The sequence below is a fragment of the Rhinoderma darwinii genome, chromosome 2 (genome assembly GCF_050947455.1).
Source record: "Rhinoderma darwinii isolate aRhiDar2 chromosome 2, aRhiDar2.hap1, whole genome shotgun sequence".
Taxonomy (NCBI): domain Eukaryota; kingdom Metazoa; phylum Chordata; class Amphibia; order Anura; family Rhinodermatidae; genus Rhinoderma; species Rhinoderma darwinii.
This window is the reverse complement of record NC_134688.1, coordinates 20,690,339-21,172,838: the sequence shown is the minus strand read 5'-3', so window position 1 is coordinate 21,172,838 and position 482,500 is coordinate 20,690,339. Positions and strand designations below refer to the sequence as shown.

The 482,500-nt window shown below is 43.5% G+C and overlaps 2 protein-coding genes and 1 long non-coding RNA gene across 5 annotated transcripts in view; 1 reads left to right on the top strand and 2 right to left on the bottom strand.

Annotated features, from left to right (window-relative positions):
* LOC142742050 (glutamate carboxypeptidase 2-like) overlaps window positions 1–120,476 on the bottom strand; it is a 136,345-nt gene extending 15,869 nt beyond the window's left edge. Inside the window, exons 1-15 of one of the 3 annotated variants that reach the window (XM_075851452.1) lie at window positions 120,369–120,476; window positions 83,423–83,531; window positions 70,848–71,034; window positions 42,980–43,081; window positions 41,852–41,977; window positions 40,710–40,896; window positions 39,566–39,659; window positions 38,215–38,313; window positions 36,171–36,256; window positions 35,174–35,293; window positions 9,303–9,385; window positions 7,864–7,927; window positions 4,464–4,531; window positions 2,190–2,281; window positions 437–527 (exon numbers count right to left, since the gene is read on the bottom strand). In XM_075851452.1, the coding sequence (XP_075707567.1) occupies window positions 437–527; window positions 2,190–2,281; window positions 4,464–4,531; window positions 7,864–7,927; window positions 9,303–9,385; window positions 35,174–35,293; window positions 36,171–36,256; window positions 38,215–38,313; window positions 39,566–39,659; window positions 40,710–40,896; window positions 41,852–41,977; window positions 42,980–43,081; window positions 70,848–71,034; window positions 83,423–83,531; window positions 120,369–120,402 (1,542 nt within the window). In that variant the 5' untranslated portion in view covers window positions 120,403–120,476. Of the gene's footprint in view, window positions 1–436; window positions 528–2,189; window positions 2,282–4,463; window positions 4,532–7,863; window positions 7,928–9,302; window positions 9,386–35,173; window positions 35,294–36,170; window positions 36,257–38,214; window positions 38,314–39,565; window positions 39,660–40,709; window positions 40,897–41,851; window positions 41,978–42,979; window positions 43,082–70,847; window positions 71,035–71,943; window positions 72,240–83,422; window positions 83,532–90,380; window positions 90,599–120,368 lie in introns of those variants that run through there. The other 2 variants (XM_075851450.1, XM_075851449.1) reach the window with 2 other exon arrangements.
* Window positions 120,477–159,924: 39,448 nt separating this feature from the next.
* LOC142742049 (uncharacterized) lies at window positions 159,925–320,157 on the bottom strand. The gene is made up of 5 exons (XR_012881272.1): window positions 320,088–320,157; window positions 308,901–309,205; window positions 297,346–297,462; window positions 294,282–294,413; window positions 159,925–160,045 (listed from the first exon to the last, which is right to left on the bottom strand). It is a non-coding gene; the product is annotated as an uncharacterized LOC142742049 (long non-coding RNA).
* NOX4 (NADPH oxidase 4) lies at window positions 276,680–437,096 on the top strand. Its single transcript, XM_075851448.1, has 18 exons — window positions 276,680–277,110; window positions 278,790–278,885; window positions 300,055–300,165; window positions 301,684–301,768; window positions 309,444–309,541; window positions 311,467–311,494; window positions 326,160–326,232; window positions 327,248–327,328; window positions 335,818–336,049; window positions 338,653–338,817; window positions 339,304–339,366; window positions 348,278–348,338; window positions 381,311–381,392; window positions 410,145–410,264; window positions 419,562–419,670; window positions 427,394–427,462; window positions 433,380–433,480; window positions 435,620–437,096. Exons 1-18 carry the CDS (start codon window positions 277,054–277,056, stop codon window positions 435,738–435,740), a joined length of 1,752 nt encoding a protein of 583 aa, XP_075707563.1. The 5' UTR covers window positions 276,680–277,053; the 3' UTR covers window positions 435,741–437,096.
* Window positions 437,097–482,500: the final 45,404 nt, after the last annotated feature.

Below are 482,500 nucleotides of genomic sequence, written 5' to 3'. Positions count from 1 at the left end.
ACAAATGGCCAATTCATTTCAATGGGCACTATGAAATGCTACTCTTTCCTGTGGATGCGCTGTTAGAGATTTGAGCACCTACTGGCAGATTCTCTCACAGATCTGATCGCAGGTGATCTTTAGGTTTGCCCCATCACCCTGTGATTATCTTATTTTCAGCCGAGCAATTTTTTTTTTCCACCAATTTTGAGCTGAGATCAAACAAATGACGTCTTAGCGGTTTTTAACTTGTTTGTTCTTTGACCTGTTTTTTTATTTTGTCGCTGTTCCCAGTTTTAGGCTTTTACAATTACTGCATTTAAGTCTTCAGCGTGGCATTTCGTTTCGGGAACAGATATTTAACTTGTCACTTGACAGAACTGCAGGGTGATTCAATACGTTGATACATATGGACATTTCCTCCCACTTACCAGGTGCTTGAGTACAGCGCACTCACCCAGTTTTTAGTGTAGCGAGCTCTTCCAGAAGCGATGCCAAGACGCTGAAAAAATACTTCAAAATCATTTCCTGACCCCAGTTTGTTTATCCTTGTGGAAGAAAATAATATGAGAAACAAAAATAATGAATATGTTTGTTATGGCAGACACATAAAGGTCACATGTAGCGATATAGGAAGATGTAATATCCAGTAAATGGCGCAATGAATTCATGAAGCTGGTACATAGTGCCGAGACTTGCACCAATTCTGCCCTGACCTATAGTCTTCGCAAGTTTTTTTGGTTAAAATTTTTCCACCACTGTTCCCTAGAGTGGTCAACTAAGTGGAAGAAGAGCCAACACTTCCGTTCCTGCTGCCAGGGGGAGGAAGATGGCACCATTGCAACAATATGGTTACTTTATATATACATGACTTTTTGGGATGTTAGTATTTTCCAGCCAGAGTTTTTCCACAGTCATCGTGCCCACCGGCAAAATTATGGTAATTACAATTGCAATGACTTGTACAAGCCCCTGCTTAGTTTTATAAAAATCACAGACGCACCTACAATTTCTTTCTTGATTTTTCCAAATTTGTTGGTACTGTTCAGGTCCTGTTCACACTGGTATTATAGTTTTCTTTTTCTGACAGATTTCGGTTGCCTGTCAGGAGTAGAATAGCGTCGTCTATTGTGCTATTCTACTCTGACTCCTGACGGAGCCATTATTGATCAATGGGACCGGTTAGGATCCGTTAAAGAAGATCCTTTATATCTGTCATGGATCCATTCAAAATGGAAACCATGAAGCAAGTATGAGCAGAGCCTAGAATTTACAAAGGCCAGATTCGATTTTAGGCAAGTGACTATGGATGGCTGTGTGCTAAAAAAGGGCTTGCTCAAGGCGGGTAATGACAGCTCTGTTACTACAGAGAGAGGGGGCGGCTCAGTCTACTGGGAAACCCAGTATGGAGAAGAGGATGTACTACTGCTGTGGAAATGGAGGGAGAACCCTGCTGTGACTACTAGGGAAAAGGAGGGAAAAAAACACAATGTGACTACTGGGGAAGGGACTACTATGGAAAGCCGGGACTACTGGGGAAAGGGAGGGTCAGCACTACTGTGTCTCTTGGGGAAAGTAAAGGAGAACACAGCTGTGAATACTGGGGAACACAAGGGAAGGCATTACGGTGACCAATGGGAAAAAGGGCACTGCCATGATCCTTTGAGTATTAGGGAAGATAATGGCACTACTGTTTTTACAGACACCAAAGTAATTATTGTTGGGACATGCTGTGATTTCTGCTGAGGGGGCGTTACATTGACTACTTTTGGAGGACACTGCTGGGAACACTGGAAAGGTGAGAGACATTGCTGTACAGCATGGTGAAAAGGGGGGATTCTGCTGTGACTACTGTGGGTAAGAGATAACTATAGGAGACATGTAAGACCCAATTCTCAAATACAGTTGCAGTGAACTTCCTGTTCTAGGAAATGTTCATTAAACCAATATATACGAGGTGCGTCTCAAAAGTAATGAGAATGATTTTTTACGCTCCCCACGAGGGCTGCGTGAGGAAAGTCGGGATGGAGGTTGTTGCGGGGCTATCTGAAGTATACGGCCGGACCATCCTCAGTTGAGCACGATCCCTCTCGTCACAGACGAAAATACGGAGGAGCATTCAGTCCTGGTGAAAAGTTCTGGTGCACAGATTTGACCTACAAGATATTATTTGCTAAGTCTGAAGTCAAAAGTTTTTTGAATTACATTACCTGGGAGAATCCTTATAGTCCGTCCAGTTATTCTTTTGGTACCAGCTTTCATAAAGGGATTTACCTTCAAAACCTTCATCTGGGCTGGGGATCTAAGGAAATTCAAAGGGGCATATTGGCAATGGAAGAAATTTCAGAAATCATTGGTTAAGGTCCATGAGCTGAACATAAAGAGGCTATGGAGCTGTTCCGAGCACTATGTCTCTTCATCTTTCAGCTTGGAAAACTCCTGCACACTAATATGGATGGTCCCGAAACATCCTCTGTTAAATTAATTTTTTTCAGACACTGTAATAGGATGTATCTAGGTACTGCCCTGCCGGGACCTTCCTCCTCAAAGACGTCACCACTGAAGTACAGTTCCCTGGTCACCCTATATGGGGTCATGGCCATTGTTGTGCAGTTTGCTCTTCTTGTCCTTCTCTTTCTACATGTCCATATTTCCAAATAGAAAGCAGAGGTGCAGTGACAATAGAAGGACACGCACAACGGAGCGGACATATAGCATGTGCAGACTGAACAGCTACACAGGGGCCCCACATTGCCCTCAGGATTTTTTAGAACATCTTGCTTTCCTCACCCCTACCCCTGCTCACCCTTCCACAAGTCTTTCATAGATTACACAGACACAGCATCATCCGGTCAGCCAATCACAGAGACTCTATGATTGACTGAGCTTCTCTGTGATTGGTGGATAGCCGACGATGGAGCTACAGGAAGGGAGCTAAAGGGTTATTCCCAGCGCACAAAGTGATGGCACATCACTAGGATATGACATCAGTTTAACAATTGGTGGGGGTCACTTCAGTTGCAGATCTCTGAACAGCAGGTGGCCAGGACTGCCGCTGTGCAGGGAACAAGAATGAAGGGGGCACAGCTGTAAAAAAAAAATACAATCGCTGTATCGGCGGGGCTATATATACTATCAATTTGTGTTATGGAAATAACCCTTTAACTACTCTACCCTAGACCACCAGGGATGTTACTATCAATCCCTTCACCGCCCTAGAACACCAGGGATTATGCTTAAAAACTATGTACACCTTTGAAATCATTGAAATTGTTTTTGTTTTGTTTTTTTAATAAAAATGGGTATCAGTGTGTTTGGTGCAACTTTCAAAATACCTTTTTATTAAAAATTATATTTACTTTTTGAGATACAGCTGCCTTGTATCCTGTATTCAGAGCAGCTGTATCGTGCGCTGAGACCTAAATCGGTCAGGTCAGCGGTACTGACGGGTTCAGTGTGAGCGGGTCCTGAGTCTCTGATGTGCAGGATCCACCTGTAATCAATCACATCTAAGTTATGAACTTAGATGTGATCGGTAACAGCCCATCCTGCGTGTCAGAGACTCAGGACCCGCTCACACTGAACCCGTCAGTACCGCGGAGCTGACAGATACAGCTTTAAGCGCTAGATACTGCTGCTCTGTATACAGCTTACCAAACAGCTGTATCTCAAAAAGTAAATATAATTTTTAATAAAAAGGTATTTTGAAAGTTGCACCAATCACACTGATACCTTTTATATAAAAAAAAAAACCAACAAACTATTGCAAAGGTGTACATAGCCTATGACATCGCTTTCCAGAGAAATAGCAGCAAAAAAAACAAAAAAACTTCAGCAATTATTCATTTAAATATGTGAAGATGTAAGTTGCAATATGCTGGCGGAAAGGGGCCCTCAGACTGTTTTTACACATGGGCCCTTAGTTGTTAAACAATGTCTGATGGAAACATGAGGGGAAGAAGGGAAGAAAACCAAAGAACATACTGACGTTATCAAGCTGTTGTAGGCTGAGAAGGGGACCGGGAGATCGCAGCCTCATAAGATAGCAAGTTTAACAAACACTCCATATAGACATTGATAGGTCTTCAGGACGTACAACTGAACTTAGGAGAAAAGACTTCACATGTGGATTCTGGAGCAATACGACATTTTCATTTTTCAGGCTGGAGGTATGCTTTAAATTAATTTCACCTTTTTGGTGAACCTACTGTAATATATTAGAGAACTGCCCAACTAGCAATTCTGTAAATACATAGAAGAGGGAGTGATCCCATAGTAAGGCTGCGGGGGTTAAAATTCTCCACAATTGCCCTATCAATTTGTACAGCCTGTGGGTGTAAATGCTACACCTGGGGCCACCTCCTGCCACCGATGACATCACACATATTTATAATGACATTACACCGATTTATATACATTATATACCAATATAAACCATTCTCTATTTTTTAACAATACATATTTGAGGGGTTCAGAATAGTTACCTCTTTTGTTAAACTGTATACCAGCTGATATAATAAAGGGGTACAATCAACTCTTAAAGTATAGTTTCCTACAAAAAAAAAAAAAATATTTTAATTATTACACATTATTTAAAATTTGGAACCTAGAAGGCCAATATTTATAATATATATATATATATATATATATATATATATATGTAGATAATAATAATATATATATATATATACAAAATTACATTGTAGCCAACTTTATCTTGACAAATACACAGTGGCGGGATCCTTTATCTTGACTTTTTCAATGGCTTTTGTTGTGTGATGTGACGCTGCAGCAAGTTATGTGTCAAGATGAAGATGGCTACATCTGTAAACCGCGTCTAAGCTGGAGCCCGGGGTAGACAGAGCTAGTGACTAGACTTTGGGGGTTAAGGAGATGCAAAATCTGAGTATTTAAGTGTTTGGACACTTTGAAACCATTTTTCTGTATTTCAATGTATCTAAAAATAAGAAATTAAGCAAATCATTTTGTGTACACAGCTCCCATCCAGACCTATTTGTTTCTGCAGTTATCCCCTACACTAAAAACCAGCCTAGTCTGATCCTGCAGTCATGTGTTATGCTGTTTCCTGTTCCCAGAGGCATAGGTAGCAAGAGGGACAGGGCGGATGGGGAGCACTGAGATGGTGGGGCCCAGGGGTGGGCTGGGACGGTCCCCCAGCGGTGCCATGTCTCGGTTTCAACTGTATGTGCGTTATCAGGACATAGATATAGTTGAATCTAATGGTGGAGCAGGGAGTCGTCAACATTCACTGTGTAACGCCGACCGTGAGAAGCTTGGCGCAGACAGGCACGATGACGTCACTGCGCCGAGCCACACAGAGCACAGACTGAAGGAGCAGAGGAATTTTCTCCACTTGTCGTGGGAACGGGGTTAGGTGAGTATTTACTTTATTACTTTTATTAGGCACTGTAGGCGCATTATACTGTGTGGGGGCAGCTATGGGGGCATTATACTGTGTGGGCGCACTATGGTGCATTATATTGTGGAATTATATAGGGGAATTATACTATGTGGGGGGCAGTATGGCGGCATTATACTGTGTGGGGACACTATGGGGGGGATTATACTGTGTGGGGAAGCTATAGGGGCATTATACTGTGTGGGGCAGCTATGGGAGCATTATACTGTGTGGGGGCACTATGGGGGGATTATACTTTGTGGGGAGGCACTATAGGGGCATTATACTGTGTGTGGGGCAGCTATGGAAGCATTATACCGTGTGTGGAGAGGCACTATAGGGGCATTATACTGTGTGTGGGGCACTGAGGGGGCATTATACTGTGTGGGGAGGCACTATAGGGGCATTATCCTGTGTGCGGAGGCACTGTAGGGGCATTATACTGTGAATGGAAGTTACGTGAAAAGAGTAGAAGTTACGGAAACAGCGTAGCTCGCTATGCTATGCTGTTTCCGTAACACCCATTCACTTCTATGGAAGTTTACAGAAAGAGAATTGCACAGAAAACTATGCTGTTTATGTAAGCCTGACCCCGCCGGATGCGCCTCTGCAGTTCTAACCATGCGTTGGGGACCCACTTGGTAGGGACATACTCCGATTTATTTGCCCCCCTGTGCTAAACCCCTAGTTACGCCTCTGCAGGCTGTGCCCCTTCTTCTTAGACAGCAGAAGGGGAAGCAAATGGCAGAAAGAAACACATGGCTGCAGAATCAGACTACACAGGGTTTGTTTGTAGTCTGTAACTATGGAGACACAAATTTGCATAGGAGCTGTAGACAAAAAAAGGGTAGCTAGATTTTAGTTAAGACTATTTGCAAAGTGGCTTACTTTTTTAAATTGTTTCTTTTTTTCAGATGCAATGGAGCAGTAAAAAAAAAAGAAATGTTAGTTGCACATGGGGACTTTCTTTTTTAAATTTTTATATTAAAATGTCCTGTCAAGAATTTTTTGGGGGTTTAACTGGCTGCTCTAGAATTTGGTACTTGAACATTAATGTGTAGTCTTGTAACCTATGGAAAATAAAGGACTGTGGGGGGAATTTATCAACCAATTTACACAAGTTATTGCGTAGTAAAAGCATCGAAATGTGCAATTTGTGCAATTTTTACGCCGCCCTCGCCACTTGTGGCTATACAAAAGGGGTCGAAGCATTTGGTGCAAATTACATTAGAAATCTACGCCAGCTCCTACCTGGCCTAGATTTCACACTGTGGAACGTAACAAGGTAGAGGCCAATGACAGGTCTCGTACCTTGCCCTCCATCAGACTACCCCCGCCACCCTAATTGACAATTAAAATAAAGAATGCTCCACCTTACCGCTCCTCTTCTCCCCTCCGGGACCCCCAGGCTCCCTCAGCATGTTGCGGCTCATACAGCGTACTAACACTGGGAAGCCTTAGTACGTTGTATGTGACCCAGCACTGATGATGTTGACTGCTGCGTCGAACAGAAGACCATGGCGCTGCTTGGCGTCAGTACCTTGTTTGAGCCACCGCACGGCGAGGGAGACTAGGAGGACCCGGAGGGAAGAAGAGGAGCGGTGAGGCGAGTATGCTTATTTTTTATTTTATGTCCCATGAGAAGGGGAGGGTAATGGATGGTGCACAGCCGTGGTCGTTGTGCCACAATTGTGATGCATGGCCACCCAACAAGGGCGAAGATGTTAAAGACTTAAGAGTTGTGCACTTCTTAATAAAAATGTTGCATCTTACTCCAGCGGAGCAGATAGCTAAGACTGGCATATGAAACGCCAGTCTTAGTAAATCTGCCCCAGTGTGTGTGCCAACAGTGTAGTTGCGCACTTGATATTGAAGTCCTGTCACTGCTATGGGGGGATCATACATTGCTTGTAGTACAGACATCCTAGTCCCTGTCCCCAGATCTAGGTCGATGCAGGTACTCGGCATTGGTGGGAATGATGGCGCTTCAGCTTGGTTGGTTCTTGTGGTTGACCATAGACCAAGGATAGGCAAGAAAAGTAAGCGGTTGGTTTGGAAATCGTGAACATAGGCATTCATGGGACTGCTACAAGACGAGGTCTACATTTTGAGTTTTTCTATAGGGCCCTCGTTTATGCTCCGATGAAAAGCTGACACGACATCTACCAAGCTAAACCTCGATGAGGATGGAAAACTCTAGACTAGACTGTTCTTCTATATTCTAAAAAGTAGCTTTCCTTCTGATCTTTGTTTTCTGTTAGAATGTATTACAGAATACAGGTTAGCATACACTTAGATATACACTAAATAGATTTGCTAATGGAGGCATATAGATCATCATAGAGAAAAAGAAACACCAGCATATGGTTAAAAAAATTGGAGGACGAAAAGGCGCAATTGCATGTATATATATATATATATATATATATATATATATGTGTGTATTGTTAGATTTTTTTTCATACCTTCCACAGATGAATCTGCATTGATGTAAGCCACTGCCCTTTTCTCCAGTAGTTTAACATTCTCCTACATACACAAGACAGGACACACTTTAGGGTCAGTTCACACGTTGTGTATATACTGCGGTTTTTCCGCAACGGAATCTGTTCCGGAAAATCCGCAGCAAATACAGTAGCAGAAAAGTGGATGAGATGAAAAAAAATCTCATCCACACGTTGCGTAAATACTGAGCGGAAAAAACGCTCAGAAATTGACCTGCATTGCGGAATTTTATTTCGCAGCATGTAAATTGTATTCGCATAAACGCTGCTTATTTGTTCCGGGCTTTCCCCATTGAATTCAATGGGGACATAAATCCCGCAACATATAGCAGTTGTTGCATTTCTTAGCAGCGGGTTTGCAGCGATGCTGTCGCAAAAAACGCAACTCAGAATAAAAAAAATAATCTCATTCTTAAACATTTGTGTCACTCCCTCCCTTTGTGTCACTCCTGGGATGATGTTTCATTCCATGTGACATTTGCAGCCAATCACAGGTTGTAGCGGCGGTCACGTGGGATGAAACATCATCCCAGGAGGCCGGTCTGGATGACGTCAGAGGGCCGACCTCCTGGGATGACGCTTCATCCCATGTGACCGCCGCTGCAGCCAATCACAGGCTGCAGCAGTCTCCTGGGATGAGAGGTCAGCAGGCCAGTAAGTGCTGCAGTTTTCCGCAGCGGACATTCCGGGTGAAAAACTGCACCACACTTTGCTGCGGTTTTTCGCCCGGTATTTCCTGCGGATATGCTGCGTGCCGGGTTTCCAGCTGATTGCTGGGGGTCCTAGAACCAGGACAACCTGTTAAATCTTATCTGCATATTATTCCCTATCCCCTGCCCTGCACTGATTTCTATGATTAGTGCAGGGGGAGGAAGAGAAAACTGAACATCAAATTCACAAATGGAGCTAAATGTTCAAATTCTGGCTGCTTGCAGTCACCACTAGGGGGAGTTTGGGAGCTTACTGCATACTGGTTATAATAAAACATTATGCAGTAAGCTCTTGAGCTTCCTCTTGTGGCTGTTTCAAGCAGTCAGAATTTTATCATGTAACTGTATGGCCATGCAGGGGATTTGGAGCTCTGTATCAGAAAAATTCCCTTTTTATGATCCTTCGGTCAATTTTCCACCTGCTTGTTTACTAATACTGTAGTTCATCTAGAGAGAGGAGTTTTGGACAGGTTTTCATCACCCAGTATTAAAGGGGATGGGATTAAAACTCTCTCCAAGGGCCACATAGGAGTGGCATGGTCTGTATGTCCTTGAATGCAGGCATGTTGCCCACTTACATAGCAAATGCATTTAACCTCTCAAGATGAAATTTACTTTATGGATTAGAGGTTAATTCCTCTCCATTTAATCTAAATGTCAACGTAGAGGAGAAGATTACAAACCAATTACCTCAGCCCACTCTGTAGAACCTAAAAGTCCAAACTCTTCTGCATCCCAACTGGCAAATATCATCGTCCTCCTTGGCCTCCAACCTATAAAGAAAAATGTGTACAAGAGAGATAAGGATTGAGTGTCGCCCTCTACAGGATGTAGCCCTAAATGTAAACAGTGTATAAAAGACTAATCCCAGACAGATATACTAGTATATACTATACTATTGTCCTGCTCAGATCCATATCTTTATCCACAGTAATATATACAAGTTCTTGTGTACAATGAGCAGTATTTTTGTCCATAAAGGAACATTATTATAGTAGAGGGACCATGTTATAGTGGTCCATGGGGCAGAGTTAGGGTATGTTCACACGGCCTATTTTCGGCCGTTTTTCGGGCCATAAACGCCCGAAAAATGGCCAAAAAATCAGAAGCAGAACGCCTCCAACCATCTGCGCATTGATTTCAATGGGAAAAATTGTATTCTGTTCCGACAAGCCGTTTTTTTACGCAGCCGTTTTGAAAAACGCGGAAAAAACGTCCGCGAAAAAAAAGTGCAGGTCACTTTGTGGGACGTTTTTGGAGCCAATTTTCATAGACTCTATAGAAAATAGCTCCAAAAACGGGCGTAAAAAACGCTGCAAAAAACGCAGCGAAAATCGCGAGTGATTTAAAAAAATGTCTGAAAATCAAGAGCTGTTTTCCCTTGAAAACAGCTCCGTACTTTCAGATGTTTTTGACTCAGCGTGTGAACATACCCTTATAGTGGTTATATTCTTGTATATAGGAGCAGTATTATAGTAGTTATATTCTTGTATATAGGAGCAGTATTATAGTAGTTATATTCTTGTACATAGGAGGCAGTATTATAGTAGCTATATTCTTGTATATAGGGAGCAGTGTTATAGTAGTTATATTCTTGTACATAGGAGGCAGTATTATAGTAGTTATATTCTTGTAAATAGGGGGCGGTATTATAGTAGTTATATTCTTGTATATAGGAGCAGTATTATAGTAGTTATATTCTTGTATATAGGGGGCAGTATTATAGTAGTTATATTCTTGTATATAGAGGCAGTATTATAGTAGTTATATTCTTGTATATAGGGAGCAGTATTATAGTAGTTATATTCTTGTACATAGAGGCAGTATTATAGTAGTTATATTCTTATATATAGGAGGCAGTATTATAGTAGTTATATTCTTGTATATAGGAGCAGTATTATAGTAGTTATATTCTTGTATATAGGGGCAGTATTAGAGTAGTTATATTCTTGTATATAGGGGCAGTATTATAGTAGTTATATTCTTGTACATAGGGGCAGTATTATAGTAGTTATATTCTTGTATATAGGGGGCAGTATTATAGTAGTTATATTCTTGTCCATAGGAGAGGATAGACGTGTGCTTGTGAGCTCCCTGTTAGGACTATGCATGGCTTCTGACCCAGGTGGAGGGGAGGGGTCCTGGGGTGATGATCCTGGGAAAACCCAGAGTCTGGAGTTTGGCTTGCAGCATGGAGATGGTGGAGGTGATGATCTGGAAATGGTGGCCGGTGAGTCAACTGAATCTCATGATGTTGGTGAATTGTGCACAAAAATGACAAAGAAAAATATCTTTAAAATGGAAATGCAAGTTCGCAAGTTGAGAACTGAAATTAACCAAGAGACTGATCCAAAGGCAAAGCTGATGAAATGTGAGTGTCTGGATGTTTGCACACGTGAGCTAGTGATATTGAAGGAGAGATTGCAGAAAGAATCATGCACAGTACCCAAAATAAAGAACCGGGCAATTGAGAACAAAAGGGAGACCAGAGCCCAAACTGTGAAGAGAAAAAATATCATTGCAAAAAAAGACACTGACTATAATGCTGTGTATAATATTGTGGCGCAGGGAAACCCTGGAAGATATGAGTGTGCAGTGGCTAGAGGTTCACAACTCCCATCATGTGTGGGGTCTGTGCAATCAGTCAACAAAAATACTGCTAAAGCTGCAGAGAAATGTGTGCCAGCTGACGAGGGGTTAACTGCAGTAGACTCTATGTGCAGTACTGATGAAGTGAATGCGAGTGGCACTCCTGTGAGTGAGCAAGAAAGTGCCTCATGTCCTGATATTATAAGTGAGACCTCGCTCAGCGCGGTGATTGACAGTCTGATATCTGATGAACCAGCGGCATAGGCTGAGGCGGACATTGCAGACCCTGTTCTGGAGGTTCAGCCGTCCGCAGTGTCAGTGAATAGAGCGCAGGTTACACAGCGATCAGGAGCAGACACAGGAGGATCTGCAGTACAATCAGCTGAGGAGAGGTCCAGTCCTGACCCACCTGCTGACAGACCTCAGTACAGGAGACTGTTCTCCAGCAACACAAGACCGACTAACCCCACACCTCAGAGGAGGAACGCGGTCAGAATCAGGTACTCAGGACCAGAGGAAAACATCCCTTCCAGACTCTACATTGGGAAAGTTTTGTTGAAGGAGTTTATGAAGTTTAAAGCTTCTGAGGTGTTCGCTCTGATCCACGTTCCCTCCAGCAGGAATTATGACATCAGTTTCAAGCTGCAATATAGTCTAGACTTGTTCTGGAGTATTTATAATGATACAAAGGAGCACGCGATGTGGGACCATCTACATGTCATCCAGCTGACTAAACCCCAGGTAGTCACCGCCACCGTCCTGTTCCAGTCTGAGGTGGTGGCTCTGGCAGATTTGCAGCACTGGTTGAGCAGATATTGTGAGGTGAAGAGACTTCCAACAAAGATCTATGATGAGGAGGAGATCTGGAATGGAGGATATTCTGTCAAGATCCAGCTGGTTCAGGAGAATGGAGTGACCAGACATCTGCCACACTCATTCTACCTGGGCTCGGAGAGAGGCATATGTTACTACCCTGGTCAACCGCGACTGTGCCATAGATGTGGGGGCAGACACCTGGCATTCAACTGTTCCCGTATTAAGTGCTCACTATGTGGTCAGTTTGGGCATGTGAAGGATGATTGTACAGGACCTGTCATCTGTAACCTGTGCTTAGGACCTGGACATACATTCCGGGAGTGTCCACATGCAGAACATAATAAGGAGGATACCTTTAAAGAAGCCATGGAGGAAGACCAGGAGGATGTCTCCATATGTGTAGATACAACCCCAGAACCTGGAAGTCCCAACGATGATGTGAGCCAAAGTACCAGAGATCGTGCTCCAGAGACGAATGTCCCATCTGTGGATGCTGCACAAGTGTCACCAGCCACTGAAAATGGAGGTCATGCTAAAAGCGAAATATCCAGTCACTCTGTCACCAAAACATCTGCCCAACACCAGTAAAGAACCAGCTGATCCAGCCGCAGGGAACAGTAAGGAACCAGCTGATCCAGCCGCAGCGACCAGTAAGGAACCAGCTGATCTAGCCGCAGCGACCAGTAAAAAACCAGCTGATGTAGCCGCAGCGACCAGTAAAAAAACAGCTGATCCAGCCGCAGCGACCAGTAAAGAACCAGCTGATCCAGCCGCAGCGACCAGTAAAGAACCAGCTGATCCAGCCGCAGCGACCAGTATGGATGAGGAGGGATTTCAGACGGTTAAAAGGAGAAGTAAAACAGATGATTCTTCTAGGAAAAAAATCACTGCTGCAAAGAAATCACCGGAGTCTCCAGTGCTGGCGATAACTGGGGGACGTTACTGTGCGCTGGGGGAAGATGACCGAGAAGAAGAAGCAGAGATGGAGCAAGTCTCCTCACACAACCCAGATGACGAACCTCAGGATGAAGATGCTGACCCCCCAATGTCCACCAAAAGATGGGGTGTTACAGGACATAGCAGTGGAAGAAAAAAAAAAAGTAGGAAAGACGTGTAACCAGGATGAGGCTGAAAATCACCTCCTATTAATGTGAACAGTGTGAAGAATAGGAGCAGGCGGCGGGCGATATTCCAGCGTCTGTCTAACGACAAAACCAATGTCATCTTTATACAAGAGACTTATCTACAGAGTAATGTCCCTGCTGTGTCCCTGCAGTCACCACATCTATTGGGACAGTGAAACTCTCAGCTGCTGTATGGAGACTTCTAGCCCGAACTCCGTTTATATCATAGAGGTTTACTATATGTCATAAATGTGGTGACCATGTACCATCTGTGGTGTGCGCGATGCTGCCCGGTCACCAATAAAGAAGAACTCTCCTGTAATACTGTCTAGAAAAATATCATGAAAAATAGTTGAAACAATCTATACTGGAGCAATATTCATATATTATGGTTTGTTTAATGATTGTGACGTTATTAAGAGACATACGTTTATTTTCTTTATCTGTTATGAGTGTATTGCAAAGGTATTGTAATAATTTGTTGCAAGTTTTCAAATAAAAAAGATAATTATAGTAGTTATATTCTTGTATATAGGGGCAGTATTATAGTAGTTATATTCTTGTATATAGGAGGCAGTATTATACTAGTTATATACTTGTATATAGGGGAAAGTACAATAGTAGTTACATTCTTGTGCATGGGGGGCAGTATATAGTAGTTATAATCTTGTATATAAGGAGCAGTATTATACTACTTATATTCTTATATATAGGGGGCAGTATTATAGTAGTTATATTCTTGTATTTAGGGGGCAGTATTCTAGTAGTTATATTCTTGTATATAGGGAGCAGTATTATAGTAGTTATATTCTTGTATATAGGAGCAGTATTATAGTAGTTATATTCTTGTATATAGGAGCAGTATTATATTAGTTATATTCTTGAATAGAGGAGCAGTATTATAGTAGTTATATTCTTGTATATAGGAGCAGTAATATAGTAGTTATATTCTTGTATATAGGGGCAGTATTATAGTAGTTATATTCTTGTATATAGGGGCAGTATTATAGTAGTTATATTCTTGTATATAGGGGCAGTATTATAGTAGTTATATTCTTGTATATAGGAACAGTATTATAGTAGTTATATTCTTATATATAGGGGGCAGTATTATAGTAGTTATATTCTTGTATATAGGGAGCAGTATTATAGTAGTTATATTCTTGTACATAGGAGCAGTATTATAGTAGTTATATTCTTGTATATAGGGGCAGTATTATAGTAGTTATATTCTTGTATATAGGGAGCAGTATTATATTAGTTATATTTTTGTATATAGGAGCAGTATTATAGCAGTTATATTCTTGTATATAGGAGCAGTATTATAGCAGTTATATTCTTGTATATAGGAGCAGTATTATAGTAGTTATATTCCTGTATATAGGGGCAGTATTATAGCAGTTACATAGTTACATAGTTAGTACGGCTGAAAAAAGATACATGTCCATCAAGTTCAACCAAGGGATGGGTAAAGGTAAGGGAAACATTTCTACACATAGGAGCTGATACATTTTTGTTCTAGGAAATGATCTAACCCTTTTTTGCAGCATCTCCTGTCCCTGCTGTGACGGCTCCTGCGGTGACTATTCCATAAATTCACAGTTCTTACAGTAAAGAAGGCTTGTCGCCTCCGCAGGTTGAACCTTTTTTTCTCCAGACGGAGGGAGTGCCCCCTTGTTTTTTGAGGGGGTTTTACATAGAACAGGATTTCACCATATTATTTGTATGTGACATTAATATATTTATATAAATTAATCATATCCCCCCTTCGTCGTCTTTTTTCAAGGCTAAATAGCTTTAATTCTTTTCATCTTTCCTCATAACTTATATTCTCCATGCCCCTAATTAGCTTAGTTGCTCTTCTTTGTATTTTTTCTAAATCCCTTCTATGAACTGGAGCCCAGAACTGAACTGCATATTCTAGATGAGGCCTCACTAATGCTTTGTAAAGTGGCAAAATTACATCCCTGTCCCGTGAGTCCATGCCTCTTTTAATACATGACAATATCCTGCTGGCCTTTGAAGCAGCTGATTGACATTGCATGCTGTTATTTAGTATATGATTTACAAGTACACCCAGATCCTTCTCAACAAGTGAATCCGCCAGTGTAGCGCCCCCTAGGACATATGATGCATGAAGGTTGTTTGTACCCAGATGCATAACTTTACATTTATCTACATTAAACTTAATTTGCCAAGTGGATGCCCAAACACTTAGTTTGTTTAAATCTGCTTGCAATTCACGAACATCTTCCATAGACTGAACTATATTACATAGCTTGGTGTCATCTGCAAAAATAGAAATAGTGCTATTAATCCCATCCTCTATATCATTAATAAATAAGTTGAATAATAGTGGTCCCAGCACTGAACCCTGGGGTCACCACTTATTACCGGGGACCATTCAGAGCAGGAATCATTGACCACAACTCTCTGGATACGGTCCTTGAGCCAATTCTCAATCCAATTACAAACTATATTTTCTAAACCTATAGTCCTTAATTTACCCATTAGACGTCTATGGGGGACAGTGTCAAATACCTTTGCAAAGTCTAAAAACACTATATCCACAGCGGCCTCTTCATAAAAACAGATCAGGTTAGTTTGAGAACTTCTGTCCTTAGTAATGAATGATGATGAAAGATAAAGTCCACCATCCAGACTTCTTTTTAATGAATTCTCCGTAATATAAATAGAAAAGAAAAGTAGATCCAGAGTTTTTTGTATATAAAATATAGCTTTTACTTGTTTCTCTTAAAAAATTACTTTAGAAAAAACACAATTGTACAGACAATATATAAAAGGTGTACTGTAGTTTTGATGCTCATTCAAAGCCTGTATCCAGTATCGTAAGGTGATACGACATTAACAGCAGTTCATGCGTGTATATAATGAATAAAGAGTGTTCATCTATTTTCGTGTCTAGAGATCCTTTCAAGTTAGTAACCAACAGGTAATAATGAGTGACCAAGAGGTACAAGAGTATGGGGCTCAGTGCCCCCCTACCCGTATGGATGTCATCCGTTTTCTCTGACAACCTTTAGAGCTTGCTGTCCGATGGATCAGGAAAAAGCTCTCCTTGTATGTATAAAGGATCTCCTCTGTGAACTCTCTTAGTATAGTTAAAATCTCCCAACAGGTTGTCAGAGAAAACGGATGACATCCATACGGGTAGGGGGGCACTGAGCCCCAAACTCTTGTACCTGTTGGTCACTCATTATTACTTGTTGGTTACTAACTTGAAAGGATCTCTAGACACGAAAATTGATGAACACTCTTTATTCATTATATACACTCATGAACTGCTGTTAATGTCGTATCACCTCACGATACTGGATACAGGCTTTGAATGAGCATCAAAACTTCAGTACACCTTTTATATATTGTCTGTACAATTGTGTTTTTTCTAAAGTAATTTTTTAAGAGAAACAAGTAAAAGCTATATTTTATATACAAAAAACTCCGGATCTACTTTTCTTTTCAACTTCTGTCCTTAGTAAAACCGTGTTGGCTGTCACTTATAATACTTTTTTTTGTCACATAATCCTGTATATAGTCCCTCAATAGCCCCTCAAACATTTTCCCCACAATGGATGTTAAGCTTACTGGTCTATAACTACCCGGGGAAGACCTAGAGCCCTTTTTGAAAATAGGCACCACATTTGCCCTGCGCTAGTCCCTTGGCACTATGCCAGTCACTAGAGAATCTCTGAATATTATGAAGAGGGAGACAGAAATAACTGAACTAAGCTCCTTAAGAACTCTAGGGTGTAACCCATCTGGTCCCTGTGCCTTGTGCACATTTATTTTATTTAACTTGGACCATATCTAAATTCATCCAATTCAGTATATCAACTGATATATTAACAGCACTGGCAGCGGCTACATCAGCTGCTCTTTCTTCTGTTGTATATACAGAGCTAAAGAACCCATTTAGTAACTCTGCCTTCACTTGATCCCCTGTGACCAACTCCCCATTACCACTATCTAGGGGTCCTACATGTTCAGACCTTGGCTTTTTAGCATTTATATACTTGAAGAATTTTTGGGGATTTGTTTTACTATCCTTGGCCACCTGCCTTTCATTTTGTATTTTTGCTAATTTTATTACATTTTTAAAGATTTTATTAAGCTCTTTATATTTTACAAAGGCTACAGCTGTACCCTCAGATTTGTATTTTTCAAATGCCCTTTTTTTGTCATGTATTGCCCTTTTTACAGAAGGTGTAAGCCATGTGGGGTTTAATTTTAGTCGTTTATACTTGTTACCTATAGGAATAAATTGTGCACTATAATTACCCAAAGTAGATTTGGAAATCTCCCATTTATCATTTGTCCCATTATTTAACATTAGTTCTTCCCAGTCTATATCCTGAATTGCAGCCCTCATCCTGGGGAAATTGGCTTTCTTAAAATTAAATGTTTTTGCCCTCCCAGCCTGTGTTCGTTTTTTACAGTATAGGTAAAATATTACCATATTGTGATCACTGTTACCGAGGTTTTCACGAAGATTGACATTCCCAACAAGCTCTGCATTATTAGAAATGACCAGATCCAACAGAGCTTCACCTCTAGTCGGGTCTTCCACAAACTGGCCCATAAAATTTTCCTGCAACAGGTTGAGGAAATGTCTCCCCTTTGCAGTTGAAGCCGAACCATGACACCAATTAATATCCCAGAAATTAAAATCTCCCATTACCACTCCAGTACCCGCCTGTGCAGCCCGCTCCATCTGTTTATATAGCGGACCTTCCATCTCCTTAGTTATATTGGGGGGTCTATAGATTAAACCAAAAGTAATTTTTTCAGTGTTTACCTCCCTTTGTAATTCCACCCACAAGGTTTCAACCTCCTCACAGTATTCACCCACTATTGTCTCTTTCACACTCACCTTCATATCACTTCTCACATACAGACATACACCACCTCCTTTCCTATTTGTCCTGTATTTCCGAAACAGTGTAAAACCCTGTAGATTTACAGCCCAGTCATGTGAAGAGTCCAGCCATGTTTCAGCAACACCAACTATATCTATTAAGGATCTGCCAGGCACAGCTTCTGTATCCACGCCCATAGGTAATCAGTCTGCACCTGCTTCTATGTCTGTGAGACTGATTCCATCTTCCACCACTCAGGTTGGCAGGCTTAGGAGTGGGAGAGCCTATCACAGCCTGGCCAGACGGAGCTAGCTCCCGCCCTCTGTCTATTTATACCTGCCTTTCCTGTTCCTCCTTGCTTGTGATTTCTTCTCTGTTGGTTTCCTGGCCCTGCTGCAGCTTCTTGAACTACTTGTCCCTGCTTCGTATTGACCCTGGCTTACTGACTACTCTTCTGCTCTGCGTTTGGTACCTCGTACACTCCTCTCCTGCTCTGCGTTTGGCACCTCGTACTCTCCTGGTTTGACTCGGCTCGTTTACTACTCTTGTTGCTCACGGTGTTGCCGTGGGCAACTGCCCCGTTTTCCTTTGTTCTGTGTTTCCTTGTCTGGTTGTCTGTCGTGCACTTACTGAGTGTAGGGACCGTTGCCCAGTTGTACCCCGTCGCCTAGGGCGGGTCATTGCAAGTAGGCAGGGACTGAGTGGCGGGTAGATTAGTGCTCACTTGTCTGATTCCCTATCCCTGTCACTACATAATCACAAGCCCATATACCTACTCTACCCTGGTCCCTCACACCACTATGGACCCCCTTGAGACCCTGGCTCAGCAAATGCAGGGTCTCTCCCTACAGGTCCAGGCCCTGGCTCAGAGGGTCAACCAGCCTGATGCTATCATGGTAGTGCCCCTCACCTCACCTCTTGAACCCCACCTCAAGTTGCCTGACCGGTTCTCAGGGGACCGGAAGACTTTTCTCTCCTTTCGGGAGAGTTGTAGGCTCTATTTTCGTTTAAAGCCCCACTCCTCAGGTTCTGAGAGCCAGCGGGTGGGTATAATTATGTCCCGGCTCCAGGAAGGGCCCCAAGAATGGGCCTTCTCCTTGGCTCGTGACGCCCCTGAACTTTCCTCCGTTGATCTTTTCTTTTCTGCTCTCGGACTCATTTATGACGAGACTGACAGGACTGCCTTTGCCGAGAGTCAGCTGGTGACCTTACGTCAGGGTAAGAGACCTGTTGAGGAGTATTGCTCTGACTTTAGGAAGTGGTGCGTAGCTTCTCGGTGGAATGACCCTACCTTAAGGTGCCAGTTTAGGTTGGGTCTGTCGAACGCCATGAAAGACCTGCTAGTTAGCTATCCCTCTTCTGACTCCCTAGACCAGGTTATGGCTTTAGCGGTACGACTTGACCGACGTCTCAGGGAACGACAACGTGAACGTTTATGTGTTTTCTCCTCTGACTCCCCCATGATGCCTCCCGAGGTTCCGTTGCTTCGTTCTTCCACGGAAGACTCGGAGGTACCTATGCAACTCGGGGCCTCCGTGTCCCCCCAACAACGTAGAGAGTTCCACAGGAAGAATGGTCTCTGCTTCTATTGTGGGGATGACAAGCATCAAGTGAACACCTGTCCTAGGCGTAAGAATAAGCAGCCGGAAAACATCCGCGCCTAAGTGATCATCGGGGAATGAAACGTAATAAAATCTTGCTTCCCTTTCATGTCTCTTTTGGTGGTAGGTCTGCTACCGGCAATGCCTTCGTGGATTCAGGGTCGTCTGCTAATATCATGTCTTTGGAATTTGCTATGTCTCTAGCTATGCCTTTGATTGATTTGCCTAAACCTGTCCCGGTAGTGGGTATCGACTCCACTCCTCTTGCTAATGGTTATTTTACACAGCATACCCCTGTTTTTGAACTCCTTGTTGGCTCCATGCATTTGGAGCAGTGCTCTGTACTGTTGATGCAGGGATTATCGTCCGATTTGGTTTTAGGCCTTCCCTGGTTGCAGTTGCATAATCCCACGTTTGACTGGAATACTGGGGATCTTACCAAATGGGGTAATGAATGCTTGACGTCATGTTTTTCTGTTAATTCTATTTCTCCCCCTGAGGTGAACACGCTACCTGAGTTTGTTCAGGACTTCGCTGATGTTTTCTCTAAGGAGGGCTCCGAAGTGTTACCTCCTCATAGAGAATACGATTGTGCTATCGATTTGGTACCAGGAGCTAAGCTCCCTAAGGGTAGGATATTTAATCTCTCTTGTCCCGAACGTGAAGCCATGAGAGAGTATATCCAGGAATGCCTGGCCAAGGGTTACATTCGCCCCTCTACTTCTCCGGTAGGTGCTGGCTTCTTCTTCGTAGGGAAGAAGGATGGTGGTCTTGGGCCATGCATTGACTACCGTAACTTGAATAAGGTCACTGTAAGGAACCAGTATCCCCTTCCTTTGATTCCTGATCTCTTTAATCAGGTTCAGGGGGCCCAATGGTTCTCTAAGTTTGATCTACGGGGGGGCGTATAACCTTATCCGCATCAAAGAGGGGGATGAGTGGAAGACTGCGTTTAACATGCCCGACGGTCATTTCGAATACCTCGTCATGCCCTTTGGGTTGTGTAATGCTCCCGCGGTCTTCCAGAATTTCATAAATGAGATTTTAAGAGATTACCTGGGGGTATTTCTTGTAGTGTACCTTGATGACATACTTGTGTTTTCCAAGGACTGGTCCTCCCACATTGAGCATGTCAGGAAGGTGCTCCAGGTCCTTCGGGAAAACAAACTGTTTGCGAAGACCGAAAAATGTGTGTTTGGGGTGCAGGAGATATAATTTTTGGGTCAAATCCTCACTCCTCATGAATTCCGCATGGACCCCGCCAAGGCGGAATGGGTCCAACCTGCCTCCCTGAAGGCGTTACAGTGCTTCTTGGGGTTCGCTAATTATTACAGGAGATTTATTGCTAACTTCTCGGTCATCGCTAAGCCTCTTACGGACCTCACTCGCAAGGGTGCTGATCTCCTCCACTGGCCTCCTGAGGCTGTCCAGGCTTTTGAGGCCCTTAAGAAGTGCTTTATCTCGGCCCCGGTGTTGGTTCAGCCCAACCAAATGGAGCCATTTATCGTGGAGGTTGACACGTCCGAGGTGGGAGTGGGGGCTGTCTTGTCCCAGGGTACCAGGTCCCTCACTCATCTCCGTCCCTGTGCCTACTTCTCCAGGAAGTTTTCGCCCACTGAGAGTAACTATGATATTGGTAACCGCGAACTCTTAGCCATTAAATGGGCATTTGAAGAGTGGCGCCACTTCCTGGAGGGGGCTAGGCACCAGGTAACGGTCCTTACTGACCACAAGAATCTGGTTTTCCTAGAATCTGCCCGGAGGCTAAACCCGAGACAAGCTCGATGGGCGTTATTTTTTACCAGATTCAATTTTTTGGTTACCTATAGGGCTGGGTCTAAAAATATTAAGGCTGATGCACTGTCGCGTAGCTTCATGGCCAGCCCTCCTTCGGAGGAAGATCCTGCATGTATTTTGCCTCCAGGTATAATCATTTCCTCTATTGATTCTGATTTAGTCTCCGAAATTGCTGCTGATCAACGTTCAGCTCCCGGGAACCTTCCTGAGAACAAGCTGTTTGTTCCCCTGCAATTCCGGCTAAGGGTACTTAGGGAAAATCATGACTCCGCACTATCTGGTCATCCAGGCATCCTGGGTACCAAGCACCTCATTGCCAGAAACTATTGGTGGCCTGGGTTGCCTAAAGACGTTAAGGCCTACGTCGCCACTTGTGAGGTTTGTGCTAGGTCCAAGACTCCCAGGTCCCGACCAGCGGGCTTACTACGTTCTTTGCCCATTCCCCAGAGACCTTGGACCCATATCTCCATGGATTTTATCACCGATTTGCCTCCATCTGAAGGCAAGTCGGTGGTGTGGGTTGTAGTAGACCGCTTCAGTAAGATGTGCCACTTTGTGCCCCTCAAAAAACTAAGACGTTAGCTACCTTGTTTGTCAAAAACATCCTGCGTCTCCATGGGGTCCCTGTCAATATTGTTTCTGACAGAGGGGTACAATTTGTTTCTTTGTTTTGGAGAGCCTTCTGTAAAAAGTTGGAGATTGATCTGTCCTTCTCCTCTGCCTTCCATCCTGAACCTAATGGCCAAACCGAGAGGACTAATCAGTCTCTAGAACAATATTGAAGGTGTTTTATCTCTGACTGTCAATATGATTGGGTCTCATTCATTCCCCTCGCCGAATTTTCCCTTAATAACCGGGTCAGTAACTCGTCAGGGGTCTCCCCCTTTTTCTGTAATTTTGGGTTTAATCCACGGTTCTCCTCCGTTTCACCTGGTAGTTCCAACAATCCCGAGGTAGAGGTCGTTCATCGGGAACTGTGCACAGTCTGGGCCCAGGTTCAGAAGAACCTAGAGGCGTCCCAGAGCATACAAAAAACTCAGGCAGATAGAAGACGTTCTGCTAACCCCTTGTTTATGGTCGGGGATCTGGTGTGGCTATCGTCAAAGAACTTGCGCCTTAAAGTCCCGTCCAAGAAGTTTGCTCCCCGGTTTATAGGGCCGTACAAGGTCATTGAAGTCCTCAATCCTGTCTCCTTCCGACTGGAGTTGCCCCCATCTTTTCGAGTACACGACGTGTTTCATGCCTCCCTCCTTAAACGCTGCTCCCCGTCCATGGCTCCCTCGAGGAAACCTCCTCTCCCCGTTCTCACCCCTGAGGGGGTAGAATTCGAGATGGCCAAGATTGTGGACAGCAAAATGGTCCAAGGCTCCCTCCAGTACCTGGTCCATTGGAGAGGATACGGGCCTGAGGAGAGGACTTGGGTACCCACCCGGGATGTTCACGCTGGGGTATTGGTCAGGAGGTTCCACCTTCGTTACCCCAATAAACCAGGTCCATCTAGAAAGGGTCCGGTGGCCCCTCATAAAAGGGGGGGTACTGTTAAGGATCTGCCAGGCACAGCTTCTGTATCCACACCCATAGGTAATCAGTCTGTACCTGCTTCTATGTCTGTGAGACTGACTCCATCTTCCACCACTCAGGTTGGCAGGCTTAGGAGTGGGAGAGCCTATCACAGCCTGGCCAGACGGAGCTAGCTCCCGCCCTCTGTCTATTTATACCTGCCTTTCCTGTTCCTCCTTGCTTGTGATTTCTTCTCTGTTGGTTTCCTGGCCCTGCTGCAGCTTCTTGAACTACTTGTCCCTGCTTCGTATTGACCCTGGCTTACTGACTACTCTTCTGCTCTGCATTTGGTACCTCCTGGTTTGACTTGGCTTGTTCACTACTCTCCTGCTCTGCGTTTGGCACCTCCTGGTTTGACTCTGCTCATTTACTACTCTTGTTGCTCACGGTGTTGCCGTGGGCAACTTCCCCGTTTCCCTTTGTTCTGTGTTTCCTTGTCTGGTTGTCTGTCTTGCACTTACTGAGTGTAGGGACCGTCGCCCAGTTGTACCCCGTCGCCTAGGGCGGGTCGTTGCAAGTAGGCAGGGACTGAGTGGTGGGTAGATTAGGGCTCACTTGTCTGTTTCCCTATCCCTGTCATTACAATATCTATATTTTCTTCCAGTATCAAGGCCTCCAGCTCCCCCATTTTGCTTGCTAGACTTCTGGCATTTGTGAACATACACTTTTAGGCTATGTTCACACGGGGTATTTTGCCGAGTTTTTTGACGCGGTAACCGCGTCGCAAAACTCGGCAAAAACGGCCCGAGAACGCCTCCCATTGATTTCAATGGGAGGCGTCGCGTCTTTTTCCCGCGAGCAGTAAAACTGCCTCGCGGGAAAAAGAAGCGACATGCCCTATCTTCGGGCGCTTCCGCCTCTGACCTCCCATTGACTTCAATGGGAGGCAGAGAAAGCGTATTTCGCGCTGTTTTATGCCCGCGGCGCTCAATGGCCGCGGGCGAAAAACGGAGCGAAATTCGCCGCGAAAATCGGCGTGCAGGGAGAGGAAAATCTGCCTCAAAGTTCCAAACTGAATTTTGAGGCAGATATTCCTCCCCCAAAATACTCTGTGTGAACATAGCCTAACTTGCCTTTCAGTTTTTCACTTTTATTATCCGAAATGTGATTTGACATTTGGGCATTTTTATTTACACTGCTGTTTTGTAACAAAAGGATCTCCTTATCCTGTTGTCTAGTCCTCTCCCCACATTCCGTTTCTCCCCCCACCAATATAGTCTGACCCCTCTCTAACCTTTTTTTCTACATTGACCTCCCTCCTCAGACCTAGTTTAAATATTCCGCCACCCCAGCTTGGATTCTCTCCCCCAGCACAGCGGACCCTCTTCCATTTAGGTGCAAATCATCTGCAGAATACAGTTTGTACCCCAATGAAAAGTCAGCCCAGTGCTCTAGGAACCCAAAGCCTTCTCCTCTACACCAAGACTTAAGCCATGCATTTAATTCCCTGAGCTCCCGCTGTCTTTCCTGTGATGCGGATGGCACAGGCAGTATTCCTGAGAATACAACCTTGTATAACCAAGTAATATTCTTGTATATAGGGGGCAGTATTATAGCAGTTATATTCTTGTATATAGGGGGCAGTATTATAGTAGTTATATTCTTGTATATAGGGGCAGTATTATAGTAGTTATATTCTTGTATATAGGAGGCAGTATTATAGTAGTTCTATTCCTGTACATAGGAGTAGTATTGTAATAGTTATATTCTTGTATATAGGGGGCAGTACTATAGTAGTTATATTCTTGTATATAGGGGCAGTATTATAGTAGTTATATTCTTGTATATAGGGAGCAGTATTACAGTAGTTATAGTCTTGTATATAGGGAGCAGTAATATAGTAATTATATTCTTGTATATTGGGGCAGTATTATAGTAGTTATATTCTTGTATATAGGAGCAGTATTATAGCATGTATATTCTTGTATATAGGGGGCAGTATTATAGTAGTTATATTCTTGTATATAGGAGCAGTATTGTAGTAGTAATATACTTGTACATTGGGGGCAGTATTATAATAGTTATATTCTTGTATATAGGGGCAGTATTATAGTAGTTATATACTTGTATATAGGGGACAGTACAATAGTAGTTAGATTCTTGTACATAGGGGGCAGTATATAGTAGTTATATACTTGTATATAGGGGACAGTACAATAGTAGTTATATTCTTGTAAATATGGGGCAGTATATAGTAGTTATAATCTTGTATATAGGGAGCAGTATTATAGTGGTTATATTTTTGTATATAGGAGCAGTATTATAGTAATTATATTCTTGTATATAGGGGCAGCATTATAGCAGTTATATTATTGTATATAGGAGGCAGTATTATAGTAGTTATATTCCTGTACATAGGAGCAGTATTATAATACTTATATTCTTGTATATAGGGGCAGTATTATAGTAGTTATATTCCTGTATATAGGGGCAGTATTATAGTAGTTATATTCTTGTATATAGGGGCAGTATTATAGTATTATATTCTTGTATTTAGGGAGCAGTAATATAGTCATTATATTCTTGAATATAGGAGCAGTATTATAGTAGTTATATTCTTGTAGATAGGGGGCAGTATTATAGTAGTTATATTCTTGTACATAGGAGCAGTATTATGATAGTTATACTCTTGTACATAGGAGCAGTATTATAGTAGTTATATTCTTGTATAAAGGAGCAGTATTATAGTAGTTATGTTCTTGTATATAGGCGCAGTATTATAGTAGTTATATTCTTGTATATAGGGGGCAGTATTATAGTAGTTATATTCTTGTATATAGGAGTAGTATTATAGTAGTTATATTCTTGTATATAGGGGCAGTATTATAGTAGTTATATTCTTGTATAAAGGAGCAGTATTATAGTAGTTATGTTCTTGTATATAGGCGCAGTATTATAGTAGTTATATTCTTGTATATAGGGGGCAGTATTATAGTAGTTTTATTCTTGTATATAGGGGCAGTATTATAGTAGTTATATTCTTGTATATAGGAGCAGTATTGTAGTAGTTATATACTTGTACATTGGGGGCAGTATTATAATAGTTATATTCTTGTATATAGGGGCAGTATTATAGTAGTTATATACTTGTATATAGGGGACAGTACAATAGTAGTTAGATTCTTGTACATAGGGGGCAGTATATAGTAGTTATATACTTGTATATAGGGGACAGTACAATAGTAGTTATATTCTTGTAAATAGGGGGCAGTATATAGTAGTTATAATCTTGTATATAGGGAGCAGTATTATAGTGCTTATATTTTTGTATATAGGAGCAGTATTATAGTAGTTATATTCTTGTATATAGGAGGCAGTATTATAGTAGTTATATTCTTGTCCATAGGAGAGGATAGACGTGTGCTTGTGAGCTCCCTGTTAGGACTATGCATGGCTTCTGACCCAGGTGGAGGGGAGGGGTCCTGGGCTGATAATCCTGGGAAAGCCCAGAGTCTGGAGTTTGGCCTGCAGCATGGAGATGGTGGAGGTGATGATCTGGAAATGGTGGCTGGTGAGTCAACTGAATCTCATGATGTTGGTGAATTGTGCACAAAAATGACAAAGAAAAATATCTTTAAAATGGAAATGCAAGTTCGCAAATTGAGAACTGAAATTAACCAAGAGACTGATTCAAAGGCAAAGCTGATGAAATGTGAGTGTCTGGATGTTTGCACACGTGAGCTTGTGATATTGAAGGAGAGATTGCAGAAAGAATCATGCACAGTACCCAAAATAAAGAACTGGGCAATTGAGAACAAAAGGGAGACCAGAGCCCAAACTGTGAAGAGAAAAAATATCATTACAAAAAAAGACACTGACTATAAGACTGTGTATAATATTGTGGAGCAGGGAAACCCTGGAAGATATGAGTGTGCGGTGGCTGGAGGATCACATCTCTCATCATGTGTGGGGTCTGTGCAATCAGCCAACACAAACGCTGCTAAAGCTGCAGAGAAATGTGTGCCAGCTGACGAGGGGTTAACTGCAGTAGACTCTATGTGCAGTACTGATGAAGTGAATGCGAGTGGCACTCCTGGGAGTGAGCAAGAAAGTGCCGCATATACTGACATTGTAAGTGAGACCTTGCTCAGCGCGGTGATTGACAGTCTGATATCTGATGAACCAGCGGCACAGGCTGAGGCGGACATTGCGGACCCTGTTCTGGAGGTTCAGCCGCCCGCAGTGTCAGTGAATGGAGTGCAGGTTACACAGCGATCAGGAGCAGACACAGGAGGATCTGCAGTACAATCAGTTGAGGAGAGGTCCAGTCCTGACCCACCTGCTGACAGACCTCAGTACAGAAGACTGTTCTCCAGCGTCACAAGACCGACTAACCCCACACCTCAGAGGAGGAACGCGGTCAGAATCAGGTACTCAGGACCAGAGGAAAACCTCCCCTCCAGACTCTACATTGGGAAAGTTTTGTTGAAGGAGTTTATGAAGTTTAAAGCTTCTGAGGTGTTCGCTCTGATCCACGTTCCCTCCAGCAGGAATTATGACATCAGATTCAAGCTGCAATATAGTCTAGACTTGTTCTGGAGTATTTATAATGATACAAAGGAGCACGCGATGTGGGAGCATCTACATGTCATCTAGCTGACTAAACCCCAGGTAGTCACCGCCACCGTCCTGTTCCAGTCTGAGGTGGTGGCCCTGGCAGATTTGCAGCACTGGTTGAGCAGATATTGTGAGGTGAAGAGACTGCCAACAAAGATCTATGATGAGGAGGAGATCTGGAATGGAGGATATTCTGTCAAGATCCAGCTGGTTCAGGAGAATGGAGTGACCAGACATCTGCCACACTCCTTCTACCTGGGCTCGGAGAGAGGCGTATGTTACTACCCTGGTCAACTGCGACTGTGCCATAGATGTGGGGGCAGACACCTGGCATTCAACTGTTCCCGTATTAAGTGCTCACTATGTGGTCAGTTTGGGCATGTGAAGGATGATTGTACAGGACCTGTCATCTGTAACCTGTGCTTAGGACCTGGACATACATTCTGGGAGTGTCCGCATGCAGAACATAATAAAGAGGAGACCTTTAAAGAAGCCATGGAGGAGGACCAGGAGGATGTCTCCATATGTGTAGATACAACCCCAGAACCTGGAAGTCCCAACGATGATGTGAGCCAAAGTACCAGAGATCGTGCTCCAGAGACAAATGCCCCATCTGTGGATGCTGCACAAGTGTCACCAGCCACTGAAAATAGAGGTCATGCTAAAAGTAAAATATCCAATTACTCTGTCACCAAACATCTGCCCGACACCAGTAAAAAACCAGCTGGGCCAGCCGCAGCGACCAGTAAAAAACCAGCTGGGCCAGTAGCAGCGACCAGTAAAAAACCAGCTGGGCCAGCCGCAGCGACCAGAAAAAAACCAGCTGATCCAGCCGCAGCAACCAGTATCGATGAGGAGGGATTTCAGACGGTTAAAAGGAGAAGTAAAACAGATGATTCTTCTAGGAAAAAAATCACTGCTGCAAAGAAATCACCGGAGTCTCCATTGCTGGCGATAACTGGGGGACGTTACTGTGCGCTGGGGGAAGATGACCAGGAAGAAGAAGCAGAGATGGAGCAAGTCTCCTCACACAACCCAGATGACGAACCTCAGGATGAAGACGCTGACCCCCCAATGTCCACCAAAAGATGGGGTGTTACAGGACATAGCAGTGGAAGAAGGAAAAAAAGTAGGAAAGACATGTAACCAGGATGAGGCTGAAAATCACCTCCTATTAATGTGAACAGTGTGAAGAATAGGAGCAGGCGGCAGGCGATATTCCAGCGTCTGTCTGACGACAAAACCAATTACATCTTTATACAAGAGACTTATCTATAGAGTAGTGTCCCTGCTGTGTCCCTGCAGTCACCACATCTATTGGGACAGTGAAAGTCTCAGCTGCTGTATGGAGACTTCTAGCCCGAACTCCGTTTATATCATAGAGGCTTACTATATGTCATAAATGTGGTGACCGTGTACCCTCTGTGGTGTGCGCGATGCTGCCTGGTCACCAATAAAGAAGAACTCTCCTGTAATACTGTCTAGAATAATATCATGAAAAATAGTTGAAACAATCTATACTGGCGCAATATTCATATATTATGGTTTGTTTAATGATTGAGATGTTATTAAGAGACATACGTTTATTTTCTTTATCTGTTATGAGTGTATTGCAAAGGTATTGTAATAATTTGTTGCAAGTTTTCAAATAAAAAAGATAATTATAGTAGTTATATTCTTGTACATAGGAGCAGTATTATAGTAGTTATATTATTGTATATAAGGGGCAGTATTATAGTAGTTATATTCTTGTACATAGTAGCAGTATTATGATAGTTTTACTCTTGTACATAGGGGGCAGTATTATAGTAGTTATATTCTTGTATATAGGGGGCAGTATTATAGTAGTTATATTCTTGTATATAGGGGCAGTATTATAGTAGTTATATTCTTGTATATAGGGGCAGTATTATAGTAGTTATATTCTTGTATAAAGGAGCAGTATTATAGTAGTTATGTTCTTGTATATAGGCGCAGTATTATAGTAGTTATATTCTTGTATATAGGGGGCAGTATTATAGTAGTTTTATTCTTGTATATAGGGGCAGTATTATAGTAGTTATATTCTTGTATATAGGAGCAGTATTGTAGTAGTTATATACTTGTACATTGGGGCAGTATTATAATAGTTATATTCTTGTATATAGGGGCAGTATTATAGTAGTTATATACTTGTATATAGGGGACAGTACAATAGTAGTTAGATTCTTGTACATAGGGGGCAGTATATAGTAGTTATATACTTGTATATAGGGGACAGTACAATAGTAGATATATTCTTGTAAATAGGGGGCAGTATATAGTAGTTATAATCTTGTATATAGGGAGCAGTATTATAGTGGTTATATTTTTGTATATAGGAGCAGTATTATAGTAATTATATTCTTGTATATAGGGGCAGTATTATAGCAGTTATATTCTTGTATATAGGAGGCAGTATTATAGTAGTTATATTCCTGTACATAGGAGCAGTATTATAATACTTATATTCTTGTATATAGGGGCAGTATTATAGTAGTTATATTCCTGTATATAGGGGCAGTATTATAGTAGTTATATTCTTGTATATAGGGGCAGTATTATAGTATTATATTCTTGTATATAGGGAGCAGTAATATAGTCATTATATTCTTGTATATAGGAGCAGTATTATAATAGTTATATTCTTGTAGATAGAGGGCAGTATTATAGTAGTTATATTCTTGTACATAGGAGCAGTATTATAGTAGTTATATTATTGTATATAAGGGGCAGTATTATAGTAGTTATATTCTTGTACATATGGGGCAGTATATAGTAGTTATATTCTTGTATATAGAAGCAGTATTATAGTAGTTATATTCTTGTATATAGGAGCAGTATTATATTAGTTATATTCTTGTATATAGGGGTCAGTATTATAGTAGTTACATTCTTGTATATAGGGGCAGTATTATAGTAGTTATATTCTTGTATATAGGGGCAGTATTATAGTAGTTATATTCTTGTATATAGGGAGCAGTATTATAGTAATTATATTCTTGTACATAGGGGGCAGTATTATAGTAGTTATATTCTTGTATATAGAAGCAGTATTATAGTAGTTATATTCTTGTACACTACCGTTCAAAAGTTTGGGGTCACACTTATATTTATCAAGTGAGTTGCAAAATGACTAGAAAATATAGTCAAGACATTGACAAGGTTAGAAATAATGATTTTTATTTGAAATAATAATTTTCTCCTTCAAACTTTGCTTTCGTCAAAGAATGCTCCATGTGCAGCAATTCCAGCATTGTAGACCTTTGGCATTCTAGCTCTTAATTTGCTGTGGTAATCGGGAGAAATTTCACCCCATGCTTCCAGAAGCCCCTCCCACAAGTTGGATTGGCTTGATGGGCACTTCTTGCGTACCATACGGTCAAGCTGCTCCCACAACAGCTCTATGGGGTTGAGATCTGGTGACTGCGCTGGCCACTCCATTACAGATAGAATACCAGCTGCCGGCTTCTTCCCTAAATAGTTCTTGCATCATTTGGTGGTGTGCTTTGGGTCATTGTCCTGTTGTAGGATGAAATTGGCTCCAATCAAGCGCTGTCCACAGGGTATGGCATGGCGTTGCAAAATGGAGTGATAGCCTTCCTTATTCAAAATCCCTTTTACCTTGTACAAATCTCCCACTTTACCAGCACCAAAGCAACCCCAGAACATCACATTACCTCCACCATGCTTGACAGATGGCGTCAGGCACTCTTCCAGCATCTTTTCAATTGTTCTGCGTCTCACAAATGTTCTTCTGTGTGATCCAAACACCTCAAACTTCTATTTGTCTGTCCATAACACTTTTTTCCAATCTTCCTCTGTCCAATGTCTGTGTGCTTTTGCCCATATTAATCTTTTCCTTTTATTAGCAAGTCTCAGATATGGCTTTTTCTTTGCCACTCTGCCCTGAAGGCCAGCATCCCGGAGTCGCCTCTTCACTGTAGACGTTGACACTGGCGTTTTGCGGGTATTATTTAATGAAGCTGCTAGTTGAGGACCTGTGAGGCGTCTATTTCTCAAACTAGAGACTCTAATGTACTTGTCTTATTGCTCAGTTTTGCAGCGGGGCCTCCCACTTCTCTTTCTACTCTGGTTAGAGCCTGTGTGTGCTGTTCTCTGAAGGGAGTAGTACACACCGTTGTAGGAAATCTTCAGTTTCTTGGCAATTTCTCGCATGGAATAGCCTTCATTTCTAAGAACAAGAATAGACTGTCGAGTTTCACATGAAAGCTCTCTTTTTCTAGCCATTTGGAGAGTTTAATCAAACCCACAAATGTAATGCTCCAGATATAGGGGTCAGTATTATAGTAGTTATATTCTTGTATATAGGGGGCAGTATTATAGTAGTTATATTCTTGTATATAGGAGCAGTATTATAGTAGTTATATTCTTGTATATAGGGGCAGTATTAGAGTAGTTATATTCTTGTATATAGGGAGCAGTATTATAGTAGTTATATTCTTGTATATAGGGGCAGTATTATAGTAGTTATATTCGTGTATATAGGAGCAGTATTATAGCAGTTGTATTCTTGTATATAGGGGGCAATATTATAGTAGTTATATACTTGTATATAAGGGGCAGTATTATAGTAGTTGTATTCTTGTATTTAAGGGGCAGTATTATAGTAGTTATATTCTTGTATATAGGAGCAGTATTATAGTAGTTATATTTTTGTATATAGAGGTCAGTATTATAGTATTTATATTTTTGTATATAGAGGTCAGTATTATAGTAGTTATACTCTTGTATATAGGGGGCAGTATTATAGTAGTTATATTCTTGTATATAGGGGGCAGTATTATAGTAGATATATTCTTGTATATAGGGGGCAGTATTATAGTAGTTATATTCTTGTATATAGGGGGCAGTATTATAGTAGTTATATTCTTGTACATAGGGGGCAGTATTATAGTAGCTATATTCTTATATATAGGGGGCAGTATTATAGTAGTTATATTCTTGTACATAAGGGCAGTATTATATTAGTTATATTCTTGTACATAGAGATCAGTATTATAGTAGTTATATTCTTGTACTTATAATGCACTTTTATAATAGTTGTATTTTCATCCACAGAGGGCAGTATTGGTAGATATATTCTTGTTCATGAGGGACATCAAGAGAATTGTGACATTACTTGGCACTCACTCAGTGAAATGAATGGCAGAGAATTGATGTAATCAGACAATCAGATTTCCTCCAGTAATGTTGCTGTGAGGCTGGGTTCACACGATCACATTAACATCCGTAATGGACGGATGTATTTTGGCCGGAAGTCCCGGACCGAACTCCTAGCATCATAGTTATGTACGATGCTAGGAGTCCCTGCCTCTCTGCAGGACAACTGTCCTGTACTGTAATCATGTTTTCAGTACGGGACAGTAGTTCCACGGAGAGGCAGGGACTCCTAGCATCGTACATAACTATGATGCTAGGAGCCCGTTTCCCTGCACTGAGATCGGTCCGGGACTTCCGGCCGAAATACGTCCGTCAATTACCGACGTTATTGTGCTCGTGTGAACCCAGCCTGACTCTTAGGGCAGGTTCAGACGGAATTGCAGTGTAAGGGCGGGTTCACACGTGGCGGAATTTCACTTAAATTCCGCTGCGGACACTCCGCAGCGTTAATCCGCAGCGGTGCCGTTTGTCCATTGACTTACACTTTAATTTAGCAGTGTTCGTTTAGACGAGGCGTAACATTCCGCTGCGGAGCATAGGCTGCGGAGCGGAATTTGGTGTCCGCAGCATGCTCTGTCTGTTGCGGAGCAGTGGCGGACTCATGGCGGAATTTCTCCATTGACTTCAATGGAGAGTCAAAATTCCGCAATGAAGTCCGCAGATCTTATGTGTGCTGCGGAGCGTATTGTTTTTACTACCATGACATTTCTTCATTCTGGCTGGACCTATGTATTTCTAGGTCTACAGCCAGACTGAGGAAGTCAATGGGGCTCCCGTAATGACGGGAGCGTTGCTAGGAGACGTCTGTAAATAGTCACTGTCCAGGGTGCTGAAAGAGTTAAGCGATCGGCAGTAACTGTTTCTGCACCCGGGACAGTGACTACCGATCTCAATATACATGTATCTGTAAAAAACATATAAGTTCATACTTACCGAGAACTCCCTGCGTCTGTCTCCAGTCCGGCCTCCCAGGATGACGTTTCAGTCTAAGTGACGGCTGCAGCCAATCACAGGCCAAGCACAGGCTGCAGCGGTCACATGGACTGGTGCGTCATCCAGGGAGGTCGGGCTGGATGCCGAAAGAGGGACGCGTCACCAAGACAACGGCCGGTAAGTATGAAATTCTTTTACTTTCCCTAGGGAAAGTGCTGTCCCTTCTCTCTATCCTGCACTGATAGGGAGAAGGGAAGCACTTTTACCGCAGTCCGCAGCAACTAGTCCGCATCAATTTTCTGCACATTTTGTGCAGATCCGCAGCAGAATCTGCAACGCAGATTCTGTGCGGCATTGATGCGGACAGTTGCGGAGGAAATCCGCCACGTGTGGTCATGCCCTAATTCTCCAGAGGGCTTTTTTTTCATTTCTTTCTATACATTTTTAGGAAACTTAGTTCAGACGTTGCAGAAAATTACTTTGCGGAAATCAGGCTGCGGTGCAGAATTTTCCCTCCGCAGCAGCTCTTTCCATTGCGGAGAAGAAGTGGAATTTCACTGCGGATTTCAGCCTTTGCAATGCAAAAACTGAAATCTGTGGCAAGTCCGCTGTGATATCTGGAACGTCTGAATTACCTGTCAAATATGCAAATGTTGATGCAGATTAGTTGTGTAATTGCCCCAAATCTGCACCAACATTTGCAGCGGAAAAATTCCGCCATGTCTGAATGTGCCCTTAGGGCCACATTCAGACAAGCGTGACAGATTTTCGCGCGTAAAAAAACGTGTGTTAATCTGTCAGTGTGCGTTGCATTATTCATCAGTGTGCTTTGCGAGCGGCATGCGTTTTTTATGCACTCACAAGCACTTGAAAATGCACCAATATAGGACATGCACACAACCGACACTCGCTGCGTAAAAACTACCGCAGGTGTGAATAGCCTCATTGAAATCAATAGGTACGTCTGCTGTGCGTTGTTTCAAAGCACAGCACAGGGGCGAGAATCACGCTTGTGTGAATGGGCCCTTAGATGTCACTAATAGAGAGGGCGGTGGGGGTCTAAACTAAGGCATTACTCTAAATTATGTAAAACTCCCCTCATCGGCAAATTTTAAAGTGGTCTTCTAAAGCTCACAGCCAATTGAAAAAATAATATTCAGTGATCGTAGTTTGGCGGCAGATTTGTGTCAACCTCCCATTTATTTTCATGAAAAAGTTATGGCGGCTGGATGGATTTCAAAAACACTTGATGAAATTAAGAACTGATTTATGGGTAAACCAGGGATAAACTAAAAAAGCATTAGGGGAAGAATGTAACTTCATTGGTGCTACATTTTAATACCAGGCAGCCAATTCTGAGTGGTACAGCCCAGTCCTAATAAATAGTATGGAAAGCCACGGGTCTTTTTGTAATGAGAACGGTCGCTGTTTCGGAGAGAGACCTGGTTGGAGGAGGTATGAGAAAATTCAAGCCAAAACGTAGGAAATAGTTATAAAGTTCTTACCTTGTCTTTTCAATTTCCCAGCACTTCTGACAATTTCATTCACTACAGCTGCTCCGCTTTGTGGGTCAATCCCTCCGAACACCCAGGAATCCCTGTGACCCCCAAGGATGACATATCTGTCTAAGAAGGACATTGGCTTGTTTAACAATATTGCATGGTGGCGCACGGCAGAACTTCTAATATATAATACTCCTGTCTGCACAAAATACAAGCAGAAAGTTATAGACCAGATCTCGGCAGCTTATTGTCCCCCAGTCTCTTTTCTTATCATAGCGACATTGTACAGATCTTAATCAGCATTCACATCAATGTCCACATATATGTGTATATATTTGAACATTGATGTGAATGGCGATTTCAAGTTGAAAGAAGTTGAACCCCTAGAGGACGGAGTAGGAAGTGTTGGGGGAATAAGTAACAGAGGGGCAGTAAACTTGCAGTAGAAACTTCTGCTGGTGGGCTAGTGTAAATGGTTGTATACAACAGATAAAATCTGTAGCGTCCTCTGCTGGTCATTTACTGTAAACATGTGTTTTATACACTCCAGAAAAAAGTGGGGCCCTCCGCTGGTAGAATAGTGTAAATGGTTATATTTTACATAAAATGGGGCCCTCTGCTGGTAGACTAGGGTAAATGGTTACACTTCACATAAAATGAGGACCTCTGCTGGTAAACTTGTGTAAATGGTTATATTTCACATAAAGTGGGGCCCTCTGCTGGTAGATTAGTGTAAATGGTTATATTTCACATAAAATGGGGACCTCTGCTGGTAGATTAGTGTAAATGGTTATATTTCACATAAAATGGGGACCTCTGCTGGTAGACTAGTGTAAATGGTTATATTTCACATAAAGTTGGGCACTCTGCTGGTAGACTCGTGTAAATGGTTATATTTCCCATAAAGTGGGGCCCTCTGCTGGTCAGTTACTGTAAATGGCTATAGATTCACAGATAAGCGTGTTGTATGTAAACATTTATCACAATTTTTTACTATCACCTGGCTCAATCGCGCCTTTGATGGTTCCTATAACATTATATACTCTTCTTATCTCGTTGTAGGAATGAATGTGCATCCGGACCTTCCTGAAAAAACAAACAAACATGAATTTGGTAGCACAAAAAGGACTTACCACTTCCCACCCCCACCGATGAGTGAAGGGAAACAGATAATCTCTAAGCCTTAGAGATGATCCTCCCAAACTTTGAGACCATGATGCAATGCGGCAAATCACTAAATTCACACATCTCGAACTGGGGCAATGAATCAATGAATAGGAATGAAATACAGTACCAAAAAAATACAAATATTGAGCCTAAGGCTGGATTCACACGAGCATGTTACGTCCGTAAAGGACGAAACGTATTTCGGCCGCAAGTCCCGGACTGAACACAGTGCAGGGAGCCGGGCTCCTAGCATCATAGTTATGTACGACGCTAGGAGTCCCTGCCTCGCTGCGGGACAACTGTCCCGTACTGTAATCATGTTTTCAGTACGGGACAGTAGTTCCACGCAGAGGCAGGGACTCCTAGCATCGTACATAACTATGATGCTAGGAGCCCGGCTCCCTGAACTGTGTTCGGTCCGGGACTTGCCGCCGAAATACGTTCCGTCCTTTACGGACCGAACATGCTCGTGTGAACCCAGCCTAAGTGGGTGGTAAGATATACAAATCCAAAAGCAAAACATTTTTAGAGTACTTTTGTAATGTAGGGAATATTAAGAGTTTTATTTAAATCTAAATAATAGTGTAATTTTATAATATTATTAGTGAGGTGGATTATCGGTAATATTTTTACGTGCAATTTGCAGATACAAAAGCGATAGTATCAGGCACAGCCACACTCATATGTATGGGGATGTGCCTGTGTAAACATTGGAGAACCCCTTTAAACATTGATGGCATACCCTAGAACAGTGGCTAACAACCTCCGGCACTCCGGCTGTTGTGTAACTACAACTCCCAGCATGCACTAACAGCCAAAGGCTTTATAATTCCTGCCAAAGTCTGTCAGGGCATGCTGGGAATTGTAGTCTTACAACAGCTGGAGTGCCGAAGGTTGCTGACCCCTGCCTAGAATATTAATGTCTAATCAGTGGGAGTCCGAACCCCCATCATTAAAACGAAGAGGTCACGGCACTCCGCTGAGCATAGCTTTAGCAGATATATCGCTGCTCTCGTCTGGGCGGCACGTGGTATTGCAGCTCAGGCTCATTCACGAGAGTAGAGCTGCAATACCAGACATAGCCCATGGATGGCAGCGGAGATTCTGGTAAAACTATACTATGATCCATGGGAGTCCGAGCAGTCAGACCTACTCTGATCATACATTGACGGCATATCTTATTTGCATGTATGTATGTGCGTAAATGTATGCATCTCCATGTACAAATATGTACTTCCTTGCTTCTCCTCATATCTTAACATATCTTGAGATGTGCGGCACGAGATGATCAGCTTTGAAAAGAAATACAACATGATTTTGCGATACTCTGTCACGAGATGTCTATTCTCTGTGTCTACATGTGGCCATCCAGTGGTTGTGATGTGAATTGCAGCATGTCAAGGGTTTTGTTAGCATGTCACCATATCGTATTGAGTCCTTAATTAAATTCAAGCAATGGTAAGGGTGGACACATCTGTATGTATGTGTGTATTTGTCTGTGCTTTTGTGTATACATCTGTCTGTGTAAATGAATATATATTTTTGTGTAGTTGTGTGTTAATGTATGTGTGTATCATTAATGTATGTTGTATCTATAGGCCCTGATCTCACACTATGTCACCAGAGCTGAGGGGCCACATTCCCAATGTTTCTATGAGTTTTCATGATCACTTCTTATGCCAATTATACAACTCAACAATGAGTTGTCACAACTCCGCCCAAATTACATATCCATCGAATAGTAAAATAAACCTTATTCTCAAAGCCATGATGTTTTCCTCCTCTTTAGTAGATCATGTACCAGCATGCATATTGAGTCAATTGGTTGATACTAAGACTTTTTAAGGATTCTTGGTAGAAACACATTAGTCACTTACTGGGTCACGTGACTTCCAGAGTAGCCAGGACCGATGTTATAAGACACATTCAGATTTCCTTTCCAAGTCTTGTTCGGGGCTGGAGCTCCTCCCATATTACTGCAAATTATAATATAGTTATACTACAACCTGCACAACATTTATCCAGTGGTTCATTATAAAAGTTCATTTACAAGGTGGATTAGTTACTTCCAGATATAAGACCGCTCCAAGTTGGAGGCACCAAGTTTTGGCGAAGACAATTTCTTGGTTCTTTAGCTTCTTTTATTTTGCATATACAAGTTTATTACTACAGTGATCAACATACGCGTACAAATATAATTTCTATGCAAGTACAGTCTTTAAAGGGTGTCCGTGAGGCCCCATGCACACGACCGTAGAATTACGGACGAATTCACTTCTATTGATTACAGAGCACCTTCCCGTATATTCGCGGGAAGGTGTCCGGGCCATAGAAAGCCTACGCAAAAGACAGGACATGTCTTATTTTTTGCTTTTTACGTAACGTGCTCCCATACTTTGTGTGCAGGGGACCTCAATAGACATAAATGAGAGTGCAGAGAGTGTAGTTGGTGCTGATGCATAACCAGAAGGATCCAATGTGTGAGGCCATGTTTACACTTCTGCTTGGCTGAGAGGATTTTGAAGATCAGATGGGTATTTAGTGGCAGTAGATTCAATGACTTATTAATTTGGGCCTCTTAAAGAGCTTGTTTATCAGCGGTATGCAGTATGCTCCCCCTAGTGGCAGCTACGTGCAGCCAGAATTTTTGCATTTAATGCCTCTGCAAAGGATTTGGAGCTCTGTTTCAGAAAAACCAAGCTCTGACCGCCTCAAAGATATATTAAGAAATTATTTATCATACAATGACCTAAAAACATGTGATTAAAAAGGTGGAGATTGTCTTTAAACGTTTCCCATGGTAGTTACTTATTATGGAGTCCTTCAGACCCCCCATGTGCTGAGCCTGATGTAGGAACCTGAAGAAATGTGGTCGACTGCCAGGTAACAGGCCCAGACACCTGAGGTGACCTCACTAGATCTAAATTGCCGTATGGAGACCGTAATGGAGACTTTCTGTAGTATAGATAATTATTTGAAGCGGACATAACTGTTTGGGGAAAAGGAGATGGAGAGGTTCATGTGTGTCTGTCTTGTGGACGCAGGAGCACCTATTTGTCAAAGCTATAAGGACAGAGATACGCCATTAGGACAGCACTAACAATCCGCTGTCAATATAATCTTGTCACTTATTGAACATATAGTGATACAGAATTAAAAAATAAGCATCGACTCACCTCTAGATTGGCTAAAACCATATTACGGATAAACATTTTGTAACTTACTCACCGTAGTAACACCTCAGCATCATTATAACCAATCGGATGGACTGGGATTTTAGGAAGTCCTACGCCGTCCTTTATATCTGACCTGTAGGTGTATTCTGTCAAAACACCAGCATCAATCTTTAATATTACATTGGGCACAAGTCCACCATATGGTACAACTAAACGAAACTAATGTTGACTACGTAAATCAAATTGTTCGCCTAAAGGCCCTCATGAACCTCCCATATAAGCTGACGTTGAAAGCCATGTCTAACTCAGCGCCGAAGGACTGCAAGGCCCCCCAGCGTAAGCATCAGTCCTCAACAGTCAAGGACCAAATCAAGGATCCACAATATGAGGATGGCTATGATGGATCTGAAATTTAAGGAGGCAAACCCTTTTTGTTGCAAGAAGCCCTTAATGACTAGTCCAGTATGGGGTGCTCCTTCTTCTGGGGGAGTCATTGCAGGAAGGATAAAACATTACATGGCTCCAACTGGCCCTAAGTCTTCTTATCTCGGTTCCCAAGTCCTACTTCTGGTCACTGAATTAAAAAGTCATAAGCTTCCCGTTCACTTACAACAGCTGTAGGCGAACGTTCGTTCAGCCGACAGATATTCCTCCCGACTTCCCCATATACATGAGCTTGTGTGCGTTTTCAATGGGAAGAGTGGAATAAGCCCCTTATAGAGGTGTCCCGTGGGAACAAAGGATTGGGCGTGTTGAAATCTATCATGCCCGATCCGCCCCCCCTCAACATCTACCATCGGGGGTGGGTCGGGACATCCCCTTACACATTAGGTAGTCAGCCAGTCCCGCTGTAATCAGTGAACTCTCATCTAATGTGTATGGGCAGCCTTGATAATATCTGCTGATGACTGTTGTTGGATACATGGACCCATGAATACAAGCATAACGATAGCTTCAACCATTGTCCTATCTATGGTTAGAACTCTTTCTAGAAGAACCTAGGGCTTCGGAGAGCACCGTTGGACACTGGTTATTAAGTGAACTCCCTCTTTACAGCATACATGTTCTGTCTCGGGTCACCTCTAGTCTTGGTTGATAGCCTCCAATTGACATGACCCAAGGAATAAGTGATGGATATTTTAATATAGAAAAGGACAACCTAATTTGGTGAACAGTTTATAGAATTTAGAACGTACCTTTTGCGGGATAACCTGGTGTTAGAGGATCCCCTGCTCCATTAAGATTCAGGACATTACCACGTTGGGCACCACCACCTGGGAGATTCCAACCATCAGGATAGGGCTCAACCCCCGGTGCACAATAATCAGCCGGATCAGAATACAAGATAATTCCCTTGGCAGCTGCTTGTTCTGCATTGCGAACCTTGATAACGAATAATAGAAATGATATGTATGACAACATTAAGGAGGGATTTCCAATGTCATAATGTTAAGGCATATCGAAAAGCTACGCATCACTTAAATGTTGGGGTTCCAACTGCCGGGACCCCTAAGATCCTGAGAAATAAGGGGCCGTAGTGCTGGCTTAGTGCTGAGTCTTCTTCACAGTTTTCCACTGCACATCGTTGGACCGGACCACCAGTTATACAGCGAACTGCAGCACGGCCCTGTTCACTTGAATAAATCAGTGCCGCAAATCCCTGCACAGTGGGTGACCAGGAGCGCAACTGTGCAGGGCAACACTGTAAAGGGAATGCAGCGCTAAAAATCAGGACTACATCATGCCAAATTCAGGACTACTTTATGCCATCACTTTATGCGGTGGGAAAGACCCTTTAAAGATTCACTTTGGAGCAAAATTTTGCAGTATAATATATCGGCCCCTTGTGGGCACCAAGATATATACAAACATAGAATATTTTAATATTACTATATACTGTATTGTATTTACTATACGTTAGATGGTGAGGTTCTTAGTGCACATTTTGATCACATTGTGTCAGCCCACCTGCCCACCATAGCCCCCTACACTAAAGCTGTGCCACAAGAAACTCACTCTTTCTTGGGCCTAGGCCTACAAAATGTACTCAGGATAGGAAGGGGCATACAGGGTCATATGTTGGTAAATTCATACGCATGCTCATGGACAATTAAAAACTCTGGCAAGTGGACAACATGTCCCTTGCTGGATTCTGCAGGTGTAAAGTAAAAAACAACAACAACAAAAAATCTTGTTAGGGAGAGGCCACGAGTCTGAGCGACTGCGACAACTTTTTCTGCTAGAAATGTCCTTGTGGTACATTGTTAAATCTGAGTTGCTGCCCTAGGATATTTGGAAAAGTGGAAGACAGAAATACTAAGAATGGTCTCAGACTTACCTTATTACCTCTAAATATTTTTCCATATCTTGCAATCACAATCTTCCCCTGAACACTAATGTTCAAAACCCTGGCAAGATAGAGAAAGTCTTCCGTACGCGCATAATTTACATAAATAAGTTCTCCCTGCAACATAAAACGGGAGTGGTGCGTTTGAGATACAGCAATAGAGAAAGATATGTACTCACTAATGTAAAATATCAGTGAGTTATCTTGTTTATATTGTTACATTCCTGGAGATCCTTTTTATTTACCTCTAGGTGGCGCAGCTTTTTCCTTTGTGATGACATCTGGTGGCCAGGCTACAGGAACAGCACAATGCTCCAATTTGAAATAATTTTTCAGTTCACATGATTGTGGAATTATTTACTTCAGTGACGAACACAAGTTAAGGGGGAGGATATTACTGGGTCAAACCCAACCTCCCGGATTTCCAGCACGGGAAACAATACTTCTGCCGCACGATTACTTTCCTCTCCACTGGCAGGGTCGTACCTCTAGTGGTAGTTGTCTGTCTCGGGCCCTGGTGTCTCAGGTTGACCCAGAGGTCTTCTGCCACATAAGACGACACCAGTTTTATAAAAGGCGTATGGAAGGGGGTATCAGTTACAGATTTTGTATTGGAGCTTCAAGTTATGCCTTTGTGCAAGAAAGATTATATAGAAAGTTATATATGTTAGGCCTGATTACAGGATGTAACTTCTAGCCACTACTATGGGAGCTATCACTGGGGCTAATAATTTTATGGGCAGAGGCGTAACTTGAAGCTGCTGGGTCCCAATACAAAATCTGTAAAAGGGCCCCCTTGCCATGTGCCATTTAAAATTTGGGGTCTTCTAATGTGGTAGATAGGTCTTTGGGCCCCCTCAGGCACCAGAGTCGGGGTGCAACTACTACCTCTGCACCCCGATAACTACGCCTCTGGTTATATCCTAATAACCCACCCCAGAGTGGTGAAGATGGCGCCAACTACATCTATATAAGTCACTACTTATGTTACATATTATAAAGGATAAAGCTTTCATGTTCACAAATTTAAAGATTAACCCATTAATATTTCTGTTACATTATATGGTATTTTAACCAATGTTTATTCATAATCATTTTATGTAATTTTTTTTTTCTTACCTCAGGTGTCCCAGGTGCTGAGTATGCATTGTACGGTGGGACAATACCGAGGACATTTTCATATCCCGGTGGAGTAGGCTCAAATAAAGACGTGTTGAATAACTAGAGGAATCCAAGCAGATTATTTACATATGCTATTTACAAAGTTGGGTCACTGAGTACATACATTACATATCCTATTGATTTTAAGTTACATCCTGTATTATACTCCAGAGCTGAACTCACTATTCTGCTGGTGAAGTCACTGTGTACTTACATTACATTACTTATCCTGTACTGATCCTGAGTTACATACTGTATTATACTCCAGAGTTGTATCCACTATTCTGCTGGTGGAGTCACTGTGTACATACATTACATTACTTATCCTGTACTGATCCTGAGTTATATCCTGTATTATACTCCAGAGCTGCACTCACTATTCTGCTGGTGGAGTCACTGAGTACATACATTACATTACTTACCCTGTACTAATCCTGAGTTACATCCTGTATTATACTCATGTTTCCCTGTCTGCTTCGCTGATCTCTTATTGTGCAATTATATGGGATCCACTGCATTCTGGTGCAGTTTTTTATTCCTCAGTGTCTGGTATAAAGACAACATTTTACTATAAACTTTGTGCAGACATTGAACAAGCAGAGGCCACTTGTTGATGACAGATCGGTAACTTAGCATATTGTTAATGCAGCGGTGGATGAGGATGATGCCATAAACATGTAATTTATTGCAGTTTTTCAACTCTTTAAAGAATATTATATCAGCGTATAGACTGTAATATGGTGTTCAGAGGTATACATATATCTTGACTTTTTCTCCTGGTGAGCTGATCCTCTGCGCAAAACGTAAAAACCCATCCTTTGCTCGAAGTTGAGGCACTTACCCCACTGTTATATGTTTCTCCTCCGTGCTTGTCTAGAGATGCTGAATAGAGCCTTATTGGGGCCCCATAACAAAGATTAAAATGGGCCTCCATTATTGCTCTGGGTTTTTACACCCAAAACAGAAGAGCTGATTCCTCGATTCCAAAAAATACAATGGAGCGGACCTCAATAGTTGGTGAGCGTGCAACAGTTAAATTTAAAAAAGGCTGCCTGCCGGCAGAAATAAGCCCTGTTTTCCAACCATTATTAAAGAGTAAAAATAAAAAAGTCTTTATTCAATTTGCAACAAGGACAGACTACATGAAATTTAAAAGTTAATGTCCATTTCTGACAGCAATTAGCACAGTGCCAGACGTAAGAGCTCTGTCTAGAAAGGGTTAAGTACCACAACCACAGAGCGCTACATGCAGTTAGTTATTAGTTAGATTCAAAGGTGTCAATAGGACAATTATTAAAATAAAGGTAGAAGCCCCCCCCCCCCGACATGTTTCGCTACGATGTAGCGTCCTCAGGGGTATCGGGGCCAATGACAGCGAGCGTCGGTGTCAGTCTCATTAAGTATTCACTGCAACTATCTGAACATGTGTCCACAATCAGTCGATAGCCTATCCAAGGAGGAATAGAGGACCGAGCCTCCTCCTCCGTTGATTGACAGATTCTGCCACCAATCACTTACTAGTTAGATGCTACCAATGAACAGCACTCAAGTGCACAAGCACACCAGGCTGCTTGATGGTAATCGCTGTACATATAATTATAACATTACTATAATACAAGAAAGAGGTCACCGATGAGTTTATAGATAAGTGCACAGAGGCACAAAGTGAGAAAAGTGATGGGATAGTAACGATTATCTTGCTGTCCGGCATATATGGCATTCTGATTCAGTCATGCCAGTACACCAGTGTGTCTGTCTCCGTGTGTAGACTCGTACACTTATCTACAGTGTCCATGATAACTCTGCCTATTATGTCTTTCTACCCTATAAACGTATTGATCTATAAGCCCACTAATAACTTCTTTAGATCATAGTAATATTGTTGTGCCGCTCACAGCAACTATAATATCGTCTTTAATCAGGGCACAGCGTTTGTACCTAGAATGGTACTATTACTAATCACATTCGTTACTATCCCATCACTTTTCTCACTTTGTGCCTCTGTGCACTTATCTATAAACTCATCGGTGACCTCTTTCTTGTATTATAGTAATGTTATAATTATATGTACAGCGATTACCATCAAGCAGCCTGGTGTGCTTGTGCACTTGAGTGCTGTTCATTGGTAGCATCTAACTAGTAAGTGATTGGTGGCAGAATCTGTCAATCAACGGAGGAGGAGGCTCGGTCCTCTATTCCTCCTTGGATAGGCTATCGACTGATTGTGGACACATGTTCAGATAGTTGCAGTGAATACTTAACCCCTTAAGGACGCAGCCTAGTTTGGGCCTTAAGGCTCAGAGTCCATTTTTCAAATCTGACATATTTCACTTTATGTGGTAATAACGGCGGAATGCTTAAACCTACCCAAGCGATTCTGAGATTGTTTTCTCGTGACACTTTGGGCTTCATGTTCGTGGTAAAATTTGGTCGATATATTCAGTCTTTATTTGTGGAAAAATTGCAAAATTTAGAGAAAATTTACAAAAAATAGCATTTTTCAGAATTTAAATGCATCTGCTTGAAAAACAGACGGTTATACCACCCAAAATAGTTACTAGTTCACATTTCCCATATGTCTACTTTAGATTGGCATCGTTTTTTGAACATTATTTTATTTTTCTTGGACGTTACAAGGCTTAGAACATAAACAGCAATTTCTCATATTCTTAAGAAAATTTCAAAAGCCTTTTTTTGAAGGTACCTCTTGAGTTCTGAAGTGGCTTTGAGGGGCCTATGTATTAGAAACCCCCATAAAACACCCCATTTTAAAAACTAGACCCCTCAAAGTATTCAAAACCGCATATAGAAAGTTTTTTAACCCTTCAGGCATTTCATAGGAATTAAAGCAAAGTGGAAATGAAATTTGCAAATTTCATTTTTTCTGCTGAATTTCAATTTTATTCAATTTTTTTTCTGTAACAGAGAAGGTTTTACCAGAGAAATACTACTAAATATGTATTGTCCAGATTCTGCAGTTTTTAGAAATGTCCCACATGTGGCCCTACTGCGCTCGTGGACTAAAACACAAGCCCTAGAAGCAAAGAAGCACCTAGTGCATTTTGAGGCCTCTTTTTTATTAGAATATATTTTAGGCAGCATGCCAGGTTTGAAGAGGCGTTGAGGTATCAAAACAATGGAAACCCACCAGAAGTGACCCCATTTTGGAAATTACACCCCTCAAGGAATTAATTTATGGTTTTTGTTATCATTTTGACCGCACAGTTTTTTCACAGCACCTATTTGAATTGGGCTGTGAAATGAAAAAAATTATATTTTTTCCAATAAGATGTCATTTTTGATCAAAATTTCTTATTTTCACAGGGAACAACATACCCCATTTTGTTGCCCAATTTGTCCTTAGTGCGGCAATACCCCATTTGTGGTGATAAACTGCCGTTTGGGCCCATGGGAGGGCTCAGACGGAAAGGAGCGCTATGTGTTTGTTGGAGTCCAGATTTTGCTGGATTGGTTTTCGGGTGCCATGTCGCATTTGCAGAGCCCCAGAGGTATCAAAGCAATGGAAATCCACCAGAAGTGACCCCATTTTGGAAACTACACCCCTCAAGGAATTCATTTATGGTTTTTGTTATCATTTTGACCGCACAGTTTTTTCACAGCACCTATTTGAATTGGGCTGTGAAATGAAAAAAATTATATTTTTTCCAATAAGATGTCATTTTTGATCAAAATTTCTTATTTTCACAGGGAACAACATACCCCATTTTGTTGCCCAATTTGTCCTTAGTGCGGCAATACCCCATTTGTGGTGATAAACTGCCGTTTGGGCCCATGGGAGGGCTCAGAAGGAAAGGACCACCATTTGGCCTACTGGAGCTTTTCTGGTGCTAAGTCATGTATGCAGAAGCCCCTGAGGTACCAGTACAGTTGAAACCCCCGAGAAGTGACCCCATTTTAAAAACTACACCCCTTAAGACATTCATCTAGAGGTGTAGTGAGCATTTTGACCCCACAGGTACTGTGTAAAAGATAATGCGCAGCAGATGGTGCAGTGTGAGATTTGCAATTTTATATATATATATGCCATTTCAGTGTCCAATATAGTGTACCCAGCATGCACCACCGGAGATATACACCCCTTAAATTGTAATGTGGGTTCTCCTGGGTACGGCAATACCCTACATGTGGCTGTTATCAGCTGCCTGGGCATACGGCAGGGCTCAGAAGGGAAAGATGAGGGGGGTAAGCTGTGCGGAGTGCATCAGGGTAAATTAAAAATCAAGGGATGTATGATACATTTTAAAACAATCTTTTATACAGAGCCCTGGTTTTTCGGGACACGTGTCGCATTGGTATATTGTGTTCTTCCTTATCCCCCTCTTATAGCAGACTCTGCACCTCTTTTGACTCTTTCCCTTTCCACCGGTTTGGGGAACTTCTCCTGGAAAGTGTTGCCCTGGTATGATGCGTGTGGCCTCGCTTCCAGAAGTACTGGGTGCCCCCCCTTCCTGGTCCCTAAAGATTAGATCTTGAAATTCCAGGAAAGTTCCCCTCTGGCCTGCACATCGACGTAGCACGTACGCATTGTACAAAGCCATCTGTATGATGTGCCCGGCCAGCTTCTTATACCACACCGCATGGCGCTGTAGGGCTTCAGGACTTGATTTGACAAGTCCACCCCTCCCATGTACCTATTGTAGTCCAGGATGCAGTCTGGTTTGGGGGTGGCCTTTCCTTCATATATCCTAAATCTGTAGGTATACCCTGATGCACTCTCGCAGCTTACACATCTTCACGCCATACCTTGCCCTCTTACCCGGCAGGTACTGGCGGAATTGAACCCTCCCTTTAAAATGTACCAGGGACTCATCAATAGAAAAACACTTCTCGGGGGTGAATGCTTGGGAAAACCGGGCACTGAAACGGTCTAATAGGGGTCTCCGTTTATACAAACGGTCAAAACTGGGGTCATCTCGGGGTGGGCACGGCTCATTATCAGTATAATGTGAGAAGCGAAGTATTGCCTCATTTATTTATTTTTTTAGGTTCCAGTTCAGTTCTGAAGTTGCTTTGAGGGGACTATATATTAGAAACCCCCATCAAACACCCCATTTTAGAAACTAGACCCCTCAAAGTATTCACAACAGCATTTAGAAAGTTTATGAACCCTTTAGGTGTTTCACAGAAATTTAGAGCAAAGTAGAGGTGAAATTTACTTTTTTTTTTGTCAGAAAATACTCTTTATACCATTTTTTTTTTATAACACAAAAGGATTTATCAGTGAAACGCAACTTAATACGTATTGCCCAGATTCTGCAGTTTAGAGAAATATCTCACATGTGGCCCTAGTGCGGTAACGGACTGAAGCACCGGCCTACGAAACAAAGGAGCACCTAGTGGATTTTGAGCCCTCTTTTTTTATTAGGCACCATGTCCGGTTTGAAGAGGTCTTGTGGTGCCAAAACATTGGAAACCCCCCAAAAGTGACCCCATTTTGGAAACTAGACCCCTTGAGGAATCCATTGTAGTTTTCTTGGGGTGCATGCGGATTTTTCATCAGTTTTTATTCTATTTTTAGGTGGCGCGGTGACTAATAAACAGCAATTCTACTATTGTTTTTTTATTCTTTTTATTTTACAGCGTTCACCGTGCGCTATAAATGACATATTCACTTTATTCTGCGTGGCGATACGATTACGGCGATACCAGATGTTTATAGTTTTTTTTTAATGTCTTATGGCGTTTGCACAATAAAATAAGTTTTGTAAACAATCATTCACTTTTTGTGTTACCTTATTCTAAGAGCCATAACGTTTTTATTTTTGCGTAACGAACTGTAGTTTCGATCAGGACCATTTTTAGGTACATGCGACTTTTTGATCTCTTTTTATTCCATTTTTTGGGAGGTGAAGTGACCAAACAATTGTGATTGTGGTACGGTTTATTAATATTTTTTTTTACGGCGTTCACCGTGCGGGATAAATAACAAAATAATTTTGTAGTTCAGGCCGTTACGGACGCGGCGATACCAATTATGTATAGTTTATTTGTTTGTTTATATATTTTTATTAATAATAAAGGACTGATAAGGGAAAAAGGGGGACTTTTACTTTTATTACTTTTAAAACTTTTATTTTCTTATTTTTACACATCTTTTTTTAACTTTTTTTTTACTGTATTACTTTGTCCCACTAGGGGACTTGAGGGCAGGAGGCCCTGATCGCTATTCTAATACACTGCACTACATGCGTAGTGCAGTGTATTAGAACTGTCAGCTACTCACTGACAGCAAGCATAGTGGGTCCTGACGTTGTCAGGACCCACTAGGCTTCCGTCTATGGCATAGCCGGACGCCATTGTTTGGTGTCCGGTTGCCATAGTCACCATCGCCGGCCGCTATCGTGTAGCAGGCCGGCGATGGCGGATTAACCCCTAAGAAGCCGCGATCGCTATTGAACGCGGCTTCTGAGGGGTTAATCGGCGGGGGAGCTCCGCGATCGGTCCCGGCACATTGAGCAGTGATAGTCTGCTGTCAGAAACAGCAGCTATCACAGCTCATGAACGCGCCCCGCGCGAACGGCGCCGTGTTTACTCCATGACCTACTATTAGGTCACTGAGCGCGAACGCTACAGTTAGCATGACCTAATAGTAGGTCATGGAGCGTTAAGGGGTTAATGAGACTGACACCGCCGCTCGCTGTCATTGGCCCCGATACCCCTGAGGACGCTACATCGTAGCGAAACATGTCGGGGGGGGGGGCTTCTACCTTTATTTTAATAATTGTCCTATTGACACCTTTGAATCTAACTAATAACTAACTGCATGTAGCGCTCTGTGGTTGTGGTACTTAACCCTTTCTAGACAGAGCTCTTACGTCTGGCACTGTGCTAATTGCTGTCAGAAATGGACATTAACTTTTAAATTTCATGTAGTCTGTCCTTGTTGCAAATTGAATAAAGATTCCTCGATTCCAGGACCGGTGTTAGGCAAAGTGTAGCTCTGGGCAAGGTTAAAAGCGGGCCCCCAAATGCTGAATTAGGGGCTGTTCAGATCTGCGTCAGGGTTCCATTGATGGCTTCTGTCAGACTTTTCCATCAGGGGAACTCGTGAACGCAAAGCAAACGGAAACGATTGCTTCAGTCCAAAAAACTGAAACCTTATGAAACGGAGACAAATAGAAACCATTTACAACTAAAACATTACCATTGAAATCAATTGTAATGCAAACGGAAGCTATGGTTTCCGTTTGGTTTGCGTTCATGGGTTCCCATGATGGAAAGGTCTGACGGAAGCCATCAATGGAACCCCGACGCAGATGTGAACAGGCCCTTACTGTATCAATAATGCAGTCAATTCAGAAGGCGATGTGCAGAGAACTGCATCACTGATTTCTAGCGTGTCCAGGAGTGTTGTAAGACCCAAAGCATATGTCCCCCCTCTCACCAAAAAATGATCTATATACATATACGGTTATTAAATCATACCACTATACCAGGTGAAATATTACCTACATACTGTTACTGAATAATACCTCCATACCATAACCCCATAGTGACTGAATAATACCCCCATACTGTTACTGAATAATACCGCCACACCATAACCACATAGTGACTGAATAATACCACCATACTATTACTGAATAATACCACCACACCATAACCACATAGTGACTGAATAATACCCCCATACTGTTACTGAATAATATCTCCATACCATAACCCCATAGTGACTGAATAATACCCCCATACTGTTACTGAATAATACCACCACACCATAACCACATAGTGACTGAATAATACCCCCATACTGTTACTGAATAATACCTCCACACCATAACCACATAGTGACTGAATAATACCCCCATACTGTTACTGAATAATACCACCACACCATAACCACATCATGACTGAATAATACCCCCATACTGATACTGAATAATACCTCCACACCATAACCACATAGTGACTGAATAATACCGCCATACTGTTACTGAATAATATCTCCACACCATAACCACATAGTGACTGAATAATACCCCCATACTGTTACTGAATAATACCGCCACACCATAACCACATAGTGACTGAATAATACCACCATACTGTTACTGAATAATACCCCCATACTGTTACTGAATAATACCTCCACACCATAACCACATAGTGACTGAATAATACCACCATACTGTTACTGAATAATACCTCCACACCATAACCACATAGTGACTGAATAATACCCCCATACTGTCACTGAATAATACCTCCACACCATAACCACATCATGACTGAATAATACCCCCATACTGTTACTGAATAATACCTCCACACCATAACCACATAGTGACTGAATAATACCCCCATACTGTTACTGAATAATACCTCCACACCATAACCACATAGTGACTGAATAATACCCCCATACTGTTACTGAATAATACCGCCACACCATTACCACATAGTGACTGAATAATACCCCCATACTGTTACTGAATAATACTTCCACACCATAACCACATAGTGACTGAATAATACCCCCATACTGTTACTGAATAATACCACCACATCATAACCACATAGTGACTGAATAATACACCCATACGGTTACTGAATAATACCACCACATCATAACCACATAGTGACTGAATAATACACCCATACTGTTACTGAATAATACCTCCACACCATAACCACATAGTGACTGAATAATACCCCCATACTGTTACTGAATAATACCGCCACATCATAACCACATAGTGACTGAATAATACCCCCATACTGTTACTGACTAATACTACCACACCATAACCACATAGTGACTGAATAATACCCCCATACTGTTACTGAATAATACCTCCATACTGGTACTGAATAATACCCACATACTGTTACTGAATAATACCAACACACAATAACCACATAGTGACTGAATAATACCCCCATACTGTTACTGAATAATACTACCACACCATAACCACGTAGTGACTGAATAATACCGCCCCACCATTACAACATAGTGACTGAATAATACCACCACACCATAACCACATAGTGACAGAATAATACCTCCACACCATAACCACATAGTGACAGAATAATACCAACACACAATAACCACATAGTGACTGAATAATACCCCCATACTGTTACTGAATAATACCGCCACACCATAACCACATAGTGACTGAATAATACCCCCATACTGATACTGAATAATACCATCACACCATAACCACATAGTGACTGAATAATACCCCCATACTGATACTGAATAATACCTCCACACCTTAACCACATAGTGACTGAATAATACCACCATACTGTTACTGAATAATACCTCCACACCATAACCACATAGTGACTGAATAATACCCCCATACTGTTACTGAATAATACCGCCACACCATAACCACATAGTGACTGAATAATACCCCCATACTGTTACTGAATAATACCGCCACACCATAACCACATAGTGACTGAATAATACCCCCATACTGTTACTGAATAATACCTCCCCACCATAACCACATAGTGACTGAATAATACCCCCATACTATTACTGAATAATACCACCACACCATAACCACATAGTGACTGAATAATACCCCCATACTGTTACTGAATAATACCTCCACACCATAACCACATAGTGACTGAATAATACCCCCATACTGTTACTGAATAATACCTCCACACCATAACCACATAGTGACTGAATAATACCCCCATACTGTTACTGAATAATACCTCCACACCATAACCAAATAGTGACTGAATAATACACCCATACTGTTACTGAATAATACCACCTCACCATAACTACATAGTGACTGAATAAAACCCCCATACTGTTACTGAATAATACCTCCACACCATAATCACATAGTGACTGAATAATACCGCCATACTATTACTGAATAATACCCCCATACTGTTACTAAATAATACCGCCACACCATAACCACATAGTGACTGAATAATACACCCATACTGTTACTGAATAATACCGCCACACCATAACCACATAGTGACTGAATAATACACCCATACTATTACTGAATAATACCCCCACACCATAACCACATAGTGACTGAATAATACCCCCATACTGTTACTGAATAATACCACCACATCATAACCACATAGTAGCTGAATAATACCCCCATACTGTTACTGAATAATACCACCACCACACCATAACCACATAGTGACTGAATAATACCCCCATACTGTTACTGAATAATACCGCCACACCATAACCACATAGTGACTGAATAATACCCCCATACTGTTACTGAATAATACCTCCCCACCATAACCACATAGTGACTGAATAATACTCCCATACTGTTACTGAATAATACCTCCACACCATAACCACATAGTGACTGAATAATACCCCCATACTGTTACTGAATAATACCTCCACACCATAACCACATAGTGACTGAATAATACCCCCATACTGTTACTGAATAATACCTCCACACCATAACCACATAGTGACTGAATAATACCCCCATACTGTTACTGAATAATACCTCCACACCATAACCAAATAGTGACTGAATAATACACCCATACTGTTACTGAATAATACCACCTCACCATAACTACATAGTGACTGAATAAAACCCCCATACTGTTACTGAATAATACCTCCACACCATAATCACATAGTGACTGAATAATACCGCCATACTATTACTGAATAATACCCCCATACTGTTACTATATAATACCGCCACACCATAACCACATAGTGACTGAATAATACACCCATACTTTTACTGAATAATACCGCCACACCATAACCACATAGTGACTGAATAATACCCCCCATACTGTTACTAAATAATACCGCCACACCATAACCACATAGTGACTGAATAATACACCCATACTGTTACTGAATAATACCGCCACACCATAACCACATAGTGACTGAATAATACACCCATACTATTACTGAATAATACCCCCACACCATAACCACATAGGGACTGAATAATACCCCCATACTGTTACTGAATAATACCACCACATCATAACCACATAGTAGCTGAATAAAAGCCACCATACTGTTACTGAATAATACCTCCCACCATAACCACAGTGACTGAATAATACCCCCATACTGTTACTGAATAATACCCCCATACTGTTACTGAATAATACCCCCATACTGTTACTGAATAATACCCCCATACTGTTACTGAATAATACCTCCCCACTATAACCACATAGTGACTGAATAATACTCCCATACTGTTACTGAATAATACCTCCCCACCATAACCACATAGTGACTGAATAATACTCCCATACTGTTACTGAATAATACCTCCCCACCATAACCACATAGTGACTGAATAATACCCCCATACTGTCACTGAATAATACCCCCCCACCATAACTACATAGTGACTGAATAAAACCCCCATACTGTTACTGAATAATACCTCCACACCATAATCACATAGTGACTGAATAATACCGCCATACTATTACTGAATAATACCCCCATACTGTTACTAAATAATACCGCCACACCATAACCACATAGTTACTGAATAATACACCCATACTGTTACTGAATAATACCACCACACCATAACCACATAGTGACTGAATAATACACCCATACTATTACTGAATAATACCCCCACACCATAACCACATAGTGACTGAATAATACCCCCATACTGTTACTGAATAATACCACCACATCATAACCACATAGTAGCTGAATAAAAGCCACCATACTGTTACTGAATAATACCTCCCCACCATAACCACAGTGACTGAATAATACCCCCATACTGTTACTGAATAATACCCCCATACTGTTACTGAATAATACCCCCATACTGTTACTGAATAATACCCCCATACTGTTACTGAATAATACCTCCCCACTATAACCACATAGTGACTGAATAATACCCCCATACTGTTACTGAATAATACCTCCCCACCATAACCACATAGTGACTGAATAATACTCCCATACTGTTACTGAATAATACCTCCCCACCATAACCACATGGTGACTGAATAATACCCCCATACTGTCACTGAATAATACCCCCCCACCATAACCACATAGTGACTGAATAATACCTCCATACTGTTACTGAATAATACCACCACACCATAACCACATAGTGACTGAATAATACCCCATACTGTTACTGAATAATACCTCCACAACATAACCACATAGTGACTGAATAATACCCCCCATACTGTTACTGAATAATACCTCCATACTGTTACTGAATAATACTGCCACATTATAACCACATCGTGACTGAATAATACCCCCATACTGTTACTGAATAAAAACCGCTATACAAAGACCAATATTACCACCATGTAGTGACCATATAGTGGTAGATGCCAGTTATACACAGGAGCTCAGCTGACAATATAAGTGATTACAGCACATTTATATCCAGTGATTCATAGGTGATGTTTTCTCTGATAAGTCGTTCACTTTCCCTTTTTTTCTCCATCCGGCCCAGACCACTGTCCCGACTTATTCCAGCCACGACTCGTCTCTGCAGACTTTGACACACAGACATGTTGGTTTCTCGCTTTTCAAGCATTCTCGAAACCTACTCTCCATCTTCTAAACAAACTCGTAATCTACAGTGCCCCAGATGGTAATAATCAGGGGCGGACATACCGCATGTGCAGCCGGTGCAGCTGCACAAGGGCCCCGCGTGGGAAGGGGGCCCGTTCCTCTGCTGGCCGACTCAGTTCTCAGCTGCGCGATGCTGAGGACTGAGACAGAGGCCCGTGGACCACTGGCGTAGCTATAGGGGTCGCAGCGGTCGCAATTGCGACCGGGCCCCGAAGCCAGGGGGGCCCACGGCCCCCCGCACCACATCAATAAAAAGTTACTATAGTAACTCGGGCCGCGGGCCCCTGTTACTATAGTAACATACTTTACTTACCTTCCTGGTTCCGGATCGCAGCGGAGGTCCTGACGTCAGGCGCTGTGCGCAGCGCATGACGTCACAGCGCTATGCCGCCGCGCACAGCATCGAGACTACAGAACTCCCGCCGCGGCCGAAGAGGAAGGTAAGATAGCCCTGACTGGCGGGGTCCGACTCCTGGGACCCGCCAATCAGCTGTTTTGAAGGGGCCGCAGCACTCGTACGAGAGCTGCTCCCCTTCATTCCTGTCACTTCATTCCGGTCACACTGTGAATCGGTTTCGGCGATTCACAGTGTGGGCGAGTAGTGAAATGAAGGGGAAGCAGCTCTCGTACGAGTGCTGCGGCCCCTTCAAAACAGCTGATTTGCGGGTCCCGGGCGACACATCAGCTATTGATGGCCTATCCTGAGGATAGGCCATCAATGTTTAGGGACTGCACAACCCCTAAGCCTACGATGTAGCAGGCTTAGGGGGCCCATGAGACAGGATCACAGATTGTGTGATGCTGTCTGCTGGGCCCTGTATCTAAGCCAATCACATGGTAGGCTTAGATACATGGCCCATGCGTGATCCTGTCTGCTGGGCCCTGTATCTAAGCCTACCACACTGTAGGTTTAGATACAGGGCCCCAGCACACAGTAATCTTATACTGTATAAGATTACTGTCTGCTGGACCCTGTATCTAAGCCTACCTTGTGGTAGGCTTAGATACAGGGTCCCACAGACAGTATCACACATGGGCCCTGTATCTAAGCCTTAGGGTGTGTGCACAGACACTAATTACGTCCGTAAGTGACGGATGTATTTCGGCCGCAAGTACCGGACCGAACACACTGCAGGGAGCCGGGCTCCTAGCGTCGTACTTATGTACGACGCTAGGAGTCCCTGCCTCGCTGTGGGACAACTGTCCTGTACTGTAATCATGTTTTCAGTACCGGACAGTTGTCCGGCAGCGAGGCAGGGACTCCTAGCGTCGTACATAACTATGATGCTAGGAGCCCGGCTCCCTGCAGTGTGTTCGGTCCGGTACTTGCGGCCGAAATACGTCCGTCAATTCCGGACGTAATTAGTGTGTGTGCACATACCCTAACACATGTGTTACTAATCATTTTTTGTGTGTTTTCTTACAGGTTCGGTCGTTGGACTACGGCGGATTCCAGGACTACTTCGATGACAGCTTTTTTTTTTATTAATAAAATGGTTAATGAGGGTTGTGTTTTTTTTTTTTATTTCAATAAAATATTTTTTCTATGTCTTTGTGGTTTTTTTTAAACTATATTACTACCGCCTTAGTAATGGCCGCCGGCTGATTGACAGCATCCATTGCTAAGGCAGGGCTTAGTGTTAGCCGGTGCAGAGGCTAACACTAACCCCCTTTATTACCCCGGTACCCACCGCCACCAGGGGTGCTGGGAAGAGCCGGGTACGATCCAGTACCTGACCATCTGTAGTGATGGTCGGCCACTGGGGTGGCCGCAGGCTGGTATTATCAGGAGGGGAAAGGCCAGATACAGTGGCCCTTCCTACCCTGGTGATGCTAGGCTGCTGCTGCTTTATTGTATCTGGCTGGTTATGAAAATGGGGGGGACGCCACGTCATTTAAAAAATAATTGGAAAGAACGATGTCGGGTCCCCCCCAATTTTCATAACCAGCCAGATACAACACAGCAGCAGCAGGCAGCATTACAAGGGTGGGAAGGGCCACTGTTTTTGGCCTTCCCCAGCCTAATACTACCAGCCTGCGGCCACCCCGGTGCCTGCCCGTCACTACAGCTGGTCGGGTACTGGTTTGTACCCGGCTCTTCCCAGTACCCCTGGTGGCGGTGGGTACCGGGGTAATAATGGGGGTTAGTGTAGACTCTGCACCGGCTAACATTAAGCCTCGCCTTAGTAATGGAGGTTGTCAATCAGCCAGCGGCCATTACTAAGGCGGTGATAATAAAGTTTAAAAAGATACAAGCACATAGAAATTTTTTTTATTGAAATAAAAACACAACCCTCATTAACCATTTTATTGAGAATAAAAAAAACGCCGTCATTGAAGTCCTCGTATCCGAAGTCCAACAACCGAACCTGTAAAAAAAACACAAACACACAAAAATAATCAGTAACACATAAAGAAGCAAAATTATTATTCTTACCTTTCCTGGGTCCAGCGCTGGAGCCGCAATGTCAGCGAGCTGGGCCCTGTATCTAATCCTATCATGTGTGATACAGTCTGCTGAGCTGTGTATCTAATCCAATCATGTATGATACTGTGCTGGGCCCTATATCTAATCCGATCATGTGTGATACTGTCTGCTGAGCCACTGTATCTAATCCTATCATGTGTGATACTGTCTGCTGAGCCACTGTATCTAATCCTATAATGTGTGGTACTGTCTGCTGAGCCACTGTATCTAATCCTATCATGTGTGATACTGTCTGCTGAGCCACTGTATCTAATCCTATCATGTGTGGTACTGTCTGCTGAGCCACTGTATCTAATCCTATCATGTGTGGTACTGTCTGCTGAGCCACTGTATCTAATCCTATCATGTGTGATACTGTCTGCTGGGCCACTGTATCTAATCCTATCATGTGTGATACTGTCTGCTGAGCTGTGTATCTAATCCTATCATGTGTGATACTGCCTTCTGAGCCACTGTATCTAATCCTATCATGTGTGATACTGTCTGCTCAGCCACTGTATCTAATCCTATCCATAGTTTATAGGGTCGTAGTGCTATAGATATGCTATGCTGTCTCCTATACACACACTTTTTTTTGGGGCGGACACATATGTATTGGGGCTATTTCCCGGACATTTTAAGCCCTGAGGGTATGTTCACACGGCAGCGTCTGTTACGGCTGAAATTACTGTGCTGTTTTCAGGAGAAAACAGCACCGTAATTTCAGCCGTAATGGCATGTGCAGGCGTCTTTTGCTGCGTCCACTACGGAAGTAATTGAAGCTGGTTTTCCATGGAGTCCATGGAAAACGGCTCCATTTACATCTGAAGAAGTGACAGGCAGTTTTTTACGCGCCGCCTTTCGACAGCGGCGCGTAAAAAAAAATGACCATCGGCACAGAACATCGTAAGACCCATTCAAATGAATGGGCAGATGTTTTCCGACGCTTTTGAGCCGCATTTTCGGATGTAATTCAATGCTAAAACGCCCAAATTACGTCCGTAAATAGTGTGTGTGTGAACCCAGCCTTAGTGACGCCCCGGCTGCTAGTGCTGCATTGTTGGGTCACTTAGGAGACCCAGCGATGCAGCTGAAAGCGGACCGTCGGCCATGAGAAGTTTGCGGGGTGGGGGGGGGGGGGGGGGGCCCTGGCACATTATCTGCACAGGGGCCTTTTGCAGTCTGTGTCCGCCACTGGTAATAATGATCCCTCACTAAAAAAATTACCCATCTTTAACCGTTCCTCCTTTGTGCCCCCACAGCAGTAATGCCCTCTTTGTGCCCCTATAGATAGCGGCACACACAGCCCCCCTGTATATTGTGCAACACAACCCCCCTTAGTAGATAATGCCTCACAGCGACTCTTGTATATAATACCACACATCCCCCCTACCTTCTATATAGTGCCACTCAGCGCCCCTCCCTTGTATATATAGTGCCACACAGCCCCCCTTGTATATAGTGGCACACAACGCCCTCCCTTGTATATAGTGCCACACCCCCTTGTATATAGTGCTAAGACAGCGGCCCCCCCTGTATATAGTGTTACACAGACATTCCCCCCTGTAGCGTCCATGGCCGCGGACCGTCGAGTTTACTCACATCCCGACGCCCGCAGCCATGGATCCGTGAGTGCTGGCCCCCATCTCCTTCCTAGGAGATGCCAGCGCTCACTTCCGCTCTGGTCTGCTGGGTCCCGGAGCGTGCCCGGTCTTAAAGGGCTAGCGCGCGCACAAAAGAAGTCGTCATCGTTATCAACTGCCCCGATTTCCTGGTCTATAAGAAGGCCCCAGGCCTTCTGATCCTTGTCTGAGCGTTGTTAGTTTTCCCAGTCTGTCTTGCAAATGGTCCCTTAGTGTTTCCCGTTCCAGTTGTTACCCGTGCCTTGTTACCTGTTCCTGTTTCCCGTGCTGTGCCTTTAGTATTGAGTCTGCCACGTCCTGTGTCATCTGCCACGTCCGGAGGAATCCGCCACATCTGGCGCAACCTTTGGCTCCTGTGTCATCCGCCACGTTTGGCATTATCTGCTGCACCCATCTCCATCAGTGCCAGAGCTGTGGCCACCGTCTGGACTATCCAGGTACCCTTGTGCGAGACATTGTATTTCTGGGGTTTCCTGTTGTTTGGCCAGCTGCCTCCCCGCTACGGCGGTATGGCATAGTGGGTCCACTAACCCGCTATGTGACACCCCCCTTGTATATAGTGCTACACATACATCCCCCTTGTATATAGTGCTACAAAAGCCCTCTTGTATATAGTGCTACACAGACATCCCCCTGCATATAGTGCTACACAGCCACTCCGCCTTGTTTATAGTGCTACACAGACATTCCCCCTGTAAATAGTGCTACACGGACATTCCCCACTGTATATAGTGCTACACAGTACCCCCTTGTATATAGTGCTACACAGACATCCCCCTCGTATATAGTGCTACACAGACATCCCCCTTGTATATAGTGCTACACAGACATCCACCCTTGTATATAGTGCTACACAGATATCCCCTTGTATATAGTGCTACACAGACACCCCCCGTTGTATATACAGCCACAAAAAAATAATAATACTGAGGATGCAGATACAAGTGAATGTGGCTGTTGCTAGCACCGGGGCCCCCTCCAGTGCTAGCAATGCCACCGGGCATGAGGGGGCCCGTGCCGCACGGCACATAAATGTTATGGGCTGGGGGCGGCGCGGACCCCGTAGCAGCCGCGGGCAGGCCCGGGCCCATAAGAGGATGGGGGCCCTGGGCAATAGCCCAGTTTGCCCCCCCTAATGCCAGCCAGGGCCGATTCCCCTCCACACCCTTTCCATTACCCTTGGGTCAAAATTCTCAACCCCAATGTTTGTTAACAATGCAGTTCTACTGTAGAGGTGAGTCTTGCACAGATTCTTACCACCCAGTAGCAAAAAGGATGGGACCAAGCAGGACTGAGCCCCCTATCTCCAAGGGTCCTATAGCAACTGCATTGTCAGCCTCTATGGTATGTATGCCCTTGGTGGGGTGGTTGCCTCGACTTTTAGCAAAAAGTGTGCTTTTCAGCTTTTTCTCAAGTGGTTGCTTTAATTTGCAGACAAATTATTGCATCACTTTTTTGAGAATCAAAGCAATTGTCATGCACAGCCATGACCTGCCTAGGTAGAGTCGTGTGTTAACCTTAAACCATACTATCCCCCACCCCCATTTAGTAACGACACATGACACCGAGGTTGGATGTGAAATGGCCACAGCAGCCGTTTATTAATTTCACAGTTTTATAAAAACAATTTAAATCCGAAACATTCGGATAACTAGTTAGGAATCCACCAGAGAATTCCTCCTAATAATTCACATGACCCAACATGGGTCAGAATCATAAATAACCATTAAACGTTAACATTAACCCGAGCAGAGGAAGTCCTTGAAGCCCCTTCAGATGTTCCTTTCAAGAACACACCGAATTAGCCATCTGCAAACCACTAATTACCTCCAGCCGTAAACCAGCTCGGAAGCACCGTTCACCTCTGCAGATGGCTCCACCCACTAGAAGTCCACTTCAAGGGGATAACACCCGTTGAAGCCCTCAAGTGATATACCGACCACTAGAAGTCCACTTCAAAGGGATAACACCCGATGAAGCCTTCAAGTGACATACCTTCTACCAGAAGACCACTTCAAAGGGATAACACCCGATGAAGTCTTCAACCATGTACCTTTTTTGGGGGACGCATACCCCCGATGCGACCCCCCCACCATTTTGTACTGACTGGCCTCAAGGACTCCCCCCGCCAGCTGCCATGACAACAGAACCTACTCCGGAAAAAAGAAAAACATGTTAAATAAACACACAAAATAAAACACAACGCTCATATACGGACGTACAGAAGACCTAAGGAGTAACAAAACAAGGGTGGGAGGGTGGGAGCTTTGCTTCTTGTGTACTACTCCTCCCGCTGCTTCCGGCTCAATGCCGAGAAACAGCGGGAAGCGCAGTAACGGCCCCCCCGTCCCCCCTAGCTCCTCCCCGTCCCTCCTTCAGCTTCTTCACCTTTCCCTCACCTCTTAACATTAACCCTTTCCCTACCAGGACGGTCATGTCGGCTTCCCTCAAGCCTGCAGCTGCGTCCAGCCTCTTCTTGACCTGCCTAGGTAGAGTCGTGTGTTAACCTTAAACCATACTATCCCCCACCCCCATTTAGTAACGACACATGACACCGAGGTTGGATGTGAAATGGCCACAGCAGCCGTTTATTAATTTCACAGTTTTATAAAAACAATTTAAATCCGAAACATTCGGATAACTAGTTAGGAATCCACCAGAGAATTCCTCCTAATAATTCACATGACCCAACATGGGTCAGAATCATAAATAACCATTAAACGTTAACATTAACCCGAGCAGAGGAAGTCCTTGAAGCCCCTTCAGATGTTCCTTTCAAGAACACACCGAATTAGCCATCTGCAAACCACTAATTACCTCCAGCCGTAAACCAGCTCGGAAGCACCGTTCACCTCTGCAGATGGCTCCACCCACTAGAAGTCCACTTCAAGGGGATAACACCCGTTGAAGCCCTCAAGTGATATACCGACCACTAGAAGTCCACTTCAAAGGGATAACACCCGATGAAGCCTTCAAGTGACATACCTTCTACCAGAAGACCACTTCAAAGGGATAACACCCGATGAAGTCTTCAACCATGTACCTTTTTTGGGGGACGCATACCCCCGATGCGACCCCCCCACCATTTTGTACTGACTGGCCTCAAGGACTCCCCCCGCCACCGCGAAACAGGCCTTGACCACCTTAAGCCTGTGAGTTCCTCCACACCACCACCGCCCTTTCTATGCCTTCTGCTATAGCCAAGCTCCAAATATCAATGCCAACCTCGGTCAGATGAACCCCGTCACTCCTCCAGAAATTCCCCAATCCTGACTCCAAATCCCTATGCCTCACGCAAATGCCCCCGTTCTTTGCCACAAAACGGGACACCGCCCGGTTAACTTTTATCCGAGCCTTATTGACTCTCTCCACCGATCTAGCTAACCGCCAATGCTTCCTTGGGACTATGTCCGACCACACTACCACCAACTTGGGATAAGATACCCACAAACACAACAAATCATGTTTGATATCCCGCACCAACTCACGAAAAGGGCGGACTCCTAAGTCATTCCCACCCACGTGCAACACTAAAACCTCCGGAACCCTGTCAAGCCGCACATATGTCTGGAATTCCGCCAACACCCTGTTCCACGACATACCTCTAAACCCCAGCCAATGCACAACCGCATCCTGTCGCGGAATGCGCAACTGGCGACCATCCGGGCGGACGTCCGCCCTCAAAGCCCCCCAGTGCACGTACGAATGACCCATCAACCACACCAGACAAGGAGGCGAATCTGAAACGGAAAACACAGTTAGGCACCACCATATACATTTGCAAGCATAAACAACAAAATTACAACATATGGGGGCGGACATAGGACTTAAACCTTTTAGACTCCCAACGACCAATACGCCTCACCCCCTCATCATCCAACCCCCAGCGCCCTGCTTCCGTTGCTGCGCCAATCCGGAAGGAATGAGATGAATATGAGCCTGCCGCAACCCCAACCGCCGTCAAACATTTTTTAAAAACAGCTCCAAACTGAAACCTGGACAAGAACGACCCGTCCACATGACATAACAAAGGCAAATCTGGAGACCCCCTGTTTTTTGTAAAACCACGCATGCACTCTACTGGGCACATGACCGACCCCGGGAGAGCGAACAAAACTATCAGTTTTCCCTTCCCTAATTGGTCAGTTTTTGATCTACGCAACCATACCTCCAACCGATCTGCAAAAAGGCTCACCTCCCCAGATCTCAGCCCCCCTGCCTGTTTAGTACTTGGCGACACCAACTCACCTATTCTAAATGCTCCGAAGAACGCCAACGAGAAAGCCAACCGAAACAAATCCATTTCATCTGAAGAACGACATACCGATGCCAATGAACCACCCAACAAGCCCAGCAAAGCAAACGACACCGGCCTTCTACCATCCGCCTCCACCCTACCTCTGCGCAACCCCTTCAAAGCCTGCGATACCAGAAATTCCTTCGATACATCCCGCAAGCCCCGCAACTTAAGCCCAAACGCCACCGCGGATATAAACCGGTTCACCTTCGCTACTGAAAACCCCGCCTCCCAGGCATCCCCTAACCAATACAAAAGTGCCACCAACCTGTCTCTATCCGTATTGACATCACCCAACTCTCTTACCCACTCCTCCCACTGCCTCCAACAAGCAGCATAAGCCCTCCACGTCGTGCCCGCCAAAGACCTTTGTAACAGCTGCTCTACGGGACCGATACCAGATCCCATAGATGATCCGGACACGCCAAACCAATACGTTCCGCTCCCGGAGCCAATTGCCGAAACCGGTCCCACTGCGAGCGAGAAAGAGCATCAGCAACACAATTCCGTACACCCGGGACATGCACCGCCACCACCCACGCGTTCAGCGACAAACACACCAACACTAAATGTCGCAACAATTGAACTACCGGAGGAGAGGACGCCGTGATGTTATTAATGGCAAGCACCACACCCATGTTGTCGCAGTAAAAACGGACCTTCTTATCCCTGAGCCTGTCCCCCCAAATGGTAGCCGCCACCACGATGGGAAACAGCTCGAGCAGGGCCAGATTCCGCGTCAATCCACTGGACACCCAGCTAGCCGGCCATTGACCTGCGCACCACGGACCTCCCCCGTAAGCTCCAAAGCCACCCGCCCCAGCCGCATCCGTGAAAATATTCAGATCACTCGTATCCTGCGCTGGGGCCATCCATAGCGAGCGACCATTGTACTGGCCCAAGAAGTCATCCCAAACCTGAAGATCAGCTCGGTGCTCCTCCTTGAGCCTCACAAAATGATGCGGCGCCCCCACTCCCGCCGTTGCCGCCGCCAACCTTCTACCAAACACCCTCCCCATCGGCATAATCCGGCAGGCGAAATTCAACTTCCCCAGCAGCGACTGAAGCTCCCTCAACGACATTTTCTTCCTTCTACAAGCCCGTCGCACCTCCAGCCTCAAAGCACCCAGCTTATCCGCCGGGAGCCGACACTCCATTGCCACCGAGTCAATTTCGATTCCCAAGAAACAAATCGTCGCTACCGGGCCCTCCGTTTTTTCCGGCGCCAAAGGGATCCCAAAATCCCTCGCCACCTTCTGCAGGGCATGAAGCAAGTTACCGCAAACCGGCGAACCCCCCGGGCCAACGCACAAAAAATCATCTAAGTAATGGATCAACGAATCGACCCCGGATACTCCCCTCGTTACCCACTCCACGAAGCTACTAAACGCCTCGAAGTATGCACAAGAAAGAGAACACCCCATCGGAAGGCACCGATCCACGTAAAAGGCCCCATTCCAAAAACAGCCCAACAGCCGTTGGCTTTCTGGATGCACCGGCAACAACCTGAACGCCGCCTCGATGTCGGTTTTTGCTAGCAGCGCCCCCGGACCCGCAGCCCGCACTAACCCCACCGCCTTATCGAATGAGGTATAAACTACGGAACACAACTCGTGATCAATCCCGTCGTTTACCGACGAACCTTTGGGATACGATAAATGTTGAATCAAACGAAACTTTCCGGGCTCGCGTTTAGGGACAATACCCAAAGGGGACACAACTAAATCTTTCACCGGCGACTCCACAAATGGCCCCGACATGCGCCCCAACGAAACTTCTTTTAACAACTTTTCCGACACGACTTCCGCATGCACGTAAGCCGATTTTAAATTTCTCCGCGTAACCGGAACCTCATAAGGAGGCGGAGGAATAACAAAACCAACACTAAACCCTTCATAAAGCAACTTAGCCGCCGCCCTATCCGGATACTCATTTAGATAAGGGGCCATCCTTTCCACCCTCACCGGCGACACCCCCTTGACCAGCCCCGTGCTGGTTCCCGGACCTCTTTTTACGCAGACATTTTGCCGCCCCGTGTGATGCACCATTACACTCGGAGCACACGTGCTTGAACTTGCACGTGGCCCCGAACTTACACTGGCCTTCATTGAATTGCCAGCAAAACCCCGCCTTTCCCCCGCCGCTTGGTCCACTCTGACTAGTCTGGCCTCCCTGGCCACCGCTCCCGGGAAAGGGCTGCCTAACCGGAACCGTAACCCGTAACCAGAGAGCAATATCCTTCTGGTCCCACCGAATCGCCGGCCGAACCGCCTTCCGCTGACGGAATTGCTCATCATATCGCAGCCACGCCTGACCCCCATACGCCCTATGAGCCTCCCCAATAGCATCAAAATAACAAAATAACGCCGAACAATTTTCCGGCGCCTTTTCCCCTATCACACTAGCCAATATGGCGAACGCCTGCGACCAATTAACGAACGTCTGCGGGATAAGCCTATACCGCCGCCGTTCCTCCTCGTCCTTTTTACTCTCATCCCGCTTGCTCTTATCCAAATTGAATTTAGCCAGCGGCAAGAGAGAAAAAATTTCAACATATTCATCTTTCCAGATCCGATCACGCACCTCCTGCTTTAAATGCGCCCCCAACGGACCCTCAAAACAAACATACACCTCCCCCCGAGCACGATCGTCCATGCGCACTCGATCGCCGTCCTTCTGTGCCTCAGTCTGCACCGACACCGCGACCGCCTCTCTAACCGCCACCACAGGACGCGCCTGCAACGATCCCACTTCCCTGGAGCCTTCCCAAACTACCGCAGGGGACACTTCCGTTACTACCGGCGCCGCGGCCCTATCCAGGCGCCCCACCAGCTCCCGTAAGCAACCCACTAAATCTGCCAAACCCGCTCCGTCGCGTCCGCCCGCGCCACTACCGGCCCCCGATGCTATGCTAGCAGCCCCCCCGCCGACACCCGACATAAAAATCGCTGGATAAGACAATAAAGGAGTTATACACTCACCGGGCTGCACAGGCGCTGTGTTCCCGTCAGCCGGACCATCCTGACCTCGACGATAGACGTCCAGTTCACCTTCCTCCAGTTCTTCTCTCGCCGACGACTGTCCCTCCCAACGACCTCTTCGGAAAGGGGATGAGGACGCGCTGACCGATGGGCCGGCAACCTGCCGCCCGACCGCCGGGACCCAGACTTCCGACCGGACCTGTTGCCTCGACGTCGCTGCAGATCTAGTCGTCCGTCTAGACGATCCTGACGAAGCCTGCCCCCTGGCCGGAACATCACCATGCGGGGCGGCCGTACCTTGCTCTTGACATCTTCCATCTGATGGGGGAGGGGTGACAGGGAGCCCGGCCTGCGACTCCCTGCTTACCGCCGGACCCCGTCGCGGCCTGGGATTCCTGCCAGGACGCAGGGCCTGGGAAGGGGCGGTCCTCCCAGCTGCCTGGCCTGCAGCGTCCGGGATCGGGCTCCCTCTGCGACGCCGTGTCCGCGGGACTACCTCCGGACTCAGGCGCTCTGGAGGTCGGGACCGCCGAGAGGGACGGGTCGACACAGCCTGCATCGCCGTCACCCCTGCTACCGCTCTCTGCCTGCCCAGCGCAGGAGCGGTTGTTGCCGACTCCCCCCCCGCCGCCATAGCCATGCTCGTAGGGGGGCCGGGGGAGGGGAGCCTGTCCCTTACAACAGACCCCGAACGCCGTGCCCGACGTGGCGAAACGGCGTCCGGGATCCGCGTTAATGCAGCCACGGTCTCCTCCAGCCATCCGGGACCGTGGTGCACAGCAGCGGCACGCAGCCGCTCTAAAATCAGGGCCTCTGCCATACTAAAAAGCCGGGCAACGGGGAGCTTTGCTTCTTGTGTACTACTCCTCCCGCTGCTTCCGGCTCAATGCCGAGAAACAGCGGGAAGCGCAGTAACGGCCCCCCCGTCCCCCCTAGCTCCTCCCCGTCCCTCCTTCAGCTTCTTCACCTTTCCCTCACCTCTTAACATTAACCCTTTCCCTACCAGGACGGTCATGTCGGCTTCCCTCAAGCCTGCAGCTGCGTCCAGCCTCTTCTAGAACAGTGTTAAGACGTTGTCCAACATTGTATACCTTTCCCTAATAATAGGAATCTTAATGAGAAACAAAGCCAGCGTCTGCATTTGTTTAATGGAATCGGTTAGAGGAAAAATGTCTTTTAGATCATGGCCAGACGCTATTCATCAAAGAGGCTAAATGTATCTTCTGCTTTCATCTCTTCTGTGATTAATTGTAAAAGTCACATTTATGAAGGTCAGGGGAACAGAAAATTACATCAGTTGAAGAAATTAACATAGAAAGATTAACTATTCACATTCTGATGCCTGACTAAGGAGTGGCTAAAATGAATGCACAATGGTTTTAATACATCGGTTGAGGAACAAGCGCGTGAGGACCATGAGACCCTTCTGTGTAGAAGAAGGACAATGATACCTGCTCTGGGGGCCACAAAATGCAGCCCAATGCCGTTGTCCCTTTTCAGCCACTAGACCAGTGTTTCCAAACCAAGGCTCTATAAAAACCGAGGTCTTCCTTTGAAGCTGATCAGGGGATCACCAGAAGCAGTGGTCCCCATAGAAGAGAGAGTGCCCCATGGCAAAAGATCCAATCGAGCCCCATTGTGATGGCAATTTTTGCCAACTAGGAAAGAACGTCCTGGTGTTTATTTTCTCCTCCACACACTGATCAATTCGTCCATCCCGAGTCCTACACAGGTTCTCAACATGCAATAGTAAAGGGGAATGGACCAACTAGAACTTGGCCTCTTCTCTCCAAGGGCCTAAGAACAGATGCATGGACTTCCTTTATGGTACCTTTGTCCTTACCCCGAAGATGGCAGCATCAGGAACAGTTACTTTTATAGCAGGGATTGCAAGCTGTTCAAAGATACTTGCCTTGTCAAAGTCCGTCTGGAACTTGCCACTGGGTATCCCAAGATTCTTTGAGGTAAGGGCAGGAGTGAGAGAATCATTTTTCAGGGGTTATCCAATGTAAAGTTTTCAGTAGTCAAGGAAAATCTGGAAGTAGAGCTGCAGTTCAGATGAGATTGACCGTACTGATGGTCTCCCTGGGGTACTCTCCAAGGCTCATCTCATTGGGAAGAGGTAAATACATCTAATGACAATTCCTAGGAATTATGTAACCAAGTACAGTATATGTCAGGTTACGTAGGGACCAACATGAGTGGACAGGTCACTGCCCCCCCCACAAAGTCAGCACACTCCTCTCCTGCTGCGGCCATCATTTATGTGTTCTGACTAGCTGCAGGATGTTTAACCTCTTAACTTAAAGAGGCGCTGTCACCAGATTTTGCAACCCCTATCTCCTATTGCAGCAGATCGGCGCTGGAATGTAGATTACAGTAACGTTTTTATTTTTAAAAAACGAGCATTTTTGGCCAAGTTATGACCATTTTCGTATTTATGCAAATGAGGCTTGCAAAAGTCCAACTGGGCGTGTTTACAGTAAAAGTCCAAGTGGGCGTGTATTATGTGCGTACATCGGGGCGTGTTTACTACTTTTACTAGCTGGGCGTTGTGTATAGAAGTATCATCCACTTCTCTTCACAACGCCCAGCTTCTGGCAGTGCAGACACAGCCGTGTTCTCCAGAGATCACGCTGTGTCGTCACTCACAGGTCCTGCATCGTGTCAGACGAGCGAGGACACATCGACACCAGAGGCTACAGATGATTCTGCAGCAGCATCGACGTTTGCAGGTAAGTCAATGTAGCTACTTACCTGCAAATGCTGATGCTGCTGCAGAATCAACTGTAGCCTCTGGTGCCGACACGATGCAGAACCTGTGAGTGACGTCACAGATCTGCACTGCCAGAAGCTGGGCGTTCTGAAGAGAAGTGGATGATACTTCTATACACAACGCCCAGCTAGTAAAAGTAGTAAACACGCCCCGATGTACGCACATAATACACGCCCAGTTGTACTTTTACTTTTCAACACGCCCAGTTGTACTTTTGCAAGCCTCATCTGCATAAATACGAAAATGGTCATAACTTGGCCAAAAATGCTCGTTTTTTAAAAATAAAAACGTTACTGTAATCTACATTGCAGCGCCGATCTGCTGCAATAGGAGATAGGGGTTGCAAAATCTGGTGACAGAGCCTCTTTAAGGATGCAGCCTATTTTGGCCTTCAGAATGCAGTGATTTTTTTTTGTGTTTTTGATTACCACATTTCGAGAGGTTTACCTTTTCCTCTAGGACAAAAATTTAGTTCACTGACCTAGCCCTGTATCGAAATACCCTTCCCTAAACTTGCTGACAGCCCCCTGGCACCCAGTCCCTGGTGCACATGACCTGCCAGCTGTCCCCAGCTACACCTCTGGGATGGTCAACATTGGGTTGATGTATACCCCTCTCCATACATTATGTCCGGCTGTTCAGGGGTGCAATAAAACCATACTACCTATTTATGGATGACAACACACATCCATGTAGAACTGCAATTAAAGATGAACAGCTGTAAACAGAGGCTATAGAGCGCTGGGTGATGAGTTTGGGAATATTAGTCACCTCCGAGGACTCTTCAAGAGATCGGGACGGCATTAGACCACAATAGGCCAACCCGTTGTACTGCATGTATCATTGTAATTTTTCAGCACTATTTTTGTACTAATTGTGGGGCATTTATAGTTTAAATTTTTATATATATATACATATATTATTAGATACAGCCATGGGAAGAAAAATCCCTTTAATCCCCTTTGTTTTTTGTAATTATTAATAAAAGAGCCATTCTTTCTGGAAAGTAAGAACTTATACGACCGACAATTTTACAATCCATGGATTACCTCTTGTCCGTGCTCATCTATAATAGAGATATAGTTGGGATTTGATTCATTCGGGTATGACAGTAGAATGTCATAATGAGCTAGTTCCACTTTATCCAACCCATATTCCTTCCATTGGGTTTGGATTTGTTTAGCAAGAAGTAAATTCTCCTCTGTTCCAGCTAAATGAGGGATTCGAGTAAAATTGCTGAAAACACAAAAGAAAACGTCTATTTACTTGAGAAGCACTACAAATCACAAAACAAAACTTCATTTTATCCTCCTTCAATTTTTTTTCCATAAACAGCGCCACTCTTGTCTGTAGACTGTATTGCAGCTCAGCTCGCAAAAGTTTGAATGAGTATTGACATTTGTTTACAAATTAATTAGAGAGCAATTGATTGGGGCTGGGCTGCAGCACGTATAGCTGTGCCCCTGTACCTTGCAAAAGACGCTTTAAGGTTAGCAATTTTCCTGCACCGGTTTGGTGCACAGGTTTTTCTGTACATGTTTGGATGAAGAAGTGGCAAATGTAAGGTTATACACTTGAGAAGGGAAAATACATGTCACATTACATACTAAATGGGAAAACACTGGGTAATACGGACATGGAAAATGACTTAAGGATATGTCAGGCAGCTGCGGCTAAAGCAAGTAAGTTCATGGTGTGCATGAAAAGGGGCATAGATTAACATAGCTCTGCCACGTAATAAATCTCTAGTATATAATCTCTATCAGCACATGGAATACTGTATACAGATTTGGGCACCAGTGTACAAGAAAGACATCGTAGAGCTTGAGTAGGTTAAATGGCTGACAACCAAAGTGATAAATGGAATAGGTGGACTACAATACCCTGAAAGATTATTAAAAAAAATGGGGTTATGCAATTTAAAGTAAAAAAGGTACAGGGGTGACCTAATAACTATCTATAATATATCAAAATGATCAATCTCAGGGATCTGTATCATGCTTTATGTATACCCAGGACTAACTATAACAAGGGGGTGTCATGGTCTGTGGGTATGTGGATCCACTAGGCCGCACCGCCATAGCGGAGCGGCAGCTGGCCAAACAACAGAGCACCCAAACAACACAAAGTTCAGCACAAGGGTACCTGAATAGTCCAGGCAGTGGCAGAGGCTTTAGCACGGATGACAGCAGGTGCAGCAGGTTGCGCCAGACGGGGCGGGTGACAACAGGTGCAGTAGGATGCGCCAGACGTGGCGGCCGACAGCAGGTGCAGTAGGATGTGCCAGACGTGGCGGACGACAGCAAGACACGACTCCAATCACTAATAGGCTCAGGAACAATAACACAGCACAGGATACAGGAAACAAGGCACGAGAACAACGGGAACAGGGCAAACACTAAGGGACCATTTGCAAAGATTAACATGGGAAACTAACAACGCTCAGGCAATGAGCAAAGGGGCAGGGCCCTTTTTATAGTCCAGGTTGATCATGGGCAAATTGATGATGATTCCCATGTGCATGCGCTGGCCCTTTAAGGCCGGGCACGAACGTGCATGCCCACCCTACGGGACACAGTGGACCAGAGTGGAAGTGAGCACTGGCGTCTCCTGGGGAGGAGATGCGAGTCAGCGCTCACAGATCCATGGCTGCGGCCGCTGGGGAGTGAGTAATCCTGACGGTCCGCGGCCATGGACGCTGCAGGGGGCATCTTCTCAAATTAAAGGAAAGAAGATTTCTACGCAAACATAGAAGGAGATTCTTTACTGTAAGGGCAGTGACACTATAGAACTTTCTGCCATAGGATGTTGCGATGATAAATTCATTAAAAAAGTTTAAAAACAGGTATCAAGGTAGCGACATCACACATAACATACCTAGGGATTAAGATAGGGCAAACGGCAGAAACTCTGTATAAACTCAATTACAAACCGCTTTTCCAGAAAATAACTAATGAACTTATTAGATGGGCAAATTTGCCCCTTTCGCTATTTGGTAGATGTCATCTGGTTAAGATGATATCTTTTGCAAGAATGCTGTATCCACTCCAGACATTGCCCATTTTATTGAAACATAAGGATGTGAAGGACTTTAATACTAAAATATCGAAGTTTATTTGGGCAAATAAAAGACCCAGAATCGCAATGGCGAAATTACAAGGCTATCACTGGCAAGGCGGGATAAATATACCACACTTAAGGGGATACAATATAGCCAGCTTATTTAGACATGTGGCGGACTGGCTGCAGCATTCTAGTCACTATTCAAATTACGAGTTGGATAAGGCACTGGCGGGACCTCATGATCTCGTCTCTTTACTACATACTAGACTAACATCGCTTCCTAGACATGTAAAGGGATCAGTGCTACTGAGAGATACTATAATGTGCTGGAAGGAGGTGAGGAAAAAGATGGGGCTGTCATATCAGTTATCCAAATATCTACCACTATGGTCACACATAGAATTTCCAGCGGGGCAATCGAGTTCTCTATTCACAGCATGGAAACAAAGGGGAATTGAGACAGTAGGCAATGTACTTCATGCTACGGAGGCCAGATTATATACATTACCGGAATTAGTAGAGAAATTTGGAATTTCCCCGAGCCATTTCCTTCAGTATTTACAAGTTAAATCGTTCTGCACAAAACTGGTAAGGAATTTGGAATCAGAAATTACAAATAATGCATTTGATGAGGTGATTGGAGATGAGACACATAGGACGTCACTGTCGATGCTTTACAAAACCATAAGAGAATTGTACATCCGAGTAGCTCCGAGAGACCAGTTTACATACTGGAGACGCACCTTGAACATGCAAGACGTTAAAAGTCCTCTTTTGGAGGGCTGGAAGGTAGTGAGGAAATGTGTGGTGAATGAGGTGTGGAGAGAATCACACTTTAAATTAATGCATGCGGCAATTTATGCTTTCAATATTCCAGCAACGATAGCTAATACCAGCAGAATACATGCTTGCCCAAAATGTAGTCAATTAAATACTGATTTATACCATGGCATATGGTCATGCCCAGAGATACAAAAATTTTGGAGGAAAGTTTTAGATTATGTTCAGCTACTATGGAACAGAGAGATACCAACAGACCCTATGTTGTTGCTCTTTCACTATAAGGCTGTAGCTAGTGCAGAAGTAACAGAGATTCAGATGCATATTCCCCCACTGATGCATATAATATTTCTTGTAGCCAAAAGATGCCTGCTAAAAGGATGGATTGAAAGCAATATCCCCTCAATACACCATGTAACTCAGCAAATGAGAGTCTGTATGTATTCAGATAAAGTAGAAACGACAAAACATAAGAAACAAAGAACCTCAGGTTTTTTCAAACGATGGAGGCCATTTATAGAACAGTTGCCTGCAAGAGAGATAGGGGAACTGATGGAGAACTTCAGATATACTTCTTGGTATCTTACAGAAGATATTAAAGGTACTCTGGGAAGCTTGAAAGTGCATTGATGGAAGGGAATGAATAGAGGAAAGGAGAGGATGAAAGACCGGGGGAAGATAGTGGACAAGGAAGGGGCTTAAGTGAGGGCCAAGACAGTAGGGCGTTGAGTTCAAAGAGACAGGGATATAATAAAGGATAAGCTTACTAAGGGACAAGGTCTTTGATGTGCTCAAGAAAGGGAGACAGAATATAATAAAATGATGTTAACCCAAGGAACGACAAGACCTCAAATATTGCACTGTGTACGCTCCTGCGTGAGTTAAAGAAGACATCTGTCTGAATGTAAATAAAATGTTGTGTTGGAAGTGTATTATGATTGTATGAAAACCAATAAAAATGTTTTTCAAAAAAAAAAAAAGTTTAACAGGGGACTGGATGCCCTTTCTGAGTGTAATAATATTACAAGTTATGGTTATTAGATCTCTGGAGATGGGTCATTGCGCCAGGAATTTTTTCTGATTGGTATTTTTAGAGTTGGGAAGAAATTTTTCTGTTAAGATGTGGAAAATTGGCTTCTGCCTCATGTGGTATTAGATCAACATTGTGGAAGAATACGTTTTTGTTGTTCAATCTTACAAACGGTGTTACTATGTTACATGTAGAAAAGGAGAAATGCTACCAATATAAAAAAAAGAACAATCCATCAGCCATGGCGAGGCTGCGAGTTTGGGAGGATGGAGCACTAAAAAAGTGACGTTCACTCAGACATTTTTGACAAGAAAAGAGTAATAGAAGCAGAGTTGACACCTACTAGCCTAGAAAATTGATAATCCCATCCAAGGGAAAGGCTGAATTTGGCTCGTTGCCCCTCTCCAGCATTGTTGAGAACAAGTTCGTGTGGGTATTGTCCGAAGGATTATGGAAAGGTCATGGAAGGGAAAACAAATACCAGTCTCTTCTGTCCTGGATGGCAAAACCTGAAACTATAGTGGAGACCCAGTTTGATCTTTGCTTTGGGCCTCCTCTCTGATGGGTACTGCTTCCATATATACAATATAAAATGACTCCATGATCTCCTGGTAATGTCTCCTTTTTCATTTCATCTGATCGAGATGAGGTCACTTGGTTTATGAACACAATGAATGTTCTTTTTATGACGTGATCTCTTCAGTCTATGGGTCTTTTGGGAATATAAACAATTGGTCAATGTTCCCATCGGCCATTAATGAACAATCAAAACTTTTTGTCCTTAGATATTTTTACCGGCGAAACATACAGTGAGAGAATGAATGTGGGGATGTAAAAGATATGTACAAAGCAGAATTTCTTTGGTTAATGATGGTGACCAATCAAATTTCGGTTACTGACCCTCATCGGGTTTGTTGTGGAACAAACGTAATACACAAATGTTCTTTGTCCTATAAAGCAAACAATAAACACAAGTTCCTTGTTCTTGGGCTTCAGTACACAGTGACTGCACACTACTTCTAATTATAGGCAAAAAGGACCCTCTGAAGCGGAGCATTACAATACATATGTATACCCTATTCTCCCTGGTACAACTTTAGACTGAGATTTTTTACTAAAATCTGGATGAAAATGACTGATAAAATAAGAAAAATTGATCCACCATATTAAAAAAATTACCTACAAATTTTTTTTATATTTCCAATTATTTATAAATGGGGACAAACTATGTTATAGAACTTTACATCGATCAGTCATAACATTAAAACCAGTGACAGGTGAAGTGAATAACATTGATGATCTGGTGACAATGGCGCCTGACAAGGAGTGGGATATATTAGGCAACGAGTGAACAGTCAGTTATTGAAGTTGATGTGTTGGAAAATGGGCAAGTGTGAGGGTATGTTCACGAAAAATACGTCTGAAAATACGGAGCTGTTTTCAGGGGAAAACAGCTCCTGAATTTCAGACGTTTTTGCAAGTACTCGTGTTTTTCACGGCGTCCATTACGGACATAATTGAAGCTGTTTTTCAATGGAGTCAATGAAAAACGGCTCCAAAAACGTCCAAAGAAGAGACATGCATTTCTTTGACGCGAGCGTCTTTTTACGCACCGTCTTTTGACAGCGACGCGTAATATTACACCTCGTCTGAACAGAACATCGTGAAACCCATTGCAAGCAATGGGCAGATGTTTGCAGGCGTAATGGAGCCGTCTTTTCAGGCATAATTCGAGGCATAACGCCCGAATTACGTCTGAAAACAGGCCGTGTGAACATACCCTAAGAATATGAGCGTCAGCGACAAGGGCCAAGTTGTGATACTAGACGACTTGGTCAGAGCATCTCCAAAACTGTCGGTCTTGTGGGGTGTTCCCAGTAAACAGCGGTTAGTACCTACCAAAAGTGGCCCTGGGAAGGACAACCGGTGACCAGCGACAAAGCTCCCAAGGCTCATTGATCAGCGTGGGGAGTGAAGGCTAGCCCACCTGCTCTGATCCCGCAGAAGAGCTACGGTAGCACAAATTGCTGAAAAAGTTACTGCTGGTTATGATAGAAAGATGTAAGAACACTCAGGGCATCACAGCTTGTTGTGTAGCCTCAGACAGTGCCCATGCTGACCCCTGTCCACTCCCAAAAGTGCCTATAATGGGCACATGAGCATAAGAACTGGACCATGGAGCAATGGAAGAAAGTGGTCTGTTTTGCTGAATCACGCATTTTTTTTTACATCATCTAGACGGCCGGGTGGGTGTTCGTCGCTTACCTAGGCAAGAGATTGCACCAGGATGCATTATGGAGGTCCCACCTCGCACTTACAGGACTAATAGCAGCAACGTCTTGGTACCAGATACCACAGGATCCTTCAGAGGTCTTGTGGAGTCCATGCCTTGATGGGTCAGAGCTGTTTTGGTGCCATGACGAGGATCTACACAATAGTAGGCATGTGGTTTTAATGTAATGGCTGAATGGTGTATATGCGTTGTCATTGAAAATGACCCTATCTGTGTTCCCAGTGGGACTTACAAGCTAATTTAACATCAAACAAAAACATTTGGGCCAATTTCATAGAAAGACAAATGATACAAACTCCATGCAGATGTTTTTCTTGATCAGATGCAAACCCAGGACCAAAGTGTTGCAAGAAAACAGTGCTTTTTTATGATCTTATTGCGATAAGGATCCATGCACACGGCAAAGCCTAGCGCATGGACACCTGCATAATGACATACAGAGTCCCTGGGGTTCCCTATTACTGAGTCATAGACACTCTATGTACCGCTGTATAGGGTCACATTATAGAGATATTCTCCCATAGAAACAGATCTGCGTACGATGGCCTGTAATGGATCAAGCCAACCTGTGTATCACCCTATAAAAAACACACGGGGGAAAGCACTGGACCACAATAGCCTATGGGTGCCTTATTATGGATCCATACAGCCTAGATCATAATACAGCTGTGGGTAGGAGGCCTTATAGATAATTGCAGTGTAAAAATGTATTTTAGATTAACCCATAACAGGTGAGAAAGCAGACTAATATTAAAGGACTTTTAAAAGAAATGTATTTCTATGGTTGAACGTCCGCTCCCTTAAAGGGGATTTCCACCCAATACTCAAAATTAGCCCTAGTAATAGTAAATTAGAAGATAGAACAGCTGCAACAATTTGGTAATTCTCTTTCTTTTACTTAGGCTAAGTGCACACTTCAGTCTTTTTCTTCAGGGTGCTAGCCGTTTTTCTGACAGCTAGCACCCTGACCCATTCATTTCAATGGGGCCATGCACACTTCAGTTTTTTTGACGGTCCCGTTGCTCCATTACGATCCAAAGTAGAGCATGTCCTACTTTGGTCCGAGATTCCGTGACCGTGAGGCCCATGCAAGTCAATGGGGCCGTCAAAAAAACTGAAGCCACACGGAAGGCATCCGTGTGCCGTCCGTGCGTGATGGTGCTGTTGCCTAGCAACGGCCTGGCGGGCAGAAGTACATTACAGATTTATTACACTAATCGGCAGTTACTTGTCTCTATCAATCACTGATAGGGAGAAGAGGCTGCTGATTAAAAGTAAAATAAAAAGCAGTTCATATGTACCCGGTCGTTGTCTTGGTGACGAGTCCCTCTACTTCCTCCAGTCCAACCTTCCTGTATGTCGCGGCAGCCTGTGATTGGCTGCAGAGGCTACTGCAGCCTGTGATTGGCTGCAGAGGCGGTCAAGTGGGATGAAGCATCATCCCTGGAGGCCGGCCTTCTGACATCATCCAGACTTGCGTGATCGCCACTACAGCCTGTGATTGGCTGCAGCGGTGACATGGGATGAAACGTAATCCCAGGAGGCCGGACAGGAGGAAAACGCAGGGAGTTCTGGGTAAGTTTGAACTGCTTTTTTATTTTTTATTTCATAAATTGTATTTTGCGAGCGCCGAGCATGGTCAGTCTTCAGCGCTAGTCACTGTCCAGGGTACTGAAAAAGTTACCACCGATCAGTGTAGCCCATTAACTCTTTCAGCACCCTGTACAGTGACTAGCGCTGAACAACCCTGCTCTTTCAGCACCCTGGACAGTACGATGCTCGGCACATGGAAACGGAAACACGGAGTGCACACGGAAATCACACTTCTGCTCAGACGGGTTCACGGACCCGTCAAAAACGGCCGTGAAAACGGTGATGGAAGTGTGCAGGAGGCTACAGAGATTTTGGCATTTTTCTTTTCTGTTGTGGTGGCCATTTTTGCTAAAAATGACAACCGGCAGCCATATTGGTTGTCACATTCGAATTATCTTCTCAGCAACTGGTGGTAAGGCGGTCACAATTTTTTAGATGGAGAATGCTGGGAAATGCCATTTTTTTTTGTCATATGCTGAAAAGTTAATTCAAAAGTGGCAAACAATATGACTATGCTTCCTGTAGTAATTTTTGAAAAATTGCCGCCAGAACTGAAATAAAATGACGATATCTCTTTAAGAAAATAAAATATAACAAACAAACTTTGGCTGCTGCTCTAACTTCTGATTTACTAATATGTGGCTGAATTTATATTTTGGGTGGAAAATCTCTTTAACAAGAACTTTCCGATGACAGAATGGAATAGATGGTAGATACTAAAGAATGATTAAAGGGAACCCGTCAACCTCTTCAAAGAAGTCCCAGTTCTGTGAACATGCTGATTATAAAAACATAATTTACATTTGCATTTAAAGAGCGTCAAAATTTCAATTTCAATTTGGAGGCATATTTAGTCTGCTTGGTAAAGCATGTGCCCATACCCTTATAGTACATTGACAGAGCGCATACATGCAGAAGTAGGTTTCTTTAAAAAATAGTCTTCAAAATGTTTTTCGAAAAAGTATAGAGATTAAAATGTGGTGTGCCGAGGGCTTGAGGGGAAATCCAATCAAAATACTGGAGAAGATTGCATTGTGGAAGACTGTGATTTTGGACCACCACTGATGTTAGGGTTCTCACGGAAAATGGATCCATTAACCATCATTGGTTTGACGCAGGCTAAACTATGGTGCGGAGTATAAGGAATCTTCCAGTTTTTCAACCTAGAACCTCTGCAAGGAGGTATTGCCGTTCCCGTTTGAATTCCCAGGTCGCAGTCCCCAGTAGTCATCAATTGCAGGTGGTTGTGTTGTAGGGGTCGATTGCTCAGGATGTGACAAGCAGAGAAAGATGTGGCCAGAAGAAGGGTTAGAAGTTGAAAACCTGGGGGTCGTACTACAAGACCCAAACAACAAACCCGGAGGAGCAAGATGGAGGCAAAATCTAGAAGCAAGGCTAACGTCAAGGTCAGAGTAAGGGTCAGGGTCAAAAGACAAGTTACCTAGCTTAGATAGAATGCACCTTATATACAGACCTAGGCGGATCTTCTCTTTTAAGGGTAAGGCCACGCAGGGCGGCCCTGACACGTTCGCAACGCGGCTGTCAAACAGCCTGTTAGTGGACACATGTTAACGTGGGTAAAACGTCCCTTTATCTGCAAAATCATGCGGCCATGAATTAATACACCCTTTATGGCCGCACGATTTTGCAAATCACAACAACTTACCCCCCTATTCATTCTCTATGGCAGCGCCAGAAAAAGCCGAACACTGCACTCGGCTATCTCCGGTGCTCCCATAGAGAATGAATGGAGCGGCAGTGCGCATGTGCATGTAACTGGAATACTCCTTAACGAGGTATTTGTCAGCCGTTCCTACATAGTGCCCGCGCGGTTGTTGGCCGCATTGTGACCGTGTCAGGGCCGCTCCATGTGGCCTTACCCTAAAGCTTCCGCTTGAATGACGTCAATTGCGTGACTGCGTGCAAAGAGCCAGCAGTCGCCAACGGGAGAGTAGCACTGGATTGAGGTGAGTAGCAACTGATTTTTTTAGAACATAGGGGCATTGTAGAGCGCTTGAATCCCTAGTCAGAGATTTTTTACTAAAAAAACAAAACCTAAATTCTAAGCAAAACTCAATCATAAAATAATTTAAATTTTTCTACTAATGTGTTGTCCCCTAAACTCTACCTCAAAACTTTGAATCTACATTTTTTTTAAAACTTTAAAGCCCCATCCCTACCTAGGAATGCCCACAAACGTTCCCTGAGGCTCCCACTCTAGGGCACATTAACATATACCACCCTGTTTGAGGTCTGTTTAATGAGACAATCCGGTTGCGAGGTATGCCTGAACTTTTTGGCCATAGACACAGGCCCATTTTAGAACATAATACGCTTCATATACAGGATGACGGGGCCTAATCTGGGATGGCCGTGAGCGGTCACTATTATAAAAATATCGCATTACTTTTTTGCAAAGAGGAATCCGAATCTATTGCATATGTTCTGACATGAGATAACCCCACCGGTAAAAAAAAAAAAAGCCTTCATTTAACTCCGAGCATTTGCTAGAATTAATTGCAAGCTCAGTTCAGCTAGTCATCAACAATCCGGAGGTTAATAATTACAAACAGAGCAGCTTGACACAAGTTAAATGGATTGTTACTGTTTATCCCCCCGAGATCCTCTTTATTACTCCTAACCGGGAATGTGTGCGGACCAAAAGGGTCACAAAAACAAAATAAAAAAAACGTAGACATATGTAGTTAATTTTAGGTAGACAGCTGCAGGAAGTCTCTGTACACATCTGCGTCACGGCACAGTGCCAGATCTATCGTATGACAGATACCACCTGGTCCCGACTGGCCCCATTGACTTAAATTGGGGTCCATTGGGTTCTGCATGCAGCGCTATTGTTTCTGTCAAATCTGACCGAATTTGTAACGGAGAATCCAATGTGAATGTGAAAAAATACGAAAATCCCTTTGTTTTAGCACTGTATGGACCAGGAGCCTAGTCTAAGTAAGAATAAAAACAAAAATTACAAAAATGTTATCTTGCACCTACTTCTACAAAGGTTGTGATTTGATTTTCAAAATTTTTAGAACTAGAAACAGAAAGAACCATCAAATAAATCAGTTACAAGGTAGAACCAACAAAAACAGGTGAACCGAGTAAGTTCCAAGACAAGTTCCGATTATAGGCCAAAAGGGGCAAATGCCCCAAGGTGCTCACCATCTAGAGGCCTCTACTATCCTCCTTAGGGTAACTATTATTTGGGTGATATGTGATGGCATTATTTAAACACTACATGGTTCTCTTATTTGTTCATTATATGGTACTTTTGATAGGACAGTTTTTTTTGCAACTGTTTTGTAATATTTTATTTTATTTTGGTTGCATTTTTTTGTTTTTCATCTAGGCTGTTTTCTTTTAAATAGTGTCACTTCCTTTTCGTCTAAGGGTATGTTCACATCGGTGTCGGCCTTCCGTTCATGGATCCCGTTAGAACTTTCCGTCTTAGGAACCGAGTAACGGCAAGCCAAATGGAAACCATAGCTTCCGTTTGCATTCCTGCTGCATTCCTGAATGGTAATGCTTCCGTTGCAATTGGTCTCCGTTTGTTTCCGTTCCGTAAGGTTTCATTTTTTTTCACGGAAACAATAGAGTAGTCGACTACACTATTGTTTCCGCAAAAAAAACCTGGAAACCCTACGGAACGGAAACAAACGGAGACCAATTGCAACGGAAGCAATATAATTGAGATCAATGGTAATGCAGATGGAAGAAATGGTTTCCGTTTGGCTTTATGTTCATCGGTTCCTCCAGCGGGAAGGTCTAACGGAACCCTTAAACAGAAGGTCAACGCTGATCTGAACAGGCCCTGAGAGGAAAAAAACCATATAGGGTCTTGAACACAATGGTTTGCCCAGTGATCTCCACAGACCTTGATCCGGTCTTGTCCCAAGACTAACGATCAGTACATCTAGAAACCATTGCCCAAAGTCTGTAGGCGAGAAGGGGGGGCAAGTCCTGTAGGTCCATAGTCAGCAATGATGGGCCAGAAGAAACAGAAAAAATGTGCTGCTCGGGGTCAAAAAATAACTATATGAATGAATGACTGAATTAACCCTCACATATTCAGATCAACAATTTATAAGAATAGGTTTAGCATATCTTGGTTACTGTTAACGCAATCATGGGCTAAAATATATTAGACTGAAATTTGTAATGGGTATGTCAACCGATACCCGCCCTCCAGTGATTTATCCAGTTTCCAAATCATAGGTAATAGATATATATATCTGAGAGAAAAGATGACACAAGAGACCATGCTTGTATGCTCAAAATCCTTCTCTGATCTTTATTGATCCAAACAAGTATATAAGTATAATGACAGGAAAGGTGCCGGCTTTGGTTTCAGCCAATCATCTACAATATGATAATGACTCTGATTCAGCCAATGAGAATATTTCAATGCATTATAATAATTCTTCACCCTCCAAGCCCCAGGTGGCCTGAACCTTGTCCCATGGAGAAGACACACATTTCACAGACACAAGTTAATTTGTCTCTACTTCTTATCTCACTAGAGAATGGAGACTGCAGATAAGTTTAAATCATTTAAACAGAGGGCTGAATCCCCTTCCCTCATGGTAAACAATGTCATTGTTCCTTCGGCCAAGGCTATTTGATCTGCTCCTCACAAGAGTAATAAAACATTCAATTCAAGAACACATAACATAGAATTGCTTCAAGACATCTGCTGACATATTACTTTTTACTTATTAATCTCAAGATGGCTCCTTCAGGCCACAAGATGGATTCCAACAATCCAAAATGGACGCCTACCATACAAAATGGAGTCCATGCAAAATGTTATCTTTTAAACATATTCTAATCACTTTCACAGTTACTACACTTACTGGAGATATCGTTTGATATTTTCGGCCTTCATTTCATCCCAAAACGCTTTTCTCATACTTTGAGGCACATGAGTAGGACTGGAGCTTCCACTGGATCTTGCAAACCATCCTAAATGGAAACACACTATATAATAAAGGAAAACTAGGAACTCACATAAAATGTACGTTTCCCATAAAAAAAAGTGTAATATTGTGTTATATCCACAAAAGGCTATGCAGTCTCTCATGAGGGATGGTACTCATCTCAGTTTCTCCTATACTGTAATCTACAGGAGTGAACCCACAGCAGGATACCCACAAACTAAGCAACTCAGGTGAGAGCTGCTCCTTTCAGGAAATTGAGCAGCTGTCATAGGACAGTCACTCCTTCCCAAGAGTCACAGTCAACAGCACCCTATTTATGATCAGAAATCAGCTCAGGAATCGGAAGCTTAATGCTATTAGCTTATCTCATGGACAGTCCTGTCGTTATTCACCGCATCATAGAGGGTAGGCAGTAAGGGCATACATACCATGTAGGTCGTCTATGTGATTGCAAGAGAACAGGGTTCAGCCAAGTGGATCTCACCCATGTTTTTTGGTGGTGAGAACCTGCACATGGTTATGGTCTCCACAACATAGCTGGCAAACAAGGAAATGGAACTTGTACTTAAATCATGAAACCGGTATTGGGCCACCAAGACTCCTGTCATGGGAGGTTAGGAGTTCGGTGGGGTCAAGTAACACCTGAAAGGAGCCTCATTTTTATTGGTATGGGGCACCATGTCCTCAGACTAGACACCAGAACTAAGACACTAAAGGCCTTTTTATACTGGCCATTAATCCTTCCGATTGCTTCCTCTCCTCTGGCTGTGTGGATCGACCTCATGGGAATATCTAGCACATCATCCAGTCGGCCATAACACATTGGACATGAGGTAGTGAAAAATTAAACCAATGTATACTAATCCACTAGGCAATAAAACCACTGAAACGTCTATGGCCGCGGACCGCCTTCCTGACTTATCCTCTGACGGCCGCAGCCATGGACGAGTGAGTTCCCGGTGGCGTCTCCCTCCTGAGAGACGGCGGCGATCACTTCCTGGTCTGGACACTGTCTACCGCAGGGCCCTCGCGTTCACAGTTACAGAATACTGCAATCAGCCCAGAATTCTTCAGGACTATAAAAGGGGCTCTGCCCTCGCGATCTTTGTCTGAGCATTGTTGTGTTACCCATAGTTTGTCATTGCAAATGGTCTCCTAGTGTTTTCCAGTTCCCAGTGTTACCCGTTCCTTCTGCCTGTACCCTGTATCCCGTGCTACCGTGCCTCTCTGCCGTCAAGAGTTGAAGTCGTGTTTTGCCCTCCGCTGCATCTATTGTGTCACACCCCGCCGGGTGTTTGTCTACTGTCGAAGCTTCATCTTAGCCTGAATCTACCGCTACTGTCTACATTGCCTCAGGTATCCTTTCTGAACTATAGACTTTGCATTTTACCTGTTTGGCCAGCTGCTATCCCGCTACGCGGTACGTCCCAGTGGGTCCGCACCCCGTGCCGGGACAACCACTAGATGAAGACATTGGCTCATATTGGGTGTGAGGATTCAGTTTGTAGCCTTGGTTTGGGCTGCAAAAATCCTTATCCCATCCTTGATGAATAGATTAAGTGTGAATATCATATGATCAACCTGTATCTTAAACCCATGGTCTCCAACATGTTGCTCTCTAGCTGTTGTAAAACTACAACTCCCATCATGCGCTTCTGGAGAGCCACAGGTTGGAGATCACTGTCCTAAACCACGACAACCTTTTGTACCAGGAATGTAATGACTTTGAAGGCTTCCTCCAGCCCAGAAAGGAGTCACCCCCCCCCCCCGCCCCCCGCAGGAGCTAGTATTACATAACATGAAAGTTATTCTATTCCATAAAAGAGGAAACTAATGCCCTGAGCCATAAACTTCGAGTGGTTTTGATTCACGGGGAACGTTCTCTTGGCCGTAGATATCAAACAGGTTTTCAGAGGGTAGATATTGATGGCATTTGTTTCAATGCCTGTGGAGGTCCGACCTATTTGACCGACACCGATCTCTCGAATGAAGGGAACGCAGCGCAATGCAAGGATTAGTGGCCCCTTCTTTTACCTATACAGTAGAAGACCCGACCACTACCAACCCGGCACTATGTAGTGGTCAAGGGTTGTGTTATGACACAAAGAAACTGATGAGGCCACGAACCCTTTATTCTAGACATTGATTGTGGTTCCAATTCAATAACCTTCACCAATCAAACATTGACAACATGTGGTGTAATGATCGTGGTCGCTGGGGGTGCAACATGACCAGGCCCACCCCATATCCCCACAGGCTGCCACATTGGGCTCCGGCACACAAGGTCGGTGCAGTGTCAGGACGTTGTATGTGATGCAGCACACAACATCGAGTTTCAGGACCTTCTAATCACCGATCTTGCTGTGGTGTAGCCGGGCCAAGACAAGAAACCGGGGTGGTAAGTAATTTTTTTCTTTTAAATGTCTGATCTTGAGTCTGATCTGGAGGGGGGGGGGGTCTTGTTCAAAGTGTGGTATGGGGCCCCCTACCCTTCAGTTACGACCCTGTCTAGCAATGTGATATCAATGACTTTTGAATAAAGATTTGTAAAATTGTCACTAATTTCATCAGGATCTGGAAATCGAATGTCTATGTGGGTTGCCAGATTCTTATCCCATGTCTATTATTAGAGAAATATAGGACAGGTTGGATTTCATCTGTCTGATTCTGTGGTTTCTCCTGAGAGAAGCGGCGCCACACCCCCTTCCCCCGCTCACATATAATTAACATGCATGCTGAAAATGGATGATAACGGGGGAACTAGACGTTGTGATTGTTAGCCATCTTTAGTCTATGCAGTATTCAGTTTCCTGCCCTAGCCCCGCGTCTACATACCCTGGTCAAGGCAAAGTGGCGTGTTGGCACATCCTGGTGCCCGACTTTCCCAGCTACGCTCATGGTGCACTTTCCCAGCTACGCTCATGGTTTCCTGCCACCCTGAAATCCCGCACATGAATGCACTTTTAGATTTCTTTTACTGATACACAGCAGATTATTGTGGTAATGAAGGAGTGCGTGGCCTGATGGTAGGAAAGCACCATCCTGACTATCAACCAGGAAAATCAGCAGAATGTTGTTCTTTCCCCACTAATAACTGCAGGTCGGATTTAACTCTTTCACTCCCAGATGCTGAGCTCACGAACAACAGTGCTGTGACATTAACACGTCTAAAGCGGAGTAGCACTCCGATCAACCCTGCCTGCAAGGCCATGAAAATAGAACTAAAAGGGTGTGAAAACTTATGTAACAACTTTTGTATTACTCCAATGCATCTAAAATAATAAAATAAAGCAACTTTGCAAATTGTCTACCTTTTTGTGTATATAGCTCTATGCAGGCTAATGTGTCTCCATGGTTACAGACTACAAACAAACAAACCCTGATCCTGCAGTCATGAGTTCCTCGAATTCCTCTGCCATCTTTTATTGCTAACTTCCAAATAGTATGAGAAGGTGACACAAAGCCATGGAGACACATAGGTCTGCATTGGAGCTGCATACACAAAATTGTAGGTTATTGTTAACCAAGACTACTTGCAAAGTTGCTTAAAGCGACCCTCCGGTCTCAGGACAAAATTATATATATTATGGGGTATATAGATTATTATAACCTGGTGACCTCCAACCGTGACCCTTTGCTGTGGATCTTCCATTTTAGGGTCCCCTCTGTGTTGTCTCAAAATGGCCACAGTGTTTCTCAGACTGAATCTAAGACACTCCCTCTGTTCATGGATTGGATAAAACTGCTCACGTGAGCATCTCTGGCCAATCCGAGAACAGTGGGAGTGTCCCAGACTCGTAGAATAAGGGCATGACCACACGTGGCGGATTTCCTCCGCAACTGTCCGCATCAATGCCGCACAGAATCTGCGTTGCAGATTCTGCTGCGGATCTGCACAAAATGTGCAGTACATTGATGCGGACTGGCTGCTGCGGACTGCGGGAAAAGTGCTTCCCTTCTCCCTATCAGTGCAGGATAGAGAGAAGGGACAGCACTTTCCCTAGTGAAAGTAAACGATTTTCATACTTACCGGCCGTTGTCTTGGTGACGCGTCCCTCTTTCGGCATCCAGCCCGACCTCCCTGGATGACGCGCCAGTCCATGTGACCGCTGCAGCCTGTGCTTGGCCTGTGATTGGCTGCAGCCGTCACTTACACTGAAACGTCATCCTGGGAGGCCGGACTGGAGACAGACGCAGGGAGTTCTCGGTAAGTATGAACTTATATTTTTTTACAGATACATGTATATTGAGATCGGTAGTCACTGTCCCGGGTGCAGAAACAGTTACTGCCGATCGCTTAACTCTTTCAGCACCCTGGACAGTGACTATTTACAGACGTCTCCTAGCAACGCTCCCGTCATTACGGGAGCCCCATTGACTTCCTCAGTCTGGCTGTAGACCTAGAAATACATAGGTCCAGCCAGAATGAAGAAATGTCATGTCAAAAAAGCAAGACGCATCCGCAGCACACATGACATGTGCATGACAGCTGCGGACTTCATTGCGGAACTTTGAATCTCCATTGAAGTCAATGGAGAAATTCCGCCATGAGTCCGCCACTGCTCCGCAACAGACAGAGCATGCTGCGGACACCAAATTCCGCTCCGCAGCCTATGCTCCGCAGCGGAATTTTACGCCTCGTCTAAACGAACACTGCTAAATTAAAGTGTAAGTCAATGGACAAACGGCTCCGCTGCGGATTAACGCTGCGGAGTGTCCGCAGCGGAATTTAAGTGAAATTCCGCCACGTGTGAACGTGCCCTAAGAAGTGCTGCAGCCAGCACAGAGGGGATCCAAAAACGGCGGATTCATAGCAAAGAGTCAGAAATGGAGGGCATCAGATATTATTATTCCATATACACCATTCTATTTAAAATGTTGTCCTGGGAGTGGCGGCTCACTTTAATTTTTTAATTGTAGAGAAATGCAAAAAAATTTTGCAAAAATTACTGGAGACCTTAAAACCAAAACAGTTGAAAAAAATTTTGATCAGATATATTAAAGCAAATTACTAACATAATGACATAAGAGGTGTCTGTATTGCAGCTTCACCCTATTCACAGTTTAATTATTTCAACACTAAGCCAACTTTCTAACAGTCGTAATACGGACGCAATACCTGGACCTCCAGTGATTCTACTGAAAGGGTCTTAGACCACCATAGGATCCTAGTACAATTCAAGCAGCCTTAGTGTTGAAATTATTAAACTTTATTTAGGATGGTGGAGGGTTAAAGGAGAGCTCCGCTTTGATAATCCCTACTCATTAGAAAGATTCCTTGACAATAAGCAGATCCCAAAGTGTCCCCCAGCTAGGACCACCAGCGATCAGCTGTGATCTGTGTGTAAACCTGACAATAAGTGTTCAATTTCTCTGTAGCACCACCACAGGGGAAAGGAAGTATTACACAGTGCCAATTCATATGAATAGGTTTTCGGTGTAATACAGGACAGGTCCTCCACAGCAAGGGACACTCTTTGTAACCGTTCTCCCTTCTGGCAAAGAGGGAAATGAAGGTGCTGAAAAGAGGACCACCCTCTATTAACTCAGAATTTCCTAATAGGGCATATGAAAATGGGTTTTCTAAACTGGGCAACTTCTTCAAGGTGGCACATCAGGTATTCTATATAATGGTAATGACTTATTTGTCAAAGGCTCCATTCAAACTTGACAGATTTGAGACGGATTCCATGCCAAGATCCACATCAATTTCGATGACAAATCGCATCCTATGAATATGAATGAAGTTTCTGCAATCCCGTTCACGTGCAACATTAAAAATTCTGCACAGATCTTTGTCAGCCATGGATTTCTGTCGTGGATTATGTAGTAATTACTTGTTAGATTTGCATATTTGTCAACGGACCCTAAGGCTACATGCACACGTTGCATAATTTGGTGCAGAAAAAACGCAGGTAATTCCGCAAGTGAAATCCGTATCTAACATTTTTTCGATGCATTTCTAGGTTCTGCTTTTACATTTTGATGTGGAAATAGCTGCGGTTTTATGCTGCGGATCTTGATGAGTTCTTTTTTAATAAACTTGCCAGATACAATTCAAAGATAAATTGACATGCTGTGGATTTTAAAATACGCACCGCCGGCCAATTTACGTGCCGAAAAAAATCTGCAACGTGTAGATGAGATTTACTCGAAATCTAATTTACTTTGCTGGTACTGTATCACGCTGCGGATGTCCCGCAGGAATATACGCGTGGTGGCGAATCTGCACGTAATACGCATCTTGTGCATTTGACCTAAGGCTCTGTTCACATTGTGCTCACTTGCATTGTGAGATAGACGTCGGGGGATTTCTAGCCGTATTACGCTAACGGTAGGTTCCGGTGCATACCACTCTATAGGGATACAGAAGCAGACGTCGCACATAGGACCCCACTGTAAAAAAAAGAATACCAGGCGGAATACATTTTTTGCTGTATACCCGCTGCATGGAATAGCGTAAAACTTCTATACTGATCCAAACCGCAAAAACAATATCAATCCATGCCAAGGACCCTCTTTAGTCATTCACCAAATGTAGTGGTAAAAAGTAATGTAAACAAAGCCTAATACAGTTGTCCCCAACCTGTGGCTCTCCCCGTACGACAAAACTACAACTCCTATGGTGCGGCTGTCAAAACATGCTGGGAGTTGTAGTTTTGCAACAGCCAGAGAGTCCGTTTGAAGGCTACTGGTCTAGTACAATACCATAATGACATGTAATGAATTTTGACTCAACCTGTACATACTGTAGCGCAAAATCTATTTTGCGACATCTGACAAACACAGCTCTGCTACATCTGAGTGCAAACATATAGTAGTCAGTGTATGTTTATAATGATTAAAGCGGCAAAGTACTATCGTGCTACTTTACCTATGATGAATCCTAGGAGAAGAAATCCCACAGCACCCAAGGCCAGGGTGCAGATAGTGCGGACGCCCAAGCCCTTGATCCGGGTGCCCACCTCGTAGTCATCAGTGCCCAGCAGTCTCAGCATTTTCTCTTGTGGTGTGGATGTTGTTGACACATAGAGGCCTCGTGTAGGGAGGGAAACGACTGCCCAGAATACTAAACCCCTGCCAGACCTTGGGAAGTTAACAGCTTCCAGAGGAACGTCACCCAATTAATGCCGAGCCCTCCCTTCTGCTATGTATGCCTGGCTGACTACCAGGGCAAAGTTCCCAGCTCATTCCCATACATATAGAAGTAACCTGTCCTATCCAATCCAATGAGCAATCTTCATAACTGAGTTCACTAGCTTGGCCGGATTCACACAGGACGGAAATGTTGCAGATTTTCCGTCCAGATTTACCACGGAAAATCCACAGTGAAATACAGTAGCAAATCTCATCCACACGTTGCAGAATTTTCTGCACAGAAATTTAGAATTTTTTCAGTCTGCAATTTCAGAAATTTCTGTGCGGAAAAAGCACTGATTTTTTGGGAGATTTTCCCCCAAAAAATGGCAATCGAATCATAATTATTCGGATTCGCAGCAACATCCGCAGGTGCCGCATAAAAAATTGCATTGAAACTGCCCAAGGTTTTGCGATGCCGTTTTCGACCACACAGTTTTTACAGGTGAAAAATAAATTTTACAAAATTTGCACATTTTGATGCAGTTTTTACCACGTATGTCTCATGTAAATGCACCCTAACAATCCCCTAGTGCTCCCGTGGTGACACTTCTCCGGTCCCCCACCGGTCTCTGGAGCAGCAGTGGAGGAACAGGAACGTCTCACCACAGGAGAGCCAGGGAAATCCGCACCAAAATCCACACCCAAATTTGTATAATTTGGTGTAGATTTGCCGCTGCGGATTTCTGCGGATAATCTGTTACGTGTGAATTTTGCCTAATGGTGAAGATTCCAGATGTTAAAGATTCAAAATCACTGAAAGAAAAAAAATCCTCTTCACTCCTGAAATTTATGAAGAGGACGCTGGTGTTAAAATACAAATCGCAGACATCAAAACGATCGCAAAAGGGAATTTCCACTGTGTAAGGAAAAGTTCTGCAACTTTCTAATAGACTGTGGGGGGTTTTATTAAGACCGGGGTGTCATACGTTAGTCTTAATCTAAAGACCGCTGGAGTTAGATGCGCCTATTTTACTAAAATGTATCTTAATAAAATGAGGCGCATCTCTGGCCGTCTGTGCACCAGAAAGTCCAATCTATACCTGCTATGAGCTAGAGTATATTTGCTCTATAATTTACGAAAATTTCTGGTGAAAATAATAGTAAATGATTTGGGCTGTGGAGGGCCCCGTCCCCTTCCACTAAGCCCGGTCCACTTTTTGGTAAAGTGTCAGGAACTGTACAAGTGCCACAAAAATCCCCAAAATGTTGTGCAAAATTTTGTGCCCTTACACCAGAAGAATGATTGATAAGTTCCAGTGGTTAAATACTTTATCTTTTTAAAAGCCCTGCTTTCTGTCAGTGAATGGGAAGATTCTTGTTTACATTTGCACGATGAAACGTGTACAGGCCTAATACTTCTCACCGCTGAGAGTTTGCTGCAATTGTATCTAGTTTTAGCTAAATACAGCAGTAGGACAGTGCAGGTATAATACATCAGTGCAGGTACAATGTATCAGTGCAGGTATAATACATCAGTGCAGGCACAATGTATCAGTGCAGGTATAATGTATCAGTGCAGGTATAATACATCAGTGCAGGTACAATGTATCAGTGAAGGTATAATACATCAGTGCAGGCACAATGTATCAGTGCAGGTACAATGTATCATTGCAGGCACAATGTATCAGTCCAGGTACAATGTATCAGTGCAGGTATAATACATCAGTGCAGGCACAATGTATCAGTGCAGGTACAATGTATCATTGCAGGCACAATGTATCAGTCCAGGTACAATGTATCAGTGCAGGTATAATGTATCAGTGAAGGTACAATGTATCAGTGCAGGTACAATGTATCAGTGCAGGCACAATGTATCAGTGCAGGTACAATGTATCAGTGCAGGTACAATGTATCAGTGCAGGTACAATGTATCAGTGCAGGTATAATGTATCAGTGCAGGTACAATGTATCAGTGCAGGTACAATGTATCAGTGCAGGTACAATGTATCAGTGCAGGTATAATAAATCAGTGCAGGTATAATGTATCAGTGCAGGTATAATGTATCAGTGCAGGTACAATGTATCAGTGCAGGTATAATGTATCAGTGCAGGTATAATGTATCAGTGCAGGTATAATGTATCAGTGCAGGTATAATACATCAGTGCAGGTACAATGTATCAGTGCAGGTATAATGTATCAGTGCAGATACAATGTATCAGTGCAGGTATAATGTATCAGTGCAGGTATAATGTATCAGTGCAGGTATAATGTATCAGTGCAGGTATAATGTATCAGTGTAGGTATAATGTATCAGTGCAGGTATAATGTATCAGTGCAGGTATAATGTATCAGTGCAGATACAATGTATCAGTGCAGGTATAATGTATCAGTGCAGGTATAATGTATCAGTGCAGGTACAATGTATCAGTGCAGGTATAATGTATCAGTGCAGGTATAATGTATCAGTGCAGGTATAATGTATCAGTGCAGGTATAATGTATCAGTGCAGATATAATACTTCAGTGCAGGCACAATGTATCAGTGCAGGTACAATGTATCAGTGCAGGTATAATACATCAGTGCAGGTATAATGTATCAGTGCAGGTATAATGTATCAGTGCAGGTACAATGTATCAGTGCAGGTATAATGTATCAGTGCAGGTATAATGTATCAGTGCAGGTACAATGTATCAGTGCAGGTATAATACATCAGTGCAGGCACAATGTATCAGTGCAGGTATAATGTATCAGTGCAGGCACAATGTATCAGTGCAGGTACAATGTATCATTGCAGGCACAATGTATCAGTCCAGGTACAATGTATCAGTGCAGGTATAATACATCAGTGCAGGCACAATGTATCAGTGCAGGTACAATGTATCATTGCAGGCACAATGTATCAGTCCAGGTACAATGTATCAGTGCAGGTATAATGTATCAGTGAAGGTACAATGTATCAGTGCAGGTACAATGTATCAGTGCAGGTACAATGTATCAGTGCAGGTATAATAAATCAGTGCAGGTATAATGTATCAGTGCAGGTACAATGTATCAGTGCAGGTATAATAAATCAGTGCAGGTATAATGTATCAGTGCAGGTATAATGTATCAGTGCAGGTATAATACATCAGTGCAGGTATAATGTATCAGTGCAGGTACAATGTATCAGTGCAGGTATAATGTATCAGTGCAGGTATAATGTATCAGTGCAGGTATAATGTATCAGTGCAGGTATAATGTATCAGTGCAGGTATAATGTATCAGTGCAGGTATAATGTATTAGTGCAGATACAATGTATCAGTGCAGGTATAATGTATCAGTGCAGGTATAATGCATCAGTGCAGGTATAATGTATCAGTGCAGGTACAATGTATCAGTGCAGGTATAATGTATCAGTGCAGGTATAATGTATCAGTGCAGGTATAATGTATCAGTGCAGATATAATACTTCAGTGCAGGCACAATGTATCAGTGCAGGTACAATGTATCAGTGCAGGTATAATACATCAGTGCAGGTATAATGTATCAGTGCAGGTACAATGTATCAGTGCAGGTATAATACATCAGTGCAGGTATAATGTATCAGTGCAGGTATAATGTATCAGTGCAGGTACAATGTATCAGTGCAGGTATAATGTATCAGTGCAGGTATAATACATCAGTGCAGGTATAATGTATCAGTGCAGGTACAATGTATCAGTGCAGGTACAATGTATCAGTGCAGGTATAATACATCAGTGCAGGCACAATGTATCAGTGCAGGTATAATGTATCAGTGCAGGCACAATGTATCAGTGCAGGTATAATGTATCAGTGCAGGTATAATACATCAGTGCAGGTACAATGTATCAGTGAAGGTATAATACATCAGTGCAGGCACAATGTATCAGTGCAGGTACAATGTATCATTGCAGGCACAATGTATCAGTCCAGGTACAATGTATCAGTGCAGGTATAATACATCAGTGCAGGCACAATGTATCAGTGCAGGTACAATGTATCATTGCAGGCACAATGTATCAGTCCAGGTACAATGTATCAGTGCAGGTATAATGTATCAGTGAAGGTACAATGTATCAGTGCAGGTACAATGTATCAGTGCAGGCACAATGTATCAGTGCAGGTACAATGTATCAGTGCAGGAACAATGTATCAGTGCAGGTATAATGTATCAGTGCAGGTACAATGTATCAGTGCAGGTACAATGTATCAGTGCAGGTATAATAAATCAGTGCAGGTATAATGTATCAGTGCAGGTATAATGTATCAGTGCAGGTACAATGTATCAGTGCAGATACAATGTATCAGTGCAGGTATAATGTATCAGTGCAGGTATAATGTATCAGTGCAGGTATAATACATCAGTGCAGGTATAATGTATCAGTGCAGGTATAATGTATCAGTGCAGATACAATGTATCAGTGCAGGTATAATGTATCAGTGCAGGTATAATGCATCAGTGCAGGTATAATGTATCAGTGCAGGTACAATGTATCAGTGCAGGTATAATGTATCAGTGCAGGTATAATGTATCAGTGCAGGTATAATGTATCAGTGCAGGTATAATGTATCAGTGCAGATATAATACTTCAGTGCAGGCACAATGTATCAGTGCAGGTACAATGTATCAGTGCAGGTATAATACATCAGTGCAGGTATAATGTATCAGTGCAGGTATAATGTATCAGTGCAGGTACAATGTATCAGTGCAGGTATAATGTATCAGTGCAGGTATAATGTATCAGTGCAGGTACAATGTATCAGTGCAGGTATAATACATCAGTGCAGGTACAATGTATCAGTACAGGTACAATGTATCAGTGCAGGTATAATACATCAGTGCAGGTATAATGTATCAGTGCAGGTATAATGTATCAGTGCAGGTACAATGTATCAGTGCAGGTATAATGTATCAGTGCAGGTACAATGTATCAGTGCAGGTATAATACATCAGTGCAGGTACAATGTATCAGTGTAGGTATAATACATCAGTGCAGGTATAATACATCAGTGCAGGTACAATGTATCAGTGTAGGTATAATACATCAGTGCAGGTATAATACATCAGTGCAGGTACATTGTATCAGTGCAGGTATAATACATCAGTGCAGGTATAATACATCAGTGCAGGTATAATACATCAGTGCAGGTACAATGTATCAGTGCAGGTATAATACATCAGTGCAGGTATAATACATCAGTGCAGGTATAATGTATCAGTGCAGGTATAATACATCAGTGCAGGCACAATGTATCAGTGAGGAACAATATATCAGTGCAGGTACAATGTATCAGTGCAGGTATAATGTATCAGTGTAGGTATAATGTATCAGTGCAGGTATAATGTATCAGTGCAGGTATAATACATCAGTGCAGGTATAATACATCAGTGCAGGCACAATGTATCAGTGAAGGTACAATGTATCAGCCCAGGTACAATGTATCAGTGCAGGTATACTGTATCAGTCCAGGTACATTGTATGAAGTGCAGGTATAATCTATCAGTCCAGGTACAATGTATCAGTGCAGGTATAATACATCGTGCAGGTACAATGTATCAGTCCAGGTACAATGTATCAGTGCAGGTATAATGTATTAGTCCAGGTACAATGTATCAGTGCAGGTATAATGTATCAGTGCAGGTATAATGTATTAGTCCAGGTACAATGTATCAGTGCAGGTACAATGTATTAGTGCAGGTACAATGTATCAGTGCAGGTACAATGTATCAGTCCAGGTACAATGTATCAGTGCAGGTATAATGTATTAGTCCAGGTACAATGTATCAGTGTAGGTATAATGTATCAGTGCAGGTATAATGTATCAGTGCAGGTACAATGTATCAGTGCAGGTATAATGTATCAGTCCAGGTACAATACATCAGTGCAGGCACAATGTATCAGTGAAGGTACAATGTATCAGTCCAGGTACAATGTATCAGTGCAGGTATAATGTATCAGTCCAGGTACAATGTATCAGCGCAGGTATAATGTATCAGTGCAGGTATAATATATCAGTGCAGGCACAATGTATCAGTGCAGGTATAATACATCAATGCAGGCACAATGTATCAGTTCAGGTACAATGTATCAGTGCAGGTATAATGTATCAGTCCAGGTACAATGTATCAGTGCAGGTATAATGTATCAGTGCAGGTATAATGTATCAGTGCAGGTATAATACATCAGTGCAGGTATAATACATCAGTGCAGGTACAATGTATCAGTGCAGGTATAATGTATCAGTGCAGGTACAATACATCAGTGCAGGTATAATGTATCAGTGCAGGTACAATACATCAGTGCAGGTATAATACATCAGTGCAGGTACAATGTATCAGTGCAGGTATAATGTATCAGTGCAGGTATAATGTATCAGTGCAGGTATAATGTATCAGTGCAGGTATAATGTATCAGTGCAGGTACAATGTATCAGTGCAGGTACAATACATCAGTGCAGGTATAATGTATCAGTGCAGGTATAATGTATCAGTGCAGGTATAATGTATCAGTGCAGGTATAATGTATCAGTGCAGGTATAATGTATCAGTGCAGGTACAATGTATCAGCGCAGGTATAATGTATCAGTGCAGGTATAATATATCAGTGCAGGCACAATGTATCAGTGCAGGTATAATACATCAATGCAGGCACAATGTATCAGTGAAGGTACAATGTATCAGTCCAGGTACAATGTATCAGTGCAGGTATAATGTATCAGTCCAGGTACAATGTATCAGCGCAGGTATAATGTATCAGTGCAGGTATAATATATCAGTGCAGGCACAATGTATCAGTGCAGGTATAATACATCAATGCAGGCACAATGTATCAGTTCAGGTACAATGTATCAGTGCAGGTATAATGTATCAGTCCAGGTACAATGTATCAGTGCAGGTATAATGTATCAGTGCAGGTATAATGTATCAGTGCAGGTATAATGTATCAGTGCAGGTACAATACATCAGTGCAGGTATAATGTATCAGTGCAGGTACAATACATCAGTGCAGGTATAATGTATCAGTCCAGGTACAATGTATCAGTGCAGGTATAATGTATCAGTGCAGGTACAATGTATCAGTGCAGGTATAATGTATCAGTGCAGGTACAATACATCAGTGCAGGTATAATGTATCAGTGCAGGTACAATACATCAGTGCAGGTATAATACATCAGTGCAGGTACAATGTATCAGTGCAGGTATAATGTATCAGTGCAGGTATAATGTATCAGTGCAGGTATAATGTATCAGTGCAGGTATAATGTATCAGTGCAGGTACAATGTATCAGTGCAGGTACAATACATCAGTGCAGGTATAATGTATCAGTGCAGGTATAATGTATCAGTGCAGGTATAATGTATCAGTGCAGGTATAATGTATCAGTGCAGGTACAATGTATCAGCGCAGGTATAATGTATCAGTGCAGGTATAATATATCAGTGCAGGCACAATGTATCAGTGCAGGTATAATACATCAATGCAGGCACAATGTATCAGTGAAGGTACAATGTATCAGTCCAGGTACAATGTATCAGTGCAGGTATAATGTATCAGTCCAGGTACAATGTATCAGCGCAGGTATAATGTATCAGTGCAGGTATAATATATCAGTGCAGGCACAATGTATCAGTGCAGGTATAATACATCAATGCAGGCACAATGTATCAGTTCAGGTACAATGTATCAGTGCAGGTATAATGTATCAGTCCAGGTACAATGTATCAGTGCAGGTATAATGTATCAGTGCAGGTATAATGTATCAGTGCAGGTATAATACATCAGTGCAGGTATAATACATCAGTGCAGGTACAATGTATCAGTGCAGGTATAATGTATCAGTGCAGGTACAATACATCAGTGCAGGTATAATGTATCAGTGCAGGTACAATACATCAGTGCAGGTATAATACATCAGTGCAGGTACAATGTATCAGTGCAGGTATAATGTATCAGTGCAGGTATAATGTATCAGTGCAGGTATAATGTATCAGTGAGGAACAATATATCAGTGCAGGTACAATGTATCAGTGCATGCATAATACATCAGTGCAGGTATAATACATCAGTGCAGGTATAATACATCAGTGCAGGCACAATGTATCAGTGAAGGTACAATGTATCAGCACAGGTACAATGTATCAGTGCAGCTATACTGTATCAGTCCAAGTACAATGTATCAGTGCAGGTATAATGTATTAGTCCAGGTACAATGTATCAGTGCAGGTATAATGTATCAGTCCAGGTACAATACATCAGTGCAGGCACAATGTATCAGTGAAGGTACAATGTATCAGTGCAGGTATAATGTATCAGTGCAGGTATAATACGTCAGTGCAGGTATAATGTATCAGTGCAGGTACAATGTATCAGTGTAGGTATAATGTATCAGTGTAGGTATAATGTATCAGTGTAGGTATAATGTATCAGTGCAGGTATAATGTATCAGTGCAGGTACAATGTATCAGTGTAGGTATAATGTATCTGTGTAGGTATAATGTATCAGTGCAGGTATAATGTATCAGTGTAGGTATAATGTATCAGTGTAGGTATAATGTATCAGTGCAGGTATAATGTATCAGTGCAGGTATAATACATCAGTGCAGGTATAATACATCAGTGCAGGTATAATGTATCAGTGCAGGTATAATACATCAGTGCAGGTATAATACATCAGTGCAGGTACAATGTATCAGTGCAGGTATAATGTATCAGTGCAGGTATAATGTATCAGTGTAGGTATAATGTATCAGTGTAGGTATAATGTATCAGTGCAGGCACAATGTATCAGTGCAGGTACAATGTATCAGTGCAGGTATAATGTATCAGTGCAGGCACAATGTATCAGTGTAGGTATAATGTATCAGTGCAGGCACAATGTATCAGTGCAGGTATAATGTATCAGTGCAGGTATAATACATCAGTGCAGGTATAATACATCAGTGCAGGTATAATACATCAGTGCAGGTACAATGTATCATTCCAGGTACAATGTATCAGTGCAGGTATAATGTATCAGTGCAGGTATAATGTATCAGTGTAGGTATAATGTATCAGTGCAGGTATAATGTATCAGTGCAGGTATAATGTATCAGTGCAGGTACAATGTATCAGTGCAGGTATAATGTATCAGTGCAGGTATAATACATCAGTGCAGACACAATGTATCAGTGCAGGTACAATGTATCAGTGCAGGTACAATGTATCAGTGCAGGTACAATTTATCAGTGCAGGTATAATACATCAGTGCAGACACAATGTATGAGTGCAGGTATAATGTATCAGTGCAGGTACAATGTATCAGTGCAGGCACAATGTATCAGTCCAGGTACAATACATCAGTGCAGGCACAATGTATCAGTGAAGGTACAATGTATCAGTGCAGGTATAATACGTCAGTGCAGGTATAATGTATCAGTGAGGAACAATATATCAGTACAGGTACAATGTATCAGTGCAGGTATAATACGTCAGTGCAGGTATAATGTATCAGTGAGGAACAATATATAAGTGCAGGTATAATATATCAGTGCAGGCACAATGTATCAGTGAAGGTATAATACATCGGTGCAGGTACAATGTATCAGTGCAGGAACAATATATCAGTTTAGGTATAATACGTCAGTGCAGGTACAATGCAGTTGTGCGCAGAGAAGATTGTCCAGATTGGATTAAATTGCATCCATTTCTCATTTGTAAGTAGGTTTAGGATTGTATATTGAGTCTTTGTATGAAAACATTAGAATGTTTTTACCCACTGACAGCAAGCAGAGATCTTAAAAATGATACTGAATTGAAAAACTTTTTATTATGCAATGATTAAGCTTTATTTACATAAAAGCGGAAATGCCATATGATTACTATTATTATAGTATTATAATTACTGCAATTAATAATAATGTTAATTCATATGTTCAATGTGGAGAGGGAAATAAGCTGCTGCCAGACCACATGTCAACAGGACTTCTTTTACTAAGGTTACGTTCACATCTGCGTCGTGGCCTCCGTTCATAGCGTACGACAGATCCCATTGGTGCTTGGCGGACTGCATTAACTTATAATGGGGTCCGTTGTGGTTTTGTTGTGGTGTCCTTAGTTTTGATGGCAAGAATAATTGTTGTGGATGATGTGCTAATCTTGCCGTAAAATGTGACGGAACTGAAGATGGGGTCTCCGAACAGCAGTGTGAACAGAGCCTAAGGAGTCAGGCGGGTTCGCTTCTCCGCTCTTGAATGGCACCTTCGGTTCATTCATTCAGTGCCATTCATTCAGCCTTACTGGAGCTTGCGATCGTATTCTTGTCAGTTTTAGGGTATGTTCACACGCATTGACCAAAAAAGTCTGAAAATACGGAGCTGTTTTCAGGCGAAAACAGCTCCTGATTTTCAGACGTTTTTTTAACCACTCGCGTTTTTCGCTGCATTTTTTGCGGCCGTTTTTGGAGCTGTTTTTCAAAGGAGTCAATGAAAAACGCCTCCAAAAACGTCCCAAGAAGTGTCCTGCACTTCTTTTGACGAGCCGTCATTTTACGCGCCGTATTTTGACAGCGACGCGTAAAATAAAGGCTCGTGGGAACAGAACACCGTAAAACCCATTTTCAATGGGCAGATGTTTGTAGGCGTAATGGAGCTGTTTTTTCAGGCGTAATTCGAGGCGTAAAACTGAATTACGCCTGAAAACACTGCGTGTGAACATACCCTTATTGTAAGCAAGTTAAAGGGGTTGTATGATCTTAAAAAAAACATGGCTACTTTCTTCCAAAAATGGCTCCACTCTTTCTCAAAGGCTGTGTCTGGTATTACATTGACTTGAAAGGAGATGAGCTGCAATACCACACACAGCCCATGGACAAATGGCGCTGTTTCAGGAAGAAAGCAACCATGTCTTTCTAATCTTATACAAACCCTTAGAATTCTTGAAAAAAAAAAAACAAGAAACAAGTGAACTCATCAGTATGAAATCCAAGGCCCTAGTAGTCAGCACCTTCCTACCACACCACATGTGTGGTTCTTAGGGCAAGTCCAGACGTGGCGGAATTGCTGTGGAATTCTCCTGCAGACGTTTTTTACATTTGTTTCAATACATTTTGAGGCAAGTTAATTCAGACGTTGCGGAAAACTCAGCTGCGGACCATAGGCGGCGGTGCGGAATTTCCCCTCCGCAGCATGCACTGTCTGTTGCGGAGAAGAAGCGGAATTTCACTGCAGATTTCAGCCTTTCCAATGCAAAAACTGAAATCTTTGGCAAGTCCACTGTGATATCTGCAACGTCTGAATTACCTGTCAAATATGCAAATGTTGGTGCAGATTCGTTGTGTAATTGCCCCAAATCTACACCAACATTTGAAACGGAAAAACTCCTGTCACGTCTGGACGTGCCCTTAGTCTGATGGTCTAATCTAGTGGTTTCAACTCTAGCTGTTGTGAAACTACAACTCTCAGCATGCTGATGAGTATACAACGAGCTCAATCATTTATTGTACGTACATGTAAACAACCACCGGGAGTGCCGCCGGAGCCTCACGCTGGATCGCCGGGGGCAAGTATTTGTAGGTGTTGTTTTTTTTTTGTTTATTTATTTAAATAAATAAAAAAGTCACAGCCCGGAAAACCCTTGTGTTTCCATGGTGCCAAAATTTGGAGCATGTTTGAAGACTCATTCGGGATGGTCTTCAAACGTCTTCGACCATGCGTGGTTCTTCCGCCCAGGTTCGGGAAAACTCCATTGTCTATCACTTGCCGGAGTGCCCGCTACAGATGTCCCCCATATTGCCGACCCACGTTGGGACCAAAAGTGGTCATCTAGAGAAGTTGTCACTTTTTTAGCTGTCCCACCACCCTCCCCAAAGTTTTTGGATAAGGGTCTCGCACTGCAGCTTATTCCCTTATAGAGGAGGTTGTAGAGTGTAAATCTAGAAAATGTGTGAAATTCCTCTTTAAATTCTGTAATTGTGGGACACATTTGTCCTCCGAGGCTGAATGCGGGAGCGGGAGGTGCAGGACTCATTGGCATGTGTCTCTCATTTACCTCACTGCTAAGAAAGTTAATAGAATTCTGTTTTATATTCACCAGGGCAAAGGACAATCATTTATCACAGAGTCAGGATAATAAAAGTATCTGGAGTGGTTACACAGTACAGACAGTCACTTCTTAAAGGACATCGGCTCTCTTCTCCAGAAACGTTCCATTATATAAGTTTAATGTCACTTTATGTAATATTCCGAGTCTCCAAAATACAATAGAGACATCAAGGATTCTGTCTACAGTCCAGAGATCTCCGGTACATATAAACCATCGGGACGTCGTCGAGGTTGTTAAAGGTTCTTTTCATCCCGTAGTTCTATCTGCTCCTTGGACCCGTCCATTGATATGAGTGTCGCGTTTTATGAATTGGTAATACGGCCGTCCGCATACATTCACACAGCACATTTGGCAAAGTGGAAAACTCCCGTACAGATTTGCAAGAGAATCCACCGCAGAAATTTAAAGCTGACCCTCGGAATTTCTGCAGCAGAATTGTAGTTTAATATGGTCTGAATCCGCACGTGGCTACTTGCCATGGAGTCTGTGTCAAGAAGGGACATGTCACTTTTTTTTTCCTCGCGTCGCGAATTTTAAATATGTGTCATAAACGTCCTTTGAACTGGCATGCAAATTTCTCATTGTAATCAAGGTTTGTGGATGGACTTCACACGGATTTCAGTGCAGAATTCACGTGGAGAATCCGTCGTGTCAATATAGTTCTGTATAGAAGCGTGGGTGTGTATAGGATTTCCGCCTCTGGATGTAAATAAAAATACTTCCATTTGCAGACAACAAGCAGAAATCTTGACACAAATGTTCTCTTAAAAGTGTGTGCCACAGTCTAGGCTGCTCCTAAAGTGCCTTCCGCAGATATCCCCCCATAGTAACGGTCGCAGATATTCCCCCCCCCATAGTAACTGTCGCAGATATTCCCCCTTAGTAACTGTCGCAGATATCTCTCATAGTAACTGTCGCAGATATCCCCCCATAGTAACTGTCGCAGATATTCCCCCATAGTGACTGTCGCAGATATCCCCCCATAGTGACTGTCGCAGATATCCCCCATAGTAACTGTTGCAGATATCCCCCATAGTAACTGTCGCAGATATTCCCCCATAGTAACTGTCGCAGATATTCCCCCCCATAGTAACTGTCGCAGATATTCCCCCATAGTAACTGTCGCAAATATTCCCCCATAGTTCCATGTCGCAGATATTCCCCCATAGTAACTGTCGCAGATATTCCCCCATAGTAACTGTCGCAGATATCCCCCATAGTAACTGTCGCAGATATTCCCCCATAGTAACTGTCGCAGATATTCCCCCCCATAGTAACTGTTGCAGATATTCCCCCATAGTAACTGTCGCAAATATTCCCCCATAGTTCCATGTCGCAGATATTCCCCCATAGTAACTGTCGCAGATATCCCCCATAGTGACTGTCGCAGATATCCCCCATAGTAACTGTCGCAGATATTCCCCCATAGTAACTGTCGCAGATATTCCCCCCCATAGTAACTGTCGCAGATATTCCCCCATAGTAACTGTCGCAAATATTCCCCCATAGTTCCATGTCGCAGATATTCCCCCATAGTAACTGTCGCAGATATCCCCCATAGTGACTGTCGCAGATATCCCCCATAGTAACTGTTGCAGATATCCCCCATAGTAACTGTCGCAGATATTCCCCCATAGTAACTGTCGCAGATATTCCCCCCCATAGTAATTGTCGCAGATATTCCCCCATAGTAACTGTCGCAAATATTCCCCCATAGTAACTGTTGCAGATATCCCCCATAGTAACTGTCGCAGATATTCCCCCATAGTAACTGTCGCAGATATCCCCCATAGTAACAGTCGCAGATATTCCCCCATAGTAACTGTCGCAGATATTCCCCCATAGTAACTGTTGCAGATATTTCCGCATAGTAACTGTTGCAGATATTCCTCCATTGTAATTGTCGCAGATATTCCCCCGTAGTAACTGTCACAGATATTCCCCCTTAGTAACTGTCGCAGATATTCCCCCTTAGTAACTGTCGCAGATATCTCTCATAGTAACTGTCGCAGATATTCCCCCATAGTAACTGTCGCAGATATCCCCCATAGTGACTGTCGCAGATATCCCCCATAGTAACTGTTGCAGATATTCCCCATAGTACCTGTCGCAGATATTCCCCCATAGTAACTGTCGCAGATATTCCCCCCCATAGTAACTGTCGCAGATATTCCCCCATAGTAACTGTCGCAAATATTCCCCCATAGTTCCATGTCGCAGATATTCCCCCATAGTAACTGTCGCAGATATCCCCCATAGTAACAGTCGCAGATATTCCCCCATAGTAACTGTCGCAGATATTCCCCCATAGTAACAGTTCCAGATATTCCCCCATAGTAACTGTTGCAGATATTCCCCCATAGTAACAGTTCCAGATATTCCCCCATAGTAACTGTAGCAGATATTCCCCCATTGTAATTGTCGCAGATATTCCCCCATAGTAACAGTAGCAGATATTCCCCCATAGTAACTGTTGCAGATATTCCCCCATAGTAACAGTTCCAGATATTCCCCCATAGTAACTGTAGCAGATATTCCCCCATAGTAACTGTCGCAGATATCCCCATAGTAACTGTAGCAGATATTCCCCCATAGTTCCATGTCGCAGATATTCCCCCTTAGTAATTGTCGCGGATATTCCCCCATAGTAACTGTCGCAGATATTCCCCCATAGTAATTGTCGCAGATATTCCCCCGTAGTAACAGTCGCAGATATCCCCCATAGTAACTGTTGCAGATATTCCCGCATAGTTCGATGTTGCAGATATTCGCCGATAGTAACTGTAGCAGATTTTCCCCCATAGTAACTGTCGCAGATATTCCCCCATAGTAATTTTCGCAGATATTCCCCCGTAGTAACTGTCACAGATATTCCCCCATAGTAACTGTAGCAGATATTCCCCCATAGTAACTGTAGCAGATATTCCTCCATAGTAACTGTAGCAGATATTCCCCCATAGTAACTGTCGCAGATATTCCCCCATAGTAACAGTCGCAGATATTCCCCCATAGTAACTGTCGCAGATATTCCCCCATAGTAACTGTTTCAGATATTCCCGCATAGTTCCATGTCTCAGATATTCCACCTTAGTAATTGTCACAGATATTCTCTCATAGTAACTGCCACAGATATTCCCCCATAGTAACTGTCGCAGATATCACCCATAGTAACTATCACAGATATTCCCCCATAGTTCCATGTCGCAGATATTCCCCAATAGTAACTGTGGCAGATATCCCCCCATAGTAATTGTCGCAGATATCCCCCATAGTAACTGCCGCAGATATCTCTCATAGTAACTGCCGCAGATATCTCTCATAATAACTGTAGCAGATATTCCCCCATAGTTCAATGTCGCAGATATTCCCCATTAGTAATTGTCGCAGATATTCCCTCATAGTAACTGTCGCAGATATCCCCAAAGTAACAGATGCAGATATTCCCCCATAGTAACAGTCGCAGATATTCCCCATAGTAACTGTCGCAGATATCCCCCATAGTGACTGTCGCAGATATCCCCATAGTAACTGTAGCAGATATTCCCCCATAGTTCCATGTCGCAGATATTCCCCCTTAGTAATTGTCGCAGATATTCCCTCATAGTAACTGTCGCAGATATCCCCCATAGTAACTGTAGCAGATTTTCCCCCATAGTTCCATGTCGCAGATATTCCCCCTTAGTAATTGTCGCGGATATTCCCTCATAGTAACTGTCGCAGATATCCCCCATAGTAACTGCCGCAGATATCTCTCATAATAACTGTAGCAGATATTCCCCCATAGTTCAATGTCGCAGATATTCCCCATTAGTAATTGTCGCAGATATTCCCTCATAGTAACTGTCGCAGATATCCCCAAAGTAACAGATGCAGATATTCCCCCATAGTAACAGTCGCAGATATTCCCCATAGTAACTGTCGCAGATATCCCCCATAGTGACTGTCGCAGATATCCCCATAGTAACTGTAGCAGATATTCCCCCATAGTTCCATGTCGCAGATATTCCCCCTTAGTAATTGTCGCAGATATTCCCTCATAGTAACTGTCGCAGATATCCCCCATAGTAACTGTAGCAGATTTTCCCCCATAGTTCCATGTCGCAGATATTCCCCCTTAGTAATTGTCGCGGATATTCCCTCATAGTAACTGTCGCAGATATCCCCCATAGTAACTGTAGCAGATTTTCCCCCATAGTAACTGTCGCAGATATTCCCCCATAGTAATTGTCGCAGATATTCCCCCGTAGTAACTGTCGCAGATATCCCCCATAGTAACTGTTGCAGATATTCCCGCATAGTTCGATGTTGCAGATATTCCCTCATAGTAACTGTCACAGATATTCCCCCATAGTAACTGTAGCAGATATTCCCCCATAGTAACTGTAGCAGATATTCCCCCATAGTAACTGTAGCAGATATTCCCCCATAGTAACTGTCGCAGATATTCCCCCATAGTAACTGTAGCAGATATTCCCCCATAGTAACAGTCGCAGATATTCCCCCATAGTAACTGTCGCAGATATTCCCCCATAGTAACTGTCGCAGATATTCCCCCATAGTAACTGTTGCAGATATTCCCGCATAGTTCGATGTCGCAGATATTCCCCCATAGTAACTGTCGCAGATATTCCCCCATAGTAATTTTCGCAGATATTCCCCCGTAGTAACTGTCACAGATATCCCCCCATAGTAACTGTCGCAGATATTCCCCCATAGTAACTGTCGCAGATATTCCCCCATAGTAACAGTCGCAGATATTCCCCCATAGTAACTGTCGCAGATATTCCCCCATAGTAACTGTTGCAGATATTCCCCCATAGTAACTGTTGCAGATATTCCCCCATAGTAACTGTTGCAGATATTCCCGCATAGTTCGATGTCGCAGATATTCCCCCATAGTAACTGTAGCAGATATTCCCCCATAGTGACTGTCGCAGATATTCCCCCATAGTAACTGTTTCAGATATTCCCGCATAGTTCCATGTCTCAGATATTCCACCTTAGTAATTGTCACAGATATTCTCTCATAGTAACTGCCACAGATATTCCCCCATAGTAACTGTCACAGATATCACCCATAGTAACTATCACAGATATTCCCCCATAGTTCCATGTCGCAGATATTCCCCAATAGTAACTGTGGCAGATATCCCCCCATAGTAATTGTCGCAGATATCCCCCATAGTAACTGCCGCAGATATCTCTCATAGTAACTGCCGCAGATATCTCTCATAATAACTGTAGCAGATATTCCCCCATAGTTCAATGTCGCAGATATTCCTCATTAGTAATTGTCGCAGATATTCCCTGATAGTAACTGTCGCAGATATCCCCAAAGTAACAGTCGAAGATATTCCCCATAGTAAGGCCTCATGCACACGACCGTGGTGTTTTTCTGGTCCGCAAATTCCAGGACCGTGTTCCGTGGAATGTCATCCGCAGTTCATCCGTATGTAGTCCGCAGTTCATCCGTATGTAATCCGCAAAAATGCGGATGAAAAAAAAAAAAAAAAAAAAAGGGACTTTGAAAGAGGATGCCAAAAGCTTGGTCAAACCCCCTTTAAGGTCACATGATCGCTCTGGAGCCATTTCCTGCTGCATTTTCCCTGATCTTTGCTTTGTGCGAGTTCAGTGAGATTGCGCTGCTGATATAGCTGTGGTTTTTGACAGTTTTACTCACTGCGAACATGTCTTCTGATGATGTGGATGATGTACTCCTGCACTGGCTCCTCTCCAGGCGATTTGGACAGCAACCACCAATGCTGGACGAAGAACCGAGGAGGAGGAGGAGATATTGGGTTCACCCCATTATCTCACAACGGCTTAGGAAGGGGCATTTCAACATGCTGTACTCTGACCTGCGGCAGCACCCGGACAAGTTCCTCAGCTACTGCCGTATGTCCGTTCAAAGTTTTGATCGTCTGCTGGCGGACCTTCGTCCTGGACTGATCTTCCAGGACACCACCATGAGACGTTGCATTTCTCCAGAGGAACGCCTGATCGTCACTCTGAGGTAAGAAAACCTAAATCCCCTTCTACGACATGTCTCTACCCTGCAAACAATATTAGTATAGTTGTCCCCTGGTCATATTGACGCCTTGCCACCGTGCTGCAGATATTTTTCCTGTCTGTGCATATTTTGATATATATGTTTTTGTTTTTTTTTACAGATTTCTTGCTACCGGCAACTCCTTTGCCTCCCTACATTTCCAGTTTCTGCTGGGGTGCTCCACTATTTCCAAGATTGTCAAGCTTACCTGCGAAGTCATCTGGCAGCAACTTCGAGCAGCAGTTATGCCAAAGCCCAAGCCAGAGGACTGGATTCGGATTGCCGATGGCTTCTTCCAATCAGCACAGTTTCCCAACTGTGTTGGTGCGCTGGATGGTAAGCACATCCGCGTAAAAAAGCCTGCTCACTCAGGGTCTCAATATTTTAATTATAAGCAGTTTTTCTCGGTGGTGCTGTTGGCCTTGGCTGACAGTGACTATCGGTTTATAATTGTCGATATTGGGGCCTATGGAAGCTCTGCGGATGCTGGCATCTTCAGGGCTTCCAGAATGGGTGAACGGCTAGCATCTAACCAGCTCGACCTTCCGGAACCTAGACAGCTTCCAGGATCTACAGGACCACCAGCACCCTTTGTCATTGTGGGTGATGAAGGTTTCGGACTGTCCCCTCACCTGATGCGTCCATTCCCTAGGCGTGGCTTAGATGAACAGAGGCGCATTTTTAACTACCGCCTTACACGTGCAAGACGGTATGTGGAGTGCGCCTTCGGAATTCTAAGCAGCAAGTGGCGTGTGTTCCAGAGCTCCATTCAGATGAATCCTGAAAATGTGACAAAGGTTATCCAAGCCTGTGTTGTCCTCCACAATTTTCTGAGGATTCATGAGTCGGCAGTGGACGCAGAGCTGAACCATTTCTGTACGAATTACATCCCTTTGGACTACACACCACATAGAAGACCTGGAGTGTCTGGACTGGCAGCCCGTAATTTGTATACAGACTATTTTGTATCACCTGAGGGAGCCGTTCCTTGGCAAAGGGATGTGCTTTGTCTGCCAAATTAAAATGTGAGAGGGACTGTTGTATTTCCGGTTTATGTTACAAATGTTAGTAGTTAAAGTTGCAGTAGTAGGTAGAGTAGGGACTCGCAAGAGAATGAGGACCCTTGACGCGGGTTGCAAGCTAATGTTTTTCTGTTTTGTTTTTTTTAATTCTTGATTAAAAAAAAAAAAAACGATTACTTTCATTTGGCAGAAATGCAGACCAATACCTCATTATGTTTTTCAATAATAATAAAGACAAACACATAATTTAACTAGAAACGTATTTTATTTCTTGCATAAAATAGTGTCAACAAACATTACCAAAACTATGTTATATAACTAAATTATAAATTGTAAAATGATTGCGAAGGTGCAGGTTCATGATGTGGTCGTGGAACTGCCTCCCCCTGCTGCATTTGCCCATACTGTTGCTGAGAAGGTCCTGGCATGCCATAAACTGAACGATCGTGACTGAATAGCGGCATTGAGTCTACATATGACGGATGCTGGATGCCTTGCGCGGTTGCTGCAGGTGCTGGAGGGACAGAGTTGTAGGTGCTTGCATCACAACCCCGTCGATGGAACTCGATGGCCTGATGCATTGCACGTGGGTCCGGATGTGTCGCAAATATTTCCACGACTTCCATTAGTGCTGTTTGGCACCTTATCTGTCTGGCAATTGGCACTCTTTTAAGAATATTAGATAGAGCGCGACAGAAGGTGCCCTCTTCCGTTTCTGTAGCTCTTCTCTCCAAGTGCTCTAATACGCGCAAGTCGACTTCCTGCCTTGGCTCTGTACGTGTTGGACCTTTTGCAGAACGTCGACGTTTACCTCGGGGTAGAATTTCTTCGTCCGCGGCACACACTGGATTATCCTCTGTTGTTGGTTCTGCTGTCACAGGAGTGGAAGTGGACCTACCAGCCCCCAAAGCTACGTCAGGCTCTTCAATTTGAGTCACATCAGAGTCTTCTTCTTCCTCCAGATTATCCTTGGTTCTGTTTGAAAATGAAAACATAATGTTAGGGAATTTTTGTAGTAATTTAACGTCATGTCTACAGCTGGGCAAATAAACTATGTATGCATCACTACATGCAGAGCCCTAACTAGGAAAGACAGGGCCGCATAGCAAAGTTTTAACTGGGGCCATCCCTCCACTGGGTGTCACCCCCCCTTGTAGATAGAGCCTTTTTTCCTGCCCCCACCCCTGTAGATAACGCCATACAGCCCCACACTGTACACTGTATGGCATTATCTACCGGGGTACTATATGGCGTTATCTATAGGGGGACTGTACGGCGTTATCTAGTGAGGGGGCTGTATGCCGCTAACGCCATACAGGCCCACCTCCCCGCCCCACGGACAAATGCCACCTATAGTGTGTCCTACAAATACATGCCTTATCGCTGGCAGCGATAGGGTGAAGGGGGGACTGAAAGTTCGCTTAAGTTCTGCCGTCTGCACATCTGCCAAAAATTGAAAGGAGCGCTGGTTATGTATGCGCACAAGCACGACTTTGGCTCCATTCATTTTGACGGAGGTGGCGAAAGTACGAGGTTTGGGATGGAGAAGTTCAGGGTACTTTCTGTCCCCCGTTCTCCCTGTCAATGCCAGCGATCACACATGTATCCCCTATTCAGTGGTTAGGGGATACATGTCTGTTGTTTAATGTCAGAGCGGGGAGATACCTCCCTGCTCAGCCGTAGTGTTCAGTTGCGTCCCGCTGTAGCCGTCATAGCGGCTGCTAGCGGAGCCTCGGGACATGGTGGAGTCCCCTCATGCCGCGGTCCCCGTAGCAGTCGCTACGGCTGCTACAGCGGTACTGACACGACTGGCTACATGGCCAGACTACAATGATCAAAGTATATAAGCAATACTTACGGGCCAACCTGCATTACATCAAGAAGAAACGAAAGCTGTTTGGTGTACATGTACGGCTTTTTTTTCAGACGTCCGTCTCCGCTCTTCCCCTTGTCATTAATCTCACGCTTGAATTGGTCTCGGCACGTGTTCCAGCGTGTTTTGACGTTTTCGACTATGATAAAAAATAAACCAATCACAGATCAACATTTTAGAAGAGTACATTACTAGAGATTATGAAATGTTGTTTATTATCTGAAAATGATGCTGCAAATTTTTGTTGTTTACGCAACAAATCTGCACCTACATTTGCATATTTGACAGGTAATTCCAACGTTGCAGAAACTACAGCAGACTTGCCACGTTTTCCATGTGCACACACGACAGCGTCCGTAACGGCTGAAATGACGTTGCTGGTTTCAGGAGAAAACATCACCCGTAATTTCAGCCGTAAAGGCATTGTCAACGCTATTGCGTATTGTCAACGCTATTGCGGCGTATTTAGCGTGCGTAATAGAGCTCAAACACCACAGAATTACGTACGTAATTAGTGTGTGGGAACATACCCTCATAGTGACATGTCACGTTTTGATCGGTGCTGTTCAGAGCCATGAGACCCCCACAATCTCACGTGCACTTCTGCAGCTTCATTTCAGCGATTGGTGGGTGATCCAACTGCCAACAATCAAAACGTCAGGCATGTCATTATGACATGACAGAAGTACTCAGAAACAGCATCAAGTTGTGAAACTTACCCATGCGCTTCTTTTGCACTTTAGTTGCCTTCTCCCACTCAGGATGCACCTCATTGCAGACCTCCTGCCAGGCAAGATCTTTCATATTCCTGTCTGCATAATCTTCCACCCGCTTATTCCACAGACAGGGCTTGTGCTGGACCAGGATGATTAGTTTCTCTACGTTTATTGAAGCCATGCTGCTCTCTGCTGCTCTCTGCTGCTCTCATGCACTCTCTCCAGACTTCACGACGACAGAAGTCATTCCCGGTCGACGCCTAGCAACACTTCCGGACAATCCGCAAACTGCGGATGACACACGGCGGTGTATCCGCAATTTCCACGGGCCCATTGACTTCTATTGGCATGTCCGCACCGCATTTGCGGCCCATAATAGGACATGTCCGTAGTTTCTGCGGCACGGATGTGCGGACATGCGGAGAGCCGTGAAAACACGGATAGTGTGTATGGGCCCATAGAAATGAATGGGTCCGCAATTTACCCGTGGATTTGCGGTTGAATTGCGGACGCAAAAACACGGTCGTGTGCATGAGGCCTTACTGTCGCAGATATCCCCCATAGTGACTGTCGCAGATATCCCCATAGTAACTGTAGCAGATATTCCCCCATAGTTCCATGTCGCAGATATTCCCCCTTAGTAATTGTCGCAGATATTCCCTCATAGTAACTGTCGCAGATATCCCCCATAGTAACTGTAGCAGATTTTCCCCCATAGTAACTGTCGCAGATATTCCCCCATAGTAATTGTCGCAGATATTCCCCCATAGTAACTGTTGCAGATATTCCCCCGTAGTAACTGTCGCAGATATCCCCCCATAGTAACTGTCACAGATATTCCCCCATAGTAACTGTTGCAGATATTCTCCTATAGTAACTGTCGCAGATATTCCCCCATAGTAACTGTCGCAGATATTCCCCCATAGTAACTGTCGCAGATATTCTTCCATAGTAACTGTCGCAGATATTCCCCCATAGTAACTGTCACAGATATTCCCCCGTACTAACTGTTGCAGATATTCCCCCATAGTAACTGTCGCAGATATCCCCCATAGTAACTGTTGCAGATATCCCCCATAGTAACTGTCGCAGATATCCCCCATAGTAACTGTCGCAGATATTCCCCCATAGTTCCATGTCGCAGATATTCCCCCATAGTAACTGTCGCAGATATTCCCCCATAGTAATCTTCGCAGATATTCCCCCGTAGTAACTGTCGCAGATATTCCCCCATAGTAAATGTCGCAGATATTCCCCCATAGTAACTGTTGCAGATATTCCCGCATTGTTCGATGTCGCAGATATTCCCCGATAGTAACTGTCGCAGATATTCCCCCATAGTAACTGTCGCAGATATTCCCCCATAGTAACTGTTGCAGATATTCCCCCATAGTAACTGTCGCAGATATTCCCCCATAGTAACTGTTGCAGATATTCCCCCGTAGTAACTGTCGCAGATATCCCCCCATAGTAACTGTCACAGATATTCCCCCATAGTAACAGTCGCAGATATTCTTCCATAGTAACTGTCGCAGATATTCCCCCGTAGTAACTGTTGCAGATATTCCCCCATAGTAACTGTTGCAGATATTCCCGCATAGTTCGATGTTGCAGATATTCGGCGATAGTAACTGTAGCAGATATTCCCCCATAGTAACTGTTGCAGATATTCCCCCATAGTAACTGTTGCAGATATTCCCCCATAGTAACTGTTGCAGATATTCCCGCATAGTTCGATGTTGCAGATATTCGCCGATAGTAACTGTAGCAGATTTTCCCCCATAGTAATTGTCGCAGATATTCCCCCGAAGTAACTGTCACAGATATTCCCCCATAGTAATTTTTGCAGATATTCCCCCGTAGTAACTGTCACAGATATTCCCCCATGGTAACTGTAGCAGATATTCCCTCATAGTAACTGTAGCAGATATTCCCCCATAGTAACTGTAGCAGATATTCCCCCATAGTAACTGTCGCAGATATCCCCCATAGTAACTGTAGCAGATATTCCCCCATAGTAACTGTAGCAGATATTCCCCCATAGTAACTGTCGCAGATATCCCCCATAGTAACTGTTGCAGATATCCCCCATAGTAACTGTCGCAGATATCCCCCCATAGTAACTGTCGCAGATATTCCCCCATAGTAATCTTCGCAGATATTCCCCCGTAGAAACTGTCACAGATATTCCCCCATGGTAACTGTAGCAGATATTCCCCCATAGTAACTGTAGCAGATATTCCCCCATAGTAACTGTCGCAGATATTCCCCCGTAGTAACTGTTGCAGATATTCCCCCATAGTAACTGTCGCAGATATTCCCCCATAGTTCCATGTCGCAGATATTCCCCCATAGTAACTGTCGCAGATATTCCCCCATAGTAACTGTTGCAGATATTCCCGCATAGTAACTGTTGCAGATATTCTCGCATAGTTCGATGTCGCAGATATTCGCCGATAGTAATTTTCGCAGATATTCTCCCGTGGTAACTGTAGCAGATATTCACTCATAGTAACTGTAGCAGATATTCCCCCGTGGTAACTGTAGCAGATATTCACTCATAGTAACTGTCGCAGATATTCCCCCGTAGTAACTGTCGCAGATATTCCCTCATAGTAACTGTAGCAGATATTCCCCCATAGTAACTGTAGCAGATATTCCCCCGTAGTAACTGTCGCAGATATTCCCCCGTGGTAACTGTCGCAGATATTCCCCCATAGTTCCATGTCGCAGATATCCCCCCATAGTAACTGTCGCAGATATTCCCCCATAGTTCCATGTCGCAGACATCCCCCATAGTAACTGTTGCAGATATCCCCCATAGTAACTGTCGCAGATATTCCCCCGTGGTAACTGTCGCAGATATTCCCCCATAGTTCCATGTCGCAGATATCCCCCCATAGTAACTGTCGCAGATATTCCCCCATAGTTCCATGTCGCAGATATTCCCCGATAGTAACTGTCGCAGATATTCCCCCGTGGTAACTGTCGCAGATATTCCCCCATAGTAATTGTCGCAGATATTCCCCCGTAGTAACTGTCGCAGATATCCCCCATAGTAACTGTCGCAGATATCCCCCATAGTAACTGTCGCAGATATTCCCCCATAGTTCCATGTCGCAGATATTCCCCCATAGTAACTGTCGCAGATATTCCCCCATAGTAACAGTCGCAGATATTCCCCCATAGTAACTGTCGCAGATATTCCCCCATAGTAACTGTTGCAGATATTCCCGCATAGTTCGATGTCGCAGATATTCCCCGATAGTAACTGTCACAGATATTCCCCCATAGTAACTGTAGCAGATATTCCCCCATAGTAATTGTTGCAGATATTCCCGCATAGTAACTGTAGCAGATATTCCCCGATAGTAACTGTAGCAGATATTCCCCCATAGTTCCATGTCTCAGATATTCCCCCTTAGTAATTGTCACAGATATTCTCTCATAGTAACTGCCACAGATATTCCCCCATAGTAACTGTCGCAGATATCACCCATAGTAACTGTCACAGATATTCCCCCGTAGTAACTGTTGCAGATATTCCCCCTTAGTAACTGTTGCAGATATTCCCGCATAGTTCGATGTTGCAGATATTCCCCCGTAGTAACTGTTGCAGATATTCCCCCTTAGTAACTGTCGCAGATATTCCCCCATAGTAACTGTCACAGATATTCCCCCATGGTAACTGTAGCAGATATTCCCCCATAGTAACTGTAGCAGATATTCCCCCATAGTAACTGTCGCAGATATCCCCCATAGTAACTGTTGCAGATATTCCCCCATAGTTCCATGTCGCAGATATTCCCCCATAGTAACTGTCGCAGATATCCCCCCATAGTAACTGTCGCAGATATTCCCCCATAGTTCTATGTCGCAGATATTCCCCCATAGTAACTGTCGCAGATATTCCCCCATAGTAACTGTTGCAGATATTCCCGCATAGTAACTGTTGCAGATATTCCCGCATAGTTCGATGTCGCAGATATTCGCCGATAGTAATTTTCGCAGATATTCCCCCGTGGTAACTGTAGCAGATATTTACTAATAGTAACTGTCGCAGATATTCCCCCGTGGTAACTGTAGCAGATATTCCCCTGTGGTAACTGTAGCAGATATTCCCCCGTGGTAACTGTAGCAGATATTCCCTCATAGTAACTGTAGCAGATATTCCCCCATAGTAACTGTAGCAGATATTCCCCCATAGTTCCATGTCGCAGATATTCCCCCATAGTAACTGTAGCAGATATTCCCCCATAGTAACTGTAGCAGATATTTCCCCATAGTAACTGTAGCAGATATCCCCCATAGAAATTGTTGCAGATATTCCCCCATAGTAACTGTAGCAGATATTCCCCCGTAGTAACTGTAGCAGATATTCCCCCATAGTAATTGTCGCAGATATTCCCCCATAGTAACTGTAGCAGATATTCCCCCATAGAAATTGTCGCAGATATTCCCCCATAGTAACTGTTGCAGATATTCCCGCATAGTAACTGTTGCAGATATTCCCGCATAGTTCGATGTCGCAGATATTCGCCGATAGTAATTTTCGCAGATATTTCCCCGTGGTAACTGTAGCAGATATTTACTAATAGTAACTGTCGCAGATATTCCCCCGTGGTAACTGTAGCAGATATTCCCCTGTGGTAACTGTAGCAGATATTCCCCCGTGGTAACTGTAGCAGATATTCCCTCATAGTAACTGTAGCAGATATTCCCCCATAGTAACTGTAGCAGATATCCCCCATAGAAATTGTTGCAGATATTCCCCCATAGTAACTGTAGCAGATATTCCCCCGTAGTAACTGTAGCAGATATTCCCCCATAGTAATTGTCGCAGATATTCCCCCATAGTAACTGTAGCAGATATTCCCCCATAGAAATTGTCGCAGATATTCCACTTTAGTAATTGTCGCAAATATTCCCCCGTAGTAACTGTCGCAGATATCCCCCATAGTAACTGTCGCAGATATCCCTCAAAGGAACTGTCGCAGATATCCCCCCATAGTTCCATGTCGCAGATATCCCCCCATAGTAACTGTCGCAGATATTCCCCCATAGTTCAATGTCGCAGATATTCCCCGATAGTAACTGTAGCAGATATTCCCCCATAGTTCAATGTCGCAGATATTCCACTTTAGTAATTGTCGCAAATATTCCCCCGTAGTAACTGTCGCAGATATCCCTCAAAGGAACTGTCGCAGATATCCCCCCATAGTTCCATGTCGCAGATATCCCCCCATAGTAACTGTCGCAGATATTCCCCCATAGTTCAATGTCGCAGATATTCCCCGATAGTAACTGTCACAGATATTCCCCCGTGGTAACTGTCGCAGATATTCCCCCATAGTAATTGTCGCAGATATTCCCCCGTAGTAACTGTCGCAGATATCCCCCATAGTAACTGTCGCAGATGTCCCCCCATAGTAACTGTCGCAGATATTCCCCCATAGTTCCATGTCGCAGATATTCCCCCATAGTAACTGTTGCAGATATCCCCCCATAGTAACTGTTGCAGATATTCCCGCATAGTTCGATGTTGCAGATATTCGCCGATAGTAACTGTAGCAGATTTTCCCCCATAGTAACTGTCACAGATATTCCCCCATAGTAATTTTTGCAGATATTCCCCCGTAGTAACTGTCACAGATATTCCCCCATAGTAACTGTCGCAGATATCCCCCCATAGTAATTGTCGCAGATATTCCCTCATAGTAACTGTAGCAGATATTCCCCGATAGTAACTGTAGCAGATATTCCCCCATAGTAACTGTCGCAGATATCCCCCATAGTAACTGTTGCAGATATCCCCCATAGTAACTGTCGCAGATATCCCCCCATAGTAACTGTCGCAGATATTCCCCCATAGTTCCATGTAGCAGATATTCCCCCATAGTAACTGTCGCAGATATTCCCCCATAGTAACTGTCGCAGATATCCCCCCATAGTAACTGTCGCAGATATTCCCCCATAGTTCCATGTAGCAGATATTCCCCCATAGTAACTGTCGCAGATATTCCCCGATAGTAACTGTAGCAGATATTCCCCCATAGTAACTGTCGCAGATATCCCCCATAGTAACTGTTGCAGATATCCCCCATAGTAACTGTCGCAGATATCCCCCCATAGTAACTGTCGCAGATATTCCCCCATAGTTCCATGTAGCAGATATTCCCCCATAGTAACTGTCGCAGATATTCCCCCATAGTAATCTTCGCAGATATTACCATCAAACGTCATTTTCTCACTTCTGACCAACAACCCACAACTCAAGATATAGTTTCATCATCAAGTCCTACCACAAGAGACTATAGAACATTGTCTGAGAACTCTACCTCTACACCGCATTCCTCTAACGGTGAACAAATCAATCTGGTTGAAGATACCTCAGTGAGCCTAAGTCACAATGTAATGGAAAACATACATTCATCTGATGTACAACAACAAATTATCAATGATCAACCTTTAGCCTTCTCTTCTTTTCAAGAACTTCAAACAATTGCTAGTTTGGACAGTCTTCTCATAAACAATTTCAACCCAGCAACTAACACTGTAAACAAATCAAATAATTTCTCTACAACTAATACAAAATATTATCCTGTCCAATCAAGGACTGACTCAATGAATACCTTTCAGACAGTATTAGAAAAAGAACTCCTAACCTTGTCCAACAAAGTAAACCAGTCCAAATACAAATCTAACCTTCCTCACAGATTACAAAATGCAGTGAAATCCATTCAAAAAAATAAACAAATTATAATCAAAATGGCCGACAAGGGAGGAGGGATAGCTGTCATGGATAAATCCGACTATAAAGCGTCCATATTGGATCTTCTATCAGATGAACTGACATATAGAAAACTAGACAACAACCCCACGGAAAGAATCCAAACCAAATTGAAACATCTTTTGGATGAAGGTCTCAATAATGGACATATCAATCAGAAAGAATTAAACTACATCTATATCGAACAGCCGATTATACCTATAATACATGCCCTCCCTAAAATTCATAAACAAATAAAACCTCCACCTATGCGCCCGATTGTCTCAGGCATTGGTTCCATTTTGGAAAAATTATCTGAATGGCTGGATACACTACTACAGCCACTAGCTCAGCAAACCCCAGCATTTCTGAGAGACACACGAGACGTCTTATGCTCTTTTCAACACAAAACATGGAAAAAAGAATACTCATGGCTTACCTGTGATGTAGTGTCGCTATATACTTCGATTCCCCACCAGACAGCATACATTGCTTTAGAACGCCATCTAGCTACTCACAGTTTATACACCAAAAATTTCCAAAAATATATCCTGGAGGTATTGATGTTTCTCATGACTCATAATTATTTCCAATTTAATAAACAATTCTACCTACAACTCAGTGGGGTCTCTATGGGAGCCAAATTTTCCCCATCTATAGCTAACCTAGTGATGGCGTGGTGGGAGGAACATACCATTTTCTCCAACAACAATCCTTATGGATACCAGATTGAGTGGTATAAAAGATATATCGATGACTTACTGTTTATTTGGAAAGGAGATGTTTCAACCATCCCTAAATTTCTTGAATATATGAATGATAATGCTCATAATCTAAAATTCACCCATGGCTATAACAAAACTGACATTGTGTTTTTAGATCTAGAACTAAAAGGATCAGAAGGCCTAATAATTGAATCCAAATCCCATCGCAAACCGACCTCCGCAAACACCATACTACATGCAAACAGTAACCACTCGAAAAAAACAATCATGAACATCCCCGTAGGAGAAATGCATCGGGCGAGAAGAAATTGTAGCTCTGATAAACAATTCAATATTGAACAAAAACAAATACGTTCTAGACTAAAAAACAGAGGCTACTCAAATTGGTCACTCGATAGGGCTAATACCATCACAGCCAAATTAGAAAGAAATAATCTACTCAGTGAATCCAACAAATTTGAAAACCTGACCATCACGTACCCACTCTGATATTACAACAAAGCAACCAATTTTCCGAAATTAAACATATAATAAACAAATACTTACCTATTCTACTAGATGATGACAGTCTACGCTCCATCCTTCAAGAAGGAGTCAGAATAGTTGCACGAAAGGCTCCATCACTCGGTAGCTCCCTTTCTCCTTCATTTTTCTCATCAGATGAAACAAAAACGACCTGGCTGGAAAGCAAAGGCTTCTATAAATGCGGGCATCACCCATGTAAAACCTGCTCTTATGCTCACCCCAGCAAAACTTTTTCCAATGCAGATAACACAACCACTTTCATAGTGCAAAACTATATAAACTGCAATTCAATCGCGGTTATTTACATTATTGAATGCACAGAATGTAAATTAAAATATGTGGGGTGTACAAGCAGAAAATTTAAAACTAGAATACTAGAGCACTTGAGCTATATCCGTAACCAGAACATCGTCAATATTTCTAATGCAGCCAAGCATTTTATATATCAACACAACAGAGCAATCAAATCTTTTCAATGCCAAGCCATTGAAAAAGTACACCTACCTAAAAGAGGGGGAGACCTACAACACAAAATCCACCAACGTGAAGCATATTGGATTTTCATGCTGAATACCCGTTTCCCCAATGGTCTCAATATAAGAAATGATTTGAGTCTTCATTATTAACATATATAATTAAAGTACTAATACATGATCAATTACTTTTTAGTTTCTTTCAAGTCCAACACCACACTGTTTTCAATTATATATCACTTGATATACAGATTCTACAATCATTTAAAATATTCTACATTACGACGTACTCACCTATCTACTTATAAAATATCAGATACATAATGGTCATCTCACAAATATGTGATCAATCACAATAATTTTCGTTTTTCCATTGTTTATCTCAAACATGTATCCAACATATTCAATAAGTCAAGGTTCTCATTGTTTTAACAATGTATTGTGCATGTTATAGGTTTTTTGCACGTTTACATTTTTTAAAGTCACCACACCAACTATGCACATCACTGTTCATACATAGTCCGTTTTTTCTTTCTTTAAACTTATCAACTTTTACATCTTTTACTTTTCATACGGTAACCAACACTATCTACTGACCTTCTAAACAAAAGATATACATTCTGGTTAAAACTATTACGATTGAGCTAATACCGCTAGCCAAATATTGGTATACAACACGCTCCCTGCCCATCCCCTACAATTGAATGATTATAACAAAACACCTACTTCCCAACAAATAATTTCTAAAATATACAATAATAGCCATACATAATACACATTATAGCTAATCATTATACATACTAAAGCTATGTTCTTCCTTCTTTACATCCACTCATTGAATTCACCTTCCAACTTAGTATCTAGCTTCAGCTGAAGTTACGTCTCCGGAGTGCGTTCCACGGTTACCACATACTGTGGAACGCAAACACAAAAAATCACACTTTGAACCGGAAGTCATGTCAACTGACAGATCAGAGTCAAATATATCTGTATTGTTCTGTTACACTTACGATACAGTACATCTCCAAAATTTGAAATATTAACCAAACCCCAATACTAAGGTTTTTCTCAAACCAACATTTATCATCCATTATTTTATAATAATGTATTTTATTCCACCAAGTTTAGGTTACGAATTAGCGATTCAGGGGAATACAATCAAAGTTACCAGCAACACCTGTAAACGGGGATATATATCCCAGCCACATAAACTAGAAGGTCAGCATCAGCCATGACTAAGGACGCGTGTAGCGTCTGAAACGCGTAGGCTCCATATACTACGGATATTTTTCCTCACACTATCAGGATTGCACACTTCCAAGCATAATCCTGGATTTTTCCTTTTTTAACTAACGAAATTTTTTTTCATTAAACTTGGAACTTCGTTCCATTTTATTTCACAAATCCACGCTGGATCCAAATCTCCTTTTCTCCATTGTTCCCCCGTAGTAACTGTCATAGATATTCCCCCATGGTAACTGTAGCAGATATTCCCTCATAGTAACTGTAGCAGATATTCCCCCATAGTAACTGTAGCAGATATTCCCCCATAGTAACTGTTGCAGATATTCCCCCATAGTAACTGTTGCAGATATTCCCCCATAGTTCCATGTCGCAGATATTCCCCCATAGTAACTGTCGCAGATATTCCCCCATAGTTCTATGTCGCAGATATTCCCCCATAGTAACTGTCGCAGATATTCCCCCATAGTAACTGTTGCAGATATTCCCCCATAGTAACTGTCGCAGATATTCCCCCATAGTAACTGTTGCAGATATTCCCGCATAGTTCGATGTCGCAGATATTCGGCGATAGTAATTTTCGCAGATATTCCCCCGTGGTAACTGTAGCAGATATTTACTAATAGTAACTGTCGCAGATATTCCCCCATAGTAACTGTAGCAGATATTCCCCCATAGTTCCATGTCTCAGATATTCCCCCTTAGTAATTGTCACAGATATTCTCTCATAGTAATTGTCGCAGATATTCCCCCATAGTAACAGTCGCAGATATTCCCCCATAGTAACTGTCACAGATATTCCCCCGTAGTAACTGTTGCAGATATTCCCCCTTAGTAACTGTTGCAGATATTCCCGCATAGTTCGATGTTGCAAATATACGCCGATAGTAACTGTAGCAGATTTTCCCCCATAGTAACTGTCGCAGATATTCCCCCATAGTAACTGTCGCAGATATTCCCTCATAGTAACTGTAGCAGATATTCCCCGATAGTAACTGTAGCAGATATTCCCCCATAGTAACTGTCGCAGATACCTCTCATAGTAACTGTCACAGATATCCCCCCATAGTAACTGTCGCAGATATTCCCCCATAGTAACTGTCGCAGATATTCCCCCATAGTAATCTTCGCAGATATTCCCCCGTAGTAACTGTCATAGATATTCCCCCATGGTAACTGTAGCAGATATTCCCCCATAGTAACTGTAGCAGATATTCCCCCATAGTAACTGTCGCAGATATCCCCCATAGTAACTGTTGCAGATATTCCCCCATAGTAACTGTCGCAGATATTCCCCCATAGTTCTATGTCGCAGATATTCCCCCATAGTAACTGTAGCAGATATTCCCCCATAGTAACTGTAGCAGATATTCCCCCATAGTAACTGTTGCAGATATTCCCCCATAGTTCCATGTCGCAGATATTCCCCCATAGTAACTGTCGCAGATATTCCCCCATAGTTCTATGTCGCAGATATTCCCCCATAGTAACTGTCGCAGATATTCCCCCATAGTAACTGTCGCAGATATTCCCCCATAGTAACTGTCGCAGATATTCCCCCATAGTAACTGTAGGAGATATTCCCCCATAGTAACTGTCGCAGATATTCCCCCATAGTAACTGTCGCAGATATTCCCCCATAGTAACTGTTGCAGATATTCCCCCATAGTAACTGCCGCAGATATCTCTCATAGTAACAGTTCCAGATATTCCCCCATAGTAACTGTCGCAGATTTTCCTCCATAGTAATGGTCACAGATATTCCCCCATAGTAACTGTAGCAGATATTCCCCCATAGTTCCATGTCGCAGATATTCCCCCATAGTAACTGTCGCAGATATTCCCCCATAGTTCTATGTCGCAGATATTCCCCCATAGTAACTGTCGCAGATATTCCCCCATAGTAACTGTTGCAGATATTCCCCCATAGTAACTGCCGCAGATATCTCTCATAGTAACAGTTCCAGATATTCCCCCATAGTAACTGTCGCAGATTTTCCTCCATAGTAATGGTCACAGATATTCCCCCATAGTAACTGTAGCAGATATTCCTCCATAGTAACTGTTGCAGATATTCCCTCATAGTAACTGTAGCAGATTTTCCTCCATAGTAACTGTAGCAGATATTCCCCATAGTAACTGTTGCAGATATTCCCCCATAGTAACTGTAGCAGATATTCCCCTATAGTAACTGTAGCAGATATTCCCCCATAGTAACTGTCGCAGATATTCCAGTATAGTAACTGTTGCAGATATTCCCCCATAGTAACAGTTCGAGATATTCCCCCCTAGTAACTGTCGCAGATATTCCCCCATAGTAACTGTTGCAGATATTCCCCCATAGTAACTGTCGCAGATATTCCCCCATAGTAACTGTTGCAGATATTCCCCCATAGTAACTGTAGCAGATATTCCCCCATAGTAACTGTCGCAGATATTCCCCCATAGTAACTGTAGGAGATATTCCCCCATAGTAACTGTTGCAGATATTCCCCCATAGTAACTGCCGCAGATATCTCTCATAGTAACAGTTCCAGATATTCCCCCATAGTAACTGTCGCAGATTTTCCTCCATAGTAATGGTCACAGATATTCCTCCATAGTAACTGTTGCAGATATTCCCTCATAGTAACTGTAGCAGATATTCCCCCATAGTAACTGTCGCAGATATTCCCCCATAGTAACTGTAGCAGATATTCCCCCATAGTAACTGTCGCAGATATTCCCCCATAGTAACTGTTGCAGATATTCCCCCATAGTAACTGTTGCAGATATTCCCCCATAGTAACTGTCGCAGATATTCCCCCATAGTAACTGTCGCAGATATTCCCCCATAGTAACTGTTGCAGATATTCCCCCATAGTAACTGCCGCAGATATCTCTCATAGTAACAGTTCCAGATATTCCCCCATAGTAACTGTCGCAGATTTTCCTCCATAGTAATGGTCACAGATATTCCTCCATAGTAACTGTTGCAGATATTCCCTCATAGTAACTGTAGCAGATATTCCCCCATAGTAACTGTCGCAGATATTCCCCCATAGTAACTGTAGCAGATATTCCTCCATAGTAACTGTTGCAGATATTCCCCCATAGTAACTGTAGCAGATTTTCCTCCATAGTAACTGTTGCAGATATTCCCCCATAGTAACTGTAGCAGATATTCCCCTATAGTAACTGTAGCAGATATTCCCCCATAGTAACTGTCGCAGATATTCCCCTATAGTAACTGTTGCAGATATTCCCCCATAGTAACAGTTCGAGATATTCCCCCATAGTAACAGTTCGAGATATTCCCCCATAGTAACTGTCGCAGATATTCCCCCATAGTAACTGTTGCAGATATTCCCCCATAGTAACTGCCGCAGATATCTCTCATAGTAACAGTTCGAGATATTCCCCCATAGTAACTGTCGCAGATATTCCCCCATAGTAACTGTTGCAGATATTCCCCCATAGTAACTGTCGCAGATATTCCCCCGTGGTAACTGTAGCAGATATTCCCCCATAGTAACTGTTGCAGATATTCCCCCATAGTAACTGTCGCAGATATTCCCCCATAGTAACTGTTGCAGATATTCCCCCATAGTAACTGTCGCAGATATTCCCCCATAGTAACTGTTGCAGATATTCCCCCATAGTAACTGTAGCAGATATTCCCCCATAGTAACTGTCGCAGATATTCCCCCATAGTAACTGTCGCAGATATTCCCCCATAGTAACTGTTGCAGATATTTCCCCATAGTAACTGCCGCAGATATCTCTCATAGTAACAGTTCGAGATATTCCCCCATAGTAACTGTCGCAGATTTTCCTCCATAGTAACTGCCGCAGATATCTCTCATAGTAACAGTTCGAGATATTCCCCCATAGTAACTGTCGCAGATTTTCCTCCATAGTAATGGTCACAGATATTTCCCCATAGTGCCTGCCGCAGATATTTCCCAAAGTGCCTGCTCTCAATGTCCCTAAAAGTGGCTGCCACAGTTGTAACTCATAGTGCCTGTCATAGCCCCCCCAGAGTGCCTACCACAGATTCCCCGATAGGACAGCTCGTGCGTTAGACTTCTCTACATGGAAGACGCAATATCAGTTACAGCATTGGCACCCGGGAATCTGGCATGAAAGTCACTGCTTCTTACCTGCATTTATCTTCCATTTGGCTGACCGATGTGGCTGAATTGAGGGAATAGGTATAATATACTGTTTATATGTCTATATTGTCAGCATTGGTATACATGTAGGGTATTGGATGGCTCTCCAGAGGTAGAACCAAGGGGTTGAGGAACCTTATTGCCATACAATACCCCCCAGATTATCAAGACAGATCCGTGAGGATACCGCAACCCCTCAATCTAAAAAAATAAATAACTAAGCGCAACACAGGGCAGCTAAGCCTTCCGAATATCATTGCCCAGTGCGCTCCAAGTCATCACTCTGGACCATGGTCTTGATCCGGTGCCACCTAGTCACCTAATGGATGAGGATGGTGCATGCCTATAAGACCTCGGTGTACACCAGAGTCTCACCAACCAGTAACTTGAAGCTCTTGGGTCCCAGTGCAAAATCATAACAGGACCCTCACCTACCATGTGCCATTCACAATACTGGTGTCTTCTTATGTTGCAGAGGGGCTTGTGGGCGGATATCTCTGCACCCACCTATAGCTACGCCCCTGAAAGCACCATGTGTTCGTACCCACTTATTACCACCTCCCTACGTTACCACTAATAAGAACACCCTGCACCTGATCTCAGCCAAAAGACTGATAAATTACCCTTGAAAGAGAACCCTTGCCCTTGAGGTTAATCTGTAAACTGAGTTCCCACAATTCCCTGCTTTCTGATAACTTTTTAATTTAGCTTTCTGTGTGAACCGAGAATAAAACAGATCATGAAAAAACAGAAGGTATAAATAAAGTATGTGAATGTGGAAAAAGTTATAAAAAGTGGAGTTTTCCTTTAAGAGAATGTGTCATATCTTCGTTGGCCACTAGATGGCAAAATGTATTAGCTGTACGTTTCTGTCATAAATAATGGTTGATTCCTGCGAGGACAATACCACACAATGTTCTCAATGGCCGTCAGAGCCCTATTGTTAACACATACAATACCGCTTCTGTTCTTGGAATATTAACATAACCGTCGTACAATAAAATAAGAAAAGCAAAGCTTAGTAAACAAGTGAATTCTACAATTTACTGTCAAAAATGATCGAAAATTCTGAAAATGTGACAATTCAGAAAATAATTGATGGGCAGCTAAATAAAGGCTACAAATAAAGAGAATACAATCTATTCATAGGCAAAGCCACGACTGGCAATAGCAGTGCCCCCCAAGGACACCCCCAAACTGTAAGGATATGGATATTTTTTATCGTTAAGTAGCAGTACATGCTGAACGCCTGGATTGGCTCAATAGGAGCCCTTCAATCACCGGGGGTTCCAGAGGTTGGGCCCCCACGATCCGCAAGTGACGTCATCTGCCAGCGATGTGCCTTTACTTGCTCAGACTGGAAGTTTTACATTATTAATGGGGGAGTTCTTTAGATATATAGTAAATTTCTACTTTATTCGTTTTCAATACTTTACCATTTTCAAGATTCCTGCTTGCTGTCAATGAATGGATTTTTATTATAAAACCATTTAATAAATCTGTTTCTTTATTAAATATTTTTTTCATTATACACTAACAAACCGATCAAATCTTAAGCTATGTAAACACAGGGTGGATATGCTGCAGAAAAGTACACAGTATTTCCGTACTAGGTCCCGCACTAAATTGTGGTGCAGTTTTTGGGGCAGAATCTCCGCTTCAGAAAACAGTGCTTGAATGAAAACCGAAAAACAATACTTACCCCACGGACGTTGTCATAGTGACGCGACCCACTATTTTCTGCCCAGCCCGGCAGTGGGATGATGCTGCAGTCCGTGAGACAGCTGAAGGCTACGATTGGCTGCAACAGTCACATGGATGAAACATCATCCCGGGAGGCCGGCCTGCTTGGAGAACAGAGGGACGCGTCACTATGACAACTCTTGGGGTTAAGTATTGACTTTTTAAATGAAGTTTAAACATAAAGAAATTTTTTTCTTTTTTCAGATTTTTCAATTTTTTCAGCAGAATTGCATTTGTTGCGGGTTTTACCTCCCCATTGAATTCAATAGAGAAAACCCACAACAAAAAAGCAGCTATTCCGCAGCATGTATTGACATGCTGAGGGTTAAAAAACTGCACCGCAGGTCAATTTATGAACGTTTTCCCGGCAGGTTTTTTAACGCAGCGTGCGGGTGACATTTGTTCAATCTCCTCCACTCTGCTGCTGCTGTATTACGCTGCGGATTTTCTGCAATGAAATCCATTACCGAAAATCTGCAGTATTTATGTTGTGTGTGAACTTACCCTAAGGCCCGGTTCTTGACGTGGAAACTGCGCCAAGAAACGTCCAAAACGGAAGCATTTTTCAAGCGTCATGTCCTTTCTTCAGGCGTTTCCGCCTCTGACCTCCCGATTACAACAATGCAGAGAAAGCGTTTTTTTGCGGCGTTTTTTGCCCGCGGCGATCAGTGGCTGCGGCAGAAAATCTCAGCGAAGAATGCAGCAAAGAAAGTGCAGGCAGGTCAAAATCTTCCTAAAAAATTCCTGAAGAAATTTTGAGGCAGATTTTTCTGCCTGCAAAAAACTGTGTGTGAACAGGACCTGACACTCCCACCACATATGTTTCATAGTGTCTCTCTCCCCACATCCGTTGAAACAGACAGCGCTACTTTCTGAGCTCCTCTTATTTATTCTGCTAGGTGTAATTTATGTCCTATGTAATACTCTCACAGCCGTTCCCACCAGCGATGTCGGCCTGCTTGGTCTATCCAATTCTTCACTCATTCCGTTCCATTTTTCTATTGTCAAATCCACGAGTAGACCTCTTTCCCATCTAATCATATAGTCTAATTGGTCTTCAGGCAGTCTACCCTAAAACAGAAAAATTCTGTGCTGATAAAATTCTTAATAAGGGTCAGAACTCCAAGTCCCCACACAGCCATAGAGTTGAAAAATGTTTATTTTGTATGCTTGCAACCACCACTAGGGGGAGCTCACTAAATATGGAGTTCCCATTGAAATGAATACAAGCTGTGTACTTCTGTATGGTGCAATCCCCCTTCCCTGCCCTTCTAGTGGGTACGGCAGGCAGCCAGAATTTTATCATATAACTCTATGATAGGAAGCAGAGGATTGGGAGATCTGTTCTAAAATGACAAAGCTCCGACACGACCGATATGCCCGGTCCTCTTTGAGAGTTTGCTCTTTATAGATGTACTCTATGGCTAATTGATGGCAGTTATAAATGAGGAACTCCTCTCTCTATTTGCTCACAATGCCCTTATAATGTATTTGAAAATAAGTTTTGTAAACCAGACATCCCCTTTAATAGTGTCATAAAGGCATTCCACCACTAGATGGCGATCATGTGTGGTATTTTTCTGTAGAGTTGATAGTAATAATAACGTGGAATTATCTGAATTACTTTTTCTAAGCCTTCCTGAACTTTTGACTCATGTATACTTGGAGGAAAACATATCTTTATTGTCAGGCAAATATGAAGTAATATCCTCTGTGTGTACTGTTCATGCTGCTAATGCTCGAAGAATTACCGACTCAATATCTGAACAGCAATCACAGAAACCTAAAGAGACGTAATGTAGCCATCAGTGAACAAGTAAAAGAAGAGCGGATAAGATAAGAGAGTAGCAAACAGAAAAGTCAGTGGAATCAATAGTAGAAAATGCAATGTAGAAAGAGTGGACGATGAGGAGTGTAACACAGCAAAAGATATAACAGAATCTATCTATCTATCTATCTATCTATCTATCTATCTATCTATCTATCTATCTATCTATCTATCTATCTATCTATCTATCTATCTATCTAATATCTATCTATCTATCTATCTCATATCTATCTATCTATCTATCTATCTATCTATCTATCTATCTATCTATCTATCTCATATCTATCTATCTATCTCATATCTATCTATCTATCTCATATCTATCTATCTATCTCATATCTATCTATCTATCTATCTCATATCTATCTATCTATCTATCTCATATCTATCTATCTATCTATCTATCTATCTATCTATCTCATATCTATCTATCTATCTATCTCATATCTATCTATCTCATATCTATCTATCTATCTATCTCATATCTATCTATCTATCTATCTATCTATCTATCTATCTATCTATCTATCTATCTATCTATCTATCTATCTATCTATCTATCTATCTATCTATCTATCTATCTATCTATCTATCTATCTATCTATCTATCTATCTATCTATCTATCTATCTATCTATCTATCTATCTATCTATCTATCTATCTATCTATCTGTTCATTCTGTAGAACCGGAGGTGGAGCAGTTGTTATAGCCGTAAAACAGACCCTAATATGCGGTCTTACTGAAAATAATGCATGTGTTAAGTTGAAATAGTGAAATAACATTTTTGATGAAACACACGTGTAGTCAAGGAAATTCATTTATATACTGTGTGTGTAGATATATATATATATATTTTTCATTTATTTATACATACACATAGGTACTTTATTATGGACAGTGATATCAAATAATTTAAATATTTTCCATTGGGGAATTCCTTTATAATGTAGATGTTTTTACTAGAAAACACGGCAGAAATGTTCCTTGGTTACCAAGACAACTGGTGCTGTTCTAGTATTAAATGCAATATTGATCACGTTCTATATACCAGGACCGAGCTCCACCATGACAAACACACAGCATGTACGCATACCTGTTATTTAACCTCTGTCAAGTGGTAGAATATGATTATTTATTACACTTTAATACACATTAATTTACTTTTTAGTTCCATTTATCTTTTAATTCTATCCTAATGATTAAATGCTGATGTAAAGTATCCATTATTTGCTTATATTTTCACTAATATAAGACATAACTACTAAACCTTAGGTACCAAAATATAGTTACTATAATACTGCCGTCTATGTACAAGAATATAACTACTACAATACTGCTCCCTATATACAAGAATATAACTACTATAATACTGCCCCCTATATACAAGAATATAACCACTATAATACTGCCCCTGTATACAAGAATATAACTACTATAATACTGCCCCCTATATACAAGAATATAACTACTATAATACTGCCCCCTATATACAAGAATATAACTACTATAATACTGCCCCTATATACAAGATTATAACTACTATTAATACTGCTCCTATATACAAGAATATAACTACTATAATACTGCCCACTATATACAAGAATATAACTACTATAATACTGCCCCTATATACAAGAATATAACTACTATAATACTGCCTCCTATATACAAGAACATAACTACTATAATACTGCCCCCTATATACAAGAATATAACCACTATAACACTGCCCCTATATACAAGAATATAACTACTATAATACTGCCCCTATATACAAGAATATAACTACTATAATACTGCTCCTATGTACAAGAATATAACTACTATAATACTGCCCACTATATACAAGAATATAACTACTATAATACTGTACCTATATACAAGAATATAACTACTATAATACTGCCTCCTATGTACAAGAATATAACTACTATAATACTGCCCTCTATGTACAAGAATATAACTACTATAATACTGCCTCCTATATACAAGAATATAACTACTATAATACTGCTCCTATATACAAGAATATAACTACTATAATACTGCTCCTATATACAAGAATATAACTACTATATTACTGCTCCTATATACAAGAACATAACTACTATAATACTGCTCCTATATACAAGAATATAACTACTATAATACTGCTCCTATATACAAGAATATACCTACTATAATACTGCCCCCTATATACAAGAATATAACTGCTATAATAATGCCCCTATATACAAGAATATAACTACTATAATACTGCTCCTATGTACAAGAATATAACTACTATAATACTGCCTCCTATATACAAGAATATAACTACTATAATACTGCCCCCTATATACAAGAATATAACTACTATAATACTGCTCCCTATATACAAGAATATAACTACTATAATACTGCCTCCTATATACAAGAATATAACTACTATAATACTTCCACTATATACAAGAATATAACTACTATAATACTGCCTCCTATATACTAGAATATAACTACTATAATACTGCCCTCTATGTACAAGTATATAACTACTATAATACTGCTCCTATATACAAGAATATAACTACTATAATACTGCTCCCTATATACAATAATATAACTACTATAATACTGCTCCCTATATACAATAATATAACTACTATTATACTGCCCCCTATATACAAGAATATAACTACTATAATACTGCTCCCTATATACAAGAATATAACTACTATAATACTGCCCCTATGTACAAGAATATAACTACTGTAATACTGCCCCTATATACAAGAATATAACTACTATAATACTGCCCCTTATGTACAAGAATATAACTATTATAGTACTGCCTCCTATATACAAGAATATAACTACTATAATACTGCTCCTGTATACAATAATATAACTACCATATTACTGCCCCTATATACAAGAATATAACTACTATAATACTGCTCCTATGTACAAGAATATAACTAATATAATACTGCTCCTATATACAAGAATATAACTAATATAATACTGCCCCCTATGTACAAAAATATAACCACTATAATACTGCTCCCTATATACAAGAATATAACTACTATAATACTGCCCCCTATATACAAGAATATAACTACTATAATACTGCTCCTGTATACAATAATATAACTACCATATTACTGCCCCTATGTACAAGAATATAACTAATATAATACTGCTCCTATATACAAGAATATAACTAATATAATACTGCCCCCTATGTACAAGAAAATAACTACTATAATACTGCCCCCTATGTACACCAAGAAGATAACTACTATAATACTGCCCCTATGTACAAGAATATAATTACTATAATACTGCCTCCTCTATACAAGAATATAACTACTATAATACTGCTCCTATATACAAGAATATAACTACTATAATACTGAACCCTATATACAAGAATATAACTACTATAATACTGCTCCTATGTACAAGAATATAACTACTATAATACTGCCCCTATGTACAAGAATATAACTACTATAATACTGCCCCCTATATACAAGAATATAACTACTATAATACTGCTCCCTATATACAAGAATATAACTACTATAATACTGCCCCCTATGTACAAGAATATAACTACTATAATACTGCCCCCTATATACAAGAATATAACTACTATAATACTGCCTCCTATATGCAAGAATGTAACTACTATAATACTGACCCTATATACAAGAATATAACTACTATAATACTGCCCCTATATACAAGACTATAACTACTATAATACTGCCCCTATATACAAGAATATAACTACAATAATACTCCTCCCTATATACAAAAATATAACTACTATAATACTGCCCCTATATACAAGAATACAACTACTATAATACTGCCCCTATATACAAGAAAATAACTACTATAATACTGCCCCTATATACAAGAATATAACTACTATAATACTGCCCCCTATATACAAGAATATAACTACTATAATACTGCTCTTGTGTACAAGAATATAACTACTTTAATACTGCCCCCTATATACAAGAATATAACTACTATAATACTGCTCCCTATATACAAGAATATAACTACTATAATACTGCTCCCTGTATACAAGAATATAACTACTATAATACTGCCCCCCATGTACAAGAAAATAAATACTATAATACTGCCCCCTATATACAAGAATATAACTACTATAATACTACCCCTATGTACAAGAATATAACTAATATAATACTGCTCCCTTTATTCAAGAATATAACTACTATAATACTGCCCCTATGTACAAGAATATAACTACCATAATACTACCTCCTATGTACGGGAATATAACTACTATAATACTGCTCCCTATATACAAGAATATAACTAATATAATACTGCTCCTATATACAAGAATATAACTAATATAATACTGCCCCCTATGTACAAAAATATAACCACTATAATACTGCTCCCTATATACAAGAATATAACTACTATAATACTGCTCCCTATATACAAGAATATAACTACTATAATACTGCTCCTATATACAAGAACAAAACTACTATAATACTGCCCCATATATACAAGAATATAACTACTATAATACTGCCCCCTATGTACAAGAATATAACTACTATAATACTGCTCCCTATATACAAGAATATAACTACTATAATACTGCTCCCTATATACAAGAATATAACTACTATAATACTGCTCCTATATACAAGAACAAAACTACTATAATACTGCTCCTATATACAAGAATATAACTACTATAATACTGCTCCTATATACAAGAATATACCTACTATAATACTGCCCCCTATATACAAGAATATAACTGCTATAATAATGCCCCTATATACAAGAATATAACTACTATAATACTGCTCCTATGTACAAGAATATAACTACTATAATACTGCCTCCTATATACAAGAATATAACTACTATAATACTGCCCCCTATATACAAGAATATAACTACTATAATACTGCCTCCTATATACAAGAATATAACTACTATAATACTTCCACTATATACAAGAATATAACTACTATAATACTGCCTCCTATATACTAGAATATAACTACTATAATACTGCCCTCTATGTACAAGTATATAACTACTATAATACTGCTCCTATATACAAGAATATAACTACTATAATACTGCTCCCTATATACAATAATATAACTACTATAATACTGCTCCCTATATACAATAATATAACTACTATAATACTGCCCCCTATATACAAGAATATAACTACTATAATACTGCTCCCTATATACAAGAATATAACTACTATAATACTGCCCCTATGTACAAGAATATAACTACTGTAATACTGCCCCTATATACAAGAATATAACTACTATAATACTGCCCCTTATGTACAAGAATATAACTATTATAGTACTGCCTCCTATATACAAGAATATAACTGCTATAATACTGCTCCTGTATACAATAATATAACTACCATATTACTGCCCCTATATACAAGAATATAACTACTATAATACTGCTCCTATGTACAAGAATATAACTAATATAATACTGCTCCTATATACAAGAATATAACTAATATAATACTGCCCCCTATGTACAAAAATATAACCACTATAATACTGCTCCCTATATACAAGAATATAACTACTATAATACTGCCCCCTATATACAAGAATATAACTACTATAATACTGCTCCTGTATACAATAATATAACTACCATATTACTGCCCCAATGTACAAGAATATAACTAATATAATACTGCTCCTATATGCAAGAATATAACTAATACTGCCCCCTATGTACAAGAAAATAACTACTATAATACTGCCCCCTATGTACACCAAGAAGATAACTACTATAATACTGCCCCTATGTACAAGAATATAATTACTATAATACTGCCTCCTCTATACAAGAATATAACTACTATAATACTGCTCCTATATACAAGAATATAACTACTATAATACTGAACCCTATATACAAGAATATAACTACTATAATACTGCCCCCTATATACAAGAATATAACTACTATAATACTGCTCCCTATATACAAGAATATAACTACTATAATACTGCCCCCTATGTACAAGAATATAACTACTATAATACTGCACCCTATATACAAGAATATAACTACTATAATACTGCCTCCTATATGCAAGAATGTAACTACTATAATACTGACCCTATATACAAGAATATAACTACTATAATACTGCCCCTATATACAAGACTATAACTACAATAATACTTCCCCTATATACAAGAATATAACTACAATAATACTCCTCCCTATATACAAGAATATAACTACTATAATACTGCCCCTATATACAAGAATACAACTACTATAATACTGCCCCTATATACAAGAAAATAACTACTATAATACTGCCCCTATATACAAGAATATAACTACTATAATACTGCCCCCTATATACAAGAATATAACTACTATAATACTGCTCCCTATATACAAGAATATAACTAATATAATACTGCTCCTATATACAAGAATATAACTACTATAATACTGCTCTTGTGTACAAGAATATAACTACTTTAATACTGCCCCCTATTTACAAGAATATAACTACTATAATACTGCTCCCTATATACAAGAATATAACTACTATAATACTGCTCCCTGTATACAAGAATATAACTACTATAATACTGCCCCCTATATACAAGAATATAACTACTATAATACTGCCCCATATATACAAGAATATAACTACTATAATACTGCCCCCTATGTACAAGAATATAACTACTATAATACTGCTCCCTATATACAAGAATATAACTACTATAATACTGCTCCCTATATACAAGAATATAACTACTATAATACTGCCCCCTATATACAAGAATATAACTACTATAATACTGCCCCTATGTACAAGAATATAATTACTATAATACTGCCTCCTCTATACAAGAATATAACTACTATAATACTGCTCCTATATACAAGAATATAACTACTATAATACTGAACCCTATATACAAGAATATAACTACTATAATACTGCCCCCTATATACAAGCATATAACTACTATAATACTGCTCCCTATATACAAGAATATAACTACTATAATACTGCCCCCTATATACAAGAATATAACTACTATAATACTGCTCCCTATATACAAGAATGTAACTACTATAATACTGACCCTATATACAAGAATATAACTACTATAATACTGCCCCTATATACAAGACTATAACTACTATAATACTGCCCCCTATATACAAGAATATAACTACAATAATACTGCTCCCTATATACAAGAATATAACTACTATAATACTGCCCCCTATGTACAAGAATATAACTACTATAATACTGCTCCCTATATACAAGAATGTAACTACTATAATACTGACCCTATATACAAGAATATAACTACTATAATACTGCCCCTATATACAAGACTATAACTACTATAATACTGCCCCCTATATACAAGAATATAACTACAATAATACTGCTCCCTATATACAAGAATATAACTACTATAATACTGCCCCCTATGTACAAGAATATAACTACTATAATACTGCTCCCTATATACAAGAATATAACTACTATAATACTGCCCCCTATATACAAGAATATAACTACTATAATACTGCCCCTATGTACAAGAATATAATTACTATAATACTGCCTCCTCTATACAAGAATATAACTACTATAATACTGCTCCTATATACAAGAATATAACTACTATAATACTGAACCCTATATACAAGAATATAACTACTATAATACTGCCCCCTATATACAAGCATATAACTACTATAATACTGCTCCCTATATACAAGAATATAACTACAATAATACTGCTCCCTATATACAAGAATATAACTACTATAATACTGCCCCCTATATACAAGAATATAACTACTATAATACTGCTCCCTATATACAAGAATATAACTACTATAATACTGCCCCTATATACAAGAATATAACTACTATAATACTGCCCCTATATACAAGAATATAACTACTATAATACTGCCCCTATATACAAGAATATAACTACTATAATACTGCCCCCTATATACAAGAATATAACTACTATAATACTGCTCCCTATATACAAGAATGTAACTACTATAATACTGACCCTATATACAAGAATATAACTACTATAATACTGCCCCTATATACAAGACTATAACTACTATAATACTGCCCCCTATATACAAGAATATAACTACAATAATACTGCTCCCTATATACAAGAATATAACTACTATAATACTGCCCCCTATGTACAAGAATATAACTACTATAATACTGCCCCCTATATACAAGAATATAACTACTATAATACTGCCTCCTATATGCAAGAATGTAACTACTATAATACTGACCCTATATACAAGAATATAACTACTATAATACTGCCCCTATATACAAGAATATAACTACTATAATACTGCCCCTATATACAAGAATATAACTACTATAATACTGCCCCCTATATACAAGAATATAACTACTATAATACTGCTCCCTATATACAAGAATGTAACTACTATAATACTGACCCTATATACAAGAATATAACTACTATAATACTGCTCCCTATATACAAGAATGTAACTACTATAATACTGACCCTATATACAAGAATATAACTACTATAATACTGCCCCTATATACAAGACTATAACTACTATAATACTGCCCCTATATACAAGAATATAACTACTATAATACTGCCCCTATATACAAGAATATAACTACTATAATACTGCCCCTATATACAAGAATATAACTACTATAATACTGCCCCCTATATACAAGAATATAACTACTATAATACTGCCCCCTATATACAAGAATATAACTACTATAATACTGCCCCCTATATACAGGAATATAACTACTATAATACTGCTCCTATATACAAGAATATAACTACCATAATACTGCCTCCTATGTACAGGAATATAGCTACTATAATACTGCTCCCTATATACAAGAATATAACTACTATAATACTGCCCCCTATATACAAGAATATAACTACTATAATACTGCCCCCTATATACAAGAATATAACTTCTATAATTATGCAGAAAACCAGAAGTGGGGAGGAATCCTCCAGCTCACCTGACACTATGGAGCGTGTCGTGGATAGCGCCCGGATCCTCGTGTCGGCACACGATAGAGAAATACAAGAGAGAAGCAAGATGGGTCCAGCGCTGTGGTTAGTAAAATGGAAACGAAGTTCCAAGTTTAATAGTCCTGGTTAAAAGAAATCCAAGTGTTTGGAGTCCTGGTGTGAGAAAGTGGGGGGATAATATCCTCAGAGCCTACGCGTTTCGGACGGCTTTGGCGTCCTTAGACTTGGCTGTAATATTACAGCCAAAGCCGTCCGAAACGCGTAGGCTCTGAGGATATTATCCCCCCACTTTCTCACACCAGGACTCCAAACACTTGGATTTCTTTTAACCAGGACTATTAAACTTGGAACTTCGTTTCCATTTTACTAACCACAGCGCTGGACCCATCTTGCTTCTCTCTTCTATAATTATGTTTTTTATTTGAAAACTTGCAACAAAATATTACAATACCTTTGCAATACACTCATAACAGATAATGAAAATAAACGTATGTCTCTTAATAACATCACAATCATTAAACAACCCATAATATATGAATATTGCTCCAGTATAGATTGTTTCAACTATTTTTCATGACATTATTCTAGACAGTATTACAGGAGAGTTCTTCTTTATTGGTGATCGCGCAGCATCGCGCACACCACAGAGGGTACACGGTCACCATATTTATGACATATAGTGAACCCCTATGATATAAACGGAGTTCGGGCTAGAAGTCTCCATACAGCAGCTGAGAGTTTCACTGTCCCAATAGATGTGGTGACTGCAGGGACACAGCAGGGTCATTACTCTGTAGATAAGTCTCTTGTATAAAGATGACATTGGTTTTGTCGTCAGACAGACGCTGGAATATCTCCCACCGCCTGCTCCTATTCTTCACACTGTTCACATTGATGGAGGTGATTTTCAGCCTCATCCTGGTTACATGTCTTTCCTACTTTTTTTCCTTCTTCCACTGCTATGTCCTGTAACACCCCATCTTTTGGTGGATATTGGGGGGTCAGAATCTTCATCCTGAGGTTCGTTGTCTGGGATGTGTGAGGAGACTTGCTCCATCTCTGCTTCTTCTTCCTGTTCATCTTCCCCCAGCACACAGTAACGTCCCCCTGTTATCGCCAGCACTGGAGACTCCGGTGGTTTCTTTGCAGCAGTGATTTTTTTCCTAGAAGAATCATCTGTTTTTCTTCTCCTTTTAACCGTCTGAAATCCCTCCTCATCCATACCGGCCGCTGCGGCTGGATCAACTGGTTCCTTACTGGTCGCTGAGGCTGTATCAGCTGGTTCTTTACTGGTCGCTGAGGCTGGATCTGCTGGTTCTTTACTGGTTGCTGCGGCTGGATCAGCTGGTTTTTTTCTCGTCGCTGCGACTAGATCAGCTGGTTTTTTACTGGCCGCTGCGGCTGGATCAGCTGGTTCCTTACTGTTCGCTGCGGCTGGATCAACTGGTTCCTTACTGGTCGCTGTGGCTGGCTCAGCTGGTTTTTTACTGTTCACTGCGGCTGGATCAGCTGGTTCTTTACTGGTATTGGGCAGATGTTTAGATGTTTTGGTGACAGAGCGACAGGATATTTCGCTTTTAGCATGACATCTATTTTCAGTGGCTGGTGACACTTGTGCAGCATCCACAGATGGGACATTCGTCTCTGGAGCAAGGTCTCTGGTACTTTGGCTCACATCCTCGCTGGGGCTTCCAGGTTCTGGGGTCATATCTACACATATGGAGACATCCTCCTGCTCTTCCTCCATGGCTCCTTTAAAGGTCTCCTCCTTATTATGTTCTGCATGTGGACACTCCCGGAATGTATGTCCAGGTCCCAAGCACAGGTTACAGATGACAGGTCCTGTACAATCATCCTTCACATGCCCAAACTGACCACATAGTGAGCACTTAATACGGGAACAGTTGAATGCCAGGTGTCTGCCCCCACATCTATGGCACAGTCGCGGTTGACCAGGGTAGTAACATACGCCTCTCTCCGAGCCCAGGAAGAAGGAGTGCGGCAGATGTCTGGTCACTCCATTCTCCTGAACCAGCTGGATCTTGACAGAATATCCTCCATTCCAGATCTCCTCCTCATCATCATAGATCTTTGTTGGCAGTCTCTTCACCTCACAATATCTGCTCAACCAGTGCTGCAAATCTGCCAGAGCCACCACCTCAGACTGGAACAGGACGGTGGCGGTGACTACCTGGGGGTTAGTCAGCTGGATGACATGTAGATGCTCCCACATCGCGTGCTCCTTTGTTTCGTTATAAATACTCCAGAATAAGTCTAGACTATATTGCAGCTTAAAACTGATGTCATAATTCCTGCTGGAGGGAACGTGGATCAGAGCGAACACCTCAGAAGCTTTAAACTTCATAAACTCCTTCAACAAAACTTTCCCAATGTAGAGTCTGGAGGGGAGGTTTTCCTCTGGTCCCGAGTACCTGATTCTGACCGCGTTCCTCCTCTGAGGTGTGGGGTTAGTCGGTCTTGTGACGCTGGAGAACAGTCTCCTGTACTGAGGTCTGTCAGCAGGTGGGTCAGGACTGGACCTCTCCTCAGCTGATTGTACTGCAGATCCTCCTGTGTCTGCTCCTGATCGCTGTGTAACCTGAACTGCATTCACTGACACTGCGGACGGCTGAACCTCCAGAACAGGGTATGCAATGTCCGCCTCAGCCTGTGCCGCTGGTTCATCAGATATCAGACTGTCAATCACCGCGCTGAGCGAGGTCTCACTTATAATATCCGGACATGAGGCACTTTCTTGCTCACTCCCAGGAGTGCCACTCGCATTCACTTCATCAGTACTGCACATAGAGTCTACTGCAGTTAACCCCTCGTCAGCTGGCACACATTTCTCTGCAGCTTTAGCAGCAGCATTTTTGTTGACTGATTGCACAGACCCCACACATGATGGGAGTTGTGAACCTCCAGCCACCGCACACTCATATCTTCCAGGGTTTCCCTGCTCCACAATATTATACACAGTCTTATAATCAGTGTCTTTTTTTGCAATGATATTTTTTCTCTTCACAGTTTGGGCTCTGGTCTCCCTTTTGTTCTCAATTGCCCAGTTCTTTATTTTGGGTACTGTGCATGATTCTTTCTGCAATCTCTCCTTCAATATCACCAGCTCACGTGTGCAAACATCCAGACACTCACATTTCATCAGCTTTGCCTTTGGATCAGTCTCTTGGTTAATTTCAGTTCTCAATTTGCGAACTTGCATTTCCATTTTAAAGATATTTTTCTTTGTCATTTTTGTGCACAATTCACCAACATCGTGAGATTCTGTTGACTCACCAGCCACCATTTCCAGATCATCACCTCCACCATCTCCATGCTGCAGGCCAAACTCCAGACTCTGGGCTTTCCCAGGATCATCAGCCCAGGACCCCTCCCCTCCACCTGGGTCAGAAGCCATGCATAGTCCTAACAGGGAGCTCAAAAGCACACGTCTATCCTCTTCTATGGACAAGAATATAACTACTATAATACTGCCCCCCATGTACAAGAATATAACTACTATAATACTGCCTCTATATACAAAACTATAACTACTATAATACTGCCCCCATATACAAGAATATAACTACTATAATACTGCCCCCATATACAAGAATATAACTACTATAATACTGCCCCCCATGTACAAGAATATAACTACTATAATACTGCCTCTATATACAAGACTATAACTACTATAATACTGTCCCCTATATACAAGAATATAACTACTATAATACTGCCCCCATATACAAGAATATAACTACTATAATACTGCCCCCTATATACAAGAATATAACTACTATAATACTGCCTCCTATGTACAAGAATATCATTACTATAATACTGCCTCCTCTATACAAGAATATAACTACTATAATACTGCTCCTATATACAAGAATATAACTACTATAATACTGCCCCCTATATACAAGAATATAACTACAATAATACTGAACCCCTATATACAAGAATATAACTACTATAATACTGCTCCCTATATACAAGAATATAACTACTATAATACTGAACCCTATGTACAAGAATATAACTACTATAATACTACTCCTGTCATGAAGCGGGTTAGTGGACCCACTAGGCCGTACCGCCGCAGCGGGGAGGTAGCTGGCCAAACAGGACACCCCAGAAATACAATGTCCCGCACAAGGGTACCTGAACAGTCCAGATGGTGGCCGCAGCTCTGACACAGATGAGATGGGTGCAGCAGATGGCGCCAAACGTGGCGTATGACACAGGAGCCGAAAGTTGCGCCAGACGTGGCGGATTCCTCTGGATGTGGCAGATAACACAGGACGTGGTGGATTCCTCCGGACGTGGCGGATTCCTCCGGACGTGGCAGATGACACAGGACGTGGCAGATTCCTCCGGACGTGGCAGATGACACAGAAAGTAGCGGATTCCTCCGGACGTGGCACATGACACAGGACGTGGCAGATTCCTCTGGACGTGGCAGATGACACAGGACGTGGCATGGCTAGATACTAGGGCAAAGCACGGGAAACAGGAACGGGGAACAAGGTATGGGTAACAACAGGAACGGGAAACACTAAGGGACCATTTGCAAGACAGACTGGGAAAACTAACAACGCTCAGGCATCGAACTAGGGGGCTGGACCCCTCTTATAGCCCAGGGTACTCACGGGTCAAAGGTCGTTCAAGATGTCCGGTGCGCGCGCTGCCCCTTTAAGAGCGGGGACGAGCGTGCGCACGCACCCTGCGGGCTCCGGCGGAGGTGAGTGGATGCAAGCGCTGGCGTCTCCTGAGGAGGAGGCTGGGGCCAGCGCTTGCCGACTCGTGGCTGCGGCTGTCAGCGGGAGGCTGGAGCTGACAGCCCGCAGCCACGGACATTTCAGTATCCCCCCTCTTACGCCCCCTCTTCTTGGGACCGGAGCGAGAGAGAAACTTCTTTAGAAGAGTAGGGGCATTGAGGTTCTCCTCTGGCTCACAGGACCTCTCTTCGGGACCAAACCCCCTCCAATCCACCAAATACAAGGTCTTTCCTCTCACTCTCTTGGTGTCCAAGATCTCCTTTACCTCAAAGATGTCCGAGGAGCCGCTGGGAGCAACCGCAGGGCTGGGAGTCTTGGAATAGCGGTTTAGGATCACAGGCTTCAGGAGGGAGACGTGGAAGGAGTTGGGAATCCTGAGGGTAGGAGGCAGCCGAAGCTTGTAGGCGACAGGGTTGATCTGTTGCAGGACCTCGAATGATCCAAGGAACCTGGGAGCGAACTTGTATGAGGGTATCTTCAAGCGAATGTTCCGAGAGGACAGCCAGACTTTAGTCCCCGGAAGATACTGAGGTGGCTCTCTTCTCTTAGTAACTGCCTTTCGCTTCATGCGATCTACTGCCAGCAAAATAGAGGACCGGGTCTGTTGCCAGATTTGCAGGAAGTCCCCATATGCAGAGTCAGCAGCGGGAACCTGGGATGAAGTCGACACAGGAAGAGGGACTCTGGGATGTTGACTGTAGACGATGTGAAACGGAGAGGAAGTGGTGGACTCACTTGTGTGGTTGTTGTAAGAAAATTCGGCCCATGGTAGAAGCTGTACCCAGTTATCGTGCTGTGAAGAGATGAAATGGCGGAGATAATTTTCCATGATCTGGTTGATCCTCTCAACTTGCCCATTGGACTGGGGGTGATAGGCAGAGTAAAGTCCAATCTCACATCCAGGAGTTTACAGAGGGCTCTCCAGAACTTAGAGGTAAACTGAACCCCCCGGTCGGACACAATGTGAAGAGGCAAGCCATGCAAGCGAAAGATGTGCTGGATGAAGAGACTTGCCAGACGAGGAGCAGAAGGTAGGCCGGTCAGCGGGATAAAATGAGACATCTTAGAGAACCAGTCCACCACCACCCAGACAGTGTTACATCCTGCTGAGGGGGGAAGGTCTGTGACGAAGTCCATCGCAATGTGCTGCCAGGGGGCATTGGGTACAGGCAGAGGTTGAAGCAGGCCGGCAGGCTTGCTGTGAGTCACTTTGTTAGAGGCACTCACCGTGCAAGAAGAGACAAAGTCCAGAACATCCTTATGTAGCGTGGACCACCAAAAGTGACGAGCGATCAGGTCTCGGGTTTTACGGACACCGGCGTGCCCAGCAAGTTTAGAACTATGTCCCCAGCGGAGAATTCTTCTCCTGTCCGCCAACCGAACAAAAGTCCTCCCAGGACGGATGTCTCTAACCTGCAGAGGATTAGCAGTGACGATGCAGGACGGGTCTATGATGGTCTGGAGGGACTCCACCGTGTCTTCCGTCTCAAACGATCTGGACAGGGCATCTGCCCTCACATTCTTGTCCGCGGGACATTAGTGGAGCGCAAACAGAAAACGGGTGAAGAACAGCGACCACCCGGCTTGACGAGGATTAAGTCTTTGAGCGGACTGAAGGTAAGTGAGGTTCTTGTGGTCGGTGAAGATCAGGATGGGGTGAGCAGCGCCCTCCAGAAGATGTCTCCACTCCTCTAGGGCCAATTTGATGGCCAGCAGCTCCCGATCTCCAATGCAATAATTGCGCTCAGCAGAAGAAAACAGTCTAGAGTAGTAGCCACATACTACAGCCTTTCCTTTGGAGCTCCTCTGGAACAGAAGTGCACCTGCACCGACAGAGGAAGCGTCCACTTCCAGTGAGAACTGCCGAGATACGTCAGGATGATGGAGGATCGAGGCTGAAGTGAAGGCACTCTTCAGGCTATTAAATGCAGACTCTGCCTCTGGAGTCCACACTTTGGCGTTCACACCCTTCTTGGTAAGGGTCGAGATGGGAGACGTCAGAGAAGAGAAGTTAGGAATAAACTGCCGGTAGAAATTGGCGAATCCCAGGAACCGCTGTATGGCCCTTAAGCCTTGGGGACGTGGCCACTCCAGGACAGCCTTCACTTTCTCAGGATCCATCTTGAGGCCTTGATCCGAGATGATGTAGCCCAGGAAGGGCAGAGAACTCTTCTCAAAGACGCACTTCTCCAGCTTGGCGTATAAATGAGTCTCCCTCAATCGTAGTAGAACCTGACGAACATGCCTCCGATGAGTCGTCTGATCTGGGGAGAAAATCAAAATATCATCGAGATAAACAACAACACAGACATAGAGTAGATCTCGGAAGATGTTGTTAACGAACTCCTGAAACACTGCTGGAGCGTTACACAGTCCGAAGGGCATCACCAGGTATTCGTAGTACCCGTCCCGGGTGTTAAATGCCGTCTTCCATTCGTCACCCCGGCGAATCCGGACTAGATTGTAAGCCCCACGCAGGTCTAGCTTAGAAAAAATTTTGGCCCCTCGTATGCGATCAAATAGCTCAGAGATGAGTGGCAACGGGTATTTGTTTTTGACTGTGATCAGGTTGAGGCCCCTGTAGTCAATGCAGGGACGAAGGGATTCATCCTTTTTTTTAATGAAGAAGAATCCAGCCCCGGCCGGGGAGGAAGATTTTCGTATAAAACCCCTCTCCAGATTCTCCTTTATATAGGCCGACATGGATAGAGACTCAGGCAAGGAGAGAGGATATACCCGTCCACGGGGAAGAGAGGCATTAGGAACCAGTTCAATGGGGCAGTCATAGGTGCGATGTGGAGGCAGCGTCTCAGCCTCCTTTTTGCTGAAAACATCTGCATACTGAGCAAAATGGGGAGGCAGTCCCGACAGCGACTGAGGCAGAGAAGGCTTGACAGGATGGATCTGCAACAGACAACGACCATGGCACTTGGAGCCCCATTGGAGAACCTCTCCAGAATTCCTGTCCAGGACTGGGGCATGAAGTCGAAGCAAAGGCAGGCCCAGCAGAACAGGATTGATGGCCTTGGGCAAAACAAGGAACAAAATAAATTCAGAGTGAAGTACTCCAACCTGGAGCTTCAGCGGCTTGGTTTTAGAGATAATGGGATCAGGCAGAGGCAGTCCATTAACTGAGGCCACAGCCAAAGATGTCTCCAGGGGAACTGTGGGCAGCTGAAGATGATCCACAAGCTCTCTCTGGATGAAATTTGCAGCAGAGCCAGAGTCAAGATAGGCAGAGACTTGATGCGTCCTGTCACCGGATACCAGGGTCACAGGAATAGTCAGTTTGGAAGCGAATCCTCTGTTAGATTCTGTTCCACCTAGTGTTGTCTCTCCAACCAATCCTAGGCAATGGGGTCTCTCCGGCCTCTGGGGGCACAGACGCACAATATGGCCTCCATGGCCGCAATACAAACAAAGTCCAGAAGTGCGTCTGTGTTGTTTCTCCTGGGTAGACAATTTAACATAATTACTCTGCATCGGGTACTCTGGTGGCAGCAGAATCCAGCCTAGGAAGTTCTCTCTCCCGGAGAACCTCTTGGGAACGTTCCCGGATCCTCATGTCGACACGGGAGGCGAGTAGGATAAGATTGTCCAGGGTAGATGGCAGATCGCGAGCAGCCAGCTCGTCCTTGATCCCTGAAGACAGTCCCTGCCAGAATGTAGCCACCAAAGCCTCGTTGTTCCAGGTCAATTCAGCAGCCAGGATACGGAACTGAATGGCATACTCGCCCACGGAGAGGTCTCCCTGGTGTAGGGTCAGCAAGGATGCAGCAGCCGAAGAAACTCTCCCAGGTTCCTCAAAGATCGAGCGGAAGGTCCGTAAGAAGTACTGCAAGTCCCGGGTCTCAGGTCCCTGATGTTCCCACAGAGAATTGGCCCATGCCAGGGCTTTTCCGGTAAGGAGAGAGATGATAAAGGCGATCCGGACGTCATCCGAGCAGAAGGACCTGGCATGTAGTCTGAAATGGATCAGGCACTGATTCAAAAATCCCCTGCAGGACCTCGGATCTCCGTCATAGCGTGGAGGTAGCGGCAAGAAACACAGGGGGTTGGTACCGGTACAGACAGGAGGTGTAGCAGGCGGAACCGCAGGAACGGGTGCGGTGATGACTGTGGACGGAGCAAGTAGCCGATGGGCTATGGCGTTCACCGACAGGAGGAGCTGGTCTTGTCGTGACTGGAGATCCTCCATCTCAGCCAGCATGGCTTGTGTAGTCAACGTCTCAGGTTGACCAGCGGGGTCCATGGCCTGAGCGTACTGTCACGAAGTGGGTTAGTGGACCCACTAGGCCGTACCGCCGCAGCGGGGAGGCAGCTGGCCAAACAGGACACCCCAGAAATACAATGTCCCGCACAAGGGTACCTGAACAGTCCAGATGGTGGCCGCAGCTCTGGCACAGATGAGATGGGTGCAGCAGATGGCGCCAAACGTGGCGGATGACACAGGAGCCGCAAGTTGCGCCAGACGTGGCGGATTCCTCCAGATGTGGCAGATAACACAGGACGTGGTGGATTATTCCGGACGTGGCAGATTCCTCCGGACGTAACAGATGACACAGGACGTGGCGGATTCCTCCGGACGTGGCAGATGACACAGGACGTGGCAGATTCCTCCGGACGTGGCAGATGACACAGAAAGTAGCGGATTCCTCCGGACGTGGCAGATGACACAGGACGTGGCAGATTCCTCTGGACGTGGCAGATGAAACAGGACGTGGCACGGCTAGATACTAGGGCAAAGCACGGGAAACTGGAACGGGGAACAAGGTACGGGTAACAACAGGAACGGGAAACACTAAGGGACCATTTGCAAGACAGACTGGGAAAACTAACAACGCTCAGGCATCGAACTAGGGGGCTGGACCCCTCTTATAGCCCAGGGTACTCACGGGTCAAAGGTCGTTCAAGATGTCCGGTGCGCGCGCTGCCCCTTTAAGAGCGGGGACGAGCGTGCGCGCGCACCCTGCGGGCCCCGGCGGAGGTGAGTGGATTCAAGCACTGGCGTCTCCTGAGGAGGAGGCTGGGGCCAGCCCTTGCCGACTCATGGCTGCGGCTGTCAGCGGGAGGCTGGAGCTGACAGCCCGCAGCCACGGACATTACAACTCCTATATACAAGAATATAACTACTATAAGACTGCCCCTATATACAAGAATATAACTACTATAATACTGCCTCCTATATACAAGAATATAACTACTAGAATACTGCCCCCTATGTACAAGAATAGAGCTACTATAATACTGCCCCCTATATACAAGAATATTACTACTATAATACTGCTCCTATATACAAGAATATTACTACTATAATACTGCTCCTATATACAAGAATATAACTATTATACTACTGCTCCCTATATACAAGAATATAACTACTATAATACTGCTCCTATATACAAGAATATTACCACTATAATACTGCTCCTGTATACAATAATATAACTACCATATTACTGCCCCTATGTACAAGAATATAACTAATATAATACTGCCCCCTATATACAAGAATATAACTGCTATAATACTGCTCCTATATACAAGAATATAACTAATATATTACTGCTCCTATATACAAGAATATAACTACTATAATACTGCCCTCTATGTACAAGAATATAACTACTATAATACTGCTCCTATATACAAGAATATAACTACTATAATACTGCTCCTATATACAAGAATATAACTAATATATTACTGCTCCTATATACAAGAATATAACTACTATAATACTGCCCTCTATATACAAGAATATAACTACTATAATACTGCTCCTATATACAAGAATATAACTACTATAATACTGCTCCTATATACAAGAATATAACTAATATATTACTGCTCCTATATACAAGAATATAACTACTATAATACTGCCCTCTATGTACAAGAATATAAATGCTATAATCTTTACTCTTATATATAAGAAAATGTAACTATTAGAATGTCCGAACACTTTGATAAATAGTCTGGACATGAACAGTCACAGTTAATGAATATTTTTACATTTATGATTTGCGTTGTGTGGACATGTTACCCTTATAGGTTTTGTGAATAGAGGTAGATTCAACAAGACAGAAAAAAATGACAGGACGGACAGGTAGTGACATGATTTAGCCACTGTGTCCCTCATTCCAGACTGTACACCACTGATTGTTTAGTCTGGACTTACATCACATCTGGTAGGAATTTCTTTTAGCTACAACAAGCAACATCTCTGGCTTTACATGTCAATGTCAGGATGAGGTTGCTAAGCCGTGGATATAGTTTGTGTGAATTGCAAGACTTTGAATTGTGTATTTCTGGTATTTTAAAATATCATGTAGAATTTACTTATTTTCCTTGTCCTGAAGAAAGCAGCCATGTTTTTCTAATCTCACACAGCTCCGTTAATAAGACTGACATAGAAATGGCATAATATGACTGCTATAAGTCTTCTTCTCCCATTAAATTTGATCAGTATAGTGTCAATCAAGATTACATTCATTTGAGACAGACTGGTTGCTAGGGAAACACAATTACAGATTTTTGTATGAGGTTGTTGGGCAGCACATGCCTAGCAACCAGTCAATCTCAGATCACTCAGGTCTTCTGATCAAGGTCTACATTGCACTGAGCTGAGTACATAGAAAAGAAGAGGAGGCTGGGCGTTACTTATACCACTGTAGGGCTATCCTTCTGATGGAAAAAAACACTGATCTCTTGGGGTTCCAGGACCTGGATCTGCGGCTAAATGAACCTTGTGATGGAGATAACTGCTGATCTCTGGGGATTGCAGGAGCCGGATCTGCTGCAATCAGCTGATTTCTCTGTGGGAAGGTTCATCTGGCCGTATATTGATGCAGGTACATCATAACTATGTCAGACACACACAAACTATGGTGAAATTTTCATAGAAACCAAGCCAAATAACCTATTGTCTTATTTGATTTTTTACATTTTTGGATTCTGATAGGAAACTGAAGAGCTTCAAGGAAACCGATGCAGCCCCAATGCCCTGCCATGTTGTACTGGTTAGGACATATTAGATGACCCTGGTACAAAATGACAGCAATGCTAACAACCATGTAACCCCATGATTACCATCAAAATACAACCATAAGTATAACCTAAAACGATGATATACATGGTGTAATATTATTGTTAGCTTTAAAGGGTTATGTGTGGACCTAAAATTATTATCTGTGTAGTCACTGCAGTATGTGAGTATACTCGCTAATATACATTCCACTCCCTTCAAGCAGATTATGAGATTTTAATCGATTTTAGTAACACTCGCGGGTGACCGGAAGTCTAGCTGCACAGTCTTCCTTGATGACGACAAGACTCTTCGTCACGTGACCGGCCCTGCTACTGTTACTGAAAAGTCATGTCGTCATGAAGGAAAACTGTGCAACTGGACTTCTGGTCCCCCGGCAGCAAGTATAAAAAAATCGATGAAAATCTCAGAATCAGTGTGACGGGGGACCGGAATGTATATTAGAGAGTGTATCACACACTGCAGTGACTACACTGATAATTTTTGGTCCCCACATCACAACTTTAATGTATTTCATTTGAGTTTTATTTATTAGATGTCAGTCTGTAGAAGAGAAATAATGGAGCAGATTTATTAATAGTGTCTTAAATGTAGAAATTTTAGAATTAGACTAGATGCGCCAAAATTATCACAGTGGCTCATAAATTTGGCGCATCTTTAGACACTTCTGTCTAGCGTTATACCAACTCTTGGTTGTCTCATTTTAATCCATTTTTTTGCGCTTAAATTGTGGTGCAATTTGATGCATATTAAGCCACGTCCCTTTTCTGGTTAAGGCCCTAACATTAGGTTTTTTTTTGGTGCATTTCATTGACACATTTGTTTAAAATGATTTATGCCAAAAATAAGGTGCAACTTAGGCAAGAATTTTGGCACCACATCAGTAAATCTGCCCCAATGTATTATTATTTTTTTAAAAATATTTAAGACTCACTTCCTTTCTGTATTGTCTTTATACACAGTACAGCAGGGTGTGTGTGCCTTATGGCCGCTAAAATGAATGGGAGAAATCTGACAGATAACTGTATAAATTAAATTTATTTTATTAAATTATTATAGTCTTCAGGAAGTGTTGAAGTATAGCCCTCTCCCACAGAGACCAGGGAGTGACAGGGGAGCTGCATATAGAGACTTATCTGTGTCTATAGTGTTACTATTTATCCTTAACTAGACCTCCAGCAGTACAAAACAGTTTTCATTAACTCACCCTCTCGCTAATAATAATAATAATGAGATGACTCTGCTCAATATATCCCAGTCTATAGAGCAAAGCTGACAAGTGAGCTGCAAAAAACAAAAAGTGTCAGACTATGTGACTGTTCTGTGTAAAAACTACAATATTTTATAAAAACCTTTTTTTATGTGGATAGTCAACATAAATAATAACAAAATATTTACTTTTTAAAAAATATGCTTATAATAAAAACCTGATTTAAATAACATGTCATTTTCTGATAATATATTCTCTTTTCCTTTAAAAATAAACACAACTGTCGTGTGATAAACTCTCTGACCCGGATAATTAGGGATTATTAACATGCAGTGTAACGATCGATATTCCCCCAGTCAATAGTTTTACAAGTTTGTGCTAATTGCTTTAAACAACACATAATTACTTCAAATTTAGCCAAATATTTACACAGCAAATTATTTATAATTGTACATATTTTTGCTGCAGAAAAGGTTTCCATAGAAATATGGAATGTGAATGTTGTAATATTCTGCTTCACCGGCTCAATTTACAATAAGTCTGGTGTTAAATACTTGAAAAACATTAATGTGATAAAGCATAAACGGCTGGATGTGGAGTATAAAGCCTGTGTCGTATAAAGCCATGAGTCACACAGATCTCTTCTTTTCATCGTTGGTTGGTCTATTCACATATATGCAGGGCTGGATTTCCTTCGGGAAAGGGGGTCTTCTGCTGAGGGTCATTATAGTCCAGTAGTTTTCACTCAACATCTATGTTGCTCCTCTAAAAGGTCACCTGTGGTGGGTGATGACCGAGCAGTGTTATCGTGAGATTTCTGGTAGCTTTGATAGGAACCACCCTCTCGGTTGGATAGCACATGATCCAAAAAGTCTTCTAGGTGGCTTATAAGTTATGACCATTACTTGTGACTATATTGGACCAATGAAATTATTGTTTTAATTGGGGGCTGGTGTTGTGAAGGTTCTACAGATCTGATAGATGTGGACTTGTGATCTACTGATTGGTCTTGAAGAAAGCTCTAAATTTTATATTGACTATATGGTGGAGTATTCTTATGAATTTTTGAATATTTTGTCTGATGACAGGTTGGTATACATAATGCTACACAGGAGCATATCTATCCTCTGACTTGCCCAGCCAGTAAAATATAGTGTGCAAACAGTTTTCGTGTTAAACTGATTTGTCCAACCCGACCCCATTAAACAGGGGAACCCAAAATGTTTTTTTCTAAAAATGTTTCCATTTTAATTCTGCAACGTTCCCACTACCAAGTTCCTCCGCTGTGTGTTGCGGCGTGTTTCGTCCATTGACACATCTACCAATAGCTTTATAACATTATGGTGCTTTTGGCCCCTATTTTAAAGGATCGAAAACCCCTATTAATATTTACGTTATTAATAATTCTAGATCTTACAAAGGAAACAAATATACTCAGAACTCAATGGGGGCAGATTTACTACTGTGTCTGGTTCTAGAATGTGCCAAAAAATGCTCCGATGTTTGCACCCCACTAGACACTTTTTAAAAAGTGTCTAAAAAGGATGGCAAGAATGTGGAGTGGTGGGGGCGTGGCTAGCGCTGAGGCAGAGAGGACACGCTTTGACGGGGCTCCAGGGATTCGGGAGCAAATAGCCCACATCCCCTGATTAAACAGTCGCCCCCACACAGTATAAAGTACTTGCTGGGGCCGCCGACCCGTGGGACCCAGAGCCGGGGAGATTAGATCCGGTGAGCGGACTTTTGCCGTCGCGGCCTTGCGCCGCCTCTGAGGCCGCGGCCTAGATTTCCGGCCGGCTCAGTTCCGGAACAGAGGAACAGGAGAGGAAGCGTGCCACCAGCCGCATCTGCTCCACAAGGGACACTAAACAGCACCGCTGACCCGCAGGACCCAGTGCCGGTGAGTCAGAAGATAGGGCGACGACATTTGCGGTTGCGGCCTAGCGGCGCCGTTGAAGCCGGGGACTAGATTTGCTAAGAAAAAGGAGAGGTGGAGCAAGAGGAGAGAGTAAAAAAAAAAAAAAGCACTCAGGCAGTTGGACAGGAAGTGCCTACCCTCTTGAAATAAAGGAATCAGCTCAATATAAGAGCAAAGTGAATGCCATTCAACAGGAACAAAATACCCCTTGCATAAACATAAAGGCCTAATGGTATCTGAATGCGCCTGAATATGAACATTCATACAGAGATCTATAACCTTAAATAGCAAGGCTCCTCCCCTGCTCGACCACATACCTTCTGACTATCTACATAAACCGAACATCTGGATGCCAGAGTAATACCGCACTCAGGATTCAAATTAAAATACAATCTAATTGCACAAAACAATTAACATTTAGAACCTAATAACCGACAGCTCCGAAGGACTTTACCTAAAAGAAACCCAGGTCATGTGTTGCTATATGACTCCTGGAATGCCCTAATCTCACAATACCTTCTTCCAGCAAGTTGAATAAGGGGAATACAGATCGCAATGGGGAAACCCATGAAAGGTCCAAATGAAGAACAAGCCAGGACTGGTAAAACACCAAAAAAAGGACAAGAGGTGGAAATCACCAGTAAAAAGCTGACCTTTGAGGAAAATCACAGCGCTAGATCGGAAAGGAAAGATAAAACTAAAGATAATTTCACCATTTCAAGCTGGTCAGACAGTGATGAAGAACAACCAACGACACATGATGCAGCTGACCTCAAAGAATATATAAAAGCACTACCTACAACAGACTGCATAAGGGGACTATTCAAAGAATTCACCCAGACAGTAAAAGAGGAAATATCGGAAATGAGGAACGACGTCAAACAAGCCTTTACCAGGATACAATCACTGGAGGACACTTGTACCCAAGTCATCTCATGCCGAAAGAATGTCTGAGATACTCATTGATAAACAAAAAGAATCATACCTACAAAGGTTACAAATAGACGACCTTGAAAATAGGTCCAGAAGAAATAATCTAAGAATAAGAGGTGTCCCCGAAACAGTCGCAGACAAAGAAATCACCAATGTACTCACACATATATTCAACGAACTTCTGGGGAAAGAAGGAAATACCGAAGTAGGTCTTGAAAGAGCTCACAGGGTTTTTAGACCCAGATCGGTTGGACCGGACAAACCAAGAGACATTTGATTTATGCTATAAACCCCGGTTGAGATTGGAATGGTTTCCAATAGATCGCCACCGGCAGCATATTTGTGTTGGATATATACAAATATACCAACAATCATACGTTCACCCTATCTAAAACACACCCAATTGTTTAAGATGTGTTTAATTCTTGTTATTATTATTACTGTTCTGTCTCTGCTGAATTTTACTATCATAACAAATTATATGTACTATTTAAATAATGGCTGACCTTAAAATAGCTACGTACAATGTTAAAGGCATCAATGTCCCTAGTAAAAGACTGCAAATACTCCAATTTTTAGAAAAGGAGAAAATAGACATAGCATTTCTACAAGAAACCCACTTAAAAAAAACTATACCCCATTAACAAAAAATAAAATCTTCACGAAATGGTACAATTCTTCAACACCCCTTAAAAGATCGAAGGGTGTCGCCATCATCATTAATAAAAAAGTTCCCTTCACCTGTAAAGATGTGTTACTGGATACTGAAGGTAGATTTGTTCTTTTGAAGGGGTATATACTAGGTAAAATATTCACATTCTTAAATCTATACGTGCCTAATAATAACCAAGAGAAGTTCATCAAACAATTGATGCAAAAATTGGAACAATTCAAGGAAGGTGAATTGATTCTAGCAGGCGACTTTAATATTCCACTCCAACCCTCAATAGACACTTCTAACAACAGCTCATCAATTTCATATAAAAAACTTAAATATATAAAAAAACTACTTACAGAAGCTCACTTGGTAGACGCATGGAGAATTAAAAATCCTTCTAGCCGAGATTATTCATTTTACTCGGCGGTCCACAAAAAATATTCTAGAATTGATTACCTATTTGTACCTCACTCTCTTATCAGCACGATAACTCAAGTAAAATATGGTTCTATCACACAGTCGGACCATGCTCCACTCTTGTTACTCCTTTCTTTCACCCAAAAACAAAATGGCAACTATTTTAATTGGAAATTAAACGACAGTTTGCTCACCAACAAAGAAGATAAAACCTACATACTCTCACGTATAAAAGACTATTTCCTAGACAACTGTCCAGACAATATATGTAACTCGAATATCTGGGAAGCTCATAAAGCCGTAATCAGAGGCTTTCTGATTGAACTAGGAGCTAGAAAAAGAAAAGAAACAAACAAACAAATTACAAACATTTTAGAAAAAATAAAAGTATTGGAATTGAAACATAAAAAATCATTATGTATAAAATCAGAAAAGGATCTATTCAAACTGCGTGCAGAACTGAAGGAGCTACTGAACTATAATACCGAAAAAAACGTCTACTTCGCGAAGTTCAAAAGGTACATGGCAGCAGATAAATGTGGAAAGAGACTAGCCAATGTAATCAGAAAAGAACATTCAAATACATTTATACCTAAAATAAAAGATAAAAGAAACAAACTACTGCACACAACGGAAGATATATCCAGGGAATTCTGTGGCTTCTACTCAGAACTATACCACCTAAAAAACCAAGACCAAACACTGATCCAAAAAACGGATCTAATAAATAAACTACTCGACAATATAAACCTCCCTCACATTTCAGAGACACAAAGTCAAATACTAACCTCTCCTTTCACAAAACTAGAAATAGAGAACGCCATAAATAATAGCCCGAAAGGTAAAAGCCCAGGTCCGGACGGGTACTCTATGGCATACTATAAAATATTTAGAGACACTCTATCCCCCTTTCTGACACAGTATTTTAACACCATAGATCTTAATAACCCATTCTGTAAAGAGTCACTGACCGCTCATATTACCCTAATACCCAAAGAAGGGAAAGATCCCACCCTCTGCGGTAGTTACAGGCCCATCTCTCTGATAAATAATGATATCAAACTTTTTGCAAAAATAATCGCAAATAGAATGAAACAATTTCTACCAAACATAATTAACCTAGAACAAGTGGGCTTCACACCAGGCAGGGAAGCTAAAGATAACACGGTTAGGATTCTGAACGTGATTCAAATAGCCAAGAGTAAAAACTTTCCTATCGCTCTGCTGACTACTGATGCCGAAAAGGCATTTGACAGAGTAGACTGGTTGTTTCTAAAATTGACACTACAAAAATTTGGCCTTCCATCTACATTTATAGACAAAATTATGGCTTTGTACAAAAATCCATCCGCGAAACTCAAAATAAACGGAGAATTCTCACCCCAAATAGAAATAAAGAACGGCACAAGACAAGGATGTCCATTGTCTCCATTGTTATTTATAATGACCATGGAAGTCTTAGCCCAAAAGATTAGGGAAAACAAGGAGATTACTGGACTTATGTGTAATAAGGTAGAACACAAGACCGCCGCATTTGCAGACGATATGTTAATCATCTTATCCAATCCAAGAAAATCGATTACAGCCCTATTACAAGAGTTCAAAATATTTGGAGAGGCTTCTAACTTCAAAGTTAATACAACAAAATCAGAATTATTAAATGTGAACATAGACCACAAAAAGTGGAAGGAAATGACTTAGAACTTCCCCTTTAAAAACGACTGTTCTCACATTACATACCTGGGTACGAAGATAAATAATTCCTATAAAGATCTCTTCGACTTAAATTACAAGCCACTGCTGGCTAAAATAGAAGCGGATTTGGAGAAATGGAATACCTTACCAATCTCGTGGTTCGGAAGAAATAACATTATAAAAATGGTAATATTACCAAAAATACTTTATCTACTACAAGTGCTACCAATTGACATCCCCGTGACATTTTTCAATAAACTGAAAAAGATAATAACAAAATTTATATGGCAAGCTAAAGGATGTAGAATTAAATATTCAACACTCATAAAACACAAAAATGCAGGTGGAATTGGCCTACCAGACATAGAAAACTACAAAACGCTGTTCACCTATGCAGATTTATGGAGTGGCAAAGCCCTACGAAACGCAAACTCTGGGTCGATCTCGAGCTGAGTTTACTAAAAAATAGAGTCGAAGATATCATATGGCCAACACCTTATAATAGATTCAAATATTCTGATATACTCAATCCTTTAACGAACCAAACTATCAGAACATGGCACAAACTGAACAAAAAACACCATTTTATACGTAATATAAGTAGTCACACAGCAATCTATTATCTGATACCGAATAAAATCAAAAAAATTAATAAGAAATTATCCACGAACGCGAAAGAAGGTTTACTCTCAGCAAGTAAATTTATTTTAAACAAGAAACTGATTACAATGGGTGAAATGGAAATTGCATTTCCTAACATTAAGTTGGATGAGCAGACATTCAATATAATCGCCGACTCAATTAAGGCCTATCTGCCGGATATTCTACATACAAGTTCAGTTAATGTGTTCACTAACTTTTACTCCTCTAAGATTGTTCCCCAAAAGGCAGTCTCAAAAATGTATCAACTTCTCATTGCTAAATCGGAGATACCCTCATTCATGACAAAATGGGAAAGAGAATTGGGTAAAAAGTTCACTAAGAAACAGACAGACCGAATATTAAAAAACTCGCAGTCCACTTCCAGTTCTACAAAAATACAAGAGCAAAATTATAAAATAATAGCACGTTGGTACAAAACGCCAGAGCTTCTGAATAGAATAGATCCCAACCAAAACCCAATATGCTGGCGTTGCAAAAAAGAAACAGGGAATATGTCACACATCTGGTTTAACTGTGATCTAATCAAGCCATTCTGGGAGAAAATAGAAACAATCATAAATACTGTTGAAGATATCAATATCACTTTGACATTAGAATTAGTAATCCTGAATCTGGACATGTCATACCGGATCATAAACCACAACTCCTTAATTCCCCACCTTCTAAACGCAGCGAAACTTATAATTGCCAGACATTGGAAGGAGATAGACACGCCATCCACCTCGGAATGGATTGCCGAGGTCTGTTCGGTACAGTCATTCGAAAAGACTAAATGGTCAATTGAACAAAATCTAGAGAAATATTACAGGACTTGGAATAGATGGATAGATATTCAGAACACAGATGTTTTGGATATCATAATGGGTTAGATCACATTACAAACCTCCAAACTAAAACTAAATTGGTAACATTAACCAAATTTGCATAACCTGAAGTACATGTAAACTTATGTGGAGAGTATATATGTAGCTTTCTGATTTTGAATATAATACAGCAGAGACAACCGTTAATTGTTATGTTTTCTTTTTCTTGGTATTGGCCTATTATGTTACCCCTGTTCCCCATCCATTCCTTTCTGTACCCCTATCCCTCTCCCCTCCTTAATATGTCTCAAAAAATTTAAATAAATAAAACATTTACAAAAAAAAAGAATGTGGAGTGGTAAAACAGAAAAGGGGTGTGGCTTAAAATGCACCACATTGTGCCCAAAAAAAACTAAGGCAGGTAAGAGCATTATATCTGTCATACAACATGGAACACTGTGATAAATCCGGCTCATCTTCTGACTGCCTGGTCTAGGTTTACACTGTCTAAATCTTAGACTGTATCACTAAATCTGACCTACTATCTATATACATGTTAAAGCGGGCATCTCATTTTCATTTCATTCTGCATTCATGAGCAATGTCTACAATTTCTGTCTTATCTTGTACTACCAAAAAGCAGGATCTTAGGGGAATGTCTTTATAGATTTGTATGAATGGAGCGTCGTACGTACGCAGTAAGCTGTCTTCAAGCTCAGGTTTGATTTGTTGAATTAATAATTTCTTCAGAATCTGAAAAGCCCAATCTGGGACTTGTGAATAATTAAACCTCCAGATATAGAATAATCTCCCATGTGCAGCTATGTGATTAGAATCTTATATTTTACTTACTGGGGTATGATCTCCTCGACTTAATAGATCCAATGGAAACGTACGCCGGCTTCCTGCAAATCTTGAAATTGCCATTTTATAGACTCGATGGGCTAAATTGTAGATGTATGTTTAGGACAATAGATGTCTGAAATAAATTTTTATTAATTGACAGGAAAAAGACCAGGTAAATATCAAAATCCATCACTAATTTAACCATTTAAATCCACTTCATATCTAGAGAAGGATACGGAATAAAGAACTTCACTACAGTTTCTTCATACAGACAATTTCACAATTTCATTAGTATTTCATATCTATGCGGAATCTATGATTAGATATCTTCTTGCAAACCTCCTCTAGTAAATTTTGCATTCTCTGTCAGCTCATGTTGCCTAGCAACCGATGAATCCCTTTTCCGGGTGACCACTATTTGAGTACATGTAGCTACATGAACTAATATGGTAACAAACAGGGCGCCTATTGGCAGCAAAGTGGATCAGTGGTGAACACATTTGCCTCGCAACACTGGAATTCTGGGTTTGAATCCGACCTTGGACAACAATTGCATGGAGTTTGTATGTTTTTGTGTATGTTTATGTGTTTGTGTATGTTTCTTCTGGGTTTTCCAGTTTCCTACTGCACTCCAAATACCGTACATCCATATAGGAAATTTAGATTGGGAGCCCCACCGGGGACAGTGAGTGACAGTGAGTGATGACAACTTCTGTACAGCGCTGAGGAACATGTTGAATTACAAAGTTCTATCAGCCATACAATGAGTGTCAGAACATGATTCCTCACTTGCCTATACTGAAGGGGGCGCCGCAGACCCTGATGATCTGGGCAACAGGAGCTTGCTTTCCCGATCAAGGCAGATGCACATAATGCAGTTACATAAATGTGTTATTTGGGAAAATACCTGGTACTGTAAGGCTATGTTCACACTGGGTATTTTGCCGAGTTTTTTGACGCGGAAACCGCGTCACAAAACTCGGCAGAAACGGCCCGAGAACGCCTCCCATTGATTTCAATGGGAGGCGTCGGCGTCTTTTTCCCGCGAGCAGTAAAACTGCCTCGCGGGAAAAAGAAGCGACATGCCCTATCTTCGGGCGCTTCCGCCTCCGACCTCCCATTGACTTCAATGGGAGGCAGGAGAAAGCGTATTTCTCGCTGTTTTATGCCCGCGGCGCTCAATGGCCGCGGGCGAAAAACGGCGCTATAATTGCCGTGAAAATCGGCGTGCAGGGAGAGGAATATCTGCCTCAAAGTTCCAAATGGAATTTTGAGGCAGATATTCCTCCCCCAAAATACTCCGTGTGAACATAGCCTTATATGGGCAGCTAAGGCAATGTTATTTGGGTATTGAATATTATGGTTATTTGTATACAGCATCATTGTATTCATTGGGTACTACATGGTACAATGTAAGGGGGTGGTGTTGTCAATAGAAGATGCTGCAGAGGCTCCATCCAACCTAAGGCCTATGGTAGTTCACTCAGAGTTTTTTGACAGGCAGAAAAAAACTGCCTCAAAATTCCAAAAAGCCGCCTCTGCCTTCCATTGAAATTAGTTGTAGCTATTTGGGGGCGTTTCTTGTCGCTGGTTCTATCGCGGTTTCCATGTTAAAATCAGCACCAAAAAACACCGTGTGAACTGACCCTTAAAGAGGATCTGTCACTAGTTTATTAATTCCTTACCTCTTAACTAATCTAATAGGTGCTGTAATGCTGATAACTACAGTGTAAATTTTTTTCCAAAAACTGTTATTATTTGCAAAGTTCTCAGCATTTTTCTAAATATGCTAGTTTGGCTATACTTGTCAAATGGGTGGTGACTCTTTCACTCTCGGCGGTGTAATGTTTTCTGTATGATGCTGTCCAATCAGAATACAGCTTCTCCCCCTTCCCTGCCCAGCAACACGGTGTGATATTTTTAGTATACAGCTTCCAATCCTGACTGTGTTTTCAACTGGTGATATCTCTGGTTGTTTCACAGCTAGAACTGCAATCCTGGTTAATATGACACCAGAAGCACTGTTCTAGGTGGTCCACAACCCAGGATATGGCTATTTGAAGTGATCCCCCTTCAATCCAGTCTCAGTCTACCACACTGTGTGAAGCAGCTTCATGCTGATAGGACAGCGTCAGAGGCTGTGAGGAGGCTCCACCTCAGGGGAATCGCTGCTGTTACCTCCCACTTGTCTAGTATAGCCTAATTTGCATATTTAGAAAAGAAGGTCATAACTTTTAAAATAATAAACTTTTAGGACACAATTTTCACCAGTATTATCAGTGTGACAGCGCCTATTAGATTATCTAGGAGATTGGGCATTACTAAACTAGTGACAGGTCCTTTAAGCTGGCCTTGCATACAAGCATTGCCTCTCCATGCTATACAGACTTTATTCAGGAAACATGAGAGCAGTGCACAATAACTTAGGCAGACTCTGTAATGTTATTTAAAGGGAGAGTCTGGTTTCAAAAATTAAAGCAGACCTTCGTTAAACCTTAGCTGTATCCTGGCTGTTTTTATTGATTGGCCCCTAATTTCCAGTGAAGGGTATGGTTAATGCTTCAGCATACAAAGACATTTTACACAATTGTAGCTTTAAAGTTTATAATAATAGTTTGGAGTTCGGCTCTAAGCTGTTTAAGCATGACTGCACCCCTGGGTACACAGTGAGCTCCATAATTACATGGTTGGGTGAGTTTGGTGAGGAGGAACTCGTGGCCGCACAGAGTCCTGACCACAACCCTATCCAACAAGTTTGGGATGAGTTGGAACGCTGATTGCAAGACAGACCTTCTCCCCCAACATCAGTGTCTGACCTCACAAAAACTCTTCTGGATGACTGGGCCAAGATTCCCACAGACTCTCCAAAATCTTGTAGAAAGTCTTCCCAGAATAGTGGAGGCTTATATAGCTGCAAAAGAGGCCAAACTTCATATTACCAGCCATGGATTTTGGATTGGGATGTCCAACAAGCTTATATAGGTGTGTGGCATAACTATAAGGGTTGCAGTTGCGACCGGGCCCTGAAGCCAGGGGGGCCCATGTCAACAGTTACTATAGTAACTGGGGGTCTATGTAGTTTCCAATAGGTGTAACTACCTGAGCCCCTGTTACTACAGTAACTCTTCCATAAACCTCCCCTCCTCGCTCCTGAGTCAGGTTATCTTTGACTCCGGGTGCAGCGCTTGGTCCTGACCCCGATCTTTTAAGACCCTAGTAATGCCCGATGGGTCACTTAAGAGAAGTTGCGGTTGAAAGGGGGATTGCATAACCTTTTGCACTGGGGCCAATGAACTTTTAACTATGCCCCTCGATCAGCTACTTATGGCCATATAGACTGTAGATCATTCCAAAGTGATGCTGCAGACTTTGCCCTACGCAGCAGCATGCATGTCACAGGCAGTGTGCATACTCCAGACCACTGCAGGGAGGGGCAGAGATCACTGGATGGCAGTAACTGTACAACAGCCTTAGTGCAGCTGCACGCAACCGAGTGCCACTCGGGCCGTTTTTCACGGCATCCGAATGGCAACCGTTTGTTTTCACGGACCCATTCACTTTAGCAGGTGAATCGGGTACGGGAAAAGTGACCCGATTCTCCGATCCGTGGAAAGATAGGACATGTCCTATATTTACACGGATCACTGACGTGTGCATGAGGCATTACAGGAACCAGGTCACCCTGTGCATTCTTGTACTGTTGCTATTGGACGATCCAGGACCCTTTCAGGACCCAGCCATTTTTGGGATTTTCATTTGTATTTTTTCCTGCCCACCTTTAAAAAGCTATAACTTTTTTATTTTCCCGTCATCATAGCCATATGAGGGTTTGCTTTTTTGCGGGTCGAGTTATAGTTTTTAACGGTACCATTTGTTGTACCATATATTGTATTGGGAAACTGCGAACACATTCTTTGTGGGGTGGAATAGGAAAAAAAACAGCTATTCCTCAATATTTTGAGGGGTTTTGTTTTTACGGCTTTCACCATACAGTAAAAATGGCATGTTAACTTTATTCTACCGGTCAATAAGATTACGACGATACTTTTTTTATTTTTTACATTACTTCAGAGGATGGGAAAAGTTTTTTTTAACTTTAAATTATATATATATTTTTTTATAATACTAAACACTTTAGTTAATTGTTTTTTACACATTTCATTAGTCCCTCTAGGGGACTTGAACCAGCTGTTCCTGGCTGTTATTCCCAGGTGTCAGCTGTAAATCTCTGCTGACACCCGCTGCGTACGGAGCGGGTTCAGCGGGTGAGCCTGCCCCGAACATTACCACCCCCACCACGAAGAAATAGTACGTCGTGGCATGGGAAGAGCATAATGATATTTTAATGATATTGAAAAAGTCCATACCTACTGATACACGTGCAGGTAAAAAAATAAAAACAGTTCCCAGCAGAATGCAGACAAGCTTTGCGTATTTTGTCCAAAATATAAACTAATATCTTAGGTTTATCATGTTTATTTTTGCAGGATGCAGTCTGGCCTTGTGATGTTGGGGAAAAACGTGGAGTCAGTACTGTGTGTGGTGGACTTGGAGTGCTGGGCAGTGCGCGTGATCTAATAGTGTGAGTGTAACGTATAGGTTTGGGAGTGTAACTAGAATTCATATGACACCATAGCAAAATGAGATAGGGCCGGGCCCCAGCACCTAGTGACAGTCAGGGGGTAATAATCGAGAGTGGGCCAGAGTGAGCCGAATGTTTACCCAGAACGTTGTGATATAGCGGTCAGCCTTATTAGGGTGCGCAGCGCTGGATGCCATCAGCACCGATAACTCGTAAGGTCTGAGTAAGTGAGAAAGACCGGTATGCTTGTATGGACCCCGATAGTATTGCATGCGGAAAACAAGTGTAATAAAGGGGGAAATAATCAAAGCCAACCGTTGTAAATCATTTTTAGTTATTGCAGAGACTGTGTTATGTGACTGTGTAACGTTTTGAGATTTGTGTCCGTCTGTGAGAAGACCAGCCTCTGTAAAACTCTTCATTTGTCGCACCCCCCATGTCCGCGAGATTTGTACTGGTCAAGGGGCCGTAATTCTTCATGCGCGTGAAATGTTCCTGTTTAATAACCTTTCTGAAATGTGGACCCTGCTAACACTTGAAATTATAAATTTGTGTTACCAGGCCTAGCAACGTGTCATGTTAGCCTATGTTCAGACATATGACCTGTACTACTGTACTGCAGAAAAGTATGGCCTTTTCCAATGTTACCCTGATATTTTATTACTCAGAAACCTACACGAGGCAGCAGTGAGATCAGACACCATGATTACAGGTGAGAATTCACACAGGTGAGAATTCACACAGGTGTTGTATGGTTTCCTTTAAGGTTCAGTATATATTGAGGGTTAGATTCATTAGATCAGGGATCCTCAGTATGCAGATACAATTGAATACAATGGGGAAGCAGGGAGCTATCAGCTCCCTGCTCCGCCATTCACTAGACTGCAGGACACGTTAGACCTGCAGGCTATAAAATGCTGGGACAGGATCCCTGCACAGGCTGGAGCGATAACTTCACTGCATCGGCCTGGCCTACGCAAGAGTCCCATCTCGGCGTCTCATAGGCTGTACGCCTAACTCGGCTGAGGAGGCCTGCTGCGGAGATCTGTTTGTTGCGGAAACGGGGCTAGGTGATTGCAAGTTTTTTTTATTTGTTTGGGGGCATTATGTACAGGGAGAGAATGTGGCACTTTCTATAAATGGGGGGGGGGGGGGTGGCACTATCTACAAGGGCTGTGTAGCATTATCTATGAGGGGTGTGTGACACTAACTACAGTGGGGGTTGTGTGTGGCATTATCTACAGGGTGGTGTGTGGCACTTTCTACAAGGGGGATGTGTGTGGCATTATCTACAGGGGTGTGTGAAACTATGTACTGGGGGGTGTGTGGCAATATTTACAGCCATGGTGTGGCACTATATACAGGAAGGTTGTGGCACTACCTACAGGGGAGGGTGTGACATTATCTACAGGAGGAACCGTAGGGCATTATCTGGCACTATCCAAAAGGAGCATTGTGTGGCACTACAGGGGCAACTGTGTGGCACTCTCTAGAAGGGACATTGTGATAGTTAAGCCTCAAATTTTTGCCGCAGATCCACAGGTCGGAATTGCTTAGATTGTCAAATTAATCTGACCCGCATTAATCTAGCCTTACTTTTGGTGTTTATTTCGGACTTTCAGCTGACGGCAGACTTAGGTAAATGAACCTTCACTAAAACCAGTTGAGTAGCCCTGCTATAGATCGTCCATCTCATATCCACTTATCTGTAATCTTTTCTATCACTTGATGGTGATGTTTTACTTTAAAAATAACGGATTTAAGTTTGTTTATTGGACAAAATATATGGATCATAACGTTTTTGACGGAACACTTCCAAACGAATATGTGTAATTAAAATGTTTTGATCTATTTTAGCTGCCTGCTAGCAGGACATTAATAAGCTTGAATAATTCAATTAGTTATTAAATATATATGCCAATTTGCATGAGTTCTGTCCCTTTTAATTGTGTGATCATTTTATATTCTTGGTTGTTCAACTTCTAAGTAAAAGTGTAAACTATTTCCCAAATCATTCTATAATAAAAAGGAGAAATGCCTTATAATAAAATAACATAATGAATAAGCTTTGTATAATCAGTGTCCTGCATGGAGAGGATGGGGATCTTTTCACCCACAATTGGTATAGTACTGGCAAAACAGAGGTCTGAATGTTCTGGTTCCTGTGATATCCAGGGAAAGAACCAACTGGATGGCACAATTCACCTATAGGCTTTAGCACCTCTCTTTTACACAACATTTTGGTCAAGGTACTCAGCTGGTCCCAGGACTATAGTGCCCTAAGTTAGTGCAGTGTTTGATTCTCGGTTTCTAGGGTTTAAACAAGCCAGAGGTCAAGTAATGAAGGTCAGGCAGTGTTGGGTATGTGTCATGTCCATGGCTGCAGGCCGTCAGGTTCACTCACCTCCTGACAGCCGCAGCCATGGGTCGGCGAGCGCTGGCCCCTGTCTCCTCCTCAGGAGACACCAGCGCTCACTTCCACTCACCTCGTCCGGGTCCCGTAGGGAAAGCGCACGCTCGTGCCTGCTCTTAAATGGGCAGCGCGCGCACATTTAGTGCCAAATTAGCCCATGAGCCCCCTGGACTATAAGTAGGGTCCAGCCCCTTGCTGCAGTGCCTGAGTGTTGTTTGTCGTATCCTAGTTTGTCTAAGTAAATGGTCTCCCAGTGTTTTCCAGTTCCTAGTTTATCCTGTATCTTGTATCCCGTAACCTGTATCCCATGCTATGCTGGTCAAGTGCCGTGCTGTGCTGTAGTCGTGCTGTGCTGTATTCCACGCCTGTCCTGCTACTCCACGCTTGACGTCTACCTGCTGCCTAGTCCCAGCCAAGCCTGCCTTGGTACTGTCCGAGCTGCCACAGGTACCCTATACGAACTATAAACTTTGACCTGCGCCCTGTTGGCCAGCTGCCATACTGCCAAGGTGGTACGGCCCAGTAAGTCCACAAACCCTGCGTGACAGTATGTGGTACTGTGGAGCCCACAGGAACGTAGTTAAACAAGCCAGAGGTCAGGTAACGGAGGTCAAGACAAACCAAGATGTGACATCCTGTAGCAGACAATAGTACAGTCGAAGAAACCAGCAGTCAGATATTGGTGGTCGGGCCGAACCAGGTGTGCGGTACTGTGGGAAATCCAAATAGTATTCAGAGAAGAAACAGGTCAGTTCATGCTCAAAGGTCTTCAGATAACACAAGTCAAAATAGGGATATTATACCTACAACTGGTACAGAGGCCAGTAAGCAGCTCCCTTAAATACTGAGCTTTTGGTTCCAGTTGTCAGCCCGGCATGTATAGCTGCCCCTCTGGAGAGTCAACGCGAGTCAACGTGGCAGCCGGAAGGAGGAAATCATGGTGCTGGAGCCAGGTGAGTTCATAACATCCCGGTTCTCCACTCATAATTCCTCATGGAGGTATAATCCGACCTTTGGAGTAGACATCAATCGCTGGGGATGCTGGGATGGAAAACAAGTCGACACCGGCTGGGAGTAGAGTAACCAGCTATAATAATGGTACAGATGGTAAGAAGCAGCAATCCACATGGAGCAAAAGTGGTAAAAAATTTGCCAAATTACACATGCCCATGCAAGGGCCAATTTCATAAACCAATTAACTTATCAATATCTTGTGAGGAAATCAGAGTATCCAGAGGGGATTCTTGCAAACACTAGGAGAACATACAAACTCAATGAAATCCAACTTAAACTAGATGAACAGCTAAGTTATAAAACTCCATGTGGTAATGTCTGTCAGTAGACGGTATTAAACTCTTTGGTCTTACCTGATTTCCCGTTTTTTTCCACACAGAGTGCCATATTAGTCACTGCATTGAATTCAGCCTGACATCTAACAGTAGGAGTTACATAAGGAGGAGAGGGAAAGGTAGAGGAGGTAGGAAAGGGCAGGGAGTATGTGAAGCCTGGGTGACTAAACTGGGTGACTATAACAGCTCCGTTGGTACTACAAATGGCTGCTGTATCTAGCCTTTTCCTGGCCCCAGCTTAAAGTGAATGTGTCGCTAAATTATTATTATTTTTTTCAGTTAAACAATTAGTATTTGAGTGATTACACATTGTTTTAGTTTTTAAAATTTTTTCACAAGTCAGGAAATATTATAAATACAATTCTAGAGGGAGCAGTTCCCAAAATTGCAGCATGGTCACTGTGGTAAAGCAACCTCCTTGATGTATGCTGCAAATTTGGGGTAGACACACTCTCTCTAGTGTCCTCACACAATCCCCCCTCCCTTCTTCTGGCTAGTGCCAGGAGAAGGAGGGGTTTGAATGTTTTCAAACCTCCTACACTGTGTGCCGCCATTTTCTGAGTGACTGCACAGTGTAGGAGGATTAGATACAGGGCTCAGCAGACAGTATCACAAGAACATACTTGAACATAATACAAACATCACATACACAAACCTAAATTACCTGCTCCTGCCGTTGCCACTGCCTCCGCTGGTCTACGCTCCTATGCCTTGCGCCTTCGCTTCGTTGAACATATGGCCAGAAGCCGTGGCCGGAAGTCGTCATCTTACTGTCCGGCAGCGGCTTCCGGTCCACATAAAAATGGCGCCGGATTTCGCTCTACGAACGAGCTTCGTTTTGGTCTTTGTGGGAGTGGCACACGCTTCTGGGGATGGAACGGCTCCCGTTCGCATTCTCTATGGGGTTGTATGTGCCGTATAGCATCTCTGTATGTGTCGTTAATCGACACATACAGAGATGAAAAAAAATGGCAGCCCCCATAGACAAGTAAAAGTTTGCATACAGTAAAAAGTAGAAAGTCACAACACTAATAAATACCATTTTTGTTTATATTTTATTAAAAGCAACATAATAAAATAAAAAAAGAATAATTCATGACACCCTTTAAAAAGCAAGAAGAGTGTGAAGAATAACTCTACTTGGCACTTATTATCCAACATATCTCTATATCCTTTAAGCCACTAGGTTTGTCTCCCAGCTCCACCCTTTACCTGTCTAGCAAAATCCACTTTTAGATTATAAGTGGAAAAGAGGTCTATCCAAGCCTGTGCAGTTCATATGTGGTCTGTAAGACTTGCAGTCCCATGGACATCCTTTTAAATATAGTCACACCTTTCTATGTTCTCCCCATGCTTCCTCTGATATTTTGAAGATTTTCTGATGGGTCAAATGGCTTCCTGTGACTTCAGTGTATGTGTAAAATAGATTGCTGGTCCCAACGGGAACATGGAGTGGTATAAATAATTACAGTCTGTGTGCAGTCCTACAGAATATGATGGCGCTATATAAAAAGTGGGAAGAATATGAAGCTTAAACTGGTTGTCCAGGACAGAAACAGTAAGGGGGCACGTTATTAAGACTGGTGATCCATATGTAAGTCCTAATAGTAAGCAAAACTAGAGTAAACTTCGATACATGTATTAAGAGGCGAAAGCCCCAAAATAAATGTGTCGCATGTTTTGGTCGTGCTCCACAATATTCATGTCTTGGCTGAGCCCATTCGCCATCCATTTCCCCCATCGACCATAAAATAAAGAACCCACATACTCACCTCCCCGCTCTTCTTCTCTCTTATGGCTTCATCATCACGCCGGTGCCGCTCGTGCAAGATCCTTCTGCGTTGCATACAACGTCCTGACGCTGACAGGCATCATTACGTTGTATGAGCAGTGATGAGGGGAGCCGGAGGGAAAAAGATGAGCGGAAAACTGAGTATAATTTATTTAAGTGTAATTTCTTTAATGTCTAATGGGTGAGGGGGTAGCCCAAAGGGGGAGGGGGAAAGGTAGGGTACAGCTTGGGGCTACTCCTCATAGAGGGCTACTTCCCATAGAGTGAAATAAGCTGGCGTAGATTTCCGCCATAGAATGGCATGGTTCCTGTGGCCACACCCTTTTCCCCGAGGTTGGCAAAGAAATAACAAAAGTAGCAATTTGCTCTCAAATTTTGATGAATTACCCCCTTATGCTCTAGTGGTTGGGCTGTGCCTGATTTTCACTTGAATGGCAATGAGCTGCAATACCAGGCACAGCCCATGGACAAGAGGGGCGCTATTTTTGGGAGAAAAAAAAAGCAGGCTTTTTTTTCTATTGCTGAACAACCCCTTTAAATAAACACCATTGGTAAAGTCAAAACCCTTTCGCATAATACAAAGTTCTGTATACCCGCAAATACAATACTACAAACAATACATTTCTTAAGGGTTATTATTTTACATATGGCATCGTACAGTATGTATTCATAAATAGTCACCTTGACGTGTTTTGTGTCACTCGTGTGCTGTATCTATTGAGAGGCTTTCTCTGGAAATATAATCTAAATCCCAAGTAATTTATTGATGCAAAGAAAAATAAGATGCTTTAGACAGCAGTCATTTATCCTTGAAGCTTCAGCCCACTCATCACTTAACCTTGTACATTTTCATATCTGGAATATGTATTATCTGATACAGGTTCTGAGCAGCTGCTGATAGAACGAGCTGATCTCAATGTATCTTTTAGCAAAATAGATGAGGTTTTAATATATGTAGGATTAGATGTCATATTTTACTTATGTCTTGCTAGATTTTCATTAGAGCCGCCATAGTGTAACCAAGGAAGTAATGCAGAAGGAAAAAGTATTACACACAAAAAAGCCCTGATCTTGCTTTGGAGTATAATCTAAAAAGGGTGTCTCTGGATTGATATTTGCTATGTTGTGCCATCAGTGCCCGATTGTAAGGGTTCTGACCACTGTGACCTTCGCAAATCGGTTGAATGAAGTGGCAGAGGAGCTAGAAAAGTGCAATTCCGCTTCGACACCTGTAAGCTACGCTTAGCTTTCTCTAGAGACCACCTGGTCGACCATTGACTATAGTGAGTGAACCATGTGGCCTCTGAAGAAAGCCTGGAGCTGGAATTACACAGCAGTTTCTTAGCACCGATGCCACTTGGTCGGACTCCTACTGAACGGGCATGAATGACATACTGTATCCTAGGCATATGCCATTGTCACGATCCAGGGGTATGTGGACCCACTAGGATAGTGGAGAGGCAACTGACGAACTCATAGTCTACGCACAAAGTCTATGGTAGGAGTGTAGCACACGGGTACCTGGGATAGTCCGTATGGCGGTAAGGGCTCTGGCACAGATGGGGCTGGAAGTGGTGTGTTGTGCCAGACGTGGCGGATGGTGTCCAGAAGGGCAGGCGACAGCCGACATGGAGAATTCCAGCAGGCAAGACAAGGTACGGCACAGGTATTACACAGGCTCGGAACAAGGCACAGCACAGGATACAGGATATAGGAGGCAGAACAAGGGAACACTGGGAGCAGGATAACACTAAGGGACCGTTTGCAATACAGACATCGGAAAACTACAACAACGCTCAGGAAGGGAATGGAAGGTTAGAGCCCTTCTTATAGTGCAGGATTGGCAGGGGTTGATTAGGGAACTTTAAACATGTGCGCGTGCTGGCCCTTTAAGGCCGGGACCACGCGCGTGCACCTTACCAGAGAGACCAGGACTAGCTGGCTGCGAGTGCTGGCGTCTTCTAGGAGGGAGGAGCCGGCAGGAAGACAACGAATTGTGGTCGCGGGCGTCGCCAGCTAAGGAACGGTGGCGATCCGTGACCACGGCCGTGACAGCCATCACTTTTTGTCATGAGACAACTCCTCCAAATCATAAATTGGTATTGTAAATTCTGTAGTTACATCGGTAGAAACAGGACACATGGTCACCAGGAAAAACCTCATTCAGGCCTACTGTATTTAATTAAATTAGACAGAAGACAAAACTAAACTCCCTGGGCAATTTTTCAAAACATTCCACGCTGATCCCACAAGAGCAGCGAGACAATTTTCTTGCATTAAATTAAGTCCATACTTTCTTCTTTTTAATTATAACTATAATTATGAATAGTTTGTACGCCAAGTCTTTTACCAACCTGCTAAATATTTATAAGTACGAATAAGATCACCTCTAAGGTGTCTTTTGCCAAATGTTCCTGGTGTATGAGACCTACCTTTCCTTTTATTAACTTAGCCACATGCCATTGAACTTTGTCCAGCTGCCAAAATACTTGTTAATCTTTTTCATAAATCTTAAAATTGTATTTGCTTTAGCAGCTTCTGCTTGACATTGAGTGCCACTGCTTAGCTTCCTGGTAATTATCATACCAGTCTATTTCTTCTGTTATCCTCTGTATTCCATTTAATGTATATACAGTCTATATTTATTAGTTTACATTTATCAACATTAAATGTAAAGGAGGAACAAACCCTTTCAAAAGTTTCATATGGGGCCCAGTATTTTGTATGTATGCCTCTAGCAGTCACTATTTATATGGATAGTGTATACACTTCTTACCAGACCCACACCTCTCAGGAAAATAGGGCTTCCCTGATGGCCACTCCACAATCCTATCCAACCAAGAAGAGGTGGAGATGCATATGTGCAGCTCTCTGCTTGGAAATCTAAGGGATTCACTGGTTTGACTGTCTCCATAACTTCATTAGACTTCAGTAAGGTGACTGCAATAAGAGACCAGATGGTGTCTGGGTTCCAGAGGGGGGATGGTGGTCCCCACCAAAAGTTTTGCCCAGAAGCCTCCACCAACCTTAATCCAGCCCTGCCTTGGCTAGTTTGACTGTGTGTAGGTCCTGTCCTAAAACGGCACTCATGTCACCATTCTCTTCTACTAGAGATCAGATCCTACTATACCGAGTAAAAAGGGGATTGGTGGAAGTATTAACCAGCACCAGTAGGTGAGTCCTATATATTTTTTTGCTATAGGGCTCCCTCTTGATTGGGTTACTCCCATGAATACAATTTAGATTGATCTAAGTGACTTGAGTTCACTAAAGAATGATGCTGATTTCCTAAAGTTTCCCTCTTTTACTTTAGTTGAGTGGGTAGATACTTATACCGCATTACATTTTCTAATAGTAAACCTATAATAATGAAGTGTTTTATCACAATATAAGATATTAATTGTATAATAATGCATGCAAATTTGAAGTTCTTTCAGCTCGAATGATTATTATATAAAAGAGAGAATTCAAGGACAAAGCAATTAAACACCCCCATAATAAGCACTTATACAGATTGTATAACGGGGATATAAAAATGTGTTGAGAACAATAATTGCAATAAGTTAGTTATTTACACTCATGAAAAAAACAAGGGATATTATAAAGTATTTTAATGCTCTATTAAAGCTGTGTCCACCCAGGAAATGAGTTGTGAAGAATATTTATTGTAAATATTCTGTAAATATATATATAAAATCTATCTTAGTTTTCTCAGGACCAAAAAAAAAAACAACCCACACTTCTCATTCTAACTGGTGACCATGCATTTTGAACAAGTTTTTTTCTGGGACCAGCCTTTGTAAATACCGCATACATCACTTACTTGACTCTTCTCCCCTGCTGTGTCCCATGAAATGCTGGGTACTGAAAAGGAGAATGGTGCCATGCTAAGGACTGAGAAGGAGTGGAGCCATACGAAAGACTAAGAAGGAGAGGCTGCCATGCTGGGGACTGAGAAGGATAGGGCAGCCATTCTGGGGACTTAGCAAATAAAGAAGGTAGGCAGCACTCAAATGGTAGAGATAAATCACTAGAGGTTTATTCCAGTGAGCGACATTTCGGCTTGTCTAGGCCTTTATCAAGCATACAAATAACTGATACCAGTACAAACTTATATAGCAGTAAACATCATACAGAGAGTGTCACGATCAATTAACAAATCACGAATACAAAATGTTGGGCGGCAACATCAGTGCACCAATGGAGATGTGTGTAGTAAAAGTAGACATGTCTGATCATCTTGATGACCGTTCATAAATCCATTTAGGTTCCTTTTGTTTTAGCAATTTTTCTCTGTCTCCACCTCTTCTTAGTGGTCCAACATGATTGACGAGCCTAAATCTGAGCTGACTAACGTAATGTCTTTTACTGGAGAAGTGATTGGGGACTGGTAGATCTGTCTGCCCACAGCTGATTTTTGCTTTCCTATTCTTTCTTTACAAGACAAGGTGGTTCCCTCTACATAGAAGAGGCTGCAAAGGTATCAAGTACACCAACGATTGGATTGACATGTGTAGTGGTTCTTTATCCTATATTTCTTACCTGTTCTGGGGTAACTAATGAATTTCCTTTCTGAATGGAGTTGCAATAGCAACAATTGAGGCAAGGGAAGTTGCCCTTTTTGGGGGTAGAGAGAAAGGTTTGTGCATTTGTCTGACTCTGACCGACATCGAAAGAATGGAGCCCTGCTAAGGACTGAGAAGGAGAGTGGAGCTATGCTGGGGATTGGAAGGATAGGACAGTCATGCTGGGGACTGAGGAGAATAGAGAAGCCATTCTGGGGACTCTCAAACTGATGGGATCATCTTAAGCACTGACAAGAAAAAGGGGGTCATCCTGAGGACAGAGAAGGAGAGTGGAGATGTTCTGGGGAATTTGAAGGAGAGTAAAACCATGCTGGAGACTGAGAAGGAGAGTGGAGCCATGCTGGGGACTGAGAAGGAGAATGATGCCATGCTGGGGACTGTGAAGGAGAGTGAAGGCATGCTAAGGACTGAGAATGATACTGTATAGTACTATGCCATGTTTTTCAACCTGTGTCTCTACAGCTGTTATTAAAACAAAACTACCTTCATGTGCTACAAGTTTCTGGTAGAGTAAACTGGGAACCCATGGGTAGAAGATAACTGCAATATATTGTTTGGATATTGAGTTCACCTGCTATACAGTTCATAAGATAAGATACGGACAGGTCAATACTTCCCAGATCTTCACATCTGCTATATACAAAATACGTCACAGATAACATGATTTTAAGCATTTCATAATTTTGTGTGTTTATTCGTGTACTGTACATGTTTCTGATAGCAATAAACACTTTAACCAGCACTCTGTATACATTTATCTTGTGAGGACCACCCCCATAAAAGACCATTTTTGGATGGTTGTTTCAAAGAGGTTTCACTGATCCAACAATCTTGAAAATGACTAAATTATAGTATTGGCGATCATGAACTTCTCACAGCTAATCTAATTTTGAGCTTTAGAACAAGGTGCTCCAATCTGTGGCTTTCCAGCTGTTGCAAAACTACAACTCCCAGCATGTTATTGCAGATGTGGGTGTCAATGTATGGCTGTTGTTGTAGTTTCGGAACATCTGTAGAACACTGCTGTACAGTATCAGAATCCTAGATGGGCTCTCTAATTCTTCTTCCTAGACGACCCTTTTGAGAACTCTCCAGTGATATGTAAAGCCATTTAAAAAATCACCTATTTCAGAGTTGATCTACTAGATCGCAACTGAAGTCTGTGCTGACCATAACCACCTGACTCATGACAGTGCTTCTCGGTGGTGAAGTGGTCATGGTCAGCACACCATGCTGACCCACCAGTGAGGGATATTTTAGAAAGTCCTGATTGAGGTCCTCTATGACAAGCTCGTGTTCTCAGTTGGAGAACAACTAGCTAAAATAGTGTTCTTGTGTGGTACCCCACAATATATTGGCATAGGATTTTGCTACCAATGACACAAATGCCTTATGTTTGTTTCTCACTGCCAACAATGCATTACCTGAAGAAGGGAGTCATCTAAGGTTCTTGCCACCTAATAGAAAAGTGTGACCAATCAGTGCAGGGCCCCCTTCTTCATGGAGACAATGGCAGCCACATGTGCTCCCTCTATGGTACTTATGCCCTTGAAATTAAAGGCTATGTACACCTAGCCTTTCTGCATTTAAACTAAAACTACCAGAATTGCCCCTTCAAGGTCTAAAAATGTTCTATCAAGATGCATTTCAGCCAAATACTATGTACACCTTTGAGATCATTTATTTATTAATTTATTTTTTCAAAAAATGTGTCTTTCGTGCAACTTTCCAAATAGTTTTTATTAAAAAATATTTTTACTTTTATAGATACAGCTGCTTTGTATCCTGTATACAGAGCAGCTGTATAGTGCGCCGAGAACTAAATCCGTTAGATCAACTGGACTGACGTGTTCAGTGTCAGCGGGTCCTGCGTGTCCCTAACATGCAGGATCCACCTGTTATCGATCATATCTAAGTTTAAAACTTTATGACACAGGTTTCAGCGCACGATATAGCTGCTCTGTATACAGAAAACAGAGCAGCTGTATCTCAAAAAGTAAAAATAAGTTTTAATAAAATGTATTTAAAAAGTTTCACCAAACATACCGGTGGACATTTATATATATATACAGATGTAGCCGTCTTTACCTTGACTTTTAACGCATTAAATAAACAGTGGCTAGATCCCTTATCTTGACTTTTTCAATGACTTTTCAATGGCTTTTGTTGTGTGATATCACGCTGCAGCAAGTCATCAGAGTCAAGATAAAGATGGCTACATCCGTATATACGATTTTAAAGGTGTACATAGTATTTGGCTGAAATGCATCAGGATCGAAAATTTTTAGACCTTGAAGGGGCAATTCTGGTCGTTTTTGTTTAAATGGAGAAGGGCTACAATTGTTCCTATCTCTTCCCATCCGAACATATCAGGGCTTTTAGCAAAGAACATAAATCTACGCACTTATATGTTGATGAAAAATAAATACATTATCCTCGTTGCCACCGATGCCCATTGATATACTTAATACGCCTTCGGTCCAAACCATCTTGCTGTGCAGATGACAAGATAATTGCTTTTTCTTTTATATAACTGTCAAACAAACACTTAGAGCAGAGTTGAGTCATCCAAGAATCAGGCAGTGTATTCATGATGGAAAGGCACTTCAATCTTCCCTTTTGTGACACCTAATTCATGGATGCTTTAATGGTATCTCTATCTATGGTTCCATCCTGTTATGTACTATTTATATATGAATGAATTTAACTAAAGAACATTTTCTTTATAGGGTATAGAATATATCTCCGATGCTAAAATTTTCCCTGTTTTATTCCTGTAGCCATGGTAACAAGAAGACCACGACGGATTAATAACACACAAGTCTCAGAACCTCTTAGAGATAAAATAATATTTCCACAGAAAAATAAATGAAACAATGATAATTTTTTGAAGCGCTTTTGACTACAATTAGAGCAATCTGCAATTTCCATTATTCTCATACTTGCCTTCTTTTGAGTAGTGACATTGGGAGATTACTAGAAGTGGTCTGATGAGCATTACTTCACCCGTTGATGAAGGCTCTATACCCAAACTGGCCCCAACCTTCTTGCCTTTAAACAGGGGCATACATAGAGGTGAGAGGGCCCTATAGCAAAGAACAAAATGGCGGCCGCTTTGGTAGGGGACTAGAACCACCAAGCCCCTAACCAACTGGGACAGGAGGACTTGCTGGATGTTTGCTTGTTCCTTTCCATGATCCATAGGTTAATTCTCCACACCATTGTTTGTAGAATCTGTGGGAACGTGATCCCTGCCCATGTTCTCAACATTCATGATAATAACCAAACTGGTCTGGACCCCCTCTCCCCAGGGCCAATTGCAGCCGCATGGTTTGCCTCTATAGTATGAATGGCCTTGCCTTTGAAGTAGTGCATATGACCCTTTTATCACACCCAAAAATTGATAGAGACCACATAGTGTATTCAGACTCCAGTCCAGAACCTAAAATAAGTACAGGCTTTAGACTTCAAAGTGTTTTCAGACCCAAGATCAGACCTGCAGTTACACACACACACCCCCGCACACAACGTCCTCTCGCGGTGGCAGGGGAAGAAATTGCTCATTGTTCGGGATGTCAGTAGTTATGACGCGGCGCCTGGAGACTTGTCCGGTTTTCCGGACGTCTGGTAAATCTCCCCATTTTTCAAGGGTCTCCCAAAAATACTGGGAGAGTAGGCAAGTATGATTATTCTAGTAAGACACTTCCAGAATATCTTCACCTTTAGATTGGGTGGAATAAACCATCTTATCGGATCAGCAGGAAATGAGAATGCCGGTCTCCTGGAAGGCAGTGACTACTTATGTGGTTATATCAGGAGGACAAGGATACATTTGACAAGGCTGAGGACAAATATTTAAAGAGGTATTATTATCTTATGATGTTATGGCATATCACTAGGATCAGTGAACCTGAGGAGAAAGGAACAGTGGACCACCTGATGAGCAGGGAAAAACTGTAAAGTAATTCCAGCATTTAAGAACTTCTGTGACCTCTTCATTCTGAAGATTGATGAGGATCCCGGCAGTCGGACCTTCACAGTTTAGGAGGTGATGACATGTATAAAGTACATTCGCTCTTAGCTAGTTGCTTCTATTTTGACACTTACTCTGACCTTAACCTTGCTTTGGTTTTCGCCTTTGCCTTACTCCTTGGAATTTGTCATCTGGTCCGTTGAGTACAACCTCCTGGTTTCGGACTATTCTCTGGTTATGTCACTATCTGCTCCTCTGGCATGTTATATCTTAAGCTCTCCCCCGGTGATGATCCCTGGCTTCACTTCGACTATGTTTCCCATCTCTCCCATGTATCCTACAGCTCAACCGCAACCAATTGATGACTACTCTAAAGATCGTTGCCATGGCATTTGACGAGGAAAAATTATACCTCCTCACGGGGTTCTAGGGTGAAGAGTAGGGATATTTCTTATACTCCACACCTCAGTTTAGCTGGCGTCAAACCAGTTGTAGTTAAAGGATCCACTTCCCGGAGAGAACGATACTAATTTCAATGAGTACTATTTAATGCTCAGTTTTTCCTGTGGTGGCGCTGCAGGGAAATGCACACTTGCTGCCAGGTTCCCTCACAGATTGTGGCTGATCGCCATGATTAGTTTAATGTCGGGGGACACTTTTAAGAAAAAAGGGATTGTTCATAGTAGAGCATCCCTTTAAATTAGACTTGAAAAGAAAATGTAAATGTATTTGTATATAGGATTGATCGAATGCTACTGCAGTGATGTATGTTTCTAAATTTAACATAGCCGTGCAGGTAAGTCTGGTGTTCCACACCAGTAACACTAGTCATTATTGCTGTAATAAGTGTCCTATTTTGGCCCCTGAACACTGTTACTTTTGACTATAGGCACAGCACCGTATTGGTCCAGGAAACATTCACGGTTTCTGTTGTGTATGATGGATTGAAACATTGACTACTGGAGTCTGGGGAGGGCATTCATTTATGTAATTATATCCCTGCATGAAGAAATGAAAAGTGCCATGAGTTATTGTTAGGGCATTATTTTTTATCTCGCGGACAGTTTAAGATTACGTTTTGCATGCCTTATTACATTGGTCGGTGCTTAGCATGCTAATAATTTAATGGGCTGTTGAAATTTGAGTGATGAATTATGGTTTTCTCTCTGCGTGAAGTTCCTGTAGTCATCATGGGTGCTGAATTATTGAAATACGAAGTTAGATTATTAGTCATTTTCTCCTTAACTGTCACCAAAACATTCTTTAATTATACATAGTAATAACTGGAAAAACTGAGTTCTTGTAAATGGCCAAAGATATCAGTATATTAAAGAGATGATGTAAGGAAAAGCTATTCCTACGAGAAAAAAAAAATACTGCCATTTGTAGCATGGTTGGGCTTCATTGTGCTGATTGGGGGGGGTTCCTGAGGTCGGTCCTCCACCCATCAAACATCAAAGACCCATGCTAAGGATAGACCCATCCCAGGGAAGCCCTCTAACTATTATCATTTTCCCTATGTCGGAAAATGGATATTGTTGGCAAGGCGACCTCACTTATAAGGTGGGTCCCTACACCGAACATACACCCTATTCTGGGTCTGAGCCTTCAGAATAGACTTGGTGAAGGCAGGAACCAGCTTTAAATGAATTAAAATCACCCTAGGTGCAAAATGAGAGGAGTGCAAGATCAAAAATGGAGGCAGTCACTACCCCCACATATATACAATACACAAGAAAGTTTGATCAGGACATTCCAGCAAAATGAAAAATAACCACAAAAAAAAACGTGTACAAGTGCAAGTATGCCTGTGACTGCAAAACAACTCACAAGAAAATGGCGGCAGCACTCTGCGAACACCACAATCGTACTTGCACCTGTACACGCATTTTTGTTTTCATTTTGCTGGAATGTGCTTATCAAACTTTCTTGTGTATTGTATATATGTGGGGGTAGTGACTGCCTCCATTTCTGATAAAAATGTGCGCTTTGAACCTTACTAGAGTAAGTAGATTCAGCAGTAATGCATATTTATTTATATATCGTGTTTTAGGAGGCATTGGTGTTCGCAGAGTGCTGTCGCTATTTTCTTGTGTATTGTGGTCACGGTGTACTTACACCTTTACATGTTTTTTTTTTCATTTTGCTGGAAGGTGCTGATCAAACTTTCTTATGTATTCTATCCATAGGATAGGTGATAAGTGGTCGATCAACCCTCGGAGTCCCACCACTGGGCTCCTCACCGATCCAGAGAACAGGAGTTCTCTGTTTGACGCTCCATTTATTCACTAAGGGACACTGATTGTAACATGAGAATAACTGGGGGGGACATGGACATTCTCATACTGCAAGTTTAATCCCAAATCTTTCTATACAGTCGAGCACAGTAAATATATATGATTTCCATGCAGCAATTTGGTGACGAGGAATGGATTGTGGTGGCGGGGAATTCATTTTATTTACCACAGACCTCAAGCCAGACAAAATGATTCACACATCTCTAATCATGAAGCCTCATTCATAGGGATTATAAACCCGTTAAAGATATGCTTTCCATGTAAATTCACTAGACATCTGATTTAGGTGTATCATGAGATATAAGGGTGTATACTCACAAGACAAATTGCACCGGTAGTGTGCCGTGCAGCCTATAAACGCTCACCTAAACAACACACGTATTATAATATGATTTTGGCAGCAAGGCTTGTACAAATAAAACGTATGGTTTCAATGTGCTTCACCTGAACAATGGTTTCTGCCATGTGGTCATTGGCTACATGGCACACTACCGGCACCAATCATTAATTGATAGTACACCCTAAAAGAGGATTTCTCTGGGCCTAAAATGATAAAATTAGCTTTCTAGTATACTAACCTCCACAATTCTGCTTTATACCACGCCACCAGTCTCCTCATAAAAAATTGGTGAAGGGACCAGTTAACTGGCGTGAATATATTGGTAAATCTGCTCCATTGTGCCTTTTCATTACAGCTTCACAGGCAAAGACGTAACATGAAACTCCTTGGCCCTAATGCAAAACAGGGCCCGCACCTACCATGTGCCATTTATACCTATAGGATCTGGGCTGTCTTTATGGTCATGTGAACCCGGTCATCATGCAGCCCGGGAGGCAATCACCAGTTCAGAGGGGGGGAGGGGATCCTCCTCTTTTACAGTGTCGTGTTTAGGTTTGACTGCAGCACTTAAGGGGTTAACTGTCGGAATTGAAATTTTCTCTAATCTCTGCAGTTGCCCTGGGATTGCGACTGTGTACTACAGCTGCGTTCCCGCCGGTGATTGCATGAGCACAGCGGCAGGGCCCACGTTATGATGTAATAATGTGTCATGGTGGCAGAACAACCTCAGTACGTTGACCTCTTATTATGTCAGGGTGCGGAGAGGGGTTGAAGGGCTAGACATTGACTTATAGGGTAGTCACCTATATGGGGTACTGGAGAGCTGGATGAGAGCTATTTTGTATGCTTTTCTCGGGGAGAATTGTATTAACATTTTTCTATCTTTTGCTGGATCTCTGTAAGGAGACTCCGTAACTTTAATAGAGTATTTTGTAAGAAATTCAGTATTTGTAGAATAGACAGGGGTTAGATTTTCTGAGATCCATTGCAATTCTGCAGCAGCGTCATCATGCAGCTCCTCTGCACACACGTTGGGTGTTTTATTCTGTTACAAGTCAAGAAACACATGTACTGAAAGGAAGAGCCGAGACGTACAATGCATTGCAAGATCTCCGAAGGGATTATAAAGGGAAATAAGTGGCACTTTCCCATCTTCACCAAATTGACAAGTGACAAGTATTAAACAAGAAAGCAGTCAGGATAACATGTAACACAAATGAAGGCATTCCCTTAACATTCAGTCCAACGTGTGCACTTCCGCCAAGCGGCAAATTCTCTGACAATCTCACCGGTAAGAGAAAAAACATTTACAGCCTGAGCCTACATTGTAATAATGAACTATCAGCCCCATTGAATTATACCTCCCAGTGTTATATATTATGTATCATCAGAAAATTAATTATAAATCGGGTTTTTAACTATAAAAATATATTTTTAACAACCTGGTCTTTTTTATGAGAGCTATTGTGACATCACAAGTGGTTTTAGTCAGGACACATGATGTGACATCACAAATATGTTTCTTTTAAGTAAAGCACTATGACATCACCAGTGGGTTACAAATAAGTAACATTCTGTGACATCACAATTAGTTTCAGTAAGATGAGCTCAGCGGTGGATATACCATATGTATCATGAAATTAGCAGTTGGAAACAATTAACTATTTCGCCCAGGGGTGCTCTGCTCTTGGTGCTCACCTCTGTGCATAATATTGAGCATATAGTCATGACATCTCTATGGACAAACGTTCACAGTTTTAAAAGCATACAAACTGTTTATTAGCAGCTTCATAAATTGGGTTTCTGTGGCTGAGCAGTTCCAAAGAAACCTGAGATCACCATGTCCAATGCTGAACAATATCAGGGCAGAGGGGTAGGAAGAGTAGGTGGTTGCCTAGGGTGCCTTTGAGAAAGGGGGTACAAAACTCCAAAAGATGTTCTGCCTTTACATTTCTTTCTACAACCAATTGGATGCTGTGTCCGAGCTGATAATAATGCTGTAGGTGCCAGGGTCAGATGAGCGCTTCTCTGGAGGAACGTATCACATATCACCAGCTAACAGTCTGATGAACGAATATTGGTCCTACAGATGCCAGGAGGACACTTTCTGTCCAGATGCATAGTGGTGGAGAACAAACAATGGTCATTGGATATTATTTATAGCTTGCACTAGACCCTTACACCATACTATGATGTTCTAGGCAATCATGTGCTTCCAAGTTCAGGGTAACAGTTTGTGGAAGACTTTCTTGTTTTAACATGACCAATACCCCTGAGAAAAAGGTAAGGGCAATAAATATAATGGTTTGCTGAGTTTAGAGGGATTGTCAGATTCGGACAATCCCTACTTGTTAGAATGATCCACTGTGAATGGTCCAAAGTGACCCACTGCTTGGACTCCCAGCGATCAGCTGTGATCTGTGATCATTAACATCAATGTATTTTCTGCACAATGCAGGACAGGTCCTCTAGAGCTGCTCTTCCCTTTGACCAAGAGATGATGGTCCTAAACAGAGGGCCCCCTCTGTTAGCTCAACATTTCCTAATAGGTTATATGAAAATAGGGTTTAATAATTAGACAATCTCTTTAATTGATTTATGAGGACTTGACAGGTCTGAAAGCGACCCTAACCTCAACTCATCAAACACCTCTGTGATGAATAGGCATGTCAACTATGAGCCAGACCAATATCAGTGAATGGACTTTAATCCCTTAAACCATGTAGCAAGTGTTATGCCTTCAAAGAGGAGTTCCAACCCCGTGTTCCCTCTGAACTGTGGCGAACATTTCCCCTGCAGTGGCCGCTGTGTAGTATTATGTAGCCTAAATGCCAGCCTTTCAAATTGATGGGCATCATCATGCCGGGTCAGCTGGAGCAGCTCTCTGTACTGGTACATATAGGGGGCCTTGAGCAGGCAACCGCCCTTTATGACATGCAAATGCCCGGTATCAGTCCCATCAGGCCGCTCTCTACGGCAGATATACCACTGCTTGGAGGATAGAAGCAGGAGGACCCTGTGATATGTGGGACACTGTTCTTGTGTGGCAGAAGAAATTCATTTTTACTGAACATTCCCTTTTTATTACATTTTTAACTGAATATTGTTCTTTAAATTATTTACCATGGACAAATCATAAATAATGTAACTGCTTCTCCAAAACTGTGTTACATGAACGGCAAATTACAATGAATTTTATGGTTCATAGCTTGAAGGACTTTGATCTACAAATTGTGTATGTTGTTGGCAGGAGATGTAATACGATATGCTACATGGGTCATATGCATTATGTACATGTATGTCATGATTTTGCACGAGTTGTATGGATCTGGAATACAGCACCCATAGAAGTGTTTGGGGCCATACTATGCGCCTCAAGTTTCGAACAGGGGCTCTGTGGGGTCTGTGTGTGCTGCCATAAAGACTCTGTGTTGATGCATATTGGAAAAATAAATATACAAAAAAGATAAGGAGCATTTTCCTGTTAAAATATTGTAGCAGTAATAAAGGCCAATAACTAAAAGTAGCCATTTCTCACAAGGTCTTAGGCCAGTGACTTTAGACAAGAGGACACAAACCAAACAAAGTTGAACAATAATTATGTCTATGTTATTACATTGAATTACATGTTTGAACTGCCGAGGACACCTGTTCTTTAATGGGTCCCCCAAAGACAAGAGTTACAGATGCAAATTCAAAGTACCCAGTATTATTTAGTGATGTATGGTAGTATTATTATGTAGAAATTATATGGCAGTGTCCTCTTTAAGGGAATATTGGATACTACATATAATTTGGTTACTACAGTACTTGTTGGTATTATATGGGCTATATATGGGCGTATTATCTTGGCACTATGTGGCAGTAAAATTTTGGATTAAAATATAAGCAGAAATGGCAGGCAACGGGGGCCAACTTTGATGGTTCTCCCGTGTGGTGTAGTATACAGGATTTGTCAGCTCTCCTGTGTGGTGTAGTATAGAGTACATGTCAGTTCCCCTGTGTGGTGTAGTATAGAGGATCTGGCAGCTCCCCTGTGTGGTGTAGTATAGAGGAGCTGTCAGCTCTCCTGTGTGGTGTAGTATAGAGGATCTGTCAGCTCCCCTGTGTGGTGTAGTATAGAGGAGCTGTCAGCTCTCCTGTGTGGTGTAGTATAGAAGATCTGTCAGTTCTCCTGTGTGGTGTAGTATAGAGTACATGTCAGTTCCCCTGTGTGGTGTAGTATAGAGGATCTGTCAGTTCTCCTGTGTGGTGTAGGATAGAGTATCTGCCAGCTCTCGTGTGTGGTGCGGTATAAAGGATCTGTCAGCTCTCCTGTGTGGTGTAATATAGAGGAGATGTCAGTTCCCCTGTGTGGTGTAGTATATAGGATCTGTAAGCTCTCCTGTGTGGTGTAGTATAGAGGAGCTGTCAGCTCTCCTGTGTGGTGTAGTATAGAGTGCATGTCAGTTCTCCTGTGTGGTGTAGTATAGAGGAGCTGTCAGCTCTCCTGTGTGGTGTGGTGTAGTATAGAGGATCTGTCAGCTCTCCTGTGTGGTGTAGTATAGAGGATCTGTCAGCTCTCCTGTGAGTGTAGTATATAGGATCTGTCAGCTCTCCTGTGTGGTGTAGTATAGAGGACATGTCCGTTCCCCTGTGAGGTGTAGTATAGAGGATCTGTCAGCTCTACTGTGTGGCATAGCATAGGGGACCTGTCAGGTCTCCTGTGTGGGGTAGTATAGAGGATCTGTCAGCTCTCCTGTGTGGTATAGTATAGAGGATCTGTCAGCTCTCCTGTGTGGTGTAGTATAGAGGAGCTGTCAGCTCTCCTGTGTGGTGTAGTATAGAGTACATGTCAGTTCCCTTGTGTGGTGTAGTATAGAGGATCTGTCAGTTCTTCTGTGTGGTGTAGGATAGAGTATCTGCCAGCTCTCATGTGTGGTGCGGTTTAAAGGACCTGTCAGCTCTCCTGTGTGGTGTAATATAGAGGAGATGTCAGTTCCCCTGTGTGGTGTAGTATATAGGATCTGTCAGCTCTCCTGTGTGGTGTAGTATAGAGGATCTGTCAGCTCTCCTGCGTGGTGTAGTATAGAGGATCTGTCAGTTCTCCTGTGTGGTGTAGTATAGAGGAGCTGTCAGCTCTCCTGCGTGGTGTAGTATAGAGGATCTGTCAGTTCTCCTGTGTGGTGTAGTATAGAGGATCTCTCAGCTCTCCTGTGTGGTGTAGTATAGAGGATCTGTCAGTTCTCCGGTGTGGTGTAGTATAGAGGGGCTGTCAGCTCCCCTGTGTGGTGTAGTATAGAGGATCTGTCAGCTCTCCTGGGTGGTGTAGTATAGAGGATCTGTCAGCTCCCCTGTGTGATGTAGTATAAAGGAGCTGTCAGCTCTCCTGTGTGGTGTAGTATAGAGGAGCTGTCAGCTCTCATGTGCGGTGTAGTATAGAGGAGCTGTCAGCTCTCCTGTGTGGTATAGTATAGAGTATGTGTCAGTTCTCCTGTGTGGTGTAGGATAGAGTATCTGCCAGCTCTCCTGTGTGGTGCGGTATAGAGGATCTGTCAGCTCTCCTGTGTGGTGTAATATAGAGGAGATGTCAGTTCTCCTGTGTGGTGTAGTATATAGGATCTGTCAGCTCTCCTGTGTGGTGTAGTATAGAAGATCTGTCAGTTCTCCTGTGTGGTGTAGTATAGAGTACATGTCAGTTCCCCTGTGTGGTGTAGTATAGAGGATCTGTCAGTTCTCCTGTGTGGTGTAGGATAGAGTATCTGCCAGCTCTCGTGTGTGGTGCGGTATAAAGGATCTGTCAGCTCTCCTGTGTGGTGTAATATAGAGGAGATGTCAGTTCCCCTGTGTGGTGTAGTATATAGGATCTGTAAGCTCTCCTGTGTGGTGTAGTATAGAGGAGCTGTCAGCTCTCCTGTGTGGTGTAGTATAGAGTGCATGTCAGTTCCTCTGTGTGGTGTAGTATAGAGGATCTGTCAGCTCCCCTGTGTGGTGTAGTATAGAGGAGATGTCAGCTCTCCTGTGTGGTGTAGTATAGAGGATCTGTCAGTTCTCCTGTGTGGTGTAGTATAGAGGAGCTGTCAGCTCTCCTGTGTGGTGTGGTGTAGTATAGAGGATCTGTCAGCTCTCCTGTGTGGTGTAGTATAGAGGATCTGTCAGCTCTCCTGTGAGTGTAGTATATAGGATCTGTCAGCTCTCCTGTGTGGTGTAGTATAGAGGACATGTCCGTTCCCCTGTGAGGTGTAGTATAGAGGATCTGTCAGCTCTACTGTGTGGCATAGCATAGAGGACCTGTCAGGTCTCCTGTGTGGGGTAGTATAGAGGATCTGTCAGCTCTCCTGTGTGGTATAGTATAGAGGAGCTGTCAGCTCTCCTGTGTGGTATAGTATAGAGGATCTGTCAGCTCTCCTGTGTGGTGTAGTATAGAGGAGCTGTCAGCTCTCCTGTGTGGTGTAGTATAGAGTACATGTCAGTTCCCTTGTGTGGTGTAGTATAGAGGATCTGTCAGTTCTCCTGTGTGGTGTAGGATAGAGTATCTGCCAGCTCTCGTGTGTGGTGCGGTTTAAAGGATCTGTCAGCTCTCCTGTGTGGTGTAATATAGAGGAGATGTCAGTTCCCCTGTGTGGTGTAGTATATAGGATCTGTCAGCTCTCCTGTGTGGTGTAGTATAGAGGATCTGTCAGCTCTCCTGCGTGGTGTAGTATAGAGGATCTGTCAGTTCTCCTGTGTGGTGTAGTATAGAGGAGCTGTCAGCTCTCCTGCGTGGTGTAGTATAGAGGATCTGTCAGTTCTCCTGTGTGGTGTAGTATAGAGGATCTCTCAGCTCTCCTGTGTGGTGTAGTATAGAGGATCTGTCAGTTCTCCGGTGTGGTGTAGTATAGAGGGGCTGTCAGCTCCCCTGTGTGGTGTAGTATAGAGGATCTGTCAGCTCTCCTGGGTGGTGTAGTATAGAGGATCTGTCAGCTCTCCTGGGTGGTGTAGTATAGAGGATCTGTCAGCTCTCCTGTGTGATGTAGTATAAAGGAGCTGTCAGCTCTCCTGTGTGGTGTAGTATAGAGGAGCTGTCAGCTCTCATGTGCGGTGTAGTATAGAGGAGCTGTCAGCTCTCCTGTGTGGTATAGTATAGAGTATGTGTCAGTTCTCCTGTGTGGTGTAGGATAGAGTATCTGCCAGCTCTCCTGTGTGGTGCGGTATAGAGGATCTGTCAGCTCTCCTGTGTGGTGTAATATAGAGGAGATGTCAGTTCTCCTGTGTGGTGTAGTATATAGGATCTGTCAGCTCTCCTGTGTGGTGTAGTATAGAAGATCTGTCAGTTCTCCTGTGTGGTGTAGTATAGAGTACATGTCAGTTCCCCTGTGTGGTGTAGTATAGAGGATCTGTCAGTTCTCCTGTGTGGTGTAGGATAGAGTATCTGCCAGCTCTCGTGTGTGGTGCGGTATAAAGGATCTGTCAGCTCTCCTGTGTGGTGTAATATAGAGGAGATGTCAGTTCCCCTGTGTGGTGTAGTATATAGGATCTGTAAGCTCTCCTGTGTGGTGTAGTATAGAGGAGCTGTCAGCTCTCCTGTGTGGTGTAGTATAGAGTGCATGTCAGTTCCTCTGTGTGGTGTAGTATAGAGGATCTGTCAGCTCCCCTGTGTGGTGTAGTATAGAGGAGATGTCAGCTCTCCTGTGTGGTGTAGTATAGAGGATCTGTCAGTTCTCCTGTGTGGTGTAGTATAGAGGAGCTGTCAGCTCTCCTGTGTGGTGTGGTGTAGTATAGAGGATCTGTCAGCTCTCCTGTGTGGTGTAGTATAGAGGATCTGTCAGCTCTCCTGTGAGTGTAGTATATAGGATCTGTCAGCTCTCCTGTGTGGTGTATTATAGAGGACATGTCCGTTCCCCTGTGAGGTGTAGTATAGAGGATCTGTCAGCTCTACTGTGTGGCATAGCATAGAGGACCTGTCAGGTCTCCTGTGTGGGGTAGTATAGAGGATCTGTCAGCTCTCCTGTGTGGTATAGTATAGAGGATCTGTCAGCTCTCCTGTGTGGTGTAGTATAGAGGAGCTGTCAGCTCTCCTGTGTGGTGTAGTATAGAGTACATGTCAGTTCCCTTGTGTGGTGTAGTATAGAGGATCTGTCAGTTCTCCTGTGTGGTGTAGGATAGAGTATCTGCCAGCTCTCGTGTGTGGTGCGGTTTAAAGGATCTGTCAGCTCTCCTGTGTGGTGTAATATAGAGATGTCAGTTCCCCTGTGTGGTGTAGTATATAGGATCTGTCAGCTCTCCTGTGTGGTGTAGTATAGAGGAGCTGTCAGCTCCCCTGTGTGGTGTAGTATAGAGGATCTGTCAGCTCCCCTGTGTGGTGTAGTATAGAGGACATGTCCGTTCCCCTGTGAGGTGTAGTATAGAGGATCTGTCAGCTCTACTTTGTGGCATAGCATAGAGGACCTGTCAGGTCTCCTGTGTGGGGTAGTATAGAGGATCTGTCAGCTCTCCTGTGTGGTATAGTATAGAGGATCTGTCACCTCTCCTGTGTGGTGTAGTATAGAGGATCTGTCAGCTCTCCTGTGTGGTGTAGTATAGAGGATCTGTCAGCTCTCCTGTGTGGTGTAGTATGGAGGAGCTGTCAGTTCTCCTGTGTGGTGTAGTGTAGAGGATCAGTCATCTCTCCTGCGCGGTGTAGAATAAAGGATCTCTGAGCTCTCCTGTGTGATCTAATATAGGGGATCTGTCAGCTCTCCTGTGTGGTGTAATATAGGGGATCTGTCAGATCTTCTGATCTGTCTGTTTTAGTGAATACTTTTATTCCCTATGAAATAACATTTCTGGGGCATCTTTTCTTACAACTATGCGTTGTGCCTTTTTTTCGTTATTACTCCTGGAAATATATGAAAAATTTGACAACGTGCGTTGCTAATCCCCTTGTCAATAAAGCTTGTCTCCACACACTCTGACACTGTTCAATTAGTGCTGACACCAGGAGCGTAGCTAAATGCTCATGGGCCCAGATGCAAATGTTCTTCTTGGGCCCCCCCCCAAACTTCTCATGGCCGACGGCCCGCAGCTTTCATCTGCATCGCTGGGTCTCCTAAGTGACCCAACGATGCAGCACTAGCAGTCAGGGGCGTCACTAATGTCTTGAAACGTCAGGGGAAATAGCCCCAATACATATACCCCCCCATAAAATGTGTGTGCGTTTATGTATATGTGTATACAGGAGACAGCATATCTATAGCACTACGACCCTATAGCTATGGATAGGATTATATATATGGCCCAGCAGACAGTATCACACATAATAGGATTAGATACAGTGGTTCAGCAGACAGTATCACACATTATAGGATTAGATACAGTGGCTCAGCAGACCGTATCACACATGATGGGATTAGACACAGTGGCTCAGCAGACAGTATCACACATGATAGGATTAGATATAGGGCAGCAGCAGCCTAGCATTACCAGGGTGGGTAGGGCCACTGTGTTTGGCCTTTCCCAGCCTAATAATACCAGCCTGCGGTCGCCCCAGTACCCGACCATCACTGCAGATGTTCGGGTACTGGATGGTACCCGTCCCTTCCCATTACCCCTGGTGGCGGAGGGTACCGAGGGTAATAATGGGGGTGACTGTTAGCCTTCTGCACAGGGTTCCGTTGTTTTGACAGAATCAATAACGCAGTGGACTGCGCTATTTGTTGCGTCAAGAACAATGGAAACCTGTCACAATGGTGACAAACGGCAACCTTTAGCAACGTTGCCGTTCCATTGAGGGGTTACCCGACAGATACCTCTGACGAAACCCCTCAATGGAAGGGCAACGCTGATGTGAACACAGCCCTAACACATATGGTAGGCTTAGCTATAGGCAGGGCCGCCATCAGGAATTTCAGGGCCCCCTACAGCTAAATTTTCTGGGCCCCCCTACCGTGGCACCGCCTGTTAACGGTACTCCGTCCAGCACTATATCATGGTACCCAGGGCCGCCATCAGGGGGGGGGGGGTATTAGGGGTACTGATGTGAGAGGCCCGGCCAAACCTAATTGAAAGGGGGGCCCGGCAACTGCCGGACTTGCCTTTGGTAGAAAAAAAACAGGCCCCTGCAATGGGGCCCGTTTTTTTCACCAAAAGAATGTCGTGAGCTGCGGGCCCCCCTTTCAATTAGGTTTGGCCGGGCCTCTCACATCAGTACCCATAATACCCCCCCCCCCCCCTGATGGCGGCCCTGGGTAGCATGGGGGCCGTCAAACACAAACTCCCGCGCATGCGCACCCGCGACCGCCTGGAACCGCGCACCGAATTTTGAGGCAGATTTTGACCTGCCCACACTATCTTGCCGCGTTTCTTGCCCGCGGCGATTGAGGACAGCAGACAAAAAACGCAGCGAAAAATGAATTTTCTGCCTCCCATTGATTTCGAACCGCGTCAAGAAAGGACGTGCTGCTTTTTCTTTTTTCTGCGACTGGCTCCCATTGATTTCAGATTAAATCAATGGGAGGCGGTTTTAGAAGTTGTTTGGTGCTGATTCTGACGCAGTGTCCGAGTCAATATCAAGGCCCAAAAACTCTGTGAACTGGGCCTTATTGTTAGGGCTTATTCAGACGAACGTGTAATACATCCGTGCAACGTGCGTGATTTTCAAGCGCCTCGCACGGACCTATGTTACTCTATGGGGCCGTGCAGACTGTCCGTGAGTTTCATGCAGCGTGTGTCCGTGTGTCCGCTGCATAAAACTCACGACATGTCCGATATTTGTGCATTGTTCGCGCATCACGCACCCATTGAAGTCAATGGGTGCGTGAAAATCACGGCCAGCACTTCCGCAGCAGTATAAACTATGAATGAAAACAGAAAAGCACCACGTGCTACAAACATACAAACAGTGTCATAATGATGGCGGCTGCGCGAAAATCACAAATTAGAAAAAAAAAGTCACTTTTTTAAATTTTTAAAAAAGTTTAGACTTGCCCCGGCTGTAGTCCTGGTGACGCGATCCTCTATTCTTAGCGCAGCCCCGCCTCCTGTCATGACGTTTCATACCATGTGACTGCTGCAGCGGTCACATGGTCTACAGCGTCATCCCAGGAGGCGGGGCTACGTTCAGAAGAGAGAGATGCGTCACCTAAACGACGGCCAGGGCAAGTCTAAACTTTTTTTATCAATTTAAAAAAGTACCTTTTTTTTTTCTCATTTGTGATTTTTGCAGAGGAGCAGCGATTCCGCAGAATAAATTGACATGCTGCGACTTAAAAAGCCACACGGCAGGTCAATTTTTTTTGCAGCGTGTGGATGAGATTTTTTCAAATCTCACCCACTCGGCTGCGACTGTGATACGCTGCGGATTTTCCACAATAAAATGTGTTGCATAAAATCCGCAGTGTTCATGCCTAGTGTGTTCCTACCCTAAGGCCGGATTTACACAAGCGTGTGCTTTTTGCGCGCGCAAAAACGTGGCATTTTGCGCATGCAAAAGGTCCATAACAGCTCCGTGTGTCAGCAGCGTATGATGCGCGGCTGCGTGATTTTCCCGCAGCCGCCATCATTATGACCCTCTGTATGTATGTTTGTAGCACGTGGTGCTTTTCTGTTTTCATTCATAGTTTATACTGCTGCGGAAGTGCTGGGCGGTATTTTCACGCACCCATTGACTTCAATGGGTGCGTGATGCGTGAATAATGCACAAATATAGGACGTCGTGAGTTTTACGCAGCGGACACACGCTGCATGAAAGTCACTGACAGTCTGCACGGCCCCATAGAGTAAGGCCTCATGCACACGACCGTATTTTTTCCCACACGTAAATACTGGCGTAAATACGGGTCCGGTGTCACACGTATTCGACCCGTTTTGCACCAGTATTTACGGACCCGTGCCCGTAAATATGGGTCCGGTGTCACCCGTATTCCACCCGTATTTACGGGCACGTTTTTGGCGGCAAAATAGCACTGCACTAATCGGCAGCCCCTTCTCTCTATCAGTGCAGGACAGAGAGAAGGGACAGCCCTTTCTGTAATAAAAGTTAAAGAAATTCATACTTACCGGCCGTTGTCTTGGTGACGCGTCCCTCTCTTCACATCCAGCCTGACATCCCTGGATGACGCGGCAGTCCATGTGACCGCTGCAGCCTGTGATTGACCTGTGATTGGCTGCAGTGGTCACATGGGCTGAAACGTCATTCAGGGACGGCCAGGACGTCGGGCCGGATGTCGAGAGGGACGCGTCACCAAGGCAACGGCCGGGAGACCGGACTGGAGGAAGCAGGAAGTTCTCGGTAAGTATGAACGTCTTTTATTTTTATTTTTTACAGGTTGCTCTTTATTCTGATCGGTAGTCACTGTCCAGGGTGTTGAAAGAGTTACTGCCGATCAGTTAACTCTTTCAGCTCCCTGGACAGTGACTATTTACTGACGTCGCTTAGCAACGCTACCGTAATGACGGGTGCACACACGTAGTCACCCGTAATTACAGGAGCCCCATAGACTTCTATGGACTGTCCGTGCCGTTATTACGGCCTGAAATAGGACATGTTCTATCTTTTTCAACTGCACGGGCACCTTCCCGTAAGAAAACGGGAAGGTACCCGTGGCCAATAGAAGTCTATGAGCCCGTTATTACGGGTCGTAATTACGACCCGTAATAACGGGAGTTTTTACGGTCGTGTGCATGAGGCCTTACATAGGTCTGTGCGAGGCGCGTGAAAATCACACACGTTGCACGGATGTATTACACGTTCGTCTGAATAAGCCCTAACAATAAGGCCCAGTTCACAGAGTTTTTGGGCCTTGATATTGACTCGGACACTGCGTCAGAATCAGCACCAAAGAACTTCCAAAACCGCCTCCCATTGATTTAATCTGAAAGCAATGGGAGCCAGTCGCGGAAAAAAGAAAAAGCAGCACGTCCTTTCTTGCCGCGGTTCCGCCTCTGACCTCCCATCGAAATCAATGGGAGGCAGAAAATGCATTTTTCGCTGCGTTTTTTGTCTGCTGTCCTCAATCACCGCGGGCAAAAAACGCAGCAAAAAACGCGGCAAGATAGTGTGGGCAGGTCAAAATCTGCCTCAAAATTCTTTAAGGAATTTTGAGGCAGATTTTTTCGGCCTGCAAAATACTCTGTGTGAACAGGGCCATACATAAACAGCACTTTGAGACACTTTACTCACCGTGTCAGAAGAGCTGCTCCCACTCCAGTCCTCTTCAGGCGATGTCTTCGGTCCAGATTTCATCCTTCACCTTCACCTCCAGGCTCCAGAAAATGGCGGGGATCGTAGAACTCCTGCCGCCGCGCAACAACTAGACTCCTCCCCCTCTCCTTACGCAGCTACGCTCTGGAGAAGAAGGAGGAGGAGGCGGAGGCGGAGTCGGATGAGGAGGCGGAGGAGGAGGACGAGGAGGCGGAGGAGGAGGACGAGGAGGCGGAGTCGGAGGCGGAGTCGGACGAGGAGGCGGAAGAGGAGGACGAGGAGGACGAGGAGGCGGAGGAGGAGGACGAGGAGGACGAGGAGGCGGAGTCGGAGGCGGGCCAGCAGGTAACTAGACTGTGCGCCGCTGTCCCTGTGTGGCTGTCCTTCCCCGTAGATCGGTCGATGTACTTGTGTTGCGGGCGCACCGCCTCCCTCTCGGCGGCGCGCCTGGTCGTTCGCGCGTGGGCGCGCGCTTGCGGACATGCGCGCGGGCGCGCTCCTGCGGTCGTTCGCGCGCGGTCGCGCGCGCGCTCGTACGCGCGCAAGCGGGCGGTGTTTCGCGGCGGTGTAAGATGAGAGGGGGGCCCGCAGCTCACGGCGGTGTTTGACGAGAGGGGGGCCCGCAGTTCACGACATTGTTTTGGTGAAAAGAACAGGCCCCATTGCAGGGGCCTGTTTTTTTCTACCAAAGGCAAGTCGCGGCAGTTGCCGGGCCCCCCTTTCAATTAAGTTTGGCCGGGCCCCCTACAGTAGTACCCCTAATACCCCCCTGATGGGGGCCCTGGCTATTGGGCCCATGTGCATGTGTGATACTGTTTGTTGGACCCTGTATCTAAGCCTAAGGTAGGCTTAGATACAGGGTCCAGCAGACAGTAATCTTATACAGTATAAGATTTCGGTCTGCTGGGTCCCTGTATCTAAGCCTACCACATGGTTGGCTTAAAAGGGGTTGTCCAGTCCCTAAACATTGATAGCCTATCCTCAGGACAGGCCATCAATGGGCTTCCGGGACCCCGACAATATGCTGTTTTGAAAGGGGTGCAGCGCTCGTACAAGTGCTGCTTCCCCTTCATTTCCCGTACTTGCTCAATCTGTGAATCGCTGACACATCCGTGTCAGTGATTCACAGTGTGAGAAAGTGACCGGAATGAAGGGGAAGTAGCGCTCGTACGAGCGCTGCACCCCCTTCAAAACAGCTGATTGGCGGGGGTCCCGGGAGTCGGACCCTGACCTATCAGCTCCAGCAGACATTGGTATTAAAATTACCCTCCTCTTCGGCCTCAATAGAGGTCCTGATTCCATCCAGGGTCGGGATGTTGTGCGCAGCGATGTGACATCAGAACCACTGCGCTCCAGAACGAGGAGGGTAAGTACTGACAGTTAGTATAGTAATGGGGGCCCGTGTAGTTTATTACATAGGCCCCAGTTTCTATAGTAACTTTTCATTGATGTGGTGCGGGGGGGGGGCCTCCCTGGCTTCGGGGCCCGGTCGCAATAGCGACCGCTGCGACCCCTATAGATACGCCATTGGCTGAAGCTGTCAGACTGTAAGGGCTCTATAAGTGAATATTTTACCAATATACATTGAAAAACAGAATATCACCTAGATATCCTAAATGTTCTATGCACACTCTTTAAATATTTAATAAGCACAGAAAAGGCGCAGCTGCCCGAACATGATTTAGTAAGCAAACATGAGAGACAAGGAAGGTACGATATTTGATTTTCAGAGATGTGGGCCATATTCTGCAGAAATGTTCGTCTAAAACAAACACTTCTGTGAAAGTCTGGACGTGTGCCAAACAATGGGAGAGGTGGAATATGCACAGATCAGCGGCGCTTCAGCCTGAATTCTGAACAACACACATGGAGAAGTGATAGTATCTGTAAGACATGAAAGAATGGAAAGACTGTGCGCATGCCACCATCCCGCAAAGGCCAGGGGGGAGGGGGTTTATCTATAACCCTTAAATAATTAGACCGACACCAATTTCCTTTTAACGTGGGTTGACTCGAGGGTCGGCCACAGCTTTATTTATTATTTCTTTATTATCCAATTTCCACATAACTTATTAACCGTTTCATACCCGTATGCCAGCCTGCCTAGGGCAGGGCATGTAGGTCACTTTTCTTATAACAAAATAACGCCTGCTGTGACATATGAACACCCCAACACTCCATCATGTTCACCACCACTTCGCCAGAACCATATCATCCCCATCACACGCAGTACAAAATTCCAAAATAGCACCAATCGACCTAAACCGCTCATGAAACTAACCGGTTAACTTGTCCTAAGCCCTTCCTTCGCCCCCCAACTCTTTTTTTTTTTTTTTTTTATATTCTTATTATTTTTTTATTTTTTTTTTTATAACCAGTCGATCCCGTGAGGCCCTCACAACCCAAACATAGGGAGGGAGGGTGGGACACGCAAACGGCCAGAAGAGGAAGATGGCCGCCCTCCGCTGCCTTAAGAAACCTTTGCCATGCAGGGAGGGTCCCCCGACCACAGCCCGCCTCCGGAACGCCCATAGGGGCGGGTCCTTATGCCATTACGATTCCTTACACCCGCTACGCTGCTCCCTGCTCTACCCGCCCTGTCCTGCCTGTTAGCCCCCTTTTAACCCCCGTTGTGCCGCACAGTCATGAGCCCAGCGGCTAATACGCCTGAGGGCTTCCAGGGACAATGTCAGCAAAATGTTTACAACACTGAGTAGATGTAAAGAAACCCTCAGGTCATAATTACAGGAAATCTAATTTAGAAACTTAATTGGCAACTATAGGCTCTGTTCTATCTATCTATCTATCTATCTATCTATCTATCTATCTATCTATCTATCTATCTATCTATCTATCTATCTATCTATCTATCTATCTATCTATCTATCTATCTATCTGGACCGATTCTATCTTTTGTGCTGTCTGAGGCAAAAATTTAAATGGCGCCCCCCAGATTTTGATTGACAACCCCCTGACTGTTCTACATCACTAGCAGCCTCCTCCAACTCCTGCAGATGCACCATTGACTTGTACTGGCATGCTATTGACTTGTACTGGTGCTGTCGGGCAGAACAAACCTCGCGGCATGATGCATGCCCAAGTAGTACAAGGCAATGGCGCATCCGAGAAAGTTGGATGAGACTGGTAGTGATGTATAACAGCCAGGGGAATGTCAATCAAGCACGATCACGTCATCACACTGCTTGTATCGTTGAAAGGCGCTGATTGGCAGGGCAGAATGACTTGCTCCACCAATCAGCGCTTTCGGTAGCGGGGAGCGTTATCAAAAGGCGCTGACTGGTGGGGCAAGTCATTCTGCCGTGCCAATCAGTGACATTGTAAGACTCTGAATGGTCATTGCTTATGCATGTAATTGTATCTGCGATCTACAATTAGTGCAGGAGGGGGTGGCGGCGGCTGATTTCAGTGGCACTGCCACCCCCTCAGAGGCAGCAGGCCGCCTGAGGCGAGATGCTCATCTCGCCTCATGGACGGTGCTGCCATGCTATCTGTCTGTCTGTCTGTCTGTCTGTCTGTCTGTCTGTCTATCTATCTATCTATCTATCTATCTATCTATCTATCTATCTATCTATCTATCTATCTATCTATCTATCTATCTATCTATCTATCACGTCTGCGGTTGCCAACCACGAACTCCTCTCATACTGCCAACCTCTTTCTCTCCAGAGATGCCAGCACATGCGGCCGTCCTGTCCCGCAGTGACCACTAGCGTGCGCACGCTAGCACAGTCCAGCCCTAAAGAGCCAGAGCGCACACATGTATGAGATTGAGCTGATTGTTCCCAATTCACCCTGGACTATAAGAAGGGCCCTGCGCCTTCCTTCATTGACTGAGCGTTTTTCTACCTACCCGTGTTAGTCTTTGCAAATGGTCCCTTGAGTGTTTTCCAGTTCCCAGTGTTCCCGTTCCTGCAACCTGTATCCTGTTTCCCATGCTACCGTGTTCCTGTGCTGTACAAAGTTGGAGCCGTGTTGTGTCGCCTGCTACATCCGCTGTGTTTCACTGCACCTGTTGTCTGGCTGCTGCCAGAGTTCCATCCGAGCCTAAACCATCGCTACTGTCTGAACTGCCACAGGTACCTTTATCCTAACTATAGACATTGACTTTGTACCCGGTTTTGCCGTCTGCTATACCGCTAGGGGGGTACGGCCTAGTGTGTCTACATACCCACAGATCGTGAGACTATCTGTCTGTCTGTCTTATAGATGGGACATTTGTCTTTCCACGTCTTTGGTATCATTTCATTTTATATTAGAATTGGATTTGACTTAATCTACACTCTTTGTTTTCTTGACATTGGGGGCTGAATATAAAATCTTCCGGGGAAATAATAGTGTAATGCAGGGGTCTCAAACTCGGCCGGGTAAGTGGGCCACATATAGAAAAAATGGGAAGTTGACGGGCCGCATTACTTTCAAACTTGATACAATCCAAAATTATTGTTAATCAATTAGTTATTTGAACTACTATAACACTATATTACTATAATAACAATACTACATTACTATAATAATACCGCTAGGTTTGAAATTTGAGAGAATTCTCCACATGCTTATTTCAACAATCCAGTTTTCCAGTTTTCCCTTTTTAGATAATGCCACAGTGCCCTCTGTAGATAATGCCACAGTGCCATCTGTAGATAATGCCACAGTGCCCACTGTAGATAATGCAACACACCCCTAGATAATGACACAGTGTCCTCTGTAGATACTGCCACACACCCACTTGTAGATAATGCCACAGTGCCCTATGTAGATGCTGCCACAGTGCCCTCTGTAGATGCTACCACATTGCCCTCTGTAGGTTCTACCACAGTGCCCTTTGTAGACGCTACCACAGTGCCCTCTGTAGATGCTACCACAGTGCCCTCCGTAGATGCTGCCACAGTGCCCTCAGTAGATGCTGCCACAGTGCCCTCCACAGATGCTGCCATAGTGCCATCCGCAGAAGCTGCAACATTGCCCTCCGCAGATGCTGCCACAATGCCCTCTGCAGATAATGCCACACACACCCCAAGAAGATAGCTCCATTGGGGCTCCCTCTAGGAGTGGAATCCACAGCCAGAGCGTTGCCGATGCTTTGGCTGGAGATTCCTCTGCTGTTGGAGCCCCTGACATCACTGTCCATACACTGTGACGTCAGGGAATCCTCCTGGACGGGAATGTGATATCAGGGGCAACCCCAGAGCCAGTGTCCCAGAGCAGAGCACAAGTATAGGCTAGGCGCCGGAACTCTGGGGAAGCCACTGACATCAGTGTCCATATATGGATAGTGATGTCAGGGGCTTGTCCAGAGCTGGGGTCCCGGAGCCTGGGATTCCAGCTCTGCTCCTGACATTACTGTCCATATATGGACATGGATGTCAGGGGCAACCCCAGAGCCGGAGTCCTGGGAAATCACTGGGACTCCTGCTCTGGAGAAGCCCCTGACATCACTGTCGATGTATGGACAGCGATGTCAGAGGCTTCCCCAGAGTCCCGGAGCAGAGGCTATACTAGCGCTCTGGCCGGGACTACAGCTCTGGGGAAGCTCCAGACATCACTGTCCATATGTGGACAGCGATGTCAGGGGATTCCACAGAGTCCCGGAGCAGAGCCTATACTAGCGCTCTGCCCGGGACTCCGCTCTGGGGAAGACCCTGACAACACTGTCCATATATGGACAGCGATGTCAGGGAATTCCACAGAGTCCCAGAGCAGAGCTGATACTGTCACGAAGCGGGTTAGTGGACCCAATAGGCCGTACCGCCGCAGCGGGGAGGCAGCTGGCCAAACAACAGGACACCCCAGAAATACAATGTACCCGCACAAGGGTACCTGAATAGTCCAGATAGTGGCCGCAGCTCTGGCACAGATGAGATGGGTGCAGCAGATGGCGCCAAACGTGGCGGATGACACAGGAGCCGCAAGTTGCGCCAGACGTGGCGGATTCCTCCGGATGTGGCAGATAACACAGGACGTGGTGGATTCCTCCAGACGTGGCAGATGACACAGGACGTGGCGGATTCCTCCGGACGTGGCAGATGACACAGAAAGAAGCGGATTCCTCCAGACGTGGCAGATGACACAGGACGTGGCAGATTCCTCTGGACGTGGCAGATGACACAGGACGTGGCACGACTAGATACTAGGGCAAAGCACGGGAAACAGGAATGGGGAACAAGGTACGGGTAACAACAGGAACGGGAAACACTAAGGGACCATTTGCAAGACAGACTGGGAAAACTAACAACGCTCAGGCATCGAACTAGGGGGCTGGACCCCTCTTATAGCCCAGAGTACTCACGAGTCAAAGGTCTTTCAAGATGTCCGGTGCGCGCGCTGCCCCTTTAAGAGCGGGGACGAGCGTGCGCGCGCACCCTGCGGGCTCCGGCGGAGGTGAGTGGATGCAAGCGCTGGCGTCTCCTGAGGAGGAGGCTGGGGCCAGCGCTTGCCGACTCGTGGCTGCGGCTGTCAGCGGGAGGTTGGAGCTGACAGCCCGCAGCCACGGACATTACAGTATCCCCCCTCTTATGCCCCCTCTTCTTGGGACCGGAGCGAGAGAGAAACTTCTTTAGAAGAGTAGGGGCATTGAGGTTCTCCTCTTGCTCCCAGGACCTCTCTTCTGGACCAAACCCCCTCCAATCCACCAAATACAAGGCCTTTCCTCTCACTCTCTTGGTGTCCAAGATCTCCTTTACCTCTAAGATGTCCGGGGAGCCGCTCGGAGCAACCGCAGGGCTGGGAGTCTTGGAATAGCGGTTTAGGATCACAGGCTTCAGGAGGGAGACGTGGAAGGAGATGGGAATCCTGAGGGTAGGAGGCAGCCAAAGCTTGTAGGCGACAGGGTTGATCTGCTGCAGGACCTCGAATGGTCCAAGGAACCTGGGAGCGAACTTGTATGAGGGCATCTTCAAGCGAATGTTCCGAGAGGACAGCCAGACTTTAGTCCCCGGAAGATACTGAGGCGGCTCTCTTCTCTTAGTATCTGCCTTTCGCTTCATGCGATCTACTGCCAGCAAAATAGAGGACCGGGTCTGTTGCCAGATTTGCAGGAAGTCCCCATATGCAGAGTCAGCAGCGGGAACCTGGGATGAAGTCGACACAGGAAGAGGGACTCTGGGATGTTGACTGTAGACGATGTGAAACGGAGAGGAAGTGGTGGACTCACTTGTGTGGTTGTTGTAAGAAAATTCGGCCCATGGTAGAAGCTGTACCCAGTTATCGTGCTGTGAAGAGATGAAATGGCGGAGATAATTTTCCATGATCTGGTTGATCCTCTCAACTTGCCCATTGGACTGGGGGTCATAGGCAGAGGAAAAGTCCAATCTCACATCAAGGAGTTTACAGAGGGCTCTCCAGAACTTAGAGGTAATCTGAACCCCCCGGTCGGACACAATGTGAAGAGGCAAGCCATGCAAGCGGAAGATGTGCTGGATGAAGAGACTTGCCAGACGAGGAGCAGAAGGTAAGCCGGTCAGCGGGATAAAATGAGCCATCTTAGAGAACCGGTCCACCACCACCCAGACAGTGTTACATCCTGCTGAGGGGGGAAGGTCTGTGACGAAGTCCATCGCAATGTGCTGCCAGGGGGCATTGGGTACAGGCAGAGGTTGAAGCAGGCCGGCAGGCTTGCTGTGAGTCACTTTGTTAGAGGCACACACCGTGCAAGAAGAGACAAAGTCCAGAACATCCTTATGTAGCGTGGACCACCAAAAGTGACGAGCGATAAGGCCTCGGGTTTTACGGACACCGGCGTGCCCAGCAAGTTTAGAACTATGTCCCCAGCGGAGAATTCTTCTTCTGTCCGCCAACCGAACAAAAGTCCTCCCAGGAGGGATGTCTCTAACAGTGACGATGCAGGACGGGTCTATGATGGTCTGGAGGGACTCCACCGTGTCTTCCGTCTCAAACAATCTGGACAGGGCATCTGCCCTCACATTCTTGTCCGCGGGACGGTAGTGGAGCGCAAACAGAAAACGGGTGAAGAACAGCGACCACCTGGCTTGACGAGGATTAAGTCTTTGAGCGGACTGAAGGTAAGTGAGGTTCTTGTGGTCGGTGAAGATCAGGATGGGGTGAGCAGCGCCCTCCAGAAGATGTCTCCACTCCTCCAGGGCCAATTTGATGGCCAGCAGCTCCCGATCTCGAATGGAATAATTGCGCTCAGCAGAAGAAAACAGTCTAGAGTAGTAGCCACATACTACTGCCTTTCCTTTGGAGCTCCTCTGGAACAGAAGTGCGCCAGCACCAACAGAGGAAGCGTCCACTTCCAGTGAGAACTGCCGAGATACGTCAGGATGATGGAGGATCGAGGCTGAAGTAAAGGCACTCTTCAGGCTATTAAATGCAGACTCTGCTTCTGGAGTCCACACTTTGGCGTTCACACCCTTCTTGGTAAGGGTCGAGATGGGAGACGTCAGAGAAGAGAAGTTAGGAATAAACTGCCGGTAGAAATTGGCGAATCCCAGGAACCGCTGTATGGCCCTTAAGCCTTGCGGGCATGGCCACTCTAGGACAGCCTTCACTTTCTCAGGATCCATCTTGAGGCCTTGATCCGAGATGATGTAGCCCAGGAAGGGCAGAGAACTCTTCTCAAAGACGCACTTCTCCAGCTTGGCGTATAAATGATTCTCCCTCAATCGTAGTAGAACTTGACGAACATGCCTCCGATGAGTCGTCTGATCTGGGGAGAAAATCAAAATATCATCGAGATAAACAACAACACAGACATAGAGTAGATCTCGGAAGATGTCGTTAACGAACTCCTGAAACACTGCTGGAGCGTTACACAGTCCGAAGGGCATCACCAGGTATTCGTAGTGCCCGTCCCGGGTGTTAAATGCCGTCTTCCATTCGTCACCCCGGCGAATCCGGACTAGATTGTAAGCCCCACGCAGGTCTAGCTTAGAAAAAATTTTGGCCCCTCGTATGCGATCAAATAGCTCAGAGATGAGTGGCAACGGGTATTTGTTCTTGACTGTGATCAGGTTGAGGCCCCTGTAGTCAATGCAGGGACGAAGGGATCCATCCTTCTTTTTAACGAAGAAGAATCCAGCCCCGGCCAGGGAGGAAGATTTTCGTATAAAACCCCTCTCCATATTCTCCTTTATATAGGCCGACATGGATAGAGACTCAGGCAAGGAGAGAGGATATACCCGTCCACGGGGAAGAGAGGCATTAGGAACCAGTTCAATGGGGCAGTCATAGGTGCGATGTGGAGGCAGCGTCTCAGCCTCCTTTTTGCTGAAAACATCTGCATACTGAGCAAAATGGAGAGGCAGTCCCGACAGCGACTGAGGCAGAGAAGGCTTGACAGGATGGATCTGCAACAGACAATGACCATGGCACTTGGAACCCCATTGGAGAACCTCTCCAGAATTCCAGTCCAGGACTGGGGCATGAAGTCGAAGCCAAGGCAGGCCCAGCTGAACAGGATTGATGGCCTTGGGCAAAACAAGGAACGAAATAAATTCAGAGTGAAGTACTCGAACCTGGAGCTTCAACGGCTTGGTTTTAGAGATAATGGGATCAGGCAGAGGCAGTCCATTAACTGAGGCCACAGCCAAAGATGTCTCCAGGGGAACTGTGGGCAGCTGAAGAAGATCCACAAGCTCTTTCTGGATGAAATTTGCAGCAGAGCCAGAGTCAAGATAGGCAGAGACTTGATGCGTCCTGTCGTTGGATACCAGGGTCACAGGAATAGTCAGTTTGGAAGCGAATCCTCTGTTAGATTCTGTTCCACCTAGTGTTGTCTCTCCAACCAATCCTAGGCAATGGGGTCTCTCCGGCCTCTGGGGGCACAGACGCACAATATGGCCTCCATGGCCGCAATACAAACAAAGTCCAGAAGTGCGTCTGTGTTGTTTCTCCTGGGTAGACAATTTAACATAATTACTCTGCATCGGGTACTCTGGTGGGACGACTGAGGAGGATTGCGGGACAGCAGAATCCAGCCTAGGAAGTTCTCTCTCCCGGAGAACCTCTTGGGAACGTTCCCGGATCCTCATGTCGACGCGGGAGGCGAGTAGGATAAGATCATCCAGGGTAGATGGGAGATCGCGAGCAGCCAGCTCGTCCTTGATCCCTGAAGACAGTCCCTGCCAGATTGTAGCCACCAAAGCCTCGTTGTTCCAGGTCAATTCAGCAGCCAGGATACGGAACTGAATGGCATACTCGCCCACGGAGAGGTCTCCCTGGTGTAGGGTCAGCAAGGATGCAGCAGCCGAAGAAACTCTCCCAGGTTCCTCAAGGATCGAGCGGAAGGTCCGTAAGAAGCACTGCAAGTCCCGGGTCTCAGGTCCCTGACGTTCCCACAGAGGATTGGCCCATGCCAGGGCTTTGCCGGTAAGGAGAGAGATGATAAAGGCGATCCGGACGTCATCCGAGCAGAAGGACCTGGCATGTAGTCTGAAATGGATCAGGCACTGATTAAAAAATCCCCTGCAGGACCTCGGATCTCCGTCATAGCGTGGAGGTAGCGGCAAGAAACACAGGGGGTTGGTACCGGTACAGACAGGAGGTGTAGCTGGCGGAACCGCAGGAACGGGTGCGGTGATGACTGTGGACGGAGCAAGTAGCTGATGGGCTATGGCGTTCACCGACAGGAGGAGCTGGTCTTGTCGTGACTGGAGATCCTCCATCTCAGCCAGCATGGCTTGTGTAGTCAACGTCTCAGGTTGACCAGCGGGGTCCATGGCCTGAGCGTACTGTCACGAAGCGGGTTAGTGGACCCACTAGGCCATACCGCCGCAGCGGGGAGGCAGCTGGCCAAACAAGACACCCCAGAAATACAATGTCCCGCACAAGGGTACCTGAATAGTCCAGATGGTGGCCGCAGCTCTGGCACAGATGAGATTGGTGCAGCAGATGGCACCAAACGTGACGGATGACACAGGAGCCGCAAGTTGCACCAGATGTGGCGGATTCCTCCGGATGTGGCAGATAACACAGGACGTGGTGGATTCCTCCGGACGTGGCAGATGACACAGGACGTGGCGGATTCCTCCGGACGTGGCAGATGACACAGAAAGAAGCGGATTCCTCCCGACGTGGCAGATGACACAGGACGTGGCAGATTCCTCTGGACGTGGCAGATGACACAGGACGTGGCACGACTAGATACTAGGGCAAAGCACGGGAAACAGGAACAGGGAACAAGGTACGGGTAACAACAGGAACGGGAAACACTAAGGGACCATTTGCAAGACAGACTGGGAAAACTAACAACGATCAGGCATCGAACTAGGGGGCTGGACCCCTCTTATAGCCCAGGGTACTCACGGGTCAAAGGTCGTTCAAGATGTCCGGCGCGCACGCTCGTCCCCGGCGGAGGTGAGTGGATGCAAGCGCTGGCGTCTCCTGAGGAGAAGGCTGGGGCCAGCGCTTGCCGACTCGTGGCTGCGGCTGTCAGCGGGAGGCTGGAGCTGGCAGCCCGCAGCCACGGACATTACAGATACTAGCGCTCTGCACGGGACTCCGGCTCTGGGAAAGCCCCAGACATTGCTGTCAATATGAGGACAGCGATGTCGGGATTCCCCAGAATCCCGGAGCAGAGCCTATACTAGCGCTCTTCCCGGGACTCCAGCTCTGGGGAAGCCCCAGACATCGCTGTCAATACGAGGACAGCGATTTCAGGGAATTCCACAGAGTGCCGGAGCAGAGCCGATAATAGCACTCTGCACGGGACTCCGGCTCTGGGGAAGCCCCAGACATCGCTGTCCATATGTGGACAGCGATTTCAGGGAATTCCACAGAGTCCGGGAGCAGAGCCTGTACTAGCGGCTCTGTGTCCCGGGGGCCGCAGATGACTGCCCCAGGGGCTGCATGCGGCCCGCAAGCCGCGTACTTGAGACCCCTGGTGTAATGTAATATTTGTAAGTAATAAAACTGATCTGGATTATCTAGATGAAGACAGAACAACTGACCTACAAAGAGACCATCGAGCGAAAGGAAAACATTTTATGATTCCTTTAAGATAATTTCCACTTAAACCTTAAAGATTTCTTAACTGCTGACCTACACTATATAGGCCAAAGTATGTACACCCCTTTCTAAAGAGTTCTTTGGCAGGTTCATAATATCAAGCATGCAGTAGCTGCTTCCGTAAGTCCCATTAAACTGAATGGGTGTTACGGAAACAGCGTAGCTCAGCAAGCTACGCTGTTTTCTTCTTCATGGTCGGAAATCACATGTTTCAGCTGTAACACAGAGTGGTAGAATGGGGTTTAGGGGCCCATGTTCTAGAGATAGGTGCAGGTCCCTGATGGGAAAATCCCTTTAAGCATAAACTGTCTTAATAATTATAATTTTTTTTATTTATATTGCGGTTTAAGACTGTCACATGATTTTCAGGAATGGATCATTTCTGTTGAATCCCAGCTCAGCCGCACAGGTAAATTCAGCCGAGAAATAGGACAGAGCTAAATTTAGATTTACTCATTTATTGCCAGTTATAAAGTACACGGATCCTAGGTATAGGAATGTAATAGCAGACATATTCCTGTCACATTCAGCCCATATTGCTATGTGAAGTATCTGCCATATGTTGCCATCTCCCATCCCAGGTTTATTTCTTGTTATCTTCTTTCACTATAGAATCCTGAAATTGGAAGCCAAATGAATAATCACAGAGCAGGTTACTGCAATCAGCGCTCATTTACCACATTCAACATGGTCACCACCGTTTATATAAAATCGCTCTAATTCCAGATTTTTTTCCGTGGTTAGATGGAAAATCTAAAACTGTACTATGAGATATTTGCTATAGTCTCTATAAAGCGTGGCTGCAAAGAGTCTCTGTTGCTCTGGAGGACCTGGCATAACCATCATTACACAGATTGCCCATTGATTTTTATAGACACTATGTAATTCTTCATTTCTCCTGTGGTGGCGCTGCAGGGAAACTTAACACTTACTACTAGGTTTCGACACAGATTACAACAGATCTTTGGGGTTCCTGCAGAAATATATGAGAGAGATAAATTCTAGTATGACGGACTGTATTCTGTCAATGCGATCCTGACATCAGATATCACAATGCCTATCAGTGCATCAGATTGTGTAGGTGCTGTAAATGCCATTCTCTCAAGGGAAAGATTCTTTTTTAATTTTTATCATGAAGCGCTGGTCGGAGGAAGAGTGTTGTGTGCAGTGCACTTTCACCCATTCTCATTGCTCCTATTACAGCTGGCTGAGTAGAGGTTCTGGCTACCGGTGATCAGGGAGAAATTTTCCTAGACTCCTCTTCTGGAGAGGAGACTCCACTAAACACCAGCAGCCACATCCCAAAGTCAGCTATACTGTTCAGCCTGCCCTGCCTGTCCTAGCACCGCTTTGCCGGGAGAGAACACTTTCTAACCAGTAGTAGTAGTACTGTAGTAGTCAACAAGTGTTCTCTCGCAGCACTAGGACAGGCAGTGATGTGTACAGTAGAGCAGAGGTTGTTGCAGCTGGTGTTCAGAGATAAAGGCAGCTACATCCTCCGCTCAACAGAGTCTACTGTATAGAAGAGGCTGGACGCAGCTGCAGGCTTGAGGGAAGCCGACATGACCGTCCTGGTAGGGAAAGGGTTAATGTTAAGAGGTGAGGGAAAGGTGAAGGAGCTGAAGGAGGGACGGGGAGGAGCTAGGGGGGACGGGGGGGCCGTTACTGCGCTTCCCGCTGTTTCTCGGCATTGAGCCGGAAGCAGCGGGAGGAGTAATACACAAGAAGCAAAGCTCCCCGTTGCCCGGCTTTTTAGTATGGCAGAGGCCCTGATTTTAGAGCGGCTGCGTGCCGCTGCTGTGCACCACGGTCCCGGATGGCTGGAGGAGACCGTGGCTGCATTAACGCGGATCCCGGACGCCGTTTCGCCACGTCGGGCACGGCGTTCGGGGTCTGTTGTAAGGGACAGGCTCCCCTCCCCCGGCCCCCCTACGAGCATGGCTATGGCGGCGGGGGGGGAGTCGGCAACAACCGCTCCTGCGCTGGGCAGGCAGAGAGCGGTAGCAGGGGTGACGGCGATGCAGGCTGTGTCGACCCGTCCCTCTCGGCGGTCCCGACCTCCAGAGCGCCTGAGTCCGGAGGTAGTCCCGCGGACACGGCGTCGCAGAGGGAGCCCGATCCCGGACGCTGCAGGCCAGGCAGCTGGGAGGACCGCCCCTTCCCAGGCCCTGCGTCCTGGCAGGAATCCCAGGCCGCGACGGGGTCCGGCGGTAAGCAGGGAGTCGCAGGCCGGGCTCCCTGTCACCCCTCCCCCATCAGATGGAAGATGTCGAGAGCAAGGTACGGCCGCCCCGCATGGTGATGTTCCGGCCAGGGGGCAGGCTTCGTCAGGATCGTCTAGACGGACGACTAGATCTGCAGCGACGTCGAGGCAACAGGTCCGGTCGGAAGTCTGGGTCCCGGCGGTCGGGCGGCAGGTTGCCGGCCCATCGGTCAGCGCGTCCTCATCCCCTTTCCGAAGAGGTCGTTGGGAGGGACAGTCGTCGGCGAGAGAAGAACTGGAGGAAGGTGAACTGGACGTCTATCGTCGAGGTCAGGATGGTCCGGCTGACGGGAACACAGCGCCTGTGCAGCCCGGTGAGTGTATAACTCCATTATTGTCTTATCCAGCGATTTTTATGTCGGGTGTCGGCGGGGGGGCTGCTAGCATAGCATCGGGGGCCGGTAGTGGCGCGGGCGGACGCGACGGAGCGGGTTTGGCAGATTTAGTGGGTTGCTTACGGGAGCTGGTGGGGCGCCTGGATAGGGCCGCGGCGCCGGTAGTAACGGAAGTGTCCCCTGCGGTAGTTTGGGAAGGCCCCAGGGAAGTGGGATCGTTGCAGGCGCGTCCTGTGGTGGCGGTTAGAGAGGCGGTCGCGGTGTCGGTGCAGACTGAGGCACAGAAGGACGGCGATCGAGTGCGCATGGACGATCGTGCTCGGGGGGAGGTGTATGTTTGTTTTGAGGGTCCGTTGGGGGCGCATTTAAAGCAGGAGGTGCGTGATCGGATCTGGAAAGATGAATATGTTGAAATTTTTTCTCTCTTGCCGCTGGCTAAATTCAATTTGGATAAGAGCAAGCGGGATGAGAGTAAAAAGGACGAGGAGGAACGGCGGCGGTATAGGCTTATCCCGCAGACGTTCGTTAATTGGTCGCAGGCGTTCGCCATATTGGCTAGTGTGATAGGGGAAAAGGCGCCGGAAAATTGTTCGGCGTTATTTTGTTATTTTGATGCTATTGGGGAGGCTCATAGGGCGTATGGGGGTCAGGCGTGGCTGCGATATGATGAGCAATTCCGTCAGCGGAAGGCGGTTCGGCCGGCGATTCGGTGGGACCAGAAGGATATTGCTCTCTGGTTACGGGTTACGGCTCCGGTTAGGCAGCCCTTTCCCGGGAGCGGTGGCCAGGGAGGCCAGACTAGTCAGAGTGGACCAAGCGGCGGGGGAAAGGCGGGGTTTTGCTGGCAATTCAATGAAGGCCAGTGCAAGTTCGGGGCCACGTGCAAGTTCAAGCACGTGTGCTCCGAGTGTAATGGGGCATCACACGGGGCGGCAAAATGTCTGCGGAAAAAGAGGTCCGGGAACCAGCACGGGGCTGGTCAAGGGGGTGTCGCCGGTGAGGGTGGAAAGGATGGCCCCTTATCTAAATGAGTATCCGGATAGGGCGGCAGCTAAGTTGCTTTATGAAGGGTTTAGTGTTGGTTTTGTTATTCCTCCGCCTCCTTATGAGGTTCCGGTTACGCGGAGAAATTTAAAATCGGCTTACTTGCATGCGGAAGTCGTGTCGGAAAAGTTGTTAAAAGAAGTTTCGTTGGGGCGCATGTCGGGGCCATTTGTGGAGTCGCCGGTGAAAGATTTAGTTGTGTCCCCTTTGGGTATTGTCCCTAAACGCGAGCCCGGAAAGTTTCGTTTGATTCAACATTTATCGTATCCCAAAGGTTCGTCGGTAAATGACGGGATTGATCACGAGTTGTGTTCCGTAGTTTATACCTCATTCGATAAGGCGGTGGGGTTAGTGCGGGCTGCGGGTCCGGGGGCGCTGCTAGCAAAAACCGACATCGAGGCGGCGTTCAGGTTGTTGCCGGTGCATCCAGAAAGCCAACGGCTGTTGGGTTGTTTTTGGAATGGGGCCTTTTACGTGGATCGGTGCCTTCCGATGGGGTGTTCTCTTTCTTGTGCATACTTCGAGGCGTTTAGTAGCTTCGTGGAGTGGGTAACGAGGGGAGTATCCGGGGTCGATTCGTTGATCCATTACTTAGATGATTTTTTGTGCGTTGGCCCGGGGGGTTCGCCGGTTTGCGGTAACTTGCTTCATGCCCTGCAGAAGGTGGCGAGGGATTTTGGGATCCCTTTGGCGCCGGAAAAAACGGAGGGCCCGGTAGCGACGATTTGTTTCTTGGGAATCGAAATTGACTCGGTGGCAATGGAGTGTCGGCTCCCGGCGGATAAGCTGGGTGCTTTGAGGCTGGAGGTGCGACGGGCTTGTAGAAGGAAGAAAATGTCGCTGAGGGAGCTTCAGTCGCTGCTGGGGAAGTTGAATTTCGCCTGCCGGATTATGCCGATGGGGAGGGTGTTTGGTAGAAGGTTGGCGGCGGCAACGGCGGGAGTGCGGGCGCCGCATCATTTTGTGAGGCTCAAGGAGGAGCACCGAGCTGATCTTCAGGTTTGGGATGACTTCTTGGGCCAGTACAATGGTCGCTCGCTATGGATGGCCCCAGCGCAGGATACGAGTGATCTGAATATTTTCACGGATGCGGCTGGGGCGGGTGGCTTTGGAGCTTACGGGGGAGGTCCGTGGTGCGCAGGTCAATGGCCGGCTAGCTGGGTGTCCAGTGGATTGACGCGGAATCTGGCCCTGCTCGAGCTGTTTCCCATCGTGGTGGCGGCTACCATTTGGGGGGACAGGCTCAGGGATAAGAAGGTCCGTTTTTACTGCGACAACATGGGGGTGGTGCTTGCCATTAATAACATCACGGCGTCCTCTCCTCCGGTAGTTCAATTGTTGCGACATTTAGTGTTGGTGTGTTTGTCGCTGAACGCGTGGGTGGTGGCGGTGCATGTCCCGGGTGTACGGAATTGTGTTGCTGATGCTCTTTCTCGCTCGCAGTGGGACCGGTTTCGGCAATTGGCCCCGGGAGCGGAACGTCTCGGTTTGGCGTGTCCGGATCATCTATGGGATCTGGTATCGGTCCCGTAGAGCAGCTGTTACAAAGGTCTTTGGCGCGCACGACGTGGAGGGCTTATGCTGCTTGTTGGAGGCAGTGGGAGGAGTGGGTAAGAGAGTTGGGTGATGTTAATACGGATAGAGACAGGTTGGTGGCACTTTTGTATTGGTTAGGGGATGCCTGGGAGGGGGGGTTTTCAGTAGCGAAGGTGAACCGGTTTATATCCGCGGTGGCGTTTGGGCTTAAGTTGCGGGGCTTGCGGGATGTATCGAAGGAATTTCTGGTATCGCAGGCTTTGAAGGGGTTGCGCAGAGGTAGGGTGGAGGCGGATAGTAGAAGGCCGGTGTCGTTTGCTTTGCTGGGCTTGTTGGGCGGTTCATTGGCATCGGTATGTCGTTCTTCAGATGAAATGGATTTGTTTCGGTTGGCTTTCTCGTTGGCGTTCTTCGGAGCATTTAGAATAGGTGAGTTGGTGTCGCCAAGTACTAAACAGGCAGGGGGGCTGAGATCTGGGGAGGTGAGCCTTTTTGCAGATCGGTTGGAGGTATGGTTGCGTAGATCAAAAACTGACCAATTAGGGAAGGGAAAACTGATAGTTTTGTTCGCTCTCCCGGGGTCGGTCATGTGCCCAGTAGAGTGCATGCGGGGTTTTACAAAAAACAGGGGGTCTCCAGATTTGCCTTTGTTACGTCATGTGGACGGGTCGTTCTTGTCCAGGTTTCAGTTTGGAGCTGTTTTTAAAAAATGTTTGACGGCGGTTGGGGTTGCGGCAGGCTCATATTCATCTCATTCCTTCCGGATTGGCGCAGCAACGGAAGCAGGGCGCTGGGGGTTGGATGATGAGGGGGTGAGGCGTATTGGTCGTTGGGAGTCAAAAAGGTTTAAGTCCTATGTCCGCCCCCATATGTTGTAATTTTGTTGTTTATGCTTGCAAATGTTATATGGTGGTGCCTAACTGTGTTTTCCGTTTCAGATTCGCCTCCTTGTCTGGTGTGGTTGATGGGTCATTCGTACGTGCACTGGGGGGCTTTGAGGGCGGACGTCCGCCCGGATGGTCGCCAGTTGCGCATTCCGCGACAGGATGCGGTTGTGCATTGGCTGGGGTTTAGAGGTATGTCGTGGAACAGGGTGTTGGCGGAATTCCAGACATATGTGCGGCTTGATAGGGTTCCGGAGGTTTTAGTGTTGCACGTGGGTGGGAATGACTTAGGAGTCCGCCCTTTTCGTGAGTTGGTGCGGGATATCAAACATGATTTGTTGTGTTTGTGGGTATCTTATCCCAAGTTGGTGGTAGTGTGGTCGGACATAGTCCCAAGGAAGCATTGGCGGTTAGCTAGATCGGTGGAGAGAGTCAATAAGGCTCGGATAAAAGTTAACCGGGCGGTGTCCCGTTTTGTGGCAAAGAACGGGGGCATTTGCGTGAGGCATAGGGATTTGGAGTCAGGATTGGGGAATTTCTGGAGGAGTGACGGGGTTCATCTGACCGAGGTTGGCATTGATATTTGGAGCTTGGCTATAGCAGAAGGCATAGAAAGGGCGGTGGTGGTGTGGAGGAACTCACAGGCTTAAGGTGGTCAAGGCCTGTTTCGCGGTGGCGGGGGGAGTCCTTGAGGCCAGTCAGTACAAAATGGTGGGGGGGTCGCATCGGGGGTATGCGTCCCCCAAAAAAGGTACATGGTTGAAGACTTCATCGGGTGTTATCCCTTTGAAGTGGTCTTCTGGTAGAAGGTATGTCACTTGAAGGCTTCATCGGGTGTTATCCCTTTGAAGTGGACTTCTAGTGGTCGGTATATCACTTGAGGGCTTCAACGGGTGTTATCCCCTTGAAGTGGACTTCTAGTGGTTGGAGCCATCTGCAGAGGTGAACGGTGCTTCCGAGCTGGTTTACGGCTGGAGGTAATTAGTGGTTTGCAGATGGCTAATTCGGTGTGTTCTTGAAAGGAACATCTGAAGGGGCTTCAAGGACTTCCTCTGCTCGGGTTAATGTTAACGTTTAATTGTTATTTATGATTCTGACCCATGTTGGGTCATGTGAATTATTAGGAGGAATTCTCTGGTGGATTCCTAACTAGTTATCCGAATGTTTCGGATTTAAATTGTTTTTATAAAACTGTGAAATTAATAAACGGCTGCTGTGGCCATTTCACATCCAACCTCGGTGTCATGTGTCGTTACTAAATGGGGGTGGGGGATAGTATGGTTTAAGGTTAACACACGACTCTACCTAGGCAGGTCAAGAAGAGGCTGGACGCAGCTGCAGGCTTGAGGGAAGCCGACATGACCGTCCTGGTAGGGAAAGGGTTAATGTTAAGAGGTGAGGGAAAGGTGAAGGAGCTGAAGGAGGGACGGGGAGGAGCTAGGGGGGACGGGGGGGCCGTTACTGCGCTTCCCGCTGTTTCTCGGCATTGAGCCGGAAGCAGCGGGAGGAGTAATACACAAGAAGCAAAGCTCCCACCCTCCCACCCTTGTTTTGTTACTCCTTAGGTCTTCTGTACGTCCGTATATGAGCGTTGTGTTTTATTTTGTGTGTTTATTTAACATGTTTTTCTTTTTTCCGGAGTAGGTTCTGTTGTCATGGCAGCTGGCGGGGGGAGTCCTTGAGGCCAGTCAGTACAAAATGGTGGGGGGGTCGCATCGGGGGTATGCGTCCCCCAAAAAAGGTACATGGTTGAAGACTTCATCGGGTGTTATCCCTTTGAAGTGGTCTTCTGGTAGAAGGTATGTCACTTGAAGGCTTCATCGGGTGTTATCCCTTTGAAGTGGACTTCTAGTGGTCGGTATATCACTTGAGGGCTTCAACGGGTGTTATCCCCTTGAAGTGGACTTCTAGTGGTTGGAGCCATCTGCAGAGGTGAACGGTGCTTCCGAGCTGGTTTACGGCTGGAGGTAATTAGTGGTTTGCAGATGGCTAATTCGGTGTGTTCTTGAAAGGAACATCTGAAGGGGCTTCAAGGACTTCCTCTGCTCGGGTTAATGTTAACGTTTAATTGTTATTTATGATTCTGACCCATGTTGGGTCATGTGAATTATTAGGAGGAATTCTCTGGTGGATTCCTAACTAGTTATCCGAATGTTTCGGATTTAAATTGTTTTTATAAAACTGTGAAATTAATAAACGGCTGCTGTGGCCATTTCACATCCAACCTCGGTGTCATGTGTCGTTACTAAATGGGGGTGGGGGATAGTATGGTTTAAGGTTAACACACGACTCTACCTAGGCAGGTCATGTACACAGTCTCTAAATCAGTGGCGTAACTACCGCTGTAGCAGCCATAGTGGCTGCAACGGGGCCCGCTGCATGAGGTGGCCCGTGCCGGCCTCTGGCACGGGCCCCCAGTGCCTAGAGGCTCCACTAGCAGCCGCTATGGCTGCTACAGCGGTAGCGACACCACATTCAATAGTACCTGCATCCTTTGGGCGCAAAATACTATTGAACACTATAACAGAGCAGGGAGGTATCTCCCTGCTCTGCCATAGGCTACTCATAGCTCCCAACCGTCCGGGCGGTGTCCCGCTGTCCCGGGTGGCTGGGGGTATGTCCCGCTAACTCAATTCTGAAGCAGGGAACCATCAGCTCCCTGTTCAAAATTAGTTGAGAGCGGAGGAGCAGAGGGAGAAGTGCATACTCCTAGAGCGGAATACCCGTTGCCGATGATCTGGCTTGGGATTCCGCTCCTAGAGGAAACCCCTGAGGTTACTGTCCATTAATGTGACCTCAGGAGTTTCCTCTAGGAGTGGAATCCCCGGCCAGATCATCGGCAACTGGTATTCCGCTCTAGGAGTATGCACTGCTCACTCAAGGAGTAGCCACTGATGTCACTGCCCATATATGGACAGCGACATCAGGGCTTCCCTCTAGGAGCGGAATCCCCGGCCTATGCTCTGACTGGGGATTCCGTTCCTAGAGGGAGACCCAATGGCGCTATCTATGGGGGGTGGCACTATCTTCAAGGGGGCATCTACACTGTGGCACTATATGACACTATATAGGTGTACTATCTACATGGGCACTGTGTCACTATCTACAAGGGCACTGGCATTAGGGGCAGCTAAAGGGGGATTATACTGTATAAGGGCAGCTAGGGGGCATTATACCATATGGGAGCATTATGCTGTATGGGTGGAGCTTTGGGGGCATTAAGCTGTATGTTACAGCTATGGGGGCATTATGCTGTATGGGGGAATTTGGGCATTATACTGCATGGGGGCATCTATGTGGACATTGTACTGTATGGGGGCATCTGTGTGGGCATTATACTGTATAGGGGCATCTGTGTGGGCATTATACTGTATGGGGCATCTATGGGTCAGTATACTGTATAGTGGCAGCTATGGGGGCATTATACTGTATGGTGGCAGCTAGAGGGCATTATACTGTGTGGGGGCAGCTATTTATTATTATACTGTGTGGTAGGCACTATAGGAGAATGATATTGTGTGGGCTGAACCGGGTGTGTATCGGCGGGGATTGAGTGGGATTAGAGCCTTAAAAGAAAAAAAATTGTCACACTCCGTGCGCCGCATTGGTTATCTTTCTTTGTGATATTTGAAACGATAGCACTGTCTAGAGGGAGGCCTGTATAGCACTGTATGGGAAGACTGTATAGCCCTGTCTACAGTGGCGCTGTATAGCACTGTTTACAGGGGGGCTGTATAGCACTGTGTACAGGGGTGGCTGTATAGCACTGTCTACAGGAGGGGCTGTATAGAACTGTATGGGGAGACTGTATTGCCTTGTCTACAGGGGGCATTGTATAGCATTGTCTACCGGGTGGGTAGTATAGTACTGTCTATAGGGTGGGCTGAATAGTACTGTCTACAGGGCGGGGGGGGGGTGCTTTATAGCACTGTCTACAGGGGGGGGGGCTATATAGCACTGTCTACAAGGGGGCTGTATGTCACAATCTACAGGGGGGCACTATCTACAAGGGCAGGCTGCATGTAGCACCCAGGGGAGGGGGGCCCAGTCAAAAGTTTGCTATGGGGCCCAGTGTTTCCTAGTTATGTCCCTGCTCTAAATAATAAAGTCATACAGTTACTATGCAATAATAACTATACCGCCACACCATGACCACATATTACTACTACACAGGGCCGCCATCAGGAATTTCAGGGCCCCCTACAGCTAAATTTTCTGGGCCCCCCTACCGTGGCACCGCCTGTTAACGGTACTCCGTCCAGAACTATATCATGGTACCCAGGGCCGCCATCAGGGGGGGTATTAGGGGTACTGATGTGAGAGGCCCGGCCAAACCTAATTGAAAGGGGGGCCCGGCAAACTGCCGCGACTTGCCTTTGGTAGAAAAAAAACAGGCCCCTGCATTGGGGCCCATTTTTTTCACCAAAAGAATGTCGTGAGCTGCGGGCCCCCCTTTCAATTAGGTTTGGCCGGGCCTCTCACATCAGTACCCCTAATACCCCCCCTGATGGCGGCCCTGGGTAGCATGGGGGTCGTCATGGGGGCTGTCAAAAACCGCCGCCCGTGCGACCGATCGCGCGCACCCGCAAACTCCCGCGCATGCGCACCCGCGACCGCCTGGAACCGCGCACCGAATTTTGAGGCAGATTTTGACCTGCCCACACTATCTTGCCGCGTTTTTTGCCCGCGGCGATTGAGGACAGCAGTCAAAAAACGCAGGGAAAAATGCATTTTCTGCCTCCCATTGATTTCGATGGGAGGTCAGAGGCGGAACCGCGACAAGAAATGACGTGCTGCTTTTTCTTTTTTCCGCGACTGGCTCCCATTGATTTCAGATTAAATCAATGGGAGGCGGTTTTGGAAGTTGTTTGGTGCTGATTCTGATGCAGTGTCCGAGTCAATATCAAGGGCCAAAAACTCTGTGAACTGGGCCTTATTGTTAGGGCTTATTCAGACGAACGTGTAATACGTCCGTGCAACGTGCGTGATTTTCACGCGCCTCGCACGGACCTATGTTACTCTATGGGGCCGTGCAGACTGTCAGTGATTTTCACGCAGCGTGTGTCCATGTGTCCGTTGCGTAAAACTCACGACATGTCCGATATTTGTGCATTGTTCGAGCATCACGCACCCATTGAAGTCAATGGGTGCGTGAAAATCACGCCCCCATTGAAGTCAATGGGTGCGTGAAAATCACGCCTAGCACTTCCGCAGCAGTATAAACTATGAATGAAAACAGAAAAGCACCACGTGCTACAAACATACAAACAGAGTGTCATAATGATGGCGGCTGCGCGAAAATCACGCAACCGCGCATCATATGGTGATGACACACGGAGCTGTTATGGACCTTTTGCATGCGCAAAACGCCACGTTTTTGCGCGCGCAAATAGCACACGCTCGGCATAACACACTAGGCATGAACGCTGCAGATTTTATGCAGCACATTTTATTGTGGATAATCCGCAGCGTATTACAGTCGCAGCAGAGTGGATGAGATTTGAACAAATCTCATCCACACGCTGCAAAAATAATGGACCTGCAGTGTGGCTTTTTGGCTTTTTAAGCCGCAGCGTGTCAATGTATTCTGTGGAATCGCTGCTCCTCTGATGCGGAAATGCTGCGGTTCTGCCGCAAAAATCACAAATGAGAAAAAATAAAAAGGCACTTTTTTAAATTTATAAAAAAGTTTATACTTACCCCGGCCGTAGTCCTGGTGACGCGATCCTCTATTCTTAGCGCAGCCCGGCCTCCTGTCATGACGTTTCATCCCATGTGACTGCTGCAGCGGTCACATGGTCTACAGCGTCATCCCAGGAGGCGGGGCTACGTTCAGAAGAGAGAGATGCGTCACCAGGACTACGGCCGGGGTAAGTATAAACTTTTTTTTCCCTGCAGGATTCCCGCACCGGACACGCCTCACGAAACCTGCGCCGCTATTTGGTGCGGTTTTGCTGGCAGAATTCCCTGCGGCTACCGGGGCGGATAAGCTGTGGAGTTTTACTCAGCATATCCGCCTAGTGTGTCCCTTATGATGTCGCTCCTGGAGCTGCTGCCGGTCTCTAAATAGGCAGTTGGTCCAGTAGAATTTGGAATTATTTTTTTTTGTGAACCAGCTTAAAAAAATACAAAACTTTTGTGTTAGGGCCTGTTCACATCACCGTTCACTTCCGCTCCGGGGTTCCGTCTGAGGTTTCCGTCGGGTGAACCCCGCAACGGAAAGTGAAAGTGACAGCACAGCTTCCGTTTCCGTCACCATTAGCGCAGTCGACTACGCTATTGATTCCGTCCGAAAACCAGCCAGAATGGTGACGAACGGAAACCATTAGCGATGTTTCCGTCACCATTGAGATCAATGGTGACTGAAACGGAAGCTGTGCTGTCACTTTCCGTTGCGGGTTTCACCCGACGGAAACCTCAGACGGAACCCCGGAACGGAAGCGAATGGTGATGTGAACAGGCCCTAACACAAAAGTTTTGTATTTTTTTAAGCTGGTTCACAAAAAAAAATAATTCCAAATTCTACTGGACCAATTGCCTATTTAGAGACCGGCAGCAGCTCCAGGAGCGACATCATAAGGGACACACTAGGCGGATATGCTGAGTAAAACTACACCGCTTATCCGCCCCGGTAGCCGCAGGGAATTCTGCCCGCAAAACCGCACCAAATAGTGGCGCAGGTTTCGTGAGGCGTGTCCGCTGCGGGAATCCTGCAGGGAAAAAAAAAGTTTAGACTTGCCCCGGCCGTAGTTTAGGTGACGCATCTCTCTCTTCTGAACGTAGCCCCGCCTCCTGGGATGACGCTGTAGACCATGTGACCGCTGCAGCAGTCACATGGTATGAAACGTCATGACAGGAGGCCGGGCTGCACTAAGAATAGAGGATCGCGTCACCAGGACTACGGCCGGGGCAAGTCTAAACTTTATCAATTTAAAAAAGTACCTTCTTTTTTTTTCTCATTTGTGATTTTTGCGGCAGAACCGCAGCATTTCCGCAACAGAGGAGCAGCGATTCCACAGAATAAATTGACATGCTGCGGCTTAAAAAGCCAAAAGCCACACGGCAGGTCCATTATTTTTGCAGCGTGTGGATGAGATTTGTTCACATCTCATCCCCTCTGCTGCGACTGTGATACGCTGCGGATTTTCCACAATAAAATGTGTTGCATAAAATCTGCAGCGTTCATGCCTAGTGTGTTCCTACCCTAAGGCCGGATTCACACAAGCGTGTGCTTTTTGCGCGCGCAAAAATCGTGGCATTTTGCGCATGCAAAAGGTCCATAACAGCTCCATGTGTCAGCAGCGTATGATGCGCGGCTGTGTGATTTTTGCGCAGCCGCCATCATTATGACACTCTGTTTGTATGTTTGTAGCACGTGGTGCTTTTCTGTTTTCATTCATAGTTTATACGGCTGCGGAAGTGCTGGGCGTGATTTTCACGCACTCATTGACTTCAATGGGTGAGTGATGCGCGAACAATGCACAAATATCGGACGTGTCGTGAGTTTTACGCAGCGGACTCACGGACACACGCTGCGTGAAAATCACTGACAGTCTGCACGGCCCCGTAGAGTAACATAGGTCCGTGCGAGGTGCGTGAAAATCACTGACAGTCTGCACGGCCCCATAGAGTAACATAGGTCCGTGCGAGGCGCGTGAAAATCACGCACGTTGCACGGATGTATTACACGTTCGTGTGAATAAGCCCTAACAATAAGGCCCAGTTCACAGAGTTTTTGGGCCTTGATATTGACTCGGACACTGCGTCAGAATCAGCACCAAACAACTTCCAAAACCGCCTCCCATTGATTTAATCTGAAATGAATGGGAGCCAGTCGCGGAAAAAAGAAAAAGCAGCACGTCCTTTCTTGCCGCTGTTCCGCCTCTGACCTCCCATCGAAATCAATGGGAGGCAGAAAATGCATTTTTCGCGGCGTTTTTTGCCTGCTGTCCTCAATCGCCGCGGGCAAAAAACGCAGCAAAAAAACGCGGCAAGATAGTGTGTGCAGATCAAAATCTGCCTCAAAATTCTTTAAGGAATTTTGAGGCAGATTTTTTTTCTGCCTGCAAAATACTTTGTGTGAACAGGGCCATACATAAACAGCACTTTGACACACTTTACTCACCGTGTCAGAAGAGCTGCTGCTCCCACTCCAGTCCTCTTCAGGCGAGGTCCTTCAGGCGAGGTCTTCCAGGCGAGGTCTTCGGTCCAGACGTCCAGTCCTTCACCTCCAGCCAGGCTCCAGGTAAGTTGGGTCCATGTGTGTCCGCGGTTGCGCGCGCTTCGTTCGCGGGTGCGCGCGCGGCCGATCGCAAGTGCGCGCGTGGCCGATCGCGGGTGCGCACGTGCTGTCGAGGCTGCGAGCGTGCGTGCTGTTGCTTCTGCGAGCGCCCGTGCTGTCGCGGTTGCGCGCTTTTGCCGGGTGCGTGCTCGGACGGTCGCGAGTTTGCGGGTGCGCGTGATCGGTCGGCGGTGTTTGACGGCCCCCATGAGAGGGGGGGGCCCGCAGCTCACGACATTCATTTGGTGAAAAAAACGTGCCCCTTTGCAGGGGCTCGTTTTTTTCTACCAAAGACAAGTCGCAGCAGTGGCCGGGCCCCCCTTTCAATTAGGTTTGGCCGGGCCCCTCACAACACTACCCCTAATACCCCCCTGATGGCGGCCCTGCTACTACATATTGACTGACTAATGCCACAATACTGTTGCTGAATAAAAACCTCTATACAAAGACCAATATTAGCACCATACAGTGACCATGTAGTAGTAGATACCTGTCCTACATCGGTGCTTTGCAGACCATATAAGTGAATACAGTGCAGTTACATCCAGTGACTCAGGTGAAATTTTCTCTGATTGGAGTCATTCACTGTCTCTTTTCTTCTCAATCCGGCTCAGACCTCCATGAGGACGATTTCTACCGGCCATGACAATAAATGGAGCAGCTCAGGTCACAGTCCTCTTTTGGCTCATAGTCTGATCTGTCAGCGACATGGCACAGGTATGTATGCGCAATGACGTCACTGCATAGTGCAAGCCTGAGTTCCTGAAGTGGGCTGTGGCCTATCAGAGTGTATGGAAGAGCAAGGAACCGATGGCTCCCTGCTCCGCCATAGCATTTAACTGCAACAGCATCCTAGGGGCGCAAATTTATTTGAAAGGAAACCTCTGCCCTTGCAAATGCCCCTGTATAACAGACATTTTCTTGACTCTGCCTTTTCATCGCTGCATGCCCTGACTACGATTTTTACGACTGTGTTTTTGTTTAGAGATTCTGGTACCACACTTTGGAAATAACATTGGCAGGATGTCAGCGGTTGTAAGTAGAGACTACTCTAGGGACACAATCCCCGGTTCCGTCTTTCTAGGGTGAAAATGACCAGAAATGCTTAAAGAGGCTCTGTCACCAGATTTTGCAACCCCTATCTGCTATTGCAGCAGATCGGCGCTGCAATGTAGATTACAGTAACGTTTTTATTTTTAAAAAACGAGCATTTTTGGCCAAGTTATGACCATTTTTGTAGTTATGCAAATGAGGCTTGCAAAAGTCCAAGTGGGTGTGTTTAAAAGTAAAAGTCCAACTGGGCGTGTATTATGTGCGTATATCGGGGCGTTTTTACTTCTTTTACTAGCTGGGCGTTCTGACGAGAAGTATCATCCACTTCTCTTCAGAACGCCCAGCTTCTGGCAGATCACGCTGTGACGTCACTCACAGGTCCTGCATCGTGTCAGACGAGCGAGGACACATCGGCACCAGAGGCTTCAGTTGATTCTGCAGCAGCATCGGCGTTAGCAGGTAAGTCGATGTAGCTACTTACCTGCAAACGCTGATGCTGCTGCAGAATCAACTGTAGCCTCTGGTGCCGATGTGTCCTCGCTCGTCTGACACGATGCAGGACCTGTGAGTGACGTCACAGCGTGATCTGCCAGAAGCTGGGCGTTCTGAAGAGAAGTGGATGATACTTCTCGTCAGAACGCCCAGCTAGTAAAAGAAGTAAAAACGCCCCGATGTACGCACATAATACACGCCCAGTTGGACTTTTACTTTTAAACACACCCACTTGGACTTTTGCAAGCCTCATTTGCATAACTACAAAAATGGTCATAACTTGGCCAAAAATGCTCGTTTTTTAAAAATAAAAACGTTACTGTAATCTACATTGCAGCGCCTATCTGCTGCAATAGCAGATAGGGGTTGCAAAATCTGGTGACAAAGCCTCTTTAAATTCTGCACTCTGGTTTTGCCCTAAGCCACATTTGAGATTAACAAGAGCTCAGCTATGATATTACATGTAATATATAAAAATTAATGGTAGATGACTGAAAGCACAATTATAAAGTCTATTTTAGGGTCAAACTATATACAGTATACATACGAGAAAAATAAACGCAAATTTAAAAAAAGCTGTAGCGGTCAAACTAATGTGCTGAAAAGAGTGTCTGACAGCCCCAAATACCCCGGACCTCTATTGCACACTACCTCTTTAAGATGTGCTATTTTAGAAAGTCTTGTCGATTTCCAGACACCGATCTCTTCAGAAACCTGTGATAGGAAGCTCAGTGCAGCGCTACGTAATGTAGCAGAGTCAAGGCCATGCTGCGCGGTCATCCCTTGTTAATAAAGTTTCCAGGGTCTGTCATATTTGTGAAGCTACATGGTGCCCACTGAAATCTCTCACATTTTCTATACCATTTATTAAAATATAACTCCTCAGTATGTCAGGCTATATTACTCCTCAGTATGTCAGGCTATATTACCCAGGGTGTGCCACCTCCAGCTTCTCCTGATCACTAATGAAAAGAACAGACGTGAGATTTTGTCAGGATTTCTGCATTTTAATGATAACACAGCTGCTGTTCCAAGAGTCAATCCATTCAATGACAGGCTACGTAAATGAGATGCCTAATTAATGGTCTGTCGACAAGATTTGCAAAAGTAGATTCCTCTTCAAAAACTGTCAGTGACTCACCAGCGATTGTACAGAAAAAGTTGTGTATTAGGAAATATGCTCAACATAGAGGAACGCCATATAATAAATCCTTGACTAGGTTCAAATGTACCAGATTTGTAATCAGGGGCAGACAACAAAGAAAGTGGGCCCAATGGGCATCCTTCTGGCGTCCTGGTAGCACGAACCTCTGGCATGTGTTGATCCTCCTGCCAATCCCTTGACGAATAAAAGAGACTTGTGGCCCGCGGGCGGCTTCAAACCTCCCATTTTGCTAATGTGTAGATCCCAGTGGGAAGGAAACCTTGTGTAGGTTCACACTAGCCAAAATGTAGTATGGGGCACCCTGATTTGGGCCCCATTCCTTCAAGGACCTCATCTATGGTATTTATAGCCAGAGATATTTCATCCTTGGCCAGGTTCACATGTACCAGATTTGTAGGCAGGGCGCACATAAAAAAAAGTGAGTCCCATAACAAGAGCTTAATGGGCATCCTTTTGCCGCCCTAGTAGCAGGAACCTCTGGTGTGTGTTGATCCTCCTGCCAAACCCTTGAAAAACAAAAGAGACCTTTCGCCCTCGGGCTGTTATCATCCTCCCTTTTTGCTAATGTGTGGATCCCAGAAGAGAGAAAGCCTTGTGCAGCTTCATACTACCCAAGAAGAAGTATAAGAAGTCTGGGGCAACCTGATTTGGGCCCCTTTCCATCAAGAATCTCATCTATGGTATTTATACCCAGGGATAACATATACTTGGCCGGGTTCATACGTACCAGATTTGTGGTGAGGGGCAGACATAGAAGAAAGTGTGTTTCATAGCTAACACATAATGGGTGTCACGTTGGGTTCGTGGACCCACTGTATTTCGGCCGCAATTCCCGGACTGAACACACTGCAGGGAGCCGGGCTTCTAGCATCATAGTTATGTACGACGCTAGGTGTCCCGGCCTCTCCGTGGAACTACTGTCCTGTACTTCATGAAAACATGATTACAGTACGAGACAGTTGTCCCGCAGCGAGTCAGGGACTCCTAGCGTCGCACATAACTATGATGCTAAGAGCCCGGCACCCTGCAGTGTGTTCGGTCTGGGAATTGCGGCCGAAATACGTTCCGTCCTTTACGGACCGAACATTCTCGCGTGAATCCAGAGCTTTTGAGGGGGGCGCCAGCGCCACCTCCTCCTGCACTATAATTGTACCTGTGTCTATAGGACACAGGTACAATTAGAAGCAATGAATGGCCGGGTACGTTCCGTGCCCGTCCATTCAGCTCTTTTGTACGAGTTGCGCTTCCGTCGCTTCCGTCGCTGAATGACAGGCAAAGTCATTCTGCCCAGCCAATCAGCGCCTTTCTTAGACGCTTTGTTCAACCCCCAGGAGACCTGCGCAGAAGAGAGCAGGTCTCCATTGCTGCCGGCCGGCGTGGGAGCGGGATTAAGGTGAGTTTGAATAGTTTTTTTTTTTATTGTGATAAAAAAGTGTGTGGCATTATCTACAGGGGGGACTTTATCTACAAGGGGGGCTTTATCTACGGGGGGACAACTTTATCTACGGGGGGGACTTTATCTACACGGGGGGTTTTATCTACGGGGGGACTTTATCTACGTGGGGCTTTATCTACACGGGGGGACTTTTTTCTACACGGGGGGGGGGAGCTTTATCTACGGGGGGTGTCTATCTACAGGAGGGGCTATATACTGGGGTGGGCTATCTATGGTGCACCATATACTGGTGTGGGCTATATCTACAGGGGGGGATATACAGGGGTGGGCGATCTATGGAGCACTATATACAGGGATGGGCTATATCTACAGGGGGGCTATATACAGGGGTGGGCTTTCTGTGAAGCACTATAGGGGGAGCTATTTGAGGGATACTATATACAGGGGTGGGCTATATCTACAGGGGGGCTATATACAGGGGTGGGCGATCTATGGAGCACTATATACAGGGGTGGGCTATATCTACAGGGGGGCTATATACAGGGGTGGACTATATGTGGAGCACTATATACAGGGGTGGACTATATGTGGAGCACTATATACAGGGGTGGGCTATATCTACAAGGGGCTATATACAGGGGTGGGCTAACTATATACAGGGGTGGGCTATATCTACAGGGGGGCTATATAGATGGGTGGGCTATCTGTGGAGCACTATATACAGGGGTGGGCTATGTCTACAGGGGGCTATATACAGGGGTGGGCTATCTGTAGAGCACTATAGGGGAGCTATTTGTGGGACACTATATACAGGGGTGGGCTATATGGGGGCACTATCTACAGGGGGCACTATGGGGGCACTATCTACCAGGGGCTCTATGGGGGCACTATCTACAGGAGGCTATATGGCAGGCACTATCTACAGGGGGCACAGTGTGTGTGTGTGTGTGTGTGTGTGTGTGTGTGTGGGGGGGGGGACACGGTGTATGGTGCTATTATAATTAGAGGAGCAGTGTATGGCGCTATTATATTTAGGGGCGTAGTGTTTGGTATAATGAGAACTTTATTTTTATTTATAGGTGTAGAAATGTTGGAAAAGTGAGAAGCTGAAGCAAACTGCAGAAATGGGCTGTGACTGGGAGAAGTCATCATAGAAGTCTGGACCGGATGGAGAAAAAGAACTAGAATCTGAGACGTCACCGGTGAGTCACTTAATGTAAATGTTTATTCTGCCTCTAATCAGTACTGTAGTCACTGTATGATCTGCAGCGAGATGATGGGTGGTGTGATTATGATATGATTTATTTTTTGTGAAACTGCAACTCCCAGCATATCCTTATCATTGTTCGGGCCATGCTGGGAGCTGTAGTTTTACGTCGTACAAACCTTGACCTGCCTAAGTAGAGTCGTGTGTTAGTGAACCTTCCCTTATCTCTTCCTCCCCCTCAACCCCCCCTTTAGAAAAGACACTTGACACCGAGGTTGGATGTGAAATGGCCACAGCAGCCGTTTATTAATTCCACAGTTTTATAAAAACAATTTAAATCCGAAACGTTCGGATAACTAATTAGGAATCCACCAGAGAATTCCTCCTAATAATTCACATGACCCAACATGGGTCAGAATCATAAATAACAATTTAACGTTAACATTAATCCGAGCAGGGGAAGTCCTTGAAGCCATTTTAGATATTCCTTTTTGACACACCCCGAGTTAGCCATCTGCAACCACCACCAACCAATTACCTCCAGCCGTAAACCAGCTCAGAGGCACCGCTCACCTCTGCAGATGGCTCCAACCACCAGAAGACCACTTCAAAGGTATAACACCCGATGAAGCCTTCAAGTGATATACCTTCCACCAGAAGACCACTTCAAAGGAATAACACCCGATGAAGTCTTCAACCATGTACCTTTTTTGGGGGACGCATACCCCCGATGCGACCCCCCCACCATTTTGTACTGACTGACCTCAAGGACTCCCCCCGCCAGCTGCCATGACACCAGGACCTACTCCGAATGAAAAGAAAAAACATGTTAAATAAGCACACAATAAAATTACAACACTCATAGACGGACTTAATAAAGACCACAAGGGCTAACGAACAAATGGGCGGGAGGGTGGGAGCTTGCTCAAGTGTGTGTTACTCCTCCCGCTGCTTCCGGCTCAGTGCCGAAAACAGCGGGAAGCTCCGTAACGGCCCCTAACTCCTCCCTGTCCCTCCTCCACCTCCTCCTAACTCTCCCTCAATACTTAACCCTTTCCCTCCTAGGTCTGTCATGGAGGCTTCCCTCCTAAGCCCTGCAGGCTGCGTCCAGCCTCTTCTTGACCTGCCTAAGTAGAGTCGTGTGTTAGTGAACCTTCCCTTATCTCTTCCTCCCCCTCAACCCCCCCTTTAGAAAAGACACGTGACACCGAGGTTGGATGTGAAATGGCCACAGCAGCCGTTTATTAATTTCACAGTTTTATAAAAACAATTTAAATCCGAAACGTTCGGATAACTAATTAGGAATCCACCAGAGAATTCCTCCTAATAATTCACATGACCCAACATGGGTCAGAATCATAGATAACAATTTAACGTTAACATTAATCCGAGCAGGGGAAGTCCTTGAAGCCATTTTAGATATTCCTTTTTGACACACCCCGAGTTAGCCATCTGCAACCACCACCAACCAATTACCTCCAGCCGTAAACTAGCTCAGAGGCACCGCTCACCTCTGCAGATGGCTCCAACCACCAGAAGACCACTTCAAAGGGATAACACCCGATGAAGCCTTCAAGTGATATACCTTCCACCAGAAGACCACTTCAAAGGAATAACACCCGATGAAGTCTTCAACCATGTACCTTTTTTGGGGGACGCATACCCCCGATGCGACCCCCCCACCATTTTGTACTGACTGACCTCAAGGACTCCCCCCGCCAGCTGCCATGACACCAGGACCTACTCCGAATGAAAAGAAAAAACATGTTAAATAAGCACACAATAAAATTACAACACTCATAGACGGACTTAATAAAGACCACAAGGGCTAACGAACAAATGGGCGGGAGGGTGGGAGCTTGCTCAAGTGTGTGTTACTCCTCCCGCTGCTTCCGGCTCAGTGCCGAAAACAGCGGGAAGCTCCGTAACGGCCCCTAACTCCTCCCTGTCCCTCCTCCACCTCCTCCTAACTCTCCCTCAATACTTAACCCTTTCCCTCCTAGGTCTGTCATGGAGGCTTCCCTCCTAAGCCCTGCAGGCTGCGTCCAGCCTCTTCTTGACCTGCCTAAGTAGAGTCGTGTGTTAGTGAACCTTCCCTTATCTCTTCCTCCCCCTCAACCCCCCCTTTAGAAAAGACACGTGACACCGAGGTTGGATGTGAAATGGCCACAGCAGCCGTTTATTAATTTCACAGTTTTATAAAAACAATTTAAATCCGAAACGTTCGGATAACTAATTAGGAATCCACCAGAGAATTCCTCCTAATAATTCACATGACCCAACATGGGTCAGAATCATAGATAACAATTTAACGTTAACATTAATCCGAGCAGGGGAAGTCCTTGAAGCCATTTTAGATATTCCTTTTTGACACACCCCGAGTTAGCCATCTGCAACCACCACCAACCAATTACCTCCAGCCGTAAACCAGCTCAGAGGCACCGCTCACCTCTGCAGATGGCTCCAACCACCAGAAGACCACTTCAAAGGGATAACACCCGATGAAGCCTTCAAGTGATATCATTTCCACCAGAAGACCACTTCAAAGGGATAACACCCGATGAAGTCTTCAACCATGTACCTTTTTTGGGGGACGCATACCCCCGATACGACCCCCCCACCATTTTGTACTGACTGACCTCAAGGACTCCCCCCGCCACAGCGAAACAGGCCTTGACCACCTTAAGCCTGTGAGTTCCGCCACACCAACACCGCCCTTTCAATTCCCTCTGCTATTGCCAAGCTCCACAGATCAATGCCAACCTCGGTCAAATGAACCCCATCGCTCCTCCAGTAGTTCCCCTCCCCTGACTCCAAATCCCTGTGCCGCACGCAAATGCCCCCGTTCTTGGCTACAAAACGGGACACCGCACGATTAACTTTAATGCGAGCCTTATTGACTCTTTCCACTGACCTGGCCAGCCGCCAATGTTTCCTTGGGACAATGTCCGACCACACTATCACCAGCCTGGGATAAGAAACCCACAAACACAACATATCGTGTTTAATATCCCGCACCAACTCTCGAAAGGGGCGGACTCCCAAGTCATTTCCACCCACGTGCAATACCAAGACCTCTGGGACCCTATCAAGCCGGGCATATGTCTGGAATTCTGCTAACACCCTGCTCCATGACATACCTCTAAATCCCAGCCAATGCAAAACCGCATCCTGTCGCGGAATGCACAACTGGCGACCGTCCGGGCGGACGTCCGCCCTCAAAGCCCCCCAATGCACGTAAGAGTGGCCCAGCAACCACACCAAACACGGAGGCGGATCTGAAACGGAAAAGAAAGTTAGATACCACCACACAAACATTAATGTAAGCGCTAACAACAAGTCTCATAACAGATGAGGGCGGACATAAGATCTAAATCTGTTGGACTCCCAACGACCGATGCGCCGCACCTCTTCATCATCCAACCCCCAGCGCCCTGCTTCTGTTGCTGCGCCAATCCTGAAGGAATGAGATGAATACGACCCCGCCGCGACACCGACCGCCGCCAAACATTTCTTAAATACAGCTCCAAATTGAAATCTGGACAAAAACGACCCGTCCTCGTGACGTAGCAATGGCTACTCTGGAGACCCCACATGTGGCTTAAAACCCCGCATGCACGCTACCGGGCACATAGCCGAACCAGGGAGGGCGAACAAAACTATCAGCTTCCCCTTCCCTAATTGGTCAGTTTTTGACCGACGCAACCATACCTCAAGCCGATCTGCATATAGGCTCACCTCCCCCAGTCTCAACCCCCCTGCCTGCTTGGTACTTGGCGACACCAACTCGCCAATTCTAAATGCCCCAAAGAACGCTAAAGAAAAAGCTAACCGAAACAACTCCATCTCTGCCGAAGAACGACAGACCGATGCTAATGAACCGCCCAAAGAGTTTAGCAGAGAAAACGACACAGGCCTTCTACGATCCGACTCGACCCTACCTCGGCGCAAACCCTTCAAAGCCTGTCCCACTAAAAATTCCTTAGATACATCCCGAAAGCCTCGCAACTTAAAACCAAACGCCACCGCAGACATGAACCGGTTAACCTTTGCCAATGAAAACCCCGCCTCCCAGGCGTCCCCTAACCAGTACAAAAGTGCTACCAACCTGTCTCTATCCGTGTTGACGTCACCCAACTCTCTTACCCACTCCTCCCACTGCCTCCAACAAGCAGCATAAGCACTCCACGTCGTGCGCGCCAAAGAACTTTCCACCAATCGTTCTACGGGACCGAGACCAGATCCCAAAGATGTTCCGGACAAGCCAAACCGAGACGTTCCGCTCCCGGTGCCAATTGCCGAAACCGGTCACACTGCGAGCGAGAAAGAGCATCAGCGGTACAATTCCGTACCCCCGGCACATGCACCGCCACCACCCACGCGTTCAACGACAAGCACACCAACACCAAATGTCGCAACAACTGAAATACCGGAGGAGAGGACGCCATGATGTTATTAATGGCCAGCACCACCCCCATGTTGTCGCAGTAAAAACGAACCTTCTTATCCCTGAGCCTGTCCCCCCAGATGGTCGCCGCAACCACGATGGGGAACAGCTCGAGCAGGGCCAGATTCCGCGTGAGTCCACTGGACACCCAGCTAGCCGGCCATTGACCTGCGCACCACGGACCCCCCCCGTAAGCTCCAAAACCGCCCGCCCCAGCTGCATCCGTAAAAATATTTAAATCACTCGTATCCTGCGCTGGAGCCATCCATAGCGAGCGACCGTTATACTGGCCCAAGAAGTCATCCCATACCTGCAGATCAGCCCGATGCTCCTCCTTGAGCCGCACAAAATGATGTGGCGCACGCACTCCCGCCGTTGCCGCCGCCAACCGTCTACCAAACACCCTCCCCATTGGCATAATCCGGCAAGCGAAATTCAACTTCCCCAGCAACGACTGAAGCTCACGCAGCGTAATTTTCTTTAACCTACAAGCCCGACGTACCTCCTGACTCAAAGCCCCCAACTTATCCGCAGGAAGACGACACTCCATTGCCACCGAATCTATCTCAATTCCCAAAAAACAAATCGTTGATACCGGGCCCTCAGTCTTTTCTGGCGCCAAAGGGATCCCAAAATCCCTCGCAACCTTCTGCAGTGCATAAAGCAGATTACCGCAAACCGGCGAACCCCCCGGGCCGACGCACAAGAAATCGTCTAAATAATGTATCAACGAGTCGACCCCGGCTACTCCCTTCGTTACCCACTCCACGAAGCTACTAAACGCCTCGAAGTATGCGCAAGAAAGGGAACACCCCATCGGAAGGCACCGATCCACGTAAAAAGCCCCATTCCAAAAACAACCCAACAGCCGTTGGCTTTCTGGATGAACTGGCAACAACCTGAACGCTGCCTCGATGTCGGTCTTTGCTAACAGCGCACCTGGACCCGCAGCACGAACTAACCCCACCGCCTTATCGAATGAGGTATACACTACGGAGCACAACTCGTGATCAATCCCGTCATTTACCGACGAACCCTTGGGAAACGATAAATGCTGAATCAAACGCAATTTCTGGGGCTCGCGCTTTGGAACAATACCCAAAGGGGACACCACTTCTTTAAACAATTTTTCCGACACGACCTCGGCATGCAAGTAGGCCGATTTAAGGTTCCTCCGCGTAACCGGGACCTCATAAGGAGGCGGAGGAATAATAAAACCAACACAAAACCCCTCGTAAAGTAACTTGGCCGCCGCCCTATCCGGATACTCATTTAGATAAGGGGCCATCCTTTCCACCCTCACCGGTGACAACCCCTTGACCAGCCGAGGAGGACTGGTTCCCTGACCTCTTTTTTCGCATACATTTTGCCGCCCCGTGGGATGCACCATTACACTCTGAACACACGTGCTTGAACTTGCTTGTGGCCCCGAACTTACACTGGCCATCGTTAAATTGCCAGCAGAATCCCAACTTTGCCCCGCCGCCTTGTCCGACCTGACTGGACTGGCCCCCCTGGCCGACGCTCCCGGGAAAGGACTGCCTAACCGGAGCCGTAACCCTTAACCAGAGAGCAATGTCCTTCTGGTCCCACCGAATCGCCGACCGAACCGCTTTACGCTGACGGAATTGCTCATCGTACCTTAGCCACGCCTGCCCCCCGTACGCCCTATGAGCCTCCCCAATGGCGTCAAAATAGCAAAACAACGCCGAACAATTTTCCGGCGCCTTTTCTCCTATTACACTGGCTAATATGGCGAACGCCTGCGACCAATTAACGAACGTCTGCGGGATAAGCCTATACCGCCGACGTTCCTCCTCGTCCTTCTTACTCTCGTCCCGCTTGCTCTTATCCAAATTGAATTTAGCAAGCGGCAAGAGAGAAAAAATCTCGACGTATTCGTCCTTCCAGATACGCTCACGCACCTCCGATTTTAAGTGCGCCCCCAACGGGCCTTCGAAGCAAACATACACCTCCCCACGAGCACGATCATCAATACGCACCCGATCGCCTTCTTTTTGTGCCTCGGTCTGTACCGACACCGCGACCGCCTCCATAGCCGCCATCCCGGGCCGCGCCTGTAACGATCCCACTTCCCTGGGGCCTTCCCAAACTACTGCCGGGGACACCTCCGTAACTACCGGCGCCGCCGCCCTATCTAGACGCCCGACCAGCTCCCGCAAGCAACCCACTAAGTCCGCCAGACCCGCGCCGTCGCGCCCACCCGCGCCACTACCGGCCACCGATGCGACGCTAGCAGCCCCCCCGCCGACACCCGACATAAAAATCGCTGGATACGACAAAGATGGAGTTATGCACTCACCGGGCTGCACAGGCGCTGTGTTCCAGTCAGCCGGACCATCCTGACCTCGCTGATACACGTCCAGTTCACCTTCCTCCAGCTCCTCTCTCGCAGACGACTGGCCATCCCTCCGACATCTCCGAAACGGGGATGATGACGCGCTGACAGATGGGCCGGCAACCTGCCGCCCGACCGCCGGGACCCAGACCTCCGACCGGACCTGTTGCCTCGACGTCGCTGCAGGTCTAGGCGTCCGTCTCGACGATCTCGATGAAGCCTGCCCCCGGCCGGAACATCACCAGGTGGGGCGGCCGTAGCTTGTCCTCCAAATCTTGCATCTGATGGGGGAGGGGTGACAGGGAGCACGGCCTGCGACTCCCTGATAACCGCCGGACCCCGTCACGGCTGGGGATTCCTGCCAGGACGCAGGGCCTGGGAAGAGGCGGCCCTCCCAGCTGCCTGGCCTGCAGCGTCCATTGTAAGGCTCCCCCTGCGACGCCGTGTCCGCGGGACCACCTCAGGGCTGAAGCGTTCTGGAGGTCGGGACCGCCGGGAGCGACGGGTGGACCCGGCCTGAGTCTGACGCTCTCTGCCTCCTCTGAGCAGGAGCGGGTGTTGCTGACTCCCCCCCTGCCGCCATATTACTGCCAAGAAGGGGGCCGGGGGAGGGGAGCCTGTCCCCGACATCAACAGACCTCGTATGCCGAGCCTGACGTGGCGATTCGGCGTCAGGGATCACGGTAAGTGCCGCCACGGTCTCCTCCAGCCATCCGGGACCGTGGTGCACAGCAGCGGCGCGCAGCCGCGCAAGTATAACGGCCTCAGACATCACACACAGAGCGGGGCAGCGGGGAGCTTGCTCAAGTGTGTGTTACTCCTCCCGCTGCCCCGGCTCAGTGCCGAAAACAGCGGGAAGCTCCGTAACGGCCCCTAACTCCTCCCTGTCCCTCCTCCACCTCCTCCTAACTCTCCCTCAATACTTAACCCTTTCCCTCCTAGGTCTGTCATGGAAGCTTCCCTCCTAAGCCCTGCAGGCTGCGTCCAGCCTCTTCTATACAGCAGGGGTTGTACTAAATTGAGCTGTATTTGTGCTGGTGCTGTATATATGTATTGAGCTTGGTTCTGGGCCTGTATTTATGTACTGAGCTTGGTTCCGGTGTTGTGTATAGAACTATATTGCTTTTAAAATGTACAAATGTTTTTATGCTTGAGTTACATAAAAAGAAATGTGGAAAATAAATGACACGTCATTGATTGGTATAGAAAACAAACACGGCGAGTGGGAAGGAGATGACGGGAAAGAGGTTGGGGGGGGCACCAAACTGAATCTTTGCCCCGGGTGCTGGAGAACCTAGCTACGCCTCTGCTACAAGAGTGGGATTAGCGCCATGAGTCAAATCCACATTTTCCCAACATTTTTCTTTAAACCAGCCCCCCAATTCAGCAAAAACATGGTTTGAAACTTCCTTTGTGTGCTGGTTGATTTTTATGATGCTTTCCACAATGTCTAATGAATAAAATGACCGCAGGAATTAGAAACAAATTTGCCGCAACACTTCCAAACAACGCTTAGTACTATTTCTGGTGATTATGCCTCTTGGCTTTCAGATGTAATAACAGCGTGCCCACATGAGGTCTTCTCCGAAGCCTGAGAAATCTGCCAGGCTCAGAGGATTATTGAGAATTCAGAGCACATAGGTAACGAGCACACTGCGGGAAACAGCAGGAGCCGCAGCCAATATACAGACTGATTTGGAAGATCACACAGAGAAAACACCTGATTTGCTGCTTTTAGACAAAATGACATGCCCTGAACGCTAGGAAACGGAGGGGCAGATGCCCCTGGACCTCTAGTCATAACACAGAAAAAATATCTTCATATAGATTTCTATTGAATTGTTCTTAGTTACATCTCTATTTGGGAAATCTGGGTGGCAAACACTATTGGCTTTTATTACAGCTCTCATTGACTATAACCCAGCTACTAAATGACATTTCCCCTTCAGGACCATAGGGTCAGTTCACACGTTGCGTAAATACTGCGGCAAATACAGTAGCAGCAAAGTGGATGAGATAAAACAAATCTCATTCACACGCTGCGTAAATACTGAGCGGAAAAAAACGCTCAGAAATTGACCTGCGGTACGGAATTTTATTCCGTAGCATGTCAATTGTATAAACGCTGCTTATTTGTTGCGGGGTTTCCCCATTGAATTCATTGGGGAGGTAAATCCACAGAAAATAGCAGTTGTTGCATTTTTTGCGGCGGGTTCGCAGCGATCCTGCCAGAAAAAACGCAACTCAGAAAAAAATCTCATACTTACCCAGAAGTCTGTGCTCCTCCCTTCAGCGCGGCCTCCAGGGATGACGTTTCATCCCATGTGACCACTGCCTGCAGCCAATCACAGGCTGTAGCGGCAGTCACGTGGGATGAAACGTCATCCCAGGAGGCCGGCCCGTATGACGTCAGAGAGCCAGCTTCCTGGGATGTTGCTTCATCCCACGTGACTGCCGCTGCAACCAATCACAGGCTGCATTGGTCTCCTGGGATGCAGTTTTCCCCAGTGGATATTCCGACCGACAAACTGCATCACAATTTGGTGCGCTTTTTCGCCCGGAATTCCCTGTGGCGCACAGGGCAAATACGCTGCGTGCTTTTACGCAGCATATTTGCCCCGTGTGAACTCAGCCTAAGAAAGCTGGTGACAACCCCAATACAACTACTGTAAGTGGTGTTAGATCCTTCCTTCTAAACATAAGTACAGCTTTGAATCCAACATTATATTGTATGTAGAAATAATTAACATAAACATTTGAGCCACTTTGTAAATACATTATAATACTTATCTTGCATTGGTCCTGACTTATATCCTGACTTATTATACTCCAGAGCTGCACTCACTATTCTGCTGGTGAAGTCACTGTGTATTTTCTGTATTGGAATATTATTGAAGCCCAATTTCAAAAATGATTTTAAATTTTCTGAGACACAACATTTTGGGTTTTCATTAACTGTTAGGGTATGTTCACACGGCCTATTTACGGACGTAATTCGGGCGTTTTTGCCCCGAATTACGTCTGAAAATAGCGCCTCAATAGCGCTGACAAACATCTGCCCATTGAAAGCAATGGGCAGACGTTTGTCTGTTCACACGAGGCGTATATTTACGCGCCGCTGTCAAATGACGGCGCGTAACTAGACGCCCGCGTCAAAGAAGTGACCTGTCACTTCTTTGGCCGTAATTGGAGCCGTTATTCATTGACTCCAATGAATAGCAGCGCTAATTACGGCCGTAATGGACGCGGCGTTCAAGCGCCTGCACATGCCGGTACGGCTGAAATTACGGGGATGTTTTCAGGCTGAAACATCCCCGTAATTTCAGCCGTAACGGACGCCCTCGTGTGAACATACCCTTACCATAATCATCAACATTAAAAGAAAAAATGATGCTGGAAATTGATCACTCTGTGTGTAATGCATCTATATAATATATGAGTTTCACTTTTTGAATTGAATTACTGAAATAAATTGACTTTTTGATGATATTCTAATTAATTGAGAAGGACTAGTATATTATATATTTTATCCTGTACTGATCCCGAGTAACAGCCTCTATTGTACTCTAGAGCTGCACTCACTATTCTGCTGGTGGAGTCACTGTGTACATACATTACATTACTTATCTTGTACGGATCCTGAGTTACATCCTGTATTTTACTCCAGAGCTGCACTCACTATTCTGCTGGTGGAGTCACTGTGTAGATACATTACATTACTTATCTTGTACAGATCCTGAGTTACATCCTGTATTTTACTCCAGAGCTGCACTCACTATTCTGCTGGTGCAGACACTGTGCACATACATTACATTACTTACCTTGTAAAGATCCTGAGTTATATCCTGTATTATACTCCAGAGCTGCACGCACTATTCTGCTAGTGGAGTCATTGCGTACATACGGTAGATTATATTACTTATCCTGTACTGATCCTGAGTTACAGCCTGTACTATACTCTAGAGCTGCACTCACTATTCTGCTGGTGGAGTCACTGTGTACATATATTACATTACTTATCCTAGACTGAGCCTGAGTAACATGATCTATTATACTCCAGAGTGGCATTCACTATTCTGCTGATTGTCATTGGAAACGGTCAACAAGCTTGCTGCCAGACCAACCCCTAACAGCTTAACTGAACTCAGCATTGCTTCTAGAGGGGTGGAACATGCCATGAGTTTTCAATGCATTCCATATGAATCAGTGTAAAAAGACCTCTGTGTGTCTTGGAGGCACGCGGAGGTACAATATAGGTTCAAGGATTCCCATTACAACCATGTGCATGGCCCCTAAGTGTAACAGTAGATAATGACTGTGTGCTACAATCCTTCTGTATTCACTGAGACAGAGGAATTTCTCAAATGACCTCCCAAGAGTTCTTGACTTTGGACAAGTGTCAACATGTCATATGGAGGGAGATAAAGCGGAGACACATGGTGAGAAATCAGCAGCTGTAAAACCCTACATACACCTTATAGAGGAATCTATTCACTGGCAAATGTGTCTCATCAGATAATGATCTTCATCTTAAAGTCCTCATATTAATCTTCATGATCAGGGGCATTGCTAGGGTCTTAAAACATCAGGGGTACAAACCTCTCCACCTCCAAAAAATATGTATTTTTTACATATATATAGATAGAGATAGCATATCTAATAAGACTAAGGCTCCTATAGCTACACCACTGGATAGAATTGGATGCATTGTCTCAGCAGACAGTATCACACATGATAGGCTTAGATACATGGCCCCAGCAGACAGTATCATACATAATAGGCTTAGATACATGGCCCCAGCAGACAGTATCACACATGATAGGCTTAGATACATGGACCCAGCAGACAGTATCACATATGATAGACTTAGGGCTCATTCAAACTAGCGTGAATCTTGCCCGTGTGATGTGCGTTGAAGCATGTCCTATATTAGTGCGTTTTCACACACCTACTCGGCCATTGAAGTCAATGGGTGGGTGAAAACCACGGACAGCACACGGACGACATCCATTTGCTGTCCGTGTTTCACGCATCAATTACATTGATTGCTTGCAAGTGCGTGCCACACACAAAGCACACTGATGCAAAACGCAACTTTATTTACGCACATAAATCTGTCACACTCGTGTGAATGTAGCCTTAGATACAGGGCCCCAGCAGTAAGTATCCTTGTACTAAACCTCAGAGGCACATTTGACATTTCTGGGGCCCCAAGCAAAGTTATGTCTCGGGGCTCTAATTAAGGACACCTGTAGAGAGTTCCCCACACAATGCCCCCTATATATAGTGTCACAACCCCCTGTATATAATGTCACACCCTTGTATATAATGTCACTGGTGCTGTTATATTCTATTGTTTGACAAGCCTCTTTAATACACGACAATATCTTGCTGGCCTTTGAAGCTGCTGATTGACATTGCATGCTGTTATTTAGTTTATGATCTACAAGTACACCAAGATCCTTCTCAACAAGTGACTCCCCCAGTGTAGCCCCCCCTAGGACATATGATGCATGCAGACTGTTGGTACCCAGGTGCATAACTTTCCATTTATTTACATTAAACTTAATTTGCCAAGTGGATGCCCAAACACTTCGTTTGTTTAAATCCGCTTGCAATTTACGAACATCTTCCATAGACTGAACTATACTACATAGCTCGGTGTCTTCTGCAAAAATAGAAATAGTGCTATTAATCCCATCCTCTATATCAATAATAAATAAGTTGAATAATAGTGGTCCCAGCATAGAACCCTGGACCATTCAGAGTAGGAATCATTGACCACAACTCTCTGGATACGGTCCTTGAGCCAATTCTCAATCCAATTACAAACTATACTTTCTAAACCTATAGTCCTTAATTTACCCATTAGACATCTATGAGGGACAGTGTCAAATGCCTTTGCAAAGTCCAAATCACTATATCCACAGCACCCGGCGAGCCCGTGCAAGTGCCGGGCCCACTACCCTTGGGGGGGCCCACTCAGCCGCTGGGTCCTGTCGCTGCTGTCGTCACTGCATCACTGTCCATATATGCACTACCGGCTCTGCTCCAGGACTCCGTCTCTGGGGAAGCCCCAGACATCAATGTCTATATATTGACAGTGATGTCAGACGGAGAGAAGGGGTCCCAGGCAGAGTGCTACACGCGGCTCTGCTCCGGGACTCCGTCTCTTGGGAAGCCCCTGACATCACTGTCAGAGCAGTGTCCCAGGCAGAGTGCTAGTAGCGCTCTGGCTGGGACTTTGGCTCTGGGGTTGCCCCTGACATCAGTAGCCGTATATGGAGAGTGATGTCCGGGGCTTCCCCAGAGATGGAGTACCGGAGCAGAGCCTTTACTAGTGCTCTGCCTGGGACTTCAGCTCTGCTCCAGACATCACTATCCTTATATGGACAGTGATGTCAGGAGCAGAGCAGGAGTCCCAGGCAGAGTGCTAGTAGTACTCTGCCCGGGACTATGGATATGGGGTTGCCCCTGACAACGCTGTTCGGTTTCTCCTGAAGCGGAATCCCCAGCCAGAGCATCAGAAATGCTCTGGCTTGGGATTCCACTCCTAGAGGGAACCCCAAAGGCGCTACCCACAGGGAGGAAGGCTGTGTGGCACTACCAGGCAGGGAGGCTGTGTGGCACTACCAGGGAGGGAGGCTGTGTGGCACTACCAGGGAGGGGGGCTGTGTGGCACATCCTGGGACGAGGGGGCTGTGTGGCACTACCCAGGGAAGGGTCTGTGCAGCACTACCTGGGAGGGGGGTTGTGTGGCACTACCTTGGAGGAGGAGTCTCTGTGGCACTACCTTGGAGGAGGGGTCCCTGTGGCACTACCTTGAAGGAAGGGTCTCGGTGGCAGTCCCTGGGAGGGGGGGTCTCTGTGGCACTACCTGGGAGGTGGTGGCTGCGAGGCACTACCTGTGAGGAGGTGGCTGTGTGGCACCACCTACAGAGGGCACTAAATTTATGGGGGTAGAAACTGGGGGCCTAATGTCTAAATGGGGGCACAAAGTGACGTTTTCTGCCATTTTATTGCTGCCGTGAGTTCCCCCGCAGAGGGGCCTACAAGGCTGTGTTGCCCAAGGGCCCACATAAACCTGGAGCCGGGCCTGCTCACCTCTTCATAAAAACAAATCAGATTGGTTTGACAACTTCTGTCCTTAGTAAAACCGTGCTGGCTGTCACTAATACTATTTTTTGTCACATAATCCTGTATATAGTCCCTCAATAGCCCCTCAAACATTTTCCCCATGATGGACGTTAAAGAGGCTCTGTCACCAGATTTTGCAGCCCCTATCTGCTATTGCAGCAGATCGGCGCTGCAATGTAGATTACAGTAACGTTTTTATTTTTTAAAAACGAGCATTTTTGGCCAAGTTATGACCATTTTCGTATTTATGCAAATGAGGCTTGCAAAAGTACAACTGGGCGTGTTGAAAAGTAAAAGTACAACTGGGCGTGTATTATGTGCGTACATCGGGGCGTGTTTACTACTTTTACTAGCTGGGCGTTCTGACGAGAAGTATCATCCACTTCTCTTCACAACGCCCAGCTTCTGGCAGTGCAGACACAGCGTGTTCTCGAGAGATCACGCTGTGTCGTCACTCACAGGTCCTGCATCGTGTCAGACGAGCGAGGACACATCGGCACCAGAGGCTACAGATGATTCTGCAGCAGCATCAGCGTTTGCAGGTAAGTCGATGTAGCTACTTACCTACAAATGCTGATGCTGCTGCAGAATCAACTGTAGCCTCTGGTGCCGACACGATGCAGGACCTGTGAGTGACGTCACAGATCTGCACTGCCAGAAGCTGGGCGTTCTGAAGAGAAGTGGATGATACTTCTCGTCAGAACGCCCAGCTAGTAAAAGAAGTAAACACGCCCCGATGTACGCACATAATACACGCCCAGTTGTACTTTTACTTTTAAACACGCCCAGTTGTACTTTTGCAAGCCTCATTTGCATAAATACGAAAAAGGTCATAACTTGGCCAAAAATGCTCGTTTTTTAAAAATAAAAACGTTACTGTAATCTACATTGCAGCGCCTATCTGCTGCAATAGCAGATAGGGGTTGCAAAATCTGGTGACAGAGCCTCTTTAAGCTTACTGGTCTATAATTACACAGGGAAGACCTAGAGCCCTTTTTGAAAATAGGCACCACATTATGTCCTTGTATTTTTTTAAACTTTATTACTACCGCTTTATTAATAGCTGCTGGCTGATTGACAGTGTCCATTACTAAGGCGGGGCTTAATGTTAGCTGGTGCAGAGGCTAACACTAACTCCAATTATTACCCCGGTACCCACCGCCACCAGGGGTATCGGGAAGAGCTGGGTACGATCCAGTACCCGACCATCTATAGCGATGGGGGCCACTGGGGCGGCCGCAGGCTGGTGTTATTAGGCCGGGAAAGGCAAAGAACAGTGGCCCTTCACACTCTGATAATGCTAGGCTGCTGCTGCTATGTTGCATCTGGCTGGTAATGAAAAATGGATGGGGGGCATGTCGTTTTTTCCCATAAATTTATTTAAAAAATAAAGAAAAAAAATGACGTGTAGTCCCCACCACTTTTCAAAACAAGCCAGATGATACAACACAGCAGCAGCCTAGCATTACCAGGGTGGGAAGTGCCACTGTTTTTGGCCTTTCCGAGACTAATAACACGAGCCTGCGGCCGCCCCGGTGCGTGTCCATCACTACAGATATTTAGGTACTGGATCGTACCCAGATCTTCCCAATTCCCCTGGTGGTGGTGGGTAACAGTGTAATAATGGGGGTTAGTGTTAGCCTCTGCAATGGCTAACACTAAGCCCCGCCTTAGCAATGGACGCTGTCAATCAGCCGGCGGCCATTACTAACAGACAAACCCTAAAGCCTAAAATAATTTACGCTGGCCATACACTGATGAATTTTATTTTTAGCATTTCAAAATTTTTAGTACTTATGTCTCCATAAATTTTTTACTTCCATTTTAGAAGCCAAAGAAATGCTTTTCATGCCAATCTCACATTCAATGTCACGCTCGCTGGCACTCATATCTCATTTTTACCACAGTGCTGCTTTTTTAAATATTTATATATATATATATATATATATATATATATATATATATATATATATATATATATATAGTGTAATTACTTTGATTAGGGTGTATAGTCATCGTGCATGTTCACCATCTCCGAGCAGCGGTCTGTTACAGGATTTCATCTTTAGAAGTTAATCTCCCATGATTGATGGCACTGCCATCTTCTATTATGTTACTGGAAAATATTGGTATATTCAGGAGGGGAGGTCTGTGATTTATACAAGGGTATATAAAAAATGAACAATTGCTGAACCTAGAAAGATGAAGGATGTTTTTGCAAATCCTTGCCAGAAGAAATCATATAAGTTTATTAAAGCATTGTCACAATCATTACCACACTCGTTACTTTCTATGGGCACACACTTTCCAACATTTCAATCCCCTATTCCTGCCGAGAACGCCCCAAGCTTAAAAGAAACACTCTTTTAAAGGAAGGGTGTTGCAGAATTTTTTTTTTTTATATCAATTTGCTTTTAGTGTTTTATTAAAAATTTTTTTATTTATTTGTGTGTTTGTGTTTTACTTTTTTTATTTTCTAACTTTTTCTTCTCTATGGGGGTTGCCATTTTTTTTTTTCATTTCTGTATGTGTCGATTAACGACACATACAGAGATGGAATACGGCACATACAGCCCCATAGAGAATGCGAACGGGAGCCGTTCCATTCACTATAGCGTACACCGTCTGTGTGGGAACGGCGCATGCGCCGCTCCCACACAGTCCACATGGAAGGTCTTCGGCCGAGCGACATCCGGCGCCATTTTCTTGTGGACCGGAAGCCGCGGCCGGACAGTAAGATTACTACTTCCGGTCGCGGCTTCCGGACATGTGTTCTGAAGCAAGCACTAGGAGCGGAGGGAGCAGCGGCGGCAGGAGCAGGTAAGTTATGTCTGTGTTTGTTCATGTTTTATTGTGTGATTGCCACTGTATGTCAGCCTACTACACTGTGTATTCGCTCAAAAAATGTGTAGGAGGTTTGTACATTCAATCCCCTCCTTTCTCCTGGCACTAGCCAGGATAAAGGAGGGGGCATTGTGTGAGCACACTAGAGCGGTGTGGTCAGAGACTTACTACTCCCACCAGATAGACTCAAAGCCATGTTGGAAGCTTGTCTCCTCGAGGAATCTCCTTATATTATGACCACCTCTATAAAGAATGAAGACAGGGAGCACCTTGCTATTGGGATCGGTGGAGGTCCCAGTGGTCAAATCCCCATAGATAAAACACCCTCAAGGGTGTTTTCATACACGCTCAAGGGATTTTTCTACATCACGTCTGGTGGTCCTCCTCATATCAGTATTTTTCAGGAGGGCCTTCAAAGAAGATTGATTCATCCAACCCTAAAAACCCTCGGAGAACTGACATTGAAGTTCAACCTATATACCATTTACCTCTGTAGTCAAGATGAATTTAGACTCATGCTTAGATAAATGTCATTTCTCCGAGAACACACATACAAAGCAGCTAATAAATGGGGTAAGCCGAGCTATGATCTAATAAGACCCGAGCTTGTCATTCTGGTGGTCACACATTCGAGCAAAAGAAGATTCAGTAAATTCCAAGCGTTATAATGAAATAACAACACCCTCCCTGGATTACTGAGGAATGTATCTCCCGATCTGGAGCTTGGCTTGGAGTTAAATGCTCCGTATAACCAGCAGAGAACATGTCCGTTCATGCTTGATTAGACCACTAACATCTGATGAACGTTCTCCAAACATCTTGATAGACCGCACCTGCCTGGTTGGCACATGCCTGCTGGTTTTTGGATTGTATTGAATCCATTTAAAGAGATGATTTAAAGTCTTGGTTCAGATTAGTTTTCCTTTGTCAGCGAGAACTATTTTTATCCAATATATTTTCCGACAGGGATTGTTTGTCAGACTATGATTAAGTGGGAAGCAAAGATTTTAATTAGGACATAAACTGTCCGTAGAAAATGATGATAAGGATTTTTTTTTCCGTTAATGGTTCTTGGATGTTGGCCTTTCTGCCATAGTTGGATCAGAGCTACGTAAATAACCATTCGGAGAATCTAAGACAGTGCTCCCCAACCAGTGGTTTAGGAGCCAGATGTGGCTCTTGTGCCCCCTGCATGTGGTTCTCCAGCTTTTGGTAGCTCTAAAAACTTTTGTGCACTAGTGGAAGCAGGGATGTCATAGAATTACCAGATATTGGTACTAGCATACCTCCCAACTGTAATGATGGGGGTAGGGAAACAGACAAGTGAGCCCTAATCTACCCGCCACTCAGTCCCTGCCTACTTGCAACGACCCGCCCTAGGCGACGGGGTACAACTGGGCGGCGGTCCCTACACTCAATAAGTGCACGACAGACAAACAGACAGGGGTACACAGAAGCTAAGGGAAATGGGGCAGTTACCCACGGCAACACCGTGAGCAACAAGAGTGGTGAACGAGCCGAGTCAAACCAGGAGTGTACGAGGTACCAAACGCAGAGCAGAAGAGTAGTGAACAAGCCGAGTCAAACCAGGAGTGTACGAGGTACCAAATGCAGAGCAGGAGAGTAGTCAGTAAGCCAGGGTCAGTATGAAGCAGGGACAAATAGTACAAGAAGCTGCAGCAGGGCCAGGAAACCAAACGAGAAGAATCACAAGCAAGGAGGAACAGGAAAGGCAGGTATAAATAGACAGAGGGCGGGAGCTAGCTCCGTCTGGCCAGGCTGTGATAGGCTCTCCCACTCCTAAGCCTGCCATCCTGAGTGGTGGAAGATAGAGTCAGTCTCACAGACATAGAAGCAGGTGCAGAATGATTACCTATGGGCGTAGACACAGAAGCTGTGCCTGGCAGATCCTTTACAGTACCCCCCCTTTTATGAGGGGCCACCGGACCCTTTCTAGGTGGACCTGGTATATTGGGGAAACGAAGGTGGAACCTCCTGACCAATACCCCAGCGTGAACATCCCGGGCGGGTACCCAAATCCTCTCCTCAGGCCCATACCCTCTCCAATGGACCAGGTACTGGAGGGAGCCTTGGACTATCTTGCTGTCCACAATCTTGGCCCCCTCAAATTCTACCCCCTCAGGGGTGAGAACGGGGACAGGAGGTTTCCTCGAGGGAGCCAAGGACGGGGAGCAGCGTTTAAGGAGGGAGGCATGAAACACGTTGTGTACTCGAAAAGATGGGGGCAACTCCAGTCGGAAGGAGACAGGATTGAGGACTTCAATGACCTTGTACGGCCCTATAAACCGGGGAGCAAACTTCTTGGACGGGACTTTAAGGCGCAAATTCTTAGACGATAGCCACACCAGATCCCCGACCATAAACAAGGGGTTAGCAGAACGTCTTCTATCTGCCTGAGTTTTTTGTATGCTCTGGGACGCCTCTAGGTTCTTCTGAACCTGGGCCCAGACTGTGCACAGTTCCCGATGAACGACCTCTACCTCGGGATTGTTGGAACTACTAGGTGAAATGGAGGAGAACCGTGGATTAAACCCAAAATTACAGAAAAAGGGGGAGACCCCTGATGAGTTACTGACCCGGTTATTAAGGGAAAATTCGGCGAGGGGAATGAAGGAGACCCAATCATATTGACAGTCAGAGATAAAGCACCTTAAATATTGTTCTAGAGACTGATTAGTCCTCTCAGTTTGGCCATTAGTTTCAGGATGGAAGGCAGAGGAGAAGGACAGATCAATCTCCAACCTTTTACAGAAGGCTCTCCAAAACAATGAAACAAATTGTACCCCTCTGTCAGAAACAATATTGACAGGGACCCCATGGAGACGCAGGATGTGTTTAACAAACAAGGTAGCTAACGTCTTAGCATTGGGTAGTTTCTTGAGGGGCACAAAGTGGCACATCTTACTGAAGCGGTCTACTACAACCCACACCACCGACTTGCCTTGAGATGGAGGCAAATCGGTGATAAAATCCATGGAGATATGGGTCCAAGGTCTCTGGGGAATGGGCAAAGAACGTAGTAAGCCCGCTGGTCGGGACCTGGGAGTCTTGGACCTAGCACAAACTTCACAAGCGGCGACGTAGGCCTTAACGTCTTTAGGCAACCCAGGCCACCAATAGTTTCTGGCAATGAGGTGCTTGGTACCCACGATGCCTGGATGACCAGATAGTGCGGAGTCATGATTTTCCCTAAATACCCTTAGCCGGAATTGCAGGGTAACAAACAGCTTGTTCTCAGGAAGGTTCCCGGGAGCTGAACCTTGATCAGCCGCAATTTCAGAGACTAAATCAGAATCAATAGAGGAAATGATTATACCTGGAGGCAAAATACAAGCAGGATCTTCCTCCGAAGGAGGGCTGGCCATGAACCTACGCGACAGTGCATCAGCCTTAATATTTTTAGACCCAGCCCTATAGGTAACCAAAAAGTTGAATCTGGTAAAAAATAACGCCCATCGAGCTTGTCTCGGGTTTAGCCTCCGGTCAGATTCTAGGAAAACCAGATTCTTGTGGTCGGTAAGGACCGTTACCTGGTGCCTAGCCCCCTCTAGGAAGTGGCGCCACTCTTCAAATGCCCATTTAATGGCTAAGAGTTCGCGGTTGCCAATATCATAGTTACTCTCAGTGGGCGAAAACTTCCTGGAGAAGTAGGCACAGGGACGGAGATGAGTGAGGGACCTGGTACCCTGGGACAAGACAGCCCCCTCTCCCACCTCAGACGCGTCAACCTCCACGATAAATGGCTCCATTTGGTTGGGCTGAACCAGCACCGGGGCCGTGATAAAGCACTTTTTATGGATCTCAAAAGCCTGGACAGCCTCAGGAGGCCAGTGGAGGAGATCAGCACTTTTGCGAGTGAGATCCGTAAGAGGCTTAGCGATGACCGAGAAGTTAGCGATAAATCTCCTGTAATATTTAGCGAACCCCAGGAAGCACTGTAACGCCTTCAGGGAGGCAGGTTGGACCCATTCCGCCACAGCCTGGACCTTGGCGGGGTCCATGCGGAATTCATGAGGAGTGAGGATTTGACCCAAAAATGGTATCTCCTGCACCCCAAACACACATTTTTCGGTCTTCGCAAACAGTTTGTTTTCCCGAAGGACCTGGAGCACCTTCCTGACATGCTCAATGTGGGAGGACCAGTCCTTGGAAAACACAAGTATGTCATCAAGGTACACTACAAGAAATACCCCCAGGTAATCTCTTAAAATCTCATTTATGAAATTCTGGAAGACCGCGGGAGCATTACACAACCCAAAGGGCATGACGAGGTATTCGAAATGACCTTCGGGCGTGTTAAACGCAGTCTTCCACTCATCCCCCTCTTTGATGCGGATAAGGTTATACGCCCCCCGTAGATCAAACTTAGAGAACCATTGGGCCCCCTGAACCTGATTAAAGAGATCAGGAATCAAAGGAAGGGGATACTGGTTCCTTACAGTGACCTTATTCAAGTTACGGTAGTCAATGCATGGCCTAAGACCACCATCCTTCTTCCCTACGAAGAAGATGCCAGCACCTACCGGAGAAGTAGAGGGGCGAATGTAACCCTTGGCCAGGCATTCCTGGATATACTCTCTCATGGCTTCACGCTCGGGACAAGAGAGATTAAATATCCTACCCTTAGGGAGCTTAGCTCCTGGTACCAAATCGATAGCGCAATCGTATTCTCTATGAGGAGGTAACACTTCGGAGGCCTCCCTAGAGAAAACATCAGCGAAGTCCTGAACAAACTCAGGTAGCGTGTTCACCTCCTCAGGGGGAGAAATAGAATTAACAGAAAAACATGACGTCAAGCACTCATTACCCCATTTGGTAAGATCCCCAGTATTCCAGTCAAACTTGGGATTATGCAACTGCAACCAGGGAAGGCCTAAAACCAAATCGGACGATAATCCCTCCATCAACAATACAGAGCCCTGCTCCAAATGCATGGAGCCAGCAAGGAGTTCAAAAACAGGGGTATGCTGTGTAAAATAACCATTAGCAAGAGGGGTGGAGTCGATACCCACTACCGGGACAGGTTTAGGCAAATCAATCAAAGGCATAGCTAGAGACATAGCAAATTCCACAGACATGATATTAGCAGAAGACCCTGAATCCACGAAGGCACTGCCGGTAGCAGACCTACCACCAAAAGAGACCTGAAAGGGAAGCAAGGTTTTATTACGTTTCATATTTACGGGAAATACCTGTGCGCCCAAGTGACCTCCCCCATGATCACTTAGGCGCGGAACATTTCCGGCTGCTTATTCCTACACCTAGGACAGTTGTTCACTTGATGCTTGTCATCCCCACAATAGAAGCAGAGACCATTCTTCCTGCGGAACTCTCTACGTTGTTGGGGGGACACGGAGGCCCCGAGTTGCATAGGTACCTCCGAGTCTTCCGTGGAAGAACGAAGCAACAGAATCTCGGGAGGCATCATGGGGGAGCCAGAGGAGAAAACACCAAAACGTTCAAGTTGTTGTTCCCTGAGACGTCGGTCAAGTCGTACCGCTAAGGCCATCATCTGGTCTAGGGAGTCAGAAGAGGGATAGCTAACTAGCAGGTCTTTCAGGGCGTTCGACAGACCCAACCTAAACTGGCACCTTAAGGCAGGGTCATTCCACCGAGAAGCTACGCACCACTTCCTAAAGTCAGAACAATACTCCTCAACAGGTCTCTTACCCTGACGTAAGGTCACCAGCTGACTCTCGGCGAAGGCAGTCTTGTCAGTCTCGTCATAAATGAGTCCGAGAGCAGAAAAGAAAAGATCAACGGAGGAAAGTTCAGGGGCGTCAGGAGCCAAGGAGAAGTCCCATTCTTGGGGCCCTTCCTGGAGCCGGAACATAATTATACCACCCCGCTGGCTCTCAGAACCTGAGAAGTGGGGCTTTAAGCGAAAATAGAGCCTACAACTCTCCCGAAAGGAGAGAAAAGTCTTCCGGTCCCCTGAGAACCGGTCAGGCTACTTGAGGTGGGGTTCAAGAGGTGAGGTGAGGGGCACTACCATGGTGGCATCAGGCTGGTTGACCCTCTGAGCCAGGGCCTGGACCTGTAGGGAGAGACCCTGCATTTGCTGAGCCAGGGTCTCAAGGGGGGCCATAGTAGTGTCAGGGACCAGGGTAGATTAGGTATATGGGCTTGTGATTATGTAATGATGGGGGTAGGGAAACAGACAAGTGAGCCCTAATCTACCCGCCACTCAGTCACTGCCTATTTGCAACGACCCGCCCTAGGCGACGGGGTACAACTGGGCGACGGTCCCTACGCTCAATAAGTGCACGACAGACAAACAGACAAGGGTACACAGAAGCTAAGGGAAATGGGGCAGTTGCACACGGCAACACCGTGAGCAACAAGAGTGGTGAACGAGCCGAGTCAAACCAGGAGTGTACGAGGTACCAAACGCAGAGCAGGAGAGTAGTGAACAAGCCGAGTCAAACCAGGAGTGTACGAGGTACCAAACGCAGAGCAGGAGAGTAGTCAGTAAGCCAGGGTCAGTATGAAGCAGGGACAAATAGTACAAGAAGCTGCAGCAGGGCCAGGAAACCAAACGAGAAGAATCACAAGCAAGGAGGAACAGGAAAGGCAGGTATAAATAGACAGAGGGCGGGAGCTAGCTCCGTCTGGCCAGGCTGTGATAGGCTCTCCCACTCCTAAGCCTGCCATCCTGAGTGGTGGAAGATGGAGTCAGTCTCACAGACATAGAAGCAGGTGCAGACTGATTACCTATGGGCATAGACACAGAAGCTGTGCCTGGCAGATCCTTTACACCAACCGTTCCTTTTTTTTCTTCCTGCGGTATTGTCCTGTGAAATGGATTGACTAGGGGGTGTGGCTAATGCAAATATATTCCAAAGTAGGAGTTCACAGGAAGTGATTTCGGCGTTTTTGGTAGATCGTGATGTGTCTTAATAATGTCCTGAAAATGAGGATTCAAATTCTGATAGGTATGTACTAGGATCACAATAAGAGGACCTCTGGTCTAAGAAATTAGCAAAAACTCAATAAAAAAAATTATCACTTTTCTCTAGACAAGTTCTTTTTTTCCACACTTGTTTAAATAGCGGATCCTAATGGATTGCACAACTGATTCCAAAAAATAATCAATTGAACTGTATATTGTAATGTATGTAGAAAAACGAACACCTCATGCACATGACCGACTCGGGCCGTTTTTGACGGCATCAGAGTGGCACCCGATTGTCTTCACGGACCCATTCAGTTTAGCGGGTGAATCGAGTCCGTGAAAAATGATCCGAGTCTCCGATCCGAGGGAAGATGCTCTATCTTTCCTCGGATCACTGATGGGACTCGGCTGGCGCACACGGTCGTGTTCATGAGGCGTAAAAGTGTCCATACACATTAGATACATTTTGATAGGATGGGCAGATTATCTAAGGTCTTTGGGGCGACTCTATCTTGACAGCAGATATCCAGGGAAAGAAGGATCGGTTATGTTGGATTTTAACATGCTGATCCTTTTGTTTTTGCAGGAGACAAGCTGCTTTTAGAGGGGTCTGGTAGCAGACTATTCCCCTCTTCCCACTAAAATAAACATGCACGCTTGGCTGAGCGCATAATGTATCTTTTTGGTGGAGTCGGGAGGAATATTTTTTGGCCCAATGAGCGTTCAGCCGACAGCTATCTAAAGTGTACTGGAAATTTAACCAACCCCTGCATTAGAAAAGCTCAGCTAAGCTGCTAGGGGCATATCTGACAACAAGCTTGTTGTCACGTAGATTTCGTGGACCCACAGGGCCATACCACCTTGGCGGTATGGCAGCTGGCCAACAGGGCGCAGGTCAGAGTCTATAGTTCATATAGGGTACCTGTGGCAGCTCGGACAGTAGCAAGGCAGGCTTGGCTGGGACTAGGCAGCAGGTAGACATCAGGCATGGAGAAGCAGGACAGGTGTGATATACAGCATAGCACGGGTACAGCTCAGCACGGCACTAGATAAGAATACAGGTTACAGGATACAGGAACAGGGAACACTGGGAGCAGGAAACACTAGGGGACCATTTGCAAGACAAACTTAGGATACAACAACAATGCTCAGGCATGGGAGGATGGGGCTGGGACTTTCTTATAGCTCAGTGTGCTCTGGGAGCAATCAGCACAATCTCCCACATGCTCGCGAGCGCACCTTGGTGGTCACTGTGGAACAGGACGGCCGTATGTGCAGACATCTCTGGAGAGAAGGGCGTCGACTGGATGGAAGGAGTTCGTGGTCAGCGACCACGGACGTTACAGTATCCCCCCTCTTATGCCCCCTCCTCTTGGGACCAGAACGAGAGAGAAACCTCTTAATGAGGGTAGGAGCATTGAGATTCTCCTCTGGCTCCCAGGACCTCTCTTCTGGACCAAACCCCTTCCAATCTACAAAATAAAAGGTTCTTCCTCTTACTTTTTTAATGTCCAGGATCTCCTTAACATCGAAGGTGTCTAAAGGACAGCTTTTGGGTCAACTGCAGGGCCAGGAGTCTTGGTAAAGAAGTTCAGAACACTGGCTTCAGGAGGGAGACATGGAAGGAATTGGGGATCCTGAGGGTAGGAGGCAGGGCCGGCCTTAGACTACAGGGTGCCCTGTGCGGAATTACCCTTTGGTGTCCCCACTCCATTTATCATTGTTTTGTATTGTCGGCATTTAGTGCTTTTGTTTGTACATTTGTCACGCCGAAAAACGCGTAAAAAATGCTTGGTTTAAGCGTCCCATTGAAATCAATGGTATAGTGCGCCGTTAGTGCATACGACACGTTTTGTTTAAAAATGTGTCACGTAAAAAAAGTAGTGTCAGGTCAATTCTTTGGCATGTAAAAAGGGCCGAATATGCGCCAAAATAGCACCTAATTTCTATAGTCAATGGGAGTTCTGATTGAGCGGCAAAAAACGCGATGAATACGCATCAAAAGAGCCTGTAGTTTAAAAAGAACTTTACAAAAACACATTCAAAGTCGCGTTTTTCGCTGCATTTTTAACAGCCGTTTTTGGAGCTGTTTTTCTATAGAGTCTATGAAAAACTGCCCCAAAAACGGCTGAAGAAGTGACCTGCACTTCTTTTTCGGCCGCGTAAAAAACGCCCCGTCGGAACAGAATGCCATTTTCCCAATGGGCAGATGTTTGGAGGCGTTCTGCTTCCGATTTTTCCGCCGTGTTTAGCACAGTGTGAACAAGGCCTATGTTTTGGTAAGGCTGTTTTCACGTTACGTCCTGCCTGTCCATTTATCATATGCGGTAGAAAAGCTCCTGGCGCATACATTAAATGGACAGAAAAAACATGCAGTGTCATTTTTTTTTTACTGGACGCCACTACATAAAATAGCGCAGTCCCACTCGAACTGAGGCTTTTTTAACCTCCATCAGGTGTATGGGACTGTTTACCATACGTTCTGGGAGCTTTCCCGGTGCATACATTACACGGATGGGCAGGATGTAATGTGAAATTACCTTAGGCTGAGTTCACACGGGGCGGATACGCTGCGTAAAAGAATGCAGCGTATCCGCCTTGTGCACCGCAGGGAATTTGGGGCGGAAAACTGCAGCACTTAGCCAGCCTCCTGGGATGACGTTTCATCCATGTGACCGCCGCTAAAGCCTGTGATTGGCTGCAGCGGAGGTCACATGAGATGAAGCGTCATCCCAGGAGGATAAAACACAGATTCCTAGGTAAGTAAAATATATTGTTTGTTTGAGTGGCGTTTTTTGCGACAGGATCGCTGCAAACCCGCCGCAAAAAATGCAACAACTGCTATTTGTTGCGGAATTTACCTCCCCATTGAATACAATGAGGAAAACCCACAACAAATAAGGCGCGTTTACGCAAATACAATTGACATGTTACAGAATAAAACTGCACCGCAGGTTCGTTTTTTCCGCTCAGTATTTACGCAGCGTGTGGAGGAGATTTGTTTTATCTCATCCACTTTGCTGCTACTGTATTTGCTGCAAATTTTCTGCAACTAATTCCGTTGCGGAAAATCCGCAGTATTTACGTAACGTGTGAACTGGCCCTTACTCCGTTTACTCAAAGGCTATCTTTTGTATAACAGGAAAAAATATTAAAACTGCTGTCCACGTGGGCAATGTTGGTACTTTTTATTACTTCTTATTTAACTCACTGTGAAGGCCGTAAAAAAAAAAGTAAATAGCCAAAATCGATGTTTTTTGTTCACATTAGGTCTAAAAAAAATGTAATAAAAAGTTAGCAAAAAGTTGCATGTACCAAAATATTGTACCAATAAAAGCTGCAGATCATCCCGCAAAAAAAATAAGCCTTCACACCGCTTAGACGAAAATATAAAAAAATTCTGTCTCAGAATGTGGTGAAAAAACATTTTTTTTTTTTAACAAATCGTTTTCTTTGTAAAAGTAGTAAAATATATAAAAATAAACTATAGAAATTTGGTATCACCGTAATCGTATTTAGCCGCAGAATAAAGTTAAGTTGTCGTTTTTACCGCACGATGAAAGCCATAAAATCTAAACCCAAAAAACTATGGAGGAATCAGATTTTTTCTAATTTCAGCCCACAAAGAATTGTTTTCAGTTTCCCAGTACATTATACGGTACTTTAAATGTTATCAATAGAAACTACAACTCATGTCGCAAAAAATAACCACCATCCTATTGACGGAAAAATAAAAAAAATGATGGCTCTAAGAAGGCGGGTAGTGAAAAACTTATGAAAAAGCAATAAATGTCTCAGGTCTGAAAAGGTTAAAATAGGAAAGCAGCTCATACTTACCTCTCTCTTCCCAGACGTCCCTGCGTTGGGGGCTCCCGTCACCTCTGTTCTCGGTTTGTATACAGAGCGGCTGCAGTGGTGACATCACGTCGACAGTACATCACCACTGCAGCTGCAGTATAAGTATAAGTCATTTTTTATTTTAACTTCTCCTCTACTGCTTCAACAGGATTTCTTTTTAACCCCTTTAACGTAATGTGCACAGGGTCTAAAAAGGCACAAATGGCAAATGTGCACTATGGAGCAACTGAATAATGTGCCCATCTGCCATTTATTAACAGTGTCCATTTTCCACTTATTTCCCCTTTAGTGTCCTTATGTTCAGTGCCCCCTTGATGCATATTTGCCATTTACTTCCCCTTTAGCACCCTCTGTCACAGAAGAACAATAAATGAGCAATAAATGGTAAATGGGCATCGAAGGGGCACTGAACAGGACACTAAAGGGTCAATAAGTGGCAAATGGGCACAAAGGTGGCACTGAATCCTCTGCCCATTTGCCATTTTTAGACCCCCATCAGTGCCCCCATACAACCAAAGCCCACAGTCTGACTGACCTGCTGGGCTTCTTACAGTGCACGGTGCCCGCTAATGCTGCTAGAGTGGAGTCCTGGGGAAATAGCCAGAGCAGGACCGCATGGTAAGATAGTCTCATCCCAGTCTTACGTCCTGAGTGATTTCATCATGCCTGATCATCACTCAGGACGTAAGACGAGGAGGGGGAGAGGGTGAACGAGGAGGGGGAGAGGGTGAACGGGGGGAGCAATAGTCGCGGCGCAGGGAAGCCAGTAGTGAGGTCAGTGAGTGACACCTGACCCGCTGGCGCCTCGAGCAGTAGCCACAGAGTGGGAGAAATTCACCCGCTGGTGCCCCCCCTTACTGCATTGCGCCCGGCGCCCCGTGCAACACGTGTGGTAGCTAAGGCCGGCCATGGTAGGAGGCAGCCGAAGCTTGTAGGCGACTGGGTTGATCTGCTGTAGGATCTCGAAGGGTCCGAGGAACCTGGGAGCAAATTTGTAGGACGGCACCCTCAGACGAATATTCCTGGAGGACAACCAGACCTTCGTGCCAGGATGAAACTGAGGAGGTTTTCTTCTCCTTGTGTCCGCCTTCCGTTTCATGCGGTCGACCGCCAGCAGGATGGAGGATCGAGACTGCTGCCAGATCTACAGAAAGTCCCTAAAAGCCGTGTCAACTGCTGGTACCTCGGACGTATCAGGCACCGGGAGAGGAATTCGTGGGTGTTGGCCATAGACAATGAAGAACGGTGTCTTCTGTGTGGACTCGCTGGTGTGATTGTTGTATGAGAATTCAGCCCACGGAAGCAACTGCACCCAGTCATCATGCTGCTTTGAGATGAAGTGGCGGAAGTAGTTCTCATGATCTGATTGATCCTCTCGACCTGACCATTGGACTGAGGATGGTAGGCCGAGGAAAAGTCCAACTTTACACCTAGGAGTCCACAGAGGGCTCTCCTGAACTTCGAGGTAAACTGAACCCCCCATGCAGGCGAAAGATGTGTTGGATGAAAAGCTTGGCCAGTTGAGGAGCAGAAGGAAGACCAGTAAGAGGAACGAAGTGGGCCATCTTCGAAAATCGATCCACCACCACCCAGACAGCACTGCATCCAGCAGAGAGAGGCAGGTCAGTAATAAAGTCCATAGCTATATGCTGCCAAGGAGCATCGGGCACAGGCAATGGCTGGAGCAGACCAGCAGCTCTGGAGTGAGCGACCTTGTTAGCTGCACACACTGAGCAGGACGAAACAAAGTCCAAAATATCCTTGGGCAGCGTGGGCCACCAGAAATGACAGGCAATCAGATCTCGGGTCTTACGGGTAGAGATGAGCGAACCGGGACAACCGAACCCGGTTTCGGTCCGAACATCGGGAAAAGTTCGGTTCGCAGCGAATCCGAACTTCACCGGGTTCGGCCGAACCCGTTTTGACCGAACCCGGTCAAAAATATTATACAAATCGGCAGCCACTTGTCTCTATCAATCACTGATAGAGAAAAGAGGCTGCTGATTAAAAATAAAATAAAAAGCATTTCATACGTACCCGGTCGTTGTCTTGGTGACGAGTCCCTCTTCTTTCTCCAGTCCGACCTTCTTTTCTGACGCAGCAGCCTGTGATTGGCTGCAGAGGCCTCTGCAGCCTGTGATTGGCTGCAGAGGCCGCGGCAGCCTGTGATTGGCTGCAGCGGTCACATGGGCTGTAACGTCATCCAGGAATGTCGGGCCGGATGTCGAGAGGGAGCGTCACCAAGGCAACGGCCAGGAGACCGGACTGAAGGAAGCAGAAAGTTCTCGGTAAGTATGAACGTCTTTTTTTTTTTTACAGGTTACTCTATATTGTGATCGGAATTCACTGTCCAGGGTGCTGAAACAGTTACTGCCGATCAGTTAACTCTTTCAGCACCCTGGACAGTGACTATTTACTGACGTCGCCTAGCAACGCTGCCGTAATGACGGGTGCACACATGTAGCCACCCGTCATTATGGGGCCTCATGCACACGACCGTAAAAACACCCGTTATTACGGGTCGTAATTACGACCCGAAATAGCGGGCCCATAGACTTCTGTTAGCCACGGGTACCTTTCCGTTTTCTCACGGGAAGGTGCCCGTGCCGTTAAAAAGATAGAACATGTTCTATTTTTTTATTTTACGGGCCATGCTCCTATACTTTATAATGGTAGCACGGCTCGGAAAAACGACCGGCTTGCCAATCATTTGAAGGTGTTATTGAGGACAGGAGTGGAGGAGAGGTAACAGACTGAGCTACGTAATGGTAAGAGCAGAGTTCACAGCAGCACAGAGTATTTCAGGAGAGGAGCGTGCAGATTCTGTGCTGCTGTGAACTCTGCTCTTACCATTACGTAGCTCTCAGTCTGTTACCTCTCCTCCACTCCTGTCCTCAATAACACCTTCACCTTCACCTTTTTTTTAATTACATTAAAATTGTATTTTCCGCGCGCCGAGCATGGTACTGTCAAGGTTGCTGAAAGAGTTAGTGCAGCCCATTAACTCTTTCAGCACCCTGGACAGTACCATGCTTGGCGCACGGAAAATACAGGTTCGGTCAGAACTAGTTCGGTCCGAATCGAACTTTTTCGTGAAATTCGGCGAACTAGCCGAACTGAACTTTTCATAAGTTCGCTCATCTCTACTTACGGGTCCCCGCGTGACCTGCCAGTCTAGAGGAGTGTCCCCAGCAGAAGATTCTCCCTCGGTCAGCCAGGCGCACAAAAGTCCTACCTGGAGGAATGTATGCAAGATGGATCAATAATGTTCTGTGGCATCTCAATGGTGTCCTCTGTCTCGAAAGACCTGGACAAGGCATCGGCCCTCACATTCTTGTTGGCCGGGCGATAATGGAGCTCAAACTGGAACCTGGTAAAGAACAGCGACCACCTGGCCTGACGAGGATTCAGCCGTTGGGCTGCCTGGAGATAGGTGAGGTTCTTGTGGTCCGTAAAAATCAGGATGGGATGAGATGCGCCCTCTAGTAGATGTCTCCACTCCTCCAGGGCCAACTTGATGGCCAGTAACTCCCGATCCCCAATCGAGTAGTTACGTTCTGCGGAAGAGAAGAGCTTAGAGAAATATCCACATACCATAGACTTGCCCTTGGAACCTCTCTGGAACAGGAGTGCACCAGTACCGACAGAGGATGTATCCACTTCCAGCGATAACTGTAGAGAAATGTCGGGAGGATAGAAGCTGACGTGAAGGTACTCTTCAGGCTATTGAATGCAGACTCTGCCTCAGGAGTCCACACCTTGGCGTTCATGCCCATCTTAGTGAGGTCAGAGATGGGAGATGTCAGTGAGGAGAAGTTTGGAATAAACTGTCTGTAAAAATTGGCGAATCCCAGAAAGCGCTGTATGGCCCTCAAGCCTTGAGGTCGTGGCCATTCCAGAACAAACTTTACCTTTTCAGAATCCATCTTGAGACTTCTATTCGAGACAATGTAGCCGAGGAAGGGCAGAGCATCGTTTTCAAAAACGCACTTCTCCAACTTAGCGTACAGACGATTCTCTCTTAACTGCAACAAAACTTGACGGACATGTCTCTGATGAGTCACAGGATCTGGAGAAAAAGATGTCATCAAGATAGACCACAAAACAAACATAGAGGAGTTCACGGAAAATGTCATTAACGAACCCCTGGAAGACCGCGGGAGCATTACACAGGCCGAAGGGCATTGCTAGATACTCATAGTGTCCATCACAGGTGTTAAATGCAGTCTTCCATTCGTCACCCTGGCAAATCCGGATTACATTGTAAGCCCCACGCAGGTCTAGTTTGGAAAAAAATTTGGCACCACATATACGATCAAATAATTCAGAGATCAACGGCAATGGATATTTATTCTTTACCGTGATTTGGTTGAGACTCCGGTAGTCAATACAAGGACGCAGGGAGCCATCCTTTTTTTGACGAAGAAGAACCCGGCTCCTGCCGGGGAGGAAGACTTCCGTATTAAGCACCTCTCCAAGTTTTCCTTAACATAGGCGGACATGGACAGATTCTCTGGCAAGGAGAGAGGATATATCCTACCATGGGGAAGGGATGCACCAGGGATCAGCTTGATAGGACAGTCATACGCCCGGTATGGGGGCAGTGTCTCCGCCTCCCTTTTCCTGAAGACGTCCGACAATGCAGCATAATGACCAGGCAATCCTGCCAATGATCGAGGCAGAGGAGGCTGAGCTGAAAGAATCTGCACCAGGCATCAGCTGTGACACTCGGGGCCCCACTGGAGAACCTCTCCAGAGTTCCAGTCCAGAACTGGGGCATGTAGTCGGAGCCAAGGCAAACCCAGCAGCACAGGGTTAACGGCCTTGGACAGGAAATTGAACGGTAGAAGTTCGGAGTGAAGAGCCCCTACTTGGAGCCTCAGCGGCTTGGTCACAGCTATAACTGGGTCTGGCAGAGGTAGTCCATTTACTGATGCCACCATTAACGGTCTCTGCAGAGGGGTAGTGGGTAAATGGAGAAGGTCCACCAGGTCTCTACAAATGAAATTAGCAGCGGATCCAGAGTCCAGATATGCAGAGACCTGATGCGTTTTCTCACCGGACACTATGGTCACGGGTATGGACAAATTAGATGGGAGTCCTTCTTTACCCAAGGTGGTCTTTCCTACCAACCCTAGGCTTTGGGGCTTTTGGGGAAACAGACGTACAAGATGGCCTCCGAGGCCGCAATAAAGACAGAGTCCCGAAGTGCATCTGCGTTCTCTCTCCTGGGTAGATAGCTTACATTGGTCCATCCTCACAGACTCCTGAGGACGGCAGGGGTTGCTGCAAGGTAGGGGCCAGACTAGGAAGACCTCCCTCCCGACGAACGTCTTGGATCCGTTCTCGGAGCCTTCTATCACTCCGGGCAGCCAGGAGGATGAGGTCATCCAGGGTAGACGGCAGGTCTCGAGCGGCAAGTTCGTCTTTATTCTTAGGAGACCGTCCATGCCAGAATATAGCCACCAGGGCCTCATTGTTCCACAACAGTTCTCCCGCCAGGGTGCGGAAGTGGATGGCATATTCGCCCACAGAGATGTCTCCTTCGCGTAGGTTAAGCAAGGAAGCCGCAGCAGAGGAGACTCGTCCAGTCTCCTCAAGCACTGTGCGAAATGACCAGAGGAACCCCTGGAAGTCACGGGTCTCTGGTCCTTGTCTCTCCCAGATAGGGTTCCCCCATACAAGCGCCTTGCCAGTAAGAACAGAGATGATGAAAGCGACCCTTGCGTCATCAGATGAAAATGCCCTAGAATACAGGCTGAAGTGGATCTGGCACTGGTTCAAAAATCCACGACAGGTTCTTGCTTCTCCGTCATTGCGGTCAGGAAGTGGCAAAGAAAAATGAGGGTCAACACTGCCTGGAGGTGTAGTCTGAGGATCAGTACTGCCAGGAGGTGTAGTAGGAGGAACGGCAGCTAGTGACTCCTGCCGACGTGCGAGAATGTTCAAGGCCTGGAGAAGTTGGTCCTGTCGAGACCGGAGGTCTAGCATATCCGCCCGCATCTCTTGTGACGTTGTCATGGTCATGGATCGACCAGCGGGGTCCATGGCCTGAGCATATAGTCACTTAGGGTTCGTGGACCCACAGGGCCGTACCGCCTTGGCGCAGGTCAGAGTCTATAGTTCATATAGGGTACCTGTGGCAGCTCGGACAGTAGCAAGGCAGGCTTGGCTGGGACTAGGCAGCAGGTAGACATCAGGCGTGGAGTAGCAGGACAGGCGTGGTATACAGCACAGCACGACTACAGCTCAGCATGGCACTAGATCAGGATACAGGTTACAGGATAAGGGAACAGGGAACACTAGGGGACCATTTGCAAGACAAACTTAGGATACAACAACAACGCTCAGGCGTGGGAGGATGGGGCTGGGACCTTCTTATAGCCCAGGGTGCTCTGGGAGCAATCAGCTCAATCTCCCACATGCGTGCGCTTTGGCTTCTTAACCCCTTAAGGACGCAGCCTAGTTTGGGCCTTAAGGCTCAGAGCCCATTTTTCAAATCTGACAAATTTCACTTTATGTGGTAATAACGTCGGAATGCTTAAACCTATCCAAGCGATTCTGAGATTGTTTTCTCGTGACACTTTGTGCTTCATGTTCGTGGTAAAATTTGGTCGATATATTCAGTCTTTATTTGTGAAAAATTGCAAAATTTAGAGAAAATTTACAAAAAATAGCATTTTTCAGAATTTAAATGCATCTGCTTGTAAAACAGACGGTTATACCACCCAAAATAGTTACTAGTTCACATTTCCCATATGTCTACTTTAGATTGGCATCGTTTTTTGAACATTATTTTATTTTTCTTGGACGTTACAAGGCTTAGAACATAAACAGCAATTTCTCATATTCTTAAGAAAATTTCAAAAGCCTTTTTTTGAAGGTACCGGTTCAGTTCTGAAGTGGATTTGAGGGGCCTATGTATTAGAAACCCCCATAAAACACCCCATTTTAAAAACTAGACCCCTCAAAGTATTCAAAACAGCATATAGAAAGTTTTTTAACCCTTCAGGCATTTCACAGGAATTAAAGCAAAGTGGAAATTAAATTTGCAAATTTCATTTTTTCTGCTGAATTTCAATTTTATTAATTTTTTTTCTGTAACAGAGAAGGTTTTACCAGAGAAATACTACTAAATATGTATTGTCCAGATTCTGCAGTTTTTAGAAATGTCCCACATGTATGTGGCCCTACTGCGCTCGTGGACTAAAACACAAGCCCTAGAAGCAAAGAAGCACCTAGTGCATTTTGAGGCCTCTTTTTTATTAGAATATATTTTAGGCAGCATGCCAGGTTTGAAGAGGTGTTGAGGTATCAAAACAATGGAAATCCACCAGAAGTGACCCCATTTTGGAAATTACACCCCTCAAGGAATTCATTTATGGTTTTTGTTATCATTTTGACCGCACAGTTTTTTCACAGCACCTATTTGAATTGGGCTGTGAATTGAAAAAAATGATATTTTTTCCAATAAGATGTCATTTTTTATCAAAATTTCTTATTTTCACAAGGAACAACATACCCCATTTTGTTGCCCAATTTGTCCTGAGTGCGGCAATACCCCATTTGTGGTGATAAACTGGCGTTTGGGCCCATGGGAGGGCTCAGAAGGAAAGGAGCGCTATGTGTTTGTTGGAGTCCAGATTTTGCTGGATTGGTTTTCGGGTGCCATGTCGCATTTGCAGAGCCCCAGAGGTATCAAAGCAATGGAAACCCACCAGTAGTGACCCCATTTTGGAAACTACACCCCTCAAGGAATTAATTTATGTTTTTTGTTATCATTTTGACCGCACAGTTTTTTCACAGCACCTATTTGAATTGGGCTGTGAAATGAAAAAAATGATATGTTTTCCAATAAGATGTCATTTTTGATCAAAATTTCTTATTTTCACAAGGAAAAACATACCCCATTTTGTTGCCCAATTTGTCCTTAGTGCGGCAATACCCCATTTGTGGTGATAAACTGCCGTTTGGGCCCATGGGAGGGCTCAGAAGGAAAGGACCACCATTTGGCCTACTGGAGCTTTTCTGGTGCTAAGTCATGTATGCAGAAGCCCCTGAGGTACCAGTAGAGTTGAAACCCCCGAGAAGTGACCCCATTTTAAAAACTACACCCCTTAAGACATTCATCTAGAGGTGTAGTGAGCATTTTGACCCCACAGGTACTGTGTAAAAGATAATGCGCAGCAGATGGTGCAGAGTGAGATTTGCAATTTTATATATATATATGGCATGTCAGTGTCCGATATATTGTGCCCAGCATGCGCCACCAGAGATATACACCCCTTAAATTGTAATGTGGGTTCTCCTGGGTACGGCAATACCCTACATGTGGCTGTTATCAGCTGCCTGGGCACACGGCAGGGCTTAGAAGGGAAGGACGACCATTTGGCCTACTGGAGCTTTTCTGGTGCTAAGTCATGTATGCAGAAGCCCCTGAGGTACCAGTACAGTTGAAACCCCCGAGAAGTGACCCCATTTTAAAAACTACACCCCTTAAGACATTCATCTAGAGGTGTAGTGAGCATTTTGACCCCACAGGTACTGTGTAAAAGATAATGCGCAGCAGATGGTGCAGTGTGAGATTTGCAATTTTATATATATATATGCCATTTCAGTGTCCAATATATTGTGCCCAGCATGCGCCACCGGAGATATACACCCCTTAAATTGTAATGTGGGATCTCCTGGGTACGGCAATACCCTACATGTGGCTGTTATCATCTGCCTGGGCATACGGCAGGGCTCAGAAGGGAAAGATGAGGGGGGTAAGCTGTGCGGAGTGCATCAGGGTAAATTAAAAATCAAGGGATGTATGATACATTTTAAAACAATCTTTTATACAGAGCCCTGGTTTTTCGGGACACGTGTCACATTGGTATATTGTGTTCTTCCTTATCCCCCTCTTATAGCAGACTCTGCACCTCTTTTGACTCTTTCCCTTTCCACCGGTTTGGGGAACTTCTCCTGGAAAGTGTTGCCCTGGTACGATGCGTGTGGCCTCGCTTCCAGAAGTACTGGGTGCCCCCCCTTCCTGGTCCCTAAAGATTAGATCTTGAAATTCCAGGAAAGTTCCCCTCTGGCCTGCACATCGACGTAGCACGTACGCATTGTACAAAGCCATCTGTATGATGTGCCCGACCAGCTTCTTATACCACACCGCATGGCGCTGTAGGGCTTCAGGACTTGATTTGACAAGTCCATCCCTCCCATGTACCTATTGTAGTCCAGTCTGGTTTGGGGGTGGCCTTTCCTTCATATATCCTAAACCTGTAGGTATACCCTGATGCACTCTCGCACAGCTTATACATCTTCACGCCATACCTTGCCCTCTTACCCGGCAGGTACTGGCGGAATTGAACCCTCCCTTTAAAATGTACCAGGGACTCATCAATAGAAATACACTTCTCGGGGGTGTATGTTTGGGAAAACCGGGCACTGAAACGGTCTAATAGGGGTCTCCGTTTATACAAACGGTCAAAACTGGGGCCATCTCGGGGTGGGCACGGCTCATTATCAGTATAATGTAAGAAGCGAAGTATTGCCTCATTTATTTATTTTTTTAGGTTCCAGTTCTGTTCTGAAGTTGCTTTGAGGGGCCCATATATTAGAAACCCCTATCAAACACCCCATTTTAGAAACTAGACCCTCAAAGTATTCACAACAGCATTTAGAAAGTTTATGAACCCTTTAGGTGTTTCACAGAAATTTAGAGCAAAGTAGAGGTGAAATTTACATTTTTTTTTTGTCAGAAAATCCTCTTTATACCATTTTTTTTATAACACAAAAGGTTTTATCAGAGAAACGCAAATTAATACTTATTGCCCAGATTCTGCAGTTTAGAGAAATATCCCACATGTGGCCCTCGGGCGGTAATGGACTGAAGCGCCGGCCTCCGAAGCAAAGGAGCACCAAGTGGATTTTGAAGCCTCTTTTTTATTAGGCACCATGTCCGGTTTGAAGAGGTCTTGTGGTGCCAAAACAGTGGAAACCCCCCAAAAGTGACCCCAATTTGGAAACTAGACCCCTTGAGGAATCCATTGTAGTTTTCTTGGGGTACATGCGGATTTTTGATCAGTTTTTATTCTATTTTTAGGTGGCGTGGTGACTAAAAAACAGCAATTCTACTATTGTTTTTTTATTCTATTTTTTTTACAGCGTTCACCGTGCGCTATAAATGACACATTCACTTTATTCTGCGGGGCGATACGATTATGGCGATACCAGATGTTTATAGTTTTTTTTTATGTCTTATGGCGTTTGCACAATAAAATACGTTTTGTAAAAAATCATTCACTTTTTGTGTTACCTTATTCTAAGAGCCAGAACGTTTTTATTTTTCAATCAATAAAGCCGTGCGAGGACTTATTTTTTGCGTAATGAAATGTAGTTTCCATCAGGACCATTTTTAGGTACATGCGACTTTTTGATCTCTTTTTATTCCATTTTTTGGGAGGTGAAGTGACCAAACAATTGTTATTGTGGTACGGTTTATTATTAATTTTTTTTACGGCGTTCACCGTGCGGGATAAATAATGAAATAATTTTGTAGTTCAGGCCGTTACGGACGCGGCGATACCAATTATGTATAGTTTATTTGTTTGTTTATATATTTTTATTAATAATAAATGACTGATAAGGTAAAAAGGGGGGATTTTTACTTTTAATACTTTTAAAACTTTTATTTTCTTATTTTTACACAACTTTTTTTAACTTTTTTTTTACTTTATTACTTTGTCCCACTAGGGGACATGAGGGCAGGAGGCCCTGATCGCTAATCTAATACACTGCACTACATGCGTAGTGCAGTGTATTAGAACTGTCAGCTACTCACTGACAGCAAGCATAGTGGGTCCTGACGTTGTCAGGACCCACTAGGCTTCCGTCTATGGCATAGCCGGACGCCATTGTTTGGTGTCCGGTTGCCATAGTCACCATCGCCGGCCGCTATAGTGTAGCAGGCCGGCGATGGCGGATTAACCCCTAAGAAGCCGCGATCGTTATTGAACGCGGCTTCTGAGGGGTTAATCGGCGGGGGAGCTCCGCGATCGGTCCCGGCACATTGAGCAGTGATAGTCTGCTGTCGGAACAGCAGCTATAACAGCTCATGAACGCGCCCCGCGCGAACGGCGCCGTGTTTACTCCATGACATACTATTATGTCATGGAGCGCGAACGATGCACTTACCATGACATAATAGTATGTCCTGGAGCGTTAAGGGGTTAAGTCTGGACTGAGCTCACGAGCGCACCCTAGTGGTCACTGTGGAACAGGACGGCCGTATGTACAGACACCTCTGGAGAGATAGGCGTCGACTGGATGGAAGGAGTTTGTGGTCAGCGACCATGGACGTTACACTTGTTGACTGTTTCTAGTAACAACTAGTCGATGTACCAGATTATCCATATTGTTGAAATGTGGGTTGCTGTCAGGGGCGTAACTAGGAAAGACTGGGCCCCATAGCAAACTTTTGACTGGGACCCCCCCTCCCCTGGGTGTCACACAACCCCCCCCCCTTGTAGATAGTGCCTTTTTTACAGCCCCCCCTGTAGATAACGCCATACAGCCCCCCTATAGATAACGCCATACAGCCCCCCTGTAGATAACGCCATACAGCCCCCTGTAGATAACGCCATACAGCCCCCCCTGTAGATAACGCCATACAGCCCCCTCTGTAGATAGCGCCATACAGCCCCCCTGTAGATAACACCATACAGCCCCCTCTGTAGATAATGCCATACAGCCCCCTCTGTAGATAAAGCCATACCGTCCCCCCTGTAGATAACGCCATACAGCCCCCTCTGTAGATAGCGCCATACAGTCCCCCCTATAGATATCTACAAAGGTGGCTGTATGGCGTTATCTACAGGGGGGGCTGTATGGCGTTATCTACAGGGGGGGCTGTATGGTGTTATCTACAGGGGGGACTGTATGGCGCTATCTACAGAGGGGACTGTATGGCGTTATCTACAGAGGGGGCTGTATGGCGTTATCTACAGGGGGGCTGTATGGCGCTATCTACAGAGGGGGCTGTATGGCGTTATCTACAGGGGGGCTGTATGGCGCTATCTACAGAGGGGGCTGTATGGCGCTATTTACAGAGGGGGCTGTATGGCGCTATCTACAGAGGGGGCTGTATGGCGTTATCTACAGAGGGGGCTGTATGGCGCTATCTATAGAGGGGGCTGTATGGCGCTATCTACAGAGGGGGCTGTATGGCGTTATCTACAGGGGGGCTGTATGGCGCTATCTACAGAGGGGGCTGTATGGCGCTATTTACAGAGGGGGCTGTATGGCGCTATCTACAGAGGGGGCTGTATGGCGTTATCTACAGAGGGGGCTGTATGGCGCTATCTATAGAGGGGGCTGTATGGCGCTATCTACAGAGGGGGCTGTATGGCGCTATCTACAGAGGGGGCTGTATGGCGCTATCTACAGAGGGGGCTGTATGGCGCTATCTACAGGGGGCTGTATGGCGCTATCCACAGGGGGGCTGTATGGCGTTCTCTACAGGGGGGCTATATGGCGCTATCCACAGGGGGGCTGTATGGCGTTCTCTACAGAGGGGGCTGTATGGCGTTATCTACAGGGGGGTCTGTATGGCGTTCCCTACAGGGGGCTGTATGGCATTTTCTACAGGGGGTATGCCTGTTATCTACACCATACAGCCCCCCCTGTAGGGAACACAATACATCCGCCCCCCCTGTAGGGAATGCCATACAGCCCCACCTGTAGGAAACGCCATACAGCCCCCCCTGTAGGGAACGCCGTACAGCCCCCCCTGTAGGGAACGTCATACAGCCCCCCTGTAGGGAACGCCATACAGCGCCCCTCCGTAGGAAACGCCATACAGCGCCCCTCCGTACGGAACGCCATACAGCCCCCCCCCCTGTAGGGAACGCCCCAACGTCCCCAACCCCCCAAAAAAATTCGACCTACAGTGTGAAAAGACAAAAGACATGTATTTCCTATCCACAGGATAGGGGATACATGTGTGATCGCTGGCAGTGATAGGGAGAACGGGGGACCGAAAATCCCCCAAGTTCTCCATGACTAACCTCTGACTTCCGGCGTCTGCCCAGCCCAATAAAAATGAATGGAGCGCTGGTCACGCATGCGCACAAGCGTGACCGGCGCTCCATTCATTTCTACGGAGCTGCCGACACAGATCCCGGAAGTCAGAGGTTTGTGATGGAGAACTTTAGGGGACTTTCAGTCCCCCGTTCTCCCTATCAATGCCAGCGATCACACATGTATCCCCTGTCCTGTGGATAGGGGATACATGTCTTTTGTTTAATGGCAGAGTGGGGAGATACCTCCCTGCTCTGCCGTAGTGTTCAGTGGCGTCCCGCTCTAGAAGCCATAGCAGCTGCTAGCGGAGCCTCCGGCCATGGTGGGGGCCCGTGCCGGCGGGCGACACAGGCCCCCTCATGCCGCGGGCCCCGTAGCAGCCGCTACGGCTGCTATAGCGTTAGTTACGCCACTGGTTGCTGTACAGTGACTGGTAGTAAAGATGACTCTTCTCTGTGCAGACACTGAACCAGCATGGCATGTTGGTAGATTTTATCTCTTAAGCCTCCATAATCATAGATGCAGCTCTGGAGTGTAATACAAACTGTAACTCAGGATCAATACAAGATAAGTAATATAATGTATGTACACAGTGACTCCACTAGCAGAATAGTGAGTGCAGGTCTGGAGTATAATACAGGCTATAACTAAGGATCAGTACAGGATAAGTAATGTCATGTATGTACACAGTGACTCCACCAGCAGAATAGTGAGTGCAGCTCTGGAGTATAATACAGAATGTAACTCAGGATAAGTAATGTAATGTATGTACACAGTGACTCCACCAGCAGAATAGTGAGTGCAGCTCTGGAGTATAATATAGGATCTAACTCAGGATAAGTAATGTAATGTATGTACACAGTGACTCCACCAGCAGAATAGTGAGTGCAGCTCTGGAGTAAAATACAGGATGTAACTCATGAGCAGTACAGGAAAAGTAATGTAATGTATGTACACAGTGACTCCACCAGCAGAATAGTGAGTGCAGCTCTGGAGTAAAATACAGGATGTAACTCATGAGCAGTACAGGATAAGTAATGTAATGTATGTACACAGTGACTCCATACGCAGAATAGTGAGTGCAGCTCTGCAGTATAATTAATACAGGCTATAACTCAGGATCTTTACAAGGTAAGTGATGTAATGTATGTACACAGTGATTCCTCCAGCAGAATAGTGAGTGCAGCTCTGGAGTATAATACAGGCTATAACTTAGGATCTGTACAAGATAAGTAATGTAATGTATTTTAAGAGATATGGCTCATGCACACGACCATTATTTTCTTTAGTGTTCTCTCCATTTTTGTTTTTTTTTGCGGATAGCATACTGAACCATTCATTTCTACGGGGTCATGCACACATCTGGTTTATTTTTTTGCAGACCAATGTGCTCAATCTGAAAAATTATAGAACATGTCTTATACTTGTCTGTATTTGTGGTCCATCTCACTCTACTGTGTGGGTTTGCAAAAAAAAAAAAAAAAGAAAACGGACAGCGCACAGCTGGCAATAGGATCCGTGTTTTGTGGTCTGCAAAACGTAAACGGTCATGTGCATGCAGCTCACTCAATGGCGCAGATGTACTCCTGTGTCTGTGTCTAGAACGTATAGAAAAATGCACCAAATTTTATGGGGCCGTAGCTTAAAATGCTCCAAGACAAAAAAAAAAGGTCAATCTAGAGTTGTTATAAGTTAGATAAAAGTGTCTAACATATCTAGCAAGATGCGCCAAATTTATCACACAGCGTGCACAACTATGATGAGGTTATGTTGCCTAAATCTTAGAACGATTAGTAAATCTGCCCCAATGTTTTATATTGATTGTAAAATGCATTGTTTCCAAAATGAGCATTAATGCATTTGTTTTATACCCATATTTCTTGGTAGATCCAAGTCATTTTGGTGGGATAAGTCTAAGCCCCACCACAAATTTTAAATTGTTTGCATGTGTATCCAAAATTCCTCGATCCCTCTAAATCTTTGTAGCCTCCTTGACATATTGTAATATCACCGTGCACTGTGCCAAATGACAAACTCAGCCCTTCTATATCTAACACACTCAGCTCTGCTTGACCTGTACATATAAATAAAAGTGAAGCAAAATGCTAGAGGGGGCAAGGTTTAAATAGGATCTTGAATTTGATGTTGTGAGTTGTAGCTCAGCAATGTCTGGATGATGACAGCTGGATATACCTGAGACCAGCTCAGTGTGAAATGTCTAATGAGAGTTAGAATACCGAGTAGTTAACTCGGAATTCAAAGGAGACCTTAGAGAGGTCACAAAATAAAACCTCCAGAGCGAAAAGAAAAATGAAAACAGCACCGAGATGTTACGTCCTCAGTAGCTGCAGACAGAGCTGTGCATGATCAATTGAACATGAGACTCTGAACAGACCTCTAAATCCAGACATCATTACCTGCAATCTCCAAAGCCTTCCAATTATCACTCATGCCGGAGGCTGCGCTGACAACATTAACGCAGAGATTCTAATTAGGACCCAAACACAAAAACGTTTATGGAAAAAAAAATATATATTCTTCTTAACAGAGTAAACCTGCGTATAAAACGATGGAAGAATAATACACTAAGCAGATAGATCATTTATTCACCAATTCACTGAAAGACAACAGAGTTATAGTAATTATATTATTGTACAGAGGGGGCAGTATTATAGTAGTTATATTCTTGTATATAGGGGGCAGTATTATAGTAGTTATATTCTTGTATATAGGGGCAGTATTATAGTAGTTATATTCTTGTATATAGGGGCATTGGTATGGTAGTTATATTCTTGTGTATAGGGGGCAGTATTATAGTAGTTATATTCTTGTATATAGGGGCAGTATTATAGTAGTTATATTCTTGTATATAGGGGGCAGTATTATAGTAGTTATATTCTTGTACATAGGGGGCAGTATTATAGTAGTTATATTCTTGTATATAGGGGCAGTATTATAGTAGTTATATTCTTGTACATAGAGGGCAGTATTATAGTAGTTATATTCTTGTATATAGGGGGCAGTATTATAGTAGTTATATTCTTGTACATAGAGGGCAGTATTATAGTAGTTATATTCTTGTATATAGGAGCAGTATTATAGTAGTTATATTCTTGTATATAGGGACAGTATTATAGTAGTTATATTCCTGTATATAGGAGCAGTATTATAGTAGTTATATTCTTGTATATAGGGGGCAGTATTATAGTAGTTATATTCTTGTATATAGGGACAGTATATTAGTAGTTATATTCTTGTACATAGAGGGCAGTGTTATAGTAGTTATATTCTTGTATATAGGGGGCAGTATTATACTAGTTATATTCTTGTGTATAGGGGGCAGTATTATAGTAGATATATTCTTTTATATAGGGGGCAGTATTATAGTAGTTATATTCTTGTATATAGGGGGCAGTATTATAGTAGTTATATTCTTGTATATAGGGGGAAGTATACTAGTACTTATATTCTTGTATATAGGAGCAGTATTATAATAGTTATATTCTTGTATATAGGGAGCAGTATTATAGTAGTTATATTCTTGTATATAGGGGGCAGTATTATAGTAGTTATATTCTTGTATATAGGGACAGTATTATAGTAGTTATATTCTTGTGTATAGGGGGCAGTATTATAGTAGATATATTATTTTATATAGGGGGCAGTATTATAGTAGTTATATTCTTGTACATAGAGGGCAGTGTTATAGTAGTTATATTCTTGTATATAGGGGCAGTATTATAGTAGTTATATTCTTGTGTATAGGGGGCAGTATTATAGTAGATATATTCTTTTATATAGGGGGCAGTATTATAGTAGTTATATTCTTGTATATAGGGGGCAGTATTATAGTAGTTATATTCTTGTATATAGGAGGCAGTATTATAGTAGTTATATTCTTGTATATAGGAGCAGTATTATAGTAGTTATATTCTTGTATATAGGGGGCAGTATTATAGTAGTTATATTCTTGTACATAGGGGGCAGTATTATAGTAGTTATATTCTTTTATATAGGGGGCAGTATTATAGTAGTTATATTCTTGTATATAGGGGCAGTATTATAGTAGTTATATTCTTGTACATAAGAGGCATTATTATAGTAGATATATTTTTGTATATAGGGAACAGTATTATAGTAGTTATATTCTTGTATATAGGGGCAGTATTATAGTAGTTATATTCTTGTATATAGGAGGCAGTATTATAGTAGTTATATTATTGTATATAGGGGCAGTATTATAGTAGTTATATTCTTGTATATAGGGGGCAGTATTATAGTAGTTATATTCTTGTATATAGGGGCAGTATTATAGTAGTTATATTCTTGTATATAGGGGGCAGTATTATAGTAGTTATATTCTTGTATATAGGAGAGGATAGACGTGTGCTTGTGAGCTCCCTGTTAGGACTATGCATGGCTTCTGACCCAGGTGGAGGAAGGGGGCCTGGGCTGATGATCCTGGGAAAGCCCAGAGTCTGGAGTTTGGCCTGCAGCATGGAGATGGTGGAGGTGATGATCTGGAAATGGTGGCTGGTGAGTCAACTGAATCTCATGATGTTGGTGAATTGTGCACAAAAATGACAAAGAAAAATATCTTTAAAATGGAAATGCAAGTTCGCAAGTTGAGAACTGAAATTAAACAAGAGACTGATTCAAAGGCAAAGCTGATGAAATGTGAGTGTCTGGATGTTTGCACACGTGAGATGGTGATATTGAAGGAGAGATTGCAGAAAGAAACATGCACAGTACCCAAAAATAAAGATCTGGGCAATGGAGAACAAAAGGGAGACCAGAGCCCAAACTGTGAAGAGAAAAAATATCATTGCAAAAAAAGACACTGACTATAAGACTGTGTATAATATTGTGGCACAGGGAAACCCTGGAAGATATGAGTGTGCAGTGGCTGGAGGATCACAACTCCCATCATGTGTGGGGTCTGTGCAATCAGTCAACAAAAATGCTGCTGCTGCTAAAGCTGCAGAGAAATGTGTGCCAGCTGACGAGGGGTTAACTGCAGTAGACTCTATGTGCAGTACAGATGAAGTGAATGCGAGTGGCACTCCTGGGAGTGAGCCAGAAAGTGCTGCATATACTGACATTGTAAGTGAGACCTCGCTCAGCATGGTGATTGACAGTCTGATATCTGATGAACCAGCGGCACAGGCTGAGGCGGACATTGCAGACCCTGTTCTGGAGGTTCAGCCGTCCGCAGTGTCAGTGAATGGAGTGCAGGTTACACAGCGATCAGGAGCAGACACAGGAGGATCTGCAGTACAATCAGCTGAGGAGAGGTCCAGTCCTGACCCACCTGCTGACAGACCTCAGTACAGGAGACTGTTCTCCAGCGTCACAAGACCGACTAACCCCACACCTCAGAGGAGGAACGCGGTCAGAATCAGGTACTCGGGACCAGAGGAAAACCTCCCCTCCAGACTCTACATTGGGAAAGTTTTGTTGAAGGAATTTATGAAGTTTAAAGCTTCTGAGGTGTTCGCTCTGATCCACGTTCCCTCCAGCAGGAATTATGACATCAGTTTCAAGCTGCAATATAGTCTAGACTTATTCTGGAGTATTTTTAATGATACAAAGGAGCACGCGATGTGGGAGCATCTACATGTCATCCAGCTGACTAAACCCCATGTAGTCACCGCCACCGTCCTGTTCCAGTCTGAGGTGGTGGCTCTGGCAGATTTGCAGCACTGGTTGAGCAGATATTGTGAGGTGAAGAGACTGCCAACAAAGATCTATGATGAGGAGGAGATCTGGAATGGAGGATATTCTGTCAAGATCCAGCTGGTTCAGGAGAATGGAGTGACCAGACATCTGCCGCACTCCTTCTACCTGGGCTCGGAGAGAGGCATATGTTACTACCCTGGTCAACCGCGACTGTGCCATAGATGTGGGGGCAGACACCTGGCATTCAACTGTTCCCGTATTAAGTGCTCACTATGTGGTCAGTTTGGGCATGTGAAGTACGATTGTACAGGACCTGTCATCTGTAACCTGTGCTTAGGACCTGGACATACATTCCGGGAGTGTCCACATGCAGAACATAATAAAGAGGAGACCTTTAAAGGAGCCATGGAGGAAGAGCAGGAGGATGCCTCAATATGTGTAGATACAACCCCAGAACCTGGAAGTCCCAGCGAGGATGTGAGCCGAAGTACCAGAGACCCTGCTCCAGAGACGAATGTCCCATCTGTGGATGCTGCACAAGTGTCACCAGCCACTGAAAATAGAGGTCATGCTAAAAGTAAAATATCCAGTCACTCTGTCACCAAAACATCTAAACATCTGCCCAACACCAGTAAAGAACCAGCTGATCCAGCCGCAGCGACCAGTAAGGAACCAGCTGATCCAGCCGCAGCGATCAGTAAGGAACCAGCTGATCCAGCCGCAGCGGCCAGTAAAAAACCAGCTGAGCCAGCCACAGCGACCAGTAAGGAACCAGCTGATCCAGCCACAGCGACCAGTAAGGAACCAGCTGATCCAGCCGCAGCGACCAGTAAAAAAACCAGCTGATCCAGCCACAGCGACCAGTAAGGAACCAGCTGAGCCAGCCGCAGCGACTAGTAAGGAACCAGCTGATCCAGCCGCAGCGACCAGTAAAAAACCAGCTGATCCAGCCGCAGCGACCAGTAAAAAACCAGCTGATCCAGCCGCAGCGACCAGTATGGACGAGGAGGGATTTCAGACGGTTAAAAGGAGAAGTAAAACAGATGATTTTTCTAGGAAAAAAATCACTGCTGCAAAGAAATCACCGGAGTCTCCAGTGCTGGCGATAACTGGGGGACGTTACTGTGCGCTGGGAGAAGATGACCAGGAAGAAGAAGCAGAGATGGAGCAAGTCTCCTCACACAACCCAGATGACGAACCTCAGGATGAAGATGCTGACCCCCCAATGTCCACCAAAAGATGGGGTGTAACGGGACATAGCAGTGGAAGAAGGAAAAAAAGTAGGAAAGATCTGTAACCAGGATGATGCTGAAAATCATCAATGTGAACAGTGTGAAGAATAGGAGCAGGCGGCAGGCGATATTCCAGCGTCTGTCTGACGACAAATCTGACATCATCTTTATACAAGAGACTTATCTGAAGAGCAATGCTCAGGTGTACGCAGCCAAGAGAGACTGGAGACACGGACCATCATTCTGGTCCTTTGGACTGGAACGAAATGATGGTGTAGGAATTCTATTTAATAACATGGACGTACAAGAGGAGAAAGTCCTGGAGATCTGCTCCGGCCGCTGCCTGATGCTGGACTTTACCCTAGACACTGTACATTATAGAGTCATTAATATCTATGCCCAGCAAACCAGGAAAGAGAGGAGGGAATTATTCCAAAATATTAAGCCCTATTGTTTTACTTCTAAGGTCTTTATTTTGAGTGGTGACTTCAATAGTGTCTCCAGTAATGTGGATCGTTCCAGTAGTCACAAAAGATTGAGATATGATGAAAATTTTCTGAATAATCTAGTCCAGCAGGCTCATTTAGTGGACCCCTATAGTCTACATTGTAATCGTAAAGCTTACACTTATCATAAGGGAGGTAATGCAAGCAGAATAGACCGTGTGTACATTAAGAAAGAATTGACGTGTTCTCAGTATAGGATAAGTCCTATAGAGTTCTCCGACCATTGTATGGTGAGTATAACGCTGGATCTGGACGATGCTGTGGTCTATGGTAAGGGTTACTGGAAGGTAAATAGCTCTGCGCTCCAGGATCCACAGTTTAAAGAGTCCTTTATCGCATTTTATAATGACCGGAGAACTACCCAGTGTATGTGCGATGACACAGCGGAGTGGTGGGAGGACATGAAAAGAGACATCAAGCAGTTTATTATAAGAGCTGCAAAGAGACGGAGTAATATGGAGTATATGAGGTATTCTGCCCTGAGACTGCTACTGAGCCGTCTATATAGTAAGATGAATAGTGGAGAGCACGTAGACGGCGAGAGCGTCCGCCAGATAAAGCAGAAGATGAGACAGCTGCAGTATGATCGCCTCAAGTCTCTTAAGGCAGAAGGCCAGTTGGATAGTTTGGGGGTTCATACCCCAGATCCCTTCATTGCCTGTAAGAACCGGGTTAGTAAGAAACTTCTAGTGAGTCTATTAGATGAGAACGGGATGGAGCAATCAGAACAGAAAAAACTTCATAAAATCATTGGAAATTATTATGGAAAACTGTTTGAAGTGAGTCAGATTAGAGATGACGACATAAAAGCCTATCTGAAGAGTGTGACCCTGCCAAAATTAGATCCAGCGCAGGCAGATAGCATGGCTGACCCTATATCTGAGGAGGAGGTCAGGAGGAGCATTGACTCCTTAAAAACCAAGACGAGTCCTGGTCTGGACGGCCTGACCAGCGAGTTTTATAAGGAGTTCAGGGATTTATTGGCCCCTGACCTGGTGCAGGTATATAATGATTGTCTTTCTGCTGGGAAACTTTTACAATCACAGTATAAATCTGTTCTAGTTCTCCTAGCAAAGAAGGGAAATCTGAAAGATTTAAAAAATTGTAGTAGTTATATTCTTGTGTATAGGGAGCAGTATTATAGTAGTTATATTCTTGTATATAGGTACAGTATTATAGTAATTATATTCTTGTATATAGGAGGCAGTATTATAGTAGTTATATTCTTGTATATAGGAGCAGTATTATAGTAGTTATATTCTTGTATATAGGGGGCAGTATTATAGTAGTTATATTCTTGTATATAGGGGGCAGTATTATAGTAGTTATATTCTTGTATATAGGAGCAGTATTATAGTAGTTATACTCTTGTATATAGGGGCAGTATTATAGTAGTTATATTCTTGTATATAGGGGCAGTATTATAGTAGTTATATTCTTGTATATAGGAGCAGTATTAGGCTGGGTTCACACGACCATGTTACGTCCGTAATGTACGGAACGTATTTCGGCCGGAAGACCCGGACAGAACACAGTGCAGGGAGCTGGGCTCCTAGCATCATAGTGATGTACGATGCTAGGAGTCCCTGCCTCGCTGCAGGACAACTGTCCCGTACTGTAATCATGATTACAGTACGGGACAGTAGTTCCACGCAGAGGCAGGGACTCCTAGCATCGTACATCACTATGATGCTAGGAGCCCGGCTCCCTGCACTGTGTTCGGTCCGGGTCTTCCGGCCGAAATACGTTCCGTACATTACGGACGTAACATGGTCGTGTGAACCCAGCCTTATAGTAGTTATATTCTTGTACATAGGGGCAATATTATAGTAGTTATATTCTTGTAGATAGGTGGCAATATTATAGTAGTTATACTTTGATACATAGGGGGTAGTATTTTATTAGTTATATGCTTTTACATAGGGGCGGTATTTTAGTCATATTCTTATGTATAGGGGCAGTACAGCTATATCTTTTTCCGTGAGGACAGCTTTTCTTTATTTTTTTTTATTTTATGTTAACATCACAACTTGATCCAGTGTAACTTCTGTTTTGACTAAAAAAAAAAAAAAAAAAAAAAAAAAAAGCGCCTAAATACAAAAGCTTCACCGTGTAGCCAAAATTTGGGCAAAAAACATTTCATACTTTTTTGGAGAATTTGGAAATTCATTTATTTTTCTATTATTTTTAACAATGACTTTAAAAAAAAAACAAACGAATTTAGTTAATTTGTGTGCATTATGTATTAGAGCCCCAAAAGAGCGCTTATGTAAAACGAGTCTTAGCTTCTCATTTTTTTTATATATATTTGTTTCTTTTATTTTATCATTAAATCATTTTATTTGTTTTGTGTTTTTTTTTTTCATTTTGTTTATATATATTTGAATTGCATCTTTTTTAAATTATTATTATTATTATTTTATTTATTTTTTTGGTATGGATAATCAAGCTGGGAAAAAAAGCAAACATCTGTTTGAAAAAATATGAGCCCTCAGGGCCCCTGTAGCTGGCAGCCCACCTCCTCCTAAGCCCTCCTAAACCCTCCTCTTTGTTAAACTATATCTGAATGGAAAAAGTTAGCCAGGAGTCCAGAGATATGGGATGATGGGATGAGTGCTGGCTTCCTGCTACTATTATGGGCAATATTCTGAAATACCTACAGTGACAACATCCTTGCATTTGATACATTGTATCTTATTATCCTGTCACTTTAAAATAGTTTGTAAAAACTTTTTACTGTCAAGTTTGCAGTTTGTTTTGTGTGCAGTGACTGCTGCTGATGACTCTCATTTGTAGACAATGCCGCCTGTCCTACACCATTAACCACAGGGAGAGACTTGGGGATGGTGAGATTTACATTAGGCTGGGAGTATATAGACATGAAGATCACAGGGGAGAAGACAGGAAGCAGCTTCCTGCAGCTGGGGGGAGAGCGCTGACCATTGTGGATTGTTATACTACAGCTGGAGCAGAACTGGAGGATGGCTTTACCTTGTAACAACTGGCTCTACAATGAAGGCTTTAAACACCTCTTCCTGGTAGGACGGATTCTCTATTCTTTTCCTCCATTTTTAATTCTATGTTTTTTTTTCACTTTTTATAGCATTTCTATGCAAAACCGTAAAGGATTTTGGAACTTTGCAGCATTTACCGGTATTTTTTATTTTTTTTGTATTATATACATTAAAGTTTATGCTTGACTTTTTTTTAACTTTGTAGCGATTACCTGCATAGACTTTTGGTCCCTAACCTGTAGCTCTTCAGCTTTTGTGAAACTACAACACTCAGCATGCCCTGACCGTCACAGGCATGCTGGGAGTTGTAGTATTGTAAAAGTCAAAGAACTGCCGATTAAGGGCCACTGGTATAGAGACTATTATAGTAGCAATAGTAATTGCAGACCGAAAAAAAATTCTACAATTGTCCAAATTAACATGCGACCGTGCCAAATTTTTGTGAAGTTAATGCAACCCTCAAGTTACGTAACAAAAACAGCAAAACCGATTATTTAAAAAAAAATAGTTTTGTGTGGGTGGATGTTCCCTATTCTTAATTTAGATACAATGGGGGAAATCTATTAATACTGGCACATTATACGAGTCCATCCCACAATGCAGTGTGCATCAGATTTATTAACATGGTACGAATCCGGCGTAGGGTGAAAACAATTTCAGGTCGGTCCTACTTGGAAAAGTAGAAGAAAATGATATTAAACTAATTGCACTCCGCACAACTTTGTTGCTCTGATTCCTAAATGTCGTATTGGGGCCCAACACCATTTTTTTAATATGTTTAAATCAGAAACCTGTCAAATATACATGAATAAATCTGCCCCAGTGTTGTCATGCAGACCGAATATATCAATATCTACATCCTGGCTTTATTAGGTGCAGTTATGTGTGTGTGGGTGTATATGTGAAGATTGATGTTTTTGGTGATTTCAATTTACACAATGTCAGGATTAGGAATATAACATGTACGATTGTCACAATTTCACATGAAAGGGTAATATGTAAGCAAAGACAACCTAAGGCTTTAAGAGCATGGCAAAGCCGCATGTATGGGGCCTGTAAAATGGCATTTAACATTCCTTTGGATCCGTAATATAGAGCCCTACGTACTTTGTACAGCACTGTATTCTTCCTACATATGGCTCGTATTTTGCCTCCATGTGACACAGTATTCTACCTCCATATGGCACCGCATTCTGCCTCCACGTGGCATCATATTCTACCTCCATATGGCACCGCATTCTGCCTCCATGTAGCATCATATTCTACCTCTATATGGCACCACATTCTGCCTTTAGGGGATAATACCTCTGTAATACAAAATCCAATGACACATACAGTACCACAATATTTTGTTCTCACAGATTCCATATGAAGCCATGAGAAAAACCTTGGCTTCTGTGAAAAATTGAGGGTACAGTATAGGCCCATAGATTTCTATGGGTGATTTATGATTGATCTGTACAACAAGAATCTAGTACAGCAGGGTGTATGAGAATTTAGACAGATAGATATAGGGGGTGCAGATGTATCTGTCACACCAAGGCCCTAGAGCCTAATGGTACCTCTACCCCATAAGTGGGGGTCCTGTTACAGATTTTACATTGAGACCCTGAAGCTTTAAATTAGGCCTCTGGCTAGATCCACAATCCCAATGTTCAAGTCTTACTAATAAGTTGTATTATCTTCTTTTTTTTTTCTCTCAGTTCTTCTGGCTGGCTCTCAATACTCTACTGTTCTGGAGAACCTTCATCCGGTATTACAGCGGCCCACAGTACTACTACTTACACCAGATGTTGGGGGTAAGCACTCATAGAGGGAATGTTTTTGGATGCTACGTGAGATGTGTTTTCACTAGCACCAGGCGGGTGACAGACCCTGTCCTGCTGCAGTGGAAAAGCTGACAAGTCCAGAACAAAAGCCGCTGTTTGCTTAGTCGCTGCCTCTGGCTGGGTTTGAATGAACTGACAGATTGCTGGAGACCCCCCTTCCCCCTCACCAGCGCTGCAGGGGTCCTCTAAGCCTTCTACCGTCAGCCTGTGGAATGAGCAAGCTGTGGGATCTCAATTAGGTAGAACGGATGTAGTGGTGCTGATCTGTCTTAATAGAGGGCATTGCATATTTACTCTTCTCCATTGCCGGCTATGGGAAACCCAAGAAGGAAGAGCAGCTTGTTTCTGAGTTGTATTTATTGAATAATGCATTAGAATTCGCAAACCGTATATATTCCAGGGTGGTGGTTTTTTTTGTACTAGTTGTATAAAACATTTCAAGGGGTTGTTTAATATTGAAAGAACCACATGCTTCATTAAGGCTTAGGAATGTCATAATGGGGTCCCCAAATTGGGACCACCTTTTAACCATGGTGGAGAGCCACCAGAAAGAGTGAAATCACTCTGGGGGACACAGTACAACTACCTATAACCATCAGGGAGATTCTAAAAGGGGACTCGCAAAGTGGTGTGTGAAGCGTTCTGCGCAAAATTTTGGGTATCATGCTTTGCCCATTTATATAGGACATGCCCCTAACCTACAGCATTTGAATCCCAAATAGTGCATATGATCCCTTTCATCACACTCCAAAATGAATACAGACCTTTTAAACTATTACAGACACTAGATCAGAACCCCTTAATAAATAGAGACCCTCCGGAGCCCCTAAATTAATACAGATTGCCGACCAGACTCCCACTAAAATAAAGGACCCAAGACCATACTATCCCCTTCCAAAAATTCCAAAACAGACTTATAGATACTCACCTCACCCTGTTCCTGCACTCCTCTTCAATCCCGGGCACTGCTGCAAACAACTCAGACGAGAGGTGCCCAGAAATGAAGAGAGAGTGCAGAAATGGGGAGAGGTGAGCATATATGGGGACTTCTGAAATTTGCCTTCTTTTCAAGGAGTCTGGGAGATCTCCACTTTTTCCGAGAGTCTCCCCGATATATCGGGAGAGTTGGTATGTTATGCCTATAACATGATTGCCCATTGAGTGCACTGCTGGAAAAATTTGGATGCGTTGGCAGCATCCCCCATCAATAACATTATATCACCTGGGGCTCCAGCAGTCAGACCCCCAACAGTGAGCTCATACTTGGGGGAGTTGCTCCAAGAAAAAGGACTGTCCTAGGTGGACAACCCCTCTAAGGGGTTTTGCCATGACAAACTTCTCTAATATAGCTACTGTTAATGCCATAGAGCAATGTTGGGTCATGGGTCCTTGGCTGTTTTTGTGTCTCCCATTGACTTTAATTGAGGGTGACCTCACATGGGAGATTGGAGACTAGGCACCCCTATTCTCTGGATCAGACTTATATAAAATATAGGAAGAACTATTGTAAATTGATCTTCAGATATTTCATGACACTATATAAAACACTATGGAACTATTGCCTTTTCAGATTCTTTTTTAGCTTTTTACTACCAGGTTGCCATATAATTTAATGTAAAGGGGGAGCCACAGAAAGGGGAGAAGAGAACAGGGGCTATGCAATTCTATCAAGCCTGGGTGACTTTGGGGCAAAAGTAAGGCTACAGAGCTGTTAAAAATGGCTGCTGTAGCTCCTTGCTCCATATCTCCCAAGTGTTCTTATTTGCGAGGGACAGTCCTAAATCCCTTTTATCCCTCATTCCTCCTGAAATGTTGCTCTTTTAAAACTAAATGAGCTGATTGAAATAATAAAAAAAAAATGCTATACTGCCCCAGAAATAAGTCTGGCTCCCACCCTGAACATTATATATATATTTAGTTTATTTTCTGTGGTTGCTGAGAGAGTGAGGTTTATGATAAGAAGTTTGTCAACTCTGGAAATATTCTCCAGGAAACTGCGTCCATATCTTCAAGGCTAACGATTAATCCCCTAAAATAAATGTCCAATGCAGCAGATCGAGGACATGATTGTGACGGTTTATTGGCCTTGTGATACCTCTGGGCGCAATCATAGAAAAGCCTCTCAATAGAATAGACAAAAATAAAAAATAGACCATGTCAGAAACGACTCTGCTGACCTTTACTGAGAGATGAAGACCTTCAAAGAACAGGATTTTAGGAAATGGTATTATGTTGAAAACAACAATTTTTAACAGAATTGACAGAAATAGATTTTTGCATTTGACAAGAAACCTTCTAGATTTATTATGTTCTGCAGATCTCTCTTCAGCCGTTTTCACAATGGTAGGAAATAATGTAAAAGAAATAACTTAAATATATTACAGAGTCAGTGGTGTACATATAAGAGAGAGTACCTCAAAGTAAAAATTAAAATGGGCCCCTGGTCATGGTATCATCCAGGCACTGGGGTCACCCCGCCCCCCATTCTATGAACCTTAGTGTAATGCCCCACTCCAATTGCAAACAATGTAGTACAGATGTGTCCACCCTTACATTTGCTTGAATTTAGTTAAGGACTCTAATTTCTCATGAAACCAATTCAATACAATATCGCGAAATGCTGGTAAAACCCTTGACAGGCTGCAATTCACATCACAACCACTGGATGGCCACATATAGACCCCTATAGCATATACATCTCGTGACAGTGTATCGCGGGAGCATGTTTTTGTTTTTTTTAAGCTATAAGGAAAAGTAGAGAAGGACACGTCTGTACCTCGGCAGAATGGAGTCCTGCCCAGGTTCTTAATAGTGGCTGGTCCCCCCTTTCTCCAAGAGCCCCATAGCAACCACATGGTCTGCTTCCATGATAGGGATGTTGTCGCATGGGAGTTCATAGAATGCAGTTACACATGTAGAAATGACTATCAATGATTATTTAAAAAATGTTTTGTTTGTAGGTTTTTTATTCTTTTCAAGTAACAAGCACAAGACATTTACAAACAAAGTGTCAGTAACCTACTGACATACAAACATAATAAACATAGTAAACATAACATGTCAGCCATCCCATACATCTGTAATAACATATTAAACAGCAGATAGTGATAATCGGTCAAGTAAAACCCCTACTTGAGCCGTTCTGTTTTCCAATAGGAAGCACCCATGTCTGTACAGAGGAGTGTATGACGCTGACCAATCAGTGACCAATCAGTGACCAATCAGCGTCATACATTTCTCATTGTTCCAGCCCAGCTTCTTTCACTGCACAATCACACTATAATAATGGGCTGGAACAATGAGAAGTCTATGACGCTGATTGGTCACTGATTGGTCAGCTTCATACACTCCTCTGTACAACGCCCACTTGGTAAAAAGTAAAAACACGCCCAGTTGTCTATTAAGAAACTCATTAGCATAAATCTAAAATAGGTCATAACTTGCTCAAAAATGATCGCTTTTCAAAATAAAAACCACTGTTGTGATCTACATTACAGCGCCGATCAGATTATGTAGGAGATAGGGCACTTATAATCTGGTGACAAAGCCTCTTAAATGCATTAAATAAACAATGGCTAGATCCCTTATCTTGACTTTTTTTCAATGACTTTTCACTGGCTTTTGTTGTGTGATATCACGCTGCAGCAAGTTATCAGAGTCAAGTTAAAGTTGGCTACATCTGTATGTCCATCAAGTTTAACCACGGGATATACAGAGGCACAAAGTTTTTTCTACTGTATTCCAAGGAATCGGTGAGAAGCAAAATTGCGACATCCTTCATTGTGTGCTGTATTACAGAGGTATTCTCCCTTAGAAGCATTTAGTTTTAGGGGAGGTCATATTGTCTCACAGAGTGTCTACGGGTTTGTAATACCCATAAGAACTCTTTGTGCCACCGCACATATTCTGTGCACACAGGTTTAAAGTGAATTTTCACCCGTGATTATCGTTTTGTGTGCTAATTAATTTTTTAACATATCTTTATAGCAGTCTGAGCTAAATTTTTTGATACAGAGCACCAAATCCCCTGTAAAGACATATATTTAGAAGGTACGTAACATGTTGACTACCTTCAGCCACCACTAGAGGGAGCTGAGGTGCTTACTGAATACTCTTATATATTGAACTCAATAATAAACTAGTACACAGTAAGCCCCTAAGCTCCCTCTAGTGGTGACTACCATATTGCATTAAAATCTATCTCTGCAGAGGATTTCAAGCTCTGTATCAGAAAAATGGAGTTCTAACCGCTATAAAGATATATTAGGAAACTAATCGGGACAGAATGATGAACCTAAAAATTACATAATTATAAAAAGTGAAAAGTCACTGTAAAGGGGTTGTGTTATGAAGAAAATCACTATTTTTATGCCCTATTAGGATATATGGATGTCATAGAGGGAGGACTATTGCACCGGACCCCACTCTATGAGCCAGACCGGAGAGCTCTTGCTCCGACAGACTTCAGCCATCCATGCTTTACAGGGACTTTACTTGAATAGTCCTAATTTAGCTGTTTGCCCAGAAGCTGGACCTACATCAACTGCAAGGGGCTGTCTGTGATGAGACAACCACTTTGGGCATCATATATCCTATTGTCCAAGGTGAGGGAGTAACACGTACTTACCAAAATAAATACAACTAGACTTCCCCCAAGACAACAGATCTCTAATAAGGTCACAGCCTCTGGGGCCTCCACAATAATGGGAAGGAAACAACACAGATGAAAGCGAACAGCTGACAGTGGGAGTGATCGCACAACTGTGCTGTGGAAATTCCTACAGGCACCTCAATAGATCATTGACAATGATAGGAGTGATAGTGGTCTCCAACAATCTTTTTCGTTGGTGGTTTTACATGCAGAAAAACTTCTGCAAAAAATAAAAATAAAACATTTTAAGTCACAACCACAGGATGTTTTTATAGGGGATCCCACATAGGACAAACCCCTTTCCTGCACCAGTTCCTGATCAGCGGATTTCAGAGGTCCTGCTGCTGGGGAAATTAACGCTGCATCCACATTGTATCTAGTTCTATAGAGCAAGTCTAGCTCCAAACAGCATCGTAGGTCTTATTTGTTGCTTAAAAATGACTGATGTAGCAGAGCTGAATTTGTCAATGAGCTCTCTGAGTTCAGCTAATGCAACTGGTATATCTGCAGTCCAATGGAAACCCACATTCTGATGTTACCATGCGTTGTGATGTAGGTTCGTTGCATTGAGCATTCTTGACTTTTAGTCACCCTAAGGTGGAGGACGTTCAATGTTCCCCTCTCTGGGATAATCCTGATTGTAGGTAAATGTAATGTGCCGCCTGTTCTTGAACTTCCGATTGAGAATGTGAAATGATAGGGAGACATCTATGTGTGAATGTGTAAATCGGACGTCTTTTTATTCATTTGGGCCCTGTTCACACTGAGTTTTTTGGTGGCAGATAAATTGTGGATGTTTTTGACCTGCCTGCACTTTCATTGCGCTGCGGGCAAAAAAATGCTGCGAAAAACGCTTTCTCTGCCTCCCATTGATGTCAATGGGAGGTTAGAGACGCAAAGCGCCTGAAGAAAGGGCATGACGCTTCTTTTTCCCGCGAGCGTTTTTTTTACACTCAGGGAAAATACGCCACCGCCTCCCATTAAAATCAATGGGAGGCGTTTTTATCCATTTTTTCATCCATTTTTTTTAGGGCTTTCCACGTCAAAAACCACGCCAAAAAGCTCAGCGTGAACAGGGACTTAAAGGGGTTTTCAATTGACCCATAATTTGGAGGTTTTTATCATTTTCCTTCATTTGCTATCAAAATGTTTGTTTGTTGTTCATTAAGGCTGCAATAGCAATATAGCGGAGTACACATTACATATATCAGTGCAGATAATAGAGCAAGTCAAATAAATTGGTATACTGATAATCAGTTAGTTAAACAGGAGCACTCAATGTCAAGCAGCAGCTGCAAAAGCATATACAATTTTAAGTTTTATAAAAAGAGAAAATAATGAGTCAAAGATAATATTGTCCCTCTGTAAATCCTCATCTTGAATTTGGGTTGCATTTTTGGGTTTTATGAAGAGAAAGGGATCATAAGAGCTGGAGAGGGTAAATAGATTAATGAATTAGGAAGGGGAGTCCCAGCTGATGTAACCCCACAGATTGACAGATTGCCCTTTTTTGTCTAATTGCTTCAGTGGGACACAAATTTTAATAGTACAGATAATGTCGTAGATGATAACTATACCCACGGTCACATATAAACACACACACACACACACACACACACACACACACACACAAAATATATATATATATATATATATATATATATATATATATAAGGGGCAGCAGAGTATATAAGGGGCAGCATGGTATATAGGGGGCAGCATGATATATAAGGGGCAGCATGATATATAAGGGTCAGCAGGGTATATAGGGAGCAGCAGGGTATATAAGGTGCAGCAGGGTATATAGGTGCAACAGGGTATATAGGAGGCAGCAGGTTATATTAGGGGCAGCAGGATATATAGGTGCAGCAGGCTATATAGGGGGCAGCCAGGGAATATAGGAGGCAGCAGGATATATAAGGGCAGCAGGCTATATAGGGGGCAGCAGGGTATATAGGAGGCAGCAGGATATATAAGGGGCAGAAGGATATATATAAGGGGCCGCAGGGTATATAGGGGCAGCAGTGTATATAGGAGGCAACTCAGATATCTTTGTTTTATCTGTTCTACTTTAATATTGAACACACACTTTTACAAAGAGACATAAACACATGCAGAGACAGACACACACACACACACACACACACACACACACACACACACACACACACAAACACAGTAACATATACACATACAAACACAGGGACACAAACTGTATACACACACATACTGTATACACACACATATACACACACAGAGACAGACAGACACATAGATTCTCACCATGTCTCCTTGCTGACAGGATCATAGGCTTCTTGCAGGACGGGCTGTGGGCGGAGCTTCCTTCTCTGCTCCTCGGCTCTTATTTACTCCGTGTGTGTAACTAAGACAGAGCACAGAGAAGAGGCAGAGCCCAGTGCTGGGAGAGTGCAGAATCCTGTGCGCTCGCACACCCCTAAGTCCAGCCCTGGCTTTACCTTACAAGGTGGTGAATCTCACAGGCTAGCATGCCTGTCTTCCCCAGACTGATACTTCCCTTTTCCCATCCCTTTGTTGAACTTGATGGACATGTGTCTTTTTTCAACCGTACGAACTATGTAACTATATAACTATGTAACTTCCATTTGCCAGAGTATGCCAGATTGTGGATGCCAATTTTAAAGGGGTCTTCAGGCTCAGGTTATTTTGGGTCTTCAGGACCAGACACAGTTTTGCAGTTTTTAGTATGCACTAGTTCAACGGCTATAACTCTTATTTGTTGCACTATTTGCATGATTTTTGCTGCATTTTTCACTGTGACCAATCTTTTTATCACTTTTATACACATTTTTGCTTTCGTATAAGTTTTAGGCTTATAGTTTAGGTAATCCTGTAGGTTTACGACAGTGTAAGGGTATGTTCACACAACCTATTTTCAGCTGATAAATCGGAAGCAGAACGCCTACAAACATCTGCCCATTGATTTCAATGGGAAATATGGAGTTCTGTTCCGACGGGGCGTTTTTTTACACCTCATTTTCAAAAAGCGGCGCGTAAAAAGAAGTGCATGTCACTTCTTGAGCCGTTTTCCATTGACTCTATAGAAAAACAGCTCTAAAAACGGCCGTAAAAAAACGCCGCAGTAAAACGTGACTTGCTTAAAAAACTGCCAAAAATCAGGAGCGGTTTTCATTTGAAAACAGCTCTGTATTTTCAGACGTTTTTTATTAAGTGTGTGAACATACCCATAGACAATTTATTTATGTTTTATCTTATACAGATGTAACAATCCTTATAATTTAAGCAGTTGAAATCCATTAAAAAAGTTGAGTTAAAGTTTCTTGCCAATTGTAATTAACGCGTTAAAAGTCAATATAAAGATAGCTACAGCCATACTAATAATTGTAATTTTATAAACATGTAAATTTTAGGGTAATTGGGGGCTACCAAACGATAATGATTGGTCGGGTGATCTTTTTTTGGAGTGTATTTTGTGTGAATTTTTTATTTAATTTATTTTAGAGTTTTTTTTACTTTTATTTTTTTTATATTATTGTCTCTCCCTCAAAGGTCAGAAAAGACCATTGGGGGACTTTATTATTATTAATTTATTTACACCGTATATTCTTCCACTGTGACGTGATGCACCATCTACAGTATAAAAACGGTGGGCGGTCGTTAATCAGTTAAAGAGGTTTTCCCAACAACCTCATTGATCACCTATTCTTCAGGGCACGGTACACAAGGTCCTAGCGCTTGCCAGCGTCGGGATGTTGTGTGCGGGGGTGGTGCCTAACAGAGCAGACACACTCCTGAGCATCTCCGCATGTGTCCTGTAATCCGGCAATTCTATACTATTGTATCTAGGGCTTCTAAACAGCCACTAAGGGTACTCCCTCCTGTCAGGCAATCACCAACACAGTGCCCAGTGCCTCCTTGTCCCATAGTAGGTATCCCCAGCGCTGGCTCTATTTACGGCCTAAATCCCCAGCCTGCCTTTCAGCCCGACATTCCTGCTGCCACCTGCTTCTAGTGACCGGGACAGACCCCGACAATACAACACACTTATCCACCACCAGTGACCCGGACTAGCGCAGAACTCATCACTGCGGCCCACTGCTCTGTTGAAGTTGACTTCAGTCTGGTCTCTAGGTTGCAGCGCGCGACTGTATGCGGTCCTCGAGGGCTGACTTATACTTATGACTAGACCTGTTATTCAGAGTGTGAATGAGCCTGCCACACACATGATACCCACTGGGGTCTTTGCTTTATAAGGTCCGACTCCAGTAAGAACCTTGCTGCAATTTTAACTTTTACCAATCCGGTGGGGAGCAGGGGGGACCCATTCAAAAGTTCCCAGCGCTTTCTAGTTATGCCCCTTCTGCAGAGTCTCTGTTCTTGGAGAAGAACCCTCTCTCCTGGTGCTGTCATGAGTTCTCTGGTATACACCACCCCCAGTCAATGACTTATTAGACTGACAGCATTGTTGTATCATCCATACATAATTAATTCTGATTAATAAGGCCCCCCCCCCCCCCGCTTTTATACTCAGAGTAATTGACGCATTGGACCTATTCATAAATGTTTCAGGATGAGGGGGGTGGAGAAGAAATTCTCACTATCTAGTAGTGGAGGTCTTTTGATTTATAGTGTTATCTCATCTATAGGAAATTATCACATTGTTTACACATTATCAACACTATGCAGATTAATTACCCATCCGTGTTATATCAGCAGCAATTATACAGCAGCGCATATTTATCTCTGATGCCTTATTTACTATGTGATCAAGTCAGGACTATGTATGTGAGATCTATCTAAAAGTTGGGTAAAAACCAATATAACCGCCATTACTGTACCCACAGGCGTAACCTGATGCTCCTGGATCCCAATGCAAAATGTGTAACAGTGCCCCCCACCGACCATGTGCCAATTATAATACTGATGTCTTCTTATGTGAAACTGCTACATCTGCACCCCCTGTAGCTATGCCCCTGCTCTCGGGATAACTCTGCTTTATTAGACACCGTCCTGAAAAGTAATGGCCTGTTTATATAGTGATTCCACCCTCTTTCTCTTGCCTATACTACCTCTTGGTTGGCTTAGTTTACAGAATAAGGGTTGACTAAGTTTAACGGAAAAGGGCGTGACTTAACATGCGCCAAAATTGTGCCACAATGTTAAGGACATGTTAAGCCACGCCCATTCCTGTTAAGCTACGCCCCTTTTTAAAGCACTTTTGAAAAGCGTCTAGTGAGGCGCAAACATCAGTTCTTTTTGGTGTAAATCAATTTAAAATTAGTCTAAATTGAATTGCGCCAATAAAGGCGCAACTTAGGCCAGAATGGGTGAGTGGGTGAGATAAGTGGTGGTCTGAAAGCTGGGGGTCCTCACATTCAGAACAAGTGGGTTTGGTTCTGACCCGGTCAAGATCACATATGCATAGTCTGCTGCTTCTGCATTGAAGTGAATGAAAGTTCTGAAAAAGGTTTTTTGATAGAAGGGTCCTTTAAAAAATTAGCTGATCACAAGTTATTCTGTCTCTGGGACCCAGCTGTAATCTGTGGGGGAATGCAGCAGTAAATGTTCAATATCCCTACAGCACCCCCAAAGGGGAAATTGAAGTATTACACTGATCTTGTTGAAATCAAAAGGTTGTCCATAAAATGCACATAGGTCCTCCAGAGAGGGAGAGAGAGAGAGAGAGAGAGTCAGAAAGAGACAGATGCTCTCTCCTCAGGGTCATTGATGTAGATCCCAAATGAGGGACCCCCTCTATTCACTCATAAATGCTGTAACCTTATATTTGAAAATGGATTTTCTAAACCAGAGATCCCCTGTAATTTCCAATCATTTCACTGGGAAGCACATTGAGATCAGTACCAGCTTGTTCTCGAGATTGCTAGGAATCTGGGCTACTGAACCCCATGGGTCTGACTTTTATGACAAGCCTTAAAGATAAATCCAAAAAAAAAAAATTAGAGACCCTATTTAATAATCAATGACTAATTAATTCCTAAACTCCTGGCTGGATTCATACTAGCGAAGGCTTCGTTCACATCTGCGCCAGGGTCCTGCTCCGTCGGAACAGGACCCTGTCTGACACAAATAGAAACCATAGGTCGTCTACGCTATTGATTCCATAAAAAACGACGTAACCCTTGCACAACGGAGACAAACTGAAACCATTGGCACCGGATCCGTCACCATTGAAATCAATGGTGATGGAAAACAGAAACCTTTGGTTTCCGTTTGTGTCAGTCAGGGCTCCGTTCTGACGGAAAGCTCCAGCGGAACTTCGGAACAGAGCCCTGACGCAGATGTGAACGAAGCCTAACCAGTACCAGACTGGAAAGAAAGCACCATGGGAACAACATGACCTTAATCAGCCAGATGCATATCTACTATTCTGGGAATGGCTGTGTATTACATGTGTACCCAAATATTACTTCTCAGGGGTAACATCAATACCATCAAATATGTTCTTTCTTACCTGAGATGTGTGACGTGAGATGACCAGCTTTAAAAAAAACACAAACATGATTTTGCGATACTCTGTTACGAGATGGCTGTTCTATATGTGGGCACCCAGTGGTTGTGATGGGAATTGCAGTCTGTCAAAGATTTTGTTAGCATGTCGCGATATTGTATTGAATTTGATTCATGAGAAATTTGAGTCCTTAACCAAATTCAAGCAAAAGTAAGGCTGGACACATCTTTATGTGCTCAATAGTGTTCCATTCTATTAGTGATGCCCATATTATTAGATAAGATGGTCAACTGTGCTCTGTAATAATGGACATAACTATTAAGGTAGCACTCAAAGCAACTGCATTAGGCTCCAGCAGTTGCCACCAATGTGGTAATGGCCAAAAGAAGATGAATAGAGGCAGTGGATAATGGAATTATGGAGAAGTGAGATACCATGAAAGGGGGAAAAAGACCTGGGGGACAGCGTGATGACCATGAAAATCATAACCTTCTCATTTTTTTAAAACACCTGCCACTAGTAGTGGACATTGCGGAGTAGCGCCGTATTTGTAGAACTACTATAAGCCCCAGGGTTCTGTCCCAGGATCAAGTTCCGCCTCTGCCTTTTAACCCAGTACCATCAACCATTGTATAAATCCTGTAAAATAACTTATGTTTCTTGGAATATATTGGAACCCACAGAAAGGGTTCTCATTGTCAAGCCCTTACACTAATATCATATGTGTGACCAGATGTAGCTTATCTTTATCATGTCCTGGTAAAACCAATTATGATGCTTCTTGCTCTTCCCTCTGATTTATTCTTTAGTCCGCCCCCCTACTGCTGTCTTCGACTTTCCCGAGTGAGCGTCTGTCACATTGCAGTTGCACAAGAAGAGTTTCATGTCATAGTGATTAATCTTATTCATACTCGTCTACTCCAAGGGAGTAAATCGCTGTATTGTTCTCACCTAGAGAGCTGCTTGTAGTTTCTTCAGTCCCCCACAGAGGTAAACCACTGCTGATCATCAGGGGGTCTTCCAGCATGGTGTGCTGGGTCTTGTAGACACACAGATTTTATCATATGACCTAGTTGAGTTTGACTTATAAAAATGTATGCAAACATATGAACATTGTAAGAGCACCATGAGTGATCAGCCTTGGAAGACTCAAGAAGTATGAGCAGGTCTGGCTGGTGGCCTCCGTTCTTGTCAATGGATTTCTTAAGCTAACAAACCGAACAATACCCCAATTGGTACTAGTGGTCCTACTGACTAATTTTAACAAAACCAGAAAAAAGAACAAGTCACGACCAGGTAATTGAAAAAAATACAAACAATCTTTATTAAAGTCAATTAGACACACAGAAAAAAACATATAACAGTTATACATAATAAAATACCATAGACCCTCAAACAGAAACGGAATCCGAACATAAAAGCAGAGTGGCCCCCCAGATGTACAAATGGTCCAATACCTCCTATACATGGCTAAAGTGCATACATATAGATTACTGAGCAGGTGCTAGGCGTGGTACGCCCTGCACAGATGGACACATAAGTGCAATATAAAAAAGTATATATAAAGTGCAGTCCTAAGTATACATAACATGCAAGGCAATATAGTATACCTACACCTACGTAGCAGTAGATGAAAATAGGAGACCAGGACCGGGAGAGGGGACTGCACTTTATATATACTTTTTTATATTGCACTTATGTGTCCATCTATGCAGGGCGTACCACGCCTAGCACCTGCTCAGTAATCTATATGTATGCACTTTAGCCATGTATAGGAGGTATTGGACCATTTGTACATCTGGGGGGCCACTCTGCTTTTATGTTCGGATTCCGTTTCTGTTTGAGGGTCTATGGTATTTTATTATGTATAACTGTTATATGTTTTTTTCTGTGTGTCTAATTGACTTTAATAAAGATTGTTTGTATTTTTTCAATTACCTGGTCGTGACTTGTTCTTTTTTCTGGTTTTGGATTGCTTAAGCTCTTGACCTATCATGCTCTTTACATTGGTTCATGACAGGTCCAGGAGCAGTGCTGATTACTTTCCAGTCACTGAAGTAGAAGGTTGAAGCTAGACAATAGCCATGGCCACCAGGGTCAGACTAGAGTACCGTTGGCCCACCATAAAAAAATTTGAGCGACCTATACTCTATGTGTGCATGTCCACGCAATAACGGTTGATGTCATCTTTACACACACAGATCATATCTTCAATAAGGACTTGATGATTTGTGAACCCATCAGCTACACTGGTATCTTTAGATGGGGATGTCCTCTGCTGGACCTCGTGGTTCCTTTTGGGACAGAACTCTATTATGATATCTGTGCCTGGAACCATTCTCTGTTCTTTTGGTTTTACCTTCCTCTGGGTCAACCCTGTAGGATAATAATTTGATGGAACGGATGTGTCTTTTTTTTTTTTTTTTCTACCTGAGGCCTCATGCAAACCTCCATATTACTTATCCGTGTTGCATAGATCTAGAATAGAAATCTATGTGCATACAATGTACCTCTGTGTGCCTAACCCTACTTAAAGAGGCTCTGTCACCAGATTTTGCAGCCCCTATCTGCTATTGCAGCAGATCGGCGCTGCAATGTAGATTACAGTAACGTTTTTATTTTTAAAAAACGAGCATTTTTGGCCAAGTTATGACCATTTTCGTATTTATGCAAATGAGGCTTGCAAAAGTACAACTGGGCGTGTTGAAAAGTAAAAGTCCAAGTGGGCGTGTATTATGTGCGTACAGCGGGGAGTGTTTACTACTATTACTAGCTGGGCGTTGTGTATAGAAGTGTCATCCACTTCTCTTCACAACGCCCAGCTTCTGGCAGTGCAGCACTGTGACGTCACTCACAGGTCCTGCATCGTGTCGGCACCAGAGGCTACACTTGATTCTGCAGCAGCACCAGCGTTTGCAGGTAAGTAGCTACATGGACTTACCTGCAAACGCCGATGCTGCTGCAGAATCATCTGTAGCCTCTGGTGCCGACACGATGCAGGACCTGTGAGTGACGTCACAGTGCTGCACTGCCAGAAGCTGGGCGTTGTGAAGAGAAGTGGATGACACTTCTATACACAACGCCCAGCTAGTAAAAGTAGTAAACACGCCCCGCTGTACGCACATAATACACGCCCAGTTGTACTTTTACTTTTCAACACGCCCAGTTGTACTTTTGCAAGCCTCATTTGCATAAATACGAAAATGGTCATAACTTGGCCAAAAATGCTCGTTTTTTAAAAATAAAAACGTTACTGTAATCTACATTGCAGCGCCGATCTGCTGCAATAGCAGATAGGGGCTGCAAAATCTGGTGACAGAGCCTCTTTAACCCCATTGAGTTCAATGAAAATTTCAGCTCTTCATCTGTAATTGCACCCGATCTGTTGGATTTTGGTAACCTCACAACTCCTCTAAAGCACATATACACTGTATGGTCAAAAGTATCTAGACACCTGACCTTCACACCTATATGAGCTTGTTGGACCTTGGGCGTTAATATGGAGTTGGGCTCCTTTTGCAGCTACAAAAGCCTTCCAGTCCCCTGGTAAAGTTTTTTACATAATTTTGGAGTGTGTCTGTGGGAATTTGTGCCCATTAAGCCAAAAGAGCATTTGTGAGGTCAGACACTTTTATGTTGGGGCAGAAGGTCTGGCTCGTAATTGGCGTTCCAATTAATCCCAAAGGTGTTGATTGAAGTTGAGGTCAGGACTCTGTGCAGCCATTCAAGTTCCCCCACACCAAACTCTCACCCTCTGTCTTTATGGAGCTTGCTGCGTGTACAAGCGCACAGTGATGTTGGAAGAGGAAAGGTCTGAACCCCAAACTTTTGCCACAAAGCTGGAAGTTACACTTTTGTGTAATTTCTTTTGTATGCTTATTCTTTACTGGAAATAAGGCGCCAAACTCTGAAAAACAGCCCCAGACCATTATCCCTCCTCCACCAAATGATACACTAGTCACTATGCGTTCCTGTCGGTAGCGTCCCCCTGGCATCTGCCAAACCCAGATTACTCCATTAGGCTGACAGATAGTGAGCCGTGGTTCATCCCTCCAAAGAACATGCTGCTCCAGAATCCAGTGGCGCTCGTGCTTTAGACCAATCCAGCTAACGCTTGGTATTGTACATGGTGATCTTAGTCTTGTGTGTAGCGACCATGGACGCACAGTTCTGGTGCTAATAATACTTTCAGAGGTAGTGTGGATCTATGTAGTGAGTGATATAACATAGGATAGGCGATACTTACACAAAACACAATTCAGCACTCGGTGGCCCTGATCAGTGAATTAGCGTGGTCTACTGCTCCGTGGCTCAGCTGTTGTTACTCTTAGATGCTTCCACTTCACATTAATAGCAGTTACAGCTAATCGGGGGAGATCTAGCATATAAAATAGCACTTATAAGTGACCGGGCAGATCGAGCAGATCATAATAGTACTTACAGGTGACTAAGGAGATCTAGCAGACCAAAAATTGCAAGCTCGGCTGTTTCCATACTCACGGTCATCTCTTAACTCAGTGGCCAGAGCCTATTGACAGCGGGAGTAGGTAAGATGGGGGTTTGGGGGCTCTTTATAGATATAGGTGCGGGTGGGTGCTGTGGATATGCCATAAATGTCTAAGATGGGAATAGCCCTTTAAGCCTTTCTAGTGTGTGGCACTATGTACAAGGTGGGTGCGTGTGGCACTATTTACAAGGTGGGTGCGTGTGGCACTATGTACAAAGTGGGTGTGTGTGGCACTCTGTACAAGGTGGGTGGGAGTGGCATTATATACAAGGTGGGTGTGTGTGGCACTGTGTACAAGTGGGGGTGTGTGTGGCACTATGTACAAGGTGGGTGTGTGTGGCACTATGTACAAGGTGTGTGTGTGTGTGTGTGTGTGTGTGGCACTATGTACAAGGTGTGTGTGGCACTATGTACAAGGTGTGTGTGTGGCACTATGTACAAGGTGTGTGTGGCACTATGTACAAGGTGTGTGTGTGTGTGTCACTATGTACAAGGTGTGTGTGTGTGTGTGTGTGTGTGTGTGTCACTATGTACAAGGTGTGTGTGGCACTATGTACAAGGTGTGTGTGGCACTATGTACAAGGTGAGTGTGTGTGTGTGTGTGTGTGTGTGTGTGTGTGTGTGTGTGTGGCCTTATGTACAAGGTGAGTGTGTGAGGCAATATGTACAAGGGGGAGTGTGTGGCCCTATCTACAGAGGGGGTAGTGTGTCACTATCTACAGGGACTGTGTGTGGCACTATCCACAAGAGACACCGTTTCACTGTGACAATAAATAGCATTATAAGTGACAGCCAGCACGGTTTTACTAAGGACAGAAGTTGTCAAACTAACCTAATCTGTTTTTATGAAGAGGTGAGCAGAAGTGTAGACAGAGGGGCCGCTGTGGATTTAGTGTTTTTGGACTTTGCAAAGGCATTTGACACTGTCCCCCATAGACGCCTAATGGGTAAATTAAGGACTATAGGTTTAGAAAATATAGTTTGTAATTGGATTGAGAATTGGCTCAAGGACCGTATCCAGAGAGTTGTGGTCAATGATTCCTACTCTGAATGGTCCCCAGTTATAAGTGGTGTACCCCAGGGTTCAGTGCTGGGACCACTATTATTCAACTTATTTATTAATGATATAGAGGATGGGATTAATAGCACTATTTCTATTTTTGCAGATGACACCAAGCTATGTAATATAGTTCAGTCTATGGAAGATGTTCATGAATTGCAGGCAGATTTAAACAAACTAAGTGTTTGGGCGTCCACTTGGCAAATGAGGTTTAATGTAGATAAATGTAAAGTTATGCATCTGGGTACCAACAACCTGCATGCATCATATGTCCTAGGGGGCGCTACACTGGCGGATTCACTTGTTGAGAAGGATCTGGGTGTACTTGTAAATCATAAACTCAATAACAGCATGCAGTGTCAATCAGCTGCTTCAAAGGCCAGCAGGATATTGTCGTGTATTAAAAGAGGCATGGACTCACGGGACAGGGATGTAATAATGCCACTTTACAAAGCATTAGTGAGGCCTCATCTAGAATATGCAGTTCAGTTCTGGGCTCCAGTTCATAGAAAGGATGCCCTGGAGTTGGAAAAAATACAAAGAAGAGCAACGAAGCTAATAAGGGGCATGGAGAATTTAAGTTATGAGGAAAGATTGAAAGAATTAAACCTATTTAGCCTTGAGAAAAGACGACTAAGGGGGGACATGATTAACTTATATAAATATATTAATGGCACATACAAAAAATATGGTGATATCCTGTTCCTTGTAAAACCCGCTCAAAAAACAAGGGGGCACTCCCTCCGTCTGGAGAAAAAAAGGTTCAAGCTGCAGAGGCGACAAGGCTTCTTTACAGTGAGAACTGTGAATCTATGGAATAGTCACCGCAGGAGCCGTCACAGCAGGGACAGGAGATGGCTTTAAAAAAGGCTTAGATAATTTCCTAGAACAAAAAAATATTAGCTCCTATGTGTAGAAATTTTTCCTTCCCTTTTCCCTTCCCTTGGTTGAACTTGATGGACATGTGTCTTTTTTCAACCGTACTAACTATGTAACTATGTAACTATGTAACTGTCTACACATCTTTTTACATTACCCGTAGTGGTCAGCACATAGCCATTTTATTAATTAGAGATTGTAATATAAAGGGCTAGGCTGGTGGATAAGTGCAGACCAATACTCGTAGCATAAAAACCAGTGGGTAGTGGGAGTGTGGCAAAAATAACTTAATTTGAAAAGCATGCATTTGGAACCCTCCCTTCAGAAATCCAGTGTTTGCCCATGAGAAGGTGTCGCAGCAATAAATATTATTTCTGGTCTTATAAATAAATATAAAATTACCAGGTTCAGTGTAAAGTAACCATCAAAACTTAGTTTGGCTCTTTAAACACATCTACCCATGTTTTTATCATGATTTAATATCAGTTGCAGAAATAACAATATGAAAATATGCCCTGGAGACCTGTAATCCCAGATATGTGACCGAAAACCAATACTCCATGAACTGTTTAACTACATTATGGATTCTCCCAGACTAATCTTGCAATCAGTGGGGCTAACATGTGACCCTCAAAAATGAATTCATGTGTTTAGGGCCCGAGAAAAAAAAATACAAAATAAATAAAATTTGGGGTACATTTTCATCCCTCATTGTACTATACAGTAGTCATCTGTAATTCAAGTATTCAAAGGATTTATCACATTACAATTACAATAATTTTTTTTAAATTGCTCCCTATTTAAAAAAAAATTCTGTGCTGAATTATTAAACTTTGCAAATAGTCTTAATTAAAAATGTCCTACCGTTTTGTGTATACAGCTCTTATGCAGACATATGTGTCTCCATAGTAACAGACTACAAGCAAACCCTGTGTGTAGTCTGATCTTGCAGTCGTTCTCCCTTCAATCTGTCCCCTTCTTCTGGCAAAAAAACAAAAAAACCAAATCTAAGTTATCAATAAGTAGGATAACCTATAAGTAGGATCTTCTTTTCAAGCATAGTGTGCATCATCTGAGAGCTAGTCTGATCCCACTGCCAGCGCAGCGGGTGAATGAGCTGGGTATGTGAATGTTCTGTCTATAGCTCTCTTTTGTGAGACCTACCGTCATTTTACAGCTGCTTTGTATCCTGTATAAAGAGCAGCTGTAGCTAGCGCTGAAACCTGTATCCTTCAGGACATGTCTCCGACATGCAGGATCCACCTGTTATCGATTACATCTAAGTTATGAACTTAGATGTGATCAGTAACAGCTTCATTCTGCGTGTCTCCCACTGAACCTGAACCCGTCAGTGCCGCTGACCTGACTGATTCAGATTTCAGCGCAAGATACAGCTGTTTTGTATATGGTATACAAAGCAGCTGTATCTGAAAAAGTAAAAATTAGTTTTCTAATAAAAAAAGTATTTAGAAAGTTGCACCAAACACACTGATACACATTTTTATTAAAAAAAAACAAAAACATTTTAACATTTTAGCAGAAATATCCCTTTCTGGTGCTCTTTATATGAAGATTGCCGTATGAAATGCCAGTCGTAATAAATTCTTCCCAAATTTTTTTTTTTACATAGGAGTTCTTTATAGTCCCATTAAAGCGTACTGTAACTCTACTGTTCAGCAACTTTTTTCTAATGCCGAATTAAATTGCAATAACACTTAATACTGGGACAAACCCTTTAAATGTAGCGGCAGCGTGCATGTTCCACCACTACTCCATTCAAAGTCCTCCTTTTTGCGGTTATTCGAGGGTCCCAGTGGTCGGACCACCACCAATCTAACATACATAGAAAGGTATGAGATAAACATACTTTATAATATTTCCTTCCTCCTACGTATGAAAATTCCCCGATCCCAGCTGTTAAACCACTTAGATGGCGCAGTCAATATCAACACGGCATTTAAGCCTTTAGAGCGAGGAGCCCCCTCTAATTCCATACCCCCCCATAGCGCAATTGCTGGGTGCCGATGGTTGCCATGTGGGATGGGGGCCTAACAAAGGCCCCTGGGTCTGCCATCTTTCTGCTCCTATTAAAGGGTAACTAAACGTTTAACAAACTTCTGACATGTCATAATGACATGTCAGAAGTTTTGATTGGTGGGTGTCCGAGCACTGAGACCCCCACTAATTGCTAAAACCAGGCAGCTGAAGCGCTCAGCCGCTTCATGTCTGTTCAGATTTTTCCAGAAGTGAATTTATCGGAGTACGGACTCAATAGAAAGCAGACATTCCAGACAAATAACTGCACCACAATTTAGTGCGGTTTTAGTTCTCTGCGGCGACCAGGGCAGATACGCTGTGTGCTTTTACGCAGCGTATCCGCCCAGTGTGTACATACCCTTAGGCCTAATTCACACGAGCGTATTTCACGTCTGTGTTACGCGCGTGAAAATAACGCACGTCACACGGATCTATGCAAGTCAATGGGGCCATTCAGACATGCAGTGAAACTCACTGCATGTCCTATACTTGTGCGTTTTGAAGTCAATGGGGGCGTGAAAATCATGGACAGAACACAGACGCACATCCGTGTGCTGTGCGTGATTCGCGCAACAGTTGCTCAAGAAATGATGAGAAAAATAAAACCACCTCCTTCAGTTTATTTTGCTCATGTAAAAAACGCATGACATACGGGCATAAAAAAACGCTGACAAGCACCGTACACTGATGTCACACGGAACTGCAACGCAGGAAAAACGCTATGTTTTTTACGCGCGCAAAACGGACACGTTCGTGTGAATAAGGCCTTAGAGTAAAGTATGGAACAGTGTTTTTTTTTTTATACCATTGTACTTTTTTGTACAATAGTAACTTCTGCCCCAGTGGTACAACTTCTTTAGCTCAGAGAACAAAAAGATCCAGAAATAACGAGTAATATTTCATTTGAGAAGTCTTTTAAACCCCGAACTCCCTCTTGAAATTAGAAGCCGTTGACAAGAAGATGATAACATTCTGCTCCACTATCTGTAATATTCACATGGACAGCATCTAATGGTGTATTTATTCTTTGCGCTAGGTCAGTAACCTGCGTTCCACTGTGTCAGTTTGACAAACTCACATTCTTAAACATAATTAAACTCCAGGAGAAAGATTCGTTAAAAGTTAAAAATTGCTCCTCAAATTCTTCTTGACTGGAGACGTGTAAAACTCACGAGCATGACTTGTTTGAGTCTAGGAAGATCTCAAAGATCAAGCCTGAATAGACGGCACGGTAATTTGTTGTCTATTTGTGCTCCGACGATGACTTAATCTTGAGAATGTTTCAGGGAGAAAATGTTCTTCATGTAACTATTTAACCTCGTCCAGATTTCTAGCTCTATTTAGATAGCACCAAGATATTTCACAAATGCTCAGAACCCATGACGCCAGTAGAGCAGTTCGGCAATGCTAAACAATGAGCCACCATGTACTGGTTGACTGAAATTGGCACCAGATGAAAGACGCTGAGGTGCTATTTCTATTTATTTCTTATGTTATTGTCCATACTTCACCCTGACGCTTGTTGTGTTTGTCCAGTTAGGATTGTGTATAAGCAGAGCGTCGGCCTCTGTCCTCAACTTCAATTGCAGTTTGGTTCTGTTGCCGATGTGCCGGTCTCTGCTGGCTGTGGTTCGTAGAGCTGAAAGGGTGAGTACTCTTTTATTGTACGTTTGTTCTTCATTGAGATGCCATATTGTTGTTTTTGGATGAGTAGAGGACTTTTGGTGCTAGTTACATTGTAACCAAAGCCCTGTGTCTTAGACTCTGTTCACATTTGCGTTACTGTGGTTTCCGGTATTTTTTATAACAAGAAATGCATGGCCTGCTGCGCTATTTTTGCCTTCAAAAGTACCAGAACCCTGTCGGATTCTATTATAAATCAATGTGATCCATCAGGATTCCTTGGCATTGAAAACTGATCTGGCATAGCTGTCATGGCTCCATAATGAACAGAAGCCGTGATGCTAGTTTGTACAGAGCCTTATGAGCAAGACAGGGGTTCGGGGTTAAGGAAAAAAACTAATGTAGACATTTTTTAGGTCATCAACCAACGGGTTCAGATGGTGGAATGCTCAGTCAATGAATGTGTAAGGATCCGTGCTATAGTGAGTAACCCCAAGGGTAACCTCAAACCATTCCCATTGTGAGAAAGACCAAGGATCATGTATCATATGCCGGAATACATGGGTCTAGCCTCCACTCAGGTGTGAGGTAAAATTGGTGATCAATTTGGATGAGAATAGGCAAGAGTAATGGGCAGTGGAAAACTGAATGTAGATCACAGGTGACCAAGAGACAGAATGGAGACCAAAATAATTATAGAAATTTGGAATAAGGTTCTATTTCACCAAGACAACCTGCTTGGAAGTGGCTGATCAAGTTACAATGGCCACAGTTATTTCTGGTAATTTTTCACACTGTTGCTCCAGCAGGGGCCTAACAAGTAACTACAAGGTGCCATAGGAAAATTTGAAATGGTGCGACCCTACTTCACCAAGACCAGCTGCTCCAGCAGGGCTCCATTTCAATTTTTTGCTATGAGGCCCTATGGTTACTTGACCAAAAATGATCACACGGTTACATGACCAGAAAAAAAACATGGCTATTGTAACTTAAAGTTGGATTCACAATTCTGCAGCCTCCTATTGACCACCTCTAGACACCGCTCTATCCTACTGGGCAGAACTTCTTTTCATAACTAAGATGAACGTTTACTGTAAACCACCAGGAGCCATTTATAAAGGTGCATAGTTACGGTTACTCTCTTCAGACTCAACACTCATAGATCATCCATCTGTAGAAATGTCATCTAATATCTGACTGATTATTTGAATACTGTATGTCAAAAAGAATCTCAAGGGAATGTCTTCTACATTTTGGAAATTGAATAATCTAGTTTATGATATTGTCCCTAGGGACATAGATGGGGGGACTGGCGCGGCATGTGACCCAGGTGCTGGGTGCCAAGGATATCACATTGGGATATCACCATGCCAGGGCCAAATGACAGACTTAGCTCTGCTACAACTGTATGCTTCATACTCAAAATGCTCCGCAAGTTGGTAGTTTCAGCTCAACCGGAGTGTTACCTTGGTAACTAATCTGTCTGCAGCCATCCCATGTATATTTCAAGCATGTTTTTTTTATTTTTTATTTTTTATATAGATTGCAAGCAGGAAGACCAGAAGACTTTTGCATAAGTACAAATCATTTCATGCAGCTTGTGGCATTGCCATATGTGTCTTTTCAGGTAACATTGATGATGATGATGATGATGATGATGAGGATGATGATGATATTATCATGGTTTTAGTTGTTGTTGGCTTTGATGTTACTTACCTTTTTTTTGCTCACATAAAACCTAAAGCTGGCATTAGACCACCGATACCTGACAGCGCTTTTTCTCAGTGCCCCATACACACGCGTGCCATACCAAATCTCTGCTGCTGTGACTTTTTTGTGTTGGGTTAAAATCCGCTTGAAGATATTGCAGGAATAAAACATCATAAAAACTCAAAACAATGGGCCGGGATGTATCTGCAAGTTCTTCTTTTCCATCACATTCTATGTACGTCTTTATTATTATTAATATAAACATCATCGATATCACTGTAGCCCTTTCCCTGCATAGACAGTCCGTTCAGTCCCTGTGTGTTGTCTGATGCTCAACCCTCCAAAAACTTTTAAGGGTAACTAAACTTTTTAAAAACTTTTGACATGTCATAGTTACAGTACATGTCAGAAGTTTTGATTGATGGGGGTCCATTTCCGCTGCGTAAAGGGTATGTTCACAGAGTTTTTTGCCGTGGAAACCACTGCAAAAAAACGGCTGAAATCGCCCCCCATTGGTTTCAATGCAAGGTGGAGGCGTTTTTTCTGTGTGTTTTTCCTGCAGCGCACAATAACCGCGGCCGAAAAAAAACTGTGAGAAACGCGACAAACAGCGTGCAGACAGGTCAAAATCTCCCTCAAAATTCCTGATGCTGTGATTCCACCGCAAATGTCGCAACACACCACTTGTTGCGGGTTCATTGAATTCAATAAGAAAACCCACAAAAGAGCAGCGATTCTGCAGCATTAATTGACGTACTGCGGTTAAAGAAACCGTACTGCAGGACAATCTAAGTGCCTTTTTTTCGGCAGCATTTTTCCGCAGTGCGGGGATGAGATTCATTGAAATCTCACCCACACTACTGCTACTGTAATACGCTGCGGATTTACCACAATAAATCAGTTGCGGAAAATCCCGCAGTGTTTACAGTGTGTGTGTTTGTACGCTAAGGGTAAGGGTTTGTGCACACGACAACGCCAATTACGTCTGAAATTACAGAGTTGTTTTCAGGAGAAAACAGCTCCTGAATTTCAGACGTGATTGCATGTACTCGCGTTTTTCGTGGCGTCTTTTACGGACGTAATTGGAGCTGTTCTTCATTGGAGTCAATGAAAACGGCTCCAATTACGTCCCAAGAAGTGACAGGCACTTCTTTGATGCGGCCGTAATTTTAGGCGCCGTCTTTTGACAGCGACGCGTAAAATGACAGGTCGTCTGCACAGAACATCGTAAGACTCATTGCAAGCAATGGGCAGATGTTTGCCGACGTATTGGAGCCGTCTTTTCAGGCGTAATTCGAGGCGTAAAACGCCTCCATTACGTCTGAAAAGAGGTCGTGTGCAAATACTCTTAGTATTATATATGAAGGTGAGGGTTCCAGTTGGGCTGGTGCTTAATACATAATTTCCAGGACTAGGTTATGATGAAGCTGTGCAACATTGAGATCTATGGACTAGTAGTGAGCTACACAATGTGCTCAATTTGTCTACTACCGAGCTGCCCTCACTCTGCGAATACATCGGGGTTCAACACATCATCTGACAGGTGACAGAAACCCCAGGTTATATAACCCCCCCATGTATTACGTCTTCCTACGATCCTTTGTCTTGTCTTGGTTCATTCTTTGACCTTGCTCTGACTTTCATCTCTAGATCTGCGTCCTTTTATCCTTTTTATTTCCTCGCTCTTTACCCTCTTTCCAGCTGTGAATTATGGGTTGTTCAACTACAATTTACTTGGCTCTTTGACTAGTACTGGTCCAGCATGTGATCCTGCTTTTCAATTTCCCAGATCCAAATCACAAAGCAAGGCCGGACACGAGATCAGGCAGGATTGCTAGAGAATAACTCGGGCACCTGAAAAGTGATGTATACCCGTTTGTGCCAGTTGACATAGAAAAGAGAAAAAAGTTTGACCCTGCCCTGGTACAGTTGGCTATAACTTACTCTACAAAACCTGGAGATTTTGCTCAAGAACCCAAGTAGCCTTATACAAACATGGAAACGAGGGGGCACCGGGATAAAAATTAAAATTGCCATCAACTTTTGGCTCTTTTCCTTCGAAAGGAAGGTCTAGGACTTGATCTCCCTCTTCACATCCACTTCCATTGACCTCTGTTGAACCACTAGATGGTTGTATCATCATGATACAACAACCCAACAGAGGTCAATGTGCACATAATTAATTGGGAGACCGGAAAAATTTTTTTTAGTCTACAAAGGCTACTTCTTCGATGTGATGCCCAGCACAAGAGAAGTTCATCATTCTATCAACCATGATACTATCCTGCATCCACCATGATGAACTCCTCTTGTGTTGGGCATCACATCGAAGAAGTAGCCTTTGTAGACTAAAAATTTTTTTTACGGTCTCCCAATTAATTATGGTTTGGTCCTTCCCCAAGAGCTTTGTTATGGTCACATCTTCTACACCTGTGGGTATTTTGTAACGTTGTTGACAGTTTATTACATAAGTAAATATATCAGTGATGTCTTCAAGAGACGCCTCGAAAATTGCAGGATTTAGAAGGACGGGTCTTCTAGGAGACGTAAAATAAATGATGCATTGTGAAGTAGTGGAGGTCATTCCAGGCTTCCCTTATCACCTCCTACACAATAATCCCGACTATATTTACTGCACCGCTGAGTCTGTTAGTCAGCAAACAAGACGCGGTTCATGGGAAGGAGAGGACTGGAACAGGAGTTTAAATAATAATAAGAATTGCCATGGAAACAGCCGGAATAAGATATACAGGTACTTCAAGATTTTCCGAGGGAGACCACAATTATTTAATTGTTTTTGCTGTTTTTTTTATTTTTTAAATAGCAAACAAAAATAAATATTAACCCCTTAATATTGCACGAGTTTTAAACCTTACGGACCGAGCGATATTTTTAGTTTTTTTTTTCATTGTCGCATCTCAAGAGCCATAATTTTTTTTATTTTTCCGTGATGCAGCTGTATGTTTTTGCGGTATGAAATGTATTTTTCAATGGCACCATTTTACGGTACATATAATTTATTAAATAGCTTTTATTATTTCTTTGGTGGGGGGATGCCAGAAAAAAACAGCAATTCTACCATTATTTTGTTGCGTTTTTTTTTTTCTTCTGTTTACAAAGCGGAAAAAATAACAAGTTAGCGTTATTCTACGGGGCGGTAAAAATCTGGCGATATTAAGTAAGTGTAGGTTTCTTTTGCATTTTAGTACAATAAAAACAAGTTTTATAGAAAAACGTTTTTTTTTTATTTTTTCATCAACGTAGCCGTATGAGGCCTTATTTTCAAAGGGACAGGTTGAAGTTTTTATTGGTACAATTTTGGGGTACATATAATTTATTGATGCAGTTTTATATTCTTTTTTGTGGGGAGGTATGCAAAGAAAAGCAGCAATTCCCTTTAGCACATAGTAAAAATATCAACTTGACTTTATTCTACGGGTCATTATGACTGTGGCGATACCAAATATGTATTATTTTATGGTGAACTATTTAAAAAAATTAAATAATGCAAAAAATATATTTTTTTTGGGTTGGATTCTTTTTAGGAAACTTTCTTAAACTTTTTTTTCTTTTTGTCTCTTAGGGGACTTGCAGCAGTGATGATGCTTCTGAAGTACATATGTAGTATATCAAACCATTATTTCCTGTCAGTGATTCCCTTATAGGCAACCTATTTGGACAAGGATCTGGTATGGCCTAATAGTCAGAAGCTTATTGAAGACCTCAGGGGCTTTGTTAGGCCCCCAGCTGCTATAATAAATCATCAGACCTCCATGATAGCATCGTAGGGGTCCGATGGGCTGACAGAGGGAGCCCGATCCCTCTGTCAAACACCTTAGATACCGCAGTTGCTATATAGCACTTCTATGGTTACACCCCTGAGGGGTTGTCTTCATGAGACAACCCCTTGGAGAGACCGTTGCTAAAAAGTTCAATGAAGAGATTAGTGTCAAGAGTAGTTCACTTTGACGGTAAAGATTATTTTTCCTTAAATCCACTATATTTGAAGGGGTTGTCTAAACTGGGCCATCCGTTCTCTAAAGGAGAATCCGCCGGTGGCCGCAGTTAAAACTTGTGGTGATCTGCTAGTATTGCCAGGGAAAGGGGCAAATAGAGGATAGGTGGTATTACATGGCACCCACTAAAAAAAAATCAATGGGTGACCATATAATACATGGTTGCTCTGAATCCCACACAGCGGGAGCTGCTCTTTGCATTGGCGTTGCTCACTGGCTAATAGACGGGGTGGTCGAGTGGGGGTTCTCGCTTTATGAGATCCCTAATTGGACAACCCTGTAAAAGTTTTTTTACATGTAGTCGCATAGTATAGTTAAAAAAAGACATAGACTTGGGTGAAAGAGGGGGATGGGGTAAATATTAAACCTATGTTTCCAGCTATTGCTTTCATATATTGTTACCCCCTTTTTACAGGTTCTGTAGATTATATGAATGAGGGATCACTGATAGAGTGAAATAGATACCTTAATTGTGCACTTTTTGCAACTGGAATCATTTGGGTTTGTTTCTCCTGTTTCAATGGCCTCTAAGACCTAGGGGCCCGGTTGCAGTTACGTTCTCTTCGACTTCTATTGCTTCGCCAATGATACTGGATCAAATTAAAGATTTGCTTTCTCTCTGTCATATTTTAATGGAAAATCGGGCACCTGAACCCTGAACAGTATTTTTTTTTTTTTATTATTAGGCTCTATAGGGCGATATACTGTATGGGGGCAGGTGTTGGGGCAATATACTCTGGGGGCATTATGCTGTCTGTAGGGGCATTATATGGGGGCAGCTATGAGGGCTGACCCCGCCGGATGCACGTCAGCATGTAAACATGCATTAGGGGACCCACTCTGATGTGTTTTGACCCTCCAGTTCTAAACCACTAGCTACGTCTCTGCTCCCCATATAATGAGCTGTGCTCCGCAGGTGTCCGAATGTCCTGATCCCAATGCTCTTTTGCATGCTGGGACACTGGGACTTGGCAGCCCTAGAGTTTATGGGAATGGACATTTCAAATGGTTTAATTTTCCTTTCATTTGCTTGTGTCAACCTTTTCTACAGATTGTAGGTGATGTCATTGTCTGGCTAAGCGTCTGCAACAGATGGGAAAACCACGATTAACAATTATGTTGTGGTTTATACTGCAGCCAGTTCCCCGCAGACAGCAGGGTCATGCGATAACACATTTCCCTGTCCGCCATCACGTGTCTCCATATACACTACAGATCTATTATATTCAATAAAGCAAAAGGTGGCTTCTTGCTTATACAGAATTCCCACCGATGCTCTTACAGCAGCCTCGTCTCATTTCTGTACCGGCTTCCATAGAGCGGCCATATGTGTCTAGTGCTGGTTCTCATTCATCCACAGATGCTCCCATTGTATGTCTCAGTTCATGGACAGGAAGGAGTTGTGACTCAGAAATTGGCGATTTGCTTGTAAGACCCTGAACTCCGGAGAGAGGTGCAATTATTTCTCAGGAAAAAGGACTTGTGACTACGCCATATATCCTTGTGATATGTTAAAGGGGTATATCACCCTAAGGGTATGTTCACATGGGACAGACATGCAAAAAATTGTTTTGCACGGATATTCCGCAGCCTATGTGCAGGAGTTTGCAGGTAAAACGGCAATAGAAAATCTGCACCAAATTGTGCTGTGGATTAGTTTTTTCGCTGCGAACTTTACTGCGGTAGTTCAGCAGATTTGACGAACCGCAGTAAAATCCACATGACTGGCGGATTTTACTGCCGATTTTAAGGTTACCCTGAAAGTCTATCGGGAAAATATGCAGCAACTCTGTGGCGATTGTGCAATATAAATTGACATGCTGCAGATATAGATTCCGCACCGCAGGCCGATTTCCGAGCAGATTTTTTCCACCGCGTGTGGATGAGATTTATCCAAATCGCATCCACTTTGTTGTTACTATAAACACTGCAGATTTTACCACATTTTTCTTAAAAAAACATAAGAAAAAAATAGTGCTGAGAACTCCTCTTGTTCTATCACTGTGCTGTATTTTTTTTCCTCTGATTGTGATATGTTCCTGACCTCTGAGCTACAGAATTGTTTTGTCATATGTTCACCCAAGCTTTAAAGAAATACATAGCCCCTGCCTTGTCTTTCTTCCTGTTTCTTCTCTATATGGCTAAATATAATGTATAAAGTTTGTGTATGAGAACCTGTAAGTAAAAAGCTAGAACAGTCAAGAACTTGATTTATTATAGAAAAGTCATAGTGCTTTAATATAAGATGTTAATATGAGGTTTAAAGGGATTGTCTGGTACCATTTTCAAATCTCTCTTTTTTTTTTTTTTTCTTTCTTTCTTTTTCTCTCTCGCTCTCTCTCTTCATCCTCTCTCTCTTGCTCTCCTTTATATCTCTCTCTTGCTCTCTCTTCTTTCTATCTCTCTCTCTTTCTCTCCTCTCTTTCCTCTCTCCTCTCTTTACTCTCTTCTCTTTCCCCTCTCCTCTCTTCTCTCTCTCTTCTCTCTCTCTTTCTCTCCGTTCATGCATTATACCGACTGTCAATTTACCTCAGTGGGCAACACGCAATGCTTTTTTTCCCCTGTGGTGGCGCTGCAGGAAAATTGACTTGCTGATGTGTTTCCCCAACAGAATACAAAGGAGTTGTCAAGTTTAGAATACTCCTTTTCATACACCCTATTAGGGAAATCTGAGTTTTTAGAGGGGGTCCTCTGTTTGGGATCCTCATCTCTGGACCAGAGTGGAGAGTGGTTTGCAAAGAGCATCTCTTTCTCTGGAGGACCTGTCCTGTCCTGCATTACACAGAAAACCCATTAATATAAATGGACTCTGTGTAATACTTCATTTTGCCTGTGGTGGTGCTGTAGAGAAATTGAACACTTACTTCCAGGTTTCCCCACAGATTGCAGCTGATCTCTGGGGGTCCCAGCAGGGGGACACTTTGATCAGTTTATTGTCAAGGAACTGTTCTAATAAGTAGGGATTGTCCAAAGTGGGGAACCCATTAAAAGGGAACTCTGATCAAAACCATAGTTTTTAAAGTGAATTCTTACCTGAAACCATGATCTCTTAACCCAGCGCTGTTTCTTCTGTTTTTCTGCAGAAATATACATGGGTCATTACATTGCAACAGCCTGTCAGGTGACACCACTAGATCATTATGAGAGATCCTCGGGCATGTGTCATTTGCAGGTCTTGTCCGTTGAGGAATTCTAGCCCCCTCAGAGCTACAGCTAGGCCGCATTATTAGCAATGTCCTGCAGCTTCCTACCACCAGAGGCCAGTGTAATTTCTGAATGGGGCAGTTTCTGCACCATGTCCATGGATTTTTACAAACCCCTTTTAGATGTATGGAACACTGAAAAAAAAAAAAAGCGTAGACTGTAAGTCACACACTTTTGCAATAGTAAATATGAAGATATTTTGTTAATATGCAGTTGTAGCAGAGCTACATTTCCCTGTAGTGTTAAGATGCAGTTGTTTTACCAGCAGTCCTATGGAAAACCATCGATAGTGCCAAATGCCAAGTTGCGGCTGTGCTACATCTGTACTGTATAAACTCAGGAAAAAGTACTAATTGTTTCTTCTCTCTATAGCTGTGCATGTCGGAGCTCACGTCATTAATGCGGCTAACTTTTCTACAAACTACAACAGTGACTATATTGCACTTAATGTTGCCCGCTACAAATATGAGGTAAGTGTTAGTGACGTGTATTGTGTTTATATTTTTAATGAAATGTCTAATGTATCAAACTCTGAACCCCGACCGATCAGATATTGATGGCCCATCTTGAGGATAGACCATACATTTTTTTTGGACTGGACAGCCCCTTTAACAGGTGTGTGCCTTACAATACATTTTCACTCCAATTAACTTTCTTTTTTGACTGCTGTATGAAACCCCAATCTTAATAAATCTGCCCCTTAGTGTTTTACTAGTCCCAATGCCCCATTTCTTAGCTGTAACGGCGTGATGATACGAGACTTCTAATGGTCAATCGGCCAACCAATAAGTGTACTCTAGGAATACATGTCTTACAGATTCAGCCTGCCCAAATGACATGAAGAGAAGCCCCTATGCCAGGTTCATGTCATGCGATTACCCTTTTATATTTTGGAATGCAGTGAGAGGTGTCGGGCCTCGATGAGGGGTACAGTAGGTAGAGCACCATTAACGAGGTTAAATTAAAAAAAAAAGTCAGTGACGAAAGGGAGGACGGGGCAATTTAAAGAGTTTAAAAAGTTGTCCATCCAACAACTATGGTTCTAAATTAGTGGAATTTATTCTGAAACCCCAAGGGAGTTTGTCCTTGTTATATTTGTAATTGGCACTAGTAATCAGATTTACTGGTGGTTCTTGTATGTCACAGTCCATCTCGGGAGTTACATAGTTACATAGTTTGAACTAAGACACCGGTCCATCAAGTCCAACCTTTCTCAATGACATATCGTCCATTGCTTGATTAGTTATAACCCTCAATGCCATTCGTCAGTAAATAATCATCTCGCCTTATTTTAAATGCTGACATAGTATCTGCCATCACTACCTCTTGGGGAAGGGCATTCCATAGTTTGACCACTCTAACTGTAAAGAACCCTTTCCTATATTGATGTCTGAAACGTCTTTCTTCCACATGCAATGGGTGTCCCCTGGTCCTTTGTAGAGTCCTTGGAAGAAACCGATCATGTGCTAATTCTTTGTATTGGCCACACATATACGTATACATACCCCAATTTCTTTAGCCTATTTATTATAAGGGACACTTCTCATTCCTTTTAATAATCCAGTCGCCCGTCCCTGAAACCTCTCCAGCTCTTGTGTCCTTTTTAACAATGTGGAGCCCAAAACTGAATTCCATATTCTAGATGTGTCCTTACAAGGGATTTATAGAGGGGTAATATGAGATTTGAGTCACTGGTTTATATCTCTCTTTTTATACACCCTAAAATCCTATTTGCTTTTGCAGCTGCTGCCTGGCATTGAGTGCTGCTGCTTAGCTTATTTATAACCAGAATACCCAGGTTCTTCTCTTGTTCCGTTTTCTCCAGCTTTATTCAATTTAATATATATGCATTAATACTATTATTGCAGCCTAGGTGCATTACTTTACATCTATCAACATTAAAATTCATCTACCATGTTTTTGCTTATTCTGCCAGTTTATTTAGGTCTAATCTAGCTTGTTTTTATTATAATTTATGATCCTGTTATTTGTATCGATAGAACATAGTGACGTATTGTAGATTATTATAGTATTAATTCCATTATAGCTGTGGTGCCCGATCCTGGAAATACGCTTTATATAGAGATTATGCATAATGCAGGCAAAGCAAGGGAACATCCATTTATTTCACTGAACTCATTTATCAAGTGAAATGAGTGAGCAATATTCATCAAATATTTTATCTCAGAGATGACAGGAGATCGAGGACCCCGGAGCGGCAGAAATGAAGATTCATGAAGAATAATATGTCATTTGTCATTATTTTGCTTGTCAGTGTTTTGTGTCTTAATAATTAAAGTTGAGCAGTTTATGGAGTCTCGAATTTGATTCCTAACGCACAGCAATTTCAGGCAGGTGTTTTCATTATGTTGCATTTTTTATTTTTTCATTTCAGGATCCGAGGAAAATTATCTTCACTTCGGGTGAGTGTCACTGATTTAAATGGAAAATTACATATTAGCGGTGGACGATTACTGTTGTAGTTTGTGTTGTGCTGGGATGTAATAAGGGGTCATAGGGCTCCAGGGCAAAATTAGGAATCGGAGCCCATGTCACTCTTCGTTGCTTGATGTTGACGTTGGATTAACCTGCAATTATGCTGCTACCTCTATAGATCAATTTCAAGTAATACAATATTTCTGTCCAGCAGGTGTAGTAGTGCTGACTTTTTTTAGTTAATTCTTTAAGTCTACATTCTGTGCACGCAACAATTCAGTGCAGCAGGGATGAAAGAAGGTCCCTGCTGACATCACCGAACCACCAATTGCGTCATTGTCCTGTAAAATGAAGGACACCATGATGGATACCCCACTCAACCCATTAAAGTCAAAGGGAGAATTTATCAACCTTTCTACGCCTGATGAAAAAGTTGCAAAAAGGCCCAAAAGTCGCAATTTGCATAGAAATTTTTTACTTTTGGGCATTTCACGCTGCCCTCATTGATTTTGGAGGAAAAGGGGTGTGGCTTACCAAAGGGGGTAGGGCTGTAAATGTGGGGCGTAAATTATATAAGAAATCTAAGCCAGCTCCTAGCCGGCATAACTATCGCTCTGTTGGGCGTAGCAAGGTAGAGGCCTGTGCCGGGCACCATACCTTGCCTACCTCAATCAGACTATCTCGAACCATCGGACAATTACCAAAAGGAAAAAATGTGTACTCACCTCAACGCTCCTCTTCTGCATTTCAGGCCCCCTCGGTCTCTTACTATAGGCAGCGGCTTATACAAGGTACTGACGCCGGCAGAATCAGGATGTTGTATGTACGGTAGCATTCAGGGCGTTGGTACGTCGCATATAAGGCTCTGACGCTGCTCTGCATTGGCACCTTGTATAAGCCCCAACCTGCAGTAAGAGCCTAAGAGGACCCTAGCAAAGAGGAGCGGAGAGGCGGGAATGATCTTTTAGTTTATGTCCGATTTGGGGAATGGATTTTGCAGGCTGCAGTCGTTACACCACAACTGGAGTGCACGCCCAGCGGAAACCGCCTAATAAATCTGTCGCATATTAGTTCAGTGGAGCAGAAAGCAGAAAAGGGGCTGCCCAATCTTGACATTTGTGTGTCTGCCAAACGCTGCCAACTGAGCCGCCGGACTGCATTTAGCGACACTTAGGGCGGGTTCACACATGGCGGAATTGCACTTAAATTCCGCTGCGGACACTCCGCAGCGTTAATCCGCAGCGGAGCCGTTTCTACATTGACTTTCACTTTAATTTCGCAGTGTTCGTTTACACGATGCGTACAATTCCGCTGCGGAGCATAGGCTGCGGAGCGGAATTTGGTGTCCGCAGCATGCTCTGTCTGTTGCGGAGCAGTGGCGGACTCATGGCGGAATTTCTCCATTGACTTCAATGGAGATTCAAAGTTCCGCAATGAAGTCCGCAGCTGTCATGCACATGTCATGTGTGCTGCGGATGCGTCTTGCTTTTTTTACTTGACATTTCTTCATTCTGGCTGGACCTATGTATTTCTAGGTCTACAGCCAGACTGAGGAAGTCAATGGGGCTCCCGTAATGACGGGAGCGTTGCTAGGAGACGTCAGTAAATAGTCACTGTCCAGGGTGCTGAAAGAGTTAAGCGATCGGCAGTAACTGTTTCTGCACCCGGGACAGTGACTACCGATCTCAATATACATGTATCTGTAAAAAAAAATGAAGTTCGTACTTACCGAGAACTCCCTGTTTCTGTCTCCAGTCCGGCCTCCCAGGATGACGTTTCAGAGTAAGTGACGGCTGCAGCCAATCACAGGCCAAGCACAGGCTGCAGCGGTCACATGGACTGGCGCGTCATCCAGGGAGGTCGGGCTGGATGCCGAAGGAGGGACGCGTCATAAAGACAACGGGCGGTAAGTATGAATTTCTTTTACTTTCACTAGGGAAAGTGCTGTCCCTTCTCTCTATCCTGCACTGATAGGGAGAAGGGAAGCACTTTTCCCGCAGTCCGCAGCAGCTAGTCCGCATCAATTTTCTGCACATTTTGTGCAGATCCGCAGCCGTAATCCGCAACCCGGATTAGGTGCGGCATTGATGCGGACAGTTGCGGAGGAATTCCGCCATGTGTGGTCATGCCCTTAAACTGCAAAACTGGATTGTTGAAATAAGCACGTGGAGTAAACTCGCAAATTTCCGTTAAGTTTAAACCTAGCGCTATTATTATAGTAATGTAGTATTATTATTATAGTAATGTAGTGTTATTGTAGTTCAAATAACTAATTGATTAACAATAATTTTGTATTGTATCAAATTTGAAAGTAATGCGGCCCGTCAACTTCACATTTTTTCTATACGTGGCCCACCTACCCGGCCGAGTTTGAGACCCCTGCTCTAGATAGTGCAGCCGGGTGTGTGAGCTTAATGGTAGCTGCAATGAATGGCTCTTAATGGATAGAAAAGTGTCCGTAGGTAAATACAGTCTCCAGGAATTGATGGAGCACAGTCCCTCTCCTAGAAACCAGGGACTGTCAGGAAAGCAGCATGTAAAGTCTTATCTGTGAATAGTGTGAAGATGGTTTTACATAGGTAGATATTCACCTGTGTTTTACCACCTTTAACAAGCGCCGTTCGACAATGCATCTTGTCAGTCGGCACTCGCTTGCTACACTTGAATGGACCAATGATTGGGAGCATGGGGATGAACACCGTTATTACGATTGCTCGTCCCCATACATTTGCATCGTATCGGCACCACATCTCCCATTTGCTCGTTCGTCGGCTGATCGCTGCCCTGTTTACATAGGGTAATGATTGGGAATGAGCATTTGTAGGAATTCTTGTTACCACGATCATTGGCTTGTGTAAAAGGCCCTTTAATATCCTGCCAAGAAAAGTGTCATCTGTTAAATAAATCCCCTGCCTTCTAAAGATGAGATGACTCTGCTGACCCTGTCTCAAAGCTGAAAGTGTGCTGCAGGAAGCGGGGAATGTAATAAAACAAATATGTCTACAATAAAAACGTAGACATGAGGTATTCCCATTTTAAAATCACTATGATATGCCATAATATTATGATTAGCAGGATTTTGCCCCTGGGACCCCCACTGAACCTGAGGACAGTTCTTTCGGAATTTCTACTGTAATACACCTACATTCCAGTGGATACGGCTGTTTTGTTGTTCCCTGCACGGGTGGCGGGTCAACACCTTTGTGTAGTACAAAAGGGTGAAGGGGCCACAGTGATAAACTAGTGATGCAACCCCTTCATTCTCTGTATAGGTGGGGGTCCCGTGTATTGGACCCCCAACGTTTAATCTTAGCGACATGCCATCACTTGCTTTAGTGGGGAAACCACTTTTACCTTTTTTGACACTTTTATATTGATTTTGTATACTGGGGTGTAAAATGTATTATGTCTTTGCTTCATGTATTAGTGAGTTTATCTGTACATTTAATAGATTTATGTGAATGACGGTAGGATAGTGCTCCCCAACTTGTGTCAGGGTATGCTGGGAGTTGTAGTTTTACAAAAGCTAGAAAGCTATATGTTTGATTGTTGCTATAGGATATGGTAATACTGGAAACTGTGTTTCGTTCTCTTACTTCTAAGTGATCATAGAATCCATCATATTCCAGAACAGAATGTGAATTATCTTGGTGATTTTCTTTCTGGTAGCAGCCAAAGATGCCAGCCAATATTCTTAATGTTTTGACCTTTCTGAGAATTGGCTGAATTTACTACTTTGGAATGAATTTAAATAAATTAAAGTAATTCATTCCTATAAGTTTAATGTCTGCCAGTGTGTATTCCATTACTTTCACCGGCAGAATAAATACCGTATATGAACGCTAAATATGCTGTTGCAAAATTCTTTAAAGCAGTGATCTCCAACCTTTTATCAGGCTACCAGGGCATGCTAGGAGTGGAAGTTATACAACAGCTGGCAAGCCAGAGTATACAGATCACTGAATAGCACCGTCTTCAAAGGGAAAGCTTTTTCCTGTGCTCATTGTGGCTCCGTGCTATGTAATGTACTTTGAATAAGCTACTGAAAGGAGTGGGGGGGGGGGGGAAATAGTGAAAACCTCCTGTTTTTTTGTTTTTGAAATTCATTTATTACCACAAGTAATTTTGCAGCTCTATAAAGAACATATAACTACTATAATACTGCCCCCTATTAACAATAATATGAATGCTACTATAGTGTTTCATATGTACACAAATATAACTAATATATAATACTGCCTCCTATATACAAGAATATACACTACCGTTCAAAAGTTTGGGGTCACCCAGACAATTTTGTGTTTTCCATGAAAATTCACACTTATATTTATCAAATGAGATGCAAAATGACTAGAAAATATAGTCAAGACATTGACAAGGTTAGAAATAATGATTTTTATTTGAAACAATAATTTTCTCCTTCAAACTTTGCTTTCATCTTGGAATGCTCCATTTGCAGCAATTACAGCATTGCAGACCTTTGGCATTCGAGCTGTTAATTTGCTCAGGTAATCGGGAGAAATTTCACCCCATGCTTCCAGAAGCCCCTCCCACAAGTTGGATTGGCTTGATGGGCACTTCTTGCGTACCATACGGTCAAGCTGCTCCCACAACTGTTCTATGGGGTTGAGATCTGGTGACTGCGCTGGCCATTCCATTATAGATAGAATACCAGCTGCCTGCTTCTTCTCTAAATAGTTCTTGCATAATTTGGAGGTGTGCTTTGGTTCATTGTCCTGTTGTAGGATGAAATTGGCTCCAATCAAGCGCTGTCCACAGGGTATGGCATGGCGTTGCAAAATGGAGTGATAGCCTTCCTTACCTTGTACAAATCTCCCACTTTACCAGCACCAAAGCAACCCCAGACCATCACATTACCTCCACCATGCTTGACAGATGGTGTCAGGCACTCTTCCAGCATCTTTTCAGTTGTTCTGCGTCTCACAAATGTTCTTCTGTGTGATCCAAACACCTCAAACTTCGATTCGTCTGTCCATAACACTTTTTTCCAATCTTCCTCTGTCCAATGTCTGTATGCTTTTGCCCATATTAATCTTTTCCTTTTATTAGCCAGTCTCAGATATGGCTTTTTCTTTGCCACTCTGCCCTGAAGGCCAGCATCCCGGAGTCGCCTCTTCACTGTAGACGTTGACACTGGCTTTTTGCGGGTACTATTTAATGAAGCTGCCAGTTGAGAACCTGTGAGGCGTCTATTTCTCAAACTAGAGACTCTAATGTACTTGTCTTGTTGCTCAGTTGTGCAGCGGGGCCTCAGACTTCTCTTTCTACTCTGGTTAGAGCCTGTTTGTGCTATCCTCTGAAGGGAGTAGTACACACCGTTGTAGGAAATCTTCAGTTTCTTGGCAATTTCTCGCATGGAATAGCCTTCATTTCTAAGAACAAGAATAGACTGTCCAGTTTCACATGAAAGCTCTCTTTTTCTAGAGATTGTGAGAGTTTAATCGAACCCACAAATGTAATGCTCCAGATTCTCAACTAGCTCAAAGGAAGGTCAGTTTTATAGCTCCTCTAAACAGCAAAACTGTTTACAGCGGTGCTAACATAATTGCACAAGGGTTTTCAAGTGTTTTCTAATCATCCATTAGCCTTCTAACACAGTTAGCAAACACAATGTACCATTAGAACACTGGAGTGATGGTTGCTGGAAATGGGCCTCTATACACCTATGTAGATATTGCATTAAAAACCAGACGTTTGCAGCTAGAATAGTCATTTAGCACATTAACAATGTATAGAGTGTATTTCTGATTAATTTAATGTTATCTTCATTGAAAATAACTGTGCTTTTCTTGCAAAAATAAGGAAATTTCTAAGTGACCCTAAACTTTTGAACGGTAGTGTAACTACTATAATACTACTCCTATTTACAAGAATATAAGTACTATAATACTGCTCCCCTATGTACAAGAATATAACTACTATAATACTGCTCCTATATACAAGAATATAACTACTATACTACTGCCCCTATGTACAAGAATATAACTGCTATAATACTGTCTCCTATGTACAAGAATATAACTACTATAATACTGCCCCCTATGTACAGGAATATAACTACTATAATACTGTCTCCTATGTACAAGAATATAACTACTATAATACTGCTCCTATATACAAGAATATAACTACTATAATACTGCCTCCTATTTACAAGAATATAACTACTATAATACTGCCCCTATATACAAGAATATAACTACTATAATACTGCCCCTATATACAAGAATATAACTACTATAATACTGCTCCTATATACAAGAATATAACTACTCTAATACTGCCCCCTATATACAAGAATATAACTACTATAATACTGCTCCCTATATACAAGAATATATCTACTACAATACTGCCTCCTATATACAAGAATATAACTACTATAATACTGCTCCCCTATGTACAAGAATATAACTACTATAATACTGCCTCCTATATACAAGAATATAACTACTATAATACTGCTCCTATATACAAGAATATAACTACTATAATACTGTCTCCTATATACAAGAATATAACTACTATAATACTGCTCCCTATATGCAAGAATATAACTACTATAATACTGCCTCCTATATACAAGAATATAACTACTATAATACTGCTCCTATATACAAGAATATAACTACTATAATACTGCTCCTATATACAAGAATATAACTACTATAATACTGCTCCCTATATGCAAGAATATAACTACTATAATACTGCCTCCTATATACAAGAATATAACTACTATAATACTGCTCCTATATACAAGAATATAACTACTATAATACTGCTCCTATATACAAGAATATAACTACTATAATACTGCCCCTATATACAAGAATATAACTACTATAATACTGCCTCTATATACAAGAATATAACTACTATATCCGCCATGTATATGTACGGCGCACGTTGGGTGGGGGGAATACGGAGCGGGCTCACGGGCTGAGCCCGCTCCATAGAGCGAGTGTGTCGGCTGTGTGTTACAGTCGACACTTCCGGGTAACGAGCGGGATCCCGTCCGAGCGCGATACTGCTTTTGTAACCCGTTAAATGCCGCGTTCAATAGTGATCGCTGCATTTAAATGACTAAAAACAGGGGGACGACCCCCTGTAACGTCCCAACGGACCTGGGGGACTTTGTCAGGCCCCCAGGCTGTCATGCCAACCCTTGGCAGCCCCCAGCGAGATCGGGGGTGCCATTGGGTGGTATGACAGCCTGGGGGCCTGACGAAGTCCCCCAGGTCTGCCATCTTTGTTCTCCGCTGCCTCCGGCAGGGCTTCATAAGAGACTGTCAGAATCACGATATACTGCAAGTGATAAGTAAAAAACAGTAAACAGTAAAGTAGAAAACAGTAAAATAAAGGTTTTTTAACAAATAATTATTATTATTTTTAATTAAAAGCTAAAAAAAAAACCTTTTCCCATTTTCCCTCAAGCACAATGTAAAAAAAACAAAAAGCTAACATAACTGGTATCGACGCGTCCGTAAAAGTCTGAACGATTACAATATATCATTATTTAGTCCGCAGGAGTGAACGCCGTAAAAAATAATAAATTTAAAACATCAGAATTGCTGTTTTTTGGTCCCTTCATCTCCCACAAAAAATTAAATGATCAAAAAGTCTCACATACCCCAAAATGGTACCAATATAAACTACAGCTCGCCCCGCAAAAAATAAGTCCTCACACGGCTAAATCGACAGAAAAATAAAAACGTTATGGCTCTGAGAATGTGGCGACAAAACTCAAATTTTATTTTTAACAATCAGTTTTTTCCTTGTAAAAGAAGTAAAACAAAGAAAACAATATAAATTTGGTATCGCTGTGATCGTATTGACCCGCAGAATAAAGTTAACATGCCATTTTTACCGTATGATGAACGCCGTAAAGACAAAACCACCCAAAAGGTTGAGGAATCGCAGTTTTTTTCCTATTCCACCCCACATATTTTTTTTTTCTCGTTTCCCACTACATTCTATGGTACAAAAAATGGTGCTGTGAAAATCTACAACTCTTCCCGCAAAAAACAAGCCCTTATATGGCAATATTGATGGAAAAATAAAAGCGTTATGGCTTTTGGAAGGTGGGGAGGAAAAAACAAAAGTGAAAATCCAAAAAATGGCTGCGGAGGGAAGGGGTTAAAACACAAGTAACAAACATAAATAATGCAAATTTCCACATTTAACAACTGAGCATAACACAAAGCGCTCACGTAACTAACTTATAATGACTTTATAGCGCTACGCTGCTTTCATAACTGCCATTTACTTCTATGGGAGTAGCGGAAACAGCGTAGCTCAGCGAGCTTTGCTGTATTTATAACTCTCTACCATGTGATCAGGAAGTGGCCGGGGAGCAGCAGGAGCCGAGAGAGGCAGAATGGGGGCCCCGTTCTAGAGATAGGCGCCAGTCCCAGAGGTGGGACCCACATCTATTGGACATTTATGGCATATCCTGTGGATATGCCATAAATGTTAAAGAAGGGCAATCCACTTTAACTGTCCACTGAGCTCCACTCCACTGCAAACATTTTCTACAGACAGGGCAGCAACCACTACCTCCTAGTTCTTTTTATCTTCAGTCGGGATCCCTCACGACGCTCAGCACACACGCCACACAGCACACACGCCACACAGTAAAAGCACTGGCAAGCTCAGGGGGCGGATCAAGAAGGACCCTAACACTGATTGGCTGAGAGGCTCAGCCAACCAGTATTAGGCTTAATTTCAGCAGCGCCGCTATCCTAGATTAATAACTAGTCCAAAGATAGCGATGCTGTTTGCTAGATGCGGCGCGCTCTATCTGGTTGTCTTGGTCACCTAGTGAGCGTCACTGTCAGATGTTGCACTGTATCTGACAGTGACACTGGTTACTAAGTGACGGAGACCACCAGATAGAGCAAACCTGGCCAGGCCCCTCTCCTCCTAATACGTTTAGCAACAGACGGAGGGGGCTCCCCCTTCCCCATGTGCTCTTTTGGATACTCACAGATTGGGCCCCCTTCCTCAACACATGTTATTGATAGCATCAATAACATATGGGAAGGAAGGCAGCCCGATCTGTGCCAAAAGTGTACGGGGAGGGAAGGGGGCCCACTTCCATCTGCCGCACGGCTGTGCCGATCTATGCGCACAGTGTTTGGGGCTGCTGAGCGGGCCCCCACCGCTTCCGGGCCACTGTGCAGCCGAACCGGCTGCACCGGCGATATGTCTGTTCTTGCATGGGGCCTAAGGCCTTCCTTGCCATTCAGTATCTCCAAACCCACCCTTCTAAGGTAAATTTACTACAAGAATCCATCGTTCATGTTTGCTGATTACGCCCAAAGAGCACTTCTACTATGCGGTCTCTAAACTCTACCCAGGTCTCCTCCCTCATACTTTCATTCACTTCAGTATTTAAGTAGCCTATCCACTAGAGCCCTGCATTCAAAGGTCACTTACCGCTACCTACTTCAAGTATCAGGCCACACCTCAGGCCTCCAGGGCAAGCAGACCCACTGTAGCATCATGCCAGGCCCACATGTCCAGGGAATTCTCTATACCCCCCTACTAGGGCTACTGCAGAATTCTCCCGGGTTTAAGCGCTGGTTTTCTCTTTCCATCCTGGTTCCCACTCCCGGCTGACTATCTCCATAGTCTCCAGCAGACTCACCCAGAGCTACCACTCAAGCAAGGCAAAATACTCTGCTACCAGCACCACTGTAGTAATGGCACATTTGTACTCGCCAGGCCGCCCTCCTCCATGATCTACCTCTCTTTGTAGTAGACTTTATGTGCAGTCTGATAGTTTTCCGTCTGCTCCGTTACTCCGCTCTCTCACTGCACTCCACACCACAGCAGTCTATTCCGACGTTCCGCAAAGGCCTGTACCACTCTCCGGCATCCACTCTCAGTAGCTTCAGCCTTTAGACTTCCACAGCCCTGCTGCAATAGACAAGCCCGTCCTGATTACTGGATCCACTGCCCTGCTGCAATAGGCAAGCCCGCCCTGATCACCGGATCCACTGCCCTGCTGCAATAGGCAAGCCCAAGCCCGCCCTGATCACCGGATCTCCTCCAGCAGTTCTCCCTGCACTCCACGTGGCACTCCCGCTCTCCCTACCTAGGCACCTAAAAAAATCTCCTTATACGGGCTGTTAATAGTTTTTCCGCCTACCAGCGTGGCGGCTCAGTGTATCGGCGTCACACGTTCTTCGACTTGCCAGTACTAGGCTCTTACAGGGCCTGCCAGTGCCTCCTCTGTCACCGCTATATGCACTCTTTTTTCCCTGATAACATCACGACCTAAAGCGAAGCAGAGCATTACAGACAGAAAAAAACAAAATAGCCACAAAAAAATCATCAACAGTTGTTGGACCGTCTGTTAAAAGACCAGTTAACCTTTCTACAAAAGGATATGTCCTTAGTCTATATGCTGTGTATAGGCGAGAGGGTACTATAATACTCCTCACAATGTGAGGTAGATATATATATGAAAGAAGATGAAGTGGCAGTCCAGAACGATCCCAAATAATGGTGTAGTGTTTACTCAGCCGTGGTAGATCGGCATCGTTTCAACCCCACAATGGAGTCATTCTCAAGGCTTGAGAATGGCACATGGACTGATTTACAGTGTTTTGTGGAGTGCAGAGTTCCTTCTCTGTTGCCATTTTTATATATATATATATATATATATATATACTGTAGATAGACAAATATGAGAGATAGATAAATAGATAGATAGATAGATAGATAGATAGATAGATAGATAGATAGATAGATAGATAGATAGATAGATAGATAGATAGATAGATAGATAGATAGATATGAGATAGATAGATAGATAGATAGATAGATAGATAGATAGATAGATAGATAGATAGATAGATAGATAGATATGAGATAGATAGATAGATAGATAGATAGATAGATAGATAGATAGATAGATAGATAGATAGATAGATAGATAGATAGATAGATAGATAGATAGATAGATATGAGATAGATAGATAGATAGATAGATAGATAGATAGATAGATATGAGATAGATAGATAGATAGATATGAGATAGATAGATAGATATGAGATAGATAGATAGATATGAGATAGATAGATAGATAGATAGATAGATAGATAGATAGATAGATAGATAGATAGATAGATAGATAGATAGATAGATAGATAGATAGATAGATAGATATGAGATAGATAGAATATCTCCTGACTATTTAGAAAAGACTTCTAGTTATATATACTGTAGGGTTCCGCATATCCTAGCAACGACCTCCAGCTTCCCTTGCAGATATTATTTCATAGCTGGAAATGTAAAGGATTGTGTTTTATCAAGGTCAACTTTATATCCGCACATGGCCGAGAAATATTCCCAATCCTCATAATTAGAAATTCCTTGTCTGTCGGGTAATTGCACAGGAGCACCACGTGACGCGTGTTTTCACATTCACGACACGAGGCCGGTGTCAGCGCTGCAGTGACTGCCATCATTGTATTCTGTACATTCATCACCTCGTATTATCACAGCATTATTTATGGAATTATTGTGCATCTCATTATATGACGCCGAGAGCAAAATGTTCATCCAGTCTTCTCCCGTGACCAGCAGTCAATGTGCTGGGGCATCAGATCACTTGTCATATTCCATACTGCCAGGAAAAGAAAACGCAGAATATGATGCATTTACTTTACGGTGGAAAATATGAAATTAAATATGTCAGATTTCTTGTAAATTCCCTATAATGCAGAACAATAGATATTTAAAGGGGATTTCTATTAATAAAGCATAAAGGGGTAGTCCCATAAGATATGCTATGAATGTCTGATAGATGCGTGTCACAGCTCTGGGATCTGCACGTAACTCGAGAACGGGGTTCACCCGACACAGTTCCCGTCTGGCGAAACGCGTCTGCTGAGCTACGCGGTTTCCATAACTCCCATAAAAACAGGCATCGTGCCATGGCACGCTGTCTCCGTAACCCTTATTCACTTCTGTAGGATTTACAAAAATATCTTATCTCCACAAGCTACTGGGTCACGGGACCTCTGTTATCAAGTTAGGTGCGGATTCCAGTTTCAAAATATATGCCATAAATGTCTGAAATAGGAATACTCCTTTAATCACTTTATAACAAAAAGTTAAACAACTTTCTAATACAGTATAATTTGTGTTTCAATTCATCACCATTTTCAAAATCACTGCTTGCTGTCAACGAAAGATAAAAGTCTTATTTATATCTAAAGGCTAAAAACGTGTACAGTCCTAATATTTCATACACAGCTGCGGGTCTGTTACAATTTATTCCAGTCTACACAATCCTCTGTGAGATAAACAGTTTGCATTCAAGACGGATGTAGAATGTAGAAATTTTGCAGAAAACACACATGCATTAATTATCTCCTGATCCCCTATATTTTTGGCTAGCAGATGGCTAGTGGAGGCGGTACTTTGTTAAAGGGGCAAGGCTTAGTATGTATGGTCTACACAAGAGCACTGGGGCAGGGCTCCTACTGTAGCCAGATGCCTTAGGGTTTATTCAGACGAACGTGGGGAAACTCGGACGCGTGACACTTTGACATGTCACAAAAGGATATTTTTGGGATGTTATAAAAATCAGTAATATTTGGACACCACACAGGGGCATTTATAGAAGAGTTAGGGTCACATAACAAAGGTCTAAATGGGCCCCTTTATGGTGCCAAGTTTTTTCACCCAGGACAGAAGGACCGTTTGTTCATTTCCCCATCCACTCCTTTTCCATGACCCTTGGCCAATTTTCCACCACCTTGTTGCTACCACGCAGTTCCTGTGGAGACTCCTGCACAGGTTCTCACCATCCAGTAGCTGGACCCCCTCTTTCTAAGGGTATGTTCACCCAGAAAAACAGCTGAAAAAACGGAAACTGAACCTGAACGCCTCCAAACATCTGCCCATTGATTTCAATGGGAAAAACGGCGTTTCTTTCCGACGGGGCATTTTTTTTATGCGGCCATTTGATAAAATGCGTAAAAGAAAGACCCGTAAAAAGAAGTGCATGTTACTTCATGAGCCGCTTCTTCATTGTGTCAATAGAAAAACAGCTCCAAAAACGGGCGCAAAAAACTTTTGTGGTTTCACAAAATCAGAGGCTATTTTCCCTTGAAAACAGCTCTATAATTTTCAGCCGTTTTTTACTTTGCGTGGAAACATAGCCTAAAAGCCACATAGGAGTTGCATGGGTTGCCTCTTTGGTATGACCGCCCCTGCCGCTATATCTATACCTGTAACATTCCTACCAAGCTCTCTCCTATGTCTACACCAATATATCTATACTAATAGAAAGTGTACAATCAACCAGGACTCGGTTCATGGATTTTATTTTTTCTCTCAGCAAAACACAGCAGGAAACTGAACAGCGCTGCGAAAATGATATTATTATCAGTCAGAGATAAGAACATAAAACTGCAGAGTTCCCTTTTAAACTCTAGTCCTACTGGCAGTGTGACCGATAATAGCCGTCTAGAAATCTCCCCATGAATTCACACGTATGAAGGTTGTGTGAAAATTTTCTGTCGTCTTACAGACCTAGTCTTGCGAAACAAATCAAATGACAAATATATATATATAGTCATTTGATTTGTTTTATATATATATATATATATATATATATATATTTATTTTCCGGAAACCCGAGTTCCAAACATTTGTTTATTGAGGTCATTGGATTCCTGTTGGGAGATTCATTGGCATCCTGGACGGAGATGATATATAGGAATTCTTTATAGCTTTAACTCCGGTACAATGTAGTATTGTGTTTTATATACAGGGTTGGTGGTTACACTGATAACTACTATTATTATTATTTTATTTTATTTTTTTAAATGTTATTATTATTTTTTCTACATTTAATAATATTTAAATAGGATCAGTAATACATTGGTGAGCCTAGCACAAAAGTTTCATGAGATGGAAAAGAGGTACAACCCTCCTGCCCCACCTGAGTAAAAGTAATTCCGTGCACTTAGCAAATTTTTGTGTCTTTTTTTTATTTTTAGCCCCACGATTCCCTTGATGGTGTGTGCCAGTCACAAATGCCCTATAAGTGCCTAAACCTTAGGTTCCCCCAAGTATGCCTCATATGCCCTAGAAAGAGATGCCTCTCACAGATGTCCCCCTAGAGTACCTGCCGCTCAAATGTTTCTGCCATAGCTGCCCCCCAGGGTACTAGCCACCGACCCCCCCACCAGATATGGAATCCAGTCTGTGCCCACTCCTACTGGGCTGGGCTTTTTTATTGCATTGAATGCAGCCACGTCCCCCAGCCCGCCCGCACACCACATTACTGTGACATCCCACGTGACGTGGTTTTCAAGGGATACTCTGCTGGGGGCCCATTTACCCTAGTGATAAAGTGGCCCTGGTAAGGAGGGAGAGCATTTAAGAGGATTAATATAGGATGTCTTGGGACTAGGCAGCTGATTTTGCAATGTTTGCCTTTTATGAGTATGTTCACACATATCGTTCATGTTTCGGATAATATTTACTTTTAAATATCAGGTTCACGCATTCAGAAATTGGAAAAAGTATTCAACTTTTTGTGTCCTTCATCTAGACAATGTAGCAACATGATTAATGTATTCCTAATATGGCTTTTATTTTAGTTGCTGGAGTGACCGGAGTCTTGATGGTACTGATTTTATTTCTGATGTCCACCGCTTCAACAGCATCAATAAGGTAATTAATACGACTTTTGAGCCCACATACATAAAATATTTTTTCTTGTGGTTTTCACCTAAGACTAAACAAAATAAAAGTGCAAATTATTTCTAATGATATCATCTATTCTCTGTATTGATTGACTCATTTTCATTGCAAGAAATCTAGAATAACATGGGTGAAATTAATTTAACTATCACTAGTTCTACAGGGTCATTGTGAGACAACAGGGTGAATATTGAAAATAGTGATTTATTGGATAGTTACATTAAGAACCTTATAACCTGTGATCTGCATATGGGGAAATACAGGGAACACACAGATTGTGTCTTCCCTGCCTCTCTGAACTTAACAAATATGCAGATGCAGCATGTAAGTAATGGGGAAGGACAAATTTTTAAACCCTAAATCTAAACCTTTGTAGAAAATGGGAAATAAAGTTTTTGACCTTTTGGATTAGATGGTAAAAAAATGTGAATTTGATCACCAAATTTCAAAAGCTCTTTGGCTATAAAAAAGTGTAAACAAAATGCGTAATGCAACCAAAATCCTTTAATACTGCTCTTGCATGGATGGACCATCAAAGGGTTAGAGAAAAGCATCTAAATATTACTTAAAGGTCTCATGCACCAGTAATGTCATGTATACGTATTAACCTGTATGGTGGTGCATGAAGTCAGCTATGGCCCTGTATTGGTGCCATATTCAGGATCTGTGGGTCGCTGATATTGAATATGGCCTTGTGCATAAGCCCATAGGGTAAAGAAGAGAGTCCAGAATAAAATGCTAATATAGAATATGTTTCTCATTCACAAGTCTCCTGAGTCTTTTCTGCTCAGACTTCTGGGCAATTCTGCGGCAGATTATAAAAATTTGTAAAAAAAATAATTGCCAGATTATAGGAAATTGAATATACATTATTGTTGGTTTAAACGTTATAGTAAATGTCCTTTATATAATGGAACAGAGAACTTTACTCGTTCTAAAATATAAAAAATATATATATATTTTTGTTTTGTTTGTTTCCACCCAGGACATCTAATTTTGATATCTTCCTGCACACACATAATCTATTTTTTATATTCTATGTGCTCCTCCTGGTCCATGCATCGGGGTAAGTGTTATTCAAGAATATTATTTCATTGTTTTACTAGAAATGTAATAAACATGAATACAAAAAGTTGTCATGCTGTAAGGTGATGGAAGGCGGGAGCAATATGGTGGAAGTACCGGAGAAAGCTGAAATGAAACAGGAGTTAGAGCGCCAAACTTCAAAAACTTTACTCACACTTTCAAATATATAACATTTCAACAATAACTGGTGGTGCGCACGGCCATAGACCATATATAAAATTCTTCCCCCTCTGGAAGGCACTGACATAGCAGCCCTCCGGGTCACAGTAAAAATGTCACAATACAAGCAGAAGATATAGTTAACATACCTGGTGCCCTCCTTTTTAATGTTGCTGCCATGGTTTGTCCCATTCCTAGTCCCCTTTTTATATAAAATGGCCACTAGCTTCTCACACTGCCCTATTTTTTGTTGCCAGAATAACCACCCTCTTCCCCAATGTACCGCAGTACATTTTCACCAATATTTACCAGACAGTGGCCGGTTTTACCACTGCACAAGCACCCCCTAGTGGAGGGCATAAGAAGACAGCAGCAACAAAATTAATTGGGACAATAGCGCTTAAAGCTGCAGTACACCATATGTAGTACATATCGGCACAGGGCCATGATGCGTCACTAAAGACGTATCTAGGCCATCAATATTTCCCCCTTTTCTTGGGGACTCAGTCTCCATATGTTACAATGCAATGCTTCCCATATTTGGAAAGCAATAGACATGGAATTTTGTTGTCTATGGCTAGGCCCAAGTCTGCGTTGTTCTGTTAATATCTTTATCAATATACTTGGATATTGTTCCATGGATTACAATATGGGTTCGGAGAGGAGTTACTGGCACAGAAAGACATTATCCCACACCGGACATCAACAATTTTGGGTAAATGTTGATAAAAGCTAGGGTACAGGTTCTATGTGGCAAAACCTTTGCTTTGTACCACTGTGGCTTGAAGAATGGCCAAATGTCAATGATGGAAAAAGTTGACCCTCGTTTCACTGCAGCATCGGACAGGGGTTCTTAGGGCCTACCGGAATAAATTATCCCTGGGGCCCACATAAATCTATACAGAACCTTTGCATGTCTACGCAGGACATACCATTAATAAGGCCTAATAGGTTATTTGTCAATCATCTTATAAGGAATAGAGCCAGGTGGCAACGTCCATTTCAAGTGGGGCTGTCTTATGCTAGACCTGTGGGGCCCATTATAGTGTCTGGGCTTAACGAAAGATCCTCTATGGTACTCTCATGGACCAGTCTGATTCTTGTTCACTGTAAGTACAGTCTCCAAAAAATGTCATTGGTTGACCTTGTGAGTTCTTTAAAATGGCAAAAACATTCAGTAGCTTACCTCTACATATCTGTCTCTGTGTGTTGTAAAACGTAAAAGTAAAATAATACCCAAAAAGCCTTTGATATGGCTCTGAACCATTTTTACAAACTTATTTTTATTTTACTTTTTTACCAAAGAGGAACCCCTGGCACATAGGAGGAGGCCCTGTTACAGATTCTGCAATCGGACCCCCGAAGCTTCAAGCTGCTACACCTTTGGTTTGCCCACACGAGAAAGTGACACAGGAACTTTTAGGAGTCACAAAATCATATTCAAAACGATGATTTTTTTTTTTTAACAAACAGGAACTCCTAACCAACAATTCCCCTCCCCAGGAACTCCTTTAGCTACCTAATTCCCGCTGTAGATGTGACATTTTTCATTATTGTTGTCTTCCTGGTGAACCATCTAACCAAATTCTCCAGAACTCTGGTTGGGAAACACTGTTCTAAACAGTTGGCTCATGTTCGCAGCTTAAGGGAGTGGTAGCAGTCACGCCAGGCCCTAATGCCTCAGAGGGTCCAAAGGCCCATTTGCCATATAGCAAGACACCAATATTCTAAATGGCACATGGTAGGAGGAGGCCCTGTTACAGATTTTGCATTGGCCCCTCAAACCTTTAAGTTACACTTTTGGCTGGCCCACATGAGAAAGTGACACAGGAACTTTAAAGAGTCACAAAATCATATTTCAGTCCCCCCCCCCCCCCAAAATAGCTGCCTTTACTAAGTAAACTATATTTACAATATATAGATTGGATTTGGAGAAGATCAATCATTTATATGAGCTGAAGAAGTAGTTTACATCAGATGATTAAGGCATCTAATAGAGGTTTCCGGAGAAGGGGGGGGGCAGCTGTTCAGCAATTGTGAATGAATTGACAATCTTGTGTGCATTGTAGCTTTAAGGGATAATCATTAATAATTAATGACTTAAAGACGTACCGAGACACAAAATCATTTATTAAACGTGAAGATAAATTAACGAATGGTCGTTTCACACTTAATCTTCTGAGTGTTGTTGGTCTAGCCGCACATCTCAGCTCATTGGATTCGTCATGTCCCGATGTAATGAGTAACGGCGTTACAATACCAATGTTACCTAGTAATCCTCAACATAAACCGTCAGAAATTAGCTTTAAGGTGATGAAGCACAAGCTTTATAATACCAGAGCTTTTTAATCGCAGAGCTTTTCTGGGGTGCATTATTTTACATATAACAAGATGGGAAATTATTCAATTTAATTTTATGTTTATGATTTTTTTTTTTATTGATTAATTGTTTTTTTTTTAATTAACTGCAATATGTTCTTTCCTTGGTATTTTGTTGTTTATTGTATTTTATAGCAATGCTTTATCATGCCAAGAAAACAGTGCTCAGGTCTTCATTGTTCTAGCCAAGTGTTAGGGACTTGTAGTTGCACCATCATCCTAAAGAGGGTGATAAAGCCCCCCTGTGACATTTTCCCAGTTTGTCCTCCAAGTATTTAGCCCAGGTACTAAGTCAAGAGGCAAAGCTGTGATCAGTAATTTACATAGAAAAAATGAGGCATCAGAGCAAAGATCAGACTGATCCCCCACCCCCCCCCCCATTATGGTGCCAAATTTACCCACCAAGGCCTAGTGTTTGTTACCCTCCATGCTCTTGCCATGACTTTTCAATTCTTGGGCCTACTTTCCGTTCCTTTGGAGAGGGTGTACTGTACAGATCCTGGTCGTTTAATAGCAAAGGAAATGAGACCAACCAAGGCTAGACCTCTTCTCCCCAAGAGCACCATAGCAGCTGTGTGCTATGCCTCAATGGTATGTATGCCCTTTGGAGAGGGTGTACTGCACAGGTCCTGACCACCCAATAGCAAAGGGGATGAGACCAACCAGGCTTGGCCTCCTCTCTCCAAGAGCACCATAGCAGGTGCGTGGCCTGCCTTATTGGTATGTATGCCCTAGGCTTTGTTGGTCATAGTTGAAATCAGGCTGAGGTTGTGGGTGATGGGACTCATTAACCCGTTAGTGACCACCAATATTCCTTCTCATGGCGGTCACTAAGGGGCCTTAGGCTAGGCCGCCACCTTTTCACGGCAGCCTAGTCTAAGTCCCGCACGGGTGTCCCGTGCAGGCTGGAGCGGGTGCTTGGCTGTCGGATGACAGCCAGGCTCCTGCTCCAACGGCAGCAATTGAAGCTTACTTCGATCGCGGCCATTTAACCCCTTAAATGCTGTGGTCAATAGTGACTGCAGCATTTAGAGTGGCTCTGTCACCACATTATAAGTGCCCTATCTCCCACATAAGGAGATCGGCGCTATAATGTAGGTGACAGCAGTGCTTTTTATTTTAAAAACCGATCTGTTTTCACCACTTTATTAGCGAGTTTAGATTTATGCTAATGAGTTGCTTAATGCCCAAGTGGGAGTTTTTACTTTAGACTAAGTGGGCGTTGTACAGAGGAATGTATGACTCTGACCAATCAGCGTCATGCACTCCTCTCCATTCATTTAGGCAGCGCATAGGGATCCTTTTAGATCGCGATGTGCTGTCTTATACTAACACATTAACGATACTGAAGTGTTTAGACAGTGAATAGACATTCCACGGGATGTCTATTCACAATCTCTGCACTTCGTTACTGTTTCTGTGGTAGTTACAGCAGAGCAAGCGTAATCTTGTTGTAACCTGTCATCTACAGCGTAATCTCGCGAGATTACGCTTACTCTGCTGTAACTACCACAGAAACAGTAACGAAGTGCAGGGATTATGAATAGACATCCCAAGGGAATGTCTATTCACTGTCTAAACACTTCAGTATCCTTAATGTGTTAGTATAAGACAGCACATTGTGATCTAAAAGGATCCCTATGCGCTGCCTAAATGAATGGAGAGGAGTGCATGACGCTGATTGGTCACTGATTGGTCAGCGTCATACACTCCTCTGTACAACGCCCACTTGGTCTAAAGTAAAAACACGCCCACTTGGGCATTAAGCAACTCATTAGCATAAATCTAAAATCGCTAATAAAGTGGTGAATACAGATCGTTTTTTTAAATAAAAAAGCACTGGTGTCACCTACATTATAGCGCCGATCTCCTTATGTAGGAGATAGGACACTTATAATGTGGTGACAGAGCCTCTTTAAGTCGTTTACAGAGGGAAGGAGATCCCTCTGTCACCCATCGGCAATTCGCAAATGCAATTGCGGTCCTCCGATGGGGTGCCATGGCAGCTGGGGGCCTAACAAAGGCCTGACCAGACTATATGCCTATATAGGCCGTGGCAGAGGCACGTTCTAATAGATGCCTGTCAGTATACCAAAGCATTATTTCCTGTCCATGTAAATTAAGTACACCAAAGCATTATATCAGTGATCTAAAGATCGAATAGTGAAGTCCCCTAGTAGGACTCAAAAAAGAAGTAATAATTGTTAAATAAAAATTATTAATAAAGATTACAGTTAAGAAAAAAATAAAACATTTTTTTCTATTAAAAAGTGGTTTTATTTAGTAAAAGTGTAAAAAAAAAATAAAAATACACATATATGGTATCACCGCGACCGTAATGACCCAAACAATAAAGTTAATATGTAATTTAAATCGCAAGGTGAACACCGTAAAAGAAAAATGCAAAAACTATGGTGGAATTGCTATTTTTTTCCATTGCCCCCCATAAAAGTAATAATAAAATGTAATCAATAAGTCCCATCTAACCCCAAAAAGTACCAATGAAAACTACGTCTTGTTCCGCAAAATACAAGCCCACATATAAGTAAATTGCCGGAAAAATAAAAAATGTATCGCTCTTAGAAAGCAAAATAAAAATACCGTATTTTCCGGACTATAAGACGCCCCCAGGTTTTAGACAACAGAAAATAGGAAAAAATTTCATATTTTACTACTTTTACAAAGAAAAAAAACTATTGGTTAAAAAAAAAAATTGTTTGGTTTCACCACATTCTGAGAGCCATAACTTATATATTTTTTTCATTGTTTGAGCGGTGTGATTTTCTGCGGGACGAGCTGTAGTTTTTATTAGCACCAGTTTTTGGTACATACGATTTTTTAATCGCTTTTTATTTCATTCTTTTTAGCGCGAAGGTGACCAAAAAACAAAGATTCTGGGGTTTTAAATTATTTTTTTTTACGCGGTTCACCGTGCGAGTCAAATAATGCTATATTGTAATAGTTCTGACTTTTACGGATGCAGCAATACCAATTTTTATTTTTATTTTTTACATTGTGCTTGGGGAAAAATGGGAAAAGGTTTTTTTTTTTACTTTTAATATTTTTTTACACTCCTGAAAATGTATCTAACTTTTTTTTTTTTTTACACATTCTATTAGTGCCCTAGGGGACTTGAACCAACGATTATTAGATCGCAGGTACAATACACTGCAATACATGGATGAGTTACGGAAACTCGCTGAGCTACTCTGTTTCCGTAACTCCTATAGTAGTGAATGGCAGCTTCAGAAGCAGCGTAGCATGCTACGCTGTTTCCGTAACTTGACCATTTATGCTGTTTTCGTAGCTACCGGGTTTCGGAAACGGCTTAGCTCGCGGTGCTACGCTGTTTCCTTAACTCTTATTCACTTCTCTGGAAGTTACGTAAAACGCATAGCTCAGCGAGCACTCAGCTGTTTCCGAAACTCCCAACCAACTAACCAGAAAGTGGCCGGGAGATAGCGGAGCTGAGTAAGATAGAACGGGGTTTAGGGGGCCCCTTTCTAGAGATAGGTGCGGGTCCCAAAGGTGGGCCCCGAATCTATCTAACATTTACAACATATCCTGTGGATATGTTGTAAATGTCCTTTATGGGAAAACCCGTATAAATGCCGCGCTCGCTATGGACCGTGGCATTTAACTAATTAAATGGCCAGTACAGCGCGATGGCTGTTTCTGGCTGTTAGAGCAACGTGTCAGCTGTAAAACACAGCTGACACATGCAGTGTATGGAGCGGGCTCAGCGCGTGAGTCCGCTCTGCTCCACACATCATCCCCTCCCCGCTCCATGATGTGCCGGCACATCATGGGTCGGGAAGGGGTTAAGTAAGAAGCAGTCAGGGGGCACGGAGCTGCTGGGTCCCTTGACTGCTGACTATAAGAGGCATGAACTTTTTAGCAAGATTTATTCTTGCTAAAAACTGTGTCTTATAGTCCGAAAAATATGGTAATTTCAGTTCAAAAGTGTTTTTATTGTGCAAATGTAGTAAAACATAAAAAACCTATACATATGTGGTATCGCCATAATCGTACCGAATAAAGATAACCTGGTATTTGCGCCGCACGGTAAATGTCGTAAATTTAAAATGCATAGGACAATAGTGGAATTGCTGTTTTTTTCGATCCCCCCCAAAAAAAAGTTAATAAAAGTTAACAAAAAAATTATAAGTACCCCAAAATGGTGGCATTAAAAAATACAACTAATCCCACAAAAAAAACAAAAAAAAACACTCCTCATACAGCTAGGTCGATGGAAAAATAAAAAAGTTGCGACGATGGAAAACTAAAAAAATAGCTTTGTCATTAAGGTCTAAAATAGGCTGTTCACTAAAGGGTTCAGTTTAGTTAACAGGCAGAGGTTATAGGTATTTTTTTTCGAGGGGCCCAGTAGACTAGTGATGGAGAACTGGAGCAGAATTGGTAAGTAAGTATATTGCATTCATATACTGTATACATTCATATAAATCACAGAAAACCCCTTTAAGATTGGTGGATTTTTAGGCAATAGACAGTCACAAACAGGCTGAGTTGTCGCCAGGTTGTCAGAACTGTTATCACACCACCAGGTTGTCAGAACTGTTATCACACCACCAGGTTGTCAGAACTGTTATCACACCACCAGGTTGTCAGAACTGTTATCACACCACCAGGTTGTCAGAAATGTTATCACATCTAGAGGTTTGATAACAGCTCTGCCCCAATACCAGAATATTACAAAAAATGCCCCCAATGACATCAAATACAATACAGTATGCTCAGTGGCAGCGTCGGACTGGGGTTCCACAGGCCCACCGGAGAAGATGATTCTGAGGGCCCACCCTCCATCTATACAGAACATGTACATGACCACATTTTATTTCATCACAGTCCTTGTTGTTATCATTGTGCACACAGGACATATCAATAATGTATAATAATTAATTTGTCAATCATCCCATAATAAATAGACCATAGTGGCAAGTGATTGGCTCCAAAGAGCTCCAAATGGCCTTGTCTTCTGCTGGACCTTTAAGGCCCATAATTGTGTCAGAGCTTGGCTGCATCGGAGGATCCTCTGGTTCTCCAGTGGGCCAGTCCGACCCTGCTCAGTGGTTAGCACTATTGCCTTGCAGCGCTGGGGTTCTGGATTCAAACCAAGGACAACATCTACATGGAGTTTGTATGTTCTCCCCATGTTTGTGTGTGTTTCCTCTGGGTGCACTAGTTTCCCACCACACCCCAAAAAACATACAGATAGGGAATTTTGATTGTGAGCCCCGATGGGGACATAGTAATAGGGCAACCTTTCTACAGCGCTGGGAAATATTTTGCCTCTATATAAGTAACAGAAATAATAAATAAATTTATTATGTTTGATGTATTACATATCACTCAATGTTTTCTTCCTCATCTATGTCTGAAGCTAAACAAAGAAACCTACTGGTTTCGTATTACAAGAAAACAATGCACTGTGAGAGCTCAGCCCACACAGAGCTGAGCTGATAGGTCACATGTCTGACAGCAGGGTGGGGCTAAACTGCTGTCTGTTTCTAAGGGCAACCAGCAGAATTTTGAAAGTTGCTTTGTACCATATGTGAATGAAGACAAACTTCATACAAAAACAGCAAAACAAAGTATTTACAAAGTAACTCCAATTTTTATATAGATTTTAACTGGGAAATGTTTTTTTAAAAGCAGAATATGTTTGATGAGAGAGTATAAAGAAGATTAATTATAAGATTCCTGTAAGTTTTTTTTATTATTATTTTTATAGATTGGAAGGTGAACAGCAACTTGCCAAGTACACAGTGAACTTTTATGAGACATTTAAATCCCAAAACACTTGTTCTTTAATCACCCAAATAACCGGCAATTCAAGTCCTCTTAAATTCAAGTTAATTAGCACTCGAACAAACTGATTCCAGCCCTTATCCATCTTTATTTCTTTTCTAGAGGTGTGCTAAAATATCAGACTAATTTAGAAGAACATCCTCCCGGTTGCCTCCAGCTAAACAGGACCATGAAGTATTATGCTCCACTTACTGAGCTTAATGGAGACACATATTTGCTGAATACAGAAAAACTGGCCCCAAGCCCCTCTAATACAGATGGAGAACTTTTAATTAACGATAGCACACTCAAGATGTGCACCAAAGACCCAGCGTTTCATCCCCATTTCCCTGAGGTAAGTGTGTCGGTAATACCAAGCTTAAATAAACATAACAAAAAGATAAACCGGCTCTTTACTACAAGTTCTTTCTACAAAAATCTGATTAATAAGGCAGTAAAAGATAAAGAAAAGCCTGGTTTGAGAGCTCCCAGAGGCCCTTGCCCCATCTTTTCACTAAGCTTAGTTCCAGTTCAGATTTAAAAAAACCATAATCTATAATAAAAACAAATTTAGAATTCCCCTAAATAATACTTCCCCAATAAAAATCTGCAGCTCATCCTCAAATAGTGGCATAGTCCTAAAAATAAAAAAGTTATGGCTGCGGAATGCGGGGAAGCAAAGACCAGAATAATTTCTACAGTCCTTAATGCAAAAATGAAGTTGTCCCTTTTTGACACTTTTTGTTAGAAGGTTCTTCTAAAAATAAGTTGATCATGATCACAAGGTGTCCTGATGCTGGGAACCCCAGCAATCAGCTGTAATCTGTGAAAGAACCTGTCAGCTAGTGCTCAATTTCCCTGCAGTGCCACCACAGGAGAAATTAAGCATTACATGATGCCCATTCAATGGGACCTCCATGTTATGCTGCAAGAAGGACACTTTTTGTAGACACTCTCTGCCCCAGCTAATTGATGGAGGTCCTGAATGAGGAACTCCTCTGTAATACGGTTTTTAAAATGGTTTTCTAATCCAGACAACCTGTCTGTCCCACTTTTATGGTTTTGAGCCCATGATAGGGGATTTCCTGTCAAATCTACAGTAGTAGTGGTCAATGTATGAAATTATGAGGGCTCTAGATTAGCCCTTTAGCCTATCTGATATCAGCACATTGCATTCAACTTTTTATTTTAATGAAGTGTACATTGTGGCTGTACAGTAAAGTCCCATAGATGTGGACCACATGCTTGATAACTGCACAATTCTAATAATCATAATAATTTATGTCTTGATCTTTTTGAAGTTTTTTAGATTGAGCTGACTTTTCATCTTCGAGGTCAGGAAGTTAATTCGGGAGCTTAAGATTCACGTTTTACAATCAGATAGCCGAAATTGGGTCTATTTGAAAAGTTTCCTAAGCTCCCTTCCACTACTTTTAGATGTCGTTTCATGTTTTATTACATATAAGAACAGATTAGTCTGAAGAACTTTTGGTTATATCAAAATAGCTAAACTTTTTAATTAATGAAGTTAGAGAAGAACTCAAGAGGAACGACCGACTGTTGAATTCAGGGTACAGTCACGAGGGTCTACTGTATTGAAGAACTAACAGGTATTGGAGAATAATAGCACTCAAATTTTTAAGTGTGATTTTTGCTTGACTAAAACTGATCATAGATTTACAAATTGTCATTCAGCCAACAGCCCGCAGCCTGGACCCCCTCCATAAACACGCAGATTGATTTGCCTAAATATTTTTTTCAATAGAAATAGGGATATAAGAGGCTGCCAGACACATCTTGCGCCACTTATCCTAAGGGAAATAACAGGATTAGATCAGTTTTAATGGGCCCTATAGGATCCTTGTTTGGATCACTGGCTAATGCCCATAGACATCAGCTTGTTTGGAAATCCTATTAAAATTGGTGGGATCTGCTGAGATTTCTATGATCAGTTTTGGTGACCAACCAGTCAGGCAGTTAGGGGGCTTCCTTCAGCCTTACCCAGTTGTAGGACACCTTTGGTGACCCCATACTTGAGTAATCCCCACCCCACGGATAGCTTTTAATGCTTCAACTGCTTGTTCAACTAAGCTTCATGTGACCCAAGTCAAAAACATCACTATTTCTGTTCCTGTGGTCTCAAAGAAGTCTCAGTTTCTCACTGTTGTCCTTTATGTCACTTTGTGGAGCCCAATGTAGTTTTTATTCTTTTTTTCCTTCTCCATCATAGAAAGTAGAAGGTGACAGAGACCTCCTAGCTCGAATTCTGCAATTTTCCATCTTACATAATTTCATAGAATTTAATCATTGGATCTGGTCAGGGACATAGCTATTGGGGTGAAGAGGTAGCCCAAAGGCTCCACTGTCACATAAGAAGACAACAGAACTATAAAGGGCACATGGTAGATTAGGGGTCCTGTTACATCTTTTACATTGGGGCCCATGAGCTTCAAGTCACGACTTTGGGTCTACTAGAGGTAGAGTCTAATAGGCTGTCTGTTGGTTTTACACTGAAAAGTGATCAGAAGATCGCATGGTCTAGTACCGTAGTGGGACTACAAGAATACGTTAAACAAAATGTAAAAAAGTTTTAAAAAAATTGCCTTTTTTCCCTCACAAAGTCCTTTATAGTTAGATAAAAATTAAAAAAAGACACAGAATTGATATCGCCACATCTGTAACTGACCATTCAAAAAAATAAAATGTTATTTATCCCGCACCGATAACACAATTAAAAAAATGGGGGAAAAAAACTATGTAACCCTTGCTGTTTTTAGTTAGTTTCTCCTCCCAAAAAATTCAATGGAGAATAAAACGGATCAGACAAAACTGATTGTGACGACGGATCATAACGGATTCGTCATATTTGTCATGGCTCCTATAAAAAACGCAAATCATGATGCAAGTGTGAACAGAGCCTTATACAATTTGTATCTCCGCTCATCTTTCTCTTCTTAGACATGGCTGTGGATTTCAGCACCTTTATGTTTGTACTGTGCAGAACGATTATATCGTTACTTGCGGAGCACTAAGCCCGTGACCATCACCTCTGTTATACATCATCCTTGTAACGTCATTGAAATCCGAATGATAAAAGATCATTTCGAAGCAAGACCCGGTCAGGTGAGTAAAAAATAAATCTAACTTTAATCAATACCTGGAGGCAAATGCAGGTACTACATTTTTAACTGCAATTATATCTCCACTAGGGGTAGCTTAATTTATACAGTGATTATTGAGTTCAATGAGAGTTGTATAAAACTGTATGCAGTGAGCTCCCCCTAGAGGTGACTGCTAGACAGCTAGAATTTTATCATGTAACTTTGACTTATGGCAAACAAGGGATTCGGACCCCTATATAAAGAAAACTAAACTCCGATCCCTATAATGTATTTTCAAATTCTCTGATGTGGACAAAACAATCAATCTCCCCCTGTATCTATGGTCGCTTGTGGACTAAATGTTAACTCGTTATATACAGTATTCGACCCTTACACCAGTAGATGTTCTCAGGTATAGGACCACTTTACACACCTGCCCGTGCAAAATTCCTGTACTCGATATTTCCTCCTTTATTGTCCTGTAATAGTCTATACTTTGGTTTTTTAGTACATCATTCTACAATGCCCAAGAGTGTCTGCACTGGAAAACCATCCATTTACTTTGACAATGGTAAGTGCTTTTTTATGTCATTTGTGGAGACTGAATGTTTGGATGTTATTATTTTATTTGCTGCCTTTAGCTGCCAGATTTCATGGACTTCAGTGGAAAAGCTATACCTGCTCCCTCCATCCTATCCACCTGTACATTACTTCCAACAAGGGCCGGCCTTAGGCCTTAGGACCCCATGCAAAATTTTCTTTCGGCGTCCCACCCCATCATAAAAAAATACCCTATAAAAAGTATAATGCCCCCCCCAGTATAATGATCGACACAGTTTAATGCCCTCTATAGTGCCCCCACATTAAAATGCCCTTTTTAGTGCCCCCCACAGTATAATGCCCATTATAGGGCCCCCCACAGTATAATGCTCTTTATAGTGTCCCCACACAGTATTATGCTCCCTATAGTGTCCCTACACAGTATAATGCCCTTTATAGTGCCCCCACACAGTATAATGTCCCCCCTCCCCTGGGTGCCACACACAGCCCCCCTCTTGTAGATGGTGCCCCCCTGTAGATTTTGCCATACAACCCCCCCCCAGTAGATTCTGCCATACAGCCCCACCTTCCCCTGTAGATTCTGCCATACAGCCCGCCACGTCCCCCTTGTAGATAGTGCCCCCCACCTCCCCCTTGTAAACAGTACCATACCGCCCCCACCTCCCCTTTGTAGATAGTGCCATACAGCCCCCACCTCCCTCTTGTAGACAGTGCCCCCCAAACAAATAAACCAAAAAAAATTGTACTCACCTAGGCCCATTTCCCGCGACGAACGGAGCTGCTCCACAATGCCGACAGGATCCTTGCGTAGGCCGGCGTAATCCAGTGACGTTATCATGCCGGCCTGCGCAGGGATGCTGTTCCTAAGCCTAACTGCTTGTAGCCAATGGCAGAGCAGATAGATACCTCCCTGCTCTGTCATAGGATGCAATGGTATCTGCGCCCTAAGGATGCAGATACTATTGAATGTAGCGTCACTACCACTGTAGCAGACATAGCGGTTGCTAGCGGTGCCACCGGGCATGGGGGAGCCTGTCCCGGCGGGCGGCATGGGCGTCTTCATGAGTGGTGACGCTGCTAGCAGCTGTTATGGCTGCTATAGTGGTAGCCACTGAGCAGAGAAGGAGCGCCCGGGTGGAAAGGCAGCTGCAGAGTCACGGGCCCAGCCACTTCACAAGCAGGGGAAGGAAGTCAGTGCAGCGCCCCTCCACCTGCTGGAGTGATGCGCCCTGTGCGATGGCACAGGTCGCACACCCCAAAGGCCGGCCCTGCTTCCAACTTTAGTATTCCAAATTACAGGATATTGCAAACATTGCTCAGCTTAGGAACGCCCCCAAAAGAGTATAGGCATGACCCCTTTAATTCATAACTTATAGCTATAACTTTTTTATTTTTTCGTCGCCGTAGTCGTATGAGTACTTTTTTTTTTGTGGAACGGGTTGTAGTTTTTAATGGTTCCATTTATTGTACCATTTAATGTACTAGGAAACTGAAAAAGAAAATTATTTGAGGGGTGGAATGAGAAAAATACAGTGATTCCTCCATTGTTTTTTGGGTTTAGTTTTTAATTCGTGATCCTGCAGTTAAAATGACATGTTAACTTTATTCTGTAGCTCAGTACGATTACAGCGATACAAAATGTATATACTTTTTTATGATGAACTACTTTTACAGAGAAAATGATTTGTTAAAAAAAAAAGTCATATTGCCATATTCTGAGAGCCATAACTGTTTCTTTTCCTGTCGATAGAGCATTGTGAGGACTTTTGATCACTTTTTATTTTATTTTATTTGGGAAGAGAGGTAACCAAAAACTGCAATGCTTGCGTTGTGATTTTTTTTTAAAGTCCTATGGCGTTCATCCGGCGGGTGAAGCAACATGATATTTTTCGAGTTTAGAATTTTACAGACGTGGCAATACCAACTATGTTTACTTTTTTTTATTATTGCTTACATAATTTTTTCTTAAAAATGGGAAAGTTAGTATTATTTTTTTTTACTGTTAGTTATTTATTTATTTTTTTTAATTTTTAAAATGTTATCATTTTTTTTTAGCTTTATTAATATGGTACTGAATGCAGACCTGAAGGGCTTCAATAGGTCTCCGGCTGCCATGGCAACCAATTGGCACCACATGATTTTGTTGTGAGCGGGGCGATCGGAGAATAGAGGGAGCCCCCTACTTCTGTCTAACCGCTCAGATGTCGCTGTTGCTATTGACAGCGTCTAAAGAGTTAAATGGTTGGGATCAGAGTCATCTCCTATCCCAGCCGTTGCAGGCGGGTGTCAGCTGTGGCCTGGGAAAATCTTGAGTTAGTGCACATCCGACATAACCGTACGCCGGATGACGCCAAGAAGTTAAAGGGTCCTCAAACAATAGATCAATAGATACAACATAATGCCCTTATTGCAGCATGTCGGATTGTGAAATATTCTGGACTATCAGATGGTCACAGAAAAGTACAGAAAAGCTGACTTACCAGTAAGGAAAGGGAATCACCAGTGAGACAGCATAAGCTAAAATGCTGACAAAATCTGATATCTAATTTAGAGCGGTATTCCATAATAAAAAATGATCACCTATCCTCCCCCCATCACCATGTCCCCAGTTTCCAGACAGCACTTGGTAGCTCACGTCAGTGACCTAGACTTTATATGGAGCGACAGGGCACAGGTTCAACCGCCGCTGCCGTCAACTCTTCCTGGCAGCGGTCTTTGGCTGGGGAAAACGGGGCCCTCTACAATCTGGTGATTGGTGGAGATCTCAGCGGTCGGACCCGCACCGATCTAGCAGTTATCACCTATACAGTGGATAGGTGATAATTTGTAATTACCGGAATACCCTCTTTATTTTCTGTTTTACATAGAGGAGTCTCAGAATTCTGTTATCTTTGCACAATGTTGTACTTCTGGTCATTTGAAATTTCAGATTATCTTACTGGAATGTTAGAATTTTTGGACTATTGAATGACGGAATTAAAGGGATATTCACATTTTAGGCATTTATGTCACAGCCACAGGATATGCCACAAATGCTTGATAGGTGCCTCTGGGACTCTCCCCCATTGGGAGAACTGCTGACCCCCATTTGCCGATTCCCTGCCGCCGCGTTCTCCATACACTTCAATGGAGAGGTTGCAACTTTCTTCATTGACATCTACGGAGTTACGGAAAGACCCCTGCTCTCCTGATAGGTAGAGGCCCCAGTTGTGAGACCTGTACCTATCGGGCATATATCAAAATGATTTGAAAAAACGATCACTCTTAGTAGAAGGCGCTCCTGCGCTTATGTGGAAGATTGAGCCAAATCCCCAGTCGAGGCAGAATATCTCAGTGTGTAGGAAATATGAAATGTATTTCCTAAAAAAGACATGTGTAATAAACAGCATATGTCTCAATGGTGGTGCAAGAAGCTACGTGTTTCGACCTCTGACTAAGGTCTTCATCAGGCTTGTCCGAGGTCGAAACGCGTAGCTTCTTGCACCACCATTGAGACGTATTACACATGTCTTTTTTAAGACAATCTTCCACATAAGCTCAGAAGTGCCATCTACTAAGAGTGATCGTTTTTTCAAATCATTTGGAACCTCTTCTCCACATCGACTCCCGCTGATTCTTCAGCCGTCGGTGTCCACTCCGAGGTCCAGCAGACTGCCTAGATACAGAGCATCAAGGCTCCACACTCTTGATGATCGAGTTGTACCGACCACCTAGCACAACGCAAAAAGGTGAGTGTATCTATCACATACACATTAGTGCTATCACTGACCACCCTGTTTCCGCGGCATTACCCCAGAGGAGCTCTTTGTGTCTCTTTTTTCCCCCATATCACTGTATCAGGCATATATGACATACTGTATGCAGTGGATATGCCATAAATGCTTAAGATGGGGATACCCCTTTAAGGGAATTTGACTCTATGTAATTATTATGTATAGGCTATTTATGTTTTTTTTATGCTACAATTAAACTCCAAAGCCAAAAATAAATGCCCTCTATTACCGAGAACACTGATCATTTGTCTTTCCTAGTCATTTAGGTCACTATTAATGCAGGGTGCATGAAGCCGTTGTCTAATTGATAATGAATAGTGAGTGTTATAGAAATGTAATTACTGCTATTTCCAGATCCCATTTACAATCTTAGAAAGAGTCCTCCTTCCAGATGTTGTTTGTAGGTCATTGTTTGCCCGTAGGCTGCACTAGGTAACAGTTTTGACAGTCCATTTTTCATGGTATTACTCATTACACAGTAACCTGCTGCAAAGCATTGAGTGATTACATGTATTCTACAGTAGACATCCAGCGGTGTTAAATATATAAATGTAATGAACCGATGACATTTATTGACACTAATGGAATTTGGAACACAACCGAGAAAAACAAAGAAATCGACTTTTATTGCATTATTTTCAGAAGCAAATATGTAGGTTTTACTTGTAGGGAAAGTAAGGTTCTTTAATATCAGGCCAATGGTGGTAAAATTATAAAAAAATTTTTAAAGGGGTTGATCCATTAGGACAACAAATGTATATATCTCCTATGCCTGCCTAGAACCCCCACACAATTAGCTGGAAAGGAGAGCTGCTGCAAAGAGTGAAGGATTTAAAGCATTTGAATGACAGTTATGTAATACAATTTTCCCCCTGCAGTGGCCACTGCAGGAGAAATGTATGGTTGCCTATAATTCCTCTGGTGATACCAGCTAATAGCCAAGGATTTCAGCTGATCGCCAGTGATCACTAGAGGAGGTTGTCCAGAGAGGTCAACCTGTTTAATGTTTACCCATAGCTAACGACATTATACAGTAAATCTCATCAACATTTTTGTAGTGAAGATGATGTATTGAAAAGGGGTTGTCAAGGATTGGAAAAACATGGCTGCTTACATCTGTCCATGGGTTGTGTCTGGTATTGCAGCTTGGCCCCATTGAAGAGAAGGAGGCTTAGCTACAATACCACACACAACCAGAGGACAGATGTGGCACTGTTTTTGGAAGAAGGCAGACATGTTACGTTTTTTTTTAAACCCTGGACATCCCCATTAAGCATATCATACTGTCTACTGAGAAACCATGGCCATAGTGAAATAGTTAATGAAGTCCCTACAATTGAGGTTACCCTGACTTTTGGTCAACAAGCCATTTATAACAGATCTGCTAATGGGACAAGGACCATTCTTCTTCTTGCGCTACACATCTCTATGTATGCTTTGGTTTCCTCAATGACTTAACTCCATTCTTTAGTTTCAATTATTTACACTAAACTTTGTGAAATGTTCCAACACATCTGGATCTCAAACATTCCCCCAACACACAGGACCTAGGAAGCTGAGATCGACGGTGCTGTTTGATAGGCTCATGTCCCCTGTTAATTGCTTGATCTATCCTTGTTCCTACTTTGGCTTCCCATGAGCAGGGCAACCTCAACCGAAGGGATTTAATGAACTAATTTACAATTGGCATGATGCAGTGACATAACTACCACTGTAGCAGCCCACAGCGTGAGGGGGCCCGTGCCACCCGCCTACACTGCCCCCCCATGCCCGGTGGCGCCGCTAGCAGCCGTTATGGCTGCTACAGCGGTAGCGACGGCACTACGGTGCCCACGCTGCCCGGCCCCTAACATTTATTGGCTGTGCGGCACTTACATACATAATCTGAACTGCAAAGTGTCCCTGGGATTTACTGTATAATGTTAGCAGTTATGGATAAACATTAAAGGGATGGTCCTATTTTTACAACACATTCTGTAAATGTGGTCCCGCAGATGAACAACCAGCAGCCGAGGTTGAAATCCTTGGCGATCCACTGTAATCACGAGGGAAAGCTGCAGGTGGCTGTACATGTCTTCTACAGTGGCCACTGCAGGAGAAATGTGGTATTACATGGCAATATTTCAAATGAATGTGTAAGCTTCTAATATATGATCAAACTGAGTTTTCCAGTGCCACACTTTGCAGCGAATATCTCTCTAGCTAATAAAAGGAATACCCAGGCTGTAAACCCCCTCCATGATGTCCATATACCTTAATATGGCACGTGTACAGTGGTTGTCCTATAGGGTATCCCAATTAACTGCAGTCACATCTGAGTTTTCAGACTTTGTATAAATCTACTTCTGTCCTTAAGCTCCTCTGTAATTTGTGTGTCTAGGCTAACAGTTGCCTTTCCTATTATTATTCATTTGAAAGAACGGGCCTCAAGATCGAGTATGCCAAAACTGTAAATTTCCCAGGCAAAGTGGCATTAAAAGTGACTACGCAAAGAGTGATAGATTTCTTGTAAAAACGCAAACATCTGCTTTCTGTGCTTGGGCAATTTGCATAATCAAACATGTGCTAATTGCAAGAGGCTCTGATTTAAAAGCCGCTTGATGTATATACGCCGGACGTGTTCTCTTCTCGAATATCGAGAACACGGGTAAATCAATGGCCTCCCACTTAGGATTCTATGGAGTATTCTATATGCTGTGTGCATCACATTTATGGATCATTTAAGAATAATTAACCAGAAAACTGCACATGTATAAATACGTTCTATTACTTTTATTATGTCATATTACAATAGAAATGTTATTTATTGTAGTTTAGTTGGTAATAAATGCTCCAAATGTGTAATAAACCGCGAGTATAATCAGATTACTGATCCTAAAAGCTTGTTTATGGCAAACAAATCTATTTGTTACCATGAATTACAACCTATTGTAGAAATTCAATAATCCAGAACCTGTGATGCCAGATTATCAGCCCTTCTATGTTAGTTAATAAAAACAAAATTACCCTTCATACCCTTAAAGAGTTTGTCTGCTTTGGACAATCTTTTTGTTAGAAGGGTTATCAAAAAATAAACTGATCAGCTGCAGTCTGTCAAGGAATCTGGCAGTAAGTGTTCAATTTCCCTGCAGCGCCACCACAGGGGATATGAAGCATTGCACAATTCTTAGGTGCCGGGTCCTCCAGAGAGACACTCTTTGTGTCGGTTTCCACTCTGGAATGCTGTAATAGGGTATTCAAAAATGGGTTTTCTAAAGCAGACATCCCCTTTATATTTGTTGAATGTGAAATTTCAGGGGTCCAAGAAAACATTTTCTTTCAAATCCAATTCTTCCTTATAAGCTAATTACAAATTTAAATGGGTACACTGGGATTATCGCGTTTGTCAATATGATTGTTAGACTTTCCAAACCATTACCATAAGGGGTTGTCCTATGATTAAATATTAAATTTATCTGTTAAATCACACAAAATATAAGAAAAAAATCCAATTGGGATAATTTTGATAAAATGTTCCTGTATCTGGATATTGTTGTTACATACTTCCTATAGCGCCCCCTGGTGTTTTTTTTTCTTGGAACATCCACCCAATGTGTCCAGGGTCAGTGGCCACATAGACCCAGTAGCCCAGTCACACCGCCCGCATATTATTGTACATGGATGGCAGAGTGATTCCTGCTATTGCTCAGGCCAGGAAATAAGAAGCCGCTTATGTGGACACATTAGGTTGATTTTAGGTCCTTTTACATGGGTCAATGATCGGGCAAGAGAGCATTGATATGAACGCTCGTTCCTGATCATTGCCCTGTGTAAATAGAGCAACGACAAGCCAATGAATGAGCAAACTCTAGTTCATCGGCTGATCTGCTCGTTTATATCCTCTACTGTTTTGTGTATACAGCTCTTATGCAGACCCATGTCTTTTAATGGCTACAGACCACAAGCAAACGCCGTCTAGTCTGATCCTGCAGTCATACTTCCTACTATTTGTACCGCACTGTCCCAATACCTACTTTTGGGACCTATGTACAGCACATGTGGTGTTGCCCCTTTTCTCCTCTTTGACGTTATGATGATCAGTGCCTTTTGGCAAAATGTATAATAATGGAGAAGTGATGCATATAAGTATTTGTTAAAGTGTAACTAAACGTTTGACAAACTTCTGACATGTCATAGTGACCTGCCAGATGTTTTGATTGGTGGGGGTCCGAGCACTGAGACCCCCACCGATCGCTAAAATGAAGCGGCAGAAGCCCTCGTGTGAGTAATTGTTTATTTTTTTATAATGCTACCAATGATAATAGCGATAATGGAGTGGTGGAACCAGAAGTTCCTCCAGTGGGCCAAAGTTCTGACACTATAGCAGGGCCCTTCTACAACAGAGCCCATGAGGTCTTGAAGTAGATAACCCCATGTAAGCATCAGGGTCTTTGAATATATGGGGTGGTGTTGAACTCCCCTCCTGCAAGCAGAAACAGAATCAACAGTATAATCCACAGCTCCTACTCTGCTTCATATCTCTGCAGGGGTGGGACTCCAGGTTGCTTATTTTGAAATATCTAAGGCCCAGTTCACACAGTTTTTTTTGTAGCGTAAACCGCATTGGAATCAGCACCAAAAAATTTCTGAATCATTGTCAGGCAGAGCCATTCTTTTTCCGCCGCCAGCTTTTAGCCACTCGCGGTAACAAAAAAAGCGCCATGCTCTTTCTTGCCGCGGTTACGCCTCTGACCTCCCATTGAAATCAATGGGAGGCAGAGAAAGCGTTTTTCGCAGCGTTTTTTGCCAGATGGTCGCAGGCGAAAAATGCTGTGAAGAAATTGCAGGCAGGTCAAAATCTGCCTCGAAACACCTGAATGAATTTTGAGGCAGATTTTTCTGCCTGCAAAAAAACTCAGCGTGAACAGGGCCTAAGGAGTCCTACCCACCTGTGTACGCCCATGCGCTACAATGTTTTTCATTCATTACAACACAGTTCGTGCTATATTTGGGAATAAAATGATTCCTCCGTAACATAACATGTTGGAATAAGCCGTTAAGGAGTGACCACCGATATAAAACTATTACATTGCTGTGTTTTTGTTATTATTTTGTAGTAAATTCTCTGGTTCTTCTTTCTTGTTGACTTCTGTCTTTTCATATTTTTAGTGCCCTACGGAGACAAAAGCCACATTTGCGGTTCACATAAAGATAGTGGGAGACTGGACAGGTATGTTCTACAAAATGCTGGATGAAGATTTATTTTAGTAAAATGAGGTCCATTCTAAAAAAAATTATAATAGTCGTTTGGTGTGGAGTGGACATTAAAGAGGCTCTGTCACCAGATTTTGCAACCCCTATCTGCTATTGCTGCAGATCGGCGCTGCAATGTAGATTACAGTAACGTTTTTATTTTTAAAAAACGAGCATTTTTGGCCAAGTTATGACCATTTTTGTATTTATGCAAATGAGGCTTGCAAAAGTACAACTGGGCGTGTATTATGTGCGTACATCGGGGCGTTTTTACTACTTTTACTAGCTGGGCGTTCTGACGAGAAGTATCATCCACTTCTCTTCAGAACGCCCAGCTTCTGGCAGTGCAGACACAGCGTGTTCTCGAGAGATCACGCTGTGACGTCACTCACAGGTCCTGCATCGTGTCGGACGAGCGAGGACACATCGGCACCAGAGGCTACAGATGATTCTGCAGCAGCATCGGCGTTTGCAGGTAAGTAGCTACATCGACTTACCTGCAAACGCCGATGCTGCTGCAGAATCAACTGTAGCCTCTGGTGTCGATGTGGCCGACACGATGCAGGACCTGGGGCAGGAAGTGAGTGACGTCACAGCGTGATCTCGCGAGAACACGGTGTGTCTGCACTGCCAGAAGCTGGGCGTTCTGAAGAGAAGTGGACGCCCAGCAATAGCAGATAGGGGTTGCAAAATATGGTGACAGAGCCTCTTTAAGCCATAAATGTGGAAATGATACATGCCTCTGAATGTGTTTTACCGTATTTTTCGGACTATAAGACGCACCCAGGTTTTAGACAACAGAAAATAGGAAAAAATTATTTCATATTTGACTACTTTTACAAAGAAAAAACAATTTGTTAAAAAAAATATTTTTCACAGGACGAGCTGTAGTTTTTATTGGCACCATTTTTTGTTACATACTATTTTTTGATCACATTTTGTTAGCGCTAAGGTGACCAAAAAACAACGATTCTGGTGTTTTAAATGTTATTTTTTTACGCCGTTCACCGTGCGAGTTAAATAATAGTATATTGTAATATTTCTGACTTTTACGGACGCAGCGCTACCAATTTTATTTTATTTTTTACATTGTGCTTGGGGAAAAATGTGAAAATATTTTTTTTTTAACTTTTACTATTTTTTTTACACCCGATAAAATGTATCTAACTTTTTTTTTTTTTTATTACACATGTTATTCGTTCCCCTAGGGGACTTGAACCAGCGATCGTTAGATCTCTGGTACAATACACTACAGTACATGGATGAATTATGGAAACAGCATAACTCGCTGAGCTACGCTGTTTCCGTAACTCTCATAGAACTGAATAGTAGTTACGGAAACAGCTTAGCTCGCATGCAACGCTGCTTCTGTAATCATTAAGTGGCCGGGAGAGCGCACGAAGCTAGAATGGGAATTAGAGGGCCCCGTTCTAGAGATAGGTGTGGGTCCCAGAGGTGGAACCCGCATCTATCTGACATTTATGACAGATACACATCCTGTGGATCTGTCATAAATGTCCTTCATGGAAAAATCCCTATAAATGCTGCGGTTGCTATTGAGCAGCATTTAACTAGATAAATCACTGTCCCTAGCCATTAGAGCAGTACGTCCGCTATAAAACACAGCTGACACCTGCAGCGTATCGAGCGCGATGCCCGCTCGAAACATCATCCCCCCCGCTCCATGATGTGCCGGGTCCCTTGACTGCTGACTATAAGTCGCAGGGACTATTTAGTAAGATTTATTCTTGCTAAAAACAGCGTCTTATAGTCCGAAAAATACGGTATATAGTTGGCCTGTAGGTACTGCTCAGTTTATTAGGTAGGTAGAGTAGGTGGGACCCTATTTTGGCTTTGGAATGGCCTAATGTCTAGTCATAGAAATTCAATGAGCCAGTAAAATCCTTTTGAGGCATCATGGAATTGATGGTATAGCACATAGGAAGAGAGAGCAGGGTGAAATCTAAAATTCAAGATGGTGTCTGATCAGGAGAAGACATGAAGCTGAACTGCAGGGAAGTGAGAACAATATACATAAGAGAAGTCCAGAGATGAACAAATAATCTGGTGTAGGTTGCAATGATAGAAAGTTTTCCGCTGGTGTAAGGGATCTGCCAGACACAGCTTCTGTGTCAACGCCCATAGGTAATCAGTCTGCACCTGCTTCTATGTCTGTGAGACTGACTCCACCTTCCACCACTCAGGATGGCAGGCTTAGGAGTGGGAGAGCCTGTCGCGGCCTGGCCGGACGGAGCTAGCTCCCGCCCTCTGTCTATTTATACCTGCCTTTCCTGTTCCTCCTTTGCTTGTGATTCTTCTCTGCTGGTTTCCTGGCCCTGCTGCGGCTTCTTGAACTGCTGCCCTCTGCTTGTTGTTGACCTTGGCTTTTCTGACGGCTCTTCTGCTCAGCGTTTTTGTGCCTCGCTCATCTCCTGGTTTGGCTCGGCTCGTTCGCCTCGCTTGTTGCTCGCGGTGTTCCCGTGGGCGGCTTCCCCATTTCCCCGGCTTCTTTGTGCCCTTGTCTGTTTGTCTGTCGTGCACCTGTTGGGTGTGGGGACTGTCGCCCAGTTGTGCCCCGTCGCCTGGGGCGGGTCGTTGCGGGTGGGCGGGGACTGGGTGGCGGGTGGATTGGGGCTCACCTGTCTGTCTCCCTGCCCCGACATTGCAGCTGGAGTGCTTCTTTAATTATTGAGTGCAGTCATGTCTGAATGTGTTCTGTAATTCTACTTCAGTTCCTTTGATAGGAATCTCCTGTTTCACATTTTTTATTGTCAGCCATATTCGCTCTCATGGAGCTGTTTTTTTTGTCACCCAATCACTAAAGGTTCTCCCTTTTCCTGTCTCAGCTGTCTTTAGCCATCAGTCACAATCCCCCCTCCCTTTCCTCTCACGGTGCAGAGACATGCTAAATTAAATCTATGCCTTAAAAGAATGAAATAGGATCTAGTATTAGTGACCATAGATGAAAGTGAACTTCAGCAGTGCTGACATCAGGGATGAAGGAAGTAGCTAACTTCCCCTCTTACAAGAAGTTGAGGACATGCCTGTATAATAAAAAAAAAAAGTTATCATCAATGTATTCATTTTGTTGTCCATCAAAACACACAGCATGAATAGGTTTTGTTTAAATCTCTGAAAAGGCACTTTAACCCTTTGACCACCATTTCTAAAAAGTGGCAGATGGCCAGATTGACAGTTAACATACAATTATTTATTTCTGTTGCTTACACATATTCATATTTAGTGTCACCACTCACATCAATCTCTGTCCCCAATAGGGCTAGCAATTTGATCTCCCTATCTACAATATACACACAAGGGTCCATTTCATATAACCTAACAGTTTATTTTTCGAGTGTGGCAGGAAATCAAAAAACCCGGAGGAGACCTACACAAACATGAGGAGAATATCTAAACTCCATCCATATAACGGCCTTGGTCGGATTCGAACCCAGGACCCCAGCAAAAATAGTTAATTAACACATGTACAATTAATAATAAATGTAATTGTAGGGGGAAAATCCACACTCATTAAAGACAACAGCTAGTGAAAACAACAATAAGTACTTCCATTATATAAAACCTTTATTTGATGATTATTAGAACTTGCCCTTCTCTTACTTCTGCTATGCTTAGTCCCGATTGACACTTTTTGGTGTATGGCACTTTGTCTGCAGACAGATATATTACATTCAAAAACTGTTCAAAGGAATTTAACAACTTCTCTATGCCTGTTTTATGGCATTGAAAAGTCGCAAAAATTTTGACTTTTAAGCCACTTCTGTCCCTCTCACCATTTGGGTGGCGCTTAACTGAAAGAAGCGGAACCACCAGTGGCTGGTGAAGAATATAACTACTATAATACTGCTCCCTATATACAAGAATATAACTACTATAATACTGCCCCCTATATACAAGAAAATAACTACTATAATACTGCTCCCTATATACAAGAATATAACTACTATAATACTGCCCCCTATATACAAGAATATAACTACTATAATACTGCTCCCTATATACAAAAATATAACTACTATAATACTGCCCCCTATGTACAAGAATATAACTACTATAATACTGCTCCCTATGTACAAGAATATAACTACTATAATACTGCCCCCTATGTACAAGAATATAACTACTAAATTATTCCCACCTATATACAAGAATATAACTACTATAATACTGCCCCCTATATACAAGAATATAACTACTATAATACTGCCCCTATATACAAGAATATAACTACTATAATACTGCCCCCTATATACAAGAATATAACTACTAAATTATTCCCACCTATATACAAGAATATAACTACTATAATACTGCCCCCTATGTACAAGAATATAACTACTATAATACTGCCCCCTATATACAAGAATATAACTACTATAATACTGCCCCTATATACAAGAATATAACTACTATAATACTGCCCCTATATACAAGAATATAACTACTATAATACTGCCCCTATATAAAAGAATATAACTACCATAATACTGCCATCTATATACAAGAAAATAACTAATATAATACTGTCCCCTATATACAAGAATATAATTACTATAATACTGCCCCCTATATACAAGACTATAACTACTATAATACTGCCTCCTATGTACAAGAATATAACTACCAGTGGCGTAACTACTGCGGTAGCAGCCGTAGCGTCTGCTACGGGGTCCGCGGCTTGAGGGAGCCCGTGCTACCAGCCGACACGCCGCCCCCATATACCCGGTGGCGCTGCTAGCAGCCGTTATGGCTGCTACCAGTGGCATAACTACCGCGGTAGCAGCCGTAGCGGCTGCTACGGGGCCCGTGGGGCTTGAGGGGGCCCATGCCACCAGCCGTCACGACCCCCCATATACTCGGTGGCGCCGTCGAGCCTCCAACAAGTATGGGCCAGGCGACACAGGCCCTCTCATGACTGTTGGCGTCGCTAGCACCGGGGGGGGGCCGGGTGCTAGCGACAGCCAAATACATGCATTAGCGCTGAATAGCCGGGCATGTTCCGTGTCCGACCATTCAGCACTTTACAATGACGCTGATTGGCTAGCGGCACGATGACGTAATCTCGCCGCTTCCACGCTTGAAATGCGCTGATTGACGGGGCAAGTCATTCTGCCCCGCCAATCAGCGTCCTTGGACGGCGCTCGTTCAACTCCTGCAGACCCGCTCAGAAAAGAGCAGATCTGCATCGCCAGTGAGCAGGAACGGGATCATGTATATACTCATATTTCATTTTTTTTCCCTCATAAAACAATTAATGGCATTATCTATAGATGGGGATCTATCTATATCTATCTATAGGGGGGTTGTCTATATGTGGGCCACTATATACAGGGGGGTCTATATGTGGGGATGTGAGGTACAATCTACATGGGGGGTCTAAATGTGGGGATGTGGGCCACTTTATACAGGGGGTCTATATGTGGCGCACTATCTACAGGGTGGTCTATATGTGGGGCACTATATACAGGGGGAGCTATATGTGAGACACTATACAAGGGTGGGCTGTATGTAGAGCACGATCTACAGGGGAGCTATTTTTTAGGGCACTTTCTATAGGGGTGGGCTATATGTGGAACACTATATACAAGGGTGGGTTACCTGTGGGGCACTAGCAACAGGGTGGCTTTATGTAGGGCACTGTCTACAGAGGTGGGCTATACGTGGAGCACTACCTATAGGGTAAAATATATGTAGGGCAGCACGGTGGCTATGGGGGCACCATCTACAGGGGGCATGGTGTGTGTGTGTGTGTGTGTGTGTGTGTGTGACAGTGGACTATTATAATCAGGGACACCGTCTATGGCGCTATTATAGTTAGAGGTGCAAGAGGTGTTGAGAATTTTAACTTTGTTTATAGGTGCAGAAATGTTTTAAAAGTGAGAAGCTGAAGACATCTGCGCGGAAAACTGCAGAAATGGGTCATGGCCGGTTGAAATCCATCATAGAGGTCTGGACCGGAGGGAGAAGAGAAGAACTAGAATCTGAGACGTCATCGGTGAGTCACTTAATGTAAATGTTTATTCTGCCTCTAATCAGCACTGTAGTCACTGTATGATCTGCAGCGAGATGATGGGTGGTATGATTATGATATAATTTTTTTTTGTGAAACAGCATCTGCCAGCATATCCTCACCATTATTCGGGCCATGCTGGGAGCTGTAGTTTTACGCCGTACAAACCTAAACGGCAGGGGTGGCACTAAATTGAGCTGTATTTGTTCTGGTGCTGTATATATGTACTGATCTTGGTTCTGATGCTGTATGTAAATACTGAGCTTAGTTCTGGTGCTGTATATACGTATGAGATTGGTTTTGGTGCTGTGTGTATACAGTGAAGGAAATAAGTATTTGATCCCTTGCTGATTTTGTAAGTTTGCCCACTGTCAAAGTCATGAACAGTCTAGAATTTTTAGGCTAGGTTAATTTTACCAGTGAGAGACTTTTTTTTATATATAATCTATCTCTCACTGGTAAAATTAACCTAGCCTAAAAATTCTAGACTGTTCATGTCTTTGACAGTGGGCAAACTTACAAAATCAGCAAGGGATCAAATACTTATTTCCTTCACTGTATATGTAATGTGTTTTGGTCTGGTGCTGTATATATGTACTGAGCTTGGTTCTGGTGCTGTATTTATGTACTGAGGTTTGTTCTGGTGCTGTATATATGTACTGAGCTTTGTTCTGGTGCTGTATGTATGTTCTGAGCTTGGTTCTAGTGCTGTATATATGTACGGAGTGTAACGTCTATGGCCGGGGGTCGTCGTTCAGACTTACCCTTTGACGGCCCCGACCATGGACATCTCTCTTCACGGTGTCTGCTCCCTCCAGGGAGACGCCGGCACTCACTTCCGGGTCCTCGGACTGATTTCCGCAGGGTGCGTGTGCCCGCACGTGCACGGCCTTAAAGGGCCAGTACACGTCCAGCTGTCACCCATCAATTATTAGCCCAAATGGCTGCTGTACTATAAAAAGGGGCTCTGCCCACTTGTTCCTCGTCTGAGCGTTGTTGTATACCTAAGTTTGTCTTGCAAATGGTCTCCCAGTGTTTTCCAGTTCCCAGTGTTATCTGTTCCTGCTGCCTGAAAGTCAAGTCGTGCCTCCGCTACTGTCTACATTGCCGAAGGTACCCATTCCGAACTATAGACATTGTTTTTTACCTTGTTGGCCAGCTGCTACCCTGCTACGCGATACGACCCAGTGGGTCCACACCCCGCGCCGTGACAGTACGCTCAGGCCACGGACCCCGCTGTCCAAATCAAGAGCCTGTCGTCCTCCCAAGCCATGCAAGCGGACCTGCAGGATCTGCAAGCACGACAGGATTAACTCGTTGTGGCAGTAGACTCCATGGCACAGCAGCTGCGTGCGCTAGTTACTTCCCTCACCACTCCTATTCAAGCTCTTCCGATCGACCCTCCTGCTACACCTCCTGGCAATCCCAGTTCAGACCCTCGGTTCTCGCTGCCATTGCAAGTTCGTGCAGGGGGTTTCTGAATCTATGCCAAATCCACTTCACTCTTTACGCCCGAGCATTTCTTTTGGACGGAGCCAGGATCGCCTTCATTATATCTCTACTTTCCGGCAAGGCCCTGGCATGGGCGAATGGCAATCTGGGAACGACAGGGACCCGAGACTTCCAGGGGTTCATGCGGTTGTTCCGTTCCGTATTTGAGGAGCCTGGACGAGCCTCGTCGGCAGCTACTGCTATCTTGAACCTGCGTCAGGAGGACACCTCCATCGGCGAATACACCATCCAGTTCCGGTCTCTGGCAGGAGAATTGTCCTGGAACAATGAGGCCTTGGTATCATCCTTCTGGCATGGCCTATCGCCTGAGATCAAGGACGAACTGGCTGCTCGAGATCTCCCAGCTGCCCTGGATGACCTGATACTACTGGCTACCCGTGTGGACATAAGGCTCAGAGAGAGGTCTCAAGAGATTCTACAGGAGAAACAGCTTCCTAGACTGGCACCCAACTTCCAGCAACCCCTCTTGCCTTGTTCTTCTGCTGCGTCCGAGGTTCCGATGCATAGGGATCGACTTAAACTGTCCGTTCCAGAAAAACAGCGCAGGCGCACCTCTGGACTCTGTCTGTACTGCGGCCTCACTGGCCATGTCGTGCGTCTGTGTCCTCAGAGGCCTAAGAAACCCCAGCGCCTGGGATTGGTTGGAGAGACAACCCTGGGCGCTACTACACTTAAAAGAGAACTCTCGTCCAAACGGTTTATTCCTGTAACCATCGTCGCTAGCGAGAGACCTCATGCTGTTGATTTCGGAACTCTTTGATCGTATACGGGGGGCAAAAGATTTTTCCAAGCTTGACCTGTGGGGGGCTTACAATCTAATCCGGATCTGTCAGGGTGACGAGTGGAAGACTGCATTTAACACACGTGATGGACACTACGAATATTTGGTCATGCCCTTCGGCCTGTGTAACGCTCCAGCAGTATTTCAAGAATTTGTGAATTACATTTTTCGTGATCGCCTCTATGTCTGTGTTGTGGTGTATCTCGATGATACCTTGATTTTTTTCCCCAGATCTTGTGACTCATCAGGGCCATGTCCGCCAGGTGTTGCTTCAATTAAGGGAGAATCATCTTTACGCCAAGTTGTAGAAGTATGTGTTCCAAGAGAAGTCTCTACCCTTCCTGGGCTACATCCTCTCTGATCAGGGTCTCAAGATGGACCCTGAAAAGGTCAAGGCTGTCCAGGAGTGGCCACGTCCCCAAGGCTTAAGGGCCATACAACGCTTCCTGGGATTTGCCAACTTCTACAGACTATTCATTCGCAACTTCTCTTCTTTGACAGCCCCCATCTCCACCCTCACTAAAAAGGGTATGAATGCCAAGGTATGGACTCCAGAGGCGGAAGTCGCATTTAAAACCTTAAAAAAGGCCTTGACATCAGCCTCTATTCTTCATCACCCTGATGTGTCTCTACAGTTTTCATTGGAGGTGGACGCCTCCTCTGTTGGTGCTGGTGCACTATTGTTCCAGAAAGGTTCGAGAGGCAAGACGGTGGTATGTGGTTACTACTCCAAGCTGTTTTCTTCCGCAGAGCGCAACTACTCAATTGGAGATTGGGAGTTACTGGCCATCAAGCTGGCCCTGCAGGAGTGGAGACACCTACTGGAAGGCGCAGCTCATCCTATCCTGGTCTTCACGGACTACAAGAACTTGACCTACCTACAGACGGCTCAATGCCTGAATCCTCGTCAAGCCAGGTGGTCATTGTTTTTTGCACGGTTCCGGTTCGAACTCCACTACCGACCTGCCGACAAGAATGTGAGGGCCAATGCCTTGTCTAGGTCATTTGAGACAGAGGACACTGTGGAGTCCCCACAGAATATTATCGATCCTTGCTGCATCTACTCTGTTAACCCTCTGCAGGTTAGAGACATTCCTCCGGGAAAAACTTTTGTACGTCTGGCAGACAGAGGAATGATCCTTCGCTGGGGTCACAGTTCCAAGCTGGCAGGTCACGCGGGTGCCCGTAAGACCCGAGACCTAATTGCCCGTCAGTTCTGGTGGCCCATGCTGCCTAAAGACGTCATGGACTTTGTCTCCTCCTGTATGGTGCGTGCAGCAAACAAAGTTGCCCACTCCAGAACAGCCGGTCTGATCCAACCACTGCCCGTGCCCGATGCCCCCTGGCGGCATATTGCTATGGACTTTGTCACAGATCTGCCTCTCTCTGCGGCATGCAGTGTGATCTGGGTGGTGGTGGATCGTTTTTCTAAAATGGCTCATTTTATTCCTCTGACTGGGCTGCCTTCTGCTGCTCGACTGTCTGATCTCTTCATGCAACACATCTTCCGTCTGCACGGATTACCCCTGCATATTGTCTCGGATCGAGGGGTCCAGTTCACCTCAAAGTTCTGGAGAGCACTCTGCAGCCTACTCGGTGTAAAGTTGGACTTCTCCTCAGCTTACCATCCTCAGTCCAATGGACAAGTTGAAGGGGTTAACCAAATTATGGAGAACTATCTGCGCCACTTTGTCTCCAGACGACATGATGACTGGGTGCAGCTGCTCCCGTGGGTGGATTTCTCTTATAATAACCATACCAGTGAGTCCACCACCTCCAGCCCGTTCTTCATAGTTTACGGCCAACATCCTCGAATACCCCTGCCTGGCTCTACTATGTCCCAGGTGCCTGCAGCCGACTCTACCTTCAGGAACTTTCTGAAAATATGGCAGTAGACACGATCTTCTATTCTGCTGGCGTTGGACCGCATGAAGAGAAAGGCAGACACTAGAAGACGAGAACCTCCCCAGTTTCTTCCAGGTACAAAGGTCTGGCTGTCTTCCAGGAATATCTGGCTGAGGGTGCCATCTTGCAAGTTTTCTCCCAGGTTCTTGGGACCCTTCAAGATTCTACTACAGATCAATCCTGTGTCATACAAGCTTCGACTGCCTCCTACCCTCAAGATCCCTAACTCCTTCCACGTCTCCTTGCTAAAACCTGTGGTCCTGAACCGCTACTCCAGGACTCCTATTTCCGCAGTGGCTCCTGGCGGTTCATCCGGAACTTTCGAGGGAGATCCTGGCCACCAAGAAAGTAGGAGGAAGGAAGTTTTATTTGGTGGATTGGAGGGGATTTGGTCCAGAGGAGAGGTCTTGGGAGCCAGAGGAGAACATTGATGCTCCTGTCCTCGTGAAGAAATTTCTTTCCCGCTCTGGTCCCAAGAAGAGGCAGCGTAAGAGGGGGAATACTGTAACGTCTATGGCCGGGGGTCGTCATTCAGACTTACCCCTTGACGGCCATGGACATCTCTCTTCACGGTGTCTGCTCCCTCCAGGGAGACGCCGGCACTCACTTCCGGGTCCTCGGACTGATTCCCGCAGGATGCGTGCACGACCTTAAAGGGCCAGTACGCGTCCAGCTGTCACCCATCAATTATTAGCCCAAAGGGCTGCTGGACTATAAAAAGGGGCTCTGCCCACTGGTTCCTTGCCTGAGTGTTGTTGTATACCTAGTTTGTCTTGCAAATGGTCTCCCAGTGTTTTCCAGTTCCCAGTGTTACCCGTTCCTGCTGCCTGTACCTTGTATGCCGTGCTATCGTATCTGAAAGTCAAGTCGTGCCTCCGCTTCTGTCTACATTGCCTCAGGTACCCATTCCGAACTATGGACATTGTTTTGTACCTTGTTGGCCAGCTGCTACCCCGCTACGCGGTATGGCCCAGTGGGTCCACACCCCGCGCAGTGACACGGAGCTTGGTTCTAGTGCTGTATTTATACGCTAATCTTGGTTGTGGTACTGTATTTATGTACTTAGCTTGGTTCTAGTGCTGTTTATATGTCAGAGCTTCGTTCTAGTGCTGTATTTATGTACTGCATATAATACTGCCCCCTATATACAAGAATATAACTACTATAATACTGCCCCCTATGTACAAGAATATAACTTCTATAATACTGCCCCCTATATACAAGAATATAACTACTATAATACTGCCTCCTATGTACAAGAATATAACTGCTATAATACTACCCCTATATACAAGAATATAACTACTATAATACTGCCCCCTATATACAAGAATATAACTACTATAATACTGCTCTCTATGTACAAGAATATAACTACTATAATACTACCCCCTATATACAAGAATATAACTACTATAATACTGCCCCCTATATACAAGAATATAACTATAAAACTGCCCCCTATATACAAGAATATAACTACTATAATACTGCTCCTATGTACAAGAATATAACTACTATAATACTGCCTGCTATGTACAAGAATATAACTACTATAATACTGCCCCTCTGTATATTCAGTTTTATAAATCTGAATTATTTGAAGCCGTTCACCTCTCTCTATAGAGCTTTGTAAGTTAATGAGCTATAAGTGAACAGGGGAAGTCGTGTACAATTAGAGACTCCAAAGTTCAGGGTTACATAAATGTATAGGTCACCGCTTGCAGTTTCTCACTCCACAGCAGTCTACTTGCACCTAATTTAATCACTGACTGATAAATGTCTTCGGTGCATTATGAAAGTCGTCCTTCTGGGCCACAATTTTTTGTCTTTTAATCCTGGAGAGAATAATTAGGGAATGTATTATTTCAATTAAAATTGTTTCATGGTTATTTGATGATTCTTGCGAGATTACGATTTCCCAAGTAATATATGCAAGAGATAATGTTAATTTTAATTAAGTAATCTACAACTCTTAGCTAAACTCAGATGATATTATAACAGTGTCAAAAAGAGGCCGTGGAGTGTTATGTTGTTGGGACATTCACATTTCCATAATGGAAATTAAAAGAAAATTCTTGACATGACTTCAAGTATCTCTCCTATAGAAAACATCACAAACTGTTTCGGAGACTCCATGTGGGGTATCTAAATCTATTAATGGGTTGGCTTGATTGACTTCGTCTCAGTACCATTTCTCGAAGCCGCCATATTCCACACATATTTTTGTTTTTACTTGAGAACAAGGTTTGTCCTTTGTTACACCCAAAAAAGACTGAACATAAAACACAATAATGGCACAAGGGTGTAGTCTATCACAAATTCTTTACAAAAGGAAAAAGAGCCCCTGACCACCCCCTTAATCTCCGAGCCAGGTGCACGAGTACCAATGACAAGTGGCTACCCCTTCGTCAAAATTTAAGGTGGCAATACACATTAGATGAATGTTGTCTGAACCTGCCGATTACGACTAGACTAACCGACCACCTAATGTGTATTGGGGCCTCCGGACCCTGACAATAGAGGTCGAGAGAAGGAAGGGTTGGGCAAATGGATTTCAACATGCCAATATTTTTGTTTCAGGGGAGGTAGGATGCTCTATCTACTCAAAATACATGCGTACATGTGTATGGGGGGACGGATACGCTGCGCAAAAATCATGCAGTGTGTCCGACCTGGAACCCGCAGGACGTTCCGTCCGAAAAATCACAACGAAAATTTTCGGATGAAAAATCCGCTGCGGAAGAAAGCCGTTCATACTACCCCCTACCTCCTCTGACGTCCGCCCTGGCCTCCCTGGATGACATTGCAGGCCATGTGACGCTTCAGCCCGTGATTGGCTGCAGCGGTCGCATGGGATGCAACGTCATCACAAGAGGCCGGACAGCCAGAAGAAGGAGGGCGTTCTGTGTAAGTATGCTTTTTTTTTTCTTCCGGTGTTGCGATTTCTGCTACGTGGAAACCTTAAAGTTTAGGTTATCCACCCCACATGGGAGAGCCTAAATTGTAAAGGGATGAGTAAGCTAAGAGCCACACCCCCATGTATTGAGGCATTGTATGGTACAGTTATTAAACCACCCGAATACACCGGGGTTGGCCAACAGAGGTATCGCGCAGGTATATGATTATATGTATATGAGTGCGGTGTATCGCAGACACTGAGCAGTCCCTGCTGCATCATTACAAGTGAAAAGGAGAAAATAAAGTGAATGATGAGGAAACAATCCGACTTGCTGAGTGCTTTGACAATTTTTTTTATACACATATTTGGGGGTTCACTGTAAAAAACCCATTCATTACAATGTAACATGGTAACTGCAGAAGAAGCACTAGCCGTGAATATAACCTTTAAATATTATTTTTATTTTTATTTCATCCAAAAAAAATAGATAAAAAGACTTGCGCATTTTGCTCAGTCCTAATGCCGTCTGTAGAAAACCGTGTAAACATAGTAAAAACAGCAGCCGTCATGAATATTTTAGGTGCTAGTGGATTAAACCAAGTGTTGTGCCGCAGTGTTCTGCCCTCTGGTCGCTCTTTCTGTTTACCAGAGCAAAAATATTTTAATTGCTGCTAGTTAGTGTGTATCACCCCTCCGGGCAACGTCTCGCTTCTATTACACTTAAAGGAGGACATTAAAAAAAAGTCCATTAATGTGAATGCCTGATGTGAACTGTATGGAAACCGAATCTGCTGTAAATCTAGGATCATCTTGTATTTCTCCAATAACGCCATAGAATAATAAGCGTTAGCGTTTGTACAAGTGATGGTAGGGTATATGGTGCATATATATATATATATATATATATATATGTGCGTGTGTATATCAGTATTGTAGAACTAGACACCTGTTATACTTTTGATCTATAGCCGATAAGCAAAAATTTAAACGAGGTTCTTATTTAACATTTTGATCAAATTGTATAAGCCCACTTGCCACTTCACGGCGACCTCTTAGAAGCGAGTCCCTACTATATTGGTTGCAGCACCGCATGGGGATCACTGCCGCTGCAACACCACTCCAACAGAGGGAGCAACCCAGTGGCCCAAAAGCACCCATGCTGCCAGGTCACGCCAAGCCTCCTTGGCTCTGAGCCACGTTCCCCCACAAGTGCAGCACCACCGCAACAGACACCACCACACAGCACCACAACATGTGAACAGATGGAATACGCTCACCTCGTCATGCGCTCCTAGTGGCCAACTGAGAGCACACACGCAAGAGCAGAAACGCTTATGAGGTTATTCCCTAATTAAAATCAGCTGGGCCAAATATGTCCAGTGCTGGTACCAAGTTAAACAAAAAGAATGAGGGGGATACACTGTATAATAATATCAGTATTGTAGAACTAGTGCAGCAACCACGAGGAAGAGCTTCCCAGGAGGATGGGAGCAGTAGTGAAGTGCACGGTGTATGGCCTGAGGTATCTGTAGGAATCTCTACCTCTCCTCCCTCGCTCCTTCTCGGGCTGGCACAGTGACAGGGGGGCTGCACTATGGATGATGGTGGTAATAGTCTTTTCCCCCGTAGCAACTCCCGTGATGGTGGTAGTAGTATGTGTGCGCCTGGCAAGGTGGTATGTGGGGTGCCCTTGATGTTATGCAGTGCAGGGACCAGACGACACAGGGGATTTGAATAACTCACGTTTACTGAAGAACTTTATACAGTCTTCCAAAATGGAGGCACGTTATCTTCTGTCCACTTCAACAGTTGAGGGGAAGAAGGGACCAGTGGGTGACCAATGAGGGTTTCAATTGTCCAGCTATATCTAGAAATCATTCACTTTTCCAGCAGCGAGTGTAATAAATGAACTCACTTTTCTCAGTGATGAGGGTTGTAGTTGAGTGACTTGATAGACACTTCTTATATTAATTGTGGCGTGCGGCAGAACCGGTAACAGCGCCAGCAGGAGTTCTGAGGCCCAATATTATATAGACTTCTCCTCAGAAACAAACAGACAGCTTTTCAGCTAAATAATACTTGCTGTGGTGATGATAGAGATGATATGCTGGTTACAATCTCCTTACTGTTCCTCCTCTTGCATTGGGCTGCAGGTGCTGAGACCTGTTGCCAGTTGAAAGGATTGTATTAATCTGCTGTGTCAGAGCAGCTAGCAGACATGTCTGTCTCCTCACAGACACGACCCGACTCCTCTGTGTAGACTGTGAGACAGAGTCAGAGTGAGGCTCTCGGGCTGTAGCCAGGCTCCACCCCCTTTTCAAACAATGCTAGATGTACAATGCACCCTCTAGTGGCTCCCCACTGATACCTTCATTCTTCTCTTCAGCTGGTGAACAGCACACTGTGTGAAAAATAATAAAGACATGTAAAACACATACAATGCATGACATACAAATAACAGGGAACCAGAAGGGTATCTTCTGGGATGCTGCATACTCCCGGACTTAAGACAAGACGTCCTCGTCGTTTTCTTGGATATGAACAGCCTAAAAGATGTAAAAAGGGTTAACATGAAATGCAAACATCTTAATAACATTGTATTCCTGTATTCTTGACTCTCGAAGGGGGAATAGGGGCGAAGATTTCTTCTGTAACAGTTGGAAGATGAGGGGCAGAAGTCTCAAGTCAAGATGAGCGGCAGTGTCCAACAGTTTATGGCACTTAGGATATGAGGGGCTCTGGTACGTCAGAGTCTATGGGGATATTCCCTCTTGAACGTAACAAGGGTTGGTAGGCTTCGGCCTAACTTGGATAGGAATAAATGAAGAAATGAAGAAGGGGCTCTAGAACATAAGAGTCTTTCTTGTTCCCTACTTGCAATTATATTCAATCCCTATAGCGAACTGGTTTCACTCCTTTAGTGGTTCTCTCTGATCTCCTGACAGGTTCAGGTACAACAACAGCAGGTACATGATGTGATCTGTCCTCTGTGTGAGTTGTAGACACTGTAGGTGTAGGATCAGGTGCAAGGAATGACAAAATTGGGGTAAACCACCAACTCAGTGGGTTCTTTATGTCCAAGTGTTGCTCTTGAGTTGAGGACTCAGTAGTTGTTGCTTCAATAGCTTCAGTTACTTCTGGTAGATCAATTGCAACTGGTTCTTCAATTGATATTTCCTGTTCAATGGTAGGCAACTGTTGATCTTGTAGGCACAGTTTAAGCCTGTTACGGTGGACAATTTGCGGTTGTTTACAATCTCTTTGGATCTCATAGATATCTGTTCCTTGGTATGGGACAGCCTTGATGGTATAAGGGATTCTTTCCCACTTAGTGTCCAATTTGCTGGTTCTTTGAAAGTTTTTCAACCAGACAAGGTCTCCAACTTGAAAGGGTTTAGCATTAGCATGTTGGTCATAATCATGTTGTTGCTTCTTTCTCGCTTCTTCCATCCTAGCTTCAACAATTTCATTTGCATCAGCCATGCGTCTTTGGTGTTCACTCACCCACTCTGTGGTTGGTAGAGGGTTCAAGTCATCTGGAACGGACACATTCAATGAAATGTCTGAAGGCAGCTTTCCTTGTCTTCCGAACAATAGGAAGTATGGGGTGTAACCTGTGGAGGCTTGCATAGTGTTGTTGTAGATGTACACCAACTCAGGCAAATGATTTGGCCAGACAGCTCTCTGATGAGGCGGTAAAGTTCTGAGCATCTCAATCAGAATCTGGTTCATCTTCTCACACAACCCATTTCCTTGGGGATGGTAAGCGGTTGTTCTTAGTTTCTTACAGTTGTACAGCTGACAAAGTTCCTGAAATAGTTGGGATTCAAATGCAGAACCTCTATCTGTCAAGATCTTCTCAGGACAGCCATAGGGTAGAAGGAAAGTTTTTAGGAAGACTGCAGCGGTGGTCTTTGCTGTCAAGTCCTTTACTGGTACTGCGACTGTGAATTTGGTGTAATGGTCGATGATGGTCATGGCATAGGTGTATCCTGTTCTACTTGGCTCCATTTTCACATGGTCGATGGCCACGATCTCCAGCGGTCGATGACTCACGATAGGATGCAGAGGGGCCTTTTGGTTTGGCTTCTCTCCTCTTGCTAAGGCACAAGCAGTACATTCTTGACACCATTTCTCGACATCACCTCTAATTCCGATCCAATAGAATCTTCTGCGAATTGTAGCTTCTGTCTTTTGAACTCCAAAGTGTCCAGACTTGTTGTGGTATGCCTCAAGGACAACTTTGGCATCTCTCCTTGGGATGACAATTTGGTGCAGCCGATTACTGGTGATGGGATCCAGCACTCTCCTCAGCAGCAGACCATTCTCTTCAAAGAGACGTTTCCTTTGTCTCCAAAGGCGAAGTAGTTCTGGGTTTGTGTTGCCTCGGCGGATTCTAATGGGTATTTTTTTGGTATCCAGGTAGTCTAGGATATCTCCAATCACTCTGCTCTCAGCTTGCAACAGGGCCCATTGTTCTTGTTCTGGTGACTGCTTCTTGGCCTGTTGGGAAGAACAATGTACCTGGGTTTTGTTGTTGATAGCATCAGGATCTGCAAAGCGGTTGTAGAATGCAGGCATCTCTACTTCCTCTTTGTGGTTGTCATCATCAGGATTCTCCGGGTCTTCTCCTGTAGGCAGGCGGGACAAGGCATCCGCATTGATGTTAGACTTGCCTGTTCTGTATTTGACCACGAAGTTGTAATTTGCTAATCGTGAAGCCCATCTCTGTTCTAAGGCTCCCAGCCTTGCGGTGTTCAGGTGTGCTAGCGGGTTGTTATCTGTGAAGACAGTGAAGGAAGAAGCGGCAAGGTAGTCCTTAAACTTCTCTGTGACGGCCCAGACCAATGCAAGGAACTCCAGCTTGAAGGAACTATAGTTCTGATCGTTTCTTTCAGCTCCTTTGAGTGCTCTACTTGCATAGGCGATCACTCTTTCTTTGTCTCCTTGTTGTTGGGCCAGCACTGCACCAAGTCCTTGGTTGCTTGCATCTGTGTAAAGATGGAAGGGCAGGCTGTAATCTGGGTAGCCCAGAATGGGTGGTTCAGTCAATAATCTTTTTAGTAACTGGAAGGCAATTTCTTGTTCTTCTTTCCAGTTAATGGGAATTCTCCTCTTCAAGTGTTCTTTAGGGTGCCCCCTCAAGAGTTCTTGTAGCGGTTCAGCGATGCGGGCAAAATGAGGAATGAATCTCCGGTAGTACCCGGCAAATCCGAGAAAGCTTCTTACTTCCTTCACAGTGGTAGGTGTAGGCCAACTGTGGACAGCAGCTATCTTCTCAGGATCTGGCTTTATGCCTTCTGCGCTCACTATATGTCCCAAGTACTGGACTTGAGGTTGGAGGAGGTGACACTTGGAGGGTTTGATTTTTAAGCCATTTTTGGTTAGGACCTGGAACACTTCAGCTAGATGCTTGAGATGATCTTCATAGGACTTGGAGTAGACTATGACGTCATCCAGGTATAGGAGCACAGTCTCAAAGTTCCTGTGACCTAGGCATCTTTCCATCAGCCTTTGGAATGTTCCAGGAGCATTGCACAGTCCGAAGGGCATGCAATTGAACTCGAATAAGCCCATTGAGGTGGTGAAGGCTGTCTTCTCCCTATCAGCTGGAGACATTGGTACTTGCCAGTAACCACTTGTGAGATCCAGTGTAGAGAAGTAGGCAGCTGATCCCAGGGCTGTCAGAGATTCTTCAATCCTTGGAAGAGGATAGGCATCCTTGTGGGTAATGTTATTAATTTTTCTGTAATCCACACAGAAGCGAAGGTTGCCATCTTTCTTCCTGACAAGAACTAGTGGTGCAGCCCAGGGGCTGTGACTTTCTTGGATGACTTTGGCCTCTTTCATGTCGTGGACCATCTGCTTCACGTCTTGGTATAGGGCAGGTGGTATAGGCCTGTGTCTTTCCTTAATGGGAGGATGAGTACCAGTGGGAATAGTGTGCTCAATGTCTTTTGCTCTCCCATGGTCCAGAGGATGCTTACTGAAGGCTTCATGGTTATCCTGAGCCACTTCAAGTACTCCTTGGATCTGGTAGGCAGGTGTTGTTGCAGTTCCCACATGGATTTCTCCCCACCAGGGTGTTACTGGTGCTTCTTCTGACGTCTTTAGTTGCTGTGCAGCCTGTTTAGCGGTGACAGTTGGAATGTCCACCAGGTCTTGCACACTGAGTTGGGACAGCTGTGCTACAGGGTAGTACTTCCTCAGGGTTACTGAATGGTCTCCTAAGTTGAGAAGACGGATGGGTACTTTCCCTTCGACCACAGTCACTAAACTTCGGGCAGCCATAACCATTGGATGTTCATCTAGTGGTATTGGTTCCACTAGGGCTTGGTAGTCAAGTCCTTGTAGGCCTGAACGGGCCCGACACCATAGCAGTGTTTCTGTGCCAGGTTTTAGGGTTACTGGATGGTGGTCCTTGATGCGAGCTCTGCAGATCTCTCCTCTGGCGTTGGTGAATCGCTGTTGGGCAGCCAGTACACGGATGGTCTTGTGTATTACCTTCTGGGCAGCCTGGGAAGCCTTGGGGACGGATTGTCGTAGGGCCTCTAGCATTTCTCCATAGCAGTGCTTTAGGATGTTCATTCCCAGAATTACTGTGGGTTGTCCTTGATCTTTAACTTTGATCACGAGGACTCCTTGCTGAGGTAAGTGCACTCCTCCCACTTGGACAGTAGGCTCCCAGTACCCGTGCAGAGGTAGGGACTGGCCGTTGGTAGCGATGACGTCTAACCAGGCTTCTGGAGGTTGCATCAGGATCTCGCTACTCCAGTGTTGTTCAAAGGCGGCCTGCTGGATGGTTGTCACTTGGGATCCCGTATCCAGGAGGGCAGCAAATGGTACTCCATTGATGCGGATGGTAACTTCTGGACGAGGTCCGACAAACCGTGGCAGCCATTTTGGATCTTTGGGACCTATTATTTCTCCTCCCGAGGAATGGTCCTCTGCCTCGGGAGACGTCCGTTTAACGCCCAGCATTGACGTTCTTGGTGACCTATCTTATGGCAGTGTCTGCAGGCAGGTCTCCCATGTTCATCAAAGCGATCTGTCGACGTTTTGTTGGGACTATTGCGGTAGCCCTTGCTAGGACTATTTGGATAACTGTCTCTAGATGTTGGCAGCTCCCATTTTACTGGAGAGCTAGCTTCTAGATTCTCCAGTCGTTGGCAGACTTGCTCCAGGCTTTTGGCAATGAGTTTCAGTTGATCTTGGTACTGATCTCCTCCAGCTGTGATTTGAGCCTGTGTAGCCTGGTAGGTGATGGGCTTGCAAGGTGTTGGATGTGGTGCTACTGGGGCAGGTTCCTCTTCTGCCTCTTTAAGAGGGGTGGTAGCCCTGACTGTTCTTCTTCTGGGCCTTCTTTCTAGTACCTCTATGGCCAGTTCTTTAAACTCATGGAAGGTGCTGTCAGGGTTCTGGACGGACATCATTTGTAGTTGATGACTCATGGAATCTGAGGCGACTCCTTCAATGAACTGCTCCCTCAGGATTCTGTCTGCTTTTTCAGCCTCATGGGGGTCGGCTTGTATCATGGCCCTCATGGTCTCCTGTAAGGAAAGAGCAAAATTTCGGAGTGTCTCACCTGGTTGCTGAACTCTGTCCATGAACCTCATCCTGAGCTCAGAGATGGATTTGGGCTCAAAGGTGGTACGTAGCTGGACCAGGATCTGATCCACAGCCTTCTTTTGGATACGTGGCCAGGACTCCACTTCTTTTAGGGCCACATCTTGTAGTTGTCCCATTAAAATCTCTACCTTCTGTTCTTCTGGAATGGGGTAGAGGCGGAACATGGCAAGCATTTTTTTTCTAAAGTCTTTTAAGGTGTGTGGTTCACCTTTGTAGTGGGGCAGCCATGGGGCCCCTGCATAGTAGGGCATGGACAGCGGCATGATGCAGGGTGCTGCAGCAGGTGTTGTTCTTTCTGTCATGGCCGGTGTAGTGACCGTGCTGAGAACGGGCTCTTCCGTGTCACTTGAGTCCGACATTGTTACTGTCCCTTTAAATTTTTCCAATGTCTATTATTGGCGCTCCCGGACTTTTAACTGAGTCGGGGGTCTTGTTAAAGGTGCTCCCGGACTTTTTATTGGGTCCGGAGTGATGTCCAGGATGCTCCCGGGCTTTTTATTGGGCACCGGTGGTGGTACAGCAGGGGTTAACTTGATGGCCAATTGAATCTGGACTCACCGATGGTATGCTGTTGCTTCCCTCTGGGCTGTACTTTGTTACCGGGCTGTTCCGTTGCTCTCCTGTGATGTTTTTGGGAGAGTTGCTGGTTGCAGGGGATCCGCGGTGGAGGTGCCGTGCAGAGGCTTCACTCATCCAAGATGGCGGCGCCTAGCAGTTTTCGGCCGTTCCCTCTTGCCTGTGCTGGATATTGTGAGTTCCTATAATCATCCAGATGGTGGCGCTAGACTGGCGCCGCAGGTTAACCTGTCTGGAGCGGGTAAATGGAACTGTGACGCAGCAGTTTGTGAGGTAAAATGGCGGATTAACCCCTTTTGGGCTGGAACTGCCGGGAAACAGTGATTTTAACCCCTTTTGGGGCTGAAATAGTCTCTTGCAGCTGCGGTTGCAGCTTTGTACGGTGGGGGCCAGGGCTTTGGGACAAAGTCTCTCTGGTTTGGGGCCCACATGAGATTTAAACGTATCCTGTTCGTGACGCCAAAGTTTATATGCAGCAACCACGAGGAAGAGCTTCCCAGGAGGATGGGAGCAGTAGTGAAGTGCACGGTGTATGGCCTGAGGTATCTGTAGGAATCTCTACCTCTCCTCCCTCGCTCCTTCTCGGGCTGGCACAGTGACAGGGGGGCTGCACTATGGATGATGGTGGTAATAGTCTTTTCCCCCGTAGCAACTCCCGTGATGGTGGTAGTAGTATGTGTGCGCCTGGCAAGGTGGTATGTGGGGTGCCCTTGATGTTATGCAGTGCAGGGACCAGACGACACAGGGGATTTGAATAACTCACGTTTACTGAAGAACTTTATACAGTCTTCCAAAATGGAGGCACGTTATCTTCTGTCCACTTCAACAGTTGAGGGGAAGAAGGGACCAGTGGGTGACCAATGAGGGTTTCAATTGTCCAGCTATATCTAGAAATCATTCACTTTTCCAGCAGCGTGTGTAATAAATGAACTCACTTTTCTCAGTGATGAGGGTTGTAGTTGAGTGACTTGATAGACACTTCTTATATTAATTGTGGCGTGCGGCAGAACCGGTAACAGCGCCAGCAGGAGTTCTGAGGCCCAATATTATATAGACTTCTCCTCAGAAACAGACAGACAGCTTTTCAGCTAAATAATACTTGCTGTGGTGATGATAGAGATGATATGCTGGTTACAATCTCCTTACTGTTCCTCCTCTTGCATTGGGCTGCAGGTGCTGAGACCTGTTGCCAGTTGAAAGGATTATATTAATCTGCTGTGTCAGAGCAGCTAGCAGACATGTCTGTCTCCTCACAGACACGACCCGACTCCTCTGTGTAGACTGTCAGACAGAGTCAGAGTGAGGCTCTCGGGCTGTAGCCAGGCTCCACCCCCTTTTCAAACAATGCTAGATGTACAATGCACCCTCTAGTGGCTCCCCACTGATACCTTCATCCTTCTCTTCAGCTGGTGAACAGCACACTGTGTGAAAAATAATAAAGACATGTAAAACACATACAATGCATGACATACAAATAACAGGGAACCAGAAGGGTATCTTCTGGGATGCTGCACTAGACATGGACCGCACATCCACCTGTTATACGTTTGATCTATAGCTGCTAAGCAAAAATGTATAAACATGAACACGAGGTTCTTAGTTAACATTTTGATCAAATTGTAAAAGCCCACTTGCCACTTCACGGCGTAGCTCAGAACCAAGAAGGCTTGGCGTAGCCTGGCAGCATGGGTTCGTTTGGGCCACTGGGTTGCTCCCTTTGTAGGAGTGGTGTTGCAGAGGCAGTGATCGCCATGCGGTGCTGCAACCAATAAAGTAGGGGCTCACTTTTAAGAGGTCGCCGTGAAGTGGCAAGTGGGCTTATACAATTTGATCAAAATGTTAACTAAGAACCTCGTCTTCATGTTTCAAAATTTTTGCTTAGCAGCTATAGATCAAACGTATAACAGGTGGATGTGCGGTCCATGTCTAGTTCTACAATACTGATAGATATATATACACTATTGCTATACAGCCTACATATGTTGGGTTATTAATGGACTGTAATGGTTTGCAGCAATACTGTGCCGTGAGTGGAATTTGCCAAGTTTAAAGGCACCTTAGGGCCCCCTCATTGTCATCTTGTTAGAAGGAGCTCCATCCTTGGAGTAGTTATTGTATTACCCCATGTGTAGTTATTATTACGAAATGGGTTATAAATTTGCAGTTTCTATTTCGCTTATTGCAGTTCTTATATTAGGAGAAAAACAAACAATAAAATATTATTCAGAAAGATCAGCAACTGAAGCTATCTAAGTAAAAGATAATTAAAAAATGAAAATTAAAGTGTTCTTCCCACCTTAGTTATTTATGACATATCTACTAAATATGCCATAAATGTCTGATCGATGCAGGTCCCACAGCTAGGACCCGCACTTATCTCGAACAGGTTCATCCGCTTTTGCACCTCCCCATTGATTCCTATGGAAGTTACAGAATCAGCCAAGTAAGCAGGGCCACCTCTCCATTTATTCCCCGTCTGGATACGGTGGCCCCCTCAAGTGCGGGTCCCTGAGCTTTGAAAGCTTTAAATCCCTATGTGTTGTTTTAAGCCATACCCAGCTTACGTTGAATTTTTTTACGTTCACAGAGGATTGCCTAAACTGGAGACAATTGTAGCAAACAATCAGATGTGAGCAGGACTAGCTTATCATGGGTTTTAGATCTCTAGATGTACACAAAAATGTTCCCATTCAATGACAGTGTATATGATAATGTTGCAGAACTTTTTATTTTCATTATATTAAACTTTATTTACAGACCACAATTTATTATGAGTATTAAAGGGGTTCAAGGAAGTTTTAAAGGTCCAACAAATATTCTATAAAATATTAGTTGTGCACAAACTCTGAGAACATGTCACAGAGCATGCTCACTACAGTCTCCCATAAAAGTCAATAGGGCGTTTTCTGACTGTTTTTGTTACTTATGTTCTGGCGCCATCTATAAAGCAAATCTATGTTATCAATTATAAATTAACATGTTATAGAATAGCTCAAGAATTGTATTCTGCACACCTTTATGGTATTCAAGATAGATTTTATTTCTTTAGGTAAATGCCAGTGGCTACAAGTGCAACGTTTCGGTCGTGAGACCTTTGTCGGGCACTGAGCTGTGCTGGGGACTGATTCAGCGATTATTTAGCGATTGTATTGGCGCAGCTACAATTGAATATGGCGGCTTATCGCTCTATCTGTCTGTCTGGTGCTGTCTGAACACAACCATACATGTTATAGAATAGCAGCAGCAGAGTTTTATGTTCTCCTAGTGTAAGCTCGTGGGTGTAGCAGTTCCTCTTTAGTCATCCCAAAATCTTCCTGTTTCCATAGGAATAAGCAGTTCAAGTTATTGCAAACTATCTGGTGATCAATAACTTTTTACAGGGACAATATAAAAGCTGATGTGTAAAGTCTTTAGTGATACGGCGGTGTCATGCTCTAATTACATAGCCGATCCCCTTCGGACTACAGGAGTTCGGCTCCGTTGGCCACCACATTGATTTCCTGATGCCAATTACAAACACAGATAGGACTAAAGCTAATTATTTCTCTCCCCTGGTTAACTTAAATAAACTTATTGACCAACAGCTAATCCCAGGGAATCGGTGCAGTTGTGACCGAAGTAAAGACACAACCCACTGGTAAGAGGGGGTTAATACATCATGCAATACTTTCTAGTGTATCATTTGCTCTAAAGGGGTTTAGGATATTAAAAATAGGGTGTCATATTTTTTTCCTGTTACAGCGCCACTCTTATCCACAGGTTGTGTCTAGTATTGCATCTCATCTCCATTAAAAGGAACATATCATCAGTAATTAACCTATTGTTTAAAACAAGTTTTATATGTTAAACCTCTTTCTGTAATTTTTTTTCAGGTCACTATCTATATTAATTTAAAAAAATCCCAAATATTGCATTTTTCACACTGGCCACTAATCTCCTCACGATAAAATATCATTTTCTTTCATTTCTCTACTTGTGCAGGAGGGGGGGGGGGCAGGATCCTCCCATTATTATCAGAGCAGAATTACAATGAAATACATAACTATTCGGGTAAAAGAAATATAGAAAATAGGACAGGATCCAATCGGGAAGCCAAATAATGTGATATTTATTCTTCCCTCCTCCCTCCCTCTCCTGCACATACTACTGCACATCATAGAGCATGCTCACTACACTCTCCCATGCAAGTCAATAGGCCCTTTACTGAACTACCAAATCTCTGGAACTACTCAGGTAGGATGACTGCCTCCATAATCATGTTAATAAAATAAAAAATGACATGAAAAAAAATACAATTAAATATTTTTTATTAAAACAAAGAAGATGAAACATTTCCTTTAAAGGAGTTTATGATATTAGAAACACATGGCTGCTTTCTTCCAGAAACCGTGTACCTCTTGCCCACATGTTATATCTAGTATCGCAGCTTAACTCCATTTACTTGAAAGGGACTGACCTGCAATACCTGACACAGCCTATTGAGAAGAGTGGCACTGTTTCTGGAAAAAAAAATTAGACAACCCCTTAAAGCTTGACATCAGGTCCTTTATCTTTCCTCGGCATGTCACGCGTAGCCAAGTCAAGATCCGCTACTGCTCCTAGAATGCCTCCATCAAGCAATATATAATACGGCTGGTAGCATATGTCTGGTATTTACTTGCAGCGTTTCTACTGAATGATCCCCCAGCATATACAATTAAAAATGAATGCAGACAAGGGATTGCTCTTTTTTTCCCTAGTTTTATACTGTGATGTTGAAGATTGCATACACTGAAGTGAACCAATGTGTCACTTTCCCTCGGGGTCTCCTGGGACAGTAGGGCCTGTCAGCTGCATTGAATTGTGCCAGAAGATACCACAGGAGGCCGTGAACCAAGGCTATCATCTCTGCTTTCCAAATCTTTTCAGTTTAATCTCAGACACGTTTATCAAAGATGAATTGCCGACTCGCATGCCAAATGAGAGCAGAGTAAAATTAAATGGCCAAGCGATAAGGTTACGTACGTTATTCGCCATTTCGGCTCTTTTAGGATGGCTGCTTCGAAACGGGCTTTGAAGATTTGCCCCAAAACTTGGCTGTACGGGCCGTAGGACACATCTCACGAGATTCCAAAAGAGGCCATCTGCTTTCCTATTATTCTTAATTTAACTGTAGGTATTACCTTGTAAGGATCGGCTAGAACCGGAGTTCTATAGTATATAGAGGAGACACTATAGCAAAATTAAAGTTGTTTCAATAGGACAACTTTTTTTTTTTTTAATTGAAGCCGTCCCGGTGTTTAGCTGTTGGCCATGGCTCCAACTTTAGAAACCCTGGCAATTAGCAATTTTCCCCGCAGCAGCAATAGAATGAATGGCCAACCAAATATACTACATAGGGTCTGCCGGCGCGAGAGAAGTTTGTTTTTTTGTTGATAACCCTCTACTTGGGGCCACCTCTATGACATTCGTATGCCGTAATAAGACATATAGTAAAGGGCTGTGTTCAAGAGTTAACACCTTTTCAAATGGGATTCACGTTTTGGTGTTGGTTCACAGCACTACAACTGCCCATCCTGAGATGGTGTCTGCATGACCTCCCGTCTTTCCAAGTCTTGCAGGAGAAGATGGTTTTCTACTCCCTCATTTAGGGCCCGTTGGGTGCCTGTGAAGATGGACAGACCTGCATAAGTTCCCAGTGCCATTTCGTTATACGAAATTATGTCAACCTGTAAGTGATGGTCTCAATGGTTAATAAGCCTTTTGCCAATGGCATTTCAGTGCCCAGTAAACTGCTCTTCACCCACAAATTGTAAAACAATTTTTTTAAATTAGATATTTGAAACACAAAAATATCCTACGTGCACAGCTGGTCTCTTTGGTCGGTTGAGGGAAAATGACTTAATGGACCTAAATGTTGGCAGTTATTAGATAATCCTACAACTACTGGATAATCTTCTACTACTTGCAAGGTCCATTTGCTTAAAAGTGTTGTCTGTTTTGGACAATCTTTTTGTTAAAAGGGCACTCCTTACTGCTAAAATTCATGGCGATCATCGGTAGGGGACCCTGATAGTTAGTGTTCAATTATTCTGCAGCGCCACCACAGGGGAAATTAAGTATTACACAACACTTATTGAAACGTATGGGCTGTCCATCTAACGCAAGGACACGCAGGGTCCCCCAGAGAGAGAGATGCTCTTTGTGGCTGCCTGAATAAGAGAGCTACAAGAGCCTTCGATAAAATATATTCTTGCCAGTATGAGTCTTCCCTCTATTTCCGGTTTTTGATATCTCAACGCTGTTCTTTTTGATTCATGCTTGTCCTAACCCAATTATGACAAAAGAACAAGTCACTTTCTCCCACAAGATCAGTTCAATCCTCTCCTGCTGCTTTTATCACTCTCAGGATCTGATAGACCCCTTCTTCATGGTGCGTCACAATAGATCAGCACACTCCTGTCTCGATGCTGACATGTTTCCCTATATCTGATTAGCTACAGGGTGTCCTATCCCCACCCCCTTTAAAGCTGGGTATGTAAGGACAAACAAAATGCAGGAGGGTGTAGGGCAGCGATTGTCATCCATTAAACATTTGTTTATTTTTTTTAACCTACATTTTATAGTATATCTTTTATATAGTGGAGTTCTATTTTTCTGATTACATAACGCCAATTCTCCTCGTTCTCTTCACTATATAACCTACTATAGAGTTAAATCATAAAATTCTGTCTATCTGCAGCCACCACTAGGGGGAGCTTAGGCGCTTACTGCATATGACTTTTAAATTGAACTCTGTCGCTCCCCTAGTGGTAGTTTACGGCAGTGACAATTTTTTCCTGTAACTATAGCTGTGTGAAGGGAAGCAATGGATTTGGTGTTCTGTATCACAAAAACTTGAGTTCTTACTCATATTACGAAATTAATCAGCACAAAATGTTGAACCTAAAAACAATATACGTAGTCCAAAAAGGTGGAAGGACTTCCTTTAAGTAAGACATTTTTTTTTTTTTTTTTACATATTTAGCCATACAATACATAGATACTACATGTAATAGTAATAAATGATCAATGCAGGTGTCACTTGTACTTGATAAAAGAGTTTGTCGGGATAGGGAGGATGGTATCTCTTTAAAAAATGACTGGCCGTTCTTGTTTAATGACTTCACCGCTGTCTCCTTCGTTTCTTTTAAGGCTCAGGGAAAATTCGATTGTCTGCACAATGCTCAGAGGAAAATTTACTGCGCTATATGGCTGCAAACAGTTCAACATTTTGAATCAATACCCTTTATTGTGCTTATCGGCTCCCTATTCCTAAATCACACATTCCGCTCTTCACACATTTATGGCGGCCTTCATCTCCCGGCCACTGTGATGAATTTTTTTGGCTTCATCGGCCGTTCTATCCTTCCTACTAAATTGAAAAATGCCAAAGTATTTACTCTATATTTACGTTGTGTTCTGTCTTATAGATTTAGGAAAGAAATAAACTTTTTGAAATCTCCGCACCGGCTGTAGAATTTTATAACTGGAATTGGAACAGGAACTTTCTGCATATTTATGACCTCTAATGGTGTAAAAATTGGGGAATGTAGTAGCTACTTGTCCTTGGGACAACAATAGGATAGAATTTGATATTAATGTATTGTGATATTTTTTTTGGAGCTCATAATTTGGTCAGACCAGCACAAATTCCATATAGATGGCATATCCTAGTGCCATCAGTTATTGTTTGTACAGAACCCCTTTATTCTCAGGTCTGCTACATCTCTGTTTTAAAGTATCCCGATTTCTGATTAAAAAGCTGAAGGTATAAAGCTGACAATGGAGCAGAACAGGCAAAGTTTCAGATGAGGAAATGTAGCGTGCGAGCGTGTGACCCGAGGAGCGATGGGAAAGGGGAAAGGCCCACAATTTGGCAGCCGGCTCGGCTCTCTGTGTTGATCACGATGGCCAACAGGCCTTCCCTTTCTCTCAGGGCCTGCTCGCAGGTAGTGATGAGGGGGTTTGCACTGGTTAATGAGGATGGCAGTCTCTTGATTTCCCCTGGGACACACCCTGTGTCTGCTCCTGTCCTGATGGTGTTTTGGGGTGTCCTTGGTGTTATGGGTGCAAAATAAGACAGGAGGCTGGAGAGTGGCAGTTTACAGGCTCAGCTCGCGGCACCATTTACTTGAAGATTATAAGTGGCCTATATTGTGCATGATGTAATCGGCGCTGTAATGTAGATAACAGCAGTGGTTTTTATATAGAAAAACTATCAATTTTGAGCAAGTTATGACCTATTTTAGATTTATGCTAATGACTTTCTCAATAGACAACTGGGCGTGTTTTACCTTTTGACCAAGTGGGCGTTGTACAGAGAAGTGTATGACGCTGACCAATCAGTGACCAATTAGTGACATACACTTCTCCCCATTCATTTACTCCGACATCGTGATCATGCTTGATCATGATGTGCTGTCACTTACTCACACATTAACGTTACTGAAGTGTCTTGAGAGTGAATAGACATCACCTCCAGCCAGGACGCGATGTCTATTCACAATCCCGACACTTCGGTAACGTTTGTGTGAGACTTAATGACAGCAAGCGTAATCTCGCGAGATCTCGCTGTGCTAAGTACATGAATGGAGAGAAGTCTATGACGCTGATTGGGCACTGATTGGTCAGTGTCATACACTTCTCTCCACAACGCCCACTTGGTCAAAAGGTAAAACACGCCCAGTTGGGCATTAAGAACGTCATTAGCATAAATCTAAAATAGGTCATAACTTGGTCAAAATTGATCGTTTTTCTATATAAAAAACACTGCTGTTATCTACATTACAGTGCCGATCTTATTATGTAGGAGATAGGACACTTATAATGTGGTGACAGAGACTCTTTAAGTTTTCCACATAAAATGGTGGTTACATTCTTCCATATGACATGGAGGCACATCTCTTACATTAAACTCAATCCTTATAATCCGATGAAGTGCCAGATGCAGGAGCGGGGGGGGGGGGACCCTCTCTCTCTCTGCTTCCCTTGTGGCTTCCTACCCTTGTCGATTCTGTGGGATGATGAGATATCTGTCCATGATGCAGCTTTCTGCTCCTGTGTAATGGCTCTCAGCCTATTCGTGAGGGTAGTAAACATGTATAGGTGAAGGATGAGACTCACCAGCTTGATAAGGTGACATTGCTCACTGTCCACAGAATGGATTTCTGTTACTCTCAATAGATGTCAGAAGATTTCCTCTTAAGGCCTTATTTACACGAACGTGTTTCACGCGCATCTCACGGACCTATGTAAGTCAATGGGGACATTCAGACATTCCTGTGATTTTCACGCAGCGTGTGTCCGCTGCGTGAAACTCACTGCATGTCCTATACTTTAGCGGTTTTTGCGCATCACGCACCCATTGAAGTCAATGGGTGCGTGAAAATCACGCGCAGCACACGGACGCACTTCCGTGTGCTGTGCGTGATTCGCGCAACAGCAGATCAAGAAATGAAGGGAAAAATAAAACCACTTCCTTCATTTCATTTTCTAAATATCAAAACCGCGTGCCATAAGGATGGCATATGCGCGAAAATCACGCAGCCACGCACCAAACACTGAGGACACACGGAACTGCAATGCGTGCAAAACGCAAAAATCGATATAATATAGTAAAAAGTCTAGTCAAATTATTTATATATATATATATATATATATATATATATATATATATATATATATACTGTATGGATAGGACTGAATATCTTCATTGTCCCAGCTGCACGGTTCAGATAAATATATTTATCTCCTGAAGCTAATAAGACTACGGGCCTCTGACACATCCAGCTTCTCCAGGTCGGATACTATGAATGATTCCCAGTGAAGGTCTATTTCCTCTGGAGAATAGGAGTTAATCATTCAGAACTAATGGAGTTTACAATTCCTATTTGGGAAATAAAAATATAGGTCATGTGTAGTATTCAATGTTTCGTATGGGTTTATCTAATAGTCGTTATATTCTTGTATATAGGAGCAGTATTATAGTAGTTTTATTCTTGTATATAGGGGCAGTATTATAGTAGTTATATTCTTGTATATAGGGGCAGTATTATAGTAGTTATATTCTTGTATATAGGGGACAGTATTATAGTAGTTCTATTCCTGTACATAGGAGGCAGTATTATAGTAGTTATATTCTTGTACATAGGGGGCAGTATTATAGTAGTTATATTCTTGTATATAGGGGCTGTATTATAGTAGTTATATTCTTGTATATAGGGGCAGTATTATAGTAGTTATATTCTTGTATATAGGAGCAGTATTATAGTAGTTATATTCCTGTATATAGGGGGCAGTATTATAGTAGTTATATTCTTGTATATAGGGAGCAGTATTATAGTAGTTATATTCTTGTATATAGGAGGCAGTATTATAGCAGTTATATTCTTGTATATAAGGGGCAGTATTATAGTAGTTATATTCTTGTATATAGGGGGCAGTATTATAGTAGTTATATTCTTGTATATAGGAGCAGTATTATAGTAGTTATATTCCTGTATATAGGGGGCAGTATTATAGTATTTATATTCTTGTACATAGGGGGCAGTATTATAGTAGTTATATTCTTGTACATAGGAGGCAGTATTATAGTAGTTATATTCTTGTATATAGGGGCGGTATTATAGTAGTTATATTCTTGTATACAGAGGGCAGTATTATAGTAGTTATATTCTTGTATATAGAGGGCAGTATTATAGTAGTTATATTCGTGTCAATAGGGGGCAGTATTATAGTAGTTATATTCTTGTACATAGGGGGCAGTATTATAGTAGTTATATTCTTGTACATAGGGGCAGTATTATAGTAGTTATATTCTTGTACATAGGGGGCAGTGTTATAGTAGTTATATTCTTGTACATAGGGGCAGTATTATAGTAGTTATATTCTTGTACATAGGGGGCAGTATGATAGTAGTTATATTCTTGTACATAGGGGGCAGTATTATAGTAGTTATATTCTTGTACATAGGAGGCTAATTAGGTACTAATTACTAATTGACACCTTGGTGACAGACGAAGTATGATGGTTCCACTTGGTCCTGAAAAGCAATTAAGTACATTTATATAAGTATATCTATATAATGGGACAGATTTACTGTTCAATATACGTCAGAATTCTGACGTACATTCTATGCATTAAATTTATTAACTGTTTTGGACACTTTTGGCGCCTTGCTCGACAAGGGACGTGGTTTTGATTTAAAGAGGCGTTGTTTAGTAAAAAAAAAGGGGATGTTGTTTAAAATGGATTGTCGTGTGCCTAAATTATTGCGCAAAAATGTAGGCGTGAGTTAAGCCAAACAATAGGTGATATGAGGAAAAGAAACGTGTCTAACATGTCTAGCTATATGCGTTAAACTTATCACACACATTCACCCCTTTTGTTAAATTTTGCGCATCTTTTGACTGCCTTGTCTAAATTTCCACTGTCTAAAACTTAGACAGTATTGGTGAATCTGCCACAATATTCTATATTTTTGGGTTGTGGTAGGGGAACCTCATAAGAGCATGGAGGACATGGACATGCACATTTTACTCCAGTCTTTTAGATACTTTCCTTTTTAATTATATATTTTTTCTTTTTTGACAGAGAGGTTGCGCAATCTTTTCACATCACAATGTGACCATGGGACAGATATGCTTCCAATTTTTCAGCATAGGAAAAACCCAAAGTAAGTAGAATCAGCAGGAAATTATTGTGATTGAATTGGAGCAATAATTGTGAATAATTTGCTTAATAAAAATTAACAAAAAGTTGTGTAACTATATAAATACTTTGCTTTACTTCACTTTAATTTTGAGTTCTGTGACGTTTTCATCTCCATTCCTGTCTAGATTTCTGCTGGTTTTCTGTTTCCAGAGAGTCGTGTCTTTTGTTCTTTTGTAGGGGCTTAGATGACAATTATATAGTTTAACTCGGACAACTTGGTGACTTAAAAGTTCTCACATAAAATTAACATTAATGAGAATGGGAAAATAGTGACAGAGATTCACCATCTAGTCTACAGTTCGGGTATGTCCACAGGTCAGATAAACTGTGTAAAAGCGCACCGCGTATCCGCCCTGGTCGCCGCAGGGAATTCCAGCCGAAAAAAAAGCAGCAAATTATGGTGTCGCGTTTCGCTTGGAATGTCCACCGTGGAAAACTGCACAAAAAAAAAAGTTTGATACTTGCGTAGTCATGGCGACGCGTCCCTCTGACGTCCTGCAGGCCAGCCTCCTGGGATGATGTTTCATCCCATGTGACCGCTGCAGCCTGTGATTGGCTGCAATGGTCACATGAGTTAAAAACACAGAAAAAGGCCATACTTACAAATGGACACAGACAGGTCAGAAAATCTGATGGAGAGTGAACAGGTGCATTAAATAATAATAGCCACTCCCACTAGTCTTGAGGGGAGTGGTGTGTGGTGCATGGGATGTGTAGTAAAAAATAAATGAATAGTGTATGTGCAAGTGATAATAGGGGTGAAATATAGGGGGCAGTAATGAGTAAAGTGCCTAAATAAAAATAAATGAATAATGGGGTGCCAGTGTGTGAAACATGGATGGATAGTGTGTAAGTCATGAGGCACAGCGTGTATAGCCAGATAGAAGCCTATTTGTGACGCCTTGATAATTCATAGAGTGGGCTACCCTGCTTACTATGCCAAACAACAACACACCATGCTCTCCCAGCATCAAAGACCTGGCTGTGTCCAAAAGAAGCAAATATAAGTAAGAATGAAAAATACCTGGGGTATTAGTAATCATTTTGGCCAAAAGGACGCAAGCTCGCAATCCACGACAAGGATCCCCAGACTTGCGAGTCCCTAAATCCCTAACTGGAACTAAATGTTCCTGATGCACAGACCAAACCGATAAAAACAAGGGGATATATACAAAAACACTGAAAAAGGCCATACTTACAAATGGACACAGCCAGGTCAGAAACGCTGATGGAGGAGAGTGAACAGGTGCTTTAAATAATAATAGGCACTCCCACTAGTCTTGAGGGGAGTGGCGTGTGGTTACTAAATGATTACTAATACCCCAGGTATTTTTCATGCTTACATATATTTGCTTCTTTTGGACACAGCCGGGTCTTTGATGCTGGGAGAGCATGGTGTGTTGTTGTTGGGCATAGCAAGCAGGGTAGCCCGCTCTATGAATTATCAAGGCGTCACAAATAGGCTTCTACATGGCTATACACGCTGCGCCTCATGACTTACACACTATCCCTCCATGTTTCACACACTGGCACCCCATTATTCATTTATTTTTATTTAGGCACTTTACTCATTACTGCCCCCTATATTTCACTTATATTATTATCACTTGCACATACACTATTCATTTATTTTTTACTACACATCCCATGCACCACACGCCACTCCCCTCAATACTAGTGGGAGTGGCTATTATTATTTAATGCACCTGTTCACTCTCCTCAGTGGCGGATTAAGTAGACCATGGGCCTAGGGCTGTTACCCAAACTTGGGCCCCCCTTCCTCACCGCCGCCCTGCCGCGCCGTAACTATTTTTGACACTACTTTTTTGGGCAAGCATTAACAGTGTTACGATTTCCCTTGTCACAGGGCTGTGTCCCTACATACTGAGAGTATCACACTGTGCAGGGACACAACCTCCTGACAAGGGGAATTGTCTATCAGTCCTGGACTGCAGAAGACTTTTTGTGAAATACAAGGATTCCTATAATAAACATGTCAGGAGAGGTGACAGATTCTCTATAAATCTAGTGACTCACAGGTGACGACGTCTCAGATTCTAGTAGTTTTTTTCCTCTTTTCTTCTCCATCCGGTCCAGCGCTCATAACGACTTCTCCCGGCCATGACTCATTTCTGCAGAATTTGCCACTCAGACGTCTCCTCACTTTTCCAACATTTCCACACCTATAAACGAAAATAAAGTTATCATGGTGCCACATACTGTGCCCCTAAATATAATAGCACCAAAAACTGCGTGCCTGAATATAATAATACCACACACTGTAAAACACCACATACACACAGCCCCCTGTACATAATGCCACACACAGCCCCTGTAGATATTACACACCCCCATAGATATCGCCATACACAGCCCCCTCTATATATCACACATCCTCCCCGTAGAGAGCGTTACACACAGCCCCATATAGATAGTGCCATACAGCCCCCCTGTAGAGAGCGCCACACAGCCCTCCCCCTCTTGTAAATAGCACCAAAAAGCCCCCCTATAAAGAGCGCCACACACATACCACTGTGGATAGCACTACACAGCCCCCCCTTGTATATAGTGCCACACAGCGCTCCCCCTTGTATATAGTGCCACACAGCGCTCCCCTTGTATATAGTGCCACACAGCGCTCCCCCTTGTATATAGTGCCACACAGCGCTCCCCCTTGTATATAGTGCCACACAGCGCTCCCCCTTGTATATAGTGGCACACAGCGCTCCCCCTTGTATATAGTGCCACAAGGTTATGTACACATTTAAAAACTTTATATCATAATTTTATATATATATATATATATATATATATATATATATATATTACCCAATTACCCTAATATAGACATGTAATATATTACAATTTACGGTAGACAATGACCATTACAAATAAAAGGTCTATTTTAGGGTAAAACTATGTTATTACCAAAAAAAAATAGCTGAAACGTAAAAAAGCTTATTTGTTTACTATTATTTTCAAACTTTATGAATAAAAATTGTAAAATAGCAAAAAAGGTGTGTATAAAAACGATAAAAAACGAAACCTGCATTGTCTACGGAAAAAACGTCGCAAAAATCACGTCGTTTTTATTTATTTTTTATAAAAATGTGTGTTTGGTGGAACTTTGTAATTACGTTTTATTAAAAAATATTTTTACTTTTTGAGATACAGCTGCTTTGTATCCTGTATCCGTCAGGTCAGCAGGACTGACAGGATCAGTGACACGCAGGATCCACCTCAAATCTATCACATCTAAGATTATAATTTAGCGCAGGGCCCGTTTCACTGATCCCGTCAGTCCTGCTGACCTGACGGATACAGGATACAAAGCAGCTGTATCTCAAAAAGTGAAAATATTTTTTAATAAAACGTAATTACAAAGTTGCACCAAACACACATTTTTATAAAAAATAAATAAAAACGACGTTATTTTTGCGACGTTTTTTCCGTAGACAATGCAGGTTTCTTTTTTTTTATCGTTTTTATACACACCTTTTTTGCTATTTTAGAATTTTTATTCATAAAGTTTGAAAATAATAGTAAAAAAATAAGCTTTTTTACGTTTCAGCTATTTTTTTTGGTAATAACATAGTTTTACCCTAAAATAGACCTTTTATTTGTAATCGTCATTGTTTACCGTAAATGTTAATATATTACATGTCTATATTAGAGTAATTGGGTCAGCGCTAGCGTTACAACAATGATTGGCGGGGGGGGGGACGTTTTTTTTTGGGGTGGGTATTTTATGTGTATTTATTATTTCATTTTTTTTTGCACTTTACTTTCCTATTTTTTTATTACTGTGGTCTGTTCCTCAAAGGTCAAAAAAGACCTTCGGGGAACTTTATATATATTTTTTCTTTCTTTTACACCATGTTTTTCCACTGTAACTGGAGCTGCACAGCAGCCCCAGTTACAGGGGAAATCAGCCCTCTCATAGTGACGATTGTCACTAATAGGGCTGTGCTGGGTCCAGTTAGACCCAGCAGCAGCCTGCCACTAACGGCACCCGGCGATCATGTGACCAGTCACATGATCACCGGGAGGAATAGAGACAGCGCCGCTGCTGCTGTCTCTGTTCCTATACACAGCGTTCATTGAACGCTGTGTAAGAAGACATCGGAGAAGACAGAAGCAGCGAAAGCTGCTTCTGTCTTCTCCTCAGGGTCCCCGGCAGTCACTGACAGCCGGAGACCCGACATTCAGCTGCCCGATCGCGCGGGCAGCAAGTTAAAACCCGAGCCGTAGAAAGTCTATGGCTCGGGTTTTAAGGACCCGTCCCTGACCACTGGCCGTAAAAATACAGCCAGCGGTCGGGAACCAGTTGGGCAGGAGGATAAGCCTGCTGTACTGACCTTAGCGCCGGTGACCGACCGCCCGGCTCTTGTCTTGCAGATTCGGAGTAACAGAACAGCCGTCCGTCGCTGTTCTGTTACTCAATGGCGGCGGCCCGCACTTCAGGGAGGCGTGTCCTACCCCTTTCCCGGCCAATTCCCTGCTCCTCCCCTCCTCATCTTCGTTAGTTAGCAGCGCTAGCGCGCTGAATAGGTGCCTTTGCAAGATGATGTGCGGTTCGCCCATATGATAATCCGCCACTGACTCTCCTTCATCAGCGTTTCTGAACTGTCTGTGTCCATTTGTAATGGTCAAATGAGTTGAAACGTCACCCCAGGAGACCGGTTTGGGCAAAGAAGCACATAATTATGGGTAAGTATAAGATTTTTTTCCACCGCAAAAATGGCAACATCTGCTATTTGTTGTGGGTTTTACCTCTCCATTGAATACAATGAGGAAAACACGTAATAGAAAACCAGCGATTACGCAAATACAATTGACATGCTGTGAATGAAAAAAAAACGCACCGCAGGTCAATTTCTGAGCGTTTTTTCCACTTTTAATTTACGCAGCGTGTGGATGAGATTTGTTCAAATCTCATCCAATCTGCCACTACTGTATTATGCTATGGATTTTCTGCAAAAAAATCCATTGCGGAAAATCTGCAGTATTTACGCTATGTGTGAACTTACTCTTAAGCTGTTAGGTCACATGTCTGACAGCATGGTGAATTTGAACTGCTGTCTTTTTGACAGCAGTTAACAGCTGTCTAACAGATGTGTGTCCCAGCTCTGGGACCTGCATATATTTTAAGAACTGGCCGAAGAATCCTGGCGGAAACTAGTAGGGAGAGGGTCACGTGTGCGTACATCTCTCTACATTCTGTTGTATGGTTGTTACGGAAACAGCCAAGCAGCGCTTGCCCGGCTGTTTTGGTAACTTCCATTGAACGGAAAGGAGAGAACTATGTACATGCGGGACCCTCTCTCCACTAGTTTTCTCCAGGATTCTGCGGCCAGTTCTCGATATAGGCCCGGGTTACAGAGCTGGAACCCGCATCTATCAAACATTTATAGCATATCCTGTTGATATGCCATAAATGTCTAAGATGGGAAAACCCCTTTAACTTATATGACCTGCAGAGCACCTGTGTAGAACCGATATCTACCCTATATGGTCACTGTATGGTGGTAATCAGTCTTGGACTGACCCACCAGAGTACCAGAGGATCCTCCGGGGGGCCTAGACTCTGACCCTCTAATGGGTCCCAAAAGATCCAACAGAAGACAACCCCATTTGGAGCTGACTTGGGAGCCAATGACTTGTCACTAGGGTGTATTTGTTATTGTTATGATTCACATATATCATATTAGACCTTATTGATCAAACGTCCTGTGTGCACAATGATAATAACCAGTGGATGTGCACATATTCTGTAGAGATGGAGGGTGGGCCCTCAGAATTATTCCCTCTGGTGGGTCCAAGGACTATGTGACTCTTCAGCATAGCGGCACCGCCCCATGACCCTTTACTAAGTAATTAGTATATAGTGTACTCCGTTTTAAAAGTAGATTTTATAGACTTTGCTGCATCTGAAAAAAACATACAGGGGAATGTTTGGAAATAATGTCAGGTCATGTATTACTGTATGGTGGCGGTTCAAGGGGTTAAAACTACCTGACAAAACAATTCTATCTGCCCTGCAATTTTGTTGTTATAAATATATCCTATATAATTACAGCTCCAGAAGTAAGCTCTTACACATACATATATATGGCATGAGAGCCAAGCTCAATACATATATACAGCACCAGAACCAACCTCCGTACGTAAAATCAGCACTAGAACCCAGCTCTGACATATATACAGCACTAGAACCAAACTCAGTACATACATACAACTCCAGAACCAAGCTCAGTACATAAATACAACACCAGAACCAAGCTCAGTACATATATACAGCACCAGAATGAAGCTCAGTACATAAATACAACAGCAGAACTAAGCTCATTACATATATACAGCACCAGAACAAAGCACAGTACATTTATACAGAATCAGAACAAAGCTCATTACATAAATATAGCCCCAGAACAAAGCTTAGTACATATATACAGCACCAGAACAAAGCTCAGTATATATATACAGCACCAGGACAAAGCACAGTGCATTTATACAGAATCAGAAGCAAGCTCAGTACATTTATACAGAATCAGAACAAAGCTCAGTACATATATACAGCACCATAACAAAGCTCAGTACATATGTACAGCATCAGAACCAAGCTTAGTACATAAATACAACACCAACATAAATACAGCCCAATTTAATGCAACCCCTGCCATATAGGTTTGTACGGAGTAAAACTACAGCTCCCAACATGGTCCGAATAGTGGTAAGGATATGCTGGGAGTTGTTGTTTCACAAAAAAAATCATGCCACCCATCATCTCGCTGCAGATCATACAGTGACTACAGTGCTGATTAGAGGCAGAATAAACATATACATTAAGTAACACACCGATGACTATCTCAGATTCTAGTTGTTCTTTTTCTCTTTTCTTCTCCATCCAGTCCAGACCTCTATGATGACTTCTCCCAGCCAAAGCTCATTTCTGCAGTTTTCCCGCTCAGATAGATATCTTCAGCTTCTCACTTTTCGAAATTTCTGCACCTATAAATGCAGATAATATTCTCATGATGTCACGCACTACACCCTTAATATAATAGTGCCATACGCTGCACATCTAATTATAATAGCACCATACACTGTCCCTCATTATAATATCACCATACACTGTGCCCCCTCACACAGTGCTCCATGTAGATAGTGCCCCATAGATCCCCCTGTACAGTGCCCCCCATAGATAGTGCCCTACATAGATCCCCCTGTAGATAGTGCCCTACATAGATTCCCCTGTAGATAGTGCCCTACATAGATCCCCCTGTAGATAGTGTCCCACATTTAGCCCCCTGTATATAGTGCCCCAAATATAGCCCCCCTGTAGATAGTGCCCGACATACAGCGCCCTACATATAGCCTCCCTGTATAGTAGTGCCCACCTATATCCCCCCTTAGATAGCGCCCCACATATAGCTCCCTTGAAAATAGTGGCCCACATATAGCCCCCTGTATATAGTGCCTCACATATAGCCCCCTGTAAATATGTCCTTACATATAGACCCCCACTGAATATAGTTCCCTACATATAGGCCCCCTCTATAGATTGTGCCCAAAATATAGCCCTCCACTTCCCTCCTGTAGATAATGGGACGCACGCTTTTTAAAGAAAAAAACAACTCTACATACTCACCATACTCACCTTGATCCTGTTCCTGCGCAGGTCTGCTGGGGCTGAAAGATGCAAGCGACACGATGACGTTATCGCGCCGCTTGCATCGTTGAAGTGTGCTGATTTGCAGGACACAATAACTTGCCCCGACAATCCGCGCGTTCCAATAAAGGTAGTGGCGCGATGACATCATCGTGCCACTAGTGTTGTTAAAAGGCACTGATTGACAGGGCAGAATGACTTGCCCAGCCAGTCATCGCCTTTCAACAACGAAAGTGGCGCGTGTCGTCAAAAGGCGCTGATTGGCAGGGCAAGTCATACTGCTCTGCCAATCAGTGTCATTGTAAGGCACTGAATTGAACGTGCCCGGCCATTCAGCGCTTATGCATGTAATTGTACCTGCGTCCTATAGACGCAGGTACAATTAGTGCAGGAGGAGGCTCATCTCGCCTCATGGACGGTGCGGTCCTGGCTGTACCGTGTACCGCAGCGAATTACCAGGCACAGCCGTAACCAAATGTACCGCGCTGTGTCTGAGTAAACATTGAAAGGGAAGTGTCGCAGTTAATAGGTGGGAATCCCTACTCTACCAATCATATATTGGTGGCCTAGCCTAAGGATAGGCTATTTTGCTATTTTATTACTGTCCTGGAAAACTTCTTTAAACCCAGAAATAACTCATCACACCTAGCTTTATAATATAAAATAATGTCAAAAAAGTAACAGACACACATGATGATCCAAATCTCCCCCCCCCCCCCCAGTGATTGCCACAGCCTCTCAATGCAGCTGATCGGCAGGGATGCTGGGAGTCAGACCCCCACTGATCAGATATTAGGATAGGCCATCAATATTTCTGTCCCGGAAAACCCTTTTAACAACCAAATCCATTTGTAGGAAATAAAATTGCCAGCTGTGGATGGCATTACACTGTATGGGGGCATTATACTGTATGGGGCAGCTATGGGGGGCATTATACTGTATAGGGCATTATAGTGTATGGGACAGCTATGGGGGCATTATACAGTATGGGGGCATTATACTGCATGTGACAGCTATGGGTGACAATATACTGTGGGGGCAGCTATAGGGGCATTATACTGTGTGGCGGTAGCTATGGGGAGCAGTAACTGTAGTGGTCTGCTATGGGTGCATTATACTGTGTGGGGGGCAGCTATGGGGGGCATTATACTGTGTGGCGGTAGCTATGGGGAGCAGTAACTGTAGTGGTCTGCTATGGGTGCATTATACTGTGTGGGGGGCAGCTATGGGGGGCATTATACTGTGTGGGGCAGTTATGGGGGCATTAGACTGTGTGGTGGCAGCATACTGTGGGGGCATTCATGGGGTCTGTCGGACAAGGCAGTTGGGCAAGGGCGTGTGTTCTGGTTGTGTTGGGTAAGGGGGCCCAAGCTGAATTGTTGCACCAGGGACCATGAGCCTTTAGCTACGCCCCTGGCCCTCACGGTGGTTTTGCTTCTTGCCAGAACCGATATACATATTGCCACTGGTCCCCCTGCCCATCTCAAGCCCCACTTCAATAAAAATGGGGCCTGGGGGGCCAAAGTGGTTTGCAATGTATGGACTCGATGGTGTCCTTACAGATCAATATATATATGTAGATTTTTTTTTACTCTTGGTTGCTCTGATTTGAAGTGATAATCTTTTCAGATTTTCCCCACAGTTGGACATAATGCCTAGTTTTTCTTGGGAATTAGAAATCAATATGTTCTCCCAGCACGAATTCAGCTTCATTTCATTTCACCAAGGACCTCATGTGTGGATATCGACAGATATTTTTTTACAGGATTTTGCTGCTTTTAATGCTTTACTCTCATGAAATCCTTTGTATTACAGCAATCCTATACCTTTGCCATTAAGGTAACAGTGTTGCTGTACGCCTAAAATACCCATCAATTATTTGCTGCCATTGTTAATGTCTTCCAGTTTTATTGAGGATTCAACACCTCTGCTCATAGTGTTTCCAAGCTCAGTAATAGTCCTCTTATTCTATATGATCATGCCGGGATGAGCAGATTTTCCACAATATGTGACGTAAATGATATAATATAGAAATCATGTTGGAATGAGTAATAAAATTAGGAATAAAGTAATGAAAGTCTCAACGTCTGTGCTGTGCAGTGAAATAGGGATGCCGTTGTACTTATGACAAGTACAACATATTATTCAGGCAAGATGGCTGCCCCTATAATCATGCAATTATAAAGAAATAATATGTTGTATATGTCGAAAGTCTCAACGTCTATGAATAGCTGCTCCATAGATTTGCTTTACAGCAGGCACCTGGACATAAGAAAACAACCGATTGACTTCTATGGGATAGTGTAGTGAGCATGCTCTGTGACATTTGCAGTAGTCACTATGCAGGGAGATGGACGAGAGAGGAGGAGGAGCTGTCTTCATCAGCTATTGTCAATGGTGTGATCCTGTGTTCTCTGCCTCCAGCTTTATAATAGAGCTGTTACCTTTTATTGTAATCCTGCCCTCTGATAATAATGATGTGACTTCTGACCCTGCCACCCGGTGTACACAGCTCAAGATGAAAAATGATCTCTACAAACAAAGTGTCAGCCTATTGTAAGCGTGTAGAATTTTTTTCCTATAGATAATTTCGTGAAAAGCGCCAACAAAGTCTTTGATCATTGTCTGAAGATTCCCTTAAAGTCCAGATAAAATGTGGAGTAACTTTGTGATCCTGAGAGACATGATATTTTTTCTTTCATGTTTAGAAGAATTCTGCTAGTTTCCTGTTACCAAAGATTGTGGGAGCTCAGATGAGTTACACAATTAGAGCTCAGCTTTTAGTTCATGTTTGACAGTAGGGTGGAGCCAAACTGCTGTCTGTTTCCAGGGGCAACCAGCAGAATTTAAAAAACAGCCATGTATATGAATGTAGAAAACAACATAAAATAACTCAAAATCAGCACCAAAACAGTATAGTAAAGTATTTGCAAAGTTATTCAACTTTTTATGAAGACTTAAACTGTGCTATTGACAGTAGAATTACATTTTACTAATTTTCCGTTCTCAATTTAGACCAATAAGGCACGGCTTATTTTCGACCGTTTTTCGGGCCGTAAACGGCCGAAAAATCGGGAGCAGAACGCCTCCAAATATCTGCCCATTGACTTCAATGGGAAAAACGGCGGCGAAAAATAAGTGCATGTCACTTCCTGGGAAGTTTTTGGAGCCGTTTTTCATAGACTCTTTTTAAAACGCCGTGAAAAATGCGAGTGGCTTAAAAAAAGTCTGAAAATCAGGAGCTGTTTTCTCTTGAAAAAGCTCCGTATTTTCAGACGTTTTTGGTTAAACGTGTGAACATACCCTAAACAGTAAGCATTGGCACAACATGCTCTTTAAAGATTTCTTACAGATGTAAATGTATAAATTTCCCAATGCTATGCAGCCATTTATACTGAAAAAGAGGAATCAAACCTCCTTCATTCGCTTCATTACCTTACATTAGATTCATGAGATCAATGAAAAAATCTCCATTACAATGGGAATAGTACGATTTCTTTTTTAATTTTGGTTTGTCTACAAGCTCGTCTTGTTTTCTAATGACCTAGATCCACCGAGAAACGGTTGTGACGGATTCTAACACTTCAGATTTATATGGAAATATGGAAAGTGATTTTGTAATCTATCTGTAACTCTCAACCCACTAAATTACCCTCAGGCACGAGACCCGTGTAGAATTTAAACTTGTCTCTGTGTATTATAGTCTTCACTCAAGGACACTGGAAGACATCCAGAATATTCAGTTCCTTCTTTAACCACCTCAAAATGTCATTACTGGAATGAATGAAAATAATTAATTCCTAAATCAAAAGCATGGTAACTAATTATGCATATAATATTGCACTGTTCAAGCTATATTAAAGGGGGTTTCTCACTTTAGACATTAATGGGATATTCACGGGACCCCCTTTTTGAGAGAACATGGGTCCTTTGCTTGACTCCTGTAGTTCCCATAGACTTCAATGGAGGGAGCTGTCCAAATGTACGCTAAACCCATTCTGACTGCTTAGGCGGAGGCAAAATTGAGTGGAGGCCACACATGTCCGATGGTATCTATGAAAGTTACGGGAACAGCTGTGCAAGCTTTAGTTTGCAAGACAGGAGTTAGGGGACCCTTGTTCTCCTGATATGGTACCATGTGCAGTACAACTTACGTAGACACTCTTGGTGAACCTATTTGGGAGGTACACTACTAGTTTTTAATGGAGTTGACACATATGGAGTTACTATGGCTGGTACTTATTGGGGTTCTAGATGGCACTTTGCAAACTCATTGGCTGCCACTTAGTAGACACTAGCGAAATCTTATGGGGGGTAACTGTGGCGATTACTGTTAAATAGGTTGCCTCATGAAGACAACCTCTGTCCATATTCCCTATTCAGGCCTAATGACGTTATAGATGTATCCCCCACTCAGGCCCCACTCCCTATGATTGGGAAAGGAGAGTCACTCTGAACGAGTGGCTCTTCTTCTGGCAGACTCGAGCCGTCCTCATATTCCAAGGACAATCATTGAACCGAATGGGCAGCCATGTAATGCTTAATTTCCCTTGCAAAGGCCACTGCAGGGCAAGAGCCTGGCTAGCCTTGTGGCTTCCCTCAGAAAATTGTTTGTCTGCTAGGGGTGCTAGGAGCAGGACTCGGTGGTCAGCCCATCGCAGCATGAGCCACATTCATAGACAACCCCTTTTTAAGTGAGTATTGCCAATTGCTCTCTTATAAAGAGATCATTTGGGCATTCAAGAAGGTGCATGTAAAAAAATCTGATACGTTTGTCTGTTAGGGTAGTTTTGCATGGGTGTAATACAGTCGCATTTTAGGGTCTGTATTCTGGCCACGATATCCCAATCAGCAGTAGACTCTGCCTCTCCTTAACTGAGACTCTTTGAAGTTGAGTTTACTTGAAGCTGTATAGACCAAATGTTGACCTACTTCTTTGGAATAGACAATTAATCTTGATGGAGTTGGGAGGAAGACCAACTCCAAGATGGATGGAGACATGAACAAATCCTTGAGTAGCCTGAAGACCTAAAAAGGTCATTCTGGAGGACTACAATTTATTGACCTACCAAGAATTCAATTGCTCTAACGATTTATAACATTTGTAGGCGGACTTCACTTCTCTTGTAGACTGATATTGATTCACCAGGAGTTTCCAGGAGTTTACACTATTAAATCTTGGGTGCTTACTGTATTTATGGATCTTCCTGGTGGTTTAGCAACACCTACGTTCTAGAGATCCATATCACAGTCTCTTATGGTTTTCGAAAGCAGACCCTTGCTTTGGAAATGTAGTTTTCTAACTCCAGTCCACCCCACTTTGCCAAAAGAAGATATTCATAGGCCTATAACTCCGTTTTCTAATCGGACATATATCAGACTTTTGACAGTCAACCTTGGAATCTGAAGCACGTAAGCCGTGTCATAGTGTTCAATCATTGATGGACACCGAAGGTGGTAAAGACTTTCTTCTAAAATAGTCCTGACTACTCAGCGGTTCAACTATCACATAATGGGCTGCTCAGTGCAAGTTTTGACTATTTTCATGTAAACCAGTTCAGATCAGGTCGTATTTCCCAGACCTTAGCACTCTACTCCGAACTGTTAACCCCAAGTCTTGTTTCTAAAGCCAATATTCGTAAAACCTAAGAATGACTATGTCTTGCCTGTTCAGATATGTGTTTATTGTACACTTTTCTTACCTGACAGGCCCCTTTAACCAAATGCACTTGATACCGCAAACTGTGCTGGAGCTATATGTGACAACACAATGCTGAGAATGAGCCATATTGACAAGTGTAGGAGGACTTTGTGTCATTTATACCAAGTTGCTTAGTAACCTGCTACTTGGACAGTTTTGTTCTTTATATTACTTAGACTATTTTTATCAGTCTCTCTTAGGAATGTATTTTCGAAGTTTATCTGTAATTCACATATACCATATGCCCACAGATGAAGCTTTATATTGGGACTGTTCATATGGTTGATGAGAAGAGCCGTATGTACTGTAGATAATCTAAATAATGTGCTACTGTATATCCATCAACCGGATCCAACAAAAATAGAATCACGATCATTTTGTAGGTTGACTTGCTCATGAGGTGGACACTTTGGTTTCAGATGAGCATTCTACCGGTGGTGTCCCACTTCTTATCCCCAGCATAAAAGATTTTATGTTTGGCATGACCATTTACCATTCGTGGTGTATTAGTAGCAGACCCTCCAAGTGAACCTAGGGAGGTACACTACTGTTTCTACTGAGTACTATGGCTGACGCATATAGTTTGTAGTATATATGTGGCTGGAATTCATAGGGAACAGTGAGTGTTACCTATGGGAGCTCTGCCTAGCACTTTTGGAATTTCTTTGGTTGGCACAATTTGGGCACTTGCAATCTCTAATGGGGGAACTGTGGCTATCTCTGTTGAAGGGGTTTTCCCCATGAAGGACATTTGACATATCTACAGGATATGTCATAAGTGTCAGATAAATGCGGGTCCCACCTCTGGGACCCACACCTATCTCTAGAATGGGGTCCCCTAAACCCTGTTCTAAATTTTTGTGCTCACGCTGACTGCCGGCCACTTACTGATTACATGGTCGGGAGTTACGGAAACAGCGTAACTCGCTGAGCTATGCTGTTTCCGTAACTCCCATAGTAATGAATGGCAGCTACGGAAGCAACGTAGAATGCGAGCTATGCTGTTTGCGTAACTACCATTTAGTTCTATGGGAGTTATGGAAATAATGTAGCTCAGTGTGTTACTCTGTTTCCGTAACTCAAGACCATTTCCTGACCATGTAATTAGGAAGTGGCCGGAAGTCAGCGTGAGCACAAAAAGCTAGAAGGGGGTTTAGGGGACCCCATTCTAGAGATAGGTGCGGGTCACAGAGGTGGGACCCTCATCTATCTGACATTTATGACATATCCTGTGGATATGTCATAAATGTCCTTCATGGGAAAACCTCTTTAAGAGAGTATCGTTACTTGTTTTCTTATCCAGACAAAGGCTTTGGCGAAACGCACGTTGGGTGTGGTGGGTGAAGATTGGACTTTACTGTTTGCTCTTGTTTTTGTTTTGTTTTTTTATAAATACCATTTTTCTTGGCTGAAGGGATGGAAAATAAATTTGCCTGCTGTGACTAAACCATCAGGGCACCTGTTATGGTAGAAAAAGGCCACAACAGTAAATTTTATTAACCAAATTTTTAGAAAAACAGATAAATATGTTACATTTCTAATAATAAATAAGATTAAAAATAATCCAATGCAATATCTTACCTTGAATATCAACCTATTGTGACCGGAAGGGTCGTTGAAGGCATACTCAACCAATTTTCTCCACAGTCCATAATATTCGTCAATGCTCTCTCACCATTAACTTTAGCCGCTGACACAGTCCCAAGGAAATTTGTCAAAACTTTGAGCACTTAAATTCTCCACACTCCTGGGATTCCAGCCCGCCAGTAACCCAAATATAGCTGTACCTTCACAGCTCCAAACACCATTTTTCCTTTAATGAATTTCTGGTTACTCTGCTCTTTCCAAAATTATTAGCCTCCAAAGACCTTTTACCTGTCAAACCCGGTACCCTCACACAAACCCTTGACACAATACTTGGCTAGATAAAGGAGGGTTATTTGGTTACTTCTTTGTATTAGGCACCACATGTTTCCCCCTAAGCCTAATGTCACGAAGCCCGAGGAATGGGCTGTAACTGGGCCAGCAGGGGGCGTGTGAACCCTCCTTGTCACCAAGGTATTTGACTTGGGGCTTCTCGAGGGAGCAGAGTTTAAGGGAACTCCCGGTTTATACCCTTAACCCCAGGTCACTACACTCGGTGTAGTCTCCCTTGGTAATGACTGACTTAAATAGAAGCAGAGTGGTCTAGAGAGCTAAAGGTCATGGGAGACTGTGAAGGTTCATCACGGTGAACGTATCTCATGGTCAGGGCAGGCGGCAGGCACGGATGGTCGAAAACAGTCAAAGGTCGGTCCACAGAAATCAGAAACTAAACAGCAGGGGAAACAAGGAACACTGAGGAACACTAGAAACCAAATTGCTCTGACAAGGAGTGATGGGACATGAGGTTCCATAAAGCCCAGAGTGTCTTGGAAAAACATGATTTTGGTGTGCGCTGGCCCTTTAAGAAGACAATGGTCAGCGCATGTGCTAGGACCCAGTGCAGCATGTCAGCAGCTCAAACAGCCGAGAGCAGCAAAAAGGCAACGGGGACACCTGTCGGAGGTACGGGGAGCACTACACCTAATGCCTAATCCTCTACTTTGATGTCCTCCAAAACCTTATCACCCTCCAAAACCCTGATGCTCATGAATTCCCACCCCCGCCAGTCAAGCCGCCTTACTTTACTACATCTGCGACCCACTATGTAAGTCTATATATTGACTTTTCTTTTGCACTTGCACTTTATACTTATTGCTTTTGCATTGATTGTTTTAAGTGAGTATTTGTCTGGTTTACATTCTGGTATAGTATTTTATTTGTCACTACTCGTAGGGTCCTGTTCACTCCTCGTCTTTTTGTCTTTGTACTGTCCTTTTGTGGATTTAAAAAAAATGTACTTGAATTTAAAAAGGTTTATATTATTAATTTGGATCGGCACTATTTTTTCTATTAGTGTTGTAATATATATCCATTGTGCATGTGGACAGTGATTGTTACCGTGTGGACTCCTTTTTTGGGTTTGTTTTCTTATAATCATTGGGGCATTTAAAAAAAAGAATGTGAAAAATCTGATACAGCACACTTTTCTTTGTTAGGGTAGTTTCACATGGGTGTAATACATTTTAGGGTCTGTATTATGTCCGCAACATCCGGACCTCCTGTAGTTCTTCTGAACCGAAATTAGATTAACATAGGCTACCATAGGGTCCATGTGTGCAGGGGGGGAGGGGGGAGTTGTACCCATATTTTTGTTCCAGAATATTGGAGGGTATGTGGTAATAGACAATGCAAGAGAAAGGTCCAGTAAACCTCTGTATATGCCTTGCAGCAGTCATTTTGTCAAGTCCAAGCTAGGGCTCACATATCAATCTATCAAAAAAAATAAACATTTGGTTTAACAATATGGCATTTGAAATATGATTCATATTTATTAATAGATCATACCATTTGTTCTCCTGAATTCTCGTAACTCTTACAATTTATATTCTTCCGAGGCAAGCAGTAGCAATATTGTCACGTGTTTGAGCTCATTATGCCGGTTATTTGTGCCTAAAAATTCTACACCTGTCATACACCCAATGTTTACAAGGTTTCACTCATGTTGCAGATAAGATATTACCATTTTTCTTACCATATGTTCATACAAATTGCGGTTGTATCACTGAGAGCTTCCTTTTTTACACTCATTCTGGAGGACCCAGCATGTGTACTATGTAATGCTTCATTTAACCTGTGGTGGCGCTGAAGGGAAATTGAACACTTGCTGCTAGGATCCCCCACCGATTACAGATGATCGCTGGGAGTCTCAACAGCAGGATAACCTGTGATCAGCTTATTTCTGGAGTACCCATCTAACAAAAATGAGTGTCCAAAGTGGACAAACCCTTTAAATACTCTGTTTTCAATACAAGAGGACGAGCAGTATGACATATGCTGCCGTATTAACCAGTACTGTACATTTTTCTTTTCTTCTTTTATTCCAAGCAAAATTTGATAAAAGCAACCTGATAGCATCTCAAACTGTAGACTGAGCCCGAGGGGGCTAGAAAGAAAGAGCGGAGACAAGCGGAAGGATTTGATATGCAGACACTTAGTCATTGACGAGGTTCCTTCTCTTAATTCCAAAATCAGCTGCAGCTGCATCTAAAAGGGGAGAAGGGAAAAAAAATCCTCGATTTGACGACAGCTGCGTTCATGTCATGAGAACAAGCCCATGCTGGAAATGTATTATTATGGGGAAGATTGGGCTTTAATTAAATACAGCTGCAACTGTTAAACATTTCACTCAGTCTGTCTATTTTTTGCTGGAATTCATTGCCCGAGCACTTTGTTTCTGTGCATTAAGCAGGCACAAACAAAGGAAAATGCTGAACTTAAAGAAATATATACCATGTGGTGCTACACATCAGTATGTGTGTGTAAAAAGATAGACAGAAAGATAGAAACAGACAAACCAAACTCATTAAGAAAAAGGCTATTGTTGATACAGCCGGTTTAGCATTGGTTACGATGATTGTGAATTGACAAAAGAAGAGGTTCGATCTGTAAGGCTCTATTCATACCACGTTCATATATGCAACTGTATGTCTGCAATTCACTTTTATTGTAGAAAAGGGTATACTTTAGTCAATACTAGTGTTGAATAGCGTGGTAGACTACACTCAAGAAATAGTATTCAGTTGTTAAAGGGTTTGTCCACGCATTGACAATTGATGACTTATACACAGGATAGGTCATCAGTATATGATCGGCGGGGGTCCGACACCCACACACACCGATATGCTGTTCCGGCTGCCTCCGGGCGCCGGATGTTATGAAGGGTATGCAGTAGTCGGAGCCGGAAGCAGAGCCATCTGGTCATCGGACAGGTCATCGGTTGTCCGTGCCTGGACAACCCCCTTAAGCTGTTAAACGTATGGTATGCCAAAATATTATCAACATGAACAAGATAGGAAAAGGCTATAAAATACTATAAAATTATTTGAATATCCAATGAGGACTGTGAGGAAATGGAAGCTGCATCATACCACCAGCTCACTGCCTAGAAAATTCATAGCAAAAAGGAATCTTGTGGGGAAAGTCACAGCCACTTTGAAGGAGCTACAGAGTTCCGTGAAGGTGCGCCAGTCATCCATACAAAGAGCACTACATATAATTAGCTTATATGGGAAGGTGGTTAAAAAGAAGCCACTACTTTGAAAATACATAAGCTAATCTGGAGTTTGCCAAAAAGCTCCAGAGGGATCCAGCTAAAATATTCAAGAAGGTTTTCTGGCCAGAAGGTATAAAATTGAGTTTTTTGTCCAAATTTCTGAATGTTTGACGCAAACCTATTTCTTCTGCATATTGCTCAACAAACACCATCCCAACAGAGAAGTATGGGTTTAGCAGCATCCTGAATGTTTTACAATAGCCAGGTCAAAGTCTTGAATCCGTGACACAATCTAAAAATTGTAGTCCACAAGCCTCATCCAAATAACCTGAACGACCTAGAGGGAATCTGCCAGGAAGAATGGGGTGAAAATCCCTACCAAACAGTTTGCAAAGCTGGTAGAAACTTACCCTGCTGGAAGATAACCTTTGTCCATATGCCCTAGTAGGGCATATGGACTTCCGATACGGGGGATCCCCTTCTTGGGATCCCCCTCTATGAGTCGGAATGGAGATTCACTCTATCAGAGGGGCTCCAGTTCTCGAGGACTTGAGCCACCCATGTATCGGAATGACCAACAATGTCATAGTACATTTACCCTACAGCTGCAGGGGAAACGCCTGACTGGCTGTGGATTTAACGGTGGTTGGACTTGTGGCGATCAGCTGATCGTTGCGGTGCTCCAAACTGAAAGGGATTGTCTCTGATTAGACAACCCCTTTAAAGCTGTATTTACAGCAATATGTGGTCCTATCAAGTATTTGTATGGAGGAGGATTTGTTATCTGTTGACTTTTAGGGCGTTGAATAATTTTGCACTGAATCCTCCAATATTCTCACATTGCCATGTCCATTTAGCTGAGACTAATGTGAATGTTAATTCTGTAGAGGAAGATAAGCGGTTTCCAAATACTTCCAGTGGTGCTTATTGTGACAATAGACTTCAAGGGATTGTCCGGCTGAGGCCATAGACATCAGATGGTCACACTGGAAACATCGGGATCCACCGAGCATTATCTAATATGCACAGATGTAGGCAAGTTTATCTTGACTCCGATAACTTTCTGCAGCGTGATATCACACAACAAAAGGCATTGAAAAGTAATTAGAAAATTGAATTAAAGTTCCTTGCCACTGTGTATTTACAGGGTAACTAAACGTTTGACTGATTGGGGGTCGAAGCACTGAGACCCCCACCAATCGCTAAAACGAAGCAGCAGAAGTGCTCGTGTGAGCGCTGAGCCGCTTCGTTTCTGTTCGGCATTTTCCGGAAATCAATGTATCGGAGTACGGACTCAATAGAAAGTCTATGATCCCGTACTCCGCTACATAGGCTATCCGGAAAAAGCCGAACCGAAACAAAGCGGCGGAACGCGATTGGTGCTCAGAACCCCACCAGTCATAACTTCTGACATGTCACTATGGCATGTCAGAAGTTTGTCTAACGTTTAGTTACCCTTTAATGTGTTAAGAGTCAACATAAAGATGGCTACCTCTGTATGGCCAGGAAAAACAAAATATGAGCTATTCAAACCCTTTCATAGCAAATTGCTCGGGAGGGTGAGATAATCTGAGATAATCTCAGGCCACACGGGCTGTGCAAGACTTTCACACTTTTTACTTAAGTGCCACTTATATTCCCTGAAAGATCAGAAAATAGCATTTATCTGCAGGTTGAAATGTACAAGTTCCATCACATTTGGAAAGCTGCCAGTGAAAAAATGACAAAAAAATATATAAATATGCATAATAAAATAAAGATCACAGCAATGAATATTTATGTAGTTGAGGACTAATGGTTCTGTGAAACTAAAGCAAAGTCAGTGTGTAGCAGAAAGGTTGTACGCGCTGCAGTCATAATTTGTTGGTCACCTAGGAGGTCAATTGAAGACATATCTAATAATTAAAAAAAAAAGTGTCTCCATGATGCAGCCAGCCCCGAGACCGGAGGATTAACACAGAGGAAATTCCTCCCATACTGATTGCTTCCTACAGCTATTTTTAACATGAAGAGGACTCCACTCGGAGATTGTGAACGTCTGCATACAGAGGCTTTTCCTCCACAATTATAATTCTATTTTAGATCTACATTGTTAAATGGGTGGTACAGTCGCTAAAAATTGATGGCCTATCCTCAGGATAGGCCATCAATAGCTGATGGGTCGGGGTCCGACTACCGGGACCCCCGATCAGCTGTTTTGAAGGGGGTGCAGCTCTCGTACGAGCGCTGCTTCCCCTTCATTTCTACTTGCTCACTGTGAATAGTAGACACAGATGTAGCAGCGATTCACAGTATTACAACCTTTTTTCCCATTAAAGTGAATGTAAAAAGGCTGCAATACTGTGGATCGCCACTACAACCGTGTTTATGATTCACAGTGAGCAAGAAAAATTAAGGGGATGCAATGATCGTACGTGAGCTGCACCCCCTTCAAAAGAGGTGATCGGCGGGGATACAGAGCATCGGACCCGACCCATCAGCTATTGATGGCCTATCCTGAGGATGAGCCATCAATTTTTAGCGACTGGATAACTCTTTTAATCAATTATTATTATTATTATTTGTATGGCAGTATTATTTAGGCATTTTACAGCACTGTTATTATGTTACTCTGTTTATGGAGCGGTTTGGTCATTGTTGGTATTATGTGAGCACTGTATGGTGGAATTTACTGAATCTGTCGCATCTTTCTAATGGCCGCGTTGCACATCAGCTGCGGCCGTGCGCCATACATTCCACCATCGGACATAAAAAAATAAAAAGTAAACTTACCGCTATCTTCTCCCATCCGGGTCCTCTTAAGAGTACGGTGACCCATACAAGGTCCTGATGCTGAGCAGCGTCATTGTTTTATATGCGACGCGGCGCTCAACGTCATCGATGTTGCGTCACCAACAACGTCCGCACGCTGCTCAGCATCAAGACCTTGTATGAGCCGCGGAACGCTGAAGGAGCCTGAGCGGACACAGAGGGGAGAATAGGAGTGGAGAGGTAAGCATTAATTTACATTATTTTATTTAATTGTCCGGAGGAGGGTAGTCCGATCAGGAAGGGGGCAAAGTATGGGGCCCGACATGGACTCTACCTTCCTACGTTCCACAGAGTGAACGCTGGCGTAGATTTCCACTATAATTTACAACAGTTTTCTAGCGTAAATTATAATAAATTGGTCGGCCTGCTGTGGCTCTGCCCTTTTTTATAGGAAGCCTTGCACCCTCTTCACAAAAGTAGCAAGGGCGGCAACGCAAATTGCAAGTTTTGGGCCCAGTCCCAAATTTTTTATGCCAGAAAACTGCTGTATAAAGGTTGATTAATTCCCCTCGATGTTATTTTAAAAAAGTGTTTTTTATTGTGCAAAAGTAGTATAACCGGAAGAAAAAAAAACAATATAAATTTTATATCGCCGTAATCCTAGTGACCCACAGAATAACGTTAACAATGTGATTTTTACCGCATAGTGAACGTTGTAAAAACAAAACTAAAAAATAATGGTGGAATTGCTCTTTTTTTTTTACTACCCCCTCAAAAAAGATTAATAAAAGTTATACAATCCATTGTATGTATCACAAGCCCTCTTACGGCTACCTTGACAGAAAAATAAAAAAAGTTAAGGCTCTCGGAAGGTGGAGATTAAAAATATTCCTGTGTCATGAATGCCAAAACTGGCTGTGGCACCAAAAGTTTTAAAGGGGTTCACCAAGCATTTTTTATATTGATGACCTATCCTTAGGATAAGTCATCAATATCAGATCGGTGGGGGTCTGTCTAACACCACCCCCACCGATCAGCTAACTGAAGGTGCCGTTCCTCGCCACGGCCTCTTCAGTGTTTACCAGGAACATCACCGTACACTTCTGAAGTGGCTGTGCCTGGGATTGCAGCTCAAGCTTATTTACTTAAAGAGGCTCTGTCACCAGTTATGACCATTTTTATATTTATGCAAATGAGGCTTTCTAAAGTACAACTGGGCGTGTTTAACTGGGCGTGTTTAAAGTTAAAGTACAACTGGGCGTGTATTGTGTATGTACATCTGGGCGTTTTTACTTGTTTTACTAGCTGGGCGTTGTGAATAGAAGTGTATGATGCTGACGAATCAGCATCATCCACTTCTCTTCACAACGCCCAGCTTCTGGCAGTGCACAGACACACAGCGTGTTCTCGAGAGATCACGCTGTGATGTCACTTCCTGCCCCAGGTCCTGCATCGTGTCGGACGAGCGAGGACACATCGGGACCAGAGGCTAAATTTGATTCTGCAGCAGCATCGGCGTTTGCAGGTAAGTCGATGTAGCTACTTACCTGCAAACGCTGATGCTGCTGCAGAATCAACTGTAGCCTCTGGTGCCGATGTGTCCTCGCTCGTCCGACACGATACAGGACCTGGGGCAGGAAGTGAGTGACTCTGGGCGTTGTGAAGAGAAGTGGATGATGCTGATTCGTCAGCATCATACACTTCTATTCACAACGCCCAGCTAGTAAAAAGTAAAAACGCCCCGATGTTACACACATAATACACGCCCAGTTGTACTTTAACGTTAAACACACCCAGTTGTACTTTAGAAAGCCTTATTTGCATAAATATAAAAATGGTCATAACTTGGCCAAAAATGCTCGTTTTTAAAAAAACAAAACGTTACTGTAATCTACATTGCAGCGCCGATCTGCTGCAATAGGAGATAGGGGTTGCAAAATCTGGTGACAGATCCTCTTTAAATCGGATCGGAACTGAAATCCCAGGCACAACCCCTACAAATGTAAACTGGGAATAGGCCGCAGCAACTAATACCGCACCCTTTATTAATCAGTTGATCGGTGGGGATGCCGGGAGTCGGACCCCCACTAATTTAATATTGATGGCCTTTTCTAAGGATAGGCCATCAATATAAAATGCTTGGAGAACCCCTTTTAAGGAAAATGTGTGCACTAGGCGTTTGTTGAGTCTCCCCTGGTTAAACCTGATGGATATATGTCTGTTTTTCACCATTGTAGGTAACTTACCTTCAATAGACAAGTGTCGGTGTATGGGTGGCCATTCTCTATTCAAATGAATGATGGAGGAATAATATGTGACTCTTATTCATTTCAGCTGTGGGTGACCGAGCAAGTGCGGCTGAGCTTCCATTCATTTGATGTATAGTGGCCACACCTGAAGAGAAGATGTAACTCTCTAATAAAACTTGATATGCCTCGACTAATTGATTACAAATATAATTTTTGGGACAGTCCCTTTAATAGCCTAGGTAGAGTGCAAGCGTGTATGTATCACAGAGGCAGAGCCTACAGCTGTTATGGGTTCCATGGAGAGTCCTGGTGGGTCCCATACCCTTTGTGATTGGGTGACGAGTATCTATGCAGAACTTCCCACTTCACAGGACTTAGATTGCTATTAAACAAGGGTGGGGGTAATTGGCGCGAAGAGCCAAGGTAAGGATGTAGAGAGGGGAATAAAGACCTGGCTCTTCCGTCCTGGGTGGAATTAACTATATTTTTTACTCTATAAGGGTATGTGCACACACACTAATTACGTCCGTAATTGACGGACGTATTTCGGCCGCAAGTCCCGGACCGAACACAGTGCAGGGAGCCGGGCTCCTAGCATCATACTTATGTACGATGCTAGGAGTCCCTGCCTCGCTGCAGGACAACTGTCCCGTAGTGTAATCATGTTTTCAGTACGGGACAGTTGTCTTGCAGCGAGGCAGGGACTCCTAGCATCGTACATAAGTATGATGCTAGGAGCCCGGCTCCCTGCACTGTGTTCGGTCCGGGACTTGCGGCCGAAATACGTCCGTCAATTACGGACGTAATTAGTGTGTGTGCACATACCCTAAGAGGGAAGTAAAGAACATAATGTTCCTCCAAAATTCTTATTTGAAGTGCATTAGTATGTTCTTTGTCACATTAAGATTGTGGTTCCCTGTAAAAGACTTTCCCCTATTCATTTCTTGTCATCTTCTGCGAGGCACAGACGGAATTGCTAGTTGTCAAGTAAACTGTCATCCCTTCCATGCCGCCCACGACCTGTTTATTTCACACGTATTAATTGTTATACTTTACTTCTTTTTACTTCTCGCATATGTTTCCCTTTTCTTAAATGAAATCTTAAGGAATGATTTCCAGTTATTTTTTTTTTTTAATATTTGTTTTTTAAATTGAGACGGTCTTCAAGAAAACGTCCAAATCTATTAGCTACTGCAAAATTCCGTCACATGTACCACTTTTTTCTTTGTGTTGTTGCCATAGGAACATAGTAATTTATTTGAAACCTTTTTTTTACGCATTTTTTCACCCTTTTGGCAGCATCTTTGATCATACCCATTAGAAGGTCAGGGAATCAGTGTTATTTGTGCCTATATTGCTTACAATTAAATAAGGTGAGGCAGCATCATTAAAGGGAGGTATAGGGAGGCAGTACTATTTGGGTCCATATTTACAGAAGAGACAGGGAGGCAGCACTAACTGTGTCTAAATAATTAAGTACTATCTGTACCTACTTCATCTACAGGAAGAAACAGGGAATGAGTACTATCTGTACCTACTTCATCTATAGGGAGACACAGGGAGGCAGTACTATCTGTACCTACTTCATCTACAGGGAGAAACGGAATGAGTACTCTCTGTACCTACTTCATCTATAGGGAGAAACATGGAGGCAGTACTATCTGTACCTACTTAATCTACAGGGAGAAACGGGGACAGTACTATAAGTACCTACATTATATACAAGGAGAAAAAGGGAGGCAGTACTTACTGTGGCTACATTATTTACAAGGAGAGATAGGGAGGCACTATTATCTGTGCCAACATGATTTACAGGAAAGACAGAGAGACAATACTATCTATGCCAACATCATTTACAGAGTGCAAAGCAAAAGGATGATACCTCTTATTGTCACTGTTCCTCCCTGCAGTGCGCTCGTGGCAATCCTCACTATTTCATTCGCATTAGAGATGTCTCGTGAATAAATTAAGGTCTGTGACCACAGTGGTAAAAAGTTAACGATTTATTGCAGTGTTTTTAAAAATATATAAAATAGCTACGCATTTCGAGACCGGGCCAGTCTCTTCCTTAGGCTAAAAACACATGGCTAATGCGAACAAAATCGCGGGGATCGTCACAGACTCGCTGTAGAGAGGAACAGCGGCAATAAGATTGGATCACCTTTTTGCTTTGAACGCCATTATCTTGATAACAGACCGAGGGTCTCCATACGAATTTTGGGCTGCAGTCCTCCACATACAGATAAACACATTAAGACGTTGTTCTCCTATCACAACATAACCAGGTGAGCACAACTTCATCACCCCCTACACCATCTCCTCAAACACTTTGGGATGATGCACTATGTGCGCCGTGTATTTTTTGTCTTTCTTTAAACAGTTTACATAACTTACAGGGGAGACAGGGAGATAGTACTATATGTGCCAACGTAATTAACAGGAAAGACCGGAAGGCAGCACTATTTAAGTCTCGATCATTTACAGGTAGAGATGGGGAGGCAGTACTATCCCTACCTACATAATTTGCAGGGAGAGACAGGGATACAGTTCTATCTGTGCTTAAATTATTTAGAATGAGAGACGGGGTGGCAGTACTATCTGTACCTACACCATTTACAGGGAGATGAAGAGAAGTAGTACTATCTGTACAGATATGATTTACAAAGTGATACAGAGAAGTAGTACTATCTGTACAGACATGATTTACAAAGAGATACAGAGAAGTAGTACTATCTGTACAGACATGATTTACAAAGTGATACAGAGAAGTAGTACTATCTGTACAGACAGGATTTACAAAGTGATACAGAGAAGTAGTACTATCTGTACAGACAGGATGTACAGGGAGATATAAGGAGACAGTACTATCTGTACCTATATCATTTACATGGATATGTATGAAGGCAGTACTAACTGAGCTTACATCATTTACACTGAGAAACAGGGAGGCAGCACTATCTATGTTTACACACTAGGTATAACTAAACTCTATTTCTGTTCATATATTGCTTTATTCTTACTGGGGGATCACTAGGATGCCAATTTTGTATTGTGTGTATGCCTTGTACCAGTGCTGTGTACTATTCTGCATGCAAACTCTATTCCCATTATAACTATTTGCTGAATGCAAGCAAACACAAATGGCCCAGCTGTCTGCTGCTTACACAAGGAGCTTTGCGGAGTTTACACGTAATGTTTTTGTTCCCAAAGGCATGAATACCAATATGCCATTCATTTACTTCCTAAATAAGAGCTAAGCAACCCATTTATATTCTTATTTGCCCTCTCATCAGCGGTGGCATGCTGCTTTTTATTATTTGATGGAAAAACCCTCAATATAATAATCAGATAGAAATTAGTAGTTAATTGGTGATGTATTTATCATAATGGGCAGTTCAAACATTTTCTCCTTTCGAGGTTTCCTTGTTTTGACATATTTGTAGGACATTTCTTGCGCTGTCACAGGGTAATATATTATCCACTTAAGGGAATGTTTGGCTTTTCAGTTGTCGGTCACTGCACGGGGAAAGCAGGTCACTCTTCTCCCAATGAATACTTGATACTGACCAGGACTCGTTATAAGGCAGTCACCAGGTCATTTTATTTATTTCATTGTTAATTACTGTAGCTCAAAGTTAGAAGGAAGGAAGAGGAAATAAATAAGGAGAAAAAGAAAGAAAGAAAGAAGTTGAACAGGAAGAAATTGACAAGAAAAGAAAGGAAGAGGAAATAAATAAGGGGGGAGGAAAAGAAGGGTAAAGAAATAAGGGGGGAGTGAAAAGGAAAGAATGAGAGGACAAATGAGGGAGAAAGGAAAAAGTGGAAACAATTAGGAAAAAGGAAAATGAGGAAACAATTAGGAAAAAGGAAAAAGCAAAGAAGGAGAAAAAAAAATAGGGGAAAAGCGTAAAGGAAAGAGGAAAAATGTGGGGAAAAGGAAAAAGAGGAAAAAATTAAGGGAAAAAGGAAAAAATTAAAAAAAGAAATGAGGGAAAAAGGAAAGGAAAATGGAAAGAAAAAAAAAGGTAGGGAAAAGGAAAGATACAAAGAGGAAGGAAATCAGGGGGAAAAAGCAAGTTAAAGAAAGAGGAAAGAAATGAAGAGGATAGAAATGAGGTGGAAAGAAAGGGAAGAGAAAATTTAAATGAAGAAGAGAGAGAACTGAAGGGGAAAAAAAAAAAAAAGTAAATGAGGGGTAGGGAAGCCCTACAATATTTTTGTTCCATTTTCTTCATCATGTTCCTTCTTCTGCAGACGTCCTTCATTCTTTTTTGTTCATATAATAATAGATTTATTTCTTCCATTTTTCACCATCTGTCTCCTTCCTTTTCTTCTTCCTTTCATTCTTTCTTGTTCAGTCTTCATCCTCTCTCGTTTGTTCCTTTTCCCACATATAATCGTTCCTTTCTTCTGCCCCCTTGCTGTTTTTTCCTTCTCTGTTCTTATTTCCTTCCAATTTCCTTCTTGCTTTTTTCGACCTTTATCCTTCTATTCTTTCCTTGCATCTGTCGATCTGCCTTCTTACTTTTTCCTCTTCTCTTCTTTGTTCCCATTGCCTTCTTTCTTCCTTCCGGTCTCCCTCCCTTCTTCCTATTTCTTTCTTCCTTTCATCCATATTTTTCCTTCCTCCCTTATTTCCTATTTTCTCCCTCCTCTCTACCTTCTCTGTTATATCTTCTTCTTTCCCTTCCATGGCTTTTGTTTTCATCATCAAATTTTCACTTATGCACAACAATCAATCAGTCAAGAAGAAGTGTCTGAAATTCACCTTTAGGGCACTGAGGTAAAGTTCTTCACTCGACTTAGATGTTGCATTATTATTTGTATTGATCCCTGCCTCTCTACAGATGTTTACAACTATTATTAGTATTGGTATTGATGTCCCGGCTCTTACACATTGCAGCTATTTCTGTACTGTATCTGACTATTTTTCTCTGTACATTGTTGGTATTGTCTGAAAGGACGTCATGGTCGTATCTTAATGTCTCGGTCTGTTATATAATTGCCACCAGTGGGTGTAGTTGGTGCTATGATGGCAGATGTAAAGGTCCCTGATGCTCCGTTCAGGGTACAGTAAATACATTACATTTCAATAATTGATTTAATACCCTAGTCATGTTACTATTTTATTCCTTCCCATCACCATTACATGGAGGTTTAGCCTGATGATATAACAAACTTTCTTGATTTTTTTGTATCTGCAGAATTTATATTGATGGACCCTTCGGAAGTCCATCAGAAGAAGCCTTGAATTATGAGGTCAGCCTTTGTGTTGCTGGCGGGATCGGAGTCACACCATATGCGTCCATATTCAACCAATTATTGTACGTAGACCAATGCTCAGATTTTTGTTTGTCCTACTAAGAATTGTTTTGTTATAGGTAAAGCAGTATGGATGGGTGCTAACGTTTTTTAAATTATTATTATTATTATTAAGGGGGTATTCCGATCGTTGATATTTATGGTGTTTCCGTAGGCGATGTCTTATAGGTGGGAGTGGCAAATTCACTGTCCTATATGTTGGCATACACTGTAATGGAGAGAGCAGCATGTATGCTCCACCCACTTTCTCCTCCACCGTTTCTCCGTTTTTATTAACACAATGGGGGTTGTATCTGTTTCTTGGAGATCTAGGTGACAACCAATAGGGTCGCTATTAGAGCTCCCCAAAGGCTTTTCAGCTGATCTAGTTTTGCTGTGGTACATGGACAGCACCTGTGGATTTGCCATATTAAAAGTAGAGGACTAATGGGTTTTTTTTATAGGGAAACACTCCTCTAGTCTTACGTAAAGTTATGCATCTTTCTAATATACTTTGTGCTCCAATACCTCACTGTTTTCAAGATCTCTGCTTGTAGTCAGAGAATAGAAATATTCTTATTTGCATGCTGAAACTCCATCCCAACCTAGTCCCGTCCGCAATTCTTATCACCTTTTTACAGTGTATCTACCAAGACAATTTGCAGCATACTTTGTATGGGAGCACGGCCCAAAAATGTGGGCGGCACGCAATCACAGCCGTGATTACGGGCACGACCCTGTGCATGTGGTCTTACTCTGTACTCGAGATGAGCGAATCTATTCTACACAAATCAATGGCATAGTATCGGGAGTCACTGGCCCTCGTGAATATCCTGATTTAACTGTCCCTACACAAGAGCCTTGAGTCTTTTGTGTGACACGGGCAGGGGAAGCTTCCGTTATCCCTGCCCTGATGAGACCTCTGAGCCTCCTGGAGTGCACTCGCCTCATCCACCATCATCCATGCTGCCCGACCTACGTCCGCCTCTCCAGTGGGAGTCAGGTGATCCCCTCTTTTCATCCGCGGCCTTTGTAATCCACAGCCAACTGCACGGCAGCCTGAATATCCCCCGTTAAAGCAGCTTTTTATTTCCCCCAGGAAAGCTATGCCACTGAAGCTTCCCTTGGGTAGAAGTAGTGACATATATGGACAGTTTCAACATTGGGGCAACCCCAGGGGAGATAAAAAGCAGTCGTGGACTTCGGCTGCTTTGAAAGGGGGATAGTCGGGCCACCATGCAGGTTGGTGCGGAGTACAAAAGGCCACGGAAATAGAGCATCAAGAGGAGAGTTATCTGACTCCTTCGTGTGTAAGAAGACTGGAGTGCAGGCAGCATGGACGAGGTCGGCAGAGAAGATGAGTGTACTCCCGGGCACTCACAGGTCTCATCGGGCAGTGGAACGGCAGAGCCCGATCCACCGTGGCTGTTGTGTGAGGACTGTAACGTCAGGAGTTTTTTCAGGGCTCCCAAAGCTCTCTAAATTCCAATGCGGGGCTCTGGCCTATACAGCCCTCCACAACTGGTTGTGTATATGCAGCTAGACGCAACTGGATGGCTAAGTGGTGAGCATTCGGGCAACATATCCTACTGTATTCCTACATCGGGTATTTTCCCGACATATACCTTCAATGGAAGGCAATAATCTGATGTGAAGAGGACCTGCGAGTCGGCCACACATTTCCGGGGCAATTAAGGCACGAATCGAACCTAAAACGAATTGCAGGAAATGTACTCATCTCTACTTTGTACTAATGAGGAACAACTACTCCAAACTGTCTACAGACAGGTGTCTATGGTTTGACTATTAACCATAGTCATATTTCAAGGCCCTATAAATTGTCAGAAATTGACTTGCAGGGTAGTCACCTATAGGGGGCACTAGAGAGACATTTTTTTCTTCTTTCTGGTGGAGAGCTATTTTGAGCACTTATTACACAAAGTTACCCCCTGTGCAGAAGCAGAACCAGGTTAAAAGGAATATTAAACAGTTGTGCCAATAATCCCTATCCAATGGTCGACTAGGACATGTGGACATCACAGTAGGGGGCAGGGCCGCCATCAGGGGGGTATTAGGGGTAGTGGTGTGAGGGGCCCGGCCAAACCTAATTGAAAGGGGGGCCCGGCAACTGCCTCGACATTCTTTTGGTAGGAAAAAACGGGCCCCTGCAATGGGGCCCGTTTTTTTCACCAAAAGAATGTCGTGAGCTGCTGCTGCTGCTGCTGCGGGCCCCCTCCCCTCGTCATGGGGGGCCGTCAAAGCGTCCGCCCGCGCGCGCACCCGATCGCGCGCACAATGAAACAACCGCGCGTGCGCACTCGCGAGCGCGCATCCACGAACGCCCGCACTGGAGACCGCCCGCGCGCGCACCCGCGATCGACCGCGCGCGCACCCGCAAACGAAGCGCACGCACCCGCGACCGGCCGCGCGCGCACCCGCGAACGAAGCGCGCGCAGCCGCGGACACACATGGACAAAACTTACCTGGAGCCTGGCTGGAGGTGAAGCACTGGACGTCTGGACCGAAGACCTCCCCTGGAAGACATCGCCGGAAGAGGACTGGAGTGGGAGCAGCTCTTCTGACACAGTGAGTAAATTATCTCAAAGTGTTGTTTATGTATGGCCCTGTTCACACAGTATTTTGCAGGCAAAAAAAAAAACCTGCCTCAAAATTCCTTAAAGAATTTTGAGGCAGATTTTGCCCTGCCCACACTATCTTGCCGCGTTTTTTTGCTGCGTTTTTTGCCCGCTGCGATTGAGGACAGCAGACAAAAAACGCAGCGAAAAATGCATTTTCTGCCTCCCATTGATTTAGATGGGAGGTCAGAGGCGGAACCGCGGCAAGAAAGGACGTGCTGCTTTTTCTTTTTTCCGCGACTGGCTCCCATTGATTTCAGATTAAATCAATGGGAGGCGGTTTTGGAAGTTTTTTGGTGCTGATTCTGACGCAGTGTCCGAGTCAATATCAAGGCCCAAAAACTCTGTGAACTGGGCCTTATTGTTAGGGCTTATTCAGACGAACGTGTAATACGTCCGTGCAACGTGTGTGATTTTCACGCGCCTCGCACGGACTTATGTTACTCTATGGGGTCGTGTAGACTGTCAGTGATTTTCACGCAGCGTGTGTCCGTGTGTCCGCTGCGTAAAACTCACGACATGTCCGATATTTGTGCATTGTTCGCGCATCACGCACCCATTGAAGTCAATGTGTGCGTGAAAATCACGCCCAGCACTTCCGCAGCCGTATAAACTATGAATGAAAACAGAAAAGCACCACGTGCTACAAACATACAAACACAGTGTCATAATGATGGCGGCTGCGCGAAAATCACACAGTCACGCATCATACGCTGCTGACACACGGAGCGGTTATGGACCTTTTGCATGCGCAAAACGCCACGTTTTTTGCGCGTGCAAAAAGCACACGCTCGTGTAAATCCGGCCTTAGGGTAGGAACACACTAGGCATGAACACTGCGGATTTTATGCAACACATTTTATTGTGGAAAATCCGCAGCGTATCACAGTCGCAGCAGAGTGGATGAGATTAGAACAAATCTCATCCACACGCTGCAAAAATAATGGTCCTGCAGTGCGGCTTTTTGGCTTTTTAAGTCGCATGTCAATGTATTCTGTGGAATCGCTGCTCCTCTGATGCGGAAATGCTGCGGTTCTGCCGCAAAAATCACACAAGAGAAGAAAAAAAAGGCACTTTTTTAAATTGATAAAGTTTAGACTTACCCCGGCCGTAGTCCTGGTGACGCGATCCTCTATTCTTAACGCAGCCCGGCCTCCTGTCATGACGTTTCATCCCATGTGACTGATGCAGCGGTCACATGGTCTACAGCGTCATCCCAGGAGGCGGGGCTACGTTCAGAAGAGAGAGATGCGTCACCTAAACTACGGCCGGGGCAAGTCTAAACTTTTTTTTCCCTGCAGGATTCCCGCAGCGGACACGCCTCACCAAACCTGCGCCACTATTTGGTGCGGTTTTGCTGGCAGAATTCCCTGCGGCTCCCGGGATAAGCTGTGTAGTTTTACTCAGCATATCCGCCTAGTGTGTCCCTTATGATGTCGCTCCTGGAGCTGCTGCCGCTCTCTAAATAGGCAGTTGGTCCAGTAGAATTTGGAATTATTTTTTTTTGTGAACCAGCTTAAAAAAATACAAAACTTTTGTGTTAGGGCCTGTTCACATCACCGTTCGCTTCCGCTCCGGGGTTCCGTCTGAGGTTTCTGTCGGGTGAACCCCGCAACGGAAAGTGAAAGTGACAGCACAGCTTCCGTTTCAGTCACCATTGATCTCAATGGTGACGGAAACATCGCTAATGGTTTCCGTTCGTCACCATTCCGGCTGGTTTTCGGACGGAATTAATAGCGCAGTCGACTGCGCTAATGGTGACGGAAACGGAAGCTGTGCTTTCACTTTCCGTTGCGGGGTTCACCCGACAGAAACCTCAGACGGAACCCCGGAGCGGAAGCGAACGGTGATGTGAACAGGCCCTAACACAAAAGGTTTGTATTTTTTTAAGCTGGTTCACAAAAAAAAATAATTCCAAATTCTACTGGACCAACTGCCTATTTAGAGACCGGCAGCAGCTCCAGGAGCGACATCATAAGGGACACACTAGGCGGATATGCTGAGTAAAACTACACAGCTTATCCGCCCCGGTAGCCACAGGGAATTCCGCCAGCAAAACCGCACCAAATAGTGGCGCAGGTTTGGTGAGGCGCGTCCGCTGCGGGAATCCTGCAGGGAAAAAAAAGTTTAGACTTGCCCCGGCCGTAGTCCTGGTGACGCATCTCTCTCTTCTGAACGTAGCCCCGCCTCCTGGGATGACGCTGTAGACCATGTGACCGCTGCAGCAGTCACATGGGATGAAACGTCATGATAGGAGGCGGGGCTGCGCTAAGAATAAAGGATCGCGTCACCAGGACTACGGCCGGGGCAAGTCTAAACTTTTTTATAAATTTAAAAAAGTGGCTTTTTTTTTTTTTCTCATTTGTGATTTTTGCGGCAGAACCGCAGCATTTCCACAACAGAGGAGCGGCGATTCCACAGAATAAATTGACATGCTGCGGCTTAAAAAGCCAAAGCCACACTGCAGGTCCATTATTTTTGCAGCGTGTGGATGAGATTTGTTCTAATCTCATCCCCTCTGCTGCGACTGTGATACGCTGCGGATTTTCCACAATAAAATGTGTTGCATAAAATCCGCAGCGTTCATGCCTAGTGTGTTCCTACCCTAAGGCCGGATTTACACAAGCGTGTGCTTTTTGCGCGCGCAAAAACGTGGCATTTTGCGCTTGCAAAAGGTCCATAACAGCTCCGTGTGTCAGCAGCGTATGATGCGTGGCTGCGTGATTTTCGCGCAGCCGCCATCATTATGGCACTCTGTTTGTATGTTTGTAGCACGTGGTGCTTTTCTGTTTTCATTCATAGTTTATACGGCTGCGGGAGTGCTGGGCGTGATTTTCATGCAACCATTGACTTCAATGGGTGCGTGATGCGCGAACAATGCACAAATATAGGACATGTCGTGAGTTTTACGCAGCGGACACACGGACACATGCTGCATGAAAATCACTGACAGTCTGCACGGCCCCATAGAGTAACATAGGTCCGTGCGAGGCGCGTGAAAATCACACACGTTTCACGGACGTATTACACGTTCGTCTGAATAAGCCCTAACAATAAGGCCCAGTTCACAGTTTTTGGGCCTTGATATTGACTCGGACACTGCGTCAGAATCAGCACCAAACAACTTCCAAAACCGCCTCCCATTGATTTAATCTGAAATCAATGGGAGCCAGTCGCGGAAAAAAGAAAAAGCAGCACGTCCTTTCTTGCCGCGGTTCCGCCTCTGACCTCCCATCGAAATCAATGGGAGGCAGAAAATGCATTTTTCGCTGCGTTTTCTGTCTGCTGTCCTCAATCGCCGCGGGCAAAAAACGCGGCAAGATAGTGTGGGCAGGTCAAAATCTGCCTCAAAATTCGGTGCGCGCTTCCAGGCGGTCGCCGGTCCGCATGCGCGGGAGTTTGCGGGTGCGCGTGATCGGTCGCACGGGCGGCGGTGTTTGACGGCCCCCATGCTACCCAGGGCCGCCATCAGGGGGGGTATTAGGGGTACTGATGTGAGAAGCCCGGCCAAACCTAATTGAAAGGGGGGCCCGCAGCTCATGACATTCTTTTGGTGAAAAAAACGGGCCCCATTGCAGGGGCCTGTTTTTTTTCTACCAAAGGCAAGTCGCGGCAGTTTGCCGGGCCCCCCTTTAAATTAGGTTTGGCCGGGCCTCTCACATCAGTACCCCTAATACCCCCCCCTGATGGCGGCCCTGTGTACCATGATATAGTACTGGACGGAGTACCGTTAACAGGCGGTGCCACGGTAGGGGGGCCCAGAAAATGTAGCTGTAGGGGGCCCTGAAATTCCTGATGGCGGCCCTGGTAGGGGGCACTATTAGCCAGAGTCGAGAAACTCTGGAAAGTGCTCATCCTGCTCTGGTGAACTTGGTGTACCGATGAAGTTGGCAGCCACAACCCAGAGCTCACGGGGCCGATCTACTAATAATGTCTTAAATTCAGACAGCTTAGATCTAGACTAAATGCGCCAAATTTATCACAGTGCCTCATGCTGGATGATAAATTTGGTGCATCTTCAGACACTTCTGTCTAACTTAATACCACCTTTTGGTTAGAATAATTTAGACTTCTTCTAAAATAATATAAACTACGCTACTTTCAACTTGCTCACACCCCTTTCCAGCTAAGCCACGTCCAGGGCCAACTCCAGGTTAATGTGGGCCCTTGGGCGATACAGACTTAGTGGGTCCCTTTGTGGGGAAACTCACAGCAGCAGTAAAATGGCAGAAATCTGCAATTTGTGCTCTCATATAGAAGTTAGGCCCTGTTTATTCCCCCATATAGAAGTTAGGCCCCAGTTTGTTTCCCCATATATACAGTGCCATCAGTAGATAATACCAGTGACCACTGTAGATAGGGCCACACCCCCTTGTAGATAGCGCCACACACACCCCACCTTCCTGTAGTTAGCGCTATACCCCACCTTCCTGTAGATAGCGTCATTGGGGCTCACTCTAGGAATGGAATCCCGAGCCAGAGTGTTTCTGACTCTCTGACTGGGGATTCCTCTCCTAGAAGAGCCCCTGACATGTCCATCCATATATGGACATAAGCTCCCTCTAGGAGCAGAATTTCCGGGAAGTGCGTCTGCAATGCTTTGGCCGTGGATTCTGGTCCAGGAGGAGCCCGTCAGGGGTTTCCTTTAGGAGCGGACCGCAACGCTTTGGCCGGTGGATTCCGATCCTGAAGATCCATGACGGCAGCGTAAAGCACCCGGCGGATGAGTGGGCCCCCCAACGGCAGTGGGCCCCGGCACACAAAAATGTAATATCTGTTAATGTTTATGCTTTGGTGAACTGATTTTAAAAGTTAGGATACACAACCCCTCCCCCCCCCTTTTTTGCCTCCAATACACAGCAGTGCAAACTGAGCTATAGGTTTGCTGAAGGACTATCACCGTATTAACCCTAATAAAGTTCTATTCATCTCATCATCACACCAAAATGAAGTGTCCCTTGTATTCCTGCAATGCATGCACAATAGTGTAATAGCAAAGACTCTATACATACTCTGAAGGGACATTGTTAACTCATTTAGAGATGTAGCAGAGTTGGTTTAGTCATTTGGCACAATTCATCTTGATATTGGATTGTGTGGTGTGCTTTTAATAGAGCTTCCGTTAAATGATTGCGTTATATGTAATTAGAGAGCAGCTCTTGATACACAATGGAACTCCAAAAACATGAATGACACATTCAGCTCTGCTACATCTGCACAGCGGTTAGTTTAACAGCAACATTTGTCTTCTCTCTGGACTTTTCTAATGTCGCCATGTATATTCTCTTTCTTGTGCTTGTGTTATACATCTTACAAGCAGGTGGTAATCTTGACGGTGAACAGGGAATTTGAAGCAGTTTAGATGTAAAGCCTGGACGATCCTGGCTGCCTGGCCCACTTCATTATCTCTCTTCTCAAGTGTTATATTGGGGGCAGGCTGCGGACAAGAATTCTGATGAGAACTGTATATGACTCTTTTAGTTTGCTATCTACTTTATTAAATGGATTCCCTCGAGTTTTACGTTTAGCTGATTATAAAAAGTATGTGGGGTCAGTCCGAGGCAGCCGAGGCAATCGCCGTCCTTCTCCGACCCGCTGTATTCACTTATCTTATCTATCGTGATCTTCGTTATTGGAGGAAATGTTATTATTCACATTCTCAGTACGTAACACATAAAGGCTAAAGGGCATTTTACGCCGGGCGATTATCATGTGAAATTTCATAATATTGACTAAAAGTTCGCAATCATTGGCCGGTGTAAACTTGTGCAGCGATTGCACCATCAGCAACAAAAAAAATGACTCGTTTGTCGATCGCATTTTTTCTGATGACCTAACAATTATTGTTTGACGGCGATACATCCCACGTGTAGACAGGAGGTGCGGAAATATTGGACAAAGCGTGGCGAAGAAGACAAGCGATCTCAAAAGCGATCAAAATTCCCCAAAAATATTCCATTATTCTTACATATAATTCATAGTGCCACGTCCTGAAGGGGTTAATACACAAACTGTATCGAGCCATGCACCTGTGTGTCCATCACAGGACCACAACCCTTTTTTATCTACTGGAGATAAACAGTGAATGCTACAATTGCATGACAGCAAGCAGAGATCTGTTTGGGGGGGGGGGCATAAAAAAGTTAAATTAAAAAGAACCTATCACTGTGACTTAAGCCAGGGCTATACTGATACTTTTTATATTTCTACTGATTGATTCTAACTTGAGTGACAACTGCAGTCCACAAGATTTCATGCAACTCAATGTATTCACGTGGACTGCAGCTGTAGTTCAATAGTTAAAATCGATCTGTAGCACTACAAAAACTCTGTATAGCCCCGGCCTGAGACTTTTTGTAGTGCGGCTGATTGATTTTAGCTATTGAGCTACAGCTGCAGCCCACATGAATACATTGAGTGGCATGAAATCTTGTGGACTGCAGTTGTCACTCGATAGTTCAAATCAATCAGTAGCGCTACAAAAAGCATGTAGCCCTAATGATAAAAGGCGGATATATTTACTGTAAGAGATATATACAAAAAACAGGATACCCCTTTAAGATGGATACAAGTTCCTCTATAAGACGTGTGACTATGATCTACATGCCGCATATGTGACTGCACTTTATGGGGCCTCCTGGAATACTTCTTTAATTATGTATTTATTTTACATTATTTCCATAGGGACAAGTGGAAAGAATACAAACTGCAGAGGTTGTACTTTGTATGGATATGTAGAGACGTCCGAGCTTTCCTCTGGTTTGCTGATTTACTTTGTATCCTCCATAAAAAGGTAATTTAATGTTTGTCGCAATAGATTCCGCACACGAAAGCTCGTTTAATGGAGCCAATTACTTTACTGTCCATTCTCAGGCAGTGACTATAGATTTTGCTTATATCCCTTTCGTTCTTTGCTCGGCCACGCTCTTTTATTATTCTTACCCCACCAAACTCTCTTGGAAATCCAATTACTGCTTTTGAATTGAATTTGCGATACATTATTATATCAGGGTTCTGGTAATGCGCTATAATTCTAGTTGTTACCTACAATGTATCTGTACGAAGTAATGTAACAATTATTTTCAAGGATGTAAACACAAAATCATTGGAGCCCAAAAATAGACTCTGCCAAATGTACTACACCTTTATTAAAGAAGCACTCCGGATATTTTTTTCTTTTGCCTATATAGTGCGGCATAGGCTAATATTAAACAATAATGTAGAGACTTGTGTGGATGCCTTGTGGATACCTGTTTTAGTTAATGTGCTATTTATGGGTTGTCTGCCATCTTGGTTCCTTCTATCCCTCTGATATGATTCCCCTAATGCAGCCGAAATTTCCCATGATGCTTCTGGCTTTTCTGGAGGAGACGGAGTCTCATCACACTGCAACTGCTCAGTCATATCTAAGTGCAGTAAATAATGGATCAGTGATATAGAAAGTCTGTCCTCACTGTCACGGTCTGTGGGTATGTGGACCCACTAGGTCGCACTGCAGTAGCAGAGAGGCAGTTGGCCAAACAGGGCACCCATTCAATACAAAGTCCCGCACAAGAGTACCGGAATATTACAGACAGTGGCAGAGGCTTTAGCACGGATGGACACATCCACGCCAGATGTGGTGGATGACAGCAGGTGCAGTAGGACACGACTCCAACACTAACAGGCTCAGGAACAATAACACAGCACGGGAAACAGGATACAGGTAGCAGGGCACGGGAACAGGGTAAACACTAAGGGACCATTTGCAAGGACTAACATGGAATTACTAACAACGCTCAGGCAATGAGCAAAGGGTCAGGGCCTTTCTTATAGTCCAGGGTGATCATGGGCCAATTGCTGATGTTTTACACGTGTGTGCATTGGCCCTTTAAGGCCGGGCGCATGAGTGCGCATGCACCCTATGGGACACAGCAGAGTGGAGCGGAAGTGAGCACTGGCGTCTCCTGAGAAAGAGTTGTGGGCCAGCGCTTACCAGACCATAACTGCGGCCATTGAGGGGTGAGTAATCCCGATGGTCCACGGCCATGGATATTACACTCACATTGCAGAGTCTCAGTGTATTCCTATGTGATGCAACTTCAGCCTGTCTCCTCTGCCTCCTGCTAGTGATAGGTTTTTCCATGTCGGTTTTTACACAGGAGGCAGTGAGAAGCAGCATCTCGCAGAAATACAGTCGAGATACTGCACACAGCACTCACAGATAGTATAGACAGTCAGTGTGAGTCAGAGGAGTATAATAACTCTGCAGCTAATCATTGTATGGACTCGCCTATTATATCACTGCACTCCTGATCCCTTAGATAGGGCAGAAATTATTCCTTCAGCAGCAATTTATGCATGGGAGACATGCAAAGGAACAAGCAGGATGGAGCTGGGTGGGGTTGGGCAGTGTCTCACAGCTGCAGGTGGGATTTAAAAAGTGATGATGCAATCCCGTAGTTCGCAGGAAGTAATCTACACATGGGAGAAATTACCTCTTGTCTAAACATGAGAGCATGGTCTATTCTGGAGGTCAGACTGAGATCACATGGTACAGATTTTCCATAATAAAAGGGTTCATATATAGATGTAACTGAGCTGGGAAGAAACAAATGACATTGCTAGAATATTGCTGGTGAGTTAGAGTGATATATTCAAAAAAACAAAAAAATTTTGCAGAAAGATTCTTAAAAACAGAATGATGAACATTAACTTTAAAGCCCAAATTTTGTGCTAATAATATATTATAAATCAAATAAACCCCCTGCTTCTCTTTTACACAGCCATAGCGTTTAAAAATACAATTCTGGCTTCCTACAGCCACCACTAGGGGGAGCTAACTATATATGGATTTATATAGCTACTCTTGATCTCAGTGGCAGCTGTACAAGTTTCTCTGCAGTGATCTGCCCCTAGTGGCGGCTGAAGGAAAACCAGTGAATCTTTTGTACTGACAAGGGATCAAGGAATTTATTACTGATTTGCTATTTCAGACGGAGGGAACGCTGGGTGACTACCTCTCTGGTGGAAGTTGTAACAGGCACCAAATTTCTAAGAATCCGATATAGCTAAATAAATGATATATTGTATCCATTGATGGTTGGCACTGGCATAGCCTCAATCCTTATGGGGATCCTTGTGTCTATAAGCTTTCCAGCAGTAATACCACAGAGAGAGAGCATGGGACGGCTATGAAGGTTTTGGTGGGATGGGCCGTGACTCTGAATGGCACATCTGGCCTCGGCCATTGGCAACCACCAACCAACAGTGCAGTTACCTAATGGGTCCAAACTCCCTATTGTAAAAAAATGTTGGATAACAGAAGCCTTGACTTACTATGGTCTCTGTCTACAAATACAGTAAATTTCCTTTAATCTGGCAACCCAATAATCCAGAAAGTTCACTTCTGTGAACAGTGACAGTAGAAATGTTATGTTAACATTATATTTTGGGCCGTGTCCCTGAAGGTTCTCCTATCCTCACAAATGAGTGTCCTATACTTTTTAATGCAGTTATTTACGGTATCGGCGCCAAGCAGGTAAGAAAGGACGATACTTGAAGATGGTTTCTTGAAAAGGTTTTTCTTTATTCAAATGACAACGCGTTTTGAGCCCGTACTGGTCTCTTCATCAGGTCTATTGTACCTGATGAAGAGACCAGTACAGGCTCGAAACATTGTCATTTGAATAAAGAAAAACCTTTTCAAGAAACCATCTTCAAGTATCGTCCTTTCTTGCCTGCCCGGCGACAATACTGTAAATAACTGCATACAATTATTCAAATACTCCTTTATTTCTAAACTTGATTCCCGCAAGGAGGACTCGTAGTCCCAGGGATCACAGTGGGTGGCAGCCGGCTTACACATAGAACTATACCACAAAAAAAAATCTCGGTGGAGCGCTGTCTCCCCTTAATTTCTTCAAACCTCATATGTACCTATACTTTTTAATGACCATCTGATAAAAGTATTTATACTGTAATAATGGAAGAAACCTTCCTATATACTACATTAATTCAAAATCCCTATGACATGGGTAGGGGCCCATTCCCCTTCAGAGGCAAATGTGGGATTTTTAAAGGGGGGTTTCCAAGTGGGTTGGCGCCCACAACGGAGACTGCAAAATGCCCCCCATTATATGGACTTTACCATAAATGACATCATACACTTTTACATGGGGTGTTTTGGGGTTAGTGATAGTATTCCCGTCATACTCCTGGTGGTCTAGACTGGTTTAGCAGTTAATACCTTTAATACCTAATATCTCTAGTGGGCTAAGGTGAATAAGGGGTTAATATTGATATGCATTCATTATACATGGTGGTTTTGGGTTAATATCGAAAATCCCTGTTGGTCCATGATGTTTTAGTTGGTAACACTTTATATTTATTATAGATTATTATATTTTTTAAGATGGTGCAGGGGTTACTGGTGTCTCGGGCGGGAAAGTGTGTCTATAATATAATATAATGTTATTGTATTTAATAAGCAGCTCCAAAACTCTTATAAAGATTGCGGCTCTGTTTTTTGTTTTAAATCCCCTAGTTCCTTTCACACATCCATTATGTAACATGATACAATTCTGTCTTCCTGCAGTTGCCACTAGGGGGAGCTCACTGCACAGGGATTTGACAACTCTCATTAAACTCAATAACAAATTCATATACAGTGCCCCTACTGGTGGCAGAATGAATTACAGACTTTAACTATATTTAATTTTTCTGGAAGAGCTCAGAGCGGGATTTACAAGTTCTAGATAGCCCCCCAGGAGCGCCTCACACCCTTATGATATCTACCCTTTAAAGCTGGATGTAGTATCTATGATCCTTTCTCAATCAGTATGTTCTCTGAGCAAAACTATGGAACTATTAAAGCTCACTGCTTGATAACTTCTTCACTTCCTTCGCTCTTACACTCCATCTATCATGTATCCCGTTCCCTGCAGCCGGCAGTCGGAGCTTCTCCAATGGGCTATCTAGTGGTTAAATAAATCAAGAGTTGAAGGAAAAGCCTGAAAATGTGAGAACTGCTAGAAAAATGAGCATCTGCAGATTTCAATACGACTCCTAAAGGCCAATGTACATGTAAATTAGTCAGTATAATGGATCTCAACCCCCGAGGACCAGATACATTTTTCTATTCTTCCTCTTTGCTTTACGGCAGTCATAACTTTTTATTTTTTATTTGGCTTAACTGAAGGAGGCTTTATGTTTTTGCCAGAGAAGTTGTACTTTATGTAGGTGCCATTTTTTGCTACTTATACTGCACATTAGTATATCATTTCTATTCATTTTTGTTTTGTCAAAAATGCAGGAAAAAAAGCACTTCCGCTGCAGTTTTTTTTAAAAATTTTTATACTGCATACACCAATCAGCGTAAGCGATGCTATACATTTATTGTGCAGGTTGTTACAGTCGTGACACACCAAATATGTGTATATTATTTCATTTTTGGGAACTTATACTTTAACAAAGTTTATTAATTGTAAGAAAAAAATGCCGCTTGTTTTTTTACCCTTTTTTTTTCTTCATTTAATTTATTTAATTTATTTTTTTAAATTGTAATCTTTTTTAAATTTAGATTTTTTTAACTAAAATGTTCTGGCGTATATCTATATGCCAGTACTTTAGCATGTGTACTGATAGTACACAGGCAGTTGTTAGGAGCATACCTCAGTGTGCCCAAAAAACTGAAATATGGTCAGACAGCCCTGGGGTCCTAGTTATGGGTCTTGTTTGCATCACAGGAATCCCTGTGATGTGATCAAAGTGGGGTTGTCCCCCCTCATTCTTTCCTTCAAAGGGTTAAACGGCAGAGTTCAGCAGTTACATTGATCTCCACCGTTAGAGCTGGGCTGTGGCTGTCTATTACAGCTGTTGCCCCGCTCCTGATCGGGCACTGTCTGCTTTTGCGCAAACAGCGCAACAAAAATGCTTGTCCTGATGCCTCAACTGGGCAGCAAGCAGACCAAAATAAAGAGAAACTTGCACAGTCATTTTGATTTTAGGTCCACCATACTGTGCTGATTCATTTTATAGCTGTTTTACCAATACAGAGCTCCAAATCCCTTCACACAACCAGTTCTTTCTGCCTGTAGTCACCACTAGAGGGAGCTAACTGAAGCTACAGCTACCATTAAGCATGCTATATAAATCCTTCTGCAGTGAGCTCCCTCTAGTGGAGACTAAATGCATAAAAGAATGTTATCTCTTAACTCTATGGTTGTGTGAAGGAAGGTCAGTGGTTTGGATCTCTGTATTAAAATGTAATCATTTAAAGGGGCTCTGTCACCAGATTATAAGCGCCCTATCGCCTACATAATCTGATCGGCGCTGTAATGCAGATAACAACAGTGGTTTTTATTTTGAAAAACGATCATTTTTTTAGCAAGTTATGAGCAATTTTAGATTTATGCTAATTAGTTTCTTAATAGACAACTGGGCGTGTTTTTACTTTTTACCAACTGGGCGTTGTACAGAGGAGTGTATGAGGCTGACCAATCAGTGACCAATCAGTGTCCTGCACTTCTCATTGTTGCAGTCCAGCTTCTTTCACTGCACAATCACACTGTAACAATGAGAAATGTATGATGCTGATTGGTCACTGATTGGTCACTGATTGGTCAGCGTCATACACTTCTCTGTACAACGCCCAGTTGGTAAAAAGTAAAAACACGCCCAGTTGTCTATTAAGAAACTAATTAGCATAAATCTAAAATTGCTCATAACTTGCTAAAAAATGATTGTTTTTTCTATATAAAAACCACTGTTGTGATCTACATTACAGCGCTGATCACATTATGTAGTAGATAGGGCACTTATAATCTGGTGACAGAGCCGCTTTAAAGAGTTTTTCTTTGTTTTTTTCATAGACCTAATACAGTAAAATAATAAAGACAAGTGGCCGTTTTCATCTCTTTCTGCAATGGGCATAGAATTGGAAAACCAAGCACCTATATATTTCAATGACATATATTTCTTCCCAGGTCCCCTACCATTGATAACTGCCATATGTAAAAAGGCTGCTGCGATTTGTTCTCATAGTGACTTCATATCCATTGGTCATGTGATTATGAGAAGTGACACAATTAATATGGCAACACTTTATACTTTATTCCAAAATACTGTATAAACCTATTTTTAAAAATCTGTCCCACTGTGTCCAATCACTTCAAGGTACAGATGTAGCTGTCTTTACCTTGACTTTTAACGCATTAAATACACAGTGGCTAGATCCCTTATCTTGACTTTTTCAATGACTTTTCAATGGCTTTTGTTGTGTGATATCACGTGGCAGCAAGTCATCAGAGTCAAGATAAAGATGGCTACATCTGTATAGGACATTCATACATGCCAACAGTCCATTTTTGTACTGGACCGCAAGAGAGGCCAGTTTATTCACATTTGCATTAAATGGATGGCGGGACTTTCAAATGTCCCTCAGTTTGGTGTAGTGTGAAGCACTGATGGCGTTGTGTTTATAAGGCACGGAGACACCTGGTAACATAATTTGCAATAAAAGAGCAACAATAGGCTCCTTTTTTGGAATATATAGCGTACACTTTCCTTGTACCTACTGTGTGTTCTCTTAACGTCATAGTTATACTAATGGGCAGGTCTGTACACATATACTGCACTGGTTCCACATTACCATGCTACCATTATCGCCCACCTATGATCTATATGGATATTACACACAATAACTCAATGTCACTGGGGTCCGTCGATATAAAAAGTGTGGGGCTAGAAGCCAAGTAGTATTTATACAGTTGAAGGGGTTGTCCGACAATTGGACAAATCCTTAAAGGGTAACTAAACATTCAACAAACTTCTGACATGTCATAGTGGCATGTCAGAAGTTTTAATTGGTGGGGGTCCGAGCACTTAGACCCCCACAATCGCTAAAACGAAGCGTCAGAAGTGCTCATGTGAGCGCTCAGCCGCTGCGCTTCTATTCGGCTTTTTCCGGAAAGCCAATGTATCGGAGTACGGGCTAATAGACTTTCTATTGAACCCGTAATCCGATACATTGATTTCGGGAAAAAGTTGAACAGAAACTAAGCGGCTCAGCACTCACACGAGCGCTTCTCCCGCTTAGTTTTAGCGATTGGTGGGGTCTCGGTGCTCAGACCCCGACCAATGAAAACGTCTAACATGTCACTATGACGTGTCAGAAGTTTGTTGAGCGTTTCGTTACCCTTTAAGATACATGTAAAAAATAGCAAAAATCAATTACAATTTTGCCCCAGTACCACAATACCACTCACCTCCAGTCCTAAGGACTACTTCTCAATGACGATGCCACCAGGAGTCGTTACTACTTTATGGACAAAATGTTATTCAGGCCTAGTCAATGCCCAGTCCTGATGGGCACCACAGGACCAAGGAATTTTTTTTATAATAAATATAAATTTTCCTGGTTTTTTTTAAATGTTTTTTTGGGGTTATTTGGCTGCTAGTGGAATAAAACCTTTACCACATTCTCCCTGTATTAGAAGTTTAATTCTTCACTCGTTATGTTTATCTTTTTGATTCAGTTTTGGCAAGAAAACCGACCAGACTATTTGAACATTCAACTTTACCTCAGCCAAACAGATGGGATGCAGGTAAGGCGCTACGGGTCCTCATTTCAATGATGTCGCTCATATAGTTTCAGAATTATATCTAAAATTCCATTATTGTCTTGTGTGTCGTTACATTTTTAACCTCCTGGGGAAAAGCAATTTTTTCCTTTGCACGCCTGACTACGTCTCAAAATGATTTCCTGGTTAACGGTTATTTTCCTCAAACAAAAATGGAAAATAGCGTTTCATTTTCCTATGAGATTGAAAACTGAGTGAGATGTGAAATGTATTCTAAAAAGAATTTAGTATATTTTTCACTGGCCCTTTCAAAAGATCCCGGCTCTCATCAGAGTCAATGTTCTTGTCCACATGGCTTCTCCTTTGAGCCCAAGACAGGGGTGTCAGAATGCTCCCCCCCCCTTGATCCCTGGGGTTTCGCACGATAGCTGTTAGATGGACTATCATGTATTGAATTGCCCCGTCTCCTACCAGTCCTTAGTGTTCATATTTAAAATACACACTCCACATTTCCCTCCACCCCCATCGCCTCCACACATGCACCGTTAATACAGGACCTGTTGGCGACCCTTCCACATATCTAAAGCAGAGTCCACTGGCTATTGCAGCTCCTTTTCTGGGTCTTCTCCTTATACCTCACCTATTTTATTTTAACCATAAATTGTGCCCCACTCCTCAAGGGCGCCTTACGCAGCTGCCTTACCTCCCTACACATAAACTCCGTTGCTCACAAGACCTACTGCTTTTGTTTTCTCTTATCTGCTGCTCACATTATCGCGTTCAAGATTTCTCCTCGGCATCCCCCACATTATGGAACTCATTACCTCAACACGTCAGACTTTCTCCAAATCTTCAAAAACAACTTGAAAATCTCCTCTTCAAAAAAGCTCATAACCTGCAATAACCCGACTGCCACTGCTCTACCGGATATACAGCTTCTACCGTCACACTGTCTCCTTCCCGCTTCCCTCCTAGATTGTGAACTCTCATCGGCAAGATCCTCTCTTTTTCTGTACCCATCAGTCATTCATTAAGCTCGTGTGTCACGGGCTGTGGATAATGAGACTGTTGCGGGGCCTATAGGGGATTCACTGTGTCGCCAATGGATTTGACATGGGGCTAAACTGGGGAGCGGAGTTTAAGGGGACGCCTCACCTGTTAATCCCTATACAGGGATCTAGACTTTGCTGCTGGGGAAACCCAGGTCGTTACCCCCAGAGTAGTCTCCCTTGGCAACAGCCGGTGGTAACAGGCACAGTACAATATCCGTAGACAGAATGCAATGTCATGTATAGCAAAAACCCAGGCAGGCCGCAAACGAGCCCTCGCGATTGGTAGAGCCAAAGATCAGGGCGGCCAGTAGAGGTTCATCACAGGTAAGGGCCTGTTAACATCACCGTTCGCTTTCCATTCCGGGGTTCCGTCTGAGGTTTCCGTCGGGTGAACCCCGCAACGGAAAGTGAAAGTGAAACCACAGCTTCCATTTCAGTCACTATTGATATCAATGGTGACGGAAACATCGCTAATGGTTTCCGTTCGTCACCATTCCGGCAGGTTTCCTGTTTTCCGACGGAATCAATAGCGCAGTCGACTCCGCTATGGTTTCATAGTGTCACAGTTCCCGCTGTAGATAGTGCCCACATAGTGCCACACACAGTGCCCATGTAGATGGCGCCACAGTGTCCCCTGTAGGTGGTGCCCATATAATGCCACAGTGCAAATGTAGATAGTGCCACACCCCCTGTATATAGCACCCCCCTGTAGACAGCACCACACCCCCTGTAGCCAGTGCCACCTCCTGAAGATGGCGCCACCCCCTGCAGATAGCAACATTCCCCTTGTAGATAGCTAGCACCACCCCCCTGTAGATAGCACCACCCCCTGCAGATAGCAACATTCGCCTTGTAGATAGCAAGCACCACCCACCTGTAGATAGCGCCACCCCCCGGCAGATAGCGCCACCACACCTGCAGATAGCGCCACTTCCCCTGTAGATAGTGCCACACCCCCTGTAGATAGCAGCAGCCCCCCCCCCATAAATGGCACCCCCTTCCTGTAAATAGCACCACTATAGCTCTCTGTAGGAGAAGAATCCCTCTGGCCGGGGATTGCGCCCCTAGACGGAGCACCTGATGGTGGACAGTGACGTTAGGGGCTCTCTCTAGAAGCGGAATCCCAGGCACAGAGTGATCTGACACCAAGGATTCCGCTCCTAGTGGGAGTTTAGGTGGCGCTACCTACAGGGGGAAGGGGGTTCAATGCTATCTACAGTGGGAGTTGCTAGCTACAGGGGGGTTTCACTATTTACAACGGGGATGTTGTGACGTCGGGGGCTCCCTCTAGGAGGGGAATCTGCTGCCAGAGGTGGCGCTATCTACAGGGGGTTTTGTGTGGGCTGTGTGTGGCGCTATCTATACAGTGGTAGGTGTATTCCGCTTAAAGCCCCAGCAGACAGGAGAGTGCAGCGCTGCTCACCAACGTTTATATACGTGACAACTGCACGGGGCATCGGCAGTTGGAAGGTATATAGCCGTATGGCAGTCGTGAAGGGGTTAAAGAGTGTGCACAACATGCAGGAGGAAAGTGGCGAGAGATGCCACGACCAGAGGAGAGTGAGAGCGAAATGCGGCGCTGGCCAGGAGGTAAGTATACAGCGGCGTGGAGCGGTGGCCATTACATCGTGTTTAATGTACTTGTTGTTTTACTGTCTAATATTATATATGTAAACCCTCTTTTATATACATACCTGGAATAATTGCCACTTTAAAATAAATAATAATGTTAGTACTTGTTAGGCTAGGTTCACACCATTGATAGTGTGGCCCAGACGTTTGAATAGTAGTCAAAAAGTTGACTATACTTTTCAATACAGTTGAAGCAAAAGTATACACTGGCCAAAAGGACACTCTTGGCATATGACTGGCTAATGATCGCCTCTACACTGCACATTGACCCCACACATGGTGTGAACCTAATCGTAGTTAAATAGAATGCAATACAGACAGTGGCGGATTAAGTATACCATAGGCCCTGGGCTTTTCCAAAAGCTTGGGCCCCCTTCTCCACCACCGCGCTGCCAAGCCGTGTCTATATTAAACACCACCTTTCTGTGTGAGCATTGACAAATGAGCGTTACGATTCCCCGTGTCAAAGGGCTGTGTTCCTACATACTGACAGTGTCCAACCATCGCAGTATCACACTTTGTATCGCACATCCTCTTGAGAATGGGAATGGTAACACGCATTTGTCTATTTGTCCTGGGTACACAAAGAATTTTTATATAATACAAGGATTTCCTATAACAGACATGTCAGGAGAGGGGACAGATCCTCTATAGATCCAGTGACTCACAAGTGATTTCTTCTCTGATGGGAGTCGTTCTCTTTTCTTCTCTTCTCCATCTGACACAGGCCGTTATGGTGACTTCTCCTGATGTCTGCAGAGTTTCCTGATGATAAATCTTTGCGCCTCGATTCTGCAGACATTTTCAGCATCTGTAGCAACACAAAAATTGAGAAACTAAACACCCTAAATTGTTTTATACACCAGATCCCTAAGCAAATTAAGACCCCAGGCCCATACATTAACTCAGACCAATAAATTCAGTCCCCAAGGAGTAACTAAACTTCTAAAAAACTTTTGGCGTGTCATAGTGATATGTCAGAAGTTTTGATCGATGGGGGTCCGAGCATTGAGACCCCCACCGATCACTAAAGAAAAGCGGCAGAAGTGCTCGGGTGAGCGCTGTTCCACTTAATTTCTGATAGTCTATGAGTTCATACACCGCTCCAAGGAAAGACTATCTATTGAACCCATACACTGCTTGCTCGGCTATTAGAGGAAAGACGATCAGAAACAAAGTGGCACAGAACTCACCTGAGCGCTTCTGCCGCTTTGTTTTAGCGATTGGTGGGGTCTCAGTGCCCGGAGCCTCACCGATCAGAACTTTTGACATGTCACTATGACATATAAATTTTTTTTTTTTTTTAAAGTTTAGTTACCCTTTAGGCAGTCAGACACCCCTCCCCTTGCAGTAAAATAACTCCTGAGGGATATATGGGGGGATTATACTGCAAGGGGGATCAGTGCATCTGACTGACTGCTAAGTGCTTTATGGGAGGGTCTGAGAGTCTGAGTCTTATGGCTCGGGGGGAGGAGTTATCCCCCCATAGAGACCTCAGCAGTCATTCAGACGCTCTGACCTCCCCCTTGCAGTATAATAACTACTGAGGGCTCTATGGGGGAGATTATACTGCAAGGGGGGGGGGGGGTTCTGGGCATCTGACTGACTGCAGAGGGCTCTATGGGTGGGAAACAATTTCACACACAAAAATTTAGAAACTAAATACCCTATATACAATTTACACTAACACCACACACTATATATTCAAACCACACACACTATATACACACACAACACACACTACATGCACCCACTTACACTATATAAACTTATATTATACACACTATAAACTCTATACACACAGCTCACACTATATAGACTTACACTATATACACTATACACACACACACACACTATATAGACTTAGACGATATACACTATACACACACACTATATAGACGACTATATACACTATACACACACTATATAGACTATATACACTATACACGCACACACTATATAGATGGCTATATACACTATACACACACTATATAGACTTATATTATATACACTATACACACACACTATATAGACTTACACTATATAGACTTACATTATACACACAGCACACACTATACAATATATACACTATACACACATATATGCAATATACACACACTTACACTATATACACTTACATTTAACACACTATAAACTCTATACACACAGCACACACTATATAGACTTAGATTATACACACTATATAGACTTACATTATACACACAGCACACACTATATAGACTTACACTATGTTAACTATACACACACACTATATAGACTTACACTATATACACTATACACACACCACACTTACCAGAGCCTCTTCCTCTGCGGTGCTCTGGTACAGCCTCCAGGACCTTAGTCATGTGACTGTGATGTCACCATAGGTCCTTCACCCCCTACTTGCAGTTTTGCCGTTATCAAGCAGCTTCTGGAGGTTTAGACAGACGGGACAGTGCACAGCAGCACAGAGGAGCTGACTGTCAGGGAGACTCCAGCACCTGCCCATCACAATCTCTGACAGTCTGCTCTGTACAGCTAATGTGCTGTCCAACCAGACCCCCTGTTTCCTGGCAGCAATTAACTCCCCCTGATTTTGCCCCACCCCTTCATCAGCAGGTGGGACCGATGACCGCGAGAATGCGGCCGGCAGCAGCCCTGGATAGTTTTTTTTTAACTTATGTGCGGTTTGGGTGGCCATGGGCCCCCTGGGAGTCTTGGGCACCGGGCTGCCGCCCGAACCGCCCATGTCACTGAATACAGAATATTCCAGGGGAGGATTTGGGTGATCTTACCCCTACTAATGGATTATAGTCGTAGTATCTGATATTATATTTAATATATGAAATATGTCCTAGACAGATCAGCAGATAGCATCATGTACAGATGTCGCCATCTTTATCTTGACCTTAATGCATTAAATACACAGTGAGAAGAAACTTTAACTTGACTTTCTCAATGACTTTTCAATGGCTTTTGCTGTGTGACATCACGCTGCAGCAAGTTATCAGAGTCAAAATAAACTTGGCTACATCTGTATACAGGGTTCAGGGCTCATATTAACTCATCTTTTCATCTCAATGGTCCATATTCAATGTCTGGCTCGTGGTAGAATCAGTATTAGCTGTTGCCCCCCCATTGGGTCTAGAATCGCAGGAACACAGGCGCAGCAGTGAATGTTGTTATCAGAGCCGCACACAATGTGTAATCCCTTAGTTCACAAATTTTTATGGATCCCACTGTGCCATTTCTTGCAGAAAATAATTGGTGAAAAATACCGGGCTTTGAACTCTCGTCTTATTATCGGACGCCCTCGCTGGAAACTTTTGTTTGATGAGATTGCCAAATCTAACAGACAGTAAGTATCCTTCTGAGGTATTGTCGTATGATAAGGAGGGATGGCAATTGCAACGCATTTTCGACAGTCTAATAGCCATTTGTTTGCAGCTTTGTGAAGTTTTATCTAATAAACCAAAAATCAGATCGCTAATGTCACATGTAATTTCCCCTGTAATGTTTTTCCATCAGGAAATCTTGTTCATTTCGTGCCGAAAATAACATTTATTTCTCAAAACGGATTAAAATCTAAATAGGCGATATGAAAAGAGGATCTGTCACCTCTCCTGACACGTCTGTTTTAGTAAATACTTATATTCCCCATAAAAAAAATCACAATCCTGAAGTATCCTCGTTGTTCCGTTCCTCTGTTATTACTCCTAGAAATTTCAGAATAAATGGACAAGTTGGTGTTATTATTTGCCTTGTCAAGGGGGCGTGTCTCTACACAGTCTAAGACTGTGAGCACTGATTGGACAGTGTCAGTCTGTGTAGGGACACGCCACCAACTGGTGATACCCAGCTGTCAATTTATTCATAAATTTCTAGGAAGAATAACGGAGGAACGGAACAACGTAGATGCTTCAGAATTGTGATTTTTATGGGGACTATAAGTATTTACTAAAACTGATGTGTCAGAAGAGGTGACAGGTATTCTTTAACGTGGTGTATAAATAGGTTAGTCCATTCTGTAGAGGGGGAAGCGCCATTCTCTGATATTTCTAAAATTTGTGCAATATATAACTAAGCTATAGCTGAGAGCCTCATCCAGGGAAGATCTCACAACTGGTTAGCCAATGGGCCATGATAAGCTATAAACTACATAGACATCCGCTTTGGGCACCGCAGGTAATTCGGTCTGAAAAACCGCACAAAATTGTGGTGCAGTTATTAGGCCGGAATGTCCGCTGCGGAAAACTGCACAAAAAAAAAAGTTTGATACTTACGTAGCCACGGTGACACATCCCTCTGATGTCCTGCAGACCGGCCTCCTGGGATGACGTTTTATCCCATGTGACCGCTGCAGCCTGTGATTGGCTGCAGCAGTCACACGGTATGAAACGTCATCCCAGCAGGCCGGCCTGGATGAAGAAATACAGAAAATGCGGAATCGCTGCTTTTCTGCCGCAAAAAACTCAACATCTGCTATTTATTGCGGGTTTTACTTCTGCATTGAACTTAATGGGGAAAACCCGAAACAAATAAGCAGCGATTACGCAAATACAATTGGCATGCTGCGTAATAAAAAAACGAACCGTAGGTAAATTTCTGAGCGTTTTTTCTGTTCATCATTTATGCAGCGTATGGATGAGATTTGCTCATATCTCATCCACTCTTCTGCTACTGTATTATCCTGCGGATTTTCCGCAACGATATCTGTTGCGGAAAATCTGCAGTATTTATGCTACGTGTGAACTTACCCTAAAAGAAAGGTTCACCTTTAAATATCCTCTGACATGTCATTGGTGTGAGTTCCGTGCCCTGTAATCCTCACTGATCATCCGGTGGAGCTTTATGCCCTTTGTCTTATGACGCAGAGATCTTTGATCGTCAGAATCCCCTACTTAATGTAAGGGCCAGTTCACAGAGAGTATTTTGGCGCTGTTTTTGATGCGGAAACCACATCAGAAGCAGTGCCAAAAACGACCGAAATCGCCTCCCATTGATTTCAATATGAGGCGGAGGCGTTCTTTTCTTGTGAGCGGTAAAAACGCTCGCAGGAAAAAGAAGCGACCTGCACTTTCTTTGGCCGATTCCATCTCCGACCTCCCATTGACATCAATGGGAGGCAGACATCGCGTTCTCTCGTGGCAGTTTTTGCCCGCGGCACTCAATGGCCATGGGCGAAAAATGCCGCGAAGGACGTGGCAAATGTTCTGCCAGCAGGTCAAAATCTGCCTCAAAATTCCTGAAGGAATTTTGAGGCAGATTTTTCCGCCTGAAAACAAACTCCATATGAACAGGGCCTAATGGGACTGCAGGTTCATTACAATTCCATTACAGTAGATGGGAGGGATGAACAGGCACAGACCCCATCAATGTCATCTTCTGACGTGTCTCAGAATGAGAAAAGACATGTTGGGGTTGCTTTGATGTTGACCAGGCTTTGCCGAAATACCTGAAATTTGTAATGTGTAACAATGTCTATGTGTTTTCTTAGGAAATCAGTTGGAGTGTTCTGCTGTGGGCCTAAAGGTCTTTCGAAAGATCTCCATAAACTATGTAACCGTCCCAATGTCTATGGAACTAGATTTGAATACAATAAGGAATCCTTTAGCTGAAAGGAAACGTATGAAGAAGGGACTGAAGTGCAATTAACAGAAACCAAAGAACCTTAACCAACTGAGATATAGATCGTCGTATTTGACTTCTACCCACATTGGAGCGGTTTGATGAAGAGATGATTATCTACAAGACAACATCCCTTGTGGCTTATTTAATGCCCCGGGACTTGATATCCAGTACTTAGTATTTATCCTCACATTATGAAACCACTTGAAGCCACCTGAGATGGCAATTCCATGTTGTCCGCACCATATCTATAAAGTTACGTACTCCGACCACTCCTCAAATGGAGTTCAATACATAGGTCACTTTTTATTTGGAAAAATATTTAATATTTTACTGTAGGTCATATATTATTTCCTTTATAAAGATCTTTTATTATGTTCTAACTATATTATACTATGCAGAAGTCCTATGTTTTGGGCAATTGTAATGTGTTTGATTGTTGTTCGGAGACTTTACTAAATAGTTTTTTTTTTGTTCAGTCCATTTTGTGATCTCTTTTTGAATTAAAGGAACTCTCCGGGCAAAACTAATACACTGCGTTATGCCTTGTGCAGGGACAGAGTGTGCGGGGCAGGACACAGAAATGTATGGTGATCGTGGAGTCTCTGTGTCATGCTCCGCCCCTGCTGGCCCTGCACTGTGGTTGTTTTACTCAGAGATCCCTTTAAAGTGAAAGTCTCCCTTTTATCTTTCTGTCATTTAATGTCCAGCATTTTGTGCTGATTCATTTCTTAATCTATCTTTACAGTGGTCGGAGCTCTGTTTTTCTGATACAGAGCTGCAAATCTCCTGTGTAGACAACGACTTAAATAAAGATAAAATTCTGGCTGCCTGCAGCCCGTACGAGGGGGAGCTTACCGCATATTATTATATTATTGAGTTCAATGCAGTTAAACTGTAGGCAGTAAGGACCTATGCCCGGGGCAGATTTGAAAAAAATGGGCTCCCCACCCGAGCAGAGTAGAGCCTACCACATGCCATTTTAGGACAGACTTTCTCATAATATAAAAAGCTGCATATGCATAATAATACGATGTCTAAATAATATCTCCATATAGTATCTAAATAATGTTACCTTATAGTCCCCTTATAATAGCTTTACCATAGAGTGTCCAAATAGTATCGCCCTACAGTGTCTAAATAATACCGCCATACAATGTTTAAATAATATTATCATACAGTGTCCACATAACACGGCATAATCAGCCCACCTAATACCAGCATATAAAGCAGGAAGAACTGTGATTTAAAGAAAACCTGTCACCTGCCCAAAAAACTGCAGTTGACCACCTCACAGATTCTGATGCTTTTTATTTTTTTCTTCTAGCCCCTACCGTTCCTGAGATATCGGGACCGTTAGTTCTGGTGTCTGATATGCAAATGAGGCCTTTGACTGCCAAGTGGGCGGTTACCCCTTATCAAGTGACAAGTCTTACCTGCCCACTTGACAGTCAAAGGCCTCATTTGAATATCGGACACCAGAAGGAGCGGCCCCGATATCTCAGGAATGGTGGGGGCTAGAAGAGCACAAAGCTCTGATCCATTCTCAGGTTACTCTTGGAGGTCCTGCCTTTATGGGCTCCTAGGAAAGAGGGACCCTGGGCAAATGCCCTATTTGCCACTCCATATAACCGGCCCCTTCTCAGCCTTTACTTCTGGCAGCTGCAAGCCTCCAGATGTTATTATTTAGCTCTATGTTTATGCAGGAGATTTGGAGCTCTGTTTCAGAAAAACTGAGCTCAGACTGCTAGAAAGAAATTAATCAGAAAAGAACTTGAGACCTATTTATATAAAGAAAAATGCTGTTTAAAGATGGACATTCCCTTTAAGGTAACTCAGGAGTTATTCTTGCAATTCTATGGAATACCATAAATAATGTACCAGGCTATCATGGCACATGGTGGTAAATATGTGGTTTATCCAAATATATAGAGTGTAACGGTCGCTGTCGCTTCCACTGCTCCCTGTCACCATATACTTACCTCTACACGGCGTCCTCTGGCTCCAGGCCTCCACCGCTTTCCTGCCTCGCTCTCTGCTGTTCGCGGCTTCCCTCATCACCGCATTCCTCATAGGTCTCGTGCACTTCCAAGAGCGCGCACGCGCTGACTCCCCTGGTCTTATAGGAGTGGTGCGCGCCAACTACCCAGTATTCCCAAAGAATTAAAGGAACCTCCCCTGTCCACTATTGCCTGAGCAATTAGGTTCATCCTAGTTATACCCTGCATTGAAACTTGTTGGATTTCCTGTGATTGACCTCAGCTTGTTCCTTTGACTAATTCTACCTGCTGCCTGCCCTGACCTCTTGCTCGTGACCAGTGATGAACCTCTGCCGCCTGCCCTGACCTTTCCTCTACCAACCTTGAGTGCCTGTCTGCCACCTGTCCAGATCTTTGCTATACCTGACATTGAATTCTGACTGCTGATTTTGTACTATGCCTGCTTATGTTGGCCATTGCCAAGATAGATGACTCAGGGGGTAGCGACCTCTGGTTCCCCCGCTGTGAAGTCCAGATCCCTTTATAGGGGTTAAAGGGTGATTACCTGGGGTCCCCTTGGACTCCCCGGTTCAGCCCCACGTCAAATCCCTTGGTGACACAGTGGGTTTACACCACCCTCTGCACGGATTCTAAGAGTGGCTATAGTAGATGGGCAAAATGTCACTGACACCAAAGTTAGTCTGAAAGAGTTGAAAACCTAAAAAGATAATTCTATTGTTACATGACAACAGCTGGAAAGCCACAAGTTAGAGACCACTGCAGTATATACGAAACCATTCAACCCACCACAAGTTTTCCGGGTGCTACGTTAGTGTCGGTGCTACAAAATGTAAATCGCTCTTGGTGTTAGGGTCAATAGGGGTTGTCACGTCACACAGTAGTAAAGGGAAGGGATCTCTCTGGATGGAATAACTTTCCAGTCTATCAGATTCTGAGCATTTTAACAAATTAGGCCAAAATGATGGACCATGAAGAAAGCAGTTTTGGACATTATTTTCCTTTTTCATGTTTGCACCCAAATACTGTATTATTATCTTGACTTGAATTGCTCCCTTTTTTGGTGCTTTAGATACCTGTTGGTACACGTGGAGACGTTTGTCTAGAGGGAGCATGGTTTTTCTGTAGGTCCGTCTAAAAACAAAATAATCTTGCTTCACTCTTTCATTCCACATCTTGACTGCATGATTTGATTGAGTTCTGAGTAAGCCATGTCCCCAACCTCATTACAAGTCTCACTGCTACCGCTCTTCTCAAACCCTGACCTGTTTCTGAGAAAACGATAAGTCTCTTGAGTTCACACATCGCAGATTTTTGAGACTGCGGCCCCCGAAAATCTAAGAAAATGACAGTACAAGTCATGTGGATAGGGTTTTCAAAATCCACCTAGATTTCGCAGCATGCTTCAAATTTTGCAAGGGTGTGATCCGTGCAAATTTGTGGCAAAATGTTGCCGTGGTGGACAAATTTGCGACATGTGAACTCGGCCTAAAGAATCACTTTTGGGAATTGACATATCTCATAAGTCAAATGTCTGGATTACAATATACCAATGGTCTCCAACCTATGTCTCTTCTGCTGTTGTGAAACTGCAACTCCCCACATGTCCTAACAGGCTTTGCAATAGCTGAAAATCCATAGATTAGATATCACTGCAATATACGAGGCTATTCCACCTGACATTGATATTTATATTGTACAGCCTCCGAAACAAGTTGGGTCAAAGTGCTACAATATGACAATTGGTCTTGGTGGTGGAGTCCATAGAGGTTGTCACATCTCTCTACGGGCTAGTTTGGTATTGCCAGGTGGCTTCATGATACCAAGTTGGGACTAAATTCTGGACCAAGATTATTTCCTTTTTAATTAACCTTGAGCTTTGCCGTTGGTGTCGTAGATGCCAGTTGGTGCCTCTGGAGAAGTTTTGCTGTATGTTCTTGCTCTCGCTTGAGTCTTTCAATCAACTTATTGACAGTGTGATTCCATTGACTGCTGGTTTTTCTCTTTTCCTCAACCTTCAACTCGTACACCTTGAAAACCTCTTTTTTTAGAACTATTTATGTAAATGGTTAACTTTGTTTCTATAGACTTTTATCTCTGACTAGTAAATTAATGTGGTTTGTCATATGTTGCCATTAAAAATGATTTTACGTTTTCTATCACAAGTTCATTAATATTTTGTATAAGTGGATGTATAAATGACGACCTTCTAAACTTTTACAATTTTTGTTTCTACAAACTTTTGGAAAACTGGGTAACCAGGAAAAAAACATTAATGCAGAAAACAATAAAATAAACAGTAGGTGAAAATCTACAAAGGGTCGGTATGGCGGCACACAGAGTTCCTTGGAATCCATACCACAGAGCCATAGACACTTCATGTACCCCCACATGATGCCTCTATACGGTACTATATTACAGAAGTATTCTCCTCAAACTTCTGCTGGTAAATATCTCTGTAATTACAGCATCTGATGGAGCACATCATGATTTTTATTTGTCAGATCCTGTATAAATCCAAGAGAACAAACCTCTGCATGCCTCAGTATGAAATAGGAGGCACCCAAGGCACCCACATTTTGAGCCCTATGGAATTTTCTGGGCACCGTATTACAGTTCCGTACAACATGGATCTGTAATACGGCTGTGTACTCGAGCCATGGTGGTAAATTAACCTTTAGAAACAGTAAGTAAGGGAGGTTATGATAGACATATCTCTGGACCACATAGCAGTTGTGGACTTCTCTGGCAAATTTTTTTTAGAGCAGTAAGGCTTAAAGTTAAGCTCTACCCAAAACTTAACTTACATAAAAAATTCCATGTTTAAAGGCCCTATTACACAGGCCAATTTTGGCCGGTGCAGCGATCGGCGCTCGTTTGCTCCTGTCAGAAGGAGCTATGTATGGGGGACGAGCGCTCGTTACTCCGATCGCTCGTCCCCATACATTATTATCATGTCGGCAGCGCGTCTCCCTGATTACACAGGGGGATGTGCTGCCGACAACTATGATATTTAACTTTTTTTAAACTATACGATCAGCAGATGAACAAACGTTTGCTCGTTCATCTGCTGATCGCTGCCCTGTTTACACCGGGCAATTATCGGGAATGTGCATTCTATGAACGATTGTTTGCCCGATAATTGCCCAGTGTAAAACCCCCTTAAGTCTCTTACCGGTTATTTTTCTTACAGGGTGTCTCTCCATCTGGGTCGTAGAGGGAGATCCTGAGTGGTAGACCCTGTTTATGACTTACATATTTACTAATAATAAGACCTATGAGACAACTCCTTTAACACAAAGGCTATAATTCTTATTTGTAAAGTTATACTAAAAGATTAAACTAATATAAAAGGGTCTAAATAACCACCAAGAACAAAACTGGAGCTGGGTCCCAGCAAAAATCGCAACTCAGAAAAAAATCTTATACTTACCAGAATTCTGTGCTTTTTTGTCTAGGCCGACCTCCTGTGATGACGTTTCATCCCATGTGCAGCCTGAAATTGGCTGCAGCGGTCACATAGGCTGAAACGTCACCCCAGGAGGCCGGTCTGCAGGATGACAGAGGGTAAGTATGCGCATTTGTTGTTTTTTTCCTCTTCTGTTGTCAGCACCGGACATCCTGGCCGAAAAACGACACCACAATTTGGTGCGGTTTTTCGTCCGGAATTCCCTATGGGGGAGGGAGGATACGCTTTTTACCTTTACGCAGCGTATCCGCCCTGTGTGAACGTAGCCCTACATTACATACTACAGCAAGGTCTCCAGACAATTCTTTATTGATTGCCCAACTTCCAGCTAATTACCAGTAAATCAACAGTCTCTGAAATCCAATTGTATTCAATTTAATTTCTCAGTCCAGTTATGAATCTTACTTTATTGTTTTTGAAATATTATTTTTTTGCTTCACCAGGAATACAGAAAATTCCCAATCCTTACAAATCCCCACTATATCATATATTCCACCCCTACCTCATTGCTTATTCTATAAATACTCCTGCAATCTAGAGAAAACTAATTCCTTTGACAGAAGATATTGATTGTAGACTTTACAGTCAGAGCACATAGCATTGTTTATGTTCTAAAGCTAACATTGTGAACAGACAGACCATGAAACAAATGAAAATTACATGAAAGGATTGTATTAGATTAGAAAAGAAGAGTGTTTTTTGAGGAACCGCACCACCCTAGTCAATATTGTGTGTCTGCGATTGCAGCTCACGTGAACAAGGCTGAGCAGCAATACCAGACATAGCCAAAGGACAAGAGTGTGATGTTTCTAGAACACAAAATTCAGACCCCAATCCCGGACAGTCACCTAAAAGCAAAAATAGATTATGCACTCGAAAAGATGATTATTTAGCAAAAAGTATAAATAAGTCATAAAATGAAAGGCTAAAAACAGCATTTTCACCAATTTGAGTTCACACCGATCCGTGGCTTACTTGTTATTAAAAAAACTATCTGTCAGTTCTCCTATGTGGTGTAGTATAGAGGATCTGTCAGTTCTCCTGTGTATTATAGAGGATCTGTCAGCTCTCCTGTGTGATGTAGTATAGAGGATCTGTCAGCTCTCCTGTGTATTATAGAGGATCTGTCAGTTCTCCTGTGTATTATAGAGGATCTGTCAGTTCTCCTGTGTATTATAGAGGATCTGTCAGCTCTCCTGTGTGATGTAGTATAGAGGATCTGTCAGCTCTCCTGTGTGGGGCAGTAAAGAGGATCTGTCAGCTCTCCTGTGTGGTACATTATAATGGATCTGTCAGCTCTCCTGTGTGGTGTAGTATAGATGATCTGTCAGTTCTCCTGTGTAGTGTAGTATGAAGGATATGTCAACTCCCCTGTGTGGTGTAGCATAGAAGATCGGTCAGTTCTCCTGTGTGGTGTAGTATAGAGGAGCTGTCAGCTCTCCTGTGTGGTGTAGTATAGAGGATCTGTCAGCTGTCCTGTGTGGTGTAGTATAGAGATGCTGTCAGTTCTACTCAGTGGTGTAGTATAGAGATGCTGTCCGTTCTACTCAGTGGTGTAGTATAGAGGATTTGCCAGCTCCCCTGTGTGGTGTAGTATAGAGGATCTGTCAGCTCTTCTTTGTGGAGTGGTATAGAGGATTTTTCAGCTCTCCTGTGTGGTGTAGTATAGAAGATCTGTCCGCTCTCCTGTGTGGTGTACTATAGAGAATCTGTCGGCTTTCCTGTGTGGTGTAGTATTATGGAGATGCCAATTCTCCTGTGTGGTGTAGTATAGAGGACATGTCAGCTCTCCTGTGTGGAGTAGTATAGAGGAGCTGTCAGCTCTTCTTTGTGGAGTGGTATAGAGGATTTTCCAGCTCTCCTGTGTTGTGTAGTATTATTGAGATGTCAGTTCTCCTGTGTGGTGTAGTATAGAGGACATGTCAGCTCTCCTGTGTGGAGTAGTATAGAGGAGCTGTCAGCTCTCCTGTATGGTGTAATATAGGGGAGATGTCAGTTCTCCTTTGTGGTGTAGTATAAAGGAGCTGTCAGCTCTCCTGTGTGGTGTAGTATAGAGGAGCTGTCAGTTCTCATGTGTGGTGTAGTATAGAGGAGCGGTCAGCTCTCCTGTGTGGTGTAGTATAGAGGAGCTGTCCGTTCTCCTGTGTGGTGTAGTATAGAGGACCTGTCAGCTCTCCTGTGTGGTGTAGTATAAAGGATCTGTCAGCTCTCCTGTGTGGTGTAGTATAGAGGATCTGTCAGCTCTCCTCTGTGGTGTTGTATACAGGATCTGTCAGCTCTCCTGTGTGGTGTAGTATAGATGATCTGTCATCTGTCCTGTGTGGTGTAGTACAGAGGTTCTGGCAGCTCTCCTGCGTGGTGTAGTATAGAGGATCTGTCAGCTCTCCTGTGTGGTGTAGTATAGAGGAGCTTGATTCATCAGTCCCTTAGTATAGAGGAGCTTGGTATTTTTGATAAAGAATTGGAGGAGGAATTGATTAAGTGGGAGAGAGAAATACAAGACCTTAAAATAAGAAAATTTCAGCGTGATCTGAGTGATTTTCAGTCTAACAAAATTTACCGCTGGCATACTAAAAGGGATAGAGCCCGTTCCTTGTCCCGTTCTATCTCCTCTACCTCTCTTGTATCTGAAGAAAAATGTGGCGGTTTTTTAGACAAACCTCAGGCCGCGGGAGATGGAGACCCTATGTTCAACTCCAGAACACCGGCAGTCAAAAGAAAGACCAGAGGGGTGTTCAACAGGGACAAGAGAAACAGGAGGCTCTGAAGGTAATTAACCTCTCTTCCTATACTCTGTCGTCCTCTCAAATTAAGGTTTTGCAAAAGGGCTTGTCCTTTTCTCCTACGGGTAAATTCGATCTCTTTACCACCATAAAAGATCTGCCTCTTTTTTCTAGAAAATTACTTTTCAAGAAGCATTTTGGTAGAAGGGATCATAGTGTCCCTATGTGTTCCCCGGCAGAGAAACAGGCATTTGATGCCCTTATCTCATTACTAGAGGAACAGGAGGTCAAAACTGACCCCAGACTTCCCATGCATCTGTGCCGCCGTTCTCAACATTTCCCCCCTCTCGCACTGTGCCCTTCAGTGGACATTTTCTTTAAACTAGTTAAGAAAGATTTAGAAACTATTTCTGACTCTGCAACACCTTGTAATCTTAACTACAAAGAAAGGCAGGCAATTTTAGAATTTAGAAAACTCAGGGATGTGATTATCAAACCAGCCGATAAGGGGGGCAATGTTGTATTATGGCCGGCACAGATGTATGAATGCGAGGCCTTTCGCCATCTCGATATGAGCCATTGTTACCGCAGGTTACCATCGGACCCCACGCTAGTTTGTAAAGGAGAACTTGATAGTTTATTACAAAGGGGCGTGGATGCTAATATTATCAATTCCAAATTGAGGGAGGGTCTTTCTGTGGATTTTCCCATTAAACCCACGTTTTATGTATTGCCTAAAGTGCATAAAAATGTAACTAGCCCCCCCGGTCGTCCAATAGTATCGGGGATTGGAGGCTTGTGTGAGAACATCTGCAGATTTGTGGATTTTTATCTACAGAAATGTGTGGAAACCCTGATGTCATACATTAGGGACACCACAGACATGTTACAACGACTTGATGGGTTGCATCTTGAGGATGACATGTTTCTGGTCAAATGTGACGTGGAGTCCCTGTATACGTCTATATGCCACTACCACGGGATCCGAGCATCTAGATATTTCCTACAGATGACTAATCATGACCCGGATCTTATAGAGTTTATATTGTGTCTCCTTGACTTCGCATTGACGCATAATTTCTTTGTATTCAAGGACCGCCTCTTCCTACAGCTCCAGGGGACAACAATGGGGGCTACTTGTGCGCCTTCATATGCTAATTTGTTCCTGGGGCTGTGGGAGAGGGATACTGTCCATCAGACTCCGGGTCATGATTCAGTGCTCCTGTGGTCGAGGTATATAGACGACATTCTATTTATCTGGCAGGGCTCCACGTCTAATTTGGAATCTTTTCTCAGCTCCCTCAATAGGAATGATATTAATATTAAACTTACGTGGCATTACAGTCAAACTCGTGTTGATTTTTTGGACATCTGTATTTCCAGAGATGATAGCGGTTTCATTTCCACCGATATCTTTAGGAAAAAAACCTCCACAAATGCCCTCCTCCATGCTACATCCGCCCATTATCCGAAGGTTACAACATCTATACCTGTAGGCCAGTTCCAAAGGGCAAAGCGTATCTGCTCCAATGACAGCAACTTTGAGCGCCAAGCATTGGATCTGACGGCAAGATTTAAGAGTCGTGGTTATAGTCAGAAGGTTATAAAGAGAGGATATCTTAGAGCTAAAAACTCGACTCGTGATGGACTTCTGGTGAGTAGGCCTAAAAAGCATAATACTGATCAGAATGTCAGATTTATCACCACTTTTAATCCTCACTGGACTAAAATCCGTGATATCTTACAAAAGCATTGGCGGGTCCTTCTCACTGATCGAGATCCGGCAGGGATTTTACCTAATTATCCCTCCATTACCTGGAGGCGCTCTAAAAATCTGAAGGACCTCTTGACAGCAAGTCACTATATCCTCAGTGCCCCCACTAATCCATTTGGAAGCAAGGGCCCTCCCTGGGGTTCTTACAACTGTGGTAAATGCTCTGCTTGCAAATATGTTCCACGTGCCCTCAACTTCCATAGCTCAAATAGAGGGAAAGACTATAAAATTGTCTACAATATTACGTGCAACTCAGTAGCCGTGGTATATTTTGCCACTTGCCCCTGTGACCTCATTTATATTGGCATGACCAGTAGGCAATTGAAGGTGCGGGTATTGGAACATGTAAGCAAAATTAAGTCAGCCTCTAATGCTTTGGATGTGGATAAACTCCAGCCTGTTGCGCGACACTTTCGTGAGTTTCACTCTTGCAATCCAAAGGGTTTTGAGGTACGTGGAATCGATAAAATTTCCCTGGGATGCAGAGGTGGGGATGTACGCCTGGCATTACTGAGAAAAGAAATGAAATGGATCACGTTACTTAACACTGTGGCCCCATTTGGTTTAAACGAAGCCACCAGTTTCAGGCCCTTTCTGTACATTTTTTAACCATGCGTGAATTTTATTTTCTCTAGGGTTTTCTTCTTGTTTTTTATATCCTTTCTTTATGTTGCAGTTTATCCTTTTCAGTGAGTGGGTTTATTCTCCTGTATACCAGAGAAGATTGTGTATGGTCTTAACTGAAAATCTGAAGTGGAGAAGATTTAGATGTCTTCAATTTTTATATAATAACTTTTTTGATGTATTATGATTTTTTATATTCTTGCTCGTTATTGTATTTTCTGCATATATGTGTTGAATGCTGTAATGTGGAGTTTTATATACGTATACTTATATTTTATATTGTATTATGCAACATTATATTTCTAGTTCTATGTATATATTTTTGTAGTATTTTTTATACAATATATTATATATTATATTATTTATTTCTGCTGTTTACTGTATTTATTATCATTGTATTATATTTTGACGGTTTTGCACATACATATGCTTTTGTATATATCTATTTATATTTGGATGGATTATATTTATTATTATATATTGTGTTTTATATCACTAGTTCACTTTATATATTCATATATATATTTATTTATATTATTCACTATTTATTTATCACTATTACATTTCTATTAGTACCGTGCACGTTTTTTCTTTATAATAATTCTTTTCACCGTATAGTCACTTGCGTACTTTGTTCACTTTACATCACACTATTTTATCACTTTTTATTATATGCGCCGTCTTTATTTATTTAGATATATTCTTTCTCCACTCGCTATTATTTATTAGTTATTATTTTCTATTATTATATATCCTCTTAATAACTTCTGACCTGCCCTATCTCCATAGTAATTCCCCACTCTGTCATTGCTATTACCTCAGTTCTGTCTCGCTACTTCTGTTGCCTCTCCTGTGGTGTTTGCACAGACGCTCAACTGCGCGTGCGTGTTGGGGCTCGCATCCGGGAGTGGCGTTTAGCGTCCAGCGTCGTCATGGTGATGTTATCATCATGCGGCGCCTTTCCATCTGACGCGCGACGCGTCCCGTGATGTGCGCGTCACCGGGCATGTGTGTCGAGCGCCGATTTTCATCCATCACAGGTGAGTCTAACATCATTCTATCGTCATATAAACCCTTTGAGTTTTATTAAATTTAGTCTCCTGACGAAGCCGGTCAACAGGGCGAAACGCGCGTCGAGGCGTCTATTCACCCATCCATCCTTCTGATCTCTCGCGCTCTTCACCATGTCCCAGGGTATGTGCATGTCTTCTCAGCTTTTTTAGCCTCCATATTATTGTGCTATTATGTCCAGCTGCTGGCAGTCATATCTCTTTGGCTATTTGAGCCGTTATGCTGTCTGTATACGCCTTTAGCTGCACTTCCTATGTACTATCATATACTTTGTAGGCTATGACAATATTTTTTGTATATCGTTTTTACTAGCTGCTAGTACTACACTACGTGTGGGATTCATTACCCTACACCCTTGGGCTTACAATTTTGTTCTATTAGTATTTGAGCGTGATCTGGTCATTAGTGGACGGTTGATTCTGTTGGTTCATGGTCTATTTCATCTGACCCTGTTGTATATGTCTCCGTATATGTTGTATCATATCTCTTTTTCCATTATTTGTTATTTGTCATTATATTTAATAAAGATTTTTTCTACTTTTGTATATTATTGAGTACACTATTTTTCTAAGAGTTATGTCCCTTTATGGTTCGTTTCTAGGTTGATTTGCAATAAGGGACCCCAGTATACGCCATCTTTTGGTGTGAGGTTTTGGTTAGGTTGTCTAGTATAGAGGATCTGTCAGTTCTCCTGTGTGGTGTAGTATAGAGGATCTGTCAGCTCGCCTGTGTGGTGTAGTATAGAGGATCTGTTAGCTCTCCTGTGTGGTGTAGTATAGAGGATCTGTCAGCTCTCCTGTGTGGCGTAGTATAGAGGATCTGTCAGTTCTCCTGTGTGGTGTAGTATAGAGGATCTGTCAGTTCTCCTGTGTGGTGTAGTATAGAGGATCTGTTAGATCCTCTATACTACACCACACAGGAGAGCTGACAGATCCTCTATACTACACCACACAGGCGAGCTGTCAGCTCTCCTGTGTGGTGTAGTATAGAGGATCTGTCAGCTCTCCTGTGTGGTGTAGTATAGAGGATCTGTCAGCTCTCCTGTGTGGTGTAGTATAGAGGATCTGTCAGCTCTCCTCTGTGGTGTAGTATAGAGGATCTGTCATCTCTCCTGTGTGGTGTAGTATCGTGGATCTATCAGCTTTCTTGTGTGGTGCAATGAAGAGAACATCACCTACTAAGAGAACAGGTAATGTAAAACTTGTGGCTCCAGTTTACCGATTCTGTGTGGCTGCTATATCTGTAGACTGCAATAGAGAGGTGGTTGTGTTTGCATTTAAAAGTTTTTTAAGGATTAATATATATATATATTTTTGCTATTTTTATCATATCCGCAGTTTGTAATTATTTTATAGATGGAAATAAATGATGTATTTAAGGTTACATTTTCAGTGTTTTCTGCTCTGCACGCTGTAAGCAGCTTATACTGATGTTTGTCGAACTTGTTGCTTGATAACCCCTGCACCTTGTGATAAATCTTTAGTTTAATCTCTCTTGGATCAAAGGTTTTTTAAACCAAAGGCCATTTTACAAAAAGATAACAGTAATTATGAGCGATAACAGTTCTTATTCTCGGCTGCAATGCGTTCATATTATAAACACAGATTTAAAGGCACCTTCTGTAGTTTTTTTTATAATTCTACCAAAACAAATAGGTAGAAATTGTTAACATTTGTATTCTGTCATAGTAAAATAATTGAAAAGTTGAACTGGTAATACTACACCTGGCCACATGGTGTGCTGTTGAAGTGAAGCATTTCCTTGATTATCATAAAGCAGGACCTACCACCTAGTGGCAGGAATATGTGCTGCAGCGTATAATTTTTTCTGCTACGTAAAACACAACAGACTTATTGAAATGTTGTACAAAATTTGTGCAATATACTTAAGTAAGTTCTCATGTAATGGTATTTGATCTCAAAATTGCCACTGGTGATCATCCCCTGCTGGCTATAGACTATATTGCGAATAATCTTTTTTGGTGAGTTTATATGCAAGCCTCGTCCACAAGTACAATTCATGCACCAATAATAATAGACAAATTGTCTACATTAACAGTCCCATTAGAGTGCCTCCTATAAAAAATTCTAGGGGACAATAAACAGTGCCAGAAAACTGCCTCCCCTACTGCTACCACTGCCTATTACCTTGTTCTCTGCTTGCAGTATTATTTACTGGGGGCACAACGCTGGCACTATTAATGTGGGGTACTTTTCTGCCCCATTGTTTATTTACTGAATACAGGTCCAAAAATATGTGCTGTTTCATTTCGTAATATATCTATAAACTGTAGGGGTAAGCATTTCATATTCTGAATATGGAGCTAGAAATTATCTCCTTCCCTCCACACAGTCACCGTATTAAATATTGAAATTCTGACTGTCTGCAGCCACTACTAGGGGGAGCTTTCTGCATACAGAATTACTGTATACTGCCCCCATGCAGCAAGCTCCCCCTAATAGTGGCTGCCAGTAGGTTCTGCAGGAGACTCCCTGAGAATCTAGCATGGGCAAATATGCCATAGACTGTGTACATTTTTGTCTAGTCTGTATCCAAAGACCTAAATCTACTGTACGTGATAGAACACTATCTGAGTATGATGTCAGTATCTTGGGTCCTCCATCAAGAAGAAAAAGTTTCATCCATAGATCCCATACCATTGGTGCAATATATTATTTGGACTTTATCCCCGCTACGGGCAGCAGAAGAACCTACTATTTGGTGTCAAATTTCCACAGAACAATTCTAAAACCTCTTGTGGACTACTAGAGTTTTTCACCGCCGAGGAGAGCACCCGAAGTCAAACGACACACTATTCCCAGAGTGACTGTTCCAACCATTTCCCAACACTTTGGCTGAAGATCGAAGGATTTATCGAATATCTGATATTTTTTTCCACAATACTTTTTTGTCTGAACCATGTTACAGAAATGCATGGCCAGGTGGAACTTCCCCTGGCGATCACAGCTAATCAGCAAGGCTTTCTGAAACGAGGTTGGCTCCAATTTGATGACACAACACCTTTAAGTGGTGTTGCTGAATTGAATACCAGGAGTAGGGGTGGATACAAAGCATGTAACTTACGGAACTCACTGAGATACTGCAACCTCTATACCGCCACTGGTATGGCACTGCCTAGCTAAGTTGCGGATATTAAGGAGCCCTCCCATTCTTCTTCCTTAGCCCTTCAAGACGGTATGGATTTTCACTGTTTGATCTTTAGGTCGTAGCCCCAAGAGCCGTCACCAAATGGTAGAAGGTATGTTACAAAGGACATCAGGTAGAGAGTGGATGAGTAGGTTTGAATATCCAATGGTCAATACTGGTAAGACAGTCCAAGTTGGGAAGACGTACCATGGATTATCAAGTTGTAGTTCGAAAACAGAGGGGAGGTACTAAAGATACTGCTTCAGGTGATGCATGGAGTTAGCAGGAACACCTATAGAGAGCCAGAGAAGATATAGGCAATAACCAGGATAACTCTACTGGACAGTGACAAAGTGAGAACTAGAGATGAGCAAATGATTCTACACTAATCAAATTTGTTATGAATTTCCACCATTTTACAGATCAAAAGAAGACAAGGAGACAGAGAAGAAGGATCACATGGCCTTGGGCGGCGGCCTGGCGGAAATCCCGATAATGCCTTGCATGCAGCCCTTCCTGTAGCACAACCAATCATGAGGGGTCTAGGTGTGAGTCACTGATGACTCAGTGGATCACAGTCTTAAAAGTCATAGCCACTATAAACAGCCCAACCAGGAAATGCTGCTGCAGATAGATAGTGAATTTGTGTCAGTGAGTGTGTTACATTGTGAGAAGAGAATAGTTAGATTTACAATAATTTTATAGAGAGATAAAATTTAGAGAGAGATAGGAGTCAGTCAGTGTTGTTGTGTTAGTTAGACAGGCAGCCATTGCTGTGAGTGAGTGCTGCTGCAGCTATACGATTTTTACATTAATTTGTGAATCACCAATCTTCATTACATCATACACAAATCTCCAATAATATCAACCCTGGTGCTGATAGTGTGCTGCTGCCTTTTGAAAGAGACGTCATGGACGTGACGTCACTCAAGTCATTGCTTCTTTAAACTTGTTGCTACTCTCCAAAAAAGGATAATTTTTGGCCTGCTTGTTAAAAATGAATAGCTTCTTGTAGCCAACTTTATTTTGACTTTCAACGCATTAAATACACAACTTTAACTTGACTTTTTCAATGGCTTTTGTTTTGTGATATCACGCTGCAGCAAGTTATCAGTCAAGATAGACCTGGTTACATCTGTATGTTGCTGTCACTTTGACATTAATAATACTGTCTTGGCTTGAAAAGTGTTGGATACAGTCCTAGAAGACCTCAGAGTATAATACATGACTTTTCAGGACAATCGGAGCCCTTTCTATTCAAAACAAATTTATTCGGACCGAACTAAATCTGACGGCCGGTTCCACCGAATTGGACCCGAAAATTATTTTTAAGAAATGTTCTCATCTCTAGTGAGAACAGGTATACTAATGATGTCATTTACAAATAAGACGTAGTCATAATCTAATCCAATGATCAATTTAATATAAACAGGATATTACAATAGAAATATTATTTTTATTATTTTATTTTCATTTAATTTTTTGCTTATGATGTTCAAAAATAACAAATATGTATTTATATCATACATGAAGATACAATTCTAAAAACAGTACAATAAGTGGAATAGAATCTAGACCTGGCAAGCTTTATGGACTATGGAGGTGTCAATCAAGTAGACAGAAACAACAGCAGAAAATCCATGTAAAAGTCAGCATAAACCTCAGCAACACATGTTACATTGTTTAAATTAGGTGGTGACTTGTAACCTTCTGCAAGTACGGACAAATCACCTATACAGACGAAATCTCACACAGTGAAGTTAACCGTTTAATGCATGACGTGAGAACACAACCTGCTACCCACCGCCATGCATTATACAGGAATTGTCCAGGCACGGGGCTGTTTTTTATAATGATTACCTATCCACAGAATAGGTCATCAGTAAATGATCGGTGGGGGCCCGACCCCCAGACCCCGCACCGATCACCTTCTCTGGCTGCCTCCGGGCTCTGGAAGTTATGCAGGGGTTGGTGACGGAAGCAGAAGGCTCCGACCACTGCATAGTGGCCGTACTGCAGTACTGCAGCTCTGCTCCTATTGAAGTGAATAGGAGCAGAGCTGCAGTTACCCAGCATGGCCACTAAACCGTGTTCGGAAGCTTATGCTTCCAGCAGAACCCCTAAATAGCTTCCGGCGCCCAGAGGCAGTCAAAACAACTGATCGGTGGGGGTCTGGGTGTTGGCCCCCACCGATCATTTACTGATAACCTATCCGGTGGATAGGTCATTAGTATAAAAAACAACCCCAGACTTGGACAACCCCTTTAATTATGATGGCTGGTGAATGGCATGGCTTAAAGTGCTTGTACAGTTTGGACAATCCCTTTTTGTTTGAAATAAGATAATCAGGGGATGTCCCACTGCTGATATGTTCAAAAATTAGACGTCATTTGCCAAGGAACCTAGCAATAAGTGTTCCGTTTCCCTGCAGCACCACCACAGGTGAAATGAAGCATTACATGGTACCCATTGAAATTTACAAGCTGGGTCCTACAGAAAGAATGAGGCGCTCTTTAAAGCACTAAACTCCAGGTAATAATTTGAGGTTGGGTTCTACTTCTATTAACTCTAAATTCCTTAATAGGGTATTTAAAATGGGTTTTCAAAACAACACAACCCCTTTAAGTCATGCCAAGATGTCCCCCTACAAAGTTAGTGAGTGACCTGTTATTACTTTTACCAACAAACACTTTAGCTTGTAAAACCGTACATCACCTAACTAATGGCCACCATATATCCAAGTTCCCCTCAAAGTGTCCACATCAATCATAAACCATCTAAAACCCGGCCGATGCTAGTTATGGATAAGAGAACTAAAATGTGTAGTAAGGGTCCATGAGCTGAGCTATTTTTTGACTGCTGAGGATTTTCTACACCTAGTTTTACGTTGCTCTTTTCTCCTTACACGGGACACCTGATCCTACTTTTTAATCAACCTATACATTTTGGTGTTTTTTCAATTGTTTCCTAAAAACATAGCCATAAGTACACTCATTTATGGAATTTGGTAAAGCTTAAAAAATACGTGAACCTTTCTACCATTTTTTTTTTCAATGATTGTTTTTACTTTAAATACAGAATACATGTATATACATAGAAGCTGTATCTTGCATTCAAAGCCGAATCCGTCAGCTCAGCAGGACTGACGGCTCGGCAGAAAGCTGGACCTGCTGACCTGATGGATTCGCCTTTGATGGCAAGATACAGCTTGTATACAGGATACACAGTAGCTGTATCTCAAAAAGTAAAAATATTTTTTTCATCAAAAAACTATTTAAAACTTGATTACGAATCACACAATACATTGTTTTAATAAAAAAAAAGAATTGAGGCCAAAGGTTTATATATCCTTAAAAGGAGCTGTTCAGTTAAGGAGTTCTGAGTGGGGTCCCTTGTTCAAGATCTTCATCTGTAGGCCAGAGTGGATAACGGTTACAAAGAGCGTCTCTTTCTCTGGAGGACCTGTCCTGTCCTGCATTATGCAGACAGCCCATTGATATGAATGAGAACTGTGTAATACTTAATTTCCCCTTTGGGGGCATTGCAGAGAAAATAAAAACGTACTAACAGGTTTCCCCACAGATTACAGCTCATCGCTGGAGGTCCCAGCAGGGGGACACTTTGTAAATAGCTTATTGTCAGGGGTCCTTCTGACAAGTAGCTGCTTTATCTTGTAGCTTGTTTACATTCCTTCTCCTAGTTCTTCCATAGATGCTTCTGGCTTCATAGGTGGCTCACACAGGAAAATGACTGTAGCCATGTTACATTTCAGGTTGTATCTGTTACACAAGTGACGTGTTTTTTTTTCACACTGTGCTTAACCTCTTCCCGGCGTTTTTCAGATTTTCACTTTTGTTTTTTCCTCCCCACCTTCCAAAAGCTATAATTTTTTTATTTTTCTGTCTATATAGCAATATGAGGGCTTGTTTTTTTGCGGGACAAGCTATAGTTTTTCATGGCACCATTTATTGTACCACATAATGTACAGGGAAGCTGAAAAAAAAAATATTTGTGGGGTGCAATGGGCAAAAAACAGCAATTACGCAATTTTGTTAGGGGTTTTGTTTTTACGGCATCCAGCAGGCAGTAAAAACTACAAAACTACCTCATTCTACAGGTTGGCACGATTACGACGATACCAAATTTATATGTTTTGTTTTATGTTTTACCACTTGTAAAAAAAATCTTTTGTGTCGCCGTATTCTGAGAGCCATAACTTTTTCATTTTTCCATTAATTTAGCGATGTGAGGGCTTAAATTTTGCAGGGCGAGCTACCATTTTGGGGTATATGCGACTTTCTGATCACTTTTTCTAAAAAAAAATTTGAGATCTAAAGTGACCAAAAACTAGCAATTGGCGTGTTTTATATATATATTTTTTACGCCATTTGCCGAGCAGGTTAAACAACGCTATATTGTAATAGTTCGGACTTTTACGGACGCGGCGATTCTAGTTATGTTAACTAGTTATGTATTGTATTACAGCAATCTAACGTATTGCAGTATATCGTGATCCTGACAGTCTCCTGCCGAAGGCAGAGCTTCAAAGGAGTACAAAGATGCAGACCTGGGGGCCTTTGTTAGGCCCCCAGGCTGCCATAACAATCGTTTTTACCCCTCCGATCGCGCCACTGGGGGGGGGGGGGTGTGATGACTTGTTTGATGGGGTGCTCCCCTGATTCTAACACTTTAAATACCGCGGTCGCGATTGACCGCGGGATTTAAGGTGTTAAACAGGCGGAATCAAAGTGAACTTTGATTCCGCCCGTTGCAGTGAGGTGTCGGCTGTATAACACAGCCGTCACCAGCTGTGTATGGAGCGCGCTCAGCCCGAGAACTCACTCCATACTTCCCCTTAACCCTTATCACGTACAGTTACGTGATATTGCGTTGAGGGGTTGAAGGGTAACTAAACTTTTAGAAAACTTTTGACATATCAAAGTGACATGTCAGAAGTTTGATTGGTGGGGGTCTGAGCATTGAGACCCCCACCGATCTCTAAAACAAAGCAGCAGAACCACTCGGGTGAGAGCTGAGCCGCTTCGTTTCTGATTGACTTTTCTCGAAAAGCCGAGCAGTTGGTGTATGGACTTAAACTTTCTATTGAGCCCGTACACCAATTGCTCGGCTCGATTATACTTTGTGTTACAATTCCTCACCATTTTCTAGATCTCTGCAGTCTGTAAGTGATATTGGCAGCAAATTTTGCTACAATGTATCAGTATCAGTGTAAGTAAAATGTATTAGTCGAGAGTCCGGATTGTTCAGCTCGCAGATTCCACCTCGTCCTATGGTGGGTCAGGCAGGGACACAATAATGGGCCGAGTCCGTCACTGGTACCTGAGATAAGGACATTAGTTGTAAGCTTTATATAATAAATAGTTACATATCAATATAACTTCTCCAGTACATGATGATTTTTACCGTCTCCACATTTGCTTCTAAGAACTAGTGGTCAGCTAGTGGAATTACGTTCAAGAACTCACTCAAAAACTATGGCCCAGATTGACTAAGACTGGTGTTTCATCGCCAGCCCTAGACTGGAGCCCGCGGGAGCAAGATGCAACAAATTTATTAAAAGGCCTTTTCATAAATTTGTTGCATCTTGGGCTGTCAGTGTGGCAGAGAGTGAAATGTATGCCAGCTGCGGGCATACATTTCCGCTATAATTTACTACAATTTCTGGCATAAATTATAGTAAATTTGTCATGCCATATCTATCTATCTATCTATCTATCTATCTATCTATCTATCTATCTATCTATCTATCTATCATCTATCTATCTATCTATCTATCTATCTATCTATCTATCTATCTATCTATCTATCTATCTGCCTCAAATCTTTCTTTTGTCTCATATCATATCTTATCATATATTCTTGCACCTGTATACACGTTTTCTTTCATTTTGTTGGAATGTGATGTTCAAACTTTTGTATTGTTTATGTGATCCATACATGTGGCGATAGTGACTGCCTCCATTTTTTGATCTTGCACTCCTCCCATTCTGCCCTGGGTGGTTTTAATTAGTTTAATGCTGGTTCCTACTATCCCCTGATATATGTAGGCTTAGTCCCAGTTCTGTGTGTATGTGCAGTGTAGGTTCCCACCTCATAGAGGTTGCCTTGTCATGGCAGGTGGGCTCACACAATTTGAGCAAAATGTGCGCTAAGAACCTCCCTATTGTAAGTAGATTTAGCAGTAATGCATATTCATTTATATTTAGTGGCTTAGGTGTTCACAGTGTGCTGTCTCCATATTTTTGTGTGCTATATATATATATATCATATCTTCTTGTCACATCTATCTATCTATCCATCCATCCATCTGCTTTTATCTGTCTCTCTCTCTCTCCATCCATCTCTCTCTCTCTCCATCCATCTCTCTCTCTCTCTCATATCTTTTTGCTATCTATTCACTTATCCAGTGGCATAGCTAGTAGTTACAGACATGCTACTTCATTTCCCCATTGGCAGAAGTGCTCCATTTAAGGGCCCATTTTGAGTTTTGCTATGGAGCTCTTTGATTTCTCTGTATGGCAAGCTGCACATTCCCGAATCCCACTGGCAATCAAATGTGTATGGGGTCATTCTGGCAGTCTCATAATGTCAGGGTCGGGGTAATGGAGGATCGAGCCTGTTTGATTTCAATTTGCCCGATCCCTTTCTCTACTGGAGATAAACTGCTGCTATATTGAATACACCTATTTATGGGGAGGATGGGGGAGGTAGCTGCCAGCAGAAGGAATTTCCATATGACCAGCTTTAAGAAGCAATATTAATTCAGCTACAATAAGTGAGGGACTAATATCAGGAACAAATATTATTTGACATTTTATGTATAATATTTTCGGCCTCACGTGTCTATGAATAGGGCTATCCTGAGCAGATAAATGATGTCATACAGTAATTCATCCTTCATAAAAGGGAGATTTATTATTTATGAGCCGCTCGCCAGTTCTGTCACCGCTCCGTGTAGCTGTCTGCTCTACTGTCTGCATTGCTAAAGGTCAGTCCTGCTAACGCAGTACATTTTTATAATACAGTCCGGCTTTTTTCCTATTCAACAAATCCAGCAGATATATGTTTTAGTTGATTTGCCATTTTAAAGGTTATTGGGAAGAAAAGTATTCTGCAAACTGGGAAAATATTTTATTTTTGGGGAGGATTGCATTTTTTGTAAATTTCCTTTTTTTTTGTCAAATAGATGTTTTTAAGTGATCTTTATGTAAATAATAACAATATAATTGGTTTATTCTGACATCAAAATGCAGTAATTCGGGGGTGCATACGCGGTGTTTGCCTGAGCGGATGTGCTTAGTGTGAGCTCCGTGCCGACCACTGCAACCGGGAGATAACTATCGCTAATTTACAGCTTCACCAGCAATACCTGTCCAGGGATCATTTCCTATCATGACCAGGACAAAGAAATCTGTCAGTCAAAGAGATTCCCAGACTCCATCGCAGACTATTCCTGCTTTATTTCGCACCACGACTGAATCCAACATGGCGGACTATCCATCACAGACCTGCAGTGAGGCCAATGGCTGCAGTACGCCGATTTCTCAAGATCCAGCCTTACCTCCTTTGGAGCCACAGGTACACTCTGAACTTTACCAGAATATCGAAAAACTATTTAGAGCTGAATTATCTCAGGCTGTGACGCAATTTACTCGCCGAGTGCAAGAACTCAGTCAGCGTGTGGCCGACGTCGAGGCTGCCATTTTGTGGTAAGAGGGACTGTTCCCGTTGCATCCTCTACACATTTTGAGACTCGGTCTCGTGACACTTATTTTCTCTCCCTGACACAGGTATTCCTATCCCAAGCTTGAACTGTAAGTGGTTTGGGTTACCATGTTGTCCCTGTCTTCCTGGACTTGGGGGTACCGCCAAGTGGTGTCCCCAACCCAGACATACTTGGACTACGTGTCCTATTTGTTTGTTTTTTCGTTACTACAGTTCAACTTTCCACTACTGCATTTTTCCCAAGTTTTCCCTCCCTGATTCTCATGGTCTTGGCTCAGACAGCCCCCAAACACGATTTGAGCTTACTGATGTTATTAAACATGGGTCATGCATGGTTACTGCCCTCCTGAATACTGAATATGAGGTCTTTCCATATTGCGACTTTTTCAGCTTCTTCTATGTGTCGGATCATTTCCCATAATGTGAGGGGTTTTAATTCTCCCTCGAAACGTAAGAAGGCCTTTATTGATTACTTAAAACAGGCCCCTGGATATTATCTGTTTGCAAGAATCCCACTTCACACTGTCCTCTTTTCCTAAGTTTTTTCATCACACTTACTCTACTGTTTACAAGTCCTCATTTACCACTACAGCTAGAGTTGTTGTTACTATTATTAGAAATTCCTTCCCTTTGCGGGTTTCATCTGTTGTCCCTGACCCCCTGGGTCGATACTTGATAATCGTAGGTATCTGTCACGTATGGTTCGTGGACCCACTGGGCCGTACCGCCTTGGCGGTATGGCAGCTGGCCAACAGGGCGCAGGTCAGAGTCTATAGTTCATATAGGGTACCTGTGGCAGCTCGGACAGTAGCAAGGCAGGCTTGGCAGGAACTAGGCAGCAGGTAGATGTCAGGCGTGGAGAAGAAGGACAGGCGTGGTATACAGCACAGCACGGCTACTGCTCAGCACAGCACTAGATCAGGATACAGGAACAGGAAACACTGGGAGCAGGAAACACTAGGGGACCATTAGCAAGACAAACTTGGAATACGACAACAACGCTCAGGTGTGGGAAGATGGGGCTGGTACCTTCTTATAGCCCAGGGTGCTATGGGAGCAATTAGCTCAATCTCTAACATGCGTGCGCTCTGGCTTCTGAAATCTGGACTGAGCTCCTGAGCGCACCCTGGTGGTCACTGTGGAGCAGGACGGCCATATTGTCTTTAATCATCTGTTGCCTGATCCACGTGACCGAGTCATCTTTGACTCGGTCTCGTGTTTCCGGCTCGGGCCCGCCTCTGCTGACGTCGACGTGGGCAAGGTCTCCTTGGCCTCCGGCAAACAGCGACCAATAGTTATACAGGAGGCGTAGTTCAATTGTCCGTCATGCATAACAGCCTTGCCAAATGATATTTCATTGGCTTACTTCCATATAAAGACCCTTTGACCTCAATCCTTCACCACCCCCAGACGAAGGCATTAGCGCCGAAACGCGCGTTGGGGAGGATCCCGGCTGCTCTCATTTCTCTTGTGCATTATGGGTACGTGTGTTTTTCCTTTTTTGATGTGACCCTATTCTTGCTCCTACATGCCTAAACTTACTCTGATTGTACCATGATACATTTAATGTTGAGGTCAGTTGACTAAGATTGTTAGATCAACATTATTTAACCATTTGTGGGCTGCGATCCTGGCTTATGGAGCTAGTTGATCTACATGCATCTGCAATTACATATATATCTGGTCTATCTATTACAGCAGTGCATATGTCTTGGTAAAACATTTATATGGGAAATCCGCATGTACCATTTTATATATATCTCACTCAATTTTCAGCCGAGTATCCGTGTTTTTTATTGTTGGTTTATGGATTCTTTTATCATCATATAGTGTATTTTGTGTCTAATAAAGCATTTTTGTAACTTTCATTACTTCCTTGTCTCTCAGCATTTATTTTCTCTTTTTGGTTCTATCTAGGACGGCCATATGTGCAGACATCTCTTGAGAGAAGGGCGTCGACTGGATTGAAGGAGTTTGTGGTCAGCGACCACGGACGTTAGAGTACCTTAGTAGATGTTAATATATGTACTGTTAATTCCTTTGCTCCTAATGCTGACCATATTGATTTTTTTCGTGATTTGGTGCAAAAGGTTGCTTATCTTCAGTATCAGCATTTGATATGGTGCGGTGACTTTAATTTTGATGTTAATCTGACTCTAGACAAGTCCCACACTATAGTTTCTAGACGCACAATGGCGCATAATAAAATGATCTCTGATCCTTTCCAACTACTTTCACTGGCCGATACCTGGAGGGAACACAATGGGTCCAATAGAGGTTATACCTTTTTGTCAGCAGCACACCGTCTTCACACTAGGTTAGACATGATTCTTTCCACAGCTTCGTCCCTACCTCAACTGATATTCTCTAGACATATTGTTTGCACTTGGTCCGATCATGATGTGGTATGTTCTGAGTTTGATCTTACGCAAAAGGGCAAACTCCCGTTCACTTGGCGATTGAAATGAAGCCTTGATTACAATTCCAAATGCGAGAAATCAAATAACAGAAGATCTTAGAACATATTTTGAAGTTAATAATGCTTCTGACATGACTCTCCACTGGCTATGGTTGTCTCATAAGGCTTATATAAGGGGTCAACTTATAGCATTGTCTTCTAAAAGAGAGAACGAGAAATGGCGCAAGCTAAACTGGAGGATAGTCTAGCTAGATTATCCCTTGCTCATCAACGTAGACCGTCTTTATAGCTCTATAAGGCATTACAAGACGCCAAAACTCAGTTAAATACCGTAACTTTCACAAACGACAGAAAAGGCATTGCGTTGGACACGGGCAAAATATTATAAATGGGCTAATAAACTTGATAAGCATTTAGCGCAGAATTTGTGAGTTAGACAACGTATCAACCAGGTGTTCAAAATTCAAACTAAAGGGGGTCGCACTACTTCTAATCCCAAACACATATATTAACCCCTTAACGCTCCATGACCTACTATTAGGTCATGCTAACTGTAGCGTTCGCGCTCAGTGACCTAATAGTAGGTCATGGAGTAAACACGGCGCCGTTCGCGCGGGGCGCGTTCATGAGCTGTGATAGCTGCTGTTTCCGACAGCAGACTATCACTGCTCAATGTGCCGGGACCGATCGCGGAGCTCCCACGTCGATTAACCCCTCAGAAGCCGCGTTCAATAGCGATCGCGGCTTCTTAGGGGTTAATCCGCCATCGCCGGCCTGCTACGCGATAGCGGCCGGCGATGGTGACTATGGCAACCGGACACCAAACAATGGCGTCCGGCTATGCCATAGACGGAAGCCTAGTGGGTCCTGACAACGTCAGGACCCACTATGCTTGCTGTCAGTGAGTAGCTGACAGTTCTAATACACTGCACTACGCATGTAGTGCAGTGTATTAGAATAGCGATCAGGGCCTCCTGCCCTCAAGTCCCCTAGTGGGACAAAGTAATACAGTAAAAAAAAAGTTAAAAAAAGATGTGTAAAAATAAGAAAATAAATTTTTTATAAGTAATAAAAGTAAAAGTCCCACTTTTTCCCTTATCAGTCCTTTATTATTAATAAAAATATATAAACAAACAAATAAACTATACATAATTGGTATCGCCGCGTCCGTAACGGCCTGAACTACAAAATTATTTCATTATTTATCCCGCACGGTGAACGCCGTAAAAAAAAATATGAATAAACCGAACCAGAATCACAATTGTTTGGTCACTTCACCTCCCAAAAAATGGAATAAAAAGAGATCAAAAAGTCGCATGTACCGAAAAATGGTACTGATTGAAACTACAGTTCGTTACGCAAAAAATAAGTCCTCGCACGCCTTTATCGATTGAAAAATAAAAACGTTATGGCTCTTAGAATAAGGAACACAAAAAGTAAATGATTGTTTACAAAACGTATTTTATTGTGCAAACGCCATAAGACATAAAAAAAACCTATAAACATCTGGTATCGCCGTAATCGTATCGCCCCGCAGAATAAAGTGAATATGTCATTTATAGCGCACGGTGAATGCTGTAAAAAAAAAAGTATACAAAAACAATAGTAGAATTGCTGTTTATTAGTCACCACGCCACCTAAAAATGGAATAAAAACTGATCAAAAAGCCGCATGCACCCCAAGAAAACTACAATGGATTCCTCAAGGGGTCTAGTTTCCAAATTGGGGTCACTTTTGGGCGGTTTCCAATGTTTTGGCACCACAAGACCTCTTCAAACCGGACATGGTGCCTAATAAAAAAGAGGCCTCAAAATCCGCTAGGTGCTCCTTTGCTTCGGAGGCCGGCGCTTCAGTCCATTACCGCACTAGGGCCACATGTGGGATATTTCTAAAACTGCAGAATCTGGGCAATACGTATTAAGTTGCGTTTCTCTGATAAATCCTTTTGTGTTATAAAAAAAAATGGTATAAAAAGAGTAAATTTCACCTCTACTTTGCTCTAAATTTCTGTGAAACACCTAAAGGGTTCATAAACTTTCTAAATGCTGTTGTGAATACTTTGAGGGGTCTAGTTTCTAAAATGGGGTGTTTGATAGGGGTTTCTAATATATGGGCCCCTCAAAGCAACTTCAGAAATGAACTGGAACCTAAAAAAATAAATAAATGAGGCAATACTTCGCTTCTTACATTATACTGATAATGAGCCGTGCCCACCCCGAGATGACCCCAGTTTTGACCGTTTGTATAAACGGAGACCCCTATTAGACCGTTTCAGTGCCCGGTTTTCCCAAGCATACACCCCGAGAAGTGTATTTCTATTGATGAGTCCCTGGTACATTTTAAAGGGAGGGTTCAATTCCGCGAGTACCTGCCAGGTAAGAGGGCAAGGTATGGCGTGAAGATGTATAAGCTGCGAGAGTGCATCAGGGTATACCTACAGGTTTAGGATATATGAAGGAAAGGCCACCCCCAAACCAGACTGCATCCTGGACTACAATAGGTACATGGGAGGGATGGACTTGTCAAATCAAGTCCTGAAGCCCTACAGCGCCATGCGGTGTGGTATAAGAAGATGGCCGGGCACATCATACAGATGGCTTTGTACAATGCGTACCTGCTACGTCGATGTGCAGGCCAGAGGGGAACTTTCCTGGAATTTCAAGATCTAATCTTTAGGGACCAGGAAGGGGGGGCACCCAGTACTTCTGGAAGCGAGGCCACACGCATCGTACCAGGGCAACACTTTCCAGGAGAAGTTCCCCAAACCGGTGGAAAGGGAAAGAGTCAAAAGAGGTGCAGAGTCTGCTATAAGAGGGGGATAAGGAAGAACACAATATATCAATGTGACACGTGTCCCGAAAAACCAGGGCTCTGTATAAAAGATTGTTTTAAAATGTATCATACATCCCTTGATTTTTAATTTAACCTGATGCACCCCGCACAGCTTACCCCCCTCATCTTTCCCTTCTGAGCCCTGCCGTATGCCCAGGCAGCTGATAACAGCCACATGTAGGGTATTGCCATACCCAGAAGAACCCACATTACAATTTAAGGGGTGTATATCTCCGGTGGCGCATGCTGGGCACACTATATTGGACACTGAAATGGCATATATATATATAAAATTGCAAATCTCACACTGCACCATCTGCTGCGCATTATCTTTTACACAGTACCTGTGGGGTCAAAATGCTCACTACACCTCTAGATGAATGTCTTAAGGGGTGTAGTTTTTAAAATGGGGTCACTTCTCGGGGGTTTCAACTGTACTGGTACCTCAGGGGCTTCTGCATACATGACTTAGCACCAGAAAAGCTCCAGTAGGCCAAATGGTGGTCCTTTTCTTCTGAGCCCTCCCATGGGCCCAAACGGCAGTTTATCACCACAAATGGGGTATTGCCGCACTAAGGACAAATTGGGCAACAAAATGGGGTATGTTGTTCCTTGTGAAAATAAGAAATTTTGATCAAAAATGACATCTTATTGGAAAAAATATCATTTTTTTCATTTCACAGCCCAATTCAAATAGGTGCTGTGAAAAAACTGTGCGGTCAAAATGATAACAAAAACCATAAATGAATTCCTTGAGGGGTGTAGTTTCCAAAATGGGGTCACTTCTGGTGGGTTTCCATTGCTTTGATATCTCTGGGCCTCTGCAAATGCGACATGGCACCCAAAAACCAATCCAGCAAAATCTGGACTCCAACAAACACATAGCGCTCCTTTCCGTCTGAGCCCTCCCATGGGCCCAAACGGCAGTTTATCACCACAAATGGGGTATTGCCGCACTAAGGACAAATTGGGCAACAAAATGTGGTATATTGTTCCCTGTGAAAATAAGAAATTTTGATCAAAAATGACATCTTATTGGAAAAAATATCATTTTTTTCATTTCACAGCCCAATTCAAATAGGTGCTGTGAAAAAACTGTGCGGTCAAAATGATAACAAAAACCATAAATGAATTCCTTGAGGGGTGTAGTTTCCAAAATGGGGTCACTTCTGGTGGGTTTCCATTGCTTTGATATCTCTGGGCCTCTGCAAATGCGACATGGCACCCAAAAACCAATCCAGCAAAATCTGGACTCCAACAAACACATAGCGCTCCTTTCCGTCTGAGCCCTCCCATGGGCCCAAACGGCAGTTTATCACCACAAATGGGGTATTGCCGCACTAAGGACAAATTGGGCAACAAAATGTGGTATATTGTTCCCTGTGAAAATAAGAAATTTTGATCAAAAATGACATCTTATTGGAAAAAATATCATTTTTTTCATTTCACAGCCCAATTCAAATAGGTGCTGTGAAAAAACTGTGCGGTCAAAATGATAACAAAAACCATAAATGAATTCCTTGAGGGGTGTAGTTTCCAAAATGGGGTCACTTCTGGTGGGTTTCCATTGTTTTGATACCTCTGGGCCTCTGCAAATGCGACATGGCACCCGAAAACCAATCCAGCAAAATCTGGACTAACAAACACACAGCGCTCCTTTCCGTCTGAGCCCTCCCATAGGCCCAAACGGCAGTTTATCACCACAAATGGGGTATTGCCGCACTAAGGACAAATTGGGCAACAAAATGGGGTATGTTGTTGCCTGTGAAAATAAGAAATTTTGATAAAAAATGACATCTTATTGGAAAAAATATCATTTTTTTCATTTCACAGCCCAATTCAAATAGGTGCTGTGAAAAAACTGTGCGGTCAAAATGATAACAAAAACCATAAATGAATTCCTTGAGGGGTGTAATTTCCAAAATGGGGTCACTTCTGGTGGGTTTCCATTGTTTTGATACCTCAACACCTCTTCAAACCTGGCATGCTGCCTAAAATATATTCTAATAAAAAAGAGGCCTCAAAATGCACTAGGTGCTTCTTTGCTTCTAGGGCTTGTGTTTTAGTCCACGAGCGCACTAGAGGCACATGTGGGACATTTCTAAAAACTGCAGAATCTGGCAATACATATTTAGTAGTATTTCTCTGGTAAAACCTTCTCTGTTACTAAAAATAAATTGAATAAAATTGAAATTCAGCAGAAAAAATGAAATTTGCAAATTTCATTTCCACTTTGCTTTAATTCCTGTGAAATGCCTGAAGGGTTAAAAAACTTTCTATATGCTGTTTTGAATACTTTGAGGGGTCTAGTTTTTAAAATGGGGTGTTTTATGGGGGTTTCTAATACATAGGCCCCTCAAATCCACTTCAGAACTGAACTGGCACCTTCAAAAAAAGGCTTTTGAAATTTTCTTAAGAATTTGAGAAATTGCTGTTTATGTTCTAAGCCTTGTAACGCCCAAGAAAAATAAAATAATGTTCAAAAAACGATGCCAATCTAAAGTAGACATATGGGAAATGTGAACTAGTAACTATTTTGGGTGGTATAACCGTCTGTTTTTCAAGCAGATGCATTTAAATTCTGAAAAATGCTATTTTTTGTAAATTTTCTCTAAATTTTGCAATTTTTCACAAATAAAGACTGAATATATCGACCAAATTTTACCACGAACATGAAGCCCAAAGTGTCACGAGAAAACAATCTCAGAATCGCTTGGATAGGTTTAAGCATTCCGACGTTATTACCACATAAAGTGAAATATGTCAGATTTGAAAAACGGGCTCTGAGCCTTAAGGCCCAAACTAGGCTGCGTCCTTAAGGGGTTAAACTTTTTACCAGGCGCTGTACTCTCTTGTGTTAGTAGGACAAGCATAGCCAGTTTCCAGTCGCAAGCTCATATGCCGGATTTATCATCTGATGCAATTGGTCTCTTTAATGCAGATACAATCGATGTTGAGGTAGACCTAACGATTAAATAGTTTAAGTTGGGCAAGGCCCCGGGTCCTGATGGTCTTTCAGCAGCCTATTACAAAAAGTTTGCTACTGAACAGTCACCCCACATCCAGATTTTTTGTTATTATCTTCTTCAAGGCCATGCCATGCCTCCCGAATTTTCTGGATGCTATGGTTGCAGTGATCCTGAAGCCTAATAAGAATCCTTTATCCCCATCCAATTACAGGCCTATATCTTCACTAAATTTAGACGCAAAAATTTTCACTTCCATTCTTGCTCGCCGACTGAATTCTCTCTTACCTACGCTGGTGCATACAGATCAGGTAGGCTTTATACCCCAAAGAGCGGCACCTGATAATATTCGTAAACTTATTAATATAATAGCACAGATTCAGAAAGACTCTACTCCTTGTACTTTCTCGGCATTGGATATAGAGAAAGCTTTTGATGGTCTATCCTGGGATTATTTATTTGCTGTTCCCTGCAGGGTGTGTATACAGGGACCCTTCTTAGCTGCCATACAAACATTATATACTTCTCCGGTCGCCTATCTTAAGCTTCCTTCAACATCTCCCTCACAGATACACAGGGGTACTTGCTTTATATGGGCCGGCAAACGCCCCAGAATCCGTGCTTCCATTATGTTTCTTTATAAGCGGGCCGGAGTTTCTCTGTTCCTAATTTTATTGAATATTATAGAGCAGCCAGGTTAGCTCAACTTATGCTGATACATACTTTCTGAAATACCCCTCAATGGGTGGGTCTGGAATCTGAACTCCTTGCTCCACTTTCCTGGCCTAGTCTTTTTTGGAGTACATGTGCTCTACCGAGAGGTGTTAAGATCAAGTCCATCTTATCTTATTATGCTTTGATACTGTGGAGGGCTGTGCGCTTTAAACATAATCCACAGTCTTCGATTTCCCCGCTTACCCCATTATTTCGGAATCCTGCCTTCCCTTTGGGAAGGCAGGATAATACATTCTCTTGGTGGCCGACTGAAAGACTTGACAGACTGCAAAATTTCTTATCTAAAGGTACCTTGATTTCTCCTGATCAATTCCGTGATCGATACAAACCCCCTTTGAGCAAGAAGTTCAGACTAGTACAGATCTTCTCGTTTTGGCGTTCTATATTGGGTGGTTCACCCCCACTTTCATGCGCTGTTCTTGAACGATTTATTTTATATTCTTTCGAGAGAGTGGGCCTTATCTCTTATATGTATGGACTGTTGAACTCACAGTTGGAGGGGTTGAAATTACCGTGTATGTTGAGGTGGGAGGAGGATACCCAGTGCCAGCTTTCCTTAGAGAAGTGGAGAAGTTGTTGTGATTTTCTCCATAAAGGTAGTTGGCAAGTTACTCTAGCGGAAACATCTATGAAGGTTCTCCATAGAACCTACTTAGTACCTGAATTTCTTCACTCCATCTATCCTGCAACCTCCCCATTATAGGAGTTTTACTATCAGGGACATTTATGACATATCTACGGGATACATCATAAATGTCAAATATATGCGGGTCCCACCTCTGAGACCCGCACCTATCTCTACAACCGGGCCCCCTAATACATATTCAGTTTTTATGGGACTAGAAAACCCTTTAATTTATGATTTGCATGTAAAGCTTTTCTCGCATTTGTAACACTGTCTAAGTAGAAGTGGGAGATGTGGGTTAGAATGGAAGCAGCATATTAAAATGTCATACAAATATGGGTCGCAGCTCGGAAGGGCCATGAAATAATTGAGTGTAGGTCATCAGCCTGGTGGATCTGAACATGTATTAAAGTGGAAAGGACTGGTGACATCTTACACTTGCTTGTAGCTAAAGGAACTTGACACTGCTACGTTACATTCAGCCAAGAAAAAAAATAAAAAATGACAGACTGATCTGTGGTTGTAAAATTCATCTTTGATGGAAATGGCTTTAATAGAAGGTCAGAGCTCTACTACATCAACATCAAACGTAATAATACATTTCTATATAGATGGAATTAATTATAGGCTGAATTATAGATAAATATTATATTTATAGATAAATTATTAACTAAAAAAATAAAAACTAATACAAAAATTTTAATAAAAAGATCATAAAAACCTAGAAATAATAAAAGAACAAAACAAAACAAAAGACTACAGGATCTTCTGCAACTCCTGAAATAGTATTGTAAACATTTGTTTTTTTCAGATCCCTTCCATTTTTGGCAGACAGATGGCTGAGGCCATGGCCAAGGAGATAGGGTCTCCTATTGCAGATAGTGCTGGGAGGAGGGCTCCTGCTGCAGCCAGTTGCCTTACATCCCGATACAGATCTGTGAGAAGGAAGAATGGGGGAAATGGCTGATCTTCTGGGACATAGCCAGAAGAATTTTTTATATATTCTGCTAAATTTTTAGTGCAATATGAATAAAAATCAATGGAAAGTTGGAGGTAAAGGGTGAATTTGTTAGGATTTTTTTTTATTTCCTACATTTAGTGTTCCTGTAAATAATCAATCTATAGTGACTATACTACCGTATTTTTCGGACTATGAGACGCAATTTTTAGCAAGACTAAATCTTGCTAAAAAGTCCCTGCGTCTTATAGTTGGCATTCAAGTGATCCGGCAGTGCCAGGCCCCCTGACCACTTCTTAATTAACCCCTTCCCGACCCATATGATGTGCAGGCACAGCATGGAGCGGGGAGGGGATGATGTTTGGAGTGGAGCGGGCTCACGCGCTGAGCCCGCTTCATACACTGTAGATGTCAGCTATGTTTTACAGCTGACACGCTGCTCTAACTAATAGCGACTGCTGCATTTATAGGGGTCTTCCCATGAAGGACATTTATGACATATCCACATGATATTTCATAAATTTCAGATAGATGCGGGTCTCACCACTGGGGTCCCGCCTCTGGCTCAGCAATTACACTGTTTCCGTAACTCATTCATGTATTGCAGTGTATTGTACCAGCAATCTAATGATCGCTGGTTCAAGTCCCGTAGGGTAACTAATAAAATGTGTAAAAAATAAATAAAAAGTGTGATACATTTTCAGGAGTGTAAAAAAAAAAAAGTTACAAAAAAAAAAGTTACAAAAAAAAACAACTTTTCCCATTTTTCCCCAAGCACAATGTAAAAAATAAAAAAAATATAAAAAAACTTGGTATCGCTGTGTCCGTAAAAGTCCGAACTATTACAATATAGCATTATTCGACTCGCACGGTGAACAGCATGAAAAAAAAACATTTAAAACCCCAGAATCTTTGTTTTTTTGGTCACCATAGCGCTAAAAATAATTAAATAAAAAGTGATAAAAAAATTGTATGTACCAAAAAACGGTGCTAATAAAAACCACAGCTCGTCCTGCAAAAAAAGAAGCCCTCACACCGCTGAAATGATGACAAAATATAACAGTTATGGCTCTCAGAATGTGGTAACCAATAGTTTTTTCTTTGCAAAAGTAGTAAAATATGATTTTTTTCCCCCTATTTTCTGTTTTCTAAAACCTGGGTGCGTCTTATAGTCCGAAAAATACGGTATATTTAAAATGGAAATGGGCAGGTTTTGTGGGTTTTATAAGCATGCCAGATCTTGGATGAAGCATACACATTTGTATGACAAAGAAAGTACAGGATGTACTGATGCTATGGGACCTGGCAAAAAAGGGGCCCAAACTCACTTGTAGCCGGCCACTTACCCTTTACCCACCAGTTGCTGTATGGGTGATGCAAAATTTCACTTATAAATTTAAAGGGCCCTATTTAATAGGCAATGTTCATACCTGCTTCCCAACATGGTACCCTTCACATTAATGGCACTCTACAGGCTCCAATTAATATTTTGTTCACCCTTCCCACCCTAATTGGTATGGGCCACAGAGAATATATAAAGATCATATTATTATTATATAAAAAAAATATATAAATTATTTAAAGTTCTTTATTTTTGACATTTGCAAATTCAATAAAGCGTTAATATGGATAAGTTCCTGATTTTATGTATTTGTATTTATATGTATCTGTATATATATATATATATATATATATATATATATATATATAGTGTATATTTGTCCCGGTGATCGGGTCGGCTATAGCTACAGATGGGTTTGCTCAGGCAGTGTTGTGTTTTTTTTGTTTTTCTTATTACTTATTTTTGTATAGATTTTTTAAATCTTTTTTTTTTACATAATATGTTGCCCAAGGGGACATGAAATAGGACCTGGCACCTCTCATGATCTGTCTGTTTTAGTAAATACTTGTATTTCCCATAATACTACAATTTTGGAGAATCTTAGTACTCGTAGTGCTATTCCTCTGTTATTCCTCTTAGAAATGTATAAATACATTTTCAACTGGGTGTTACTATTTGGGGGGGGGGTGTCCCTACACAGTCTGACATTGTCCAATCAGTGCTGACAGAGTGAGACTATGTAAGGACACACCCCTTTGACAAGGACAATGGTAACATCCCTTTTGTTCATAAATTTCTAGAAGGAATAACAGGGGAACGGAGCAACACAAAAGACATGTTCTACCAAAAGATGCTCCAGATTTGTTATTTTATGGTAAATACAAGTATTTACTAAAACAGACTGGTCAGGAGAGAGGACATGTACCCTTTAAAGTCCTCTTGGGCACATTCACACATACTATTTTTAGAACGCAATTTCTACAGTAATTGGGGCATTTTTCGGAGCCTCAATTACAGGTGAAAACAGCCCCCTGTGGGGATATCAGTCACTGGCACGGTGTACCCAGCACCCACATGATCGCCAGGTCTAATAGAGGCAGCAGCATTGTTCATTGAGCAACGTGCAATGTGAAGGCAGGAGTGGTTATAAAGCACGTGTGTCTTCTCTTCAGGGTCCCTAGATTGCAGGAGTAGGAGCTTCAAACCTGCACCACATATTACAAGCCCAGGATCATGCGATGTATAAATAAAAGCCCCCGCACACACCAAAAATTTAAAAATAATAATACTTTATTGCTATACTCCCCTTGTGATTAATTTTGTTGCAATAAATCAATGTCCGTTTTTGGGTCACTGTGAGAATCCCGCAGTCATAAGCAGAGGCGTATTATACGTGGGCCCATCAATAGTTAATAAAAGTCCCGATTGTAACTATTTATTGGAGTGGAGGGAGTTTTCCGAAATTCGTTTCGGGTCTGTTTCAATCAAACTGGCCGTCAGATTAGTTTCGGAATAAATTTGTTGTGAATTGAGATTGCCCCAATTGCCCTGAAAAGTCGTATTTGACACTCTGGGGTCTTCTTGGACTGTATTCAACACCTTTCAAGTTCTTTAAAGAGGCTCTGTCACCAGATTTTGCAACCCCTATCTGCTATTGCAGCAGATCGGCGCTGCAATGTAGATAAGAGTAACGTTTTTTGTTTTTTTTTAAAACGAGCATTTTTGGCCAAGTTATGACCATTTTTATATTTATGCAAATGAGGCTTTCTAAAGTACAACTGGGCGTGTTTAAAGTAAAAGTACAAGTGGGCGTGTCTTGTGTTTGTAACATCTGGGCGTTTTTACTTCTTTTACTAGCTGGGCGTTGTGAATAGAAGTGTATGATGCTGACAAATCTCTTCGTTGATTCAGCAGCAGCATCAGCGTTTGCAGGTAAGTAGCTACATCGACTTACCTGCAAACGCCGATGCTTCTGCAGAATCAAATGTAGCCTCTGGTGCCGATGTGTCCTCGCTCGTCCGACACGATGCAGGACCTGGGGCAGGAAGTTAGTGACGTCACAGCGTGATCTCTCGAGAACACGCTGTGTGTCTGTGCACTGCCAGAAGCTGGGCGTTGTGAAGAGAAGTGGATGATGCTGATTCGTCAGCATCATACACTTCTATTCACAACGCCCAGCTAGTAAAAGAAGTAAAAACGCCCAGATGTACATACACAAGTCACGCCCAGTTGTACTTTAACTTTAAACACGCCCAGTCGTACTTTAGAAAGGCTCATTTGCATAAATATAAAAATGCTCATAACTTGGCCAAAAATGCTCGTTTTTAAATAAAAAACGTTACTCTTATCTACTTTGCAGCGCCTATCTGCTGCAATACGAGATAGGGGTTGCAAAATCTGGTGACAGAGCCTCTTTAACACATACACAGCATTAGTAATGTCAAACGGACATCAACATATATGGCTATGGGTAATCAGATGTAATCAGATGTAATCAGATGTCAGCTGGTAGTAACACAGTTTATATACGTAAAAACACACTGCGCTGACCGATTTTTCAATGCTTTTTAATATTAAAAACTGGTCCAAAAATTATCCCTTTTTGGGGGCAGATGGCTGCCGGCGTTTATACACGGTGGTATTGAAAGAAGCAATGGTTTTTTTAACAAGCTGTCCAAAAATGATCCCTTTTTGAATAGCAACAGGTTTGATGTTATTTTAAAGAAAATATATATATTATCCACCACCTTCACAACAACATGTGACAGTGTGCCTGATCATCCTGAAAAGTGAAGAAGTGGCTTTTTACGGTATCTATTTTTAAAAAAATTACTTGTCACTTGGACAGAACGATGTATAATGGTGCTGAATACATGCTTGATGCAGAACAATGTCAGTTTTTGGTGACATTATTAGATATATGAAAAACAATGGGTGTCGTTACGTCAGTGATGTCTGTTTCAGAAGGCAGTGGCACGCTATAAGCACCAGGATTAATATTATTGAAGATTTGTGAATGATGTAATGAAGTTTGGTGATTCACAAATTGATTTAAGAATTGTATAGCTGCAGCAGCACTCACTCACAGCAATGGCTGCCTAACTAACACATTGACTGACTCCTATCTCTCTATAAACTTTTTGTAAATCTTTTCTAAATATCTATTCTCTTCTCCTCATTATGAAACACACTCACTGACACTAATCCACTATCTATTTGTATTCTGTGTTTTACTATCTCTCACTCTGTCTGACGTCTTCTCTCTCTCTCCCTACAAAGAAGCAGCATTTCCTGCTTAGGGGGAGTTCACACTGAGTTTTTTTACACGTTTTTTTCACGTGGAAACAGCGTCGGAAAATGCGCCAAAAACGTCCGAAAATGCCTCCCATTGATTTCAATGGGAGGCGGAGGCGTTTTTTTTCCCGCAAGCGGAAAAATCGGCTTGCGGGAAAACAAAGCAACATGCCCTATCTTCGGTCGTTTATGTCTCCGACATCAATGGGAGGCAGAGAAAGCGTATTTTGCGAAGTTTTTTGCCCATCGGCGCTCAATGGCCGCAGGCGAAAAACGCTGCGAAAAATGGCTTGCAGGCAGAGCAAAATCTGCCTCTAAATTCCAAATGGAATTTTGAGGCAGATTTTCTGCCTGCAAAAATCTCAGTGTGAACCCAGCCTTAGGATGTTTATGATTGGCTGCACTAGCTGGAGGGCTCCTTCAAGGCCTTATAAGAAAGCCCGTCGAGCCGCCGCTCGAGGTCATGTGAGCCTTCTTCCTTGTCTTCTGATTTGTGAAACGAATGCGAAAAGTTTCCGATTCGCTCAAATTCTAAACTTTTGTGAAAATTTGTAACAGATTCAATTTGTGTAGAATCAATTTGTTCATCTCTATTAGGGAGTTTTGGAGTTGGTTGAACACTGCTTTTATATTCATCACTTATTAATGTTCCAATTTTTGCTCTATTTTTTTATTAAGCCATTTCCTTTTTTCTGTTGCTCTGAGAATTGTATGATTACACATTATTGTAGTTATTGTGTTCTTGCTGTATTGAATTATATGAATACAGAGGCTGTTGCATAAGCTGGTTTAGCATTGACTGGATTCATGCACCTCAAATGTTCCAGCAAATACCTCATCTCGTAACTTTTGAAGAAATCAAAAACTTTTGCACTGTATATTTGTTGTTTACAAAGTTGAAACCTTGCTTTTTTCATAAATGGGGCATATATATATATATATATATATATATATATATATATACACACACACACACACACACAAAATCTGGGATACATTGATGGGTTCACACATATGGAAAATGTTTAGAAAATATGAATTTCCATTCAATTCGCCTTTTTTTGTAAGTGTTATGGTTTTTGTAAACATGTTTATAGCCCTGATTAGATGTACAAAATATTAAAAATAAATATTTCCAATTTTTTTTTTCAGCAAATTTTTTCTATGATTTTGGTGCAATAGTTCTCAATTTTATTTTGGAAGTAAAAGTAAAAAAACATTGGTTAGATGTTGGTTGTTAGTCGGTATTCTTACTCTTTGTTTATCAGGCTACATGAATTATAACCTATGATTCAAGTAAAAGACCTAAACCTCCCCATTGTATCTTGGATCTGGACTATAGGGCCTTTTGCAAACAGCAGGAGTCTGTGCGACGTTAACAAATAGCAATCTAAAACAAAATTCTTAACTGTTACTGGAGCTGGTTTATGGAAACACTGGGATAACTTTTTGACACCTTGCGGCTCATTTTGCCCTTGAGGACCCAAAGAATTTTCCAATTTTGCATTCTGTCAGTCTTAACTTTTTTCTTTTAAGGTCAATATAGTCATTTGTCACTTTTCAAGGTTCCATCCTGCATTACACATAGATTCGTTTTTTTATGTATATTCTCTTTTTATTTCTGGAGAAAAAAAATCTTGGCATGGTACATTGTAACGGCCATGGACCGCCGTCTTCACTCACCCCTCGACAGCCGCTACCGCAGACCTCTGTCTTCTGGCCAGCGTCTCCCTCCTAGGAGACGCCAGCACTCGCGGCCTCTCTGCAGTGTCCACTAGGATTTACGCGCTCGTTCCTGGCCTTAAAGGGCCAGCACCAGGGCGTGGCTAGCAGTGGAACTGGATGGTCGCATCTGAGGAGAGCTCCTGACCACTAAGCCTCATCCAGCGCCATCCAACCTCATCCGCCATCGGAATCGGGATAAAACCAGCGGCACTGCGCTCCTCACCTACCGCTGATTATTTTGAAACCAGGTTAGGCAGTTTCGGCAACCGCCCGGGTTTGATGCCTACTGGCAGGACTGAAGACGCGGCTTGCCCAGCATCCCTTTCGGAGCCTCGGAGACGGAGGAACCAGCTGCCGGGCCTCTCACCTTACACATTGTGGTAGCTAGGCTCCTCTCTGACATATAGGCGCCGTGTGGTTCGGCTTGGACGGCTGGTGCAGGGCCGCCATCTTGGACTCCTCTCGGCCTTCACGTGCGGACATTCTTGGGGGTCAGGGAGTACCCGCTGCAACAACAACTTAATACCACCCCAACCCCCCTACCACACCTGCCTGCCTTCACCACCTGGGCATATGCGCCCGCCGCTTCGAAGTTGCTCTGATGAGCATAAATTACCTACTTGTCAACAAGGGGTCTGGCCCAAATTTTTCTGGACCTCGCTACAAGGGTCTACTCTGCAGTGTCTTCTGCACTGTTCAACCTCACCTCTATTAAGGGCTTGGCCCAAATTTTTCTTGGATAGCCAAAGGCTTTCTACCACACTTCTTCATTTACGTACACCCTGAAGGCCTGAATATGCCTTGATCTTAGACCTATGTAGGGCAGCCTCACGATCCTTTGAGTGAAAGAAACATCTAAGATGGTAAAAAACGGTTCCAGCAAACCTAGAGAATCCGCTGCCTCTACCAGACATGGTAACCATGATACCTTCTTAAAAAAGAACTCTATTTCAGACTTGGAATCCTTGACTTCTACGGTCAAACAACTGTTTATTTCCATCCTGGGTGACAACTTCCCAGAGGAAATTTCGATTGAAAGGGCCCACAGAGCTCTCAGAGCTAAACCTAAATATACCGAACCTCCTAGAGATGTTGAAAAAAGAAAAAAATGATCCAGAAATATAACTAGGAACTCTTGGGTTAGGTAAAAATTTATCAAAATATTTTATTTTCAATTCCAGATAATACCAGCAATATTAATATATACATCCTATATATATCTCCTAGAGATGTTAACAGTAGGCTCTTCAGCTCTCAAGTTCGGGATGCCATTCTACGGATATCAAGGGATACGCACCCTCTTAGTTTTGAGGACTCTTTCATTGCTATTTTTCAAGATCTCTCCATTGTTACGCTAACAAAAAGGAGGATTGTGAAACCCCTGACTGATGAAATTAATCGCCAACATATCCTATACATATGGCTCTTCCCGTTTGGAATCACATTTCTGGCTTCTGGCAGACTATTTATCATCCGTCATAACAGGGTTCCTCCCTGATGCCCTGGCAGCCCTCAACCAACCGGATATATCCATACCTGACTGGGCGGGAGTTCAAGACCTAGCTTCTCTTCCCGCTCTACATCCACCCACTCCTTGGGAAGTTGTGGGCCCAAACAAATCAAGCAAGTCACGCAGGAGGTCTGGGAAACATACGCCTCAGAAGATCAACATGGACACCACCTGATTTGTGAGATATCCTTTGTTTGTCATTACATGCTGTCACTAATCCTTTGTCTGCAGGTTTCAGCTGGGACATGTGATATTTGTTTTGCAATGTTGACATTGCATACTGTTTATGTTTCTTTTCTTGTATTTCTGAACAATGTTTTAATATCTTTGCATCTATATTGGATACTGGGGTACTGCCCTACCCCTGATACACCATCCATTATGACTGTTTTATTCAATTCCCCTCCCTTTGCAACACCTGCATTTCTGTTTTACACTCCTCTTTGCGGGCCTATAGTGTCCAGTTATTGTTCCCATTACTTGTTTGTGTCTCTGTCCCCTGATCATAGGAGGTTTACTGTGTTCATTCCCCTCTGTCTTTCATGGTTGGGTCACTCTGGCCCTTGGAGAGGTGTAGTTACTCTCTGGGCATCTCCCCTGGTAGGAAATAATTTTCATGGCTAGTCAGGATGTTTGTGTTACTTCATATAATGTCAAGGGGTTCAACGATCATAGGAAGCATAGCCAAATACTTTCCCTTTAAAAAAAATCTGGATCTGATATTCTTCTACTGCAAGAGACTCATTTTAAATCCCAAAATACCCCCCAACTGTCCCGTCACTATTATTGGCAGTGGTTCCACAGCACACATCCTTCCTCTGCTTCCAAATGCATTTGCATTGCTATTAAAGAGGCTCTGTCACCAGATTAGAAGTGCCCTATCTCCTACATAATGTGATCGGCGCTGTAATGTAGATAACAGCAGTGGTTTTTAGTTAGAAAAACGATAAATTTTGACCAAGAGTGTGAATAGACATTGCTTCCAGCCAGGAAGCGATGTCTATTAACACTCCTGACACTTCGGTAACGTTTGTGTGTGACTTACTCACACAGCACAGCATGATCTCGCGAGATCACGCTGTAAATGACAGCACAGCGTAATGTCGATGTGCTGTGCTGTAAATCCAACACAAACGTTACTGAAGTGTCGGGATTGTGAATAGACATCGCGTCCTGGTTTTAGGTGATGTATATTCACTTTCAAGACACTTCAGTAAAGTTAATGTGTGAGTAAGTGACAGCATCGTGATCTCGCGAGATTACGATGTCGGAGTACATGATTGGAGAGAAGTGTATGACGCGGATTGGTCACCGATTAATCAGCGTAATACACTCCTCTGTACAATGCCCACTTGGTCAAAAGCTAAAACACGCCCACAGTTGTCGATTAAGAAAGTCATTAGCATAAATCTAATAGGTCATAACTTGGTCAAAAATGATCATTTTTCTAAATAAAAACCACTGCGGTTATCTACATTACAGCGCCGATCAAATTATGTAGGAGATAGGACACTTATAATGTGGTGACCGAGCCTCTTTAAGGGATCCCTCCCCTTCTCTCCCACTCTGACTAAATCTGACTGAGGGACGCTTTCTTTTTATTAAAGGTCATCTTGTGGGGACTATGGGTACATTAGCTAATTTGTACGCACGAATGTGAACCAGGTTAATTGGCTTCTGGAGGTGATAGATAGTCTTTTAATTTTTGCAGAGGGCATGATTATTCTGGGCGGAGACCTAAACCTAGCGATCAACCCCCTGGTTGATTTCTCAACCACAAGATCCGCTCAAACCTTTTCTTCTCTTAAGAGGTTGATTGCTAAACTACACTCGGCCAAACTAGTGGACGCATGGCGCCTCCAGCACCCAAGTGATAGGGACTATACATTTCATTCAGCCGTAAATTACACCTACCATAGGTTAGGTTACCTTTTCATATCTGATCCTCATCACCCGTTAGTACATGTCACACAGATTGGACATATCACACTGTCCGACCATGCACCTATTCACATACGACTTGCTATTACTTCCCTTCCTCCTCGAAGCTGGTCATGGAAACTTAACGAGACACTTCTAGATGATGCTAGGGAGGTTGCTCGCTTAGAGGAAGCCTTATCTGACTTTTTTGAAAAGGAACGAGATCCCGGGTGTTTCCCCTCAGTGTGGGAAACACATAAGGCCTTTATTCGGGGCGAGTTCATTGCCTTAGGCAGAGGCGTAGCTAGGTTCTCCAGCACCCGGGGCAAAGATTCAGTTTGGCGCCCCCCCTCAACCTCTCTCCCGACAGCTCCTTCCCCCTTGCCATGTTTGTTTTCTCTACCAATCACTGACGTGTCATTTCTTTTCCACATTTTTTTAATGTAACTCGAGCATAAAAACATTTGGACATTTTACAAGCAATATGGTTCTATACACAACACCAGAACCAAGCTCATTACATATATGCAGCACCAGTACCAAGCTCATTACATATATACAGCACCAGAACAAAGCTCAGTACACATATACAGCGCCAAAACAAAGCTCAGTACATATATACAACACCAGACCCAAGCTCATTACATATATAGAGTGCCAGAACCAAGCTCAGTACATGAATACAACACCAAAACAAAGCTCAGTACAAATACATTTCAGTACAGAGATTATTTGCAAAGTCAGGTTAGCAGCTTCCAGTATGACCTGAATAATGGTAAGCATATACTGGGAATTGCTTATACCCCCAAAAATAGTACCCTCCACCATCTGTAAAGATCATACAGTAATAATTAGGCTTGGTTCTCACCTGCGTCGTGGTTCCGTTCATGGGTTCCGTCAGACCTTTCCATCAGGGGAACCCACGAACGGAAACCAAACAGAAACCATAGCTTTCCGTTACCATTTCAATAGTAACGCTTCCGTTGCTAATGGTTTCTTTTTGTCTCCGTTTCACATGGTTTCCGTTTTATTGGCGGTATCAATAGAGTAGTCGACTGTATCCACCTGTAATCTATCACATCTAACTTAGATGTGATGTATTACAGGTGGATCCAGCGTGTCAGAGACACACAGGACCCGCTGACACTGAACCCATCAGTCCCACAGACCTGACAAGTTCAGGATTCAGCGTAAGATACAGCTGCTCTGTATACAGGATACAGACCAGCTGTATCTCAAAAATGAAAAAGTTTTTTTTAATAAAAACGAATTATAAAGTTGCACAAAACACACTGACTGACATTTGAAAAAAAAATCCCTTTCAAAGGTGTACATAACCTTTAATGCAAACAATCAGATCGTAAGAACCATTATCCAGTAAAACATGCAGCACGTGCAGTTTTACCAAAAGTTGGTGCGGTTTTTAAAAAATTGTTAATGTCTGCAAAAAACTCCATGGACATTAACAATCATTTGAAAACGGCGCTGACTCGTGGGAATGCAGCATGTTGACGTGGTTTGCAGCTGTATCGTTGTAAGACAGCAGCTACTATATGTATATACTGTACGGGTATGTTCACACAGGGCAGATACGCTGTGTAAAAGCACTGCCCTGTGGTGTCATTTTTCGGCCAGGAATGGCTGCTGCGGAAAAATGAGCAGAAAAAAAATGGATACTTACCATGGCGACGCTTCCCTCCTACATCCTGCAGCCCTGGGATGATGTTTCATCCCATGTGACCGCTGCAGCCTGTGATTGACTGTAGCGGTCACATGGGATGAAATGTCGTCCCAGGAGGCCGGTCCGGAAAAAGAAACAGAATTCTAGGTAAGTATAAGATTAAAAATTTTCCTGAGTTGCCTTTTTTGCAGCAGAATCGCTGCATTTCCGCCGCAAAAAAACACATCTGCTATTTGTTGTGAGTTTTACTTCCCCATTGAATCAAATGGGGAAAACCTAAAACAAATAAGCAGCATTTACGCAAATACAATTAACATGCTGCGGTTTAAAAAAACGGACCGCAGGTCAATTACTGAGCCTTTTTCCCACTCATCACGTGGGTGAGATTTGTTCAAATCTCACCCACTCTGTTGCTACTGCATTTGGGCTTTAAATACGAAGTAGCAGCAAAGTGGGTGATACTTATCAAATCCCATCCACACGCTGCGTAAAATTTCTGACCAGAAATTGACCTGCGTTGCGTATTTTTCGTACCGCAGCATGTCAATTCCTGCTGCGGAAAGTGGACTGAATTGCTGCATTTTTCAGAGATGTCACCATCCCCCAACATTGTGAAAAACACAGCAAAATCAGCACCATTTTATGCAGCAAAAAACACAAGAAATTGTGGCTATTTTTTTTTACAGCAGAATTTCTGCTAGTTGCTGCAGAAATTTTCTGTAGCAATTCCAATACGTGTGGAGAAGGCCTTAGGCTGGGTTCACACGACCTATTTTCAGGCGTAAACGAGGCGTTTTACGCCTCGAATTGCGCCTGAAAACACGGCTCAAATGCGTCGGCAAACATTTGCCCATTCATTTCAATGGGTTTGCCGACGTACTGTGCCGACGACCTGTCATTTTACGCGTCGCTGTCAAAAGACGGTGCGTAAAATAACAGCGTCGTCAAAGAAGTGCAGGACACTTCTTGGGACGTAATTTGAGCCGTTTTTCATTGAATTCAATGAAGAACAGCTCCAAATTACGGCCGTAATGGACGCCTCGCAAAACGCGAGTACAAGCAATTACGTCTGAAATGCAGGAGCTGTTTTCTCCTGAAAACAGCTCCGTAATTTCAGCGGTAATTGTTGATATCGTGTGCACATACCCTTATACTGCGGATTTAGGTTTTGTCCACACACACAACAGAATTGCTGCAGAAAATTTCTGCAGCAATTCCATTGAAAGTCATAGGCACACATGAACACATCACACACTATATATACACACACACAGACACACACACAATATATATATATATATATATACACACACACACACACACACACACACACACACACACACACACTATATATACACACACAGGAACACATCACTCACTATATATACACACACAGGAACACATCACTCACTATATATACACACACACAGACACACACACACAATATATATATATATATATATATATATATATATAATGGAAATAAAAAGCGAGTAACGGCACCAGGACTTCAATGTTGGGGAGATGTTGGTTTTATTCACCACCAGGTGGAAAGAATGAGCGACGTTTCGGTTCACACCTGAACCTTTCTCAAGCTAATTACAACAGTGCATAGTGCCACATATAAATAGGGATGCAAAGTATATACAATCAATAGTGCAATTAATAGTATATATGTAAAAAATACATTAATATACAACATATAGTTAAACACAAGTAAATATATACCAATATGTGTGTCCAGTACATGTGTTTTAAGAAACAACATCTCATAATATATGAAAAATAATGCAAAAAACATAAGGCAATATTATAATTACCCTAATCAAAAGCACCAGCTCATAATGAGGGGGAGGAGCAGAGGGAACGTTCCAAGTACAAAAAGTAATATTATGTCATAAAAAACTTACAGTGTCAGCTCTCTGTGATGCATGGGATAAACCATGGCGTCCCGCAGTCGATAATGCGCATGCGCAAGATGGCGAACTGCCGGAAATGCGTCACGTGGAACGCATACCTGAAACGCAGTGTAGCCGCGCATGCGCAGAAAATGGATTCTGTCTCGGCGTATGTTTCACATCAATATGGAAAGAAAACTCAAAAGAGTATATAACCAACAAAATCTAGTATATTATATATATAGATAGATAGCCCATATTATATATATGGGAAATATACTCGAATATCTATAA

Excerpts from the sequence above, each read along its gene's own strand:
- NOX4 (XM_075851448.1), top strand. The coding sequence starts at position 277,054 with ATGGCTTTACCTTGTAACAACTGGCTCTACAATGAAGGCTTTAAACAC. Across the intron at positions 327,329-335,817 it reads CTCCTGGTCCATGCATCGGG|AGGTGTGCTAAAATATCAGA; the intron begins GTAAGTGTTATT and ends TTTCTTTTCTAG. Across the intron at positions 336,050-338,652 it reads TTCATCCCCATTTCCCTGAG|ACATGGCTGTGGATTTCAGC; the intron begins GTAAGTGTGTCG and ends TTCTCTTCTTAG.